The 523,247-nt window shown below is 35.5% G+C and overlaps 1 protein-coding gene and 1 long non-coding RNA gene across 4 annotated transcripts in view; one reads left to right on the top strand and one right to left on the bottom strand.

Moving 5' to 3' along the window:
• Nucleotides 1-9,627, top strand: part of LOC138693412 (uncharacterized) — an 85,610-nt gene extending 75,983 nt beyond the window's left edge. For all 3 annotated transcript variants that reach the window (XR_011330302.1, XR_011330301.1, XR_011330300.1), the window contains one exon: nucleotides 8,554-9,627. This is a non-coding gene — a long non-coding RNA (uncharacterized lncRNA). The remainder of the gene's footprint in view (nucleotides 1-8,553) is intronic.
• A 31,242-nt stretch (nucleotides 9,628-40,869) lies between these two features.
• Nucleotides 40,870-278,768, bottom strand: Cad87A (cadherin 87A). The gene is made up of 36 exons (XM_069815945.1): nucleotides 278,719-278,768; nucleotides 277,031-277,128; nucleotides 252,590-252,798; nucleotides 148,581-148,712; nucleotides 148,357-148,482; nucleotides 145,737-145,871; nucleotides 144,064-144,256; nucleotides 122,467-122,579; nucleotides 119,253-119,450; nucleotides 116,866-117,021; nucleotides 112,986-113,224; nucleotides 110,449-110,560; nucleotides 109,201-109,356; nucleotides 107,209-107,373; nucleotides 102,554-102,677; nucleotides 101,658-101,849; nucleotides 99,170-99,267; nucleotides 97,556-97,711; nucleotides 96,817-96,949; nucleotides 93,939-94,154; nucleotides 91,392-91,549; nucleotides 90,866-91,138; nucleotides 89,438-89,624; nucleotides 87,938-88,158; nucleotides 82,824-83,021; nucleotides 82,363-82,534; nucleotides 81,376-81,578; nucleotides 81,147-81,255; nucleotides 71,215-71,504; nucleotides 68,190-68,365; nucleotides 67,924-68,059; nucleotides 66,760-66,884; nucleotides 65,719-65,820; nucleotides 57,759-57,885; nucleotides 46,473-46,640; nucleotides 40,870-42,216 (listed from the first exon to the last, which is right to left on the bottom strand). The coding sequence occupies exons 1-36, from the start codon at nucleotides 278,766-278,768 to the stop codon at nucleotides 42,049-42,051; spliced, it is 5,814 nt and encodes a 1,937-aa protein (XP_069672046.1). The 3' UTR covers nucleotides 40,870-42,048.
• Between the last annotated feature and the right edge of the window lie 244,479 nt (nucleotides 278,769-523,247).

Here is a 523,247-nt window from a genome sequence, read left to right as displayed (position 1 = left end):
TGTCTATCTGTCAATCTGTCCATTTGTCCAACTGTCCATCTACCCATCTATCTATCTATCTATCTATCTATCTATCTATCTATCTATCTATCTATCTATCTATCTATCTATCTATCTATCTATCTATCTATCTATCTATCTATCTATCTATCTATCTATCTGTCTATCTGTCTATTTGTCTATCTATCTATCTATCTATCTATCTATCTATCTATCTATCTATCTATCTATCTATCTATCTATCTATCTATCTATCTATCTATCTATCTATCTATCTATCTATCTATCTATCTATCTATCTATCTATCTATCTATCCACCGATCCATCCATCCATTCATCCATCTGTCTAATCTGTTTATCCATCTAATCTATCTATCCATCCATCCATCCAATCTTTCCATCCATTCATCAAATCCATCTAATCTATGTATTTATCCAATCTATCTAATTACTAGTGAACATGCGGGGATGCTACAGTTAAAAGGGCGGGCCTCTGATCCCCTTCGTTCTCCTTGTGTAGAAAAAAGTCTGTTTTGGAAGGTTAAAATGACCATTTTATGAAAATTTGCCGGCCTCTCTCGTCCAAACGCGCGGGGATAGAGAGTTGTCCTTTATAATGAAGATAAATTTCGACGAGCTGTATTCAACGCACTCATCGGCTTTGTTCTAGATATACATAGTGTGGAGTTATGGCGGAAAATCAGAAAGTCTTCGCGATTGCCATTTTGATGCTATCGTGTAAGAAGTAAGTCATGGGCGAATACAGGGCCGCATCCCGTTCCTCCGTATGGCCATTATTTCCGGAATTAGACACTCAAATATTTCAGGTACCCAAAAATTGGGGTTAGAAAAAAGTGCAACGGATTTGCTGGATTTTTGCGATGATTACTTTTGAAGATGCGGGGATGCTACAGTTGAAAAGGCGGGACTCTGTACCGCTTCGTTCCCCTTGTGTAGAAAAAAGTCTGTTTTGGAAGGTCAAAATGACCATTTTTTGAAAACTTGCCGCCCGCTCCCGTCCAAACGCGAGGGGATAGAGAGTTGTTCTTTATACTGAAGACAGATTTCGACGAGCTGTATTCAACGCACTCATCGTCTTTTCTCTAGCTATTCGTACTGCGTATTGATGGCGGCTAGAATGTCTGCGGAATAGTGCCGCATCCCGTTTCTCGGTATGTGCATTATTTCCGAAATTAGAGACTCAAATATTTTAGGTACCAAAAATTGGGGCTAGATAAAAGTGCGACGGATCTATCCATCTTATCTATCTATCCAGCCATCCATTCATCCATCCATCCATTTATCTAATCTATCTAAGATAGCCATGTGATCTATCTATCCATCTAATCTATCAATACATCCAATCTATTTATCCATCCATCAAATGCATCCATCTAATCTATCCATCTAATCTCTCCAGTCTATATAATCCATCCAATCTATCTAATCCATCCAATCTAATCTATCTATTTATCTAATTTATCCATCTATGTTTCTAATCTATCTATCTATCTATCTATCTATCTATCTATCTATCTATCTATCTATCTATCTATCTATCTATCTATCCAATCTATCTATCTACCTATCTATGTATCCATGTATGCATCAGTTCATCTAACCATCCATCCATCTAATCTATCCATCCATCTAATCTATGCATTTATCCATTCTATCTAATTACTCCAATCTATCTAATCCATCCTATCTTTCTAATCTATCCATATATCTAATTTATTCATCTAACTAATCTATTCATCTATCTGAGTAATCAATCTATATATCAGTCCATCAATCTATCTATCTATCTATGTATCTAGCCATGTATCCGTCAATCCATCTTTCTAATCTATCCAGCTAATCTATTTATCCATCTAATTTAACTATCCATCCAATCCATCCATCTCAACTATCTATCCATGTAATGTATGCATTTATCCTATCTATCTAATTGTAACAATCTATCTAATTCATCCAATCTATCTAATATATCCATATATCTAATTTATTCAGCTATCTAACTAATTTATTCATCTATCTAATCAATCTATCTCATTTATCCATCTATCTAAGTAATCTATCCATCTAATCTATCTATCTATCTATCTGTCTGTCTGTCTCTCTGTCTCTATATCTATCTATCTGGTCTAATCTGTCTAATCTATATATCTATCTATCTTTCTATTTATCTATCTCTCTATCTGTCTGTATATCTATCTGTCTCTCTCTCTATCTTCCTATCTGTCCATCTGTCAATCTCTCCATCTGTCCATTCTTCCATCTGTCCATCTACCCATCTATCTATCTATCTAGCTATCCATCTATCGTTCTATCTATCCATCTATCTACCTATCTACCTACTCATCCATCTATCTATCTATTTGTCTATTTATCTATCTATCCAGCCATCCATTCATCCATCCATCCACCTATCTAAGCTATCCCTATAATCTATCCATCTAATCTATCTATCCATCCATTCAATCTCTTCATCCTTCAAATCCGTCTAATTTATCTATCTATCCAGTTTATCTAATCTATCGAATCTATCTAATCCATCCAATTTATGTAATCCATGCAATCTATCTAATCCATCCTATCTATCTAATCCATCCAATCTATCTTAATCTATCCATATATATCTAATTTATCCGTCTATCTAACTAATCTATCCATTTATCTAATCTATCTATCTACCTATCTATCGATCTATCGATCTATCTACCTATCTAATCCATTTATCTATCTAATCTATCTGTCTATCTACCTATCTATCTCTCTACATATCTGGTCTAATCTATCTATCTATCTATCTATCTATCTATCTATCTATCTATCTATCTAATTTATCCATCAATCTAAGTAATCTATCCATCTATCTAATCAATTTATCTATCTGTCTATCTGTTTCTCTATCTATCTATCTGGACTAATCTGTCTGTCTATCTATCTATCTATCTATCTATCTATCTATCTATCTATCTATCTATCTATCTATCTATCTATCTATCTGTCAACCTACCTACCCATCCATCAATCCATTCATCCATCCATCCATTCATCTATATATATATGTCTATCTATCTATCTATCTATCTATCTATCTATCTATCTATCTATCTATCTATCTGTCTATCTACCTGTCTATCTACCTGTCTATCTATCCATCTGTCCATCTGCCTTCAACCCATTTATCTATCTATCTATCTATCTATCTATCTATCTATCTATCTATCTATCTATCTATCTATCTATCTATCTATCTATCTATCTATCTATCTATCTATCTATCTATCTATCTATCCATCTATCTATCTATCCATCTGTCTATCTACCTACCCTTCCATCAATCCATCCATCTATCTATCTATCTATCTATCTATCTATCTATCTATCTATCTATCTATCTATCTATCTATCTATCTATCTGTCTGTCTATCCAGCCATACATTCATCCATCCATCCATCTAATCAATCCATCCATCCATCCAATCCATTCATCCATTCATAAAATCCATCCATCTAATCTCTCCATCTATCTAATCTATCCAATCTATCTAATCGATCCAGTCTATCTAATCCATCCCATCTATCTAATCCAATCTAATCTATCCATATAACTAATTTATCCATCTATCTAACAATCTATCTATCTATGTATGTCTATGTATCCATGTATCCAACAGTCCATCTATCCATCAATCCTACCATCTATCCATCCATCCGTCTCATCTATCTATCTATCCATCTAATCCGTCCATCTAATCTATGCATGTTTCCAATCTGTCTAATCCATCCAATCTATCTGATCTATCCATATATCTAATTTATTCATATAACTAATCTATCTATGTATCTATCTATCTATCTATCTATCTATCTATCTGTCTATCAATCTATCTACTTTATCCATCTAAGTAATCTGTCCATCTATCTAATCAATCTAAATATATATATATATATATATATATATATATATATATATATATATGTCTGTCTATCTATCTATATATCTATCTGTCTATCTATTTATCTATCTGTCTAATCTGTCTGCATGTCTATCTATCTATTTATCTGTCTATCTATCTATCTATGTATCTATCTACCTATTTTCCTCTATCTGTCTATCTCTCTATCTGTCAATCTGTCCGTCTGTCCATTCTCCCATCTGTACAACTGTCTGTCTATCTATCTATCTATCTATCTATCTATCTATCTATCTATCTATCTATCTATCTATCTATCTATCTATCTATCTATCTATCTATCTATCTATCTATCCATCTATCCATCTGTCTATCTACCTACCCATCCATCAATCCATCTATCTATCTATCTATCTATCTATCTATCTATCTATCTATCTATCTATCTATCTATCTATCTATCTATCTATCTATCTATCTATCTATCTATCTATCTATCTATCTATCGATCCATCCATCCATTCATCCATCTACCTAATATATCTAATCTCTTTATCCATCTAATCTATCTATCCATCCATCTAATCTTTCCATCCATTCATCAATTCCATCTAATCTATGTATTTTTCCAATCTATCTAATTACTAGTGAACACGCGGGGATGCTACAGTTAAAAGGGCGGGCATCTGAGCCGCTTCGTTTTCCTTGTGTAGAAAAAAGTCTGTTTTGGAAGGTCAAAATGACCATTTTTTTTTAATTTACTCCACGCCCCCGTCCAAACGCGCGGGGATAGAGAGTTGTCCTGTATACTGAAGATAGAGTTCGACGAGCTGTATTCACGCACTCATCGGTTTTGATCTAACTATACATAATGCGGAGTTATGGCGTCTAGTTTTTGTGGAAAATCAGAAAGTGTTCGCGATTGCCATTTTGATGCTATCGTGTAAGAAGTAAGTCAAGGGGAAATACAGGGCCGCATCCCGTTCCTCGGTATGGTCATTATTTCCGTAATTAGACACTCAAATATTTCAGATACCCAAATATTGGGGCTAGAAGAAAGTGCGACGGATTTGCTGGATTTTTGCGGTGATTACTTTGGAAGATTCGGGGATGCTACAGTTAAAAGGGCGGAAATCTGAGCCGCTTCGTTCCCCATGTGTAGAGAAAAATCTGTTTTGGAAGGTCAAAATGAGAATTTTTTTTTAATTTGCGTCCAAACGGGCGGGGATAGAGAGTTGTCCTTTATACTGAAGATAGAGTTCGAATAGCTGTATTCTACGCACTCATCGTCTTTGTTCTAGCTATACGTACAGCGGAGTTATGGCGGTGGCGGCTAGAATGTCGGCGGAATAGTGGGCGGGACGAGCCGCTTCGTTCCCCTTGTGTAGAAAAAAGTCTGTTTCGGAAGGTCAAAATGACCATTTTTTTTTTAATTTGCCGGCATCTCCTGCCCAAACGCGCTGGGATAGAGAGATGTGCTTTATACTGGACATGGAGTTCCAGGGGCTGTATTCAACGCACTCATCGGCTTTGTTCTAGCTGTACGTAATGCGGAGTTATGGCGGCTAGAATGTCGGCGGAATAGCGCCACATCCCGTTTCTCGGTATGCGCATTATTTCCGGAATTAGAGACTCAAATATTTTAAGTACCTAAAAATTGGGGCTAGAAAAAAGTGTGACGGTTCTATCTTATCTATCTATCCAGCCATCCATTCCTCCATTTATATAATCTATCCAAGCTATCCATGTGATCTATCTATCTATCTAATCTCTCCAATCTATCTAATCCATCCAATCTAATCTATCCATATATCTAATTTATCCATCTATGTTACTAATCTATCTATCTATCCAATCTATCTAATTTATCCATCTATCTAACTAATCTATCCATCTATCTAACCAATCTATCTATCTAGCTATCTATCTATCTATCTATCTATCTATCTATCTATCTATCTATCTATCTATCTATCTATCTATCTATCTATCTTTCTATCTATCTATCTATCTATCTATCTATCTATCTATCTATCTATCTATCTATCTATCTATCTATCTATCTATCTATCTATCTATCTATCTATCTATCTATCTATCTATCTATCTATCTATCTATCTATCTATCTATCTATCTATCTATCTAATCTATCCATCCATCTAGTCTATGCATTTATCTATTCTAATTACTCCAATGTATCTAATCCATCCAATCTATCTTATCTATACATATATCTAATTTTTTCATCTATCTAACTAATCTCTCCATCTATCTAATCAATCTATTTACTATCTATGTCTAATTTATCCATCTATCGAAGTAATCTATTCATCTATCTAAACAATTTATCAATCTATCTATGTATCTATCTGTCTCTCTATCTATCTATCTATCTATCTATGTACCAATCAATCTATCTATCTATCTATCTATCTATCTATCTATCTAGCCATGTATTCATCCATCCATCTTTCTAATCTATCCAGCTAATCTATTTGTCCATCTAATTTATCTCTCCAGCCATCCAATCTATCCATCCATCCATCCAATCCATCCATCTCAACTATCTATCCATGTAATATATGCATTTATCCTATCTAATTGTAGCAATCTATCTAATTCATCCAATGTATCTAATATATCCATATATCTAATTTATTCAGCTATCTATGTAATTTATTTATCTTTCTAATCAATCTATCTCATTTATCTAAGTATTCTATCCATCTATCTAATCGATCTATCTATCTATCTGTCTGTCTATTTGTCTCTATATCTATCTATCTGATCTAATCTGTCTAATCTATATATCTATCTATCTTTCTATTTATCTATCTCTCTATCTGTCTGTCTATCTGTCTATCTGTCTATCTCTCTATCTGTCTGTCCTTCTGTCAATCTCACCATCTGTCCATTCTTCCATCTGTCCATCTACCCATCTACCATCTATCTATCTATCTATCTATCTATCTATCTATCTATCTATCTATCTATCTATCTATCTGTCTATCTATCCAGCCATCCATTCATCCATCCATCTAATCTATCCATCCATCTAATCTATCCATCTATCTAATCTATCCAGTTTATCTAATCCATCCCGTCTATCTAATCCAATCTAATCTATCCATATAACTAATTTATCCATCTATCTAACTAATCTATCTATCTATGTAATCTGTCTATCTATCTAATTTATCCATCTATCTAACTAATCTATCCATCTATCTAACCAATCTGTCTATCTATCTATGTATCTGTCTATGTATCCATGTATCCATCAGTCCATCTATCCATCGATCCAACCATCTATCCATCCATCCGTCTAATCTATCTAATCTATCCATATATCTAATTTATTCATCTAACTAATCTATCCATCTATCTAATCTATCTATCTATCTATCTATCTATCTATCTATCTATCTATCTATCTATCTATCTATCTATCTATCTATCTATCTATCTATCTTATCCATCTAAGTAATCTGTCTATCTATCTAATCAATCTATCTGTCTGTCTGTCTATCTATATGTCTATCTATCTGTCTATCTATCTATCTATCTATCTATCTATCTATCTATCTATCTATCTATCTATCTATCTATCTATCTATCTATCTATCTATCTATCTATCTATCTATCTATCTATCTATCTGTCTAATCTGTCTACCTGTCTATCTATCTATTTATCTTTCTATCTATCTATCTATCTATCTGTCTAATCCATCTATCTATCTATCTATCTATCTATCTACCTATTTTTCTCTATCTGTCTATCTATCTGTCAATCTGTCCATCTGTCCATTCTTCCGTCTTTCCAACTGTCCATCTACCCATGTATCTATCTATCTATCTATCTATCTATCTATCTATCTATCTATCTATCTATCTATCTATCTATCTATCTATCTATCTATCTATCTATCTATCTATCTATCTATCTATCTGTCTATCTATCTATCTATCTGTCTGTCTGTCTATCTATGTATCTATCGATCCACCGATCCATCCATCCATTCATCCATGTATCTATTCTATCTACTCTGTTTATGCATCTAATCTATCTATCCATCCATCCAATCTTTCCATCCATTCATCAAATCCATCTAATCTAGGTATTTATCCAATCTATCTAATTACTAGTGAACATGCGGGGATGCTACAGTGTAAAGGGCGGGCCTCTGGAGCCACTTCGTTCTCCTTGTGTAGAGAAAATTCTGTTTTGGAAGGTCAAAATGACCATTTTTTTAAACTTTGCCGGCCTCTGCCGTCCAAACGCACGGGAATAGAGTCTTGTCCTTTACACTAATGATAGAGTTCGAGGAGCCTAGTTCCCTTTGTTAATCTATATCCAATGTATGAACCTAATGATGTAGTATTTCCTGATTTAACTCATGAAGTCTTTCAGTTATTCTTGAGTACGTCCAATGAAGATGAGATTTTATAAGGGAGTATTTTACAGAGGTAAAATGTTTTGAAAGGGATGGAATTACCTTTCACGAGAGAACACAAAATCTAAAAGATATATAATTAGAAATAAAGAAATAAAAGTTTCACTATAATATGAAATGTACTTTTGATTGTATATTTAATTGTTCAAAGTGTATTATGCATTTTACAGGGACACCAGAGATGTCAAGGTGCACCCAGCAAACCCTGTCTTCCCGTCTGCAATCGAGGGGTTAGCCGTCAGCCGCTAGATGCTCTAGGTATTGCGTCCACCAGCAGCAAACAGGGAATCCTGACGCTGCTAGAGACGGACCTTCTTGCCATCCTGGACCTATCGCAGGATGTACCTGCGAAGAAACGTCCTTGTGGCCGTACGAGATCTCCTCGTCCACTTTTACAGGGACGAGTTTTGTTTCACACAACTAGTGTGCGGCGCCTGCGTGAAGAGCAGAGAGCAACAAATTGCCGAAGTACTCTTAAATATGTGTAATAATAGAGACAGGAAGCCAATACAATATGACACTAAATATTGTTGATTTTTTTTTTTTTTTTACATTACACTGTATTTCTTTTGTGTTTTTTTATGATGTTTCAGGCGGAAACTCCTTACCTGATGCCATGAACAAACCTAAAAATGATAAATCATAAACTAGGTCACAAATTAAGGCTTAATTAACAGAACCGTGTATTTGGTAAAAGCAAGATCTGATTCAAATCTCTTGATTAGTAACTTTACATAATAGGACAATGCAATGATATCCTGCCATACAGTGGCTTCCAAGCCCTGTGCGGGGAGGCTTACTAATCATTTCTGACAAGCAATACCTAAAAGACGCAATTGTATGAAACTATTGGCCTAATTAAGATTTACGTTATTGATCACATGATTGTAACTCGTTTACGACGCTAAAGATGTTCTTTCCACCATATATTCTCAATTGTATATCATTGATAGAAATATATTAATCACGGGCAAAACCGGCACATAAGCCCTTTGGCTTTTCCTTCTATCTACCCTTTCCCAAAGTAGGCGATGGAAGGCCGTTTTCAGTTGGATTCAGAGACCAGCGGGTCTCGACAGTCAGTCTGTGTGTGCGGATCGCTGAAGAGCAGAGACAAGCAAGTGTTGACATCATGGCTTCAGGAGGAAAGTTCCCGCCGAATGGCAGAGGCCCAAGGCCAACTAGCCTTTGTAAAAGAACGACATTTGTTAACTTACGCTTTTAATAAATGTTGTTTGTTATGAGTTCGATTTTGATTACCGAAGTGAAAACTTCAAAGTTACTAATACCTTCGCTACATTTCCAAGCAGGAAATCCCCACCTTAATCCTTAACAGTTCTATTAATTGCAGTAGAATTCGATTAGCATAATATTGAGTAAAATCGGGGTAGCCTATAATCAGAGATGATGAATACAGTGAATTCCGCTCGAATCTATCCGCCTACTTCAGGGAGGGAACAACAGCTAGCATGCCTCAAAATTTTCAAAAATTTAAAAATCTTTAGAATTTAAAAAAAATCCTGAAAGTTTTCAAAACTACAAAAAAATGTTAAAATTAAAAAAAAAAATTTCATTTCGGAAAACCGTTAAACTTTTCAAAAACTGAGAAATTAACAAATTTTCAATAATTTTTAATAATTTCAAAATCAAATAAAATAAGTTGAATTTAATTAAAAATAAATAAAGTGAAATAAATTACATTAAATTAATATAAAGTAAATAAAAATTAAATAAAAATATTTATTATGCATCAAAATATGTAACTTGAAACTAGTTGTATAAACTAATATACATTTAATTACACATACATTATTATAATTCATCCATGACATCGCCGCGACCCGAAGTGGACTATGAAAATATTCCCGTCGTAGTCGACGTCGTCTGGTCGTCGTCTTTGGCTCGTCGTCATCGAATTCATCTCGTCGATTTCGTCTAGTTGCCGTCCACTTTGTTTCTTCGCCGACAATGTCGACTTCGTCTCGTCGACGTAGTCGACATCGTCCCGTACTTGTCGTTTGCCTCGTCGTCGTCGACTTCGTCCCGTCTAATTTCGTCTAGGTGGCATTATCGACTTCGTCTCTTCGTAGTTGAAAAGTCATCTAGGTCCCGTCGTCTTCCACTTCATCTCGTCATCGTCGTCGAAATCGTCTCGTCTCCGCCGTCGTAATGTACTTCCTTTTCGTCGTCAACTTCGGCCAGGTTCCCTGTCCAGGACGCCGGGATCTATGTACAGGCCTCCGCTTTCAGGATTCCGGGTTCCGGGAAAACTGCTTTGCGTTCCGGGTCCAAGACTCGCGGACCTGGATAAAGAACAACCGGTTCCGGTTAGGGTTCTGGGACAACACTGTCTTCCGGGTCCAGGACAGCGAATTCAGGGTTCAGGACTCAGGTTACGGGTGGACACGCAAACTCTCGGTTCCGGTTCCCAAACTCCGGGTTACGGTTCCCAAAATCCGGGTCCCAACATCCCAAATTATGGTTTCCGGGTAAAACTCCGGTTTCCGCTTCCCAAACTCCGGGTAGCGCTTCACAAACGCCCGGACCCCAAACTCCGGGTTACACTTCCCAAACTGCTGGTTCCGTCTCCCAAACTCCGGGCTCCGGTTCCTAAACTCCGGGTTCCGGTTCCAAAGTACGGGTTCCGGTTCCCAAAGTACGGGTTCCGGTTCCCTAACTCCGGGTCCCAAACAGCGGGTTTCGGATCCCATACTCCCGGTTCCGGGTCCCAAACTCCGAGTTACAGACTCCGGGCTCCGAATTCAAAACTACGGGTCCCAATATCCGTATCCCAAACTCCGGGTTGCGGGCCCAAAACTCCGGGTTCCGTCTCCAAAACTCCAGGTCCCGGGTTCCGGGTCCCAAACTCAGAGTTCCTGGACCAAACTCTGTGTTCCGGTTCCCTAACTCCGGGTTCCGGTTCCCTAACTCCGGGTTTCGGTTCCCAAACTCTGGGTTCTGGGAGCCAAACTACGAGTAGGGGTTCAAAACTCCGGATTCCGGTTTGCAAACTCCGGCTCCGAAACTACGGGTTCCGCTTCCCAAACTCCGGGATCGGTTCCCAAAGTCCGGGTTCCAAGCTCCGGGCTCCGGCTCCAAAACTAGTTCCCAAACTCCGGGGTCCAAACTCCGGGTTCAAGTACCAAACTCCGGGTTATGGGTACCAAACTCCGGGTATTTGGTACCAAACTCCGGGTTACAGGTACCACACTCCGGGTTACAGTACCAAACTCCGGGTTCCGGGTACCAAACTCCGCATTCCGGGTACCAAACTCCGGGTTCCGGGTACCACACTCTGGGTTACAGTACCAAACTCCTGGTTCCGGGTCCCAAACTCCGGGTTCCTGCACCAAAACTACGGGTCCCAAACTCCGGGTTACGGGTCCCAAACTCCGGGTTAGGGATCCCAAACTTCGGGTTCCGGGTTCCAAACAACGGGCAACAAATCCCGGGTTCCGGATTCCAAACTTCGGGTTCCGGTTCCGAAACTCTGGGTTCCGGTTTCCAAACTCGTATGAATTCCATCCATAATTGGATCACATATGTAATCCACGTATTTGGGTCACATATGTAATCCATCCATAATTGGATTACGTATGTAATCCACACAGATTTGGATTACATATGTAATCCATCCATAATTGGCTTACGTATGTAATCAATCCATAATCGGATTACACATGCAATGCATCCATAATTGGATTACACATGTAATCCATCCATTATTAAATTACATATGTAATCCACACAGATTAGGATTATGTATATAATCCATCTATACCTGGATTGCACACGCAAGCCATCCATAAATGGATTACATATGTAATCCACTCAGATTTGGATTACGTATGTAATCCATCCATAATTGGATCACATATGTAATCCACGTATTTGGATCACATGTGTAATCCACAGATTTGGATGTCATATGTAATCCATCCATAATTGGATTACAAATGTTTTCCACACAGATTTGAATTACGTATGTAATCCTAAACTCCGTGTAGGGATCCAAGCTCCGGGTTCCGGTTCCCAAACTCCGGGCAAGATTCCAAAACTCCGGGACCCGGTTCCCAAATACCGGGTTCCGTTTACAAAACTCCGGGTTCCGTTCCCAGATTCCGGGTCCCAAACTCCGGGTTCCGGTTACAAAACTCCGACTTTTGGGATCCAAAACACCACGTTCCGGTTCCTAAACTCTGGGTAGGGTTCTAAAACTCCGGGTTCCGGTTCCCAAACTCAGGGCAGATTTCAAAACTCCTGGTTTCTGATCCTAAACTCCGGGTTCCGGTCCAAAATTTCGGGTTCCGGATTCCACACTCCGAGTTCCGGTCCCATACTCCGGTACGGTTCCAAACTCCGGTTTCCTCTTCCCAAACAATGGGCCCCAACCTCCAGGTTCCGGTTCCCAAATCCGGGTTACGGATTCGAAACTGCGGGTTCTATTTCCCAAACTCCTTGTTCTATTTCCCAAACTCCGGGTTCTATTTCCCAAATTCCGGATTCCTGTTATCAAACGCCGGGTTCCGGGGTCCCAAACTCCGGGTAGGGTTCGAAACTGCTGGTTCCGGTTCCCAAACTCCGGGCACGGTTCCTAAACTCAGGGTTCCGTGTCCCAAACTCCGGGTTCCGGATCCCAAAACTGCGGGTTCCGGTCCCCCGGATTAAGTACTCCGGGTTTCATTTTCCAAACTCCGGGTTCCAGTTCCCATATTCCGGATTACGATTGCCAAACTCCGGGTTACGGGGTCCCAAACTCTGGCTAGGGTTCCAAACTCCGAGATCCTCTTCCCAAACTACGGGCAGGGTTCCAAAACTCCGGGTTCCGAGTCCCCAAACTCCAGGTTCCGGTACCCAAACTCCGGAGTCCGGTTCCCAAAAGCCGGGTTCCGGATTGCAAATTCCGGGTTCTATTTCCCAAACGGGCTCTAAACTCCTGGTACAGGTACACTAACTCCGGGTACCGGTTCCCAAAATATGGGTTCCGGATTCCAAACTCCGGGTTCTATTTCCCTAACTCCGGGTACCTGTTACGTAACTCCGGGTTCCGGGATCCAAAACTCCAGATATCGGCTCCCAAGCTCCAAGTTATGGGTCACAAACTCCGGGTTCCTGTTCCCATACTCCGGGATACGGGCCAAAACTCAGGGGTCCGGTTCCAAAACTCCGGGTTCCGGGTCCAAAATTCAGGGTCATGGTTCCCAAACTCCGGGTTCCGGTTCCAATACTCCAGGCAAGCTTCCAAAACACCGGAGTCTGGTTCAAAAACTCCGGTATCCGTTTCCGAATCTCCGGGTTCCATTCCCATACTCCGGGGCCCAAACTCCGGGTTCCGGCTACCAAATTCCGGTTTCCGGCTCCCAAACTCAGGCTTCCGGATCCCAAACTCCGGGTAGATTGTAAAACTCCTGGTTCCGCTTCCCAAACTCCGGATAGGTTTCCAAACTCAGCGTTCCTGTTCCCAAACTCCGGGTTCTGAGTCCCAAACTCCGGGTTTCGCTTACCATACTCCGGGTTCCCACCCAAAACTCCGGGTTCCGGTCCAAAAACTCCGTGGTCCGGTTCCAAATCTCCGGGGTCCGGTTCCAAAACTCCAAGTTCCGGGTCCAATACTCCGGTCACGGTTCCCAAACTCCGGGTCCTGGGTCCCAAACTCCGGTTTCCTGTTCCGGGTTCCGTTTTCAAAACTCTGGGTTCTGTTCCCAGATTCCGGGTCCCAAACTCCGTGTTCCGGTTAAAAACCCAGAGTTTTGGGTTCCAAAACACCGGGTTCCGGTTACTAAAATCCGGGTAGGAATCTAAAACTCCGGGTTCCGGTTCACAAGCTCCGGGACGGTTTCCAAACTCCGGTTAGAATTCCAAAACTCCGGGTTACTGTTCCATAACTCCGGGTTCCGGTCCAAAATTGCGGGTTCCGGTTTCCAAACTCCGAGTTCCCGTCCCATACTCCGGTAGAGTTCCAAACTCCGGTTTCCTCTTCCCAAACAACGGGCCCCAAACTCAAGGTTCCAGTTTACAAACTCCGGGTTCCGAATCCCAAAACTACGGGTTCCGGTCCCCAAACTACGGGTTCCGGATTAAGTACTCCTGCTTCAATTATCCAAACTCAGGGTTCCGGTTACCATATTCCGGGTTACGATTACCAAACTCCGGGTTCCGGGGCCCCAAACTCTGACAAGGTTCCAAACTCCGTGATCCTGTTCACAAACTCCGGGCAGGGTTCCAAAACTCACGGATCCGGGTCCCAAACAAAAGTTCCCAAACTCCAGGTTCCGGTAACCTAACTCCAGAGTCCGGTTCCCAAAATCTGGGTTCCGGTTTTCAAATTGCGGGTTCTATTTCCCAAACGGGCCCTAAACTCCGGGTTCCCGTTCCCAAAATATAGGTTCAGGATTCCATACTCCGGGTTCTATTTAACAAACTCCGCGTTCCGGTTCCGTAACTCCGGGTTCCAGGGTCCAAAACTCCGGGTAGGGCACCAAACAACGGGTTTCGGCTCCCAAACTCCGGGTTCTGGGGCCCCAACCTCCGGGTTCCTGTTCCTAAACTCCGGGGTCCGGCTCCAAAACTCCGGGTCACGGTTCCCAAACTACGTGTTCCGGTTCCAAATCTCCGGGATCCATTCCCAGATTCGGGTTACCAAACGCCGGGTTCCGGCTCCCAAACTCCGGGTTCCCGCTCCCAAACTCCGGGTTTCGGCTTCCAAACTCCGTCTTCCGCTTCCTAAACTCCGGTAGATTCTAAAACTCCGGTTTTCGTTTCCCAAACTTCGGGTTCCAGCTCCCAGACTCCGGGTAGGTTTCCAAACTCCGGGTTCCTATCCCCAAATTCCGGGTTCTGTGTCCCAAGCTCCGGGTTCCGGTTACCAAACTCCTGGATCCTCCTCCAAAACTCCGGGTTCCGGGTCCAATACTCCGGATTACGGTTCCCAAACTCCGGGGATTGGGTACAATCCGCTTCCCACATTCCAGGTTCCTGATCCCAAACTCCGGTGTCCGGCTCCAAGACTCCGGGTTCCGGGTCCAAAAATCCGGATCACTGTTCCAATACTCCGGGTTCCCGCTCATAAACTCCGGGTTCCGGTTCCTAAACACTGGGTAGGTTTTAAAACTCCAGGTTCCGATTCCCAAACACCAGATTCTGGGGTTCCAAACTTCGGGTAGGTTTCCAAATTCCGGAATCCGGTTCCCAAACTCCGGGTTATTGTTCCCAATCTCCGGGTTCTGGCTCCAAACGCCGGCATCCGGGCCAAAAACTCTGGGGTTCGGTTCCAAAACTCCGGGCTCCGGGTCCAACACTCCGGGTCACGTTTCCCATAGATCGGGTTCCGGTTCCCATACTCCAGGCAGGGTTCCAATACTCCGGGTTCCCGCTCCCGAACTCCGGGTTACTGCTCGAAAACTCCGGCTTCCGATTCCTAAACCCCGGGTTGGTTCTAAAATTCCGGGTTCCTGCTCCCAAACTCCGGGTAGGTTTCCAAACGCCGGCTTCCTGTTGCCAAGCTCCGGGTTCCGGTTCCCAAACTCCGGGGTCCGGTTCAAAAACTCCGGGTCCAATACTCCGGGTCATGTTTCCCAAACTCCGGTTTACGGTTCCCATGCTCCGGGCAGGGTCCCAAAACTCCGGGTTCCCGCTCCCAAACGCCAGGTTTTGGCTTGCAAACTCCGGCTTCCGCTTCCTAAACTGCGGGTTCCGGCAACCAAACTCAGGGTAGGTTTCCAAACTCCGGGTTCCTGTTCCCATACTCCGGGTTCTGAGTCCCAATCTCCAGGTTCCGGTTACCAAACTCCGGATTCCGCGTCACAACACCGGATCACCATCTCCAAACTCCAGGTTCCGGTTCCAATACTCCGGGCAGGTTTCCAAAACACCGGATTCCAGTTCCAAAACTCTGGGATCCTTTTCCAAATCTCCGGGTACCATTCCCAGTTTCCGGGCCCCAAACACCGGGTTCCGGCTCCCAAACTCCGGGTTCCATTAAAAAACTCCGGCTTCCGGTTCCTGAACTCTGGAAGGTTCTGAAACTCCGGGTTCCTGTTCCCAAACTCCGGGTTCCATACTCCGGGCAGGGTTCTAGAACTCCGGGTTCCTCTTCCTAAACTCCGGGTTGGTGCTAAAACTCCGGGTTCCGGCTTCCAATCTCCGGGATACATTCCCAGATTCCGGGTCCCAAACTTCGGTTTCCGGCTCCGAAAACTCCTGGCTCCGGCTCCAAAACTCCGGGTACCATCTCCCAATCTCCGGGTTCCGTTTACAAAACTCCGGCTTCCGGTTCCTAAACTCCTGGTAGGTTATAAAACTCCGGGATCCGGTTCCCAAATTCCGGGTTACGGTTCCCGGATTCCGGGTTCCCAAACTCCGGATTCCGGTTCCCAAACTCCGGGTTCTGTTTCCCAACCTCCGGGTTCCGGCTCTAAAACGCCGGGTTCTGGGCCAAAAACTCCGGGTTCCGGGTCCACTACTCCGGGGTCCGGTTCCCATACTCCGGGCAGCGTTCCGAAACTCCGGGTTCCCGCTCCCAAACTCCGGGTTTCAGTTCGCAAACTCCTGCTTCCGCTTCCTAAACTCCGGGTTGCTTCTACGACTCCTGATTCTGGCTCCCAAACTCCGGGTTCCGGCTCCCAAAAACCGGATTCCGGTTACAAAACTCCGGCTTCCGATTTCTAAACTCCGGGTATGTTATAAAACTCCGGGTTCCTGTTGCCAAACTCCGGATTCCGGTTCGTAAACTCCGGGTTGTGGGTCCCAAGCTCCGGGTTCCTGTTCCCAAACTCCGGGTTCTGGTTACCAACATCCGGGTTCGGCCTCCAAAAGTCCGGGTTCCGGGCCAAAACTCCGGGTTCCGGTTCCAAAACTCCGGGTTCCCGGTAAAATACTACTTGTCACGGTTCCCATACTCCGGTTTCCGATACCCATACTCCGCTCAGGGTTCCAAAACTCCGGATTCCGTTTCCCAAACTCCCGGTTCCGTTTCCCAAACTCCCGGTTCCGTTTCCCAAACTCCGGGTTCCGGTTACAAAACTCCGGGTTCCGTTTACAAAACTCCGGCTTCCGGTTCCTAAACTCCTGGTAGGTTATAAAACTCCGGGATCCGGTTCCCAAATTCCGGGTTACTGTTCCCGGATTCCGGATTCCCAAACTCCGGATTCCGGGGTCCCAAACTCCGGATTCCGGTTCCCAAACTCCGGGTTGTTTCCCAACCTCCGGGTTCCGGCTCTAAAACGCCGGGTTCTGGGCCAAAATCTCCGGGTTCCGGGTCCACTACTCCGGGGTCCGGTTCCCATACTCCGGGCAGCGTTCCGAAACTCCGGGTTCCCTCTCCCAAACTCCGGGTTTCAGTTCGCAAACTCCTGCTTCCGCTTCCTAAACTCCGGGTTGCTTCTACGACTCCTGATTCTGGCTCCCAAACTCCGGGTTCCGGCTCCCAAACACCGGATTCCGGTTACAAAACTCCGGCTTCCGATTCCTAAACTCCGGGTATGTTATAAAACTCCGTGTTCCTGTTGCCAAACTCCGGGTTACGGTTCCCAAACTCCGGATTCCGGTTCGTAAACTCCGGGTTGTGGGTCCCAAGCTCCGGGTTCCTGTTCCCAAACTCCGGGTTCTGGTTACCAACCTCCGAGTTCCGCCTCCAAAAGTCCGGGTTCCGGGCCAAAAGTCCGGGTTCCGGTTCCAAAACTCCGGGTTCCCGGTAAAATACTACTTGTCACGGTTCCCATACTCCGGATTCCGATACCCATACTCCGCTCAGGGTTCCAAAACTCCGGATTCCGTTTCCCAAACTCCGGGTTCCGTTTCCCAAACTCCAGGTTCCGGTTACAAAACTCCAGGTTCCGGTTTCAAAACTCCGGGTTCCGTTTCCTTAACTCCGGGTAGGTTCTAAAACTCCGGGTCCTAAGATCCGGGTAGAGTTAGAAAGCTCCGGGTTCCGGGTTCCAAACTCCCGGTTCTCGGTCCCAAACTACGGGGTCCGGCTCCAAAACTCCGGGTTCCATAAAAGAAGTTGAAAAAATTATTGAGAAATCAAAAAGAATTCCAAAAAGAACATTCTGTTTCAATATTTGAAAAAAAATATATAAAAAAAAATTTTAAAAATATTTTTAAAAAAATTTCAAAACAGATTTTTTTATAAAATTATGAAACAAATATAAAAAAAAAAGTTTTCAAAATGATTTTTAAAAGTTTCAAAACAAAAAAAAATATTTTCAGAAACAAAAAAAAAAATACAAATTTTTCAGAATAAATTTTGAAAATTGGAATTCTTTGAAAACTTTTTTTGAAAGTATTACTTTTATTTTGTTTTCGAATTTTTTTTTCCAATTTAAAAAAAAATTATTTAAATTGTTACTAATTTTTTTAAAATCATTTTTCCAAATTTATTTTAAAATAAAATATTCTGAAAATTTCATTAATTTTTTAATTTTTTTTTAATTTTTGACTGTTTATTTTTTTATTTTTTTTAAATAATTTAAAGAATTGTCAAATTTTCAAAAAATCCTAAATACTAAAATTAAAAAAAAATACTTTCAAATTAAATTTTAAAAAAATTCCAAAAAAAAATTGAAACAAATTTTAAAAAGAATTTGAATTTTGAAAAAATTTTTTCTGAAATTTTTCTTAACCGATTTATCAAATTCATTTTTAATTTTTTTTTCAAATTCTTGGAAAAATTTTTTTGAAATTTTATTTTTTTTTTAATTTTCCAAAATTCTTTTTTTGTTTTTAATTTTCTAAAATGTTTAGTTAATGTTTTATTGAAAAGTATTTTTTTCAGTTTCTTTTCGAATTTTTTTTATTTAAAATGTTTTGAACATATTTGACAATTCTTTTATATTTTTTTGTAAAAAATTTCTTTGGAAAAATTTTTTTGAAAACTTCTTTTCAAAATATTTTTTAAAAAGTTTTGTTTTAAATTATTTTTTTTTTAATTGCCTTTTTGGAAACCGTTCTGATTTATCTCAATTTGTTTTTTTTTTTATTTTTTAGTTTTGGACCCCCGAGCCTGAGTTTATGATAGGGACCCGCATTTTGGGTTACGACCCCCACATTTGAAACCCGAACCCAGTGTTTGAAACCCTGATTTTGGGAACAGGAACCCGGAATTTGGAGACCTACCCGGAGTGTGGGTGCCGAAACCCGGAGTTTGGGAGCCGGAACCCGGAGTTGTAGAATCAACCCGGAGATTAGGAAGCGAAAGCCGGAGTTTGCGAGCCGAAACCCGGAGTTTGGGAGCGTGAACCCGGAGTTTTGGAACCATGCCCGGAGTATGGAATCGGAACCCGGAGTTTCGGAACCGTGACCCGGAATATTGGAACCGGTACCCGGAATTTTGGAAATGGACCCGGAGTTTGGGTGCGGGAACCCAGAGTTTCGTTACCTACCCGGAGTTGGGACCGGAACCCTGAGCTTTAGTACCAACCCGGAGTTTATGAAGCTGATGCCGGAGTTTGCGAGCCGAAACCCGGAGTTTGGGAGCGGGAACCCTGAGTTTTGGAACCCTGCCCGAAGTATTGGAACCGGAAACCGGAGTTTGGGAACCGTGACCCGTGGTATTGGACCGGAACCCGGAGTTTTGGAACCGGAAACCGGAGTTTTGGTACCGGAACCCGGAGTTTTATAACCTCCCAGGAGTTTAGAAACCGGAAGCCGGAGTTTTGTAAACGGAACCCGGAGTTTTGGAGTCGGAAACCGGAGTTTTCGGAGCGGGAATCCGGAGTTTGGGCCCGGAATCTGGGAATGGAACCCGGAATTTAGGAGCCGGAACACGGAGTTCTAGAACCAACCCGGAATTTGGGAAGCGGAAGCCGGAGTTTGCAGGCCGAAACCCGGTGTTAGGGAGCGGGAAGCCGGAGTTTTGGAACCCTGCCCGGAAATGGGAACCGGAACCCGGAGTTTGGGAACCGTAACCCGGAGTTTGGGAACAGGAACCCGGAGTTTTAGAACCTATCCGTTGTTCATTAACCGGAAGCCGGAGTTTTATAATCGAAACCCGGAAACTGTGAATGGAACCCGGAGATTTCGAGACGGAACCCGGAGTTTGGGAACCGGAATCCGGTGTTTTGGAAACCTGCCCGGAGTATTGGAACCGGAACCCTGTATTTGGGGATGGTGACCCGGAGTTTGGGACCCAGAACCCGGAGTTTGGAAACCTACCCGGAGTTTGGGTGCCGGAAAATCGTAGTTTGGGAGCCGGAACCCGGAGTTTAGGAAGCGGAAGCCGGAGTTTGGGAACCGTAACCCGGAGTTTGGGAACAGGAACCCGGAGTTTTAGAACCTATCCGTTCATTAACCGGAAGCCGGAATTTTATAATCGGAACCCGGAAACTGGGAATGGAACCCGGAGATTTGGAGACGGAACCCGGAGTTTGGGTACCGGAATCCGGTGTTTTGGAAACCTGCCCGGAGTATTGGAACCGGAACCCGGTGTTTGGGGATGGTGACCCGGAGTTTGGGACCCAGAACGCGGAGTTTGGGGACAGGAACCCGGAGTTTGGAAACATACCCGGAGTTTGGGTGCCGGAAAATCGGAGTTTGGGAGCCGGAACACGGAGTTTGGGAGCCGGAACTCGGAGTTTAGGAAGCGTAAGCCGGAGTTTGTGATCCGAAACCCGGCGTTTGGGAACCGGAACCCGGAGTTTGGGAACCTTGACCCGGAGTATTGGATGCGGAACCCGGAAGTTTGGAACCGAACCCCGGAGTTTGGGAACCGGAACCCGGAGCTTTGGAACAGGAACCCGGCGTTTGGAAACCTACCCGGAGTTTGGGAGCCGGAACCCGGCTTTTTAGAACCAACCCGGGGTTTAGGAAGCGAAAGCCGGAGTTTGCGAGCCGAAACCCGGAGTTTTGGGAGAGGGAACCCGGAATTTTGATACCGGAACCCGGAGTTCGGAACCGGAACCCGGATTTTGGGAATCTGAACCCGGAGTTTGGGACCGTGAATGCGGAGTTTTGGACCTGAACACGGCGTTTGGGAACCGGAACCCGGAGTTCGGGAAACGGAACCCGGAGTTTTGGACCGGGAATCCGTAGTTTGGGACCCGGGGACCAGAATTTGTTACCCGGAACCCGGAGTTTTGGAACGCGGCCCGGAGTTTGGGAACCGGAACCCGGAATTTGTGAACTGTTGCTCGGAATTTGAGGACCAGAACCCGGAGTTTTGGGACCCGGATCCCGGTGTTTTGGAAACCATTCCCCGAGTTTGGGAACCGGAACCCTACCCGGAGTTTGAGAACAGGATCCCGGAGTTTTCAACCCTTACGGAGTATGGGACCCGGAGTTTAGACCCGGAATTCGGAGTTTTGAAACCTGAACCCGGAGTTTGGGAGCCGGAACCCGGAGTTTGAGACCAATAGCCCCGTGTTTGGGACCGGAACCCGAAGTTTTGGAACACGGCTCGGAGTTTGAGAGCCGGAACCCGCAGTATGAGACCCAGAACGCGCAGTTTGGGAACCGGAACCCGGAGTTTGGGAACCGTTACGCGGAGTTTGGTAACTGGAATCCGGAATTTGGTACCCGGAAGCCGGAGTTTTGGGACCCGGCTCGGAGTATGGGAACGTGAACCCATAATTTGTGAAATGTAACCCGAAGTTTTGGGACCCGGAACCCGCAGTTTTGGAAACCATATCCGGAGTTTGGGTACCGTAACCCTCCTCGGAGTTTGGGAGGAACCCGGAGTTTAAAACCCTACCGGAGTATGGGACCCGGAGTTTGGAAACCGGAACCCGGAGTTTGGGAATCGGAACCCGAAGTTTGGGACCCATAGCCCGGGGTTTGGGACCGGAACCCGGTGATTTGGAACACGGCTCGGAGTTTGGGACCCGGAACCGGGAGTTTCGAAGTTTACGCGGAGTATGGAACCCAAAACGAGGAGTTTGGGAACCGGAGCCCGGAGGTTGTAAACCTGAACTCGAAATTTGGGAACTGGTACCCGGAGTTTGGAATCAAGAACCCGGAGTTTGGGGATCGGAACCCGGTGTTTTGGGACCCGGGACCCGGAGTTTTGGAAACTATACCCGGAGATTGGGAACCGGAACCCCGAGTTTGGGGCCCGTTGTTAGTGTCCGGAGTTTGGGACCCGGATCCCGGAGATTTGGTACCCTGCCTGGAGTTTTGGCTCAGGAATCCGGAGTTTGGTATCCTGCCCGGTGTTTGCTATCCTGTCCGGAGTTTTGGAAACCGGAACCGGGAGTTTTAGAACCCTATCCTGTGTTTAGGAACCGGAACCTGGAGTTTTCGAATCAAACATCCGGAGTTTGGGAGCCGGAGCCCGGGATTTTGGAACCTGCCGTGTGTTTTGGAACCTGTCCGGAGTTTGGGAACCGGAAACCATAGTTTGGATCCCTAACCGGAGTTTAGGATTACATACGTAATCCAAATCTGTGTGGATTACATACGTAATCCAATTATTGATAGATTACATATGTGGTCCAAATGCGTGGATTACATATTTCATCCAATTATGGACGGATTACGTATGTAATTCAAATCTGTATGGAATACTTGTGTAATCCAATAATGGATGGATTACATATGTCATCCAAATCTGTGTGGAAAACATGTTTAATCCAATTATGGATTATATATGACACTCACATCTGAGTGGATTACATATGTAATCCAAATGTGGATGGATTACATATGTGATCCAAATACGTGGATTACATATGTAATCCAATTATGGATGGATTACATACGTAATCCAAACCTGAGTGTTACATATGTAATCCAATTATGGTTGGATTACATGTGCAATCCAAGTATACACGGATTACATACGTAATCCTAATCTGTGTGGATTACATATGTAATCCAATTATGGATGGATTACATGTGCAATCCAAGTATAGACGGATTACATACGTAATCCAAATCTGTGTGGATTTCATATGTAATCCAATTATGGATGGAATACATACGAGTTTGGAAACCGGAACCCGGAGTTTGGGAACCGGAACCCGGAGTTTGGAAACCGGAACCCGGAGTTTGGAAACCGGTACCCGGAGTTTGTGGTCCGTTTGCGTCCGGAGTTTGGAACCCGGAACCCGTTGTTTTGGAACCAGCAGTTTGGGACACGGAGTTTGGGAACCGGAAGCCGGTTTTTGGTACCCGGAGTTTGGTAATCATAAGCCGGAGTTTGGGAAGCGTAACCCGGAGTTTGGAAAGTGGAACCTGGAGTTTTGGAGTCCGAGTTTGCAAACCGGAATCCGGAGTTTCAGAACCCCTACCCGTAGTTTGGCTCCCGGAACCCAGAGTTTGGGAACCGGAACCCGGAGTTCGGTCCATTAACCCGGAGTTTGGGACCCGGAACCCGGAATTTTGGAGCCGGAACCCGGAGTTTTGGGCCCGGAACTCGGAGTTTGGGATACGGAGATTGGGACTCGTAGTTTTGGATCCGGAGCCCGAGTTTGTAACCCGGATTTTGGACCCGGAACCGGGAGTAAGAGATCCGGAACCCGCGGTTTGGGACCCGGAGTTTGGGAACTGAAACCCGTACTTTGGAACCCGGATTTTTGTACCGGAACCCGGAATTTGGGAACTGGAGCCCGGAGTTTGGGAGACGAATCCAGAAGTTTGGGAAGTGTAACCAGGAGTTTGGGAAGCGAAAACCGGAGTTTTACCCGGAAACCATAATTTGGTATGTTGGAACCCGGATTTTGGGAACCGTAACTTGGAGTTTGGGAACCGGAACCGGGAGTTTGGGCGTCCACCCGTAACCTGAGTCCTGAACCCGGAACTCGCTCTCCTGGACTCGGAAGACAATGTTGTCCCAGAACCCTAACCGGAACCGGTTCTTTATCCAGGTCCGCGAGTCTTGGACCCGGAACGCAAAGTAGTTTTCCCGGAACCCGGAATCCTGAAAGCGGAGGCCTGTACATAGATCCCGGCGTCCTGGACAGGGAACCTGGCCGAAGTCGACGACGAAGAGGAAGTTCATGACGACGGCGGAGACGAGACGATTTCGACGCCGAGACGAAGTAGACGACGATGACGAGATGAAGTGGAAGACGACGAGACCTAGATGATTTTTCAACTACGAAGAGACGAAGTCGATAATGCCACCTAGACGAAATTAGACGGGACGAAGTCGACGACGACGAGGCAGACGGCAAGTACGGGACGATGTCGACTACAACGAGACGAAGTCGACATAGGCGAGACGATGTCGACGTCGGCGAAGAGACAAAGTGGACGCCAACTACTAGACGAAATCGACGACGAAGAAATGAAGTCGACGACGAGATGAATTCGATGACGACGAGCCAAAGACGACGACCAGACGAAGTCGACGACGACGGGAATATTTTCATAGTCCACTTCGGGTCGCGGCGATGTCATGGATGAATTATAATAAACTGACCAGTAAAAAAAACCGATCACTTGAAAAAAATACTAAAAGTCAAGTTTAAATGTAAATTATGAAGTAGTTCCAGAAATAACATAACTGTAATCGTACTCAATCTAAAGATTACATTTTTATGAACTTGTGACACGTAAATTCACACTTTTCACACCAATTTTGAGTCCATGATCGTCATATGTTCATAAATCTACACTTTTGTTGAAATTTTGTAAAATTGTTTACTTAACTTTCAGCTGAATATTTGTCCACTAAACTTCACTGAAAATGATGTTGATGCACAAAACTTAAATTCACACTAACAATAACTGAAACAAACACTCAGTATCTGGTGTGTCCCCCTCTGGCCGGTTTCGATTAAGGTTATGATGTTTCTTTGGTCGATATTGTCCCATTACTCTTTGAGTGCCGCCCGCAAATCATCTAAGGTCTCGGGAACAGGATTACGATCTCGAATACGTCTACCCAACCTATCCCAGAGATGTTCTATAGGGTTTAGGTCGGGACTCCGAGCTGGCCAGTTGAGACGAAAAGTCTCCAGTGCATCAAGATACTGTGATATGCAGCGCACTGCATGTGGACAAGCATTGTCATGCATGAATATGAAATCATCTCCAATAAATGGAGCAAAGGGCACGACGTGATCGACGAGAATCTCGTTGATGTAGCGATGAGCGTTGAGACTACTATTCTCGACAATCACCAATTCCGTTCGGGCCTCCATGGAGAAGTCGCCCCACACCATCACGGAAAGTCCACCGAATGGCGTCCTTGCAGACAATGTGCACTCTGCGTACCGCTCTCCAGATCGTCTCCAGACTCTTTCTCTACCATCTGGGGATTTCAGGGAGAACCTGGACTCATCAGAGAACAGCACACTGCTCCACTGCTGCACAGTCCATTGGGCATGCTGACGAGTGAACTGAAGACGGTCGGCTCGGTGCTGTCTGGTCAGATCTGGTCCCATAGCAGGTCGTCGTGATAGAAGATTTTGTTCTCCAAGGCGTCGTCGAACAGTCCTCTCGCTCACATTAACACCCCGCACATGTTGTAGTCGATTCCGAGCTTCAACTGCTGTGGTATGGCGGTTTCTTAGAACCTGGCTGACGAGAAATCGGTCATCTCGGGCTGAAGTCTTCCTTTTTCTGCCAGATCCAGGTCTTCTGGAGTAACTCTGTGTTTCCCGGAATTGTTTCACAGCCTCTTGCACTGTGGTGTATGGTGCGCCTATGGTAGCAGCGGCGTAATGGAGGCTGCGTCCGTCATCAATGAGAGCGACAGCTCTGGCAACGTCTTGGGGTGAGAGAGGCATTGTCTGAACTAAACTTACTGACGAAATGCCAAACAAACCATTTTCAACAGTTGTTATTGATTTTCAGAAAGGAAAGGAAGCAATAAAGCAATAAAACCTCTTCAATTGTTTATGATGACCTACCCCACATGTTCAGCATAGAAACACACTCTTTCGTTGTTAGGCGATAAACCGAAAATTAATTGGTGTGAAAAGCGTGAATTTACATGCCAAAAGTTCATAAAAGTGTATTTTTTAAATTTAGTACGATAACAGTTATGTTATTTCTGAGATCACTTCATAATTTACGTTTAAACTTGACTTTTAGTATTTTTTTCAAGTGATCGGTTTTTTTTTTTTTTTTTGCCGGTCAGTGTATATGAAACTTAATACAAATATTTACATACAGAATATTTAATAAATTTTATAGGAGAAAGAGTTCGTCCAAAGGGCTGGACTTGAGAAGAGTACCTAAAACGCTCATTGCATTTCCGCGTTGAATAGCAATACTGAAGTGTAGACATAAATTAGTGCAACAATGATCACCACTAATGGAGAACAAAATTTGGCCGATTTGAGATACCAAAACTTTCAGACTCCAGATTCCGGATCCCGGAGCTTCGATCCCGGGTTCCGAGACCAGACTACGGGTCCAGGTTCCGCTTTTCAAACTCCTGGTTCTGGCACCAGGTTCCCAGCCCCAACTCCACACTCTGGGTTTCACACTCCAAGTTTCGTGCCAGCCTCCGTATTCCAGATCCGGACCTCAGGCTCTGAGTACTGGGCCCAGGCTCCGGATACAAAACTCCGGGTTCCGGTCCTAGACTCCGGGTTAGGGATCAAGATTCCGGGTTCCGGAATCAGGTTCCGGTTACGGGCCCAGAGTCCGGGTTCCGGGTCCAGGTTTCGTGTTCAGGGCCAAGTTTCCGAGTACCAAACTTCGGGTTCCAGTTCCAGACCACGGATTCCGAGGCCAGAATCCGGGTCCAGGTTCCGGTTTTCATACTCCGGGTTCAGAGCCCCAGCTCCAGACTGGGTTTCACACTCCAAGTTCCGGAACCAGCCTACGTATTCCGAGTCCGGAACCCAGGCTCCGGGTTCCGGGCCAACGCTCTAGATACCAAAATCTGGCGACCAGGTTCCGGGCCTAGACTCCGGGTACCGACCTCCAGGTTCCTCATACCAAACTCCAACTTTCTCTGTCCAGCAACATCAAAAGGGTTTCTAGGTCTGTCACGCCTTGAAGAGCTGCACGCATAACTTGTGTCGGAGATTTGTTGAGATTTTCTTCTGCACTTCTCTTAAGGTCATTCATAACTTTCCTAACTTCGCCCTCCACACCTGCATTATGTTGATATTTTGCAGTACCATTTTTATATATAGTGATATTATCAAAGTCAGTCCCAGCCGTCCATCTTGCATTACAATTCTGTCGATCCTCACATCTCCAATATCTTCTTCCATCTTTGCTGAGTGGAAGTGGTAGCAGTATCATTATAATTCAACATTGGTTGCCTCTGTCGTGTATATACCTCTCCATAATTTTTAATATGAGGACGAAAGGTTATGGACATAAAAGGTGTGGACAAAATGTATGAATGGATGTAAGTTGTATGGACCAATCGGTTGTGGACAAGAGAATGTGGACGAAAGGTAATGGACGAAACAAATAGTGGACAAGAGGTAGTGGACGGAAGGACCGCAAACCGTTAGAAGCTGTATTAAGAAAGCAAATGCAGCATTTGTACAGCTATACTCGATATGGAAGTCCCACAATACTTGTATTTCCCTAAGAACGAAAATCAGAATATTTCAGTGTAATGTGAAAGCAGTTCTTCTATCTGGCTGTGAAACATGGAAGGTAACTGTAGAGATCTCTAGATGTCTTCAAGTCTTTATAAACCGCTGCCTTAGAAGGATCCTAAATATCTGGTGGCCAAACACAATTTTCAAATAAAGGTTATGCGAAAGAATACAAGATGAGCAAATAAATCTACAAATAAAACGAAGGAAATGAGGACGGATTGACCATAATCTTCGAAAACAAAATTCTATTGAGAAGAAAGCTTTAATATGGAACCCACAAGGCAGCAGAAAGAGAGGAGGACCAAAGGTTACCTGGAAAGAATAGTAGATGAGGCAATACGGAAGGTAGGGACATCATGGCCCGAAACTGCCAATATCGCTCAGAACAGAAGATGGTGGCAAAAGTTTGTTGAGGCCCTTTGCTCCAGTGGGAGATTTAGGATATGATGATGATGTAACAACTACGAAGTTATTTAGCGTCAATGGAATTTGTGATAGCGAGATGAGACCGAGAATTCGCCATAGATTACCTGACATTAGCCTTATGATTGGGGAAAACCTCAGAAAAAACCAAACCAGGTAATCAGCCCAAGCGGGAATCGAACCCGTGCCTGAGCGCAACTCATGATAGACAACAAGCATCTTAGCTGACAGAGCTACTCGGTGGCTCCCATTTGTTAACAGTAGGTCTACCGGTACTTTATATATCAGGTCCACATGTCACATGATTAAAAATTTAATCAAATTTCCAATTCCATATGGTAAGTTCAAATTGTGTTCAATTGCTCGCAAAAACTTCTTTCTCTATATGTCTCTTATTTCTCAACAAAGTTCAAAATACATTATTCAATTATCTCTTGTTCTCATTCCCACTAGTTATAGGGGGTGTCCAAAAGGTATGGTTTCCAGAATGTTTGTAATATAAATATCCATCAATATGTAAAAGTCTTCCCTTCAGCCCGAGAATTTACAATTTCGGTCATGATAATGATATCGGTAGTAAGTTTACACAAAATGTATCACACTTCAATAAAACATCTTTTGTTATCATGGAAACATATAACAGAGAGTGAAGTAGGTTGTAATGGTAAGGACGTATTTAGGAAAGTGGTTTGGAAAAGGCAGATTGGGAAAGCATTGGGCAAAGAGGTTTGGAAGAAACAGAGTGGGAAAAGAGGGTTGGAAAAACGAGTATTGAAACTCAGGCTATGTTGGAAATTACAAACATTGGAAAACTGATCACCAGTCGATTCTATAACATGTTTAAAAATAAACAATGAGAAATGAGTGTAGTTGCTTTTTACAAGAGGAATACATTGGGTGTAAAAATAAAACATATCAAGTCACATATTTTGCATTTTAATGTCATAGTTTAGAAGATATTGTATTTGTTTTAATGCATGATGAGGCCAATTTTTATTCAAATGAACTTCATCTAAATACTACAACTTTTATTTCTGTAAAAAAAAATGGATAACTAGGTTAAATTTCATTAAACCCCAATAAGGAGAACTTAACTCTACACAATACACAGTAGAAATATCATTTATATTTTTTATAAACATGACAGAAAAATATACAAATTTCATCAAGATGTAAAACTCAATTACATTCTTGTCCCTGCAACTTCTGTATCTTTGTACAAAAACATGTCATAATAAAGATTGCTTTATTTACTGTGTATTAAATATAGCCTACAAGTTCTAGTAAGAAATATCGTACTTTTCTTCCATTGAATGCAATGTGTACAAATGAAGTGTATTCGATTTCAATTTAGTATCAATAATAGTCTTTCCATGAGCCTGCCTGTCACGGTGTATATAGGACAGTCCCAATGTGGGGGATAGAAGAGTGGTTGGTGGACAGTGTCCTCTGGCTGAGTTCAATGAACCTGCCAACTGACAGATACAGTCCTCTAGGTATGTCTAGGAGTTGAGCATTGGGTTAACAACCAGCCTTAAAAAAAATATAGGCCTATATCTTATGCTTTAGAACATGGAATGTAAGGACACTGTACTCATCACAAGCAGCTAATTATTTAGATCAAAAACTAAATCGGAACACAATGGACATTCTTGCATTACAAGAAATGACATTACCAGATTCGGTATTGCTGATTTTTGAACTGGAATCCATCTTCCAAGAGCAATACTATGCAGAATTTCTTAAAAATATGTAAACAGATAAAATAATAATAATAATAATAATAATAATAATAATAATAATAATAATAATAGATCCACCGGCATAGCTCAGTCAGCTAACGCATTTGCCTGCCAATCTGGAGTTGCGCTCAGGTAGGGGTTTAATCCCCAATTGGAGGTTTTTTCCCCATTCGTAAGATGAATGTCAGATAATCTATGGCAAATCCTCGGCCTCATCTCGCCAAATACCACCTTTCTATCACCAATCCCAAAGACGCTAAATAACGTAGTACTTAATACAGCATCGTTAAATAACTAAGTAATAAAAAAAATAATAATAACAACAATAAGGAAAGATTCTCAACTGAGGTACTGTTACGTAATGAAAGAAGTCGAATCGAATCGAAAGTGTGTGCATTCCATAATTTTTAATATGGGCTTTGTTGAAATGTGGTTTAATATTGAAACAACGAGTAGAAATAAATTGGTTGGGACACAGTAAACAAGCAATTCTTCAACAACAAAATAATCATTCCCATTGAAAGTAGTATTTCTTCACGGGATTAGATTTTGCCATGATCCAGTTCTCTTTAAACTACAGTACACATATTGTGTATTTTATTTTATTTTTATTTTATTTTAAACTTATTTCATTTTATATTTATTTTATCTATTTATTTTTATTTTATTTTGAATATACTTTTATTATTACTTTATTTTGAATTTATTTTTATTATTACTTTATTTTGAATTTAATTTTATTATTATTATTTTATTTTTAATTTTATTTTATTATTATTATTTCGTTTTGAACTTAATTTTATTGTTATTTCATTTTGAATTTAATTTTATAATTATTTTATTTTGAATTTAATTTTATCATTATTTTATTTTTAATTTAATTATATTATTTTATTTTCAATATAATTTTATTATTATTTTGTTTTGAATTTTATTCCATTATTTAATTTTGAATTTATTATTTTTATTATGAATTTAATTTTATGGTTTTATTATGAATTCAATTTTATTATGTTATTTTGAATTTATTCCTATTATTTTATTTTTAATTTAATTTTACTATTTTATTTTCAATTTAATTCTGTTATTTTATTTTGAATTTATTTCTGTTATTTTATTTTGAATTTAATTTCATTATTTTATTTTGAATTTAATTTTAGTATCAATTTATTTTGAATTTAATTTTATCATTATTTCATTTTGAATTTATTTTTATTTTGAATTTAATTTTATTATTATATTATGAATTTAATTTCATCGCTTTATTTTTAATTTAATATTTTATTTTGAATTTAATTTTAACATTATTTTATTTTGAATTTATTTTTATCATTATTTTATTTTGAATTTATTTGTATTATTATTTTGTTTCGAATTTAATTTTATTATTATTTTGTTTTGAATTTATTATTTTATTTTGAATTTAATTTCGTTATTTCAGTTTTAATTTTATTTTATTATTTTATAATTGTATTATTTTATTTTGAATTTCATTCTATTATTTTATTATGAATTTATTTCTACTATTTTATTTTGAATTTTATTTATATTAATTTCTTTTGAATTTAATTTTATTATTTTATTTTGAATTTATTATTTTTATTTTGAATTCAATATTATTATTTTATTTTGAATTTATTTTAATCATTATTTTATTTTGCATTTATTTTTATTATTATTTTCTTTTTAATTTATTATTTTATTTTGAATTTAATTGTATTATTTTATTCTGAATTTAATTTTATTATTATTTTATTTTGAAATTTATTTTATTATTTTATTTTGAATTTAAGTTTATTATTATTTTGTTTTGAATTTTATTTTATATTTTATTTTGAATTTATTTTAATATTTTATTTTGAAATTATTTATTTTTTTTAATTTATTTTTATTATTTTATTTTTATTATTTTATTTTGAATTTCAATCTATTATTTTATTATGAATTTATTTCTATTATTTTATTTTGAATTTAATTTCTATTATTCTATTTTGAATTTAATTTCATTACTTTGTTTTGAATTTAATTTTATTATGATTTTATTATGAATTTAATTTCATTATTTTCCTTTGAATTTAATTTTATTATTTTGTTTTGAATTTGATTTTATTATTATTTTATTTTGAATTTATTTCTAATATTTTTAGTTTTGAATTTAATTTTATTATTATTTTGTTTTGAATTTATTATTTTATTTTGAATTTCATTTTCTTATTTTATTTTAATATTTTATTTTAATTTTATTTTATTATTTTATTTTGAATTTATTTTTATTATTTTACTTTGAATTTTATTTTATTATTACTTTATTTTGAAATTAATTTTATTATTTTATTTTGAATTTAAGTTTATTATTATTTTGTTTTGAATTTTATTTCATTATTTTATTTCGAATTTAATTTTATTATTTTATTTTGGATTTATTTTTATTATTTTATTTTGAATTTATTTTTATTATATTATTATGAATTTAATATTATTATTTTATTTCGAATTTCATTCTATTCTATTATGAATTTATTTGTATTATTTTATTTTGAATTTAATTTCTATTATTTTGTTTTGAATTTTATTTTATTATTTTATTTTTAATTTATTATTTTTATTTTGAATTTAATTTTATTATTTGATTATGAATTTTATTTTATTATTTTATTTTGAATTTCATTTTATTATTTTATTTTGAATTTATTTTTATCATTATTTTCTTTTTTTTCCTTATTGTGCTAAAACAGCATGTTCCATTGCATACAAGATTTGCAATACTACATGGTATATTTATGTTACATATTTCACAGTTCATAGTTGATATTCATATAGCAGTACATTATTGCAATATAGAGAGTCGGTTTATTTTTAATTTATTTTTATTAGTTTATTTTGAATTTTATTTTATTATTTTATTTTGAATTTATTTATTTTTTTAAATTCATATTTATTATTTTATTTTGAATTTTATTTTATTACATTATTTTGAATTTAAGTTTATTATTTTATTATGAATTTAATTTTATTATTTTATTTTCAATTAATTTATTATTTAAATTTATTTTTATTATTTTATTTGATTTTATTTTTATTATGTTATTATGAATTAAATTTTATTATCTTATTTTGAATTTCATTCCATTATTTTATTATGAGTTTATTTCTATTATTTTATTTTGAATTTAATTTCTATTATTTTATTTTGAATTTAATTTCATTATTTTGTTTGGGATTTTATTTTATTATTTTATTTTTAATTTTATTTTATTATTTTGTACTGAATTTTATCTTATTATTTTATTTTGAATTTATTGTTTTAATTTTCAATCTAATTTTATTATTTTATTATGAATTTAATTTTATTATTATATTTTGAATTTAATTTCATTATTTTATTTTAAATTTAATATTTTATTTTGAATTTCATTTTATCATTATTTTATTTTGAATTTACTTTTATTATTATTGCATTTTAAATTTAATTTTATTATTATTTTATTTTGAACTTAATTTTATTATTTTCTTTTGAATTTAAGTTTATTATTATTTTGTTTTGAATTTTATTTTATTATTTTATTTTGAATTTAATTTTATTATTTAATTTTGAATTTAAATTTGTTATTGTATTTTGAATTTATTTATTTTTTTAAATTTATTTTATTATTTTATTTTGAATTTATTTTTATTATATTATTATGAATTTAATTTTATTATTTTATCTTGAATTTCATTGCATTCTTTTATTATGAATTTATTTCTATTATTTTATTTTGAATTTAATTTTATTGCTATTTTGTTGTTTCATTTTGAATTTAATATTTTTATTTTGAATTTAATTTTATCATTTTATTATGAATTTTATTTTATTATTTTATTTTGAATTTAATTTTACTATTTTATTTTGAATTTAATATTTTATTTTCAATTTAATTTTATCATTATTTTCTTTGAATTTATTTTTATCATTATTTTATTTTGAATTTATTTTTATTATTATTTTGTTTTGAATTTAATTTTATTTTAAGTTTGTTTTGAATGTATTATTTTATTTTGAATTTAATTTTATTATTATTTTATTTTGAAATTTTTTTATTACTTTATTTTCAATTTAAGTTTATTATTATTTTGTTTTGAATTTTATTTTATTATTTTATTTTGAATTTAATTTTATTATTTTATTTTGAATTTATTTTTTTATTTATTTTTATTATTTTATTTTGAATTTCATTCTATTATTTTATTATGAATTTATTTCTATTATTTTATTTTGAATTTAATTTCTATTATTTTGTTTTGAATTCTATTTTATTATTTTATTTTGAATTTAATTTTATTACTAAATGTTTTTAAATGTTATTTTATTATTTCATTTTGAATTTAATATTATTATTTTGAATTTAATTTTATTATTTTATTTTGAACTTAATTTTATCATTATTTTATTTTGAATTTATTTTTATCATTATCTTATTTTGAATTTATTTTTATTATTATTTTGTTTTGAATTTAATTTTATTCTTATTTTGTTTTGAATTGATTATGTTACTTTGAATTTAATTGTATTATTTTATTTCGAATTTAATTTTGTTATTATTTCATTTTGAAATTAATTGTATTATTTTATTTTGAATTTAAGTTTATTATTATTTTGTTTTGCAATTTATTTTATTATTTTATTTTGAATTTAATTTTATTATTTTATTTTGAATTTAATTTTATTATTTTATTTTGAATTTATTTTTATTATTTTATTTTGAATTTAATTTTATTATCTTATTTTGAATTTAATTTTATTATTATTTTTTTTAATTGATTATTTTATTTTGAATTTAATTTTGTTATTTTATTTTGTTATTTCATTCTATTATTTTATTATGAATTTATTTCTATTATTTTATTTTGAATTTAATTTCTATTACTTTATTTTGAATTTAATTTAATTATATTATTTTATTTTGAATTTAATTGTATTATTTCATTTTGAATTTATTTTTATTATTTAATTTTGAATTTAGTTTTATTATTTTATTTTGAATTCATTTTTATTATTTAATTTTGAATTTAATTTTATTATTTTACTTTGAATTTATTTTTACTTTACTTTAAATGTAATTTTACTTTACTCTAAAGTTAATTTTACTTTACTTTAAATTTAATTTTACTTTACTTTAAATTGTATTTTATTTTACTTTAAATTTAATTCTATTTTATTTTAAATTTATTTTTACTTTATTTTAAATTTATTTATTTTATTTTAAATGTATTTTATTTCATTTTAAATTTAATTTAATTTAATTTAATTTAAAATTTACTTTAATTTTATTTTTAATTTAATTTAATTTTAATTTAATTTAGTTTATTTTTATTTATTTATTTATTTATTTATTTATTTAATTTAAAATTTATTTATTTTATTTTAAATGTATTTATTTTTAATTTAATTTAATTTAATTTAAAATTTTATTTTATTTTATTTTTAATTTAAATTAATTTTATATTTTTAGTTTATTTTTATTTATTTAATTTTAATTTACTTACTTATTTATTTATTTATTTATTTATTTATTTATTTATTTATTTATTTATTTATTTATTTATTTATTTATTTATTTATTTATTTATTTATTTATTTGTCTGGAGTACGTTACAATGTTGAATGACAGCATTGACAACAGGTCATATACCTATCACTCACTTATCAACGTACAATTTATTTATCTTCCTATTACTAGTAAAACCAGTTGAGACCAGTAATGCTAGTTTTGTAAAAACAGGAATTAAAACTTTATTAATGCACGAAAAATCATAATAAATTCTTCAAATAACGTAATTGGTTTGTTGCCTGCATGCAACATTTCGGACTTATTTCATTTTAGTAGAATACAGAGCACGGAGAGACAAGTTGGGGACTGTACTTAACTTATTTTACACAAAAAATGGACTTAATCGGCTTTACTAGTAATAGAATGATATATACATAGGTAGACCTTCTTACATTATATGCATACATATACTTTTAAAATTTATTTTACATGTCTTTTAACTTATTTATTTCCCTCATTCATTTTTCTCTTACTTTCTAAATGTATGTTCCTAAGAATTTAATTATCAGTTCATTTGTAATTCTTGATAGCATATTGCATATCTGCCGCCGTGAGAATGAATTTTGATGCAGCTGAGCATAACTAGAACGTCATGACCGCACTGGTAGAAAAGGTGGGTGGGGTAAGAAAGGGGAGGAAAACAGTCGCTCTGAGGAGCTACAGTTCTGCAGGTCTGACCTAGATAAACATTAAAAAACTGTACTGTCTCCAGACATCACCCCAGCCTATTTTTACTATTAGAGATGACAGATGAAATGAGAGCTAAGTCAAGAGAGTTGGTGGAATTAAGAAGAAAATGACAGTACCTCGAGAAAAACCCTCTGCATTGTCTGTTTTATCCACAATTTCCACTTAAACTGATCGAGAACCAAACCCAGGCCACCTGGATGGAAGGCCAGTGTGCTAGCACTATATAGCCATAGACGTAACATGTGCTTCTGATAAATACATCGATTAATAAATAATTAGAAATCTATACAAAACTATATACATTATAATGCTGATCATTTTACACAGGAACTAGGCATACGAGGTGGCGTTTGAGGTGATAAGCTTACCACTTGTTCCTCTGCCCCTGTTGGCAAATAATAGCAACAAAATTTCTTGTAGGAATGGAAATCTTTGCTAAGCAACACCCATGTTCCGACTTCGGAGCTATGGGTTTAAAAAATGACTAATTAATAGGTACTCCCAGGTTAACATCTAACCAATGGCTTGATTTCGGCGATGAGATCTATATAAATCAATAAATTCGGCGAGATATTTGTGCGACAGTAATCTGACGTCCGTCATTTTCTAATGAAAAGACTTAATGCAAGTTCAAAGTGCACCCACACACTGCTACTTGCATGATGATACGTTGGAACACGCACAGAAAAATCAACTGGACTCTGATTGTGTTCAAGTCAAACAATTGACGGAATGAAATAACTAAGTCGACAGACTTGTCCTTACATATACACATCATCTTGCATTGCAACTTAAGACTGCACAAGGGAAATGATAACAAGAACGAGTATGTGTGCCAGACCTTAAACATAATTGGAGCGATTAAGTCTACACAAATAGCAATCTTGAAACACAGGCTCTTCAAACCAATGAAAAATTAACAAGGCTCCACAATTCGGGTAAATAGAGCAGGTACCATGACTCTATACACACCTTAAAAACCCAAAATGAATTCTTCCAAGAAATCATAAAATTGAAACATTTAGATCTACCGAGCAGAAAAAAAAACTCTGTTAGATTCATATAACACAATCAATAACATATTGGTCCAATCTTTCTTGGATATAGATATAACTTTTAACAAAAAAAATATGTAAGAGCTGAAGAATCAAAGGCAATTATCCTACCAACTCACTTGGACATAATTGGAGTGATTAAGTCTACACAAATAGCAACCTTGCAAATTATCACATAGACTACAATAAATCAATCATTTTAGATCTTGAAACATAGACTCTTCAAACCTATGAAAAATTAACAAGGCTCTACAATTCGAGTAAATAAAGCAGGTATCATGACTCTATACACACCTTAAAAACCCAAAAGGAATTCTTCCAAGAAATCATAAAATTGAAACATTTAGATCTACCGAGCAGAAAAAAAACTCTGTTAGATTCATATAATACAATCAATAACATATTGGTCCAATCTTTCTTGGATTTAGATATACAGTAACTTTTAACAAAAAAAAAAAAAAAAAAAAAAAAAAAAAAAAAAAAAATGTAAAAGCTGAATAATCAAAGGCAATTATCCTATCAACTCACTACAGAAGATATTCGCAAAATAACTGGATTCACATTTACACTGATGTCTCTCTTTTCAAATCATAAAGAAGGTGCTGTAATTTGTGCTACCTGCCATTTCTTTTCTTCCTACAGAAGTGTTGGGAAACAGGAACTATACAACAAATTATGATGGAGAAATTGAAATCATTCACTCAGCCCTTAAAAAAAGTATTTGTATGGTTTCACAAATGTAAAAATATTATATTGCCAGACTTAAAAGCTGGAATACAGATCTTAAGTTCAATCTGAGGATGGGGAAAATTAAAGGAATTCACACTTATGATTAAACATATTTTGAATTTATATAAAAGTTTAATATTCCAATGAATTTCAGCCAGCTGTGTGGTATAGACATATCTAATGGGAAGGCTGACATATCGAATTAAAGAAAATAATTGATGGTACGCAATTATTATTGTTAGTTAAATTAAATATTTATAAGTAAATAATAGTAAAAAATAATCATTATCCTTCATGCTTACTTCCATCGTTTTCTTGGATGCGCAATGTCACTTTTACCAATCAGTCTGTAATTCAAAAACCGTTTGTCCCCCAAAGCACCAAAGAGAGTGAGAATTGCTGTTCAGATCTCACTATCTACTTGATGAAGGGAAGCTTCCATCGACATCTCCTTGTGATGGGGAATGGTGACACCCTTACTATGCCTAACGCAATGGAGTCCGATACATTATATCAGTATAAATGCCTCCCCGCTTTCACCAACGGCTTTTATAATAGGCAGATGAGTGAACAGAGGAAGGTTTACCTCACCTTGGAGAATGAAACACTCCTAAAGGAGGCACAGGTAGACGAAGTCCATTATAGTCATAGAGAAGAAAATTCGTCTAGTGGTGGCGACATGATCAAATCAACCTGCAGACTTGGAGGCAGTAAGGTGGCATCCCCACACACCAAGTAATACAGTTTACGAGTACATCCGGAGTCTTTTACCATGGAAAAACTCATCATGCCATGTTTGCAGTTTTTCTTGGGAGAGATAAAGGTGGTATCTTCCTGTTGCTTTCTGCACACCAGTCTCTCTTTCGGATCTTAAAAGATCCTAGAGGATCCCAGCATGGAGGTGAGGAGACTGAAAGAATAATGCTGAAACTAATCAGGAAGAGGAAAAGAAATTGGCTACGAAGAAACTGTCTACTGAAGGATACACTGGAAGGAATGGTGAAAGGAAGAAAATTTCGTGGCAGAAGAATATATTAGATGATAGACAACATTAAGATAATGATCATATATGGAGACTTCAAGGAAGAAGGAAAACAGGGAATGTTAGAGAATGCTGGGTTTGCAAGGAAAGACCAAGATGGCTATAATAGGAGAGACGGATTCAATCCAATCTTTTTCCTGTTAATCGCTTTTAACTCTAAGCAGCCTTCACTGAGTATGCTAACATAGTTTTTACTAACATTCTGCCACTGATTTTACACTCCTAAAAATGGAGAATTAATATGCATGCACTTGGTTTAAGTTGTTATTCTGGAAATACATTTTAAAGAAGACATTTTGAATTGTTGAATTTTAGTTACAGAATTCCTTTTTATGTCTGCTATATTGCAATGGCTTCACGTATTAAATGCAAGTATCCTGATTGCGGAAATAGGAGGAGTAGTCACCCCACAAAATGTTTCTTCAAAATACTGAGAGATAGTGAAAGATGAGTTTTCATTTGCAATATATAACAATGTTATCACATAAAACTAATTTGGTAGATTTTCCTAGCCACATGCATTCTTACAAATCACATGTTACTGGAAACAGTAAACAGTTAATTACAATAAAGATCTTTGTATGTTTATGTACAAAATGAAATATTGTTACTAAATAAATCTTATGCATTCTAACACAACAGATTTGGTTGGTCATGTCTAAATCATTTCAAATTTCACAGCCCATTTCCTACCTCTACTTTCTGGGTTATCATTTTCCGAAAATGCTGATGGTATTGGCTCAAGGTTTTTTTTTTTACGAAAAAGGGAGAATAAAGTAAAAAAAAAAACTTGTAATAGTATGGTTACATTTCAAACATTGATGTAAACATGAATTTAATGGGGAGGTGCAGAAGAAGAAGTTTGAAATTTCCACCATTTTTGTGCATGTACTGCTCCACTCGTGGCTGCGAGAAGCTTCTTAATCTGGCTTAATCTCTCCTACTATAGCCCTCTTGGGAAGGACCTGCCTTTGGGCAGAAAACTATGAATGAATGTGTAACATTATGTATATTAACTTATCTGTGTTAATTTTGAGGGGGCCTGTAACATAACTTTGACTTGCATTATATTCTTTGGTTAATTTTACGCTGATTTCTTTTTTTCTCCCCTCACCTCTCTCTCTCCATTGTCTTTCTTTGCGACATTTCCTTCCGGAGTAAAATACCATTGTAAACCGAGGTTTACCTGACCTAATTCATTCTTGATTTTCTTTCTGTGTTTGTGTGTAGATGAATATTTATATAATATATAGCAAATGTGCATTAAAATGTCTGTCTTACTTTATTGATATGAAATTTGCAGTCATGAAAATACATTATGGCTTGTAGCATTGAAAACTATACTTCTTTTTCCAGCAACTGAAATCCACTCTCTTACCAAAAACAAGTACCAATCAGTAGTTTAATACAAAGCACAGAAACATTATACATTCTCTGTTATTAGAATTACAACATTATTCTTCAATGCATAAAAGTAATAGTAATTGAATGAAATTATAAACTCATGTATGTTTTACATAATATTATAACAACTTACTGTACAAATTTCACGAGAGGATCCCTGCGAGGAGAGTATGATCCTTGCGGGGAAAGAGGAGAGGGTAACTCAGTGCCTCTGAAGGAGCAGGTGGATGGGAGTGGTGTCATTGGCTGGCTGGAACAAACAAGGCTCGGTCATTGGTCAGCTGGGACAACAAGGCTCACACAAGACTCAGTCACTAGCATTTTGCAGATTGGTTATAAGAGTAGGGAAAAAACTCGCATTCCTTGCTCGGATCTTCTCTTGAAATGGGAACAGTAGTTAAAAGCCAATTTGAAATATTCAATAAGTTAGTCTTGGTACTATTAATAAACTGATTAGAAAGATATCTTCTTCAATAGTTGAAGTTTCAGCATTGCAGATTCATAATTTAGTCAAGTACTCCTTAAGGGGTGAACATAAAATAACATAACATTTTTCTGCATAACATAAATACACAAACTGAAACTATCACATTTGTACACTTGTTAATTACAATTAACCCTTAACACTCATCACATATGTACAGCCATGTGAGTAAGTTATTGAGCTCTATCATAAAATAAAAATATACCATGCTTCTTGTGTTATTCTGTAAGTTCGCATAGCCAGAGCTTAATTTTTAATTATGTCCATCCAGGTTGATAACCTGGAAAACATTGATTTCTTGTATGTGTGCAATAAATTACCCTCACACCGCCAACCCAGTTGTATCAACACCTAAGAAATTAAGCTCTGTTTATGAATACTCACTATAATAATACGTAAATTCTTTGTCACTGAAGAAAGCAATAAAAATAACGATTTACAGGAGATGGTAAGCTGTTTTTCATAGTTATGTATAAAATAATCTAAATTCTCCTGTGCATTTATCAGAGAAACTCCATGTTGAGTTACGTCCTTTCTGTTTCTTACCACAGAATTCTTTTGCTACAAATACCAAACTGTAAAAACTTTCAACATTAATAAACTCCATGGTAAAAATATGTTAACTCTACCACTGTTTCCCTGCCCAGAGTTTGGGAAAAAAGTTGGATGTGACAGAAGGTCCAATTGGTCAAATATGGTTAACTTCAGGGCAGGAATCCAGGAGAAGGAAGGACCATTCCGTAGCCCTTCGGTGACATAATATCCTCTTTCATATCTACAGACAATAGTTCCTGGCTCTCCTCTTAAAAACATAATTGCCAGTAACGTCAACAGTCTTACGCGTAAGTTTCTGAAAACTTGATTTCAACTCAACACTACCATAAAACAATCTTCAATGCACACTAAAGTCTCCTCTAGGCTGTATCTGTTTATAGTATTGTCACCTTTTATATCCTTCATTTCAGTTGTCATCAAGATAATGTCCAGTATCACAATATTGATAGATACAATATTGATATGAGTTATTTCGGTGTAACACATACATGCAAGGTTAGATGAGCTCGGCTACGAACTCAGGTTGTCCATCCTTGTTAATGGTGAGGGCTGTCCGAGGTCTGAATGGATCATTACTGCAGCTTGCAATGTTATTGCTTCCATTTAGTGGCTGGTCTGGAACTTGGAATGTCGATCCTTGAAAGCCTAATGATGCCTCGTACATCTTTTGCAAAAGAAAAATAATGATAATAGTAATAATTTGTTTCGCTAACAATCAAGAAAAGAGAGGCGAATTTACAACATAGTACACAGAATCACTTGGGAAATTACACACTTATAAGCGACATTTTGAAAGTGGCAGCCACTCCCCCAAAATTTTAGGGTTTTTTTGTCTTTGTCATTTGCGTACTAATTGGATGCTTGACGGAGCGAGTTCATTTTAATATGAGGAGAGTTAGTCTGCCTGCCTATTACTGCTTCCTTTGCCATGAATCACAGCATTCTTGGCAGCTAGATGGGAGAATGAAATCCACGTGGGTAGTTTTAAAGACTGGTTCATAAACAGATTCCTTAATAACTGGAGGAGGGATAGTGATTGTGATTATGAGATCAGTGAATCAAGTGAAGTCACTGACGTCCATTAGCTCTTGTTCGGTTCCGGACTATTGGCCACAGAAAACTGGTAACTGGGACAATTGGTCACAGAAAATTGGTAATAAGGACAATTCGCCACAGATAGACAATTTGCCACAAATAGACCATTTGCCACAAGTAGACAATTTTCCACAGATAGACAATTTGTCACACTGAGGTACAAAGATAAATCCATGACTTCCAGAAGCTCTATAATGTTCGAATGAATACAGAGATTAATAATAGTAAATTCCACTACGCATTGCTATGTACATGTAAATTTGGTTTCAAAAATGTCCTGCTAGGTTGTGACTTACAGCTCTCAAGTACCGGATGACGGTGCCTTCTGCCTTGTACCCCAGGTATTCTTCAACTATACATGATATTCGTCTGTCCATGTCGATGTACTTCCGCTTCTTTTTGGTAGGAGAATGACCACCTTCCAATCTCTCTATGCATCTGTCCATTTCTTCCACTTCCAACTGCAGTTGCCCCAGCACGTGATACAAGGAAGGATGTGCTTTATATATTAATTTGTCAGAGCCTCTTTCTGATTTTGTGAAGCGAAATTCTTCTGCCATAGTTCCGAATTAGTTCACAGCTTATGGATTTGTTTTGTGTTACCATAGCAATATATTCTAAATTGTTACGAATTTGAGTATTGCCTTGAATTTTAATGTGTGGCTAATTGTCTTTGATACGAATTTCAATTATGTGGCGAATTGTCTTTGATACCAATTCCAATTATGTGGCGAGTTGCCTCTATGGCCAATTTTCTGTGGCGAGTTGTCCCCAACCTGCTCTTGTCCTGTAGACGTCATTCATTTATATGGAGAAACAACTTTTATATCATTAAGGTACCGCTATGTGGTACAATTTAGCGATGGGATATGACAGCATTTTGCCATCACAGCTCCAAACTGTGTCAGCACTGGAAAAATCGCTGTGACAGATAATAGCGATTTTGTCACAGTGTGATTTTTGTGTTTGGATGACTCTTGGCAATTGTGAATGTTTCTCACCATGAGCCGACAAATTTTTATGTTTATCACTCTTCTGAGAATTGAACTGATATAGCCAACTGGTGCCATGTCTTATACCATTAATAGTGATTAGCATGGCAAATGTACTGCAAACAAAACACGCTCTGAGCTATGTCATCGCGACGTGTGGACGCGTATATTAGTCCAAGAATGCTTACAAATGATTAGATCAATCATTCATGGAAGAATATAGAGAGTGCACTGTAGCTTGAGATATAACCACTCCTGAATCACCTTAGATGTATGGGCTGGGTGATTGTCCTGCTGGAATTCAAGAATCCTTCAGGAAAACATTCCCTGGCGTAAAAAAGCATTTCACGTTCTAATAATCGTTTGTATTTAAGCCCGTTTAATTTTCCTTCGATACAGTAAATCGTTCCAGCTCCCTCTTGAGAAATCCATCCCCAACACGAGACACCTACTCTGCCACTTCTGGCATTAGGGGCAGTGTCTTTTTCCTCGTGTTAGGTTCCAGATGGACGACAAACAAGAACAGGATCGTCATTAGCAGTGGAAAATCGAACCTTGTCTGAAAAGATAACTCTACTCCAGTCGCAGTAAAGATTTTCCTCCGCAAATTTCAGTCCATCTGTAAGGATATCTTTACGAGCAGCCCTTCGCGATCTTATTCCAGCACTTTTTAAATGTTTTCTAACATTCTGGATGGGCCACGAAAATTAACAGCAGCTCTCAAGGTTGTGGCAGTATGAAAGGGATTCCTTTCAACCTCCTCGACCAATCTAGCATCTTGCTGTGGCGTGGAAATGCGCCTTTTACCATTACCAGGCATGTGCTGGAAAATACGGATCCAAATAATTTGTAACCCATCTCCAAGCAGTTGAAAATCCACACTCAGTAATTAGGTGGACTAATGCTTCCCTCGTTCCTTCACTTCTGTGTGTCATGGTGGTTGCTAGTCAAATGAACTTTCGTCTAGTCCCTGACCGATCAAAGGCTTCTACTTGAGTAAGCAGTGAGAATTTCGCCGCCAGGTGGCCGTGGTGGTACAGTTTTTCGTGTTAATAGAAACTTTTGATGCTAGATGGAAGTAACACTAAAGATGGCAATTAGAGGCTTTCATATTAAAATGCTGTGTTAATTATTTTATTAATCCTTTCTGCTTTACACTCTATTGCCTAAGGAACATTCAGTAAATATGTTGACGGTTAAATAAACGGCATAATTAATTTGCAAGTTATGCTACAGGGAATATGATTATTATACTAACGTAAATCCATGATCATCAGGACCTAAACGTAACAATTGTAAACAAGAAGAAAGCCCATAATCCTGATGACTATATATATATATCCTGATTTCCTGGAATTATAACCACAAATTTTCACCAATTCTGTAAGTAACATGAAGTAACATAAGCAAAATTATTTGACTACATTACACTAAAACAAGTTATAAAAAATAAAAGAAAAGATAAAACAAAAAATTCATTACCTGCATAGAAGTTAAGTAGTTTAACCACTGCTCCACTCCAAGCATGCTATGGAGGTAGCCCAAATCAGCACCTCGTATTATGGAGTTATTGAAAATGGCGCACAGAGGTTTACTCACCCGAAGGGACTTAGAAAAATATTAACTGCTCAAGAGGTCGGCCACTTTTATTTTGACCAAGTGTACAACAATGTATTAACGGATTTTTTTTGTGAGAGCAATAGAACCCTTTGGTTTTATCGTGGATTGCAGAAAACAAACACCTTCACATATAGGGTTATTCTAAAGTCAATAATATTTTAAAGTCCTCTTTATTAAGAAGAAAGTTTATAGAGAAATTAAACAAGAACACAGAGAATGAAATCAAACGCAGAATAGGACTGGCATGGAACAAATTTTGGTCGCTCAAATTCCTACTCATGGACAAACGGCAAAAAGCAAGTACGAAAGCTGAAATCCTAGACAAATGTGTCATGCCGACATTACTCTATGGCTGTCAAACGTGGTCCTTGATAGATAAACAGAAAAAACAGCTATAGGTTTGTCAAAGGAGAATGGAAAGGAAGATCCTAAATGTTTCACTAAGAGACAGACTCAGAAACGAGGAAATAAGGACAAAAATGCGCGATGTGGTAGAAAGGGCAGAAAATCTAAAATGGAAATGGGGTGGCCACATAGCATGTATGGATCACCAGAAATGGACGAATCGCATCACAATGTGGGACCCGAGAGAAGGATGACGGCACGTGGGACGATAAAAAACCAGATGGGCGGACTACTTCAGAACCAGAGCAGGAAGTCAATGGTCGAGAGTGGCACGAGACAGAGAAGTATATGGAGGCAGCGGGCACCAAACATGAATCAACAAACACCAGATAGGACAGAAAGTCAACAACAGTGAGTGTAATTCGTGTGAAGTGATATGAGGAAGTGTGGGAGATGAGTATGGTAGAAATGACCGAAGAGGCAAGTCAGGAACAGTGAAACGAAGAAATATCAGTAATATGACCAAGCTCCCAAGGACTCGCTCACCTTAGGAGTCTACTTATGAGCAATTCCCTGTGACAACAGGAGGCCTTTGCCCTTACGGGATGTGTACGGGATAAATTTATTATATTTATAGAGAAATAATATTACAATTTCATTCATAAAACATTGGAGTTTATTCACATATAAAAAAAGTTTCAAAACATTCAGAGTCACTATTTTTCTTCTCTATCATTTTTAGCCTCTCTTCTAACAATGAACAGCATTCATGACTTTTGAATAAACCCATATGTTACATTATTAATTCTCTTGTCATTGTCTTACTTATTCCATATCACTAATTAAATGTTATTGAAGCCTCACTTACATCTCTCGGTGTGCCTCTAAGTGAACTGTGAGCACTTCCACTGTTGTGCAGAGCTGTGCCCCCTGACAGAGTTGCATAGTCTCCAATATCTTCCCCTGCTAGAGACATCACAGCATTAAGGGATCCTCGACGTGGAGGGTGCTGGATCGTTGCATATGTATTATCCCCCTGAAAAAAAGCCACAATTTTAAGACTTCATAAAACTAAATTTGAGCTTTCTAACAATAAATATGTGGATCATTTAATACAGTAAATGATGCAAAATATTAATATGTACACCTTTTACTATTCTATTACAGTACACCAAAGTACCTTCATTGTGATTAAATAAATATAAGAAATGAACACGTAACAATATAAATTAATAATTTAAAAAATCATTTTCGGCAAAGCCAAGTTATCTGCAAATAACTAAACAGAATATGAAATGTAACGGAAACCACAACTGAATTATATGAATGTTTACTACTAGCATATCTCCTGAATGGACCTAAGTATTCAAAATAACAGCATAACAACCTATGTAATAGGGAAAAGTTTAGATAACATCAGTGGCGTAGCATGAAATTTTGAGCAGGGGAAGCTAACTCAAGTTGTCTTTCATGCAATATGAGAAAACGTATTACAAAAATATAGTCTTAAAATAAATAGTAGTCAATGTCAAGTCAGCAGTCGAAGATTGGTTGGAACCTCGTAACACCAATAAGGCATGACCTCAAATGGTACATAGTAAATCACGGTTTACACATATCTCTAACAAATAGACACGTGTAGGTATGACATTCGCTCACTCCCTGTCATACTTAGATAAATCACAATATTAACGGTCAATAGATACAGTATTAGTATCATTACGTAAGTATGCGTCTGTATTTTGAGTGTGTCCTTAATTGACAGCAAGGGAGTCGGTCATTTGTTTTTTAGATCACACTTTTGTTCTTAAGTCAGTGTTGATAATAGAATTGTCCTAAAAAATTCAAGTAAATTGGTGTCAGGAACTGTTATTTCACTCATTATTTATTATATCAGCCACAATGCACACTAACACTTCAACTGAACACAACTGACGAAAAGGGATAACTCGGAAACTACTTATTTTCAATGTCAAAGTTAGCTTCTTGCGAGCCTTGCGACCAGTGTAGTTTAGTTCGAAAGGGATGGAAAATCTGCGGGGTGGGTTACACAGAAGAAACCAGTCTGCTTGGAAGCTGGTGTGTGCAGGCTTCTTGTTTACTGCTGCATCACAATATTTAACGCGTAAATATAAATTCTATTAAAATTAATAAATAATTTTGTCCATAAACTGCAGGTTTATTATGAAAGTATTATTAACTGGGGAAGCTGAGCTTTTTAGCTTACATTGATGCTACGCCACTGGATAACATTAAAATACCAAATTATTTTGGAGATGTCAGTTATGATGAAGATAATAATATATAATAATCTGTGGCGCTACAGCCCGTGAAGGGCCTAAACCGACCAGCCGGCTGCTGGCCTCACGCCCACATGCTGAAGCAGAGGTGGACGATCATCCAACCAGAATGGAGGTATCGTGTGGTTAGCACGATGATCCCCCCAGCCGTTATAGCTGGTATTCACAACCGGAGATGATGAAGATACTAATGATTAAATATGTCATGTGTATGTATTTAACAAACAAACTGTCAATCTATCTATCTAAATAACTGCCCCTCTGTGTCATCATCTACTGAACTGGCTACTACTTCATTTCCTATTTTATTAAAATTTCTTCTGTTTCTTACAATTGTTAATATGAATCGGTGAATGATATTGAGTCCTAAACTCCATTTCCATCATTTTGCTGGTTTATACGCAAGCTTTCCTTCCATTTTTTTTTTTTTATGATTTTGCCCATAATTACGTTGTGTCTAATCAAATATTTCTTTCTTTGTTCAATTCTTTGGACTATTTTTGTATATTTAGTGATTTTCCCTAATACAATTCTGCGTTTTTTTGGCCAAAAATATTTTAATATTTGAGGAGAAAAATTCGCTCCGGCGGCAGGGATCGAACCCGGGTCCTTGGTTTTTCGTACCAAGCACTCTAACCACTGAGCTACGCCGAATTCAATCCACAGCACCAGACCGAATCCTCTTCCTTCAATGTTTCCCTTTGTGGCCTGACTCCAAGTTCGGCATATATGTTGACGTATATGTCCAATGTCAACTGCCATTGCATATATTAGGAGCGCACTCAATTGAGTGACTTGTTTGGCCAGGATTCCGTAGTTAAGTGCACAGTAATCTGTACAGACATATGCACTGTAGCTATGAGAATATTATAGATTTATTAATTTGTCCTACAGAATAATATCTGTAACATTGACAATTAATATTTGAGGAGAGAAATTCGCTCCGGCGCCGGGGATCGAACCCGGGTCCTTGGTTCTACGTACCAAGCGCTCTGATCACTGAGCTACGCCGAATTCAATCCACAGCACCGGACCAAATCCTCCTCCTTCAATGTTTCCCTTTGTGGCCTGACTCCAAGTTAGGCATATATGTTGACGTATAGGCCTATGTCCAATGTCAACTGTCATTATATTAGGAGTGCACTCAGTTGAGTGACTTGTTTGGCCTTGTTTTTCTCCTCAAATATTAATTGTCAATATTACAGATATTATTCTGTAGGGCAAATTAATACCGGTAAATCTATAATATTCTCATAGCTGCAGTGCATATGTCTGTACAAATTACTGTGCACTTAACTGCGGAATCCCTGCCAAACAAGTCACTCAACTGAGTGCGCTCCTAATATAATGGCAGTTGACATTGGACATATACGTCAACATATATGTCTAACTTGGAGTCAGGCCACAAAAGGAAACATTGAAGGAGGAGGATTTGGTCCAGTGCTGTGGATTGAATTCGGCGTAGCTCAGTGGTCAGAACACTTGGTACGTAGAACCAAGGACCCGGGTTCGATCCCCGGCGCCGGAGCGAATTTTTCTCCTCAAATATTAATTATTGTCAATATTACAGATATTATTCTGTAGGACAAATTAATAAATCTATAACAAAAATATTTTTCTTAGCAGAGATCTCCTCTCCTCTCGCTTGTTCTCATTATTTCTCTATGCTCTCGCTCTCTCCCCAGTTTCTACACATGTTCCATAAATGTTAAGACAGAATGGACTGAACAATAACATTGTATGTTTCATTTCACTTTCTTCATGCATGAATTTATTCTTCTATACAGTATGTAGGAGGCACTCTGGTACTTTCGAATCATTAATAATCTGGATAGCAGTCACAGTGAACCTGGGTTCTGTCCCCAGTGTATCTCTGATTTATGATTCATGTTAGGCGAGCTCATGGTCCAAGCAACACAGGGGCTTCTCTGGGAACTGGGATTCCCCTGTGACATCACAACAAATCATCTCATTCTGGGTATAATCACAATCTAGTATATACAGTCACGAAGCTTGAGTTTTGAGGGTACTAGAAACAACAGACTGTGCCGGTACTATTTCGCATTGTCTGTAATGAGACGATAGTGGCGATCCCAGTGGTCAGCAACTATCTATGAATGCATTTACTATGTACTGAGCTTTGTGACTGTGGTATAACATAGACCAGTGATGAAGCTCTTAAGAGGCTTTTGCACCTTAGCCTACCCAAAAAAACTGACTTATTATTCCCAGTAACAGTAGGCCTATAAGTTCGTAACAACGATGTATCATAACACTTGGTTGCACTCCGATCCTTCCAGGTATTAAGTTCACTTTTGGCAGTCATTCCAGCATCAAGAGAGCAATGCAAGCTATGAGGCTTACAGCAAAAGTCTTAGATGTCCATAGTAAAGTCATAATCCTCAATTTATATTGTAAACCAGCAATCAATTATTCATAATTCCACCCTGGTTTACAAAAGAAATTATAAATAATCTCAATGATAAGAATGCATTTATCTGCGTATAATAAAAAACAACTTAAATTAGAAAGAGAGCTAAAACTATGATAAATAATGTGTACCGGTATCATAGTTATGTTATGGAGAGAGATAATACTTTTAAAAACGACTCTAAAATATTTTGGAACTATGTAAAAAATAGGAGAACTAGCAACAATATCACAGCAAAGTTAATGACTAGGCAAGATCACATTTTTGATAGTAATGAAGCTATTTCGGAAGCCTTTGCTGATTACTTTAGTTCGGTTTACTCTGTAAACATATCACACAACCTTCTAATAGAAAATACGGTAACACCGAATTATATTAATTATCCATTAACAACTGAGCCTATAACTAGACAAGAATATTTGACTGCTATTAAAAAATTAAAGCCTAAAAAATCTTGTGGCCCAGATGATTTACCTCCTTATGTATTGAAACCTTGTTCCGAAGTACTTATGTTTGTTGTATAATTTAAATTTAAAAACAAAAAATTTTCCAAAAATGTGAAAATTAACAAAATGTGTTTAAATCTGGTGATAATAGAAACATTGAAAATTATAGTTTGCAATAGTTTGTGCTCCATCCAAGAAATTTGAGCAGATTCTATATACCGTACACGAATTTTTCAACATGTTTATAATGCAACTGATATAAATCAGCATGGATTTTACACCCATAAGTCTACCACAACAAATCTAATTAATTTTACACAAAAGGCATTTAATACATTACATAATCACAGAAATTTAGATTTTTCCAAGCGTTTGAGAAAATTGACTATTAAATTTTAATTAATAAACTTTCAAGTTTTGGATTAACTTTTTCATACTTACATCTAATAACATCATATCTTACAAACAGGCAGCAGTATGTTTCAGTCAATCAAATAAAATCAAAAGTATTCACAGTAATTTCAGGTGTACCGGCACCGCAAGGATCCAATCTTGGTCCCTTGTTTTTTTTTTTTTTTTTATGAATGACTTGCCTAAACAGGTTTTAGCCTATACTCTAAATGTTTACTATATGTTGACGATGATAAATTGTATAAAATCATTGACAAATAACAAGACGTTTTTGATCTACGACATGATATGGACAGACTATATTGATGGAGTATTGACAATTTTCTTCTGTTAAATCCTAATAAATGTTGCTTTATAACGTATTCTAAAAAGAAGATAATTGCTCAAAATTCGTATGAAATTAATGGTGTGAAATTACTTAGAGTAGAATCATTTAAGGATTTGGGTATTTATTTTACACATAACGTACCGGTATGTTTTAAAATGCACTTAAATCACGTGGTAATTGAAGCATACGGAAAATTAGAATTTATAATCTGAAATACAAAAGAATTTTTTATATATAAATACTATTAATATTCTACATAAAACTAGTTAGGAGTAAACTAGAGTATGCATCTATAATATGGTCACCTCAGTTCCAGTCCCATCAGATGCAAATAGAAAGGATACAGAAAAGATTTTTACGTTACTTATATTTAAAAAAAAAACATCTTATGAAAAGCATATTTCTTACAGTCATTTACTTTTTTAATTTAATTACAAAACTTTAAAATCTAGATGATTAACAAGCAACCAAATTTTACTCTATAAGACTTAACAGGATATTGAATAACTATGATTTTCTTAAATTCCTTCAATTCAATGTAAAAAGAACAGAATTATGTCATAGGCAACCTTTGTTATTCCAATTCCTAGAACAGTTTTCTTCAAGAACTCTCCATTGTTTGTTATGTGTAATAGGTACTTGCAAATCTGTCTTTAAACTATTATTCTCAATTAGATTTCAACTTATCAGTTAAAAAAGTCATACAATATTAAAAAGAATTGTATTTCCTTAGATATTTAAATTATGAATAAGTGTATTAAAATGTTTTTTTACTCTAATTTTGAAATAATTCTGCATTATTATATTGATACTAGTAGCTTGTGCAGCAAATGCTGCTAAGTTCATTAGAAGTTCAAATTAAATTTTTTGAAATTTATTTCCAATGAAGAATATCAGACATTTTGGAAGATATTTGCTTCCATAATAATAAAACATAGGCCTACCCCTCTGAATGGTTTTCTTCATGCTAAATACTTTTTATTTAACCTATACATCTTCAGTTCTTGAGTTCCAATGCGAAAACGCAAGTAACAATGTCAGAACGATCAGTCGGTTTTACATGTGGGAGTGAAGCAATAGCTATTTCAGGTTATTGTGGATTGTAGGTTAGAGTTATGAAAATATCCTCTCCTCTCCTCTCTCCTCTCTGCCCTCTTGCCCTCATGCCCTCTGCCTGCCCTCTGGCCCTCATGCCCTCTGCCCTCATGCCCACTGCCCTATGCCCTCTGCCCTCATGCCCTATGCCCTCATGCCCCCTGCCTTCACGCCCTCATGCCCTCCGCCCTAATGCCCCCTGCCCTATGCCCTCAAGCCCTGTGCCCTCATGCTCTCATGCCCTCTGCCCTCGTGTCCTATGCACTATGCTCTCATGCCCTCATGCCCTATGCCCTCATGTTCTCTCCTCTCCTCTCCTCTCCTCTCCTCTCCTCTCCTCTCCTCTCCTCTCCTCTCCTCTCCTCTCCTCTCCTCTTCTCCTCTCTTCTCCTCTCCTCTCCTCTCCCCTCCCCTCCCCCCTCCCCTCCTCTCCTCTCCCCTCCCCTCCCCTCCCCTCCCCTTCCCTTCCCTTCCCTTCTCTTCTCTTCTCTTCTCCTTTCCTTTTCCTTTCCCTTTCCTTTTCTTTTCTTTTCTTCCTGTTTTCTTGTTTTTTTGCCTTCTTTCTCCATTCGCTTGCTTTCTACATGATTCTCAATCTCTCCTACTATATCTTAGATCCTTGTCATTGTCACAAGTTTCATATTCAATCTCTACATTGCCTTCAGCGTCATCATCAGCATCATCATCTGAACTTTCATCTATGATCTGCAGAGTAGTGTCGATCGCCAGGTAAGTTTTCATCCAGTGTTACTTTGTTAGATAAAACACACTTATGGGAATAAATAAACTGCTCTAACAGAAAATTTTCTATTAATACTATTGATATGTAAATCTGACGTACACTTCCAAATAATTATATCTCATAATAAGTTGACCAAACGTGTAAGTTGCAACCTGCTGTCACGACTACTATAGTCAGCAACTGAAAGACGGAGGCATAGCTAGAAGAAGGAGGTGCTCTCTTGAGGGGAAAAGTAGTGAGGATCAATTGTTTATCAATTATACGTCAAAATTACGTACGACAGAAGTTTTAAACAATGGAATTACTTCCCTGTGAGCATGAAGAAAACAACTGTTTGATCACAGTATAGAGATATGTTCTCTATACTGTGGTTTGATTTCCACATATCCTACAACTTTAATACAAGTAGTGTTAAGTTCATAACAATAACCTTAGTATCTCGTTATCATTATATTACTTCTCTTCAAATAATTATCTACAGTCAGATGGAAAGAAGTTTATGAGATTATAAGTTCTCGTGCATAAAATCGAAACTTCACGTTGATGTCGATGTTATAAGCATTCCTAATTTATAGTCTCAACAAATGTTGACGCAACATCCATCGATCGACCACGCTGTTACGTAAGTTTTATAGTTTTCAGTAATATATATAGCCGTTACTCAGTATATTATAGAAATGAAGATCTAATATAAAATCTTCTTTCTCTGCGTCTACTTACTTAAGGCCCCAAAAGATTTCACTTTCATATCATCAGTATACCATTATGTGTTGCATTAACTATAATATTTCATTTTTAATGGTAATAATGTCACCAAACATTCTTAAGTTTTGTAGTTCTTAATATCGAATACACAGCTGTACTCGGAAAACTGCAGACCAGAGAATCAGACCTGTAAATTATTTTTATACGTTATCAAAAAATTACACAAATGAAGATCGACATATTGCCATTATGATGTGAAAGAATCTGACCCATCTGAACTCTAAAGGCTCATTCACAATGAAAATTAAACATAACGTAAGCGTTAACTTAAGAATATAAATGTTACGGTAAAATCAAGATCATTCAAGATGGGAACATAAACATAACAGCAAATTAAAGGCTCATTCACAATAAAAATTATAACGTAAACTTTAACTTAACGTTACAGTAAAATCAAGAAGTCATGCCATCATTCACGATGGGAACATAAACATAACAGCAAACATGCTGGGTAACCATGGAAACATAACAACGACGTCATTTCCTCATATTCTGTCGTATACTTCAATGCTCCACGATTGTGTTCTGTTTGCAATTCACGTAAGCATAAGCATGAAAGTTTCGAGTTTGCAAACTTTAAGTTAACGTCTTATGGTAATGTTTATGTCAATGCTTATGTGAATCATTGTGAATGATCCCATTTGGTAGCCTGCGCGCAAATTTCTGTGTTTATGTTACGGTTATGTTTAATTTTCATTGTGAATGGGCCTATACTTAGTAACCATGGAAATATAACAACGACGCCATTTCCTCACATTATGTCGTATACTTCAGCGCTCCACGATTGTGTTCTGTTTGCAAATCACGTAAGCATAAGCATGAAAGTATTGAGTTTGCAAACTTTCATGTTAACATCTTACGGTAATGTTTATGTCAATGCTTATGTGAATCATTGTGAATGATCCCATTTGGTAGCCTGGGCGCAAACTTCTGTGTTTATGTTACGGTTATGTTTAATTTTCATTGTGAATGGGCCTTTTGTATGTCAGCAATCCTGTAGGTCATGGCCTTCGTGTAATAGTCTATTCTTTATTGTAGTGTGTGTTTTGTTTTATTCTGAAATGCAATTAATTAGCTCTCAAAAATGACGAAAGATGGATTTTGGAAAATAGGAAAATGATGTAGGAAAATTGATATTTCACTGAAAACTACTATTTTTCTGAAAAACTTTGGGTTCCAAGCTTCAAAATGAGGGATCATTTATTAAAATCCGTTCAGCCGTTTTCCCGTAATTTTCATTACCAGTTCAAATTATATATATATATAGATTTGGCACTAATATTAACCGCAATATTATATTCTAGCATCTATTATATATCTTTCTTTCGTTTGTGTTGCTTGCTTTATTTTTTCACTGTTATGTATTTTGTACGGTAGGTATATGTATCAATGCAAGCCAGTGGCGGCTGGTGAAGTTTGAGTCTAGATGTTGCACTTTCTGTGATGAGAAGGGTAGAATTAGTTACCTTTGTCAGTACATGTTCATGAACATTTTAATCCAATGCTGGTACTTAAATGATTAATATAAGTAATATCCGTTCTTGTCCACGACTGTTCCCCATCAAACAAAATACACGGAAAACAAAACAGTGCGTTTTTCACTTCACAACCACAAAGCCAGTCATGATTATTGTAAATTTCCTTTCTAAAAATTCTCTTGAACTGTCTTTTCCCCGTAGTAACTGTCTGGACAATATTTATATCAGGCAATGGTCTACCAAGTTCTTTAATTTTTTTTATTTTTCTTCGTCAGAAAGTACAGAGAAGTTCTTGTTTTGTAAATTATTTACAGAATTCGTAATGGTAAACGCACGTATATCACAAACTTGAAGAAAACATCACTGCACTATAAAAATTGTGATAACTACCACAATTCACATAATATTCATTAAGCTCCAGAAAAGTTCCTGTTTTTTAAGCAACTTACAAAATTCATAACGTTATATGCCTACGTACCTATGTCACAAACTTGACGGAAATATAACATCCAATAAAAAAAATTCTATTATGCAGCACAATTCGCATAAAACTACTTAAATTCCAACAAAAAATAGATATTTAAAAGAGGATTAAATGAATTTCACACGATTATAAAATGACTGGACCACGTGCTCACCTAGCTACACGTTGGTCAGGAAACAGGAAGTCAGGAAGTGAGAAACCACGTGAGAAACGAAGACTCGGAAAAAATCTGAGAATTTCCAGCAAATGTGTCCGTTCGGAATAGTTCAGAATGGTCACTTCTGCAATCTACCGGCAAATACAAGAACTATTTGCTTCCGGTTGTTGCAAGAGCTTTGCCGCGACCAGCTGTCTTAACTGCTGGGATAGGGAACTCTGAACTGAGCCTACCTTCAATACCAGCCGCTACACGAATCTGGCTGTTGCTTGAGCCGCACAACGATCACTTCTGAAGTATTCACAATTTGATGAATTTTATAAACGCTGATTATTTTATACTCGAATTCTTGAATGATCTATAAATAAATTGCACGAGAAGGAAACTTAAAATTTGTTTAGTTATTTAATATAAACAAAATTTTAATGTGCGGGAAAAACTTGGTCGTTGTGCAACGCTACAACATGATCAGCAGCCGCCACTGATGCAAGCCACCTATAATTGGAAGCTTGCTTCTGTTGGTGGTGAAGTTTAAGTAAATAAGTAAATAAATAATTAAATTTTATTATATTTATATGTATATAAAGGCCGCAAGGAAGCTGTAGCAAAATTTAGGTTGATGTAAGGACATGACTGCCTGTCTCACCATCTACACAGAATAGGCATATACCAATCCGACAGATGTGTTTTGTGGACCAATCCTGACCAAATCATGGACAAACAACACCTTTTGTTCTGCCCAGCCTTAAACTTAACTGCACAACAGACTAAGGACCTTGTTAGTTTGTACTGGGAAGCTAGAGAGAAAATGACTTCATCGTCAATTCTAGCCATTGGAAAATAATAATATTTATATCATTAATTAGCATTGAATATTCATTTTCATTGTATTACTGTTTCTGTAATCACTGTTTTCCAATTTATACTAACACTGTTGTTTATTATTATTGTAACAATGTGCTGAACTATTATTTGCCAACTGTTGTTGGCCAGCACATGAAATTAATAAATGAATGAATGAATGAATGAATGAATGAATGAATGAATGAATGAATGAATGAATGAATGAATAAATGAATGAATGAATAAATAAAATGAATAAATATATAAAATAAATAAATAAAATAAATTATCATTATTATTATTATTATTGTGAACTGCACGCATTGTATTCTTCACCCGACATAGGTAATTAGGAACATTAAATCCAGACGTTTGAAATGGGCAGGGCATATAGCACGTATGGGCGAATCCAGAAATGCATATAGAGTGTTAGTTGGGAGGCCGGAGGGAAAAAGACCTTTGGGGAGGCCGAGACGTAGATGGGAAGATAATATTAAAATGGATTTGAGGGAGGTGGGATTTGATTATAGATACTGGATTAATCTTGCTCAGGATAGGGACCAATGACGGGATTATGTGAGGGCGGCAATGAATCTCAGAGTTCCTTAAAAGCCAGTAAGTAAGTAAGTATTACTATTATTGTTTGGTGCAAAGTAAATAAACTTGAAACTCACCTGGGAGAAGTCCGCACTGTCTCTCCTCTCCATGGTCTGTTGTGGAGAGGTGGCAGCAAGGCCCATATTTTCAGGTTCGCAAAATACTTGCATTGTCAGCTCCTGCTCCTCATACAATTTCAGTTTTCTGAAAGCAAACCATATTTAAACTCAGTCTGAGAAAATCTGAAAGTACATTATATTTACCAAATGACAACTGTAACAACAAACAAGGCCACTGATCTATTGGAGAATCAAGTAAGGACCACATTAGCCTCATTTCGACTGCCTTTGGTCATGTAATTTTGACTTCTAAATGTAGTGTTTCTGCACATTCTCCTCAACCATCTAATTAGGTTTCATTGGGACATTTTATTGCATTTTAATTATTAACTTAGTCTTTGTATCTCATACTATCAAGTGATCAGTACAGTGACATCAACAAATTTTTCTTTACATTTTTATCGTACCTTATTTTTTGACTATATTATGCAGGCTTTGCTTAATGATAAGTTTTAGTTGCCATGGTAATATTTTACACTGTATAAGTATAATCGTCGCGGTCTAAGGCATCCTGCTAGGACTCGCATTATGGAATGCGCGCTGGTTCGAGTCCCCATGGGGGAAGAAATTTTCTCATGAAATTTCGGCCAGTGTATGGGACCGGTGCCCACCCAGCATCGTGATGCACTTGGGGAGCTACGATAGGTAGCGAAATCCGGTTGCGAATGCCAGCTATAACGGCTGGGGGGATCATCGTGCTAACTACACGATACCTCCATTCTGGTTGGATGATCGCCCACCTCTGCTTCGGCATGTGGGCGTGAGGCCAGCAGCCGGCTGGTCGGTCTAGGCCCTTCATGGGCTGTAGCGCCACGGATTATTATTATTATTATTATTATTATTATTATTATTATCTCACACTATCTATTGTGGCATAATATTTCCTGCATTATTCGTAAAAAGTCAGTAAATTGAGCTTATTAAGCAGGAAAACTTCTTAAAAAGGCGACTCTGAAAAAATTGTTGTACAATATATTGTCCGCACAACTTATCTAGACACCTGGGTTCCCTAGTGCTCTCTCGCTGCCCCGTGGCTATCTGCTGGCTCCTGACCATCGCTGCAACAGTTGTACGTACAGTTACAAAAACATCATTCGATATTAAATTTCAGTGCATTCCATTGGATATGGTAGGTGGAAGTATATGGTTTCACAAAATAACAAACATAAATAAATTACATTTTTCTTCTTCTGTGTGCTATACAGTATGATCACAACTCCAATTATTACAATATTCATATCTGGCCGTCAGCTACTGATGGTAAGCGATGCATGAAGCACAGGTCTGTGTTTTTGGGTTTCCAAGAAGTTCATTTTCACATACAGTCATTATCAATATTCTTATTCTTCTTCCTCCTCTTCTTCCCTTCTTCATTATCATCATCGTCATCATCATCATCATCATCATCATAGTCATCACTGCTAGTGTCGTCTAGACGTATTATAAAATCCATAAGAGATAAGTTTCCAAATAAATCCCGAAAAGACAAAGTATATGATTACGTCTCGTGATTAGAACATAATACAGCAACAGTAACAAATGTAAATGACACTCGGAGGAAATTAAAAGCAGAATAAATATGGGAAATGCCTGTTATTATTCGGTTGAGAAGATTTTGTCATCCAGTCAGCTCTCAAACAAGCTGAAAGTCAGAATTTATAAAACAGTATCGGTTGTTCTTTAAGGTTGTGCAACTTGGACTCTCACTTTGAGAGAGAAACAGAGGTTAAGGGCGTTTGAGAATAAGGTGTTTAGGAAAATACCGTAAAATGAGGTGAAGTTGACCACAGGGGTGAAGTTGACCAAAACTCCCGAATAAGTTTCAGAGGCCATTAATGCCCAGAAGTAAAATTTCTAATTTTTTCAAAAAATGGTATTTTATATGTTGTACTTCTCTTTTCATATTTGACATATTGACAAAATTTTAAAATATGTTTCGTTTCAACTAGAATATTTTATTTAAGTCTACAATATTTAACATTTTTTATACATGGGATAAACTTTAAAGCTGCAGGTGACTCCAAAGAGGATATTATCACACAACCATTGATTTCAGCATCTTTGAGCATCTCTGAACACACACATAATTTGGTTTCCTATCCTGAATTACTTAGTAGCCTACTGGAGGGAAAAATAAAAAAAAAAGGGAAATTTACATGTTTCTTGGGGTGAAGTTGACCACACTAGGAATTCACTGCATTTGTTATAGTACTGAGTATAGATACAATTTTGAGGTTAGAAAGTTATTTTTTGCCCTTTTTGTAGTCTCAAGACAGTGTTAGTTGGAAATGCCTAGAAAGTATGTATCAGTTGGTAAACAGAACTGCCAATATAGTAAACAAGATTTAGAAGATGCTCTAAAAGACTATTTAGATGGGAAATTGAGCATGAAACGGGCATGTGAGAAGTACCATATTCCAAAGGGAACACTTTTCAATAGGGTGCATGGATTGAAAGGAAAATCATATGGTGGTCCAACGGTTTTTTCAGCTGGTGAGGAAAATATAATGGTAAACTGCTTGCTGGCATGCGCATCTTGGGGTTTTCCCTTAAATACCCTTCATGTGAGGTTGTTTGCTAAGGAATATCTGGACAGAATAAGTAGGGAAGAAAAGAAATTTGTAAACAACATGCCTGGTGTTGAATGGGCTAAAAGCTTTTTGCAGCGACATTCTGAAAAATTGTCAGAGCGCCTGGCAAACAACATTAAAAGAGCAAGAGCAAACGTCAGTGAAGATGTAATTAGGGATTATCATGTAAATCTTTCTGACACAATAGAAGGGTTACCAGCAGAAAATGTTTTCAACTACGATGAAAGCAACTTGTCAGACGACCCAGGAAAAAGCAAGATGATTTTCAAGAGGGGTGTTAAGTATCCTGACAATGTTACAAATCATTCTAAGAGCTCCGTATCATTTATGATGTGTGTGTCAGCTGATGGAACTGCTCTTCCGCCATACGTGGTGTACAAATCAGCTCATTTATATGACACCTGGAGGGAAGGAGGACCAAAGGGAGCTCCATTTTGTACAAAACCATGCTGCAGTAGAGGGACACGTTACAATAGAACTTCGCATGGGTGGTTTGATACAATCACGTTCACAGATTGGTTCAAATCAATGTTCCTCCCACATGCTAGTCGTCTCCCTGGAAAGAAAGCCCTCATAGGTGATAATTTATCATCACACTTTAATGAGGAAGTGCTTCAGCTGTGTGAGAAGAACAATATTTTTTTTGTATGTCTTCCAGCCAATGCTACTCATCTATGCCAACCTCTAGATATCAGCTTTTTTGGACCATTAAAGAAAGCATGGAGGAAAATCCTAAACAGCTGGAAGAAATGTCACTCCAAGCACTCTGCTGTGGAAAAGAGCTTGTTTCCAAAGTTGTTTAAACAGTTGTTCAATGAAGTGCCAAATATGAGCCAGAATATTATCAGTGGCTTTGAAGCCACAGGAATCCATCCTCTGAACTTAGATAAGCTCTTAAAAAGAATTCCCAGGAAAGAAACACTCACACCTTCGAAACACCCTGACACTCCTATGATGATAACAGAAACACTTGTAGAGTTTTTGAGCCAGCAGCGACATCCAGTGCAGACTTCATCAGGTTGTAATACAGAGAAGAAAGCCAGAAGACGACTGACATTGACTCCTGGTCAATCAGTTGCATCAGAGGACTCTCCTCTGAAGAATAATAGTGCCACTTCAATACCAGTATCCAAGCAATCAGGATCAGCTAGAAAGTTATTTGTTTTTCCTGGAAAGTCATTGACACTGACTTCCAACACAAGAAGAGCTGCCGAAACTGCTCAAAAAGAACCTCCACATTCTGCAACAGTGCCGAAAGAAAATGACTTTGTGTTGGTGAAATTCAAACAAACAAAAAGTGTCCTTTATTATGTGGGTCAAGTCATGGGGAAGATGAATGAAAGTGGTGACCTGGAAGTCAAATTCATGCGCCGTAGTAATAAGATTCCAGGTGCATTTCATTTCCCAAATGTGGAAGATATTTCTTTCGTAAAATTTGATGATGTAGTGAGAGTATTAAGTGAGGTTTCTGCTCCTAAAAGGCTAACCTCACGACAGAAATCATATTTTAATTTTGTGTTAGATGAGGACAATGTTCACTGAAATGTAAAAGTGGAACTGGCTTCGTAACACCTACTCACACATGGTACCGGTATTTTATTGTAATTATAAATTTGTTTAAAATTTTCTAATGTTTTTAATGTGTTTGAAGTCAATTATGGCACTTTTCTTAGAAATTGCTCTGTTAAAATTCAAATTTCAATAAAAATTACGTTTGATAAGGTGTTATGTGTTGTGTATAGGTACTGGGTACTCTTTTCTTGGTGTTTTAATCACTGTGGTATAAAAGCAATGGTTAACCTTCATTTTCATAAGGTCACCTTCATCCCATGCCTTAAAGAACTTATTTCTACATGAAATACTTGTGTGTGGTCACCTTCACCCCATGCGGGGAGAAGGTGACCAAATAATGTTTTTTTTTTTTTAATTAAGACTACTTGTAATAGCGAAAGTATGTTTGCTCTGATTAAATTCTATTCTTCAGATACGCACCTTTCTTTATATGCTCTTACAAAAAAAATTAAAAAATAATCCTGAACGCCACAGTTATGCAAAGTTCAGAATTGGTCACCTTCACCCCATTTTACGGTATTTGGGGCTAACAGGGATGAAGTTATAGGAGAGTAGAGAAAGTTACACAACGTAGAACTGGACGCATTTTATTCTTCACCTGACATAATTGGAGACATTAAATCCAAACGTTTGAGATGGGCAGGACATGTAGCACGTATGGACGAATCCAGAAATATATATAGACTGTTAGTGGGATGCTGGAGGGAAAAGACCTTTGGGGAAGCCGAGACATTGATGGGAGGGTAATATTAAAATGGATTTGAAGGAGGTGGGATATGATTACTGTAGAGACTGGATTAATCTTGCTCAGGATAGGGACTGATGGCGGGCTTATATGAGGGCAGCAATGAACCTCTGGGTTTCTTAAAAGTCGTAAGTAAGTAAGAAAGTAAGTAAGTAAGACATTTCTCTTTTGCCTCTTGATCGCAACAAACAACCACTGACCTTATTATCTCTCTCTTCTTACTGTGTACGCTACGGTATATTAAAATTAAATTATGATTTATTTAACGACGCTCGCAACTGCAGAGGTTATATCAGCATTGCCGGTGTGCCGGAATTTTGTCCCGCAGGAGTCCTTTTACATGCCAGTAAATCTACATGAGCTTGTCGCATTTACACACACTTAAATGCCATCGACCTTGGCCGGGATCGAACCAGCAATCTCGAGTATAGAAGGCGCGTATAATCTTGTTGCATCTCCTATTACTACCTGCCATTGCATAAATATGTCTTCACAGAACGCAAAATTACTGTAAGTACAGATCACACTAAGCAAGCAAATGTATTTTACCCACCTCGTAGAACATCCTTCCCTCTCTAGCCCCGCTACCACTACAAGCAACCCCGCTACACCCCGCATCCCGCTCTTTTAGCTGCCCAGATAAGTTGCGCAAACAGTATTGTAGTACTCCATCACTTTTGTACTGGGAATTGTAAGTTATTCATTATTATTAATGATAAATACCAATGTTTTTTTTTCTCAATACCACCAGGTCGTCATTTGTCATTTCTGGTCTCTCCTGGCTTATTTGTAACCCACTTCTGAGGTTGGGGCGCCTGGAAGGTGGAGTTACGCTGCCGGATGATATTATGATAGGATGATTATGAAGTGCTGGGAGAAGTCTTAAACCTAAGCCTAACCTAATTTCCAGACCATGGACGAACACAGGGACATTTCCCTTTAGGGAAAAATTCCCATGTCCTAACCTGGAATCGAACCCGGGACCTCATGCACTGTAGTCAGAAGCTCTGACCACTAGCCCATGAGGCTGGTCTGATAAATAACTAAATATCATAAATACATACGTAAATTATATATTTTACCTTACTATAATTGAACCTGGTACATTTCTGAAGATGAAACCAATGAATCCAATATACGACACACTACTGACAATCATTTTTTATTCTATTATATACTAATTTAATCTAATGAAGAATTTGTTCAATGTTGTTTCTTTGACACTTCTTTTTAAATAGAGGTTGGGTGTATAATCCTTCAGTTCTCACAGACTGCTTGTGATATGATCTGGTACATCGGCAATGATCATAAATATTAAAAAACTCCATGGCCATATATTAGCTGCGGTTTTTGGTAACCCAAGTCATTTTCTTCCTTTTTTGTTCTTCGCTGTGGTTCTCTTCTACATTGCTGCATAGCTGCTCTACATCTTGCTCTCCACATGGTGGAAGAGCATCGTCGGCTTCAACAAATTCGTTGAAGGTGGAGATGAGTCTGTTTGTCTTTGAGTGCTGGGTCCAGACAGGGCTCACTCCTGCACTATCATCATCATCATCATCATCATCATCATCATCATCATCATCATCATCATCATCATCATCATCATCATGGTTGTTGTCATTGTTATCAATATCATCATCATCATCATCATCATCATCATCATCATCATCATCATCATCATCATCATCATCTCGTGTGCAGTTTCAATTACACTTCCACTAAAGCCAACCTTCCTAAAGCAATCGGCAGTGACTTTCTTGATGATTGAGATCTATGCTTTGCAAGCATTGACATTGCCTCAAGTACTGATAATTTATATTTGTCTTGACTGATATTCAGTCTTTGCAGCAAACTCAAAACAAGACTCCTGCGAAAATTATTAATTTAGTTTTAATGCAGAAGACTTATTAAAGTGTGTTGGTGCTATTATTTTCTTACTAGTTACACAGGAAATTCTTTCAAATATCGTCGTCTTCCTAGCAAGTATTAGGCCGAGTAGCCTGTTACGGACTCAAACTAGAATTTTCAGTCCATCTCTTCTTCGGACGACCTAGAGATCTTTTGCCATGCAGATGGTAATGAAACAGTGCTTTTGGAATTCTGATCGATCCTTCCACAGAAGTTAATATTTGCTGATGAACTGTATAATGGGTTCTATTTGAAGTTCTTGCATTATGCCCTCATTTTTTTATGATCCCATTCTTTCAAATGTAAATGTATTAAAATGGCGGAGTTTAATCATATAGGAAATTCTGTACAAAATTATTCTGACGTCTTATGCGAAAAAAACATCTTGAATAGTGTCGTCTTAAACTAGTTTTACTGTAGTTGGTTTACTGAACTAAGTTAATTTAGTTATGTTATTCTGTGCAATATTTCACATTTAATATTTGTCACAAGAGGGAAGAAAATGGAAAGCCAGACATCATAGACATTACAGAGAAGAAAAAGAAAACAGCAGTATGGCAATGTTAAAAGGATGTCAGAAGAGAGAATGCCGAAGTTAATAATTATGGAATGGTCCCACAGGAGAAGGAAGGAATAAAGTTCATTCAAAAAGGACTTGCACAGAAGTACAAGCAGCTATAACAGCAAGAAATTTCGAACCAGACAATGGATGGACAGAAAGGAATGACATGTGGCTTCCAGAAAATAGTGATGGTGATAGCTGTTGTAACAGGGATATTTTTGCTATATTGAAGAAAATTAATTTAGTTTTGACATTCTGTTACGTTATATGTTATTTATTGCAAGTGACAATCATTATTACTCTGGTTTGCCATAGACTCATTTTATAGTGTCCTACCCTGCTAGAACAGTCTTCCTTTACAGCCTCTAACCAAGAACCTTTGGCATTACACCTGGGAACAATTCGGCCTTAAACCCTCTGGATCATTTGCAGAACAACAAAGAATTATAATAACTACAGATAGTGATGAACTAATGAAATATTATAACTTGAAGGAATGTGATGTTCTAATAATTAGAAATTACTACAAATTTGACTTACTGTTCTATCCATAAAGGATTCTCTGTTGTATTTAAGTCGTCAATTATTTCTTTCTTTATTAATGCTTCCTTTTTCTTGAGATCTGATGGTGCTGTGATCACCCTGAAACAAAATAGCATTATTTCAGTACAATGAAAACTAAACTGAAATTTGTTACACAATTTCGAACTCATAAACACACAGTTCAGTTTGCATGTAATATTAACAATCTTTTACTGATAAACATTACATACTGGTATCACTGTTAAATACTATTGCCTAAAACGTAATTGCCAATGAGCAGGTTCCGATTCTTGAAACACTTCAATTAGTCTTTATTTCCAAGTGTAAATCACTGTCTGTCTTAATATTATCCAAGCTGAGTAGCTATGCAGGCGTTTCACATTCATTACCATTTTTGTTATTACACGGAGTGCATCTTAGTAATTCGGAAATTCTTATTTTATAGAGGTGGGCTGTCGAACTATCATGTCCTGCTGCTAATCTGCAAAGGCTTTGATATTTTTCCTTGTATATTCTAGCATAATGGTGACGTTGGTGATTAATTTAGACGAGTGTCTGTACAGGGATAATGCTTCTAGTTTTTTTATTATTTTAACATGCTGTAAATCTATGATAGGGAGACTCCAAATTTACTAATCTTCCAAAGAAAGACATGCTAACAATTATCGTCTTTAAATATGCATTATCGTTGGCAAGGTTTGAATTTACAAATCTCAAATCTAATGGTAACCATTCAATATGGCACATTAAATGTTTGAGAGATAATTTGACGGAAATAAAAGTATCAATTAAATTTCTTTTCTTCCTGCATTATTATGAGTTATGACAATAATATAAAATAATAGAGAATAGACATATCTGCCAATAAAACAACACTAATTATAAAATTCAATGTTCTAAGCATTTAATTAATTAATTAGTTACCGGTAGTGTTATAAGTATACTAACATTACAATAGATGAACTGTTGAGAAGACTCTACAGCTTATGAGCTAATGTAACAACAATATGGTCAATATGCAAATAAATTTTGTCTTACCAATGTCTTAAACAACAGCAAACCACGATGAAAGTGATGCATCCTACAAAGAGGACTATCAGAAGTGCAATCAAGGCAGCAAGAGCCGGATCAAATGGTTCTTCATGCACACCGGCAAATGCAGGCTGCAATGAAAACGCCTATAAGCTAAGGTTAACATAACTTACATGATGAGATTAATATTACATACATTTTATAAAATCGTCCTGTGAAAGTGACCATCTACAATAATTAAAATCAAAATTATTATAGGTGTTATAAATAAAAGTTAATTTAATACCGGTACTTTCCTTTTTTTTTTTCCCCACAAATTAAACATCATCTCGTTTCGTTATGCATATTAAACTTTTATTCCTCTATGTTCTACGTTAACAATTCTGAAATTACTGGTACTTCAATAAGCACATTATTTTACGACTTGATATTTCTGTAATCGTTCTAAGGATGCTACCTGTCAGTGACTTTGTTAAAGAAATCCTGAAGTACTTTGACAGTAGAATATGGAAAAATCTATGAAAATACATTAATACTTCCTCCTTCAACTTTACAAAAGATTATTTCTATATCAATCCTGTCACATATTTCTCTTTATGTCATATTTATGAGAGTTATTTATTACTTTACTAGTTTAGAGAACACAACTCAGCAGTCTATTTTTCGAGGTCAAGGTTGTAACAACTACATTATCTTTGGTGATCCTTCACATGTTACAACTGGCGCATAACAATTTTCCATTCTGGATGAATCTCAACAAAAGGTCTATTTGATAGTCTGACAGAACTGTGAGAGCCTTTAAATGTCACAATTTAGTTAGAACAGTCAGTTGTTGAAACATGTTGTATTATAAGTCACACAATGTAAAATAAGCTATAGATGTTTCTGCATTTATTGTAGTTTAATGTTTCGTTCAAAAAGTTAAGTAACATTACAATTAATCTTACAATTGAGGCATACAGTTCCAAAATTTTATAAATTCATTTTTCACAAAAATGATTTTTTACCTCTTCACAGTAAGGAATAATTGACTCTACTGACTTATATCAATAAAAAGGTAGTGACCACTTGGATCATTAGCTGTATGCAGACATAGCTGCAGCTGCCACAAAATATAATCGAGCATCCTAACCTAACCTGTACAACATTTACAATACAAATAATACATACCACAACATTTTCGATAGCGAATCCAGCATAGTAGTCCTTGAGGAAGTCGTATTTTGCATCTATGACCTTTAGTACTTCAGGTATTGAGGCGATCGTCTGTGTGGGACCATCCACTACATGGAGATACATGTCACACCTTTGAAAAAAATAATTTTATATAGTTACTTATACAATTTACACAAAATAGACTCAAAATATGGAATAGTCATCCAATCCAGCATTATCATTAATAACAAATGCAACAGGAGAGTAAGACGGCATATTACCAGTCATGATGAATGTGCCCAGAAGAATCCACATGATATCTGATGTCATCCACCACTACAAGACTTCTCGTAACATTTGATAATTCTGCGATAATTTCGTCCCTCTCCTGGTGTACCTCTTCAGGTGGCCTGGACAGTATTACGCGGATTAGCTGTGCTGGCTCGAAGATCCACACCTACACAAAGGTATTACTTTTCAGAGTAAAACTCTGAATCTATGATCATAGCAAATCTGTGTCCCTATTCACTTCTCATACTTTAAGTTTTGATTTATTGAACTATGAGGGATGATCAAATGAAAGCAGTGGTACATTGTTGGTTTTTATTTAATTTTTTATTTCTTTAGAATATTATATTGTTTTTATTAAGCATTCGATTCTGATCAACTGGTTGCGAGTATTCCACCATTTTAAAGGATCACTTTCATTTTTAAAATGATGCTTCAGTTAATATATTGTAATGTGATTTTGGTTTTTTGAAATAAATTAAGAAAAAATAAATTTTTCAAACTTTAGTTACATTTTTCTCATAATATAACACAAATCTTACTTTGAAATAATATGTCATGAAGATAATTCGCTTCATTAGAAACAAAATCGTGCAATATGAAAGTACCTAATACAATAGATATGTAATCATATCAGATGCCAAAAATAAAATTTTATTTTTTAACATTACAAGTATAACCATGCAATAGTAATGTATAGTATAAGAGTGTAAAATTACATTTTATCCACAAGTGGAAAGTTTAGCACTTGAGGCGAAGCAGAGGGTGATAATTTCCATGAGTGCATAAAATCTGTTTACTCTCATGCGCTATACAATATTTCATCCATTACTGGTATCTAAATTTAATTTTAAAATCATAGGCTTTTTCTTTGTAATATGTTGTTTGTAAAGAAGTTATAAATGAATGAATGTAGCCTATGGATTTTAATGTTGCTAAAACATTGGTCATCATTGAGAAAGTGATTTAAAAATTTTAATTCACTGTTGTGAGTTAAAAACTTTTAATTCATTACTGTGAATAAAGGCATTGTTTAAGTTGTCAAAGATGGTGAAATAAAGACCAGTTTAGATACCAGTCATGGATAAAAATATTTTGTACAATGATTAGGTTTTTATCATTGTTATATTTCATTGATGAGTAATTCATTATATTGTGATTGGCTTCATGAACATTTGCAAGGATATTATTTTGTATCTAATTTACATATTATTTAGAATACTAAAAATTTAAATTGTAATACATTTCTGATAGTCACAATCTCAAACCACCGTTTTATTTATTTATTTATTTTTTTTCAGTTTTTAAGTAGGTATTGAAAGTGTTAATCTATGGAAATTCAATGGTAAAACTATCCTTAACCTCTGTTCAGTGACCAAGAACAAAAGATCCGGAAAACTAAAGCGCTAATGCCAAGAGTTCACTTGTTGCATAATAACGTGCATCTGTTAGATACGTTCAGAAGTTCCTACAGCAAATTCACTGTGAAGTTTTACAGTGTAGGTCATTCAACCCAGATCAAGAGGGCTACCGGTATAATAGGAGAGAGGGGCTCAATCCAATCTTTTACCTGTTAATTGCTTTTAACTCTAAGCAGCCTCCACTGAGAGCGCTAACATTGTTTCTTACTAATATCTTTACACTAAATTTAGACTGCTGAAAATGGAGAATTAACATGTGTGCTCTTGGTTTAAGTTGTTAATCCTGGAAATACATTTTAAGGAAGGCATTTTTAATTTTTTAATTTTAGTTACAGAATTCCTGTCTATGTTGTTGCACTGCAATGGCTGCACATATTAAATGTGAGTATCCCAATTACGGAAATATGAGAAGTAGTCACCAGACAAACTGTTTCTTCAAAATATTGGGAGATAGTGAATGGTAAGTTTTCATTTACAATATACAGGAAATATTTAAATAATTGATTAAATGGCGATCTTACTCGTGTTAATTGTGTAAGCATGTGCGGCTTACAGCTGTTTCGGTGCTTCTTCACACCATCCTCAGAGCCTACTAGATCTCGGCGTCATCTCGAACTTCGCTGCCTGTTGTGTGGGTGCATTCGATTGTTGAAAAGTGTTGAAATGTGGTGTCAAATAGTATGTGTGTGTTCTGAAATTGATCTGTGTGTTGAGAATTTGATCAGGGTGTGTTTTGCTGTGTCTGTATATTTCATATTGTTCTAATGTGTTGAGTTTTTGGTTTTTGGGTTGTATGTGTAGGATTTCCATGTCTGTATTTATGTTATTGTATGTGTGGTTAGCATTAGTTATGTGTTCGGCATAATGTGTCCTCTGGTTATTGCTTTAATGTGTTCTTTGTATCGAGTTTGGAATGATTTGCCTGTCTGTCCAATGTAGAAACTGTCGCAACTATTGCATGTGAGTTTGTATACGTCTGTGTGGTCGTATTTATTTGTTTGCGTTGTTTGTATGTTGAGATGTCTTTGTAGTGTGTTTTCTGTTCTCTATGCTATGTTATATTTCTGTTTTCTGAATGAGGATGCGATCTTGTGTGTGTTTTTGTTTTCGTATGTTAGTGTGATGTATTTCTTGTGTTTGTGTTGTGTTTTGTGTGTTTTTGTGTTTGTTGAGTTTTTGTTTTGTCTTCCTTATGATGTTGTCTATTATGTTTGGGTTGTAACCATTTTCTTGTAATATGTATTTGATTGTGTTCACTTTTTCATTGTAGTGTTGTTCGAGATGACGCCGAGATATAGTAGGCTCTGAGGATAGTGTGAAGAAGCACCGAAACAGCTGTAAGCCACACATGCTTACACAATTAACACGAGTAAGATCGGCATTTAATCAATTATTTATATTCAAGTGTTAAAAGTAGTGTACGAAAGATTCAACATGAAATATTTAAAACAACAAAGAGATGCTGTACTGTTGCAATATTTGAGTAACATTTCCCCTTTTATTTCTTTCCAGAAAGAACAAAGAAACTGTGTCGAAGTATAAATGCTGAAAGTGAACTAAAAACAGACTTCCAATATTTGTATATAGTTCCACTTACATGAACTTTTGTTGTTGCTTCTCGCTCTGGATATGCTTTCTCTTTAGCTACAATATCCAACACAAATCTGTCTTGATTGTATTCTGCCATGTAGTTTGCTGTAACCAATTTTCCATCTTCTGTGACATTAAACGGTGATGGAATAATGGAGCCTCTTGAGAGATTTGAGCCAAATTTGTATAAATTGGAGGCTTTGATGTAATAAGAGACAGTTCCGTTATCTCCTGCATCAGGATCCACCGCTGACAATTTTGCCACAAATTCATTAATGTTTGCCATTGCGTTTACACCTAGAAAGAAATTTAAATATATAATGTTTCACTTATCAGCACAATAGTAATATCAAATTTCACTTAAGATGAGTGTTAGGTTCATATAAAATAGAATAAACATAGGTCACTTGGACACTTTCCTCTATTAGGAAAATTTCAGAGGTGTTAGTTCACAAAGAGATCAATAGCATGTATGAGTTCAGATACACAATTTAACATCCATACAAAAATAGGACTGCTCCTAAATACATGGAAAACATAATTCTTGCAAAAATATAACAAAAATGCTTTATTTGGTATCTTCTGGACATAAAACAGAAAAAAAAAAACGAACAAAATTAATTAATCTTTTTTCGCTTATAAAAATATAATAAACTCAGTTTCAAAATATAATATATTACTATAAACTTGTTCACCTTCATTATGGTACTGGTATTTTCACGTTACTGTACTCACTTTTATCAATTGGGAGTACACCTTACAAATTAGTTACAACACACTCAGTTTTGCAACAATACACACGACCATTGACAAATTCTGAATGTTTCTTATTATTTATAATATACAGTTTTCAATCTCGAATGCTTCCAGCATGTGTTAGCCATTTCCCAATCTGTTGCTAGCCCTTCACCTGCCATATTGGAATTTACTTCCACAGTGAAGTATATACAGAGTGATTGAGGAACTCTGCGACAAACTCTGGGGATCGATAAATCTCACAATGAGGATCATTTTTCGTGAAACAACCTATGTTCTCCGATGCCTTGTTTAGGAGCTATGTGACATGGGAAAAAAGACAGGCTTTAGTGACAGTAACAATTATGAAATGAATTATTTTTCAAGTATGTTTGCTGACAAGTTACAGGTGTTCAAAGTGTCTATCCTGAACCTGATTACATTCATTACACCATCGTAGTAGTGGTTATCGGACTCTGTCGAACATTACTGTCGAATTTGATCAAAAGCAGCGAATATTTACATAGTCAATTCCTTTCTGGTGTCAATTCAAGTGATGTACACTTCACATGTCCCCAAAGAAAAAGAAAAGATTAGGGGCGTGAAGTCAGGTGATCACACTGGCCACACAACAAGTCCCGCCCTCCCTATCCATTGGTCCCAGTAGATATTGTTCAGATGTGCTCATACAATCTGGCTGAAGTGCGTTGGGACGTCATGTTGGAATCACATGTCCTTGCACATCGTGAAGGGTACATCCTCCATGGGCAGCGGAAGCATGTTCTGAAGAGCACTCCATTCAAATGGGACAGCAAAATGACAGGACACTTGTAACCTGTCCGCAAGGGTACTTGAAGAAATAAATGAATAATTCACTTCATAATTAATTTTAAATGTCACTAATACCTGTCTTTTTTTCGAAGTAGCATAGCTCCTAAACAGGGCATCGGAAAACATGCATTGTTCCACGAAAAATGATCCTCATTGCAAAATCTATTGATCCCCAGAGTTTGCCGCAGAGGTCCTGAATCATCCTGTATATAGAGGCTGCTATTCAATCTTATGATTGACTACAGGATTGAGAGTGTAATTAAATGTTATTACAGTGTTTAATCTTAATTTAAATTACAATAAATCTCCGAAATGATATCCATCTGCTAATAGACAAGCTTCAATAAATTGTATAAATAAACTAGCTCCAGTTCTTGTATAATATACGTACCAAGGACATTACGAATATCATGAAATGGGCACTAATGTAACTGATGAGGTACTTCTGAACACCAATAACGATTATTTTTGGAATTTACATAACCCAATAAATGTAGCCATTCTTCATCAGTAAAAAGTATCAGTTCTGCATACAATCCCAACCTGTACTAATTACGAGACTGAATTTTAGGGTAGTCATTGAGATTATTCTGTCTTTGAACCACAGAAATCTTATACGGCCACAATTTCACTAATTATTTTGATATATATGCGCAATGTGCTGCTGAGTGCTTCAGAGATTTTTTTGGGCTCCTTTCTAATGCTGTTCCTATTTCATGCACATTCTCTTCTGTTAGAACAGTTCTTTTCCTGTTTGCCTTCTTGTCCAACATCGAACTTACAACAGAATCTCTTTATAATTGACTTGCTTGAAATGTTTACAGCAGACAATTTCTCACACTGTCGATTTGATCTATACTTAGCAAAAGTATTCACTAATAATATAATGACACGAACTGTTCCACACTTTGTTTTAAAGTTTACCTTAAGTGCAGTAACAAAGAGCTGACTGTCCAAGTACTCAACAAATGAGTGAGCAAGTACCGGTACCTGACAAATGAGTGATAAGTACAGCATCAGTCTTATCTCTCAAGTACTGGCAATCATGCATGAGCTTCTCAATATGGAGTTTCCATATAGTAGGCCAGGGCACTTGAAAACTCTATAGGCCTAATGTATCTTTCACATCTCTTGTATTAATTTTCATAATCACTTTTCAGGTTATGACTGTTGTCAATGTTGTTGTCAATTTGTAATGTTATTTCTTTAGCTTCACATTTGAAAATGTTTAATTTGATTTCCTTGTTTTCCAATGACTTTGACGTGTTAGTACTTTTGCAGCACCATTAGTTTCCAACTACGAGTAGTTTGTATAATGCTTGGTGCAAGTGCAGTCCTTGAATGAAAGATATGTGTAAAGAAAACACCTTTTAGGATATAAGGCTTTAATAAACAGAAAAACCAATACAGGTTACTAAAACAAACAAACACGTTGCTATGACACCAAGTAATTCATTTTTACTACATTCTTCCCCTCTTTGATGTTACTTGCTAACATAGTCATCCAGGTACTTAGGCGATACCCTTGTCCGATTATAACAACGAAGCTGCTGTTCTTGTAGACCATTATCACTATTATTTTCGTTCCCACCATTAACTGTAGAGTCCTGTCTTACAGGGATGCTGTTCTGTTCATCATTGACATACTCTGTGTGTTTTTCTATGAGATCCCGCCTGTGTTGTCATTCTCATGTGGTAACATAGATGGCGATTCCTGGGCACATGGAGCTAACTGCCTTGTAGAGACAGTATCTTCTCTACCATCCGAGTAGCGGACATGAGCATACTCAGGGTTCGCTTCTAGAAGTTCTACCTCATCAACCAAAGGGCAATATTTTGTAGGACGCTCATTACGTTTTAGCAACACTGGTCCAGGTGTTGTTAGCCATGTTGGTAGAGAAAAACCGTAAGATGATCTCCTGGGATGAACAAACATACGTTCGTGGGGAGTCTGGTTAGTTGCAGTGCACAGCAACGATCTTATTGAATGAAGGGCATCCAGGAGAACTGTCTCCCACTGTGATACTTCTTTCTACCTCTCAGAGCTAACAAAATAGTTTTCCATATTATCCCATTGTACCTTTCAGCTTGCCCATTGCCTTGAGGATTATACGGAGTAGTGCGACTAGATGCTATACCATGACTTGCTAAGAAAGCTTTCAATTCATACGATATAAGGGATGTACCTCTGTCTGAATGGATGTAAGAGGGCATACCAAATATGGAGAAAAGTTGTTGTAAACATTTAATTACTGTCGAAGACTTCATATCCGAGCAAGGAAATGCGAAGGGATATCTAGAATATTCGTCCACAACTGTCAGAATATACCAATTTCTAGTAGTTGAAGGGATTGGTCCCTTGAAGTCTATATTTAATCGTTCAAAGGGTGAGGTTGCCTTTATTAATTTTCCATTGTGTCTGAAAAATCTAGGTTTAAGTTCTGCACATACATTGCATGATGCAGTTACTTTCTTAATATCATCGAGTGAGTATGGTAAGTTTTTACTTCTTACCCAGTAATAAAGACGAATTATTCCAGGATGGCAGAGTGCTTGATGTAATGTTCTTAGTTTGTCTCCAGGCATTTCTGTAGCAGAACATATACGGGAGAATGCATCAGCAACTGCATTTTCTCGTCCAGGCCGGTAAACTATATCATATTTGAAATAACTACTGAAGCTTTCCTGGCGACGTGATAATTCGAAATTTTCTTGGGCTTCCAGCCAGGTCATAAGTTGGTGATCCACTGACGTTTCGAGGATGTTCATCTTCCTCTCTTCAGGGTTAAATGATATCTGAGGGTACCCAGCTCCTTAATTTATAGTGCCAGAGGGAGTCAGCTGAGGAGCTGTGCGCCGATTGGCTGTTATTAGTGCGGACCGCAGCGAGAACGCGACCGACGTGTCGTCTTGCTTTGTGCTTTCCGGCTGAATGACCTTGGCTCTCACGGTGGGCTCGGCGGACGAGTTCTCATGTGTCCTCCGCTGATGACGGCCCATCGTCCGGGCGGTGAGAAATTTAATAGCCGGTGCCCATGCCGCGCTTAGTTGGAGACCCGAGTCCCTGTTCAGGTTACTGCGTTCCACTGCTATGGCCAGGGTTTCTTTTACTCTTCTATCCCAATAGCCCGCACACTTTACCAGGTCCTCGGTGTTATTGAAATTAGCCCTATGGCTTTTTTCAATGCAATGTTCAGCCAATCCGTATTTTTCGGGCTGCATTAATCTGATGCTTCTTTGATGTTCCGAAAGACGCGTTGCTATTGTGTGTCCAGTCTGTCCAATGTAAGCCGCATCACATTCACACGGGATGCGGTAGATCCCTGGTACTCTGAGGCCTAGATCGTCTTTTACTGATCTGACCTTGTTCCTGATTTTCGGCGGAGGTTTGTGGATTGTTTTTATTCCATATTTGTGGAGCAGTCTGCTTATCTTTCCCGACAACTTCCCTGTGAATAGTAGACAGGCTCTGGCTGGTTTTTCCGCTTCTAGTGAGTCCGTGATGGGCTGCTGCTGCTGCTGCTTCTTGTGTCTTGCTCTATTCAAAGAGGCCATGATGTCTTTAGCCAAATATCCATTCTGCTGGAGGGTGAGCTTCAGGTGTTGAAATTCAGTGTCTAATTGCTCCAGATCCGATATAGAGACTGCTCTATGGGCCAGTGTGTTAAGTATGCCCATCCGCTGCGCTTTGTGATGGAAACTATTCGCGTTCAGGTACAAGTTGGTGTGTGTGGGTTTACAGTATACCGCATGGTCAAGAGATCCGTTGTTATTTCTGGAGATAAGGATGTCCAGAAATGGGAGTTTACCGTTCGTTTCAATCTCCATAGTGAACTGGATCTGGGGTCGTAGACTGTTTATATGCTTGAGAAAATCTGGTAATGTGTCTTGTCCATGAGGCCAGATGACGAACGTATCGTCTACGTATCTGAAGAAATGTGTAGGTTTTAATGGCGCTGTAGCTAGTATTTCATGCTCCAGATGCTCCATATAGTAGTTGGCGATGGCTGGTGAAAGCGGAGAACCCATGGCGACTCCGTCTATCTGTTCATAGTAGGTGTTGTTCTGTAGAAAATATGTGGAGGTGAGCGTGTGGCGGAACAATTCCGTGATGTCAGGTGGAAATTGATCGGAAAGCAGTAGCATGGCTTCCAAGAGTGGAACCCTGGTGAAGAGGGACACTACATCGAAGCTGACTAGAAGGTCGGACGGTTTCACTTTGATGTTGTCGAGGATCTGTAAGGTCATTCAGCCGGAAAGCACAAAGCAAGACGACACGTCGGCCGCGTTCTCGCCGCGGTCCACACTAATAACAGCCAATCGGCGCACAGCTCCTCGGCTGACTCCCTCTGGCACTATAAATTAAGGAGCTGGGTACCCTCAGATATCATTTAACCCTGAAGATGAGGAAGATGAACATCCTCGAAACGTCGGTGGATCACCAACTTATGAATTATATCATATTTATTACACGACAGTTCAAGTTGCCATCTCTTAATCTTCTCATTCTTTATCTTGTTCTTTGTAGTATTATTAAACATGAACATAACTGATTTCTGATCGGTTATCAGCTTAAAATAACGACTTATGAGGTAATGTCTCCATTTACACAAGGCCTCAACAATAGCATAGGCTTCCTTTTCGACAGCAGAGTGCCTCTGTTCGGTTTTAGAAAGAGTTCTAGAGAAGAAAGCAACCGGTCTCCCTGACTGCGACAAAGTCGCTCCAATAGCAAAATCAGAGGCATCTGTTTCAACTGTAAATGGGGAGTCTTCGTCAATAGAAGTTACAATTGAATCTGCAACTTCTTGTTTTAGACTCTTAAAAGCAACTGCAGCATCCTGAGTCATAGGAAAAGCCTTACATTGAACAAGAGGTCGTACCTTCTCGGAAAATTTGGGTATCCAGCCTGAATAATGTGCAAACATTCCCACTGCACGTCGTAAAGTGCGACTGTCACTAGGTTGAGGTAAATTTAACAGAGGGCGAAGTCGTTCAACATCTGGCTTGATGGTTCTATTCTCAATTGTATAGCCTAATAAATTGATACTGTACGTCTAGTAGAGAAGACAGATTTATTCTCATTTAGTGTGAGTTGAAATTTCTCTGCAGCTTTGAGAAAACGTTGCAAATTAATATCATGTTCTTCCTGAGTACATCCACATATTGTTACATCATCCAAGTACGAAAATGTGTCCTTTAGATTTTGTGATTCGATAATAGCGCCAATAGCTCTTTGGAAACATGCTACCCCATTCGTTACACCAAAAGGAATTCGACAGAACTGATATAATCCACCACACGCCTCGAAAGCCGTATATGGCTTAGCTTTCGATATAATAGGTATCTGGTGATACGCACTACGCAGATCTATAGTGCTGAATATTTCATATTTACACACTTTCCTTACAACGTCTTCTAATCGAGGTAGGGGATATGCGTCCAAAAGAGTGAATCTATTAATCGTCTGAGAGTAATCAATTACCATTCGTCTTTTATGATTATCACTGGAAGTGATTAAGACCTGTGCTCGCCATGGAGATCGACTTTCTTCTATGAATCCCTCTGATAATTTTTCAACTTCTCGTTTTATGAACTCATTGTCCTCATTTGAGTGTCATCGAGATTTTATGGCAATAGGAGTGCAATCAGAAGTAAGTGTGTTAAAAAGTGATGCTGGAGGGACAAGAGCAGTAACTAAACTGCATACTGAAAGAGGATCTTTAGATCCACCAAACGAAATATTGAGACTAGTGTGCTGTCTTAAAATGTCATGTCCAATAATTACATCAGCACATAAGCCTTTTAAAATTAGCAGGCTAATACGATTATATGTGTAATCCTTTAATTGTAATGTTACTATACACATTCCTTTCACATGAGATTGGAGAGATGTAGAAGCCATAGACACATGACCTTGAGCTGGTAAAATCTTGAACTTATGAGTAGATGCAAATTCAAGACTAATGAAACTTTGTGAACTTCCTGTATCCACTAATGTATCAGTTTCAGAGCCATTAACTTTAATTTATATAACGGCTTTAGAAAGACAGGATGGTGAAGCAGCTAAGAGGGATGCTGAAGTTTTATCTTGAGATTGTTTGAAAAATTTCGATTTACAAACATTAGCAAAATGTCCCATTTTGGCACATTTCTTACAGATGGCATTTCTAGCCGGACACTGAGTACGAGGGTGCTTTTCGCGACCACAAAAATAGCACATCATTTTCGTAGCTGCAGAAGTAGGTCCAGCTCCATAAATAGAGTTTTCATGGTTTAAAGGTTGTTTATTCTGGTCAAGTACAGCATTAACAGACGGATTTACAGCAATAAAAGATTTTGAATTTTGTTTCGCCATTTCTAATGATCTGGCTTGACTAATGGCAACATCTAATGGCAGTGTTAAGTTTTCAAGTAGATGTTGCCTTATATGCTGTGATAAGAGACCACTGATAAATGAATCACGTATAAATTCATTTTTATTTTGGTCAGCTGACACAGCCTTGAAATTGCAAGCTTTGCTTAATAATCTTAATGCTTCAACATATTGATCCACGGACTCACCCTGAAACTGACATCTAGTAGAAAGTTGGTACCTGCAAAAACTTCACTCTTCGGTTTAACATACAAGGATTCCAATACTGCGATAGCAGCAGAGTAGGTGCAAACTTCGCTGATATGCTCGTATACAGAGGGAGCAATGTAATTAGTGAGCAGCAAAAGCTTCTGTTCTACATTAGCTTTTGTAGATTTCACGAAATTTTTAAACGTACAATACCAATGTTTCCACTGCTGTTCTGCGCCATTAGTATTCACTTCTACATCAAATCTTATAGGACGTAATAATTTATCCATAGTTACCTTATTATTTTATGTTTTCTGTTTATTAAATTGTAAAGGAAACACCTTTTAGGATATAAGGCTTTAATAAACAGAAAACCAATACAGGTTGCTAAAACAAACAAACACGTTGCTATGACACCAAGTAATTCATTTTTACTACAATATGTAACCAATCTATTTGTATCTTTATTAACAGTAGAGCAGCACTGTCGGGTTCCTTAAAAGCCATTTGTAAGTAAGTAAGTAAGAGCAGCACTGTCAGCTATCAGTAAAAACAAAATTACCCTAGGAATCTACAACAGTACACAACTCTCGAAGAGGTTGCTAAGAATAACGATCTCTCTCATACTGGACAAAATGACATGAATGTAATTAGAGCAATGAAAATGCAGATGGAGCTACAAAACTGGCTTCAAGAACATATCCTATGGAGGTCAAATTCTGCGATCCCTATTTCCCCGGCAATAATAAAAGTAATAATGTTATCCAACATTACTCACACTCAATTTACAAAACATTGGTAAAACAATATCAGCTGTCGACAAGAAAGGGCTGCTGGCCCTTCATATACTGCGTAAAAGTCTGCGACTAATACTTAGGTTTCTAACAGGCATTGTACCTAAAAAAAAGCAATTGCATAAAACAGATCTGACTGATAATTCTAACTCAGGGTGTGGATTTGACTGATAATTCTGACTTTTGAGTGTTAGAAGGCAAAACAGCAGAACATATTTCTGTGTCATTGTCCTGTCCTATCAGAATTTAAACAATCTGTGTTGTAAAATTTTTGGCCTGACATGATCGTCATTATCATCAGCAATCCAATTTCTAGCATTCTCAAGTTCGTCCAGCATCATGGATGATTAAGTGAGGTATAAGTCACTGAAAATAAGAAGCAGCTAAGAAGGTAGCAACACAATGGCTCCATATGAATAGTGTAATGATACTAATGAAGGCAAAATGAGTCCGAGATCCAATGCTGAAAGTTACCCAGCAATTCTGCTTCGAGTGGTTGAGGAAGAACTAAAAAAAAACTACAACCAGGATTTGAACCTGGGTCTGCTCGTTTCACGGTCAAGAAGGCTAACAGTTATTTCACAGTGATGAACTTCGGTAAATTCGGCATAACTCTTAAAATTTACGATTCTTTAAAAAATTGTTTGTTTACTGTGAAGCTCATATGTACAGCTATTCACTGTTCAGTAAGGAAATTGCAGTTCCAAAATGGAGGAACGAATATCAAATATTTAACTATCCAACAGACCCTAATTTACTCTGATCATTAAAAGTATTAATAGAACTAACAATACTGTTATTCAGTTTTTTTTAATATCAGTCAGTAAAACACTATTACATCACTTTTTAATAGTCCATAGCTCAAAATCATTCAACACTGTACTGTAGTCCTATATCTTTAAAGATGACCAGCATTTGATAATCCAAAATAGATTAAAAGTGATCAATTCCTTCAACTCAAAATTAATCTACTAACTGTAATGAATAAAAACTTTTACATGACTTACAACTTACCAGAATAATAATTGCTGCGTTCAAATTTTGGTGGATTATCATTCTCATCTAATATTACAATTTTTACATGTGCAACACTTGTGTCTCTCTCTGAAGTATCTTTTTCACTCTGAAATTATAAATGAACATATATACAGAATAAATAAATATGCAAATGCTGATATAAGGAACACAAACGAAAATTCTAGACAATGAGACAATGTTGCAAATATTTAAAGTTCTACTTTACCTCAGACGGAAAATACTGTGGGAAATTGGTAGCTTTTATGTACAAATTATATTCGTCCCTCTTTTCACGATCAAATGATGTGTTGGTATAGATGCTGCCAGTTGTCCTGTCCAAGGTGAAGCTTCCATCCTCGTTGCCAGATATGATATAGTAAAATATCTTTGCATGTTTACCCACATCCCGATCCATTGCTGAAATTTTACCTGGTAAATGAAATAAATGAAAGATAGCATCAAATTCTGTACAACAATAATGCAATAAAATAGAAGCAACTCTCTTTAATAGTGACTTCCCAGAAGTAAATGTTACAATACTTACTAAATATCTATTATCAACAGATTAAACATCACCTTCCAGAAGTAAATTTGTCACAATCTTTATTAAGTACCTATTATCAATCGAGTATTTTTTTTTTAATTTTACTTTATTTAACGGTGCTGTGTCAACTAAGAGGTTATTTAGCGTCGATGGATTTGGTGATAGTGAAATGATATTTGGTGAGATGAGGCAGAGGATTCGCCATAGATTACCTGACATTTGCCTTACGGTTGGGGAAAACCTCGGAAAAAACCCAACCAGGTAATCAGCCCAAGCGGGAATCGAACCCACGCCCGAGCGCAACTCCGGATCGGCAGACAAGCACCTTAACCGACCGAGCTAAGCTGGTGGCTATCAATCGAGTGTATTAAATATTACTAAATAAAAAATACAACAATTTCTTGTCTTTCAGCACCTTTAAAGTCAGGAATTATTCACACACAAACTTTAAAATAGTTCCGCTCATTATCTTGCTTACAGTCAGCTTGTATGAAATTTATCTTGATATTATTTTTGTGCAATTTTTTATATTCTTGTAATTTTTTACAAATGCTTCTGTACAGGATAAACATTCGGCATTTCATTACTAGTATTAGTTCTTATTTAAAAATTAAATGGTTTACATTATGGTACAGTACTTCGAACTTTGAAGATACCGATAGTACATACCTATGAGGAGACTTATTTGTGAATTTTCTGCTACTCGAAAAATGTAAGGATTGGTGGATTCAGTGAGTGGAAATTCAGGTCTATTGTCATTAGTATCGACCAGAAGGACAGTGAGAAAACGCAGTGTCTCATGTGAAATAGGAGATCCATGATCTTTGGCTACCAGCACCAACTGTAAGTAAAAAATATTATATTTCTTTTCACATAATACACGCACAATGCAAACACAAAATACATTTTATAATTATGCTACAAAATACGTTTAACATGTCAATTGGCATTTCTGTACCATTATTTTACTCGCAAATATATAAAAGAAGAACTGTGGATAACTCCATAAATGTTACGAAAGAAAAGAGAAAATTCTAGTAGATCTACTCTATGGGTAATTACAATAGTGAGAGATTCGTTACATGATTCTTTAAATAATTAATTGTGCTTTACTGCAGTAAATAGCTTACCTCGTATTTAGCTCGCACTTCTCTATCAAGAATGATCTTTGCCCGAATTTCTCCTGTGTCAGAATTGATTGCAAACTCTTCTGTCTCTTGTACATTCTCATTGCCGACTTTAAAATGATAGCTAATTTGTCCATTTTCACCTTGGTCTTTATCTGTTGCCTTTACAGTAATCACCAAAAAATTTGGTACTCCAGCATTCTGAAATCAACAATAAATAATGTTCTCCTCTTAAAAATTCAAAGTCGATATTTGCAGAATGGCAAAAACAAGAAAAGTGTTAGAGACACGTTTTTCATTTTTATTTTTACAATTTTGTGAATAAAACCTCAAAATCTTATATGGTTGCACATTAATTATATAATTCTTGATTATATGTGTAAAAAGTTTAATGTATTTTTTTACATTGTTTCAGCTACATTTTCTTTTTGATATGTCTATTATGTGTCTTCAAATATAAAGAAAAATGGTATGTAAGGGTGATATGTGTACAATTACAGTTAAAGCGTTCGTCATTATTACGATGTTATACTACTGCAGGGTCTACTGGCAATGACCTGTACAGCTTTCCGCTGCCTGTGCAGGAATGTTATACAAAATGGCACATTTCCTTGCCAGTGAAATTCATACGTGTTTCGCGCTATATTATCACTTAGGCCCTATCTCAGTTTTCGAACTGTTGTCCCCCGGCAACTTCTCTCACATGAATATTTGGCAAATACATTGCTTATTAAATACTCTTTGTTTGATTGTAAACAGTGGTCGAGGCAGATATTTATGATCGGTAAAGGTTGGTGGTAAGTGCAAGCGACAGGACAGTGATTTTGGTATTTTTTTCTGTTACAATTTTAATTGGAATATATGAGAAATAATTTATAGAATTTAATTAAATTAAATTATTGTTCATTTAACGATGCTCGCAACTGCAGATGTTATATCAGGATCGCTGGTGTGTCGAAATTTTGTCCCGCAGGAGTTCTTTTACATGCCAGTAAATCTACTGACATGAGCCTGTCACATTTAAACACACTTAAATGTCATCGACCTGGGCCAGGATCCAACCCGCAACCTCGAGCATAGAAGTCCAGGGCTATACCAACTATACTACCGAGGCGACTATATATATATATATATATATATAATACTACTACTACTACTACTACTTACTGGCGGTTCATTGCCGCCCTCACATAAGCCCACCATTGGTCCCTATCCTGAGCAAGATTAATCCAGTCTCTATCATCGTATCCCACCTCCCTCAAATCCATTTTAATATTATCTTCCCATCTACGTCTCGGCCTCCCCAAAGGTCTTTTTCCCTCCAGCCTCCCATCTAACACTCTATATGCATTTCTGGATTCGCCCATACGTGCTACATGCCCTGCCCATCTCAAACGTCTGGATTTAATGTTCCGAATTATGTCAGGTGAAGAATACAATGCGTGCAGTTCTGTGTTATGTAACTTTCTCCATTCTCCTGTAACTTCATCCCTCTTAGCCTCAAATATTTTCCTAAGCACCTTATTCTCAAATACCCTTAATCTATGTTCCTCTCTCAAAGTGAGAGTCCAAGTTTCTCAACAATAAAGAACAACCGGTAATATAACTGTTTTATAAATTCTAACTTTCAGATTTTTTGACAGAAGACTGAATGATAAAAGCTTCTCAACGGAATAATAACAGGCATTTCCCATATTTATTCTGTGTTTAATTTCCTCCCGAATATCATTTATATTTGTTACTGTTGCTCCCAGGTATTTGAATTTTTTCACCTCTTCAAAAGATACATTTCCCAATTTTTATATTTCCATTTCGTACAATATTCTCGTCACGAGACATAATCATATACTTCTTTTCGGGACTTAATTCCAAACCTATCTCTTTACTTGCTTCAAGTAAAATTCCCGTGTTTTCCCTAATCGTTTGTGAATTTTCTCCTAATATATTCGCGTCATCCGCATAGACAAGCAGCTGATGTAACCCGTTCAATTCCAAACCCTCTCTGTTATCCTGGAATTTCCTAACGGCATACTCTAGAGCAAAGTTAAAAAGTAAAGGTGATAGTGCATCTCCTTGCTTTATATATATAATAATAATATGAATAATATGAAAAAGAAAAAATAAATCATATTGGTAATAGGAAATGAACTGTAAAGAATCGATTCAGAGGTTGAGGCACATATTTATGGTCGGTGGTTGGTGGCAGTAATCTGTCGACATGATATCTCCTAGACCCGTACAGCTACAAAAAGGAACATGGTGTACATGTGCATAAGAAAATAATGAGACATATTGTATGTGAAACTAATTCAAGAGTATATATTGCACTTTAATAACTTAACAGCCTTTACTGAACCTATACTTACATTGGCTCCAGTACAGTCTATAAATATACCGAATTAAAATCTCCATTTATATGTTTTTATGGGGTATGAAGGGAAAAATACTTAAATGAGAAAAACGTATAACTGATATGTCCTTTAATAGCATGTGAAATAGCATTAATTAATAACACGTGATTATTTTATAAAAAAATCAGTCATTTTGCACTGTTTGCTCCTGAGGAATAAACCATGCCCTCAAATAGTGATAGATGTTTCATAATTTGTTCAGTTACATCATGATGTGTTATGAAAAGTTTCGACGTTTCTAACGCAGTAACAGTGTCATTAATGGAGGCATGCATGAGCAGTTTCGAATTTCATCTTAACAATGAATACGTGGGCCTACTGTATTTTCGCGTTCTTACATTTTCACGGCGAACCTAATTTCCAGCAAAATTGATTTATAACCAGTGATTTAGTTGGGAAAAAATATTTACAGGAACTCATCTTACCAATTTAGCAATTGCCAATGGACTCGTACTAGGTATAAAGTTTGACATCCTCATGTTTCCAACATGCATTCATTTTATTTTCCAGAACAGCATTCCAGCCCAACTAAACCACTGTTTAGAACGTATAAATAATGTTCCGTATCTCATATAAGTGCAAAAAAAAAAACGGATATTCGAAACAAATTAATGTGAAGGGTATATGTCAGAGGAAGAACAATTGCTGGATACATCTCAAGTCTCATTACTCATTTACTTACAAATGGCTTTTACAGAACCTAGAGGTTCATTGCCGCCCTCACATAAGGGTACATGTACGTGAACGACCACAAATATTATCAGAAAATGCAGGCTCTAAATTTCTAAAATTTTATAAGAAAATGAACTCACAATTGAACAAAAATTACAAGATACCACAACAAGACTTATTAGAACTTAAATATCTGATGAAAGTATAAAAAAGATTACTAATAAAATTTTTCAAACCAGTTTTATCAAAGTATGAAAAAAAAAAAAAAAAAATTCTGCAGTTACATCATTAGATAACCATAACATTGTTATGGTCTCTCCGACATCTTTAATATTTTTCCTGCATGTAATAAACTTATTTATGAAAAGTAGACTACTCTCAGACATGTAAAGTTGTTTATTTTAATACAATTAATTTTTTATTTGTCCTATATAAAATATATTAAAATTTACATAATGCTTTGTGATATAATTTTTATATTTTCAAAGAAATGGGCATTATTGTAGTCTACATTTTGCATAAATACATGTTAAATCAGTGTACAACATTTCAGAATTCATCTCTAATGGTTGTGGAGTTATGAAATAATGTGTGTAAAATTTTCAAATTTCGAAAATTTAATTTAAAGTAAAAAGTGAATTCTAAAAAATATTACTAGTAACCTTTTTTATACTTTTATCAGATATTTAAATTCTAATAAGTCTTCTTGTGGTACCTTGTAATTCTTGTCCAATTGTGAGTTCATTTCCTCATAAAATTTTAGAAATTTGGAGCCTGCATTTTCTGATAATATTTGTGGTCGTTCACGTACATATACCCATAAGCCCTCCATTGCTCTCTATCCTGAGCAAGATTAATCCATCAGACCCCACCTCCCTCAAATCCATTTAATATTAACCTCCCATCTACGTCTCTGCCTCCCAAAGGTCTTTTTCCCTCAGGTCTCCCAATTAATACACTATACACATTTCTTGATTCACCCATACGTGCTACATCCCCTGCCCATCTCAAACATCTGGATTTGATGTTCCTAATTATTGTATGTCAGGTCAAGAATAAAATGCGTGCAGTTTCTTGAGTCTGATTAGAGTCGACAGCATTTAGGAAGGCGGTTGACTGCTATATGCGCCATAACATTTCTGGTATGTGATGCCACAAGCTTGTACAGTAGAACTAATAGGAATCAGTCTGTAACAAGTGCTTCCCGAATTCGTTTGTTCACGTGTGAGTGTTTCAATACATTGAATAAGTAAACTAATATATACTGCGTCTGCTTGTGTGTAAGATAAATAAATGGAAGGAGAGACTGTAAAAAGACTAGTATTGCGCAGGCAGGCGCTGGAAATAGTGTTTAAGGCATATAATTGTTTTAAATACATAGATGAGCAGAACGCTGCCAGTCATCATGATGCTGGCTGCAACGTTGCAAACATGCAAGAAACGACTGCAGAAGCATGTGGTGTAGGATTGAGAAGTGTGCAAAGAATATTGTTAGTGAAGGAAAGAGGGTTTGTTTGGTGTCATGTTTACAATAATCAACAGCTAAGTTCATTACTGTCTTTTGATAATTTAAATTCTCTCCTGCGCTATTTGTATTACACGTGTGTGAAGTACGATGTGACAATGTTGTACGCTGCCTTGCTCTCTCTATCTGTCTCTCTCTCAACGCAAACGTTAGCAGACGATTGCCTTCCCAATTGCCATCGACTCTAGTGAAATATATTACTAGTCAGTGATGTATGCAATGGGGGAGGGAAAGGAATTGGTAACCCTACCCCATTATCTCTTGGCTTAGTTGCCCCGTGAGTGACGCCTTATTGGTGTCACTTATGAGATTCCAACCAAAGATGTTTTATACTTTAACTGTTCCAACCAGTCTTTGGATTGTTGATTAAATATAGGCTACATACGTATAGAAATTTTGCCAGGAACTCAGGATAAATGAAAAGAATAAGTGTGAAAAATGCATCAGTACAAAACATATAACAGAAATTTTACTGTATATAGAAAGATAGTAATGCAGAATGTTCATACTTCTGGAACTTCGATTGTTGCATTCGGAAGTGATGGAATAATGAATACAGGCTTATTCTGGTTCACATCTCGGATTTCTATATTGATAGCTGCTGTGTCTGCATGTGGACCATTTCCTTCCTCATCTCGTCCTTCCACTACCAGATTGAACTCCCGTGGTTTTCCTTCCAAGGATTCTGCTGGATACAAGATTCCTGACTCGGCATCCAGTTTAAACACACCTAGAAATAATACAGATAGTACAAACATATCGGTATTAATTATAACATATTTTCTCATTTTATGGAAGTAGGCCTGCATTCAAATACAGTCAAATCTCTATACAGCGATATTTAGGGGAACAAAGAAAATTACTGTCATAAAGAGATGTATTGTTATAAGAGTTAAATTGGTAAGAGGCTTTCTATTCAGCTTACTTGGTGTGTATATTATGGTACAAAGTGATAAAATTATCAGTGAAATCCTCTTAATATGCTGCCCATTGTATTGTCCTACGTTTTTTGAAAGAACTCACTTATGTCAGTTTGTTTCAGAGCTCTCTTCACGGAAATTGACACACACAAAGATCTTATTAAATCCGAAGACACTACATACTGTACTCTTCTGGAACATCATTGACACTAGATAGGTGTTAATGTGATTCACACGCTGTTACTGCCTCTCCTGAAGTTATAGTTGAAGTGACTTGTTTCTCCAGATCCCGGCGAAGAAAGGATATCCAAAGTAAATGTGCAGTGGTCAGTTAAACTGAGATTCCCCCTCAAGTAATATCACGTACCGTACCTTACTGTATTGCTTAGCGACAAACATTTCATTTTACTGGATTTATCGTAGTAGAGAGAGAAAATATTACACTCTATTTCGACCATTAAAGTATATCATTCAATAGACATATATCTCAATAGAGGATATCGTTATATCAGAAGAGTAGAGACTAAATTCTAAGACGCTGCGAAATTCCCATGTTAATATTTTTAACGAAAAGAAAGTAATCCAGCTAAATCAGCACACGCTGTGACGTCATTCCGCTCGTCGGGTAAGATCTGGGGTTCGATCTCGGGTGGTGACGGGATTTTCTCGTTGCCAAACTTCCAGAATGGCACCGAGGTTCACTCAACCTCCTATCGAATTGAACATTGATTCTTTCCCAGGGGTAAAAGGCGGTCGGAGCATGATGCAAACTAAACCACCTCATTCTAGTGCCAAGGTCATGGAAAGCATGAGGCTATACCTCCATGCCTCCCAAGTGCCTTCATGGGATGTGAAGGGGTTAACTTTACCGTTGCCTCTTTACTTCTCAGTCTCACAATATTATAAGCCTGAACAGATTTACAATGCTGGAATATGGCAATTTCTTTCAATGAAAAGTTCTCATTTCAAACAAATATTTTAATATCCAAAAACACAATGAAATTGTTATTCCATTACTTAATTTAAGTTATTGGCCTGTTCAAAATTCGTACGTCCTATAATGTTACAAAACAAATGTAAAATACTCACCACCTTCATTGCCTGACAGAATGGAATATCTCACTGCACCATTCTTTCCTTCATCTGGATCTTCAGCACGAACCTGCAAGATTGGTGCTGGAGGGTGCAATCGCAGGTTTTCCATAACAGATGCTTGATAAACTCTTTGTGTAAACACAGGGGAATTGTCGTTTGCGTCTTTGAGGTGGATATGAATCTGTACAGATAAAATAGGTTGTAAACATTCCAAAACCTGTGAGTTTAAGGCGTATTTTCTTTACCTTTAGATGATGTATCGTAGACTAACTTTTTAGGGTTATAGGTGAGATCAAAACAAGCATATTTTTAAGTAAACATGGCTCCGAAGTTCTTCCTTACAAAGTTATAAGCTGTCAAATTGGACCCATGTCCTGGCTTCTGAGATCAATGGTTCTGATGTTACTGATTTTTGTTTATAGAAGCACATATACCGAAAAAACATAATTTACAATACACCAGTAAAAAAAGAAATATTTTGTTCTTCATATTGCAGAAGATCCAACAACCACCAAATGATGTCGGAATTTTTGAAGGCACAAATAAGGTAATCCCTGCCAAGTACCAAAGTATTCGAACAAATGTAACTTTTTGTTCGGAAAAAGAATTTTGAAATGTTACATTTGTTCGGATCAAATTTCTGCACATTTAAAGGACAAAACTAAAACTCTTTCAATAATTTATTAACATAATAGCCTACACTCTGATTGAGGTCCTGACTGATATGTACATCTATTATCAGGCAGTATATCTTACTTGATGATATGTGTCAGAGGAAGAACAATTGTATGTAAGCTTATGCATCTGAAGTCTGATTAGTGTAATATGTAGCTAATCGGCGATGTATGCAATAGAGGGGGAAAGAAACTGGCCATCCTATCCCATTATCTCCTGGCTTAGTTACCTCATAAGTGGTGCCTTATTAGTGTCATTTACGAGGTTCAGACATGTCTTAGGACAGTTAACTAAACAACTGCTCTCTTAAATTGACTGAGCATATTGGAAATTAAATCAATGGCTTTCCGAAAACACGTTACGAAATGTTCCATATAAAAGAATTTTTATCTTGAGAAGGAAGCAAAAACGAGCAAAATTGTATTAAACTTTTTTGTTTGAAATATCTCAAAGAATAATCCCCAGAAATTAAATACATTACTTACGGTTTACCTTGTATAATCTTGTTTTCAGTAATACTTTAGAACTCAATCTCAAACTTAAATCACCTTAATTTGATATTATTCGTATTACGGTAAAACATTGACGGCTGTCACATGCTCACAATATGCAATAATAACATACTGTCTTGTAAATTGCATGACACAACGTAAAAAAAATCATTAAAATCTTACAAAACACCAAATTTGAAAAACTAACATTACTTACGAGGTGACCTAAAATGTCAAAATATCTGATATTGCTTACCGGAACAGCTACAGTTCTCCTCGTTTCAGGTGGAGCCCCATCACTGGCCATGACCTGGATGGTGATGTCAGGGGTGACCTCTCTATCTAACAGAGCAGGATTGGCGACAGTCACTTCTCCAGTATTGTAATTGACACTGAAGTCAGAGCTGTGCTCTCCCACAAGACTGTATGTCACTGCTCCAATCACACCTTCGTCCCCATCTGTTGCAGTTACAGTAATTACGTGCGTCTTCTCTGGGGAGTTTTCCATCACTGTTGCTTCATACATTGGCTGAAACAATGTTAATTATTAGGGGAACTGAAATATTACTTGCAGTTGTAGTCCTAATATTTTAGATATGCTAAAAATCCGACAAGTAAAAACCAGAAGTTCGCACTGATGTTGATAAATCTAGACATCCTTTGTAAGATATGAATGAATGGGACCATTCTTTTATAATAGCCCTGTATTTATTTAACATAAATTTTCCGTACAGAATATCACCAATCATAAATGCATGCAACTCTTAATCACATTATGTTACCTGTGAAAAGACTGGATCCATGTCATTTATGTTAAGGACATTTACTGACACATCAGCAGTGGCTGACTTCTGAGGCACTCCTGAATCATAGGCTATAACTGTGAAGTTAATTCGTTTCACAGATTCGTAGTCAATTCTTTTTTTCGTTCGTACCACACCTGTAAATAAAGAAAACTACTGATGTAATAATAGTATATTATATGACCAGTTGCAGAAGTGCAGCTTTATGCAAGAAAGGGTCACATCCACTAGTGAAATAAAGCTACTTTTGCAACTCGGCCTGGTCGTATACTAGTATATTATGAAAAAAGTTGATAATGTTATACTTTATGGCATGAGCCAATGTTTAGGAAACAAGAGACTTTCCTAATTTTGACGGGTGAAATCTGTATAATATTATAAGTGTTTTATATGCTATTCTGTTTCGTATGACAGGATTTTATAACAATAAATAAATAGCATATTAGATGTGTAATGATGAGTAGTTTGACATCATGGTCCATGAAGAAAGTGGTTACTATGACAACAATGATATATTAAATATTATTATTTGTTTCATAATAATAGAAGTCATGGCGTTTTAGTTGGCATGGTAATATTTTATGGTACTAATACAATAATATGGCATATTATGAACGATTTTCACTAATGATAAAGACTGTTTATAATGCTGTGTATTTTGCCAAAAATTATAAATTTGTAATAAGACTAGTAAGACCACCTATAACATTTAGTTTCTTTTATCCAGGATGCCATATTAATGTTTCTTAGTAATCATATTATAGCAACATAAAATCAGTAAGCATTGTTGTTTTTTTATTAATTATTGCGAAGAGCGTGTCATAACATTTTTGTAACATGTTGCTATGTAAAAAATTGTAGCAACGTGTGTTTTATTTTACACGAAAAGGAATTGATATTTTTAAAATAGTTTTCTATCTCCAATGAATCAATGTTAAAATGTATTATATGCGAAAGATAAAAAACTGAAGAGAAACATCAGTGTTATAAACTGCATTAGCGTAAAAAATGATTTGGTTGCTTTCCTTCATACAACATTTAAAGGAACCCTTAGACCCCTTATACTGAGTTGTGCAACAACTTTTTCCATCCGAAATATCTTCTTTATGTTTGACTGAAAAGGTTACTGCACAGCAGCTGCATGGTATTATATAAACCATGGGACAAGGAAACAAATTTCCTCTATGTTTAAGCATTTCGAGGTATCAAGAGTACCTTTAATTTTTTTATTTACACTGTACATTTTTTTCATTACCGTACCGTACTAATTTTGAAGAGAAATTTAAGAAAAATATAAAAATACAATGCATTGTCTCAATGCTTGTATTCTGCCATTCTCAGATAAAAATGTCACTCACTGTAGGTATGTTTAGGTTGTTCTTTCCTGCAGTGGAATAAGTGAATTTCATTTACTCGCGCTTTGGTAAGAAAATAAACGAAACACTTGAGAAATCGTAATGGCAGTGTTAACTTTTAAGATTTTTCTTAATATTGTCCCCTGCAAGGCAAAGTATGTTAAGTGCTACTTTTGCCGAAAATCAGTTATGGTGCTTAGAATAAATTGCCCAGCACTGCACATCGACTGTAAAAGTTTCCCTCTGATAAGTTGGTTTAAACTTTGACTATCGTATTCACCACCATGTTGGGTAAGTATCGCAACTGCCTCTCCTGTAAAGTTAACAAAATGATGCTTACAATACTCTGTCTTGCAATGGGCGAAATGTGAAGTTTCCTTGCAATATCTCATTGCATCTACTACAACCTTGTGTATAACAATAACGATGAATATTAATGTAGAGTACTGTACCTACCATTTAAAAGAATTAAAGTTGGCCTTTACATTTCAGCAATGTTACAACATACATAAAATTTGTCTTTCTCATTACATGCACTCTTTGACGAATAACCTTTCAGGAAATAAACAATAAATATATTACAGGTGACAAAAGTTCCTTAACCATTACACAGAGCATCTGCCAGGTAAAAATTTTCACTCAGGTAATTGAAATCAGCCTCTTACTCTTATACTGGGCAATTCAAAAGGCGTGCTGAAACTGAAGGAGCTTATGGGGGGGGGGGTCGAAATATAATTTTATTGCATTACACTGGTAGGAGTTCCGTTTTATTCAATGATTTTTCTCTCATGGGACTGACAATATTGTTCCATTTCCACTTTAGATAGGATTCTGTTTTGAACTGTATAAAATGCATTATAACTTCAGGGGACCAGAAAAACATTTTGTTTATGGCAGGTCTCCAGTTTATTTCTGTTCCACTTTAGGCAGGTTTTACTTGTATTAGATAATACATAACAATTATAGAAACGTCAATAGTTGAAGATGATGACAATCAGAATTCCACTGCACTTTCAAAAGTTGTTCCATCACCGACTTTAAAACTCAATGAAATAATAATTTTGGAGTGGTTTATTCAAGTATAATTTTAAAATGAAATCCTGTGCTCAGTTATTACTAACAGCCATACCTGACAATATGTCACTAGTATAAAGTAAGTAGGTCTAATTACCTGTAGCGTTGTTTATCTCGAAGTATGGACTTTCTGGTTCTATAGTGTATGCAGCTATATTGGAATCAACATCTGTAGCAGAAAATGTATCCACAATGGAACCAACTGGCTGTTCTTCAGGAATGTCCAACATGTAACGAGGATCTTCTTTTGTCCATGGTCTATTGAAAACGGGAGGATAGTCATTTACATCAATGATTGTAATGACCAATATGCCTGAAAATAATAATTAGAAAACATTTTATGATGAAGGTGAAAAATATCAGGATGATATTTTGAAATGTCTTTTCATTATTAAAACACTATCTACCAGTATTAATTTACCATTATGTCTATTTAGCAGTACATTTAAAAATATCTACATACATAGGCTACTAATGTATGGTAATTTTATTATTTAAAAAAATGTTAAGATTATTACATTTTCTAGCAAGACAATTGACTACCCCACAGATCGTAAATTGAAGACATTCACTTTTTTCTAATGCCGCGCCATTTAAGCCTCTGACTACTTTTTGGCAGTTATGATCAGAGGTAAGAAGTTCGTACCAAAACTGTTAAGTTGTGTGAGCTTGGACTATATATCTGAGTGAACTGTAGTGACACAGCTTTCAACATCAACGAAACAAACATGTGCAATTTAACACATTATCGATTTGTAAGCCAAGAAATTTGATTGTTGTTGTTGTTTCTATTAGGAACCTATTGTTAATTATTGCGCTTGAAATTTGTGAGGTTGAAGTTGGACAGGATTTAAATTGAATTATGTTAGTTTTGTTAAAATTGAATACTAATTTATGGACAGTCGAAAGTAAAGTAAGAACCAGCAGTTTCAGTTAGAACAATTTTGGAATATGCACAAACCAGAACCGATATACTATATATATATATATTTTTTTTCCTTTTATGGAGAAGGGGTCCGAAGGCTTACAATACAGCCTGAGGTTTAGCCTATTGTGCTTACTATTCCTGTTCTGTGAATGATATTAATTGTCGCCTGTCATGCTCGAATACATCACGCTGCAATGTGAACTTAACCCAAGCTATGGTATTGATAATAATGATATGTGAATTAATGATGGCGAAATGAGTCCGAGGTCCAATGTCGAAAGTTACCCAGCAATTCTGCTCCAACTGGTTGAGGAAAAACCTGGGAAATTAATGAAAACTAAACAAAAACTGAGCACTTGTGAAATCAACATTTTGAGGATTATTCAAGGGAAAACATTATTTGACAGAATACGTATCTAATACAGAAATTAGAGTAAACAGTAAAATTCAAGACCACTAAATTTATTGAACATAGAAGAAATTATTGGAAGGAGCATATAGATGGAATGGAGGCGGATTGAATGGTGAGAAGAGTCAAGGAAGACAGACCCCTAGATTGCGAGAGAAGAAGAGGGACTAGAGCAGGCCTGCACAAGGTTTGTGCTCTCCGAGCCGGCTCACAGCTCATGAGCGGAATGCAGATATTAGCTGCGCTCTGTATAAGGGTGGACTGGAAGAAGGGGTGGATCTCGTACAAAATAAACACAAAAGGAAGTACGGTACTATTACGAGTGCTTATGAAATGAATTCCTGTTCAGTGTTTGCAAAACTATCTTGGACTATTATTAATTAATAAAGAAGTATTTATTTTACAGAAGTAATAGAAATTCTATAGCTACTTAAATGTACAATATCATTTTGTTATATTTTTATTTATCAGTACATCAAAAGAGCTTTTATGCTGTTGGCAGCTGAAAGGAACAGTAGCCTACTGATCATAATGAAACATCAGTTACAGATGTTCGATGTCTGCCTTTATTAAAGTTGATTATAGAAAACAGTTGCTCACAAATAAAAATGTTGAGCCAAACATAGCAATCATTTTCACAGCCAGCCTGTGTAGTCGTGGATATTATTGCTAGTGTTTAATCTTGTAAAACTCAACCAGGCTAGTAGTATTATTCAAACGATCTTTAGCCCTTAGGTCACATTGAAGATCAATAAGTTCGAGCTGTAAATCATTAAATGTTATCTTCCGTCTTTTAGATTCCTCCATACTGTACTGTATATGGCAGTAAGTAAGCTACGTGAAACAGTTACTGAGAATAGGTCTACACACTGCACTCCTCGAGATAACTGAGTGGTCGTTTCCCTCTCCTCTACCCATAGCAAGTCTATGTCATTCTGGTGTATCTTCCTCTCCGTTTTGGCGAGCGGTAAACACCGCTCTCCTGTTCTGAATGAGTGTGTGCGCTCGTTGAGCGCTGTTTGTGCAGGCCTGGACTAGAGGAAAGGATTAGTGGTGAATGGATGCACCTCTTCAGAGGAAGAAGCTTAATAGCAGAAACAAACAGGATGAAGACAATACCAACATCAGAAGAATACAAAGACAATCTATGTAGATTGCTCTTGTTTCAAAATAAAATTCTTGTTTATAGTCACTTTGTACAAACTGTCCTTAATTAGAATTGTTACACGTCTCGAAAAATCGGGGTTATTTCGATTTTTGAGCTTCAAAAAGTATCCTCTAAGTAATAATAATAAAAGAGAATTTGGGGAACTGAATGGAAGATAAATTCTGAAAGAAATATATTTTATTTTTCTCCACGAAATAAACAATTATGATTTGAATGATAACAAGCATTTTTTTTAAATTCATTCCAGTTAATGATCAAATTACAGAAGGCATTACCAGTAGAACTTAATTTGAACCGTTATAAGATACAAGAGTACGACAGTGCCTTTGTGATAAATGGTGTATACCAGGTGTGCAGGCTAAATGAGCATTAAAGATTTTCAAATTATCACGATTTAGGCCTATATTATGTTTAAAGAAGATTAATCTTAATAGAACAGGAATTTTCTTAACTCTAACAGTATTAAATACCTTTCCCTTGTTGTGTAGTTGGAGCTGTTGTGTCGAGAACAAGCACAGTAAGACGGACGACTGCTGCGACATCTCGGTCCAAATCCCTCATCACTGTTACTTCACCACTCGATGGATCGACAGCAAAGAAGCTCTATATAATTGAATAAGAATGTTATTAATTAATATCGTAGATCTGATACCTAGAAAAATTATTTTCAAGTATTTTTATGCTATAAGGAGAAAGCATGGCAGGAAGAGGAGATGGAACAGGATGAATAATTTATTCACCACTAGCCAATTGTGTTACAGATGTAGCATTTACATCACTTCTTTCATTCCGAATTATTTTCATGCAGGAAAAATAAACCATTGCTGTAAGTGCTGCAGGTACCTATTCAAATCTATCAAAATATTTCTCATTAAATCATAGACCACACTTTTTTCCAGAGAAATTGCGTTCTGTAAATACTTTCAAAGTGACAGTATTAAAATAAATTACATTAAACTTACAATATGAACTATTTTTCCATATTTATGTGAGACTGCGATAAATTGTTAAGACAATTAAGGCCTTATCAACTATGTAGTACATAAAGAAATATAGCCCATCAAAGACCAAGGTGTTAATGACAACAAAATGACATCATCATACATTTTTTTTTTGTCGTTTTCAAAAACGATCAAATTTAACGACTTTATCCACATACCATAGAATAAAAGTCAATGAAGAGTTCATTAATGTTGTAGATTATATTACCTTAAATTCTTCACTGTCAGTAATTTGCTTGCCATTTTTATCAACAGCTGTTATCGGCTCTGCAGCAGCGAAGCTAAGAGCATCAGTTCCATTGACATCGGGGTCTCTTGCTCTCAAAGTATAGAATACAGTTCCAGGCGATGCATCTTCTTGAACCTAAACACGTCAATTATATTATTCATTACAATATAATGAACTATTTCATTTATAACAAGCTCAATCGATTTACAAGTATAAACACAACTTGTAGTGTGGACCCATGAATCTCAGATTCATGATAATCCTCAGATCACCGAGGATGATGTTGACGATGATGATGATCGACTATTTTTGTTAATAATATATGATAATTTCCTTGAAATTATTTTTGAATAACCGAACATTTACACTTTCATTTATAATTTTTCACTCTCATTATCGTCGTTGTTATCATGATCATCATAATCATCATCATTAACCAAAATTAACTGACATGTACGATATTATAGTGTAAGTCATATGGGTGTACGATTTCACTTTATTTTCTTACAGTCTTTCAAAGATGCTTCTACCGTTGGGTTGATATCATTTTTTATTTCTTTACTATTCATTCATTCATTTATTCATTCATTCATTCTCATTCATTCATGTTGTATAAAACCAGTGGGTTTCCTTTGACATACACGAGAACAACTTTATGAAACTAACTGACCCCCAAAGTCTCAATTAAAAAAGCAGATTATCATAACGTTGCTAAAAAGTGATAGGTTGTTCAGGCATTGAGATAGGAGACGCACACTTGATCTAGCAAGGATGAGGTATACAATGTCAATTACTGCCCCTTCCGCTAAGCTCTAGAATACGAGTAAGCAAACTGTTACAGCATTAGTGACCAAGACATGTCAAGCCTCGAATTAAATGAGAGGAGGAACAAGCGAAGATCAGTAAAGATGGCTATGCAGTGTATTCCGAATAATTATCCCTGGACCAAAGACTTTGGCTAGCTTAGTGGATGTTGTTGCAAAATATCAAGTTAAAATTAACTAATGTGTTTGATCAGTTAATGAAGACAATTATTTTCACTCGAACAAAAAAATGTACTTCCCTTGTACCAAGAACAAAAGAATCTGCAATGAAACGTAAGTATTTTCCCTGGAATTATTACTTGACAAACTTCTTCTTGTCAAGTTGGTCTTCCTTCCTCGCAACGTTACGGTATACTACTGTTTTTAGCTACTTACATGTATTCCAGAATCATTCCCTACCCTTCTCCCATCTTAATAATCTAATTTAGAAAGTGTAACTTTATTTTTGGGAAATATACTAATTATGTCAGTAGAGTGTTTCCCTAAAAGGTAGAAAGAAAGAAAGAAAGAAAGAAAGAAAGAAAGAAAGAAAGAAAGAAAGAAAGAAAGAAAGAAAGAAAGAAAGAAAGAAAGAAAGAAAAAAAGAAAGAAAGAAAGAAAGAAAGAAAGAAAGAAAGAAAGAAAGAAAGAAAGAAAGAAAGAAAGAAAGAAAGAAAGAAAGAAAGAAAGAAATTGTATGAACTATGAAACGGAATATTTTCAATGTTCCTAAATCTATCGAGTCATTCTCTTAAGCATAGTTTAATAGCCTACAAGTATTAATACTTACTTCTGCCCTTTGTGTTGATGGATCAAAATAAGGATCTTTGTCATTGCTGTTGAGAACTGTGACAGTAAGAGTGGTTGTTCCAGTAAGAACAGGTGTTCCTGTTGACAAATAATACATCGCAATAAATAATGCTATTCTTGAGAAATTCAAGCAGGTCAAAATTGGACTATACTTAATTTGCTTCACTAAAGACAGTTAAAGTATATAAAAAGAAATGCATATGTAAGGGCGAGGATGATTAATTTTTAAGGATATGAAATCCCTTCAAAAGGGAAGTAAAGCAGGGGTTTCCGTGCACTTGATTTATGACACATAGAAGAAATTAATAAGGAGGCTTCATGCAAAATTTACATATTGTTACTCGTCCATGTCAAAATTATTCAAATTTTCAAATCATCACTAACGATAACCCTATTGCTGGAAACAATGATTTCGTGTCATCAGTGTCTTAACTCTGTCAGGCTAGCAACAATCTATAAGAACAACTAATGTAGGCCTATGTCAGTCTGACTATATTTTAAAACAGAACTATATCTAGATGAAAATACATCCAGATTTTGAAAACCTTATTAGATTGAGACATTTGTTTTGAGTATTAAATTCATATTGACGATATTTAAGAACAGAAATTACTGTAGCCTACAGATGTAAAGATATTTAAAATTTATAAGACATAATTTTAGAATTAATATTTTCATTGTTTCTGTTCCGTAGGTACCTTTTTACTTGAAATGAAATTTTATTGTTGACATTAGTTACCCATTTTTACCGAACTATAAATGGCAGACATTTTTCGTTGTTAGAGTGGTGAAACAATGTGATTTATAGAATTTAATGCGTTGAAATTAAAGTCTTCTGCGAAATAATAAGATTATTTAAACATTAATTTAAATCAATGTAGTAAAGGAATTGAAACAAATAAAACAAATATTTTGAGAGATATATTAATCATCAAGGATATTCAAGATAAAGATAACAAGAAATCTTGTATGTGTCTGAAGAATAAAATACTTTTCTTAATATTCGCGAAATCAGTTATAACAAAATCCATAAGAATAGAAGCTATAAAAAATAAAAAAGTGCGAAATGAATTTTGTTTCTCCAATATAGTGTAAGAAGTTTGACAATGTCAGTTTTAAAAAAGAACGAATACATGGTAAGTGGCATAAATGGAAAAGGAACTATATTAAATTAAAATGAATTCGTCCCCTCTCACAGTCATATTTTGGGGACCCTTGATTCAATAAGTGGATACATTTAAGTCGCCTCTTCTACATACTAGTATTAATTTTAAAGTGCAGCAAGAGTAGGAAAAATATAATAATTACATTAGAATATATCGGATGTTTGAGAATATTTCTAATGAGCATTCCAAAATCCCTGTTTTTCTTCATAGTACCGGTTATCATTTATGTACCGGTAACTTAACAGTTGAACATATGCTCAGTATTTATTATGTCTTACTACGCAAGCTCTTGGTAAAGTTTCTAAATTATTTACGGCAAATTAATGTAATACTAGCAGTTTAGAAGATAAAGAAGAATCATATAACTGCTACAGGCTGTTTTTGCTAAATTTTCGCACGTAATGCCCTCCAAATGTGAGTAGAAGAGATATTTTATTGTGTCTTTAATTCATCAGTTGTTCTCTGATAAACACTTAACCAATTGCTTTGATGTAGATTCCTGTTATCTGCGTAAATATATAATGATAATTTATATACAGTAAAATCCCTCGTAATCAGCACCCAAATAACCGGCAATACCAAAACAACGGCACTCTTGGCTAGCTCAAAAAAGAAAAAGTTTAAATCTGCCACATTGCCATAGTCTGAGCAGTCAGTTTTGCCATGTTAGGAAGTTCGCAGGAATTTTCATGTTCATTGAATATTCGAACCTAAAATTAGAGTATTATTTGTGTTGTGTGATGTGTTTTAATAAATAAAATCCACACAGTTTTTATATTTATTTATTTATGTTAGGGCCATCAGTGTTGCCACATTAGGAAGTTCGGACGAAGTTCCATTTTCAGTAAATATTCGAACCTAAAATTAGTGTATAATTTGTGTTGTGTGACGTGTTTTAATAAAGAAAATCCACACAGTTTTTATGTTTATTTAGTTATGTTCAGGCTGTCAGTGTTGCCACATTAGGAAGTTCGCACGAACTTTAACTTTCAGTGAATATTCGAATTAGTGTATTGTTTATATTGTGTGATCTGTTTTAATAAGGAAAATCCACACAGTTTTTATGTTTATTCAGTTATGAACAAGTGATAGAAAAATAAGCTTCACGTGGCTGCAGTTTCAACATATGGTATCATGAAATTCGAACTTTTTTTTTTGTATATACCTGTATTTATTCAATTATCTGGCAAAATCTCGTATCCAGAACTAGCCTGATCCCTTTGGTGCCGGATAAGAGGGATTCTACTATAGATACTATTTACACCACATTGCTTATTTTGCAAAAAAATCTGTTGCATGTACCTCCATCAACAGCAATGACCTCTATGTTGTATGTGCTCCTGCGGTCGTAGTCTAACTTATTAGCAATCGTAACTATGCCACTCTCTTCATTTATGCCGAAGTCCTCAAATCCTCCTTTCTGAATACGGTATTTGATCTGGGCATTGACGCCTGAGTCAGCATCTGTTGCCATCACCTGTTCTATACTTGTACCTATGAACACGTAAAAGACAATAATATACAAGCCAAATGATTGCAGATCTTTAAATAATTATTTACTGAGCAGATATACAATGTCTGGAGCATATTCTTGAAACCACTGGCTGGATTAATAAACGAGTGGGTCAGATTCTTCAGTTGTGGTAAAGTAGCTGACCCAGAATAAATCGCGGGTGCTCGTGTAAAGGGGGTTAAGTATGAATTGGCTAAACTGGAATAAATACAGATTTGAACTATCCACAATTACTTTTTTCTTGTGTTAAAGGGGTTAAGTTATTCTTCCATCTATGATGCAGTTACAGTGCTCCATAGTTTGTGACAAAGGGGTTTTGTTCAGTACCAACAGAGAGAAGTTTACATACCTTGCAATTTGACTTAACCCCCTTTACACGAGCACCCGCGAAATATCCATGACACCTAACTCTTCATATTGAGAGTTAACTTAGTAGGTCATTTCCCTATTATTGAAGAAAGAAAAAAGAAGACAAATTTTTGGAAATGTAACTTTTGTTATTCTCGACTTCTGAGTGTCAATAGGTTTCACTGCTTTAACGGTACAGTAGCTACATTTTATGTATTCAAGTTTCCTGTATTAGAAGTATCAGTATATTGTTGCCATTGAAGTAATAAAAATATAATATGCAAAAACAAGATTATGTATTTAATAATCAAAAGTTGGATAATAAGATGATTCTTACCAACAGCTGCATCTTCTTGTATTAATGCTACATAGCTTTCCCTTCCAAATACTGGATGATTGTTGTTAACGTCATGTACAGATATTGTCACTGTGGCAACGCTGCTAAACTTTCCATCACTTGCCTAGAAAATGTAACAAATTTTTTTTTATAATGTGGACAATTTTGTTGGCACAATTGTTAAAGTGACAAATCGCAGTTCACACTAGTTACACTTTTACTCCGAGAAAGAAGTAAGTTCTGTGACAACGTGAGCTTTAAATGGCTTTCACATGCAGTAAATTTACAACATGAAATTCACAGTTTTACTTCCCTGCACCACCCCGAAAGAAACCATGCTGATGCTTTCATTGCCTTTAAGATCTATTGCCTAGAAATTAAAACCCTAGGATCTTCTCAGATCCAAATGCTAGCCTAGCAATCGCTAAACCACTGAGGACGACCCGAATGTGTCCTCTGGTATCGGTATCTAAAAGGAGAGATAATGTGAAAATTCTTCCATGAATAATTATCGTCGTCTATCGTCCTATCACTGGAAATAATGTGTTCTTCGTTATAGGTGTCCCCATTTTAGACAACAAGGATTTCAGAAAATTTTTATTTGACCACACATGGAGGCATTAGGTTCGTTCCAACAACAGTCAGGAACCGTCCGTAACTATCGTGAGCATGCGCAGTACAGAAAAAGCATTTCAACACACTTCAAACCAGTTCTGAACTGGAAACATGTACTGCAGTTGGGCGTTCCAACAAACTTTTTGACACGGGTCTGAAACGGTCAGAAGTAGTCAGCGGATTGAGGCATGTACTGTTGAGTGCATCTCTCACGCATACGCATAGATACACCAACATCTCCTGGATACTGAAGAAAGACATGATCGACTGTTCACGTCAATGAGATTAAGATGGGAAGTGACAGTGCAGACGGATAATAAGCCTAAAATAAGAGATGTAGTTTAAATTTTCTCCAAAAAGAAAGAAAATGAAAATTATTTGGGTATTGAAATAGTTAATTACAATTGCAACATGCAAGTTTGATTAAAATTATAATAAATAACGTACATAAATTAATAATTAAAAAAAGAACTATTTTTGGATGAGAGTCTCCCAGTACACGACATTGAATTAGCGGAATTCTTGCCTTCCATATTTTTTGTCATCTTTTTATAGAAAATTACCGAAATTCTATTTTCTGCAATTAGAATTAGCTGCGAAATGATAATAATTAAGCATCCCGTTCTTAGCAAAGATGATCACAATTATAGAATCTCTGGATTTAGTACATAACCATCCGTGAAAGCGTTCAAACAGCGTCCAGTCCAGTTTCAATCCCATAGCAGATGCTCAATTAGCGCATGCGCATGAAATGGTACAGGAATCGTACATGAACTGATCCATGAACTGCTTGTTGGAACGAACCTATTTAAAACCAATCAACCAACAAACAATGGTAAGAGAGAAAATGATAAGTAATAATCCTGGCACAAGGTTAATTTGTAAAGTTCAGTAATTAGCTATTTTGATAGTTACTGTATTTACTGTAACACTAACAGAGCGGGTAGAAGAGAAAGTGATGATACTTCCACTAGTCCAGCGGTTCGTCGCAGAGCGGCGCTCGCTCTGCTTCCTGTTCTCAGTTTCAGGAGCGCTATTCGAGTCAATGCAGATGTTTTTAAAATGCCCACTAGATAAAAGTATATTATAGTTTATCACAACATTTTACTTATTTAAAAAATGTAATACTACTACATTAACTACTCTCGAGTTATATCATTCACTCCTGAATCGTAAATACGAGTATAATAATCAACAGTAAACTGGAACATTCTGTCAGCTTCAGAGAGAAGAACGCAAAAAAAAGTACAGCTTCGCAAAACTGAACATTTTTGTGTTGTTGTAAGTACATTTTGACACAAAATTATAGTTTTCGATGTACAAGAAAATATAATATAATATATCAAATGGGACATTATATTTTCACCAATACTTTTTTACTACTGCCAGAGCGGGTAGAAGACGTTACTTCCTCTAGTTCAGTGGATCGTAGCCGAGTGGCGCTAGCCCTATTTTCAGTGCCCAGTTTCAAGATCGCTATTCAAGTGAATGAAAAAGGTTTTTAAAAATAAACCATTAGATAAGAATATATTGTAAAGTACTTAGTTACAATATTTTACTTCTTTAAAAATGTAATATTACTATATTAACAAATTGTGAGTTATATAACACAACTCTGAATAGTAAATATAATAATTAACCGAAAAATGGAACATTGTGCCGGCTTCAGCCAGAAATACGCAAAAAAAAGTACAGCATCGCAAAACTGAAAATTTTTATGGCATTATAAAGTACGCATTGACATGAAATTATAGTTGTTATACACAAGAAAGATTGTAATATAATAAAGGAGACACTTTATCTTCACCAATAGTTTTTATCTACTATTTAGTCATTAGTTGCAGTTGTATCTGGTTTATACGTAATTCAGGGGAACAAAAAATATTACGTGCAACTTAGACTCATAAATTAAGCTTCGATATTATATCTATGCTAATGTAAGTTTTGATCTTTTGAAATACCTAGGTTATTTTGTGTTTTGTAAAATTAAAACAATTTGGTAGCACTGTATTAAGTAGTTGCATGCTACTTATTGGAGAATATTAAATTAACGACTTTTCCATGAGGTCTATTACTTTCTCATATGCTCGATTAGAAATCTCTTATGATGTGGAAACGTAATAAACAAATGTAATAAAAATGTAAAGCAGATTAAGTTCTAGCCTAGATGCAAAGTAGAATTATACTGTACTTTTGTTACCGAAATAACTTTTACGTTAATTACGGCTAAAGTGCTATTATTAAAATAAAATAATTAATAATTAAACATGCATATTTAATGAAGTAGAAGCTAGGTGCTTGGATTCAATTAGGAGTTCACAATTAGCACTTTAATACAGCACATTTTTAACCGGCACATAGATTGAAAAATCTTCACATGTAGAAAGTCTATGGTAATCATCACAAAATAATCATTTTCTAATTCCAAAACATCGCTCTAGAGGATCCTAGTTAATTTTTTCTGTCTGAATATATTTAAATCTGCTATCCCACAAGAATTAATATATTTCGCTAATGCTCTGAATTGTCACTCTAAATAATTCAAGGGTTCTTTCTTAGCCAAACGTGTTCTTTATATTGTCAATTACGTGTCATATATTTTCTAAAATGTGTAATGCTAGAATCCTTTGTACAGGGCAGACGAGGGAGTCTTTGAGTTCAACGTATCTGCAAGGTCGTTCATTCACCTTTGAATTCTTTTGTATTTTCTCTTTCCTCGAACTCATCACAGTTTATGACTCTAAAAAATGTATCGATTTTGAAAAACTCACACTAAAGAGCTGAAATGCTGGAGTTCATTCACTGAAAGGAATTACGGTCAATGTAACTAGACATGATTTTGGGCATTCAGGTGTGGAGTAATGGTACATAAATGCATACAAGTGCATGATCAACTAAGGTGTTCTTCTGATTTTCGGGTGTCACATCCAATTATTCTTTACTCGGATATTTAACGATGCTGTATCACCTGCTGGATTACTTAGCGTCAATGGAATTGGTCATAGCCAGATGGTACTTGGTAAGGATACATTGTTATGAGAACGGATTGATGTCCTCTTCGTTGGATATTTTCTCTTCTTTTCTTTTTTTAAGATATCGAGACAAGTTTGGGAAAATATGTGTTATGACATACGGTTTTAGTCTCCAGTTCTTGCATGGAAGTCCTACCTCTTTACTGGCAATAATAAATTTATCGGCTCTTACAATCAAAAGTCGCCCTCGGTAGCGCAGTTGATATAGCGGTGGCTTTCAATGCTCGAGGTTGCGGGTACGATCCCAGCCGAGATCAATGGCATTTAAGTGTGTTTAAATGCGACAGGCTCATGTCAGTAGATTTAATGGCATGTAAAAAAAACTCCTGTGGGACAAAAGTCCGACACACCGGCGAAGCTGATATAACCTCTGCAGTTGCGAGCGTCGTTAAATAAATCATAAATTTAAAAAATCACAATCAAAACCGCAGAAAAATGGATATCACAGATAAAAGAACGAGCATACAGTTTTCTGTGTTCGTGGAATTGCTCTACACCACTTCTGAAAAATAGTCTAGTCTGTGGATGGATAAAAGAAAGTCTCTTCCTTACAGATTATAGAGTATCTATAATTGGATTTACATCAAGAACAAAACAATTAGGCTTATTACTACTCGCTCACATAAACGGCACAATAAAAATCACCCGAACACCACAAGAAATATCTTCTTAATTCCATAGCAGAACGAGTTCTACATGCTCTGTCCACAGTATTAAGAGGAAAACTGCAATCTTAGAACGATCGCCAAGCCAATGTTTCGCTCAGTTGCCGCGGCGACACTAGGGGGTTTAAAAGTCCCATTAGACCCTTGCCGAGTTACCACACTTTCTATTCTAAACGCTCTGACACTAAGGTGAAATGAATTACTCTGATTTCTAGCTTATTTCTAATTTTTAACAATTCCTCCTGATTTATTCATTACAAAACTTGCTTACTGGTACTATTGAGATTTCTAAGTAACTCTTTCCTTTTCAATATTATACTCGTAATAATTACTATGACCTTACCTGTACAATTAACGTTATAACATCACTAGATACGTTCGTCATGTCTAGACCATGTTGATTAGAAACTGTGATTTCTCCCGATTCTGAATCAATCGAGAACAAGTTATTAACATTTCCTTCAACGATTGAGTACGTCACATGTGAAGTTTTGTCTGCATCCCGTGCCTGAAACAAACATATTTGATTGGAAAATAGATTAGAATACTAAAATATTCAGTAGTAATTAATTAATTTCAAAGTGACAACATATACAGTGTGTATTAAAATGTACATTTTTTAAACTGTAAATGTGTGATAATTCATATGAAGTATGGTTCTTAAAAGAATCGACTCTTGTTCATGGACTGTTGTATTCAGATAATATATTTGAGAAAAGCGAATTAATTGTCAACGTGAATTAAATGACTCTTTTCTTCCCACAAAAAAAAATAAAATAAAATAAAATAATAATAATAATAATAATAATAATAATAATAATAATAATAATAATAATAATAATAATAATAATAATAATAATTTGATTGATGATATATATGCAAGGGGGGGTTACCGGCTTTGAACCTCCCTCTGAACTTTCTTTAGAAGAAATTACTTATTATTTAGATTTGAGTATCTTTTTATCCATAATCGTAATATCAATAAATATACCGTATCATAACAATAATAATAATAATAATAATACATAAAATTTAAAATATCAATAATGTAAATTGTAAACAATTTTAATAATGACCACCGCTTGACAAAATTCTGCATATGCCACTGATTAAGAGATACAATTTGTTTTTTTCAGCTGTTCTCTATAACTTTTCTAGAATCATTGCAAGAACATTTTCAATTCTTATGTAAAATTCTTCATATAATGTTGGTTGTACAGCACATATTTAAACATTGGTTATACATACATAGGCAGGTCTTTCACTTCAAACCCAGGATTCTCCAATCTTTCCTATTTTCTGCCTTCCTCTTAGTCTCCGCATATTTATTTATTTTTATTTTATTTTATTTTAAATCCACCACCAACAGAAGCAGGCTTCCAATTACAGGTGGCTTACACAGATATATACACAAAATACATAATAAGAGAGAAAAAAAACAACAAAACAAACAACACAAACAAAAGAAAGAAAATACATAATGATAATAGATGCTAGAATATAATATTACAGTTAATATAGTGCCAAATGTCAATATAATGATGCAAAATTATTTAAAAACTTGAGTAAAAACGTTATAATACACTTCTTCATAATTTAAATATCTAAGGAAATACAATGCTTTTTAATATTGTATGAAAATTTTCAATTGTTAAACTGAAATCCAATTGAGAATCACAGTTTAAAGACAGAGAGTTGTAAGTATTACACATAACAAACAATGGAGAGTTCTGGAAGAAAACAGTTCTAGGAATAGGAATAATAAAAGGTTGCCTATGACGTAATTCTGTTCTTTTTACATTGAACTGAAGGAATTTAAGAAAATCACAGTTATTCAATATACCATTAACAGTCTCATAGAGTAAAATTTGGCTATTTATTAATCGTCGAGATTTTAAGTTTTATAATTAAATTCAAAAAGTAACTGATTATATGAAATTTGCTTGTCATAAGACGATACGTGATGTTTTTTAAAATATAAATAACGTAAAAATCTTTTCTGTATCCTTTCTATTTGCATCTGATGGGACTGGAACTGAGGTGACCATATTACAGACGCATACTCTAGCTTACTTCTAACCATAGTTTTATAGAGGGTATCAATAGTATTTATATTTTTTAATTCTTTTGTATTTCTGATTATAAACCCTAATTTTCTATATGCATCAATTACCACGTGATTTAAGTGCATTTTAAAATATAAGTTGTGTGTAAAAAATACCCAAATCCTTAAATGATTCTACTCTATGATCCATATGGAAATTAAAATATGATTTGAGAACTTACTGATCGCATCTCTAATATTCATATAAATATTACCGCTAAGTTACCTTACCTGAACCCTGAGGGGAGGCTCAAACTTGGTAGCACCTTCATCAATGCTAATTTGATAATTCTGATTCGTGAACTGAGGAGGATTGTCATTGCTGTCCAGAATTGATATCATAAGAGAAACCACTGCACTCTGGCCCTTTCCATCGTCATCAATAGCCTGCAATACCAGAAATACAAAATATTACCATTTTTGTGTTCAAGAAACTGTTGAAGATCGTTCTTCACGAAAGACCATTACATAGTGAAGAAAATGTTTTCAGTAAAGCAATTAATGCCACGTACCTAACACAATAATTAGTAAAATAAAATTATTTTCTGTTTCCCATCAATTTATTCTATCTCCACATTTTTTTGTAATAGTGATGTAGAAACTTACATAAAGCAGTAAGCAAGTAGATAGTGCTTTTATTTACAGATAAAATAAAAACAATAACATTTTTAGAGTTCTACTCAAAAGAATCTACTGAAGTAAACGAGAAAATTACAGAACAAGTAAATACGTGTAAGTATTTTGGATGTAAGAAACATATTATAGTACGGAAAGAACTGAGAAGTAATAAATAAATTGAACACTTTTAGAACAAATAATTTCTTTGAAACTATAGGAACTGACCACATTAGAAAAAAAAAAAGTTCGTAGGAACTCTAATGACGTTCCACAAGGTAGTGACCCAACTGTTCTATTGCATCACAATAGCAGACTATATGCCAGATATCAAATAGTACATAAGCGGAATATGTTTTTAATTTTTTTAATGACAGATACTTGACTGTTCGTTATTCATCATATGAAGCCAGTTGTGTAGACCAATTTACCATAGAATCGTCACCCGGGAGATGGAGAATTTATTGGAATGCTATAGGGGAACAAGAGCTACCTGACAAAACTCCTGTGTTATCTGGACCACGGCCTGACCAACACAAGGCATAAATCAGGGATAAACCAGGGATCAAACCCGGGTCCACAGGCTTACGAGTCAAGCTCTCTAGCCACTGGATCACTATGGTGGCGAGTGAAGAAATGTAGTAAAATAATTTGAGACGAAAAAGATAAATAATATAAAGGACATACTCCGAATACACATGTGCAAAGACATAAATTGTAGGTCTACTGACTTTTTCAGGTATGCTCAAATTTTGTGCATTATGTTGTTTCGTATAAACAATATTTAAAATATTTTAAAATAAACAACAAAATAGGACCTTAAAACTAGGTATCGGAATGAAACAATTTTTTTGCAATTTTTACCTTATAGGTGAGATAGTAGCGCTGCTTCGTCTCATAGTCAAGACATTCCTTTGAACCTGGGGTTGGACACTCTGCAACCGTTATCACACCAGTTTTGTTGTTCACAGAAAACCTAAAAATGATAATTTTCAAATAATACTTATTAAGTATAATACATCTTTTAACATCCATTGGCATTTACATATTATAATAAAACTTTCGGTACCGGTAATCTAATTAACATTATCTACCATATTACATCACCTGTACAATTCACAGATTGAATTAAAATTGTTTCATTTAACGACGCTCGCAACTGCCGAGGTTAGCCTATATCAGCTTCGCCGGTGTGCCAGAATTTTGTCCCGCAGGAGTTCTTTTACATGCCACTAAATCTAGTGACATGAGCCTGTCGCATTTAAGCATACTTAAATGCCATCGACCTGGGCCGGGATCGAACCCGGCAACTTCGGGCACACAAGGCCAGTGCTGTACCCCCCTGCACCACCCAGGGCGACTTCACAGACTAAATACATAAATGAAGTATAGGTTTAAGATCTCCTAAATCAAACTCTTGTTTAAATTAGACCACATGTGCAGAAATTGATATCTAATTAATAAATAGGTTTGAAAAAACAGATGTGCGACTTCTTGATGCAAATGTGTTTCAAAACAGCAACTTTGTAGCAGTGGCTCTAAGGACTGACTCATCATTCATTAGCTACTGATCTTGAAAATGATTCCAATGTAAGATTTAATTCAGCATCCCATCCCATTTTTCGTCAAGAGTACAGAGATCATAGAACTGTTAACTCAAAGCCAACAACATCTTTCGTAATGGTACAGAAAATATCACTTCTGCCTGTGAGCAGTGAAGTAAAAAGGAAGGCAGTAAATGCTAAAGTTCTGATCGTATAAGAAGCAGCTACCAAATAAAGCTTAACACGAGAAAGTATACAGACTGAACGAAATGTGACATAAAATGCAATACATGAGTTGCAAGGTGTGGACACATTAAATTGCACTAAAGTGGAACAGGAAAAAAATTGATACTGTTCTATACAGACCGATTATATAGTCCTGACAGCTCAGTGACGTGAAAGAGGGGAAGTAATATGAGTAGTGGGAAGAGCTTTGGAGTAGAAATAAGGGCGAGTGGTCAGTAAAGGAATGCAGTACAGTTTAATTGTACTAGAAACATACCGCTTTACCATATGCATGACATCTGATTGCTCCGAAGGCAAGCGAGTGACTAACCCAAACACCCCTTGGCATAACTAAATGGACTCGCCTGACCCAGGCGCACATCTTCGGCAACTGTCAGGACTAAATAATCGTACTGTACTTCCTTATTACATTTTATGCCTTCTACGACAATTCAATTCCTTTATCATTATTATGTTGTGAATGGTGTTACCATTTATAGTTTTTTTCTTGAACTGTTTTTCGAAAGATATACTAAGCTTGCGTAAGTTAAATGAAATAATTTAATATGATCCAAATGAAGTAAACTTTCTTCTTTTCTTTTTTGTGGGGGTACGGAAGATTGCGCACAAAAATTGTATTATTTATAATGACAAAGGTAAGACATTTGACTTCATTAACGCATTACATGCTTTAATCAGTTAGGTACATACCGTATAATAATAATAATAATAATAATAATAATAATAATAATAATAATAATAATAATAATACATTTTGAACAAATTACGTAAAAGATTTGTTTATTTACTAAACTATCACCAGAATGGCCTGCCTAATTTGGCAAAGTATCTAACGAAATGTAATAATTTTAAATAATAAAACAAACATACATTTAGAGAACATATTACAAGTATAAATAATTGAAATTATATGCTCTTGTTATATTAATGATATTTCAAAATTTTGATGGGAGTCATAAGGGCAATTTCTTTGCAGATGGTTCTTGATAAATTAAATTGTCAACAAAAATTAAAAAATAATATTTTGTTAAAGTTTCTCGACTTCCAATGAATAGGCCCATAATTTCAATTGTCTCCAGATACGGTGGGATCCAAGATGTACCTACTGTACATTCTCATTGCGGTCAATAGCAATTATGTATAATCGAAAAGACTTCCATTGGAAGCAACACAGTGGACTTCTTCATGAACATCTACGTTGCTATTGTTGATCTTGATGGCATATGCTATTTTATTGTAATAATTTAGGGTAATATTATCCTATTCATGACACTTGACATTTAAAAGTGGTCCATTCCCACGCAACAAAATAGTCTTTATGACAAGACATCTAATCTTGTAACAATGACGCATTTTCCACTAAGGGTAGTGACTTTACCTGTTTTTTTTATTATCTCTTATGAAGGAAGATTTACACCACTGTCTGAGATTTATAGTGCTTACCATTCCTATTTTCCTGAATCATTAATTATTAATAATGCTCTCTGGAAACACTATCGGTGATAGTTATGAAATGAACGCATCGGTACCGGTATCTATTTATTTTGATAGAATTTATAAATTAAATTTCTAACTTAAAATTATAGTTCAGCAACATGCAAATATATTTACTTTTCTGCATCCGTTCCTGAAAGCTGATAGACCAGTCCATTTTCTCCAAATTGACCACTGTCCCTGTCAGTAGCTGTTATTGTTGCTACTAAAGTACCAGGAGACGCCATTTCTGAGACAGAAGCTGTGTACTGTTGTTGTTGGAAGACAGGAACATTATCATTGGCGTCTGCAATGCTGACAGTCACTGTCGCTGTGGACGAGAGTCTTGGATTTGTGTTTTTCTCTTCTGCAATTACCTATGAATAAGGAGATAATTTCAAATATTATAACAAAAACATTTAAAAAAATTAAATTTTCAAGTATAGTAAGTAAATATGCTTGAACTCTTACCTAGTAATCTAAATAAACGAGCTACTACTACTGTATTTTTATAGAATGAGAACAGTAGTCTCTATACAACTTGGTTGTCTAATTTTAAATCTATATTTAAAAAGGAAATATCTTGGCTAGAGTTGTAAAGCTGCGATAGACTATCATAGAATATGAAATGGCAGTATAGAAAACGGGGACTTTCCTATAGTACCATCGCTCTAATTTCCGGCAGCCAATCGCGTTGCAGGTCGGCTACATTTAAACGTGTGCATCTTGTGATTCGCCGATTCATTTCTTAAGGCTCGATAAATACTTAATATAATTGCCCGCCATTTTAGCTCTTCCGTTGGCGTTCGCAGAAAGCACACGAAGACGTTATTTGCCGCTCAGTTATTTGCTGAATTACATTGCGTTTGATTTATTATCATAGGAGCTACAACATGATACTGTTTAACGGTGTGGCAAATAGATTCCTCGTATGGTAGCTCGGCAGCGTAAGAACAAAAATGGCGAACGATACTACCTACCTAGACTTTATAGAGCCTTCACTTTCTAAAACGTAAGCAAAGAGGCGGAGTCATGCCGGAAATAACAGCGTCGGGACTACAGTATCATTCGTAGAATATAAAGCAACCTTAGATACACCAAGGCTCTGCTAGTTGCATAAACAACAGGCAATGTTATCTATCAATGCAAATGACGATATAATAACCAGATTCTATAACATACGACCAATACGGCTTCGTGATGTAGCAGCCAGCATTCGTGACTACAAATCATGAGATACCGGGTTCGATTCTCCTCCTGAGCATGGAACTTTGTTCTTAACTGAACAAACTTAACTATTTAATAGTTTCACTAGTAAAAATCTAGAAGCTAAATGAGTGTACACATATAAAGGATTTTTGCAGGCAGGAACACCTCAGTGTACAAGTAAAAGTTCTCAGTATGTGTCCTAAGTGTGATATATGGGAAATGTACGATACAAAATTGGCAACAAGAATTAAGACAAATGCAAATATTGCATATCGTTCACCATAATACAGTGGCAACTGAACACTTACTTAATTAGGCTAGGTACTAAAACTGTAAGTAAATCAACTAGGTTATGAATTCAAAATTATAATAAAGTTAATTTGAACATTAAGTAAAATTATATAGTTGACCTGAAAATAATGTAAAACAAACTCTAACAATGAAAATTGAATAATCGAACTTTTATGACTACCCAATGTATAATTTCTAACAACTTATATCTTTAACGTTATCTAATTTCTAATTAAATTAAATAGAAGATTAATCGATATAATTTAAGCTATAATCTCTTTCTTCTGTAAAATTTATTAAGTATTCTGTGTGTAAATAATAATGAACGATTCGTGAATTTTACATTTCAAATAATAGAAGCAAAATCTTTAAATTATACGTAATTATATTGTTAAAATTTTCTAAATGTTACAATGATGTCGAAAATCTACTGAGTTTGTAATTACTGGATGTTGTAACACAGTATACAAGAAAGTATCGGATATTTGAAGATTGTAATTTTGTAGCATTACGTTTTTATATTAGATATTCTTTACCAGAAATTTGTTATTGCTTTAAAAAAATTGTATTTTGTTAGGTTTTAATTTAAGATATTGAATGTTTTAGGTAAGAAAAGTTACGATAAAATTCAAAATTATTTCGATTTTTATGTATGAATTTTATTAATACAATATAATAAATTTAGCTATAATCTTATGCTTTTCCCTATAAAAAGTCTTAATATACTATCACTCAGGAAACTTCTAGATTTGCACAAGTTCCAGAACATCAAATTTCAGAAACATTTATTTCTAATAAGAGAACACTAATTAAATGATTACTCATAACAAAATACCACTGATTGTTTAAGAGAAATAACACAAATTCTAGCTAAATACCTATTTGATATATTATTCATAAGCCCAAATTACCATTCATACCAATAATTATAGCCTCTAGCCTTGGTACCATACAAGGCTACTAACCCGGTCCATGATGTACAGGGCAGGCATTTTGTCATAACTGTACATACTTGGACAGTTCTCGACAGACGCGTCCACGGCGCGGGGGTGGGCACCTTTTGGTGGCTAAGTTCTGTCGAGGACCCAGTGTCTCAGGGTATATTGAGTCCCCCTGCACAGGGATACGTGCGAAAACTTCAACGGTCTCCAGGGCGGCGTGGAAGACATTGTCGACCATCTTGGTCTGGGGAGCGGATGGAGCACCCATCCTCCAGGGGGCAAATGTGGAGGCCCTCTCCGGGGTAACATGGAGAAAGACCTCGATAAAAGAGGCAGCCCTGCATGTGGGGTTAAAACACATGCGAACATTTCTGGAGGTTCTAAGGAGGCAGCCCCTCCACCAGAATACTCAACGTAGTGTTGGTAGCTCTACTTGGGGAATTCAAATTACTCGTAATCTTCACATTAATGGTGGAACTGAATAAAATGTGAAGACGGAACAGGCACTAAGCCTAAACCATGAAGTGAAGATGATGACCAATAATTATAACACTCATAACCGGCTTACAGCCGAATTTCGATATCCTTCAAAGGCATTTTGTTGGTTATTATGTGATTTTGTAACTCCTAATTAAATGAAAACATTATAGGCTACATGCATTCAAGCTTATTTCTGACAAATATACCAATTCTACCGCAGAACACCCGATTTTCGTATTCTACCAGCACTACAGGACCGGTATTTTACAAGGTCGCAACTGTAATCTTCTCGGTCTATATAAAAATAAATGTAAGAAAAAGATATATAATTGTACAAAACATAGTTTTCTGACTGATGGAATTTTAATGTTTCTAGTTTCTAATTTTGTTTATTTATTAAAATAGTGATTATGGAGAAGTTGTGTAAATATGACAGTAGTGTCCGAGAAGTCTTGAGTAACACACTGCGTACTCCGAATCTCACCGGACCGGTGGACATCAATGACGTCATGTTGCAGCGAAATCGAAACAAAACTGTTGGAAGGTTCAATGGCCATCATGGCGGCTGTACAAGTTGTATGTGCTACGCTAGCAAGATTTTGTGAAATTTCCATACTGTCATCTCGTTCAAAGAAAAGAGAGCATAAACAATTTACTTCTTGAACCAGTAGTAATAACTGGTCCGTTGTCATGTTCGTTTATAAGCCATTAACATATATATATATATATATATATATATATATTTTACGTTATGCTCATTACAAACAATACAGAAGAACACACCGCCATGACACAACAGTGCACTATGTCATTCGTCTGCTAATTCCCACCCTATACAAGAACCATTCAGATTCACTGATGGCGGCTGATGGATACTGTCACCATCTCTGCAAGCTGATGGAACCAGTGCGACACTGGTGGAGCATCAGTGACGTCATCGTTGAAATTTGGAACACCGTGATCCATCAGATTGCTCAGCGCTGAGATTCGGAATACACTGACAGTCTTTGTTCGTGAAAACTTAATTTGTACTTGACAAAATCTTAACTCAGATCTTTTTCAGAAGGATGTAAAGTCGATATGTATACTGCACTTACCAGGATAATAAATTTCCTCTGGTTAGGATTTTCGTAATCTAATGACCCATTGGCCACGCGTATACTGACGGACGTGGATCCTGTGGCGTTGGTCGGTTCCACTTCAAAGGCTCCCGAAACATCTTCAAGTCGAAGTGTGAATTCTGAGTTTATTCCCTAGAAATTAAAAACATCTAAATAGCGCCTCATATTACTTTTATATCCGAACTGATCAAAGAATAATTACTTTATAAGAAATGAGAGATATATAGACTATATATCTACATTATAATATATCTATTAGTATGATTCAGTTAACATTGAGATCTCATTATTTTTCACAGGGTAAATATTTAATATTTATAGACATTTAAGCACTGAAATTAGCATGAAAAAATTACACAATGTGAACCACTAACCCAGTGGTTTCCAACATTTTTTGACTGACGACACACTTTACTGAACGCCCACGATATCGCGACACAATTACTGTAATAATAATAATAATAATAATAATAATAATAATAATAATAATAATAATAATAATAATAATAATAATAATAAAATTAACAAACAGGTAATTTCTTTTTTGCTAAAGTCTTTATAATAAAAAGTGAAACCAGTGTTTTTCTTCTGGAGAAAAAGGTGGTGAAACTCTGTGTAGAATATTTCATAGCTGACAGAGAGATGATTACTGTTCACTGCACGGAAATTTGGTCTTTTTAACCTCCTTTTCGTCCAACTAAGACTTCCAAGGTCTAACCGAAATTAAAAGAAAAAGTATATTAAAAACATAGTTCCAGCGCGTTCCGACTGAAAAAAAAGGCACTGATAACAACTTCTATGTAGTGTCGGACATTCAGTGTTGTAGATAGGTCGATGTTAACACGCAATCGAAAATTCTAAAAAACAAGCAGCAACTTGAGTGGCATTAGAAAAAAACAAAGGTATGTATAAAAATTCCAACCTATCTATGCTGGTTATCTGATAAAAGATTTTTAGTATTGTTTTTGAAAACTCACCTATTTGAATTAATGTAAAGTCTGCGCTTTGTGGATTGCACAGAGTTTCTCTATACGTGGCCTTATGGTTGACAGCCCAACACAACAGTATTTTTATGGTAGAAAATGCTGATTCAAACAAGTATGACGTTGAAAACGGCAGTTTTAAATGTATTTTTAGTTTATTCGGGACCATCGACTGATTTGACAAAACATTTCCGCATATAAGACACTCGGAATTTTGTTTATATTCATCTCTACGCCACGCAAAATCATATTGCAAGTATTCATCACTATATTTACGAAACGCAGTGCGTTTTTGTGAACCCTGAAAGGAATTTTCGCTCACATTATTTGAATTAGCACTGCTGTCACTTATACCCAGAACTTGATTCAGATTGTATTTTTCGAATTAAAAATTTATCCATGATAAAATATAAATAAAGCACTTTTGATAAAATAGTCGCACTATTATCCGCTCACACGTATTTACTCAAACTGACCAATATGTTCTGACGATTCTAAACTCTGTTTATTACTAAGTGGGAAGAGTAAACGAATTACTAAGAATTGTTGTAGGTGTTCGCTTTCATTCGAATTATGGCCAGGCAGAAAAATTAAACAGAGCATTGTTGCAGGTGTTCACGTTTCATTGGTAAAGTCTGTCTTAAAATAAAACGTACCATACCAAAGACTTCGTTATAAATAAAAAATGCGTTGTAAAGAGACTTTCTGGATGGCATAAAATTTATTTTTCAATTCCAAAACTTCGCGACACACTCCATGGGACTGTGCGACACACCGGTTGGGAACCCCTGGCCCTAATATATGTAAAAGTAGTATAATTTTAAAGTTAAATATCTAAATGCAATATAGGCCTTTCGGTGTTGCAATATTAAACATCGAACTCATGATTACATGAACATTCGTACTGTTACTTTCGTTAGCTGTTTTTCAACACGCTGTAAAAACAATGTATTTCAATAATCATGTTGAAAATTTTAGGGATAGTAATCATGAGGCAAATTTGGTGTATAATTCCACGTCGGAAGCGTTTGGTTTCGAGTTATAACCAAAAATAGTTGTCAGGGAGCCAAGCAAAAGCTCTCGTTTGCATGCAAATTGGGATGTCTATTGCAAAGGGAAACTTTACCGACATATCTGTAATACCTCTATCAAAATCCTAAGGTTTGCAATTTCGTTATTAATTTCAGAATGAATCTTCAGTCATTCTCTCAATGTAGTGTTTCCATTCGTTTATGTATTCCATTATATAGTCTGTTAATTTAAGAACACTTAATTTCTTTTATGGATACTTTTCTGTTCTCATTTACAAGTGTAATTTACATGTTGTTAATACAAATCTCTATAATCTATATAATTACATTTCAAACGATTTCTACTTACTATGTCTGGATCGTGGACCTCCATATCGAGATGAGGGAGGGGAGTGCCATCTGGAACGTTCTCAGGAATTACTATGCTGTATTCGCGATGATTGAAACTTGGTGCTTCATCATTCACGTCCTTAATTGTAACAGTGCCCTTCTTCGTTGTTACAGTCAAAGGATCATTTCCAGGAACTCCATCAACCACTTCACGAGCCTGTTTATTTACAAAAGTAGATATTGCGCTTAAATACATGGTACATCTAATAAAGCAAACATTATTTGAATAACATAACGTTTCCATTACAACCATCCGTCTTTTGTCTGTATGAAACAGCCGGATTCAAAACTGCGACTGTATTTACAAAATTTAATACAGTATTAAATTTAGCACTTTCACAATGATTTATCGACAGACTAAATTGTAACAAATAATGCAATTGTGATATTTGTCATAATATCCCCCTCCAAATTGTGTTTTCTTTCTGTTAAGGGCCCATGGCGAACTTATTTTTTTAAGGCCCTCGTAATTATGGTCGAGTGGCCAAAATTGATATCAGCACTTGTTTTGACATTATTAACATGATGGAAGAAAAACATTTAACTTTTTTTTATCTACTCCATCAAAATGTTTGCTTGTTAGTCCATAGTCACAGTGAACGAGGTAAGATCTGTCCTGTGACCCTATCATGCATCGTGGGTATGGAGGGGGAAGACAAGTTTTTAGTCTGACAAATTCTCATCACCGGTTGTAGATCTCGCCAAAGGGTTTCGAGAGATCAGCCACCCATGGCTCATACGACACCAAATAATTGTGGTGGTGAGCTGAACTTACGTGTTTGTAGATTCATGTACTATTAACGACCGTCATCCCTCACACGCCAAACTCTTTTTCTGATCGCCTAATACTAGTGACAGACTACATTCACTAATCGCGATTATCGACCTAATCGCGATCTAGGTTGTAGTATGTCACCGTCCCGATCGCGATAAGGAGCTTAATCTTGTTTCCAGAACTAGATAATCACGCTGAGGCACGGTCCAGTGGACGAAAGTAACATTTTAGTAATCTTTGGTTTCGAATCACCTTGATTTATATTATTTAGGAAGTCGTGATAGCTTCTGCTGTGGAATTTTATGTTATCCCATCCATTGTATTATGGATATTATATATATATATATATATATATATACATGGTATTTTATCAAAGAGAAACGAAAATGAATGGCTAGAAAATGACATTTGGCTACTATTAGACGTACTGGAGAAATTTAATGCAGATATGAGAAAAATATAAAGAAATATATTAACAAATGACAGATGAATTATTCATATATGGAGGGCAATAGAAGTCTGCCGAAAGATGTTTCATTTCAATAAATAATGGATTACAAACTGGAACTGATTTATTTTTCAGATTTTTACTTTCAATCTCCATTACGATGATATCGTTGAGGTTAGGGATCATTTTAAAAATATGTTTTATTACAAAATAATATAAATCTTAGGCTTAATGATATACATTTTATAGGTTATAAAATCTCTTTCCATAAATTGTTTCAAGTTAGACTGTAAAACATGTAAAAATTTTAACAAATAAATACCCATATCAAGCTGCAAGAAACATAAAACAAAAAAAGGAAAACAATGAACAAACATCAAAACAAGGTATGAATTTCAGATGTTGTCCAGGAAGTAAACATTTAAGTATGTACATAGAGAAAATTATTTCCTCTATGGTAATTCAGCTGTTGACCAGACGGGACCAAGCGTGCCCTAGTGTGTCAACACATTTTCGGTAATCGCGATTGGAGATAATCACGATTAGCGACTGTAGTCTGTCACTAGTATAACCTTTCTCTTCTAGCGCAACTCATGCCAGGTTTCGCCTCCTGAACTATACTTTGTATGGTTGATGCGCAGACAACTTCGCGTTCTAGGTAGCAAACGTTCCGTCTCTAGTTACTGTATAAGGAGATGCCAATTCGTGTTTCTGTGTCCGACTACAAGGCAGTGTCTCAATGTAGGAGGAAGAGATTCCGTCGCATTATGTTGCTTTCTTTATCTTATTTTACCTTCTCCGTTGAAACTGACTACAAGCCAATGTGATGTAGGGGAGAATATATCTTTGGACCAACATTAGACAAGCATACATGGCGGGACTCTCTGGTAGTGTGGTCAACACGGCACAGGGTCACCACGAAGACAACATAGGACAACACGTAACAAGGGACATACACCCATGTCTATGTCTTAATTTGTTTTTAGGGTACTGCTCAAATAAGATGTGAAATCCCATTGCAGGATCATATGTTAATAGTAGGCCTACATTATGCAACGAGCCTATAATGGTAGTAATTAAGATGCAAGTATGATTGCTTATGAAACGAGCGCAAGCGAGTTTCATAATTTTCATACGAGCGTCTTAACCCTTTCTTACCTATAGATACTATATGGCAATAATTAACTTTATAGCATTTATATACTTGTGTGTTACATATGAAGGTAAATTTTGCTGGATAACTTCTATTTCAATACATTTTCATCAATATAGTTTTGTTTCAAATGTTGCCACTCCCGTAACTTGGTCACTGAATTGGTCCTAATACAGCTATTTGTTTCAACATGGATTGCTTGTAAATTTAATTTGGGTTAGAAAGGGTTAAGTACCATTATAGGCAAGTTTCATACGACTTTTTATGCTCGACCATATTTCTAACTTGAAAGTATTGAAAATCAGGTCTTTTTATGGTTATGTGCGAACTGACCTGAATTGTGAGATGTGCGCAGACGCGAAAGTATTGATTTTTTCCGATGCCGAATGTCATTGACCTTGGCACAGAATAAGAATGAACATTAGTCTGATATAACCTGGAAATTGATTTAGAATTGAAAAACGAGGTGACAAATTGAATTTAATTGAATATTATTTACAATTAACGCTAATTATTATAGTAACAGAACATAACCTTCTGCAACAGTATTGGATTTGCAGCCTCCGTGACTTTTCGCTAATTGTCTGTCGATTGCATATCCAAGAATAATCGATATAACGGTACAAAGCTGACTTGTGATTGGCTGAAGACCTGTACTTTAATGAGTAGGTGTACTTTAATGACATGCATTAAAGGACTGCTACCAGGTGTATAATTACTACATTTCGGCATGGTCGAGCATAAAAAAAATTAACGAACAGCATTCAACATGAAAGAGTAATGATGATAACACTAACCCTGACGGTGATGTTTATAACTCCTGTTGAATCATCCAGTGCCTCCTTATCAAGTGGTTTAGCAGTCCTCAGCTCTCCAGTTTTTGGATCAAGTAGAAAATAATCTAAATGATCTGTAACAAAAAGAAATACAATTTGGTTATTATATAATAGGCTACATATTCATTTCAATGTTTATCACTGCTATAATGCGGATAAAAGCGGAAGAGATTAACATATTAACAAAAATATACACAGAGTTTATTACAAAATGGAGCATAAATATTCATTTACAATAATTTATACAGTTATAATGGGATAGACGTCATGCCAATGAATTTAACTTATTCTCTTCTGTTGGTGTATGTTATGAAATCATTACGAGATTTCCTGCTGTGAAATGTTTCAACTGTAGAATACAATACGAAAAAAGATACATTTTAGAAACGTAGTTTCGTAAAATATACCGGTAGTAAAATACTAGGTAAAAATGGCCGTTTCAAAACACAGACCTACCAGTCTAAACTTAATGCTGTAACATACTATACTCAACATCACAACATTATTCAGATATAAAACACCAGAGAACAAATACAAAGGAGGCATTGATTCTTAATGTAATAGTAAAAAAATCAACGCAAAATATATCTCCGTATCGTATCATATTTTAATAATAATAATAATAATAATAATAATAATAATAATAATAATAATAATAATAATAATAATAATAATAATAATAATCATAATAATGTAATTTGTTGGGAAACGACGTTACACACAGGCTAGTTTTACACTCAGCCTACCGTATTTCTTTTTGTGGTTATGTGTACTCGTATTGTTAATTTGCTAGGAGACGTCGCTACACATTGGCCTGTGTTCAATAATAATAATAATAATAATAATAATAATAATAATAATAATAATAATAATAATAATAATAATAAAAGACAAAGTATATGATTATGTCTCGTGACTAGAATATTGTACGGAATGAAAATATAAAAATTGGAGATTTACCCTTCGAAGAGGTGGAAAAATTGAAATATCTTGGAGCAACAGTAACAAATATAAATGACACCCGGGAGGAAATGAAACGCAGAATAAATGTGGGAAATTCCTGTTATTATTCGGTTGAGAAGCTTTTGTCATCTAATCTGCTGTCAAAAAATCTGAAAGTTAGAATTTATAAAACAGTTGTTCTGTATGGTTGTGAAACTTTGACTCTCATTTTGAGAGAGGAACAGAGATTAAGGGTGTTTGAGAATAAGGTTCTTAGGAAAATATTTAGGGCTAAGAGGGATGAAGTTACAGCAGAATGGAGAAAGTTACACAACGCAGAACTAAATGCATTGTATTCTTCACCTGACATAATTAGGAACATTAAATCCAAACGTTTGAGATGGGCAGGGCATGTAGCACGTATGGGCGAATCCAGAAATGCGTATAGAGGGAAAAAGACCTTTGGGGATGTCGAGACGTAGATGGGAGGATAATATTAAAATGGATTTGAGGGAGGTGGGATATGATGATAGAGAGTGGATTAATCTTGCACAGGATAGGGACCGATGGCAGGCTTATGTGAGGGAGGCAATGAACTTGCGGGTTCCTTAAAAGCCATTTGTAAGTAAGTAAGTAATAATAATAATAATAATAATAATAATAATAATAATAATAATACTATGCGGGATAGCACATAGAGGGTCAAGGCCTACCAGCCGAGAGATGGTCTCAAGTCTACGTGTCTCAACAGAGGTGAACGATCATCCAACCAAGGGTAACGTATGGTTAGCATGATGATTTCCCCAACCTTTATATGTAGCTGGTCGGATTTTGTTACCTATTGTAAGTAGCCTATCCAAATTCATCACGTTGCTGGGTAGACACCGATCTCATAAACTGGCCGAAATTGTATGAGGAAATGTATTCTCCCATGAGAATTCCAGCCAGCGTTTATTCCGTAACGCCCTAGACCACGACACTAGGGTTCAGGACTATGTAAGCAAGTACAACAATTATTACTGTATTATCCCCAATAGCCATTACGGTAAAACAATACTTGGCTTTTAAATACTTTGAATGTTCGCTTTATAAGCGTTAACTTGAACTTCGCCCCACTTCTCAAGTATGTACACAGTCACTATCCACACATTACAGAAGTGAAAAAAGTAAGGCTACCAAATTTAAACTTCTAATAGTCATTACTGTAAATAATAAGTACCGGTACTTCAATTTTAAATACTTTGGCTGTTCAATTTCTAAAGTAATTTGACATTACAGGAGTGAACAAGAGTACGGTTACCTAAACAAACTATCAAAACAATTACCCTCTTTTTCCTAATAGCAATTACTGTAAGCAATAAGTACTTCGATTTTAAGTACTTTGGCTGTTCGCTTTGTAAACATAACTTGAACTTCACTTATACACAGTCACTATTCACAGACTGCAGATGTCAACAGAAGTAAGGTTACTAAATTTACCAAACCAAACTACTAAAACTATTACTTTATTTTTCTTAATTCATTACTGTAAGCAATATGTACTTCGATTTTAAATACTACCGGTACGTCTGTTCGCTTTCTAAATGTAACTTGAACTTCTCTCCACTTCACAAGTGTATATACAATAACTACACACACACATTGCAGAAGTAGACAAAAGTAGGGTTATCAGATTTACATAAGTAGGCTATACACTACTAAAATGATTAACTCTATTTTCCTAGTAGTACCGTAGAGCAATAAGCAAGCTTCATATCACTTCGCAAATGTATACACAATCACTACACACACACTGCAGAAGCGGACAAAAATAGAGTTACTAAATTTACTTAAGCATAACTGGTAATTAACCATAATACGCCGTTCCCTCACATATGCCATTTCTGTACTACTCACAATAGGATATGGGTGAAAATATAAGAAATTACAATACAATTTTGTGTAGTTTCTTCCTTTTATCTCCTTTCCCCTCATTCTCCTCTACTTTTTCTCTATTTTTTTCATCCATTACATATAGCCTATTATATGTCAATTCACCTTATGTACAGTCGCCGTGATACAATTCAAGAACTTTTTGGTTTATAATGAGACGCTTTACCACCACGCTATGAAGCGATTTGGAAAAATTCTTCTTAAAATATTTCACTTAATACTGTATTATTTGTTGTTTATAAATACAAATCAATAGATGACGTCAGGTTAAAGGCCACTTCCTGGAACTAAGGGAGTAGAAATTGGGTAATTTCCTAGTACTCGGTACTCATTACATAGGTCGTTTCTGTGTTTACACAGTGGTTCCTTTCTGAAAAGAAAAACGATAAAAATATTGTCTTTTGTCGGAAATGAACTACAACCTAACCTAACTTAACCTAAGAACACATTATTATAGATAACGAGTACCAGGTACTAGGAAACTACCAGAAATTGCTTCGTATTAGCTATATATCTGGCTAATTCGGAAAGTAATTTTGTATCCCTCAAAACCCCCCGGTTGGGGCTATCGCCCCCAAACCTTCTCTAGCATATAATAAAACTAAAAAACAGCATTAAAACCAATTAAATACACAATACAGGGATAACAAGTGGTATTTCCAGTGATAAATCAAATTGATTTAATAAATAAAAATATGTTGTAAAATAATAAAATAATTATTGTCACATTTTACATTACAGTACTTAATCTACTGATGAAAGCTATCATTTAAATATTCCCTATAATGCAATTCATAAACATTGTAACACCTGGTGAATTATTTTGGGAATTTGTGAAAGGGAAATCGTGTAGCCTATATCCAATGTACAGAGTCACCGTTAAAACGAAGAAATACATCACAGACTAAAACAAAGGCACATCGGAAAACCTGGACATGTATAAGGTGAGAACAAAACCGGTATATGACTCAACGGCATATTATGGTTAATTACCGCGTAACTTACTAAAATATTACTCTATTTTCCTAATAGCTATTATTGTAAGCAATAAATACTACCATTTTAAATATTTTGGATGTTCGCTTTCAAAACTTAACTGGAACTTGACACCACTTCACAAGTGTATACTAGTCACACATAACAAAACTAACAAAGTAGGGTTACCAAATTTACGTACTACAACTATTGCTTTACTTTTTCTAATACCCATTACCGTAAGAAATAAGTACACCGATGTTCCCTTCCAAAACGTAACTTTAACTTCGTCCCACTTCTCAAGTTTATAGATCCGCACGGTCACATGCAACAAATTTAATGCATTGAATTCTAATATCCCTAAATTTATGCAGTAGTATAATTAATATTTATGTTATAAATTACTGGACATTATTTGCTTCGTCTATTAAAAGTCTTTCATAAATTAGTTAGTTGAAACGTGGACTCTTTCTACCCGCCAAGGTTTAAATGTAGCCTAACTTCTTTTTCTATTAATTTCTTAAAAGACATATGATTGATAAGGTCATTTTATGTTTATTTATAATCGATTTTCTTACGATGCAGAAGTCTACTGAATCTTGAATATCAATGAACTTTATCTATACACAGAAAAAACATAACCTAACCTTATTACCAACATTGTTAATATTTTTTAGAAAGCATCATGCCGAAATATACATATAACTTTAACTGAACATGGAAACAAGCGTGATATAAATTCCTGCTTACTAACTATTTCAACTGCATACGAAAATTTGTAAAGAAAAGTACAAATCATCACACATGTGACAACACAATAGTATACTGATACAAACATGGCACGTAGTCAGTGACGTCATGAGCACGTTGAATATCTCGAATGCGAAATCATTCATGTCATCAGTAGATGAACTTGAAACTTCACAAAGATGGGTTCTTTATAATAAGGAATATATGCAGTAAAATGCCACCGTTATGATTATGTGAGGTTCTTGATGCATTCCATTTACTTTCTGAGAATGTTTACTAATAAAATTTACTCTGTACATATTACTTTCGTAACGCAAAGAGTAACTCAAAGTAGTTCAATGAAAAAGGCGAAAAAAAATACAGAAATAACTACAAAGTGCTTTCCTGTGTTTCAGTAAAGGTCCTAATTCACAAAATTCGAAGACATCTATAGATAACTTTTTTGTTCTAAAGCTAAAGAATACCTCAGACCAAAAACTATAATTAAGAATAAAGTTTCAGAACAAGTGAGGATTTGTAAATACTTGTAAAGCAGAGTTACGTACGATGGGACTAGCAATTGGACAATAAACTGCTCAAATAGCAACAAAAAAAGTGCTATGAAGCAAGTCTTGCTAACGAAGAGCTGTCTACACGCTATTATAAGGGTTTGATATGTAATTAACTAATTATGTATTAATGACCCGACAAGGAAAAAACGCAAGAAGGGGATTGAGGTGGAAATGTTAAGACCGCTCTAGGAATATACAGTGAAAGGTAAAGATATCACCACGGTGAGCCATGGAGACCCACAGGATAGCGGGAAGTTAAGGCGCCCACATTTGCTGGACAACCGGCATTAATAACGGTAGGGATGTCAGTCTCATGTAGTTGCCGCCTTCACCCTCAAAGAAATAATCCTGTTTCTGTTAGACGATCAATAAACTCTAGGGTCATAGTGCGGTCGGCAGGATTAGAACAACGCATGATCTCTCAGGAATTGAACTCGCAATTCCTTAATCGCGATGCCATCGCTCGTTCCAGGAATTTGCACGGCGTTCAAAGATATCTCGCCTAGAATTTTCTGATCGTGTAAGAGAACTTTCTAACCACGGTGTAAGTATAGGCACAGTCTACTATATACAGTCGCGAAGCTTGAGGTGTTTTTTTGCAAATCTCGTGATAAAGCGCTCCAAGCGGTTAGCAACTAGAAACAATAGACTGTCCATGGTCGACTTTGGACTGTTTCGTATTTCTATCGAGTGCTAGCTCGTTGCGTATTTCACATTGATGCTTGTGAAATGTTCGTTATTGGTTATAATGAAAATGTTAATGGCTAAAATATAATAATTGGAATAATAATATGGGACAAGGAGGAGACGTTTGTAGTGCTATAAATTGTAGCAACAGTAAGAGAAAGAGGCCAGAGTTATCCTTTTTCCGATTTCCGAAAATTCAGAAAGGTTCCTGGGTTTCCACAAGAAAACTGTGCAGAAACAAAACTGTTAACTTGAAGTTCTTTGTGACTGTTAGAATACATTATATCCTTAAATTTCACTACGAAATGTTTCAGTCTAACCGAAAGGACATTAGATATCGGTTAAAGTTCTGTCACTTAGGCTGCTAAATTTCCAGAGAAATAAAGGTTAGGTCTACTTTTTTTTTTCAGAGGATATATTTTTAATTGTAGCGATTAATTTTGTTATTATTTTTATGTGTTATTTTACTAAAGACGTAGAAAAATTAAGTCTGTTTTAATGAAATTTATTGATCACGTTTTATTTTCAATTCTGGTGGGATTATTATTGCGTAGGCCTACTTTTCTTTCAAAGGATATGTTTTTAATTATAGCTGTTAATTTTATTGTTATTTTTATTTGTTGCTTTACTAGAGACGCAGAAAAAGTCTGTTACAATAAAATTTATTGATCACGTTTTATTTCCAATTCCGGTGTGATTATTATTGCTTAACCTCGTCCCACTTTGTTAACTACGTAAGCCTACACTACAAGTACCGGTACACGTAAGTTACTCCATTAATTCATATTTTCATTATTATTGTTGGAAAGAGAAATGCAAATTAATATTTATTGGTTTCATAGTTAATTATCGCTATAATCTTGAATGAGTGAAGCTATTATACTAAATTTCAGTTCGTTTTGCACAAACAAAAATTATATTAACTTATTTCTTGCAGGTATCTTCGAGTTTATGGTGGAATTTAATATACTTCATTAAAATAATAAATTAACTTTATGCATTTAATATTTCAATAATGGAAGGAAGGTATTAATTTTTCCTAAAGAACACTACAACGGAAGTGTAACCTATTTTGTCGGCTGCTAGGAGAGAGATCTGCGATGATGAGGCGATAGTAGCGATCCTAGTGGTGGGCAACTACCCAAGTTTGCATTTTTACTACATATTGAGCTTCGCGACTGTATATAGTAGACTGTGGTATAGGACTAAAAATGGACAAACTTTAAAATAGTTCCGCTAGTTTTCAATAGGTGACACTATTACTGGGACGGGTAAAAAGTGTTGGGGGGGGGGGAAATGTTTATTTAGGCTAAGTATAAATTATTCTCATAATTGACAATATCAGCGGTTTCCCGCTAAACTTAGTGCTTTGTTAGAATCAGCAGAGGGGAATGAAATTTTTAATTCTATAATGCGGGTATACTGTATTTATGTACGATTGGCGACACTGACTGTTACATTCACCATCGATTCATATAAGTAATAACTTTTTTTTATGTTTAATATTGGTCGACCAGAAAACTTGCTATACAGACCACTGAAGTAATAACTAAAGGAGTCACAATTAGACGAAAAAATTATCGATCACTATCCATTAGTAAGGATCAGTTATATCTTTCAACGTCAGTGTGCGTTATATAACCATAAACTAAAATAAAAATAAGACTAAGACTTTTAAAGATTATTGTACTCAAAGTACAAGAGAGAAGTTTTATATGATATTCTTATTGAATTTGGTATTCCCAAGAAACTAGTTCCATTAATTAAAATGTGTCTCAGTGAAACGTACAGCAGAGTTCATATAGGTCAATTTCTGTCAGATGCATTTCCAATTCACTGTGGGCTAAAGCAAGGAGATAAAAATGGATTTGAGGGAGGTGGGATATGATGATAGAGAATGGATTAATCTTGCTCAGGATAGGGACCGATGGCGGGCTTATGTGAGGGCGGCAATGAACCTCCGGGTTCCTTAAAAGCCAGTAAGTAAGTATTGTACTCAAAGTTTGTTTTCAATAGTGTGCTGGAACTTAATATTTCAAACGTTTCATAAATGCTTAAAGGTCCATAATTAGACGACTTTAACTGGTACTGACATTCAAAGGTATCCGACACTACGATTTTATAATCGTGTAAGCGAACTTTCCAACCACGGGACAAGTTAGAAGCAAAGATAACAAAAATTGACAAACTTTGAAAGAGTTCCGCTAGTTCTCAATAGGTGCCACCATTATTGGGAGTCGTTAAAAAGTGTCAGAGAAAATGATTATGTAGATAAAGCATAAATTCTTTAGTGCTCGGGAAAAGTGACACAAGTCAGTTTCCACAAACCTTTTTTGATAATCTATTGACAACTTACGGAACATCTGCTCGCTTGGAAAAAAAAAAAATACATAGGTATTCCTCCCATTACAATAATTCATACAGACAAAAATCAAATCGACATAAACCAGTGCAAGTTGTCAATAAATTATCAAAAAAGGTTTGTGAAAACTGACTTATGTCACTTTTCCCAAGCACTGCAGAATTATTCTTCTAAGGGTACGTACACGTTGGAGCAACGATAAACGATAAAAGAAATGAGCTAGCGACGCTTTGGTATTATCAAAGAATCAAGTGTTCATATCGGAGCGACGAGGACGCGGGAAGCGAACATTTTGATTTATCAGTAGAAGATATTCTATGCATCCACTTAATGAAAGAAGATATATAGGAAATATCAGCTGCTTAGTTCAAGGTTAATATAACTTAAATACGTACAAAATTAAACCCGTTTCTCATCCCAAAGATAGTATAAATTCGTTGTGTTGTGATTGGTTCTTGTGATCACATAACATAGGACGAATAAATACACAACTGATCAATTTGCCAATATCTATCTACAATAATTCATTTAATACGCCGAAATAATAATAAATCGATTAATATTCGGATATATTGATAACCACCGGTAATTATACAGATTAATATTATCTTAATCAGAGATCATATGAACGACAAGAGCGAAGAAAATGGAACTTTGCTTTTTCGTCGCTTTTATCGTGTATCTTCGCTTTTATCGTTACTCCAATATGCACACCTCAATGACAATGCATGCTTCAATTCTCTCTGCTATAGTATCGCTGCTTCTTTTATCGTTTATCGTCGCTCCAATGTGTACGTACCCTAATAGACAATATCAGCGGTTTCAGTGTTGTTTTACAATCAGTAGATGAAAAATTGAATTCAATAATACGGGTATATTTATCTACGATTGGCGACAGTGACTATTATCTTCGCCAACTATTCATGGAAATAATAACTAAAGAATCCATACTTACACCAACAAATAATCGATCACTATCGATTAGTAGAATCAGATATCTTTGAACGTCACTGTACACTCGCGTTGAAAGATATCTGATTTACAATTTTCTGATCGTGTAAGCGAACTTTCTAACCACGGGGTAATTAAGAACCAAATAAATAACAAATTGACAAACTTTGAAATAGTTCCGATACTACTGTTGCTGCTGATTACGGTAAAATGTTGTTATTACTCGACCGAGGCGAGTGGAGCCGCGGGCGTAATGTGAACTATCGCGATGCGGTATTACAAACGCAGGAGCAGTAGCGCCACGGCTCCGGGTTGCAGGATTCCACTGATCTTAGTCGAGTAATATACTGAAGTATAAAGAGCTATAATTTACTGGTAGTGTAGACAAAAAAAATAATGGAGGAATGTAGCCTAGAAACTGGACATATAGCCTGAAATATGTCAAACCCCACAATCTCAGTATACGTAATTATTTAAACTTAACTTACTTAACATTATCAAATATTTCTAATCCTTTTTGCGAGTTTTAACAAACTTGTGCAAGTTTTCATAACCTTTGTAACGAGCTAGTAACCGGACTTTTGTTCCTCTAATTCGAACATCAGGAAATATTTCAATGTTACAGGACTGCAAAGTAGACAATTTGGACATTAAAGAGGTCAGTAATTTTGTTTGGGGCTGTATTTATTCAGGGACACAGTAAATCTACGGTTTGCTACTCTCGGCTTTACTTTTTCCTCCGAAGGAAATCAGGCTAACGATTATTATCGACCTTAAATAAACAATCACTGGCGACAGGTTTTGAATCCTTGCAGAATAGCGTTAGCGTTTATTTGACTAGTAAGGTCAACTTTATTACGTTCCACTGAATTTCCTCTTACTTTTGTGCTACGTTTTACTAGTGTTCCATGTCGTTACAGTCAATAGTATTTTCGCAACATTCAATTCTCTCACAAGACCAATGTTAGGAGAACAAATTGTTTCCTGGATAAAGAGAAAGCCACAGCAGCTGAATCTGGCACACATTTATGCATGCATCTTTCCCCTCTTACGGCTTTAATAGTTAAATCAACGTTCAGTGAACACTGGTCGCCATTACAGTTTAGTCCCTCTCGTAACCACTGCCTTCATTGCCATTACCATCAGTAATAATGGGGTCGTATTGTTTGTGTGGCTCCATCTCAGAAATTAATCCTTTTATCTCAGCAGACAGGTGGAGACCAACCAGGGCGGTCAATAAATCCATAGCTACAGATCTCTGAACGTGCATGAATGGATTTATAGATGAGAAAGTTTTTGCTTTCATCTATCCAACTGTTATTACTAGGGATGGAACTTCGGACACCGAACCTATGAAGTGAACTACGTCGCGTTTCATACAAGTCGTGTTATTTACATCAACTCAGGGTAGTACAGGGACTTCTATTGAGCATTGCTATGCTTGAATCAAAATGTTGCTCCGTATAAACTACAGCCGACCAGTCTCCGGCTCTGACATTTCGCTTGGAAAGAGAAGAGAGAATGAGAGAGAAAGATAGTGACCAGCATTGCCAACCTGTGGCGTTTTGAAATTGTGAAAAAGAACCTCGAAATTCCACTGTGAATGAAACTATTCTGCTAAATTTTAACCTTAAAACACTCTGGTTCGGTTTAAAGTAATGTTTTTAATTCTATAGTAATTTGCTGTTACAAGACTTGAGTTCTGATATGCGAAGATTAATTCAATCGCAGTTTGCAATGCTGGGGGAGAGGCGAGCACTCGAGGTTAAAGTTGTCTGCTAGAGCCAACCAGCTATGAGCGTCTGATGTATTTAGCGCGATGTTGCCACTTCTTTCTTTTATGCGAAGCACGTGGCGAACGAGTCGTTAGTTCTTTGTGTTATAGTACAGGCGAAGTAGTTGTGTTGTTTTGTGCTTGAGCGATTTACGGTGCCTGTAAACCTTATTATTGATATAGTAATATGGCCAATGGTCGTCAGAATCAAAGAAGGAAAAAATCGGCTCATGAATTTATATACAGATTGCGTGAATATTTTGAGAAGGAGCGAGACAATGGAGAACCTCTTCTCCCTGTTACGAAAGTGGTAGATAGAGTTTGTGACGCTTTGAAGGTGGGAAAAACAACCGTTAAAAGTGTGGCTTCTTTCCACTTGAGTACCAACAGATTCTAAGGAAAGTAGAGTCTATTTCATTTGATATACTGGACTTTCATTATAAAGATATTCCCATAGTCTGTGGTAATATACTGTAGGCCTATGTATAGTTTACATACGTGTTCGCATTAGCTTTTATTCTGTTATAATTATTTAGCTGTGTACCTTAACGAAAGATGCGATCAACGTTTGTGTAACTTGATTTACATACGTGTTCGCATTAGTTTTTATTCTGTTATAATTATTTAGCTGTGTACATTAACGAAAGATGCGATCTATGTTTGTGAAAAATGATTTACATACGCGTTCGCATTAGTTTTTTTTTTTTTTTTTGTGATCTACGCTAGCTGTGTACATTAACGAAAGATGCGATCAACGTTTGTGTAAAATGATTTACATACGTGTTCGCATTAGTTTTTATTCTGTTATAATTATTTAGCTGTGTACATTAACGAAAGATGCGATCTATATTTGTGAAAAATGATTTACATACGCGTTCGCATTAGTTTTTTGTTTTTTTTTTTTTTTGTGATCTACGCTAGCTGTGTACATTAACGAAGGCTGTGATCTAAGTTATATGTAAAATGATTTATAGGCAAACCTACGCGCCACAAAATCGGCCGGCGAGCGCGTGACAGTTTTCATTCTGTCTATACGTATCGGCAACACTGTCTCCCTCGGTCACGAGAAACGTCAGGGCCGGAGAACGACCGGCTGTACTTTAGTTAGGTGACTAAAACAAATAGATTATAACTAGGGCCGTAACATCGGCAGTAGTAGTTTGTAAACGATTCGTGAGCTTACCGCACGGTGCATGGTCGTGCATTGTCTTTGTTTACCGTTCGTTCGTACAGTCAGACTCAAGCAGTTTGCCCTGGAGTGCCTCTTCCTCTTGTTCCCATTTTAACGCGATGGGGATCATGGCTGGAAGCTTCCACATACTTTCACAATAATTCTACCAACGTAAAAGAAGTCATACAGACGTTTGACGGAAAAGCTTCCATAAGTAGTGCTCAAATTCTTCTTGGTGACCCAAATATTAAAAGACAGTGTGAATATATTTCATCTAATTTTGGATTTATCCCTCTACAATCGAATGTCTCGAAAATGCTGGTGTGAAATTGATGGAGCAAATTTCGATAGTAAATAATCTCATCTCAAAAGTGAATGGTCAGCAAGATGATCTAAGCAAAAATGAACACAGTAATACAAAAACGGTGGTTTCAATTCATTATGCAAAATTGCAAGAGTTTTGTCAGATGACAAGTGCGATTGTTATCAACTTGATGTAGAAATGGACGATGTGAAATATTTTACATATGTGCCCTTGGTTTCAATCGAATATTCTAGAGATTGTAAACAATTATTATGCTTATTTCAGCTTATAAAAACAAAATCTTAAAATATTTAAAACTCTAAAGGAAAAAATAAAAATACGATGTGCTGATTTTACGTTTAAGTAACAAACAAAATTAAAAATATTATTTTTAAACAGTTCAATTTAATTTCAATTAAATATTCGGTGAACAGAGGCAATAACAGAATCTTATTTTACATTATACAAACTAAATTAATGATTCAAACAATCTCTGTTTGCCGTACTACGATCTTTCCTTTATTCTATTAGATAGTTCCCTCCCACTTTAATTTTTGAAGTAATAACCGGTAAACTTACATACAAAAATCAAATTTCCCGAGCCATCTTTAAAAGCAGTTGTGTTATATTCACATTTCTCGTCGTCTCACCCATTCCTCGCATAAGCGAGATTCATCTCTTCAGCGTTCTCACAGTGTACCACCTTTTAGAATTCCCTTGCAGAACGAAAACTTATATTTGTTCGGATCAAATTTGTGCACATTTAAAGGAAAAACTAAAATTATTTCAATAATTTATTATTATAATACATTACTCTCTTAAATTGACTAAGCATATTGGGAATTAATTCAATAGCTTTCCCAAGATACGCTATGAAATGTTTGATATCTTTTTTCCACGAAAAGGAAGCAAAAATAGGCTATATTAAACTTTTTTGTTTGAACTATCTCAAAGAATAACTGCTTGAAATTAATGACATTACTTACGGTTCACTCTGTATATAGGGCGCACAATGGGCCAAAGCGTACCTAAGTATACGGACGTACGGACTCGTCTAGGGCCCAGCCCTCGTAAGTCCAAGCCAAGTAATACAAACCTGTTATTACTCACTTACAGATCAATAAATATTAATATCACTATTTACGGAATTTTTTAAGGTGTTTACATACAGCAGGCATTTTCAACGCGGGCACTTCTAGTCTTTAAACGAGGTGCAACAATGATGTAGTATCTCAAAATCGCATGCAGGCACACGCTTAAAAGATATTTTACGTCACTATTACACCTAGTTTAAAGACTAGAAATTCCTGCAATGAATATACTTGATGTACAGGAAACCAATTAATAATTATTTCCTTTGTTTCTTAACAGTATATTATTATTATTATTATTATTATTATTATTATTATTATTATTATTATTAGTTTTCTGCCCAAAGGCGGATCTTTCACTGCAAACCCAGCATTCCCCAATCTTTCCTATTTTCTCCTTTCCTTTTAGTCTGCGCATACAATCCAAACCTAGAACGTGAAAAACGCGACCCTATTCCAACACTAGAGCGTCAAAAATGCGCCACTAAGCCAACCCTAGAGCGTAAAAAATGCGCCGCTTACACAACCCTAAGCGTCAAAAACGCGCCGCTATCCCAACCAATGAGCATAAAAAATGCGCCGCTCATACAACCCTAATGTAGAGTGTAAAAACGCTTCGCTTACACAACACTAAAGCGTCAAAAACGCGTCGCTAATCCAACCATTGAGTATCAAAAACGCGCAGCTTACCCAACACTAGAATGTCAAAAACGCACCGATAATCTGACACTAGAGCTTCAAAAACGCGCCGTTACCCCAAACCAGAGCGCCAAAAACGCGCCGCTCACCCAACCATAGAACGTCAAAACGATCCGCTACCCAACCCCAGGCGTCAAGAACACTCCGCTAAGCCAAACCTAGAGCGTCAAAAAAGAGCCGTTTACACAACTCTGGAGCGTCAAAAACTAGCCGCTAACAGAAGCCTAGAACGACAAAAACGCGCCGTTAACCCAAACTTAGAGCGTGAAAACGCGACTATATAACACTAGAGCGTCAAAAACGCGCTGCTAACCGAACAGAGCGTCAAAAACGCGCCGCTAACCCAAACCAAGAGCGTGAAAAACGTGACCGTATCTAAACATTTGAGCGCCAAAAACGCGCCGCTCGCACAGTCCTAGAGCGTCAAAAACGCGTCGCTAACCCAACCCTAGAATGTCAAAAACGCGCCGCTAAACCAATGAGCGTCAAAAACGGGCCGCTTACATAATCATAGAGCGTCAAAACGCGCCGTTACCCTAACCCTAAAGCGTAAAAAAGAGCCGTTTACACAACTCTGGAGCGTCAAAAACGCGCCGCTAACAGAAGCCTAGAGCGTCAAAAACCCGACGCATACACAACTCTAGCGGTTCAAAAATGCGCCGCTAATCAAACCGCAGAGCGTCAAAGCTTGCCGCTAACCCAAACCTAGAGCGTGAAAAACGCGACGCTACCCCAACACTAGACTGTCTAAAGGGCTCCGCTAACCCAACCCCAGAGCGTCAAAAACCAACCACAGAGCGTCAAAAACGCTCCGCTACGCCAACCCTAGAGGATCAAAAAACGCGCCGCTAAGCCAACCCTAGGACATCAAAACGTGCTGTTAACTCAACACTAGAGCGTCAAAAACGCGCCGCTCACACTATCATAGAGCGTCAAAAACGCTCCGCTAACCCAACACTATGGCGTCGAGCGTAAAAAAGCGCCGCTAACCTAACCATAGAGCGTCAAAAACGCGCCGCTTACATACCCCTAGAGCGTCGAAGACACGCCGTTAACCCAACCCTAGAGCATAAAAAACGCGCCGCTCACACCACCCTAGAGCGTCAAAAAATGCCGCTAACCTAACACTAGAGAGTCAAAATCACGCCGCTTATCTAACCATAGAGTGTCAAAAACGCGACGCTTACTCAATCATAGAATGTCAAAAACACACCGCTTGCCCATCACTTGGGCGTCAAAAACGCGCCGTTTACACAACCTTAGAGCGTCAAAATCGCGCCGCCTTCACAACTCTGGAGCGTAAAAAACGCGTGGCTAACCCAACCCCATAGCATCAAATGCGCACCGCTTACAGAACTCTAGAGCATCAAAAACGCGCCGCTAACAGGAGCCAAGAGCGTAAAAAATGTGCTGCTAACAGAAGCCTTGAGCGTCAAAAACGCTCCGTTAAGCCAATCCTAGAGCGTCAAAAACGCTCCGCTTGCAGAAGCCTAGAGCGTAAAAAACTCGCTGCTTACACAACCCTAGAGCGTTGAGAACACGCCGTTAACCCAACCCTAGAGCGTCAAAAACGCGCCGGTCACACCACCCTAGAGCGTGAAAAACGCGAGGCTCACATCACCCTGGAGCGTCAAGAACGCGCCGCTAACCCAATACTAGAGCGTGAAAATCACGCCACTTATAACCACAGGGCGTCAAAAATGCGCCGCTTACACAACCATAGAGCGTCAAAAACACGCCGCTTACCTAACACTAGGGCGTCAAAAACGCGCCGTTAACCCAACCCTAGAGCGTCAAAATCGCTCCGCTAACACAACTCTGAGCGTAAAAAATGCGTCGCTAACCCAACCCTAGAGAATCAAAAGCGCACCGCTTACAGAACTGTAGAGCGTCAAAAACGAGCCGCTAACAGAAGCCTAGAGCTTCAAAAATGCACCGCTAACAGAAGTCTGAAGCGTAAAAAACGCTCCGCTAAGCCAATCCTAGAGCGTAAAAAACGCTGTGCTTATAGAACCATAGAGCGTAAAAAAAAATCGCCGCTTACACAACCCTAGAGTGCCAAAAACGCGCCGCTTACTCAACACTAGAGCATCAAATACGAGTCGATAACCCATCCCTAGAGCGTCAAAAACGCGCCGCGAACCCAAATCTACAGCGTGGAAAACGCGATGCTATCCCAACACTAGAGCGTAAATTATTATTATTATTATTATTATTATTATTATTATTATTATTATTACAATAATTTTTTTCTTCGGACTATTATTCATTCCATTCATTAAAGGCACTTAAATCCTGTAACAAATAAATTGTATTTATCCTCATTCTTGTATAGACGTTACAATCAATAATAGAAATTCCCTTAAATCTCCAGCATATTTTTTCCACTGCCTCGGTGGCCCAGTTTCTCTGAAATTTTGGGTAACTGAGCCACTCCCTTTCTTTTTCTGGAAAACTGGGCACAGATATGTTAATATACCAATTGTTGTAACCCATATAATTTTAGAATGATTGTTTCTATATTTGTCAGAATTGCATGTGAAATATGTGAAAAGGGTAATTACAATTATTGTTTCTCGTTATTCAACAATCATTTGCAAAATGGGAAATAATATATTTCTTTCTTCGGACTTGAATTGGATAAAGTTTGCTAACACGAAGAAATCAATTTTCCTTTTTGCATAGTAAACAATTGCAGATATGACACAGAAGAGAAGAGTGGGATGAAATGAAGGGTGTAAGGGAAATTATATTTTGTACTATTGAGGGAAATGGGAGAACTTCGGAACGAATGATTTGTATTCCCATCTCTTGTTTACTACTTGTAACACTCCAGTCAGTGCCGGGGATTGAACTCGTGTTGACGAAATGATAGGGCCTAATTCTGTTTTGATCCTCTCAGAAATTCAGTGCTAGAACGCACGCGGACTTTTTCGATTGTTTGTGAAGTGTACTCAAAACACACAAAGTTTCGAAGTAGGTAACTACTTTCATTTTCAGGTAACAAAAAGATGAGAATAAGCCACCATTGTTTTCGCTCTCATTTTCAACGATCTATGACTTGTCGAGAACATCACACTGATATGCCTTCACCAACTGTTCACCTCATACCATCAGGTAATTTTGAAAACTCTCTCGTCATGTCAGTTGGATTTCATACTCGGGGAGAAATGTTTAAAAACTGATGAAATTGCAAAATAAATGAGGTGACACTCACCGGGGTATTTTATAGTAGACCCTAACAATATAATTGGCAATGAGAGAGCTGATTGTATGTGAACGGGACTGGAAATATTCCTGTTGATCTGGAACATTCTGTGGGATTTCAAGCAATCTCGTGTGCTACGCAGTGCAGAAATATGTGTAGGTGGGCATGCTAGTATTTGGGTAATTGGATATTCTATATGGATTTGAGACAAAGTAAAGAACCAAAGGAAGAGTTTTGATTTTTGCATCATATGTCAGGACCTACAGGTAAAAGTATTGTATTTCATGAACATAATAATTCCCAGTGTAATTCACTCGTAACTACTAAATATGAACAAAATCTGTCAAATAGTTTGAAAGAAATCGCTGTAAACAAATACACAGGCAGACAAGCCAAAAACCACTTTTTGATACCATTGACGCCGAAAACGCTTATTTACGCGAAAATATCGTAACATTTTTTAGCACTATAATGATTTCTCTAATTAGAAATAAAAACGAAAATAAGAAAGAACATTTTTGTGTTCGTTAACACTGATTATAAGAGAGATACTGCGACAGACACAATCTCACGATTTGTACAGTTGTTTCATAATATCAACTAAATTTCACAAAAATGTGCAATTGTTTGGATTAGCGAGGTATAAGACTAAAAGATCCTTGACAAGATCCCTGACGTCTGATGCTGCTATACCTGGTGTACGCCTGGAAACAAGTTTCACTTAGTGCGCGCTGTTCTACGTAGGCAAGTAACAGCCACTTATACTTCGTTCCGCAATGTGAGGAGAGAAGTATAATTGCTATTCAACGAATGGCAGCGGTCTCATTCCTGCTTGTTTTGAAGTTGGGCGGGGGAAGAACGCTTTAGACCGCCCAATTTCAAGGTAAGCGTGGAATGAGACTTCTGTCATAGGTTCAATAACGATTATCTTTCTCTCTCTCTGCAGGCAATGTTTACGTTGCCTGTTAGACATTATGGAATGAATTATGGTGATAATTTAGCGTGTCAACTTCCGATAATACTAATAATCTCGCGACTTTAGATTACGTTGCAGACGTAATTTATTGGGCTTACTTTGTAATAAGTGCTGGGATTGTCGATTACTGGAAATATAGCACGACACATTTTGTACGATTCCTTCGTAATATACGTATCATAAATGAGTATTAATTGTTCTAATGTATAGTCATTTAACTGACAGGTTTAGTTATCAATTAAGTTAAAACTAAATATATAAAGACGGAAATAAATTTAGTAGTATGATGTAGGACAGCGGTCGTCAGCACAGAGCACGCTCGGGCAAGCGTCTCTTACCCGCGGATAAGAGACTGTACTATGGTGCACCGTAGCTGCTGGCGGGTATGCTCTGTCCCTCTCTGCCTGCTGCACGACGGTGTATTTGATGTTGCTCCGAATACCCTTTACCCATTTCAGCGAGTGTTGATGACCACTGATGTAGGAGATCGAAATTGGAAATTGTGCTTTTGAAAATCTTACCAATATTACATATCTAAGAGTCAAAATAAATAAATAACAAGGAAACAATATCCGAAGAAATAAATAATGGAATAATAACAGAAAATAAAGCATTCTTTGCAACTCTTAATTCATTAAAATCAAGATTATTAACTAAATCAACTAGGCTCAATTTATATAAAACATTAATAAGACCTGCTATGTCATATTCAGTTTAATCTTGGATTTTAAATAAGGATGATGAAAATGTTTACGAATATTTGACAGAAAGATTATCAGACGCATGTAGGTCCAATATGTGAAGCTGGCGCACGGAGAATTTGATCTAATTCATGGATTAACCTGATATTAGAAGGAGAGGATTTAGTAAACATGTTAAGTCCCTGAAAATTGGTTGGCTTGGCCATATAGAGACGATAGAAAAAGAGATAATACCAAAATACATTTCACATAAAGATATATAGGAGTTAGAAAGAAGAGAAGATCGAGAAATAGATGGCTGCATGGCGTGGAACAAGATTTAAAAAGAATGGGAATTAGAATTTTGAAAGGAAGAAAGCATGTATAGACCTACTGAACTGCCACGAACTAAACTGAACTGCACCGAATGGAAGTCAGCTGTATACTAATGCTCTAACCTTGACATCCCTTCAGTCTATGTTATCATTCTGTTCGTACTACGCAACATAAAACCTTCTTACGCTCGATCCAGGGAAACTGTATACACTATTTCCTCGACAGTCGCTTTTGACCTGTAACATTAAAAGTACTACGGCAATTACCTTAGCGAAACCTGTTTCCTGGCGAACGCTCTGTATATTACCCTGATTATAGGACTTCCAAGTACTTTCTAACTTTAAATAAGCTTATATTAAGCTTCAATACACGATTTAAAAGTAAAGCCTAAAACTATTCCTTTCAGCAAAATCACAGAGAAAGCCAAAATTCCTGTAGCGAAGAATGTTGGAAAATGTAAGAACATTAATGATAAACTCACTGTCGGAGTACATAACAAAGTTGGGACTCGATCATGAAAACCTTACGTGATGTTTTTATAGGTAAGATCAGATGATCGTCTATGAATGCAACTCATTAAGTTTCAGAGAATATCTATTATTTAATATCACAAACCAGAATCCGAGAATAACAAGAAAATGAATAGTGAATTTGGTTCCGAAAGTGATTAAAATTCAAGAGCTGTTTAATGAACTCCGACCTTTTGATGTTAAGGCACTCCGCCCAGAGCCATTTACAAACCCGCGTCATCATTGCACATGTGGGTTTTTTAATGAATTAAAAATTAAGATTTTTATGAAGCCCTAAATGTCAAAATTTAACCCTTCACACTGTTTCCATTGCATCGGAAGACGAGTTCTGTTCGGTACTCAAAATCATTATTGCAGTGGACGGATGATCTGTCCTACTCCATCATAATATCACGACTGGGCGAAAAGTGTTTAAGAGACAGGCACAATGGATTCATTGGAGGTGAAGTATTTAGGACTAAAGGCTGGTTCACAATAAACTGGCAACGGAAACGACAACGAGAACAAGAACGGAAATATTGTTAAAATAAATGTATTTAAAATGTGAGCATTCACAATTAACTATCATGTTCCCGTTCCCAGGCTCCGGCAAGCTTCTCGTTAATTGTGAATGCTTACATTTAAATACATTTTAACAATATTTCCGTTCTCGTTCTCGCTGTCGTTTCAGTTCCCGATTTATTGTGAACCAGCCTTAACTTAAACTGCTTCTACTCGTAATTGAATTTATACAGTTCGAACTTGTCTAATTAGAACGTTTTTAATATAAATTATGAATAATTCGAACTTTTCGAACGGCCTCTTGACATTTCTATGCAACGTAATGTTAAAGAATCGTCTGAAATTAGTTTCTTTGCACAATTCGAAATGAATTCCAACGAAATTTAGTTTCAAAACTACGATTACAACCCAAAATATAGCACTAAGAGTCTGTCGGACTGTCTTCAGTTGAAGAAAAGAGAAAACATCCCGATAAATCGTTGCCTACTATCGCCCAGGCAATGGACCACACCAAGGAATTAAGGTACTTTGTTGAAGGACAACAAAATGCGAGTGAAACAATTTTCCAGCCGCTCAATAAACTGGAAGAATTTTGCATGAATCAAAGATTAAATGCTAAAAACAAACAAAAGTACCAAGTTAAAAAAAAAATTGAATGTACATTATTTTGACAATGTTGCACACAATCTTGAATAAACAGTTTTGTTTTCACTGTATTGGATTGTTTTCTTGTACAAGAGGTTCAGGATACGATTTCCAACGGAACTCTATAAATTTAGTCGATTTGGACCGTTCTTCTCGAAAAAACGTTGGCATATTTCAATCAAAATGTTTCTGTCATAGAAAGTGAGAAAACCATTTATTGAAACTTATCTAACTCGAAATCTTGGAGAATTGGATTTTTTTAATGATCTCTTCAACTTCAAATTAACCAAGTTGCAATGTAATTATAAATGCACTAGTGGAAAATGTCACATCTCAGAGTCGGTAATACGTTTCAACGGAATAAGAACACAAAAATCCAGAGATCCTTTCTTTCTTAATAAAGCTGTGCACAACTTTACAACTGAATGGGCAAATAATTTGTGAGCTGCATCATTTCAAAATTGCAATAGATTTGGTGTTGTTTGCGACTTACTTGCAACAAGCTCATACACGATCTTCCTGGGATGTTCTTTATCCCCATCATGTGCCTTGACTGTCATCACTGGTGTCCCTATCTCCGCATCTTCTCTGACGACACCTGTCAGCGATCCTTCAAACACTGGTGGAGTGTTCTGCACGTCTTGAACCTTGATCTGAACTCCAGTGTTGCTGTCATGATCTCCGTCCTGCACAAATTAAATCATTAACTATCTTTTGAATTTCTTCAATGAAGTCTTCAAGTTTGGCAAATAATTATAGAGCAGCTGATAAGATAATACCAGACAGTTTGCAGCGCTAATGTCAAATCACAGCAACTACAAATAACTTACTTCAACTAAATGCTCATGCACGAATCTATTTTTTTTTTACATAACCAGAACAATACTGTACGTTCTGCGACCAAAAACAGGAAATGGACTCGCTACTCATTGCTCACTGCCCAACCTTAAGGAGGGCCAAACTAGAGGATCGCTATTGGGCAGCAAGAAATCGTATGGGACAATAAAATGTCAAATTTTCAATATACCTGCTATTTGAAACAAAAATGAAATACATTGGATAGACGATTGAAATGCGTGCCATAATTAAAAATGAGTCTATTATGTTTGTTTTACATTTACAACAATTGATAATTAAGCAATTCACAGTACTGGAATTATTCTTCCATACTTTTTGGAAATAAAGAACAAAAACATCGTGTGAGATTATAATACACAGTGTATGATCTAAGAAGCAATGTTATATTACAGTCCATCCAGAATTATAAATAATTGAACAGTTCAGCGGATTTGTACGCTGTCCATGATAACCATTCAAACTAGTACTAATATTTAGCAGATACTTTTTATGTATTCATGTAAACTCACCTGCATCTCTTACTACGGAGATTTTCCACTAGAGAAAATTAGTCCACGTTTCATTTTATAATGAAATTATGCAAAGTATGCAATTTTAAGGGTGTTTATATCGACAATAGAAGATAGGATCTTACTGCATAACAGGCACAGTTCAGTTTAGGAGTAATATATTGTATGACGTGTGATTTCCAGTTCAAATGGTTATCTAAATTAGTGCTTATAAATTCTTTGAGATCAATTCCATTTAATCTAACATTATAAGAAAACTGAACAACAGTATGTGCACTAAATTTGCTTACATTAGTTTCGTCAATATTAAGTATTACTTTATTTCCACTAAACCATTAATTCATTAGATTTAACGATGTTTTAGAAGTATTTATTAAGTGATCATAATGTTTACTTGAAATAATGGCAATTGTATCAACTGCAAACAAGATTACACAGGATAGGTTGTTTATGATTGAGACTAAATCATTAATACAAACTAGAAACAACAAGGATCTAAATTTGATCCCTGGGGTATTCCATGTCTTTATATTCCTAAGTATAAGATGGGGCAGTGGATATTACATGGAGGGGACAATCCGTATATATTTTCATTAATATTAAGTAAATACTGTAAAAAAAACTATAAATTATTATTCTCTGGCTGTTGATAATGGCAATTTATTTGAGAACATATTATAATAAAAAGGAAACTAGTAAATTTTTAATAGAATACAAAACAGAAGAAACAAAAACGCGGACACAAATTTCCACTCAATTTCAGAGCCACCCTTATACTGAAACTATAGCAGCTACTTACAGTGGCGTTGAGTAACAGCTGGTAGAACGGTCGGAGTGAGTAGTCTAGTGGCTGCCGCAGAACCAAGGCTCCTGTGAAAGCCTGCTGACTAGCATTTATCTTCACCACATCGAATTTCTTGCAAGCGTCGGGGAACTGGAAAAACAATATTTGGAATTATGACTGTGAATATTAAAATGAAAGCGAATGTGAAGTTCAGCACCAAATTAATGTTATTAAATCTTGTTACAGGTTACAAATTTATTTTGATCCGGACAATGCGATCATTATGTGACATACTATTTCCAGATCAAATAATGCAAGAACACCTAGTGTTTCACTATAATAATTTCGTCCAGTTTCAAACGTCCTGGAAATACCAATATGAGAAACACTTTTATTCTATATGATTTTTTAGTCGACCCTCTTTTACCGTAATGCTTAGAGGTTGATTATTTTTAAACTCGACTTTAGACATACACTCGCTGGTGACGGCTGCGCCAGGTCTGTTTATACCATTTATTCCGTACCATTTAGTACCAAAAATTTTTCACACACCCATGCCAAAAGTGATTAATTCTGATATTAATTAACATGTAAACAATTGGAGATTTTCATTTTTCGAAAAACAACCATAGTCCAAATACAAATTTTCAGGAGAAACAAAAAACTATCTGGCATGGGTGTTGTTGACATGAAATTCATCATGCCATTTGTTAAGGTGTTGTAGAAACTTAGAAAAACTGAAGTAGGTTACATTAATTGGACGAAGTTACGCAATGGTAGACCAACCGACAATTTGAAAAAGAAATGAGATATTTGCACATATCTGTTGATGAGTGGCTAATTTAGCTCGGAAAAAATCAAGAATGCGATATCTGAATTCTGCTGCTATTTATAAGCAAAAATTCGTTTATTGCATAAAATGCATTTATTTATTTTGCTTTGAAATATTAATTCAACTGCTGGTCTCTTATTAAAAATCGGTTAGCCTTTTTCATATTATTTGTGCTATTTTTTTTGTAATTGTATGAACGTTATAACACTTCTTGCGTAAAATGTTTTATAAAAAAATTTAACTCAATGGCCAATATCTCGAAACAGGTTTTTGGCGCTTGGCCTCTTATTGCGTAACTCCGTCAAATTATAACTTACATTGACTCATAGAAATACACGTGTAAATCTAGGTAACTGTGGACAATAGTTGTTTTAAGAAAAAAAACTCTGTTGTGGCTGAAATGTGCCTCTCCTTTAATCTTCTTTTTCTTTATTATATCCTGTTTTTTTTTCTCCTTTCGTTGCTTATGTTTCTTCCATGGGGTTACTTCTGCATCTATAGATGACTCCATAACTAATACAACAATTCACGTGCTAAAGTATTTTTCTCTGAGGTGGCTTTTGCCGCATACATAATAAGCAATACTTTCAATCTACTGTACTATAGTTTAAAATTGTGTGGATAAATATTTCAAGATGATATGAATGGGATATTTATAAATGCTACCTTCGTCCTGGACAATGCTGTTCTCACAAGAAAAAGTCTTTGGACTATGGTTATTTTATGAAAAGGAATGAAAATTTCTACTCCTTTAACATACTGTAGGACAATGTTTTTTTTTTTTTTTTTTTTTTTTTTTTCCACTAACAACTAATTCAGTAGATGACCGTTACAATACGCTCACTACATGGTTAATATGTCAAGTTTGAATTTTTGGATTATGGTTCTTTTTAAAAAAAGTCCTTCAATTGTATTCTAGTACATTGAATATATGCATGCTTACAAATTATAGAATCCTGTTTAATTTTGTCATGTTTTATTAATTTATTATCTTATTTAGGGGAGAGTCGGTTAGTATCGGACATCGGGTATTATCGGACAGTGCGTTTCTTTCATCTACCACCATATGGTAGTACCTGAATGGCATGGTTACGTTTCTCTATGCGACATCACAGAAAAGTAACCATGTCAATCAGGTACTAACATCGTGTGGTAGATGAAAGAAACTCACTGTCCGATATTACCCGATGTCCAATACTAACCGACTCTCCCCTAATTCTGATTTTTTGTACATGTACTGTGTATTTACTGCACGCCGTTGTGGCTATGAAGATAGTGGGTGCACTTCCCCACAAGTGATGCGAAGTTCAATTAACGGCGCGGGAAATGGAAGACATTTATCTTCCGTCCATGGGACTGGATGTTCGTCCGTTGTCTTGTGATGTCTCAACGGCGGCTCTGCGCCATGTCGATCCCATTACCAGAGAGACCCGCATTTGTGAATTATCTAATGTGTGATCCAATGACTTCCCCCACCCGCAGTGGCGGTAATTTGAGTAAAAGCAGAATAAGAAAGAAATATTTTGTATTTACTATACTGTTTCATATTTAAGATAAAGAATCATTTTGGAGTTACCTTCAGAATCACTTAGTAATTATTTATATAGGAATCTGAGGACTATCATCATATGCGACTTCTAAACTTGTCCAATTGCTTAAATATTGTATCTTATTTAATTTTATCTTGCGTTATTCAAATTTATTATCTTGTTTAATTTTCTTAATTATTGTAATCAGATATTTACGATAAAAGAGCATTTCGGTTTTATCTTCAATATCTCTTAGTAAATATTATGTACTAACCTGAGGACGATCTACACATGAGACTTCTAAAACGTGTCCAATTAAATCCGGATCTTCAACTCTGATTGATGAGAAAACAGTGGTGCCAACTGGAGTGTCTTCAGGTACTTCGATCTCATAAGGGATCTGAAATAATTAAAACAGAAAATATTAGTGACTAGTTCAATTGAATACGGCTGAAATTTTCAATAGGATGGTCATTATTAATACAAATTATTACTAACATCTTTGAAAATTGGAGTATTGTCGTTTTCATCCAATATGATGACAGTGACTGGAATTTGCACCAAGTTATTGGATAAGCCATCACCCACTTCGTCTTCTAAGGTCACGAGAAATTTTAGAGTTTCATTAACCTGAAACAGAAATAAATTAAAGCGTTAAACAGTAAGAGTGTAATTATTCTGAAAGTAAGGACCTACCAGTAACCTAGTTCACACGTTTAATTTGATTAACAATAAGGAAAGACCTATAAAACAGAGGAAAGAATACAGAGTGTTCTGAACAAAAGGTTACAGTATTTAGAGAGGAAGTAGTATGCATGAAAACAAGAAATAAAAGTCCTACAAACATGGGTCCTAAAATTATTATATTCTTAGAAATTATCAAACGTTTACTACCACTGTAAGAGTAGCATATCTTCCACTGTGAGCTCTTTGCCAAGAAACAAATGAGGCGGGGATCGAACCCGCGCCCGAACGCAACTTCAGAACGGTAGGCAAATGCCTTAACCGACTGAGCTACGCCGGTGGCTGAAATTTTGGTAGCACTTACACAAAAAATGCGATAGTAAACATATTTTTTTTTTTTGTTCAATGACTGGGCCCTTAACTTGTTATCCACCTCGACTCTACGAGTTGTTCATAGATGTCGCTAGTGCCGAGAAACGTAGACTATTTAGTTCGGACAGAGTCTACCCAGAGCGCACCACAGGCGGTCGGTCCATATTGCACTCGTAATGAATGTCAATGACGGAGAATTATTAGGATGTCAGAAGAGAACCGAGTATCCGGAGAAAATCCCTGTGTTGCCTGGATCACGAGCTTGTCCAACAAAGTTATAAATTCAGATCTGAACCCGGCACCCCTGTGTTATAAGCCGAGCACTCTAGCTCTGAGCCACCGTAACGGTTATGCGGTAGTATATAGAGCTAATTGTTATTAATTATATTAACAATTACTTTATAGGCTATATTGCAATAAGTTGAAATGCACTTTCAATATTATGCTAATATGTATTACAGAGTATCAGCATTATACTACAAAAAGCATATTATATCCCGAATGATTCAAAAATTTTTGTCTCCACAAATTTCCAATAATCCTCTCATCAATAGAGACACGTGGTTTCAACAGAATGGTGCGACCAGTCACACGGCTAGACTTAAGACTTGAAGAATGTGTGCAACGAAATGGGTCCCTCCTACAGGATGTAGTGTTCAGAAAATAAGAATTTCATGAGGTACAGGTAAATGCTATTGTGTATACTTTAACGGTCTTACTAATAAAAACTCTATACTTATACAGACGTTTAACTGTCTTATACAATATGTAGCTCGTTTATAAGTAGTGTGTAAATTCCTTACTAATAAGCACTACATACGTCGTGTATAACAGTATAACTGTTATACAGCTACGTCATAGTTTCGTCATTACTTCATTACGAAAGGTAATAGAATATATGAGGCTCTCTATTGCATCCGGCAGAGCGATCTAGTGTGCCGTGTTAAGTATCGATAGTACAACTGGCTCTGATCGATTACCACACTATACTTTGGTCAAAGAGTACAAGCTACAGCAATATTATTCTAATTATTCTGTGCTCTTTGATTTGTTCTTCTGTGGTTACAAGGCAACCATGACAGTCAATACGAACAGCTGTTAGAGGGGCGGCCATTTTTTCTCTATATACAACGCTTAAACAAGGAATTTCATATATATAATTACTGCAAAGGAATTCCCATTGTATAGTTACAGACTGTTTATACATCCATCGCTTATGTATGATTTATTAGTAACGTTTTCTGTCTCAACTCTGCATAAGTCTCATATAAAATCTATACACGGTTTATTAGTAAGAACGTAAATGTAAAGTGAAAGTTTCGTTTTAAAGTAATCAGTGCAATAATTATTAAATTTTCAAAATCGTCCGTTTCATTGGCTCACCTTGTATAAAGACACTAATACATATTGTTTTACTTTATGTTACAAATTTGATTCACATTGGGCTTGCTGTAACACAGAACATTATATATCATAAGGCACATGATTGAAAAATATTATGTCACATGGTAAGCCATGAAAAGAAAGAATATGCTTGTATATGTATATATTCAGTTCACCATTTGTAAATGTTAAATGATACATTAAACAATAATAAAATACAAATATCTAATATATATTGTAATTGTATTCTGAATAAGTTGTTGTTTAGTGCATATAAATGTATTTTTTTAGGAAAGCTGTCGAGTATTTAATTATATTAATAAGTAGAGACCGGAGTTATATACATTTATAAAGCTTGAAATATATAAGCTAACACGCTCTATAAAATGTTAAAATATGCACTATAATACGCAACATGAATTTCGAAGAACAACACCTTATAAATGGTTTTACTTTTAAATGGAGTAAAAAGATGGCAGTATTTTTAAAACCTCAATGCATGCACAGTTGTGATATCCCCTCTGCATTGCAATGAATCACGGTTAAGCAACTAACTTGAGTTTCGCTATAGCTATTACTTAAGTATAAAAATTCTGTTTTACCCACAATAAAGCTGAGAATTACAGGAAACGATCAATATCATCTTTATGCCCTCCATAGTGAAGTTCCTAAGCCTATCAGAAAACATATTTTTATACACCAAGAATGACCTCACCTCGTAACTGGCTGGAATGTTGATTTTCACTTTTTGTGCGTATTTGAAAGTATATGTACAGAGAGAGAGAGAGAAGTTGAGTGATTTCGTAATAGCCAAATATTAACGCTAGTATTCTAAATTAAACTTCATTGCTTTGTCAGTAGATGGATCTATGGATATACTTTGAAAAACGCGCAAAAATTGAAAATCGACATCCAAGCCAGTTACGAGGTTTTGGAATAATAAGGTAACGATATGAAAAATGCTAGGAACGTACATTTTCGTGAAAATCTCGAAGGAAAAAAAACAATAGTACCGGTAATTCTTCTTCACTTTCTAAGACAAGTAAAAGTTGTTGGGGATCGCGTGTATGTGTCGAAGTGCGAAACGATATTTGTGTCACTTTCCACCATTTCGAGAACACACACTTACCCTGTGAAAAATCTCAGTTTGACCATCTGATGTTGACATTGCGCTGTGAATGGGAGAGCATGTGTTGCCACAGAACTGTAAACAGGCGGTCTCTTGGAAGGGTTTATGCGCGGAGAGGCATTTGATTACTGCACGCAGTTCACATGCACGCACTTTTAACTCATGTATTTACATTTGATTGGTTTCTCCGACCACATCAGAGCAGCAAATAGACATACAAACCGTCAATCATAGCTAATGCAACTCGTCTCTGTATGTATGTGTGTACATTTGTAGCCTACACGCAGAAATCTTGTTTGCTTAAGCATATGTAGAAGCACAAATACTGTTTGACGTCTTTATATCTCGGTTCTAAATGACTTTTGCCAATTACTATGTAGCTGTTCTATTAATCAGACGGGTATAGTTCTAAATACTGCAATTGCGGAAGTAAGAAGTTGCTTGCTGAGGATTTAGAAGTAGAACATCATGCATGATGCAGTTATTTCATTTTTCGACTCAAAGTGTGGAAACTGTATACTCTAGAAATACAGTAGATTTATATTATCCAGACGCACAAACGCTACGGATTATGTAATGCATTACGCGATGTAAAATAGATTTAGTACAACAGATAAAACATGCAGCTAAGGCTCAGGGGATTATAACGCATTGTTAAATGAATAATTAAGTTGAAATTCCTCAGTCCTCACAGAGGGAGATCCGTGACCTGACTTCAGAAATTCCATTATGTCGACTATCTAAGCTGCCAAACTAACATGCGTAGGTAGTACACAGGAGCATCGTTTCAAATCATATTATGTCCAAAAAACAAAATTTTACAGGAAGAACGAAAAACTGATTATTCCTAATCTGGGTAATTTTTCGCAAAGTGAAAACTGTGAAGTTATTATGCTTGAGGTGTACTTCTAGGAACTTGAAAAATGAAATAATTTTTCAACTGTGTTCTTCAAATTGAAGGAAATGTGTTGGACGTAATACGTTTTAAACCAATAATTGTACAGTTGTACGTAATCAAAAACCCTTTATGAGACAAATACATAAAATAACCAATCATCATTGTCATTATTAAAGAAAGTCATTACCTGTTACTATAAAATTGCAATTTCCACATTAAACATTTTGATATACAGAGTGTTCATGACTTCTTCCTGCTGTCATAATGTTTTATTGAGATAAATGAACGCATAGAAATTATTATTATTATTATTATTATTATTATTATAATTAAATAAAACATTATTTTAATAAAAAAAGAAATCTATACATTAAACAAATAGACGTAGGCCTGCAAGGTGTTCATAATGTCCAGGTGGATTCATGGTGTTTTAAACTTTTTCACAGATTTTCGAATCCTCCTCCTTCTAAGCAATCACAAGTTGCCAAACTACTAGATGATATCAAGAAACTTTTTAGACTCTTAGTAGAAGAAACAAGAATAACAGGGTTAAAATTTAATTCTGGTAAAACTAAATACATGAATATATCACGTACCTCAAATAATAGAGGGTCACTTATAATAGATGATTGGGAGTTTCAAAAAGTTACATAATTTAAATACTTAGGAAGTATAATTAATGAAACAGACTTATTTGGGAAAGAAATTGAACGTAAACTCATTACGGTAAATAAGTGTTATTACTCCCTTCATAAATTGCTTAGTTCCAAACTCCTTTCTAGATTATCAAAATTAAGATGCTATAAAACAGTAATCCTACCAACTCTCCTATATTGCTGCGAAACTTGGATATTAACAAAGAAAAAAAAAACAACAAAAATCCCTTTTTACTTTTGAGAACAAACTCTTGAGGAAGATTTTTGGTCCCATTCAAGAAAATAACACATGGAGAATTTTGAAGAACAAGGAACTAAGGGATATTTATAAAGATCCGGACATAATAGCCTTAATAAAAAGTCGAAGACTACGTTGGCTTGGACACGTTCTACGGCGTGATGAAGACTCTCTTCTACGAAAAGCTTTCGACTATTCTCCAAGATGTAAGAGACCTCTTGGTAGACCTCGTCTCCGTTGGCAGGACCAAGTATATGATAATCTTTGTACAGTGGGTGGACGACAAGAAGATGCAGAGAACAGAGATGAATGGCGATATATCGTGAATGAGGCTAAAAATCAATTAGGTTTTGAAATGCCCTAAACTGATTGATTGATTGGTATTATTGATCTCATAATTGACAGTATCAGCAGTTTTCCGCTAAACTTAGTACTCTTGTGCCGTTTTAATTTCGGCACACTATGTTCCTTTCTTTCTTTTCTTTTTTTCTCTATTCTTGTTATTTTCTTTTTACCCTTACTGTTCCTAGGTGGCTTCCTTCCTCTTCATTTTTAGTCTTTCTTCCTCCTGTAGATAGCTTGTTTTATTTCCGCCATTCTTGGTCTCCCTTTTCTCACGCATAAGGAGCGAATTTAGTTATCACGTGACAGGGGCTTTGATTTTCATTGGCCATTTTTGCTTTCATTTTTTCTTTAGCGTCGGTTTTCCTGCGGGAGAATTTCGACACGTTTAGTTTTGGGGGAGACTCTCGAAGAGTAAGGTTGGACGAGAGCTGTGGAGAGCTGTGGTTTGGGGACTTAACGACTATCTGCGATGGGATGACAGAGTAGTCGGGACTCGAACGGGGATTGTGATTTATTACGCATAAAGACGTAGCCAAGCTACGGAGTAATGTGCTGTGTGATTATGGAAGTATGTGTATTGAAGAGAGAGCATTGTTGTGTTGGTTTCGAGACTGGTCTACCAAGGATCGTAACAGGTTTTTATAGATCAATAATGTTAAGTTTATTGTGATTAACAGAAGGAGTTTGATTTCATATGGAGTATGAGATTATAAGCTGGCATTCGTCAAGCGGTGATACATTGGTTGTATTTGGTTTTGGTAATAATGATTTCTGCCATATAAGACAAGTTGGGACTTGTCTAGCTAGCTACTTATGATTACAATCTGGGAGTACAGATGGCATTACTAATATGTGTATTGGTGAATGCCAGTTCAGTGACCTTTAGTGGCAAGCCAGTGTCGATGCGTTGGTGAATTATCAGTGATTGTATTTTTACTGGAGACCTTGGTTCATTTCCATTTTTCTATAGTGTTATTAATAAAAGTGAACAGAGAGAGTTGATGATTTAAATGGAGTGTTTTCTTTGTACCACCTTACCAAAGAGACAGTCGACCTTTCGACGGCAGGGTAATACTTAATTGTTTAAGTATTGTTTACTTATCATTTTAACCAACTATTCAAAGTAGACAAAAGCCGACCGTTGCACTCTTTACAACCATTAGAGAGTGATGGAAAATTTTAATTCTATAATTCGGATATATTTATGTACTATTGGCGACACTGACTATTTTCTTCGCCATCTAAGCCACACTTAAACCAACAATTTATCCATCACTATCGATTAGAAGTCAGGTATCTTTGAACGCCAATATACGGCCGACTGCTATTTTAAAAGCGTATGTCGTCATTATTTGCTCTAACAGACATTTTATTCGGGAACTACCATCTATTAGTTGATTGAATAAAGGAAGTGATAGTGCAGGAACTTTATCTTACAAAAAGTGTTATATACGAATACAGACATTTCACGCAAAAAATAAAATATTATTGTCCATTATTTTAAAAGTTATTTGAATATGAAAATCTGGACATTTTATTTCATGAGTGTACACGCCCAACTAAAACTGAAGTGCTTGTTTAATAACATGCTTTATGAACTAGTCGTCAATCAGTTCATGTGAAAACTGCAATATAACGCTAGCAAGGAAATATGCTCCAAGCTTGTTTATGAGCGTGTTCAAACGAAACTATTAGCAGTGGGACACGAGTTAATTATATCCTCATATCACAAAGGTAAAGCCTGATGGGTTCTTTCATGTTTATTTCATAATGGAACTTCGAGGGAGTGTTGTCGCTGAGTTCTTAATTAACAAACAAACAAAAAAAAAAAAAAATATCGGATATCGAAGTGTTGTAACGTGTTAGCAGGAGGCGAAATGTTTTGTTTTAAATCATGTGTAGTGAAAGTAATTTTGTATGTCTACGTATAATTTTCAGTTACACATATGAAAAGATGAACATTTATATTTTCCATTTAAATCAGCACTTGTGGAATAACAATGTTGAAAGAAATCTACGCACTCTAATTTTATTGCTAGAATAAAGATAGGCTATGTAGTTTTTTATATATAAAAATCACTCTAACACTTCCAGAAAGAGTACATACTCGTGCTCCGAGGGCATTCCACAACATTTTAAAACAAGAATTTAATTAATTAACAAAAAATAAAAAGTAAAAACAGGAAAAGAAAAACACAGATATTACAGTAATTGAAACTTTATATTGCCTCCCTAAACAAGAATTTTTTATTGATTTTTTAAAAATAAGAAGCATTAGCAAATTGAATGTTTGGTGATTTAGCTGTTATCTTGCTCCTATACAATTTGCTAATGCTCTTTATTTAAAAAAATTAATAAAACAATTAAGTATTGTTTAGAGAGAAAATTTGAAGTTCCAATTATTATGAGATCTGTGTTTTTCTTTTCATATATATATATATATATATATATATATATATATATTAATTTTTATTCTATTATTTAATAAAAATATTTTTTTACAAAAAAATCCATAATAATTGTCTTTATATTAGTTAATTAACTCGATCACCAGACAATGACCGTTTTCATTTCTTAGCACGTTAATTTTGCACTAATTAAGTGAACTGCAATATGCTGCCATCTAATGAGCAAAAGTTCGATTCTTGCCGTGAGTGGAGTGTTATCTTCATTCTAGGGGCTTCGTACTTCACCCTTGTCTTGTTTTCAGACATTCAAATAAAGAAAATCTCATCCAGAGAATTGGCGTCTGGAAAGGTTCCCAAAATGCTGGCTGCAAAATTTCTTAAAATTATGTGGAATGCCTCCTGAGCACGAGTATGTAACTTACTCTTTCTGGGGTGCCAGAGTGATTATTATATATAAAAAAACAATACGTGTCTTTGCTCTAGCAATAAAGTATTATTATTATTATTATTATTATTATTATTATTATTATTATTATTATGATTATTATTATTATTATTATTATTATTATTATTATTATTATTTATTAAGAATATCCAAGAGCCAATTCATGGGTCACCACCGAACATAATTTGTCACCTTCGGAATACTTTTATGCAATGAAGATGTTCTGCAACCTTCCTGCAGTGCGCTATATTCCTGACAGAATTTTCAGCACGAGCCGTTGCTGTCAACCTGGCTGCTAAGAGACGAAAACCCTCGGCGACATGTTGAACTTTTGTCGGAAACGAGAGTTATTATGTTACAACATCATAGAGTCCGTAGAGCTGTCGCCTGTCTTCTTCGGAAGAAGGACTGGAAAGTTCATGAAGAGGTCCATTGTATTTCTGAAGATGATTCTCACAAAATTCCTGCCGAATCAAAGATTATGTCTGAGCCACCTTCCGAAGTCAAAGTACAATTTTTATGTGACCTGCTGTCTCCATAGTTTTCTCGGCCGTCCCAAACCCCGTCTACCAAATGGAATATAATTAAATGCCTTCAGTGACAAACGCTCTATCACAAAACTGAATTCTTCACACAACCAAAATTTAAAGGTCGTGGACCAAATCTGGAGATAATAGCAGCAAACCTATCAACCAAACAAACTGACACATCAAATCATCCGACTTGGTCGACCTAGCACATCAACCGACCACCGATTGATCAAACAAACTTAGGAGACTGACATACCAAATTAGTCGAGCAGATCCAGAAATCATACCAACTGAGCAAGTCTGACAATCAGATTACTGAAATCAAGTGAGTAGGCCGACTAAGCAAACTAATCGAGCAGACACCGATCAATCAAACTAATCGATTAAACCGATCAAACTAATCGATCAGATCGATCAATCAAACTAATTTAGCAGACAGATCAATCAAACAACTCAGCTGACATGTCAATCAGACTACTCAAATTAAGTGAATAAATCTATCAACCAAATTAATCGAGCAGACTGATCAATCAAACTAACCGAACAAATCTGTCAATCAAACTAACACAGCAAACCTGCCAATTAAACTAACCGAGCAGACCTGTAAATCAAACTAACCAAGCAAACCTGTCAATCAAACTAACCGAGCATACCTGTCAATCAAACTAACCAAGCAAACCTGTCAATCAAACTAACCGAGCAGACCTGTCAATCAAACTAACCAAGCAAACCTGTCAATCAAACTAACCAAGCAAACCTGTCAATCAAACTAACCAAGCAAACCTGTCAATCAAACTAACCGAACAAACCTGTCAATCAAACTAACCGAGCGGACCTGTCAATCAAACTAATCGAGCACACCTCTCAATCAAACTAACCGAACAAACCTGTCAATCAAACTAACCGAACAAACCTGTCAATCAAACTAACCGAACAAACCTGTCAATCAAACTAACCGAGCGGACCTGTCAATCAAACTAATCGAGCACACCTCTCAATCAAACTAACCGAACAAACCTGTCAATCAAACTAACCGAGCAGATCTGTCAATCCAACTAATCGGGCATACCTGTCAATAAAACTAACCGAACAAACCTGTCAATCAAACTAACCGAAAGAACATGTCAATCAAACTAACCGAACAAACCTGTCAATCAAACTAACCGAGCATACCTCTCAATCAAACTAACCGAACAAACCTGTCAATCAAACTAACCGAGCATACCTGTCAATCAAACTAATCGAACAAACCTGTCAAGCAAACTAACCGAACAAACCTGTCAATCAAACTAACCGAGCACACCTGCCAATCAAACTGACTGAGCACACCTGTCAATGAAACTAACCGAACAAACTTGTCAAACTAAACGAGCAGACCGATAAATCAAACTAACCAAGCACACCGATCAATCTAACTAATCGAGCATATCTCTCAATCAAACTAACCGAGCGGACCCATCAATCAAACTAACCAAACAGGCCAATCAATCAAACTAACCGGGGAGACGGGTCAATCAAACTAAGCGAACAGACCGTTAATCAAACTACCAAACAGACCGATCAATCTAACTGACCTAGTAGACCTGTCAATCAAACTAACCGAGCAAACCTGGCAATCAAACTAACCGATCAGACTGTCAATCAAACTAACCGATCAGACTGTCAATCAAACTAACCGAGCAAACCGATCAATCAAACTAACGAGCAGATCTATCAATCGGACTATTCAAATCAACCAAACAGATCTGTCAATCAGACTATTGAAATCAACCAAACAGACCTGTCAATCAGACTACTTAATCAATAAATTGAGTAGACCGATCAATGAAACTAACCGAACAGACCAACAAACCAAACTAATCTAGCAGACCGATCAACCAAACTAACCGAGTAGACCTGTCATCCAGAATATTCAAATGACGTGAGTAGACTGACCAATGAAACCAAATGAACCCACAGATCAATCAAACCATGAATATACCATTAAACCAGATTACTGAACAGTGCGACGAATTAAATCAACAGAGCAAACCTAACAACCAAACCATTCTTGCATACCGCCCAATCAGATAAACCGAGCCGACGGCCCAAAGCAAATCAACCTAGAAGTCCGATCAACCAAATCCTCCGTATACACCGACAAACAAAGCCAATTGAATTAACTGACCAATCAAACCAACTTAGTAGACCGACCAACTAAGTCAACCGATCTGACCAGACTAACCAATAAAACAACCGAACCGACCGACCACTCAAAGCCAATGGAGCAGAGCGACCAGCCTAACCAAACGAGCAGACAAGCTAAACCAAACCGAGTAAATAGGCCGAAAAACAAACTAAACTGAATAGATCTACCAAAAAGCAAACAAAATAACTCAGCACACCGATCGATCAAACCAATCGAGGCAACCGATCGACAAAATCAAACGATCGGATCCGAACGACCAAATCAATCGATCTGACTGACAACTACAACAACCGATCAACTAATCGATATAACCGATCGATCAAACCTATTAAATCAATTGACTCTATTGGAATTGATCAACCAATGAACCAAATCAACCGAGTCTATCGACCAGTCAAATAGTAACCAATCAAACTGATCGCAACTGAACTAGTCCAAATAGAACCACTTTAATGAAGTAACAAGTGTAACGAGGTCAATTGATTTTACTTTAAGAGATATTCACTGTAGACTCGAGCTTCGCAAAGATTTCGATCGCCAACACACAAATACAAAATATGTGGGAATGCTTGGATTCTCCCACGTACGTGTGTGAAGGGACGGTGTCTGAACGCATTTCATGTCCGCTGTCAATAACGCGAACAACACACAGAAACAATTCAACTCCCATGTAACGTATTTCGCTATGACGTGGCATTTCAGCTGTCAAATGTAACTTATCGATTACATGATTGAAATGTTGTCATTACAAATGTCATGATATAAGACGCTCCAAACTAAATGTATTCTAAATTTATACAGATGCAATTAGTTTACAGTGAAATGCTTCAGTTAGCAAGTACATAGCTTGTATACTTAGCACAAAAGTCAAAGTGCTAAAGACTACGGATAGCCTACTAAGTAGGTGAGCCTTGTAAATTAGATGCAGGGGGTGTATTGTCACAACACCGGTGAACTCTAATAGCAAAAAGTATGTTTCCATGTCTAAGAAGGAAGCGATTAATAAGGCCATGACAAAACCTCCCCTAAAACTGAGCACATTTTTCAATTTCCACAGCACATAGACAAAAGTGTCATATAAACATTTGTCCTAAGCTCAATATTTTCTGAGCTACACAAATTTGAAGTTGTTTGTAAAATATCATTATTCTTGAGTGTTAAGAGCAAAAGAATATTACAGATAAAGAATGAACTATTCAGGAGTATCATTACTTTAATTAGCTAGTATTCTGAATTTAAAGAAATAAATATCAAATGTCCTTCAATAACTGTCTATTCAAAATACAAAATATTACATTAGGTTACATAAACTTATCTTTGACTAGCGCTTTCGCTATTATAATAGCATCTTCAGGTCAGACTTGCGTGATATTAAGCTTTTCATATAAGGACGTGGATGGACAAGTAACATCGAAATGTATTAAGGTACATGACGTGAGAATATAGAAAACTACAATGATAAGAAAAACAAGTAAAATTTGACTTATGACAGTTAAACCTTCATGAGGTCTCAAAATAAATACATAAAAGTATTTGGAGTTAAAGCCTGCAGAAACATGTATGCAGCTTATAGATCAAAATTTGTTTAAAAATTGAAGTCTGCAAAACATATATGCAGCTTAAAATTGAGACACAGACAGTTAAAAGAATAACAAATTAAAATATTGTTTTGCATCAGTCATCACGACGTGGCAGCACATTGTAAAATCTGCAAAAATCAATAATAAGTTTTAGTGAAGGGACCTGGATAGAAACAGAAAGAAAATTGAAGTGACGATAAACCACTTACGAGATCTTTGGTGTTTTTTTTATTATTGGGTTATTTTACGACGCTGTATCAACATCTAGGTTATTTAGCGTCTGAATGATATGAAGGTGATAATGCCGGTGAAATGAGTCCGGGGTCCAGCACCGAAAGTTACCCAGCATTTGTTCGTATTGGGTTGAGGGAAAACCCCGGAAAAAACCTCAACCAGGTAACTTGCCCCGACCGGGATTCGAACCCGGGCCACCTGGTTTCGCGGCCAGACGCGCTGACCGTTACTCCACAGGTGTGGACTCTTTAGTGTTGGAGTAGTGAAAAGAAGTACTGTTGCCTGGTCGGTAGCGTGGTGGTGACTGGTGCAATGACACAGTATAAGAAAACACGTCATGACGTAAGTGGAGGGGGGTACGTGCCGCAGTGAGAAGAGTTTCCATTGGCTAATTTAAATAAGGGGTTACCGGAACTAGGTAATTGTTCATTAATTAATGAAACAGTATTATTAAGCGATTTAGCTATGTAAAATTCTTCTGCAACTAAATTAAAGGTTCCATTACTGATGGGTTTTAAAATCTGTAAAGCGTCGGACATTTTTTGAAGTTCATGGTTGTTCTCAATCAAATGGGTTGCAAATTTGGATTTATTACGATTGTGACGGAAATCTGCTTTATATTCAGAATATCTAGTCCTAAAATTCCTTTTAGTTTGGCCAATATACTTTTTTGGGCAATTCTTACAATGCAGCATGTACACTCCACCACCGGCATATTTATCAAAGTTACAAATATTGTTTGAAATAACATTATTAAAGAGACCTTTACATTTTCTTTTTTGAAAAAATTGTGCAACTTGTATGATACATTATTATAAAAAGACATTGTGTTCCAGTATTTAGATTTTTTAGTATCAGTCAAGGGCGTGAGCGTAATATCTGAACTCTTGTTTAAAAGAGATTTTCTTTTAGAAAGAAGTCTATCTATCAATTTTTTATTGAATCCATTTTCTATTGCAAGTCCTACTATATATTTGTATTCTTTTAAATAGTTTTTCTTGAAAAGAGGGACATTCAACAATCGATCAATTAAGAAAACGAAAGTACTATGCTTATGAGACTGGGGATGACTGGATTGGCAGTGAATAGTATGGGTAGTGTTTGTAGGTTTTCTAAAGATATCGTAATCGAAACTTTCATGTTTTCTGATGACTTTTAAGTCTAAGAAATTTATAGATTTGTTACATTCAAGTTCTATGGTAAATTTTAAGTTAGGATGTAAACTATTAAAGGAATGCAAGATATCTTCATGGGTGTCAGCATGACTCTCAAAAACTAACAAGGTGTCGTCAACATATCTGTTGTAAGAAATGATGTTATGTTTAGCAGCAAGTTTTTCGATATGTTTGTCTTCCAAGCTCTGTAGAAATACGTCGGCTAAAAAACCGGAAAGAGTGTCACCCATTGCTACACCTCGAGTTTGTAAGAAATATTTATTGTCGAAACGGAAATAATTTTGTTTCGTGCAAACAGAAAGCAACTGCATTAATTGATTGATGATTTTTTCATCGGTGTTAAGTTTGTGCAATTTCTCTGAAATTATCTTTAAAGTTTCATCAAGTGGAATATTGGTATATAAATTTTCGATGTCCAAAGAGACAAGTTTTGTGGATGTATTAATACTTAAGCGTTGCAATCTTTCAATAGGTTGTTGGGAATTATTCAAAGAATATCTATTATCCATCTTAAGTATTTGTTTCAAATGTTTCAACAAAAATTAATTAATTTTGTGGGTAGGTGAATTTATGCTATTAACAACCGGACGTATAGATAAATCCTTTTTATGAGTTTTTGGTAAAGCTTTAAGGGTTGGTAAACTTGGATTCTTAGCAATATATTTGTGTGCATCTTTCTCATTTATGATATCCGGAGCAGATTTTATGGCTTATTTTGTAAATTTCTGAAGTTTATCAATGGGGTTAGAATTAATTTCTTCGATATTATTCTTAGCGATAAATTCATGATTAAGTTAATAAAACATATGAATTAAATTTGTTAACTTGTCGGACCAACATGCCTTTCAAATTTAGTATTCTGAAACCAAAAATGTGTTGTGAATTCCATAGTTGCTTCGTACAGAATTTTTTTTTTCATGTTTAACTACAAAATTAAATTTTCTTACTCATTTATCACAACAATTGTTACAAATCACTCCACTCTTGTAAATTCTTTAAGACTGTACATTAGGATGTTTAATTAAACTGTAAAGAATCAAGTTCCTAAAGTGGTACGATTTGTAACAATTTTTGTGTTAAGTGCGTAAGAATGATATCATTTTTAGTTAAAAATTTAAAAATAAAATCTGTACAAAGCATTAACAACACATTTTTAGTTTCAGAACACTAGCCAATTAAACAAAAGACACATCTGAATAGTTAATTCTCTATCTGTAATATTTTTTTACCCTTAAAACTAAGGAAAAAAGATATTTTACTAACAATTTCAAAATAGTGTAACTTTGAAAATATTGAAATTAGGACAAATGTTTATATGACATTTTTTGCTAAGAATGTCTTCGGAAATAAGCTCCGTAAGTGACGGTAAATCCTCGTGAGTCACTCTGTATGTTTTGGATATGCTAACGTGTGCTTGTAGATTTCATATTTCTCCAATATGTTTAATTGTGGACTTTTTGTTGTGATGTGTAGCATCTCCACATCTCGTTCTATGTTATTGTAATTATGTTTGTTATTAGTGCTGTGTTTTGCGTAATTTGATGTATTGTGTCGTTTAGTTATTGTTTTAACGTCCTCATTGTACCTTATTTGGAATTATCTTCCAGTCTGTCCTGTTTAGAAATCTGGGCACTATTGCATTTTAATTTGTAAACCCCAGTTGAGCTATACTTATTTGTTTGTTTGTTTGGGTGACTGTTGAAAAGTTTCTGTATTGTGTTATTTGTTTTGTATGCTATCTTTTATTTCAGTATTATTTAATGGAGCTGAAATTTTGTATGTGTTGGTACTGTGATATATTAATGTTGTATTTATTCTCATGTGTTGTTTGTGTTAGTTTGTTATGTTTTGTTTAGATTTTTTAATATAATGTCTACTGTATTAGGATTGTAACCATAGTTTATATATTTTATTTATTCAGTTCTTCAATGTAGCCGTCGTTGCTCATTGGCATGTTAATTAATTAATCTTTGTATCATACTGCGGAAGGCCCATGTTTATGTTGTATAGGATGGTTCGAAGAGTTGTGTATGTGTTGTGGCTGTAATGAGTTTCTGTATATCTTAAATAAGTGATTGTTTGTTACTGTGATGTCTAAAAAGTTAATAGATTGGTTATGTTCTATTTCTATTGTATATTTTAATTTGAGATGTATTGTGTTTAGATGTTGATGTAAGTTTTCTGTTTGTCTTTTATTGCCATTAGTACAGGACTAGTACATCATCTACGTATCGTTGCCAGTATATTATTCTCTCTGCGTATTTGTTACTGTCGAAATGTACAACAGATTGACTATACATGTTTAAAATAAGCCTAAATTATTACACCAAGACTAAAATTATTGATGTTCAAGCGAGGATGTCAGTGAAACTTGTAACAACCCCTGATTCCGCCTGCGAAACTATTAAATACCTCCCACGTGTCTCGATTGCTAATTGGGTTGCCTAAACAAATATGACATGGATTTCTGGCGGACATCTGCAGGAGTATCAAGGAAGAACAAAATTTTACTTTTAAGAATCATTAAAATTAAAGCTTAGCAAACCAAATTTTATGTTGCATATACAGTATTTGCATATTTTGGTTTTTTTTATAAATGCAGAATGTTTCATGATGTTTATATTATTATGGCATATTTTCGCGTAGATGAAGATAAATGCAAATAAGACGAAGACCATGGACATAGGAAGAAAAATAAAGAATGTAAACTTGCGAATTCTAAATGAGGCAGTGGAGCAAGTGGACAGCTTCAAATACTTGGGATGTACTATAAGCAGTAACATGAGCTGCTGCCAAGAAGTCGAAAGTAGAATAGCAATGGCCAAGGAAGCCTTTAATAGAAAAAGAAGCATCTTCTGCGGACTTCTGGAAAAAGAACAAAGGAAGAGACTAGTGAAGTGCTTTTTGTGGAGTGTAGCATTGTATGGGGAAGAAACATGGACATTACGACGAAGTGAAGAGAAGCGAATAGAATCATTTTAAATGTGGATATGGAGAATAATGTAACAATTGACATGGACACAAGGAATAATTAGAATAATGACAGAAAGAGGATTGTTAGAACTTTGAAAGAAAGCGAATTGGAAGATGGTGCATGGGAGAATATAGAAGAATAGAGAAAGGCTATAAAATCCTGAAAATGGATGTAGGAAGATGTTCTAGTCCAGTCGTCAGAACTCGCTGAAGCGTAGGCCCTATAACGGGTAAGGAATGTATCGCAATATGCACCGTCGTGCAGAAGGGAAAGGTAGAAAGCATACCCGCCATCAGCCACGGATGCACGCTACTGCCTATCTTATCCGAGGGTAAGAGACGCTAGCCCGAGGGTGCACTGTGCTGATGACCGCTGTCCTAGGACATTGTAAAACGTGATAATAATAATAATAATAATAATAATAATAATAATAATAATAATAATAATAATAATAATGGTGATAATAATAATAATTACTTACAAATGGCTTTTAAGGAACCCGAAGGTTCATTACCGCCCTCACATAAACCCGCCATCGGTCTCTATCCTGTGCAAGATTAATCCACTCTCTATCATTATATCCCACCTCTCTCAAATCCATTTTAATATTATCCCCTCATCTACGTCTCGGCCTCCCCAAAGGTGTCATTCCCTCCTGTCTCCCAACTAACACTCTATATGCATTTCTGGATTCGCCCATACATGCTACATGCCATATCCATCTCAAACGTCTGGATTTAATGTTCCTAATTATGTCAGGTGAAGAATGCAATGCGTGCAGTTCTGCGTTGTGTAACTTTCTCCATTCTCCTGTAACTTCATCCCTTTTAGCCCCAAATATTTTCCTAAGAACCTTATTCTCAAACACACTTAATCTCTGTTCCTCTCTCAAAGTGAGAGTCCAAGTTTCACTACCATACACAATAACCGGTAGACTAATATAACTGTTTTATAAATTCTAACTTTCAGATTTTTTGACAGCAGACTAGATGACAAAAACTTCTCAACCGAATAATAACAGGCATCTCCCATATTTATTCTGCGTTTAATTTCCTCCCGAGTGTCATTTATATAATAATAATAATAATAATAATAATAATAATAATAATAATAATAATAATAATAATAATAATAATAATAAATCTGTAGCCGAAATGTTTCTAGTAATTTTCGATTTTCCAAAAATAATTGGTCCTAACATATATAATTAACAACCCTGAAACCGAAAATCACATTTTTGAAATTTTTGTTTGTATGTCTGTCTGTATGTTTGTTACCTTTTCACGCGATAATGGCTGAACCGAGTTACATGAAAATTGGAATATAAATTAAGTTCGTTGTAATTTAGATTTTAGGCTATATGGCATTCAAAATACTTTATTTAAAAGGGGAGTTATAAGGGGGCCTGAATTAAATAAATCGAAATATCTCGCTTATTATTGATTTTTGTGAAAAATGTTACATAGCAAAAGTTTCTTTAAAAATTATTTCCGATAAGCTTTATTCTTTACAAAATTTTGATAGGACTGATATTTAATGAGATAAGAGTTTTAAAATTAAAATAACGCCATCTAAGACGGTGCAATGAATTAAGAACAAATGACTTCGTCTATAAGGGTCCTTGGACAACAACAATCGAAACAGGGGCCTTGGAGATCAACAATCGAAAGCTATTAAACATAGCCTACAGAGAATGTTTCTGTGTTTGTATGAAGTAATATCAGAAGCTAAATTAACCGATTTGTATAATTAATTATTATTTCACCATTCGAAAGTGTAGTTTCTCTAGATGGACATAATGCTATAATGTTATTACCAGGGAAAGGGATTTGGAGTAATATAAAGAATGGTGAAACGTAGTATAGATATTCGTAGCTCAGCGACTGTTAAGCGAGCTGCGTCACAGAGCATGGACTAGTACAGTACACTTCATACAAACTTACACGCAACGTGCTATAAACGTATTTCAGAATAAACAAATGAATAGTGTACATAATCTGCATTCCTTTTTTAACTATATGTGCTTTTCTTGGCAACGCACAAGACAGCAATAAACAACAGTACAAATATCAACCTCTGCATCTTCGCCTGTCAGTGGACATATTGATGGCTGATAGACAGTTGTCTTCTGTATGGAACTCGCCTCTGAATATGTGTGTTTTTCTGTCAGGAGCGTGTTAAATTAAAACCTTCATTTATAATGTCATGAAATATAATATGTATACACTGTATACTACAGTATTTACAATATTTGCAATATGCTACAATATTTACAATATAGCCTAATACAGTATCATTAAATGTTGAAGAAAATGTAGAACCAAACGAAATGGCATTTTCAATTAATGCTATGTTTTGTTGATGAAACAATTATTCCTGCAGTGCCTTATTATAATAAATTGTAAATATTATTTTCAAATTTTCAAAATACAACTTTGCTCTGTTGCAAGGAAGGAAATTTTTTAACATGGAAAAACTCCGCTCTACATCTAGGAGAGACAATTGGAAAGTACTTGAAACAAGATACGTCAATTAAATTCACATGTTGAATGATGTCATTGGGACACATCCTTGTTAGTACATCTGAAATCCGACTAAGAATACCGTACCCATCATTTTTAATCAAACCTCTGTTCATATTTTCACCAACACGTTTTCCTATTTCATCTTCTACTGCACTCAGTTTATTTACAATAGTCCTCATCATAATTATTTGCTCAATTATTTCCACTCCTGATCTCCCTAATTGAATAATGGCATCCGGTAAATATCCAAAATTTGTCTTAATATCCATGGCTTCTTTCTCGATTTTTCTATCATTTAGCAGTTCCTGGTGTATTTGAATCGCAGCGGCGTCATCGAGATCGAAAGACTGGACCACTTTCTTCACAGATTTGAGGTGATGTGCGTAATAATTGCAAGCTTCGTTAGCTCTTAAGAACTGGACATGGGGGAAGCGACAATTTAGGGAATTGTTTCCTGAATTTTGATACTCGATCTGGAGCTTTTATAAATATAGGCTAGTCTTTCAATTTTGTATTGTTAGTTGGTTTCACTTTCGGCATTGTACCTGCACTTCACTACTCTGAACTGCAAACCTGCATGTTGAAGTTCTTATGCGACAACTGTCCCATTCACCTGATGTTGACGTGCAGAGAGCTGCGAGTATGTCATGGAGGGGAGGACTTGGTATAAAGGGTTGTAAACAAATGACTGTGTAGATGCCAATACTAGCTTTTACTACTCCAAATTCCGTTCCCTAGTTATTACAGTAACGTCTGAGTAAATCGAGGACAGGTAAGATTAAAATAGGTTCTTAAGCACAGAAAATTTGATAGGCTATTTTGTACATTCGTTTTCTGTATTTCTTAAAATAATATTTATGTACGCTCATTTTAATCTTAGAGAATTAATGAACAACGAGAGTGTATTGATTTAGTATGCAGTAATAGTACGTTAGCTTAGGAATCCATTAATTTATAATTCAAATTTTAACTATGCTCAATTGAATCGTGTTAAAATACATAAAATATATATGCAATAAATGAAATGCAAAAAAAATTGGGTAATGAGCGAAGCAGATTATCTTGCGCTGTTGTAAAAGTTGTTCCCTGGATCAAACGTCCTATTTTAATTATGTAATTACTTTATATTTATTTCTAACAGGTGCAGCGGAGCGCACGGGTACGGCTAGTAATAATAATAATAATAATAATAATAATAATAATAATAATAATAATAATAATAATTTTATTTTCTTTATTTATTTATTTATATTTCATGTGCTGTACAACAGCTAGTGGCCAATAATAATAATAATAATAATAATAATAATAATAATAATAATAATAATAAACAAAATGAACGGCTTAAGTCAAACACTCTGTATATGAAAGACAGGTGTAAATAATGTATTTGTTGTATAATAAAACTGATTAATAATGTTGTTAGGAGAGAAAAGAAAAATCCAAGCACTGGATTTCTAGTAGAAGTAAAGTTAATGAGTACATGTATCAAAATAATGCATTTCATAGTTGTCAAGAAACTGAATATCTGATTGTACATCTTTATAATTATCTCAAACGGGAGGGAATTCGCTACCCCTCGGTCACTCCTTGAATTCATCACGGCCGGCTGGACTCTATTCTAGTCCCAGCATTCAATCTAGTTCGAGGGATATGAATTGGATTGATCAAGTCTCAATGTGGGAGTCCTGTTAAAGTATAGACTCCTGAACAATTAGTTACTCTGAAGGCCGCAAACATTGTCGTGCGCCTCAATCGTTTTCTTAAAGGTCCGAAGCGACTGAATGGGGCGGGCGTGCGTATTGACGGAGGCCAGAGCAAATATTAGTCCCTGTCAGCGCCCCAGTCCCAGTGTTTGCTGACAGCGCTGCCCACATACATCATTGTCGTCACCATCGTAAACAGGCCGATTCGTTTTTATCAAATCTACGCAATTACTACGATCACACAAAGGCAGGTTTCCTTTCTTTTGTAAATACATTGCGACAGTTCGAATCTTCTGTCGTTTCTATAACAAGGTTGTAGCACAATGTAACAACATATTGAGTTAAAATTCCAGTGTTTGAAATATAGTACATTCGCTGGAAATCGTTAAATTCATTCGGATTTACTGACAAACTGCAAGCTGAATTCATAGGATTTTCTCGTAGGACCTCAGAGTTAACGTTGAAGCGAATATAAATGGAATTTGTTTAAGAAGAGGACAGTAATATTTAGGGCTCAAAAAAGTACTGGTTATAGCCTACGCTGTATCGTACGTAGAGCTCTTTGTTTACAAAATGCACGCGCGACTGGTTACGGTAGTGGCTGCTTGTACAGTCCGCTCCGTATGAATGAACTCGTAATACAATTTATATTTACAGGATTACTTATGTTTAAAATTAATTAACTCGGAACAAATATTAAATTTACAAAAAATATCATTATCAATTAAGTCAAACACAATTTCCCCATATTCTGGATTCAGTCCCCTTTATTATCTGTTCTTTGTTGGATTTTTGTTTCGGCATTCTGATACAACCTCACGTCACTCAAGCAGGTCTACCACTGAGGAGAGTCGGATATTCACTCTCTCTGCCGCTTACAGACAGTAGAGACAGCTGACAACGCGAAGCATTTTGTTTAGCTTCTAGTTGTTCACGTAAGCACGTGGTACTGTAGTATGGCTTCTGCACCCTCAACTGTCCATTGTGAAGACATAAGACTAAAAAATAATTTAATTGCAGTAATTATAAAGTAAATATTTCCTAAGCAAACGAATGCATAGTAGTGAGGTTAGGTCTACTTGACAAGTAACGGGAAATGTTTAACATGAAACAGAATGTACAACAGTAGGCGGGAACACGTACTGAGAATCTATGGCGCCAAACAGCGGCCAATGAAGCCTGACTTCAGTCACGTGCTATTGTTTACATTAGGATATTCTCTTACAGCGAAAAGATTATAGTTCCAACTTATTTTGTTACCTGCTTAAGAAGTGACACATCACCCACTACAGTTCCCTTAACTTGACAAAGTGTTACTATTAACGAAGAAAAATTCGTTCCGACATAGGGAATGGAATCCAAGACCCCTCAGCTTGGTCCGTTCTGTGGTCTTAAACAACCGAGCTATATCGGGATCCGATTCACAGCACGCCAAGGTGAGGAGTCATGAGTTTGATTCTCAGTGCCGGAACGAATTTTTCTTCATTAATAATATTTACGTGATGACTACATGGAATAGAATGACACAATATTCAATAGAGGACAGCGATGTCCTCAAATAAGTAAACACTGACAAAGTGTGTTGTCTGATTCAAAAACCACTCTGATATTTTATTTTAAAAATGATCTTGAATTTTTCAAATTTATTCCTGACATATGGAATTGCGGATTTGCTGAGATTCGGGGGAATCCTGGTCTCTTCTTATGTTTTGTTAATAGTTTTGCCAATAAATGTAAGGGAATAGGCGAGGAACTGCATTTTATAGTCGTATGTTGCAGAGGTTAGTAGCTATGTTATGGAACGTGGATATGATAGCTCTTGTGACATGTGTGAGGTGGTTGAAACTGAAATGGAGATAATTCCGTATGGTCTGCTAGATTGCTTGTTGCTGGTCTCACGTATGTACACCCGACCACATTCACACGGTCGATGGAATTCCTAGTGTCCATTGAGTTTAGACTTCAGTTTGTTGCTAACACAATATAGCACAGCAGATGCACGTTTTAAATAAAAATACATCTCTCCAGACATCATCTTGTAATCCTCTCACTTTAATCGTGCCAATGACACGCTCCAGCCATGTTTTCTTAGGCCTTCCTCTTCTTTTCTTTCCACGTTGGATTCAGTCTAAACTTCCGTTTGGTAACCTATTTGCATCCATTATTTGCACATGTCCAAATAACTGTAAGCTTAATTGTTTAGTTTCCATTAAGAGGATAGAGGACAGACACTGGAAAGTTTTCTTTTCTCAATCGTACTATCAGGGACTGGAATGCTTTACCTGCAGACTTACCAAAGGCTTTACCAACAACCAAAAACGTATTTAAAAATAGGCTTAAGGACTTTACTAATAGACGGTAATTATACACAGTATGTAAAGGATGTAAATGATATTTTGTTATTGAAGTGTTGTATCAGTGAAGAATTATGTTGTGTCAGTGAAGTGTGTTGTGTCAGTGAAACGTGTTCCTGTCAGGGAAGCTTTATAGTTTATAATGGCAGTGCAAAGTATTTGAAGAGTGAAATGTTTCTGAAGTGTTAGTGAAATCAGGATAGAATCAGTGAAATGTGTCGTAGTTCCAGTGCAGTGAGTGAGTTAACAGCGAAATGAGTGTAATGCGGAAAGGTACTTGTGCAGATATGAACATATCATACTCGTGGGTTTTAGTTCGAACTTAGATTTAAGATACAAATTAGATTTATTTTAAATGTTATTTTAAGTGATCGTGCTTCATTTAATTTAGGATATTCCCTATTATTATTATTAGTATTATTATTATTATTATTATTATTATTATTATTATTAATTATTGTTAGTATTAATTATTTGTATTAATTATTGGTATTATTATTAACTGTATTTTTAATTAATAAGTTTATTATTGTCATTATTGAGTGTAATTAGTTACCACTTCCACCGGGTATATACCCATTGCAGTGTGAATACATACATACATACATACATACATACAAGTTATAATATAATTTTTCTACGATAGTGCGTTAAGTTTCATTTTACCCAATGTTTTCCTAATATTAATAAAAGATACAAATCATATCTCTGTGTATCCTCAACTGTTTTAAACTATACATGTATTACGGTCTTCATTATCTGTCTAATTTTCTTAAAGCTTTGAAGCGCCAAGAGAAATATTTAGAGCAAGATTAACAAAAATTCTCCACATTCATATCTCGTACTCAACTGATGAAATGTTTGTGTTTATAAATTAAGCTGTTTTGCTTGCTAAATAATGTAAAGCGATTGCTTGTAATTTAGTTAGCAATGTCTGATTTTCCGAGAATTGAGAGAGAGCTTAAATTACAATTAGCTTATTAGTCTATTGTCAGTTTGGAAATTGGTACGATTTTCTTTTTGGTCATAATTTCAATTCTCATTGTCTTTAATTACACTGGGTAAATTATTAAAACGCATTTGCACTAGTTTAAAGGCGAAAATGCATTCGAAGAGCTTACTATCTTTGGGGGTTAGGGGGGGAATACAAAATACTATAATATTCTTAATCTTTTTTTCTGCATCATTTTCTTGATGTATACCGAGCGAGATGGTTCACGCGTTATGCACGGGATTCGCATTCGCGAGGTTCGGAGGATAGGTTAAGTGAGCCTTTAGAACACCAGTGCGTAAATAATTAATCACTTTACGAACTTATATTCACTTTACTCACTGCCAAAGAAAATGCAATCTTCGATGCACAATCTTCATTCAGTAAGAAATTAATCATTTATCTCGATCTTCCATGACATAAACCAGCGGTTATCAGCACAGTGCACCCTCGGGCTAGCGTCTCTTAATCGCAGATAAGACATTGCACTGGCGTGCATCTGTGGCTGCTTACGTATATGTTTTCTACCTCTCCCTTCTGCACGAGGGTGCATATTTCGTTGCACTGCTTACCCTTTACCCATTTCAGCGAGTACTGACGACCACTGACATAAAGATTACACGTGACACACATAGGTTTAGGAAGAAATTTAACATTCATATTTACGTTTTAGTCATTATTCTGATCACGTATATAACAGATTGGCCATCGTATTTTAAAAACGGTAGCATATGGAAGAGAACAACCATCAGGATCGCCACTTTCGATTTAAAACAACCGCTAGATGAAAGTACAGTTGCTCCATGCAATTCAAATGTGAGTTATGACATGACTCCTTCTACTGTCGCTAGATGGCAGTATAGTAAACTTGATAAAAGTTGTTGCCGTCAAACCTATCAGGCTGAGCAATATGTTATATAGTGATCAGGGATAACATGTAGTGCTCATTGCAGCAAGATGCAGCATTCAACTTTTCCTAACCCGCTTTGTTGATTATGGCCGGTTTAGACGGTCACGAAATCGTGATCATGAATAAAACAGGCTGTCATTCAATGGATAGCTATTTCTTAATGATTCTGAGTTTAGACGGCCATGACATCGTTACCGTATAACCTCTCCAACTAGAAATATTATTTACTTAATGTAAATTTGTGCTATTGTAGAAAAAATATTGTGTGATACACATTCGTAAAGTTATCTTTTTGGCCCTCGTGTGTTTGTGTAAGGAGGCGAATTCACAAACATAACGCTCGTGCAATAAAGAGAATCTTTGCAAACTTGTATCATAAATAACTACTTTAAAGTTAATGTTTTAAAGTTGTTCATCACACACAATAACAGGGACCAACCTTCATTTGAATCACCGAAAATCATTGTAATTCCATATGTCAGGGCACACTTGAAAAATGCAAGCACATTTATGTGAAAGGTAATAGCTCAGTTTATTTATGAACGTAGTGAATAATATAACTTTATAATCTTCTTTTCTTGTACACCTTACGGTATAGCCATACTTCCTGTTCTGCATATCCCTTTCATCTTTTTCCCAGTCATCTCATGCTCCACTTTCTTTATGGTCGATAGTTACAGATAGCTTTTGGTAGTCTTCTATATGATGTAGCCAGTTATTAAAATAATGTTCTATTTTGTCAGTAATGGAAAACAGTTTAGTTCTTCTCCTATAATTCTGTCCATTTATGCAGACTCTAAGTTATTCTTAGGGAATAGGTATACTTCTGTGCTTTCAGTTTTACTTTGATTTTATTTGTCAATAAAAGACCGTAAGGATAACCATTCTTAAATATAATTTCACCCTCGTGTCTTTTTTGATTTTGTTTTATTTCTTAGTGCTTTATGGACAGTAGCTACCACATCCAATTGAGATTTGTTCCAAGTATTATAATAACTTACAATTTTCTATGTAATTTTGACGTTTTCCTCCTGTTTATTTTAGTTTTAGATTCGGAGACTTTAAAACCATTCTTCTCCCTATTGGTTTAAAACATGAACAGAATATTCTAAATCGTTTTTGTTTGTTGTATTACAACCACGTCATTAGCATATAATAAAATGTTTAATAAACTTGTTTCTCTATCTGGTTTTATTGCTGGAAAAATAAGCCTTTTTCGTTTTTGGATATAATTCATATGGATATTAAAAAGGATTTATTCTCAATTCAATGTACTAGATCTACGCAAACATAATACTAAATCCTGCCCCGTCTACAGGGAAAACTCATTACTTTAAAGAACAAATTTTCAAAAAGAAAAATACGCAACAACACAAAATAACTTAAGCCGATTTCACTTGTTTCATTTCAAAATAAACGTTTCCAAGCGAAATAAAACGAAGAAGGAAAAGTAACGTGGGATTCGAGAAAAGCCCTGTAATTGCGTGTAATGGCTATACAGGAATTAGGGTAATGGAATAGTATAAATAAATACAATTTGCTGTAAGATGTGTGTCTAATGACCGAATTGAAATGAGCTATGAATAACAGTCAATCCAATAATAATAATAATAATAATAATAATAATAATAATAATAATAATAATAATAATAATAATAATGCATTTAAAGAGAATGTATTATTAAGAGACAAGTGAAGAATTATTTTCAAGTCACCCGATAATTAATCATTAACAAGTACACTGTAAGTAAGCACATGATAATATCCCGTAAATATTGTTAGTTATTTAAGCATCTGTTTTTGGATAAGTAATGCTAACACTGTATGGCGGACTTTCTATAATTACGCAAATATTGTACACGCGTCTGTTTCGAAATTAAATTGGAAAATTTTGTCTTATTTAATGCTTTTTAAGTATTGCTAGAAGTGTTGATTTGTGTTTTTTACTCTAGATTAAAATTGCAAGTTTCTTGTTTATGCTAGTTAATTAGTTAGGGTATAATTAATTACGATAGTTAATCACTCATGTAAAGTTTCTGTGACTGCAACCTGTGTATATTTTTGTGTGGCTTTACTTGTCTATAGTGTGATTTTATTTTTATTCTATTACTGTATTTGTGTTGGTGTGGAAGAGAAGGCCTGATGGCTTTAACTACACAAGAATAAATAAATAAATAAATAAATAAATAAATAAATACTTACAACTTACTTACTTACAAATGGCTTTTAAGGAACCCGAAGGTTCATTGCCGCCCTCACATAAGCCCGCCATCGGTCCCTATCCTGTGCAAGATTAATCCAGTCTCTATCATCATACCCCACCTCCCTCAAATCCATTTTAATATTATCCTCCCACCTACGTCTCGGCCTCCCTAAAGGTCTTTTTCCCTCCGGTCTCCCAACTAACACTCTATAAATAAATAAATAAAATTAATTAATTAATTAATTAATTAAATAAGTAAATAAATAAATAAATAAATAATATTTTTCCAATACATTGCAACTTCCCCCATGGGTTACAGTAAACTTTTACAATTAGGTAACGTTTATATATGATTCCGCTTGTGTGTAGTAATGCACTCGTCCACTTTGTTAAGTTTATAGGATATGACGTAAGCATTTCCATGACAACCGAAGTCGAATTTTCGTTCTGCAAAATATTTATTTTAGTTTAGGTGGAATAAAGGCATTACTCGTCAGACTTTGAAGTTTAACTGCATTTTCTTGTGAGCGAACCTGAGTTTACATTTTTTTATAAATTATAAACTTTATTTAGGAAAAATAGGTAGGGATTTCAAAAGGTCCTGAGCTTTTAATAACCCTCTAAACTGAGTATTATTAATTCATCTGGTTCATAACGATATTTTTGTAGCTATATTTGCGTTTTTAATTCTGCTAGTGATTTCTGTTGTTGATGTTATTTTTTGAGGTTTTAATTTTGCTAGTTATTTCTGCTATTGATGTTGCTTTTAGAAGTTATAATTTTGTTAGTTACTTCTGTTAATTGATGCTGCTCTTCGGAATACAATAAATAAATAAATGAAGCCGGAAAATCAATGAAAGGCAGAGATCTCCTACAATTACAGGGCTCGCTCCAATTCTGTGCACTTGGTGGGCTGGTTCAAATAAGAGTTGAATGTTTAACTGATTTTACGGAATTCAAACATTATCCGATTTTTAATTTGAAAAAGCCGTCCGATTAGAATTAGTTTACATGGGTTAGAGTGTTAACTGAGTTACAATGAGAAACGAGGGAAATTGGTTTATTCCAATACGCTTTTGAAGGATACTTCATAATTTATACAAACGTTTCTTATCAGATTTATTATGTTTTTTTTTTCAGGTTCTTCAATAATATTTCTTAGTGTGCAACTTATGAGCAAGAATAGATGTCAGTAAATTTCTACAACGGACGAAGAGACAAGTAATTGGTAGAGAAGAATGATTCACTGATTCTAATTCGGAAATAGTTGCTGTATTGCGTTACACAACGACTATCACTACCACTGCCACATTGCATTCGGGAGGTTCGCGACTCAAATCCCCGGACCGACCACCCTGACTGTGGTGTTTCCGTGGTTTTCCACAGTTACTTCGGAAAATACCGGGTTGAATTTTTATTGCCACGGTCCATTTCCCTTCCTCTTCCCTGTTTAAAAAAGAGTTTAGATTTCATACTATACCATTCATCTCCATCATCTTATTCCATAGGCATATTCAGGTCATGACGCATGTCTTCATCCGCTTGCAGGAGGGGCATCCTCCCCGAAACCGTCTCTGGCTTCCAAGCCTTCCGCAATATCTCTGCCAGGATTCATTCCTTAAGAGCACTTCCAAGGGCGCTTCGACACTTTGGAAGGGCCGTTGAAATGGATCCTGTGCTGCTTGGGTACCTTGGCGGTATGAACTTAGGGCGGGGAAGGTGTGGGGGGCCTTTGGGTGAGCGGGTGAGGGGGGTCTCATGCGGCCGGTGGGCTAGTACACATCTTCATTAATTCCATAATTCGGGGTTCATAATACGCCTCGGTCTGGCCGACGTGCTGAAGGGTCGTCCCTGATCCGCCCCTATCCACCGTTCCCTTTTCCCGTTCCCTACACTACAGCACCAGAGGCATGGCCTTTTCGAATCACGTGACACTAAAAATATCGGATTTTATTTGTATTTTTTGCCAAGGAAACTAGAATTTGTTACATTTTCGAATGAATAGGCATATGTAGAGCCCGGAAGTTAGGCAAAACGCCTTTTTTCACTGAGTAGATATGAGAAAGTGTTTAATAGAGAAAAGCATGTTTCTGCATATTTTGAGACGGTAGGGCCAGGTTTTATTTCGCCTTTTTTGACTATTATTGCGTATTTTAAGGTTTAATGCCTTATTTTGCCTTCTTTTTGCATTTGTTATTTTATAAATGACGCACCTGTTACAAAAAATAAACAATATTTTTTAATAATGGAGATCTCTATTGAGAAACTCTTTCCACATAAATACAGTACATTTTAATTATTTGTGGAAGCATGGTTACAAAATAGCTCTAAGCTCATCAGTCCGCCGAGAGGGTCAGTGGGACCAGTTAGGCCTTCTGCTATTGTACCGCACATCTGAAGGCAGTTGATTTCTGTCGTCTGAGAGGTTCAGTTTCTACAGACTCCAAAAAAACAGTTGAGATATGTAAAAATAATAAATTATCTAACAGGTCGAATCGTACTGAAAGCGATTAGCAGGACTGGCACATTAATTTGCGCTATTGTTACCGATATGAGTCCAGCCACAATAGCATGTTTTAAGTATGCTCCAATAACTTCGGTGAAAGTACAAAGATCTTTTTGAATAAGAGACTATGACTGCTCACAACTTAAAAAAAAAACATCTTCTTGTGGCATGTAACAAAGAAAAGTAAGAATAAATAATGAAATGTGATACACAGGTTTATTAAATGACCTGTATTAAATTATTATTTTGATGATTTTACTGTCTATTTTCCTTCGGTGACCAGATTCACATCGATAGGATAGAGAACGCAAAGCTTCAAAAAGGACATTGTTCGAAAAAAAAGAGGACAGAAAATATGCACTTAGATTTAGGCTTAGGTCTATAGTATACTATAAATTACGTCAATATCTATTTTCAGTACAAATATTTACAGTACAGATTTAGGCTTATATCATACTTAAAAGTATGTTAATATTACAAAAATAATTATGATAATAGTACATTATGCAACGAGCCTATAATGATAGTAATTAAGACGCGAGGATGTTTACGAAACGAGCGCAAGCGAGTTTCATAATTTTCATATGAGCGTCTTAATTACCATTATAGGCAAGTTTCATACGACTTCTTATGCTCGACCATATTTCTAACTTGAAATTATCCATAAGTATTCATGTTATTCTTATGTGACTGGGGAGCGAACTAACCTTGTGCAATCTCGTAAATTGTGAGATGTGCGCAGACGCGTAAGTATTGATTTTTTTCCGGGCAACGAATGTCGACGACCTTGATATAATCTAGAGAGTAAGGTAAACGTTAAACTTGATATAACCTTGAAATTGAATTCGACATTGAAAAACGAGATGACAAATTGAATTTATTTGAATATTATTTACAATTAACGCTAATTATTATAGTAACAGAACATAACCTTCTGCGACAGTATTGGATTTCCAGCCAGCGTGACGTTTTGCTACTTGTCTTTCGATTGCATATCCGAGAATAATTGAAAACCTGAACTTTAATGACATGCATTAAAGGACTGCTACCAGGTGTATAATTACTACATTTCGGCACGGTCGAGCATAAAAATAATAATGCTTTTAGAATTAGCTTCATATGAAAGCCAAGGGAACTATAAAATTATTAAAGAGGACAGAAAATATCTACCCTATTAGGTTTAGGCTTAGGCATATACTATACTTAAAATTATGTCAATATCTATTTTATTACAGTATACTTATGGTAAAACTTAATAATATAAAGTGATTTTACAATTAACTACATATGAAAGCCAAGGAAACTATAATTATAATCAAAATACATAAAAAGACCGCACAAAATGTGAATTTAATATTACTTTGTATGCAAAGAGAGTTATGATTGTTAGCAAAGAGTATATTCTGTCGATGCTGCTGCCACCTACAGAAAAATTACTTGAAAAAGGCATCAAATCAGATAATTTCAAATATCAGACATACAAGTTACAAAAAGGACTTTTTTATTTTAAAAAAATTCGCCCGGACCCCGGACAAAGGGCTAAAAAGGAGGACATGTCCGGACAAAAGAGGACGTCTGGTCACCCTATATTTTCGTAATTTTAAATGGCTATTTTTGTTATTTTACTGCCTATTTCTATAATATTATGTGCCTATTTGCTTGCCTATTATAGCCAAACTAACTGTCTGAACTTCCGGGCTCTAATTATAAGGTTATATCACATCTCCTACTAAAGGAGCCGACATTCGACGGAAAGTGAAATCCATGCATGTTCTATCTCCCTCCTACAGTGCCACAAAATATTACTACTTCATATACACTAGAATGCTATATAAAAGTAAATTTTGAGTGTACATTAGGGCTCAAATTATTGCAAGGAAGCATGTACCATTTCACAGGACACAGTCACCTTCCGGAACGTTGTTGAAAAAGCATAGTTCGAAGAGTGAAAGATTTTTGAAATCAGAGGCTGTAGCAGAGGGTGTTTTGCGCTCGATCCTCTTCAAGAAACACAACAATGCCAATTAAATAGAAAGCAGGCGAAGTGGCAGCGAGCTCTGATTAGAGTGGACCGATGTACAGTCCAGTCCGAGTGGTGTGTGCAATGTGCCTCATATTCCACGTTTTTAGTTTTGATGTGTAATTGCTGGGAGAGCTATTTCATGTATCATATACACTAGCGAATACTAATCACTCTTCAAAAGTCACATAGAAATTTTATTGTTCACACGTGAGCTAAAGGATATAGCAAACATTATTTTAATACTTCAATCCATGAGAAAAAATGTTTTGGGTTAATTACGGTACATAATATTAACTGATTTAATTTGTAGGAATTAACTTTGTTATAACAAACATTTTTACGTATATTTCATATTCAAATTGACTTAGGAATATCTTACTGAGAAATATAGGCCTACATATTATGATAGCGAGATAATCAGCCAAACAGGATTCGAACTCACGCCCGAGTTAATGCTCAGACAAGAATTCCCGTTGCTACCTCTAGAACACGTCGGTGGTCTTTCGAAATAATATTTTCTATCATTTTAATAAGAGTATGTTCTCTGTACGAATATAAAAAATTCTTCGGCTACAGATATGCACGTTTCACTGAGAAAATTCCCAGAATTAATTTTGTTATAGACAGCAATAGCACATAATGAGGCAAATTTAATAATACGAGTTGTATTCATTGACAGTTACGGTAGTTATATTTGCATATCGATAGTGCATATTTTAGTAAGTGGCTGTACAAATTTGCATGAATATTTCAAGCTTTGCATTTACATACATAACCGGGAATCGAATGCATGAATTTCTAGCCACAAACGCTGCCATTTCAGCCATACTGGAGCTCATAATTTAATATAATTACTTTTAGTTCAAATATTAATTTGCTATAGCTTTTCAGCATCACATAGAGATCATCAGAGACATGGTAAGCCTACATGAAGGAAAGATTAAATATAATATATTAAGAGGATCAATCAGCGGTATGCTCTACATGTAAGGACCAAATGTCTTGAAATGTCCAGTAAATAAAATAGTCATTCCGTGTCAAATTTCAGTGAAAATAAATTAATATATTTTATAGCGTGTGAAATGTACAGAAGAATAAAAAATGAAACTGTGTTGGAAAGAGTGAGTGAAGAAAGAACGATGCTGAAACAGATCAGAAAGAGAAAAAGGAATTGGCTGGGTCACTCGCTGAGAAGGAACTTTCTGCTGAAAGATGCACTGGAAGGAATAGTGAACGGAAGAAGAGTTCGAAGAAGAAGAATTTATCAAATGATAGACGACATTAAGATAGATATATGGATCATATGCGGAGACCAAATGGAAGGCAAAAATAGGACATATTGAAGAATGCTGGGTTTGCAGTGAAAGACCCGCCTTTGGGCATAAAACTATGAGTGGATGAATGGTCTAATACCAAATGATGTTAGTTTCCCCTTGTTGAAATATGTATTCTGGAACGCTCACAGAATAGGGAGTTTCATGAGTAGTAACTTTGTGTGCCCTATATTTCTAAACCAAATTTTTATTAATGGATGTGAATGAACAGTTAGCTTCATGGTCCATAATCAAACTATAAAAAAGTCTTTTGGGAATTAAAGATCAGTTGACCATTAAGCAGAGATTTAAGATTAAATATTGGTTTAGAACATCTATGTCTTTCAGCTATTATTTATTTTCTCTGAAATTACCATGAAAATTGAGACATTTATTATGAAGTAGTACGAGATTTTGAATGTCTTAATTCTAGGAATTTACCCCAATGAAGATACCTAATTCCTCTTCAATGCTTTCAGGTCCTCGTTTTCCACGTCATTATACAATGATTACCTCAATTTATTTAGCAGACTAGCGCCTGTTCTTAGATGTGCAATGAGGTAAGCAAAATCTGGACATCGTGAATGTCCACTATTATAAACCTTCGCTACTGTTTGTGAAATTATAATGGAATGGATACGACACAACGTTCAGAACCACAACGACCACAGCCGTCAACTATATACCAACAAGCAAATGAAGTCTCAGTTTCCGCTAGACAAGTAATTAGCGCCGTGTGGATCATTCCTGAAGCTACGACGTGAACAAGCAGAATGTGTTCTATACCTAAAAGCGACATATGATTGAAACAAAACAAAGTTCGATAAGTTACATGCTTCTTTGCACAGTATTGTCTAGCTTTGAGGCATATTTAGGACGTCTTATATGGTGTATTTTGGAAGGTTATTGAATAATTGAAAACTGTTTGTGGAAAACGGTATATGTGTCAGATCAATAATTTTTCATGAAATGAAAAAAAAAACTGTTATGGATGTAGATCAAGAGCACATTTTGGACAAATGTTTGAAATAAACGTGAATGCTTGGCACTTGTATTTTTTCTACAGTATTTGTAACAGTACATAAGAACTTTTCAATTAAAAAAAAACCGAAATAAAACTTCCTGGCACTTATATCATTTCCCACATACACTCCTCAATTATGTATCAACTACGAGGTAATCTACAGTGGGCGAGAAGTTTCACTGTATATGGCAGGTCGTGAAGTCACATGGAAGCCACAAGTCTCTCCTCCACACTGAAAACTCTCGTATTCACTTCGCTATATTGTACTCTTGGAATGACTGGGAATTTCCATGTGCTATCGTTTCCCTGAAGTTCGCTAGATATCTCCCGCCATGATCACACCTCTAAATACGTCCGCCAGATGTCATACGTGTACAACTAACACATTTTTCATGCCCAGATATGTTTTGCAGAAAAAAATTAATAGGTGTATAGTGGGAATTGGTAATCGGTGATGTGAGTCGCAGATTCGGGAGTGCACGGTATTAAGCTGGAAGGTCGTGAGATCGATTTCTTATGTAGTCATGGATTTTTTCCATTGATCTAATCTTTCTAGTCGCACTATCGCCCCAGGATTTATTCAGTGTGTAATATATATGAATACCAAGAGTAATTCCATCGGGGTAAAGGCGGAAAGCAAGTAGTATTGATATCTCTACTGCTACTAATTTCCGATTGTATAGGAATGGTGGGAGTTTTTAACTTCCTGCTACCCTGTAGGTCTATAATTGGAATAACTAGCCTATAACTGTTACTTAACCCCTACAGTCCCGAATTCATATTTAAAACAATTGAAAAAAAGGTCACATAATCATTCTGGGGATCCAAAAATCCCAAATCAAGTCTTTACAGAAAATAAAAATTTTGGGGGCAATTTTGACCCGCTCAAAAATTTTAAATTTTATTTTTAATTCAGGTATAGAAATGTTTCCGAGGCTCATTTGAAGGATTCGTAACAAGCTGTTTTTTACGGTGATGGGTTGTTAGCCCTTCGCCCAACCCCCAAGCTGGAGGACCACCCCTCATCGGCTGTCCGCGACTGCTTATTCAATATATTCACAGCTACCCTCCATATCTGGAGAGCGTCTCCTCGAAAGTTAGAATTTATAAAACAGTTATATTACCGGTTGTTCTGTATGATTGTGAAACTTGGACTCTCACTTTGAGAGAAGAACATAGTTAAGGGTGTTTGAGAATAAGGTGCTTAGGAAAATATTTGGGGCTAAGAGGGATGAAGTTACAGGAGAATGGAGAAAGTTACACAATACAGAACTGCATGCATTGTATTCTTCACGTGACATAATTAGGAACATTAAATCCAGACGTTTGAGATGGGCAGGCCATGTAGCACGTATGGGCGAATCCAGAAATGCGTATAGAGTGTTAGCTGAGAGGCCGGAGGGGAAAAAAGACCTTTAGGGAGGCCGAGACGTAGATGGGAAGATAATATTAAAATGGATTTGAGGGAGGTGGGATATCATGATAGAGACTGGATTAATCTTTCTCAGGATAGGGACCATTGGCGGGCTTATGTAAGGGCGGCAATGAACCTCCGGGTTACTTAAAAGCCAGTAAGTAAATATAGAAATGTTTCAAAAATAATATTCTCCATTTCTGTCACATTGAATTTTTCAAAATATTTAAAAGTATCGCAGACATTCCAAAAAAAAAAAAAAAAAAAAACAATGTACATTATAATGTACATCAGGCCTGAAGGGGTTAATCCGAGGAATCATTATGAGATTACCTAATATTCGTGTGGGAAGAAGAAATACAACCAGGTAATCAGCCCAACAAGTTTCCGCCTCATGCCCTCAGCTTCGGATGAATAATTAAGTTTTTGTGAGTTGCCCACACTCTCATTTTTACAGCACGATGCCTGGATTTCCAGATATGAACTGCCCACTTGAGAGGACTCGCTCTCAACAACTCATTGTCCATGAAGCGGCATTGAAGTTGCTGTCCTCTGTAGAGGACGCGGTGAATGAAAGAGTTGAACTAATATTGAGTGATGAAAATAAAAGAAATTCACTTAAAAACTGAATTACTTAATTGGTTATTTTTCTGTATATCCATAATGATGTCCAGAATAAATTCATGCACTTGGCCGTATATGCTATGATTGTTCAGTCCGACAGGTGGCCCAGGTACTAGTGAATCCGATGCCGACAGATGGGACATCCTTCCTAATCTCTGACAGAGTCATGTCCCATCCCGAGATGAGTGCCTGATAAGTCCCGGGATCCGGAGCCCCAAACTATTCCTACATCAGCATTGGAAACTTGTAAGCCTACTATTTCCAAGACTTCACCCCAACCTGTTTCAGGTGATAGGCAAAATGAGGGAAATGTGGAGAATGTTGATGGAATAAAGGAAGTACACGGGTGTATCCCAAGAAAATCTCTAGGTCTGCCTTTTTCATAGGAAATTCCATTACGACCAGGCAGGAGATTGATGAGCCAAATTTGATGAGTTGCAGGTACCAAATATCCAATCAAATGTTATACTTTGTTATGTAAACATTATTTTAAAACTCCAGATTTTTAATATGTCTGTAAATGGGCTTTATGACTAACCTAACGATCTCTAGGAGGTTCTTTATGTTTGTAGTCACCTCTATCTATTAATAGAATAAGTATGCTTCGGACAGAACATACACTGTCAACTTGCTTAGGACTCGTGAAAAAGAGTTGCCAATACTATTATTTTCATTTTGTTTAAACTTTCAGAATTTCTTCTCGTGACTTTGTCGTAACTGAAATCGAAGTAAATTTCGTTTAATCTGTCAGTCGACCTTTCCCTAAAAAAAAAAAAAGTTCTGTCATTGCATAGATTTAGTCTGTCAATCATATCATTTCTCCGTTTCCTGAGGCATCAAACAACTCATTTTTAATTGAATCGAATAGTCACCACTGGATGTGATGGTAATGAGTTTTCAATTAGGACATCAGACCATTAAAATCACTGCAACAGCAAGTTTGTTTTCCATCTAAAAATATTTATGCTTAAAGAAATAAGTGAAAAGTACCACAAACTGATGTAGCATTAAAGTGAATAAATATTATACAATCAACTATCAGATTTTATTCTTCTTTGTAATTGAACAACTGTAAGCTTCTGTAAGGAATAATTAGTATGGAATACGGCTCACCTTACTAACTTGAGGACGTTGAGTCTCGTGGTGACAGTCTTTCCCGTGTCAAGTCAACCGTTTAGCCTGAAGTGTCATCTTAAGCCTTGATTTTTCTGAATCGACGCATACGATTTGCGAGGTAGACCTCGCACAAATCCGGACTATACGAGAAATAGTGAGCGGTTTCTATAGCTACGATATGCGAGGTCTGCGAGCTACAGAAACTACTCACTATTTCTCGTGTAGTCCGGATTTGTGCGAGGCGTCGCATGCGTCGGTTCAGAAAAACCAAGGCTTAAAGTTAAAAAATTCAATAACACTTTTTATTTGTGTTGATGGAAAACGCAATTGCGAAAATGTTTATAATGGACACGAAAATGAACAGATGAGAAAAGTACAGTATGTATATTTGCACTAAATTATAAGAAGTTATTCATTTACGTTATGAAGCAAAGATAGTGAATAGTAAATGAGAAAATTAAAGCTATTTTTTATAAAAGCATATGTTGTAACCAAAACTTGTCTTATCCACAACAGTACAGTGCAAAACTCGCCTTATCCAAAATTAGATTGTTTTTCACTATCGTAATATTGGTGTCTGATTTTTCATATGATGCATTTAGATTTAGGGCCTTGTAAGCAAATGATAGCATTAAAATACGTTTCAAAAATCTTTACGGTTTGTCTTGCAGAGATTTTTCCTGTTTTCTGACAAATCACTTTACTTGGATAAGGCGATTTTTGCAATTGATAGCCTCAATATATTCCTAATTGTGAAGCTGTGGAATGTTAACGAAATAATCAAAACAGCAGCAAAGCGAGCAATGGAAACAAGTTATAATTGCGAAGTTAGCATATTCACTATAATCAGTGTCTTTCCATTGGTATTCGAACATTCCACATCGAAATACAAAGTCTATCTTTCATATCTGAATGAGGCCTTCTTTCCAATTTTATAGCCAGCTGCTTGCCGTACATACAGAATCATAGGTTGGTTTACTGATGCACGGAATTTATTGTAAATGGCGGAATGCAGATTTATGTTGAAGCGTCTGTCATAAATGTTTTGCTGGTTCTGATCTAGTCGAAGTCTCACAAAATCTACCAGTTTTCTGAAATAAACTTTATTTTGACGAAAAAAGTACACATCCAGAGGCTGACCAAAGCAGGTTGTCTTTAGTGTTATAGTCTTTAAGCCTTGGTTTTTCTGAACCGACGCATGCGACGTGCGAGATGCGAAGCCCGCCTCGCATCTCGCACGTCGCATGCGTCGGTTCAGAAAAACCAAGGCTTTAGAGTAATATTTTATTAGGAATTGCATCGTATAAAATCTTTTCATCTTCGTGACTACCCCTCGAGTTTAATAGTAAAAGTGAGGTATCTTCAATATCAACAGTAAAAACTTGAGAAAGAAACCGGACGAAATGTGTCTTTTTTTATTTTATCACTTTCACTTGCGTCGAAAACTGTGTTTCCGAAAAACTGGCACTCCTCATGAACGCCTTTTTGCAACCTCGGACAAAATTTCCGTTCAGGCTCTTGAAAACATTATAATTATAATTGCACGACAAAATTCTTCAGTGTAAATGAAATTCTTAAATACAAAGATTTACTTCGGAATATGTATGATAAGACTTTCTTGTGTTAAGTTTTAACGTAACACAAGAAAATCTTATCATATATATTCCGAAATGATACAGTGTTAAAAGTTGTGTAATAAGATGTACAAAGATTTAATCTGTATTAATAAATTATAATCCTAGCCACATCTTCCGGTACAACTACTATGTTACGACTATATCAATTTATGAATAATGAGAGTGACGGGAGATGTATACATATTTTAGAGCTAAAATTCACACATAGCAACAACAATTGTATACCTGTAAGTAATCTTATTTAGTGATTAAAAGTAGATACAGTTGCCTTTTCTCTCTTTAAGGAAAGAGTACACTGGGAGGAGACGTAATAATTAAAGCCAATTTGATCCGTATTCGAAATTCATTCGAAACAAACTAAAAGTCATATTAATTTTTTTAAGTTTCGATGGCGCTGCAGGCTAAACGACTGACATGACATGGGTAAGACTATTATCATGAGATTCAGCATCCTCAAATTAGTAGGACGAGCCCAGTTTTATCTATTTTCGGGTGTTCAGACACTAAGACAGGGGTCGTCAGCACAGAGCACCCTGGGGCTAGCGTCTCTTACCCGCAGAGAACACAGTGCACCATGGTGCACTCGTAGCTGCTGCACGACGGGGCACACGGGACGGCACCGCTTACCCGTTGCACATTTCAGTGAGTGCTGACGACCACTGCCCTAAGGCATTCCTTGTTAGCCACTAGTTTACAAGCAAACATTCTCATGGAGACAGATAAAACAGTTATTTTTTTATTTCATCATAAATGCGTGCAAGTGAGATGGTGAATATGTTCTCATCTTTCTAAAAATCTTGCGCCAACAAAAAAAGAACTGTATTAACGCAAGGTATAAAATCAATAATTTTTATTCTCAGCACAATCAGAGTGACAGTTTAAAACCAGATGTCTGTTTAATTCACTAGTATAGCCTACACATACAGCAGGTATTGTCAGTTATGTGCGTTCTGTTCACTTCTTGATTCGACCACTGGGATGACACGCCACTGGCCTGACCTCTGGGTGCAGATGTGCTCAGGTAGCACGGACCAACAAAACACAAAAACTACAACGCTGAAACTTGCTGCGTGGAAAATAGAAACAACTCCTTTACGACATCTCATAAAACAGGGCGATCGCCATTTCCTACTGAACAAGGTCAAAAGAGGTGAAGGATACTTCACAATGCTGACTTCTAATGTGCAAAAACGTACTTGACAAAAACAAAAAACGTATATAAATACTCATCTTCATTTAATGGCGCATAAAAATCTGGTTGATAATGTTTATATAGTAGAAAAATGGCGTCCATAAAGAGAGAATGGAACGTAATGACAAATCACCATCACTTGAAATGTGGCACGTAAGTCCGCGGTGAGGGCCTTCATCTTGTTACACACCCATCCCTTTAAGTCAGGGACACGGAACGAGGGAGACCGGGTGTTTACAATGTCCTTCCCCTCTCAGCTCATTATTGTTTGCATTCTGCTCACAAGAACAATGTCAATATCTGCCGACCGTAGTCGACATGTATGCTTTCTGCGCAACCGCGGAGGGTTCCACATTTGTACAATTTGTTTAGTCAGCATGCAACGACTTACCTCAGCGATGCTAGACTTCGCAAACATGGGTACATAATTCGAATCACAGTCGGGCCTGTGCACTAGTATCAACTATATTAAATAGTAAAGAGGGTGCGATGGTTTGAGCTCACGGTTGTGTTTTCTTACGCTGTGTTGCCACATCGCTGAGCATAACATGAGACACATCCTGATGAAACTATTTTGTTTCGCTTCGCATTTTAACCAGTAATTTCTTGTTTCAAATCTACCTTGTGTTGGTTCTTGGACATAGGAGTATCATGTCTAGTATATAGACTACAGTCACAAAGCTCAACACGTAGTAAATATGCATCCATAGATAGTTGCTAACCACTAGGATCGCTCATATCGCCTCATCACAGACAATGCGAAATAGTACCGGCACAGTCTATTGTTCCTAGCAACCTCACAACTCAAGCTTTGTGACTGTACATATATACTAGACTGTGGTAGTATTATAGGTAAAAAATTTGAAGGCTTAGGGCCTATTTCACCAACATGATCTACAATTAACTAATATGGAAGTTGAATCGTATTTAATTCATTTGCATTTCACCAAACTAATACATATTTAATATAAAGTAAATTAGCTTTCGGAATCATAGTAAATCGTAATTCCGAAGGCCATGTAAGCAATGACCTATGCAGTATATTGAGTTCGTTTGTTATATTACGACAAGAAAATTTCGTCATAAACAGAAGTAACCTAAAAACATAAAATCATCGAAAACAAAAAGACGGATGGGTAGACTTTAGAAGAAAAGAAGAAAGGTTGAAGTAAGTAGAAAGAAATTTCAATGCAAGAAAACCTCATTCCAATGTCTTCAGCAATATTGAAGATAAAATCGGAATAATATGAAAGTAGATACAAGGAAATACTATGCAACAAGTAAAATGGAAAGACTTAATCGATTTGCGCTATTCTAATTTATTCAAATGTAATATTAGGCCTACATGATAAATATGTTATTCATATTACTTTAGTTGCCGTATTTTAGGCAACTTATTCTTCAATAAATGTATCATTTAAATAATATTATGAAGTACTTAACTGTCAGTTGGAAATTCTAAATCATCTTCTGTACTATTCAAAATGAAGTACTTAACTGTCAGTTAGAAATTCTAAATCATCTTCTGTACTATTCAAAATGAAGTACTTAACTGTAAGTTGGAAATTCTAAATCATCTTCTGTACTATTCAAAATGAAGTACTTAACTGTCAGTTGGAAATTCTAAATCATCTTCTGTACTATTCAAAATGAAGTACTTAACTGTAAGTTGGAAATTCTAAATCATCTTCTGTACTATTCAAAATGAAGTACTTAACTGTCAGTTGGAAATTCTAAATCATCTTCTGTACTATTCAAAATGATGTACTTAACTGTCAGTTGGAAATTCTAAATCATCTTCTGTACTAATCAAAATGAAGTACTTAACTGTCAGTTGGAAATTCTAAATCATCTTCTGTACTATTCAAAATGAAGTACCTAACTGTCAGTTGGAAATTCTAAATCATCTTCTGTACTATTCAAAATATACAATGCTTATGTGTTGCTTAGCCTAAACCGCATTTGGAAATCTTTTTCGTCCATTGCATTAAAATAATCTTGTATTTCGGAAATTATTGTCGCTCGTCTTGGTGAGAAAACATCATTTTCAAATATCAAGCCCATCATTGTCCTCGCCATGATGAATTTTCTAATTCGCTAAATATTATCTCACACCAATTCCATCGACGTTAAATAATTAGTACTTGATACAGTGTCGTTAAATAGCCGACTAAAATTTCTAAGATTAATTTTATGTACCTACATTTGGAATATTCAAAACTCCAGGTACACTGGCGTTCAAAATTATCTGACTCCTACTAATCGATAGTGAACGAAAATCTGCTCATGTAAGTGTAGCTTCTTTAGTTATTAGTTCTATGAATAGATAGCGAAGATGACAGTCAGTGTTACCAATTGTACATAAAAATACCCACATGATAGAATTCTTAAATTCCTCTCTAATGATTTTAAAAAGCACTAAGTTTTTTGGGGGAAACCGGTAATATCGTCAAATATGAGAATAAGTTATATACTTAAACTCTTTTTTTATTTAAAATTCACTTATTTATTTAATACATTACACTTGAGCTACATTAGGCATTGCAGCCCGAAAGAGCAGAAGCTCCTGCTTAGGCGCAGTTCAGATCAGTTATACAAAATGTATCACAAAACTACATCATCATTTTCCCCAACACTTTTTCACTCGTCTCAATAAAATTGTCACCTATTGAGAACTATCGGAACTATTTCAAAGTGTGTCAATTTGTTATATCTTTGGTTCTGACTTATCCCGTGGTTAGAAAGTTCGGTTACATGATCAGAAAACTGTAGGTAAGATATCTTTGAACGCCAGTGTACAAGACTCTGCGTATGATCAGAGAGCTAACCACGTAATGAAACTTAGCGTTTTCATAACCAAGAGTCATCCATTTTTTTGGCAAGTGTAAATAATCAATAAAATAATGTCAACCGATGGATTTACTTGTGCTACACACGCTAAAGACATAAAACCAGCCAAATTAGAATATAATTTCTGAGAAACATGGAAAGACAACGATATGAGCACAATTGAAATTAAATTAAATTAATAATAATGAAAATATTATTTATATTACTGAACAAAGTTTGAAGCTGAATAGATGACGAAAGAATTTCAAAAACAAATTTTAAAACATAAACATACACTAGAACAAAATAATTGGTCGTCCATTTCAAAATGTTGAATACTGAAGTCGCAACAATCTATAATAAGCAGGAAATGTCCCTGTAATACAAAGTCTCGATTGACTCTTGCAGAAATATTTGTAAATAAGTCTAAAATGAAGAAAAAATTGGCGCAATAACCTTCAAATTAATTTATTTATTTATTTATTCATTTATTCATTTATTTATTTATTTATTTATTTATTCATTTATTTATTTATTTATTTATTTATTTATTTATTTATTTATTTATTTATTTATTTATTTATTTATTTATTTATTTATTTATTTATTTATTTATTTATTTATTTATTTATTTATTTATTTATTTATTTATTTATTTATTTATTTATTTATTTATTTATTTATTTATTTATTCTGGTGTAGTTAAGGCCACCAGAAAAATAAAACTTACAGTTACATTGTAATAGTTATTAACGTAACCCAATATTTGCGCTGAAAATAAAGAACGAAAATTACGCCATGTGATATAAATGATTTAAGATGTTCTGTTCAATAATGACGTAGCTAGTCGTACTGTATTCCGCAGTAATAGTCGTTCAATTTATCTTAAGTGCGAAATAAGGCAACTGTTTTCAGAAACACTTTCATTAAAAGTTTCAGTTATCTATGCTTTCGCCTGTGAAGATTGACCATCGTCAGGACGGTGACGAAATAGCTTTTTTTATCTGAAAGTATTATCTTAGATTTTATCTTAGAACGTCGAAGGAAATTGCATGACTACAAGACAATGGAGGCCCCTTCTACTATCCAATTGTCTTTCGCAAGTAGGACTAGCAGGCAGCGCTGTCTAGAAACATTTTGACGGAAAACGTGAAATATTTTGCTTTTATATTGAAACTTGTTTTGTTTAAGGTACTCTTCACTTGACGAATATCGACAGCGATCATCCTTAACGATCTAAGCAGTTTTATGGGTTATTTATTTCATCATTATTTATTTAACACTACTTGAAAAACACAGACATATTGTCTATAAAAGCACCTTCTTCTCATAAATAACTTTACCCATATCACGTCACCCCTCAAGTACATTTTAATATTATCCTCCCATCTACATCTCGGCCTCCCCAAAGGTCTTATTCCCTCCGGCCTCCCAACTAACACTCTACATGCATTTCTGGATTCGCCCATACGTGCTACATGCCCCTGCCCATCTCAAACGTCTGGATTTAATGTTCCTAATTATGTCCGGTGAAGAATAAAATGCATCCAGTTCTGCAGTATGTAGCTTTCTCCATTCTCCTCTAACTTCATCCCTCTTAGCCCCAAATATTTTCCTAAGCACCTTATTCTCAAACACCCTTAACCTCTATTCCTCTCTCAAAGTGAGTGTCCAAGTTTCACAACCATACAGAACAACCGGTAATATAATTGTTTTATAAATTCTAATTTTCAGATTTTTTTAGAGCAGAATGAAAGATAAAAGCTTCTCAACCGAATAATAACAGGCATTTCCCATATTTATTCTGCGTTTAATTGACTCCCGAATATCATTTATATTTGTTACTGCTGCTTCAAGATATTTGAGTTTTTCCATCTCTTCAAAAGATAAACTTATAATTTTTATATTACCATATCGTACAATATTCTGGTCACGAGACATAATCATATGCTTTGTCTTTTCGGAATTTACTCACAAACCTATCTCTTTACTTGCTTCAAGTAAAATTTCCGTTTTTTCCCTAATAGTTTGTGGATTTTCTCCTAACATAGTCATGTCATCCGCAAAAACAAGGAGCTGATGTAACCCGTTCAATTCTAAACCCTCTCTGTTATCCTGGACTTTCCTAATGGCATATTCTAGATAAAAAGTAACGGTTATAGTGCATCTACTTTACTATAAAAATAAATAAAAATTAGGGCTTGAATTTCTATGGCCTAAAAAGTCTGGATACAAGCATGCACTTATGTCCTAAAAATACCAAAATATGACATAAAACTTGGCAATATGACGCAAAAGAAATTAAACTTTTTCCCAAAATTACTTATAAAACTTTTTATTCATCTTTCTACAAAATTATTTCTGTTAATATTAACTTCTTGTATTGAAAATAGCGAATTGTTCACCCTATAAAAACATGACTAATTCTTTTATAGCTATGTTAATAGAGTAAATAACTATACAAATCTGGCTTTCAGATATAGGTCCCTGTAAAGCTGACCCCAATAATTTCAAGGGAAAATTTGTTCCAGGATCAGATATGAACCCGGGACCTTTGACTGGGCGCGCGAACGCTCTACCGACTGAGCTACCCAGGAACTGTACCAGACTCCGGCTCAATTATTCCCCTTATATCCACATACCTGAAGCTGAAAGGATTTGGGTTTGAAAAATATTTGTTTAAGCAAAATTTAGTTTTTCAATAAAACGTAGGTTATCACTGAGTACACAATAAATTAGATGAGTCTGTGCCGGTGGAATTAGAAAACCAAGAAAAAAAAGGGCACTGAAGAAAAAGAAATGCGTACCTATCCAAAATAGCACAGTCATGAATATGAGATATCTAGATTCATATTTTTTTCAGAATATGAATCAACAACAAACTTCGGGGCTTCTTGATATCAAACGTCTCAAGGTTGATTCAGGAAGCCCCGGAGTTTATTGATTCCAAGAAGCCTGACTTACGCTGCACATTCAAATAAAGACTGCTACCATTAAATTTTCCCACAAAAAATCACTCAATGAACGAGAGCGTTATTACAGTCAAGTTTTTCTCTAAAGTTAATTGGGCCCTATTTATTTATTTACTATGATATAGACGTTATAACACTTCCTATAAGACTCGAACATTATGGGTTGGAAGTCGGTATAGGACGAAATAAATTCTTCTCTAGGTTTCATTCGAAAGACAATTATATACGAAGATCCCGTGTTAAATTTATGGCACGCAAATAACCCTGTGTGGGTTTCGGGCATAATTTACCGGTCATTTATTTTCCTTTTCACTAATTTTGCGAATAGGTATTTCTGTCCAGGACACAGTACATTGGCATTGTAGATATTACGAAATTGTGGATAGTGTGTTTTGAAAGATCAGAAATGTCCTAGAAGAAAGGTTGGAATAATAAAGTGACCCTGCGGTCAGCAGTGAGCATTACCTGTGTAGTTGTGTGATTGACGTAATCTACAGCCATCCAGTGGCATACTTAGCGGTGTAATAGTTGATGTATGCTATAAATTCTCTAAAGGTTATATTTTCTAGACCTACAAACATAGAGCTTAACGATAGGAGATAGAGACGCTGTAATAGCTTGTCAAAGGAAGATGGAAAGAAACAATTTGGGCATCTCCTTGTGAGAGAGAAGGTAAGGAACAGAACGAACATCCAAGATATGTTATGTGCTGTCCAAGTAAAGGGCAGTAAATATCAATGAAGGTAGGTAGTGTTAATCTTTTGTAGGAAAGTGCGCCAAGCGTCCGGTAATGTGAGTAATTTTAGATTTAATCTTTTTTTTTTCTTTGTAATTTTAATATGCTTTATATTGGAAAGTATATGATGAAATTTACAGCTTCTTAATTGATATTAAATGTATATTCATCTAGGACATTAAAATGGTTACCATATGAAAAAATATAGATTACTCAACAAGGTTTCAGATAAAAAAGCAAAACGTAATCACGAATCAGAATATAAGCAACAATATGATTTTCATTAAAATTAAAATATCGAACGAACTTCTTTCACTGAAGAAGTTAGTGTCTTATATCGCAAAGAGCAAAAAGTGTAAGCGAAATCTGTTCTTCATGAAGAAGTAAAACGAAAACTAAAAATATTTTTAAAATTCTTTTGAGACCGAAATCAATTTCCAAATGAGTAACAAGAAAAAATGTGTAACAACTTATGAAAATAAATTTATGTACCGGTTGACGAAATTATACGATACACAAATAGTCGGACTGTTCAATATTCTATAGAGAGGAACACAAAGGGTACTACAAGAAACGAGATGATGGCACGACCCTGATTGCCCTAAGTGATCAAGATCAAGATCAAGAGAAACTAAAATTATCAACAGTAATCTCACTAGAGGCTTTGATTTATCTAGAGAAAATCAAAACTCGAGTGGAATTTAATTGACTATTACACAATTAGAAGAAAGTATATAAAGATTAGAAGTAACAAAGTACTCCAATAGAATAAAATATTAATTGGCTTACGAAAATACAACTGTCTTCAAATGTATTATTGTACCATCTCAACATTACGCTAGATGGCAGTAGTGTTTTATCATTATGTTTTCTTGTTATCAGTTGTGCCAACTATGGAATCTTCATTGAACTCTGTGGACGGTTACTAGTCAAGAAGGCTTTGTTGATTCAGTTTTATTTTTATTAAAACATATGCATTCCACTTCAATCATCCGGGTCCCAGTAATCAACGTCACTTGACAGATGATTTTCAATAAATCTTAGTTATTAAACAATCTCTGATACGTGACTATCCATAATATCATATAGCAGAAGCTATAACAAACATAACCTAAATAATATAAACAAGTGTTAGAAAAGTTTTAATTAGGGATGATGAAATAAACAAGAAACGTTTTAATTAACGATGATGAAATAAAAAATAAACATGAATAATTTTAAAAGAAACAATTATTGAAAGTACAATTTTCAAATTTGAATGTTTTAGTGGTTGGTGGTTCAGTTGATGTTATATTGGACGTGTGCGTAAAAGAAGTGAACTCGTTGATGTACATGGTGTATCCCTCAACTTATTCAGGATTTCCGAATGGTGCTCTTCGTATATGACCAGTGAACTTTATTAATTCTTGTTCTTGAATGCCAATGCGAGTCATATTTGAAAGTGCTGTGCATCGACTGGAGTGGTTTGTAATTTTCTGTTTTTTGACGTCCAGACCAGTGCAGTTTGAAATGTTGGCAAACAAAGAAACAAATGCTAGGGTAGTGATAAAAATAAACAAATGCTTGGGACGCGATAAAATTAAACAAATGCTAGGGACGCAATAAAATTGTGCCATAAGCAGCCATGCTTGGTTGAAAGACGTCCTTTCGTACCGTTTTATTGGTTAAAAGTAGTGTGACGTAGTAAAAGTGTAATAGTCACTGAAATACATGCCAAAGATGGCTAACAGATTAAGGTAAAGAGGGCGTTTATGAAACTCAAAGTATTTATTTTTCTTTTACGTTGGGTGTATTTCGAAAGATAAGAAAGATTGCATGACAAATTAGCTGACATTCGAACGATCTTTAACCAGTTTGTGCTCAACTGTAAAAACTCTTAATTATTAACTGTAGATAAAAAGTTACAGGTGTTTTGAGACCGTCGTCGATTTATACAATATATGAGGCGTTCAGAAGTCAACATAATTAACTCCACTTTTGGTTATTTCAGAGTTTCTTAGTTGGCAATGTATTAAATTGACCACATTTTCAGTGATCAATGTGATTAACTCCATAGTTCAATAAAAAGCCCACAGAATGCAGTATTCTTCTTGACTACATCACAGAATTAATTATGTGCATTTAACTTTAACCTTGAATATCTCAAAATCTTTGGAAAAGGAGTTAATCATGTTGACTTCTGAACGCCTCATATTCTAAATAAACAGTTACGAAACCAAAAACTTCTATGATATAATTATCTTTAAATTTAAATATGATCTCTTGAAAAAAGGAAACATAACATATTAAACTATTTGATTTATTTCGCTTATACTTAATTAAATATATTATTGTAATAAAAAGTAGCTATCAAATCGATGATAACTCTGTTGAATGTAGCAATGCAAAAAGTGCGCCGTGCGTCCTCTCATGTGACAAATATGTGTGCTTCCGCTCGAAGGTTAACGCTGTCGTGTATTTGTGAACATAATGGATATTATTAGAGCGTCTTTATGAAATTAACTTCAGGGTCAGTACTACGTCTACGTCATTCCAAGTCTTCGATTATGCGTATAAGCGAAGGAGATAAAGGTTCACAGGATATAATTTATTGAAGTCCGAAGAAAGAAAATAACTATTTTCTTTGGAAATTTTTTGGTGATCTGTATTAAGCAAATAACCATTGTTGAAAATGATTCTCATTTTAAAACAATGAATGGTAAAGGATCAGTTAACAGTTCAAACATTTTGTTCACTCAACGGACATTGACCTCTACTTTCTTTATGACACGATATGGCGAATTTTGTCATAAGGAGCAGTCTTGAGTACACCACTGCCTATTTATGAACTCATAAAAATATTTTAACTACAGATTGCCTGTAAATCAGTGCATGTTTCTGAGTCCGGAGCACGTAAAGAGGAGAGCTGACCTCCCGACCTCTGGTCTAGAAAAACCTGCTCAACAGTCATCTTAACCATCACATCATTCTGCACATGATCTCCTGCCAGCTAACTTTCTGTATCTTACATCGACAACTGATTAGTTAAGCCATTTTTAAACATGAAGTAAGCACATTATACAAAACACAGACATGAGAAGTTTGGCGCTTTTACAAATCAAAAAAGGTATCATGGGTGACGTACGACAGTGCGGCTAACCCAAGCAGAGTTCATATTTGCTTGTTCTACTAAATTAAAGTTGTTTCTGAAAGTTGGGTATGACAGTGCAAGCAGTCTTTTTTGCGATGTGTCAACTACAACTGACTCGCTATTTGTTCCAAACTCCTACAATAACCACTAGTAGGTGGAAAGCGTATCCTCATAAACTCTTCCATATACCGCGAGGCGATTCAAAACCTCCGCACAGTGGTCCGGATCGCTAAAAAGTCGGACAAAAGTCATTTTTCAAATTTCATATTAAAAATACAAAATTACCTCAGTAATAATCCTCAATAGTCATTCTAATAAGACCAAGTGTTTTTCGAAGAATACTTCAAAGGTTCTGGTCAATACTTACGAGCAAAAGTAACACAAATCTTTCGTGATTAATTTTTGCGATTTTGTAAGTGGTTTTTGAACAATGTGTCTGCCTTAACAATGCAAAATAAAATTCTGAGAATATTTTTTATGAATGTATTACGGTCTTATGTATAGGGAAAAATTATAATTATCATTGTTTTTTGTTTCTAAGTTCTAATAATAAATACAAATTTTAATGCTCGTGTTTTGCAAAAAAATAAAGAATGTTTTACAGTTTTAAAAAAGTGTTCACGAGTGTACACCGTGAAACTTACACATTGTATATTGGTAGACATTTATAAGTTCGTCACTGAAGGTTTTATCTGCGGAACCCTGCAGTATTGTGAATCGTGACCTCCAAATCATCCCCATGCGAGTGGTTTGTCAACACATGTTGCGATATAAGCACGCAGTAAAATTTATGTTTGTATATTTAGATATTGAGGGATAATTTATTGGATGTAAACAGCACAGGCCCTTGACTTTTCAGTGTCCAGAGGGTTTCTGTCGGTCTCAGTTCAGTGTATAATGTGTGAATACAGTGTATGAAAAATGAATTTACGTGTGAGTCGCCGAGAGATTTACGACATAATTCAAGGAAAGAACAGTGGGACTCGCGTGCAACAAGAAGAATATGTTGTGGATTATATGAAGAACAAATTGGAATTACATTTGGACAATCGTGGCACAAATTCTCTACGAAGTGTAACAAGAAGGCGCTTTTTTCTTCCGTACTATCAGTTTTGGAAGAAATGTTACCGCAGCGAAAAAATGTTTGTTCCTAAATATTCAGACTGATTACGACAATAAATTGAATTACCACTTACAGGCATTCCTTCCGCTTCTTCCTCTTCAGAAACGTTTGGACGTCCTTCAAAAGAATTTCAAGAATTATGTGAGAGAAGTAAGAGGAGGAAAATAGAGGATTTGAGGAAGAATGTGGGTGCTGAGGAGCTTTCATATGCCACAGTGATGAATTTGAGGGCTAGAGGTGACGACAATTCAGCAAAACTATTTAAAGAAATTACCACAACGACACCTACCAGCGGTAAACAAATTCGTGAATCATGGCTTAAGAAAAGAAAACAAGGTACGAAACTGTCAGAAGAAGAAGCGTTATCAATGACAGTAAGTACAAATTTATCGAAACGTCAATACATGTCTATTAGAAAAATGGCAATTAAACACAATCATGACTTGTATCCGAGCTATTATGCAGTTCTGAATGCAAAAGATGCAACTTATCCGAACAATATAAGTGCTAGTGAGAGTGCATGTGAAGTGAAAGTTCAGGATTTATTGGACCACACGTACTTCTAGCAGAATTTTGACATTTATATCTGACAGCGAGCATCCTGGTTTCCCCCACTCGCTTCTGCTCTCCCCTCTGTAAAGACTAGTGGCTGGGCTATCTTAGCTCTTTTCTGAAACCATTAATTTCTGTTAGGAATTGGACGTCTACGTAATATTGTGTAACTGTTTAAAATAACTTAAATAAAAGGGCCTCGTTAAGTAATTAACTGTTATGTGAGTTCCCCCCTTTCTACAACCCTGCGACAAAACCAATTGGACGGATAGTAGATCGCATGTATGAGTAATTTTATCTTTTCGGATTGGGTAGAAGTGAAGATTGAATTTACATTCTTCTATATTGTCCATCCATAAACCACAAAAGAAGTAAATTAAAATCATCGGTACCAGTTGCAGAAGACACAGTCCTGCAGTATATATTGACTACACCCCAACTCTGGCTACTAGCAACAGAAATCTACAATGAACGATCAAATATACACCTCATTTCTCATGAAAACAAAAACTGAAAAGACTACAGTGGACTATAGTGGACCTTATGTTGTCAGCAAACAGCTGGATACATTAAGAAGATTAATTGATTGATTGATTGATTGATTGATTGATTGATTGATTTATTGGTGTTTGAATTGCGACCTTCAAACAGTTCTGTATTTCAACTTGTCTGCATTTACAATAATGAAACTACTCAGTGCATTCAAGGCACACTTCTCAGATGCAAATGCTCAACACCTTAGTAAGTATCAAAATGCATACTTTATTTCTGCTTAGCCATAAACTCCATAACAAAATGTATAAAAATGTAGATATTCTAATATAATTTAGCACAATAATATAATGGAATTTACAAGTGTGCAAGTTCATACAAGTTATATTACCAGTAGTATTAAATGGTACGTAACATTTTGGATACCCCTACAAAACTACGAAAATATTAACGGATTCTTTATGTTACTAAATGTAAGAATGTACTCACCCACAAAAATACAGTCCTTAATTGAATTTCGGTTATAACTTATACAGATTATATATAATTTTAAACTTGTGGATTACATAACTTATGTAACTTTTCAACCCTTATATTAGGGGTTGCTGATGAAATCTTGTACATAAAATGACTACAATTATTGCATTTATCGAGTTTTGCAATAAAATAACAGCAATGTGATAAAAATATCTAATTTGGCCCTTATTAGTGAACGCATAATTATCTCACCCCTCAAGAGGGGTAGTTATTCATTTCCAAATTGCATTAAAATTTGCACACGTTAGATACATGTTATTAGTAATAAGTGTACCAAATTTCAAGTTAATATGGCCACTAGAAAATAAGTTATTACTTCTGTCCGGGTTTTAAGCGATTCGGACCACTGTGCGCCGGTCTACTTATTCTAATAAGCAGTGGCATAAAAGTTACACGTTCACAGTTTACACAGTAATTGAGGGAAAAAAAACCTACTTTAAGTAAGCCATGACAAAAAAAACTGCCAACAAGAGAAAACCAATTTTTTTAAAAGGTTACAATATACGAATAGGGAAATTGTGAAGAATTATGAATCATCATTACTGCTATCTACCGTTTTTTGGACAAATCGCGACTAACATCTACCATGAAAGACGACCGATTAGGCATCACGCAAACACAAGAGACGCCCTTATGTATGATAATGAAAGGATATTAGCGGAAAGTGTTGACGGAATGAGAAGAGAAAGACAGTAGATTTCCGAGAAAATCCTCACAACCCTGGGTTTGACTACCAAAAATACAATTACGCCATCACTGAGAATAGAACAAGGGTCCACAGCCGTAAGCCAGCACTCTGCCAACTGAGCTATCAAGACGGCTGTACCTACGCAGATGCGAGTTTTTATTTGATATTCTGAGTTTTATATTCTGATGTTCTTGGGCATAATGTACCTGAATTCATCTAATCTAATTTAATTCAGCTTATAATTCATCGTGGTTATAAAGTCAATTTAAATGTAACTTATTTCTGAGTTTCATTCTAAATTCTTTATCTTTTATCAATTAGAAACAAATTTCACGACATACAATAATTTGTTTTCAATATTAAATTAAGTTGCAAACGTTATCGCCGAGTAGGGTCTTTGTCTGAAGATGCCTAATCGGCGAAAACATTTGGAGGTCAATTTTATATTAAAAACTAATTATTGTACGTTGTGAAATTTGCTTGTAATTAATAAAATCATTCAGAACAAATAAGTTATATTTAAATTAGTTTAATCTAACCTAACCTAATCTAATAGAAAAAATTTAATCTTTTCTAATCTAATTTTAACTAATCTAAATCTAATATAATAGAATCTTATCTACTGTAATATAAACTAATCCATCTAACATTCTCCAACCTAGTCTAACAATCTTATTTGATCTAACATAATCCTATCAAAAAGCAGTAACATGACCTGTTGCCAGGAAGTCAAGAGGAGGATAGCAATGGCAAAGGAAAATTTTAATAGAAAAAAGATCATCTTCTGCGCACTTTTGGAAAAAGAACTAAGGAAGAGAATAGTGAAGTGCTTTGTATGGAGTGTGGCATTGTATGGGGGATGAAACATGGACATTACGACTAAGTGAACGGAAGCAAATAGAAGCATTTGAAATGTGAATATGGAGAAGAATGGAACGTGTGAAGTTTTCCTTTTTCTTAATTTCATTTATTATATTCCATAGATATTACATTAGCAATGAAGTTTTAAGATGTGGAACAAGTCAAAATTTTACAAGATTACAATTAAATTTTTACAATTTTTATAATATTTTACAATTTTTACAATTTTACAATTTTGTAACTTTCTACAATTTTTTTACAATTTCCACAATTTTTTACAATATTTTCGCGAGGTGTAGTGAGATGAGGTGAGGCCCGAGGTTTCGCCAAAAAATTACCTGGACATACAGAATAAGAAATGAAGCTGTGTTGGAAATATGGGTGGAAAAAGAATGATGTTAAAACTGATCAGGAAGAGGAAAAGGAATTGGTTGGGTCACTAACTGAGAAGAAACTGCCTACTGAAGAATATACTGGAAGGAATGGTGAACGAGAGAAGAGTTTGGGGCAGAAGAAGATATCAGATTATAGACGACATTGAGATATATGGATATATTTCATAGAAATTTTAATAACATTGAAAGGTATATACATAAATATAGAACTAAAAGTATGAATTCTCTGCGTTTGTCTCAACCAAAATGTAAAACCAATGCAGCTTTTTATCATAGCATGAGTCAAGGTCCCAGATTATTAAACAAATTTTATTCCAATAATATTTCAACCACGAATCCTTTCCAAATTAATAAAAAAATGTATTGGATTTATAGTTTAGGTTTAAACATATTAAACACTACTTAATCTGTATTCACTCTCAATTTTAATTTTATTTTTGTCTGTATTGGAACCCCTCCTGAGCAGGAATCTTACTCATTCAGGAGTAGCCTAGTTTATCTTTCATTGTATTTATTAACTTGTATTCTTTTCAAACTTACTAACAATAAAAATAAATAAATAAATATGAGGAGACAAGGAGAAAAGTAGAAAATAGGAAAGATTGGATAAAGCTGGCTTTGCAGTGAAAGACCTGCCCTTGGGCAGAACACTGAATGAATGAATGAATGAATGAATGAATGAATCTTATCTAACCTAACTTATTCAATCTAATCTAACTCACCTTAACAAATTTAACATAATCTAATAAAATCTTACATAATCTAGTCCAATCTACTCCAATCTAATCTAATCTAATCTAATCTAATCTAATCTAATCTAATCTAATCTAATCTAATCTAATCTCTGTAATAGACTATAAAATTTAAATAAAATGCCGGACAAATATTTTTATATAATGATTATTCTGTGTGTCTTTTTCAATATTACTTCGTACTACGACTGCACACGTTGCAGGAGCAAGGTGACGAAAACAAATCCTACGGGACGCACAGGACTCGTCTTGATCCAGAAGTGTCAGTCTGATTTTCGGAGTGATTGATTGGTCCAAGTCGAAACAGACATCAATCAATGGTGCGGCTTAATCCGATCAACTTTTGTGAAACTCCATTGCTAATTAGACGAGACGCATGCATTCATCGATTACACCTGAGCTTCGGCTGCTTCATTAATCATTCCCCGGACTGGCGCCGCGGGCGAACGCAGGGAGCTGCCGAGCAGGTCGCCGCTACTCCAGACATTGTTCGCTTCTCAGAGCAAGCGGGGAAAAACACAAACTGTCCGCAGTTCAAACCCGATCGAGGACACCTGATTTTTAATGTCAATAATATTCTTATTTTACACGCTGTTCGGGAAACTTTGAGAAGTGACAGTATTATGTCAATGGAAACAAGATTTGCTAATGCAGTGGTTCTCAAACTTATTGGCACCGCGGACCCCCTTTTCATAGATCAGTATTCTCGCAGACTCCTTCAAGTTGCCATTGAAATTATGGGTAGTTTTGATTTTGGGGTTAATATTAAGTGGATATGAGTAGTGATATTTGTTTTTTTTTTTAAATTACGGTTTATTTAACGACGCTCGCAACTACAGAGGTTATATCAGGGTCGCCGTTGTGGCGGAATTTTGTCCCGCAGGAGTTCTTTTATTATCGCCTCGCTCTCATGGTTAACATTCGTCAGGTCTTTGAGCGGCCTCGTGCATAACATTCGGCAGGTCTTTGAAATTTAATTGCTTTATTGTTTTCAATTTCTTATGTCCCCGCTCCAATCACTCGCCTCAATTTCAATATTGCAACAATACGGTCCTTCAATTATTAAATGTCACCTACTTGTCTGATCCACGTGGACTAAAAACCGAGGTTGCAATGTCTTGTGCTGAGGACGAACATTAAGGTATGTGATTAAACATTATTATTAAAGAGTTATTATTAACAGTTAAGAATGTCAACATACTCGTATGTGAAATAATAATAATAATTATAATTAAAATAATAATAATAATAATAATAGCCATTTAACAATATAACAAACTAGTGCTTATTCTTATCGAGGAAGTAGACGTGGCAACGTGACGCTTAGAGTGAAACCTACAGAGCAACAAACGGTCGGCAAAATTATGTTTTAAAAGCACACCGCACGTTATTGTATGATGCCGACATGTTAGCCATGAGAGCGCGGCGATAATATATGTCAGTAAATCTACAGACATGAGCCTGTCTCATTTAAACACACTTAAATGTCATCGACCTGGGCCGGGGTCGAATCCGCAACCTCGAGCATAGAAGGTCAGCGCTATACCAACTACGCTATCGAGGCCGACTATTGATGTGGATAAAAATTGTTATTTTACACACTGTTCGGAATGAGTTTGTTCCAATCTTTGAGAATTTGCAGTAGGTGCCAAAAGGAACAAGATTTGCTAACGAACATATACCCATCAGCCCTGATCACATATAGGCTACTGTATAACACACTGGCCATCCCCATGTTAAAAACGGTAACATATGGAAGAGAACGACCACCAGGATCGCCACCGTCGATTGAGAACGACCGCTAGATGGAAGTACTGTTGCTCCACGCAATTCAAATGAGAGTTATAACGTGACTTCTTATGCAGTAGCTGGATGGGAGCTTAGTGAAATTGATACAAGTTGTTGTCGTCAAACCCTATAAGGCTGAGCAATCTGTGATATGTGATCTGGGCCGTCAGTCATCCCGTACGACGCTGCAGTTTTTTTACACTTAGGAATGCTGAGCTGATAAGTTGATCGGTGGTGGGTTGGTGTTAATGAGTTTGCATACAATTCATACACTATTCTTCGAGTTAGCTGAAGACTAATTTTAATCAATCCTTCGCAAATCTATTCTCCTGTTTTGACATACATTTTTTGGGGTATGAAATATTTTGCTTTTTCTAGCGTAACTCTTTTACATCTTGATTACACAACTTTTAACATTATATCACTTCGGAAAACGTATTATTTGTCTTTCTTGTGTTAAATTTTATATTACCTCGTTAACATATTTCAGTCTGCTATCGGCCATCTTCAGAACTGGTTGTTGCTGATCTTGGCGCCTTTTGTTTGTGTTTCCTGTGGGGGTGTGTTTATATAGTGTAATGCGGAATCAAAGAGTGTGTGTGTTCTGAAATTGAGTTGTGTGTTGAGAATTTCATTTGGATCTGTTTTTGTGTGTCTGTATATTTCATATTGTTCTAGTGTGTTTAGTTTCTGGCTTTTTGGTTCTGAAGATGGCCGATAGCAGGCTGAAACGAGGTAATATAAAATTGAACACAAGAAAGACAAATAATACGTTTTCCGAAGTAACTATTTTCATTAACGTTGAGCTTAAAATACATTGGATTTCTATCTGCTGTCGTCTACCGACCTTCTTATGCAACTATGGATTCAAACCTCGAAAATCAGTATTTTCATCTTTGTAGTGGAAGTGGAAACTAGATTCCAACCAGTTATGAGTAATTATCGTATTACAAATAAAAATTATACATTCTAATGTGTCATACATTTCCAAAATAAGGAAAAGATATTTCCACTTTTCTCAGTTTCGTACAGACTTAAAAGTTGATGCGTCCATTCTGCTCCGCGTGAAATTTTGGTTGCTTTCCGAATTCAGTAATATAACTTCGCTCTAAATTCACATCCATGATGAGCTGCTCAGTAATTTAACAATTATAATGCACTCTGAATGCGTATGCTAACAGCAGATGATTGAACTTAGCGCATTAATAATAAATAAATCCACATATATTCATTTTGTAGCATTAATAACTGATTAGTAATATGCTAAGTATTTCATGTGTGTTCAATTATTTAATATATTACAGCAATAGCAGTTCCCTTTCGTTTGAAAAATGTCAGCAGAATAACACATTATATGTTTTATGGTTCGTACAGCCTACATAATTGAAGGTAAGTAAAATAAAAAAAAAAATGCTGTTCATTGTTGGCGAGAAGAGATCACCAGATTTCAAGTCAGATTAGTCACGACATCGTAAGGAATTCCTGTTCTCATTACCCTCTTACAATTTTATAATTTTTAATATTCTTTTGATTATTCGCATGCTGTGAGATAATTAGTAATCTGGAATAGAAAGATGGGCAAAATATATAGGCAAATCAGTAAATAGAGGCAACAGCAACACAGGCACATTTCTACAACTTTCATATAATATCTTTTCACCTAAATTTAGGTACAGTCACAAACGATCGATTAACAATAAAGTCTTTGGTCAAGCCTAATTCGTTATCACATGGCTAGTAGCACACAAGGCATTTTCCAAGGGACTACTAACCTAGAAACAATTGAAGAGTGTGATACCAAAACGCGTTAAGTTCATTTTCATGAAAGGGCTGGGCTAGTTCTTTTATTCAAAAAATTAAAAAGTCTAATACAATTTTGCTCGTTTTTGCTTCCTTTACGAGATAGCCTAAATAACATTTGATATGAAACATTTCATAGCGTGCTTTGGGAAAGCTATTGATTTAATTCCCAATATGCTCAGTCACTTTAAGAGAGCAGTTTATTATGATACGTAGATGATTTATAGAATTTTATTTTTGTCCCTTAAATGTGCAGAAATCTGATCCGAGCAAATGTAACCTTTCATTTGCAAAGGAATTTTACAATGTTATATTTTTTCAGATGAGATATCTGCACATTAAAAGGACAAAACTAAAATTCTTTTAATAAATTATTATCATAATATATTGCTCTCTTAAACTCACTGAGCATGTTAGGAATTCAATAAATGGCTTTCCCAAAACACGCTATGAAATGTTACAAATAAAACATATTTTATCTGGAAAAGAAAGTAAAAACAAGCAAAAGTGCATCAAACTTTTTTGTTTTAAATATCTCAAAGAATAACTCTTTGAAATTAATGACATTACTTACGGATCAGTCTATATATGTATAAATCATATAAATCATACAAATGGCCAAATGGACTCTTCAAATGCACTCTACCGTTCATTACTATAAATAAAATAAATGTTTATGAGGCTAGGAGAACCTAGAAATACTGTAATATACTGCTCATTACTGTAAATAAAATAAATGATCGAGAGGTTGAAAACATAAAAAACATTGCAATCTGTCGCTCACTACTATACAAATAAAATCAATGTTGTTAAATTACGAAACATTGAAAACCACAGCTCACTACTATAACACATGAAAGGTAAATGGCCAAGATATTATTAAATTAGAAACCATCGAAAAGATATTCAAGAGGTTAATAACCTAGAAACCGCTGCAGTCTCTCGAAAACTGCTCGAAATAAAGTAAGTATCCTAGAAGTTGTTACATACAGACCACTGAAATTAATAGCTCACTACTATAAATATAATAAAATATATTCTAGAAATTTCCGAACTAGAGGCCACTGAAATCTACTCCTCATTATTATAAACAAAATATATGTTCTAGTAGTTACTAACATAGAAACCATTACAGTCTAACTACTTTAATAAAATAGATTGTTCAAGAGTTTATTAACCAAGAAACTATTGCCATTTACCGATCACTTCTTAAAGAATTAGTTTAAGAGCTTGTTAACAAAGAAACTATTGTCAATTAGAGATCACATCTTTAAGAATTTGTTTAAGAGTCTGTTAACCAAGAAACTATTTCCATCTGTCGATCACTGCATGAATGAAATAAATTGTTTAAGAGTATGTTAACCAGAAACAATTGTCATATACCGATCACTGCAAAATAAAATAAATCGTTTAAGAGTTTGTTAACCGAGAAAATATAGTCATCTACCGGTAACTTGTCTTCCGTTCACAATTCCTTTCAGTGCATCCTTCAGTAGGCAGTTTCTTCTCAGCCAGTGACCCAGACAATTCCTTTTTTCTCTTCCTGATCATTTTCAGCATCATTATTTCTTCACCCACTCTTTTCAACACAGCTAAGTTTCTTATTCTGTCTGTACATTTCACACGCTCCATTCTTCTCCATATCCACATTTCAAATGCTTCTAGTCGTTTCTCTTCACTTCGTCATAATGTCCATGTTTCTGCCTCATAAAATGCCATACTCCACACAAAACACTTCACTAGGCTCTTCCTTAGTTCATTTTCCAAGAGGCGCGCACAAGATGCTCCTTTTTCTATCATAGGTAAATAGGGTATGTATTGATTATTATAAATATAAATATATATATATATATATATATAAATCGAAATATAGGGTTAACAAGAAACATTATTTTTCTAGATTAAAGGAGAATAAGGTTGCCGATTAGTATGGATTTTTTAAGTAGGTTATTTTACGACGCTTTATCAACATCTTTGGTTATTTAGCGTCTGAATGAGATGAAGGTGATAATACCGGTGAAATGAGTCCGGGGTCTAGCACCGAAAGTTACCCAGCATTTGCTCACATTGGGTTGAGGGAAAACCCCGGAAAAAACCTCAACCAGGTAAGTTGCCCGACCGGGAATCGAACCCGGGCCACCTGGTTTCGCGGCCAGACGCGCTAGCCGATTAGTATGGATGTTACAGCACATTTTGTGAAGTTTCGTACATGCTGTTGCGTTTTCAGTGCAAATACTGTTAATTATTAATAGCAAATCCTTGCACTCTTAATTCATATTTGATGTTGTGCATCCGTGCCTCTCGCATAGCAACGCAAACAATATCGAGTCGATGCATTATTTATTGCTGTGATAATGCTTTCATGGTACAGTCACGGGCTAAAGATTTCAGCTTTCCCGTCGCTGTCAGCACCCTGGTTCTACAAGAGGCTTCTTGCAGTAACAGCGACAAAAACCCTAACTAGCGTGAAGACAATTGCTGTATACTGAAGAGAAGGACCGGAACAAGAACACAATGTGAGTGCCAAGATATGTCATCTCTATCGTGAATGCCATTCATATCAAAAGGCCCAGCATAGAAGATTTCATTCAAGATGTTCTTCCAACTTTCAGATGGGTAAACTGTGATCAGAGTGCCGGGGCTGGTAGTTGAGTCATTCTTTACACAGAAACACGGCAGAAATTTTATTAAATAACCTGAATTTTTCGAATTCATTACACATTTGTCTATATCATAGATGTCCAATGTAACTCGTACGAGGTAACCCCTGACACAAAGCAATCCTCAGCGCATATTCTTTAAGGTCGTTTTTCCTATTTTATATGGAAAGTTATTGACCTTAGCAGAGCATGCTTGACGTGCAGTATCTCCTGGTTCTATAGGCGTTTGGACACCCATGGTCTATATGTATCTCAATCTACATATAGCCTATCTGATTTCTGATAGTTTTTACACTGATATATTAATAATAATTCAAAATATCGAGTACGATATCTCCCAAGGTTTGATTAAAATGTTGGGAATACACAGAAAGGGTCGATTAGAAGCATGCTAGAAGTGGAATCCAAGTCCGTCATAATCGTAGTTGATTTCAGGCTACTAATGTTACATCATCATCATTATCAGCATCATCATCAAATACATAATTGTTTAGGCCCTTAGGCCTGTTCCATTTCCAGGAAATCAGAACTATTCTCTCCATCTCTTTCTGGGCCTGTCAAGATCCCTTCTACCAATTGGTTGATATTGGAACATCTGTACAGGAGTGCGGTTTATGTCCATGATCATCAGATGTTGGTACCACTGCTGTCTAGAAGAGTCTATGAAGTCAAGAAGACTTTGTATTTATGACTCTTCATGAATTTCACTATTTCTCTTCTGATCTTTCAACTGATCTTACATATAATGAAATATTTATGTAACTTACATCATAAAAATAAATTAATGTGTAGGTCATAGGCCTATGCGCTGCAGAAATGAAACTTATTTTACTGTAAATGTGTAGTAATTCTTATAAATTTTCGTGCAATGAGAAGCGGTAAATAGAGGTTAAATTTAACACTTTTATACTCAATATTCTTCAGAATTTAAAAATTAACGTACAGTTTTTCATTCATTCATTCATTCATTAATAGTTTCTTGTCCAAGGACAGGATTTTCACTGCAAATCCAACATTCTCCAATCTTTTATATTCAAAATAGGCTTATGACAGCTAAATTAAGATACAAAAATGAAGAACACGAAATCAAATGGATTGTTTAATTATAAATTTAATACTCGATGGGCACTTTTATTGCTACCTCGACACTTGAGGAGCTGAAATAAAAAACGGGACTTGTCATCAATTTTGGGCTATCCGAGTTAAGGGTGCTCCCATATTATATGAGCTCCCCTTCATCGTTTAATATAAAAATGGACGTTGTTAGTTGCGTGGAATATTGTAAAATTCGAGCGTTAAGTTGAAAAACGGGACTTGTCAAATGACTAACAAAGTGTTTCATGCACTTCGAGAGACAGTGTTAAACAATGACCCTGCATTCCAAGATTCTGGGAGTGAGTTGCGAGACAGTGAAGGTGACCAAGTTGGATAGGGTTTTACTGAGGTGTCAACTTGTTTCTAAATATAATTGTGTGCTTTATGTTTATATAACAATAGTAATATAATACCAAAAGATTATCGTCTTTGTTTACTATTTTCTTTATGAAAGTCTGTTTTTTTAGATCAAACAAAAAAGGGACATGTCAGCAGTTTTCAAAACTATTTTCTATGTGTTACGTTCTCTAAAAAAATTAACTCCTTGTGAGACAATTAGATCTGTCCAAGTGCAAAGCAACAATATCAAAAACAAGAGGTTAAAACAAGTGCAATGTAGTCTGTGAAGTTTTTTTTTTTTTTTCCCCCCCCTCAAAATGACCTCTACATGACTAGTCCCGTTTTTGATCTCAGTGCCTCAATTCGTACCAGTAAGTTTTCCCACCAAAATTAGTTGTGATTTTAAGAAAAAATCAATATAATTTGCAGGAAAAAAGTATACATTATTTTAAAATAATTTTAAATCTTTCTACAACAATTTTTCGGCAAACAGTCGTGAATTTAGAACAAGACAAAAAAGGTTTGCAAAAATAAGGCAGAAGTAGCAAGTATAAATTTATGAAATGTAGAAATGTGTGCCATTATGGAACGTCCATGCAGGAAAATTCTTTGTCTGGATACTAGTGGATCTCCTAAAAAGAGTAAGGGAAAATATCAAGAAGTGGACAGTCGAGTAAAATGAATTGTTTCTCGCTACCAGTAATACAAGGACAATGCTTAGACATGCCATTTCGGGGAATGAATTTTAAAACTAACTTGTACACAAAATATTATACATACTGTACACACTCGTAGATCTCCTAAAATTTTATGTTATATATATTAATGTAGCACACAACACACTTAATGGTGTACGCCTTTAAAATTTGTGATATAAAATATTTCTCCAAAAACTGGGCTTATTCTATCCAAACCTGGGACGAATTTTGAATGGGACGAATTTTCTGGGACGAATTTTGTAACGGTACCAATTCATGTTGTGACAAATTGTTTGGGACGAATTGTCGCGGTACAAACTGAGCGAAATTGTCGTGCATTCCTTTTATTTCACTTAAAGTGTCTATAAAGTAATCTACGATTTGATTCTAAATCACTGACACCAGTTGGATTAGGCACTATAATAGGTCATTGCTTATTGATTTCTGGTGGTGTAGGAACATTCACTAATTCGCTGACACTTTGCAATTGAACTGCAGAAGAGAGGTTATAAAGTGCCTTTTTTCATGCTCGTGTGCATTCTCGCATTCATTTCAGCCTAAACTTTTTCGTTTCTTGCTCAATTTTTGTTATTCATTTGCACATTTTCTTTCACATCACTCTATCGTTGCCCCTCATTCGCCATATCTTCTAGCAAAAAGCTTCTCAACAATGTAATTTCACTGCTGGTTTCGACTGTATAACATTACACAAAAGACGCACAGCTCGAAGGCAGCCCTTCATGTAGATCCCTCTCATTCAGAGTTCACGTTTATTTCCATGCAGAGAATCTATGATACGGGCCTCCCAGATTTAGGTTCATTGCGAAGCATTTATGCGATTTTGAGTGGATTTTCACCTACGAATGCCGATTTCGTGACCAGAATAGCAACTCTACCCCTTGAAGACCTTATATCTAAACAATCGAACAGAGCATTGTTCGACAGTGAAAAGGAAAGAGAAGCGTATGATCGACAGGAACGAGGCCTGACGACGTCACTGGCCGCAACTGAGGCTTACAATATGACAAAGCAAACTCAGTGCAGGATAAAAGGTTTTGGTTGACTCTGTCGTCTTGAAGGTATATCCAGCGTCCGTTATCAAAGGGGAGCCGTTTGAAAGACCTCCATGTGCGTTCTCAAAAGGACTGGATCTGTTTCTTCTCAGATGATTGTAAGAGCTGAACATTGGCGAGATTCTACACCACGTGTTTATAGAATGTTCTATCTCAAATGTGTTTAGTGCACGTCTGTGAAACATATTCAATATGTCGGAGCAACTCGGATTATCTGCTGTTCCATCTCCGGATAAAGATACGTTTGATTTCTAACTTACTGTTGGACTGGCTCGAGATGCATTCCTGAAACTTTGAAGTTAGCCTTACAGATAATGCATAAGTTACTTTACGTCTGACGAGTTTGAAACTTTATATATGGAATTACATCTGAGGAATATGCCAGCTTGTTCATTTCATTTCATTTCTGCCTGGATAACAGACTCTTATACGCTATTTACGCATTGATATACACATATATCATTCTTCCACAAAAGAAAAATAGTGAGATAATTAAAGCGAATTGTTTTCCAACATCTTCAAAGGGTTATATGTTTGCCTCTTCATTAAGGGACATAGGTCTATTGTAAGACCATTTCAAAAAAAGGAAACCGTTTTTTAAGTTACTTTGTAAACAACACTGTTTCTGGTTTTGTTTATATTCCCCTTGTGGTACATAAAGAGTCACAAATTTGTAGAGGATTGTCTCATTTAATAAATAGCTTCGTATTACGAAAAACTCCGCGCTCATTTCCCAGTATTCATTCCGTATGAAGCAAATACTGGGTGAACAGTATAGAGCAGAACAGGTTTTACGGCTCGGCCTCGCCCGGCCTTGAGTCCCCCACCTCTGAGCGCATAGCCGGCCGGTCGGCTAAGAGCCGTGAAACCTGTTCTGCTCTATACTGGTCACCCTGTATATAAAATGCAATACAATGTATTGTTTAAGAGAAATATTAATACATACTGCTTAAAAAACATATCATGCGTTGTTGAACAGGTTATTAACTAAGAAATAATCTATGATGTATAGGCCTACAGTAACCGAGAAGCATTTCGGATCTGCTACTGACTACATCAAATAATAATAATAATAATAATAATAATAATAATAATAATAATAATAATAATAATAATATTGTTCAAACGTCTTGCGATGATAAAACATTACATAAGTATGGCTGATTAAAGAAATACAATAAATTCATTGTTTAAAGGTTTGTTAATCAACAAAACTTATAAATAAATAATCGAATGCATAAAATAATTGGGGGCTCGCAGTTTCGCGGGTAAGGCATTGCGCTGCAAGTCGGAAGGTCGCGGCTTCGATTCGGGATGGGGAAGATGCAGCTTCTTCATGGATCTAATTCTTCAGACTAAGCAATGGCTCTGAGGTTCATTTGGCTACCAACAGAAATAAATACCAGGCTACCCGAGCTCTAATTCCGCAAGAGTATGGTATAATAGGCCTACATTACAAAATAACAACTGAAAGTTATTGTAAAAAATGCAGTTGTATCTTTCTGTTCAACAAAATTATGCACAACACAACACATTAGAAACAACGAATCAAAGTCAGGATAGGAGAAGATATCTCAGAGGGAAGTCGAATAGGGAGAGGAGTACGTCGAGGCTCCCTTTATCACCTACCCTGTTCAACATCTGCTTGGAGGATTTAGTAAAGAACTGTTTTCAGAACATGCGAGGAGTGATAGTAGGAGGAAAAAGAATAAAGTGTAAAAGATTTGCTGCTGATATGGCGTTGTTAGCAGAAGAGGACACGAAATTAAAGAATATGCTACTGGAGTTAAATGACAGCAGTGAGCAGAATGGGATGAAAATACATGCAAACAAGACAAAGATCATGGTTATCGGAAGAAAAATGAAGATAAACTTGCGAATTCGAAATGAGGCAGTCGAACAAGTGGACACCTTGAAATACTTGGGTGTACTGTAAATAAAGTAATATGAGCTGCTGCCAGAAAGTCAAAATGAGTAGGTATAGCAATGGCAAAGGAAAGTTTTAATAGAAAAAGGAGCATCTTCTGAGGACCTCTGGAAAAAGAACCAAGGAAGAGACTTGTGCAGTCCTTTGTGTGGCATTGCATGGAGTATAAACTTGGATATTACGATGAAGTGTAGAGAAACAACTAGAAGCATTTGAAATGTGGATATGGAGAAGAATGAAGCGTGTGAAATGAACAAACAAGAGTGAGAAACGAAGCTGTGCTAAAAAGAGTAGATGAAGAAAGAATGATGCTGAAACTGATCAGGAAGAGAAAAATAATTGGCTAGGTTAGTGGCTACGAAGGAACTGCCTACTGAAGATGCACTGGAAGGAATGGTGAACGGAAGAAAATTTCGTGGGAGAAGAAGATATCAGATGATAGACAATGTTAAGATACATGGACTAAGAGGAAGGTAGAAAATAGGAAAAATTCGAGAATGGTGGGTTTTCAATGAAAGACCTGCCCTTGGACAGAACACTATGAATGAATGAATCATATAGTATCAATAAATGTGTACAAGTACTAGCATAATGATGACGTATATACAAGCTGCTGGCATTAGTAGACTACTTACGCCTGTAATAGGGTTATCTTACCTCCTTTATTTCTAATATTATATTTAAGGAACTGCAGCAAAAATTGATGTTAATAAAATATTTCTTCTGGACTCTGTTATGACATTACTTTGCAATTCTAATAGTTTTAGTGTATTTTTATAATAGTGTATAAAGTGGTAAAAGTTTTTTCTCAAAGCAATCCTGGTTTTCGGCTCCATATGAATTTCGGTAGTACTTACCCATTTTAATAATAATAAAAGAAATGCGCACGATTGTGCAAGTGTCTAAGTTTACTCTTTGCTGTATTCTGTCATTGATTGCTCCCTTTTTTCACATATTATTACTATTATTATTATTATTATTATTATTATTATTATTATTATTATTATTATGTGGTATATCTCGCACTTCTTTGCACATAATTTACATTTTATGTCAACAGATAGTGCTAGCAACAATCTTCTGTGCTTCCACCTCTATGCACCTAACCTAAAATGTTCATTATACTCAAATACTGTTTTAAATTAAATATTTATTCTTCCACTATAAAAAATATTATTTTCTTTAACATTCGGATCACTTTCACTGTTACGAAACCACTTATTTAATAAATTACTATATGTTGATATAACACTATTAAAATTACTTAAAAATATTTTTATATTAAAAAATATCAGTTTCGTTTCATTGGAAGAGGAAACTGTAAATTACACATAATATGAATTAATAAGTATATTTTGGTGAATCAAGTGATAATTTCACTCGTAATTTTTGAGTACATGTGTCTGAGAGGAACGTACAGCAGAGTCCGTATAGGCCAGTTTCTATCCGATTATTTTAGAATTAACTGCGAGTTAAAGCAAGTACATGCACTATCAACTTTACTCTTTGACTTTTCTCTAAAATATGCCATTAGGAAAGTCCAGAAAAACATAGAGGGTTTGGAATTGAAGGGGTTACATCAGCTGCTTGTTTATGCGGATGACGTGAATATATTGTAGAAAATTCACAAACGATTAGGGAAAACACGGCAATTTTACTTGAAGCAAGTAAAGAGATAGGGTTGGAAGTAAATTCCAAAAAGACAAAGTATGTGATTATGTCTCGTGACCAGAACATAGTACGAAATGCAAATATAAGAATTGGAAATTTATCGTTTGAAAAGGTGGAAAAAATTAAAATATCTAGGAGTAACAATAAGACATATAAATGCCACTCAGGAGGAAATTAAATGCAGAATAAACTATTAAAATTGTTTAAAGATATTCTTATAGGCTATTAGAAAATATTAGTTTTCTTTCAACGGAAGAGAAAACTATAAATTATTCATAATATGAATTAATAAGTAAACTTCTGTGGATCACAACAGTGGTAATTTCACTCGTAATTTTCAAGTATGAAATAATGAAGTAAAATTGTACACCATACATCTGTGGAACACAATCCTCTTAATTTATACAAATTGCAGGTAAATTTACTCGTAGGCCACAAGTATTACACCAAAACTTTTGTGAAAAAGAACGCAGGAGCATTTCCTTGGTGGTAAAGGGGCAAGCACAACAACCCTACTGAAACTAATTCTGATTACCTGCAAAGTTAGAGACCTAAATCTCCGGCTATCCTATAGGCATCCGCATTACTGTTTAATCCTTCGATCACTAGTGCAGGGGAATGCGTTTGCTCCAGCGGTATTCTGATTGAATAAATTGTTTTTTTTTTGGTAAAGTTGGCATTACTCAAGCAGATCATAGGATACAAGTGAAGGCCTGCTTAAAAGATGTGTCTTCATTGACGTTGACGGGGTTGAGAAAGGATCTATTCTGGGGAAAAACTTACTGGTAAGAGAAGGGTATAAGAATAGCAAAGCTTATACCTTTGAACATGGAAGAATACGGTGGGTTTGCACAAATAATATGGGTAGAACATTAATTTGAAACCTTTCACATTACCAACGCTTGCGAGGCATTTCATAGCAAATTCAATGGCTTATTTTACAGCTTACAACCTGATATTCATAAAACAGCAATAAATGATATTCAATAACATACCGCACTTACCTTAAAACTAATGTAGCCTAACACATATGCTGAGTAAGAAGAGAAGGAAAACAGACAATTACAGACAGAAATATATAAAAAAGTATAGTGAAAGTACAATTTATTGACTTGATTTAGTAATGTAATTCTGTTATTTAAATAGACCTTTCCAATTCAGTTTTAAATATGTTTCATTCAAATATCGACGTTTTACAACCGTGAAATATGAGTTCGAGGACGATTTTTAATCACACCAGATGAGAATTTGATTGCTCATATGTCAGACCGCAGTCTGGAAAAGTGGGACGGGAGATTGTGCCCTGAGGCTTTCACATGGTGCCAATCTAAAAACAAAAGTATTCTAGAATTCATATTTGACTGAATGACGCTAGCACATTGCGGCGCTATACAAATTTGACTGTCAGTGACGCTATAACTTTGTCCTAAGGAGACAAATGGTGCAATCGTGGTGGCTCGTTGGCCTATAATAGAGATAATATTACTTTACTTTTACAGAACATAATTTTTCAAGGAGTTTTTTTTATTGAAAAGTAACTGGGACATTTACCAATAACCACATCCAACGTTAGCCAAAAAACAAAGCACATCTGGTATTAATTACACGGAGTATTTACAAATGATTGACGTGGTTTAAAAACTCGCTGCAGGTTATATTATTTAATGATCACAAAACTATACAGTTACACAGAAAAACTCAAAGTTTGTTTTTTACATGTTGCAGGTGCTCGATATGTACGCCTCTAGTGTTTCTGCACACATTAACTCTGTAACGAAGCTCGTCCCACACTCGATGTAGCATGCTTCTCTCAATTGTAGCAAAGGCGTGAGTCCGGAATTCTGACAAATCAGCTAGTAATGTTAATACGAACATTCAGTCTTTCACATACCCCACATAAAAATCACAAGGCAGTTTAAGTCGGGAGAGCGTGGAGGCCATGCCAGTAGTGCGTGATCAGCATTCTAGATACTATCTATCCAGTGCTTTCTTAGTCTGGTGTTTAAGGAGTCACGAATGTGAAACTGGCCCGTATGCCCTCAACTGTTTCTTTAGGCACAGGAGGACGTACCGTTGATTTTCTTTTACTGGGGCACCCTACAGATTTCAAATGTTCATGTCATCGCCAAATGGAGTTGACGCTGGATGGATCTTCACAGGGCTTTGTTCTAGAATGTCGTAGAACTGTTGTGACAGATTGACTTGAATCAAATACAAGTATAGAATGTGCTTTCTTACTGTTTGTCGCCATCTTACAACTGTAGCGCTATCGTGGCTGCGGGCGGAAACATATGCTTGCCGGATAATTCAAACAAAACTTTTAGAGATACGTATTTTAACACCAAACGCGATCACCATACTCTAATAATAGGAACACAAAAAATCATGAAACGTCTTCAATCATTTGGAGATAGGCTACCCCTTGCATATAACAGAGACTACAACTGATTATACTTAAATAACCGTTACGAAGGCACTAGATCCGTCGAATTAGAGTTCACGGTTTTCATGCTGGCCGAGGGCGATGAGTTTTAAAGCGCCAATTCCTTCGGGTGGGAAGATTTAAGTGTGGCAGATTTATCGCACGTAAAAGCTGTGTATCTTGTTAGTTGGTCATTTAAAACTCTTTATAAAATACTAGGTTATTTATCGTCGACGGATTTGGTAATAGTGAGATGGTATTTGGCGAGATGAGGTAGGGGATTCGCCATGAGATTATCTAACATTCATCTTATAGTTGAATAAAATCTCAGAAAAACCCAATCAGGTAATCAGCCCAAATGGGATGAATTAACTATTGTGAATGCTCGCACTTAAATACATTTATTTTAACATTATTTCCGTTCCCGGTTTATTGTGATCCAGCCTTTAGTGTCCTACCTAAATAAGAGGTCGTTTATTATTGATAGATTAATAGTATATTTTATGCAACGAGTCTGTAATGACAGTAATTAAGATGCGAGTATGTAAGCGAGATTCATCATTTTCTTATTGTTTTTGTTCGACCATAATTAAATGTCTAAGTTTTGAGTTTTTACAAATATCTTATCTTATTACTTTAGTGATAATAAAAATGTGAGCATGCGTGTATTTTCAGCGTGTTCTTGACTATTGCGTCCCGCGCCGTGGGGTCGCGGTCTAAGGCATCCTGCCTAAGACCCACGTTACGGAATGCGCGCTGGTTGGAGTCCTCATGGGAGAAGAAATTTTCTCATGAAATTCCGGCCAGTGTATGGGACCGGTGCCCACCCAGCATCGTGATGCACTTGGGGAGCTACGATAGGTAGCGAAAATCCGGTTTCGCAAATCAGCTATAACGGCTGTGGATTTCGTCGTACTAACCACACGATACCTCCATTCTGGTTGGATGATCGTCCACCTCTGCTTCGGCATGTGGGCTTGAGGCCAGCAGCTGGCTGGTCGCTGTTGGCCCTTCAGGGCTGTAGAGTCATGGATTTTTCTTGACAATTGCAACAGATGGCACGAGTGTGAGTGTCTTTTCAGCGTGTTGCCGAATAGTGCAACAGATGGCAGGCGTGTTCGCCGTATTTATTGATTTTTTGCAGGGCTTAGTTTGGAGATTTTAACTTCAAAGCAACACACATTAAAATACAGGAAATGAACTCAATTTATTAGAATATTAAAATTAACAGGAACAGAATTTATTTTATTTTAAATATATGTTGTTGATTGTGCAGTTAGTGAAATTTATCTGGTGAATGGTTTCCAATGGAATGTTTGAAAAGTTGGGTTAATGTTTATTTGAGAGATTCGATCAATGTCACTTTTAAAACTCGCGCCTGCCGTTTTGGATCGGTGCCCTCAAGGCTTGCGGAATGTTGCGCGTACGATACTGATCAATATCGCATATGCTTAGTTGGAAATCGATAGCTTCAATAACATAATGAATAGCAGTAGGCTACTTTAATGTATGTCATTAAGGTACAGTTACGTCACATGTAATTAGCGTGTTATAGCATGGTCGAATAAAAAAAACTTCATAATCATTATCACTATATTTCAGTCGGGTTTACATAAAGACAAAGTCGAGCAGCTTTAAAGTTGCGTGGATTGTAATCTAGGCTAGGGCATGAATGTTTGTCTTTTGTCTATGTGATATGCTATATAGTCTCAAGTGGAGTTCCGACGTCGTGTTGATTTCACATCACGAGAGTGCAAATGTCCGTATAACGTTGCTAAATTCCAAACAATGGGATAATGGTAATGCTGAAATTGGAGCGTGACTGCTATCTATACTGTAAATGCATCTTCATTAGATAACATTTTGCTCCTGCAGGTGGTGTGATATTTTAAAGTTAATATTCTTATACATTTGTATGCATGAATGTAAATGCCATTAAGAAATCCAAGAATATAATAATAAAAAGCAATCCCCCGCTAGCTTCAGTACCGGGGATCTCATTAGCAAATACGAGAACACTGTGTACGGAATTAGCCTTGTAGATCGAAGCACTGCGAAGGGAATTACACCAAGAATGCCAGGCTGTCACGTTCTCGTCATGTATTTGACTATATGACTGTTATAATGAAGTTTAAACACGTTTCTCTATAGCAACAGACTCTGGAACAGGAACGGTGTCAAGTAACTCCCACATACATCCTCATACTATACTTACGTATTATTTAATATCATATGTGAAATGTAAAGAATGTGATTGAAGAAAGAAAACCAGAAAATTACAGGAAATTAAAAAAAATAACTTATGTTATCGTACCTCCTATTAAATATGAAAATTAATAATTTATGAGTTTGTTACAGTATAAATAATATATGTTGATCTTCCAAAACTCCTTGTCAGCAATGGTAGTGATTGTAATCATAATTCCGCAATTAATATGCATAATAATAATAATAATAGACTAATAATAATAATAATAATAATAATAATAATAATAACTTACTTAGGGCTTTTAGAGAACCCGGAGGTTAATTGTCGCCCTCACTTAAACCCACCATCGGTCCCTATTCTGAGCAAGATTAATGCAGTCTCTACCATCATATGTCACCTCCCTCAAATCTATTTTAATATTACCCTCCCATCTACATCTCGGCCTCCCAAAAGATCTTCTTCCCTCCGGCCTCCCAACTAACACTCTATATACATTTCTGGGTTTGCCCATACGTGCTACATGCCCTGCCCATAATAACAGTAATAATAATAATAATAATAATAATAATAATAATAATAATAATAATAATAATAAGAAGAAGAAGAAGAAGAAGAAGAAGAAGAAAATCTTTTTTCTCTTTCTAATTCCATCTGTCCATTGCTCCACCTACCACACACTAATTACAGACAACGCAGTATCGATGATTCGATAAACTATTAATGTAAAATATTATTAAATATAAACTGTTAAAACGTGCTCACCAAAATTAAGAAAGATGATTCTTAAACTACCTGCCTTCTTTTTCCAAATGTTTTTGGCACCAGCTTAAGAAATGGCTCATCCCTCGTTGTACATATCTTGCTGCAGATCTATTTCAGACTATTGCATTAACGACATTCTTACAATGTTATTGTTGTTGTTTAGTCAACTGTCCGGCGACAGGTTTAAACCTAATAAGTGATACCAATAAGAAATCACTCATGAGGCAACTAGTCCAGGAGATTATGGGTTAGGGTGTTCCTTTTCCCCTCCATAGCGTACATCGCGGATTAGCTACATATTACACTAATCAGACTTCAGATGTATACAAACAATTGTTCTTCCTCTGACACATATCGTCAAGTGAGATGTACTGCCTGATAATAGGTAGGTATATGTAATGCTAGAATCTCAATCAGAGGAATCTTACAATGTTCTAGAATAGAATTGTCAGTAGGACTGTGTAAGCCAGAGTGATTTTCATCTCTGGGAAACTTTAAAATGTAAAGTGTATAAAAACAATCAACATTCCCAGAACGAACTGAAAGAGTATCCCCCCCCCCAAAAAAAAAAAATATATATATATATATATATATATATATATATATATATCGCTTCCATTTCTCAAAGGAAACTGCACCGGGGTATGCTGCATTTCTTAAGCAAGTGCCAAAAATGTTTGAAAGGAAAATGCAGAAAATTTCAGATTCCCATTTTAATTCGAGTGTGTAAATGGAGTTTTAACTTCTTATATTCAATAACATTTATCATTAACAGTTTTGGTTCTTATTTAATCACCGATACTCTACAACCAGCGCGTGGGAGCACATCTGACGGTTTCCAAAGTTACCGTTTTCAGAGCAGGTGATAAATGTTTCATCCGGTATTTGAAATTAAAAAAGATTGTATGATTTTACATTTAATGATCTGCAGAGCAAGTTAGCATTCTGCGTGTTTGAAATAAAATAATAATAATTCGAAAAAGACAATCTGAATCAAGTTCTGGGCTAGATGACAGCAGTGCTAATTCAAATAATGTGAGCGAAAATTTCCTCAGTGTTAAAAAAAAACGTACTGTGTTTCGTAAATATAGTGATGATTGATGAATATTTGCAATATGGTTTTACGTGGCGTGGAGAAGAATATAAACAAAATTCCGAATGTCTTATATGCGGAAATCTTTTGTCAAATCAGTCGATGGTGCCGAATAAATTAAAATACATTTAGAACTGCCGTTTTCAAAGTCACTGTAAATCAGCATTTTCTACCATGAAAATAGTGATATCTAAACAAAGGAACAGACTAAAGATGATTTACGTGCTGGCCTTTCAACTATAAGGCCACGTAGGCTATAGGGAAATTCTTTGCAACCCACCAAGCACAGATTTCACATTAATTTAAATAGATGGGTTTCCAAAAACGATTATAAAAATCTTTTATCGGAATTCCAGGGTAGATAGGTTGGGATTTTTTGACACATATCTTTGTTTTATTCTAATGCCACTCAAGTTGCTGCTTGTTTTTTTTTTAGAATCTTCGATTGCGTGTTAACATCGACCTATCTACAACACTGAATCTCCGGCACCACACAGAAGTTATCAGTACTTTTTTCTAGCGGAATGCGCTGGAACGGCGTTCCGGCACTTTTTTGTTGCATTTTTTTTTATCATGGAACAAAATATGTCTGAATAAATAGGTTTTCAATATACGAGTATTTTTTCTTTGAATTCCTCTTAGACCTAAACGGTGCTATGCATAGACATTTCGCTAGCCCGCGCTACGAGCGTGTTAAACTAGACCCGGCTATCGACTGATTACTTGTACAGGATTCATATCATATCATATCATATCATATCGCTAACACTGGTTTATGAATACGAAAAACGTTAGTTCGCTGATCATCCACCGGAAGCCCGCGCTAAGAATGTCTATGAATATGGCCCTAAAAGTCTTAGTTGGACGAAAAGGAGGTTAAAAAGACAAAATTCCAGTGAAGTGAACAGTAATCAGCTCCCCATCCGCTATAAAATATTCTACACACAGTTCCACCACCTTTTTTTCAGGAAGAAAAGCACTGGTTGTTATTATTATATTAGTATTATTACTAATAAAAAACAAATAAGTGTGTCGCGATATCGTGGACGTTCGATAAAGTGTGTCGTCAGTCAAAAAAGTTTGGAAACCACTGTTCTAAATTACCGTATAAAAATTAAGGCTAAATCGCGAAAAATAATAATACGCAATAAAAAGTAAAAAAAAAAGGAATAATAATAATGATGCCAGAGCCCCTCAAAGCGAAGTAAAATTAATGGAACAAGAGTGTCTGGGAGTAGAAACGAGATTACTTCCGTATTACGCTTCGGAGACTGCCCAGCAGGAGCGTGTAGCGAGCGGCTAACACAATACAGCAAAGCAATAATGTCCATCATGAATCCACATGTCGGTGAATTTTAACTTTTAATGTACTTTCCAGTTAGAATAGTTGGCATAACATATGTGCTTACTCATCAAAATGTTTCCGAGCACCAGAATAGTTCCAAGCGCATATCTCTACTTTAATGAAACCAGACTCTTCACGTGTCATGTGATGCTGCCCGGGTGCAACCGTTCTCTTAATTTGTGGGAACGCACAAGCCTCGTAGAGATCCGGCAACTGCTGCGGTTGTGCCTTCGTCAGGCTCTCATGGATTTCAGAATCACTAACACGGGCTACGAGCAAGATGGTCGTTTTTCTTTTCTTAATCGGCAGGATATAAATATACGTATAATGTGCATGACTTATACATTGTGCTTCAAAAAGCACTTTGTAACTTTAGAAGTTTACAAAAATTTATCCACATATCTTACAGAATCAGTTCGGATATCATTTTAAAGGATAATAATTCAAGTTTGACTCATGTAGTGCCGTAGTACGAAATTCAGCATAGACGTTATTGTATATCAAGATTTGTTCGAAATTTCCCCATTCCTCAGATTAACGAAGATGACCAAGACGACCTCACTACCGCTTCGATGTTCGTGAGCTACTTGATCGGTGTTTCCCAGGTCGTTGGATTGGTTGTGCATGACCAACTGTATGGTCTTTGAGGGTTCGTCAAATATCGAATTTTTGTTCCTCCTCAACCTGCTCATCTCGCTGAGCCAAGAAATAGAATTATTGCCGCAGTTGCAGAAGTGACTGATCTACTGGCTCGTATGTGACAAGACACTGACTATAGGTTACAAGTAAAATGACATCTTTAACTATTTCTGTAACATAGTTACAAATGACTTTCAAGGAAACCGGAGGATCATTGCCGCCCTCACGTAAGCCCACCATCGGTCCCTATCCTAAGCAGTCCGAACCATCAAATCTCACCTCCCTCAAATACATATTAATATTATTCTCCCATCTACGTCTCGGACTCCCCAAAAGCCTTTTTCCCTTAGGTCTTCCAACTAACACACTATATGCATTTCTGGATTCTGCATTGTGTAATTTTCTCCATTCTCCTGTAACTTCATCCCTCTTAGCCCCAAATATTTTCCTAAGCACCTTATTCTCGAACACCCTTAACTTCCGTTACTCTATCAAAGTGACAGTCCAAGTTTTACAACCATACAGAACAACCGGTAATATAACTGTTCTATAAATTCTAACTTTCAGCATTTTTAAGAGTAGACTGGATTACAAAAGCTTCTCAACCGAATAATAATAGGCACTTCCCATATTTATTCTGCGTTTAACTTTCTCCTGAGTGTCATCCTATATTTGTTACTGTTGCTCCAAGATATTTTAATTTTTACATCTTTTCAAAGAATAAATTTCCAGTTTTTATATTTGAATTTGGTACTACTGTATGTTCTGGTCACGAGACAATCACATATTAGGCCTATACTTTGATTTTTCGGGATTTCCTTCCAAACCTATCTCATTGCTTGCTTCAAGTGAAATTCCCTTGTTTTCCCTAATAGTTCGTGAATTTTCCTCCTAACATATTTTCAAGTGACTACTTGCTGTCTTTTTAGATTTTGCTGAAATCTCAAGGTACAGAATTCCATAAAGCAATATCTTCCTCTATCTCATATTATTAATCTTCTTGACAGAATTTTCCGAACATTTTGTATTTCATAGTATAGCCTACGCAAAAACATAAATATGTATATTTCAATAACAATAATAATATTAATAATAATAATAATGATAATAATAATGATAATAACAAATAATAACAATAATAATTATGTACATACATACATACAGTTCATACATACATACATACATACATACATACATATATACATACATACATACTGTACATACATGCATACTATGCATACATACATACATACATACATACATACAAAAATGTCATTATCAAGTTTATTCAGTTAATGGATATGTTCACTGATGTAGTTGGGATATACTTCTGTGTACTAAAAGGAACTCTCTTTCTAAAGCCTCTATTTATGGGTCACAGATGTTAATAGAATGCAATGTAGTACAAAGTCTACATCCCGCATTATCGATAACTTTTTAGTTCCTTTATTGTAAACGAGATAGCATCTGCGCTTTCTTCTATAGAACCATAGAGGTAACAACGTTCGACTTCCTGCCAGGAATTTTATCAAACGGGTATTAAATTTATAGGCAGACTTTCGCCTCTACCGAAAAGTTTAAAAGTACCCCTGAACATTGTTGTGTTTCTTTTCCACTTGAGTCATAAACTTTTTACAGCTACTACCGCCAGCTCTCTGCCCACTCTTTGTTATTTCAAATATCGTAAAATACAGAAGACTAATTCTTGATTTTCGTATATAATGACTTCCTTTGTGTTATTTTTACGATGAGCAAATTTCCCACGTCAAAGTTACATTCATAATACTTCAAAGGGCTTATGCATAAGCTAACACTTTGTCATTTCTCTTTGAAATGCGGTATTCCATTTGAAGCAGTGGCGGGTAGTAAATATAATACAAACATCAGACAAGTTAATTTATTTTTTAAGTTTTATTATTGAACAACAAATAATTTTGCTGAGCTTCCGTGTTCTAACAGATCTCTAATCTATTCAAAACATGTTGTTCGTTGTAGTTTAATCGTTCCTAATATAAGTCAAGATAGCGATTTTATATATGCTAGCTTTGTTCCTGACTCAACGAACGAACGAATGAATGAGTGAATCAAGCAATTGATCGACCTATTCAACCACCTCCGATCAACCTTCTCACAAATGATTTTACAATTCATTTTGTTTTCAGGTAAATCTAATTCAATATAATAAAATGTTTTAAGTTCAATCAATAAGATTTATCTATTTTGCAAATATTTCATTTGCTGTAACATTTAGATGGAATATGAATGTTTTCGCCATTTTTGGGCATCATCAGATATTGTTAAAAAGAACGAAATCCAAAACTTTAACCATTTAACGAGTTTTTCTGACACATCCAACAACCCTACTGCAACTGAAAGATGTCATCTCGCAAGAAATTGCCAATATTCCAAGACATTATCTGTAAAATGCTGTGCATGGTGTCACAGACAGAATGCTGTACGTTGAACAAGAGAACGGCGGACATCTTCCCAACGTTTTGTAAATCCCGTTGTTTGCCCAACACTGTGATGTTTTTCTTTTTCCCCTATCTCAAATATAATATATATAGCGGTTTAATGTTTGAACTGACATTTGAAATAACCTATATATTGACACTTGTAATTTCTTATTAATAATTCTATTGTAATATCTATTATTTATTGTCACTATCCTTGTAATTATTTATGTGTACTATTTCTAATTAAGTTAATTAATTTGTTAGAGTAAAATTATATTATAGTTTAGTTTGTTATTTGGAAATAACAAGGATTCATCACTTTCGGCGTACGTTGCCATCTTCTAGTCCTACATCACAGATGCAATCACATTTCACTTATGTCCGAAATACGACGTACCTATTTTTCACACGATCATAGTTAGAAGAATGAGACACAATTCGTCTAACCACGATGCGCACGTCTCAAACCAACAGAGAAATTAGCCAAATAAAAAGTGAGAGGGGTTTTATGAAATCCTTGGAATGCGTGAAACAGTTTTCTTCACATGTATTTTCAGAACAGAGACAGATGGATTTAAGGATTAAGTAAATACTAGCACAGGCAGGATGAGTACACCCTATCCAATAATTAGATAGATAATGGAGTGAGACGGGCGTGAAGTGAACTGAAAGGAGGGGAAATGGAGAAGAAACAATTAAGAGGTAGGCGATAGCACTTCCTTACAAAAGAATTTCGGGGTGAAAGGAAGTGTTTATGTGAGCTCCAAGCTTGTTGGCCACTTGTCTCACTTCGATTTTCACCGTTCAATGGAAGGAATTTAACATAATTTTGAAGTGGAAAATTCGACAATGAACGTAGATTAACAGCTACCAGATAGGGAAGTGGACCATGTGGAAAACCACGAGACAAGAATTTAATTCTTCTCTCCTTGTAGGTCTAATATAAACGTTTTACATCAAAACTTCATCATAAGCAGGAAGTCTAGATCTCATTTATAATGTAAGATTGGTAGCAAAGCGATTATGAATGATGCTAGAATAGATTGAAAATGTAGGTCCAAAACAAGTTCAATTAAAATTACTAAATTACTAAAAATTAGTTGAATCCTCACATGCTTACATTTAGTTATTCTAGTTAGTCGTGGTTTTTAGTTCGAACTCAGAGTTAAGATACAAATTAGATTTACTTTAAATGTTATTTTAAGTGATCGTGCTTAGTTTAATTTAGGATACTCCTTGTTAATTTTATTATACTATTGTCATTTATTTATTATTATTATTTATTAGTATTACTTATTATTATTAGTATTATTATTACTTTATTATTAATTGTGTTTATTATTAATTCTCTTTATTGAGTGTAATTAGTTACCACTGCCACCGGATATTTACCCATTTGTAAAGTGAATAAATACATACATACCGGATCGCAGAATATAATATAATTCATAAAGCAGTTCACCGTGCTGTAAACAACAATACTTTATTCCTAGTTTGTATGGAAACAAGTTAAGAATTGCTACTACTGTCTTGTACTCTTCAAAACAATGGATTAACTTACACTGAACTGCTTCTGGAAACGAGGTCTTCAGTTGTTGATAATGTAAAGTTTTGTGAAACTTCTGGTAACTTCCACTAGAATTTTTTTTATTAATACACCAAGATCGCAAGTCAGCTCTGGGATTACACAATAGCTTTTACACGAAACATAAATTAAATTTAAGTAAGTAAATCGATCACTGAAATGATTAATGTACAGAAGAAATAGAAGTAAAAGCCAGAACATCGCCAGTGCTCCGACTCCGACATAGTACAATATAATCTGTCTCTCTTGTGGTCAGTTACTAGTACTATTGTGACAAGACTCCATCTTCACGGATGGACAATTGTGTCTACTACAGATTATCAGACATCTGACCACATCATAGGGATAGTACGATTTCAAAGGGTGTACACGGATGGAGGCTGATAATACTGTCTTTGTTCTCTACAATATTCCATAGGATCTAAACATGGGTATTCTATGTATAAATCCAAAGCGCTCAGATTTTATTCTTGTATTTTATGTTCCGGTACCAAAAGCCATAAAAGTTCCTTATATTGTCCCTTTATACAAAGCATAAAGAAAAAGAAAATATATTCACAGATTTTCAAGGAAATACACATTTTCTACATTCCTAATATCTAAGAACACTTTTTGACACATTGTCTGTATGCCTGTATACAGAGATTATTTCTGAAACATATGACTAATATTCGGACAAAGTAGCTGTATCAGGATAGGCATCCTTGATCCGTGCGATTTGTTTACAAACATTAACTAGTAGTCGCGTGTCCCCAGTCGACAGTAATGTCGACGTATATTCAGTTCCTATCGACTGTACTGTCCATTCACTGATGTTTTAGCTAGTGATGGAAAGCGCTCTTCCCAGAAGGTAGAGTTTTAACTAGTGGAAGGTGGTAGTGTTTACTTAGTCCGAAGCAAGTCAAGGCCCTATTCTATACAGCTGTACAGTCTATCTGAATCAGCTACTTTATCCGAACCTTACATAAGAGTAATTTTGTTCAGTTCAGTATCTCCGAGAAAATTTAACCGGAAATGAGGCATATGAAATACGTATAAACTCTTTACCAAAAATTAACGAATCCTTATTAAAATAAATGAAACAAAATGACAATATATTCTATTATGAATGTAATATTTTTGCATTTTATAATGTAAAAGTAAGGCTTTCCTTTAAGCTTTTCAAAATATACTTGGCAGGATTCTCAATTAGGTGGAACAGAAAGTGTAAAATCGAAGTGAACAATGAAACGCTGTATACATTGTATTATTAAGATGATCAGATAGCGATCACAGAAGATTTAACTATAAGATAAGGAAATTGAAGGAAGACAATACAGTGGACTGAAAACTAATTTTACAAAATTTAAAATTTATAATCGGAAAAAATTAAATAATTTGGAATTAAGACAGAACAACATGAAGGGTGCGGATAAATGCACGTATTGTGGATTGCTATCTAATAAGGAAGGAAATAGTAAAAACGAAATATTACAAAGAATTAATAAAGGAGGACCACCTTAGAGAAATGAATTGGATATGGTGAAAAAAATATCATAATGACAATAAAGAAGAAACTGTTCGTTCATTAATTTATTCATTCATACTTTTTGCCCAGGGTAGGTCTTTCACTGCAAACACAACATTCTCCAGTCTTTCCTATTTTCTGCCTTCCTCTCTGTCTCCTCATATGGTCAATATATCTTAATGTCGTCTATCATCTGATATCTTCTTCTGCCTCGAACTCTTCTTCCGTTCACTATTCCTTCCAGTGCATCCTTCAGTAGGCAGTTTCTTCTCAGCAAGTGATCCAAGATTGTACGTAGGCCTACATATCAGTCAGGATCTCAATCAGAGAAAATTTATGAATTTAATTATTTAATTTCATGAGTAGCAGGGTAATTAGAAGCAAATACACTATATGGAAAACTACACGAAGACAATTTATGAAAAGTTACATACATCTATCTAAAAATGTAAAAGTTATAATTGAAGTAATAGGCCTATATAGTCTACGAATTTTTTATTTTAAAAATAAACGTTATTTTTCCACAAAAGGATAGGTTTTATTATTATTTAGATGAACCATTATGTGGTGTATTTTATGTGTCTTTTAAATGATACTTCAAGAAAATTTGCTCGTTTTTCAAACATTGTATAATTGGTAACATGATAAAAACTACTTTCTTGGAAAAGTTATGAAACATATAATGGGGAAAATATATGTCGCATTTATAACACTGATTTTTACAAATGATTTTGTTTTTGCTTTTTCAACACTCCTCGTCCACTTCTTTCCTTCTTTCCCACGCAAGGAAGAATTGTATTAGTCGTTCCACCTTCACAAGCGCAGCTAGTGATTTCTGGATCGTCCTCTTTTGTACTTCCTTGGCCATTAATTACGTGCTGCTTCAGGACGTCTTCCATTTTTTATACTATAATCCATCTAATTCTCTCAGTATTTTAAAAATTCATTGTTCATTTATTCTAGATCTGAACCTTTCTTTATATCTTCATCTCATTATTTTTTTTCAGAATCTCCATCATTACTAAGGAATTTGATTTCAGCCTACTGAATCGGATTTCTTTTCTATGTTGTTACTCGTATTCAGGTTTGTCTTTTTATCCGTTTTTCCTCCCTGTAGTACTGACTTATAGACCACCGCTAAGGAGAGGGAGAGTATTGTCTAATATTCGATTTTCAGATGCTTATATTTTACTGTATGATTACTAGGGTTTAGTTTACATTTCACAAAGGCTTACAGAATATCAAATTAATTTCATGGATCACAGAGATTTAAGCAGCTGATCTATGACTTTTTTAATTCTGTGAAAAAATATTACCAATATATTATATATTTTAATTCTAGTGTATTTTCCAGTCATAATTCCATTTTAATATTTTACATCACATCTGAAAAATGTTTACCGTACCCTTAGTAGTTTCTTAAAAACTAAAACATGTTACAGTCAAGATACAATATAATATATGATGCCTCCCCTAAAATATGATTATTCATTTTGTGTACATTTTAATTTATTTTACGAAAATTTCAAACTTAACACATTATTGATTACCAGAATATGCTAGTAACTAGGGCTTCGTATTCCAGCTACCTAAAGACTGAAGTTAAAGACACATTGGGTATATAGTACGCCGACCACAGGTAATGCAAAGTATAAGGATATAAACAAACACGTTGTCGCTGCGTTTTCGTGGAGTACAGTCAGCTTCCGACATTCTGAAGCTATATTAGTAAATACATACTTGAGTCGTGATGTTCATTTTCATCGTGATCTTTTCAGTGAATAGTAACGTGCATTCGTAAGTTACGGAACGTTGAATATATGCGGGTGTCCTTGAAATGATTTTATATTGCAAGAAATTCTTTCAATAGCACAAGACGCTATTGGTTCATGATGTAGTACAAGAAATTTCTATTGTCTGATGTTTTTTCGTGTTTCATTAGGATATTGCATATGCCGCTCATAACTTCAAACCCACTAATTTTATGCACTTTTCTATAAATTTCCTAAAATGTAGATTATTTCATTTATTAATTGGGATGTTGGCAGTGAACATCATGGTAATAATAATAATAATAATAATAATAATAATAATAATAATAATAATAATCCGTGGCGCTACAGCCCGTGAAGGGCCTAGACCGACCAGCCGGCTGCTGGCCTCACGCCCACATGCCGAAGCAGAGGTGGACGATCATCCGAACATCATGGTAGTCTACACAAATCCATGCTAAACGTCGAGTTAATAGGTTCATAATTTTCAGATTTTCATGGTACTGATTATTTTGGATTACGTTCAACACACTTTCTGTGCCTTTTGGTACTGAAGTGTCTTTGAATGCACTGTTTTTGTCACTTTTACGTTTATTTCACACAATTTATATGTAATGTCTATATTAACAGCAAACATATAGTTCAAATATCCTCAACTACGCCTTACAATATTACACGCTTGAGCGTCTTACCTAAGGTATTTCACCTCTGCAATGAACTTTCAATCAGCCACAAAGATGTAGTTATTTAAATAATACGACTAGTAAGAGCAGTGATCGATAAGACTACTCACTATGACTGCGTCCCGGTTTTGACTTTCTAAAGACAAAGAGCAGAGGATGCGTACGTAACTATTTTGTATACGAAAGTACCTGCGCTGTGACGTCACATATACTTCGAATTAGGCAACCTCATTCCAGTTTATAGGCAGTTGAATTACGAAGCCTATTAATAACACTGAACTTGATCAAATTCTGAACATTCATATATTTCCTAAAAATTTTAGTTTCTTCTGTTTGTACCAGAGATAATAATCAGAGAACGAAGTAAATAATTTCAAGATCAATATGTAACTAAATATGGATTTAATTATTTTTCGGTAAACTCAAATTTCGTTTAGCGATTCACAATACTGCTGTGATCTTATTTTTGCAATGAAAGTTTTCGTTTGCGTCCAAACCATATACTGCATACAAATTGTTCTCAATTTCATCGTCACTGACATAATAATATTTTCTTTCATGTCATGTTTCTTTTAGCAGTTCAAACACGTCGCGGGTTATATGTTGGCTATGGAAAAAGTTGAATTGCTGACTGATTGTATTAATAACAGCTGCCGAATGTGGACGTGCGCTATGGTGAAGCATGAGCAGATTCTGTATTTCGAGCGAATGTGGTTACGAATTTATTATATATTTTAATGCATTGTACAACAGTGATAGAAGTACTGTCTCAACTTAGTGTTCCACTATTAACGAATGCCACATATGAAGACAAATTCACTGTACCAAAAAAAGGTTTGTTAAGGTATGTCCTAGCTCTCTTCATTTTAAAAATTGGGTTAAACAAGGTCCGTCTATGCTTATCTTTGAAAACAAAATAACTAAAAGTTATCTCTACAGAGTCATCATCAGAAGTCATGCCATAGAATACATAGGAATTTGAATGTGCATTTATGTGATCTAATGTAGTACAGCGACATCATTTTATTTTTACTAACATTTCTAATATTAACCTGGCTATACCTTTGGATCAACGGTTGAGAATCGGAAACAACGTTTGCTACCCCCTTCCACGACTGGAGTTGGATGATACTGAGTAATATACAAACAAATCACTTTACTAGGTATACGAGGGAAGAAAAGTAGATCATCCATTTACGTAAACTAGGAAATATCACGCTTTTGAGTTTGATAATTTTCATTCGGTTTTTGTTTAATCAAAATACAGTACAGTATTAACAATGAGTGTTTTTACGCACGAACTGAGCTGTCCATGCGGACATGTTCATTATGCAGTGTATATTATACTGTCTACAGCACATAAGTTTACACTATAGAGAATAAAGTTAAATTGAAAAATAATCATAATATGGATATTCAAAATTAAAAAATAATCATAATATGGATATTTAAACACATTTTTTAAAATGGTGGTCGTTCATTTCGATACAGGCTTCTGTTCTTTTGTGCATATTATCGCATTATTGACTATTGCACCTAATTCCAATCACCAGTTTCGTCCTTCGTACTAGTAACTCATGTTGAAATAATTCTGTACCTATTCTATAAAAGAGTACCTTACTTACTTACTTACAAATGGCTTTCAAGGAACCCGAAGGTTCACCGCCGCCCTCACGCAAGCCCGCCAGCGGTCCCTATCCTGTGCAAGATTAATCCAGTCTCTATCATCATACCCCACCTCTCTCAAATCCATTTTAATATTATCCTCCCATCTACGTCTCGGCCTCCCTAAAGGTCTTTTTCCCTCCGGTCTCCCAACTAACACTCTATATGCATTTCTGGATTTGCCCATACGTGCTACATGCCCTGCCCATCGCAAACGTCTGGATTTAATGTTTCTAATTATGTCAGGTGAAGAATACAATGCGTGCAGTTCTGTGTTGTGTAACTTTTGTGTAAAAGAGTACCTTAGGTACTTTAAATTCAATCTTCACTTCTGCCCGATCCGAAAAGATAAAATTACTCAGATATGCTATCTACTGTCCGTCCAAATGGTTCTGTCGCAGGGTCGTAGAAAGGGAGGAAATCACGTGACAGTTAATTACTTAACTAGGCTCCCTCATTGAAGCTATTTTAAACAGTTTTATAATATTACGTAGACGTCCAATTCCTAACAGAAAATACGACAGCCCAGCCACTAAGCCTTTACGGAAGGGCGAGCATAATAGGGTGGGGAAACAGATATGCTACGTCGGCAAATGGACGACAGTACTTGTGCGAAAATATGATTCAATATTGGAAGTTCTTTCGTCACTGGAAAACGCGAACATATTTCTGGAACGTACTATACTCACTAACTCAATATACAATGACCGTAAGGCTATTATGACTGTATATACGGCCTTGGTTCTGTGTGAAGGACGGTTGAACTTCATTAGTAGAAGGGGTGGGAGTGAAGTACATTCATAAACTCAGGTACAATAAAAATTGAAGTAAAAATAAAATGATGTCCCTGTATATAGCACTATTAAGGCTAAACAAGATGCAAACATTAGTTATAAAATACAATTAAAATCTTATATGATTAAAATTTAAACATTTAAAATCGATGTGTAAGCTGTTACATCAGTGTAATGTCAAAATGAGGATGGACTACAGCTTGTTGAACAGTCTGTGATGAGGGGATCATATAATTCCAGTGCAGTGTCTTGTGCTTAGAACAAACACAAAAACTGAGGATCACAGTGAAAGTCCCGATGTCTTTGGCAGCTAGACGGCAACTGTTCTCTTCTTTTTTCTTCCATCTATGAATGGTTAGTTAGAAAATTATGCTGAAATTTTTTTAGCATCGCCGGCTCACCTACGAATACACACACGCACTCAGTCTGAATAGGAGCGTTCCGACCCTTACACTGCAGTAGGATTATCAGACTTCCTAATAGCAGGAAATAACAACACATGTTAATAATCTCTTTAGTTAATTTGAAAGAGAATCGTCCACTTTATTTAAAAACTGCAACGGGATGACTCATTCTTTATCAGTAAAAGTCAAAATTCTTTTCTTATCGAGTAAAGCAGTAACATTTAGGGGTAATTTTTTTTTTTTGGGGGGGGGGTGAAGTATTTTTTTGAAACAAATATGGTATTATAATTTTTCTTGTACTCATCGGATGAGGAATAAGCTGTTAAAATCTGTACAGCTGTATTACTTCCACCCTGCATAAGCTCGGTAAGTATTTATTGGTGTAGATAATGCATAGGCCTATAGAGTTGATCTTCTGCTTCTTGCATAGTAACTTGGTTGTTAGCAAAGAGGGTTCTATACGCAGGTATTTGATTATTCATTGAAGCCTTTCATCTGCTATTCTCTTTCATTCCTTTAAGTCGCTAGTGTTACACGTAATTTTAAGCACAGTATGTAATATACTACATCCTTGTAAAGTTGCTTGATTTATTTAACATCAGACATTGTATTTCCTGTAATATTTTAATTTTATTCTCATTTTCTGGTATATTTTGCGGACTTGATGTTTAATAATAATTATTTATTATCAGGCACGTCACTTTTTTGACTATACAAAGAGCTTTCACGTTTTCAGTTTCAGATGAGTCTTGAGATTAAGCTATTTCCTCTCTTTATAATTCATTGAAACATCGCTAATTAATCCTTCTTTGCTAAAGAGGTCCTTCATTTTTTCAAATAGCAAAACTTTTGTAAAGCATTCGATTAAATGTATGTATAATAATGTATTAACCACTTATTCGTCTAAATTCGAGTTCAATGTTTAACGTTGAATAACATTTACCTACAAGTCTGCACTAGACGAAAGATAATCAAAACAAACCTATACGAAGAGTAGCCTAAGTAAGGAGCTTTCTACCTATGTAATTTATTTTAATTCATATTTAATACGTTATACAATGTAACGCAATCACTGAAAACATGCAACACTTTTCACTCACTCCAGATTTTAAATCGCTTGTCACGCCCCACAATGTGTAAAAACGCAAATCTAGCTGGACATTATTAATGACGTTTCTCATATATAACGTATTTTCTTTTAAATTTGCATAAGAGTCACAGGCGACATATTTTTTCTGTACAAACTCCGATTACGTTTGTATGAGAGGAGGAAATACTCCATTATAAGAGTGGATTTAGGCAAAATTAATAACTTCTGATACACTGTGGCTTTTTTTATGAAGCTGGGCAAAAGATTGGAAGCACGGATTCGTGACATTATCACCAATGTTCCACGCAACTTTCTCCAGAAGACTGTGAATTTCATTCCCAGCCGCTTGAGGAAATTGGTCGACGCCACAGGTGCTTATGTTGAATTTCGAGGTATGCATCCGTATTTCTATTTAATAATGTACACATGAAATTAATTTCAATAAATTAGAGTTGTAAATGTAGATTTGATATGCCTTTTTAATACCTAGTTACTTACCGCCCATCCTGTATATTTATGCGCTATCAAATGTACAGCTTCTTGAGCACAGCGTATTTTATATAAAACAAATTATGCTCCAACTGACGGTGTAAGAAACAAAACACACAGCGACTACAGACTCAGAGGCATAAAATATAATTTAAAAGAGTATGAAAAACTTCAGCTCCTAAGACAAATTTCAATGCTTGAGAGACTTTAATTGTCTACTATTGAAGAGAGGGAATTATGAAACAGAGAGAAACAGAGAGTCATAAAAGTACAAAATGCTAGGAAAAATAAATTGTACAAATACTGTAAAATATCTACTTAACCTTACCGAGAACAAAGCCATTTCTGATAGAGTAATATAATTATTTTCTTTATTTTATTTTGTTTTCCGAGAACACGTCCCTAGTTCTTGTGGAATATATATTATACCAAATCATTCCGTATGAGACGTAATCAAATAATACTTTTCATTCTAAGGCTTTAAATTTCAGACCATTTACTCTTTAGAATAATAGTTCCAGGAAAATATACTTTAAAGACTATTATTCTCATTATGACAAAGAAAGTGAATTGTTTTAAACTTGACAAATGTACAATAAGAAAGTACATACAAACTTCGTGATACTTTTTTCCCGATGACTTATTTGTGCAGGATGTAACGTCAATAGTTAATGATGTGATAAGAGGACCTACTTTGCTGCAAAAAATGTTAATACCAATTTTCCGAATTCGTCCTCGTTTTCGAGTTACACAATAGTAAACGTTCCTTCAATTGTCATACTGTATAAATCCAATATTGTTGTACTTCGGTAGGTACGTACTGTTGTTATGAATCTACTTCATTATTTCCAACTTGTAGTTATTAGTGATGCTCCAAATTCTTGGCCTGCGCAATCTCCAGACTTGGCATCACTGACTTCAATCTATTGAACATCAAAAAGGAACGTGTTTATAATTCTAAGACAGCAAATAATAGTCGTGAAGTGTGGAACTTGCGAGGTTAGATGGCGCACTGAATTGTGTGTATGAGAGAGTTGGAGGGAGAAAATTTCAGCACCTGTTCCAATACACTTTAATGAAACAGCAGAGTAGGTTATGCTTATTCAAGTACTTGTCATGATTAATTAGCGAAATAAAATATTAAATGTGTTCACAGAATATGGTATTCGAGAAAAGTTTATTATCCAGCAACTCGAAAACTAGGATCCTGTATAGACAAGCTTCCCACGAACTTCTGTTTGTCGGTAAAATTTTGGAATATCCTCTATAGACCTAAAGATATAAAGGATGATTCAGGAAGATCATGCAATACTACAGGGAACGATTCCTGATATCACTGTGATAAAAATGTTCATATAAACATATTATGGCCTATTTGTTAAATTGACTATGAATATTGAAGATGAACGTAAGTTATGAAGGTACTGTATACACATTTAAATATCTAAGAAAATGATACTGGCTGTATTATGCATTTATTAAAGTCCATTCACATTATTATTCATCTAAAATTTTGTATTAAAGCTGGTTTTCAAAGACTCCCACCTTCTAGAGTTCTAGAGCAATGTATAGTGGCAAAAAAACCGGACCGACCCTTGTAGCTGATTTCAGAGTCACAGATTAAAATTTTGCTAGTCACAAAACACATCCATCTTGTATAAGTAATTGTAACAATGAAATTTATTGCTTTTATTCGATTCTTACTGTCTTTTATTTCCTTCAGTGCCTCAAACTTACAGACAAAAGAACTTTGAGAATTTTATTTTCATCTGGTATCAATATTACATTTCTACCTCTATTCGGCAAAGATAACTGCGTATTTTTACATTAAATAGCAGTATATATCTCTGGCTTCACTATCCATATTGAAATTACCACATTTTGACAAAATACACAACGCAGGATTCTTTTGTATCAGCTACAAGTGTCGGTCCGGTTTTTTTGCCACTACTGTACGTAGTCGCTAGAGTGTGAACCGCGCACGTCACATTGCCTAACTAGTAGTAATAAATCAAACAAAATTGTGAACAATGGATCCAATTCTCAGTTCGGTGTTAATTTTTGGGCAATATTTTGTCCATAGATTTGAACAGTGTGCAAAGACTCCAGCAAAGTTCACAAGAATCTTGTTACGAAAGAAAGAACCGTGGTTATTTTCAAGAGTATTGAAAATCGGACTCATGTATATAAACTTTTTTCTTCATAATCATTCAAGGAATTAGTTCCTAGAGAGTATTTCACGATACTCGTGAATCACCCTGTATAACAGAGGTCTAGTTAGTACACTATCATACCATCGCTAAATGACATCTGCAGATGAAAGTGTTAGATAAAGCTTAAATTGGATAGACTGTGATGCGACATTCTAAAATAAGGGAACAAACAAGTGCAATGTGTACGCATTCATTGACTGCAGTTGTTACAAACCGATAATGCTCTAAGGAGACACAAGACTGTGATCCGCCGACACAGAGACGACTCGAAAACAAGCTTTAATTGGGCTGTCAGTAGAAAAACACTTCCAGATTATACAGTAAGAATGAGACTCGCGTTGTCAGCCTCCGTCTCCTTCCCTCCTCCAGAAAACAAACAAATTAAATTCTGCTTAATCTCATATTCAGTGGAAAGCTGACTCTTCTAGGAAACAGAAGACTGTCGCTCTGATGTTAATGTTATGTGTTGATCAGACAATAGAAGTCAGATTTCTCGTTTCTGCTATGTCAAATGAAAAAAAAAAATCGATAAGACTAATTTCATAGAACACAAATTTCTTCTCACGTTTCTCTTTGTTGAGCAAGTGCTGAGAACTCATTTCAGCGAGGATTTTATTGCTTGGATTGTGTAAAAAAATATAATGCAACTCCGCTGGAATTTTTATTGTAGCCCCAGGTTTTATACGAAGGGGGATAAAAAGATCCAATAAACAAGAGAGTTCAGTGGAGCAAATAAGGAGGCAGACACTGCAGAATACAAGAAGCTGCACATGTTCAAGTATTTTCAATTCACAAAGCGAAATGGATTAGGTAGAAAATATGCAAATTGGAACCGTTCGCGACGACTAACTGCGATATGGTCCTTGCGGTTATAAATTAACACCACTTCACAAATACTTTTCTTACGAAATCAGATAAGCTGAAATATTTAAGTGCGACATTCTCTGCAATCGAATGTTTATCATGCATAGTATTAGATTCAAGGTTCGTAAGTTCAAACTCAGAGCAGCTTTCTAGGGCAAACAAATTATTTTCTTTGGAAAGAAACTATAACAGAAATATTCATATTTTAGATACACGGTACGTAAAATAAACCCGTCCGTGAATAAGAGGGCTCCAGAAAAAATTACATGTTACTTCCCGACGAAATTTAACGCTACTCCTCATCTTTTTCATTATCATCCATTGATTCAGAGTAGTGACTTTCGTCTTAAATGTTCATAAATCTCAAAAACTCAATTATCCAATTTGCCCATAACTTGCAATCGACGAAGTTAGCAGCAGTAGCAGTAGTAGTAATAGTATTTTAATTTCCATTACACAAATACAGTGTTTGGATATGGAATATAAATAAGATACAATAATAAAATTATACAATACGATACTAATTGATAAATCGTAATTACGAACAAAATAGAATAGGCACAAATTAATGTTCAATACATAGCAACTTTCAAACTAAGTAAAATTAATAACAGCAGTACAGTTAAATGTTTAAAACAGCAAATCATAGACTAAGTAAAATTAACTATAATAGTACAAATACTTTTTTAGAGCAAGCTAACTAAAATTAACAACAATACAAATGAATTTGTAAAATAAATAGAAAATCACAAATCATATACTAACTACATTGACAGCAGTATAAAAATTCTTTTAAGTAAATAGGAAATTACAAGCTAACTAAACTTAATATCTACAGTTCAAATGAATGATGTTTAATTACTCGTAAATCGAAAATTACAACTAACTAAAATTAAAAATAATTCATAGAACTAGTAATAGAGCAGAGCATACAGTGATTAAATGTTAGAGGAAACATAAATCGAGGACTTCATTCACCATATTTTTTGTGCTAACAAGCAACTAAACCAACCAATCCAATCAACCAAAAACAAACTCACCACCCAACCCAACCAAACCACTAACCAATTTAACCCAGTAACCAAAACAATTCACCAAAAAAGTAAACCAACCAAACCAACTCATCACCCAATTCAAACAACCAACCAATACAAACCACCTAATCAAAAAAATTCACCAACCAAGAAGAATACAACATCCAAACCACTCCGTACCCAACTTATATAACCTAGCAAATCAAATAAACCCATCAACCGAACCAACCAATATCAACCAACCCAACCAATTCACCACCTAATTTAACTAACCCACCAACCAATCCAACCCATAAAACCAAACAAATCAACCAATCCAACCCACCTAACACACTAATCCAGCTCACCTAAAACACCACTCAATCCAACCAACCCACCAAATCAAATAAACTTACCAACCAAATCAATCCACCAACCAATCCAATGAACCACACCACCCTATCACCCTATTAAAAACGAACCAATCTACGAAAGTAACTTGAAACAAAGAAATAAATGATACAAACCAATCTAATCAAATAATCAAACCAACCAACAAACAAACCAACAAATCAAAAGGAACAACCAACCCAAGCGAGAACGAAAGAAACAATCAAACCAACCAACAAATCCATCAACCAACCAAATAAATCAATCAAACAATCAACCAATTCAACGAACCAAACAACCAACCTCGAACCAGCAAACTAACCAATCAACTGATTAATAATTAACAGGGTTGAATTTGAAATGGTTGAGAAATATAAGACACATTTTGCCTGGATACCTCTCGTTCGGGGAAAGAATTTTTTATCCTCCGTAACTCTACGATGTTAGTCTCTCAGCCGATATTTTTTTCTGACGATAGACATGCCAAGGATTTTTTTGTATCATTCTCGTACAACCATCATCATCGGTTGTTTGAATTTGCCAATTTTGAATCTAATGGTAACCATTCGATCACATATTATTAGGGCAAAATAATCAATGTTAACGAAAGTTTCGTCCACAACTGTGGAGTAATGGTTAGCGCGTCTGGCCGCGAAACCAGGTGACCTGTGTTCGATTCCCGGTCGGGACAAGTTACCTGGTTGAGGTTTTTTCTGGGGTTTTCCCTTAACCCAATATGAGCAAATGCTGGGTGACTTTCGGTGCTCGACTCCGGACTCATTTCACCTTCATCTCATTCAGACGCTAAATAACCTAAGATGTTGATAAAGCGTCGTAAAATAACCTACTTAAAAAAGAAGGTTTCAATAGAGAAGACAAAAGTGCATTTCTTTCTGGATTAGATATTTTACTCGTCAGAGCGACGGGCTACCAATAAGAAGACCCAGGTTCAATTCCAAGTGAAGGCCGAATATTTAACAACAAAAGCGAATTCCGAGTCTAGTACTTAGCATCCTGTAGGCCTACAACTGAGTACATGATCCTTGTAGGAGATTAAAAGCGACTGAAAAGTAATGTTGACTATTTCACTTTCTTCTAGTATACAGGCCCAGGAAGCACGGAGACTCTTCCGCCCTATCCTGTATAAGCCTCAATAAACGTATTTACGGATAAATGAACGTTAACTTTGTATTTCATAATTTAAAAAATGGGGGAATTCAAAAAAAGTTGCATTTATTACATCTATTTTACACACTTCTCTCTGCCTAGAACTTTTTTCAAAAAATCTCTCCTGCCTGTAACACCATCATAATATTGTATACATGTCACAAATTGTATAACACAATTAACAATGCATTACGTATCGATATGGCAAAATAGTACTTTATGGTAATAACTTTAACAATTCAACCCACCCAGTAAAATAGCTCTTCATGTACTGATATCATTCTTTCGCAACATTATGTCCTACAAACGTTGGTACTCTGCATCTTCATGCATATTTTAAAGACCTATTCCATCAAACAATAAAGTCATCAACAATAATATCTAGTTCTCTAACAAATAGCACAGCTTTTCTACTGCTTACCATTCTGGCTTTTTTCTAGAGTTAACTGGTACAAATTATAGTCAATCACTTAACAGAGTGAATTTTAATAATCTATGTGGAATTCACATCACCAGGGAGGAGGGAACACCAAAACAATGAAAAACGGCTATATGAACATGTGTCAATTTGTACCGCGTTTCCGAGTTATCGGTACAGTTCTGTTGCGGTGACGATAGACTTATCATTACAGGAAATGCTCAAAATGAACCTCTGTGCCTTGAATGTAAGCATACAGTCGTCATGTAGAATTTTGCACTCTTTCAAATAAAAATCCAGCAGATTTAAGTCTGGGGAACGTGCAGGCCATCGAGTGGGTCCTACACGTCCTATCCATTTGTTAGGAAATAGTTCATTCAACACATGTTTGGATTTTTATTTGAGGGACCATTTGAAAGAACTTGTGTACTCAGAACCCATTCGAGCTTGAAATACTTCGTCAGCGTATATAAGATGGCTGCCAACGAATTCTACAAACACCTGATACATTTGAAAGAGTGCAGGATTCTACACGACGACGACTGCATGATTGCACTAAGCCATAGGAGGTCATTTTAAGCATTTCCTGTAATGCTAAGCCCCTTTATCATTACTGCAACAGAACTGTACCGATAACACGGAAACGCGGTACAAACGGACATATATTCATACAGCATTTTTACATTGTTCTGATATGTCCTCCCCCCCCTAGTGACGTGGATCCCACAAATTAAGTTTCAAGTTGTATAGTAACGTCCTCTTGCTAATATTATCATAACAAGCAGTGAAAAAACACAGAAATCATTCTAACATACATAAACCAGATGATCATTATCACATTTACTAATAACATTATTCAGTTTTAAGAGTAAATATTGTTTTCTGCTCTTTTTTTCAAGTTGGAGGCAGTAATTTGCAAAGTAGAGTGCATTTATAGTACAATTTTGTTTTATCCTTCAATGCACAGCATTTGTTTATGCAATAAACTCACTACACTATGTACAGTACAAACAATAAATAACCTTCTATCGAAGATTGAACAAACACCGGCTAGACTGCTCTCAAGAACATGCAAATTTTAATCAAAACCTATTTGCTAGAAAAGCAACAATTTAACTACGGTAACTAAAACGTGCAAAATTGTCGATGACTATTAGAATTTTATTTAATGCGTGCATCGCTGAAAATCAAGTAAAACAAAATGAAATAAATAATGAAATTTAGAAATCTTCTCACTATTCGTGAGCTGCCACAAGGGACAAAGAATACTTAACCATATAAATGTTTACAAGTTTAGTGAACCATTAATTTTGTTTTGACAATAAAGCTCCTACAAGTACATAGCTGCAAATACATTTTGTGATTGGTGGAAATATACCTAGTTTTAGAGATGCAAGTGTTACAAAAAAGTAAAGAATGCTAATTTCGAATATAGGTGATGCTTCAGGAGAGCAATTGACTCTTTCAATGCAGCTAAAGTTACAATCGGAATAATAGATGTAGGTATTCCAAGCCTCTTAAACACAACTTTCATGAAGAGAGTAGCGGTACCTCTTGCTCTAACCAGAAGTCCGATTACTTCAAGCTCCTCGAGCTGGTACTTTTGAGGTAATATGGAATGGTAGGATTATAGATATTCTTTTTTTGTCGTAGTCGAAAAACCGATGATTTTTTTGTATTTTAGAAATGCTTAAACGGTTCTGAAATTTAGGTCTGAGAAACGAATAATACGGTAACCCTACTAATACTCAGCATTTCATAACTAAATCATTGGCTCCTCGTAAATGTCTCAGTATAATTTATGCTCATTTTCAATTTTGTGAACCTCGTATTACTGGAATGTAACGGGGATCAACCACAGTCGGGACTGGATCAGAGAGATTATGAATCGATATGTCCCTACACTTCTCCAATAAAGGTCTCCCCAAGCGTTGTTGGATGACGTCTGTTACCAAAACATGAGAACAGAGTAATGGGGGAAGAGGACCAGGCACAGAACTACCCCCTTATTTATATTTATTCATAAACAAATGGATCTTGTGCATGCGGTAGAGCTACTGTATGGGCCGAATGTCTTTCTCTTCTTATTGAATGGCATAGGTCTGTATGTTTATTCCAGCCATCGAATGTTGAGTTTCAGGGCTTGCAGGAATTTCAGGATTTACTTTAAAACATTTACTGAGATTTAAGCGCTTAAAAGAGAAAGCAAGAAGTGACGTAAGTACCAGCACCACTTGTGATACTGTGCCTACATATTTAAATTGATTTAATTTAATTTATTTAACTAGCTAGCTAGTGAGTACAAATTAAAATTATAAAACAAAAATGTTCCTAGCCATTATCGTAAGATTTTACAATTCATTTTATATATCAATATGCCTGGTAAATTATTAAATAAGTATATAATAAATTTCAATCTTAAGACATATCAACTTGCAAATGTTTATTTGCTATGTAATAACAATATGAACGTTTTCGCCGTTTAGGTCATCTTCAGATATAACAAAAACATATAATCTGGACCTATAACAGTAAATTATGCAAATGACAAAGAATAGAAAACAATATATGTAATACATAAGATTCATGAGCTTAAATTTTAACATCATTGACAAATTTTAACCATTGTATATTTAATTGTAACATGAGCTATATGTATAAAATATTCGTCTAGTCTAATTTTAAAATCCAAAGATTATCTCTATATTCATCTTGCATTATGTCACATTTACATATAGCTCATGAATCTTATGTATTACATATATTGTTTTCTAATCTTTGTCATTTGCATAATTTACTGTTACAGGTCCAGATTATATGTTTTTTGTTATATCTGAAGATGCCCTAAACGGCGAAAACGTTCATATTGTTATTACGTAGCAAATAAACATTTGCAAGTTGATATGTCTTAAGATTTAAAATTATTATATACTTATTTAATAATTATCGTAAGAGCCAGGCTCGTGTACGGTGTGGTCTTAGTCAAGAATATAACATAAAATTTACAAGGACAATTTACTAAATACAGTAAGTAACTTAATTCATGCCAATAAATAACACACAAGAGCAAAAAAAAAAAAAAAAGAAAAGGAAATAAGAAAAAGAAAAAGAAAAAGAAAAAAAACACATTTAATATAAATTGACAATCAGACAGAAGCCAGTGGTATTCAATAAAAACATGAGTATAGTAAACAGAAATAAAAGGTAAAAAATACACACATTTATTAATATTATAGGCTATATCGTGAATAATTTTATATATTTTTTAAAAGCTTCAATTTTAAAATATTTCAAATTTGAAAAATGGTTCGTAATTTTATTATAAAGTCTTGGGCAGAAACTAGCACCATGTTTAAGAGCTGTACTTGTATGACATTTAGGCTCAATTAATGGGAAAGTAGACTTTTATCTTCGAGTACGATATTCATGTCGATTAGATTTATGTTTTATTTGATTTCTGTGGTAGTAAGTTAGTAAATTATATTTATAAATGTCTTGGGTAATCCATATTTTTGGTTAGACAAATTTTTATTAATTTTCTGTATAATAAAATTAATGGATTAAGTACAGACGATGCTACTCCACCCCAATTTATTATACCATATTGTATTACTGATTGTACTAAAGCTAAAAATATTGTTCTGAATGCCTCTTTAGTGTTAAAATTTCGAAGTATTATGAATTTATAAATTGTCTTTCTTATACTTGTACACATAAAATCAATTTGTTTATCTCAGCGTAAATGCTGATCTATAATCATTCCTAAATATTTGACTTGTGTGGAAGGTGTTAGATGTGGGCAATTACGATAATTATTTGTTAATTGATTACATGAAATATTATGTATTACTAAGTGATAATTATTCGTAGCTAGAGGTAAATCTTTCGTTGTTAAAGAAAATGGAATATAGGTAGTTTTATTAGTATTTAAGGACAGGATATTAGAGTCAAGCCAATTTTTCACTACGTTAATTCCATTGCTAGCATTTAAATAAGTGTTACCCCAATTTTCCCCCATTAAATGTTAGTACAGTATCACCTGCAAAAGAAAATATATTACCACGATATTTCTTTAGATCAATTTTCAACAAATTATATAGTCTATATATAGATAATATTTTATTTTATTTTATTTATTATCTTTCCCGGTCGGAAAAAGTTACCTGGTTGAGGTTTTTTCCGGGGTTTTCCCTCAACCCAATATAAGCAAATCCTGGGTGACTTTCGGTGCTGAACCCCGGACTCATTTCACCGCCATTACCATGCGTAGATAACGCGCCGTAAAATTACCTACTGAAATAATAAAAAAATATATAAATAAGATTGGTCCTAATATTGCACCTTGTGGAATTCCAATATCGATCAATTTATAATTGGTATTATAATTGTCAATTTTGACTTTTTGATATCTATTTTCTAAATATGAACAAAAAGGTTCGAGTATAACTCCTCTAATACCAATGTTTTCTAATTTTGAAAGAAGGATATCGTGTTTAACTGTATCAAACGCTTTTTTCAAATCAAGAAATATCGACAAACTCTCCCATTTAGTAGAATAAGTATTATTACTTTCCATAGACTGATGAAATAATTATTGTAAATGAATGAGCATTATTTGAAACTAAATAAATACTTTTTAGCGTATTTACAACAGCTAGTTCCTGCGTCCGAGAAATCTTGTATGGCATTCTATTCTATTAGTTCCTCTTGAGGGGAGGGCACGGACTGGGTCCGTCCTCGCACGGAGGGTGTTTGAATGGCATGATTAATAAATTGTTTGTCAAAGCAAGAAATTACATGCTATTAAATGTGAGAAAACATTGGTATTAGAAGAGTTGTACTCAAACTTTTTCGTTCATATTTAGGAAACAGATATCAAAAAGTCAAAATTGACAAATATAACAGCAATTATAAATTGATCGATATTGAAATTCCACAAGGTACAGTATTAGGACCAATCTTATTTATAATATATATTAATAATTTGTTGAAATTAGATGTAAAGAAATATGGTGGTAATATATTTTCTTTTGCAGCTGATACTGTAGTCTACTAACATTTAATGGGAAAAATTGGAATAACACTTATTTAAATGCTAGCAATGGAATTAACGTAGTGAAAAATTGGCTTGACTCTAATCTCCTGTCCTTAAATACTAATAAAACTACCTATATTCCATTTTCTATAACAACGAAAGGTTTACCTCCACCTATGAATAATTATCATTTAGTAATACATAATATTTCATGTAATGAATAAAATTAACAAAAATTATTGTAATTATCCACATCTGTCATCTTCCACACAAGTCAAATATTTAGGAATTATTATAGATCAGCATTTACGTTGAGATAAACAAAAAAAAAACTTCGTAATTTCACTGACACTGTTTATTTTAGAGTTCACTAGATTCTAACATGACAGACAAGCAGCGTTACTGATTTCTTCCCAAAATATTGTATATACACCGACATGGATAAGACCTCCCTGAGCGGCTTTTCAAATTCCGGCATAACATGAGCCTCTCGTGATCCTAGCCTATGAAAACAAGGGCTCATACATAACTGCAAGATTTGCTCGACGCAGAGGTTTTAATGATTCAGCTGGCACGCCGACCGCCTGTCTGCGCCCTCCTGCTCAACTCCGATACTCCGCGGGTCGGCAGAACCGTGTAGGCGATTGACTAGAATTAATTACGTATTCAGCAGGCAGGAACAACAGGTTCACCTAACTAGAAGGGGAGCCAATGGTATCAAACAATCCACTGCTCCTTTTGGGTGCCTGCAACAGCGGTATGAACTCCACACGTGTCTCAACATTGTAGACGTTTGAAATGTAATTTGCGTCCGCTAGGAATCTCGAAGGCAAGGACGAGTGCGGGTCTCTTTAGCAGGTGAGTTGAGCGTACTCTCGGAGTTGGAGTTATTGAAAGTCGTAAATTACTTATTGTCTTCAGAGAGGAGTTAATTAAATACGCTCCACAAAACTTCTTCGAATATAGTAGATATCAGCGTACTACACCGAACTTCTTTCATAGACAAAAATGCTCGTCTATAGTCGCCGAATTCGCGTTTAAGGCTATGGATCTGTGAAATTTTTAACTTGTACATTTTACATTAATTATCTGAAACTTTTACCACATATTTGAGCCGTTCAGAGTAGAAGTGGTGTAAGTCAAAATTGAGTAATGAGGTTTAAAGTAAAGATTCTGTAAAATACAGCGCAAAGTAGCAATTAATATGTCTTTCATGCTATTGACTGACTACTAATATTTTAAATAAATTCAATATTGATTGCTCTTTGCGCTGTATTTTACATAATGTTTACTTTAACCCTCATTACCCATTTTTGACTTATATCACTTCTGCTCTGAACTGCTCATTTGTTACTACGTGGACATACAATACATAAATTTTCAGTTTGATATTCCAATTAGTTTACTTATAATTAATTGTTGTTTTGTTTTTTAATACTGAATTATAATACTGTCCCAATTTTCAAAGTTCATATAATGTTTCTTTAAATTTATATTTAATTTATTCCTGACAGATAAATGTAAAATATGACACATGCGTTTCACACCTTTCTAATTACTTCTTCAGGAAAAAAATATTTACCCTTTTAGTTGTTAATTTTTTCATTTTTTTTTTAACTTACCACATCCTCGAGACATGGTCATTTGAATACTTTCAATAGGAGAAGAAAACACATGTGTCAGTTTATAGGCCGCGCCACCGTTTTTGGCAAGTGAAATAAGTAATGGGAACCTTAAGTGCGAGTATCTTACCATTGTAGCAGTATATGGGCGATATTGGCAGATTGTTGATGTGACGTGTCTTTAGGAGGAGGTAACATTCTCAGCTGCAGTGACAACAGAAACTCACTGACTGGACACTGTACTCAAGGACACACCGTAGGAACGCTAGCGCAGGGAAACTTAAGTGCGAGTATCTTACTTTTGCCACAGTCTGGGCGGTAAGACTGACAAATGTGGTTGGTATTAGTAGATTGCTGACGTGACGTGTATAAGAGGCCGTACCATTTCCAGCTACATTTTCAACAGATGCTCGCAGATTGTGAATTGTACTCAAGGACACACGCCAGGAACGCTGGCGTCAGTAATACTTCACATGCTTTTGTGGACTTCTCTGGAAAATTTCACTGAGATTGGAGGAAAACTGCATTCATTAGAGCATTTTGAATGTCACAAAATGTTGAAAATTGGAAAATCGAGAAAACGAGCATCAAAGTACAGCATGTAGGCCTATATTATGATATATACTATCGATATCCTTCCTTCTTATACAAGTCTACCATATACATTTTTCTTCTACATAACAACGTGAAATATGAACTGAACGAAGAGTAAAATTAATTAGAATGAAGAACAAAGTCTGTCAGAATGACAGCTGAATGCCAGTTTCAAGGGGTGCAATTCCACGCACGAGCTGGTTCTTTACATTCGTCATGAGGGGCTTCAAATTGTCATAGGGCCAAAATAAGCACAGATTTAGAAAACTGAAACATTATTTTAATCTTTAGAGTTAAAAACAAATTTTCCATTTTTAATGTTTCTTTTTCTCGATATTTTTACCGATCCATAGCCTTGAAATATCTCGTACGTTATAAATCGTTTTTGCTATGACGACAATTTAATTTCGAGATATTTAAAGAAATGCACTCTTTTAGCATCCCTGATACAGGAAAAGCTGTGTTTTGCAATTCGTCTGTCTGTGTAAATTGATTTCTCTCATGTTACTGAACGAATTTCATCCATATCCATCATCTACAAATAAATTAATTCCAGAGTAAATGACATGAATTGATACTACTAACAATTGAGACACTGAGAACAAAAACGGGACTGTCGGCCTGGGTAGCGTAGTCGGTATAGCGCTCGAGGTTGCGGGTTCGATCCCGCCCCAGGTCGATGGCATTTAAATATGCTTAAATGCGACAGGCTAATGTCAGTAGATTTACTAGCATGTAAAAGAACTCCTGCGGGACAAAATTTCGGCACACCGGCGATGCTGATATAACCTCTGTAGTTGCGAGCGTCGTTAAATAAACCATAATCTAATTTTTAAAACGGGACTAGTCATGCAGAAGTCATTTTGACAAAAGCACAGGGAAGTTACCGTTTATTAAAGGTTGCTAACAGTTTCAGAAGAATATAAACATCCTATTACCAAAATTAATAATGCATTTGAGTCTTATATCAGTACATTTCAAGGTTATCTACAAAGTCAACACAAGACAGCCAATCACAAGACCCGCATGTATAAGCTATCAGAACTCTCAGTTTTGGAATCCGCTGAAGTTCTTACACTGTTTTAAGAATGGTCCCGATGAGTTCCTACAAATTTCCTGGCGATTTTAATAACGACTTGATGAAAATCAGGTGTCGACCATTACCTCATCGATGAATCAGAAAGCTTATGAGTTTATGACAACATTTCATCTGCTCACCGCTGTTCTATGGCTGAAATCCCTTTTGGGAAATAACATTAAAACAGGATAATCACTCACAACGTAAAGCGATGTATGATGTAACAAGGCTCATAGCGGAGAAGGTCTCTGGGGGCAGCTGGCGGAGTTGAAAATGGCTGCATCATGATTTATTCGTACTTACCTCTCTGTCCAAGGGATGGATGACGCTGACTTCACCAGTGTCCTTGTCCACACCAAACCGGTCTGTTCCCACAATGCCATAGCGCACAGGAGAGCCCTCTGGGTCCGTTGCCCTCACGGTGAATACCACCTTTCCCACAGGCGTGCCTTCCGTCAGCACAAGATTCTCTATGTCCTCCAGCAGCTGAGGTGGTCCATTCCCGCGCACACCTGTAAGAATAGTAAGTTTATTGTTAAAAACTCACACACTTGTAGTAGAAATAAGAGTTTCTTTTTCAAATAATCGACTTCAAATGTTAAAAAAAAAGACAAATTCAGTAGATCAGTATTACATTTTATCACTTTTCTGCGAACTACAATTTAAGTATTATATAGACAATATCAATTTTAAAGAAAGGAGGTTTCTGTAGGTTATTCTTAGATTTAGTCCATGTTAGCTTCAATGTATCTGGTGTGATGGTTGCTATAGTCTTATACAACTAGGCACGGTTTTCCCGAAGCAGTACATTTTTTTTTTTTTTCCTTTTGTTCCAAAAATCTTCCACATGCAAAATGGTCCGATGAAGACATGAAAAATGTGATAAAGAGACATGCTTTTGGTGGGGTTACAAAAGGCGTTAGATAACTTGAACTACCTCTTTCGCGGCGAAAAACAAAAACAATCGGAATGATGTAGATGCGCTTTTAAAATAATGTTTGATAAAGGTTTAGTGTGTATGCGCCACTAGAAAACATTCCCCAAGAAAATATGGGAAATCGCTAGCACTTTTAGTTTGGAGTTGTGGAGATTAAATGTGATTAATAGGAGAGTTCTGTGCCCACCCAACTCGCCCAGATACATACCTTACTTACATACCAAAATTTGTCGAGAGTGAAGAAGAGAGCCATATGTTCTTAATGTGATGTAATATACGAGATTTCAATGTCACCCATTATGGAGAAATGTGAAGGTTATGCTTTTAGAGCGATGTATAGTTGGGTGAGTTGTGGGTGAATAATGTACTGTACACCTAACTGAACATATCATAACCTAATCAAACATAGCATTACCTAATGTAATCCAACCTGTCCCTAATCTCGAACGTAAGGCCACTAATCTCTAACGAAGGCCACTTTTAGTATAAATTTGTTTTAAGATGTTTTAAGTGGTTCTACTTCGGTGATGGAGACGTTATGATCTTAATGGATTTCATATCCCTTGAAGAAAACCTGTGTTTCTAAACATTCTAGGAATAGCTAACCATTTGTATCGGTGATAACTTTAATATAGATAATATCTCGGATCGCTATGGTCTCTAGTTTTTGTAGAGAAGAGTTTAAAACAAATATGGGTACTATAAGTATCGCGGCTGTACATTACCGACTGATTGATGTATAAAAATTATACAATATTTTATTCTAATTGATATTTATTTTGAGTCTATTTCCATAAAATGCATTCATTGAGAGGGTTACATTTCTGCTATGAATACTGCATGCATGGTTAAGCAAAATAGATCTTCAGGTGATCCATTAAAAGAGTTGTACAAATATTTCAATTACGATGAAATTTGTATTTTATGAGATGATATGTTCTAATAAGAAAAGGATGAGGATTACACGCAAGTAAAATGTATTAATTTATCTTAATAATTTAAGTTAATAATATCAGTAATTCTGTTAATAACTGACACAAAAATATATCCTTTATTAGTGCAATCTCCCAACATAAAAAGCAAAGCAGGTAACCAAACAGTAAAGCAATATTATTGATCTGCTGATTCATTGTGGTGTCAAAACTTGAAAGTCTCTGTATCTCCTTCCAGAAATTTAGCAACACTATGTCTGTGTAAGACTTGCTTTCTGGAACATGGGGTATGTCTCTTGTAATTGGACATAGGTAAGCGGGCATGAAGGAAGGGTTGGGGAATGTGGTCACTGAATAACCAAAGCAAACACAAGCACGTGCATCAGTGGTGAACTTCGCCACTGATACAGCTGCATTATTTGTAACACAAGAGAAGATGTAGTGTTAAACGGAGATCAACTCTCCAATTCACTATGTGCGACATTATTTCACATATGATTTTACTCTCTTATTAGTGCACTTAAAATTTCTAATGCATTTTATACAACATACTCGTAGTCACCGAATTATTCTCATTCCATTTCATTATTATTATTATTATTATTATTATTATTATTATTTTTATTATTATTATTATTATTATTATTATTACTATTGATATTATTGATATTTTATCGTAATTATTTCGCATTCTGTATAGAATTAAATTTCATATAAAAATTTCACAGGCTTTTACAATTGGTCAAGATTTCCACCTCTTCTGGAATCATGCTGTTAGTATTTTAGAGTGTAGGCTTTCACGGCCGGTGTCTATGTGATAGAAGTATTCCGGGCTAAGATGACGTGGTCTAGTGGTGTTGTTTCTACCAGAAGTTTCGTCTGCTACTGTTGTTCTTTCCTAAATTATATTTGTAATATATTAAATTTGTTAAATGTTGTCTTTGAGTTTTTCGACCGAGTAAAACCTCAGCATTGAGAATAATAATAATAATAATAATAATAATAATAATAATAATAATAATAATAATAATAATAATAATAATAATAATAATAATAATAATAACAATAATACTTACTTACTGGCTTTTAAGGAACCCGTAGGTTCATTGCCGCCCTCACATAAGCCCGCCATTGGTCCCTATCCTGAGCAAGATTAATCCAGTCTCTACCATCATATCCTACCTCCCTCAAATCCATTTTAATATTATCTTCCCATCTATGTCTCGGCCTCCCCAAAGGTCTTTTTCCCTCCGGCCTCCCAACTAACACACTATATGCATTCTGGATTCGCCCATACGTGCTACATGTCCTGCCCACCTCAAACGTGTGGATTTTATGTCCCTAATTATGTCAGGTGAAGTATACAATGCGTGCAGCTCTGCGTTGTGTAATTTCTCCATTCTCCTGTAACTTCATCCCTCTTAGCCCCAAATATTTTCCTAAGCACCTTATTCTCAAACACCCTTAATCTCTGTTCCTCTCTCAAAGTGAGAGTCAAAGTTTCACAACCATACAGAACAGCCGGTAATATAACTGTTTTATAAATTCTAACTTTCAGACTTTTTGACAGAAGACTAGATGACAAAAGCTTCTCAACCGAATAATAACAGGCATTTTCCATATTTATTCTGCGTTTAATTTCCTCCCGAGTGTCATTTATATTTGTTACTGTTGCTCCAAGATATTTGAATTTTTCCACCTCTTCGAAGGATAAATATCCAATTTTTATAGTTCCATTTCGTACAATATTCTGGTCACGAGACATAATCATATACTTAGTCTTTTCGGGATTTACTTCCAACCCTATCAGTCTACTTGCTTCAACAAGAATTACCGCGTTTTCCCTAATTGTTTGTGGATTTCCTCCTAACATATTCACGTCATCCGCATAGACAAGAAGCTGATGTAACCCGTTCAATTCCAAACCCTCTGTGTTATCCTGAACTTTCCTAATAATAATAATAATAATAATAATAATAATAATAATAATAATAATAATAATAATAATAATAATAATAATAATAATAATCCAACCACACATAGGCACCTACTCACATCCATCCTTCCGACACATAGACATGCATACATACATATATGCATACATACACACATACGCAAATACATACATACATACACTGGGTATTATTTTTATTAATTTTAATACACATAATCGGCATGCTCCGTTACTCGTGGGTAACACTACATGCCTATCTAAACATTTTACAATCAATATTAAATACTTAGCCTAGCCTAACATGTCCTTTCTTTATCTATATATGATTCAGTTTCTCAAAGTCTATTGAATTTACAAATTGTATAAAACAGTTTCCATAGTTCTTTATTGACACAGGCCAGTTTTCACGTTTTAGAGCACTATTCACTAGTTTCTCTCTTTCACTCGATATCACTTGGCATTCGTAGAGGATGTGGTCCACTGTCTGGTTCCCTCTGTTGCAGGGGCACATTGGAGAACGTACTATCTTGAAGCGGTGGAGATATGATCTTGTTTTGCCGTGTCCTGTGACTATTGCGGCGAAGTTTGGTGTGGGCCTGAGGTTTGTTTTTAATCTGTCATTGATGATTGGGAAGAACTGCTTGGTTTCTGCTCCTTTTGTTGTCTGGTTCCATTGGAGTTGCCACTTTTCTGTGCTCTGTACTTTTATGCGATGTATTATTTCCTTTCTCGGTATCTTTGTGTATATAATTTGTAGACTGTCTTGTTTTGCTGCCTCCTTAACGATTTCGTCTGCCAGTTCATTTCCGTAGATCCCTATGTGAGCCTTCACCCATTTTATGTGAATCGTCCATCTGTCGTCTTCAAGCTGTTTGTATTTTTGTTTAATGTCGTCTATTATTACATTTCGGTTCTGGTTGTTTTTTAAGAGGTCTATGGTTATTTGGATGTCAGTGTATACTATGTATTCCTATTCTTTCAGTGATTATGCTTTCTGGATTTTCTCATAGGCCTATACAAATATACATGTCACTACACACCGTATACAATGACAATTTTTAAAACAATGCATTTTAAAGAACGGTGTATAAATCCAGTGCCACACTACTTACTGTCGAGTTAAATGGTATCTGTCGGAGTGTTTTAGTAGTCTAGTAATATACAATGAAGGAGGTCCAATGTAAGTTTCCTATAGTCATAGAATTCTTATACTTCAAAGTACTCGTATTAAGATAAAATATCTACAACATCTGTGCATCAGATTATAATTACTTGCATACATGAGTCACTAATGGTTTCACTTTACGATGAGCAAGAATTCGAAGCTCGGTTAAGACAAAAGTAAAGCTTACAAAGCAACAAATTCGCGCCTGCTAGGACCGCAACCAGCACAACGAACTAGTTGAAGTTGCTGTCTCTGCAAAGCAAATTGCATTTACAACACACACATACATTGCAGCAACTAGCGGCGTTTGCCAGCGAAGTGACCGCAGTGGCAATGCAATATTCTGAACCTCACTTCCTGACCACTGCAAGACAAGGAATTCTTTGTTTTTGACCTTGTTCCTTAAGGAATAGTTTTAGTCTTTCGTTCCATTTCAGTCGTGAATACGTTTATAAACGACATACGTCACGTGCAGTGTGAGTACCTAGCCATTTTGTCAGTATTATGCAAAGCAAACCTTCCGATTATTGTAACGCAAGATTCAGTCGTCTGCTAAGAAATGCAAATAAATATCGTTTAAGAATTTCGCGATTTTCAAAATGTGTACTTTTTTATTTCGTTATTTTTTTAACGCTTCGAAGCTACGTATAGGCTAGGAAATAAATCTTACAGAATGTCAATATGTTCTAATCTGTAAGGGTCCCAATATGTGGAATCATATTCGATTATTGGGCGAATTAGTGACTTATATGCAATCTCTTAGAATTTATCAAAGACTTTTCTTATTACCCTCATCACTGTATCAAATACAAAAATAAATAATACCACAATTACATTTATTAAGACAGTAAAAAATTTAGGGTTATAGGCCTATTTAGATTCAAATTTAAATTTTCAAAGTCAAGTGACCTACATATGTAAGAAAACTTTTTCCATAATTCATTCCCTCAGACACTTAACCAACGTTTTACCTCTCAGCTTAAAAAGAACCTGATCCAAACTTTAGTGATGCCCCACTTCGATTATTGCGAGTCTCTATTCACGAATCTAAATACTGATCTTGCCCATAGACTGCAGCGTGTTCACAATATCTGCGTTCGTTTCGTTTGTAACATTAGAAAATTCGATCATGTCACACCGTCACTAGAATTGTTGTCTTGGAGTCCACTTAATGAAAGGAGATTCTTCAACTCTCTCTTATTACTATTTAAAATCATCCACACCTCCACACCCTCTTACCTTTCACTACCTCGAACCTGGAACATGTACCTTCTCTCTATTCCTCTGCACAGAACATCCTTCTACTCATCATCTTTTAGCATATTTATTCCACGCCTTTGGAACTCTCTCCCTGACCATGTCAGAGACTGTCAGACAATATCAAAATTCAAATTTAAATTAAAAAATCACATTCTAGTTCATGGAATTGCTTGTTGAACACCTGTCAGGTTGCGCAACATCGGCTTAACCCATGACATATAGTAAATTTTGTAACTATGCTGTTGTAAAATTAACAATTAATATGTAATGTATTTATTATTATTATTATTATTATTATTATTATTGTTATTATTATTATCAGTTAACACTATCATCATTCCTACCTCTGTTTTCTTTCTTTTTTCTTGTATTAGCTCGATGAGAGCTCTATAGTGTTCTTTTGACTCTGTTGACCCTCTATAGGGCTTTAATTTAATTTGTATTATTTTCATCAGTGTTTGTATTTTTTTTGTACATATATTTGCTATCAGGTAGGATGGAAGAGAAGGCCTTATGGCCTTAATCGTGTCAGATTAAATAAATAAATATCACAAAGTGTAATGCTCTCCAAGCTTTTTACGCGGTTATCAGTAACGTGTTCCCCCCAGCTGTACATATAAGTAAACTAAACGAAGCGGAAATCTGCACTATATTCCACGTCTTCACTAAACGAAGCTGAGAGCTGTACTTTATTTCGATTGGTTTCCGGCTACGTTAGTCTTCCCCATTCTTATGCGCAGCCGCACTGAGTCTCTACGCCTGGAGAGTAGATCACATACCACACGGACAAGCAGAGAAGTTGCCTATAGAGCATAACGTTGCCACCCGACGTTCCGGTACTTTCTGACTCTACTAGTATATGCCTTAATTTATTTTGTTTGAAACTTATTCATATTATTTTTATTTTAAATTTTATTGTGAGTTATTCTGTGTCGCAAGACAACCCCGTATGTTGGGCCAGACTAATAAACAAACATTTAATTATGCACATCTAACTTTCAGGTAAAGCTCCCTGTAAAGCAGGTTTGAATAATTTCAAGGAAAAATTGTTCCGAGGCCGGGTATTCGTTACTGGAAGTAGGCCTACATTAACAGAAAGCCACAATTTAAGTCACACGGAATTTGTGTGCACTCAAAGTTGGGTTCTGACGTCTTGTCAACCCATGTGAGTTGTGTGGATATAAAGGAAAAAATTATGACGATGTCGTGTATAGTTCCTGGGGTAGCTCAGTCGGTAGAGCATTGGTGCCATAAGCGAAGGGTTCCGGTATCGATACCCTGCCCCGGAACATTTTTTTTAATTATTCAAACATTTAATTGTTGTTATATATTTAATTTCTATTGTTTGCATCTTTCTTTTATCAATTTCTGTTATTGAATAACTCTTAAATCCTTAAGTCAAAGTTTGGGGTGACACTAATTCACGAGATTTAAGCTTTATTTGTATATAATTTTCAGGACATATGTTAATTGTGCCGCGCATTTGTTGAAATATTAAGCATTTATGTGCGGCATACATAGTTCTATGTAGTCCATTTTGAAGCCGAAGTATTTGAATCTTACAACAATAGGCCTACAAACATGTTTCAACCATCTAAAAATATTGCGCTATGTAGACTGACAAAAAAAGAAGCCCAGAATAAAGCGTTCAGGAAAGTCTAATGACCGCAATAAATGCAACATATTTAGAGAAATAATAAAAAACCTAAGCTCTGTACTCTAAAATGTTGCTGCACACTGTAATAGCGTAATACTGCGAAATGCCCGGTACGAGAGTCGGATTTAAAAAGTTACAAAAAATTCAGTTTATTAAAGCATGTGCAAAATGCGTCACAGGCGAGAGTACACCATACATGTGTACAGTATGCACAGAAATGAAAACAAACAGTTCTGCAAGTGGCAGTTGAATTGTGGGGGTAGTGCATTCTTTTCTAGGCGTGGCGTTCGCAGAATTCCTAGAGTATCAACTTTTCAAGGCCGAGATTTTCCTCGAATTCCGTTGCGAAATCAAATAGGCTACAATTTGTGGTGCACAGAGACGGAATTTCATTATGGATAGCCATTGTTCTCAGTATGTAGAGGTTTCATTCTCATTCTAATATAATTCAGAGATTTATTATGCCACATTTATGCAATAACTATTTTGCAACAATATCACCTCATATTAAAGTGAATAAAGACTTCAGACTATGATGCAGTTTAACCTCATCTCTGTTTAATACATACATTGAGCAAGCTTTATACGTTTTGTAAAAAAAATGCTAAAAATGGGATTACAAGTGGGGTAATTGAGGTAATGACGTGTGCTATATTTAGTAACATGAGCTACTGTCAGGAAGTCAAAAGGAGAAGAGTAATAACAAAGGAAGCTTTTAACCCTTTGATGCACGCATTTGGGAGGGAAATAAAAAATTGTGTTTTCAAAGAAATTAAACTTTTATTTGTCTAAGAGAAGTGCCTCAAATTTTAAAAACTTGAAAAACTTCCATTTTTGACACAGAATATGGGTGGTTTCATGGTAAAACCACTATGCAATACTGCAGAACACAAGGCCTTCAGAATTATTGTGAATGATACAAAGGGAAACAGTTTCTGGTCTCATTAAGTCAAAGTGCCACTTCACATGTGTTGCAGGCCCATTTACTCCCGTGTGGTTGAACTTTAGTGCTACAATAAACACAGCGTCTTGAAGATACACGCACAGGCATATGTGCCACCTTGTCGAATCTTTTTTTCATACGAGACCGTTGGCTTGAAGTCGTGCACAGGTTTTAGTACTGTCTTCCTCCCTCTAGGTTTTGGAATATTAGCTGCGACCAGACCAACAACTGCCAACCTGAAATTCTTCAGTCATTTCTCTACCTTTGCCTCTCAACGAATATACCAAGAAGGCATTAGTCACAGTGACATCAACAAAATGACAAAAGATGCGGTGGCACTATTTTCTGCATTTTATATCAATCTCGTAGGAGGACTTCAACATATCAGCTTTGTCAACATAACCCATATGTTTCTTGTAGTCCTTCACGAGTTGTGGGCAAGCAATTTCAGTGGTTGTTCCATTCTTCTCTTGAAACAGTGGCGACAATAGATGGATCGTGATAATTAGAAAGGAAAAGAATGGACCTTCTATCCTTCCACTTGAGCCAGGACACTCCAGCATATGACGTACGGCTATCACTCTCACCACGTTTCATGTCGCGGTCTTTTCTTTCGTTGTGTGGTAAACCAATACGCCCATGTCTAACTATATCACATGCGTACATATTTTGCTGCCTTAGAGATCATCAGATTCAAACTTGTGAAAAAGTTGTCAAAAACACTTTGTGATTGTCACCAACCATCTCTTCCTTGTATGATGAATAAGCTGACACAAAAATGGAACATTTTGTTGGATATGGCAAGCATAACTACCCTGTTTGCACGGTGATTACGTTTTGAAACCACATTATTTCCATATTGACGCCACATGTATCGACGAAATTACAATCTTGTTACTGAAATATGTTCTAAAAGACCGAAAGGCAAATAATACTAAATAGAAACTTCCGTAACTATGATATTTTAGCATACAACTGAAATAAAAAAAATCACACCCCAACTATACACAACAACATCGGCCATCTTAGTGAACAGGCTGAGCAACACAAATATAGGGAAAATAAAATTCTTCTACAGTTACTAGGGATCAATGAACGCAGCGCAGTAGTTTTGAAATAAAAACCACCCTGTAAGTAGGCGGGAAACTCAAATTTAAAAGGTGGTTACGTACTGTAACCACTGCGCTTCAAAGGGTTAACAGAGAGAGGAGCATTTTCTGCGGACTTCTGGGAAAACAACTAAGGAAGAGACTAGTAAAATATTTGTGTGGAGTGTGGCACTGTATGGGGCAGAAATATGGACATTACTACGAAGTGAAGAGAAATGACTAGAAGTATTTGAAATGTGGACAGAGACGGAACGAAGCGAGTGAAATGGACAGGCAGAATAAGAAATGAAGTTATGCTAGAAAGAATGGGTGAAGGGGAAACGAAATTGGCTGGGTCACGGCTAAGAAGAAACTGGAAGGAATGGTGAAGAGGAAAAAGTACCGCTGTGGAGTAACGGTTAGCATGTCTGACCGTGGAACGAGCGGGCTCCGATTGTCTTGGTGAGATTTTTTCCGAGGTTTTCTCTCAACTCATTAAAAGAAAATGCTGGGTAACCTTCGGCGCTGGACCCTGGACTCATTTCGCTGGCATCATCACCTTCATTACACTCAAAGTCTAGATAGCCATCGCAGTTGATAAAGAGTCGTAAAATAAACCAATTATAGTACATTATGCAACGAGACTATAATGATAGTAATTAAGATGCGAGTATGTTTGTTTATGAAACGGACGCAAGCGAGTTTCATAATTTTCATACGAGCGTCTTAATTACCATTATAGGCAAGTTTCATACGACCTTTTATGCTCGACCATATTTCTAACTTGAAATTATTCAGAAGTATTCATTTTATTCGTATCTGACTGAAGATCGGAAGTGACCTCGTGCATAGCTCGTAAATTGTGAGATGTGCGCAGACGCGAAAGTATTGATTTTTTTCCGAGGAACAATAATGTCATTGACCTTGATGTAAATTAGAGAATAACATGAACTAATTTTGATATAACCTGGAAATTGATTTAGAATTGAAAAGCGAGATGACAAATTGAATTTATTTGAATATTATTTACAATTAACGCTAATTATTATAGTAACAGAACATAACCTTCTACGACAGTATTGGATTTCCAGCCTCCGTGAAGTTTCCTTCGTTGTCCTTCGATTGCATATCCGAGAATAATAAAAAAACCTGAACTTTAATGAATAGGTGTACTTTAATGACATGCATTAAAGGACTGCTACCAGGTGTATAATTACTACATTTCGGCATGGTCGAGCATAAAATAAATTAAGGTACGGTACCGGTATATGGATCTTATGCGGAGACAAAGAGAAAGGCGGAAAATAGGTAAGACTGGAGACTGCTGGGTTTGCAGTGAAATACCTGCTCTTGGGTTGAAACCCGTGAATGAAAGTGGCGCAAAATGTTCTATACAAACTCCAGTTCGCCAATAGTCAATTGTTGATTTTTCAGATATGGACGTGACTTCTACCATACGCACACTATAAGAATAATAAAATAAACGCAGGTCTAGAGGTCAGTTTTAGTAAGGCAAAATATCTTAGTGTGAGAACTACTGAGCAAAGAAATTTGGTATTAGAGAAAAGCTCCCATTATAAAAGGCTGCTTCGAACACACATCCTTAGGAGTACTTTTTATAAAGGATGGCACAAGTGAAAAGAAGGTTGAAAAGAAATCAAGTAAAGTGAGAAATGTAATGTGTTGTATTAATTTCATCATATCTTAGTTATCAAAATGTTCTGGTTCTATGACATATTACTTATGGTTATATAAATAGAAAAAAAATTCTCAAATAAATTTGCATTTCTAAGAAACATAAAACATAATGTTAATATCTTTTTACTTGAGATTGCCCACTTGATCTCAAACATTTGAAAAGAAAATTCCTAGCCTTTTAATAAGGGCCCAGTAATTAAATAAAGGTTGGGGAACGGATTATTATACACTGAAAGGTAACTTGATTGTTTATACATAAATAACAGTTGCCAAAGTAGATAAAAGTTCAGTCAGGTATAAACAACTGTGGCGATTCAAGGCTGCTTGGCGTCGGGACTTCGGGAGTGATTAATCTCGACGTCTCGAAACACTCACAAGCAGTCTTTACGTCAACGACGCGACGTATACAACATTGTCGTGCGGGTTTTCGACTTTGCGGGGGCTGTTAGTCTTGCTTTCTCGATCGTTGTTCATCTCTAGTACGTACCTACCTTAGAAATGGATTAGACCTATTGGAGACGAAGTATGGGTATTTCTCGAACTAAAATATTAGAAATATGCATATAAAAGAAGGAATGGGTATCACACGAGGTACTCGTATGCACATTGAAGAAAAGCAACTGAGAAGGTATGAGCACATAAAGAGAATGATATGTGAAAGGTGACCTAAAATAATACTTTCTGAGTTGGATACCTGAACAATTCAATCACATATATTTTGAAGATATCAAAATCATAAGCCCTTGCCTCTTCTTTTGTTATTCTTTAAGTATTATCAACCCAAACTCGACATAAAAATACAGCGGCATTCACTGATCATGTGTTTGAAAGAAAAGCGACTAATACAAAGACATGGAGCAAATCCTCCTGTGAAATAGATAACTAGAAATAGAATCCGCGACCGTTGGTTACAAATGTTACCGCTCAAGTCACAGAGGGGAACTTATACCAGGTGTAATACCATACGTAAATACCGGTAATAGTAAACAAATGTCTGATGGGCAATTAATTATATCAGCACTGTATGATGATTACACAGTCCGCAAAATTATTAATGATCTACAGCGCCTAAGGACACCAAGCGATGCTGATTGAATTCAGTATACAGGCTACTTAAACTATGAGCATTTGAGAATGCTGTTCAAGTCTTAGCTAACTCTGCAAGATTCTCACTACTTGATACTTCATGACCATGAGAAAGTTTCTGTGTAATGACCAAGGATCAGGAGGCTACAACATTAACTATTACAGGGATTTCTACTGTAGCGGACGACGCGCGTGCATCTAGCAAGCGAAGTACTTCTGTCTGCTCACGCGACTCTTATTGGTAAAGTTATGCGGAACAAAACTTAGGCCACTTTAATTACACTAATATTTAGAGTTTATATTATTTACCCTATGTACACTAGAATACACTATTTTTACTGTTTGTACTATTATAAAGAATGTAAGCCTACATTGATAAAATATATATATATTTTTTAATTGGGTTATTTTACGACGCTGTTTCAACATCTAGGTTATTTAGCGTCTGAATGATATGAAGGTGATAATGCCGGTGAAATGAGTCCGGGGTCCTGCACCGAAAGTTACCCAGCATTTCTCGTATTTGGGTTGAGGGAAAACCACGGAAAAACTCAACCAGGTAACTTGCCCCGACCGGAATTCGAATCCGGGCCACCTGGTTTCGCGGCCAGACGCGCTGACCGTTACTCCACAGATGTGGACATGATAAAATATTATTTACACTATTAAGCTTATGTGCAGTGTTGAGTTTTGTAATACAAAATATTTTATTTCATAATACTATAGCCTACTTATTTTGTAGATAGTGTATAAAAGGACTGTCAGACATTGACTACTTTCAAAAGTCGATTGTCGAAAAGACTGCTTTCCATCTCTAGAATATGATCTTTCTTCAAGTATAACTTTTGTAGAATTTGATTATTATTTTTAATATATTAATTGTCCTTCATTAAGTTTATAATTTCCTTTTTTGTACTCCAGCATTATAAACAGCCTTTATCGTTAGTGAAAATCGTGTATAATAGGCCTATGTCACATTAAGTATGCCTTAATTTTCTGGGGAAATGGTAGCAAAATTGGGAGTTTCTTGATTTTGCAAAAGAAAGCCATTAGAATTCTATGTCAATCAAACTATCTTGAACATTGTCGACTTCTTTTCAAACAATCACAGATATTAACTGTTATAAATTTATATATATACGACCTAGTCCTTTACACTCGACAAAATATAGACAATTACTCAATAGCAAATATACATGATCATGAAATTAGAAATAGTGAACAAATTAATATTCCATACTGTAGATTACATAAAACTAGTACAAATTTTTCTATCATGGGGATGAAATTATATAACAAGCTTCCCAGTCAATATTATAAGTTTCCAACCAATAGTTTCAAAGCTAGATTTTATAATTGGCTTTTAATTAATCCTTTCTACTCTGTAGATGAGTTTCTTAACATAAATTCATACGAAATTGTTTTTAATAAATAAAGTTATTTACATTTAGTTACAATTATTACATTAAGAGTGAAGTGTTTTCATTCATTTTAGAGTTTCAAAATGTTTTCTGTTTTCATTCTAATTAAACTTTACTGTTTTCAATTATATGTGTATTTTCAAATGTATGTTTTTTGTGACGAAGCCTATCACTGTATGTTTAATGGCTTAATAAATTGAATTGAATTTAATTGTACCAGAGCCGTAAAATATTACTATGACAACTAAAACGTGATGACTTCTATTATGACGGGATAACTTTTTCCATAAAGTTAGCATTATGAAACGATTTGCCATGCCATTAAACTTAATGCTGTACATCGTTGTTTCCATAGCAACCTCTTTCTTAATAAACCATCATAATATCAAACTACCGATCATTACAAATCTGATGTTATTTCTTTAATAATATTGTTTTATAATGTTGTCGTGCAAACAAATAACTTATGAAACACAAATAGGGCTAGGATTTTAATGACCTATAAATCATGAAAAAATGTCCTAAAAACAATGCATTTATGACCTAAAAATCTTTCAAAAAATGCACTTAAAATGCCCTAAAAATTGATCTTACATAATTGCCTTAGTAGGAAAAGAGGTTTTGTACTACTTAATATTTAGACTGGTAATTAAATTAAATTTTACATAATTTATTCTAAGTAGCACACTTTAATTGATTATTTTATCTGATGTAGTTTCCATGTATGATCGTTCACCTCAGCTTCGGCATGTGGACATGAGGTCAGCAGTCGGCTGGTCGGTCTTGGCCCTTCATGGGCTGTAGCACCATGGATTTACTTTATATACTTTTTAGATTCTGTGTAGTCTACCACAAGGCCACTCGTATCCGGAACTAGCAGGTATAGAGTCTATATTGAAGGGGTGGTTGGACTGGGCCATTATGTGGGGTGTACTACGTTTTAATGGCAATATTTGTGTAGAAAAACGATTAAAATATTATACAAAATAATGAGTATTAATGAACAAAATATGTAAAGAAAGTATCAAAGGAAAAAGACATTATTTTATATTAATAATGGGGATTTATGGCCAAAATCAAATGAAAATGCCTAAAAAATGACCGAATAAAACAAAAGATGCTCTTATGAGTTGAAACAGGCAAAAAATGCAAAAAATGCCCTAACAAATATGTCTTAAAACACTCAGTTTATCACATAACACATAAATACTAAAGCAGCTATGTTTCTGGCTTACTAGAAAAAAGATGCAATTTCATCAAAATCCTAGCCCTACTTATAAAGTTACTGCGCTCGTCAGAATTATGAAACTCGCTTCGCTTAATCTCTAAAAATTGACTCGTGCCATAACGTATAACATTATGAACTTGTTTCATTATACACTATTGATACAAATCGTCTTATTTAAGACTAAATTGTAATTGTTTAGCTCTTGAAATTACATGTAACTGAACATATCTACATTTTCTGTTATTATTATTATTATTATTATTATTATTATTATTATTATTATTATTATTATTATTATTATTATTATTCCATTGTTTTCTGTGTTGGTGTTATTTATATTTGCTATGTATTTTTATAATGGTTGAGTGGAAGAGAAGTCCTAATGGTCTTAAGTCTGCCAACAAAAATAAATGAATTAAATAGGCGTAAATGAACAGGTAATTAAAATTGCAGGAAATATCATCGCATTATCAGTCTTTTTCACTATATTGCATTGTAAATAGTCTATGAGATCTAGTTTTGTGTCAAGAATAGAACGTCAACTGCAGCACAAACAAGATGCAAGTGTTCCCTGATAGTAGCACCAAACATGACGTCACGTAAATATAATCTATGAATAGTTAACTTTATTTCCTTACTTCCTTGGCCAGAATACCGTCCCTAGTAACTACAATGCATGGTTACTTAAAAGTGTAAATTGATCAAACAGACACAATTCAGTAAAAATGATAGTAAATAATAGTAATAATAATAATAATAATATAATAATAATAATACCAATAATTTATATATATATATATATATATATATTCTTCACTTGGAATCATATTCTGCTTTTCCACAATTTCCTAACATTAGCATTATTCAGACTATAAATCCAATCTCCATATTGTAATCCCATCCATCCATCCTTCCATCCATCCATCCACCCATCCATGTTTGTTTTGATTTTCCTTTGCTCTTTTTATTTCTGGTTCGATATACCAAAGTTCCTTCTTCGGAATCTTCTGATTTTATATTCATTACACTTCCCAAAATAAATAATTTAAATCTTCTGTCCTTCATTACCTCAACAACAATTCCCTAGTTAGGCCAAATTTGACCTTATGAGAACCTCGGATGTGTTCGTGTCGATTTTCAGAGCCTCAACCGAGAAGAGAATCTTATCTAAAGATCCTGGTTCATCATCCAATTCTCTGTAGCATGTTAACAGCGAATTCAATTCAATGCACCGTGCCGTGCAGCTTCATTGCATTTTGTAAGCATATAACTTCAATCTCTTCCGCACGACGTCATACACAGTCGATTTGGAATGAATTAACAAGCAAAATAATAAATTTATCAATAATGACTTCATTATAATGACAACAACGACAGCAATCTTTTTCAGTTCCTGAATAAAACTAAATAAAAGCAATTGTAAGGACTGTTTTCCTTCATTTATGGTTTTCGAGAAAAAATACTCTTTCAAGTTGAACCAACTGTGATGATCTAGATAAAAAAAGTTAGTACTTTCACGATGTAATTTTTAAATTTCTAAAATTATGTCTTCCCCAAATTGTGAGGTTGCCATATGACAAAGGATAATGGAGTTAAAATTACAATCGAGTAAAACATAATAAGAAATCAAGAATTTTACATTATAGTGATAAATATAAAAAAATTTGTGATAAAAGGATTAAGAAAGTGGTACTACAAAGGTAGCTCAGGACGTGGAATGAAGATCATGTCTTAGGATGTAAATTAATAGCTTCAATGAATCAACAACCACATGTTTAATTATGATACTTTTTATTTGAAACCATTTGCAGAAAGAAAGGAGACGATAAAACCAATAAACAGACCAATAACTTATATTTTGCTAAGATGGTAGGCATTTTTATAGTATGGAATGGTCGGCCACCTCAACAGGTGGCTTCGGTGAGACTCAAACCTGATAGTTGGATCTATTGTATGAAGAGTCCACTGCAAGAATAATGGATGTCACTTTCTTGTCGAAAATGAACCAAGACTGTCAATGCATAGCTTAAGACATATAGAATGTACATAGAGAGTTATATGGCATTAACACTGATAGTCATTGTCCAGTAATGATCGGAAAATCACAGTTAAGCTTTGAGCGCTAAGCATTTCAAACTTTCAATTGCTTCTCCTGAAAAATGTATTCCAAATGACATCCATCATTCTTGCAGTGGACTCTTCATATGCAGTAGATTAACCTTCTGCAGTACCGGGTTTAAAGGCGATAATGTCGATTCGACGTACACTGCTGTTTTCAGCTAATCCGTGGACTTCTTAATATGGTGTGTATGCACTACGCTGTAGAGCTTCAGCAAGTGATGTGTGTGTTCTGATTCCATTTCATAATTTTATTAATGATTTTTCTGAAATGTATATCAAATTTAGAATCGATTTACTTATTTGTTTATTTCACTCGTCTCCATTCATTCATTCATTCATAGTTTTCTGCCGAAGCGCAGGTCTTTCACTGCAAACCCAGAATTCTCCAATCTTTCATATTTTCAGCCTTCCTCTTATTCTCCGCATATGATCTTAATGTCGTCTATAATATGATATCGTTTTCTGCCCCCGAACTCTTTTCCCGTTCACCATTCCTTTCTGTGCAACCTTCAGTAAGTAGCTTCTTCTCAGCCAGTGACCCACCTAATTTCTTTTTCTCTTCTTGATCAGTTTCAGCATCATTTTTACTTCACCCACTCTTTCTTACTAATTGTATTGCCAGTGGAGAAATTGGTTTTCAAGCCAGCCATGTTGAGATATGTGAAGAGCATTCCACTGCTCTACAGTGTTGCAAACATAAATTTTGTGTGTTTGTTGTTGTTTAGTCATCTGTCCAAATACAGGTCTGAACCTCACAAGTGATACCAATAGGGCACCACTTATGAGGAAACTAGGCCGGGAGATAATGGGGTAGGGAGGCCAGTTCCTTTCCCTCCCAATTACCTAATTGCCGATTACCTATATATTACACTAATCAGACTTTAAATGCATACAAATAATTGTTCTTCCTCTGACACATATCGTCAAGTGAGATGTACTGACTGATAACAGATATACATATCAGCCAGAACCTCAAGCAGAGGTAAACTATCAATTGTAAGATAAAATAAGTATATCAAATTGTAATGTCTAGGAAGATTTTAGTTATGTTATTTCAGTTGCAATCACATAGACTTACTTGGTTATTATAATTTAATGCATAAAGTCTCATTCCATTCTGTAAATTGTAACTGAATCAGTTTATGCGCACATAACACACCCATATTCCTCCAGTGGGTTCTCCTTTCCCGCAAAGGGACCTCCTGTACTCAATATTGCTAACAATGTTTGTCGAGCAGAACTTCCCTCATTATGAGGCTTCCTTAGCTTCACTCAGTTAATCCGCATGTTTCAAATATTTCCTTAAGCTCCTTACTTGTGTTTAGAGAGAAAAGCAGGTTTCATTTCAGTTCAGTCTTAAAACACACGGGGAAAAAGTCGATTATGTGATTAATGGTATCAGTAAATAACAAGAAGAGTTTCCTTTCGATAGCAATGTAATTGAGTAACTTTTTTCTTTATCCTCTTTAACCTCTCCTGTAGTACTTACAGGCCACTGCTGTATAGAGGAGAGAGGGTACTGTCTTTGAATCAACACTATAGCCTACACCTACTCATCCATCCATCCATCCATCCATCCATCCATCTATCCATCCATCCATCCATCCATCCATCCATCCATCCATCCATCCAGCAGTTTCGAAAGTTGTAGGATATACGTGAACACAGTTATTTATAAATTATTCAATCCGTATTGTAATGTACAAGTAACATTTTCTTAGTTATTCAAAATCGTACATATATAACATCATCTGCTGTGAAATAATTGTATTGCATTTATTAAAAATGTGTAAACAAAAGTATAAAGGGTTATTGCATCTCGACTTCATAAGAGGAAAGAGTAATGGAACGGAGAAAAATACTCTCCGGCACCGAGATTTGAACCCGGGTTTTCAGCTCTACGTGCTGATACTTTATCCACTAAGCCACACCGGATACCCATCTCGGTGTCGGACAGAATCGTCTCAGTTTAAGTTCCAACTCTTGGGTTCCCTCTAGTGGCCGCCCTCTGCACTACGTTATAGATTTCTATGAACGTAGGACTGAAGTCCACACATGTGCTGAGGTGCACTCGTTATGAGTGACTAGTTGGTTGGGATCCGACGGAATAAGCGCCGTCTTAAATCACGAAGTGATTTACGCATATCATATATATTATTTTAATGTACTCAAGTACATATGATATTTCCATACAGATATTCTGCGTCATCATACGATGAAAGAGTAATGGAACGGAGACTTCATATGGTTAATTTTGTTTACTCTTGTCTGTTGGTCATTCCTATTTGTACAGCGTATATACTGCAGCCAGGAAGCACGCGGAAGACTCGAAAGTTGTTACCGTGCTGTTTCTTATGAATTCCTGGTTCTAGAACCAAGACGAAGGAAGCATAGAGCTCTACGTCCATACCCCCAAACGCCTTCATGGCATGTTACAAGGGATACCCTTACCTTTTCCTTTACCTTAACCTTTAAATGAAGTTTTAACTGCTTATATCTAAACCAGCATGCAGAACTGTACTCCAATTGTAGCATACGTCACAAGCCGGACTACGTCATTCATCCCTTCCCTCAAGGCCACGCGTCATCCATATGACAAGGTACAGAAGATTTATATTCACTGTCTAGAGGTGGAATTTTGAAGTAATATCGGTCGGAAAGTACTAGTTTAAAGAGCAATGGGGAAAATGAATAATTTTATATTCAAAATAATCACAAAGAACGTTGTCTCATTTGTGAACAGTTTATTATAATTATTGTAGTCGGAAATACTTTCGTCATTTTTTTCCGTAAGCACGAGTTTGTTGTAATTCGCTACGTAGTTGTAGACGAGTCATGGAGAAGTTATTCAACACCGGTGGACTGTGGAAGGGGAACCAATGCTTTCCCAAAACGTCCACCTCTCTCTCTGAGAGTTCTGTATCCCTGATCTAAACAGTCAAAGTTACCGATTTCTAGGGAGATAATTTGCTCGCCTAGCATTTAATTAATTTACGAGTTATGTTATTTTGCTGCAGCATCACTGATATGATTGATTAAGATTAACTGAAAGTATTACCTTAAATTACTAAATATTAGCTGCTCATTATTACATATTAAAATACTGTAAGAAGTAGTTTCAGTCCTTCTCAATTCCACGCATAGCTCTTCAACAAAATTCTGCATCCAAATACAATTTGTAAACTGGCAATAGACAACATTTTCCAGACCACCCTGTATACAGTAATTTCAGCGACAATTTGCCAACTTTGCACTCAACGTAACTTCCGATTGCGTAGTTCCGTTTTGTTCTGAGAGGCCGCGCTAACCACCAACTCCTAACAATAGCGCATAACCCCCTATATGCGGCTCTTCAATGGTTAATACGCTCATTCCAGTGATGGGCATGATCATTATTTAACACGTTCCCTGGACCGTAGAGCGCCTGCCTGCCTGCCTGCCTGCCTGCCTGCCTTCTTGCCACTACAAGGTACAGCGGCGGGATTGTTAAGCGCATCGTTCTGCCTTCTCTCGCTCTCTCTCTCTCTCTCTCTCTCTCTCTTGCCAGCAGCGAACAGCGCCACCGCTGGCCCCACACTACCGTCAAAATCTTAATACCGGAATTTCGATATTTTTACTTTACTACTCGTATATAACAGGGGTAGGTAGCGGTGTTCTAGAAACACACATTCCCTTCGTAATTTTTGTAACAATTACGCTTCTGTTCTAAAGTTGGCTCACTGAAGTTACTAGATGAATGTAGCGGAGGAGAATTTTAATAGGTATGTGTTAGATAAATATTCATTTTATTTTCAAATCCATTTTTCCTTAAGTTTATTTTTCTTGATTCAACACCAACTTTGTTATGGCAAAAATATTAATCAATCTGGATGAAAACTTTATTGTAAGTATTATTACAATATACCGAAGTACATATGATATTTCAGTGCAGAAATTCTACGTCTTCATATGATGATGTATGAGTGGAACAGAGAAAAATTCTCTCCGGTACCGGGATTTTAACCCGAGTTTTCAGCTCTACGTGCTGACGCTCTATCCACTAAGCCACACCGGATTCCCATCCCATCATCGTATGAAGACGCAGAATTTCTGCACTAAAATATCATATGTACTTCGGTATATCGTAATGATATATTATATGCGAAAATTATCACTTCGTGATTTAAGACGGCGCTTATTCCGTCGGATCCCGGTCACTTAGTCACTCATAAAGAGTGCACCTCTGCACATGTGTGGACATTGTGCTACTGTCATACATCTATGACGTAGTGCATGAGGGTAGGCCACTAGAGGAAACCCAAGAGTGGGAACTTAAACTGAGAGGATTCGATCCGACATCGGGATGGGAATCCGGTGTGGCTTAGTGGAGAGAGCGTCAACACGTAGAGCTGAAAACCCGGGTTCAAATCCCGGTGCCGGAGAGAATTTTTCTCTGTTCCAGTCATCCATAATTTATTGCAAGTATTTATGAGACAGCTGTAGATTTCTATGCATTTATTTTGTAACAAATGCTGCAGTTTATTTTATTAATATTGTTTTCATGAATTATAAAAAATAACATTTTCAAATTAAAAAAAAGTTGATAGTGAATCAATCAGATATTTCATAAAATAAATGCATAGAAATGTTTCTCTATGTCTTGTGAATGAAACAAAAAAAAAGGAAGCTTAAAAATTTGGATCTTCTACTAAAATCTTGGGTTTGAAAGTATTTCTAAAAAGAATAGTAAGAAAATAAAAAATGAAAAGGCAAGAAATATAGAGAGTTCAAAATTAGGATTTTGTTAGTCCTTTAAATACTGTCACAATTTGATTGATAAAATGATTAGAAAAAAGTTGACATTTTTAGTGGAGTATCTCATTAAGCCACCAAGTCTCATCCAGACATTAAAAGCGGTACAACCAGAGATAAGTATTTCTTCAGAGCCAATCATTACTGCCTGAGGAATGGTTATTAAGGGGAGAGGATGGTATTTTTTAAAACTTATTTCCCATTTGATTTAAAATATTAATTTTTTGTATGTAGAGAGCTATGTATTTGCAAAAGAATGTTCTACAAACTGTCTGTAACAGAATTTTGATATTAGTCCCTACGTTTGTAAAATAAACAACTAAAATTTTATAACACTTTTTTATTTCCTTTTTTGCAAACAAATGGAAGTATCAAATGGACGTATTTTTTAAATGAAATCAAGTAACAAAATTCTGTTACAGAGAAAAGTTTTCTAATAGTCTAAATAACGTGTGTTCTAAATTTCATGCATGTATCTTTAATAGTTCAGAAATTATATCCTTTTTTGTTTGGCAATGTAGCAAAAAAATGAAGTTACCGGAAACCGATCAAAGAGAGCGTGTGATTTAAAAATTCATAGCGTAGGAAGTTTAAAAATGGCGTCTCAACATCTGGTAGGGGCACAAATACTCACAAAATGTTATGCAATGCATTCCACACATATCAAAGAGTATTTTAAAGAATACATTTTTTTTTTTTTGAAAACTTAATTTACCGGAAACAACAATAAAAGTTGGCGAGTGATTTAAAAATCCATAACGCAGGAAGTTTAAAAATGGCGTCTCAGCATCCGACAAGTGCACAAATACCCACAGAATGCTATGCTATGTATTCCACACACATATCACAGAGTGTTTTAAACATTTTTTTTTAAATTTACTCATTTTTCCCCCAAAAATACCATCCTCTCCCCTTAAATGCACTCCACTATACTGAACATTATGAAGACATTAAACGTGCTACAGATTAATTTGACAATAGTAAACGCTTGCGAAAAATGCTCTTCGGGAGAAAAAAACGTCTCTTTCATTCATAGCCAACTTTCTGACTTTTCTGCTACCAATGAAAGTCTTTAAGTTGCATCTCTTCCACTACACGAAACCTATCGAAGCAGTTTCAAGGAAGGAAGTACCAGGGGTAGTGGGCGTGTGTTCTGTTCAAAGCTTTCTAATATCCTTGAACGAAATCAAGGGTATAGCCGTTGTACTCAATTTGTTTCCAACCGGCATCAAAGAAAGCGGTTTCTTTGTGTCTACTTGTTGATTTTGATTGTTTTCAACGTTCTTTGACGTTGTCCGTTCCAATACTTGCAACTGTCCATCACATGGCAGGCTGTTTTCAATTCACCACATCAGTCAGGTGCAATTCGCTGTTAATAATAAGACCATATTTTCAAATGACATTTAATTATGGAGTCCAAGTGGATTACAACGCTAACCACCTGAAAACCAAATGACCACGCCTTTCATACACAAACATGAATGACATGCCTGAAGCTTTCCATGGACACGAAATAATTGGGGAATTAGAATGGGGACCGTAAGGACCGGAATTTATGAAGTAGGCATCAATAACTTTTATGTTGTGGAAAGCGGACTTTTTCTCGCCTCAGAAGTCAGTTGAGGGACAATTGAAAATCTTTCACAACAGAGAATTTGGAAATGTACGTGGTTGATTATCGCGACAGTTCATTCTAAATTAAAATTAATATTATATTCCTTATCCTAAATTTAATTTTCTTTCTTAGTCTTTTTCCTTTTTTGCCTTTCGGTATCGAGGATTTATATATTCTTGGACCACACATTAGACAGGTAGCAGTAGCAGTAGCAGTAGCCGTAGTACTAGTAGTGTTATTTTGCCTGGCAGAGTTCAGGCTATAAGGCCTTCTCTTCCACTCAACCAGGTGAAATACATAAATAGAATAGAAAACAACACAAAAGAAGATAGCTTATAGGTTACATGAAATAAAGTAGAAAATTACATATAATCAAGATCAGTTACATAATATAAGGAGAATATACGAGGGTGATTCAGTGACTACGTTACAAACTCTTAGGGATGATAGAGGAGACAATTACGAACAATTTTCTTATAGGAACCTATGTTCGGGAACGTTGCGTTCAGTAGTTAAAAGCCTAGAAATATTAGTCAGTGTAACTATACCTGGTAAGGTTTATCTTGTCTCAGTAGCAATAAAACCAAGTCCCTTCAAATGAGGGTGGAGATTATAGGAGAGTTGTAAATTTTCAGGATTCCTTTGAAAACCTTGTTATTGTACAGGCTGCCGAAACTCAGTTTCTTGAAAGACAAGCTTAGTGACGGAACTACACAGTACGAAGAGATATTGTGTAATTTTATTTTGCGCTACAGAATTTATCAACTAGTCCCTTCCGCCACTGGATGGATGGACGGCATCATTCCACTCCCCCATCGCCATAACAATAGAGACGAAGTAAGACATACCTCCTTTCTCTCTCTTTTCAGAGTGAGACATCACACACACTTTAGCTAGAACAGAGCTCAAGGCCAGCCTTCTGAAGTTTGGTTGCACACGACTGTTCCTGCAAGCGTTCGTGATTTCTCATAAACATAGTATAAGCTAGTTGGAATCGCAAATTATATTTTGACTGATTAAATCTTGCAATTTACCTCCCAAATCGCTGATATGCATTTCATTTATGGAAGAGCAAAAGGCAATGGAAGGAAAGCTGCAAGGTTTAATCATTTTTTTTAATATTCCCGTACATATCACGTTAATGCTGTTCATTTCCTATAATAGGAGTGATAGAAGAGGAAAATGGCGACCATATTTTTTTTTTAAATTGCATTATGTCTGAATAAATCCCATTCTTTTATGAACAAAACTGTATTATAATATTTCTATAAACTTAGTTCTTAACAAATTTAGACGACTGTCAAATGTTTATTGACTTTCGAATAACCATATCCTGTATATGCATATTACCTTTAATTCTGATCCATAGACGGAAACGAAAAGAATAAATGTTCACGAAAATGTGTTACAACTTGCTTATACTGTCGAGGTCGTGTTCACGGTGCAAACGATGTCATCTGATTACAACACTGCATGCAGAGATGAACATTATTTTGAGAATAACTGCACTGCTTCACAATATACCCGTGGATACGAAACAATAGTCAGTCGGAGTCGGACCGTATTGTTGAGAAGCTACCTTTGTGCCTCTTGTCTTTGAAATGCTAGAATTACAACCTCGCAATACATCTGCAAAGTAGCATTATCCATGTGTTGGAACGGCTCACCTCGAAACATATGGTAGATGTTTAGGATTATGAAAAATACATCCAAATTTTTCATTAACTGAATGTTACTTCTTCTTTATGAAGTCCTACTGAAACCAATCTGGACATAATGGTATCCAACTGTCGGGAACCGCTAGCAATTGAAGGGTTCAGAACCATAGTGGGCCAAACGTCATTTACTAAAACCGTAGAAAACACGGGTTAAAATGAAGTTATTACCATAATTCAATGGAAACATATAGCAAATAATATAAAGTATACACATTAAAACTAAATGATATGTTAATCTTCATTAAACTATGGTATTCACTTAACTTTAACCCTTTCTTTCTCCGTTTTTAATAAATGGCGCTTGGCCCACTATGGCTCTGAACCCTTCAATTCAAACATTGAAATACTGCAGAGGTATATGTCTAAAACTTTACGTTCCAGTGTCACTGAACCATGGTATGTCCGTAATGATGCCATTCATCATGACCTAAACATTTCAACTGTGAAAGAATAATAATAAGTTAATTACAATAATCATTGTTACCATAACAGATACATTCTGTAGGATCAAAAATTAATCTTGCGTATATTAACCAAGATATGAAGAGTTATTCTATTCTTTTGTTCCGTTTTGCCATCTATTATAAATAAATAAGTCATTTAGGCTGTCTTTTCATAGCAGCAGCAGGCAGTAGTAGTAGTAGTAGTAGTAGTAGTAGTAGTAGTAGTAGTAGTAGTAGTAGTAGGTATGAATTGAATTTCGGGTAGGGGACACTACGATCCAGCACTGCGACCTTTCAAGATCTATTGCGGTAACCCTCAAGCTAGACGCATTCCCAAACCCACACCGGCTAACTACACTAAGGTTCGCTGCATACCTAGGTTTCGAGCAGGCAACTCCACTCGTCCTAGGGCCAGTCTCCTCCATGGATACGTCGCCAGCCAGCGTCCGAGGAATGCTATGAAATGATGCTGGGATGGAGAAATTTTGACGAAATGATGTAGATGCCTAATATGGGGAAACGCAATTAAAAATTTCAGGCCTGATCGCGACTCGAACCTGGACCGTCTGCGTGACAGGCTGAAGGTCTGACTACTCAACCACAATATAGGACTGATAGGTATTATTAGTAGTTGCATAGTAGTAATAATAGTATTAATACCATTCTACTTAACGACGTTTCCAACCGAAGAGATTATTCAGTATAGAAATTCATACAGCAAACAAAATTTTCCCTGGTGCCCACGGAAAGAGTTCTTTTACATCTCGCAAAAGAAGGACTTTCGAGTTTTACTTCTTCCTGGAAGTTACGATAAGGATTTTAATAACCTTTAAATCGTTTAACGACATATTCTTGTTTCATATTAGTAGCCCAGTTCAAAACTGATCATGAAAATGAGTTAGCTGTGGGATCGACTATATTGGAACTACTTTACTCCAAGCAGGAGAAAGTCTCAGGGGAATGAGACGCAGCGGGGTAATGCTGTGAATGAATGTTGATGTCATAAGATGTCATAAGGTCACACACGTGGGTACACGCATCTCCATTGGCTAACTCTCAAAGTACAAACGATAACACTGATACACACATGCTTATACTACCCTAGTTACAAAATTAGATCACGGTTAATCTCCTGGTCATTTAATCCCTCCATACAGGAAATAACAAATGCAGGAGAGCGCATGTTTTTAAACTGGCGTTATAATGGTAATATTATCTATCTACTTCGCTCCAATAGATGGTGCAATAGTAAGCACATTCCTTTCACGGTTAATCTCCTGGTTGGATAACAGAATATCTTAAATATGGTAGAATATTGGAGCGAAACTTATCATTTACCACCATAAACAATGAACTATAACAATTTTGTTGGGCCACCTGTGCTTATCTTCTTAAATAGTTTTTTATAACATTAACGTTTTCGATACTACTTATGTATCATCATCAGATGTTAGTGCATTATGTTGACAATATGTAATGAAAATCTAGCCTCATGGTATTTTATGAATTTACTATTTGGTTTCATATTACTAATCGTAATGTCTAAGCCTTGTTAGAGTTGACATAGTGGTCGTCCGTTGTCTAACAAGGCTTAGACATTACGATTAGTAATATGAAACCAAATAGTAAATTCATAAAATACCATGAGTCTAGGTTTTCATTGCATATTGTCAACATAATGCACTAACATCTGATGATGATACATAAGTAGTATCGAAAACGTTAATGTTATAAAAAACTACTATTTAAGAAGATAAGCACAGGTTCCCAACAAAATTATTATAGTTCATAATAGCAGCTTATCAGCACATAACAAAATGAAAGTGTCCATAAACAATGTTGTGAAGTTTCGATTTTGTTACAGAACTGATCATCTGCACTCGAGCTACGGTTTCAGAACTTATTACTTGCAGCGCTGGAGTTTAATTTCAAAATTAATCATCTGCATTGTTATAGCTTATGTATTCACGAAATCAAAACTTCCTGTTCTCCAACCAGGAGATTAACCGTGAAAGGAATGTGCTTACTATTGCGTCATCTATTGGGGCGAAGTAGATAGATTATATTACCGTTATAACTTCAGTTTAAAAACATGGGAATACTTTGACGTGTTTAAATTATATTTTAATTTTAATGTCTTAATTAATTGTGTATTTAATTGTATCATTTGCATATAGATGTCATTACTGTTTCATATTATTATTTTACTATACATGAGGGTTTATTCCCAGAAATAGTCCTTAAATTTGTTATTATTATGTACTGTAATTGCAATGTCCATAGCAAAGCTTGTTATTTCACGACAATAAAAAATCTAGATTGTTAAACGAATGTAATATCCTTCTCCAAGTCACGTGGCAACCAATGCTTGTTGCGAAGAGTTGCAATTGAACTAGTTTATAATTAAAGTTGCATTGCGAAGGAACGAATTGCTCAGACAACTCATGAAATACAGCTACACAACACATCTGCCGCAATCACGCGATCCTCTACGCTATGTAATTTTCAGGCGGTATTTACATAATAAAGCGGAATCTAATTAACGAATCATTAATTAAAAATAAGTTAATCCTCGCACTCTAGACTGAACTTGTAAATCTGCTGTCGCTCCATCTTCATCAGAGTAAAAACAGAAACGGCACAGCCAGAGCTTTTAACAGAATTACATTAACAAGTCTACAAGTATGCGAGCGTCATGATAGTTCAGATTTATGTTCATTCCCACACACACATACACTGAACAAAGTAAGCGTGTGCAGAGTTATGTCTACAAAGCAAAGGGAAGCATAACTGCATCAAAATAAAACGTGTAGAGCAAATCTATTCACATCTGTATCAACAAAACAAACGTATGCATAACTGCACTAACAAACCAAAAATATGTACATCTGTATCAACAAAACAAACGTATGTACAACTGCACTAACAGAGCAAACTTACGCATATCTGTATCAACAAAACAAACGTATAGACTACACAACTGCACTAACAGACCAAAAATATGCACATCTGTATCAACAAAGCAAACGTATGCACAACTGCACTAACAGACCAAAAATATGCACATCTGTATCAACAAAGCAAACGTACGCACAACTGCACTAACAGAACAAAAATATGCATATCTGTATCAACAAAACAAACGTATGCACAGCTAAACTAAGAGATCAAAATTATGCACATCTGTATCAACAAAAAAGGTAGGCTATGTATAATTACTGTATTAACAGAGCAAACTTACGCACATCTGTATCAACAAAGCAAATGTATGCACAACTACACTAACAGTTCAAAAATATGCATATTTATATCAACAAAACAAACGTATGCATAACAGCACCAACAGAGCAAACTTACGCACATCTGTATCAACAAAGCAAACGTATGCACAACTACACTAACAGTTCAAAAATATGCATATTTATATCAACAAAACAAACGTATGCATAACAGCACCAACAGAGCAAACTTACGCACATCTGTATCAACAAAGCAAACGTATGCACATCTGCACCAACAGAGCAAATATACGCATATCCACGTCCGAAAAGCAAACTTATGAAGAACTGAACCAATAAAGGAAATGGACTCATAACTTCATCAGCAAAGCAAACATGCACCACTCCATCAACAAGCAAATTGCATAGGGGACTGAATCAATCAAGCAAACGAAGCATAACTGAATCAGCAAAGCAAACATGCACAGCTTCATAAAGAAAGCAATATAAATAACTGCATTAACAAACGAATGCAGAGTTACATCAGTAAATCAAAAGTACCTATATAGAGTTACAGACATCAGCAAAGCAATTGTACAGTTGTATCAGCAAATAAAATCTATGCAAAATTGCATCGAAAAAGCAAAATGGTGCACAGATGCATCAACAACAAAAACGTATAGTATACTAGTGTGCATAAAAAACATAAGACCTGGAGAATACATCAACAAATAAAATGTACGCAGAACTGCGTCAACAAAGCAAACAAGAAAGCAAGTTCCAATAACAATGTAAATTATACTTGTAATTTTTTCACGAAAGAAAACATATATTATGTACAGCAGACTACAGTTTCGATAGTACATAGTGTACGCATGACCATGTTACAAATTTCTAGTAATGGCAGAGGGCTCATAAGGAACAATTTGTCATCAGGAACCTGCCCGGAAACGTACGGTTTAACCGTTATAAGCTATTGAAGCTATTAATAAATGTCTGTGTTATTCTGCACCATGACAACCTTGTGGCACATCTGCTGGTTGAGTTACCATTTAGGCGCTTCTGATTTTTCCATCAATTTTAATCATCTGAAGATATTTCCCACACATTCCCACTGCTTTTGTTTTATAATATGTTGATATATTTAAAAAGTATGCAATTTTATAGAGAGATTTAAAGACTGGTAGGTATATTAAGCCATATTATCGATAAATGTAAACTAAATTGACGGTCTCGAGGGCAAAGGATACCTTCTACAAGAAAATAGAACTTTAGGCGGCATAAATGTACACGAAATATGACCCTGTTACTCAGAAACTATATTCCTTAAGAAACGAAGGATATTGCAAATGGGGCCCAGAAATTAGTATAGATAAAACAAAATATCTATGTCTGGGAAATATACCAAAAATATTCAAATAAATGAGGACAATTACATAAAACCAGTTACAGAAATTAAATATTTGAAATTTAAAATTGACATTGATGGTAGGCTACACATAACGGAGAAATACAAGAACGAATCACTCATTCCCGCAAAGCTACAAATGCTTTAAATTCTGCTGTATAATCTGGAGTATAGATATAACAAAAAATAGAAAAAGTTAAATATTTAACACAACAAAAGGGATTTTGACTTGTGCTTCAGAAGTTTGGCAAATCCCAAATGCAATGAAAAAGAAAATTGAAAGAATAGAAATGAACAGTCTAAGAAGATCCTTAAGGATATCTAAGCTGATAAAATTAGAAATGAAATAAAGAGAAAACGGGCGTGCTAAATGAAAAGGGCATCATAGAAGAAATAGAGACCAAACAACTGAAATGGTAGGACATGTTCAGCATACGAACAACGATAGATTGCAAAAACAGGCATTCATCTCGGTATTATGATAATAAATTATTGAAAGAATTTTTAGTTTTGTACTTTAAATGTTCAACAATTTGATCTGAACGAAAAGTTATATTTGTTTCGATCAAATTTCTGTACATCTAAAAGACAAGAGTAAAATTCTTCATTAACTTATCATCATAATACACTGATTTCTTAAATAGACTGAAACTTTTGGTAATTAAATCAATGGCTCTCCCAAAACATTCTATGTTATGTTTCATGTGAAACCATTTTTCTCTCGAAAGGGAAGCAAAATCGAGCAAAATTTTATTAAACATTTTTGTTTGAAATATTCCAAAAAATAACCTCCTGAAATCCAACGACATTACTTACTATTCACCCTCCTTAGCCTAATAATACAACACATAAATTGCATTAAATTCATTTCACTCTCTATCATATTCACAATCCTTACAAACAAGAACTAATTCCTTAATAATTTAAATATCATAATAATACCTAACGGACAGCATAAAAGTTTCACACAACTGCAGGCTTCTTATGAATCCCCTGTTACTTTTTATTATTAGTTATTTAGCAACGATATAACAAATGTGCGGATAAAGACCGTCGATGATATATCGGTGAGCGAGAATTCTTAGATGATTCATCATGGAATTACTTGACATTCGCCTTACATTTGGAGAACATTTCGTAATCATCCCAAGCGAATCAGAACCAAAATCCGGGCGCAGCTTTACTGTGTAGTCTTGTTTCTTAACACTTAGACCACACCAGTACCTAATACTCTTTATATTCGACCAACGTAGCTGTAGAAATATGAACTACTTAAACGAATTACCACTCAAGGACCTGCCAAAACTGCAAACGTAAATGATCGCATGTGATGGTACAGCAACTATGTTGGCTACAGATAATCAAACTTCGGATCGGCCGGTGGTAATAATACGAACAAAGAATTAAGAAAGTAATAATTATTATAAGGGAAAGAAAAATAAAGCATAATCGTCTTTCGTCTCTTCCTCTTCAAAATGAGACCAAGTTGTCTAGCAGGGTCTTCTGTCATCGTCCGGGAGGTCTCCCAAAGAATTGCTTTCCTCTGTGATTGTATCGCGTTATCTGCCCCACAGTATCCTAGTTCTATTCATTTTTCATGCTTCAGCTACTTCTTGTACTATTATCTGGGTTCTGCTATTGACATTTTGAGTTCTTCTCTTACATCTGTATTTTTGCTCCGATATAGTTGTGTGCATTCTTTGGTTTTCCTCAGAAATGTCATCTCACATATCTTGAATCGTTTTATATCTCTTTCCCGATAGCCGGCGTTTCGTTGCCATGAGCGAGCACCGATCTTCTTATAATTTTGTGAAAGCTTTCATCACGGCATCTCTTTTGAAACTTGGAAGAGAAGGAAACTTGTCAATTATTCGCAGTGCTGAATTTAAGTTTTGAACATCTCCTCCTCTGAACACATCAGATTTTAACGTAAGTAAAGAGTGTATCGATCTTTCTCCGCAGCCTCGATGCTTTGGACTAGTGGTACGGAATTTGCACTGATTCAAGATTTATTGGATTAAAGTAATTTTTCATAAGAACTATCCAATTTAGTGAGGAAAGTAGGAAACTACAATGAATAGCGTAATCCGTTCTAAAAAACCTACATTAACATATGGGAACCAATGTAAGGCCTACTTACCACATATTACTCCATTCTGTTCGAAGTTAGTGGACGTGAGATTGGCAGTCGTCCGGTTGGCGTTGGTGACTATTTGAACTTTTCCTCAATGGATTATTATTGTTAGGTCTATTATTATTATTATTATTATTATTATTATTATTATTATTATTATTATTATTATATTTGGGGCTAAGAGGGTGAAGTTACAGGAGAATGGAGAAAGTTACACAACACAGAACTGCACGCATTGTATTCTTCACCTGACATAATTAGGAACATTAAATCCAGACGTTTGAGATGGGCAGGGCATGTAGCACGCATGGGCGAATCCAGAAATGCATATAGATTGTTAGTTGGGAGACCGGAAGGAAAACGACCTTTAGGGAGGCCGAGACGTAAATGGGAAGATAATATTAAAATGGATTTTAGGGAGGTGGGATATGATGATAGAGAATGGAGTAATCTTGCTCAGGATAGGGACCAATGGCGGGCTTATGTGAGGGCGGCAATGAACCTCCGGGTTCCTTAAAAGCCAGTAAGTAAGTATTATTATTATTATTATTATTATTATTATTATTATTATTATTATTATTAAAGAGTGTGTCGTTAACTATCACCGATATACAAGGTATCCCAGGAACCTGTGCATAAAATTTAATGGATGCTAGAAGAGGCCAAAACAAACATTTTTGTCACCTTAGGGATGGGATTGTGTGAGGTGAGAGTGAGGGTTCACCACAGATTAGTTGACTTTCGCCTTACGATTGGAGAAAGCCTCTGAAATTACCCAACCAGGTAACTAGCCAAAGCGGGAATCGAAGCCACGCCCAAACTCATCTCAGTGTTCTCAGACAACGCGCTATCGCTTTTACTACTCCGGTGGGTACTAACCTTTTATAATACTATTTACTGCATATTACTTCTTATTTACGGTTAGTTTGTTACTGTATGTGTTTGTTATTTAATCTCAGAAATGTCGATTTTCCTTTCCCTTTATTTTGAAACATTTCAATTACGTCGTACAACAATCTGTCAGACATAGACGGGACGAAGAGTAACTGGCTTCCGTCAACTTTAAGATTAATGTAACAGCCAAAATCTTCCCCAGACCAAAAATATTGCCAAGGAACGTGAGTAGACCAGGACGAACTCTCCTTATATTCCTAGGTATTTGAGTTGACTGAATCCAAAGCTCTATTTACAAAACGCAAGTTGACTACAATTTATTATTGGGTTTTCACCAACACACACAATGTTTTTAATTGGTTATTTTACAACGCTTTATCAACTATTATGGTCATTTAGCGTCTGAATGAAATGGAAGTGATAATGGCAGCGAAATGAGTCCAGGGTCCAGCGACGAAAGTTACCCAGCATTTGCTCTTAATGAGTTAAGGATAAATCCCGGAAAAAAACCTGAAGCAGGTAATTTTTCCAACAGAATTTAAACCTAGGCCCGCTCGTTTCATGGTCAGACATGCTAACCGTTACTCCACAGCGGTGAACTACAATGTTTTTAATTTACGAAAGTTAACTTTAATAATTATGTGGATTTTTTTTTTCAATTTGCAGTAGGCCTAACTGCACCTGACAAAATACTTTAGGAGACATTTTTTAAATTTACATCATTGATTAATATTTTATGTAATGAGTAGGGAAAGGAAGTTCATGCATTTGCATTGGCTGTAATTAATCGCGAATTAATTATCTTCACGAATCATCAACATTTAAGCTTATCAAACCAAATTTTGTTGCATATATTTGTATATTTTGGCGTTTTTTTATAAATGGATAATATTTCATGATATTTATATTGTTGTGGCATATTTTCGCGTTTAGGCTAATTAAAACTGATTTTATGTTGCATAAAAATGAATAGTTTGGATTTTTAAAATAAAAGCATCATATTCTCTTTGTGAAAACTAGTATTGTATGAAATTATTATTATTATTATTTTTACCAGAAAAGTATTCGAAGTTTCGCGGCACACCCAGCGAATCTCGGGGAACAGTAGTCTTTGACGTTCTCAACAATAAATGTAAGTTTAATCTAATGTAGTTTATTATTCCATTTATTAATTGTATTGCTTATTATTATTATTATTATTATTATTATTATTATTATTATTATTATTATTATTATTATTATTATTTGGACTTTCACTATGAGAGAGGATCAGAGGTTAAGGGTTTTTGAGAATAAGGTGCTTAGGAAAATATTTGGAGCTAAGAGGGATGAAGTTACAGGAGAATGGAGAAAGTTACACAACGCAGAACTGCACACATTGTATTCTTCACTTGACATAATTAGGAACATTAAATCCAGACGTTTGAGATGAGCAGGGCATATAGCACATATGGTCAAATCCAGAAATGCATATAGAATGTTAGTTGAGAGGCCGGAAGGAAAAAGACCTCTGGGAAGGCCGAAACGTAGATGGGAAGATAATATTAAAATAGATTTGAGGGAGATGGGATATGATTGTGGAAACTGGATTAATCTTGCTCACGATAGAAACCTATGGGGGGGGGGCTTATGTGAGGACGGTAATGAACCGCAGGGTTTCTTAAAAACCGTAAGTATTCGACTATTATCATTATTATTATTATTATTATTATTATTATTATTATTATTATTATTTATTACTTATTTATTAGTGATTTCAAAAAATATAGAATTTTATTAGTGCATGTTTATTGGCATATTTTAAGGTTTTTAATGGTATACTTGCATGCATATTTGGCGGGTTTTCAGAGCATGAACTTCCTGACTCTAGTAATGAGATAAGATTGTGAAACGCAAAATCTTAATAAAACTATTTTAAAGGAAAATGGATTTGTAATATACTTAATTTGTTTAATATCTTTCTACGTGTATTAATTCTTCTTGCATCTCAGATGACAGAAAAAAAATGTATTAAACTTAGGCTCCTATTTCAAGCTGTGTTAACATTATCGCGATATACATAGCTGGTAAGATTTATTATTATTATTATTATTATTATTATTATTATTATTATTATTACACATTTAGCTATGTAACTTGTTTTATTAACAGATCTTCGGCTTGGAACTTCTATCCTATAAAATTTACTTTGAATAAATTGCTATGAAATTGAGTAATAAACAGTGCCATAACATACAGTTAATTGAAGATAGTTTAAAGATGTATGTTCAGAATAAGTGTTGAAGACTATCTAATATCTGGAAGAAAATATTTGCGTTCATTTCTGACGTTGTTTGAATTGTGTTACTGCCTGTAGACACGTAGTCCTCTTTAAATCTAGGCGTGCATTCACTTCGGCACAAACAATTGAGTGAAGGGCCCAATTTAGCAGCTGAGGGGCATGTAATGGCAATTACAGGAGGCTCTGTTAACGTTATAGATTTTACCGCCCCGCGCCGGTCATGTCTCTGCGAGACAAGGCCCATTGAAACACGGGGATCAGGTAGACCTGAATCCGTCGCTTCGCGTTACGACCGGCTGTAAAATTACAGTCACCTCTGGTTTCATTTATAGGACAAATAAATTACCGGAACAAGTATCGTCTCCTATAGATGGCACTTTAGATTCCTGTAACATCGTTCTCAGGTCAGAACGGAGTTTAGGGTACAGACTTCATGAGCATTGGTAGATAGTGATCGTTTTTTCATTTTTTTTAGGACCAAGAACTATAACAATGAAACTGCGTATTTTTGAACAGCATTGAAATGCTTAAAATGTGCCAGACTTTAAAAGTTTGATGCAGTGAAAATCTTAGTTCCTGCTTTATTTTTAAGTTCATAAGATTGTATAAGTTATCCCTTACAGCAGCGGTGACCAAAGCGGGTGTCGTGGATTACATCGTGTAATCACAAACATTCAAACGGGTGCGAGGAGTTTCCTGTACAGTGCTGTGTGTTTCATTTACGTACTGAAGGCAAGCAGTGGCGATATCATGTCCCTCTACAAACTCTGTCTCTACAAGCAGTAAGAGGTGGTTTCGTAAAGAATCAGAATAACTGTTTTGTTATTCTGTCGGACAAAATGTAATATGTTTACTTTGCTCAACGGTTCGATTAGAAGTATATAGAAACATTAATTGCAACGCTAAATAAGTATTATTATTATTATTATTATTATTATTATTATTATTATTATTGACCACTAAGTATGTGTTTCTATAATTCTTCTGTACGTGGATGAATATTGATATTTTTAGATCTTCTTCCTAGAAGGATAAAATTATTTGGTTTTATCTCAATTTTAATCTTCTTAATCTTTAGATGAGGGTAACTATTTAGTTATTCCTTTAATAATTATATTATACAAAAACTGATTCAATATTATGTGCCAAAGAATTCTTAAACGCCAGGAATTGACATGTCTTAAATCATAGCCAGGAAGAGAAAGATGAGATAAATAAATGTAACGAAGTCAGCTACCTAATGGGGTTTGAAATATCTCGTAGTCTAAAGCCTTTTAATAGAACAGAATTCCTCAAAAGAGTAATGATTAAAATATCTTAAATAACTTGTCCATAAGAAGTTTTTAATTTTGAAAAACTACAAATTTCTCGAGCAAGTATCGAGAGAAGAATTCAGTAATTTCTTCATTATATTCAAGAGGAAGATTAGAAAAAGAAGGAAAAAATCGTATATTATTCACTGGCTCTTGATCACAGCAGTGACATTACTGATATAGCAAAGCTTGAGATTTTTATCCGCGGAATTGATCAAGATGTTAGTACAGGAACCACCACTAGTTGTAGTTTTCTTGCCAAGTACCTTTCCTTCGTCTCCTTACCTCATAGGCTGTCTGTAGCATGTAATCACTGCAGTTCGAGTTTTGGTCACCGCTGCCTTACAGTGATAGAGTAAAAAATCTAGGAATTTATACGGACCAAAACTTAAGTTGGAATACTCAAATCACACACACATGTAAAATAATTTTTATGAAAATTCACACACTAAAAATAACCCGAAATTTCCTTCCGTTGGTTCCCAAGAAGAATTTAGTACAGTCGCTCTTGATGCCTCATGTTGATTACTGTGACACTCTCTACACTGACCTTAACATGAGGCTGACAGACAGACTACAGCGTGTTCATAATGCATGTATTCGATTTATTTGCAATGTCCGTAGATCTGACCGTATCTTACCTGTTCACTAAATATGCTGTCCTCGGTCCGTCTCAAAGAGCGAAGAACTATTCACTCTCTCACGTTACTCTTCAATATTATTCAGAACTCTAACCCTAGCTACTTAGCTTTTCGTTATCAACATTTGTCCTCATATCACAAAATAGATACTCGCTCACATCATCATATCGCACTCTCCATTCCTAAACACAGAACATTCTTCTACTCTTCATCTTTCACCATCTCTGTAGCTCATCTCCGGAACTCTCTATCACATGTCAGAGACTGTCGGACATTACCTAGTTTCAAAAATAAACTAAAATTGTACTTTTTCAATTCAGATTTCTTTCCATTAGCCTATATAGTTTTGAAAAAAATATGCATTTCTTTTTCTTACTTTTCCTTTTTTTTTTTTTTTTTGTTCTCTTGATCGCCAAATGAATTTATTGTGGATTTTATTTAAATTTCGTTTTTTTTTCTTTTTTTTAATATTTTATCACATTCCATCTGTTTTATTCTTCCCTACGTTTTCTCTGTTAACTATCTGTACTAACTGAGTTGCTTTTATTATATTCCAATCTTCAAATCTGTACTTTACTTTCTTCTTTTTCTATTATGGTATTATTTTCATATTGTTTAGTGTCGATTTTGTTATGCTATTATTTTTTATAATAAGTTAGTATTCTGTTCTTTAACTTTTCGTCAAATTTCTCTGCTTGTATACTTTCTGACCTGGTAGAATGTAAGAGAAGCCCTTACGGACTTAACTCTGCCAGTATAAATACATATATTATTATTATTATTATTATTATTATTATTATTATTATTATTATTATTATTATTATTGCTTTTCTATATACAGAGTGAACCGCATTCGAGAACTGAGAGTACTGACTCCACAGTATTCGAGACAACCATTTCTGTTCAATTTCTGAGATAGGCCTAATACACGTAATGAAAATTGCATTCGTAATCAGCTTCCTTTAATTCAAACATCATGCACTGATGCTTACATTGACTCATTGCGTGCCCTATATGCTATGATTGTTCCAGTTCGACAGATGGCCCGGTTGGCATTAGTTAATCCCATGCTGATAGGCTCAACCCTGACACAGCCAAGTCCAAAACCCCGACGAGCATTCGATAAACCCGAGGCGAGGGCTGGAACTCAAACCTCTAAACACTAAATCAGTACCGGTATCGGAGACCCGTACTATCTCCAAGATTTTCACACCAGCCCATTTTAACTACTGAAGATGATAAAAGAAACGAGGAAGGTCAAGATTGATTATGGAATGAAAGAGCAAAGGGGAGCATCTAAAGAAAAACTCTCAGCGACGTTTGTTTGGTCCAACGGAAATTTCCTCACAACGAGGTCGGAGATCGAACCAGTGGCCGTCTGGATGGAAGACGAGCACTGTAGTGCTGAGTCACAGATACGGAAGTTGCTGTATCACACTCTGGGTCACCGTTGTGTGTATAGAGGCGATGACTGATCGGATATCAACTGTGGAGTTCTGTGTGTTTAATTAAAGCGGTAACTGTTGGTATCAATGTATGGACTGCCCTGTGTTTAGTTAGAGGCGAAGATTGATAGGATATTAAACATTAAAGTCCGCTGTTATCACGTAGAACTACGTCTTTGTTCTCATTAGGTACGGAAGGGTAACTTAGGAATTGACTGTAACATGAAAATGCAACTTCTTCGTTTTCCTTACATCCCCTTTATTCCCTTTTTATGCCCCTTGTTCTCCTTCAATTCCCATTATTTTTCATGTATCTCCCAGTTCTCCTTGTATTCTCCTTGTTCTTTTTGTATTTCCCTTCTATTCCCCTTCTTCTCCTTGCCTTTAGCTTATTATTCTTGTAAGTTCATCCGCCTTGTTCTCCTACTATTCTCCCCGTTCTCCTTGTATTTCCATTTACTCCTTTTCTTCCCCACAGTTCCTCTTGTATTCCCATTGATCTTCTTGTATTCTTCTTGTTCTCATAATAGTTCATTATTTTTCCTTATATGCTACTTTTCTTCCTATTATCCTTGAATTCCCCTTACACTCTTCGTATTCCTCTTGTTTTCCTTATATTTTCCCCCTTCTTGCATTTCCCTTCAACTCCCTGCATGCCCCTGTACTCTTGTCCTCATTGTTCGCCTTCATTTTCCCACTGTTCTCTTTGTATTCCTCTTGTTAGCCTTGTATTTTCGTTATTCTCCTTGTATTTCCATTGTTCTACTTGTATTCTTCCTGTTCTCCTTAAATACTCCCTTTTCTCCTTGTATTTCCATTACTCTACTTGTAATCCCATTGTTTTCTTTATATTCTCCTTGTTCTCATTGTATTCTCTTTGTTCTCTTTATATTTCTTTAATCCCTTCTGTTATCTCTGTATTCTTCTTGTTCTCCCTCTTCTGTGCGATTTTCGTCAAACTTTCAACTTTAAGATTTGCAGCATAGTAAAGATATGCACCTGTCGACAGATGATCGCACCCGCACGTAGTTCTATGGAAAGGTATGTGGTGTACTAAAGCTATGCAACTCTCAAGATTTAGCAAGACGCGATAACTGATAACGTGTCAATATATGGAATCCCCAGTGTCTAGTTAGAGACGATGATTGGTGAAGTCCCCTGTGTTTAGTTAGAGGCATTGACTGATGGAGTATCAAACTATGGAATCGCTTGTGTCTAGTTAGAGGTCATAAGTCCCCAGTTTCTAGTTAAAGGCGTTGACTGATGGAGTATCAAACTATAAAATTTTCTGTGTCTAGTTAGAGGCGATGGCTGAAGGGGTATCAAAGTATGGAGTCCCCAGTGTCTAGTTAGAGGCGTTGACTGATGGCGTATCAAACCATAGAATTCCTGTGTCTAGTTATAGGTGATGCTGATGGGGTATTAAATTATGGAGTCCCCAGTGTCTAGTTAGAGGCGATGACTGATGGAATATCAAATTATGCAGTCCCCAGTGTCTAGTTAGAGCCGCTAAACGATGGAGTATCAAATTATGGAGTCCCCAGTGTCTAGTTAGAGGCGTTGACTGATGGCGTATCAAACCATAGAATTCCTGTGTCTAGTTATAGGTGATGCTGATGGGGTATTAAATTATGGAGTCCCCAGTGTCTAGTTAGAGGCGATGAGTGTTGAAATATCAAACTATGGAGTCCCCTGTGTCTAGTTAGAGATGATGACTGATGGAGTCCCATGTGTTTAGTTAGAAGCGTTGACTGTGGAATATCAAACTATGGAGTCCCCAGTGTCTAGTCAGAGGCGTTGACTGATGGAATATCAAACTACAGAATCTCCTCTGTATAGTTAGAGGCGATGACTGATGGAATATCAAACTATGGAGTCCCCAGTGTCTAGTCAGAGGAGTTAACTGATGGAATATCAAACTGTAGAATCTCTTGTGTCTAGTTAGAGGCGATGAATGATAAAATATCAAACTATGGAGTCCCCAGAGGCTAGTTAGTGGCGTTGTCTAAAGCAGTATCGAACTGTAGAGTCCCTTGTGTTTAATTCGAGGCGATGACTGATGGAGTATCATCTTAATTAATACCCAAAGAGTAAAGCCTAACCATGTTTCCCCTATTACTATATATGCTAGTGGATTATAGTTATTTTCTAGCTATCAGGTTGAATTTTATTTGATCAACTTCGTTTCGAATTTCGGGTACCGATAAATACTATAACTGGTAGTTATTTTCTGTTATGTTTTTTTTTTTTTTTAATTTTAGTAGATAATTTTACGATACTTTATCAACAGCTTAGGTTATTTAGCGTCTGAATGAGATGAAGGTGATAATACCGGTGAAATGAGTCCGGGTCCAGCGCCGAAAGTTACCCAGCTTTTGCTCATGTTAAGTAGGAGGAAAACTCCGGAAAAAACCTCAACCAGGTACCTTGTCTCGACCGGCAATCGAACCCGGATCACCTGGTTTCGCGGCCTGACGCGCTAACCGTTACTCCACAGGTGTTGACAGACAACTGTTATGTTGGCAGCAATAGTTTCGGTTTGCAGTAAAGGAAACTGATAAAAATGCAAGTACCTAAGCTTGTTAATTAATAATTAATTAGTAATACTAGTATTAATATTAATAGCAATACACAATTCAGTTTGTTGCATTGTGATTCCAATTCAACTCTATATTCAGGTAAGTGTAATTAAATAAGAAATATCTTATAGCCCTACTTGGTATAAACATACATGTGGCTAGTGGACAGGAATATATTTCACATTTTAATTAATTCTTTCGTATTTAGACGTTTATTAAAATATCCAAGAGAAGAAATAGTATGGCAGCGACTTCTCCAAGAAACAAAGTATTCGTTAGTATTTTAAGTAGGCTATACATTTCAAAGTGGTATTCTGTTTTCGGAATTCGTACTAATCATTTCACATGATCAAATTAAATACATTTTTAGGTTAGGTCTCAGGAATCGTAAACTGTTTAGTCAAAGCAATTAATTTCATGTTGTCAGACAAAATACATTTTAATATTAGATCTAATATGTGAGAAGTCCAGAAGAAAAATATACTGTAGAATAAATTGTTGAATCATTTAGGAAACACCTCGCAACGTAAAGGTGGGAAAGGTAAATAAGAAAGACATTGTTATTGTTAATACTATATTATTATTATTATTATTATTATTATTATTATTATTATTATTACTATTTGGGCGAATCCAGAAATGCATATAGAGTGTTAGTTGGGAGGTCGGAGGGAAAAAGAACTTAGGAGAGGCCGAGACGTAGATGGTAGGATAATATAAAAATGGAATTCCAGAAGATGGGATATGATGATAGAGTGGATTAATCTTGCAAAGGATAGGGACTGATTGCGGGCTTATGTGAGGGCGGCAATGAACCTTCGGGTTCCTTAAAAGCCATTTGTAAGTAATTATTATTATTATTATTATTATTATTATTATTATTATTATTATTATTATTATTGTTATTTTTATATTTTATTTCAGTACATAGCATTGTGATTTTACTCTCTTTGGTGATATCTAATAGGCCTATTAGTTGGCAACACTGAAGAGACGGCCAAATTAGAATTTTAGGAACTAAACTTATGTGATTCCCATTATAACTATGGATGCGATGACTGATGATGTACCAAACTATTGAATCCCCTGTGTTTAGCTAGAGGCTATGACTGATGGAGTATCAAACTGTGGATCCCCTGTCTTTAGTTAGAGGCTATGACTGATGGAGTATCAAACTGTGGATCCCCTGTCTTTAGTTAGAGGCTATGACTGATGGAGTATCAAACTGTGGATCCCCTATCTTTAGTTAGGGGCTATGACTGATGGAGTATCAAACTGTGGATCCCCTGTCTTTAGTTAGAGGCTATGACTGATGGAGTATCAAACTGTGGATCCCCTGTCTTTAATTAGAGGCCATGACTGATGGAGTATCTAACTGTGGATCCCCTGTCTTTAGTTAGAGGCCATGACTGATGGAGTATCAAACTGTGGACCCCCCTGTCTTTAGTTAGAGGCTATGACTGATGGAGTATCAAACTGTGAAATCCCCTGTCTTTAGTTAGAGGCTATGACTGATGGACTATAAAACTGTGGATCCCCTGTCTTTAGTTAGAGGCTAGGACTGATGGAGTATCAAACTGTGGATCCCCTGTCTTTAGTTAGAGGCTATGACTGATGGAGTATCAAACTGTGGAATCCCCTGTGTTTAGCTAGAGGCTATGACTGATGGAGTATCAAACTGTGGAATCCTCTGTGTTTAGCTAGAGGCTATGACTGATGGAGTATCAAACTGTGGAATCACCTGTGTTTAGTTAGAGGCTATGACTGATGGAGTATCAAACTGTGAAATCCCCTGTGTTTAGTTAGAGGCTATGACTGATGGAGTATCAAACTGTGAAATCTCCTGTGTTTAGTTAGAGGATATGACTGATGGAGTATCAAACTGTGGAGTCCCTTGTGTTTAGCTAGAGGCTATGACTGATGGAGTATCAAACTGTGGAATCCCCTGTGTTTAGTTAGAGGCTATGACTGATGGAGTATCAAACTGTGGAATCCCCTGTGTTTAGTTAGAGGCTATGATTGATGGAGTATGAAACTGTGGAATCCCCTGTGTTTAGTTAGAGGCTATGACTGATGGAGTATCAAACTGTGGAATCCCCTGTGTTTAGTTAGAGGCTATGACTGATGGAGTATCAAACTGTGGAATCCCCTGTGTTTAGTTAGAGGCTATGACTGATGGAGTATCAAACTGTGGAATCCCCTGTGTTTAGTTAGAGGCTATGATTGATGGAGTATCAAACTGTGGAATCCCCTGTGTTTAGTTAGAGGCTATGACTCATGGAGTATCAAACTGTGGATCCCTTGTCTTTAGTTAGAGGCTATGACTGATGGAGTATCAAACTGTGGAATCCCCTGTGTTTAGCTAGAGGCTATGACTGATGGAGTATCAAACTGTGGAATCCCCTGTGTTTAGCTAGAGGCTATGACTGATGGAGTATCAAACTGTGGAATCCCCTGTGTTTAGTTAGAGGCTATGAGTAATGGAGTATCAAACTGTGAAATCCCCTGTGTTTAGTTAGAGGCTATGACTGATGGAGTATCAAACTGTGAAATCCCCTGTGTTTAGTTAGAGGATATGACTGATGGAGTATCAAACTGTGGAATCCCTTGTGTTTAGCTAGAGGCTATGACTGATGGAGTATCAAACTGTGGAATCCCCTGTGTTTAGTTAGAGGCTATGACTGATGGAGTATCAAACTGTGGAATCCCCTGTGTTTAGTTAGAGGCTATGACTGATGGAGTATCAAACTGTGGAATCCCCTGTGTTTAGCTAGAAGCTATGACTGATGGAGTATCAAACTGTAGAATCCCCTGTGTTTAGTTAGAGGCTATGACTGATGGAATATCGAACTGTGGAATCCCCTGTGTTTAGTTAGATGCTATGACTGATGGAGTATCAAACTGTGAATCCCCTGTGTTTAGTTAGAGGCTATGACTGATGGAGTATCAAACTGTGGAATCCCCTGTGTTTAGTTAGAGGCTATGATTGATGGAGTATCAAACTGTGGAATCCCCTGTGTTTAGTTAGAGGCTATGATTGATGGAGTATCAAACTGTGGATCCCCTGTCTTTAATTAGAGGCTATGACTGATGGAGTATCAAACTGTGGATCCCCTGTCTTTAGTTAGAGGCTATGACTGATGGAGTATCAAACTGTGGATCCCCTGTGTTTAGTTAGAGGCTATGATTGATGGAGTATCAAACTGTGGAATCCCCTTGTTTAGTTAGAGGCTATGATTGATGGAGTATCAAACTGTGGAATCCCCTGTCTTTAGTTAGAGGCTATGACTGATGGAGTATCAAACTGTGGAATCCCCTGTGTTTAGTTAGATGCTATGACTGATTGAGTATCAAACTGTGGATCCCCTGTGTTTAGTTAGAGGCTATGATTGATGGAGTATCAAACTGTGGAATCCCCTGTGTTTAGTTAGAAGCTATGACTGATGGAGTATCAAACTGTGGAATCCCCTGTGTTTAGTTAGAGGCTATGATTGATGGAGTATCAAACTGTGGAATCCCCTGTGTTTAGCTAGAGGCTATGACTGATGGAGTATCAAACTGTGGAATCCCCTGTGTTTAGCTAGAGGCTATGACTGATGGAGTATCAAACTGTGGAGTCCCTTGTGTCGAGCTCTGTGATATCCGCCTCAACGTACTTCAGCATGTTCGATGATTTGGACCGATTCGCTTTAGTCTCCGTCTTCTTACATTTTTCGTCTCCTTTCTTGCTTCAGTTCTTTTTATAATTCATTTTTTCCCTTTTTTTTGTCGGAGCAATCGTTAGTGTACTGTCTTCCCCGTTCCTTTAGTCCTAGATGAAGAATTTGGTTCTACTTCTGTTTCCAGGACAAAAGGAAAGAAAGAAAATCAAGGTATTAAATCCTTGCTAAGGCAATGCCATTTAAATTCGATTCTCTTATTTTGTATGCTCCAAGGTCTCATTTCTCTTGCCGAGCTCAAACCTTTTCATTAACATTCTAAGTATTAAGTTATCCCTCCGTCCCATTAAATAAACGCTGACAAGAACGGAGAGGATTTGCGCTTGCGCGAATCCATTCTGATTTGTCATGAAGCTCAGTGAGGTAACTTGTCTCGTTTTGTATGGTAATGTGCAGACAGTTCAGTTGCTTTTAACAAAATAATTCCAACGCAGCCATGAAATCGCGCGCTGGTTTTTCATCTGTAAACTGCATATTCCGATGTGAGGTTGAAAACGTGATATTTGTTTGCATTTTTTTTACTTACTCTTGGTATGGAGCCCAGAGAAATTACTGTGAAGTTGCAAAGGCAAAATTTCAGTATTTTACAAAAATACACATTATTTAAAATGCCTGGAACCGAAAAACGTATTATTGATAACTATGTCATCTCTAAGTTTCACTAATTACTCTAAAACTGTTAATTTGCGACTTACTGTTTTATTATCATCTGATTGAGGTTCTGGCTGATATATACTGTACATATACAGGGACATCATTTTCTTTTTACTTCAATTTTTATTGTACCTGAGTTTTTGAATGTACTTCACTCCCACCACTTCTACTAACGAAGTTCAACCGTCTTCCACACAGATCTAAGACCGCATATACAGTCATAGTAGCCACAGTGCGTTCCAAAAATATGTTCGCGTTTTCCAGTGACGAAAGAGCTTTCAATATTGAATTATTTTCGCACAGGTACTGTCATCCATTTGCCTACGTCGTATCTCGGTTAACCCCATCAGCTTTTATTCGCCAGCTAGTGGTTGGGCTGTATTAGCTCTTTCCTGAGAACATTAATTTCTGTTAGGAATTGGACGTATACGTAATATTATACAACTGTTTAAAATAACTTAAATAAAAGGGCTTCGTTAAGTAATTAACTGTCACGTGATTTCCCTCCTTTCTACGACCTTATGACATAACCACTTGGACGGACAGTAGATAGTATATCTGAATAATTTTATCATTTCGGATCGGGCAGAAGTGAAGATTGAATTTATAGTACGTAAAGTACTCTTTTATAGAGTAGGTACAGAATTGTTTCAACATGAGTTAGGCCTACTAGTACGAAGAACGAAACTGGTAATTGGGATTAGGTACAATAGTCTATAGTGCGATAATATGCAAATTAGAACTGAACCCTGTATCGAAATGAACGGCCGACATATAAAAAACTGTGTTTAAATATCCATATGATTATTTTTCAATTTAACTTCATTCTCTATATTGTACGCTAATGTGCTGTAGACAGTATAATATACACTGCATAATGAATACGTCCACATGGACAGCTCAGTTCGTGAGTAAAAACACTCATTGTTAATATTGTACTGTATTTTGATTAAACAAAAACCTAATGAAAATTATTAAACTCAAAAGCGCAATATTTCCTAGTTTACGTAAATGGATGAACTACTTTTCTTCCCTCCTATACCTAGTAGAGTGATTCGTTTGTATATTAGCCTACGCTTCCAGTTGTGGAAGGGGATAGCAAACGGCGTTGATCCAGAGGTATAGGCAAGTTAATATTAAAAATGTTAGTAAAAATGAAATGATGTCCCTGTATTATTATGCAGTACAACTCACTTGACGATATGTGTCAGAGGAAGAACAATTGTTCGTATGCATCTGAAGTTGTTCTCCAACCAGGAGATTAACCGTGAAAGGAATGTGCTTACTATTGTGTCATCCATTGGAGCGAAGTAGATACAGTAGATAATATTACCGTTATAACGTCAGTTTAAAAAACATGCGCCCTCCTGCATATGTTATTTCCTGTATGGAGGGATTAAAAGACCAGGAGTTTAACCATGACCTAATTTTGTAACTAGGGTAGTATGAGTATGTGTGCATCAGTGTTATCGTTTGTGCTTTGAGAGTTAGCCAATGGAGATGCGTGTACCCACGTGTGTGACCTTATGACATCAACATTCACTCACAGCATTACCGCGCTGCGTCTCATTCCCCCGAGAGTTTCTCCTAGTTAGAGTACAGTAGTGTAATACGTAGTTAGTCGGCGATGTATGCAGTGGAGGGGAAAAGGAATTGGCCACCCTACCCCATTATCTCCTGGACTAGTTGCGTCATAAATGATGCCTTCTTGGTATCACTTGTGAGGTTCAAAACTGTCTTCGGACAGTTGACTAAACAAAACTGTTTTATTTGGCATTATATCTTACACAATGACTATTACAGACGTACGAATATATTATATTCTAAATTAATAAATCCGCATTTTGTAAAATTTCGACATTAGAGCTTCAAATAATTTCATTTCAAATTTTTACAGTAGACCTAGGCCTAATAATTATTATATTACCTTCATGGACACATATTCTAGTTAAAATGACCAAGCATAATCATTGAGAACAAAATATACACACTAGTTCAAAAGAAAATTGAGTATTTCCAGGTAAAACTGTATAATGTCCTCCGACGCAAAGCAGAATCTAGGTCACTTTACTTGAAGACCTTTTAATAAGAGAAACATATATGTATAAAAATACTGTCAATACTCTTTTTTTACTATCTTTCTTACATACTTACAAAAGACTTTTAAGGAACCCGCAGGTTCATTGCCGCCCTCACATAAGCCCGCCATCGGTCCCTATCCTGTGCAAGATTAATCCACTCTGTATCATCATATCTCACTTCCCTCAAATCCATTTTAATATTATCCTCCCATCTACGTCTCGGTCTCCCCAAAGGTCTTTTTCCCTCCGGTCTCCCAACTAACACTCTATATGCATTTCTGGATTTGCCCATATGTGCTACATGCCCTGCCCATCTCAAAAGTTTGGATTTAATGTTCCTAATTACGTCAGGTGAAGAAAACAATGCATGCAGTTCTGCGTTGTGTAACTTTATCCATTCTCCTGTAACTTCATCCATCTTAGCCCCAAATATTTTCCTAAGAACTTTATTTTGAAACGCCTTTAATCTCTAGGGGAGAGTTGTATAAAACAGGATAATATGATAAAATGGGATACCCGACTTATTTCGTTGGAAAGTGCTGCAACTTACCGAATGATGCGAGGACTTTGTTCTTTGACTAGAAGGGGACAATGTGCAGTGCTCACATACAGAACGAACACGTTAATTTTTGTTGTGTAGAGAAAAGTTTAAAATCAGCTGCTTAACTAAATTGTTTCGACTGATTTTAATTGGCACATTCTGGGATTAAATTTGCAGAGTTGAAGGGGTAAGTCTCTTATATAAATAAAACATTATTAGTCTTTAATTCTTTGTAAAGAAAACCCTTGTAGCTTTTACCGTTTTGTTGTGACGCCATGTTTTTCTTTACAACTCCTAGTCGGACAAAACAGGATACCCTATGGTTTGGCAAAACGGGATAATATTCCGTTTTATCCAACTTGCATTGCATATGTGGGATTTCACTTTAAATTCTGCATTGAATATGTTCTCGCTATGACAACCAACAATGACAGTAGTTAGGAAGAAGAGGATGGAGACAACGACGAATTCTCTATTCAAAATCTGAAGAGGGATGATGAAATAAGTGTACTCAATGCCAAGAATGGGCTCATCAGGCGTGCAGTAGTATAGAATCGGAAGACTGCGAATAATTCTACTGTAACTTTTGTAAATGAAAATTTCTGCAATAGGACTATGAATCAATGTCAACAAACAGGATAGACCTTACATATAATAATTTGATATTCTTCATTTAAACATTTAAGTTTTGCATCACCTGTAGAAGTGGTATTTACGCTCCACTTCAAGAAATATCCATAAAACATTTGAAAGCTATCCTTTTAACTGTCTGAAAAACGTAAACAATGTTGAGAAACAGTAGAAGTCTACCCTATAAACCGATTGAAAAAGTAAACAGATGTAAACAGAAGTGCAAGAAATCTCATCTCTCAGCGAATAACTCGGGGTAAAACAGTTTTTCATTCTAAAGAGGTTGAACAATAGCAAGGCGGTCAATTACGGACTTCAACCGTGCGAGGATTGTTTCTCCATGTCAGGAAGGACTGTCTTCAAGGCAAGTAGCGAGCCGCTTAAGATTGAACCAGAGTGATGTGGTACGAACCTGGAATCGCTTCCGAAACCCAGGTATTGTCGACGACATGTGTCGTAGTGGTCATCCACGTCCAACAACAGAATGTGATGACCAGACATCGGATTCTAGGGCAAATGCCTATTTTGTTTCTTTAGGAGAAAAGTAAAAATAATTATTAATATTTGTGTTTCATGGAAATTGAAAGGTATTCAAAGAGTTTTATAGTGCCCTAAAATGCCCTAAAACGGTTATTAGAGCCTAATTGGTTAATATTCGCCTAAAAATGCCTAACTCACTGTAAAGTTTCGCATTTTACTCTTACTTTTTATCATTTATACATGCATTCACTGCGAAATTTAAGGCATTTAAAAAGTGGAAAGTTTGCTTCACACCGGCCATGAAACCATTGATAAAGGAAACAAAATGTTTTGAATCTCACGACACTCGCAATAGATTTCACCGAATTTAACATGTTTGGAGGCATAAATGCCGACAAAGAACCAACCTTAGTTTTGAAGCAGGCAACAATCACAACATGTGCTGCTACCGATTCAGAGATATACTATACTATAAAAATGACTGTTTTCGGTCTGAAACCGATTAGCTGTACTGCCCTTCAGAGTGTCATAAAATCACAATTTTTGGAGAAAGTGTTTTTGAGATATTTATGAAAAGTCGTAAAACTGCGAATTAGTAGGGTAAACTGTTACAAAATATTTAAAAGAATGGCCCTCCTAGTGTTAACACTACCAGGAAATGCAACAATAAGTGGAACTTTGTATTTTTGTCCAATTGAATCTCAATAACAACGGTTCATTTGAATGCTCGTTAACAGTTGCTCTTTCCCTCACCTTATTTGTGTTGAGAAGTTTTGAGCGGTAGGTAGGACGTTTTCCTGTGAAGTTTAGCGCGATAATGCTGAAAAATAGAAGTGCAAAATCTACATTGATCCGGCAATGGCTAACAGAATATTCAGAATTCACTTATGATGGAAAAATAATATTCTGCAAGATTTGTAGCAAACAGGTATGTAACAATAGTTAAAATATATAAATTCTATTAATTTTAATGATTAGGCCTATAATATTTATACACTGACTGAGCTATCCTGAGGTATAATTCTTTTTAAGACCACTACACTTTAACCTTTTAAATTCCGATAGTTAAAGTATTTGCAGGTCATTAAAATTTTGATTGTTCGAACCCACTAACTTTGTGATAGAAATACGGCAATACAACAATTAGGATTTTATTTTAATTCAGTTTACTTTACATTTTTAGATTTCGCAAGAAAAGAAGTGCCACCTAAAGCAGCATGTGCAAGGAGCGGCTCATAAGGCTAAAGCTCAGCAGAAAAATCAACTGCAACAAACTTTACTAACACAGCCTACTTCATCCAATCTCAGCAGCAATTTCTATGCTGATTTAACCAGAGCGTTTGTTGCTGCTAACATTCCCTGGAATGCAATTGAAAATCCGGTTTTAAGACAGTTTTTACAAAAATGCTGCAAACAAAATATCCCATCTGAGTCGACCCTAAGAAAAAATTACTTAGACAGAATATACAATGAAACTTTAGCTTCCATTCGGGAGGATATAGGTGATTCTTACATATGGGTCTCTGTGGATGAAACCTCAGATCCTATGAATAGGTATATAGCAAATATGGAAGTAGGAAAACTTAGTCCTGATGGACCTTCGATTCCACACCTCGTATGTGTTAAGGAACTTTCGAAAGTGAATAGCCAAGCCATTGCTTATTTTGTAAATAAAGGCCTACAGTCTTTATGCTCAGGTAATATAGACGATTCTAAAGTTCTGTTGTTTTGTACTGATGCTGCCTCATACATGGTTGCTGCAGCTCCACTTCTTAAAACATTTTATCCTAACCTCAAGCATGTAACCTGTCTAGCACTTGGCCTTCACAGGGTTTCTGAAACAATCCGGAATGAATTTCCTCTTGTCAATTCGTTTATTTCTAACACAAAAAATGTTTTTGTAAAGCCCCATCCAGGATTTCAATATTCAGAGAGAACTTTCCAGATATCCCACTCCGACCTCAGCCGGTTGTTACACGATGGGGAACCTGGATTCAGTCAGTGGTGTATTATTCTAAGTATTTTAAAGAAGTGGTCACAGTTATTGATAAATTACCTGAAACTGATAGTGCAGCGTGTGTGAAAGCAGTGAAAGATTGTCTGAATGACTCACGAGTGAAAAACGATATTGCCTACATAACATCAAACTTTTCTTTCATACCTGCAAGCATTGAACAATGAGAACGTGAAAAACAATCTCTCTGTAGCCAAATAGCAATAGTAAAGGAAGCTCAAGTGAACATACATTCTGCTTTGGGCGAAACTGGGAAAAAAAGTTAAAAATAAGTGGGACAACGTATTAAATAAGAATGTAGGATTTTCATTGTTGGAAAAAGTATCAAGAGTGATATCGGGGGAAAGTGTAAATGTTCCAGTAAATATTGATGTTTCTATTGTACCTAATTTAAAATTTGCGCCTCTCACATCAGTTTCGGTTGAAAGAAGTTTTTCTGCATTCAAAATGATTCTCAGTGACAAAAGGCAAAGGTTAACTGTGGAGAATTTAGAAAAAATTCTGGTGGTGTACTGTGCAGATAATTATAATAAAGTCTGAGCATGGAACTGAATTTCAATAACTTAAAATGAGTAATCTTGATATCAATAATCATTATTTCATTAGTTTCAATATATTAAATTTGTGCAGCTCTGTTTATAAATATAATATAGTATTCTTTTTTAATGTTTAAACATACTTTTTTGTGCGTATTTTAGTGTATAACTAAAAATTTCAGTGAAAGAAATAAGTATGATACCTTGATGTGCCTAAAATGCCTATTTTCATTAAAATAGAGCCTAATTTTACAAATTTTGAGCTTATTTTAGGCGCCTAAAACTGCAATTTTTAGTGCCTAAAAATCCGATGTCTAGTCATGACCGATATCTGGGAATTATTGCCATGAGAAACGCTGAGAATACTGCTGGCATGATTAACAATGACTTTCAAACTGCGACAGGGAGACGCGTATCCAATCAAACTGTACGAAACCGATTACATGATAGCACACTGCACTCCAGACGTCCATGGCTATAATCTTGTCAACAACTGTTAAAAATAAATACATTTTCATTCCTTAGCTTTCCTTCTTTTTATCTTTTATTGTAGGTCTGGTTGATAGGTGATGCAAAACATTTTTTGGTGTGTTTATTATACATTATAATAAAAACACACACATTTTTTCAGTTCCTTAACAATATTTTCTTTATTTTAATTAAGTATCCTGTTTTACCCAACTAGGCGGCCAAAACGGGATACTTGCGCACTTTCCAAGAAAATTGTTTTCCCACTTTAGCTATATCATTAGAAGTGAAAATCAAAATGTATTATGAAAGTACATAGAATAGAGGATTCATAAGTAAAAATTGAATTGTTTCCTATCACTTCAACAGAAAATATATAAGATTCCGTGTTAAGTATCCCGTTTTGGCCAACTTTCCCCTATTTCTCTCTCAAAGTGAGAGTCCAAGTTTCACAACCATACAGAACAACCGGTAATATAACTGTTTTATAAATTCTAATTCCACAGTGAGAAAATCATCATCATCGTTATCATCATCAATAAAGGTTTCTTTAAAACTCTGTTACACATTACAAAAAGTATCTCAATCACCTGGCAGGCGGATACGACTTCGCAGCTTGTCGCTTCTGCAGTCAAATGCGTTGGGAGGGACACATGCCACTTCGGAGCGAAGTCAATGAGGCTGGACGTCCAATAATATCACAACCTTTCACCGTTCATGTAACACATTGGCCTTCTCGTGAATGACTTTAGATTCAAAATTGGCAGAGATCGCATATTCGTAATTAATAATAATAATAATAATAATAATAATAATAATAATAATAATAATAATAATAATAATAATAATCGCGTTACGGAATGAGCACTGGTTTGAGTCCTCATGGGGAAGGAATTCTCTCCTAAAATTTCGGCCAGCGTATGGGATCGGTGCCCGCCGGTACTGTGGATTTGTGGACCTAGGCTATGTAGGAAAATCCGGTTTCGAAAACTGGGAGAATCATCGTTCTAACCACACATTACCCTCGTTCTGTTTGGATGATCGTTCACTTCTACTGAAGCATGTAGACGGGTGTCCAATATCTGGCTTGTCGGATCTGGCTGTCGTGCAATATGTTATACAGAATTACATTATTGCTGCTACTGCTACTTCCATTACCACTACTACTATTGCTACTACTAAGTTAGTATTTTTGTTCTTTTCATTTTTCGTTTAATTTTACTGTTTGTGTATTTTGAGACCTGGTGGAGTGTAAGAGTTAGGTCGCATGGCTTTAACCCCGCCAGAATAAATAAAATTAATGAATAATAAATAAATAATGATATCCCACACTAAGTTTCAATCTCCCGCATTTCATCTTTAAGTTGCTAGGTCTTATGTTGCATGCGCTTTGTGATTACCAACAATGACGTAAGATGCTTAGTTCAGTATTTAGCCGATAAGACTGGGCATTTGGTAGCGTTATATCATTCATTCTGAACAACAACGACAACATTATTATTTTATTAACACAATTACTGTTCGTTTCCCGGTCAGGACGAGTTGTCTGGGTTATGTTTTTTTCCGGGGTTTTTCCCTCACTCCTATGGATGAATATCAGGTAACTTTATCAGGTGACTGGAACCCCACTCATCTTCGCCACTTCCTTTCCTCATCTTCCCGCTTCTGGTTTTTCAGATCACTCTAAGGCGTAATCCCGAAGCTACTGGCTCTCTCGACCGGCCTCCGTGGAATGTAGTTAAGTGACGTTGGATGTCTTCTGCAATGAGCACCCGAGGCGGACCTACTCGGAGGAGAAGTTTCGCCTCGGACAGACAGGGGGGCCTTGGGAGAAGTTGCCGACTCAGGAATGGTATATGGATTTCTGTCGGCTGTAGGGACCGGTCGTTAAGGGAGTCATGTGGTTAGGCCGGTGCGCGTTAGAGACCTGTGGTACGCAACTTATTCCATATCGAGAGTTAGCGCAATAGATCTCAACAGGTCGCAGTACTGGGTCATCCGTGCCCCCCTCAGTTAAATTCCATTCCATTCCATCACACTGAAATATTTGCCTAGAATACGTTGCAGTGCCAAGCCGAAATGTTCTCAGTGGCAGATTTCGCATCAGCCGGGAGAATTGAAATACAATGACGCGATAATTTATTGCAAGAAATTCTGCATTCAATTGTCTAGTCCAGTTTTGATTGATCTTTCATTGTATTAAACATTTCCTGGCTATATTAAAAAATCTTCAATATTATTATTATTATTATTATTATTATTATTATTATTATTATTATTATTATTATTATTATTAATGCTGCTGCTGGAGTCGCTTCTCTCTCTTGCTACTTTTGTTTCCATTAAATTAGTCTGTCGCACCCCTAATGTTAACTTGTCTTCATTTCGTTTCGTTTCCCTTGCCTCTTATCTCGTCTACGTATATTTCCGCACTTCTCCACCCATCGTAATGTCCTTTCGTTCCTTGTTCCGTCACATGTGTTTGGAGAAGACCTGCAGTCGTTTGAAATGGGGCCCAACAGTTGCGAACTCTTCATTAGGGACGAGCTTTGATGGCGCTCATTTGCTGCACATTAGAAATCAATTAGACAGCCGTTCTGTTCTTTTATATCCCAAGAGCTTGCGCAGCTGGTAGTGAAATTTGAAGACGGGCGTTAGTCGCTGTGCGGTGGGTGGCTTTGTGGCAGGAGGTCCTAGGTTTGTTCTCCCAAAAAGGTGGATCGGCTAATTGCCAGAGCGCAATTTTATCATGTCGGTAACATGGGTTCGATCCTCGGCGTATAAAGGAGCGAGACACGTCTTATCACTTACAGATCTAAATATAATACTTAATTTTCAACGATAAAGCTTCTGCAATAATGCTCGTTATGTTACACTAACATATTCCGGCCTCGAAATTGTACATTTCGAGCGTTGTATGTCATTGTATGTCATGATTTATGTCTTGCAGCAGAACATATCATAACTCATAATTTTCACATAAATACTGTAATCTTATATATTATATATAATGGGTATGGTATTTTGCCAAAATCACATTTTCTTTCCTCGCTCGCTTACAACCAATCAAAACGGTCGAACTTATTTTGGTTTCAATGTAAATTTCTGAAGAAGAAAAAAAACTGTATGGTAACATCATGCAAATAGACATGATGATAGGAGCCAAAAATGTAGTTACAAATTCTCTGTGTCTGTCAGAATTTGTTTTCCGTAAGTTATTATTATTCCTCAGTCATTAATAATAATAATAATAATAATAATAATAATAATAATAATAATATATTTATGTATTTATTCACACTGCAAATGGGTAAATACACGGTGGCAGTGGTAACTAATTACACTCAATAATGACAATTAATAATAAATCATTAATAATAATAATAATAATAATAATAATAATAATAATAATAATAACAACAAGAAGCATCCTAAATTAAATGAAGCACGATCACTTAAAATAAAATTTAAAGTAAATCTAATTTGTATCTTAACCCTGAGTTCGAACTAAAATCCACGAGTATGATATGTTCATACCTGCACAAGTATCTTTCAGCACTACACTCGATTCGCTGTCAACTCACTCACTGCACTGGAAGTACGACACATTTCACTGATTATATCCTGATTTCACTAACACTTCAAAAACATTTCACTGTTCAAATACTTTGCCACTATAAACTGTAAAACTTCACTGACACAAACACACTTCAGTTACACAACACACTTCACTGACACAACACACTTCACACTTCTTCATTGATACAACACTTCTAATAACAAAATATCAATTACACCCTTTAAATAGTGTGTATAATACCGTCTATTAGTAAAGTTCTTTAGCCTATTTTTAAATACATTTTTGGTTATTGGTAAAGCCTTTAGTAAGTCTACAGGTAAAGCATTCCAGTCCCTGATAGTACGACTGAGGAAAGAAAACTTTCCAGTGTCCGTCCTCTGTCTTCTTTCCCCCAATTTATATGAGTAATTTGAAGGGTAATTTGGCGGCTGCAATCTATTTTTTATTTCTCTCCAGGCAGGCTCACCTCTGTATCAACAATTGAATAAAATGTACACAATAAAATAATAATAATAATAATAATAATAATAATAATAATAATAATAATAATAATAATAATAATAATAATGGCAGAGTTAAGGCCGTAGGGCCTTCTCTTGCACTCAATCAGGATTAAAACTTGCTTACATAGTTCAACCTACAACTGAATCGGATTTAAGTAATTACATACAGATACAATTTACATAATGGGATCAAAAAAGGCAGTTAAATATGAATTTAACTAATAAAACAAAAATAAACATAGTGGAATACATTTAATGTTGTTAAAATCAAATACGAATCGCATAAAATCAAAAGCCGATTATTCAATAAAATGTACAGAATAAAAATAATAATAAACACATTGGAATACATATTTGTATTAAATTACAAGCAGGTATAATTCACATAATTAATTGAATAAAATTTACACAATAAAATAATAATAATGATAATAATAATAATAATAATAATAATAATAATAATAATAATAATAATAATAATAATCGAATTCGCGTTCTCCTGTCCGTGAGTGTGTCCCATTTTAATGTTGAATTATTACAACGCTTGAGAACCGCTTCTTGAATATTTTTTAATGTCTTAATATGTTCTAATCTGTAAAGGATTCCAACATATGAAACAAGGGCTTTGAAATTGATCTTTTAAGAACAGCATATCTTTAATGTGAGCTCTTTGCTTGTTTCTTATTGGGTATACAGTATCGTGTTGCTAACACAGGAAAGAAAATGGTACCCAGGTGTGTAGTTATTTGATATATGCAGTAAACATATACCCAATAAGAAACAGGCAAAGGGTTCATATTAAAAGAAATGCTGTTCTTAAAATACCAATTCCAAGGTCCTTGTTTCGTACAAAATTTAAGCTTTGATCCATGTTTATTATAATTGCTTCTTATTTTGATGAATACTGCCACCGAATGTTTCTATAATGGAAATCACATTAAACATCTCCTATGATGTTGAATAAGTAAGTACTCAAACCTTCGCGAAAGATAGGCTTATTAATTTTTTTATACTCGCTTTAACATCTCTGGTCTTATCGCGAGTTAATCTTTTGGGTGAAATCCGAAGACCTGTGTGCTATTGTTTAGTATTGGTTCTATTGTTGTGAACTAGATGGCGTCTGTAGATGTTTACTGATTTGTTATGAATATGATTTTGGTGACGAATGAAGCCGATGATATTCAGGGATGTTGTGGCCCAAATTTCCTGACATTTGCCTTACAGTTGAGGGAAAACCCTGAAAAACCTCAACCAAGAAATTCAACCCAACCGGGAATCGAACCCGGGCCCTCTGCGTAAGAGACCAGCATGCTGACTCCTATGCCACAGAGGTGGTCTTTATTAATTTTATAACTCATGTTTATTGGACTTTGTTTCCTTGTTTTGATGAATCTGTTCCTTTGGCTTTACTGTCACTGAACACCTTTGAACCAATATATTTCATAAATTTTAAAAGACTGTCTAACCTGAAGAAATTTGCAAATAAAATATGAAAAAGATGTCACGTGATTCGAGGGGTGTGATTCAGTAGCCTTGTGTTGTCAGTTTTTACAGACACATTCCGTCCCTGTCGAATAAGGTCCAAAGATAATAACAACTAAGTTCCTTTCAGGTCACATTTTATTTATAAATTTAAACAGCTGTCTTCCCTTCGTTCTAAAACCCAGTCCTTTTCGCTCAATTGTAATAATCATGTTCCAATAAACGTGCAATATCACATTAGCATTTGGAAATATTGGTCTATTGCACTGGGTATAGGAATTTAAGAGTCCGCAATAATTTCAGATAAATTAAATTTCAAATTTAATTTGGAACACTCGTCCACTAAAAGTAAGGAATCTGTTTCACATGTTCTTGTTGTTCTCCGAGCTTTGTAAAACGAAAAATTATGTAGGCCTAAGCTACATCGTCTCAATACGTACTAATAAACTGCCACAAGATTGCACTGTCATCAATCTCGCCTAACCTATAGCTTGAAGCCGAAATTGGGCAACAAATCATTCATTGCATTAGAGCAGTTTCTACCATGAGTTAATTCACTGGTCGGTAAATATTACGTCATATAAAATACAGCTCGCAAAACATAGCAAAGGGGAAGGTAGGAGGGAAAAGTATAAGAGGAGAAGGAGAGGAACACGTTCGCTATTGGAAGTTTTCAGTGTGCAGAGACGGACAATGAACATATCCAGACTGATTAACTTTGAATAAACAAGTGACGGCTAAGGGTAGAGAGATGATGTCTTATCCCTCCATCCTGATTATGTATTAAGGGTTTGACCCACGAGTCAAGAAATGCCGACCACTGATTTAACTAGGGAACATTTTAAGTCAGAAGAGTAATGTTGATTTACTATTATTAATTGTCATTATTGAGTGTAATAAGTTACCACTGTCACCGGGTATTTACCAATTTGCAGTGTGAATAAATACATACATAAGGAACAGTTTTAAATACAGTTTTCGAAAGACAATTGATGGCGGTATAGAAAGAAAGACATTTGCAAGAAAAATTTTTAACATTAATTTGAACTTATGTCAGTCCGCTGCTGTATTACCATTGCATGGAGGGAATAGCGCTACCGTTTGTCAGTGTTTACAATTTAAATGCGGAGGGAACTGGTGTAAGACATCCGTGAACTTGATTTCAGATGGGAGGGAATAGAGCGTTACTTTATTTTGGGAGGGAATGGAGCTACGTATTTAGGAGGGAATCAGGCAACTCCAGATTTGAGGATACAATTCAATGATGTAACGTCATAGTATACTCTACTGGCGACTGCATTTAACAGATTCAGAAGATAAACTGACAATAACAATAAAAGAAAGGGGAAAAGGGAGAAGAAACAGTTAAAAGAGATGATTGTACGTTCTTGCAATTGGCGTTTTTAGGAAGTATCTATGTGAGCCTCAAGCCTGTTGGCAACTTGTCTCAGTCTGTTTTCCATCTTTCAATTTGATGGAATTTAAGAGAATTTTTAAAATGAAAGTAACTTTGGTAAAAGTTCTCTGTGCTTCGTATTTATATTACTGCAAAATTATCGCCATATCGTGAAAATTTATCACTACTATGAGTGATAGTAGGAAGAAGGAGAATAAAGTGTATAAGATTTGCTAATGTTATGGCGTTGTTAGCAGAAGAGATGATACTAAGGGATATGCTCCTGCAGCTAAATGACAGCTGTGAGTAGTATGGAATGCCAACAAGACGAAGACCATGGTCATAGGAAGAAAAGTAAAGAAGATAAACTTGCGAATTTTAAATGGGGCAGTAGAGCAAGTGAACATCTTCAAGTGGAGTGTACTATAAGCAGTAACATGAGCTGCTGCCAAGAAATTAAAAGGAAAATAACAATGGCAGAGGAAACTTTTAATAGAAAAGGTGCATCTTCTACGGACCTCTGGAGAAAGAACTAAGGAAGAGACTAGTGAAGTGCTTTGTGTGGAGTGTAGCATTGTATGGGGGCAGAAACATGGACATTACGACGAAGTGAAGAGAAGCGAATGGAAGCATTTGAAATGTGGATATGGAGAAGGATGGAGCGTGTGAAGTGGACAGACAGAATAAGAAACATAGCTGTGTTGGAAAGAGTGGATGAAGAAAGAATGATGCTGAAACTGATGAGAAAGAGGAAAAGGAATTGGCTGGGTCACTAGTTAAGAAGAAACTGCCTTCTGAAGGATGCACCGGAAGGAATGGTGAACGGGAGAAGAGTTCGGGGCAGAAGAAGATATATGATAGACGACAAAGAAGAAGGCACACAATAGCAACGACTGGAGAATGCTGAGTTTGCAGTGAAAGGCTTTCCCTTGGGCAGAAGACTATGAATGAGTCATTCCTTCTGTAAAGACTCATACAAAGAAATCGTATATGGTGTACTGTGCAAAAGAGGAAGAACACATTACTGCCGTCATCTCATCTATTGTGAGGACACATTTTGCATTTCATAGCGAACTTGCCACTGTCGCAAGTGAACTTGACGTGTCCTATAATATTGTTCGCATATTATTCCTCGACTTAATACTGTTTACATAATTAAGGATTTGAACCCGTTCACCCGCGCAGGAAGTCGCTGCATCAGACGCTCGGCTAGGAGTGAAATTTCACAGCCAGGTAAACAGCGAACTGCATGGCACGCATGTTGGGGAGCAACGTGTAGGACAAAGCTACCGACAATGGAAAGCCGAGACCTTGTGGTGACGTCATTACCATGCGGTTCAGATATCTGTGGTTACACATATTTCCCCTGCGTGAATATGAACTTTTTTCGCCACTAAAAATACAATCCCTCCCTCAACTCCTCCCCAAACCCCCTCGTTATTAACTGCGATCAATGGACGGGCGCTGCGGTCAGGTTTCAGTCCAGCGCTGGAATTATGTTTACAGGTCGGCGGCTCCATAGAGAGGGACGTAATGAACCCTACACGCAGGAGCACCAAGTGTCGACCCTGACCGTCAAAATCACGTGGAGGCCGACACCAAGAATTCATTCAGCTGCGCATTCCGAAATTCACTTGAATTAAAAAAAAAATGTTAACGAACTTGAAACTCAGATTATTATTATTATTATTATTATTATTATTATTATTATTATTATTATTATTATTATTATTATAATAAAACAGTTATATTACCGGTTGTTCTATATGGTTGTGAAACTTGGACTCTCACTTTGAGAGAGGAACATAGGTTAAGGATGTTTGAGAATAAGACAATTTATTTTATTTATTTAACTTGGTAGAGACAAGGCCATCAGGCTTTCTCTTCCCCTCTACCAGGGGATTACAACTACAATATTAAGAATACAATTACAGTTATAATTACAAGGTGCTTAGGAAAATATCTGGGGCTAAGAGGGATGAAGTTACAGGAGATTGGAGAAAGTTACACAACACAGAACTTCATGCATTGTATTCTTCACCTGACATAATTAGGAACATTAAATCCCGACGTTTGAGATAGGCAGGACATGTAGCACGTATGAGCGAATTCAGAAATGCATGTAGAGTGTTAGTTGGGAGGCCGAGACGTAGATGGGAAGATAATATTAAAATGGATTTGAGGGAGGTTGGATATGATGATAGAGACTGGATTGATCTTGCACAGGATAGGGACCAATGGCGGGCTTATGTGAGGGCGGAAATGAACCTCTGGGTTCCTTAAAAGCCAGTAAGTAAGTAAGTTTTATTATTATTATTATTATTATTATTATTATTATTATTATTATTATTATTATTATAGTTTGATGTAAACAATTACATTATTTTCACGTCACGAATAATAATTAAAGTATTATTATACATGTTTGCAAAAATGTAATTAGAGTACATTGTATTTTACAAAAGGTAGGCTTATGTAGCATACAGATACCTAAGGAAATTGAAGACAAGAATCATTATATACTGCATACCATTCCATATTGTTTTAATGAGTAATCAAACTTACTATTTGTTAGGGAAATTACTTCGTTGTATTTACATAAATTTCTACCAATTAATTATTCCACTTCATATGTCGCAAAATTTCCTATTCTCTGTCTCTTCTTAATTGTCTCCCTTTTAATCATATCTAAGCTTTCGTACTGCGAGCCAAACAATCGACAAACGGAATGACAAAGATGCGTTCATTTTTACATTCAGCGGAGAAATCTATAGGTTGAGAGGTTAAGTTCGGCTGCCAGCTAACGCCAGTAACATAGTAATCGTTAAGTTCGGGCATCCTACAAGCAGTTTTAATGCCCGTAAACTTTATGGGCCATATTCATAGACATTCTTAGTGCGGGCTTCCGGTGGATGATCAGCGAACTAACGTTTATCGTATTTATAAACCAGTATTAGCGATATGACATGATATGAATCCTGTACAAGTAATCAGTCGATAGCCGGGGCTAGTTAAGCACGCTCGTAGCGCGGGATAGCGAAATGTCTATGCATAGCACCAGTAGTCTTTACGAAACGGCCGAAATTAATCGTGGATTGTGCACTTGGCCAAAAGTGAAATATCTTTCTAGTAAATCAGAATGGCAGAAAGCCTGCATTGTAATATGGTAAATTAAACTAAATGAGATGTAAATTCATAACGTCTTATGGGTGCATTGAAGTTAAGAAATGCTCTACTGAACATTTTAAGAAAAATGACTTAGCATGTTCTTTTCGAGGACCCTTCATTTGTACTGAACTTAAGATGACAATACTTGTAAGCCTATATTGTAACAAAGAAGAAATGTATCATAAAATGTGAGAATCAGGTAGTGTAGGAATAATTTTAGTACAGAAATATTAGAGTTTGCAGCACCAATAATAATAATAATAATAATAATAATAATAATAATAATAATAATAATAATGACATTCTTTAATTTTCCTTTCGTTGTTAGAGAATAAATATTATTCAACATAGATAACAGTATATTTCGATCTCATTACAAGCATTCCAATAAAGTTGAATCATCAATAATTGCTTTCCTTTTTCCATACATATCACAATTTACCTATGGAATGGTAACATCTGTACTAATCCTACACTATAGAAATACCTCGCATCTGGAATTCGTTACCTAATGACGTCAGGGACTGCCGGACTTCATCACAATTCAAAATTAAATTGGAAAACTTTGTCTTATTTAATGCTTTTTAGGTATTGCTAGAAGTGTTGATTTGTGTGAGTGTTTTTTTTACTCTAGATTAAAACTGTAAGTTTCTTGTTTATGTTAGTTAATTAGTTAGGATACAATTAATTATGATACTTAATCACTCATTTAAAGTTTGTGTGGCTGCAACCTCTGTATATTTTTGTGTGGCTTTACTTTGTTTATAGTGTTTTTTTTTCTTTTTATTTCTATTATTGTATTTGTATTTCTGGTGGTGTGGAAGAGAAGGCCTGATGGCCTTAACTACACCAGAATAAATAAATAAATAAATAAATACATAAATAAATAAATAAATAAATAAATAAATAAATAAATGAAACTGGTAATAGATCATGAGGAGAGATTTGAAAAATCTAAATAACTTTTTTTTTATCTAATATTCACCGTTTTAGAAGAAATCGTTATGCTTCTATGAAGCATTTGGCAACATCACGGCTGCTTCAATAACTCTAAGCAAGCGCGGTCTGCACTCCTTACCTTTCCCTTCCCCTCTGCTGTACTTAGTAACACGTGACGTGCGCTGCGTTGCAAGATTTATTTAAACGATTTTCGCTATTACTAAATTTAAAAACTGTATAATTTGCAAAAAATGTTTCAAGACATTAACTGTTCACATTATTTCTACCTATTTGCTTGTATAGCAATCAGCCTTTTCTTTCGGGCTATTATCGCAATAGAGCGCTGCAAACACTGGGCAAAGACTACTTTTTCCTGCTTAATAGTCCTTCATCGAAGCATAAGTGTAATAAAGGTTTTGTTATATTTAACATGTACAATCACCTCTTAAATTTTGGTGCAGAGGTTACCATCCACTCTGTATAGTGTTATTATTCTCATTATTCTACTGACACATCCACTACTATCATACGATTTCGTACATGCATAACTTATCCGATTAGTCTACATTTCAAACTCTCGTTTCCCACTGGAAACAAACTTCCCTTTTGAAATGGATGGTCTCTATGGTTTCATTTTGTTCTCGCCACTTGAATGTCAACAATTTGACGCCGGTGCAACTGAAGGCATGCAAAACCCCCGTCTTATCGCTGTTTTCATTGTGATGTCTGGTAGCCGTAATTATGTCACGCCACCACTAGTCAAACAAGAATTCCATTTCGTGTTCTTCACACCAGTAGCTCACTTGAGTGTATTCTGTTCACGGGGAAGGACCGCATTCTTCTCATCTACTTCGGGGTTGGCAAATGTGCCCACATTTCTCTTCTCATCGTTGCAGGAATGTTTTAATATTAGATAAGCAGAACATGAGTTGCTGAGGTCTTCCCACTCGACGGCGGCCATTCACTTACACAGACTGAAGTCTAATCCTTCCCTTAATTCTTGCAAAGCGTGGACATGTTTTTCTTTATCTCTTCAATGTGTATAACAGTCCCTTCACGCGCCCTCGCTGTGCCTTTTAACTAAGAATAAATATACCGAGACTTTATACATGTTCTTCAGATAGCGAAGCATAATGAAACCTCCTTAATAATACTCTTGTAACTGTGTAATTTAAAGAACAATAGACTGTAATTTTCAAGCAGAGAAAAGCTACAGAGTTTAGTTCTCTACAGCTTGACATTTTGTTCTAATGAAGTAGTGTCAGTGAATTTTATTCTCAGGAATTTGTTAACAAGTCAACAGTTCAACGTACTGCTTGTATCAAAGCGTAAAATCTATCATGACGAAACACACCATTAATGAAGATCTTGATTTCATCTCTTCCTGGTCTCAACAATTTGGACTTAACCTAAACGCATGTAAATCACAGGCTATTCTGTTCGCGAACCGTAGATTAATTTCTGATATCGACGGCCTGAATATCCCACTTGTGAAACTGAATAAAACAATCATCCCGTCTAGCTCTACCGCAAAAAATCTCGAAGTGTATTTCGAATCTAATCTCAATTGGGATACACATATTAAATATGTAAGAAGGCATTCTCTATTCTCCATTCACTAAAAATATTGTATCATTATCCATCTAAATTAAAACAGACGCTGGTACAGACACTCATTCTACCTCACTTCGATTATTGCGACGTTTTGTTCAGTGATCTCAGGATTGATTCCGCTCAGAAACTACAGCGTGTTCATAACGCTTGCGTCAGCTTCATTTGTAATGTTCGATACTATGATCATATCTCACCTTCTTTCGAGAAGTTAATGGCTTAGGTTACATGAGAGGACAAATCTGCACTTGCTTTCTCTCTTATATCGAATTATGCACACTTCATCCCCCTCTTATTTATTCGCCCGTTTTCATACTCTCTTTCGCTATTGATAACACTCTAGAAATTCCACTTCACACATCATCTCTGTATTCCTCATCTTTCACTGTTGCTACCATTCGTCACTGAAACTCTCTGCCGCCTGAAGTCGAGGGCTGCCGAACATTGAAATCTTTCAAATCCAAGTTAGAAAATTATCTTATGACGAGTTACCAACTATTACTATTCCGCCGTTTTGGAAAGCTCGATTGCACTGATCTCTAACGTTTTACAGAGGTAATGTCCAACGTAGCCTCAGTTCTTTCTGGGAAACGCAACAAGAAATGTCTTGATTCTGCACATACTTATCGCTGCCTTAAAATATGCACCAATAAGTTCTTGTGAGGTGGAAAGGTCCTTCTCTCAATACAAGGAAATTCTAAGCGACAAACGAACTCGTTTTCTAATAGAAAATCTGGAAAAATACATGATTGTTCATTGTCACTTTGAATTATAGATCATTGTCAGAGTTACTTATCATCACTTATCATTGTAAGATTTTTTTCATATGGTAATGTGATGTGTTTAAATGATCAATATTAAAATTATTAAATATAAAATAGAGTACAGTATTTATTTCAAATAATAAAAACAAATTTCTAAAATAAGTATGTATAATTATCCCTCATCATAATAAAACTGTTTTAAGTTAGTATATTTTGTTTTTAAGCGCCTATTTAAGCGCCTAGTTTTTATATTTTAGTGCCTTTTTGCCTGCCGATTTTTGAAGATTTTAGTGCCTACATGTCCGAACTCTAGTGATAAGATAAAAGTCCACATACGAGAGTGATATGCACATCTACAGCATGTGATAAAATAAAATATGTCTTTCAAAAGAAATGATACAGTACAGGTCGACAAGATGACCAACTCTAAGACGAAAAAATAAAAATACGCTTCAATTAATTTATTGAAACATTCTTCCTTTTCCAATCAGGGATTCAGTTACTTAAGTTTCTAGACAAAACGGTACTCCGGAAGAAGATAAGTGAACAACAAGCTAGGTGCTCACATAGCTAATTAATCTGCCTCGAGATCTCTGGAAGAACCTGAAATAACGTGTGGGCCTAACTTTCCCTCCTGTCAATATCACTGATCTACCCCCTTCAAGTTCCCACATACAAAATGGCCGATGGCTCTCGAAAACTGCAGAATAAAGTCACGCCCACTTTGCCTCATGAAATGACATGATATGCAATGTGACCAACTTCTGAAAGGTTGTGTCCAGCCTAACAGTCACGGTTGCGTGACAGCTAGCGCCGGCCTCGGGCGGCCGCACATCCAAACTCTGAAAACAGAATCTCTAATCTGTCATTTCTAGTTAACATTTATTTCCATGATGAAGTTCACTCCCTCATTTTGCTCAATAAACCCAGACCTGTCGCATCCCTTTAGAGTGATGATGAATGGCTCGCAACGTGCAATATTTGTTGGTCTTCTTTAGATAGCGACATAGCAGCAACTGTATTACACATATATATATATATATATATATATATATATATATAACTAATACATATATGCATATATATAACTAATACATATATATAATTATATAAAAATCCCTTCTTCTTACTAAAGCTGTAGCGTTTCTAGCTGTAAGATCGAGGGGTTCTAAATCAAATTATACCACAGAACTGTGTATGTTTATCCTACATTATGTTATCCTAAGAGATAGTCTTGTTCCATGGTGACCACTTGACTAGGGAGTAGGGAGCCCCGCTACGTATGTAGGTGTAATAATGGCTCATAACACAGAGTTGCCATGTTTGGGCGCATTACATGACGAAGAGTCATTTTGAATTGCTTTCTCATGCTCTCTGCAAAAAGAAATTCGTTTTCGTCAAACACCCACAGTTTTTATGTAATTCCTTAAGTGCGCTATGTTTAAATTTCGCGCGTAATCTTATACTGCAATCGATATAATCTATTGTAAAGTGATTGAACACAATCGATACTTCTCGAGTTGTCTATAAGGACACAGAAGCATTGCAGTCATAAGATAATAATTTTGAAATGAAATTTATATGTGTAAACGTTATCAGGTTATTTCAAATCGGTGTAATTTAAAGTAATGCTCGACAAAAAAAAAAACTCTTCTGAATCATTTGAACTGGTGACTGCCGTCTGCCAAAATGAAGGACGATTAGTGCTTATCCTTTTATTAGCAGTTTTTTTTTCTGATGTTGGAGTTGAGCACTCAATTCAATACATTGCTATATGAAGGTTCTTTAATAAAAAAAATAATAGTTGTATACTGGTGGTGTGGTAGAGAAGGCCTGATGGCCTTAACTCCACCAGAATGAATAAATGAATGAATGAATGAATGAATGAATGAATGAATGAATGAATGAATGAATGAATGAATGAATGAATGAATGAATGGAGTGGGTGGGTGAGTTAGTGAGTGAGTAAATAAGTACGTAAGTAGATAGATAGATAGATAGATAGATAGATAGATAGATAGATAGATAGATAGATAGATAGATAGATAGATAGATAGATAGATAGATAGATAGATAGATAGATAGATAGATAGATAGATAGATAGATAGATAGATAGATAGATAGATAGATATATAATCGATTTTGGATATCTCATAGTGTACTGTCTTCCTCTTTCCGAAGATTCAATGTCACCGCTGTTCATGATAATTTTATTTAATTTCATGAGATTCCTATAAGCGTTTTAAGCATTAGATTCTGCAATAACACAGTTATTTTCCACTCACATAATTATACTATTAACATAGTATAGTAGCAAACTTGTCTACTTAGGTGTGATAACTGGGTAATATTTATACATTTAAATGTATTGAAATAGCGAATCCTAAAAAGGAACAACTGAAACACAAAGGAAAAAATATTTCGATTTAACAATAATAATTACAATGTCATAATGAAATTCGTTATAAAAACGAGTTAGACCTTCTTGTCTTTGCATCTCCACTCTAAGTCTGTTCACACACATTCCTGACAGTTTTGCTGCGCAATTCATTTGCCATGCAATGCTTGTCGTTCCAGTCTTTTGACTTGTTATATTACATTTTCTTTCTTCTGTTGCACAAGTTGTTTAAACTTGGCCGATCTGTCATAACACTAAGTTCATAGTCGCCATATATTACACTCAGCTGAGAATTTCATAAATACAACGTACTGAAATGGACCAACTACGGCAAGCACCAGAACTCTCCGTACTGGCAGACCAGAATTCAGGACACTGCGAGATCTATGGCAACAAAACAAGAAGCAATGACAATGGTTAATTTCTGTAGGACCAGGAATTAGTCTTTAATAAGAAGCAATAAGCTAATTAATTGATACAGAACGTTTTCTTGGAACACACAATATTTCTGAAAGGCAGAAGATGGTTAAATATGATGAAAAACCAGTAAATTTACTATTTTTTTTCCTTTAAAATGCTTTTCAATACGTGAAAAATACATTTCATAAAATTTAATGCGTATTTATGGCGTTTTCGTTTATAGTGATGCCATTTTTAAAGCTTTGGTGTACAAGATTTATTTTTAAATTACACTAAACTTTGATTGCAATTTCACGTAACTTCAATTTTTTTTGCAAACATTTTTTCCTTTGAAATTTTCTTTGATATGTGAAAAATATATTACATAAAATTGAATGCGCATTTATGACTTTGTCGACGGTAGTGACGCCATTTTTAAGCTCTGATGCACAGAACATTTTTTTAATTACGATAAATGTTGATAGAAATTTCCCGTAACGTCATTTTTTTGCAAACTTTTTTCCCTTTGAAATACTCTTCGATAGGCTATTTTAAAAATACATTGCATAAAATTTAATGCGCATTTAAGGCCTTGTCAGTTGCTATGACGTCATTTTAAATCTCTGGTGCATAGGGATTTTAATTGATACTAATTTTTTTTATTTAAATTTACTGTAATTCAATTTGTTTGCTTTATTACTTACATAAGAAGTGGGATATGATGATAGAGACTGGATTAATCTTGCTCAGGATAGGGACCGATGGCGGGCTTAAGTGAGGGCGGCAATGAACCTTCGGGGTTCCTTAAAAGCCAGTAAGTAAGTAAGTAACTTACAAGAAGTTACATATCTTCGAAACTATTAATGCTACATGCATGATATTTGAAACACAGATTCTTTGACTATTAAGAAACTTTTTTCTGTAATACGAATTTGTTATTTTGTTGCATGTAGAATAAATCTCCACATTTGTATGATAATATGATTTACTGTTACTCAACCGTTTAGTCCTGGCGGCCCTTCACATTCCTGTATTCGGGCCAGCATTCCCGTCCTTACACAACTTACATAATTTGTAAACTTAGTGGACGACTGGTGCACTCATCTTCCTTTATTCAACACCGTGTTCTTTCGTGGTCATTATTTTCTCTTATCACTTCATCTATTTCTATCTCTTCCTTGTTTTACTCGTATGACAAAAATATTCTTTCGTATCTCTATCCCACCTGATACTATATTCCTTACTTTTCTAGTTCTTAGTCCTTACTGACATGCATTACGGTTAATTCCTACACCTCGCCCACTTTGCTTTTTACATCACTTCCCTATTTCATTTACTATCTATACACTATATTTTTACACTTTACACTATTTATAACATTACTATGAACTTCTCACTATTTCTCCCCCACTACACTCCATCTTTTTTTTTTTTCTTTCCAGTAACTTTTGTCATTTGTTCACCACTTACACACCACTTTCTTAAATTGTGCGTTTTTTTTTTTTTACTATACTACTAACAATATACTTTGCATACTTCCACTAGGTAATGGATTTCCAATAATATTCTGGGGAAATTCCAAGATAGTAACAGTATATTCCTACTAGAAGAATGACTAATTAGAATAATAGCAGGTGCTAAACCTAGGGAATCGTGTAGAACTAATTAAAAAAAACTACAAATAATGTCCATGGTTTGTCAGTATATTTTTTTCATTAATAATCTTCCTCGTAGAATGTAATCGTAAAGACTTTGTAACTAATTCAAACAGTTCATAGCATAAATAAACGTTAAAAATGACTTTCATACTCCATCGGCAAGTCTGTCGTGCTATCAAAAAGAGGTGCGCTATATGGCAATAAAAATTTTTAATGGCCTCCCTATCGATATAAAAAATGAAACTCAAAACATAAGATTATTTAAGGCCAAATTAAAGAAGTACAGTGGAAGCTCTAAGTTCGACAGAAAACAAGTTGGACATCCTATAGTTCGAATGTTTACGTAGGAAAATTAGACACGCCCCTATACGGGCACTAAGAAATGGGTTTGCCACTTGAATGGGAATTGGTTCTGAGTCTTGTAGTGATACTTTTGTTAAAATAAAACAGAATATTTTATTGATTAGGACATCCATATTTAATCACTGATTTTAAATTAATGAACTCTTCTTTTTCTATTTGAATGGGTTATTTATGAAAGGGCCTAAGTCTTGAATACTAAATTGTTAGCAATTAAAGAAAAACTGCTTATAAGCCGAAATTTTGAAATTAAGGCTGAAATAAAAATTTTATCATAAATTCTACAAAGCATTTAGAGTGCGATACTTAGTCCTCTTCATATCTAAATCGATGTATCTACACTCAAAGAGCAGTTATTACATTACAAACTCATTTTCACAAAATAATAACTTAGGCCCTTTCATAAATAACCTATTCATTTGAGAATTGTGCCGTTTGTGAGACGGGACTGTCGAAACCCACTGTGGACTAGAAGCGCATACGTAAGTCCCGGGGCGGGCAGGAAATGTAAGTACAGTACTGTATTCGTTGATGGATAACCAATACAATTTATATTAATTTCACCTGCCAAACCCACTACCCTTATTGGACTGAACTTTCACTTCTCTTCAGTCGAACTTAGGAGAGTCCACTGTATCTAATTTCTCACGCCTTCTATTCTGTAGGTGAATTCACGACATTCAACAACGCTTTAAGAAATTGATACTAAAACTTTGTGTTGTACTAGTGGACTATATTGTAAACCTCTTCTATATATATTTCAACTAGACTGTGACTATAAATTAAGACTTTACAGTAGTATTAAGTTGTTTGACTTGTTCCATATTCTAGCTGCGAAGTAATGTATGAATACCATGGAATGTTAATAAATACAATACAATGCTATTGCACACTTGCTTCCCACTCTCTGTTTGCTTCTCATTGTATGTGCTTCCCTTTCTAGTCGACCCATCTCTTCTTTTCACTTTATCTTCTTTCCCGGTCTTTCTTTATTATTCACCTCCTGATCTACATTTAGATTGCTTGGTCTGCAGAAATGTCTCCTTCTTGTCTTCTCGTTCGGCCTTAGGGTGACGTCATTAATACATTTATATAAATGTACTGTACCTCTAAAATTCATTCTTAAAATGTAATTCTTTGTCTTAAAAATTTGAAATCCAATAACACAATTGTGCCCCAGACATTAAAAAAAAGTGCTTTCAGGAGTAAAATGTCATAAAAATTTTTAATTTATCTTCAAAAATGGCTGAGATAGATACATTTTAGTGAATTACCATATCCTGATATATTTGTTCAAAATTTGGGTTTCAGTTTTTTTAACTAACATATCTCCGCCCTCTGCAGAGAATCGAATCGAATATCACTCAATATTTTGCAGGACGAACTACTATTTGAGCATAGTGGAGAACAGATTAAGAAGTTATATTGCATAACAAGTAACGCATATGCACTATTCGCAGAAAAATTACAGCATACTCCGTAATCATTGTTCATTACCCAGAGCACAACTAAAACCTCTACACCTACACCAACAGTGAAGAGTGGGCTGAGAGTAAACCATTGACCAATGTAAATGAAATCGGTAATGGACGCGAATTACATGTACAATATTCAATTAACTTCGGTCGGACCGTTAGGATAACAAACGTTTTCTAAATATGCAACACAATACAAAAACATAATAAAACATGCCACGAATCAGTTATTATTTACAAAATAAATGGAATGTGCTTCTAGAATGCGCTGCAATAACTGAATCATCACATCCGTGTTGTTTTGCTTTATCGTATAGGATACTAAATAAAAATGTGCGTAAGAGCACGTAGAGTATAACATGTTATTACATTCGATTCATTTTTGTTTCAAGCATTTTCCCAGTTTCGTAAATAAGTTACATTATTACATGAATATTTATACAGAGAGATTAAATTCTGCTGACAATTTATTAATTGAAAATACAGGAGCATGGCTGAAATGCAGGATATTCGTATGGAAATTAGGCACTACACAAATACAAAACATAAAAACAAGTTTACAAGCATATTATACTAGTATGAGAGCCATAAGGCTAAATATGTGATTCTCCTCTTTTATTTTATTCCGCCAGAGTCATCATGGTCACCCGAAATTTGACGCTCTGAACATAAAAAATGAGTGACATGAAGATGGCACTCACCTACTCATTTACGTTTTACATGTTTCTAAAGGACTAAATTCCTTTGTAGTGTTATACAGTGTGTCCACAAATTTCCTTTAGAATTATGTGGTTCCAAGGCAAAAATGATATGTCAATTATTGACAAAAATGAGATTTTGCGATATGATGTACATCCTGGTAGTATCTTTATTGTGGAAAAAGGTAACACTCATATCTCTATAATTTTTTCTCTCTAACCCTTGTTATGATCACAGACTATTAAGGAAAACACAGGAATTTTACTTGAAGCAAGTAAGGAGATAGGTTTTCACGTAAATTCCGAAACAACGAAGTAGGATAAAGGCTGATAATATTGTGATAGTTCATTTTGAGAATTTATTACAATTTTACTGAGCGAGAAGAAGATCCGTTTTTTGTGTCACCGTACTAAGGGAATGTTTGTAGACAAGTTACTGCAGAAAATAAATTGTAATAAATTCTCAAAAAGAACTATCACAATATTACCAACCTTTACCCTATAAGATTATGTCTCGTGACCAGAATATAGTACGAAATGGAAATATAAAAATTGAAAATTTATCCTTTGAAGAGATGGAAAAATTCAAATATCTTGGAGCAACAGTAACAAATATAGATGGCATTCGAGAGGAAATTAAACGCAGAATAAATATGGGAAATGCCTATTATTATTCGGTTCAGAAGCTCTTGTCATCCAGTCTGCTCTCAGAAAAGCAAAAAGTTAGAATTTATAAAACTGTTATCAGTTGATTTTTTAGTAGTGGCAACTACGCTGCAGCGATACCGTGCAAAGGAGCTAGGCAATGTCATAGGTCGCGTACATGCCTCCCCTCCCTCAGAGCTAATAAACTCGCCCTTCCCCTCAAAGTCAGTTCACAGTGACAACAATAAGACGTGCAGTTGTGAGCAAGCTGGTCGCAGAATACAGTCGCAATGTTTTCGAAGGAGGAATAGAGAAGCTGGCTAAAAATTCAATGTGCTAGAGGTCGCACGACACTATAGTGTCATCAAGGACTGCAAGAGGCTTGCGGTGCGGCTGCGTTACCTTACCGAACGGTAGCAAGGTGGGTTAGAGCCTTCAGACAAGGACGCGAAAGTGTGTTGGACATGCTCGTAGCGCTGCAAGAGAGTACGAGAAGCGTCATATCGCTGCCATTTCTGCGTGTCTGTTAAATCATGTGGAACCCATTTTGAGGCAATTTTCCGCATTTTCAGGAGGTCCTTCAGGATGGGAAGCACAGTCGAAGGCGCCAATCCTGTATCTTGCGCTATCTCACAAATCGTTAAGTTTCGATCCGTCTCCACTAACGCGGACACAGTCTGTACATATTCGTCACTTTCTGGTGGCTGACCAGATCGTATGTTTACCTTCTTTATTTTTCTTCCGATAATCATAGCCTTCATCTTATTTGCAATTATTTCAATTCCATACTGCTGTAATTTAACTCTAGTAACATTTCTGCTAACAACGCCATATCATCAGAAAATGTTATAGCTACACTTTATTCTTCTTCCTATTCTCAACCATGTTCTGAAAACAGTTCTTCACTAACTACTCCTGAACAGGATAAGTGATAAAGGACATCCTTGTTGTGCTCCTCTTTCTATTCCAATTCTCTCTTACATTTCTTCTCTTCTCCTGACTTTGACTCTTTGTTTCACATAAAGATTCCTCTCTTTCGTGACATTATTATGAAACCAGATACCACCATCGGGATTCGTTTACATTATTTATTTATTTATTCATTCATTCATTCATTCGTTCATTCATGCATTCATTTATTCATTTATTCATTTATTTATTTATTTATTTATTTATTTATTTATTTATTTATTTACGTATTTATTTATTTATTCATTCTGGTAGAGTTAAGGCCATGAGTCCTTTTCCACACTACCAGATGTGAAATACATAATGATACAATGACTAAAATAGTAAAGTCATACTTAAATATAAAAATAATTTTCATGCACATTAACAAGCTTACATGGGCTATAATGAAATATTCACTAAACATGATATATAATTAAGTTATTTACAATTCATATCCTAATTATACTTTATGATAGGCCTAAATGACAATTTATATACACACTGAATAACCTATAATAATCGGCTAACACTCACAAATCAAATTCATGTAAAAGTATGTAATTCTTAATTCTTAATTTAAATTGATTAATCGTTCGGCAATCCCTGACATGACGAGGTAAGGAGTTCCATAGGCGACAAACTGACATTGTGAAAGAGGATGAATAGAAAGAGGTACGGTGACGAGGAATGGATAACAAGGTTTGATGTTGATTCCGTAACGTTGTAAGATATTCAAAGCTAGTTCTCAGATATTTTGGAGTAGAAGTGAATAATATTCTAAATAGAACAGATAAAGAATGTGCTATTCTACGTTCCTTTAAGCGGACCCATGAAAGAAGTTCAAAAGATGGCGTTATATGGTCAAATTTACGAGTATTGCAGATGAAGAGGACACACACATTATGAACACGTTGTAATCAGTTATATTTGTCAAGAGAGAATCGCAGTAATCAAAATGGGGCATCACTAGCGATTGAATAATGTTTCTTTTTATGGAAAGTGGCAGACAGTTTCGCAAATGATTGAGAGAGTGGAGCAATGAAAATATTTTCTTACAGATGTGAGTTACTTAACTATTCCAGTTTAGTGCCCACGTGCATCAACGTCGGTTAGTGTAACCACCAGTTAAAATTGTCATCTAACCTCTGGTTAAGCATTTTTACAGTGGATCGACCTCGGTTACGACTTAAATAGGAGGTTAACCACAGTAATCTATAACCGGCCATTTTCGAGCGGTTAAAGGAGATAACCAGTGATTAGTAGAGCAAGTAAAGCAAAATGGCGGCCAGAGCCACAGATGCTTACTTCGAAGACGATTATTATTGTACAGTACTTGAATTACTTGGATAGAGCGTGGGCGTGAAGTTTCTTTAGTGGAAAGAGAGAATCTTTACGAGGAATTAGGTGACAGAAAATTTCAGGAGGGATTTTGTTTATCAAAATCTACAAATGGCTCACTTGCAATAACTCAAAAACAGTCATATTTTTTCTGTTGATCAGCTCCTTATGTTAAGATTCTATGTAACTGTTATTTTCTGTATTTTAAGAGGGAATACTTGAATATCTCTTTCTCTGTCACTGGCTGAACAAAGAGAGGTTATGGATGGATCTTAGGATAATGAACAGTAACCTGGTGTAAATGGGATCTTGGGTCGTACACACATTTCTACTAATCTTCTGCATCCTTTTCCTTTATGGATATTCCTTCTTTATTATATAATATATTTAAATCTATTAAGTAAGTCTATCGATACTTAACCTCACATTGGGATATAATCATTTTTGCATTCAATTTTCTATTTTGTACGATTTTAACCTAACAGCAATGAAAAACAAAGAAATGCAACTCGCAAATATAACAGCGCCCAAAGGCAAACAAATGCAACGCGAAAATGTAGGACATGTTCACTTCGATGTAGAACGGAGTGAGCGCAGTCGATTTTAGATGTTGACTGTTATCTTTGCTGTGGTATGAATGCTTTCCTTTAGTCATTTTGTAGAAACAGTGTACCATCATAGACTTTGCTCTGGTTAAATGAAGTGTCAGCTAACTATGTTTAAGTAATCGGTGATTATGAATGGTGCACAGAAATTACATTTTAACCACGGTTACTGTTTAACCGTCGTTTCGTAATCTATGATTACTGCGTTTTTAACCGATGATGATGCACTTCAGAATAGATCTCTGTCCATTAATAATCAAAGATTTTTTAGTGTCGCTATACTTAATTAACGACCCATGTGAAAATACGAAATAAAAGATAAGTAAGCGGTTATGAAAGATGATCGTTTATCAACACTTTGGACTATCCGTGCATCTAGACGGTTCCTCTGTTTTGAACCCTGCGGCTGACAGGCGTGTTGCGCTCCCCGTGCCCAACAGGTACGTGACGGACAGCAAAATGATTTACAACAGGTGTTCAAGCTTTCTTTCGATCACTCATATGTCGATACGCGGTAATGGATTGCCCGGGAATAACGATCCATCAATCCGCCACGCCACCGCAGCAACAATAATGCACTCAATACAGAGCTAATCGGATTGCGAGCGGAGCCGCAAGAACAAGCGGCACGGATATGATTACTTTGTGACGCTTTGTTTCGCTGTCATGCGGAGTGTCCGCGGGAGATAATGTAATTACCAGCGGCGACCGGATTAAGAGAACATCCATCCGGTCACACCCTCACAGCATTCATGTTACCTCAACCATCAACGACACCGCAACCGCCATCACCACCACCAATACTACTGTCCCGTCGCTCTTATTTCAGGCAGCCAATCACGTTGCAGGTCGGCTACATTTAAACGTGTGTGTCTTTTTATTCGCTGCTGATGACGTTATGCACTTCCTAAGGATCGATAAATACTTAATACAATCGCCCGCCATTTTGGCTCTTTCATTGGCGTTCGCAGAAAGCACACGAGGACGTTATTTGCCGCTCAATTATTTGCTCAATTACAGTGCGTTCCATTTATTATCACAGAAGCTATGATATGATAATGTTTAACGGTGCGGCAAATAGATTCCTCGTCTGGTAGCTCGGCAACAAAATAACAAAAATGGCGAACAATACTACCTACCTGGAATTTATAGAGCCTTCACTTCCTAAGATGTAAGCAAAGAGAAGGAGTCACGCCGGGAATAACAGCGTCGCGACTGTAATATAATATCCCGTCATTTTGACTCTTTCGTTGGCGTTCGCAGAAAGCACACGAGGACGTTATTTGTCTCTCAAATATTTGCTCAATTATAGTGCGTTTGATTTATAATCATAGGAGCTACGACATGATCATGTTTAACGGTGTGGCAAATAGATTCCTCGTCTGATAGCTCGGTAACGAAAGAACAAAACTGACGAACAATACTACCTACCTAGATTTTATAGAGCCTTCACTTCCTAAGACGTAAGCAAAGAGTAGGAGTCACGCCGGGAATAACAGCGTAGCGACTGTAATATTATATAATCTCCCGTCATTTTGGCTCTTTCATTGGCATTCGCAAAAAACATAAGAGGACGTTATTTACCGCTCAATTACAGTGCATTCGATTTATTATCATAGAAGCTACGATATGATAATGTTTAACGGTGCGGCAAATAGTTTCCTCGTCTGGTAGCTCGGCAACGAAAGAACAAACATGGCGAACGATACTATCTATCTAGATTTTATAGAGCCTTCACTTCCTAAGACGTAAGCAAAGAGGAGGAGTCACGCCGGGAATAACAGAGTCGCGACTATAATATAATCGCCCGTCATTTTGGCTCTTTCGTTGGCGTTCGCAGAAAGCACACGAGGACGTTATTTCCCGCTCAATTACAGTGCGTTTGATTTATTATCATAGAAGCTACGACGTGATAATGTTTAACGGTGCGGCAAATAGATTCCTCGTCTGGTAGCTCGGCAACAAAAGAACAAAAATGGCGAACAATACTACCTACCTAGACTTTATAGAGCCTTCACTTCCTAAGACAGAAGCAAAGAGGAGGAGTCACGCCGGGAATAACAGCGTCGCGACTATGATATAATCGCCCGTAATTTTGGCTCTTTCGTTGGCGTTCTCAAAAAGCACACGAGGACGTTATTTGCCGCTCAATTATTTGCTCAATTACAGTGCGTTTGATTTATTATCATAGAAGCTACGACGTGATAATGTTTAACGGTGCGGCAAATATATTTCTCGTCTGGTAGCTCGGCAACGAAAGAACAAAACTGACGAACAATACTACCTACCTAGATTTTATAGATCCTTCACTTCCTAAGGCGTAAGCAAAGAGGAGGAGTCACGCCGGAAATAACAGCGATGCGGCTATAATACAATCATCAACGCCATGGTCATCACCACTCACACAATCATAACCATCACCACCGATATAATGAGCCATAGATGTAGCATGCAGGTGAGGAGTTGATTTCCTGATCCGATGCTGCATTGGGTGTAGGTTCTAATCCCTCGTTGAATTTCTTCCGATATCTTCCAAAATGGAAGGCGAATATCATGTAATTCATGTAAATCTTCAGTGTCATCTCGCCAAATACCATATCGTTATTGCCATCATTAGAGCTCGGACACGGGTACTCTGTTTCATTGTTAACTGAACACAAACTCTTCTGCTTTATAGTAAGAAGGGGCAGTTGAAGGACTAGTAGGGAAAACTTGGCTACTTTTTTCATATAGCAGAAGGACAGTGTTTCACACATACTAATTTTCATTATTGTACAAGATAAAATAATGGAGGAAAAAAATGTTGAATATTTACAAAATTTTACTGCTGTGAGCTGTACCTAACCCCTTAATACAGAAGTGAGCATTTATTAATAAGTCATAAACGTACAAGATCATACAATTTTCCTGACGCTTACTTCATAGGTGATTTTAGTGAGCCATCAGACGTGGTACAAATCATGTGGAAAGAAAAATAACATTTCGCCCAAATTCGAAACGGAAATTTTAAAGAAAACGGTTGAACTACCGGTAATACCTAAAAAAGAAACTAATAATAAAAATTCATTTACAGAATTGTAAGGGAGTGTTGCTGTAAACATCTGATCGCAAATTCACAGTAGGCCGTTTTTTTAAAAATAACATACGATCATTCATTCATTCATTCATTTATTTTATTCCATAGATCTTACATGAGCAATGAAGCTTTAAGATGTGGAACATGTCAACATTTTACAATATTACAATTACAATTTTTACAAATTTTTATAGTTTTACAATTTAGTAATTTTCTACAATTTTTACAATGTTGTACAATTTTTTTACATTTTTTTTTACATTTTTTTACATTTTTTTACATTTTTTTTTTACATTTTGGCGAGATGTAGTGAGATGAAATGAGGTCCGAGGATTCGCCAAAATATTACCCGGCATTTGCCTTTTCGGTGGGGGAAACCTCGGAAAAACCCAACCAGGTAATCAAATCAAAGGGGGTAATCAAATCAAAGGTGTTGATGCCAAGGACTCGCTATAGACCATCCGGCTTCAGTCCCACGGCTGTGGAAAACCTCGGAAGAAACCAAAGTCCAAAGGGGGATCCAACCCAAGCCCGAACGCAGCTCCGGAACAGCAGCCCAGCGAGTCTGCCGACTGAGCTACATCGATGGCTCTACTAAAAGTATACAATACATAGCCAATCAGATTATTAAATTTACAAACGCAAACGATCATTCATAAGTTGAGCTATATTATAATACAAAACAATTTAATTAAATTTAAGGCATAAACAATTCAACCAGTTGTGATATACAGAAATTGATAATACATATCATGCAAACTACTTCAAATTACAAACACAAACAATTTATCAGTAGAGCTATATAGATTACTATTCAATTTAAAGCATATACAATTCATCGGCCAAAACTATACAAATATATACAATACAAAGTAGCATACTTTCATTATGCTATACAAATTTGTGCAATTAATATCAAGTAGATTAATTCAATTTATAATCATAAACAATTGATCAGTTGAGCTATACATATTACCATTCAATTTACAGTAGGTCTATATACAATTCATCAGTAGAGCTACACAGACTAGTAATCATTTTAAGAACATATACAATTCATCAGCCAAACTATACAAACATATACAATCAAATTAGTTCAATTTACAAACTTATTTTCGTTAAGCTATACAATTCATATGAAGTAGATTAATTCAATTTATAAGCTTAAACAATTCATCAGTTGAAGTATACAGTACATACAATTCATCAGTTATGCTAAACAAAAAATACAATACATAGTAAACAGATTAAGTCACTATAAAAACATATTTTAGTTGAGCTATATAAAATTGTACATGTCATTTAAGTAGAATAATTCAATTCACAAGCATAAACAATTCATCAATTGTGTAGAAGGTATGAGTATGTAGAAATTTGGTTAATTCTTTTCTGAACCTTTTCTCGTTGTTCTTCAAATCTTTAAGATTATTAGGCAGTGCATTGAAGACTGTTATACATGAATAGCGAACTCCTTTTTTAAAACAGCTTAGACTAACAGAGGGTAGATCTTTATTGAACTGAATTATATAAACACATGAAATGCTATAGCAGTAATCGCACTAAACACATAACATCAACTAACCTAATTTATTTAATTTCACCGTGAGGGCACACAGCAATACGATAAATAAAACAAATTTAATTATGCATTGTTGGTTTAATTAAATGAACACTTTCACCACTACAGTTTTAACCAAATATGTAAATTGTTTATCAATCCCTCTCAGCAAAATTATACACATCCCTGAAGGTTTCTTGTTTTTAGAGCATTTACAGCCCCTCACGATTTTGAATAACTAGCTGGAATGTTACATTTGTGTGTTCATGTAAACAACTTCCGATTATTTCCTAAACGTAGGCCCTAAGTCATTAAAAATTCATTCCAGTGGACTTATTCATTATGTTTGTCATAAACAGCGACATATTCAGGTATTACCGTTGTGGATACTAATTTCTAAATACTAATTACATTCATTTAACACCGTGGAATGAAATTGAGCGTATAGCGGAATATTATTTGGTTTTGTACTAAAATGTTTAATTTATATCAGAAAATGGTAGGTCAGAAAGCACATACTTAACCTCTAAAAATAACCTAACCTAACCTAACATGAGAAAAGTACAGTATTTAAAAATCTTATGAACACCTTTCATCTATATCGGTAGATATGAACTCTTTCTAGTAATCCAATTATTCACAGAATGAGTGTCGAGGATTCCATTGAAAGAGAAGAATAAAAATCTATTGGGGGTCATAGACAATGTATAAAATTTTCGCGAGAACGGAGAATGGGAGGTACCAGTTTAAGCTCTAAAGGTCTGGAGTAAAATAAGGTAAGCTAAGCTATGCTAAGTTAACCTAAACTATTCTACCGCAAAATAAAATATAACTTGCACCAAAACATATTAATTAAATAAACATACACAAAAGCTATGTATTACTATCAAGTTTATCAGCTATCTTAGCTTCAACCAGACGAGAAATAAAGAGAAAAAAATTATGTTTATAGAGCGTAGATTCCAGTGAGAATGTCTGAATGTTCGCTTTAATTTTTGAGATCAAAGATTTATCTGATTTCCGATTTTCTTTCATGGGAACTTTGAGAGCCATATATGCAAAGAGGAACAACTGATGCCAAGATTGGCCAGAATTGAGATACACATTTATCCAAGTTGTGCTAATTTATTAAGTTTTTATTGCTATTAATTTACTGTATATATATATATACTGTATATATATATATATATATATATATATATATATATATATATATATATATATCGAGTCCATTCCAGATATCTTCATTTTATTTTCTTATCTGAATTTCTAGTAATGGATTGTTACAAGAAAGACAAGAATCTCGGAGGTTTACAAACGTATAGGGTCCATGAAATCTAATTTTTAAAATAAACAGTGTCATATGAGGTAACGTATAATTTCAAAATATCACTATTACAAGAAACGTTTTTTCAATTTAATTGTCCCGTGCTATTGTAATATGCAATTCAACCTTCTTTTAGGGCAAAAATATTACAATTTCAGTATTTTATGTGTACAAAAATTTGATAATGTAGATTTAGTGAATATGACCAGTAGAATTGATAGAAGTGTTAGAATTTACAAGCTACAAAGAAATAACACTGGAAATTATTAGTTGAAAGAACGTAATTATCGTGTACATTAAAGTTACGATTTTGGAAACAATTTTTTAGCGTTCTATGATTGACTCTATGTTTTCAGGCGACCCTCTCCCTATTTATAGAACCTTGTTGTGAATATGATTTCTCGATAATGATGCAATTGTGTGCGTGTTTATGAAACTGGTTAGCATCCATTATGCAACCAACAAAATCAAAACAAGGTAGGGAATTGTTAACTGCTAACTGTGCTTAATTCAGTAACAATGACAAACAAAACATTGTTTCGCGGGAAATCAATTCCATTAACACAATAGGTACGAATTGTTACGAAACATATACATTTCCTACGCTGTTTATATTGACTTGTTCTAGTATGCTTCCCGCAGTCTATTCAACGAGAATGCATAAATCAAAAGCCACATGTTGACCTGTTGCTGAATAGCGAGGCCCTATTATGAACCCCTCATTATTAAAAACGATTTTCGTTAGCCATGATACGTTGCATGTTATTGGAAATCCGGCAGATCCAATACAATTAATGTAATCACACTTTTGTTTGGCTTTCCATGTACACATCTGCGTAGGGGGAGGTGTGGTTTAAAACGCATTATAAATTAGCCGATAGGTGGTTAATGAACACTGCATAACCCCCCCCCCCCCAAAAGCCTACAACATTTCACATGCAATATGGCGCGGCACGAAAATTGTACTGTACAGCAACCAAAAACATGGCATTCAAAATATTGTCATCATCATCATCGTCACCAATGTTCCCTCAAAGCCAATGATGAACAAACTTTTAAAGTGAAAGAGCTAAAAGAAAGCAGAAATAAAATATGAGTCGGGCCAACACAGTTTATTAAAAAGCTCCAATGGTGTATTTTACAAAACTATTGTAATATTAGACTGTAAAAGTAAAGGTAAAAGGTAAAGGTATCCCCGTAACATGCCATGAAGGCACTTGGGGGGGCATGGAGGTAGAGCCCCATGCTTTCCATGACCTCGGCACTAGAATGAGGTGGTGTGGTCGGCACCACGCTCTGACCGCCTTTTACCCCCGGGAAAGACCCGGTACTCAATTTTATAGGAGGCTGAGTGAACCTTGTGGCCGTTCTGAAAGTTTGGCAACGAGAAAAAATCCTGTCACCACCTGGGATCGAACCCCGGACCTTCCAGTCCGTAGCCAGTTGCTCTACCAACTGAGCCGATATTAGACTGTATTATTATTATTATTATTATTATTATTATTATTATTATTTATTTATTTATTCTTTTGAGAAGATTAACTCCATATGTAGATGAAATTAATGGGGATCATCAGTGTGGTTTTAGGCGTAATAGATCAACTATTGATCAGATATTTTGTATTCGACAGATAATGGAGAAAAAAAATGAGAGTATAAGGGTACAGTGCATCAGTTATTCATAGATTTCAAAAAGGCATATGACTCGGTTAAGAGAGAAGTTTTATATGATATTCTTATTGAATTTGGTATTCCCAAGAAACTAGTTCGATTAATTAAAATGTGTATCAGTGAAACGTACAGCACAGTCCGTATAGGTCAGTTTCTGTCAGATGCGTTTCCAATTCATTGTGGGCTAAAGCAAGGAGATGCACTATCACCTTTACTTTTTAACTTTGCTCTAGAGTATGCCATTAGGAAAATCCAGGATAACAGAGAGAGTTTGGAATTGAACGGGTTACACCAGCTGCTTGTCTATGCGGATGATGTGAATATGTTAGGAGAAAATCCACAAACGATTAGGGAAAACACGGGAATTTTACTTGAAGCAAGTAAAGAGATAGGTTTGGAAGTAAATCCCGAAAAGACAAAGTATATGAAGAGTCCACTGCAAGAATGATGGATGTCATTTGGAATACATTTTGCAGGAGAAGCAATTGAAAGTTTGAAATGCTTACCGCTCAAACCTTAACTGTGATTTTCCGATCATTACTGGACAATGACTATCAGTGTTAATGCCATATAACTCTGTATGTACATTCTATATGTCTTAAGCTATGCATTGACAGTCTTGGTTCATTTTTGACAAGAAAGTGACATCCATCATTCTTGCAGTGGACTCTTCATATGATTATGTCTCGTGACGGGAATCTTGTACGAAATGGAAATATAAAAATTGGAAATTTATCTTTTGAAGGGTGGAAAAATTCAAATACCTGGGAGCAACAGCAACAAATATAAATGATACTCGGGAGGAAATTAAACACAGAATAAATATGGGAAATCCCTGTTATCATTCGGTTGAGAAGCTCTTATCATCCAGTCTGCTGTCAAAAAAATCTGAAAGTTAGAATTTATAAAACAGTTATATTACCGGTTCTTCTGTATGGTTGTGAAACTTGGACTCTCACTTTGAGAGAGGAACATAGGTTAAGGATGTTTGAGAATAAAATGCTTAGAAAAATATTTGGGGCTAAGTGATATGAAGTTACAGGAGAATGGAGAAAGTTACACAACACAGAACTGCACGCATTGTATTCCTCACCTGATATAATTAGGAACATTAAATCCAGACGTTTGAGATGGGCAGGGCATGTAGCACGTATGGGCGAATCCAGAAATGCATATGAGTGTTAGTTGGGAGGCCGGAGGGAAAAAGACCTTTGGGGAGACCGAGACGTAGATGGGAAGATAATATTAAAATGGATTTGAGGGAGGTGGTATATGATGATTGACACTGGATTAATCTTGCTCAGGATAGGGACCAATGGCGGGCTTATGTGAGGGCGGCAATGAACCTCCGGGTTCCTTAAAAGCCAGTAAGTAAGTAAGTAAGTAAGTAAGTAAGTAAGTAAGTAAGTAAGTAAGTAAGTAAGTAAGTAAGTATTATTATTGTTTAGTCAACTGTCCGAAGACAGGTCTCAACTTCACAAGTAATACCAACAAGACACCACTTACGAAGCAACTAGGCTAAGAAATAATGGGGTAGGGTGGCCAGTTCTTTTCCCATTCCATTGCACACATCACCGATTAGTTACATATTACCAGGCTTAGGATCCTAGACAACTTAAGAATGAAGTGAAGTTACAGTGCAAAGGAGTACAGATGGAGTGAGGTGGCGCGTTGAGTTTTGTTTACCTGTGCGTTAGTGTACAATCTGGTTCGTGATCAGAGGTACAGTATTCTTCCGTCTCTTCCTACGAAACGAACTCAGGACCTTCACAGTGCATTTTCAATATTCCTAGTGAAGTTTTTTTCGAACTAGTTGCAAGTATATAGATGGTTGTTCATTGTAACGCTAACGCCTTCAACGTCGTCGAGGGACATGAAAACTTGTGAGGTATGTATCCTACTTCATTTTCCACGGTCACGAGATTGTACTATTAATAGTATAATACAAAAGCAGCACATTGACGTCGTTGTTTACATTCACAGTATGTCTGTCTACTATGTTCAAAGGAACTCTATAGTCAAGTTGTGCGTACATTGGTTGCTAAAGTGTCCCGGATCCTAAGCCTGCATATTACACTAATCAGACTTCAGACGCATAGCCTACAAACAATTGTTCTTCCCCTGATACATATCGTCAAGTAAGATGTATTGCCTGATAATAGATGTACATATCAGCCAGAACCTCAATCAGAGGCTATTATTATTATTATTATTATTATTATTATTATTATTATTATTATTATTATTATTATTTATTTTATTTATTTATTTATTTATTTATTTATTAAAAAGATATGAAAGAATGTGCGATGAATGGAGTTGTGAATGCGCTTCTAAAAGCTTTCCATAGTCTAATTGGCGGGTCCTTTCTTATAATGTTGAATTAATTGAAGATCGAACACACTTATAGTACATTACCCAATACAACCCTTATTTCTTCAGTTCTGTATTGGAAAATTGAACGATAAGACATCGGCGAAAAATCTGATTGCACGCCGGAGATTTCGTGTTTTGTTTTTTGAGAATTGTTTATTTTTATTGTACACTACTTTTATGTCTCACTTCACCATGTGCAACATTTCCATAGTATTAAAACGTACTGTACATTGCGATTATGATTTAATTGACTCACAAATCTAACCAAAATTGTCCTCCTTCTGTTCGATCCTTGGTCAGACATTATTTATGTTTACTCTTACAGGTGACATTCAAACAGCCAGTAAAGTAGGTAATTATTATTAGACAGTGCTAACGCATCATTTGTAATACAAAACATAGTTGTTGGTTCCCACTAAAAAAAAAAAAGAAAGTTGACTCTAATATCTTGACAATTGAATCCTATAGATTCAAAATCCCCTATATCCGCTTTCACAAATTGAAGGATTTTGACAGTAACTGGTGGCAAATAGAGGGAATTTTCAACCTAACAGTGACTTTTAACAAACCCATTGCTTCAAATTTACTGGCTTTTTGAATTCAAACTCTATAAATAATTCGAATTCATTCTTAGCAAGCAATATGTGGGCGTAATTCAATTACGAACAAAATGGTCTTTAGAGGGTTTTGAATCTAGAGGATTCAATTATTTCATCTACAAAAAATGCATTACGTGTAACAGATGTCCTCTTCGATGTAATTTAACTTGTAATTGTCGGTGTGTGTGTGTGTATCAGAAATATTTCACACGCTATTGAAGGTGAAAGAGTTAAGTGCGACAAGTAAAAAAAAAAAAAAAACGTATAGGGTGGAAGTGAAATAACCCTGCAGATTTTTAGAGCAAATAGCTCATGTTGTATGTAACAAAAAAAGTGTAATGCCATATTGCTGGAAAGTTCATAGTTTTCGCAGAAATTTATTTTTCTTCTTTCCCCAAATGTTTAACACCATCTTATTCGACAACTATTGGTTGTATAATTGTGATTTTTGTCCATATCGATAGAAAATCCAAAAAAGAATCATTTAACCCTCTGACGCATTTTAATAGCATGGACAGTTTTGTGTACATTTAATTTAAAAACCACTAATTTGAACCCTATGCGACCAACTTGCTACATTGTAACCAGAAAGGGAGACAGGAGGTACAGTATTTCACTGAGGCAGACAGACCTGAATTCGTTGATCTCTTACATCTGTATTACGAAAAGAAAGAGCAGTGTGTTAGCGGCGATGTTGCCAGACTGCAGAAACTTGCAACTCAATTTTCTAATTAACCGTGCATTTAATCGCAAAACGTAATATAGGTTTACAATTCATTTAAGTGTGCCTTATAATCCCTTTCCATCTGCAAGAGTCATCGGCGCGATGTAGCTCAGTCGAATAAGGCGTTTGCCTGCCGTTCCGGAGTTGCGCTCGGGCTTGGGTTCGATCCCCGATTGGGCTGATTACTTGGTTTGACTTTTTCCGAGAATTTCCCCAACCGTAAGGCGAATGTCAGGTAATCTATGGCGAATCCTCGGCCTCATCTCACTATCACCAATTCCATCGACGCTAAATAACCAAGTAGTCGATACAACGTTGTTAAATAACCAAATAAAAAATATTTCTGCATAATTATTTCACTTCCACTCTGTATATACTCGGACTTTTGGTTCAAATTTTCAAATCAATCTCACTATTAAATGGGATTTCTCAATCAGTTCTGCCTCTCGATCTGTAAATTAAATATATTTTCGTAGGTATACCCACTCTATACGTGGAACATTAAGCGCTAACAATTGGGAATATATTTCAAATTCTGGCGTCAGAAGTAATCAAACTTGTTAAATAATTCTGAATGAAAATATCAACTGCCGAACAAAAACTAGTGATTCTGTGATATGAGTATGGAAATGGTTAAATAAATATTAGAAATCAAACACAGAATTTTTTTTTTTGAAATTAATTACCTGGGTAGTTTGATCCCATTCGATAGAAATAACATTCATATGGAATGTCAACCTACAAAAAATTCAATGCAATGTTATTTGGAATACATGACAATACAGAGAAAGTTAATATTTCATAATACATTTCTGAAACAATATTTGTGATTAGCAACGACATAAAAGAAACTAGAAACCTGTGTACAACGGGAAGGTGAAAAGGAACGCATACAATAATCCCAACACCACTACTAGGATTGTAAAAATTTGATCACACAAGATGTCACAAGAGAAAAAATTAGTTGTATAGGTATAAGGTTGGGCTCTTAATACTGTCTTAATAAACTCAGGATGGATCTGGGCGTTGAGTGATTAGAGTCGACCAACGCGATCAACAACACCTTGAACAGTAATGCTTTACAACCCTCAGTTTCTTAATAATAATAATGATGATGATGATGATGGTTAATTTCTCTTTCATTATTTGCTAATGTTTGAACCAGCGCATTTAAAAGTTTACAATTCTTAAAACTACGAGACTGTCGTACAGAAAGTAAGAATCATTTGGTTGTAAAATATACGTTCACATTTTTATTAAGCCAACAGATAATAGCGTACATTATTTTTCAGCAGTCTTCATAAAGTGTAATGTATTTACTGTAATGGAACCCCTACTGTATATTTAACCAGTCTTCAACTACAGATTTAACTCCATCGTCAGTTGCCATGCTTGTTCCGGAAAAGTCTTTAGATGTGCGAATCTGATTTTTCATCCTGGGTACAACGGGAGGGTGAAAAGGAATGCAGAAACTCTTGTCCATGTCCTTTTTGCTTACACCGCCTTATAAACAAACGTCTGTGCATTAGTAATGAATTTCAGGCGACCAGCGAGACCCAAAAGTTCGTAAACGCTATGGTCCTGCCTTACACAATCCGTCACTGAGCAATGCTTACCTTCCTGGCTACTCGTATCGGACCAAAACATTACTATCTCAGCCGGGGAATGTGGAGTGGGGAGCGAGGGGTGACTCGATTGAGATATTATTGTCAGACCTGGGCTAGGCTGTAAGGCGGATGTAATTCTGCTGTCCATATTCCGAGTGGCGAGGAAAAGTGGGCTAGAAAATTTCTCATCGCAAACGTTTTTTCTTAAGGTATTAAATAAAAGACAGTGTTTTCGAACATTAATTACTCTTGAATAATTTAAAGGGAAAAATTGTTCCAGGCCCGGGTATAGAACCTGGAATCCTTGGCTGAGCTACCCAGGAACTGTACCCGACCTCGGCTCAATTATTCCCCTTATACAACAAAATGCAAAATGAATGCCATCAGAATGTGCCGTTTGTTGTGGTGCCCCATTGAACTTGTGCATTAACTTATACAAAACGAAAGACGACTGACGTCCGTACACGTCGTGTGTTGTGTGTTTGCTGTTTTAACATGTAAACAAACCACAACAATTGTCGACGCAACAATCCACTATAATGGCCTTCACGTTCTCCGGACCTTTCGCCACTCGACTTCTTCCTGTGGGGAACTGTAAAGGACAGTATGTACCAGAATATTCTGACAACACCAGACGACATGCAGCAACGCATTCGACAGGCTTGTGTCCATTCAGCCAGCAACGTGCAGGGCAGTCATACGGTCTTTCGGGGAACGCCTTCGAATGTGCTTTAATGTGAATGGTCACCATTTGGAACATCTTCTGTGACTCTAAAAGCATAACATCATCATACTGGAAGTACGTTTTTGTTGCGTTTTGTTGTTATTGATTAGGAAGGTGACACTGTGATACATTTTTTAACTCGTCTTAATGTATGTAATCAATGTAACATGATTAAAGTATGTAGCGCTATTTGAAAAATTGATGTCACTTGTATCTTATACCATAATGTAGTTACATGAACCGAATCTCCACACTCATGTTAGCCCCTCGTTCTAACATAACGCTCAAAAACAAAAATTCCAATATCTATCCAAACAAAAAAGTTATAATAGGTGCACAAGATAAATGGGACACCCTGTATGTGTATATATATAGTTTGAAGATAGTAAAAATACAACATCTGTGACAAGCTGGAATAGCTGTTAACTATTCCACTGTTACGCACGTAGAATTTACGCATCTGGCATTTCGTATAGTAATAGTAATATTACGAAACATAATGCTTAACAAATCAGAGTGTTCAATAGACCACATTCTTTAATTTTGTTAAAAAAAAATCAGGGAATTTGAACTGTAAAAATATTTTAAATAATTTTATTTTTTAACTCCCCACAGATAAACATTACGCTTAGCATGGCCCACTGACGTGATATGCAACATGAAAATGGGTCACAGTCCTATCATCTATCCGCAATATGCGGAACCGGAATCACGTAAGTGAAGTGGGTAGGCACTGTATACACACATATTGTAATGTTTTTTTCTAGACAAAAGGAGCAAAACTGTTGCAACTGCAATTAACTGAAATTCCGTCAGCATCCATGCATGCCATTATACAGATTGTTTTACATGGAAAATTCCCTTCCTTTACTGCAGGCTTCAATTTACTACAGTTGCTGAGATTCGAACTGGCAATCTTCAGCACGAAATGTTGGCTAAACATATTGTCGTGTGCCTCTTAACTGTGTAGCTACAGACCCTAACAATTGCTGATGCGTTAAACACGTATATAAGTATTTAAACCGGTTTAATTGTTGTGAGCAAAACTGGCATTACGAATATTTGCCATTTGCGATAGGGTTAAACATTGTTTTATAAAGCCTTCTATCAAGGACAAGGCACTTTTACATGAAAAAAACCATGACACGGGCGCATTAGCTTTACTTCTCTCTCGGAGAAAGGGACGTATTGGGATTGGTTCCCAAATCTGTGAATCGGTTCCCAGTTCGACCCAGAGCTATAGCTACCCGAGATGATTCCAAGTTGATTTCATCTGTGTACTGCAATTGGTTCCTGCGCCTGACCAAGACAGATAACATTTCCCCTTCAATTTTATACAGACTTAAGACTGTGTAGACGGTAGTAGGTAGATTAAAAATGTTTTGTGCTTAACGGACAAGCTGTGTCGAATAACTTTATAATTACATTTAAAGTTGCAATATTACAAGTGTCGTGGTTATGCTCGACGTTACATTTCATTATAATATCTGAATCAGAAAGTTTCACCAAACAATTACGTCTTACATTCTCTTTTAACACAAGTATATCTTTCCACACCACCAGATAATGTTTTCTGCAAACCGAACTTGTGATCACTGACCATTAAGAGTTTTTCCTCTCTTCACTGAGCATAGTAGTGAAATCCATAATTATGTGCAATACGGCTGTCCTGTACTTCCACTGCCACTACTCTGCTAATCACTGAAACTTATGATCGGTATTTATATTTTAAAGTAGATGGAGCCACGGGTCATGATCGATTATAGGTAGCGTTATAGGCAATAACAACTACCTCATTCCCGTTGTTGATATTTGAACACTGTCACTACTCTGCTACATGATCGATTGGCATCCCCGTCCCACACAGCCTTGGAACCTACTCGCGTTGTTGATATTTGAACATGGGGAACCTACTCACGTTGTTGATATTTGAACATGGGGAACCTACTCACGTTGTTGATATTTGAACATGGGGAACCTACTCACGTTGTTGATATTTGAACATGGGGAACCTACTCGCGTTGTTGATATTTGGACATGGGGAACCTACTCACGTTGTTGATATTTGAACATGGGGAACTTACTCACGTTGTTGATATTTGAACATGGGGAACCTACTCACGTTGTTGATATTTGAACATGGGGAACCTACTCGCGTTGTTGATATTTGGACATGGGGAACCTACTCACGTTGTTGATATTTGAACATGGGGAACTTGCTCATGTTGTTGATATTTGAACATGGGGAACTTACTCACGTTGTTGATATTTGAACATGGGGAACTTACTCACGTTGTTGATATTTGAACAATGTCACTACTCTGCTACATGATCGATTAACATCCCCGTCCCACACAGCCTTGGAACCTACTCGCGTTGTTGATATTTGAACATGGGGAACCTACTCGCGTTGTTGATATTTGAACATGGGGAACTTACTCACGTTGTTGATATTTCAACATGGGGAAGTTACTCACATTGTTGATATTTGAACATGGGGAACCTACTCGCGTTGTTGATATTTGAACATGGGGAATCTACTCACATTTTTTATATTTGAACATGGGAATCTACTCACATTGTTGATATTTGAACATGGGGAATCTACTCACATTGTTGATATTTGAACATGGGGAATCTACTCACATTGTCGATATTTGAACATGGGGAATCTACTCACATTATTGATATTTGAACATGGGGAATCTACTCACGTTGTTAATATTTGAACATGGGGAATCTACTCACGTTATTGTTATTTCAACATGTGGAATCTACTCACATTATTGATATATGAACATGGGGAACCTATTGACGTTGTTGATATTTGAACACGGGGAACCTACTCGCGTTGTTGATATTTTGCTTGGGAACCAACTGAAGAACAGCAGGAGAAAGTCCTATTAAGGAAATTATTGACCTTTAAAAGCCCTAGTCCTCGATTAGGTTTTAACCCGGGATTCTTGAATCCAATAATGACCTCTAGATCAGCCATTTTCAACCGGTGTTCCGCGGCACATACGGCATAGTAGTGTGCCGCGAGAAAATTAAAGTAGTAAGGTTGTCGTAGACTGGGTGAAGATTGGCGCGCCTGCCGCCAGAGTATCACTGTAGCTACCGCTGACGCGCCAGTCAGTCGAGTTGAATCTGCCGTGAGAGAAAGACGTCTGTCCGCGTGTTGTGAGTAAAATTGTGTTGTCTCGCGGAACGGTCCGGCCGAGCTACGAACGCACTGTAGTTATTGTGCTGACCCTCAAGTTAAGCGCATTTCAAAACCCACACCGCCTGACTATACACTAAGGTTCGCTGAGTACCCAGGTGCCTAGCAGGTAACCCTACTCGTCCCCAGGCCAGCCCAAAGACGTTATATAGTAGGGCCAGCATCCTCCACGCGTTGCCAGCCGGCGTTCGGGCTACGGAATGATGACTAAAGATAGGAATTTACCCACAGAGACTACAAGGTTAGGTATGCATAGAGTGTTCGTTGTACGCACGAGAAACATATCCCCATTCAATTGCTGCGATACAAAACACATTTCAGTTGTAACCTGACCATACCTCAGACTTCACGTCATTCATGACGTAACGATAGTCTAAGCACAACTAACCTACTTCCTCATGTTGTGGTATAAATTCCTACCTTCAATGATGACGGAATGGAGAAATGTAGATGCCTAATGTGGGGAAACGGTAGAACCCCGAGAAATCCCCTTGTCCGCCATAAGTGTCACTATGGACCAACCTTAAAAAGCAGGCCTATTGTATTTTACTTGTTTTCATGATAAAATTTCCCATTAGTTAGGAACCACTGGTTTAGATTATGTTGTGCCGAGGAATTTTAAATTATAAATTTAGTGTACCACATGTTGAAAAATGCTGTTCTAGACCATCGAGGACAGCACTGATCATATGTTATGAGCAAAGCTTGGAACTTGGGGACTTGTGTGTCATGTGCATGAGTAAGGTTACAGGTACAACGTATACAAAGCTCACGCTGTAAGCGCTCAAGGACAGTCTATGTACTAAGAAAGTGGTCACATCTACGCACGAGGAAACTGTATCATGTTGAAGGCAATGACAATCAGAGAATTACAAATAAACGGTCTGTTAGAGGAATTAGAAAATACGTGTTATTCGAATGGGTATTATAGAAGTTTGAAAATACATTTTTTAAATTTTAGGTACAGAATTTCGTGGAGAAATTCGGAGGAGATACATTATTTTCTACGAATGGAGAGTTTATATTTTTTAAGTTGTGCCACACACAAACTAAAGGCTGGAAACGGCATTCATTGAAAGACATTGCAGTCCCTTAAATTGGTGGAAAATTTGTCCATAGCCATGGATCAAGTCGTAGAGGGATCTGCCCTAGTAGTGACACACAAATTGAAAACTAATTTCGAGAAAAATTTAGGATATACTTATCTTTCTCAGATAAGAGACCAGCTAGCAACTGCTGAAAATCGAACAAAACGGTGACAGTTAAAACATTTATTTTAAGTTTGCTCCCGTCATTTCATGTGACGTGGAAATAAGTTTTTCTCGTTTCAAATCATGTTTAACTCACTGACGAAGAAGTTATGGGTTCGAAAATCTTCGAATGTAAGTAGTCATACATTGTAATATAATGTACAGAGCAGAACAGTAAATTTGATATATTGCTGATGTTTATTTTTCTTATATATCTGCTATAAAATTACGTGTTTCAACCTACCACAATACTATCAATATGTTGCTTCAGCCAGAAACCACTTTTATAGCAGACCTGACAGTACCTCCGTGCTGGAAGCGGGAGTTTGTTGACATTGAAGTCCGTCGCTTAGCCACGTGCAAAGACACACGTCCCCAAGTTCCGAGCTTTGGTTATGAGCCGTTCAGAGCAGAAGTGGTGTAAGTCAAAAATGGGTAATGAGGGTTAAAGTAAACATTCTGTAAAATACAGCGCAAAGTAGCAATTTATATGTCCTTCTTGCTATCCACTGATTACTAATAGTTTAAATGAATCGAATATTAAGTGCAATTTATATGTCCTTCTTGCTATCCACTGATTACTAATAGTTTAAATGAATCGAATATTAAGTGCTACTTTGCGCTGTATTTTACAGAATTTTTACTTTAAACCGCATTACCCAATTTTGACTTAAACCACTTTTGCTCTGGACGGCTCATATAGTATCACATTTACGCGAAATTTTACGGAAATTAGTTCAGACAGATAAGAATTATTATAGTGACATGCAGACGCACACATCAAAATATATTAAGCTTGTTGTCTTTTTGGGAAACCGGTTTGAAATTTTAATTTAATTAAGCGATATGGTTCCAATGGAATGCCAAGAGGAGCAAGACAGTTTTCGATATTTATATGTGTGACTATAAAAAGAAATAGCGCTTGATACTGTATGCAGAATTCATACATAAAATTATACGAGGGAGTAAGGAAAACATAAGAGACTAGAAAAATAGAGTAAAAATATTGCGACTGAGGAAAGGAATTCTTTTGTAAACATCAGAACACGTTATTTCGTTTCTCGTATTTTCAAATGATGGCGCTAGTGTCAAATACAGAAGTAGAAGAAAATCGCGCAGTGCGAAAGAACAAAACACGCTCGCGAAATGAGAGCAGGCGATACGCCCGCCCGCCGCCACCGCTCTTCGTTCTTCAAATGTTCTTTTTGTTGCTATAGAAACTTCGGGAAGACTGAACAAATAAGTTATATTTTTTATTATGTTAAGGGAACGAGAGTAGTTTAGATTTAACTCTTTTCACATAAAACATTCTTACATCTTTGGTAAAGAATTACACAAGTTTACTCGTGTAAGACGCATACTTTTTCAACATTAAGTTTTCGTCGGAGTTGAGTTGCTTCTTATAAAGCAATATAAGATGTTGTTTTCCGTAAATAGAAACCTCTTTATGACTTGCTCAAGACGTTCGCGGAACAATTCAGACATTTCATAAAAACTTAAAAGCATCACAACTTTCTATCACGGATATTAAATAGCTTTTATATAAAGATAGGACAATCCTGTAGCTAGTAACAACGTCTTCAAATATCCACGTAAACGAGAAATTCGACGTCACATGAATTCACAAACGACTTGTATTAGGCCCATCCTGTCAATTTGATGTTGTGAAGTATTTCACTATAGCTACGTGTACGTAAAAATCTCATAACTTGATTTATGTTCCTTGAGTTCGAGTGTCCATAGGGTTTTCGCTCCTATCAATATCACATGAAACAAGGAAGTACCGCGTGTAGTACGGGTTAAAACGGATATGAGAGGACTTTAGTCTTGGAATGCCTATTTTCGAGGTCTAAAAGAGAGATATTGTAACTTTTTGTCAGAAAAAATTTACTCTGACGTCACTTGTGGTACCATGGGAACAAAAGTAGTACGTATAAGTGGTTTTCCACACTGTCAAAACTACCACCATTTTGGTGGATACAGTTGGAGTCAGCGATTTTGGCAGATGACCTCGATGGCATTGCTAGTAGGCGAGCCAAATGTTGTTCTGTTTGGACTGCATGAATGAATTGCGATAACGCTGTCAGTCGTCGTTTATACACACCAGCAGCTCGTATCGCCATTATTACAAAACACACTACAGTACAGTCCGATTCATAAGGGTGCCGTAAATGACTTTTGTTCGTAATAATTTTACAATTCGCCTCCCACATTTTCTAAATTAAAAAAAAAAAAACATTGCATAACCAGAACCAAGAAATTATTACAAACATTTATTACTTCATGAAGCGACAGGCGGAAAAAAGGTATGAATTGTGTTCGAATTGTCTTCATTAATAACAAACATTCATGCAGTACAGGAATGAGTTGCGGAAGCAACAGAAATCGACACGTTCGACAAATAACCGAAAGAAGAGATATGCTGAAATAATAAGAGATGAGATGAATAGTCTAATTCAATTTTATAAAGGAGCATTTGTTTTAAATTTAAGGGCTGCATGTCTACTGGTTGAAAAAATAAATCAGTATGTTTTGATCATTATTATTTCTCATTTTACATCCCTTAATGTTAGTATTTCGTAAAACTCCGTCTTATCTTTTGACTTATACTTAACAGAAACTTAGACACAGGATTTAAGGTGATTAGTCAGTCTGTCTGTTGATTATAATTATAGAATAGTTTATATATATATATATATATATATATATATTCAAGCGAACATTCTAACTCTTGTTAATCAATACATGTTTAGTATTTTGATTATTACGAGTATAAAGAGTAATCTTAGTTATCTTAATAGTAATCAACACGTTCATCAATATCCCATTAGATACAATTATCTCCTTGTCAAGCTTAATAGTACCGGTACTCGTAGATTAGCTAAAAGTAAAACTGGTCAAGTTATCCATTTTACGGGTACATTATGAATTAATTCTATAAAATGACTTTAATATGAGTTTTTTTTAATGTTTTTGTTTTATCTATTTTATTTATTGTAGTACTTTGACTACTATCTATAACACCTGTAAATTGGTGTTCATAAAAATAAAAACATGAATTGAATTGAATTGAATTAGTGTAGGTACCACAACGCTTTTTATCTGTCACGTAACCGGTTTCCTCATTTTTTTTACTAGCTTCAACACAGACTACAAATTGCAGGCGCCCATAACCCAATCCATTTGGAGTTATGAGTCTTCCAAGTGAACTGGAACAATCTCTATTACATTCATAGTAACATTTATAAGGCCAATTCGGATTATTTTCTGGAGTCAAAACCATTGTTTTCTGCTAAAAATAAAAAAAAACATATTAACTTACTAAACAATAGCTTGAATTGCTGTTTGTTTATTTCGTTTGCCATAGCGACAATAGTGAAACAATTGAAATATAAATGTTTGTGAAAATAATCTCCATTATTATATGAACAAACTGTGTTATTATTCTTCTTTGAACTTGCTTTATATACAGAGCAACCCATATATATGCACAACTTTTTATTACACTGTAGTAGCGAAACCAATCAGATTAAGTGACCCATCCACCGCTAAAATGTACCGTGTTCCATACCATTAAAAGCACAAAATGTGATCTCAGTACGGTCCGAAACTTTAATGTAATCAGAAAAATGTCGTGTAAATCTTAAAACATTAACCATGACCACAACACTGTCTGTGTACGATCGAACACGAATTACTGCTCGAATGGAGATGTGGCAGTCCCCAATTATGGTGCAGAGATGGTGGAGAATGGTGAAAGGAAGAAATGCGAAGCTAGACTACAAAACCATTAAGAGACTTCACATCAACTTATTCGCACTGGCTCAGTTACGCAACAGAAGGGTGCTGGCCGACCAAAAACAGTGATCATAGAGAAGGCCAAAGCAGTTGCTACTGAGGCCTTCCAGAGAAGTCCTAAGAAATTCATTCGACAGTACCAGCGGGAATCTGGTGTATCCTATGGGTCCGTGCAGCGGTTACTAAAGGAAATGAATTGGTGGCCATGAAAGCCACACTTTGTGCAAGCTCTGTCATGTGAGGACTGTGGTGTCAGAATGGAGTTTGCGCAGTCTCTACTAGCATGGATTCAAGAGGAACCTAAGCTTTTGCGACACATTCTATGGTCAGACGAGAGGAGTGTGGCCGGGTGCCAAACGAAATGCTTGTGACAGCAGTACAGAACGTTCAGCCACGTCTGGAAAAATGTGCAGCAAATGCTGGTGCTTACATCGAATTTTAATATTGGTGGAATTTTAAGTAATTCTAATGACTGGACTATTAGTTCATGCTACTTTGATCCTTTTATTAAAGATTATTATTTTTTTTGGTCCTACAGAATATATCTGTTATGGTAAAAATTAATATGAGAGGAGAAAAAATTTTCTAGCAACAGTGCATATTTCTGTACATATTACTGTGGAATCCCGGCCACCTAGTCACTCAAATGAGTGCGCTCCTTGTATAATGGCAGTTGACTTAATAAAATGTCAACATACATGCCCAACTTGGAGTCAGGCCACAAAGGGGAAAAACACTGGTGGAGAGCAGTTCGATCCGGTGCTGTGGATTGAACTTCAGCGTAAGAGCGCTTGATACATAAAACCAGGATCCGGGTTCAATCTCCGGGGCCGGAGCGAATTTTTTTCCTCTAATATTAATTATTTTGATCCTGTCATGTTAATTCATTTATTTGTGATAAACGATTATAAAGTTGGACATAAATATGGGTTGTCCTGTATATGCACTTTTTTTTTTTTTTTTTTTTTTTTCGTGACTTCCGTGTAACCTTATACACCTATTTATAATTTTACCTTAAAATTTAAAGATGAAATAAAACTTTTTTTATTTTGTTATTATATAGCATGCTATGGGTATTTTCTGCTACGAGTATATCTATGCATCGTTTTAATGACGGTTCAAAAATAAAAATTATGGACAGTAATATTATTTACAACACGATAAAAAAACAAATTGTTACGATAGGTATAAAAGTATAACGAGAAATAAAATGTCACACTCATTTTAACGTAAATCGGAATACACATCAACACTGCCACTAGTATCCATTACTGTGAAACACAAGGTTGCAGTTCAGAATATTTATGAGAACTATCACGTCGAACAGCCCATATATTATCGTGAACTATGCTTACTCAGAAACCTATAACATACTATTTTTGGAAAGTTATCAGCACTTACCCTTAAACTACTCTCGCCAACTATATAAACTCGTGCCAGCTTTGGTGCAACTGCTGGAAACATTCCTCAATAAGGTTTCCCAGACTCGACAGAAGGGTTTCCGCTGAACTTGAGATGACTTCCTGCGTTCAAGAAATGATACCGCTAATGTTATTTCATACAAAGAAACAAAAGAAGCCACGATTTTATTAACTTTTGCGTTATTATCATGTGATTTTTTCAACAGTAATCTCACTAGAGGTTTTGATTTATCTAGAGAAAATCAAAACTCGAGGGGGATTTAATTGACTATTACACGATTAGAAGAAAGTAAGACTTATATAAAGATTAGAAGTAACGAAGTACTCCAATATAATAAAATATTAATTGACTTACGAAAATACAACTGTCTTCAAATGTATTATTGTATTGTACCATCTCAACATTACAAATATTACGCTAGATGGCCATACTGTGTTATGATTAGCTGTTTTATTGTTATCAGTTGTGCCAACTAAGGAATCTTCATTGAACTCTGTGGACGGTTACTAGTCAAGAAGGCTTTGTTGATTCAGTTTCATTTTTATTAAAATAGTTGCATTCCACTTCAATCATCCGGATCCCAGTAATCAACGTCACTTCACAGATGATTTTCAATAAATCTTAGTATTAAACAATCTCTTATACGTGACTATTTATAATATCATATAGCAGAAGCTATAACATAACCTAAATAATATAAACAAGTGTCAGAAAAGTTTTAATTAGGGATGATGAAATAAACAAGAACAGTTTTAATTAAGGATTATGAAATAAAAAATAACCGTGACTAATTTTAAAAGAAACAATTATTGAAAGTACAATTTTCAAATTTGAATGTTTTAGTGGTTGGTGGTTCAGTTGATGTTATATTGGACACGTGCGTAAAAGAAGTGGAACTCGTTGATGTACATGGTGTATTCCTCAACTTATTCAGGATTTCCGAATGGTGCTTTCGTACCGTTTTATTGGTCAAAAGTAGTATGACGTAGTAAAAGTGTAATAGTCAAATTAAAACGCCAATTTGTATAATTTACGGTTCACTTTGAGCACAGAAATATTCAGCGTAACTAATTAAAACACTTTTAAAACGTAGCTGCATGTGGCTCAGTAAAGAGCGCGTGACCTTCACAACCAAGCGGTCCGTGGTTCAAAATTCCATTGTCGGCGGAGCTTAATATCCATTCCATGCAACTTGGTGTTTGTTCCTGGTCTTGTATTTATCCTGTGAAGTCTCTCGGTGGCCCTGCATCGTGCTAACCACAGAGAGGCCAGACATGTAAGTTAAATGAAAGATCAAAGTTTCTAAATGACGTTGTAACGTCTGAATAAAAGAGGAAGAAGAAGCTACATGTATTTGCAAATAGGTTTGACAAGAATTATGAAATTTAAAATTAGTCTCGAATACTAACAAGAGAGAATAAAAATGACCAGAGTTTCGGTTTATTTTATGTAGGCCTAGTGCGTAGGACAGAAATATAGTAAGAAGTTGCCCAATATCAAAATTAAAGTGTTAAATTATTAAATGTAAAAAATGAAACGTACCATCAAACACAAAAATTCGACCGAGAAAAAACTAAGCTGATTGTTTTGTGCACTGTTATGGAATTAATGAAGAATATTTTTATTTACTTCATAGATATATTCAATAAATGACTGACTAGTAACATATTACATTAATCAAATTTCAGACGTATACAAATAATTGTTCTTCCTCAGACATATATTTTCAAGTGAGATGTACTCCTGATAATAGATGTACAGTACAGTCTTAGAAAAACGTTTTGTTGCAAAGATACTTTATAAGTCCCAGACAGGACGGTGCGCATAATCAGAGGACGAGCGACTTGGTTCACAAGATAACGACTAGTTGAGGTAATACAGGGACATCATTTTATTTTTACTAACATTTTTAATATTAACCTGGCTATACCTTTAGAGAACCGGAAACACCGTTCGCTACCCCCTTCCATGACTGGAGTTCGATGATACTGGCGTAAAATACAAACAAATCACTTTACTAGGTATAGGAGGGAAGAAAAATAGGTCATCCATTTACGTAAGCTAGGAAATATCGCGATTTTGAGTTCGATAATTTTCATTAGGTTTTTGTTTAATCTAAATGCAGTACTGTATTAAGAATAAGTGTTTTTATTCACGAACTGAGTTATCCATGCGAACGTATTCATTATGCAGTGTATATTATACTCTCTACTATAGACTATTGCATCTAATTACAATTGCCAGTTTCGTCCTTCGTACTAGTAACTCATGTTGAAATAATTCTGTACCTACTCTATAAAAGAGTACCTTACGTAATGTAAATTCAATCTTCACTTCTGCCCGATCTGAAAAGATAAAATTACTCAGACATGCTATCTACTGTCCGTCCAAGTGGTTATGCCGCAGGATCGTAGAAAGGGGGGAAATCAAGTGACAGTTAATTACTTAACGAGGCCCTTTTATTTAAGTTATTTTAAACAGTTGTATAATATTATGTAAACGCTCAATTCCTAACAGAAATTAATGTATTCATAAAAGAGCCAAGACAGCCCAGCTTTTACAGAGGAGCGAGCAGAAGCAGGTGGGGGAAATCGGGATGCGACGTAGTCAAACGGACGACAGTATCTGTGCGAAAATATGATTCAATATTGAAAGCTCTTTCGTCACTGGAAAACGCGAACATATTTCTGGAACGTACTATACTCACTAACTCAGTTCTGTTTACTATATGCGGTCTTGATTCTGTGTGGAGAACAGTTGGAACTTCATTAGTAGAAGGGGTGGGAGTGAAGTACATTCAAAAACTCAGGTACAATAAAAATTGAAGTAAAAATAAAATGATGTCCCTGTACAATTAGTTTTGTTTCGTTATATGTCTGATCATGCGCACTGCCTTCTTTTTGGGACAAAGTATCTGTGCAACAAAATTTTTTTTCTAAGACTGTACATATCTGACAGAACCTCAATCAAAGGAAGGATGATGATGATTTTCATTTTTATTTTACTTGGTTATTTCGCGATGCTGTATCAACTACGAGGTTATTTAGCGTCGATGGGATTGGTGATATCGAGATGGTATTTGGCGAGATGAGGCCAAGGATTCGCCATAGATTACCTGAGATTTGCCTTAAGGTTGGGGAAAACCTCGGAAAAACCCCAACCAGGTAATCGGCCCAAGCGGGAATCGAACCCGCGCCCGAGCGCAAATCCGGATCGGTAGGCAAGCACCTTAGCCGACAGAGCTACGCCGGTGGCTTGATGATGATGATGATGATGATGATGATGATGATGATGATGATGATGATGATGATGATGATGAGCACAGAAATAGATGGCATTGCCATGCTACTGAAGTTTTGAAGAAAAATTTGAACACACTGTATAAATATATATTGCTCTCATTCTTTCACTAATGTATACAATTGAGTAATTCGTCTGCAATGCAAGTGATATATAAACCTACCCGTGGAATTTAAATGTACTTATTTGGTACATAAAACAATGTTGATGACGTCACAGTTAAAATGAGTGATCGTGCACTGTTTTAATTTGAACTAGCAGTGCAAATAAAAAACACGAGTTCTTTTGTTCAGAATTGATGCACACGCATGCGCAGAGCCTACAAAATAAAAAATTGCGCACTCCAAAGCACAGACCACCACACTGTCCCCATCAGAGAGCACTCGAGACAAGTGACTCGGGTCTCACGGTGGGAGACGCAATTCCACAGGCATTTGTTTCATCCGCACAACGCGAACGCAGCACGCTCTATCGCTTGAAAGATACAGAACACGGAGAGAAATAAAACCGTAATATATCCGATGAAATTTCGAATAAATCAAAGAAAATTAATACAGGAAATACAACGCGGTTATACAAACGGAGCTTCCTTGAATCCTGAACAACTGTTTTCATAGCAATTCTATTTATTTTAACCAAATAATTTAAGCAAACAATGCGTATTCAAATTCTTGGAAAAATATGAAAAATGGAACCGTATGGCTCAATAAATAACCCTGGAAATATCACACAGCGAGGAGTTTTTTACAAGAACAGCCGTAGTCCAAAACTAAATTTCAGGAGAGTTAAAAAACATTCTGTAGCCTGCACACTAAATAACCTAGTAGTTTATACAGCGTCGTTAAATAACTAAGTAAAAAATTAAGAGGACAAGTAATGATTTCTTACTACAGAAAACGCTGCTTCACTGCTCCTTTCAAAGTTGGATTCCAAAGCAAAAAACGTACGTCATAACAATCATATACCGGTACTACATTCCTGATTTTTTAACATCCTTAAATCTTTTCTCCAATTAAACTTTTAAATCTGTGATGATCATGATAAAATAGTTGTAGTCTGTTTCGTTGCCGGTTTTGATGAAGTCCTTTATTTTCGAAAAATTCAGTTAATTTACTGTCCATTTGACTTCAGAAAAGATCAAGTTGGTTGGAGAAAATTCTGGTTTCTAATATTAGTTTCCTTTTTTGTTGTAATTTATTGTTCATGTGTTGGAACATGTCTGTCAAGAAAGCAATAGCAGATATGTAAATTTTGCGTTCCATAAAAGTTAGTGCTCCTTTGCCGATGAATGTTTGCATAATTTTTGCTTTTTTTTTTTTTATCGGTCCGGAAAGACAGGCTCTGCGGTCCGCATTCGGGCAGAGGTCCGCGTATTGGTGACCTCCGGCCTAGATTATTAATATAAATTTAACATTTTATTTCTCTTGTTTTGATTAGAAAGCGGACATTTTCGCAAATTAGAGGACTGCCTTTCATATTATTTATTTTATTATACTATGTAGAATTTTTTACGTATATGCTTTATGTTACATTTTTTATTTAGTCCTATATACAAATTACATTTTCCGACCTTTCGGTTGTGTTATCCATTTAAACCCCGCAGCATACATGTGATATATGTATACACAGTTGCAATGAAAGTGTGTACTATCGGTCTCATGGTATATCGGGTCGATAATCACAAGTTTCGATATAAACATATTGCTGTGGCACATTTTATTTATGCAATGAGTTTCTTATTCTACAAAGTTATCTGTGATGGTTACTATTTTGTTATTAATGGAGAAAAATTCGCTCCGGCACCGAGGATCGAACCCGGGATCCCAAGTTCTACGCACTGGATGCTCTAACCACTGAGCCACGCCGAAGTTCAATCCATCGCACCGGATCGAATCTTTCTCCTTTGGTTATTTTTCCTTTTCATTTTACTTAGTTAATTATTCATTCATTCATTCACTCATTCATTCCGGCAGTCATTGATTCATTTTCACTCACTCACTCGCTGACTCATTCACTCACTGACTGACTGACTCACTCACTCACTCACTCATTCACTCACCCATTATTTATTACATTTTATTTTGTTAAGTTTTATTCATACACGCTTTAATATATAAGACATATTATGTCTGAGAGCTTTGGGTATATCAGTATGCAGTTGACTATTGTTGAGATTCGGTTTTTATTGTGTGTTACAGATGCTATATTCATGTAACTGATTTATATATTTTTTAATGTTTATGATATTGAAAATCCCAGTCAGATTGTCTGGTCACGGGGTATTTACCTTAAAATATAGGCCTAATAATTTAAATGTTTTTTTTTTTGCCTGTGTGTGTTATTTATTGGTTTGAATTAAGTTACTTACTGTATTTAGTAGACTGTCCTTGTAAACGTTATGTTATATTATTGGCTAAATCCACACCGTACGCGAGTCTGGCTCTTACGGTAGTGGCTAGAAACATTTTTGTTTTATAATTTTAATTTTTACTCACTAGCTAATTAAATTAAATTAAAATTAAAATTTACAAGAAATGCAATTAATTCTACTGATACCCTTCAAGATATCTTGGCCCTGGTAATAATTTTCACAGTTTTGCAAACGGATCCTGAACTTCTTTCGCTAACATACTGTGCCTTAATGAGCAGAATCAGTTGACCTTTCTTATGTGTGCTGTCCTGCTGTCCTCCCCATAAAATATTCTGACGTTACACCCAAGCCTATTTAAGTATTTGTCACTTTAAAATTTCCTCTGTATAAAAATGTTTGTCCATATCTTTGGGCCAGTTTGGGGACTGACACTCTAATTCTTCACCAGAAGAGAATCGTTTTTCTGAAAAAATGTTCTTTTAATTGACAATTTCGTGAAAATCAGAGGTTGAGATTGTGATGGGTTGCTCCACAATTTCTGCAAGAAAATTAAAAACATAATACTCTGTCCGTAAAGTGATGGCAACAGTATTCTAGGCTGATCTGATCTATAGAAACGAAACAATCAATGCTCACCATTACACTGAAACTCTGCATGGATACGCGACTCTGTCGCATGGGAGTGTTACTCCTCATAGGCCTATTGCTGGGAGAATCAATTAATTCATTCATTCATCTCTAACCAATAGTTCAGAAGTCGAAACATAGGTACTCCTGTACGGAGGTTTCAATACCTACAAGGATTTAGTTACACTTATTTGCCGACAGGGGCCGATGGATAAGTGGTAAGTTCATAGTCCCAAATGCTATCTAGTATGCAACAAAAGGTATTATTAGGATGCGAGAGAGGAGAAATTTAGTTCAGATGCTCTAATTTAGGCTTGGAGGTTTTAACGTGCAGCAAAAATTCGAGAGTGGGCACACGGGTTAAAGTCCGCTGAAGAATACTTGAAGAAATTCATAGAAGAGCTGGAAAATTCTGTAGCATTCCACTCACAATTCAGACCTTGCAGACTCCAATTTCAACAGGTTTTGAAAGCAGAAGGAACAATTTCGTTTCATGAAGAGTAAAGTGAGACCATAAATTTGCTGAATGTAGATATATTTTGAAGCTGGAGTTACTCTGGCACAATTGTTTAAGTAAAAAGGCCTATATTGAAAAATGAGTAAGAAATAAGCTCCATTTTTTATATTTAACTAGCCGTAACCGTGAGCTCCGCTGCACCCGTTAGAAATAAATATAAAGTAATTACATAATTAAAATAGGACATTTGATCCAGGGAAGATTCGTGTTTGATAGAAGGATAAATCGTTCAATATGTTACTTAATTTAAATTGTATTTAAATAATTAAAATGCGATCATTTTGATCCAGAGAGCAATCATTTGGTGCAATGACAATTCCTTTAACATGTTTCTTAATTTTTATTACATGCATCCATACTTTAATGAAGACTGACATATCATTTAGATTTAATGTGTATACTTTATTTTACTTGCTATATGTTTCCACTGAATTATGATAATAACTTAATTTTAACCCTTGTTTTCTACGTATTCAGTAAATGGCGCTTGGGCTACTATGGTTCTGAACCCTTCAAATAACTTAAATAACTTAAATTATATTATATTATATTATATTATATTATATTATATTATATTATATTATATTATATTATATTATATTATATTATATTATATTATATTATATAAAAATGTGTTGATAACGGATGTACACCGATAAGTAAGTTTTTAATTTGTTATGGGGGCTCTTGAATCTCAGGAGGAACAAATTTTATTTTACAACAGCGCAACATAATCCGCTTGGCTCATTACCCAATTTTTTTGCATTGCATTTAATGCATATGTATTTTATGTATTTTAAGACGATTCAATTGAGCATAGTTAAAATTTGGATTATAAAATAATGGAATGCTAAGATAACAGATTATTACTGCATACTAAATCAATACACTCTTGTGGTTCGTTAATTCTCTGAGATAAACATTATTTTAAGAAATACAGGAAACGAATACACAGAATAGCCTATCAAGTTGTTTGTGCATAAGAAGCTATTTTAATCTTACCTGTCCGCAATTCACTCCGAAGTTACTGTGATAACATTATAGCATTATGTCCATATAGAGAAACTACACTTTCCAATGGTGAAATAATAATTAATTATACAAATCGGTTAATTTAGCTTCCGATATTACTTCATACAAACACAGAAACATTCTCTGTAGGCTATGATTCATAGCTTTCGATTGTTGTTGACCAAGGTCCCTTATAGACGAAGTCATTTGTTTATTTCATTACACCGCCTTAGATGGCAGTTATTTTAATTTTGAAACTCATTTATCTCATTAAATATCAGTCCTATCAAAATTTTTCAAAGAATAAAACTTAATTAATAAATAATTTTAAAGAAATTTTTGTTATGTAACATTTTCCACAAAAATCAATAATAAGCGAGATATTTCGATTTATTTAATTCAGACCCCCTTATAACCCCCCTTTTAAATAATGTATTTTGAATGCCATATAGCCTAAAATCTAAGTTACAACGAACTTAATTTATATTCCAATTTTCATCGAAATCGGTTCAGCCATTATCGCGTGAAAAGGTAACAAACATACACACAGACAGACAAACAAAAGTTTCAAAAAAGCGATTTTCGGTTTCAGGGTGGTTAACTATATATGTTAGGACCAATTATTTTTGGAAAATCGAAAATTACCAGAAAAATTTCGGCTACAGATTTATTATTAGTTATAGATTATGGCTATAAAAATAATTTTCTTCTGTTTATGCAAGTATTCTTTAGTTTAGTAGGACAGTGACATATTCCGTCCTCATGTGAAAGACGAAGCTCTACTCTCCTGCCGTGAATTGAACTGGAAACCGCTGGGTTTATAACTCAAAATATTACCACACTAGCCGTACCCGTGGGCTCCGCTGCATCCGTTAGAAATAAATATAAAGTAATTACATAATTAAAATAGGACATTTGATCCAGGGAACAGTCGTGTTTGATATAAGGATAAATCGTTTATTAAGTTACTTAATTTAAATTGTATTTGCATAATTAAAATGCGATCATTTTGATCCAGAGACCACACATTTGGTCATAAAAATTATTTTAGGAAATACAGGAAACAAATGTACAGAATAGCCTATCAAGTTTTCTGTGCATAAGAAGCTATTTTAATCTTACCTGTCCTCAATTCACTCCGAAGTTACTGTAATAACATTATAGCATTATGTCCATATAGAGAAACTACACTTTCCAATGGTGAAATAATAATTAATTATACAAATCGGTTAATTTAGCTTCCGATATTACTACTAAACATTTTCTGTAGGCTATGATTCATAGCTTTCGATTGTTGTTGACCAAGGCCCCTTATAGACGAAGTCATTTGTTTTTTAATTCATTACACGGCCTTAGATGGCAGTTATTTTAATTTTAAAACTCATTTATCTCATTAAATATCAGTCCTATCAAAATTGTTCAAAGAATAAAACTTATCGGAAATGATTTTTAAAGAAATTTTTGTTATGTAACATTTTTCATAAAAAATCAATAATGAGAGAGATATTTCGATTTATTTAATTCAGGTCCCCTTATAACCCCCCTTTTAAATAATGTATTTTGAATGCCATATAGCCTATAATCTAAGTTACAACGAACTTAATTTATATTCCAATTTTCATCGAAATCGGTTCAGCCATTATCGCGTGAAAACGTAACAAACATAGACAGACAGACAGACAGACATACAAACAAAAGTTTCAAAAAAGCTATTTTCGGTTTCAGGGTGGTTAACTATATATGTTAGGACCAATTATTTTTGGAAAATCGGAAATTCAGAAAAATTTCGGCTACAGATTTATTATTAGTATAGATTTATTCATTCGTTCATAGTGTTCTGCCCAAGGAAAGGTCTTTCACTGCAAACGTAGCATTTTCCAGTCTTGCCTATTTTCTGCTTTCCTCTTAGTCTCCGCATAATATCCTCATAACTTTACTACAGTTCTTTGGTATAATAAAATATGATAAGCATATTATTCTGATAATGCGCATGAACTCCAAAACATCCGTTCTTAATTCATGGGAATACACATTAGCATAAATGCAATGGCGCTAACATTTGTAAAGTAATATTTGGAAGTTATTACCAGCAAGAATCATAGGATGAATAGTTCAGACAATATATATGCAATCAAATGACATCCAAAGAGAGTTGATGTTGGATTTAATGGTGGCATAACAACAATATCATATAACAGAGAAAACACAGGAAGCTTTTCCACCCACAAAATAACATCATCATCGGGGCGCACGCGCTATGATGGAAGACGACAGCGCTATCTGAAGGCTAATGTTTGTACATGCAGCCATAACGGTATCTAAATCAGCTGGCGCTGCTGTAGCAAACAAGTGAACAACATTGCGCGACAACTTTATTGTTAGTGCCTCACTAAAACAAAACAAACACGGACTGTTTTATGGCTGTTTGCTGTTATCGTTCGTAATCAAATGTTTCATTCTTGGACACAAATTTTATTTTTTTTTTCTGCAACAGGACGAACATTTTAGTTTTCTTCCGATACATAAGAGAAATAGATCTAGAATAAGATAGATTTTGCTGACATTTTTCGAATCAGGGAACTACTTTTTCACATAATAACGACAATAATAATCGTTTCCAGAACAAGTACCTACAGTATATGAATAATAGTAACTAACGATTAACATTAAAATTTGTTGACATCGCTTACTTAAGCGATGGCAGTTCTTTTAGTTTATACTTTTACTTAATTGTTGTGTAAAGTATAAAGAGAAAATATTGTGATTGTATGAGAATACATTTTCATATTTTTAAGGAAATACTTGAATTTATCAATACTGATATCTAAAATGTCTCTGTATTTGTGGCTTTTACTTCCAACTGCTAGATAAAACTTGTTTATAGTCAGCATTTAAAAACGAATTTATCTCAAAATGATGCACATTGAATATAACAATCATAACAAAAAATAATACATTTTATTGGACAATTTAAATAAAATAGTGATTTAATCTAGAGTGACTCTAATGTTTATTCCTTAAATGTTTTTCTTACGTACTAATACGGGAACTCTGTCACATTCTCGCCTCCAATTATAATAACATTTTCACAGCAGGTAACAATTGGTAGGAAAAGATTTTACGTTGCGTATAACGTTTCGTAATCTATGTAATATACATTAATTTGTTTTAATTGTTCACGTTTTGTGTACTATTGACGTCCGGTACTTATGCAACTCGTCAATCACCAATGTACAGCGTGACGCCTGTGTATACGAATTGTGTTGAACTTTCAAAATTAGAATGCTCTGGTACCGTTGCAATTGTGATAGGTCACGGTAGGTCTGTATCTGCTAGACAGCTAGACTCTCTTGAGACAGCGGAGTTTACATAAATGTGCAGCACAGCTATGGCTCACAGACGGTGTAGTTACAATCCCTATGGCACGCTACTGTGGAATTTCTGAAGGACAAAGTTTCGCGTGATTTTGAATTCGTCGGTATACAGCTTTGACAGACGCATTGCTGAACACTTGCCTGACATCTTTTTGTGTTATGTACAAGGTAACTGCACTGTGAATGAGGAGCAGAGCCTTTGGTGTGACAGTAGTGCAACAGAGAGCGGCTCTTCAAATACTGTACAGAAGAAACATGTGACCATCTCCGTGGTGTAGGGGTCAGCATGCTGGTATCTTATGCAGAGGGCCCGGGTTCGATTCCCAGTCGGGTTGAATTTCCTGGTTGAGGTTTTTCAGGGTTTTTCCATAACCGTAAGGCAAATGCCAGGAAATTCGGGCCACAACATCCCTGAAAATCACCGGCCACATTAATCACCGAAATCAGTAATATACTTTTTAGTATATACAGTCGCCATCTAGTTCACAACAATAGAACCAATCTCAACAACAGTATACAGGCCTTCGGATTTCAACCAGAGATTAACTCGCGATATGATCAAAGATGTTAAAGCGAGTATAAATAACAGCGAGGAAAAAAAAAAGAAAGAAAGAAAAAAGAAAGAAACATGCACAAAAACAGCTTCCGGAGAAGAGTGTCCAGGTAGTTCAAGTTCTTACCATATGTCTCCTTTTAAACATTCTTGGCGAAGTATAAGTGAAAAGTTTTCAGAAAAAAAAAACAATGAATTCCTGTGAAGAGCTGTGAAAGAACAAAATAAGGCTATGAATACGACTGCAAGGAAATATAAAATTTCGCGAGAAAAGGTGCGTCAGATTCTAGACTTTATGGATAAAGGTGGAAACAAGACAAGTAAGTATAAAAAAATAAAAACATTCATGTTTTCAAAGTTCAAGGAGGTATGTGATGCCGGTGGAACGGTCCATTATTGGCATTTACGAAAATGGGCAAAAGAAGGCTCTATGCGAGTGGGACTGATAAACTTCAAAGCATGTTGTGCATTTATAGAGTCTTTTAAACGACGTTTTAAAATAACATCGAGAAAAATTAGGAAGTTCGTTGCGAAACGTGAAGTTGTAGATGACGTCACCATCATACAGCCCGTGTTTTTGTTCAGGAAGTACAGCAATACATTGATATCAATGACATTGAAGAGAGTTCTGTGTTCAACACCGATCAGAGCAGTTTCGAGTACGAACTCACTGCCAAGTCGTAATACCATAAACGATCTCTACTACCTCATTTAAGAAGCAGTTATTATGAGCACGAACATTGTACTGGTGGGTGCATAAACATCGGGCATTACTACCGTAATGCAACTGAAACATGTACAAATAATTATGTGTTAGAAGCCAATTGCGATATGTAATAAACTGTATATGGATGTTTCTTACCATAAACTATGTTCTGTGAAATTTTTACGGCAATTTGAGGAGGGAATGTGACAGAGTTCCTTTGTAAGACGGGCTGGGATAGAGTTAGCCTTGGAATTTCGTTACAGACAAAAACGAAAGCCGTTATCATGGAAAAGAAAACTATCTTGTTTGGTAAATAGTTACTCCATGTATGGTGATAAAAACTTCAACCGATTCTATATCGTGAAATATTAAAGAAATTACGTCGGACAAAAAATTCAATTTTCATGAAATTGATTCAGTGGGCGATGAAGTACTTATTATCCAGCAAGGAAATCTATGCGGATATGGTGAATATATAGAAGGATCAATGTCCTTTTGCACACTAACATAAAACATAGGGTTTCGGAAATTAAAAGAGGAAGAACAGAAATCTAAGATGAACTCCATTTGAACACTCCAGAAAATATCGATACCGTGCAAGGCTTTCTTTGGAGAATTGCCGAATTGGGCTCAAACATAAAATACATCAAAGACTTTGCATGTTTACAATCAATATGTCTTTCACATCGCATATCATCGTTTGGGTACGAGAAAATCATCAACTGGATCCCTAAAAGCCCTCAACAAAGAACAATCGGATGAATTGAAACATTCTTATTCTTCCCGTTCAAAGAATATCGAGTTTAAAAATCGGGAGGAATGATCCTGCATTAGTTTTTGAGACAAAGACAAGCGACACCGCCTTCTGGAAATTTATGTTGCAATATACGCGTTTCGAAATAAAATATGAAGTCTTGAAATCTATCATTTTAATTTATCAATTTTTCCTTAATGTGTTTAATTCTGTCACTTTCGTACAAAAATAGCGTGTCGTGTAACACACTTGCGTAAAATAATGGCAATTGCAAAATTCGTATTCATTCTGCAATACTGTAATCCTTTTCAGACTTTAATTAAATTATAGCCTATTTAGATACAGTAACTTTTCCGTAATATGCTAAAAACTTATCAATACCGCATCGTGCACAACACAATACTTATTAACAATGATGATTTATGAAACATAAAGTATTTACTTACTTACTTATGGCTTTTAAGGAAGGTTCATTGCCGCCCTCACATAAGCCCGCCATCGGTCCCTATCCTGAGCAAGATTAATCCAGTCTCTACCATCGTATCCACGTCCCTCAAATCCATTTTATATTATCCTCCCATCTACGTCTCGGCCTCCCCAAAAGTCTTTTTCCTTCTGGCCTCCCAATTTACAGTATATATTATATGCATTTCTGGATTCGCCCATACGTGCTACATGTCCTGCCCATCTCAAACGTTCGAATTTAATGTTCCTAATTATGTCAGGTGAAGAATAGCCTACAATATGTGCAGTTCTGCGATGTGTAACTTTCTCCATTATCATGTAACATAATCCCTCTTAGCCCAAAATATTTCCCTAAATACCTTATTTTCAAACACCCTTAACCTCTGTTTCTCTCTCAACGCGAGAGTCCAAGTTTCACAACCATACAGAGCAGGGGTCTTCAGCACAGAGTACGCTGGGGCTAGAGTCTCTTACCCGCGGAAAACGCAGTGCACTGGGTGCACTCCGTAGCTGCTAGCGGGTATGCTCTCTATCTCTCCCTCTTGCACGACGGTGCACACCGGACAGCACCGCGTACCCTTTGCACATATTAGCGAGTGCTGACGACCACTGATATAGAGCAACCGGTAATATAATGTAACTGTTTTATAAATTCCAACTTTCAGGTTTATTGACAACAGACTGAATAAAAAAAGCTTCGGACCACCTCTGTGGTATAAGGGTCAGCATGCTGGTCTCTTACGCAGAGGGCCCGGTTTCGATTCTTGGTTGTGTTTAATTTCCTGGTTGAGAATTTTCAGGGTTTTCCCTCAACAGTAAGGCAAATGCCAGGAAATTCGGGCCACAACATCCCTGAATATCACTGGCCTCATTCATCACCGATATCAGTAATATATATACAGTCGCCATCTAGTTCACAACAAAAGAACCAGTCTCAATAACAGTACACAGGCCTTCGGATTTCAACCAAAAGATTAACTCGCGATAAGACCAAAGATGTTAAAGCGAGTATAAATAACGAGAGAGAGAGAGAGAGAAAGAGAGAGGAAAAAAGCTTCTCAGCCGAATAATAACAGACATTTCCCATATTTATTCTGCGTTTAATTTCCTCTTGCCTGGAATTTATATTTGTTACTGTTGCTCCAAGGTATTTAAACTTTTCTACCTTTTCAAAGGATAAATTTCCAATTTTTATATTTCCATTTCGTACTATATTCTGGCCACGAGACATAATCATACACTTTCTTTTTGTTCGGGATTTACTTCCAAACCTATCTCTTTACTGGCTTCAAGTAAAAATTCCCGTGTTTTCATAATAGTTTGTGGATTTTCTCCTAGCATATTCACGTCATCCGCACATACAAGCAGCTGATGTAACCCATTCAATTCTAAGTCTTCTCTGTTATCATGTACTTTCGTAATGGCATATTACTTTTTGTTTATTAAATGATATAATTTTATTTTCGGATTTTAAAGGATTCTACTTCATTATCTCAGAATAAACTTACAAAAGAGACCAAAAACACACTCCAAACAGGAATAATAAACGCATTTTTCTCTCTTAAACAAAATAGCACATCACGTATGTTTTATATGAGTGACCGCAAACACTAAGCAGCAGTTAGACCTCATACTGAGTGAAATAATGGTTTAATTAAAGCTATAATACAAGCGTACCTCAGCTGTGCTTTGTTCCATTCCTAAAAAAAAAAGTCATTGCATTTAATGCTATCACAACTTCACGTTACGTTTTATAGTTATTTTCTAAATGTATCTGGAACAACGTTGGTGGAGGGGAGGATTTGCAAGTTTCATGCAGCTGTAGAGCTTTAAAGTGAGCTTAATCCTTCCGAGGTGTTAGGCACTACGAACTTCGAAAATTATTTCAGGGGGTGAGAATTTTATGAAGGTTTGAGATGTCCCCATGCGACAAAAAAAGTTGATAGTTGCTCGGGTTTCGATCTGTGGACCCGAAACAGACCAACTCATAACTGCTGAGTAGCATGGAGCAGAGCGGAGTATATGGAGCAGAAACTAAACTTTGGGGTGGGGAGTGCAAGGTGGTGACATTTCAGGCGAGGAACTTTTCTCTCGCGAGTTATTGTTATTGTTGGGTGTCAAGAACAGGAGCGCGCGAGCACACAGGGGAATGATATTAACACAGTGCACAAGCGGGGCAGAGACTGAAAGAAGACTGAGGTCACAGTGAATAATAATAATAATAATAATAATAATAATAATAATAATAATAATAATAGAAAAGGAAGATCATGTGTAAATCCATTATTTAGTATCAAACTATTGTTAGAAAAAAGAAGATAATTTAATTTAGAAACCCATATAGCTTTTATTGATTTTGTGAAAGCTTTTGATAGAGTCCGAAGAGACCTTTTATTCGACATTTTACAAAATAAAAATATTCCAAATTTGCTATTACAAAACATAATAGAAATCTACACAGACAGCAAAATAAGTGTCAAAATAAATAACTGTATATCCGAAAGAAAATTAGTTAATAATGGAGTTCGACGAGTTTGTCCACTATCACCAACTTTATTTAATATTTATATAAATGAAATTATTTTAAAATGGAACCAAATCTACACATCAGGAATCAAAATAAACAGTGCTCTAACATTAAATACCTTACTCTATGCCGATGATCAAGTCATAATTTCCAATTCAGAGGATAATTTACAAAGAGGATTATATACATTAAATGAATCCTCTAGATTCAAAACCCTCTAAAGACCATTTTGTTCAGAATTGTTTTATGCGCACATATTGCTTGCTAAGAATTAATTCGAATGATTTATATAATTTGAATTCAAAAAGTCACTAAATTTAAAGAAAATGGTTTGTTAAAAGTCACTGTTAAGTTGAAAATTCCCTCTATTTGCCACCAATTACTGTTAAAATTCTTCAATTTGTGAAAGTGGATATAGGGGATTTTGAATCTATAGGATTCAAATAAACTATTAAAAGATTTTGGGATGGGAATTTCAGCATAAAAATCAAAAGTAATGGCATTTTTAGGACAAGACCCAGTCAGAAGTAAGATAATACACAATAACCAATGCCTCGAACAAGTGCAAAATTTCAACTGTCTGGGTTGGGAAATATCTTATCAAAATGAAAAAAATGTGAAGAAGAAAATTACCAAATTTACACAAATTCTAGGAATAATAAACAATACATTAAAAGCTAAATTAGTACAAAAATCTACAAGAATAAAAATATATAATACACTAGCATTACCCTCCCTTTTATGCGGAAGCGAGATTTGGACATTAAAGAAAAAAGACATGAACAGAATCAAAGCAACGGAAATGAAATTTTTTAGGAGGACAGCAGGATATACTCTTTTAGACCGAAAAAGGAACGAAGAAATTTTAGAACAATTAGTAGTAGAGTCAGTAGAAGAAAAAATCAACAGATACAAATTAAATTGGCTAGATCAAGTAAGAAGAATGGAAAATTCAAGAATCCCAAAAATTATGATGCAGTATAAATCTAGAGGACATCGTCGGCCAGGAAGACCTTTTAGAAGACTGCTAGATGGGGCAGAAACAGGTCTACAGAGGCCTAATTCGTGAAGGATGATGATGATGCTGATTATTATTATTATCATCATCATCATCATCATCATCATCATCAATATCCTCATATAGCAATGCCATAAATGAATCAGTAAAATAACTAACAAGGGAAAACAATAAGAGACATTCAGAAAATACGAAACACGAGCTACTCTGTGACACCAGTTGTCAATAGGGGTCACAGGTATGCAATATAACGAAAGCATCGAAATATTATCTGAAACCAATAAGGGGAAAAAATTCCATACATTCTATGCAAAAAATAGCCATATCGGAAAATTAGATGCTTAGGTCTGAAACTTGAAACTAAATAGCGTGGTGCATCACTAGTTCGAAAAGAGAAGCTATTGAAATGTGACGTTATTATGTTTATAAAGATGATGATGATAATAATAATAATAATAATAATAATGATAATAATAATAATAATAATAATACAACCCTTATGTTCTAGCTCTACTCTGAATGAATTACATGCTTTAACCAATGATATTCTATCACAGATGTTTTTATGGTTTGAATCTAATGTTTTTTTCTTAATCAAAAAAACACTATCAACATATATTATTTTAATGTACCGAAGTACATATGATATTTCCATGCAGATATTCTGCGTCATCACACGATGTAAGAGTAATGGAACGGAGAAAAATTCTCTCCGTTCCATTACTCTTACATCGTATGATGACGCAGAATATCTGCATGGAAATATCATATGTACTTCGGTACATTAAAATAATATATATGATATGCGTAAATCACTTCGTGATTTAAGACGGCGCTTATTCCGTCGGATCCCGGCCAACTAGTCACTCATAACGAGTGCACCTCAGCACGTGTGGACTTCGGTCCTACGTTCATAGACATCTATGACGTAGTGCAGAGGGCGGCCACTAGAGAGAACCCAAGAGTTAGAGCTTAATCTGAGACGATTCTGTCCGACGCCGGGGTGGTATCCGGTGTGGCTTAGTGGATAAAGCATCAGCACGTAGAGCTGAAAACCCGGGTTCAAATCCCGGCGCCGGAGAGAATTTTTCTCCGTTCCATTACTCTTACATCGTACTATCAACATAACTTTTAGCCTAAATCATGTAATAAGAAAGGACAATACACAAAACTATACCATATTTCTAGGACTTTTTATAGACTCTAGTTTAACATGGGAAAAATATATCGAATATATATGCACAAAGTTATCAAGAGTCTTGTTGGCGAGATCGAGCATGTTTCCTGTAGCTCCGGATGCAAGCAGTGAACCACCAGCAGCCTCAACGAGTGTCTATAGTGTATGAGGCTCCGGACTCAGGTCTCTAGCTCCGGAGTCGAACTCCCAGCTCTCGTGCAGCTTGCCTCCTCCTGACGCCGCTCCAATACTTAATTGAATCTTCGTTGCGTGGTTTGCGTTGACTGCTGTAATGTGTGAGCCGACACATTGAAGATCATGGCTTCATTAAAGATCGGACTCCTCTCTCCTTTATTTTTCAAGAGTTACATATTTATTAAAGAAATTAGTGACTTGCGTTTCTCAAAATGATTTAAGATGTGCCTATTTTTCGTTCTTTCAGTCGATAATTCGGTATGCTTTAATTTTCTGGGGAAATGGTAGCAAAATTGAGAGTGTCTTGATTTTGCAAAAGAAAGCCATTAGATTTAAAATAATGGAAATAATTATTACAGTTGTCTGAACACTATTTAGTTCAGACAACTGTAATAATTATCTCCATTATTTTAAATCTTAACTTATGAACACTGTTGTATTTTGACCTTCTAAGTATTTAATCATGGTTACTAGTGAAGAAGAAAACTTGGTCAACCAGTACCACGATATGCGCCTTCAGATAGAAATGTTAATAAATAGTGTTCAGACAACTGTAATAATTATCTCCATTATTTTAAATCTTAACTTATGAACACTGTTGTATTTTGACCTACTAAGTATTTAATAAAGCCATTAGAATTCTATGTCAAACAAACTATCTTGAACATTGTCGACCACTTTTCAAACAATCACAGATATTAACTGTCATAAATTTATATATACGACCTAGTCCTTTACGCTAGACAAAATATAGACAATTCCTCATTAGTAGCCAATATACATGATATGAAATTATAAATGGTGAACAAATTAATATTCCATACTGTAGATTACATAAAACTAGTACAAATTTTTCTATCATGGGGATGAAATTATATAATAAGCTTCCCAGTCAATATTATAAGTTACCAAACAATAGTTTCAAAACTAGATTTTATAATTGGCTTTTAATTAATCCTTTCTACTCTGTAGATGAGTTTCTTAACATAAATTCATACGAAATTGTTTTTTAATAAATTAAGTTATTTACATTTAGTTACTAATATTACAGTAAGAGAGAAGTGTTTTCATTAATTTTTATAGTTTCAAAATGTTTTGTGTTTTCATTCTAATCAAACTTTACTTATTTTCAATTATATGTGTATTTCCAAATGTATGTATTTTTTTCCCCTTCTATATTGTGACGAAGCCTATCATTGTATGTTTAATGGCTTAATAAATTGAACTGAATTGAACTGAACTGAATAATAGTAATAATAATAATAATAATAATAATAATAACAATAATAATAATAATAATAATAATAATGTATATTACTTATTTTCAAAAAAATCGTCTGCCCAGGCATCCTGGACTGCCAAAAACACAGAAAAATATAGAAATTTATTACAGTAACTGAGGCAAATTTATGTGACACCAGAACACGAATTTTGAAATCCTATAAATAATTATACATACAATCACAAACTAAAGAAAAAAGGGGAACTGTAATACGATATAAATGGTTTTTCAGGATTGTTACAGACTCTTTAATGATTGAAATAACTATTTTGGGAATGATGTCATGGAATCCAAATTTTTCAAAAGTTAATTATGGGGTGGTACTCCTCGCTCCGATCATTAAACCATGCACTTCCCAGACACCTTCCTCCTGATATTTTTCTCGAAAATATGACATAGTAATAATAATTATAATAATAAAAATAATAACAATAGTAATATTGATTTTGGTTTTAAATTAAAAATAAGCACAGTAATTTCACAGCTCAATTCGTTTCTTTTATAGCATTTCTGGACGCCCATGCTACATTGATGCTACTTATAATGCATTGTATTCATTTCACTCAGTAATTCTCAGTAGGCCTATTTAGTTTTCTGTCCGTTTTCAGAAATGCTACAGTGAGGTTTATACACCTGCGGAAGAAAAGTCAATTAACACAGGATTTGCAATGCCAAAAGCTATAAAAATATTTTAGGACTGTCGTATGGCGAATTTACGTTATGAACAGGAAAAGTTTAACGACCCCCTCTTCCCCATTAACACGCTTTCACTTTTATCTCTATTTTAGATGTAGTGAACTTGGTCTAAACTGGAAATACAGTAGATATCATAAAACGCTGTTTATTGCCCCCCACTGAAACTGAACTCCTCAATCCAAAGCAAAAAGTACGGTTTAATGCATATGGGGATTTGTTTCATGAACGGTCACGAGAGAAACGCAAAATGGCTGAACTGACCTACACGTTACAATTTAAGAATCGGATAACACCATATAAAAATTGAGCTACTGAGAGGAAAAATAATACTTTCTTTGTCCTTCAGATGATTACTATATTTAGAAGTGTAAAGAGAAGCTATTGTAATTTCGAGATTTCAGGAAATAGTTGTTTTCTTCCCGTCTTTCTTTCTTCTGTGCACAACTATTTCTCCTGAACTATTGGACGGATTTTGCTCATAATTGTTTAGATCTATTCACTTTTAATCGGAAATTATGCACATAAAACATAAACAATGTTACTCATAATGTAATGGGTTTCCATTTTCAAGCAAAACAAAACGGCGATTTACTTCAAAACGACTTCAAAAATGTTCAATTATTTTTTTGCACTATCTTAGAATGAGAAGATTTGAAAAGCAATGGATATTACATCGTCAATTAAAAAAATAGACAATTTTATTGATAACGTTATAAAGGAATAAGTTGCTACAAAATACATAAAACATATAACATGAAAGCAAGTGTCGTCTTCCCGATATTGATTCCTTATACGATTCGTTTTCCTTCTTCTCATCTAAGGAGAGACAACGGTAGAAACGTATAACCCCTTGCGGTGTTGTTCAAGCTGCCATTTGATGACAAGAATACATCCAATTTAGTATCTGAGACAGGGATAATGATTGTTTCATTTCCTTCTTACACAACTCAGATTTTCAGATAAAGGAATTTGGTCACTCCTAGGTAAAAAAAATCAATCCCTGGCGGGACACCCCTGCAGACCTTACAAAGGCTCGCTAGGGTCAGCAGCTAGTAGACGCTATGGGGCAGCTTCGTACATAAAAAGACTCGAGATTTCCATATGACGTAACATGCGTTTGCTTTTTCCTTTCTTCTGGGCTTCATAACCTCCTGGAGGGTGTTTATAGCAACCACAGCGTCTGGAAACTTAGAGGTGTCTTCGTCCTGTCCAACTTTTCAATTATTCCAACACATGTGAGTTAGTCTGAGTGCATTTCCTTGTTTCAGCAAAACTTCGTCTTCACCTGAACAACTTACTGCGAGGTGTATTTTATTCTGGATGAACTAACTTCGAATCTCGTGGTGGAATTAGTTTTCGTTTTGAAAAGTACGTTCGTGATGACGATACATTCTGTAAATTTTGACTCTGCATGGCGAGAAAAAGATTCAGCTTCATAGAAAACGAGTTTGATATCACGTCATGAGCTTATTTATCTACAGTAATAACAGTAGAGGTTTTGATTTTATCGATAAATCAAAATTTGAGTGGGATTTAATTGACTATTATACGACTGTTGTTTAGTCAACTGTTCGAAGACTGACAAGTGATACCAAGAAGACATTACTTATGAGGCAAATAGGCCAGGAAATAATGGGGTAGGGTGGCCAGTTCCTTTCTCCTATTACACGATTAGAAGAAAGTATATAAAGATTAGAAGAAATAAAGTACTCTAATACAATAAAATATTAATTGACTTACTAAAATACTGAACTGTTTTGAAAATGTATAATTGTATCATCTCAGCAGTACAAAAATTCCGCTAGATAGTAGTAGTGTATTGTGATGACCTATTCTCTTGTTACCAATTGTGCCAACTATACAGTCTTCATTGAACTCTATGGACGATTACTAGTCAAGAAGACTTTGTTGATTCAGTTTCATTTTTATTAAAACAGTTGCATTCCACTCCAATTATCAATATATTAAACAATTTCTGATACGTGACTATCCATAATCTCAAACAGCAGAAGTTACAACATAACTTAAATAATATAAACAAGATAATTAATAGATAAGTTTTAATTAAAGATAATGAAATAAACATGAATCATTTTGAAAGGTAGCCTACAATTACTGAAAGTATAATGTTGGCAAACAAAGGAACAAATACTAGAAAGGTAATAAAACAAACAAATGCTATGGTGATAAAAACAAATGCTAGAAAGATGATAAAAAATTTTAGGATAAGCAGCCATGATTGGTTAAAACATGACGCTCTGTACCGCTTTATTGGTCAAAAGTAGATGACGTAGTAAAAGTGTAACAGTCACAGTAAAACATTATTTTTTCCATTCGTCGACATTTCAAAGAAAAACTAATTAGCCTCTTTCGGCACTCATCTTTGTACTTCAGCCACAAATTGTTGGCAAATGAAATTAAGATATTTATATTCTGACATTAAAAGCGTAAAATTGTTCCTGTCATAAACCATAATCCGCATAACAGTTGGAAAGAAAGGAGGTCTCATGATTTCTTGAATTCGGCAGCTGGTAGACATGTCACCAATTTTTACAATCCACAATGAGCCGGTACTCAATTTTATAGGAAGCTGAGTTGACGCAAAACTGTTCTGGAAGTTATTGTCTTCCTACTCCAGCCATAAAGAATTGGCCTCTGAAAATAAGGTAAAGCTGTCCCGATTACAGACCATCGGAACGGCAGCAAAGAAGCTCTCATAATTTGTTGACCTCGACTTTACGAAGTAATGTTAGAAGTTTTTTAACCTTCAAGAAAGAACTGGTAGTCAATTTTATAGGAACCAAACCCATTCTGAAAATTGTAACTAGACAATGTAGACAATAATCAGAATTTATAGAGGCTTTAATCCGGGGTAATTCAAAACTGCACATTACTTACTTACTTACGAATGGCTTTTAAGGAACCCGAAGGTTCATTGCCGCCCTCACATAAGCCCGCCATCGGTCCCTATCCTGTGCAAGATTAATCCACTCTCTATCATCATATCCCATCTCCCTCAAATCCATTTTAATATTATTCTCCCATCTACGTCTCGGCCTCCCCAAAGGTCTTTTCCCTCCGGCCTCCCAACTAACACTCTATATGCATTTCTGGATTCGCTCATATGTGCTACATGCCCTGCTCATCTCAAACGTCTGGATTTAATGTTCCTAATTATGTCAGGTGAAAAATACAAGGCGTGAAGTTCTGCGTTGTGTAAATTTCTCCATTCTCCTGTAACCTCATCCCTCTTAGCCCCAAATATTTTCCTAAGAACCTTATTCTCAAATACCCTTAATCTCTGTTCCTCTCTCAAAGTGAGAGTCCAAGTTTCACAACCATAAAGAACAACCGGTAATATTATAACTGTTTTATAAGTTCTAACTTTCAGATTTTTTGACAACATAATAGATCACATAAGCTTCTCAATTGAATAATAACAGGTATTTCCCATATTTATTCTGCGTTTAATTTCCTCCCGAGTGTCATTTGTATTTGTAACTGTCGCTCCAAGGTATTTGAATTTTTCCACCTCTTCGAAGGATAAATCTCCAATTTTTATATTTCCATTTAGTACAATATTCTGGTCACGAGACATAATCATATACCTTGTCTTTTCGGGATTTACTTCCAAACCTATCTCTTTACTTACTTCAAGTAAAATTTCCGTATTTTCCCTAATCGTTTGTGAATTTTCTCCTAACATATTCACGTCATCCGCATAGACAAGAAGCTGATGTAACCCGTTCAATTCCAAACCCTGTCTGTTATCTTGGACTTTCCTAATGGTATATTCTAGAGCGAAGTTAAAAAGTAAAGGTGATAGTGCATCTCCCTGCTTTAGCCCGCAGTGAATTGGAAAAGCATCAGATAGAAACTGGCCTATACGGACTCTGCTGTACGTTTCACTGAGACACATTTTAATTAATCGAACTAGTTTCTTGGGAATACCAAATCCAATAAGAATATCATACAATACTTCTCTCCTATCCGAGTCATATGCCTTTCTGAAATCTATGAATAACTGATGTACTCTACCCTTATACTCCCATTTTTTCTCCAATATCTGTCGAATACAAAAAATCTGATCAATAGTCGATCTATCACGCCTAAAACCACACTGATGATCCCCAATAATTTCTGGTAAGAAAAACATAAAACAAGAAGTTAATTTAGTTATCTGGGAATGACGGTAAAGTCTTATGATAGTAAGGGATAGGGGTAAGCAACTGGTCTGGGGATACAGGGCTGTCTTCGGGAGTGGGTTGGAACCTCAATTTGTTTTTTTTTTTTTTCAAGAATTTTCGTAAGATGATTTGTAGACAATCTCTGGCGAAACTGCGGTCTTATCTCGCTGAAATACCACCTTGCTAACACCAATTCCACCTATGCTTCACAGTTGGTAGTAGTCATCAGTTACTATGATAGGAAAAACGTAACAATCGGTTACTATGGTAGGAAAATAAAACAAGTGTTTACTACAAATGGTTTTGTCTGACATTAATTTGTAGAAATGGTTTGCATTGAAATTCCTAACGAAATATTGGTAGAAGAAGAAACGTAAGCCAAAAACCTATACCAGGAAAATCGCGGGGTGGATATTACAAGGAGCTGTCACTATTTAATGAATGACGAAAAAAAAAGGGGGAGGTGGTGAGTGAGATGTTAAATGAAACGGTTGTAGCCCGTTAAATGTAAAATAAAAGGTGGTAGCTCTTTACTTACATAGATGCACCTCTATTAAACAATCTTTACGATTCAAAATACCATAAAGACTTTATAATGCTGGAGTACAGAAAATATAATTATGCATTTTACATGAAGAATAATTTAACGTATGGAAAATCTAGTTACCAAAAAAGTAACAATTTTCTCTAAATCTTTATTTTGTCGTCTTATGTTTCTTTAAAACAACTTCACTATTGTCGAACAATGTACGTTATCTTTAACAACTATGGGTTGCTAAAATTAAATATGCTTGTTTAGTCTCACGCTGGAATCGTTAGTTACGCCTATTAAGGTTTTCATGCCCATTGCAAAGGTTATCCAAAGTTCTAAGATAACACAGGACATCACATTGAAATCCGACGAAAATCCATACCCCAGGCGGGATTGAACCCAGAAAGGCTTTAAAGCTGCACTCCATAGCTATTACGCACACCGCAGTTGGCTAGAAACGGAATTACAGTATTTTATAAAGATCTGTCGCTTACATTTCAAGAAGCCAACCATATCTAAACTGGAGTATTTTTGGAGAACTTTTATTGTTCTCTTTGTCCGAAAAGATGGGCAAAATTATATAATCTTTAGTCATTTTCAGTGGTTTGACGGCTGCCATGTTAGCCGTGAAATACGAGGTTCGCGTGTTCGAATCCGGTTGAGGGTGATGGATTTTAAACAGCGGAGAAATCTTTCCCTTGTAGAGAGAATTCAGGCCATATGACCACGTTAAGTTTCGAAATTAAGTAAATTATGTAGTTTAAATCAGTGTAAATAAACTGTAACTCCTACAACCACCGCTACAGATGCTGCTCCTGCTCCTGCTACTACTATTACTATCTTACTAACGGTGTACGCCTCAAAACAGGTTTCATAGTAGGCTACTCTTCGAAAAATGATATGGGCAAGTAACAGCCACCTTAGGGGTAATACAATGCGCCACGTCCCGGCAATAAATCCTTGCGACTTATAGGTTTACAATCCATTACAAATGCAATTTATTGTTCTCCTTATAAAATATGCTGGGACTATCAACTGCTGTAAATATAGCAATATACTTTTTGTACGATTGCCTCGTAATAGCCTACACATTACGTAAATGAAGATTTACTTTTATAATGTTTACTGCATTTCATTAACTAAACTGTATTACACTGAATGGTGGTCAGCTGTATACTAATGGTCTAACTTTGACGTCTATTCAGCCTGTGTTATCTGCTCATACTACGTGACATAAAACCTTCCCACCCTCGATCTACGTAGGGGAAATGTGCACATTATTTCATCGGCTGTTGCGTTCCATTTACAACCAATAAAATGTGCCTTTATTTGAGCGAAATCTCTTCTGATGAAGGTTCTATACCACCACCACCACCACTACTAGTCCACAACTGTGTGTTCGATTCCCGGTCGGGGCAAGTTACCTGGTTGAGATTTTTTCCGTGTTTTCCCTCAACGCAATAAGAGCAAATGCTGGGTAACTTTCGGTGCTGGACCCCGGACATTTCACCAGCATTATCACCTTCATCTCATTCAGACGCTAAATAACCTATGATGTTGATAAAGCGTCGTAAAATAACCTACTAAAATAAATAAATAAACTGCTACTGCTACTGCTAGATCTAAATTGTTATTTCAACATTACCACATTACAACCAGTACAATTATAAAAAGTAGACAATTTAAGACTATTTAATTCTGTTGCATAAAATTCATATAGCGTAAAGGTTGGTAATATTGTGATATGAGTAATATTGTGATAATTTATTACAATTTTACTGAGCGAGAGGAAGATTTTTTTTTTTTTGCGTCAACGTATTAAGGGAATGTTCGTGGACAAATTTCTGCACAAAACCGGTCCTTCTCTCGCTCAGTAACATTGTAATAAATTCTCAAAAAGAACTGTCACAATATTACACGTATCACAATTTACCAACATTTACCCTAATTCTGTTTCTTCCAGCTCCTTTTATAACTTCCACGGCTTTATCACCCGTTGTGTTTAAAATGAAGTGAAATTATTTCTATTCGATAATTAATCGTTTATGCTATCAATATGATATTTAACACTAATAATTAGAAGTCCAATTACAGTATCAGTACAATTAATTAAATTATACAAATGATACTGAACATAGAGGGATTATGAATTCCAAGCACTAAATTCACGAGCGCAGCTTTACCCCTGGACGGTAATAGCGCGCTGCGAGACTAGCTGAGTGCATTCGCACATACCCAAAATGCATGCTCGTTGTATCCATCCTCACAACCGCACGAAAATTTCTATCCTACAGGAAAATGTATTATTCTTTATTGACAGACGTCCAAGACTAGAAAACCATATAAACTATTTTTAATGTTAGTCACAACTAAGCGTCATATTATTTTATCAGTTGGAAATATTCCGCTCATGTAGGCCTACATTACTTATTCATCAATGGAGAGAGAAAATGTTGAATTTTCCACCAATTAGATGTATCTGTTTATGCAAAATTATCAGCGGTAATAATACAAATGCTGATAGTTTTCCGGCTATGTAATTGAGTTTACCGAATGTTGCTTTCCATCATAATTATTTCGACACCGCAGATACAGAAATAATTATCTCATGAGAAGAAACATGAGTTTAAAAGCGAAATTAAATTACCGTTGAAAATTATTTTGCATGTGCGAAATTCAGCGAGATAATTCCTAAGCCTACAAGTGGATCCTACTACATGAGTGCATTCAATTTTTTTAATACTGAGAGCAGATTTATAGATACATTTTATACTAGTCTCTTGCAAATTATGTACAATCATACCAAAAGAAAAACAGTAATGGAATTAACTGAGGAGTTCCTAGAAAGAATTTGGGGTTTTAAATGAACTGAAATCATTCAAAGTGGAGGCATTATAAAGCAATTATTATTTTTTTACAGAAATAACTTAGCGTCACGACAATGACACGTCATTTTATCAAACGTTATGTTTCATAATAAACTGAGTTGAGTGAATCACATAACTGTTTATAACTTATTATCTTGAAATACCATATAAATAGTAGTGAATTGTGAAACAGTATTCTAGGTTAGCAGAATTGCAGGAGTCTCCCGAAAAAAAGTCTCCTAATACAGCCTTTATTAACTAAAGGATCCCACTCTTTCCCGTCGGAATATATGTGCTTCAATATAATACACTCAGGGACAAAAAAAACCGGACACTTTAATATTTGCTGGTATTTTGCAAAACATTATCTTCTCACACAATATTATGGTAGCCATCTGTTGTTATGGAGACGTGTATACATTGTTGATTGTTTTTTGTTTTATAAACAAGCCATTACAACCAAATATTCCAATTTTGCTTTCGGAGTCTCAGCTATAACAATTTTGTCTCAACCATTTTGTGCTTCATTATCGTTATCATTCGTTATTTTTTTATTTTTACATTTTCTGAGTTTAAGTGGGGTTGTAACATTTGTCTTAAAATAAGATGCGACCTGAAGATGTGGCTCGTGCTGTAGCCCTTTACGATGATGGACGCAGTGTACGTTACATTGCAAATGTTATGAATATGGCTAGAAGCACAACCCATGATGCCATAAAACGGTATAGAGAGACCCTAGAATATACTAGAAGACCAGGTTCGGGTCGTCCAAGAGCTACAAATCCAAATGAAGACAGGTATATGGTGTTGAGAGTTCTTAGGGAGCGCAACCTGCCAGCTACTAGTGTAGCCCAGCAATTTGTTAACATGCATGGACGCCCAATTTGGGCCAAAACAGTTAGAAGGAGGTTGAAAGCAAGTGGACTGATATCAAGTAGACCTGCAACTGGTGCCAGACTTCTCAGGATGCATCGAGTTGAACGACTGCGTTTTGCAAATGATCACAGGGATTGGAGAAATGGACAGTGGAACTGTGTTCTGTTCACTGATGAGTCCCTTTTCAATCTGTGCTCAACTGATGGACGTGAAAGAGTTTGGAGAAGGAGGGGAGAACGATTTTCACAGTGTTGCATTTCCGAAAATGTGCCGTATGGAGGTGGTGGAGTGATGGTTTGGGCAGGAGTGTGTACGGATGCTCGTACAGAGTTGGTTTTTGTTGAAAATGGAAGACTAACAGCTGATAGGTATATAAATGAATGTTTGGCTGATCATGTTGAGCCATTTGGCCAATTTGTAGGCGATAATTTTGTTTTAATGCGTGATAATGCACGGCCGCATATTGCCCATGCGGTCGGAGATTATCTCCAAGAAGTGGGAATCCATGTTCTTCCATGGCCAGCAAGGAGTCCAGACATGAACCCAATTGAACACGTGTGGGACATGCTGGGACGGCGTGTTAAGGATTGACGACCAAACCAGAATCGTTACAAGAGCTGAGGTGAGCACTTGGCGAAGAATGGGAACTTATTCCTCAAGAAGACATTGCTAACCAAATTGACAGCATGCTAAGACGTATGGATGCAGTTATTCAAGCCAGAGGGTGTAATACCCGTTACTAAAAAGAGTTTTTAATGTTTAAGGCACCATAAAATGAAAAAAAAAACAGTTAGACCAAACGATGCCATAGTTATACGCCCTTTGTAATTTTTTTTTTTGTAAATTTTCTCATCAGAGATTTTTTTTCAAATGTTGTCGTATAAGGTGCTAAATGAAACATTATTTTGTTTAAATGGGTTTTGTTTCATTTTGAAATAATTTGCAACAAAATACAAGCAAATATAGAAGTGTCCGGTTTTTTTTTGTCCCTGAGTGTATTTGTGGTAGTGGTGAAAGTATTAAAATCAATCCTAACAATAATAATAATAATAATAATAATAATAATAATAATATAATAATGACTATGATTTACACCATTTCGCCTATTCACCCCTCTTGGACACAATTAATCCAACGAATAGTTCTTCGGTTTTTGAACATTTGAACTTTCATTTGGTTTTTATCTGGAAGCATCTCCGTCATATGGTGACGTCGGTTGTTCTTATACTTGCTAACGGTAATCATAATGACACTTGCATATTTACATTTACCAGGATAGTTTCATTTCCTTGATATTCAAATAATGAACATCGTTTTCTGTGGCCTTAGGAATTACATTTCTGCTGTTTCAAAGCTATTGTGCTATGATGTTATAAATGTATTTCATATCCGTATAACGAAGTTGGTATTACCAGAATTTTAAAAATGTAAATGTTTTCCAGTAATTAAACTCTTCAGTTACTGAAGAGAAGGTTTTCTTAATTCTGATCATGACTTTTTTGTATGTTAGCAAGTTAATTTGCGAAATCTTTAGAGGAAATACCACAAATCTTGCAGCATTAGTAACTTAAGAAATTGAATTATTGTTTTAAACTTAGTGTTCTGTAACATTTTTACTCTGAAAAAAAACTTATTCCTAATAGCTACATTGCTTTTTATAATACACATGAATAATTAACACAAATACGAAAAACGACGATTGCACGTTAAGTACATATAACGACATTCCAACACATCCAAATGGTTATAAATTACAATGATCATACATATGAAATATTTAACATATAATAAATTTAAAACACAATTCATTATATTCAATTATAATAGTAAATAAGTGACAAATAAAACTGTAGTATTTTAAGTTTATATTACATGTCTAAGAACAATATGTATAGACAAGGTCAGCCAAAAAAAAGAACAATTACAAAGAGATTGTACAATAAAAAAATTCGTAAAGGTTATAAAAAGAATTTAAGATTAACCAACTAGTGGTGCATAATTTGAGAGCAGCCCTTTATAATTTTAACTTATAAATTTTAACTTATAACTATGAATTTTATTTGTATTAATTATTCAAGTGTATTATAACAACCAATGTAACTATTATTTTAGTAGGCCTATGTCTGTATCTTATTGTGAATCACTCGCATGTATTTTAACCATTATTGTAACCAAACATTATTTTAATATGTAAAACAATTTAGACCTAGATATTGTAATTTACAGCCTGATGATCCCAATAGACGAAAACGTTAGCATAAGACAGTGTTTCTCAAACTCTTCTGAAGTGGGGACCACTTTTTAAAGTCAGAACAGTTCCACGGACCACCTTACTTTTGTTCCCTTCGAAAGCAAATTTATCATTTATGTAGCATATTTTAATATCAGTATACTTATATTTTAATGTAGAAATAATTAAAATTAATTTAATCCAATTAATTTTATATTAGTATTAACTAATTAAGTTAATGTTAATAGAAGAAAATTTCTTATATCGCAATTTTCAAAAACAGAAATAAAAAAAAATATATATGGAGAAACATGCCCGATTTTCAACAAGTAAAGATGCAATTTTGCATGTTCTATTATTGGTGTACGACGTACAGTACGTGACCATATGAATATGCAGATTGGGTGTCAGCAAAACTATTAAGAAAGTCATAAATACATGAAAAGGTTCGGTACTTTGGTCCTGTTATGAATTCGGGTGGTCCCTAGCGGGGTAACAGGCACAGCGCCAGATTTGCACGGAAAAGATGGCGAGAAACAACACGTTCATAGTGCTTTAAATCCCTCTTTTGTTGCTGAGAGTAGAGTGGGAATGCGATAGACGGGTAAGTTAAATAAATTTAATAAAATGTCAGTACTGGGAGAAAAAGTGAAAGGCGATTGCCATGTGTCACTTACAAACTCTGAGATTTTCAGCTATAGTGTGATACGTAATTCGATTGAATTATATTTTTTCTTCTGTCTTTTTTTGAAGGATCACAGGGGCAGACATCGAGCACCACAGGTGGTCCGCGGACCATAGTTTGAGAAACGCTGGCATATGATATTAGAATAAAAGGAAATTATTATATGTTATAATATTTCTTTTTATGATATTTAGGTAAGTCATTAGACTGAAATACATGTTTTAATTATTTAAAGTATTACATTAGGCTTATCGGGAAAATATCATTAGGCCTATAATGAATTTTAGGACAGTTTTCAAGTAGTTCTTCGTGAGATTCTGTGAAATTTACATATTTCCTTTTACAAATTATCGATGCTATACAGTTTTATAACGTAACAAATAGGTAGTAGAAACGTACTCGAAACGTTACAACGAGTAGGAAATAAATAATTTATAACAAGGGCTAGTTGGAATAGTATCTACTGTATATTACGCAACGTACGTGTATTGAAACTTCAAAGTTTGCCTCTACAAATTGCATTATATGTACTGTAACTAAATGTACAATCGTACGGAGTGAACCAAACTTCTTGTTAAGCACCGTTATGCAATTTCACACACAATAGACACACCATAAATACACTTAGGTGAACTGCACGATCACTGAGTAACCAGAAAATCCATTCTCACAGAGAAAACAGGCCGCACGTCTATCCTTGAATGCCGGAATCAGCAATTTCCGCAAACAAGCCGAGAGATCGTAGAAATGCACAATTTGACTGACTCTGAAAGCCAATTGAAAGGATGCTGCTCTTGATACCCAAGGCATTTGTGTTCTAATTAATTTGGAAGCAAATTTGCCTAAACAATTTGTAGCGTTGAATATTAGTTACTGTCGCCGATGATGACGCCACCGCTGCCACCAGTACTAATATGAGATGAATGCGTCGTATAAACTCACAGACCTAACGTGGATTCAAACCGTGCACTTATACATTTTCAGTGTAATGTATAATGCTGTAGAGATCTTGTTTTGTGCTCACCCCATATCAAAAAAGTCTCGCCATCCCTTTGTCCTTTTAATTTTAGGTAGATAAAGTACAGAAAGTGGGCTAAAGATGAAATCTGTACACGGGTATGAAAACCTTCGTTATGTACATGAATGCAAACGCACAAGCATAAATGTATGCTTACGCAAACGCAGACGCACATGTATGCACACGCGCACGCATACATACATACTTAGGCCTACGTATATGTATAAATATATCAATGTGCGTACGCAGAGGTTACATATAACAATAACAATAGGTCTACTACACATATACAATCATATATATATATATATACATACATATATATACATACATATATAGAGGAACCAGAACTCTACCGACAAACTTTCACAGGTTGTTCAGGGATGTTGGCTGAGTGTTATCGATTGCAGCGATATTTTACTACTTAATTAACTTATTATTCCCAGAACATGAATTTTACCAGCAATCGAGAAGTATTGGGAAAAAATTTGAATAAGGAACAAAAAAAAGTTACCTTCCCAGGCACGATTCGAACTACGAAAGTCTTAGTTACCAGTTTATCGTGCTCTGGAGTGAACAAGGCTCTGAAATCAGCTACAAGAGTCGGTCCGGTTTTTTTTGCCACTACTGTACATCATATTGCAGGGAGGTTTTGTAATTTGAAGTTATGCAAGGGGCAGAAGAAAATATCGACAAGTCATTTAGAACATTTTGCAAAAAAAAAGAACTAATCGAGTATTTCAGAACAACCTTTAAAGACGTCAAACGTTTAATTAAGCAGATGGAGGACATTTCAAACATCTCTGCGACAGAAGTAAGATGCACTCGTATTCATTATTAAGTTGTTTGTACACATTTTCCCCGTTAAACAGGTTTCAGAAAGTGAAGTTACTACAGTAGAAACGGCGGCAGATTTCGCTGTAACTATGCGAGGCGCATAATAGAGAATATCGCTGAGCTTGAGTTGTGAGAGGAGTGTCATATATGGACGACCCTGTATAAATAAGCATACGCATACATGATTGGATGAATATGTATGGACCATGCATGTATTAATATATACATAGGCCTAAGGTGACCAGATTCAAATCGATAAAAAAGAGGACACGAAGCTTAAAAAACGAGGACATTGTTCGAAAAAAGAGGGCAAAAAATATATATTTAGATTTGAGCTTAGGCCTAAATTATACTTTAAATGACCTCAATATCTATTTTATTACTGCACAAAATATTTACAGTACACATTGAGGCTTATATGATATTTAAAAGTATATTAAGATCTACTTCATTACAAAATAATTATGATAAAAATAATAACGATTTTACACTTAGCTAAATATGAAAGTCATGGGAACTATAATTATTAAAGAAAACAGAAAATATCTATTTAGATTTACATTCGCACCTCGATTTACTAGATACCTCTGACCAACGACCAATAAAGGAGGAGCAAAAGGAGTTATGACCGTTGGCAAAGAGTATAATCAGTCGATGCTGCTGCCAACTACAGACAAATTACTTGAAAAGGTGTCAAAGTAGATAATTTCAAAATATCAGGCATACAAGTTACGAAAAGGAGGATATTTCTCGATTTTTTTAATCCGCCCGGACTCCGGACAAAGGCCTAAAAAGGAGGACATGTCCGGATAAAAGAGGGCGTCTGGAGTATAATCAGTCGATGCTGCTGCCAACTACAGACAAATTACTTGAAAAGGTGTCAAAGCAGATAATTTTAAAATATCAGGGATACAAGTTACGAAAAGGAGGATATTTCTAGATTTTTTTTAATCCGCCCGGACCCCGGACAAAGGCCTGAAAAGGAGGACATGTCCGGATAAAAGAGGACGTCTGAAGTATAATCAGTCGATGCCGCTGCCAACTACAGGCAAATTACTTGAAATGGTTCAAAGCAGATGATTTTAAAATATCAGGGATACAAGTTACGAAAAGGAGGACATTTCTGGATTTTTTTTTAAATCCGCCCGGCCCCGGACAAAGGCCTGAAAAGGAGGACATGTCCGGAAAAACGAGGACGTCTGGTCACCCTACATAGGCGTATATATGAACCGTTCAGAGCAGAAGTGGTGTAAGTCAAAAATGGGTAATGAGAGTTAAAGTAAACATTCTGTAAAATATAGCGCAAAGTAGCAATTAATATTCAATTTACTTAAACTATTAGTAGTCAGTAGATAGCAAGAATGCCATATTAATTGCTGCTTTGCGCTGTATTTTACAGAATTTTTACTTTAAACCTCATTACCCAATTTTGACTTACAACACTTTTGCTCTGAACGGCTCATATACTGTATATGCATACATATAAAAACACATTACATTACATACACAGATACATTACTTTCTTTCTTACTGTTTTTACTTGTTCGTGAGATTCCGAAGACTATCGGGTCGTGAGGAATCCATAATGATTCCTTAAGAAATATTCTTATCGGGGTTTTGGTATGATACGCCAGTCTCCTCTTATCACTTGTTTTCAACTAAATGTAACTTAAACCTAAGAACAACAGAAACATCAAGACCACGCAAACTAAGGAACATTTTCTAACCAAGGAATAATCCTTTGGCAGGGTCGGGACATGTACAAGAGCCTTCCTGCTCAATAAACAGCGTTGAAAGCCATTGACCTATTCTTTATATAGAGTATATGAAATGGTGTCCTCGGAATGCCATGTGCCACTGTGACTTTGTATAACCAATTGGGCAGATTGTATTCATGGAGATGGGAGCAGTTTTCAAATTATAATAATGTTATGGGATTGTGACCAGAAGTTAGGCAAGTTTTAATGTACGTCCCACGGAGTTGGGCAGGAAAATATCGGTTCAATAACCATGTAGTCCAGCGACATGCTCAGACGAGTTCCTCGCGACACATACTTTGTGTGTACCTCGACACACAATAAACAGTTTTACCGTCTCTTTTATAAAAGCAAAGTTAATTTTATTTCATGGCTTTCAAACTACGTGGTCGAAAAGTGGATGTATTTAACTTAAAGAGGAAAGAGAGAAATATGAAGGCCTTTAATACAGTCACACCAGATGAATGTCCACATTTTTTTAATTTCTCGAATTTTTTTTGAGTCATGAAAGAGGGAATAGGGAAGAGGACGTCTACAGAAGAGACAAAATTACCACTCTGGTTAATTCAGAGATCGGAATAGTCAACAGGGTACTTTAGGTTTTACTATGTTTATTCTATAATTTAAACATGTGATTTATTATATTTTCGTACATATCATACATAATACATTTTATATTAATTTAAATTTATTTTGTATTCATTTCAAATAATGAGTCCTTAATTATTTAACGAAAGTGTTCTTCCGTTCTTAACACTGCAATATAAATGGACTCTCACAATCTGAATATGAACGAAATCTTAGCATTAATTTGTAAATAATCACTGCACAGAGAAAAAACATCAATCCGATATAGAGACGGGCCAACAATCCGCCATCCGAAACCATATTTTGTTATTTTGGATGTAGGAAAAGTTATATGTCCATAACAATGTCAAGAACTATTTTTGCTGTATAACAATGTATTCTCTTTAAACTCCATGACCATAGAAGGAAAAAGCATACAAGTATAGTCCACGAAATGGATACATAAAAATTGGACATTTATACTTTGAAAAGGTGGAACAATTCAAATATCTTGGACCAACAGTAACAAATATAATTAATGGCACTCGAGAGGAAATTAAACGCAGAATAAATATGGGAAATGCCCGTTATTATTCGGTTGAGAAGCTTTTATCATCTAGTCTGCTGTCAAAAAATCTGAAATTTATAATTTATAAAACAGTTATATTACCAGTTGTTCTGTATGGTTGTGAAATTTTGACTCTCACTTTGGAAGAGGAAGAGAGGTTAAGGGTGTTTGAGAATAAGGTTCTAGGAAAATATTTGGGGCTAAGAAGGATGAAGTTACAGGAGAATGGAGAAAGTTACACAACGCAGAACTGCACGCATTGTATTCTTCACCTAATTAGGAATATCAAATCCAGAAGTTTGAACTATGCAGGTCATGTAGCAAGTATGGGCGAATTCAGAAATTCATAGAATGTTCGTTGGGAGGCCGGAGGGAGAAAGGCCTTTGGGGAGGCCGAGACGTAGATGGGAGGATGATATAAAATGGATTTGAGGGAAGTGGGATATGATGGTAGAGAATAGATTGATCTTGCTCAGGATAGAGACCGATGGCGGCCTTATGTGAGGGCGGCATTGAACCTCCGGGTTCCTTAAAAACCATTTGTAAGTAAGTAGGCCTAAATAATAAAGTATATAGTCCACGAGGAGGTACATGTTGGGTCTTGCTGTAGGATCGACAAGATAAGCATACCACTTTATTTATATAGTGGATGCATTATAGATCCCACAATTAGAACTGAGGCACCAGCCACTCAACCAAATGACGTTCACAAAAAGAAATATGAAATTAATGAACACAAAATTCCCTATTTTACTCAGAAATACCATTTGGAGTCCATAAAAGTAGTGCGGTTAATGATCGGTGTGAGAAACGCCATATAAGATTGTTGTAACTTCTGCAAACAATTCGAATGAGATGCCAACTTTATCAAGAATATTGGGTTAGTGGCGATAAAAGGTTCACTAACAACACTTAAAAATCATTTTTATTCCTTATAAGTTATTACTGTTCTGTTTTACTATATTCTTGTCTGGATTTGCTCAGTCAATGAACTTAAATTTTGAGTATTTTATTCTTTTAATGTTCTTCGTTTTGTGAATAAGTAATCAATTGTACGGAAGGCATTGTCTTTGGCAGGCTCCGAATTTAGAAAGCAGAAATAAAACAAGTTTCGTTCTCAATAAAAAAATCTTGTACATGACTGATACGTAATATTATTGAGAATTAGCTCCATCGAGTGTCCCAAAACTTCATACATCGCTGCACCACTTGTAGAGAACGTAAGGGAGGACATTCTGAGCAAGTGCTCCGAAATTTAATTCTCTCAATTTCCATAAATAAATAATTCACTAATTACTTAAAAGATCACTTGTCACACTGTAATATCATGAGACGTCAAGAACGTTATCAGCGAAATACGGCAATCCATTTGCAGAGAGACGGCAGAAGTACCGGTTCTTTAGGTTTGATTCGACCTGTATTTAGCTAAAAATAAAATCTATTGACTTATTTTGTAACTTGTATTATTTAAAGGGAACCGACAAATGGAACGGTATAATTTGTATAAAAGAAATGCTATACACATAATATCCTAATATAAATTATCTATCATATACAGAGTGTTGCCGGGCTAGTATTACAAATTTTCAGGGATGATGAGGAAGGGCACATGTATCAATTTGAGATAAGGAACTCTGGTCCGGAAATGACTGAGTCGAAACTTACAAGCAAAAATAGTTGTGTGGAAATGAAATAATTTTATTCCTCTGTACATCTTACTTATGTGTATTTATCTGTACTTCTTACACAAACTGTATTCATCTGACGTTGCTTACGTCGTCTACTTACAGTATTCCATTCAGTGCGCTGTCTGAGGGGTGGGGACAGGAAACTACACTAAAGCAATGCAGATAGCGTAATGTGTAATGGACATTGTCGGTCCTGATGTGCACGTCTGTAGACAGCAGTGTATGTGTACAAGTTGCAGTGTCCAGTTGATCAGTCCCACTGAAATGGAGGAGTACACGAGAGCGGAATATGCAGACCTGATTTTCGAATACGGATGAACCAATGGGAAGAGTAGAAAAGCTCACAGACTGTATCGAGACAAGTACCCACGTAAGAGACATCCGGCCCATACCATCTTTCCACATCTGTTCCAAAGGTTAAGGGAAGGAGGGCACGTGGTGCGAAATTACAATTCCATTTCCACACAACTATTTTTGCTTATAACTTTCGACTCAGCCATTTCCGGACCAGGGTTCCTTATTCAAATTGATACATGTGCCCTTCCCCATCATCCCTGAAAGTTTGTAACACCAGCCCGGAAACACCCTGTATAGCATTATTTTCACATCATGTTCCCATTTTATTGGAAAGTTCCGCCCCCACTGACCAGATGACTACATGGTAAGGCAGGACATATTTTCCTTAAAGGATTAATAGTCACTAATTGCAACCCAATTGTTATATATATATATATATATATATATATATATATATATATATATATTACTAATTTTGTTATAATTACCGGTGTATCAATTTAGATGCCCATTTTTATAAGTAGAAACATAATATTATAAATAAGTACGATAGACCTATATGAATAGCTGTTTTATATGAATCTGTGCAAAATTAATGACATAAAGCCGCACAATTTACAAGTAAATTCAAATATCTCACTTTTCGGGAAAAAATGACTTTCTGTGAAATCCAGGAAATGAAAGATATCTTCTCATATAGCGCGTAACAAATGATTTAATTTGTTCATGACAATACAAGAAAAGAAAATGGAAACTTATTTGAGTGCACACTAAGAGATTTAATTTATATGTGGAAGTTACAAGAAACAAAACTTAAACAGTAACATAATTTGCAACATGATACAGTAACAGAACTGGCATTTCTTCCTGTTGTCTAAGAAATAGCTAACATATTGCTAAATTAGTAGGTGAATAAATCTAGATTAATTTCTTTGATATTCGCAGAAGCTGTGACGACGCCAAGACCATCTCAAAAGTATTTCAGCATTGTACAGCATTTTGGTGGAAATGTCGCAATTGGTCGGACTGAAAGAAGAGGCGAAAGGAAGCTGCAAGCCGATCTGATAAGCCACTTTCCTTTCAGGAAAGGCTCATAGAGACAAGACGGCCGGGATATTTTCTAAGAGAACTGGAAGAATCCCACGAAGAAGAAGAAGAAGATGATGATGAAACAAGATTCTGTTTCTGTTCACCGGGATGCGTTGCTTTCGGAAGAGTGAGCAAAACTTAGAACTGGAGATCACCGGGTCGGAAACGCGAGATATCCTGGCACAGTGGGTCGGGCTCGACCTGGCTTCACATTGATTGTACACAGTTTATCTACAAACGTATAAAATTTCATTTGGGGTCCCAAAACGGGAATTAATGGTAATTCTGATATGGCGTTAATTGTTATTTGTGCCAAATATTGAATTAATACAGTATTTATTGCTGGGCACATTCGCATCGTGGGAGAGAAATGGGATTCAAGTGCTGTATGGAATATAAAAGAGCTCGGGCGTACGTAACGAACATTGTTACATTCGACAAATTTTCGTGTCGTTTAACGATTTCATTCAAGATAATTCGTCCATATTGTCGTTGTCATAGTGGCTGTCGTCGACTCCATTCAATTTGTTACCGTCTTCCTTATTACCATCATCATCACCATATTTATCACCATCATTATCTTCCAAGAATCTGACTCGCCAGCCTGTTAAATCATCACAAAAGGGTTATTAACCTACGCTACGTGTTCGTTAATATGTGCTTTCACTTACCGAACTCGAATGGAAAACAGAAGAAAAATAAGTGTGACAGAAAAAGCACCAGCATTGATAATCCTTCAATAGCTGTCATTCTATATTAAAAAATTTCCGATTACTATAGTAAAACTATAAAAACAAGGAGCATGAAGCTTAGGAATAATAATGATGATGATTGTAATAATAATAACAATAATAATAATAATAATAATAATAATAATAATAATTCAGAGTTACTGTAATGCCGTAAGGCCTTCTCTTCCACTCAACCAGAAGATAAAAAGCAAATACATGATAATATAATGTTAATACAAAAGAAAGTTATAGGGTTTTAAGGAACCCGGAGATTCATTCCCGCACTCACATAAGCCCGCCATCAGTCCCTATCCTGTGCAAGATTAATCCAGTCTCTATCATCGTATCCCACCTACCTCAAATCCATTTTAATATTATCCTCCCATCTACGTCTTGGCCTCTTCAAAAGCCTTGTTCTCCTTCAGCCTCCCAAACTAACACTCTATATGCATTTCTGGATTCGCCCATACGTGCTACATGCTCTGCCCATCTCTAACGTCTGCATTTGATATTCCTAATTAGGTGAAGAATACAATGCTTGCAGTTCTACGTTGTGTATCTTTCTTCATTCTCCTTGTAACTTCATCCTCTTAGCCCCAGATATTTTCCTAAGCACCTTATTCTCAAAGACGCTTAACCTCTGTTCCTCCCTCAAAGTGAGAGTTCTAGGTTCATAACCATACAGAACAACCGGTAATATAACTGTTTTATAAATTCTTACTTTCAGGTTTTTTGAGAGCAGACTGGATGACAAAACTTCTCAACAGAATAATAACAGGCATTTCCCATATTTATTCTGCATTTAATTCCCTCCAGAGTGTCATTTATATTTGTTGCTATTGCTTCAAAATATCTGAATTTTTCCACCTCTTCAAAGGATAAATTTCCAATTTTTATTTTTCCATTTCCTACAATATTCTGGCCACGATACATAATCATAACCTTTGTCTTTCGGGATTTACTTACAAATCTATCTCTTTACTTGCTTCAAGTAAAATTTCCGTGCTTTCCCTAATAGTTCGTGGATTTTCTCCTAACATATTCACGTCATCCGCATAGACAAGTTACAGGTATATCTAAGAAAAATCGAAATGGAAAAATATGCATAAGCCAGAGGATTATCCAACATAAATACTGACTAAACTAGATGAAAAATTAAATTTCATGATTACTTTATAAACTAGTTACAATTGTGAATTCTAATACATACCCTGGGTTCACTTTGGACTTGAAAGCGTTTAAGGATACATAACGGTTCTTGAGCTGGAATTTTAGTATCGCATTGATCTCATGAATTGTTGCATTAATCTTTGCACAGTAAAAAAAAAAGAACTCAACATTGTTTATTTCTTGATTATTAATACTTGTTTATCAAATTATGTACTTTTCTCGACATCCTTTCTGTTCTATACATAGTAATATACCGGCAATTACAGTCACGACTAATTACTCGCCCTTTAGGAATCAATTCTACAGGCCATTTGAACATAAAATGTTAAATGGACATGGGTCCGATCATCATTAGTTCGAAAGTTATTCGTAAAAATCCAAACGGGAAATCATGAATCAGGATTTGGAGTTTCTTGCATCGTAGTACAAACATTGGAACGTAAACTAAACGGAGGGTTACACCACAGTCTACTATATACAGTCGCGAAGCTTGAGGTGATTTTTTGCAAATCTCGTGATAAAGCGCTCCAAGCGGTTAGCAACTAGAAACAATAGACTGTCCACGGTCGACTTTGGACTGTGTCGTATTTCCATCGAGTGCTATCTCGTTGCGTATTTCACATTGATGCTTGTGAAATGTTCGTTATTGGTTGTAATGAAAATGTTAATGGCTAAAATACAATAATTGGAATCATAATATTTTACTAGAGACGTAGAAAAATTAAGTTTGTTTTAACGAAATTTATTGATCACGTTTTATTTTCTATTCTGGTGAGATTATTAATGCTTAGGCCTACTTTTTTTTTAAAGGATATGTTTTTAATTATAGCTGTTAATTTTGTTGTTATTTTTATTTGTTACTTTACTAGAGACGCAGAAAAAGTCTGTTACAATAAAATTTATTGATCACGTTTTATTTCCAATTCTGGTGTGATTATTATTGCTTAACCTCATCCCACTTTGTTAACTACGTAAGCCTACACTACAAGTACCGGTGCACGTAAGTTACTCCATTAATTCATATTTCCATTATTATTGTTGTAAAGGGAAATGCAAATTAATATTTATTGGTTTCATAGTTAATTATCGCTATAATCTTGAATGATTGAAGCGATTATAGTAAATTTCAGTTCGTTTTGCACAAACAAAAATAATATTAACCTATTTCTTGCAGGTATCTTCGAGTTTATGGTGGAATTTAATATACTTCATTAAAATAATAAATTAACTTTATGCATTTAATATTTCAATAATGGAAGGAAGGTGTTAATTTTTCCAAAAGAACACAACGAAAGTGTAACATATTTTGTCGTCTACTAGGAGAGAGATCTGCGATGATGAGGCGATAGTAGCGATCCTAGTGGTGGGCAACTACCCATATTTGCATTTTTACTACATATTGAGCTTCGCGACTGTATATAGTAGACTGTGGTTACACTGTGACGTGAAGTACGTGGGTGAAGGAGAAGATAGATTTGGTGATTATCAGGAACAGCCGTGCCGAGGTACGGAACGCTAAGCACCATTCATATCCTTGCGGCCAAGTCCAATGAAGTGGAAAGAGGTATCTGCTTCCAAAGTGAAGTATTTTATGATTAATACAGTATTTTGAATTAATATTTCTGTGTATTTTAAGTGAATAACTCTTAGTTCTGTTCAAAACTACAGTCCCTTTCGTAGAATTTAATCAACAGTAACTCCTAAACGGATGATAATGAGACCCAAGTTCATATGTCATTTTATGTCCAAAATGGCCCACAGAACTGATTCCTAAAACGCGGATCGTTAATCGTGAATCACCCTGTATGTTCTTTAGTCAACTGTCCAAGACAGGTCTAAGCCTCACGTTATAACCAATAGATATGATGCTTCATTTGCATCACATTCGACACATTTCTTTCAGGGAACACAATTTTGAATATGTTTATAAAATGTTGTACATGTTTGTAAGACATGAAAGTATTAAATGTATACGCGTACTGACGGTATTCTATCTTTTTAGCAGAAGAAGCATTTGCAGAACTGTTCTTTGAGACTTCGTTGTGCTTAAATTCTGTTGAAAACTTAGGCACGTCAAGTTTCAGTAGGAAACTGTACAAGGCCGAAGTACAGCGGCAACAACTCCAGCAGCCATGCGGCGCGTGTAATCTGTAGTGCAGGCATTTAAGCGGCAACATTTCATGTGCGTCTTCTACTATAATCTGTCTTTTAAGAGGCTTTCCTAAGAGATTCCTTCTTTAACATGGGATTCAATACCAGACACAAGATACAACTTTGCAAGTAGATGAAACTTTAAAAGGTCGGAGGCATTATACTTAAATAGGATTGCAAATTTCAAAGGTCACGAAGTCCCAATATCTCACTGGAAATTTCATAAGAATAATTTATGAATGATAAGTAGGTGCTTCCATTCACTCGTTGCTAGATTCAAGACTATCTTCCTGATAGTCATCCCTTCAATAATAAGTACAATGGTAAATGAATCGTGAATTGTTGAAACCACAGATATCCATTTGAGTAAATTTTTCAGGAGACACAAAAACTGATTATATTCAAAAGCGTTTGATATTTTGAAATTACTATTTGTTTTATTAAATTATAATAATAAAATGAAATTGAATATTTTTCCTTACTATTTTGTGCAAAAATCTTAATTGCCTGGACATGTGGGGTTTCTGCAATTCATAGCTGGTAACAATCGTTTCGTTCCTTTAAAGCAATTTCTAGGTGAAGAATACGGAAAAGCTATTGTGAAATTCAAAAGGATTCCGAGACACTGGAGACCTAGACCAGTGGTCGTCAGCACTCGCTGAAATGTGCAAAGGGTACGCGGTGCTGTCCCGTGTGCACTGTCGTGCAACAGGGAGAGATAGAGAGTATTCCCGCTAGCAGCTACGGAGTGCACCCTAGTGCACTGCGTTTTCCGCGGGTAAGAGAGGCTAGCCACAGCGTGCTCTATGCTGACGACTCCTGACCTAGACAAAAGCGGAAGTATGAATACCTTATGACAGACAACCATATTGGTTAGAGTGATGATAATAATAGTAAACATTATTATTATTATTATTATTATTATTATTATTATTATTATTGTTGTTGTAGTTGTTGTTGTTGTAACCAGTTACACTTTGATAACGAGGATCAGAATTGTAGGTTATATAATAAAAATTATTCACAGAATGGAATGTCATACAATACTATTTCGTAATGTTTGAATGGTATTTAATGTCATAATATGGTAAAACATTTCCATGGTTTTCATTTTTATAATCGCAAAACATTTTCATGATTTTTAGTCTTATAATATCGCAAAATTTTGCAACAGTTTTTATTTCTATAGTACCATGTTCCCATGGTTTCCATTTTTATACTTACTTACTTTCTTATTGGCTTTTAAGGAACCCAGAGGTTAATTGCCGCCCTCACATAAGCCCGCCATTGGTCCCTATCCTGAGCAAGACTAATCCATTCTCTATCATCATATCCCACCTCCCTCAAATCCATTTTAATATTATCTTCCCGTCTACGTCTCGGCCTCCCTAAAGGTCTTTTTCCCTCCGGCCTCCCAACTATCACTCTATATGCATTTCTGGAATCGCCCATACGTGCTACATGCCCTGCCCATCTCAAACTCTGGATTTAATGTTCCTAATTATGTCAGGTGAAGAATACAATGCGTGTAGTTCTGTGCTGTGTAACTTTCTCCATTCTCCTGTAACTTCATCCCTCTTAGCCCCAAATATTTTCCTAAGCACCTTATTCTCAAACACCCTTAACCTATGTTCCTCTCTCAAAGTGAGAGTCCAAGTTTCACAACCATACAGAACAACCGGTAATATAATATAATTGTTTTATAAATTCTAACTTTCAGACTTTTTGACAGCAGACTGGATGATAAAAGCTTCTCAACCGAATAATAACAGACATTTCCCATATTTAATCTGTGTTTAATTTCCTCCCGAGTATCATTTATATTTGTTACTGTTGCTCCAAGATATTTGAACTTCTCCACCTCTTCCAAAGATAAATTTCCAATTTTTATATTTCCATTTCGTACAATATTCTCGTCACGAGACATAATCATATACTTTGTCTTTTAGGATTTACTTCCAAACCTATCTCTTTATTTGCTTCCAGTAAAATTCCCGTGTTTTCCCTAATCGTTTGTGGATTTTCTCCTAACATATTCACGTCATCCGCATAGCCAAGCAGCTGATGTAACCCGTTCAATTAACTCCATATGTAGATGAAATTACTGGGGATCATCAGTGTGGTTTTAGGCGTAATAGATCAACTATTGACCAGATATTTTGTATTCGACAGATAATGGAGAGAAAATCGGAATATAAGGGTGCAGTGCATCAGTTATTCATATATTTCAAAAAGGCATATGACTCGATTAAGAGAGAAGTTTTATGATATTCTTATTGAATTTGGTATTCCCAAGAAACTAGTTCGATTAATTAAAATGTGTCTCAGTGAAACATACAGCAGAGTTCGTATAGGTCAGTTTCTGTCAGATGCGTTTCCAATTCACTGTGGGCTAAACCAAGGAGATGCACTATCACCTTTACTTTTTAACTTTGCCCTAGAGTATGCCATTAGGAAAGTCCAGGATAACAGAGAGTGTCTGGAATTGAACGGGTTTTCATTTTTATGCCATCGCAAAATGACTCCATGGTTTTTATTTTTATAGTATTGCGAAAAAATCTCCGTAGTTTCCATTTATATATCGTAAGATATTTGCATCGTTTTCATTTTTGTAATTTCAATGGCTTTTATTTTTACAGTATCCTTTAACATTTCCATGGGTTTTATTTTTATAGTATTTCAAAACGTTCAAGAGATTTTATTTTTATAGCGTTGCAAAATATCTCCATGGTTTTAATTTTTATACTATCTCAAAACATTTCCATGATTCTCATGTTTGTAATATTACAAAACTTTTCCATAGTTTTTATTTTTACAGTAGCGCAAAACATTTCCATGGTTTTTATTTCTATAGTAATATCTCAAAACTTTTTCATGGTATTTATTTTTACAGTATCGCAAAACATTTCCAAGGAATTTATTTTTATATTATCTCAAAATGTTTCCATGATATTTATTTTTGCAGTATATCACAAAACATTTTCATGGTTTTTATTTTTATAGAACCTCAAAACTACGTTTTCATGGGATTTGCTTTTATGTTATCTCAAAATGTTTCCATGTTATTTATTTTTATAGTATATAGCAAAACATTTCCATGATTTTTATTCTTATAATATCTCAAAACATTTCCTTGGTTTTTATTTTTACACTATCACAAAACATTTCCATAGTTTCCTATTTTTATAGCAACAGTATCGCAAAACATTTCCATATTTATTTTTTAATATTGCAAAACATTTCCATAGTATTCATTTTTACAGTCTCGCAAAACCATTCCGTAGTTTATATGTTTACTTAAGTTATCTCAAAACATTTCCATGTTTTTTTTTTTTTATTTTTACAGTATCGCAAAACATTTTCATGGTTTTTATTTTTACAGCATCTCAAAACGTTTCCATGGCATTTACTTTTACGATATCACAATCATTTCTTTCTTCTGGATGAACTAAAATTATTGCTGACCGATATGTTCAAACTTTAAACGCAAAAAAATGGATGTTTTTGAAACGAATCTTGTAATATGACATACTGTACATTCCTTGTGTGACGGAAAGCTCTGGGACAGACGAACTCTGAAAAATCATTACGTTGACGAAAAGTGTGTGACGAAAACTCCTAGTTTCTCTCCTATTTCTTGTCATGTTCCCCGACCACTTCTACATTCTTCATATCATTTTCTGCCTGGAATCGTATTGCCATGTCGTCTTTACTACCTTTTTTCCTTATCTGCGATTAGGATTATTGAATTGAATTGAACTAGAGGAAATTGGGAGGAGAAACTTTAAAAGGTACGCGAGAACGCATCCTGCAAAGGGAGCTCAGGGCTGAGAAAAAGTGAATATGTGAGCGCCAAGCCTGTTGGCTACTTGTCTCACTTCAGGTTTCGCTGCTACACTAATAGAACATTTTGAACGATTAGGATATATCTTTCCTCTACATTTTTATTTTACTTTAAGATGAATGGGTACAAATTTCGGAACGTTGTATGTTATATATTTCACCATCAATAAAAAAAACTAAACCGAAATCTCTTCCGCAAAACTGCATTTTTCATTTGTATAATGCGCGAAGAGGACGATCAAAAGTAATTTATAGCTTTCATTCATTAAAGGGGATTATATGAGTGACACTCAAAATATTCAATTAGTGAATTCTATTACCGCTGAACTCATAATTTTCTGTGGTCGGGCTTATGGACAAGCACGAATAGGCGAGAATAAATTACTATCAATGCTATTAATGTATTACATATTAGCACACTTTTAGCAGAAAATATAAGGGCGCAATGTTGGCGAGGTTGTTTATAACGACAATCATCACGTCGCTTATGCAAATTGAATCGACGATTGCAACCGCACAGGATGAAGCTTCATGCAATTGTAACTAGGCAGTCCCATATATCATTGCAAATCGCAGCACTAGCACATGCAACCTAGCACAGCGACTGAAATAAAGCTTCGGGTCTCGCAAGACTCGCGTAACAGATCGGATTCCAAGGGTAGCACCAAAAATAAAGAACAAACTATCTGCCAAGGATCTTGTGAATAATGATAGTGGTTCACAACCCAGACAAGTATTTAGTTCTGTTCCTTTATACTCAGGAGGGGCCCAAAGGTTAACATAGCAGTATGAGGCTTATTATGTTTACAACTTCTGTTCTATGAATATTTGTCGCCGAACGGTCGCGCTCTGTAGGCATAGGCATACACCACGGTGCATCGTAAACATAAACCGAGCTAAAGATCAGATGGCAACAGAGCTGGAGAAAGGCTGAAGGGGAGAGAGAGAGGAATGCTGAACCGACGAAAGAATAGACTGGTGAACGAGGAAGCGAAATAAATGCGGGGAATAGAAGGGGAAGTGTAAAGCGTGCCAGGAGTGCGAGAAGAGGGGGCAATAGTGGAGAAAAATCCGTCTATAATCTGAGGAAATGGTGCATCAGTGGGTTGAAATAAGAGTAGGTTCAGCTAGGTAATGGATAAATGGAAGTGAACTGTTGTACTTTTTTTTTTCAGTGTTCAATAGTGTTATAAATAAAGTGAAAGCAATGTTGCTAGGATACGAGCGCTAATGTGTTGTGTGAGAAGAGTTTAGACAGTGAATATAATAATAGTTCAAGTTTTTTAGTGAAATAGTCAACAAGGGTTAGGCCTTATATATTAAATACGTTATATGTATTGTTATTGAAAGTATTAAGTTAGTTATGAAGGTAGGAATGATTTTTAAGGGAACTGAGAATAAGAGAAGGGAAGTAGAATAGTAGTGGAAAAAGTAAAGGATGGTCAAGTGAAAGTGAAGGAACATGAAAGACATAGAAGAACGAGCTTCAAGTGTCAAAATACGTCTTGTTTAAAGTTGTAAATAGTGCAAGTAAGGGAATGCTGGCCCGAAGACAGAAATGTGAAGGGCCTGCAGGACCGAAGATTTTGAGATATATATATATATATATATATATATATATATATATATATATATATATATAACCGAGCTAAGGAAATGATGTTAATGACTGCGAAGAAATTATTACGAAATGAGACCGAAGTCCAACGCCTAGAGTTATTCAGTAATTCTGCGTCTATTGGTTGAGAGCAAACATATTGGGAAAAAAACAACCAAGGAACTTGTCCCAACTAGAATTTCAAGGACTTGTAAAGAGATGGAATAAGTGTCTGAATGTACAGTAGTAGCAAAAAAAAAAAAAACCCGGACCGACCCTTGTAGATGATTTCAGAGCCTTGTTCACTCCAGAACACAATAGACTGGTAACTAAGACTTACGTGGTTCGAATCCTGCCTGGGAAGGAAACTTTTTTTTTGTTCCTTATTCAAATTTATTCCCAATACTTTTCAATTGCTGGTAAAATTCATGTTCTGGGAATAATAAGTTAATTAAGTAGTAACATATCGCTGCAATCGAAAAGTATTGCGAATAAATTTGAATAAGGAACAAAAAAAAGTTTCCTTCCCAGGAAAGATTCGAACCTCGAAAGTCTTAATTAAGAGTCTATCGTGTTCTGGAGTGAACAAGGCTCTCAAATCAGCTACAAGGGTCGGTCCGGTCTTTTTTGCCACTACTGTACAGAGTGAATATGTTGAAAAGTAAAATAAATTTCAGGTAGTTACTCTGAGTACTGTTGTACTTATTCCGTTTTGCGACTTATTTATTGACTTACCCTACATAAGCTTTGTAAGAAAGCAAACATTCAAATCCTTCCACTAGCTTATGAGAAAAATTGGAATTCTCAGTGTCTTCGTCCACCGAGTTAGCTCTCCGCCTGCCTCCAGACTAGCCGGCTCGGATTCGATTCCCTGCGGGGTAAGTAATTTTCTTGTAAAATGTCCTCCTCGGGACTAGGAAAGTTGACGGTGTACAATTTTTAATCACTAGATTGCCTAGAATCTAGATTGTACACCAATATGTCTGGGTTAAGTCCCAAATCTCTCCGCAGTGCATATGACGAGAAGGCATATGTCGCTGTTGATAGTGATTTCTCTGCCGGATGGGCACGTTAAGCCTGGTGGCCCCCTTAGTGCTATTCCACAGGAATAGTCTACTTGCCGAAACCGGGTTTCCCCCTCTCCCTTTACTTATCTTCATCATCATCCTCACCACACGAACACCACACATACACTCATCATACTATCGACATAACTCTCTACAGACAGGCCTACACATCATGCACAGCGTGGCCCGCCGAAGCAGTGTGCAACTTGAAAAATGGATCGCAGTTCTGCCATCTGTCACAATATGTGGAACCCAAATCACGCAAGTGAAGTGGGTAAGCATTGGATACACACACATCTCGACGTTTTCAATTTTTTCCGCAATACTTTTTTTTAAGTATGTTACTATAATTTTTATACGTACATTAAAATATTTAAATTTATATAGTAGCTATCTATATTCATTGGAGCTTTGTCTGTCTTAAAATCGCAAAGGGGTAGCTTCAAAAGTTGACGAATACAGAACAAAATTTGGGGTACTGTACAGCAGAGCGTCTCATTTAGGCACAGTGAAAACATAAACAAAGTGCAGGTAACGTGTGGGGGGAGGACGAGCCGTACGATAAACACGAGGGTTGCACAAAGTTTTAGTTACAACATTTATGGCGAAGCATTAATTGAAATTATATTTTCCAAAAACCAACAAAACAAAAGAACACAAATTACATAACGTTATCGTACACACATTTTAACAAACAAGCAATTGTAACGTTGAAATAATTCAATATAACAAATCAAATTTTGCTACTTATATGATGTTGCTTTCAAGCTGCATTTTTGTCGGCATGAATGTCATTCACTGTATGACTAACATAATATCACCGTCTTCTGTGGCCGAATTAACAAAACTACAGCACTAAACATAATTATCCCTTCTCAAAGTTCAATTTATTCAGGTATACCTTGAGAAGGGATAATTATGTTTAGGAAATAGTGTTGTCACTTCATACCAATGTACTGTAGTTTTATTAATTCGGCCATAGAAGACGATGATATTATGTTAGTCATACAGAGAATGAAATTCATGACCGTAAAAAATGCTGCTTGAAAGTAACATCACATAAGTAGCAACATTTTATTTGTTATATTGAATTATTTCAACGTTAAAATTGTTTGTTAAAATGTGTATATGATAACGTTATACAATTTGTGTTATTTTGTTTTGTGTGTTTTTGGAAAATACAGTATAATTTCAATTAATGCTCCGCCATAAATGTTGTAACTAAAAATCTTGTGCATCCCTCGTATTTATTGTACGGCTCGTCCTTCCCCACACGTTACCTGCACTTTGTTTACGTTTTCACTGTGCCTAAACGGGACGCTCTACTGTACTTCATAGTAGATTTACACTTCCTGGTTATCTTAAGAAGTTTCACTTCTGCCACACGTAGAGTCTACACACTATTTGTTTAAACAAATACAGACACAGTACCTACATAAAATCTTCCTTTAAGGCTACGTGATATACATAACTTTAGTTTAAACACCTCTCCGCATTTTATGATTATAGTTTTCTGTGCGAGAGCATTACTAATTCTAAATTGCGCATGATGCACGAATATGCTAGAAGCTAGAATGACTTTCTGGTTTGGCTGTCGTTTGATACGAATCCATTATGTTCTGTGCCGTTATACGAGTATATTCGATTCAAATATCACAGTCGAGTTTAGATTATGCAGCTTAATATTCACAAAACATGCAAAGTGACCCGTTAAGAAGTTATAGGAACCACGTGACACTGGCGTTGTCAGGTTCTTTCTTCCGCGAATGTAGATAAGCTGCATAAAGCATCGACAAGCGTGTTACAGAAGACGACGGTTCGTAGATGAGTGATTGCGTCGACTTATCTGCGGCAGCAGATACCGCTAGTTGCAATTTCAAATGGAATTCATGACACATGTCAAATGGGACGCGGTGCCAGATAAAGCATCTTTATTTATGACAACATGTAAGTCAAATGTGTCACTTTGCTTTAGCTTCAAACTGATGGATAAGTTAGATAGGCGGGCTGCGGACTGTGCAGGCGTCGTTCAGTTGGAAACTAATTAACTAACAGTCTCTGATATCAGAACCCGAAGGCTCAACGCAAAGTCCCATTCTGAGCCTGTTCAATCCATCACTACGGTTTACAGCAAAGATATACAGCAAGGGAGAGCAAGGCGAGTGTTTTTATTCCACGAAGTGTATACGAGCTAAATGGCTAGCTCATCAGCTTTCCACATCTCACAGTCCATACTTCGTAAAAGACGATGTTTAACGGATGTATATTTCGGGTTCATTCGTTATTATTAGATAAATTCTGCATATTATATCGTATATCTCAGTGAAACGAAAATTATATTCGAAGCGTGCATTAAGAGAGCAGCTAAGACGTCGACACGGGGCAGAAATTACAACAGCAACAACAATAAAAAAATTAATAGTAATAATAATAATAATAATAATAATAATAATAATAATAATAATAATAATAATAATAATAACAATAATGATCAAGTCAGTAGTAGTTAGGGCCGAATTCTTAGGTTTTGGCCTATTTTATGTATTATTATTATTATTATTATTATTATTATTATTATTATTATTATTATTAAATTTGAGTATTTTAATAGTTATTTAGTTTACTAGTTACAAAAGTGAAGCTTTAGTAGCGAGACGGTCAAGTTTACACACGACCGGAGTGTGTGTTTTAAGACCCGTGAATTATTATTACAGCTCATATTGTAACGTGTTAATTACAATATTTTACCTACGTTTCGTATATTTAACGAAAATTACTTTTAAAATACATGTTGATTACACAACGTTTAACACTATCACTTCGGAAAACGTATTATTTTACTTTAACGTGTTAAATTTTACATTACCTCGTTGACATGTTTCAGCCCGTTATCGGCCATCTTCAGAACTGGTTGTTGCTGGTCTTGGCGCCTTTTGTTTGTGTTTCCTGTGGGGGTGTGTTTGTGTAATGTAATGTGGAGTCAAGGAGTGTGTGTGTTCTGAAATTGAGTTGTGTGTTGAGAATTTCATTTGGATGTGTTTTTATGTGTCTGTATATTTCGTATTGTTCTAGTGTGTTTAGTTTTTGGATTTTTGGTTGGATGTGTAGAATTTCCATGTCTGTGTTGATGTCTCTGTAGGTGTGGTTAGCATTTTGTGATGTGTTCTGCATATATGTGGAAGTGTTTAGTAGTTTTGTTATGGCTGTGATGTGTTCTTTGTAACGTGTTTGAAATGATCTGCCTGTCTGTCCTAGTAGACGTTATTGAAGGTGTTGCATGGAAATTCTACATATTCAACCAAAAAGCCAGAAACTAAACACACTAGAACAATGCGAAATATATAGACACACAGAAACACATCCAAATGAAATTCTCAACACACAACTCAATTTCAGAACACACACACTCTTTAACTCCACATTACACTACACAAACAAACACCCACAGGAAAAACAAACAGAAGGCGCCAAGACCAGCACCAACCAGTTCTGAAGATTGCCCATAATGGGCTGAAACATGTTAACTAGGTACGGAAGAGATACAGTGTCAAAAGTTGTGTAATCAAGAAGTACAATATATTACAGATTTTTGTTAAATACAACATGAGCTATTAGCTCTGAAAATCTGCAAGGTTATTTCACTTCCACTTTGTAACCAAGTAATCTATAATTTGTTCTTTAATGTTGATGAAACAGTACTTTAACAAGACGTTAGAATATTGATTGTTAAATTGGCTTTTTCGAGAAAAATCTTAACTATTGTGACGAAAGCTACTGTAGAGAGTTACCAGAAATATTGCTATGTCTCTATGACCTGAAAGTAAACCCATGAAACTGTAAAGCAGGCATGTCAAAACCCTGCACATTGTGCACTGGTCTCTGTGCAACGTGCAGTTCCTATTCCCCTACCTGGAGGGAGCGAATCGTCTTGGAGGGGAACGCGACAGGGCTGTACAGTACCTATAGTAGCAGATCAGCTTTTGTTTCAGTAACACAGATCAGTACGGGTGCTCATTGAGGTGTGATTGTGAATGCGTTATGGAGGAGTCCACAGATATAACGAAGAAGAGAAATCACGAATCATATAACATAACTGTTATGATGTTTCCTCAGCCAATAGTAATTATTTTAAAATGAAAGGCTTCCATCATATCATGTGGACCTAATAGTGATATACATAATGGCCAAGTTTCCACCTCACGTTACTATATTATCTTAATATACTTACGTTAATAAATCTTTAAACCTGACATAAAGAAAATGTCCTCGCTTCACAGCTTGTGAAGTACTCTTTTAACTCAATTCAGTAACGTTCCCAACTTGCTAATACTTGCTCTCAACTTTTTCCAAATAAACTATATATAAATTTAAATTCAAGCTTAATTTATCAAATTTATTAATAATAATGTGAATTTATATCAATATACAGCAAGGAAATTATTCTAGTGTAAAAGCCTCACAATGTCCTACTGCATGTAATTGGGAGTAAAATATTTTCTTTCTTAGCATTTGTGCACCAATGGTCCCAATAATGCTTGAGGAACAATGAAAGAGTATTACTTTGAAATAAGCAGTACCTACTACGTAAAATGAAATATTGTGTTCGTTTTTTGTTGTTTCGAAATTACTGCAATATTTATATTTTCTTCAAATGCTATATACAAATCATGTAAATAAATGATTCTTTACAAACGACTGCATTGTGAATTGTAACTGAGTAAGTCTATTGTTTCTTGTGTTACAATTATTGTCAAATATAGACACTGACAATAATTATGTTTTTTCCTTCTGCTAAGTATGTTTATAACGTCCAAATGTCAATTTAATTGAACACTAGAAGCGCAGAATAGATTCTTGTACATCCCTCCCGCTAAGAACTGGTAAGAGCAACACGTGAATAACGCAATCTGCACAGACCGGCGTTCCGCGCACATACACTGCACTTTCAGTGTCTGATTTTCGACATGCCTGCTGTAAAGAAAGCACGGATATCTTTCCCCACGCCCCCTGGTGACACAAGACACAACACAACGCACATACGTAATTTTGTTTTGTTTTGCTCACGAGTTCTTCCAGCTCCACTTGGTGCGGCAGGTGAAGGACGTTGCCAAGTGTTATGCCTTTTATTTCGTCCCCTGCTGGTGCTTCATTCGCTGGTCAAAATGGGAGACCAAGGTGCAATTTAGAAGCGAGGAAAGGTAGATAGCAGATGGACGAAAAAAACTGAAGATCGATAAGGCCAGAAGATACAAACATGCAGGAATAGTGGAAGGCCTTTCAATTCCACTCGACTGGTATAAGGGGGACTGGATTCAAAATGTAGAACCACCCCCTATTCGTCAAGAAGTTAAAATTTAGGGCCATTAGAACTGGAGTAAGGACAGGAATGGGCCATTATACAGCTCGGACCTGGATGCAGACAAGGGCGAATGTGTTAGGGGATGGCGCACTTGTAAGTAAAGTGAAGTTGAAATGGGCGGGGGTAGTTTCCACCCCCTAACGACATAGTTAGGCCAGATTACGTTCGTTTGACACGCAGACGTATTGAAGAAACCGGAGAATATGAGAAGGACAGAGACGGGCAGTAGTGGAAAAGAGATGGAGAATATACCAATGAAAGAGAAATGAGGAAATAGAAAGAGAGCGAGAGCGCCCATTCTGTAATTTACTGAACGTGCGGCGCGGACTCCTCTACTATCTGGCTTTGGATCACTGCCCAAGAGACGCTAGTTCTGCCTGCAAGCTTGGTCAGGTACGCCAGTAAAATACAGGAAAGAGAGAGGCGAAGAAGATAGCGATACTATAATTCTTTTTCCGAAGTGATTTATACTTTTCTGTTATAATGCGAGGTCGCAACCCGTTTAATATAAAGGCCAGCGGCCGCCATTCCACGCAATTTCCCTGGCACTCGCACACAATTAACATTATCAGAGATGACGGACCGCAGCCTCGTGTTGTAACTAGCGCACAGAGAGCAGCACATGTCACTTCGTTGTGTTTACACTCGCCCATATACCAGTGACTCCATTATTTTATCCATTGCGACCCTGAAATGGCCGCTGTGTGGCATGTAAGTGCGTTATGAAATTAATTAGGTCTGTTAATCATAATGAAAACTACAGCTTCGTGTTTCTAATCGGTTATTTAACGACAATATATCATATACGCGGTTATCTCTAGTTGAGATTATAGCTTGAAATTTGAGTAAAACCTCAAATAGTCACACCCACTTAATCAGCTCAAGCGGGATTCAACCACAGTCTAGTATATACAGTCGCGAAGCTCAATACGTAGTAAATATGCAAACATTAGATAGTTGCTCACCACTAGGATCGCTAATATCGCCTCATTACAGGCAATGCAAAATAGTACCGTCACAATCTATTGTTTCTAGCACCCTCAAAACTCAAGCTTCGTGACTGTATATAGTAGACTGTGATTCAACCGAAGACCTAGTACAACCTCGGAGAAGCCTAGACCGCATCGTTGGCATTTTCGTAATTAATTGCTTAGTGGAACTTTGTATAGAGAGGGTGTGATGAGTAGACCGGTATTTTATGTTCTAAAGTGGAATATTCCAACTAGCTATAGTTATAAACGAGCAAGCAATACCCACACTCTGGAAGAAACAATGCCGCTGTGTTTGAAAGTAGCAGCCAATAGTACTGAGTGGCGCGAAACTTGTGTTCGCTGTGTTGTTGACGAAGTTTATGCCATTCACTAAAATTCGGTACAGTTTCCGTGGCGAAGTCTTGTTGGATGGTTTTAATGAGTAGTGATCGTTTTACAAAACAAGTTCAATAAAACGGTCTGAATAGTTATAGTCCCGTCGCTCTAATTTCCGGCAGCCAATCGCGTTGCAGGTCGGCTACATTTAAACGTGTGCGTCTTGTGATTCGCTTATGAAGACGTTATTCATTTCTTAAGGCTCGATAAATACTTAATATAATCGCCCGCCATTTTGGCTCTTTCGTTGGCGTTCACAGAAAGCACACGAAGACGTTATTTGCCGCTCAATTATTTGCTGAATTACAGTGCGTTTGATTTATTATCATAGGAGCTACAACATGATAATGTTTTACGGTGTGGCAAATAGATTCCTCGTATGGTAGCTCGGCAACGAAAGAACAAAAATGGCGAACGATACTACCTACCTAGACTTTATAGAGCCTTCACTTCCTAAGACGTAAGCAAAGAGGAGGAGTTACGCCGGGAATAACAGCGTCGCGACTATAGTTCGGTACAGATTATTTATTAGCAAGTGCGATTCAGTAGATGCACTGTCCAGTCTTTGTCGGCTAGATTTCAGTATGTTGTGAACAAGGCCTTAAAATGGTTTTAACCTACAACATTACACTCCGTTTCTGGAATCTGTGGAGTAAATCGACGCAATTGGGTGGAGTCTATGACAATCGAATGAGCGGAGCCTATCAGTGCGGGAGTGAATTGCGGGCTGCATCGGTTTACGGTCGCTAAGGCGTAAGATGCGCGTGACAGAAGGTGATAGACAGGGGTGGCATTTTAGACGCTTGTCTTTAACCAATGCTTCTCTCCAGAGCGGTCACTGGACTGGCCCCAGAGTTCACCATTTGCGCAAAGGACTTGTTTCGGCTCCTATTCTTTATTTGCCTGAAGATACGATAGTACAACAGGCCTCACCAATGTAATAATATGAATACAATGTTTATAAGTGTATTTGAATTGTTTAAGACTCATATACAATATCCATTTCTCCTAAGCTATGGAATCTATTATAAGTGTGAAGAACTCTATAAATAGGACAATAATAGTATGATTTGTACAGTGAATCGGTGGGAGATGACTTCGGTGGAAGATGCTTATTTCTTCGTAGTTTCACATTCTTCCAAGAGAGAACGCCACGCGCATGTCTTCAACAGAGTCCGTGGATATACCATAGTAGCGCAATCACCGAGTCGGCCGCCATTGTTATTCCTTTTCAACACGCGTGGGATAGGACTATTTAAAGTAAAACTCACATATTTTTAATTTGAAGGGCAAAAACTTCTAAAGGATCTTCTTACATTTTAGAACATTATTGTCAGTCAACATACTAATGTATAAAAACTTAATTTAATAATTATTACAGCATAAATATGCATTTAAGTGTTCAATACTCTCCTTCATAAACGTCACAGTTATAGGTATTACAGCAGCATGAACTTAATAAATTACAAGTAACAAATGAAAACAACAATTTTGCAAATAAAATAACAATAAATCTAAACATTTCTAACTCCATTCCTCGTGCAAACTCTCCGACTTCCGCATATAAGGGGACAATATACTGAAATTTCTCGAAGTTCATTAGTTTTAAGAGTTCACAACAATGAAATCAATAACTACCATACTTACGAATTTTGATTACTGGTATATCTGCTTAATAGTGACAAGTGTACAAAATTGCATCCGCCTGTGATACGTGGTTTGCATTTTATTAATTTGAACCGCTTTATATAAAAAGTCGCTTGCACTACAATCGACATTATTCTTAAGTGGTTTTCACTTATATGGATCCTTACATACATGAAATCAAAGCTTACTATAGGCTTTAACTGTAAAATTAATCGGTAAACTACTAGAATATTTTTAACATAAAAAAAAAATAAAAAATTAATAGTCATAAAAATTCCTAGTAATTTACCCATTCACTGTATAGAAAATTCCAATAGTAATGTTTGTTTCAATGCATAAAAAGAATCATATAAATGAATATCAATTAAAAATAATGTAAATTGTGACGCAAGGGACTTTTTTGTATAAAGCAATACAATATTATTTTATTAAGTTATTAATGAAATGCAAACCACTTAGCATAGAGAGAGACGAAATTTTGTACATGTGTTATTATGAACCAGATATACTAGTGGTAAACATTTTGTGAGTTTAGCTTTAAAAATATGGAAGTTAGTATTTCAGTAGGCCTATAATGTCCCCAAGGAGATTTTGTCATTTTTGGTAAAAAAAAATCGTTTCTTTGTTTTTATCTTTAAAAATTCATTTATGATCTAAAGATGCCCTCTGCCAATTTTCATGACCATACGACCGGTCTATCAGCTGTTTCACGTCACATTTTTTAAAGGCTGCGGGCTCTGACTGTTAATTAAAATTCTCCGTTCACGACCTCCACTCTGAATTCTGCGACCATTTTGGAAATTACGCTATATTTCATACATTATTTATGATATTAGATTTCTGATTGAGCCAGTGTAGCTTCTCGACTTCTCGAAATATTTATTCATAGAATCTAACAGGTGTTAGACCTACTTCAAAGGCTGCTTTCCTTTAAAAGATACTGTATTCAGTTACAAAGGAGAGCACAATTCTTATATAAAGGAAAATTCCACTTGTTGCTAGTAGCCATAACAATGTGTTTTCCATGCTTGCTTTTTATTTGTGATACAATAAATATTTGCAAGTTTCTAACAGTTTTATTGTTAGTGTTATAATAGTGTCTACAGTCCATAGTGATTTGTAAATAATATTTATCTATTATAGTGTTTTCATAAGATTACATAATTTTTTTAGTCATCTTTATTTACTAGTGTAGGTTAGGTGTGCACAGCGTGGTAGTGTATATAGGGATAAGTTCTGTATATAATATGCTAGTTCAATATGTTTCAAAATGCCTACCAAAGTAAAAAAAAAAAAGACAGAGACCTGGTTCATTATTATTATCCCAAACTTTTGAAGTCAATTTTCTCCACTTTAATTTTCTGTAAATTTTGCATTGCTAAAAATTCTACTCTTTCTACAGATTCTGTACTACATACATGTTTTTTTGTAGAGGTTTTTGAATGTGTTCTTAACAAAACTTACTATCACTATTATACCTAACACTCATTTTGTTGTCGTTGTTGTTGTTGTTTAGTCGACTGTCCGAAGACAGGTTTGAACCTCATAAGTACCACCAATAAGGCATCACTCATGAGACAACTAGGCCAGGAGATAATGGGGTAGGGTGGCAAGTTTCTTTCCCCCTCCAATGCATACTTCGCCTATTAGTTACATATTTCACTAATCAGACTTCAGATGCTTACAAACAATTGTCCTTCCTCTGACACATATCGTCAAGTGAGATGTACTGCCTGATTATATATATGCATATCAGCCAGAAGAGGTATTTTTTAATATTAATTTTTTTACGCTCGAGTTGAATTTTTTCTGCTTTTACACTTTTAGTGCATTCAATATTTTTAATTATTTTTTTAGTAAAATAAAGAGGAAAATTGTATAGTAAGCTTCGCTTCTGAAGGTCTGACACGTATGTAGACAAAAATTCTGGCCTAACTAGTAGCAATTTTTGAAAACCTAAATTTACACAATTTAAAATTACAAATTAAAAGTACAAAATTTCATAGAACTACCTAGAATAGTTTAGAAAATTGAAATTTCACATCAGTCTAACCTTAATAGGGTTTCTAGTTTCTACGGTCTCTGCATTTTCCAATCGAGCCAAACAATACAATCTTGTCTCAAGAATGAATTCAGAACTTGACAAATATATTATATCATTCTTGCAAATAGCAAATAGCATTAAATTCAGAAATTCTTGATTTGAAAGGGAGAAGATGGTAAAAATTTGACACTGATCCTAATTGGTACGTGACTTTCATTTGTTTTAAGTAGAAATATCATTACTGAAACAACTTAAATTCTAGAATAGTTTTATAAAAATATTTTGGGGCCCAAATTGTGAAAAAATAAATATCAAAACACAGAAATAAATATCAAAACACAGTCATTCACTAATCTCACAATGTATGCTTGCTTAGGTACCGGATCGTACCTTTTTATATTTATAGTCACTTCTTTCCTTTTTCCTTATTTCTTTCACCTTGTCATAGAGAAAACAAATGTGCGCTTTTTTCAGTTCTCTGTGAACAGTTCTGAACACAGCAGCATTGCATTTTTTCGCACTTACATTACATTCTTTCCCTATACAACTGTATACTGCATAGCGCGCGCTGGACTAACAATGGCGGATTTGTCGGCATTTGCCGGCTCAAACGATTGCGGTACTCTGGATATCCACGGACTCTGGTCTTCAGGATCACTGAGACAGTTGCATGTCTGTAGAGTGGAAGCTAACTCATTTTGTCACGTGTTCTTGTTGTGAGAAGAAGAAGAGCAAAAAAACATTTCATTTTTCTACTATAAAATAATAGCAAAGGTATTTTAAAATTTTAATACATCCTTGAATTCGTAATAACTGTCAAACCTTTGTAATGGATATTGCAGTACAGGTTCTAAAGTTTGTGGGTGCTACGCATAGAATTTCGCTAGCCCGCGCTACGAGCGTGCTAAACTAGCCCCGGCTATCAAGTGATTACTTGTACAGGATTCATATCATATCATATCGCTAACACTGGTTTGTGAATAACAAAAACGTTAGTTCGCTGATCATCCACCGGAAGCCCGCGCTAAGAATGTCTATGAATATGGCCCTGTATTGTTAACAACTAACGACCTTGTTCCGCCATCTTAGGTTGCGTCACAGCACTAAGCATCTTACTCCGATACTTGGGAAAGATGATCACTTTTTTTTTCGGGGTAAGATGGCAACTTGTTGCAAGAGTTTTATTTTTTGTTTTATTGCAGGGAATGTGTAAACATTACGTAAGATCCTCTGATAGAAGTCAGTGGATTGAGGACAGTCTTCAACTTGCGATGGAAAATGTTATAACAGAGAGTATGAACTGTTTTAGAGCATCGCAAGCATACGGGATTTCTTACTGTATCCTTAAACACTCCTAAAAAAATAATGATGACAAAAAAATGTACTGGATTGAATTTATTGTGTGCAAGAAGTGATTTCACGAGTCTTACACACGGCAATAAAATATGTGCAATGACTGTGTTCCTAAGTAGTGATAAACGAGTGAGAAAGTGTCCATGAGCTTCTGATTAAGTCAATTTTGTTATATACATGTATCAAACTAAGTTCAGGAATATATATATATATATATATATATATATATATATATATATATCAGTATATGTGTTAATTGCATTTGCCATCTTACCCGAAAATCGGGGAAAGATGCCTACAGTGCAGGTAAGAAGAAAACCTGTATCTATAAACAAGGTAATTAATGTTTTCTGTTTTGTACCAAATATATAGTTTCAAAATCCCTTCCAGACTTTGATATTTCAATACGAAATTCAAAACTAAATGAACAGTATCTTAAATTTTCAATCAAAGAAAAAGTCAGACATCTTCCCCCGATACACTCTATTTATTTTTGGGATAAAAAATATATCTGTAAGAAGACGTACTACTTCCAAGCAATGTGTTTGACGAAAACGACAGTCTGTCTTTACTCCTAGCAGACATGATATTTTTACGTTACTCTACTGTTATAAGATTTTACCACTGTTAACTTAATAAAGTAATGAGGTCACTGTAGAGGAATGGGGAGAGAGAAACTGCTGGGCACTGGAACATAATGCCTCGAATATCACTCAGTTGCCCTAGAAACACTCTGACCGTAATGGCCGCCTCACTTGCAGAAGAGTTATGTTCTCTTGGATATAGTCCGGCTTTGAAATCGAGGTAGAAGAAGAAAGAGAAAACGTGCTCAAAGTTAATTTCTTAGAGAACTTCATTGTCTGTCATTCAGAGTGCCGTGATTGCTTCCTGCCGGCTGACGAACTCTCCATTTCAATTGGCCCACCCCACGAGTGCTTTCACACTAATTAATCCAATTTCGCTCAACGGGCGGCCAGTCTCGAGGGTAAATCAAGAGATTGAGACGCTTGAATTTATGTCGGCAGCGCGGCAACAAGTAATCAAACGTCATGAAGCTGCTCTCAATTACCACAACAACGTCATTAATGCTCTGCAAACTTCATGAACTGAAAAGTAATTTTGTATAGTATATTATATCCTGTTACTATAAAGCTCTCGAATATCAGATTGTTTTATATTTTCTAAATTATATATTTATGAACGCTAGTGTAGCCTACTATATATACAAATAGAAGGTAACCACTTTTTCACCGTCAGAGATGATGAAAACGTGTATTTCTGTGAAAATACTGAAATAAATGTTTAAGGTCTTCCGTAGGAAGACAAAATAAAAGCAGTGCAATAATATTTACCAGAATTGAAGTTAACTTTTACTGAACACTATAGACATTAAATTGTGATAAATATACTCGTAATATTACAGAAGTTGTTTTTTTGTCTATATTGTTAGATATTATCATTAATTTAGAATCCAGTACAACAATTTCTATATAGCCCTATGGAATTATAAAGTTTCATCAACTGGTAGAATATTTTAAATATTTTAAAATATAACAAATAACAATATTTTAAAGTTAATATATAGGACCTGAAGACGTCTGAACAGGCGAAATCGACATTTAAATACATTATTCTTATGTAAATCATTATATTTGAATAAATATAATTTAATGACGGAACATGGCTAAGAGGGATGAAGTTACAGGAGAATGGAGAAAGTTACACAACGCAGAGCTGCACGCATTGTATTCTTCACCTGACATAATTAGGAACATAAAATCCAGACGTTTGAGATGGGCAGGACATGTAGCACGTATGGGCGAATCCAGAAATGCATATAGAGTGTTAGTTGGGAGGCCGGAGGGAAAAAGACCTTTGGGGAGGCCGAGACGTAGGTGGAAAGATAATATTAAAATGGATTTGAGGGAGGTGGGATATGATGATAGAGACTGGATTAATCTTGCTCAGGATAGGGACCAATGGCGGGCTTATGTGAGGGCGGCAATGAACCTCCGGGTTTCTTAAAAGCCAGTAAGTAAGTAATGACGGAACATATTATAGAATTATTTTAAACATCAATGTGACTTATCCGAATCAACATGCCATTTAAACTTAAACTGATAGGTGCCTTTTCAAATGAATACCATAAAATGGCTAATTAATCCCCAAACGGGTTATGACCGTGAGTGAGTGAGTGAGGGAGGGAGGGAGTGAGTGAGTGAGTGAGTGAGTGAGTGAGTGAGTGAGTGAGTGAGTGAGTGAGTGAATGAGTGCGTGAGTGAGTGAGCGAGCGGAGGAAATAATAGGAGGTTCAAATGAATACCATAAAATGGCTAATTAATCCCCAAACGGGTTATGACAGTGAGTGAGTGAGTGAGGGAGGGAGGGAGTGAGTGAGTGAGTGAGTGAATGAGTGCGTGAGTGAGTGAGCGAGCGGAGGAAATAATAGGAGGAACTTTTAAATTGAAAGGTACGAGAAAACGAGTTTTTGCAAAGGATATTGGGGATGAGCAGAAGTGTTTGTATGAGCTCCAAGGCTGTTGGTCACTTGCCTCACTCCCATTTACGCTGTTCCATAAGAAAGAACATAATTCTTTTGTATTCTCTCCTGTTAAACCACTAGCGTTAGTTTGTAATCCACTCTAAAACATAGGTCCATACATTGCTACACATAAAATGTCACAAATACATCCAAACACTTTGGACATCAGAGCTAAACTTTAACGTGAAGTTACTGAAAATTTCACGCTATCAGCATTGAAAGCAAAGACGTGATGGTGCAATAATCAGCAGTGGATTACAAGTAAATGCCGCGCGAGTACTGGAGGGTTAAACTTAGACCTAAATACAACTCCAAATTTGTCCCTGCGACGACTGAGTGTTCTAGACCTTCGGCCTATCACGATGGCAGTCGGGTTCGAGTCGCGGTCAGACCTGGAATTTTTCATTGAAAAATTTGTAGTGACACTTGTTGACAAGGTACAAAGGGTTTTTTTTTATAGGAGTTCTCCCGTTTTTCCGCATTAGGCACCAAACGTCATTCCGTCCTATACCCAATCAATTACGATCGCAGGCTGCAAACGCAGGGGTCTAGCCTAGGACGAGCGAGGTTGCCTGCTCCAAACTTGGATATTTAGCAAATCTCAGTATAGTCAGCTGCTATGGGTTGAGAGTGCGCCTAGCTGGGACTAGTGTAAAAGTTGTCTCAAGTGGACGTGGCTCTAGGATTCGTCCTCCTCCTTAAAGCCTTGGTTTTTCTGAACCGACGCATGCGACATGCGAGGCCAGCCTCGCACAAATCCGGACTACACGAGAGATAGTGAGTGGTTTCTATGGCTGCGAGGTGCGAGGTACCTCGCAGCATAGAAACCACTCACTATCTCTCGTGTAGGCCTAGTCCACATTTGTCCGAAGCGGGCCTCGCACCTCTCACGTCACGTGCATCAGTTCACAAAAACCAAGTAACTCCACTCCACTCCCACATCTCTCGCAGCTAGGCTGGTTCATGTTTTTCTCTTCACTCATTACACAAGCAACAGCCGTGTATTTATTAGCACTTTTTATGTGGTCCAACAATGTGTTCAGTTTGACTGACAGATATCGAGTAACGAGTAATCATGCAGTTTTGGTTCTATGCATAAATTAATTGGCTTACAGCACGCAGCTACCGGGGAAACTCAATGCACCGACTGTCAAAAACAAACTCGTGGCTCTATAAAAATATCGGTAACTGGAGTTTGTCTCGCTCTATGTGAGTATGTGCACATACTAATATATACAGTCACGAAGCTTGAGTTGTGAGGGTGCTAGGAACAATAGACTGTGTCGTTACTATTTCGCATTGTCTGTAATGAGGCGATATTAGCGATCCTAGTGGTTAGCAACTATCTATGGATGCATATTTACTACGTATTGAGCTCCGTGACTGTATATACTTACTAGACTGTGGTGTATGTATGTATGTATGTATGTATGTATGTATGTATGCATGTATGCATGCGTGCATGTATGTATGTATGTATGTATGTATGTATGTATGTATGTATGTATGCATGCATGCATGTATTAGAGATGAACAAAACTAACTGCCGCTCTCGCTCGCTGTGTTCGTTGCATTTGTTTTTCGAGTCTCGTCTCGTCATTCTCGTGCGCTTCGAGTCTCGCTCATCATTCTCGAAATAGCATTTGGTCGGCGTGGAAAGATTTCGTAACTTTGAATAACATACATCATTGAAATAAATAACATAAATGTTTAAATTACACAAAAAGACAAAACAGAACAGTATCTTAGTTATCAAAGTGCTCTGGTTCTATTATGTGATATTACCCATTGTTATATAAATAGAAAAAAAAATAAATTCTCAAATGCATTTCTAAGAAACATAAAACATAACGTTAATATCTTTTTACTTCAGATTGCACACTTGATCTCAAACATATGAAAATAAAATTCCTAGCCTTTTAATAATGACCTAGTAATTAAATAAAGACTGAGGAACGGATTATTATGTACTGAAAGGTAGAGATGATGTTTCAAATACTGTAGGCTACTTGATTGTTTATACATATATAACAGTTGCCAAAGTAGATAAAAGTTCAGTCAGATATAAACAACTGTAGCGATTCAAGGCTGCTTGACGTTAGGGACTTCGAGAGTGATCAATCTCGACGTCTGGAAACACTCACAAACAGTCTTTACGTCAACGACGTGACGTATACAACATTGTCGTGCGGGTTTTCGGCTTTGCGGTCGCTGTTAGTGTTGCTTTCTCGATCGTTGTTCATCTCTAATATGTATGTATGTACGTAATTATGTACGCATGTGTGCATATATGTATGTGCATGCGTGTATGCATGCATGTGAATATGTTACGTATATTGCTGTTTAGTCAATTGTCCCAAGACAGATTGGAATCTCGTAAGTGAGAATCACTCATTAGGCAACTAAGCCTAATATACTAAGGATGATGTGTGTACCGTATATATACTATATTTATGAACTGTTTATTGATTTTAGTTGTGCCACTGCTCTTGTTTCCTGTTGTCAATTAGCACTTGGCATCATTTATAGTCTTTGGATGATATGTAGCCTAATTAATTATTAAATGGTTTGAATACCCTTTATTGTACACATTATGTGCCATGACGTATTGCAAACGATACTGTTGAAAACTTTTTCACATTCAACAAATATTTTATGTAGGCCTATAGGTAGATTGAAGTATCTTCGCTTCTAAACGGTTTATTGATCTACAAAACACAATCTGTATATGATCGTTCCCTCTAAACCCATACTGGAAGCAGATATAAAAAAATTAAAACACATGCAAATTAAAATAGATTAATGAAATTATAGCGTACTAATTTTAATATTTCAACGATATATATGTATGCAAAGGTTCAATTTCCTATTTTATAATTTGTAAACAGTAAGAGTATCGCTTGGTCGTTAGCAAATAAAATAGTAATTAATTCATCTTCTCTTACTTCTGTACCATCTATAAAATTACTTTGTCTTTCATAGTAATAATGAATATGTAAATACGGGCACCTACAGACTTACTTCATGCAGGCGTACGGAACACGGAACATCGGTTCTGCTGGCTGAGTGTTCAGTAAGTACAGAGTGCTGGTCCTGATGGTCAGCAGCACCTCTATTTCTCAACAAAATGGCTGTGTGATCATTCACTGTGAACGTTATAAAGTTTATTTTAAACAAAGCGACTTACAAAAAGGTTTCTGAAAATTCTTGGATTTTCCTTTCGGTCCATATTAATTCAGAAGTTATCACCCTTCTAATCATCATTACAATCGTTAAATAAAGGCAGGTGAATCATACAACACAATTCGTAACACAGACTCGTGTAAGTTACGGTGAATTGCAGATAGCCGTGATTTACTATAACATCAATTATGTGATCTCAGTTACTTCACTAAACTGACCCAAACATTAGCTACTAACCTTCAACAATAAACTATTTTTCTTATATTTACGTTTAGTACATTATGCAACGAGCCTACAATGGTAGTAATTAAGACGCGAGTATGTTTATGAAACGAGCGCAAGTGAGTTTCATAATTTTCATACGAGCGTCTTAATTACCATTATAGGCAAGTTTCATTCGATTTTTATGCTCGACCATATTTTTAACTTGAAATTATTCATAAGTATTCATGTTATTCTTATCTGACTGGGGAGCGGAATTGACCTTGTGCAGTATCTCGTAAATTGTGAGATGTGCGCAGACGCGAAAGTATTGATTTTTTCCGAGAAAGAAATGTCATTGACCTTGATATAATCTAGAGAGTAAAATAAAAATTAATGTTGATATAACCTTGAAATTGATTTAGACATTGAAAAACGAGATGACAAATTGAATTTATTTGAATATTATTTACAATTAACGCTAATTATTATAGTAACAGAACATAACCTTCTGCGACAGTATTGGATTATCAGCCTCCGTGACGTTTCGCTACTTGTCTTTCGATTGCATATGCAAGAATAATCGATACTTGCGCTTTCATATTGCTACAATGCTGTTTTCTGACTGGTGGAACACCTGAACTTTAATGAACAGGTGTACTTTAATGAGGTCCATTAAAGGGCTGCTACCAGGTGTATAATTACTACATTTCGGTACGGTCGAGCATAAAAATATTTAGAGAACAAATATTAACCCTAGGAATACCAAGGTGCTTGAATAACATGCAGTACCAGCAGTTTAATTCTGAACAATTTTTTTAACATTTGTAATCAGCAAATAGTATGTACACTGGCGTTCGAAAATACCTGACCACTACTAATCGATAGTGATCGATAATTCATTGGTGTAAGTGTAGATTCTTTAGTTATCACTTCCATGAATAGATGGCGAAGATAGTGCCGTCAATCGTACATACATGCATTATAGAATTAAATATTTCATCTCTCTCTGCTGATTGTAAAACAATAGTGAGTTTAGTTGAAAACCGCTGATAATGTCAATTATGAGAATAATTTATGCTAAATCTACATCATCATTTTCCCCGACACTTTTTTAACCACTCCAATAATATGCCAACTATTGAGTGAGTTTGACTTAACCAGTGTTTAGAATGTTCGCTTATACGATCATAAAATCTTAGGTCAGATATCTTTGAACGCCAGTATACTATAACAAAAGATAAAAATTGAAATGTCTTTGTATATTTTCGAACAATTACTTCAACATAACAGTCTGGAAAATGTTACGCATCACTTTCTTCACACCCTTTCTCAAATACTGAACAGACCACAATTTTTACTACAAAAATACTTAATTTCGAACAATTTTGTAACATTTGTAATCAGCAAATAATATGTAATTTAATAAAAACGAAAGTCAACAGCTGTGGAGTAACGGTTAGCGCGTCTGACCGTGAAACCAGGTGGCCCGAGTTCGATTCCCGATCGGAGCAAGTTACCTGGTTGAGGTTTTTTTCCGGGGTTTTCCCCTCAACCCAATACGAGCAAATGTTGAGAAACTTTCAGTGCATTATCACCTTCATTTCATTCAGAAGCTAAATAACCTGAGATGTTGATACATTGTCGTAAAATAACCCAATAATAATATTACTAATAATAATAATAATAATAATAATAATAATAATAATAATAATAATAATAATAATAATAAAAGCGAAAAATTGAAATGCCATTGTATATGTTCGAACAATTACTTGAACAAGACGGGGATATTTTTTGTCCATCTTGACATATATTCATATTTTAGTAAAATTTCGGTGAAAAGTATTAAACAGTAACACAATAAGATAGATTGATCCATAACTGACAATAAATAATATTGTCATATTTTAATATATCAATTACATATTATTTAAAACATAAATTTTGGAGTTAAGTTAGTGGGGTTTATAAAGGGCGTGTCAGCTACTGTGGTTATTTGCGCCCTTGTCTAAAATTCTTCACAAAACAGAAACACAATACAATAATCAAAATGCTAAAAAGAACTAAAAAGCGTTGTCACGGTTAAAATGAGGTACATACATTTTGGAGAAGGTGGGCACAAAGTATTGGTATTGATAGGGTTAAACAATTAAATTGAAATTGAAAAATTGTTTTAGCATTTAATAAAGTTTTAAAGATTATGTAATGTTTAAGGCGTTTGCAAAAGTTTGTAAAAGTTTCAAGTAACGTAAAATTGTATACATCTTGTAACTTGGAGGAATTAGTAAAGTTTTACACAATTGCAAAGTTTAGATATTAAGAACAGTAACAAACATCTTGTAAACAAGAAATAGCAGATGTATCAATTACATAGTACTGAATATTAAGTACTTAAAATTTGTCTTGTACATCTTAAGGCAGATAATATTTATTATTATTAGATCTATAAACATTATTATTATTATTATTATTATTATTATTATTATTATTATTATTATTATTATTATTATTATTATTATTATTATTATTACAGTTTGTAACTTTGAGATGTTAGTAGAGTTTTCACATCTTGCAAAGTTTAGACAATAACAAAAGTAACAAACATCTTGTAAACAAGAAATAGCAGATGTATCAATTGCATAGTACTGAATATTAAGTACTTAAAATTTGTCTTGTACATGTTTCAGCAGATAATAATTGTTATTATTACTATTATTAGATCTATTATTATTATTATTATTATTATTATTATTATTATTATTATTATTATTATTATTATTATTATTACATTTTGTAACTTTGAGGTATTAATAAAGTTTTACACATCTTGCAAAGTTTAGATATTAACAAAAGTAACAAACATCTTGTAAAGAAGAAATAGCAGATGTATCAATTGCATAGTAGGCCTACTGAATATTAAGTACTTAAAATTTGTCTTGTACATCTTTCAGCAGATAATATTTATTATTATTATTATTATTATTATTATTATTATTATTATTAATATATTTTGTAACTTTGAGGTATTAATAAAGTTTTACACATCTTGCAAAGTTTAGATATTAACAAAAGTAACAAACATCTTGTAAAGAAGAAATAGCAGATGTATCAATTGCATAGTAGGCCTACTGAATATTAAGTACTTAAAATTTGTCTTGTACATCTATCAGCAGATAATATTTATTATTATTATTATTATTATTGTTATTAGATCTATTATTATTATTATTATTGTTATGAGATCTATTATTATTATTATTATTATTATTATTATTATTATTATTATTATTACATTTTGTAACTTTGAGGTATTAATAAAGTTTTACACATCTTGCAAAGTTTAGATATTAACAAAAGTAACAAACATCTTGTAAAGAAGAAATAGCAGATGTATCAATTGCATAGTAGGCCTACTGAATATTAAGTACTTAAAATTTGTCTTGTACATCTTTCAGCAGATAATATTTATTATTATTATTATTATTATTATTATTATTATTATTATTATTATTATTATTATTATTGTTATTAGATCTATTATTATTATTGTTATGAGATCTATTATTATTATTATTATTATTATTATTATTACATTTTGTAACTTTGAGGTATTAATAAAGTTTTACACATCTTGCAAAGTTTAGATATTAACAAAAGTAACAAACATCTTGTAAACAAGAAATAGCAGATGTATCAATTGCATAGTAGGCCTACTGAATATTAAGTACTTAAAATTTGTCTTGTACATCTTTCAGCAGATAATATTTATTATTATTATTAGATCTATTATTATTATTATTATTATTATTATTATTATTATTACATTTTGTAACTTTGAGGTATTAATAAAGTTTTACACATCTTGCAAAGTTTAGATATTAACAAAAGTAACAAACATCTTGCAAACAAGAAATAGCAGATGTATCAATTGCATAGTAGGCCTACTGAATATTAAGTACTTAAAATTTGTCTTGTACATCTTTCAGCAGATAATATGTATTATTATTATTATTATTATTATTATTATTATTATTATTATTATTATTGTTATTAGATCTATTATTATTATTATTGTTATGAGATCTATTATTATTATTATTATTATTATTAATATATTTTGTAACTTTGAGGTATTAATAAAGTTTTACACATCTTGCAAAGTTTAGATATTAACAAAAGTAACAAACATCTTGTAAAGAAGAAATAGCAGATGTATCAATTGCATAGTAGGCCTACTGAATATTAAGTACTTAAAATTTGTCTTGTACATCTTTCAGCAGATAATATTTATTATTATTATTATTATTATTATTGTTATTAGATCTATTATTATTATTATTATTGTTATGAGATCTATTATTATTATTATTATTATTATTATTATTATTATTATTATTATTATTACATTTTGTAACTTTGAGGTATTAATAAAGTTTTACACATCTTGCAAAGTTTAGATATTAACAAAAGTAACAAACATCTTGTAAACAAGAAATAGCAGATGTATCAATTGCATAGTAGGCCTACTGAATATTAAGTACTTAAAATTTGTCTTGTACATCTTTCAGCAGATAATATTTATTATTATTATTATTATTATTATTATTATTATTATTATTGTTGTTGTTATTAGATCTATTATTATTATTATTATTATTACATTTTGTAACTTTGAGGTATTAATAAAGTTTTACACATCTTGCAAAGTTTAGATATTAACAAAAGTAACAAACATCTTGCAAACAAGAAATAGCAGATGTATCAATTGCATAGTAGGCCTACTGAATATTAAGTACTTAAAATTTGTCTTGTACATCTTTCAGCAGATAATATTTATTATTATTATTATTATTATTATTATTGTTATTAGATCTATTATTATTATTATTATTATTATTATTATTATTATTATTATTACATTTTGTAACTTTGAGGTATTAATAAAGTTTTACACATCTTGCAAAGTTTAGATATTAACGAAAGTAACAAACATCTTGTAAACAAGAAATAGCAGATGTATCAATTGCATAGTAGGCCTACTGAATATTAAGTACTTAAAATTTGTCTTGTACATCTTTCAGCAGATAATATTTATTATTATTATTATTATTATTATTATTATTATTATTATTATTATTATTATTATTATTATTGTTGTTGTTATTAGATCTATTATTATTATTATTATTATTATTATTACATTTTGTAACTTTGAGGTATTAATAAAGTTTTACACAGCTTGCAAAGTTTAGATATTAACAAAAGTAACAAACATCTTGCAAACAAGAAATAGCAGATGTATCAATTGCATAGTAGGCCTACTGAATATTAAGTACTTAAAATTTGTCTTGTACATCTTTCAGCAGATAATATTTATTATTATTATTATTATTATTATTGTTATTAGATCTATTATTATTATTATTATTATTATTATTACATTTTGTAACTTTGAGGTATTAATAAAGTTTTACACATCTTGCAAAGTTTAGATATTAACAAAAGTAACAAAAATCTTGCAAACAAGAAATAGCAGATGTAGCAATTGCATAGTAGGCCTACTGAATATTAAGTACTTAAAATTTGTCTTGTACATCTTTCAGCAGATAATATTTATTATTACTAGATCTATTATTATTATCATTATTATCATTATTGTTATTATTATCATTATTTCATAAAATGCAGAACGGCTCTCGCCGACAGTTCTACGGACGTCATACATCACAATAGCGGAAGCTGCAAGAGCGTGACGTTGCATTGCTATAATGACAGTGATATTGATGAATATGGCCGCGGTACAGATTATGATCAATTGAGCGATGCGTTATAAGCCGATGACACAGCGAGGCTTCTAGCGGTTCTTTTATCTCCAAGTATCACATTATTATTCACCATTCACCACATCACCGCAGTCAGGAGTTGTCACCAGTAGTTAACAAATGAAAAACTGCCCATATGTATAATTAATCATTCGAATGACCAAACTTGGCGCGCGTCCTGTTTTAATGTTATCAATTTCGAATTTCAATTGTTTTCGAACCTTGATAGAATTGAATTTTCCAGCTCTGTGTTCTTTTTTTTCGTGCATTCAGTCAGCTTCATCGCCAAAATTAGATCGGAACAATCAATATGGAATCACACACAACACAGTCCCATGTAATCAATTGTTTCCGCTTTAAATGTGAGGAATATGTCGCTCACATTTCACATGCATTGCCGCTGTGTACATAATAGCATTTACGAACACATACAATACTATGGCCTTGGTACTTATTGCATTTTTACAAGAATCAATGGTCACTTGAAGTAAATATTTATACACACATAATAGACTGTATTTATAGGGATTTCATTCAAAACTTCCCAGTCTAAATAACTAATTATTTAAATTGAATTTAATTTAAACAGAAAAGACGTCAATTTAGATATTGAGGGGCAAGTCTGAAACCAGTCTTAATTGCATTTTATATTTCACCTCCCACCCTTCAGCTTTGAAATGTCAAATGGCATTCGACGATATGATCACGTATCACCGTCCTTCGCAAGTCTTTCGTGGCTCCGACTTAAAGAACGTAGAACTTTACACTCTTTGTCTTCACTCTTTCAAATTCTGCACACTTCAACACCAAATTACTTTTCGTCTTGTTTCTCTTATCTATACTCTAACCACGACGTAAATGCCAGATCACTTATCTGTGGCGCGTTAAGTATACCTCTTCATAGAACATCTCGTTATTCATCATCTTTTACAGTATCCACCTCGCGACAATGGAATTCCTTGTCACAAAGTATTAGGGACTGCAAGACAATAAACACTTTTAAAAACAGCTTAAAAGATAACCTTTTTAGCATTTCACTCCAATCATACTGACTTAAACTATCACTGTCTACATTGTTACTCCTTCCTTTAGACATGCATCCTGACAGTGCTGTATTTTCAAAATTGTCTGATAAAAATCTCTTTCTATTATCTAACATTATTTGAAATATATTAACATTCTATGTATTTTAGCTTAATTCTGCTACATAATTTGTATTTCAGTGTTTAATTAATAGTTCATAGTATTTTGTTGTTTAATTCGTAAATAGTCTTGTATACACGTAACTCTTTTCTAAATCAAATTGTTGAATTCTTTGTAAGTTCATACAAGTGTATGTATACTTTTTGCTGGTTGAGTGGAAGAGAAGGCCTTGCGGCCTTAACTCTGCCAGCTAAAATAAATCATTATTATTATTATTATTATTATTATTATTATTATTATTATTATTATTATTATTATTATATTTTTATACTTAAATATGGAAGTGCATTCAACTGTTTATACACCTCATTAATTTGTTTTCGCATCTTTTTCTACTAAATTTTAACTAAATATTTGGTGAACACGCCAATAACAAAATCTTATTTTGTGCGAGATCGTGCGTATTTGCTTGTTTTCCGCACAGAACCAATACGCGGTAAGTGTGAAATACCACATTCAGTATTTCCAACGTAACACACACAACAATTTCCCTCTTCTTACCGCTTAAGCGCGACATTCATTTTACTGCTTTAGGCTTTTAACATATTATTTTTAGAGACGTTTAACATAGTAATAATTATGAATTGGAAACTTACCACTGCAATTTCACCTAAATTGCAATGTTAATTATTGTTTTTAAATATTTGCAAAAATTAAGTAAAGTCTACTACTCCACGAAACTTATTGCATTCCTGATACAAGTAGCATTAAGGAAGCCGTGAAAAAATCAACGAGATTCCAGGTGCCGATGTTATTACTGCAATATGTTATATAAATAATAGTGTTAAAATATTAAAATGAAAAATAAATCATTACATAACCTTACCGTTTGTTTTAAGTTCGCATTTATAGACTGGGGAAAAAAAAGACAGACGAAAATCACGGCCTGCTGGAGTATAGTAAACACAGAAAACATTTTATAGCAACAATGTTGAAGAAAGCTATTTTGGTGTTCCGAAGTTGGCGTCATTAAACAGAAACCAACATGGAGATATCATTGCAACTAATTAGAAATTCGTCTTTCAGGTATGTAATAAACGATCTTCGCACAAAATAATGTACGATACACGAGCGGTATGTTTGTTTTCCTGTTCTCGGAAATTAAAAAAGCTCAACTACGTTTCGCTTTTTCAATCTTTTCCTCGACCATGAAAACGTCAACATACCGCTCTTGTAACGTATATTACTATTACATTATACAAATGTAATTTATGATTTTTAAACCTCCTTTTGTCGTACTACGAGCATTTTCTTCAGCCAGTTATAAATAATTCCCTCTCTTTAAGTAATAGCTAAACTTAGATACAAGAAATCAAATTTCCCGAGCCATAATTAAAACCAAATATATTATGTTTCCATTTGAAGAGTCCACTACAAGAATGATGGATGTCATTTGGAATAGATTTTGCAGGAGAAGCAATTGAAAGTTTGAAATGCTTAGCGCTCAAAGCTTAACTGTGATTTTCCGATCATTACTGGACAATGGCTATCAGTGTTAATGCCATTTAACCCTGTATGTACATTCTATATGTCTTAAGCTATGCATTGACAGTCTTGGTTAATTTTCGATAAGAACGTGACATCCATCATTCTTGCAGTGGACTCTTCATTTCTCGTTGTCTCACCCATTCCTTGGATACGCGAGCTGCATCTCTCAGGCAGCTTTACAATGTTGTCACATCGCATCAGGTTTTAAAATTCTTTGTATAACGAAAACTTATGTTGTTTGAATCAAATTTCTGCACATTTAAAGGAAAAAAACTGCAATTCTTTCAATCATTTACTACCATAATACACTCCTCTCTTAAATCGACTGATCACATTGGGAATTAATTCAATAGCTTTCCAAAAATACGCTATGAAAAGTTTCATATAAAATAATTTTTTTCTCGAAAAGGAAGCACAAAGGAGCAAAATTTTATTAAACTATTTTTTATGAAGTGTCTCAAAGAATAAGTCAGTCACCGGCGTAGCTCGGTCGGCTAAGGCGCTTGCCTGCCGATCCAAAGTTGGGTTCGGGCGCGGGGTTCGATTCCCGCTTGGGCTGATGACCTGGTTGGGTTTTTTCCGAGGTTTTTCCCAACCATAAGGCAAATGTCAGGTAATCTATGGCGAATCATCGACCTCATCTCGCCAAATATCATCTCACTATCACCAATTCCATCGACGCTAAATAACCTCGTAGTTGATATAGCGTCATTAAATAACCAAGTAAAAAAAAAGTAAGTCCTTAAAATTAATGGCATTACTTAAGGTTCACCCTGTGTAATGGCGATGAAAATTATTTTCTTATATAAAATGAACGCGCTCAGTAAAATGCCCAAATAGTCACACGTCAGATTAAAAAAGAAAAGGCCTCTAAAATTGGGGAAGCGACCACTACTTCAGTTGTCACGAAATAACTCCTATGGTAAGAAGAGATATTTATGCAGAAATAAGGGAACTTGTGGAGCAAACAACAGCAATTTTGCCTGTGTCTGGAGTCTTTACATGACATGTAGTAAATGTATGACGCGAGACATCTGTGTTTTTATTTCCTTTCTGCGGACGACGGGCCCAAAAGCAGCACTGTAGCTCCGAATAGGCTTTTTGTCGTTACTATTCCTCTAATTGCGAATGTTTGTTGAAGTCCGAATTACTGTTTTCTTCATAGTTACCATGATGAGGTGCCATCTGTCGATTCGGCTATGAAGGTTTAAGATTCTGACGAAGTCATGGAAGTCTTACTACAGTCCCCCTCCAAAAGCGAACTATACCTCCTCAGACTCATACCGTGTCACAGCATTACATTACGCCGACACAGTTTTGCTTAATAGGTTAATCGTATTGTAAGATAATAATAATAATAATAATAATAATAATAATAATAATAATAATAATAATAGTCATCATCATCAAAAACTTCATGGAATAGATCTCTCTGCCCGTTACGTCCTCAAGGTTAAAAATTAATCATTTTAACATTTCATAGGGCGTCCTCTTGCCCTTCTGCCCGTGTGGTGTGTAATATATAAGTTAATGTCGGATGCTGTCTGGGGCTATTCTCTCTCTATAATTCGTACAATTATTTCTATATTTCAGTGTGAATCGTAAATAATGTCATTAATTTCAGGGGATTATTTTTTTTATTTCAGTTGGTTATTTAACGACGCTGTATCAACTACTAGGTTATATATCGATGAGCTTGGTGATAGCGAGATGATATTTGGCGAGATGAGGCCGAGGATTCGCCATAGATTACCTTGCATTCACATTACGGTTGGGGAAAACCTCGGAAAAAGCCCAACCAGATAATTAGTCCAAGCGGGGATCGAACCCGCGCCGAACGCAACTTCAGACCGTCAGACAAGCGCCTTAACCGACTGAGCCACGCCGGTGGCTCTAGGGGATTATTCTTGGAGATATTTCAAATAAAGTTTAACAAAATTTTGTTCGGTTTTGCTTCTTTTTCGAGATAAAAATTCTTTTATATGAGATTTCTCATAGCGTGTTTCGGGAAAGCCATTGACAGAATTCCGAATATGCTCAGCCAATTTGAGAGCAAAAGTTAAGTTAAGTTAATAAGTTTATTTTATTTTTAATTTTAATTTTCAATTTAATTTTTAATTTTAATTTTAATTGAATTTTTAATTCAATTTAATTAATTAATTAATTAATTAATTAATTAATTTATTTATTTATGTATTTATTTATTTATTTATTTATTTATTTATTTATTTATTTACTTATTTATTTATTTATTTATTTATTTATTTATTTATTGCTTCAAATACCTCGAAGAATAACCCCCTGAAATTAATGACATGATTTATCGTTAACTCTGTATAATAATAGGTGTGAATTTTACTGGTGACATTATCTATATTCAATTTTTGGCGAATTTCTTCATTTGGTTTGTGATCTAATAGCGAATGTCCTGCTAAGAGTCAGGAGCAGTCTCATCTCTCCTGCTTCATTTCTCCTCAACTGAGTTGATGAAAGTGTCCAGACCTCTGAGCCACATATAAGTGCTAGTAGTGCTAATTTTTGTAGAATTTTAAAACTGTTTCTGATCGTACTTTCTCAATTAGAACTCGCTTCATTGTATCTGTTAGCTGTTGAGTTTTTTTAACTTATTTTCTATGTCTCGTGTAAAGAAGTAAGAGAGCTGGCAACCTAGATAAGTGGAAGAATTTACTTCTTCTACAAGTTGTCCATTTATCACTATTTTGCTTCTGAGTTTGTCTTTGTTTTATTAATTGATATTTTTAGGTTGTATTGATTTAAAATGATCCACAATGATGATAATTAATACTGAAATGAATGGAGAATGACGGTGCAATGAAGAAGAAAAACGGAATACCCTCTAGAAAAACCCTCAGAAAACTTTATACTGTCCACCATAAATACGATTCCGCCACCATCGGTATTCGAACACGGATCCGCAGTCCTCATAAACCAGTGCTGTACCAGCAGAACGAACAAAACGGCTGTTCCCTGGTTTCACAAGAAAGCCGTATTAAATATTTTATCATCTCTTGAAAATCCATAACCTCGGCCAGGTGTGAACAGTCATCTACGAGTTCAAATGCAAACTACACCAGCGATGATGACCATTAGCGGGCTTAAACGCCGTCTATTCTTGATAACCAACTGTTGTAGTGTTTTTTGTCACCTCGTTTGAGGCCATTTTCACCAGTCCCTCATCGCCCATTCAGTAAATTTGTTCATCGAATATCGATTGACAATAAAATCACGGACTAAATCTCGACATTGAGTTAGGTATCTATGCTGCGGTCTTTTATACGACCTATAGTAGCTACAGGTGTAACAAACTGTCACATCCTTGGTAATGAAATTGACATTGCATTTGATTGCGTGATGTAAAGAATAAGGTAAGAAAATTTCAAGAAATATGTGAAACGATAAAGTGATCACTAAATAATGAAGCAACAAAAGAAACACAATTAATGTTCTGAAAAACAATAGCAGTACCAGCAGTACTCTACCATTCTGAATTCAGAGTACAGATGAAATTTTTACATTCAATTAAAGGCTGTACAAGGGAAGATAGAATTTGCTGAAAACATAAAAACTAGACAAAATATTGAAATATTTGCAATTACAGATAAATAGAAACATATAGACAAAACTGAGACTATCGCATAGACGAAATGAAGTTAGATATCCTAAACAAATAATGCAATACGAAAAAGAACTAGGAAACGACGGGCTGAACTCGGAACAGGTCTAATGACCTATCCCTTGTTTGATGATGATGATGATATTTTGTTTGACACTGTCGGATTTTACTAGTTACATTGATCAAATAGTCTGGAAAGTAGAAATTTACAGTATTATTTTACTTTAATTTCAAAAACCTTCAAATTCCCATTCCAATAATAATAATAATAATAATAATAATAATAATAATAATAATAATAATAATAATAATAATAATAATAATAATAATAATAATAATAATAATAGAAACAAACCACGACAACATTTAGATGCAAAGTATATTTGATACTGTTGGCGTAGACTTCCGCGGCCGGTGTACATGGTCTATGGAGAAACTTCCGGGATTATACCGCGTTGTCTTGGTGCAAGTAGCTGACGTTACGATCGCTGTGTTATGGTCATCCTCAGAGCAGTGAGCCAGTGGATAAGGAAAATGTGTGAGCTTGTGTGTATATATAGAAGTCTCAATGGGAGAATACTTCCAATGATAGGTCATAGGTTTTCCTTCTGGCATATGATTGGTTCTTCGTTGTCCAATCCGGTTGAGGTCTGCATGGAGGGGGAGTTTTCTTTCGGACCTTATTAGGCCAGTCTTTAATATGAATACTCCCCTCCATGCAGACCTCAACCGAATTGGACAACGAAAAACCAATCATATGCTAGAAGGAGAACCTACGACCTATCATTAGAAGTCCTATACCATTGGAACTTATATATATATATACAAGCTCACACTTTATTTCCTTATCCACTGCTCTGAGGATGACCACAAGACAGCTGTCGAAACGTCAGCTACTAGCACCAAGACAACGCGGTATAAACCCGGACGTTTCTTCATAGATCATGTTTGATACTCTTTTTCTACACCTTTCATTTGACATCTTTGGGATTAATTTTCTCAAAGCTTCATTACATTTATTAATAATCTCCTTTGGAAGTATAATATGCGCATCTCTCTCTATTTAAAAATGTTTCAGATTCAATAAACAATTTCAATTGTTCACCAAACAATTTTAATTGTCTCAAAAACAAGGTCTTTTTGTAATTAACAAAACAAAAATGTTCTCCATCGAACCACAGCTCCAGTCATTTGTTTTTAATATTCTTCTATGTCTACCTCTTCAGAACTTACATTACTTTCAAGAAATAAAAACCAAACGAGTTGGTTCAAACGGTAACGTTTGGACTAGCATTAGAAAGGTCTCGCGTTCAAACCCCACGGCCCGCCAATATGACTGGGGTTTTATCATAGTTTCCCTCAGTCACAAAGCAAAGCCGGATTGGAAATTTACATACCATGATTCATCACCGCCTCAAACATCAATATCATAAACATGAATCAAAATCTAATATCAGTTACAAGAACAAAAGCCATCTACAACACACGACAATAGAAACAGAAACTCAACGATAGTAAACGCGGCCTACTGATATACCCAAGGATCCTAACACGCGGTATAACCACAGATGTTAAAGCGTATATAAATAAACTTACAAAAAATACATCTGTAAGTAAATGCGTGCAGTATGAAATAAAATATTGTAACCTACGTAATAACTATGAAAAGTCTTTACCCGTACTCGTTTCGAAACATCTCACTCGTACGGTCAACTATCACTTTCTGTAGTACTCCATTTAACGTAAATATTAGAGATGAACAACGATCGAGAAAGCAAGACTAACAGCGCCCGCAAAGCCGAAAACCCGCACGACAATATTGTATACGTCGCGTCGCGTCGTTGACGTAAAGACTGCTTGTGAGTGTTTCGAGACGTCGAGATTGATCACTCCCGAAGTCCCGAACGTCAAGGAGCCTTGAATCGCCACAGTTGTTTATACCTGACTGAACTTTTATCTACTATGGCAACTGTTATATATGTATAAACAATCAAGTAGCCTTTTTGAACATCTCTACATTTCAGTGTATAATAATCCTTTCCCCAGTCTTTATTTAATTACTAGGCCCTTATTAAAAGGCTAGGAATTTTCTTTTCATATGTTTGAGATCAAGTGTGCAATCTCAAGTAAACAGATATTAACGTTATGTTTTCTTTTTCTTAAAAATGCAAATTTATTTGAGAATTGTTTTCTTTTATATTTATATAACAATAGGTAATATATAATAGAACCAAACATTTTGATAACTAAGATACTGTTCTGTTTTGTCTTTTTATTTCATTTAAACATTTATAATGTTATTTATTTCAATTATGTATATTATTCAAAATTACGAAATCTTTCCAAGTCGACCAAATGCTATTTCGAGAATGATGAGCGAGACTCGAAGCGCACGAGAATGACGAGACGAGACTCGAAAGACAAATGCAAAGAACACAGCGAGCGAGAGAGGCAGGTTTGTTGATGTCTAGTAAATATCTATTTGGCAATATCTGAAATTATAAATTGATCATTATTAACACATTTTTGTTAGAGTAAGCTGAACTTACAATTCACCTACTATTTGCCATATCAACAGGATAGTAATATTTACTTACATTGGAAGGTGAAGAGTAAGTGTAAATATTACATATTTAAAAATAAGTACATTACGTGACACTTTCCAGATCGATAATGCATTCGAGATATCATGAAGATATCATTTGAACATCTATTTAATTAGGTCGGCGGCATTTAAGTGTACTTAAATGCGACAGGCTCATGTCAGTAGATTTACTGGCATGTAAAAGAACTCCTGCGGGAGAAAATTCCGGCATACAGGCGACGCTGATATAACCTCGGCAGTTGCGAGCGTGGTGGGAATATATTCCCACCACGGTTGCGAGCGTCGTTAAATGAACCATATTTTTTTTATTTAATTTAGTGAAAAGTACAAGTGATCATATTATTAACAATAAACAAATCCCTTTTAATTTCGCGTAGGCCTATTTTGCATTGTCCACATGGTTTAAAGATATCGTTGGCCGCAACATAGACTAGTCACACCATAAGCTCGCTCAATATATATATTATTTAGATTTTTCTAGAATATATGCGAGTAAAACCGCCTCAGTGTTATGAATATCCACGTTTTTAACTCCGCAACAGTTTGGAAAAAGAATATAACTTATTTCACAATTTTTCTCTGAATTTTCGGGTAAAAACGATGGACAAGCAATACTTGCAGGTTCTTGGATACCAACGTCATGCATTCTTAACACATTTCAGACAAATAAATACAGTTTTACTTATACATCACAATTAAACTTGACTTTTCAAGAAGTTGTTTTATTTGCAGATTAAATTATTACGATTCATTAGCAACCCAACCTAGCAACTAAGTCATACGCTACGGAAAGTGAAACAATAGAATTTTCCACAAAATCATCAAATTATTGCAACACATAGAATGCGATTTTGATTTTTTTTTTTTTAACTTTCCTTTGGATTTTTCAGGTATTGCAAACAGTAATTCACTAAACGCGAACTATAAGTGACTTTTCATATCTCGAATGCACAGGAAACATCGGTGCTACGGGCATCGATTTCCCAAACTGCATCTCGAGTTGAAAAGTGTCACTTACAGTTCATAGTACGTAATACAATAATTACAACTACAGTGCAACCAAGCGTTAACCTTTATCAGCGAAATGCCGATCTAAAGATCTTAGCCTACGTCATTCTTGTCAACTGCACAGAGTATGTAATATCAGAGCTGTCAACCTGCATGCGATAGAATGCGGGAGATGGGAAATGAGATAGTTATTTTTAATAATAATAAAACTTACTTACAAATGGCTTTTAAGGAACCCGGAGGTTCATTGCCTACCTCACATAAGCCCGCCATCGGTCCCTATCCTGTGCAGGATTAATCCAGTCTCTATCATCATATCCCACCTCCCTCAAATCCATTTTAATATTATCCTCCCATCTACGTCTCGGCCTCCCCAAAGGTATTTTCCCCTCTGGCCTCCCAACTAACACTCTAGGCCTATATGCATTTCTGGATTCGCCCATACGTGCTACATGCCCTGCCCATCTCAAACGTCTGGATTTAATAATAATAATAATAATAATAATAATAATAATAATAATAGTAATAACCAGCATCATAGCATTCGGAAGTGTACATGTCGCTAATTATGTCAATGGAGAATACTCCATTTTTATTATTTGGTCTACATTACTTTACTAATTTTTGCTCTGTTTGTATCGTACACTCGTCTTTTATCCACAGATTTACAGGACCATTAGTTCAGGGAAAATACTCGTCCTTAACGCAAAAAAAGGTCAACGGATCCGAATGTACGCTTTAATCTATAAATTATTCTATACGTTGAAAGTAGGACGGTGAAGAAAACCATGTTTTACGATAATGATGATAATGATAATAATAATAACAATAATAATAATAATAATAATAATAATATAGTCACCAGCGTAGCTCATTCGGCTAAGGCGCATGTGTGCCAACCGGTGTTGAGCTCGGGCGCGGGTTCGATTCCCGCTCGCATTGATTGCCTGGTTAGGCTTTTCCAAGATTTTCCCCAACCGTAAGGAAAATGTCAGGTATTTTATGACGAATTCTCGGCCTCATCTCGCCAAAAACCATCTCGCTATCACCACTCCTATCGACGTTAAATAGCCTCATAGTTGATACAGCGTCGTTAATTAAAAATAACCAAATATAATAATAATAATAATAATAATAATAATAATAATAATAATAATAATAATAATAATAATGAGATAATTGCAGCAATATGACCCAAATAGGAAAGTTATGCGATCACCTCTAAATCTCGGAGATATTCTTGTCAATGCAGGAGAGTGGAAGTCGTGAGCGAATTGCGAACAACTCGCGCATTACGCATGAAAATTGGTAGATCTGTAATTTAATCACAAACTGATGGCAACAAACCTACAGCAGCGACCTGCTTCGGACATGGCTCGTCCCTTCGTCGCACAGTACTAGGTAATTAAGTTCGACGCTAAATATATTTCCTGATCCTTTGGATATCACGTTTATAATTTCTCCAGCAGTTACCCAATTCTTACAGCATTTTACAAGAGTTGACTCCATTTCAGTTGATAATTTAACAATTGAGGCCTTACCTGAAATAGCAACTTAACGTACGGTAGTTTGTTTTTCCGTTTACAGCATATATTGAATTCTTACCCTGATCACTTATATATCAGATTGTATGTACATTCTCAAGCTATGAAGTGGCAACATAAAATTAGAACAACCACCAGAGCCTCCACCATCGAAAAGACATTTTTGGTAACGACGTCTAGATGGAAGTACAGATGCTTCATACAATTCCATAAGCCATAAGGGTTATAACGTGACTTCTTTTGCAGTCGCTAGATGGCAGCATAGTGAAATTGATAAAAGTGGTTGCCTTGAAAGCCTGTTAGGCTAATCCAATGGTACTCACTAGAAATTAGAGGAGAGGCAAAAATGAGAACTAAGTTAGTAATTTGCCGAAAGCCACAATGCATTTTATAGTACACTGAAGATTAACAAAATACGTGGATTTTTAATTATCGTATTTACAATTATCATTATTATTATTATTATTATTATTATTATTATTATTATTATTATTTCAATAAAAATAACTAACATATTTTTACTATTCTTGAAGATTAAGGGCGGACTCTGCTACTCTTCTGCAAAATCATATCAATATGAGGAGGTTTATTTGTTATTCTATTTCATATGTAATCTGTTTTGAATTTGAAAATTTAGCAAATGAAGTAGGCTATCACATACAGCTAGAAGGCACTCTTTAATATCTGCGCATCTGTAGATGGTTTCATTTCTGCTACGTGATAGATGCTTTTGTAGTCAATTGCACAGTGGCGTACATTACTTTCTGTTCAGATATTAAGGACATTTTTGACATGTTCAGTTTTTCTATCCTTGAAAGAGAATGTTTTGGATACTTGTTATCAAAGTGTTAATGTACGCTGTTATAAGGCCTAATATCCATTAAGGGATTAGGTACAGCTTATAGCAGTAAAATTTTTGGAAATATTCAACATTTTTTTCCTCCATTACTGTATCTTGTACAATAATGAAAATTGGTATGTGTAAAACATTATCCTTCTGCTATACGAAAAAAATAGTTTTACCATTTAAAAAATTATATATATATATTTTTTTTTTTCAAAATTCAAAATAGGCACTTTACTGTGCAGTGATGAAGCGTTTCCCTCAGAACTCATAAACTTGTTAACTTTTTCATCTTATCTCTCTTTTATTTTATTGCTGAAACTCAGGTTTACAATATCATGCTCTTTCAATTACATTCCTTAATAAATAATATTTTTTATTTTGTGTTGGAAGAAAATACTGATATTTGATCATTTTTTTAAATTAATTTATTTTTTATCAGACAATCTATCAAAGGTAGAGAAGTGATCTTGCTTCATATTGTAGATTTTTTTTATTGTTATTTAACGACGCTGTATCAAATATGAGGTTATTTAGCGTCGATGAGATTGGTGATAGCGAAATGGTATTTGGCGAGATGAGGCCGAGGATTTGCCATAGATTACCTGGCATTCACTTTGGGGAAAACCTCGGAAAAAACCCAACCAGGTAATTAGTCCAAGCGGTGATCGAACCCTCGCCCGAGCGCAACTTCAGACCGGCAGGCAAGCGCCTTAACCGACTGAGCCACGCCGGTGGCTCATATTGTAGATATGACATGCATAAATACTTACAAAAAATTTCATCACAGAATGTTGGATAGTTTTTAGTTATGTGGGAAACGCTTCATCACTGAACAGTGAACTGAATATTGAAAAAAAAAAATGTAAATATTTTTTAATCGTAAAAATATTTTTTTCATGTGGCAGAAGTACAGTGTTTTACACATATTAATTTTCATTATTTTACTAGATACAGTAATGGAGAAAAAATGTTGAATATTTCCAAAATTTTGCTTCTTGTAAGCTGTACCTAACCCCTTAAGATAAAAAACATTTATAAACCATTATTATATTAGGACATAACATCACATTAAACATGACAATACCTTTTTTTTAAGAAAACAAATAGCCTACGTGTCGTTGTTTGAACTTCTTCATTAGCAGTAATGATGCAGGGTAACCAAAGTTTTCTGCAGTTGCACATTATTATAGAAATTAAAAAAATAATTCTCAGAAAAGAAATAGTAATACAATAAATTTCTCTGAGAGCCACATGCTGTTATATGTGATCAGGGAGTCTTAATAACACACCTCCCTCCTGACAAAATATTATTTCCCTCCAACAACCACAGCGCCATCTAGAAACATTTGAATGTCGTTCTGCGCAACGCTATTAGCCTATACGAAATTTAAAATGTTTGATGTACTGCAACTGAAATTCAAGATTTTGCAGTTAAGCTCTTGTACTCTGGAACGCTTCAATTGTAACCTGGACAATCTCGGACGGCACATGATGTCTGCAAGCAGACCGGCCATTTTGTTGAAAAATTATTGCAGAGGGACGCGCAAAGCGGACGCTGCGACCCGCGAGTCCTATTTCCGATAGGGGATATTCAATCCGGGGAAAGTTAAAACTATTACCCAAGTTAGTAAAATCAAAACGTGCAAATGGCCCATAAATTGAACTCGCATGCCGGCAGACGTGTGACGTACGTTTATTCGGCGGGACGTGACGATGCGTGGAGGGGTGCGCGCCGCTGATTGATGCGAGGTGCTATTTACAGCACGCCAGTGTATTACAATAAATCGGAATTAACTACAATGCGACACGCCGGCTCTGATTTATCGACCATCGTTTTGCAGTTAATTTCCAGTGCACTTAATTTCATTACGCAGAAATTACGAACTGAATTATTTATAATTAGAGGGGTATTGAATATCAATATGACAATTAGGGGACGGGGCTTTAGAGATGCTCGCGAAGGGTTCTGGCTACCGATGACGGCACATCGGTGACCAGGTGCGCAAAAATTATGTTGTGGCAGGTAGTACATGCTCCCCACAAATCTCTCTTGTTCGCTATCATCAATCAGACTGCTATGGTGGCCGAGTGGTTACTATGTTCACTAGGCTGCTCCTCGCGGGTACAAGCCTCGCGAAGGCGAGAGAGTTTTCATAGCAATCGTAATAATGATACTACTACTACTACTACTACTACTACTACTACTACTACTACTACTACTACTACTACTACTACTACTAATAATAATAATAATAATAATAATAACAATAATAATAATGACTGTGATAGTGAATAAGTGAACAAGCATTATTTAATATATTGTTCTCATATTGCTGCGTAAATTGTATGTTGAGATACTATAAACCATTCACTGACATTCATTTTCTTATTGAGAATAGAATCTAATAGCAATAATAAACTGTAACCTAAATTTTTCTGGCAATTTTCGCTTTTACAAAAGTAACTGGTGTTAACATGTATAATGAACTACCCTGAGACCAAAAATCTAATTTTTTTAATTTTTGTTTGTATGATTGTTACACCAATCACATACATATTGCTCATTCCTATGTTAAAATCAGTTGCACTCTGAAGAGGCCAACCGCCAGGATCGCCACCCGTCCGCCGTAAACGAACACGAGATGGCAGTACAGTTGTTAATACAATTCAAATGGGAGTTATGACGTGACTCCTTATGTAAGAACTAGATGGCAGCATAGTAAACCTGACAAAAGTTGTTACCGTCAAAGCCTATAACGCAGAGCAATCTGGGCATATATGATCTAGGTTCTTACCTTTTCACGTTATAATGGCTGAACCGATTTCTACGAAAACTGATATACAAAATAAGTTAGGCCCCACTTAGATTTTAGGCTACCTGGAATTCAAAATACTTTCCTTAGAAGGGGGGGGCTGTAAGGGGGGCCGAAGTAAATAAATCGAAATATATTGCTTATTATTGTTTTTTAAGATAATGTTACATGACAAAAGTTGCTTTAAAAATGTTCCGGACAAGTTTTATTCTGAGAAAAATTTTTATAGCAGCGATATTTTAACGATATACTGTATATGAGTTTTAAAATAAAAATGTTTTATATCCGTGTCGCCTCAATCGGATTGATATAATAACATTAAAACAAATGAATCTGCGATTATTTAAGGTGGCTTTGTAAGACAAGCGGAATATATTCATTTTAGACTCCCGTTTTTATTGGGTATGCCAGATCGAGTAAAACTCATATTCAGGGGCTATATAAGAACAGATACATAAAATGTTGTACAACATAATATAACAATTTATAAAATTATAGTCTGTAAAAAAATCAAAACAAGACAATAATTAAAGACATAAAATAAATAAGAACAGTAAGGTATCATTGGAGTTTTAGGAAGAAAGAAGAAAAAGTTTAAAACCATCAAATAAATAAACCAACCGAGAATTAAAAATAAATAATCTTGCCAAAAACATTTTTGTAAACATTTCTTAAAACACCGGGAATTTGGTAAAACTTTGTGTTCTAATGGTAGCTGATTATAAGTTGTTATTAAAAACTGCTTAATCCCTTTCGTTCCATAAGTTACTGAGCTATTCTGAGAAAAATATCTGTTTGTAGAAAGTGCAGCGAAGGGCATGGGTATGGCAAGTAAGTTAATATAATTTCATTAATGCAATAACAGGAATCACAACAGAGTAATGAGAAAAGACAGACGCAGAGTCTTTCTTATATTTAGGTGCAGGCGAAGCTATGAAAAATTCAACGACCTAAATTTGCCTGCAAAAAAAAAAAAAAAAAAAAGACGGGTCTCACATCTTACGGCAAGAAAATTTTTCGTATATTGATACACAAATAGCAAAAGCTTTCTTTGATCGACATCTGATGCGTCTGATGCTTGATTCCTCAGGCTGAATTTCCAAATCACCTCTGCGACGGCTCGTTCAGAAGAACGTAAAAGAAGGGAAGAAAGAGTGGCATTATTATATTGTTGAAAGGCACGCGCTTTCCTGTCTACCCCTTCACTTTTACGCACGAGTGGAGTTAGAATTTGTTCAACGACGGTGTTACCAGAAGGCTACAGTCCAGAACGGACAATTTACAGACGTCGATACCGAACAAACAATGTCCTGCCATTTTAAATTGCGCACTTTTCGAGTCTATGAAACTAACTTTTCTTACACAGACGAGACCAAGCTATTGGAGTAAGGTATACTCTTGTTCGTATGCGCATTAAGCCAGCACAAACATAGGCCTAATCTACTAGGTGGCGCATAAGTATAAGTCACTTCGTTTCGTATTTTAAGATCGTATCACCAAGAAAATGATAATTTTGTAGTGCTAACTAGGCTGCATTGTCTTAATAATAATAATAATAATAATAATAATAATAATAATAATAATAATAATAATAATAATTCTGTAGCCAAAATTTTTCTGGTAATTTTCAATTTTCCAAAAATAATTGGTGTTAACATGTATAATTAACCATCCTCAAACCGAAAATAGCTTTTTTGAAATTTTTGTTTGTATGTGTCTATCTGTCTGGATGTTTGTTATCTTTTCACGCGATAATGGCTGAACCGATTTATATGAAAATTGAAATATAAATTAAGTTCGTTGTAACTTAGATGTTAGGCTATATGGCATTCAAAATACTTTATTTAAAAGGGAGGTTATAAGGGGGCTTGAATTAAATAAATTGAAATATCTCCCTTATTATTAATTTTCATGAAAAATTTTGCGTAACAAAAGTTTCTTTAAAAATGATTTCCGATACGTTTCATTCCAAGCAAAATTTTGATGGGACCAAATTGCACCAAAAACGGATGTTCTCTGAATCAAATGATCATATTTTAATTATTTGCATGTAATAACAATTAAGAAATATGTTAAAGGAATTATCGTTGCACTAAATGAGTGGTCTCTGGACCAAAATGATCGCACTTTAGTTATTTTAATACAATTTAAATTAAGTGACATATTAAACGATTTATCCTTCTATCAAACACGAATGTTCCCTGGACCAGATGTCCTATTTTAATTATGTAATTACTTTATATTTATTTCTAACAAGTGCAGCGGAGCGCACGGGTACAGCTAGTAATAATAATAATAATAATAATAATAATAATAATAATAATAATAATAATAATAATAATAATAATAATAATAATAATAATATTTTTTTACAAAACATATTGGACCTACAATTCAATAGTAACAAATAAATGATGGTACAGAGAACCTTCACTTGACTGTCTATTTATTATGAATCATTCAATAAGTGAATAGCATGTAAAAACAAGTAGTGGCTAACAAGTACTTTCACCTTATCCAGCATCATCAGGTAGCATAAGAAATTAAATATGCACGAACGTAAAAATATCAAGTACAGCAAATAGGCATCTTACAATATCATAAATAGCAAGTCTATCGTGCTTCAAAAAGAAGTGCGTTATATGGCGGTAAAAATTTTTAATAGCCTCCCTATGGATGTAAAAAATGAAACTCAAAACATAAGATTATTTAGGACCAAATTAAAAGAAGTACCTAATTACTCACGTCTTCTATTCTTTAATGCTCTGGGATGCATCACATCTCTTTATATCAAATTATGTTGATCAGAAATCAAGTTTCTTTACAAATCCTTTGATTTTATCCTTGACTGTCCTTATGTTAATATCTCGCCCTCGCAAATTACCTGTAATAATTACTATTTAAATTGTTAAGTGTTAGAAAATATCAACAAAGTAGGCTACTACAAATGATACATATTAACGGAGAAAAATTCGTTCCGGCACCGGGAATCGAACCTAGGATCCTTAGCTTAACGCGCTGAGTGCTCTTACCATCTGAACTATGCCGGGATCCTAACCACAGCGTCGTCCTTTGAATCGTGAGGAGAGTTCGGCCGGTGCTGTGGATCGGATCCAACATAGCTCAGATGGTAAGAGCACTCACGTTGATTGTCCTGGGTTCGATTCCCGGTGCCGGAACGAATTTTTCTCCATTAATAGGCTAAGTAACTACGTGATGACTACAATATAAAGTCACTGATTACACAATATTCAGTAGATAACGGCAAGGTTCTCTAATGAAAATATATATAACTTACAAGAAGTGATGTCGATGTAATATTTTGTATCATTATTGCACTGTATTCTTCTCTTTTTAACTTGGTTATTTAACGACGCTGTCTCAGCACGAGGTTATTTAGCATCGATGGAATTGGTGATAGCGAGATGATATTTGACGAGATGAGGCCGAGGATTCGCCATAGATTACCTTACATTTGCCTTACGGTTGGGGAAAACCGCGGAAAAAGCCCAACCAGATAATCAGTCCAAGCGGGAATCCAACCCGCGCCCGAGCGCAACTCCGGATCAGCAGACAAGCGCCTTAGCCGACTGAGCTACGCCGGTGGCCCTCTGTATTCTTTTATTTTAGTAGTTTTTTAGGTGGTATCCACTAATTTTAAGTCCAATTAACATTGTTTTCGATTTTACAAGGATTTGTACTTTTCGAATGTGGTTAAGTTCCCTATCAGTTCGGTAGTGGGGGTCGCATACAGAAGTCTCGGCCAAAAGTGAGTCGCGCCTTCGAAAGATTTGGGAACCACTGCATCGGAGAATACATCAACCGAATGGATCCAGATCGCTTCCACAGCTTGGCTTTTCGGTATCGACCCAGAGACAAGCGAGATTTGGGTAGAGGAAGAACATGGCGAAACCAGGAACATGTATGTGATTTATAAGAACCAGAACCAAAGTCTTATTAATTTAGTTTAGATCAATGATGTCAAAGCAAGCGCATTTTTCTGACCTTGACGTCGTGCGCTAGGTATGCTAGGAGGAATAAGCAGCCTGTTGGATTAAGAAAACAGTGATGCACAAACTTCAAATGGAAAGTGAAATTTTATGTCGTTATTTTTATATGGCTTCTTTCTGTTTGTTATTTTCTATATTATTTGTAAAACAAAAGTACTAACACCTATTTCTTAGCCTAATATTGCAGTTGTGTTTTAAACGTTAATAATATAATAAAGAGTAAAGAAGGAATATTCACACAAATTCCATAATAACTACAACTATACTGTACTAAGTGAATTAAACACATCATTCATAAAGAAAGTGTTATCCCAAAGAAAGACACTGAATATGACATGATACGTTGAAATTGATATTGATGGTATCTTTAGCCTTATAAAAGTAATCAAAAGAATATTATAGTACAAAGCAAAGTTGTCTAGGTATATGTTTTAACTATAACTAATATTACATAATAAAACTCTTATCGCATTATGCTTTTACGTGATATTGGTGCGCAACTTTCTGTTATCAGAATATTAAATTATCTCTAAATCTGCTGAAGCTATAGAGCTGACATTTTACCAACACATAGGCACATATCTTTTGTTTGTGATGTAACAGTATTTGTTTTGTTAATTCATTTCTTTACAAACATTTTCCATGCGAATATTTTCAAACATTTTAATACACTATCTTCAGTAATATGTATTTACGATATATTAGATTTACGAAAACATTGTTTTAGTATCTGTAAGGCTACTAAATAAACATATCTGAAAATTTCACTTTTCTGTAAGAAAAAAGTTGAGAAGATATTCCTTTTGAGTAAAAAAGCAAACTTGTGAAAAATGAACATTAAAATTAAAACTTATAATGCACTTATACTTCTCAGACAAATCTAAAAATTAACATGGATACAGTTTTAATAAGTTCTCTACCCTTTATCCATTGAATCAGTGCTGGCCATCCCTGTATATAGCTCGACCAAGCGGCATATACTATCTCTTTCGTCTGTCTCTTTCCTTTCCGCTGTAAAGCGCTCAGGCTCTCCTGGGTTCTAAAGCGCGCGATTGCTCCTATGGGCATCAGTTGACATCACTGGTTTAGATGATGACAATGATGATGATGATGATGATTATTATTGTAAGTTCTGTAAGATAATTAAAAGGTTTCTTTTTGTTTCTGTCATTCTCGTAGATTGTGTTGTGAATCAAATGCTTTAGTACGAAGAATCCCCGTGCACTACGGGAACATGCACATCAGAAAGTCCTTCAAGTAATACTATCGCGTTTTGTTGTGCCATCAGGGTCATTTTCCATTCGCCAACAGTCCCAGGCTCGTTTATGATTCTGCAGTGGCTCTGCACCCTCTGGGAAATCTGTTTCGCGCCGGTTCGAGGTATAATTGTGCTCTCCACACTTCATTTCCACAATTTTCAGTAACCAGCTTCACAGGCGCTTTACAACTGCGGGCAATATTGTTAGATGTAACCGCCCGATTGTGCTTCATAACAATAAGAATGAAAGTATCCCCACTGATGCTGCAGCAAGTGCCCCGCGGTTTGTTCATTGTGAAGCCTCTGCAACTGGCTGTGTTGTGTTCAGCTGTGCTGTGGACTCAGATTCGGCCATTGATCTTCTATAATAGTGGCGAATTAAATGCTGTGAGTTCAGATACAAATTTCCTATCTGCAGTAAGTTTGTTGGTGGTTGTTCATTTAACCGCATTTAAAAACAATATTAAGAACCATTGCACCTATATAATATATATATATATATATTTTTTTTTTTAATTTTACGGACACGTTCTATAACCGGTGCAGTCAAATTTAGTACATACAATAGTGCTCAAGTTTCCTATAGTATTCGATTAAATGGAACTCATCTCAAAGAATCTGTAAGCACAAAGTTTCTTGGTTTAGAATTGGATAATCACTTGAACAGGAAAACGCATATAGAATGTATTACTCGTAAATTGAGCTTTGCCTGTTATGCATTAAGATCCTTATCTACTATTGGTAATATAAACTTACTTAAAATGTCATACTTTGCATATTTTCACGCTGTAATGAAATATGGATTAATATTCTGGGGTAACTCGTCTGAAGCTAAACACGTTTTTGTTTTACAAAAGAAAGCTATAAGAATAATGGGCAGTGTGCATAAAAGGACATCATGTAAAAATATTTTCCGAAACTTAGAAATCTTGACTTTACCTTGTGAATACATTCTTTCCCTAATGATGCTGTATATTAAGAACCAAGATAAATTCAGTACTAATCAAGACATTCATCATTTCAATACAAGACATAAATCAGATCTTCATCTATCCTCTGTTAGTTTAAGCTGTTTTAAAAAAGGAGTTCGCTATTCATGTATAACAGTCTACAATGCACTGCCTAATTATCTTAAAGATTTGAAGAACCACGAGAAAAGGTTTAGAAAAGAATTAACCAAATTTCTATATACTCATATCTTCTACACAACTGATGAATTGTTTATGATTATAAATTGGATTAATCTACTTGATATTAATTGCACAAATTTGTATAGCTTAATGAAAGTATGCTTGTAAATTAAATTTTTCTGCTTACTTTGTATTGTATATATTTGTATAGTTTTGGCCGATGAATTGTATATGCTTTAAATTGAATAGTAATCTGTATAGCTCTATTGATAAATTGTTTGTGTTTGTAATTTGAAGTAGTTTGTATGATATGTATTATCAATTTCTGTATATCACAACTGGTTGAATTGTTTATGCCTTAAATTTAATTAACTTGTTTTGTATTATACATATAGCTCAACTTATGAATGATCGTAAATTTAATAATCTGATTTGCTATGTATTGTATACTTTTAGTAGAGCCATCAATGTAGCTCAGTCGGCAGACTCGCTGGGCTGCTGATCCGGAGCTGCGTTCGAGCTTGGCTTGGATCCCCCTTCGGTCTTTGGTTTCTTCCGAGGTTTTCCACAGCCATAGGACTGAAGCCGGATGGTCTATGGCGAATCCTCGGCATCAACCCCTTTGATTTGATTACCTGGTTGGGTTTTTCCGAGGTTTTCCCCAACCAGAAGACAAATGCCGGGTAATATTTTGGCGAATCCTCGGACCTCACCTCATCTCACTACATCTCGCAAAAATATTGTAAAAAATTGCACAAAATTGTAAAAATTGTTGAAAATTACTAAATTGTAAAACTGTAAAAATTTGTAAAAATTGTAATTGTAATATTGTAAAATTTTGACTTGTTCCGCATCTTAAAAAAACTTCATTCCCCGTGGAATAAAATAAATGAATGAATGAATTAATGAATGAATGAATGAATGAATGAATGAATGAATGAATATCAGTCACTGGATACATGGTACATCTTTTGAGATATTCTATTTCTGATTTATCTGAGAAAGAGCACAGCTGGAAACTTTGTCCTTCAGTTACATATTTATAACTTTTTCAATTAAATGTAGATAATACAGGATGAACCGTAATTAATGTCATTAATTTCAGGGGGGTATTTTTTTTGCATACAGTATAACTCGTTTTTGCTTCCTTTTCGAGATAAAAACTGTCTTATATGAAACATTTCATAGCGTGTTTGGGAAAGTCGTTAATTTAATTCCCAATATGCTCACAAGGAAGGGTTTTCAGTAGGGCACGATGAATTTGGCTGAAAGTGTTAATGTAGAGTGATTTAAGGTTCCTGAAAACGATGGTGAAGGACTCTCGTTTCGAAATTGCATATTTGTGAAAATACAGCAATTTAAAAAATCTAGATTGCATGTCGTTCTTGCGCGCAGCTTGCTCATAGCCTACTTGCAGAGGGCACTAGAGCGAGGAAACTACTTTCTTCCATCCCTGTTACATATCTAGAAGTGGAATATTTATTAATTAATTAGTTAATTAATAAATTAATTAATATTTAAATAAATAAATTAATTAATCAATATTTAATAAATAAATAAATTAATTAATTTATTTATTTAATTATTTATTAAATTTATTAATTTATTAATCTATTAATTAATTTATTAATCTATTAATTAATTTATTAATCTATTAATTAATTTATTAATCTATTAATTAATTTATTAATCTATTAATTAATTTATTAATCTATTAATTAATTTATTAATTTATTAATTAATTTATCAATTAATTTATTAATTAATTTATCAATTAATTTATTAATTTATTTATCAATTAATTTATTAATTTATTTATCAATTAATTGATTTATTTATTTATCAATTAATTAATTTATTTATTTATTTATTTATTTATCAATCAATTAATTAGTTAATTAATTAATTTATTTATTTATCTATCTATTTTTATTTATTTATTTATTTATTTATTTATTTATTTATTTATTTATTTATTTATTTATTTATTTATTTATTTATTTATTGCATCAATCTTTGTTCACGTAATGGCGGATTAGATGTATTCCAGTTCTTAATCCGCCATCACTCGCTATAGTACAAATATAACAAAAACTAATACATATTGGAACTATAAGTATCCTCTGTTTACAATAATAATAATAATAATAATAATAATAATAATAATAATAATAATAATAATAATCAACTAATAAGTATACCTCTTTTATTTAAAACTCCTACTTTAGCTTTTTCATTTTTTATGCTCAATCTCTTAAGAATTATTCTGTTAACTACATTGTCTACTCTTCGTAGTTTCTTATCGTGTGACTACTCAACATTTATAATTCCATCTCCGTTACAGCTTTGACTTTCTCTTCCCATCTAATTTCCACTCTAAAACGCAATTTTCCTAATTTATGCAGATTGCTGGCGTTTAGGTGACCATTCATTTTTTTATAAGCTACTATAGCGTTTATTTGTAGAAATTTATTATCCACCCAACTGTTAGAAGTGGATTATGTTCACATTTGCATTTAAGACGAAATGGATAATATTTAGGATAAACTAACTTGTTATGTTCACACATGATAAAGCGGATTCACTAAGAAATGTTCAGGATACAGTATCTTTTCACAATACAGGTATCTTATAATGGCTGCTTCTTCGCACTCGTCGACAGTATTTCCCACACGTAGGATACTTGTAATATTTCGTGTTCAATTGGAATAATTTTTATTTATCTTTGTTAAGTGAAGTTTGAATTGTTTAAAGTTCAGTACATTTAAAATGTAGTGGTTTGTTTCGTATAATGTTAATTAACATAGACTTTTGCATATGAATTTTACATGCATTGTAGCATACACAGAAGGCGGTGATTTTCATTACAACTCTAGAGCAGTTATTTGTAATATTTCAACACACCTATCTAGGTTGGCAACTCTGAATTCAGTAAAATCAATTTTCAATCATGGCGGCTGTTTGCCGTAATGACGAGAAAGCACACTATCATGCAATTAATTTAGTCCAGTGTATAGCTACTGAAACTTTTTTTTTTGAACTTACGTTCAAGTTGGTGTTCCTAAACACACATCAAGTGTATGTTAAGTAGGCGTTTTTTTTTTTTTTTTTTTTTTTTTTTTTTGTAAATCATCTCGCGACCCTTCAGTTCTTTACACGACCCTCCTGGAGTCGCGACTCACCAGTTTGGAAACAACTATTCCAACAGAACTGGTAATTGGAAATGTCATCAACAATGTTACGTAGATCTAATTTCTTTCTAATATTTATGTTTTTCTGTCTACATAATCTTGTTACACCCAATGAAAGTCTTAAGAATCTCGTATCAATAGGTTCTGACTTTTATCTTTCTTACTTAAGACCCAACTCTCACAGCCATTTAAAATGGCAGATTTCGATACTATATTGTAACTTTTTTTTAAACTAAACAACAATTTAATTTTATTATCTCAGCAATAATTCCTTTCTACAATTCACCTTAAACGCTCTCGTCAACAATAGGATTTTCACTCAACACAGTATTCGTTATAGCACTCCACTGACGGCAATGACAATTTACTTGGACTATTACGAACAATGAACTGTTAATCTTAACTAATATTTACAAAGCACTATTTACAAATCAGAACTATCAGTTCTCAGTTCACAGTTCTTCTAGCTCAGTCACTCGAGTTCATAGTATCTCGAACCACAGACCTTCAGAGACAGTTCACTGTACTCGAACTCAGGTCCCTCCAACTGCGGTCCACTGCACTCGAACTCAGATCCCTCCAACTGCGTCCACTGCACTCGAACTCAGGCCTTCGGATGCTGGCACAGTTGCGGACGCATACTCGAGCCGAACTCCGGTACACAAGACTGGCTTGCTTGCTCTGGCTTACTCACTGACTGGCTGACTAATCAACTGAAACTGCTCGAGTTCGCTGGCGTTTCTTCTTTTATAGCCAAATCATAGTTGCGAGAAATTTCTACATGTGTGCAGAGATAGCTCTCTCGAATTATCTGGATATCTCCACTTCGACGGACTTCTGGAAGAGTCGGGAGGGTTCGTCCCCCCTTCACTCCGTACGCAGCAGTTGCGCGCGCACTCTCCCTCGCCGCGTAGGCCCTTTCCCCTCTCTTCTCTCCGCCGCGCGCCGTCCCTCAGTGCTCCGTGAAGCCCGCGCGATCTGCTCTCTTGCGGGACGCTGGTCGTGAGTTCGAATCTCACGTCGCTGTCACAATATTATGCAATCTGAATTTTGTTGTCACTGACATTAATTGTTCATCAAAATTTATGAATCTGCTTAAACCATGTAATTTACAAGTGAAGTATGATATATCATTTTCTGGACTTGTTGAGAATTCCTTTCTGTGCAATTCAAAATAGAAAAAAAATCTGTGCTGTATCAGTCTAAGAAAAAAGTTATTATTAAATAGTTACTTGTACATTGCATCATATTTCGCAATATTTTTAAATTCACGAAAATTTTTATTAAAAAATGATAGTCAAAAGGTAGTAATCTGAATTGATGGATGGATGGATGAGTGAGTGAGTGAGTGAGTGAGTGAGTGAGTGAGTGAGTGAGTGAGTGAGTGAGTGAGTGAGTGAGTGAGTGAGTGAGTGAGTGAGTGAGTGAGTGAGGAAATGGGCCGATTATATCCCTAGTCTTTTTTCTCTGTGTTATCCCAAGTGGTGGTGTTGACACACATGTAGGTATATGGGAGAGTTCTTCAGCTATATGTCAATTATCTTGTGTTGATCGACAATCCTTTTTGAAAATGGCACTGACTGACATGAAAACCAAAATCTATAATAGGGAAAGATGATGATCTACGTAAAGATTATTATTTGTTGGACCTACAGAATATAATATGTTATGGTAAAAATATTAGAGGAGAAAAATTCGCTCCGGTGCCGGAGATCGAACCCGGGTCCTTGGTTTTAAGTAATCTTTACGTAGATTGTTCTAGCAAAAGTGCAAATTTCTGTACAGATTACTGTGCATATACTGTGGAATGCCGGCCACCATGTCACTCAACTGAGTGAGCTCCTTGTTTAATGGCAGTTGACTTAATATAAAATGTCAACATACATGCCCAACTTGGAGTCAGCCCACAAATGGAAAGAAACACTGGAGAAGGGGAGCTCGATCCGGTGCAGTGAATTGGACTTCGGCGTAGCTCAATGGTGAGAGCGCCTTGGTACGTAGAATCAAGGACCCGGCTACGATTCCCGGCGCCGAAGCGAATTTTTCTCCTCTAATACAGTATTAAAATATGATGATGATGATGATGATGATTATTATGATGATGATTATCTTATTTCCTTCTGGTACTACTTATATAGACTTCCCTCCAGTGGGCCGACTCTCTGTGGCTTTTATTCTCGATTCTAAGTTGCAAGCTCTGTCAACAAACACGAAAAGATGAAATGTAGCGTGTCTGAACGCCATGACGTGGAAGGGAGGAGTGTCTTAGTGGTTCCTTCATTATCTCCTGCTGACTTTGAACGAAGCCAGCTTCAGGTTCATAATCATCACCGCAAGACGGGTAAAGGTGTACATTAACGAATTGTGTGTGTAACTACTTGCAACTACGATATCATTTCCTAAAGCGTTGCTCTAAGCACAGCATAATAACAGCCCCTTAGTAGCTCACCTGGCAGAGCGCTTGCTTACAACCACGGACCCAAATTCAAATATCGGTGATGGTGGAGTTGCATTTGTGGTGAAAAGCAAAGTTTAGGGTGAAAGAGTAATGGAACGGAGAAAAATTCTCTCCGGCGCCGGGATTTGAACTCGGGTTTTCAGCTCTACGTGCCGACGCTTTATCCACTAAGCCACACCGGATTCCACCCCGGCGTCGGAAGAATCGTCTCAGTTTTAAGTTCCAACTCTTGGGTTCCCTCTAGTGGCCGCCCTCTGCACTACGTCATAGATATCTATAAACCTAGGACCGAAGTCCACACATGTGCTGAGGTGCACTCGTAATGAGTGACTAGTTGGCCGGGATCCGACGGAATAAGCGCCGTCTTAAATCACGAAGTGATTTACGCATATCATATATATATTATTATAATGTACGGAAGTACATATGATATTTCCAAGCAGATTTTCTGCGTCATCATACGATGAAAGAGTAATGGAACGGAGAAAAATTCTCTCCGGCGCCGGGATTTGAACACGGAATCCGGTGTGGCTTAGTGGATAAAGCGTCGGCACGTAGAGCTGAAAACCCGGGTTCAAATCCCGGCGCCGGAGAGAATTTTTCTGCGTTCCATTACTCTTTCATCGTATGATGACGCAGAAAATCTGCATGGAAATATCATATGTACTTCGGTACATTATAATAATAATATAAAGTTGTAGGGGTTTTTCCTTCTTCATTCCATTAATACTCTCCATAATAATCTAGGTTCGAAAAATAGGGCACCACTTATATTTGTGCGGCGTTGAATCGGCTGTCCGCCGTAGTAGATGTTCTTTGCGATTTGTCTAAAGACTGGTAAAAGACAGTTGCGTGGGTTATAGAAGACTCCAGATCTAAAAGAGGAACTGCAACCTTCCTGCAAAGTGCGTTCCCTGCTGATCACATGATCAAATGGTAGATTTTTAAGGGCGATAAAAATGTTAACATGACTTCCTTCTTAAGGGAAAAAATCTGAAAACCATGTTGTGTATTTAAGACACTTAAAATAAACTTATTCCCGAATGAGATGATTCTAGGCATAATTTACTGGCTATATCCCGCTCACGTAGCAATTAAATTCTTAAGATGGCTTAAGTGTATATGGATTTATCTGTCCTTCACATATAATCCATCTATCCACACAAACAGGAGAGACTATTCTGAGAACGAATGTTGATATAACTGTAAAAACAAATTTCCCCTAAAGTAAAAATGTGTTGTTATTCATTTTGTGTCGTGCTTTCCGTGATACATCCGGGATGATACGGTTACTCTCCGCCTGGAGCGGGGCGCGATATAAAGTTTCAGATTTTTTCCAGTAAGTTTTCGTTACTACATACGAAAATATTTTATTTTAACGTCAGGAAACACAACACTCATTGGTCAATCTGATACACAGAGCCTCGTCTTCATCTAGCAGTCCCACCGTCCACGCGGAGTTACCGGAGGCATATCAACAAATGCGAGTATAATATTGCCTTGAAATGACGTAAAATATAAAATATTACCACAGGATCACTAGTGTGCGCAGTTTCATGCCGCTTCTAATATAAAACGCCAGTATGTGCATTTACGTCACTCACTCAATCTATGGTATTGTGAGAAATGTGAATTGCACGAAGGGTCAGAGTTAGGACATTTAAGACTCTTAACATACACTGGATTGCTGTGAAAGAAATACGGATATACTTCCTGGAGAAGTATGATAATTCAGACGTGAAGTCCTTACTATATTCTGGAGTAATGGTATTCTCGTAGCCTACTTCAGAGGTAATTTTTAACATTGAATAACATTTATCTACGAGGCTATGCTAAATATAAAATGTAAGTGGTGGTGGTAGTGGTAACAGTAGTATTTGCCACGTTGGCTATGTGTTATGGTTTATGAGCTGGTATATTTATTAACCCTTTCTGACCTGAATTGTTTTTTTTTGTGGGTGAAACAATTTTTTCTTTGCTTCTATCTTGTATTTTGACCTAAAATCATGGATAAGCCTAAACAGAAAAACAAAGCAATCCTCTTCATAATAACAGATGCGCAAGGAACTGGCGGGTGCTGCTCTCTATCGGTATAGAACGTAACTACTTCTGGGGATACCAAATAGAATCATCATGCAAACCATATGACTTAGAGATTACAGAAATGTTAGTAATTCCAAATGAACTCACTCAAGCGGAGAGGGTTAATAAAGATTAGTAACGTAATCTGCTCTGACCAGAAGTGTATTTCATGCCTGGCGGACCCTGTCGGCGCCAAGATACTATTTTTTGAGGTTGGACGGTACCAGGGCACTTTAATGATTTTCATATTATCGTTAAATTTTACATTTACAAAAATATCATATTTTATCCATATTTAAATAATTTCATGTTGAGGTCTACTGCACAGAACTAACATCCTCTACATCTAGATTCGAACCCATGTAGTTTCGTCTGATGTTCCATAAGTATTCCTGCGAAAATAGTGAGGTTGATGTTGATGATTAATATTAATATTATTATTATTATTATTATTATTATTATTATTATTATTATTATTATTATTATTATTACTATGACGATGCGACGACGACGACGAAGACAACTACTACCGGTACTACTGAAGCGTCAGTGTATTTTTTTGTTTAGAAATATATCATTGGCTGTGACTTCATCTAAAGGTAAGACAACATATATTATATTGGCGCGAAGAAATAGCGCCTAGTAATATTAAATAACATCCAAAATATACGAGTACATCTACCTAACGTTATTCAACAGAAACTCTTCTATTTTTGTAAGAAAAATCATTTATCGAAATTAAGAACATACAATTTATATTAAAACTAAAGTGTCTTTTACATCATTAACAAGCCCCAGATACTGTTGCTATCTCGTTACTCTCGAAATATCGCTTTACTTTTTCGTTTTATCCCTGATAACATATATAACAGATTACTCACCCCTTTGTTAAAATCGGTAGCACTTTGAAGTGAACAACCGCCAGGATCGCCACCCGTCCGCCTTAAACGAATACGAAATTACAGTAAAATCGCTAATGCAATTCAAATGGGAGTTATGACGTGACTACTTATGTAATTACTAGATGGCAGCATAGTAAACCTGACAAAAGTTGTTACCGTCAAAATTAAAATTTTCTTTTCTTTTTCGTAAAAGCTATAAATGCGTAAATAGAAGATTTAAAATCCTACAAAATTCTACGTATACAGCTTGAGGGAATCAATTAAGACTACATGAGGGAAGAAAATGTGAACGCCGAGTTCATTTTCATTCCTTTATTGCTTTAATATTTGCGACTAGACTTTTATGGTGTACGGTTTCATTCTTGTTCATAGTAGCATCCGATTTCATTAATAATCTCGTAATTTATTTATTTATTTATTTGTGTATTTATTTATTTATTCTTTCATAGTTTTCTACGTATAGCTTGCAGTTTAGAACACTCAATTAATCTCCGTTAGTTCCTCGCTTTGAAATGTTGACCTTTGTGAGTTATTTATAATTCGTTGTTTGTGAGTTATTTGTGATTCATTGTTTGTATTTATTTTCTAACAATTTTATAATACAGAAATGAAAGTGTGTATTTTGTGATTTTCTGAACATGAATCTTCTTTTGTGTCCAGTAATGAAAACGATATTGAAATGGTTCTTGTTCTGTTTGCAAATCATAATTATAAAATATACCAGAGCATGTTCCCACGAAAAAAAATAAATAAACACAATTTATGTGAAAGGAATTCATATTAATTGACTGTAACTGTATGAGTGGTAGTGCAAAGAATTATTTTCTTTTCGGAATGCCATTTGAACAAAGATTGTTTGATTCTAATACACTCTAAGCTATGATTATATTAAATATAATTGAAGCGAATATGAGGGAGAGTTTTCTTATCAAATTAATGTTAAGAAATCATAAGATTTTAGTTATAGGAATCATTAGAACCCATTTTGAGTAAATCGCAATTTCATAATTTTTGTTTCATATTCATTTAGTTTTCTGTGCAATGGCAGGTTTTTCATTGAAACTCCGGATAGTTAAACAAAAATTGCTCGTTACAAATATGTTTGGATGGACAAACCACTGATGCCGTATTATGTGTCTTCCCTTTAAGAGCCTCAAAATCCATTTATCTTTATTTTTGCAGCAGCGTAATACTGTCTCTACCTGCCTAGTTCATGTAAGGAGAAAGTGAAATGCCAAAATAGTTACGCGAAACTGAAAAAATTGACACATTAATGACCATGCGCCGGATTTTTAGATAAAAAACTAAAAATATTTTTTAAACCCATATTTTAGAAAATAAATTACTACGACTCTAGAAATATTGCATTAAATCTACTTTAGTTTCCAAATAGTATACCAAAGTCTATTGGGTAGTATGTAGTTCGCTTTCTATGTTTACAAACAACTTCATAGAATGAATCACACACGAAAGTAAATTACTGTCGATTTCTTATGAGTATAGCTACTATTCATTAAAACGATGCTTTAAAAGGAAATGAATCAATAATCTATATTTGGATGAACGTGTTAAATAATTCCGATAAAAGTCTTAAATTACGATAAGTTTAAAAATGTTGACTGACAATTTGGCGTTTTTTTTTTCGTTCGCATTAATATAAAAAAAATATAAACAGAAAGTATTACAATGTTGCAAATAATAGATTAGGATATATTTGTAGAAATATAGATTTTCAAAATCTTTATTTTGTGATGATGATGATGATGATGATGATGATGATGATGATGATGATGATGATGATCATGATCATGATGATGATGATGATGAAGAAGAAAAAGAAGAAGAAGAAAAAGAAGATGATGCACGATTTATTGAATGGAAGAGGAGGGCCACCAAGAATGGCTGCCGTAGAGTCGCAACATTTTAAGATCCCCACTGATAGTCACTGTTTTTATTTGTGGATACGTCATCTTACTTAAGGGAATTAATTGATTTTGAAAAGAACTAAGCAACTTAAAAAACGGACATCTACTCCAACATATGATGAGGGGGGGATATCTTAACGCTCAACATTAATCCATTAGGGCCATCTTCATAGACATTCTTAGCGCGGGCTTCCGGTGGATGATCAGCGAACTAACGTTTTTCGTATTCATAAATCAGTGTTAGCGATATGATATGATATGAATCCTGTACAAGTAATCAGTCGATAGCCGGGGCTAGTTTAGCACGCTCGTAGTGCGGGCTAGCGAAATGTCTATGCATAGCACCCTTAGAGTTTTTCTTTGCCTTAAGACCTCTTGCTTCGTAGTCGTGTGAACTATCTATTTCAGTCATCGGGGCTCGAACAGGAGATTCAGGGTTACTAACGACTGAGTTATTTAGATATGTGTCATAGCTATAACGCTCTATTACAGACTAATTTCTGTAATAAGGATAGCAAAAAATATATTTTGAGGAAAGATTCTTCATTTAGAAAGCCAGTGTGCCGCTGTTTACAGTTTTGTGAGGGGAGACAAAAGGCTAACGTAATTATAGGCGCATAAAGAGAGCCCTGGCACCAGATTTAAGTTCATTTACGCCATTGCCTTGAGGTGGACGAGTCGACTGATGAAACAAAGCAGAGCGTTTCCTAGCAACGCTGTAAAAACATTAACATCCGAGTGCAGCACTGTTCATTGTTACGCAATCACCGTTAATTTTGCCCTGCTAAGTTAATTTTTCCATCCCTGTTCCCCGTGTGCTGGCGGGGCTCAGTAATTTCCTTCATTGCCAACCCCAACAGTAATTCACAGCAAAGTATTAAATAACTTATTGCCCTGCCTAGTTAATCTTCTCCCCCTCCCCTTAAATTGGATCATCCAATTCTACCCTAGCGGAGGACATATTTTGGGGTATTGTTTTTACTAACGTAATCCGCACTGATTAGTTTCCGCCCTCCCACTCTGGCTGCAACTTCCTCGATTCGGTATAAAAAATCGATACGCCATGTTGAATCAAAACAAATGAAAGCTGTACATTCTAGAATTAGTGACATCTATCTGTGTATTCGAATGAGTCTGCACCGCTTCTAGGCACTTTCTCTTTATTACCACTCTCGCTCACAAAACCCTTTCATGCTATTAGAGGTTTTCATCGACCCGCCGATGTGCAAGCGGCAAGATTGTACTTACATCAAGGTACGAGCGCACGGTGAGTGTAAGTGTAAGAAGGATCAGACTTCTAGAGTATTTCCTGATAATATGAGAACATCTCTGGGAAGATGTTTGTGTGCTTCATCACTGACTTGCCTGATTTAAAACATTTGCATAATTTCTCACTGGCTGTTTTCCCACATATTGGGCTGGTGAAAATTCGTAGAATTTTTTTTCCGCTATGACAAAAGTTTTTATTTCAGATGAATAGAAAACAGTAATTAATCAGTAGCTAATATACTGGATGTTCATTTCAAAGTGTGTCATGACGTCACTGTTGTCAGTCAGCGATTTGAAGCGAGTTTCACCTTTTATGTCAGAAAAGTTGGCTATTAATCAAGGCGTTCAATCTGAACTTGAGAATGTATACGGTATAACCTGAACGTCGTAGCAACAGATGGCGGTCTGTACGGTCTGTGTGCTACCATAACCTCTTTCGAACTGTGTTTTGTGCGGGCAAGTCGTAAGCAGGGTATTTGTTATCATCGGTTGCGTACGGCAACATTCCAAACATAAATCAAATGCTCCGTGTCCATGTTGACCGTCGAAGTTAATGTCAACAAATACGTAAGCAAACGTCTTAACCCTCTCCCCATATCCCGACAGTAAGAAAAAAACTCACCTCAGTACATGCTTCCAAACAGTTCACATTCCTGCCACTACCGGCGTTAAGGTACGTATCGGAAAGTACTCTTCTGAATGAACGCCGTACTTGTCAGGCAACTTTTCTGGCACATAGGTAATACGCCTCTGAGGAAGTGTAGGAAGATTGAATTCTCTAGACTCATCGGCTAGGCATATGACGGCATACAGCGAGCCATGACACAATTTGAACTGAACACTCAGTACTATCTTTCCTCAATTATCTATCTATGACTCTCTGTCAACACTGGGATAGTTTTTCTATTCCACATCTGAATAAATCTGCTGGTTTGGAGTTAAAAAGTCGTCAAGCCAAGTTTGTAAATCATCTTCGTTATCAAAGGAGTTCTCTTGTAGACTGTTGGATAGAGAACGGAAAAAGTGCAAATATGAGGGAGCAAGATCGGAAGAATATGGGGGATGCGGATCACCTCCCAACCAAGTTCCTGGATAGCTGCTTTTGTCATGTTAGGAAAGACCTTTGGGGAAGCACAGACGTAGATGGGAGGATAATATTAAAATAGATTTGAGGGAGCCCCAATTATAGGATAATTTATTCATTTTAGATGATTTTTTTTCCTCTGGAATCTTCATGGGATATGGTGGTAGAGACTGGGTTAATCTTGCTCAGGATAGGGACCGATGGCGGGCTTATGTGAGGGCGGAAATGAACCTCCGGGTTCCTTAAAAGCCGTAAATAAGTAAGTAAGTAAGCGGAGTGCGGGCGGAATGATTACGTGGACATATTTGATAATACAGAACAATGATTTCCTCTCTCATGAAACGGATGAATTTAAATACAATGTTGTCGGCTTGGGTAGCGCAGTCGGTGTAGCGCTGGCCTTCTGTGCTCGAGGTTGTGGGTTCGATCCCGGCCCAGGTTGATGGCATTTAAGTGTGCTTAGATTTACTGGCATGTTAGAGAACTCCTACGGAAGAAAATTTCGGCACACTGGCGACGCTGATATAACCTCAGCAGTTGCGAGCGTCTCTAAATAAATCACAATTTATTTTTTTGAACACAATATTGACTTAAATTTTAGGTGTAGGAAATTATAATTCTGGAATGTTATTGACATATTACAGAGGGATAAATGATTCTTTATTAGATTTTCTATCGATATGAATAAAAATCATAAGCCAATTACCAATAGTTACTGAATAAGATGATGTTAAACATTTGGGAGAAGAACATTTTTTTCTGAGAAAAGTATGAACATTCCACCTATATGGTATTATAGTTTTTTATTACATACAACATGAGCTATTCGCTCTAAAAATCTGCAGGATTATTTTACTTCCACAGTATATGTTTATTAAAAAAAATATTGATTACAAACGTAATCCGCGAAAGTACTGCTGTCACAAATCATGCCGCGAGCACTGAAGGGTTAAACTCAACGGTGGGAAATTTCCCTCTGTATAAAGAACAGAATACAAGTGATGGCAAATCCAATATTTCATTTTGTTGTTAAGACTTTTATTTCGAGAGTTATTCATTGAAAAGGGGTAAATAACACGGAAGGTGGCTCCTAAAAGATATTAAATAAAAACTAAAAGAAAATACAAGACGAGAATTGAATATAGATAACATTTATTGGTAACATTCGAAAATAATGCTCGAGATTGCCGGTTCGATCCCGGCCGAGGTCGATGGCATTTAAGTGTGTTTAAATGCGACAGGCTCATGTCAGTAGATTTACTGGCATGTAAAGAACTCCTGCGGGACAAAATTTCCGGCACACCGGCGACGCCGATATAACCGCTGCAGTTGCGAGCGTAGTTAAATAAACCATAATTTAAAATTCGAAAATAATGGAACGATTGTTCATTGCAAAGGAAAACAACCAGAGTTCATACGATATAACTCAAAACAGAGCAAATTAAACTTTCACACACTACAGTTAAATCACTCATGTTTTGGTTAATTTTATTAATTTTTTCCATTGCTTTAATATATTATTATGAAGGGCGCAAATAGCCATAATAGCTGACGTGCCCTTTTTAAACCCCATTAACTAATTTAATACATTATGCCAGTTTGAAATGACATTATAGAGTAACTGGGTATTAAACTCTTGCTTCAATTAATTAATCAATTTAATAAATCACGTCATTTGTTTATTTATTCCTGGACTCTGTTGGTTATTCTCCTGTATACAATTAATTGCCGTGTCATATCTTGGTTCTGTTTGCTATTTCTGTGTAACAATTTACATGGTGAAGTAAATGACGTCAATGTAATTATGGTGTCATATTTCAATATTAATTTTCATTTTACATTGACGACTTTTAGTTCTCAGTTGTTTTGCGGTTACAACCGCTACTTCCAAAGTGCGCATGTTCATAACCAGTCGAGAAAGGTGGTTTTTATTAAGGGCAACAAAATCCTAAGCATGGTTTCCTCTGAGAGGGACGTTACGCTGTGGGTCCCATGTCGTAGTAATATAGGGTGAAAGAGGTATAATTGCATTAATTTGAACTAGTAATACATATATCAATAAAACTAGTAGATACGTTCCAATAACCGTTTTTCTACCTATAATGATTATGAAAAAAATCGAGTTTCTATTGACAGTTTGGAAGTGGATACGTTGCAACAGCGCAGTGCTTTGTTTAAATCTGCGGAAGTACGGAGCCTAATGCGGTAGTAATAAGTAGAGAGCGGAATTTAGGTAAAAAAACTATTTTTTTCCTTGATACATATAGGCTTCAGATTTAATAATAGTAATCCGTGGCGCTACAAACCTTGAAGGGCCCAGACCGACCAGCCGGCTGCTGGCCTCACGCCCACATGCCGAAGCAGAGATAGACGATCATCCAACCAGAATGGAGGTATCGTGTGGTTAGCACGATGATCCCCCAGCCGTTATAGCTGGCTTTCGCAACCGGATTTTGCTACCTATCGTAGCTCCCCAAGTGCATCACGATGCTGGGTGGGCACCGGTACCATACACTGGCCCAAATTTCATGAGAAAACTTCTACTCCCATTAGGACCCAAACCAGCGCGCATTCCGTAACGTGAGTCCTAGGCAGGATGCCTTAGAACACGACGCCAAGGCGCGGGAACTTGAGATTTAATATTTACATTTTTATGGAAATATAGGTATAAATAAAGGGCTTTTATAGTGCCTAAAAATGCCGATTTCGACATTAGTGCCTATTTTTAAGGCGGCCAGGTAGCTCAGTTGGTAGAGCAGTTGGCTACGGACTGAAAGGTCCGGGGTTCGATCCCAGGTGGTGACAGGATTTTTTCTCGTTGCCAAACTTTCAGAACGGCCCCGAGGTTCACTCAGCCTCCTATAAAATTGAGTACCGGGTCTTTCCCGGGGGTAAAAGGCGGCCAGAGCGTGGTGCCGACCACACCACCTCAGTCTAGTGCCGAGGTCATGGAAAGCATGGGGCTCTACCTCCATGCCCCCCAAGTGCCTTCATGGCATGTTACGGGGGTACCTTTACCTTTGCCTATTTTTAAGGTTTTAAAAATTTTTGCATCATTTTTCGTAACTATTTACTATTTTTCTTAACATCCTGCCGTTTACATTTCCTGGTAACAACAACAACAAAAACAACAACAACAACAACTCTTTCCTAGCAGTGAACAACACAATACAGAAGTAGTACCTTCGCGCCACCCCTTCTCATTCTTACAATGTTTCAATCCTAAAATTCCAACTTTCAATCGGCCTAAGTAGTGGGCCTGGGTAGCGTAGTCTGTATAGCGCTGGCCTTCTGTGCTCGAGATTGTGGGTTCGATCTCGGCCCAGGTCAACGGCATTTAAGTGTGCTTAAATGCGACAGGCTCATGTCAGTAGATTTACTGGCATATAAAAGAACTCCTGTGGGACAAATTGTTATTATTATTATTATTATTATTATTATTATTATTATTATTATTATTATTATTATATCTTCCTCTGTCTGTCAGCAATTTAACACAAACTCGCTGGATTGTACCCGAATAAGCATTCTCTTACATTCCAAGACAGATAACAACCTCTCCCTTTTTCCTCACCATTTGTAAGTACAGCAGTGAGCGACACAATAGCCACAATAGGTGCTGATCATGTACTGTGAAGCAAACTATGAAAATGTGATTGGTGAATGAAAAACACTTATGTTAGTGACATTCTTTAACAAAAAAAAAACACTCTTATATTAGTAACATTCTTTAACGAAAAAAAAAACCTATTTTTATTTTACAGAGCCTAAATAAAGGAGTTTAAGAGCCTACTTTAGGCGCCTAAAATGCCACTTTTTAGTGCCTAAAATTCCGCTCTCTAGTAATAAGCAAAGGATTCGCTTCTGCTTGCATCGAAAGAGAGGCCTTTCAGTGAGGAGGAGGACGATAGCAGCTGATTTGTAGGTCAGTGTGATTTCTAAAGACGAAAATTCATACATGCGCTGTTATTTTTACGAATAAAGTAAACAGAACGGAATACTTAAAAATAACCTTGCAATTCATAATGAACGAACATAAGTAGGCTAATTCTCAACATCAGCAGGCCTATTTTATTAAGAGTTTGCGAATAACAAAAAACAACAAAATTTATTAACACATTCATAGTTTTACCTCTCGATTTCTACAGGTTGGAATCTCATCTTCAGAATTCTACGAAAAGACTGGCTTTAAGACTTGATATTGCTGATAAACAGTGTACAGCTGTCAAAAAAAAAAAAAAAGTGGCCGCACTCGTGAACAGCGAATATTTTTAAAGTCCACTTCGGGTCACGGCGATGTTACACGATGCATGTGCTTGTACAAGCACTTCCGGAACTATGAAAGTGTTCCATATCTGCGCCTCGTAGACCAGCGGTAGAGTGCTTCTTTAATGATTCAAGGGTCGTGGGTTCGGGCCTTCTTCAAGTTTTCATTTTATTTTTTAATCGTTCTTTAGCGATGTAAATGATATTCAAATTATCATTTATATCCACTTATCGTTCTTTATGGATATCACGTTATTTATATTTTGTTATCGTTCTTTAGAGATATGAATAAAATTCAGGTCATGATTTGTATTCTGTTATCGTATTAGAACGATATGAATAATAATTATTATTGTATCTCCAATGGGGGTTAGCCCTATTTTACATATGTATATTAGGGCTATAATTTTATACACAAAAAAGATAAGCATAAAGAGAAATGGAAAAGAAAATTAAATTAGCTTACGAGATGTAAACAAAACATAAACAATCCGTAAATTAAGCATTGCGATTGCAAAACAAATATCAGTTATCAATTTGAAACAAACAAAAACATTAACAACACACATACGTAACACTTCTATAACACAAATATGCAGCTTTCCGTACCATACATCATAAATTAATACACAATAGTCACACAAACACAATCAAACTATAATTACGACATTGCGACGACATCAAGCATCCCATAACTGACTCACATACATAACAAATCAAGCATCCGTTACAACACATACACTTCAACATAGTAACCACACTTTTAAAAGTTACAAATTTGGCTCCAAGAAGAATAAATAGGACACTGTTACTAATTACTATTCTTCTACAATTTCTTAGATACATCTGTAATAAATCTGTGAAATTCCGATATGAATAATATTCACGTTTTTTATATTGTTATCGTTCTTTAGCGATTTAAATAATATTCAAGTTATCATTTATATTCTGTTTTCCTTCATTAGCATTATAAAACAATATTCAAGTTATTTAAATTGTTATTGTTCTTTCGCAATATATTAATTAAACAAACCGATATTTATCATTTATATTCTGTTATCGTTCTTTAGTGATACTGTATAAATAATATTCAAGTTATTTATATTGTAATCGTTCTTTAGCGATATAAATAACATAAATTTAATATTAGGTTTGGAAAAATCCAGTTGCATAATACTGGTATTAGTTTTTCTTTTTGTATTATTACATTATACTATCTTGATCCACAAAATGAAAAGGAGTAACGAGGAATTGAACCTGAGACGTTGACATCTAAATTCCGACGTTCGTCCGCTGAGCTACGAGGGCAAAAGTGTGGAAACATTTTCGGAAAAATTGGCCCAATCACACTCTAAGATTTTCTGATGATTCGTAGAAGCTAGTCCAGGATGCGGGGGGGCAAAGGCTAATTGAGATTTCCCGGTCTCTGATCGGGTCAAACATCCTGATAGAATTAATATTTAACCCTTGCCGTGACTTTCGGTGAAGTCCGGAGGGCCCAATTAGTCAAATCCACTCTCCTCATCTCCACGCTTGGGCCCCCTGTAATTTAATAAGATGCGAAAGAGATAGTGGTGTGCGGAAGGCAACGGGATGTTACCGCATTTAGGCCTATCCTTCCCAAGAAAAACTGCAAACATGAACAAAGGAAGCTTTCAATAGAAGAAGAAGGATCTTCTGCGGACCTCTGGAAAAAGAACTAAGGAAGAGACTAGTGAAGTGCTTTGTGTGGAGTGTGGCATTGTATGGGGAAGGAACATGGACATTACGACGAAATGAAGAGAAACGAATTGAAGCATTTGAAATGTGGATATGGAGAAGAACGTTGCGTGTGAAGTGGACAGACAGAATAAGAAATAAAATTGTGTTTGAAAAAGTGAGTGAAGAAAGAATGATGCTGAAACTGATTAGAAAGAGAAAAAGGAATTGGTTGGGTCTCTGGTTGAAAAGAATAATAGACGACATTAGGATATGTGGATCATATGCGGAGACTAAGAGGAAGGCAGAAAATAGGAAAGATTGGAGATTGCTGGGTTTGCAATGAAAGACCTGACCATGGACAGAACATTTATATGTGTATGTTCAGAATGCCTGGAATATCGTGTCTAAGAACAGTCGCTATTTGCAAAGACTAGTCAATTCCATGCCCACTCGACTGCAAGATGATCGAGATAAGAGGAAGATAGACTAAATATTGAATTGTGGCTTTTTGTTTTGTTTTTTGAACGTTTAATTGTTTGAATGTTTTAAGGCTGACGCCAGTAAATTTGTTATGTTTATGCCACGAAAGATATTTTATTGAGAATAAAATCTTTTTTCTTTCCATTTGCAGCCACAATATCATAATGATAATGATAAAGTCATGGCGTAATATATTAATGAACCTGACGTTAATTACTAAAATAATCATAAAAGAGAAAGGAGCCATTATGTCTAGTTTGTCTGTCTCAAAAACAGAACAAAAAAGGACATAAAAAGCACGAGGTTGTAGTCGAACGCAGGACCTCATGAATAAGAGGCCTGAACGCTACCATTATGCTATCGAATAACACACAGTATAATTTAATTATAACTGTAGATATCAGGAAACGTGGTCCAACAACATGTAACATCGCCTGTCTCCGAATTGTAGCGAAGATACCCGAAGGCAACTTTGTTTCAGGAGAGCGGCCACTTTTTCTTTTGACAGCTATACACATACAGAGCAACCCGTAAGTGCAACGATGCCAGATTTCCCTGAAGGTTCCGTCACACTATAAATGCGTTTTTAATCAGTTAATTTTGAACGTCATTAAACATATGAAACATTTTTCGAAGAAATTACAAAGGATTATTTTTCTCGGCTTGTTCTTCGTGTTGATATCTTATTACTGATACTTCTCAATACCCAATAGTTTTACCATAAATGGGATTCAAACTTCAACATAATTTTTTTTAAGCTAAACCGTTATTCAAATACCAAAATGACATGTGACTTTTTGGTTAATTATAACCTAAAGATTCTGTTCCTGAAATGAATACACTTATAATCCTTCAACCCTGTATATCTTTGATGCAGGGCTACAGGCTAAATATTTTGACCATTTTTTGTCCAAATTCAAAATTTCAAGGTAGCGCAATGGGCTCGTGCGAGTAATCTAATTGAGCGTTGAATTAACTATCGTCCATGATTAACCCATACCATACACCGTGCTGATGGTTTTCCTCTGCCATTCTTCAACTTAAAAGGTCACTTGTCACTAACGTAATATAGTAGACTTACTTACTTACTTACTGGCTTTTAAGGAACCCGGAGGTTCATTGCCGCCCTCACATTAGTCCGCCATTGATTCCTATCCTGAGCAAGATTAATCCAGTCTCTACCATCATATCCTATCTCCCTCAAATCCATTTTAATATTATCTTTCCATCTACGTCTCGGCCTCCCCAAAGGTCTTTTTCCCGCCGGCCTCCCAACTAACACTCTATATGCATTTCTGGATTCGCCCATACGTTCTACATGCCCTGCCCATCTCAAACGTTTGGATAATATAGTCGACTAGGTATGTAAAATAGAGACCAAAGACTACCAGGTCGTCCGTAAAGCTTTGTAAGGATTAATTCAACGTCAACGTCACCATCACCATAATCACCACCATATTCATCATCAACATAGTATAAACCAATATTAATTTGTTCCGCCTTCACAAGTATTGGTCTTTCCATCGTTCCTTCGGTGTACACACACTTTTTCTTTCTTGAATACTTCTATGGTAAAAGAGAGTTAAAGGATTTAACTGCATGAAATTGAGCAGTTAAATTAACATGGGTTTAACAGCCTGTTAGTACTAACAGTAATTGAAGAAATTCTTCAATTGTTAAGTTTACAGTTAAAATGGAATAACATACTATTATAATTTAACAAAGGTTGAAGAAACCGGGCCTATATTGCATTTATTTTTCACCAATAATGAAATTATTAGTTAAAATACACTCATAGAAATAACACTAATAATATAAGTATATTTTATTAGTTCTGCTGCTTTATGAAACACTTTATTAATAGTATTAGTTATTTTACTAATATTATGAGCGTTTACAATAATAACTAATATTATTAACTAATAATTTTATAAACAGAACACTAATAATATTAGTTAATATTATTACCTACTTACTAATAATATTAATTTTTCAGTTTTATGAAACAGGTTCGAATTTAATTTCCTTCCCGCAGTGAAGATTTTTATCACTCATAAACATACGTCAGTCTGTAACGGATTTGATCTTCGGATTTAATGGCAGCATGGTCATCATTACGTCCATATCGTTGACTGGACCAGTATCTTACAAGCCTGCAAGAAATTCTGACAAAAAATTGCGACAATAATTTGATTTCCATAGTAATGTGCTCGTCCTCTCGTCACTGATTCAGCCGCAGCTGAGAGCGCGTTGTGCCCGTGTTTCCGAGACAATAAATATCAGTTACAATTTTATATCCTTAGGGATCCAATAATTTAAACTTTACATACAACTACTGCTACAAACAAAAATTCAAGCCAATGAAACAGTAATCAATAAATGTCTGCTCACGAATGTAATTAGTAGGGGTGAGAGGAAAACAAAACGCAAGCTCACCGACTCCAATTTTAATGAACAAACGACGAGCGTGTATCTGACGAGTTATTAAACGATCCTAAATGAACTGCCGAGAATGACCAAAATTCTCAACAAAGGCGCGCGCTGCTAACATGAACCGCACAGACGCTTTCAAAAACATGTTTCGTTGTGTTCTCTGGAATCTGCGCTCAGCATTCATCATTTTCTATTTTGCCTGCTTCTAACATGGGCTGAAAAGGACTTTAAAGTTTCCATGCAGACGGAGGGCTATTGAAACAGACGGCTTTATATCCTCTGTGGTCCAGTGGCAATCAAGCTTGAGGATGTTCGCGGACGATAAAAATACGTACTTAGCATGGCTTCTTTCAGAGGTAGAATAAGGCTGAGAGGTCGTTGAACAGCTCGTTTAATACTGTAGTAAACAGTGAGTGTTAAAATGTACAGACTATGCCAAAAATCACACATAACAAAGAGTGGCATCCAGAATAGAGTTATTTTTTCACTCTGCTATTTAACAACGCTGTATCAACTACTAGGTTATTTAGCGTCAGTGGATTGGTGATAAGGAGATGGTATTTGGCGAGATGAGGCAGAAGATTCGAGATGGTATTTGGCGAGATGAGGTAGAGGATTCGAGATGGTATTTTGCGAGATGAAGTAGAGGATTCGAGATGGTATTTGGTGAGATGAGGTAGAGGATTCGAGATGATATTCGGCGATGAGGCAGAGGATTCGATATGATATTTGGCGAGATGAGACAGAGGATTCGAGATGATATTTGGTGAAATGAGGCAGAGGATTCGAGATGGTATTTGACGAGATGAGGTAGAGGATTCGAGATGGTGTTTGGTGAGATGAGGTAGAGGATTCGAGATGATATTCGGCGAGATGAAGTAGAGAATTAGAGATGATATTCGGCGAGATGAGATAGAGGATTCGAGATGGTATTTGGCGAGATGAGGCAGAGGATTCGAGATGATATTTGAAGAGATGAGGTAGAGGATTCGAGATGGTATTTTTCGAGAAGAAGTAGAGGATTCGAGATGGTATTTGGTGAGATGAGGTAGAGGATTCGAGATGATATTCGGCGAGATGAGACAGAGGATTCGAGATGATATTTGGTGAAATGAGCTAGAGGATTCGAGATGGTGTTTGGTGAGATGAGGTAGAGGATTCGAGATGATATTCGGGGAGATGAAGTAGAGGATTAGAGATGATATTCGGCGAGATGAGGTAGAGGATTCGAAATGGTATTTGGCGAGATGAGGTAGAGGATTCGAGATAATATTTGGCGATATGAGGCTGAGGATTCGAGATGGTATTTGGCGAGATGAAGTAGAGGATTCGAGATGATATTCGGCGAGATGAGGTAGAGGATTCGAGATGGTATTTAGCGAGATGAGGCACAGGAGTCGATGGTATTTGGCAAGATGAGGCAGAGGATTCGAGATGGTATTTGGGAAAATCAGGCAGAGGATTCGAGATAGTATTTGGCGAGATGAGGCAGAGGATTCGAGATGGTATTTAGCGAGATGAGACAGAGGATTCGAGATGGTATTTGGCGAGATAAGGCAGAGAATTCGCCGTGTAATTACCTGACTTTCGCCTTAGAGTTGGAGAAAACCTCGGAAAAACCTAACCTGATAATCAGCCATAACGGGTATGGAATCTACGCCAGAACGCACCTCCGGATTAGCAGACATACTCTCCTATTGCTTGAGCTATACCGGTGGCCGATATCTTTCTTCTCGGCAGCTGATAGAACAAGGTACGGAGCACTGCAGCCTGAGGCTTATTGTGCGTACTACTCCTATTCTGTGAATGATTGGGTTGCCGAACAGCCGCGTTCTTGTACAAGTAGAGCACGCAGCACCGTGAACTTAACCTGGTCTATTGTATGGATGATGATTACATGTGAATTAATGTTGGCGAAATGAGTTCAAGGTCCAACTCCGGAAGTTATCCAGCATTTCTGCTTCAATTGGTTGAGGTTGTCCCAACCAGGATTTGAACCCGCTCGTTTCATGGCCAGACGTGTTAACCGTTACTCCACAGAGGTGGACAATTATTACCTCATAATTGAAAGTATCAACGGTTTCCCGCTAAACTTAGAGCATTTTACGATCATTAGAGGGGAATTAAATTTTGAATTCTATAATGCGGGTATATTTATGTACTATTGGTGACACTGACTGTTATCCTCGCCATCTATTAATAGACGTAATAACTAAAGAAACCACACTTACACGAACAAATTATCGAACACTATCGATTAGTAGGTATCAAGTATCTTCAAACGCCAGTATACTCAGCGATGGCTCTGCATCATTTTGACCACACAGTCAGGGAGACCCGCAATATGAGAGAGCTTAGTGTTGGTCCATAGATACCCTCCCTTCCATCGCAATGATTTGTATTTTGGTACAAAAGGAGGAAGTGAATCAAGATAGACAAAGAAGGTTGAGGAACTGCATAAAGGAGAGAAATAGACAACGTTTGTGATTCTCATGTAAACAATAAGGGAGCGTGACTTCTCTGGTTGAATCAGTTCTCCTCCCACCGAACACCTCTTAAAGACGAGTGAAAAAACTTTCGAATGAAGAAAAGTTTTAGAGACACGCAAAGCTACAGTCGAATATAAGAATCTTGTTGCACGATTTTAGGGATTACATTAATCTTTTCTTCAACCTGCCAACCACAAAAGCAGAATGTGAAAGATGATTTGGATCGGAAACTCAAGAGTTCGGAAAATAATTCTAGTAGGGAAATTTTCTATAAATGAGGATAAGAAGATAATGCAGGAGAGGGACTAACAGTGAGTCAACCTCGAATGAAAGTAGTAAAAATGGCAAAACAACTAATAATATACAAACAAGACGCTTTGTAGAGTCCCTTACCTTGATATATGTTCAAAACATTGAGTGGAGCACCATGCAACTGTGTAAGATGACCACTTTTACATCACGGTACTTACCTGTAAAGAGAAGAAAAAAAAACAATAAATATCAAGTCTTATTATTCAAATCAATTTCACATAAACAATTTACAGAAGTCCATTCATAAGAAGTATAGCCCATAGGATGACCCAGATAAAGTGTTACAAGTTAGTTCCTCTTAAACTGATCAATAAAACTAAATTATGATTTTCCTAAATCTCATTAAGGAAGGAGATGGGTGAAAATTAGGTAATTCTTGGTCAAAAATGATAGTTTTTGTTTTTTTTTTTTTTGTGTATAAAATGAAGTTATGATGCCTACTTTACAATTTGACGAAGTTTTAGAACCCTACGGAAGTTGTGTCATTAATTATTACGCCATCTTTAAGAAGGCTGCGATCTTTAAGTTTAAAATGCATGCCAACATTTAAACTAATTTTCCCGTACTTTTTTTTGTCCAATTCTCTGCATTCGTATTGCTAAGGATTTCACAAATTTTTCGCTACGCAGCTGAAATTTTTACTGCATGTTCTGTAAGGTACACTTAACAAAGTTAGGTTGGCTCTTTTTTTAAGAAAATATTTTTGAATAAACATATAAAATGTGTGCTTGCATTCTATAAAGTTCTTAAATTTCAATATTTTAATTTTTACAAGGTAAAACTAAAAAAATGTGAGAACACAGAAACTTTGTAAACAAATCAAAGTTATTTTTTTTTTAATTTTGAAAATATGCACATTAATTTTAATTTAAATAACGCTTAACCAAAGATATAAAAAATTGGTATAAAATTTAAACACATCATTATTGATATCAATAGGAGTATGTGTACAAAAAATCAAATCTCTAGCTTAAAGAGTACATAAAATGGAAATTTCACCCATTCCCCCCTTAAGGAGAGGGGCCTATCAGATAGCGTCATGAGCGGCATTCCATTGGACCCTACTCATGGGTCTTCATTTTACTTAATGTATTAATCAGGTTATTTTTAATTATATTTCAAAATGTTTAAATTATATTATGATTTCAGCAGATAATGAAAATGTATTTCTGTTATAATAATAAGAGAAAAGTGCAGTACATGTAATTAACATTGTTAAACCTGTATTTCGCTTTTCGCAATTGGATTATTGAATAACATCCAATTTCTTTATTGCAGTAATCGATATTCAATCTATCTCAACTTCATAATGTCTGAATAGGTTACGTTGTGAGCAAATTTTAGGGATTCGTGAATTTATCGGGAAATCTCAGAGCTCTCGTGATATTACTACAGATAAATTTACGAAGCATTTTAAATTTCGAGTGGTGCATTTTCGAGAATAGGATAAAACTTATTATTATTATTATTATTATTATTATTATTATTATTATTATTATTATTATTATTATTATTATTATAAAATAAGATATTTGATTTACAAGCTTGGTATTATGTATTCTTCATTGGCTGGTATGACCTATTATATTGTAGAAGAAGAGTGAAAATGTTTATTTACAACTAAGCTTAGAACCATCTAGTATTGACTACTCCAACCAACTAGCTAATTAATAGGAAAAAAAAGTAATTAACAATGAAAATACTAATTTTTGTTACAAATACAATGAAATTCATGAGTATACACAGTGACACGAATCGTAAATATTACTTATAAACCCACACGATCAATCAACACATAATATATAAACTTTAGTATCAACAGAAATTTAAAGATAACTATACTCATGTTCGGGAACGATGTGGTATTATTGGCGTATTCTGAAGATGGATTCCATCATTGGCATTTGATTTGGAATTACAGTATTTCTGAGGAATAATACGGAACGGAAATCTGAGTTAATATTCATAGTAAAATCTGGATTTAACATGAACCTCTAACGTAAGTTTCATGATTTAAATATCTAGACTACGATTTGAGTTATGAACTGAAAAGGCAATATCAGCAAAATTGAATAGTTTTAATTGACGACGTCACCCGAGCAAAATATAGAGCAAAATGTAGTTTTCATACAAACTAATTTCAATGTTTGTCAGGTTGATCACAGCTGTGTCGAAAAAGTATAATTTAACAGTAAAGAAAAACTTTTTCGACACAACTGTGATGAACCTGACAGCTGAGAAACATTGATATTAGTTTATATCAGAACTACATTTTGCTCTATACGCTCTTATTCGGGTGATGTCCTCAATTATGCAATGAATGCTATTAATACGATTTCCAAATACTTTCTTGTTCAAAAACACAGTAGAATTAAAGCCTACAAAACAATGGCAAAACAAATTCTCATAAACAAAAGTGAAGTTTGGAAATACGTAAATATATCATGCACACTGAATCATTACCAATCAAATGAAGTTTCAAGGACAACTGCCGAATACACTAAATTAGACAAGAGAAAACTACTGACATTTTAGAGAAATTAATAATTCATCCAATTTCAGAAAACATTCAAAATTACAAAACCTAATGGAGAACTCATATCCTTAGAGTGACTTGTCAAAGAACATATTGGCAAATACTAGGTTATCACCAGGCTTCGAGACTTTGGAACCGATACAATAAGTTTACTGTGCATGCACTATAGGTTGTTGACTCGCTGCAGGTAGATAGAGATGTGTTGAGGTAACAACGTTGCTATTTAGAGTACAGTACGGTAGTATGGGGAAACACACATATGTACATTCGAAAGTAAATATACATTACACAATGATAATGTCAAAAGAATGTGAAAAGCATTTATTCTCCTGTTTTTTATAAGCATTTGTGTTTAAATATAAACAGTGTTAATGGTGGAAATAAACATGTGGTAATTTTATTTTTTTTTTTCATTTATCCTATTGGTCGTCTTTAGGAAGTGCAGTTACAGTACCGAATTGCAATGTACCTACTACAAGAGACATTCTCAGTGTCTCAAACGTAAATCTTTTTCGGTTATCTGCCAAAGTTTGTACTGTAGAAAGCTGCGCTCTACGTCGCATGACGTGATAGGACCTAACATCATTGCAGTCTCTAAGAGACAGTCCTTTATTCTCGGGTGACTCTATGTCCACTAATTTGCTCTTTATGTTACACAATGCTCCATATCCGTTATTTTTACATAAAATTGATTTCCACTTGTTTTACACGTTCAGTAACCGGTGTACTTGATGTCTCATTAATTCTCTGTGTCATTTCCTCAATTTGAGGGCTTCCGGCATCTCTTGCTCTGACTTTTCTAACCGTGTAATAGTTTCAGATACAGTTTGAAATTAGGTTTGTATGAAAATCAAATTATTCGTCAGAACCTTCAAATTCAGAGCGTTTTCCTTTGCGTATTTGTTGTCATTCATTCTACAGTACCCCCACCCACTGTACGCTTTACCACTATACTCAGTGCGCCGTTACGCGGATTTCCCACTGAACTGCTCTATCGGGTCCGAAGTCTCGAAGCCTGGTTATCACCGACGAGGAAAAAGACATTTGGAGCGTCCCGTAAAATGGTGGATTTAGGCCTAACAGGCCACTGGGTGTAATACACGAAAATATGAAGAGAGAATTTTAATTTATTAATTAAATGAACTACCTCTGATTGAGGTTCTGGCGATATGTATAGGCCTATCTATTATCAGGCAGTACATCTAACGTGACGATATGTGTCGGAGGAAGAACAATTGTTTATATGAATCTGAAGCCTGATTAATGGGATATATAGCTAATCGGCAATGTATGCATTGGAGGGGGAAAGTAACTGGCCACCTTACCACATTATCTCCTGGCCTAGTAGCCTCATGAGTGATGCCTTATTGGTGTTACTTATGAGGTTCAAACCTGTCTTCGGACAACAATTGAATGAACAATTATTCAACTCATATCTTGTAAAAGTAAACTTATTCAGTACACTTGTTTTGTTAATTAATTTTACATTTTATAACGATTTTGTAAATTTCTTGCTCGAAAGATTCGCCAAATCCTTTCCAATTTTTTATTTTAGTTGGTTATTTAACGACGCTGTATCAACTACTAGGTTATTTAGCGTCGATGAGATTAGTGATAGCGAGATGATATTTGGCGACATGAGGCCGAGGATTCGCTATAGATTACCTTCCATTCACATTACGGTTGGGGAAAACTTCGGAAAAAACCCAACCAGGTAATCAGCCCAAGCGGGGATCGAACCCGCGCCCGGACGCAACTTCAGACCGGCAGGCAAGCGCCTTAATCGACTGAGCCACGCCGGTGGCTTCCTTTCCAATATTGCGCCATTATGAAAATATTAATTTACATACAACGAGGTATAGGCGTGAAAACTGAAGAACACAATTATTGCTAAGCAGAGCGATAAACCAAATCGATAATTGAAAATCGTAAGATTGCAGTTTATACATAGATGGCTCTTATTAATTAGGCTAGTACAGATTCTTATATTTCATTGGTAAATAAATATGAGTGCAACATTTGAAATAAATCTTTACAGCTTCAAAACACCTTTCATTTATACTTTCTAGATAAAAGAAAGGTAAAGGTATCCCCGTAACATGCCATGAAGGCACTTGGGGAACATGGAGGTAGAGCCCCATGCTTTCCATGATCTCGGCACTAGAATGAGGTGGTGTGGTCGACACCACGCTCTGACCGCCTTTTACCCCCAGGAAAGACCCGGTACTCAATTTTATAGGAGTCTCAGTGAACCTCGGGGCCGTTCTGAAAGTTTGGCAACGAGAAAAAATCCTGTCACCACCTGGGATCGAACCCCGGACCATACTTTCTAGATAGGAAATAGAAAGACATACGACTTGCAAATGCTGTTTTCTGAAAATAAAAAAAAACCACACACACTAAAATTGAACAAAAATTGAACCGTTCAGAGCAAAAGTGGTGTAAGTCAGAATTGGATAATGAGATTTAAAGTAAAAATTCTGTAAAAATACAGCGCAAAGTAGCAATTAATATGTCCTTCTTGCTATCCACTGACTATTAATAGTTTAAATAAATTGAATATTAATTGCTTCTTTGCGCTATATTTTACAGAATGTTTACTTTAACCCTCATTACCCATTTTTTATTTACACCACTTCTGCTCTGAATGGCTCAATTAATGCTTTATTTATTTAGCGAACCGTACTACAACGTCTCTAAGTTAGCAGCTTATGTCGTTTACACTCAGTATGATGAATGTCTCAATAGAATTGTTTGCAGAAAAAATAATAAAAACATTCATAAAGAAACTCAGTCCATGGCGTGTTTGTGAATTACATTTTTTATGTGTATGAGTATTAGGTATAAAGAATTTTAATGATTTTATATTGCTTTAGATGGAAAAATTTCTACATTTTAATTTCCAGTCATTTCCCGAATAAAATTATTTGTAAATATTAAGTGTGAAAGAACAATGTCCAATAATTTAGGAGAAAATATCTACAGACAGAAGAAAAGATTGGCGAACTAATTAGAAGATGAGGCCAAAATACGTGCATTGTTTTATCTGTGAATTTTTTACAGCACCACTTAACTTTCTCTGTATTTAACATAATAACAGAGTAAAAAGTTTCCAGACACTGTGGGGCTGATTGACGTCATCTCAAGAAACAGCGCGCGCCTAGCAAAGCGAAATTGAGGCATTCTCTTAATACCGTGCCTTGCTCGGAAGAACTCTTTTCCCGTACGTGATCAAGTACTTGAGCTCTGTACAAAAGAGAAAACTTCGCTTGGGGAGAATGCCAGTATCCTCTTTTTTATATAAAAGCTTATTAGATACTTCACTTTGTGATAACGTGGCAACCATGATGATCACTCTGATATTTAAGAATTTTATTTAGGACAAGACAGAATTAAGAGCAGCACAATGGAAACGCCATTAATATCATGTTCTTCAAAGAACTAACAATTTAGAGCAAGCGGGGAGATACGGTCAGCAGATCGCAGTTTATGGACAACAGTTGCAGTGCTCGGGAAAAGTGACAAAAGTAAAAAATGTTAATTTTACAGGAGAAGGAAAAACTGTCTTCACACTGGTTTTATGTCGATTTGATTTTCTTGTTATGTTATGTTTTATTTAACGACGCTCGCAACTGCAGAGGTTATATCAGCGTCGCGGATGTGCCGGAATTTTGTCCCGCAGAAGTTCTTTTACATGCCAGTAAATCTACTGACATGAGCCTGTCGCATTTAAGCACACTTAAATGCCATCTACCTGGCCCGGGATCGAACCAGTTGCTGGCATAGAAGGCCAGTGCTATACCAACTCGCCAACCAGGTCGACTTGATTTTCTTCTGTATGAATTATTCTAATGGGAGAAATACATACGTCTCTTTTCCCAAGCGAGCAGATGTTCCGTAAGTTGTTAATAAACTAATAAAAATTGTTGTGAAAATTGACTTATGTCACTTTTCCCAGGCAATGCAGTGTTCTTCAAAGGGTTTCAACTTCAAGAACTTTGTCACTCTAAATGCTGAAACTTTGTAAATGTCGATCTGTTGAATAAGCTTGTGTGTTGGTTTTATAGGAGAGCCTTCCAATGTTGTTCGACATAGCTTAATTTCTCTTCCGTCAAAACATTATACGAGTAATGTCTATTGCATTTTTTGTTTAATTTAAACTTCTAGTCTCTCAATTAAGTTGCAAGTCTATATAGTTCTTTTAGTTGACAGTGAGGCGGTATTTGGCGAGATAAGGTTGAGGATTCGCCATAGATTATCTGACATTCTTTTTTCCGATTGGAGGAAATCTCAGGTAAGATCAGTCCAAGCGGGAATGGAATCCACACCTGAGCGCAGCTAATGATCAGGAGGTAAAGGCCCTTGCCTCTGAGCTACGCCGGTGGATTCAAGTCTGTGTACCCAACTACGATTTGGAATCTTTGCACCAGGGACTTCACAGAAAATAGTCTTTGTATTATGTTGTATTTATTTACATTCCATGGCATTCATATATCCTGCATTACCAACCTAGAGGCAGGAGACCAACTGGACGTCCAATGAAGAGATGGCTGGAAGCTTTTATGGACCGTAACAGTCCTTCTGGGACTATAACCTTTATGGCTAATGATTTATTTACTTATTTATTTATTTATTTATTTATTTATTTATTTATTTATTTATTTATTTATTCTTTCTCTCAGTTTAACCTCTCCCTTCTAGGTGCATTTACACGACCCACGCCACCCTGGCCTTACAGGGCCGCGACCTGTCGGGAGAGGAATTAATCTATGGATCACATACATACTTTTTTGACCACACAAGGACATGGAGGGCATCGCCGGATGAGGGATCAGCTCAATGCCAGGGCCACCTCCGATACAGCACAAACATTTAAGACAATACACAGCATTCACTCACACATATGAAAGGATTAAGGGAAGGATCGCCGTCCATGGCCGGACTTTCAAGAGGTACAATCCCGGCATTTGCCTGGAAATAACTGAGGAAACCATGGAAAACCTCAGTTAGGATTGCCGGCCCCTGGGATCGAACCCCGGACCTTCCGCATGCGAGGCCAGCCCTCTACCACGCCGCTAGACCGCTCGGGATTTATTTATTTATTTATTTATTTATTTATTTATTTATTTATTTATTTATTTATTTATTTATTTATTTATTTTATTCTAGCGGAGTTAAGGCCAATAGGCCTTCTCTTCCACACCAATACAGAAAAATATAGGTAAAACAAGCCACAGATAATTATCCAGGGTCTACATAAAATAAGTTAACCTGGAGTTTTTCCTGGAAATCTAATTCAGAGTTCTGGATTTGCAGCAAAATAAGATAAAACATTTGACCTGCCACTCACGCACCAAAATTTACAGTGCAAACTGAAAATTTTGTGAAGATAATCTCTCTCTGTCCTCCTCTAAAGCATGAAATGACCATCATCACGAAATTTATCGAACAACACATACTTCATCAACGGACAGTAGATTTGATAGCACAAGTATTTATAACGCTCTTTTCGGCTGGGAGAGTTTCCACTGAAATAACGCAGTCGAGTGTATTGGAAATCGACACAACGTAACATTAAGACATCAATCACTCACGACAGCGATCCCGACGCTTCCACTGATCTCCACGCAGCGCAGACTCTATCCAACGACGAAAACAATGCAACTATCCTTATCCCACGTATCGTCCACCTTTCATCGATTTTTTGTCATAAAACTCGAGCCCACAGCGAATGGAAAAAAGAAAACAAGACAGACTTCACTTGTTTTTATTTTCATCTCATGACATGATCTGACAAAATTAGATGCAGCTGCTTCCTAAGCAAGTACCCTCTAGGATCTAGATAATTGTCACGGAATGTAAGAAAGTATCTCAAACAAAGAGTAGTTACGATGTGGAAAAGATATTTCTCGATTTAAACCATAGCAAACTGTAAGATTTGAACAGTAGACTGAAACGCTTACTTTGTAGGGTACGGTTAGACAGCAAGCCATTCTTAAAAAAAAAAATTCACGAACATGCAACATGCTTTCTCATTATGTGCCTTACGATATTTGCAACAATCCCGTTTATTTTTCGCTATGCGATTTATATTAGTATTTAAACTACATTTTCTTGGACTATTATTTGAAGCATAGACCCATATACAGGATGATTCACGAGGATTTACAGTCCTTTACGAAACTTATTTCTGAAGGCATTTTGAGCAAAAAATATCATATAAACATAGTTCCTATTCTCAATATTTTCAGAGTTACACTAATTTAAATTTGTTTGTAAAATACGTTTTTTCTTTAGTTTGAAGGTAAAAGAATAATACAAATAGAGAATGAACCATTCAGAAGTATCATCCCTTTAATTGGCAAGTATTATGAAACTAAAAATGTGCTGTGAACTCCTTAGTTGCTTCGTACAACCATCTTTTTCTATTTTTAACTAGAAAATTACATTATTCTTACGCACTTATCACAACAATTATTACAAATCACACCACTCCCACCGACTTAATTATTTGCAGTTCAATTTTCCATCCTAATTTACAGTCTTGGAGAGTTTACAACACATTTTAAAAAATGTCGCCGTCCGCTTGAGTACACTTGGCCGCACGCTTGTGAACGGCACTCGTCGCTCTACGTAACTGCATACGGCTATCTTTGATTTCCATAGCGCTCGCGCTGGCTGCTGACTCCACGCTAAGATCACGCGTTCACAGCAATGCGTTCCAATAATGAAACGTAACACTGTAAATATTGAGAGTAGGACCTATGTTTATATCACTTTTTTTGCTCGGAATGTCATCGGAAATAAGCTTTGTAAAGGACGGTAAATCCTCGTGAATCACCCTGTATAAATGAAATTACTTGATACGTACTCAAAAGAAGATACGAATTCACTTTCTGAACTGAATACGAAGGCTTTATTTTTAATGTAAATAATTAGATACCTTAATTATTTACGGCGATGTAGATATATGTCATTAATTTTGCCAAATATACTTAAAATAATTCTTTGTATATTGTAATTATTTATAAAAATGTTTTACTATTTTCGAGAATCAGAATTTAAAAATGATGTCAGTGTTAAAATATGTTATAGCTATCAACATTGTCATCACTGTTATTAACATAATTGAATTGATTTCTGCAAAAAGGAACATATGTTACATTTTTTTAATAGTATAAAGAGTGCTTTTATATGGACGCGAAACAGACGCGTGCACAATACAAGCTTGGCATTACTCATATACAGATGTATAAATAACAATAATATATTTACGGGATATTCTCAAGCGCTTATATACAATACAACTAACAGTTAACTGTTAATTATCTGTGGCCTAAAGTCAAAGACAGTTCTTTACTTGTCTCTTAGTAGTTTATTATGTTTAATTATTATTTATTATTATTATTATTATTATTATTATTATTATTATTATCATCATCATCATCATTATTATTACTATTATTTTCCTTCTCTAGAAAAACCACTTCTCTTAAATTTAATTACGCTCTTAATAATATCAACATAATAAGGAAAGACTGCATTAGAGACCTGGGAGTTCTACTCGATACCAAATTACAGTTTCATAATCATGTCCAATATATTTATAATCATACCATTAGAATGCTCGGACTTATAAGGTCTATAACTTATTCTTTTTCTACTCCAGCTACTCTTGAAATTCTATACTATGCATTAATCAGATCTAAACTCTTATATGCATCCGTCGTCTGGAATTCTATTACTTCTACTGATTCGGTTAAATTGGAAATCATCCAAAGAAAATGTATGTCCCTATGTGTTTTTAGGTTTTTACGAAATTCATCTGTTTTCAATTATGAGCGTACTTGTAAATATTTTAACTTTTCTAGCCTTTATGCTAGACGTCTTGAACTCGACTAATTATTCTTTTGTAAGCCTTAAAGGGTGATATCGATTGTGAATCCTTCGTAAGCAAAATCTACCTTCGGGCACCTTCGAATGGTTTAATATTTCAAAAAATGTTTTATACCTATAAGCCGAAATCTCTCTCTCCAGTTGTCAGATGCATGAAAGCTGCCAATTTACATTTTATTAATTCAGATCCGTTTAATGTATAGTTTGTTGTTTGGCTATTCTTATATTAAGCATATTCATTTCAACTTCATTCGTTTGTGTTGTTGTTATTATTATTATTATTATTATTATTATTATTATTATTATTATTATTGGAAAATTGACTGTTATTCATAGCTTATTTCATTCTGTTCATTAAGGCATACTTATATCTTACAGTGAATTGCATTTATTTATCCTAACTCCATTAGCCTGATATCAGAATACCTAGGGTAGACGTTATGCGCATTGGGATGCCTTCAAACATTTTGTTAGTTTTTACATTTATGAGATTCGGCATGTAAAAGCAACATGAATGTCGACATATGCCAGACTTAAATTTGGTTCACTTACGCATAAAAACGGATTTGTGCAAAGAATGCTAATTCTATTATAATGATGCGCTCTTTACCACTGGTATAGGTAATGACGTAAAGTGTCTGGTTCTAGACAATATTGGGTCTTCCAATATTCTCAATGAAAAGCATAAACAATTCTCCATATAATAATTCACCTGAAAACATAATGCGCAATTCATCTCATTAATTTTTCCATATTATGCAAGAAACAAACAATTAAAAAAAAACATTGTTTGATTCCATTTTCAGTCCACAGTCATTTTGTGATTTTGGTCAAATAAAGAACTCTCATCTTTCACTAAAATTTTGTTTCAAGCTTTTCATTCCCGCACAAATTAATTCATACATACCAAATATGGGGAACAAAAAATGCGTTCAAATGGTTAAACATGTCACATTCATTAAAATGTATGAAAATAATATTCATGTAAAATAATGTTAATGAGTTAATGGAAACATTTATTCAATGGTGAATATAAAGCGATGTAATTAAGTTACAAATTGATTAAATAGAGTAATAAATTTTATAGTTGAGAGATATTTACATTTTAGCATGTACTGAATTATTTAAAATTCAGAAAAAGATTATTTTATGTTCACATAAACTTCCGCTTCAGTAATTGTTTTTCAATGAAATAAATAAAGAGAAATAGCTACAAGCTATTCTCGAGCGAGTTGTTGTTGGTTTTTTTTTTTTTTTTTTTTTTTTTGCTTTGCAAATTCATATATCATATACTAGAAAATAATAGTTTTTCCTCTACAAATGCGAAATGACCTTATTCAGTGTTACTACGAATGTATTAACTTAGAGATTGTTCCAGCGCACTGAGAAGATTCACAACTGTAAATCTGTTAATGGATCGCGGTATAGACTTGCAATTGAGGACCGTTTTTGCTAAACTTGCTAACTGTAAAAAATTAATTTTATAGGAAACACAAAAAACTGAAATAACTGCAAGTTCTACTATAGCTCTCACATAGCAGAAAGCAAGTTTTGAAAAAACAATCACACTTTGACACACTACTGTGAAGGAAATAATAGGATTTTCCTAAGAAGCCTTTAGCATCTTGTAGAGGCCTGTCTTATGTTAACTAATCCACGAAAATATCAATTTTGAAAATTTTTCAGTTAGCAAGTTTTGCAAAAACGGTCATCAATTTTTCATCTTCGTGGTAAATTGTAAACAATTGAAAGATATTCCGCAAGATTTTCTTCTGAAGGCTATTCATTCCCTAAAAGAGAGGCTACTAATTCTACAGGGTGTATCAAAATTAATAGCGCAAATTGGAAAGGTTGACAGTACACGATAACAGAAGCAAAAATGTCATGGATCCGCAATTTGTTATTGTACAAAGCGCTAAAAATAAGCCTACTATTATCCGTCCTGTACACACTCGTATGTACAGATATGGAATTAAAATTTGAAGCGAGTCTTGGTGGAAGTCCACCTGTATGTAGGCAACAATTACAGGGGCTCTTGTCTACTGTATATGCACAGTGTGTTGTAAGCGAAACATACAATTAGGGAGCTTCAAATTTTATTTCCGTATCTGTACATTACGGTTTGATTTCATCTCCATCTCTCGGCAATGTTCGGTTTTGTAAACAAAGAGCAACTCTCGGACCGCTTCTAGTGCGCAAAGAGAAGAGCGTACGACGTTTATAAACCATCGTGTCAGTAGCGGCTCGTAGCCATACTTTCGCAATCATCTCGCAAACCGTTTATGGACAATGTTTACTAACCCTTTTTTTTCTTCCGTTATCGTGTAGTTTCAACCATTTCAGTTTACACTATCAATTTTGATATACTCTGTAGAGGAGAAAAATGGCGAATACAGTTTAAATTGGTTTATAGCTGAAAAAAAAAAAAACATTATTTTATTAACAAAATTCTTTTATTCTTTCTCTATAACTAACGTTTCCTTCTTAAACAAGTGATAGAGGACTTTAAAATCATCCATGGCTTTTTAATATATGTTTGTGGTCTAAGGAAAAGATTGTAATTTTTGTTTATAACGTATTTACATTCGGATTGTATCTCCATAATCATAGGTTATTTCTAGTTGTTTAATGTTAATCTAAATTCGATATTTGCCATTCTTTTTTATGTTTGTGTCCAAATTACCGTCTATAAAAAGGATCTGATTTAGTGCAGCGTTTTAATAAAACTATTTCCATAAACGATTATTAATGTGTAAGATGGAATTGTTCGTCGAGATACATCGATTAGAGGAAGTTTGGAGTTTGACATCGAATTTCCGCATGTAACTTTACAAAGTTTCTCCAATAAATGATTTAAATCAGTTGAGTAATTTGACCCTAATTATTGTTCCTATTGATTTTTAATTTCCACACGGAACCCTGGCCTCTTCCGATGTCCATGAATTCACCTGTTGTAATGTTTCTGTTCTCTGAAGCATTCTTGATACGTTCGTTGTACATTGCTCCTTGTTGGCTCGTCTGTTTGTTCTCTCTAGAGCCAGCTTGTTCATTTGCTTTGAACTCATGCGTTTCAAATACTGAACTAATATCAATGTAATGGATTTACCACAGGCTGATAATAAGATACGCATATACGAGCATCATTATGGTCTGCATTAACAAGCTTAGCTCTTGAGAGAGGTACTTAATAGCCATCAGGTGCTTACCGAATCATTATCAGCATTATTATCACTGCTTCTGCAAAAAGGGACATATGTTACATTTTGTAAAACTTAGTTTTATTGTGAAAACTGGAAAACCTTAGATAGCCTAATTGATTGCTGCAAAAAGAGTATTTGTTCCATGTTTCTTTTCATTAGTAATTGGCATGCAAAGATGTGGTTATCTGCAAAAACGGAACTTGTGCTGTACAACTGTCCTTCTTAATGATAATGAACAGTGTTGGCTGCCGAATGAAGTAATGAAGTATTAACATAAAATACCTGACGATAATTTTATTCTCTGTACACCTTATTTATGTGCATTTATCTGTACATCTTACACACGCTGTATTCATCTGACGTTGTCTACTTACAGTATTCCATTCAGTGCGCTGTCTGAGGGGTGGGGACAGGAAGCAATACAAATAGCGTAATGTGTAACGGACATGATCGATCCTGATATGCACGTCTGTAGACAGCAGTGTATGTATACAAGTTGCAGTGTCCAGTCGATCAGTCCTAGTGAAATGGAGGAGTACACGAGAGCGGAATATGCAGACTTGATTTTCGAATACGGACGAGCCAATGGGAACAATAGACAAGCTCACAGATTGTCTCGGTCTAAGTACCAACGTAGGAGACATCCGGCCCATACCATCTTTCCACGAGTGTTCCAAAGGTTAAGGGAAAAAGGGCAAGTGATGCGAAATTACAATTCCATTTCCACACAACCATTTTTGCTTATAACTTTCGACTCAGTCATTTCCGGATCAGGGTTCCTTATCTCAAATTGATACATGTGTCCTTCCCCATCATCCCTGAAAGTTTGTAACACCAGCCCGGAAACACTCTGTATATTTGATAAAAAATGTTATCATATTCTGTGACAGAAATTTGATAGTGTAACATAGGCCTTAGGCAGAAGCTGGCAAATATTGAATCGTTGGTCAAATAATTGGAAAGGTTTCTCGCAATTACAGGAATATTATGAGTCTCCTGTTGCTCTTTTTTCGTCTTCGCATCAATTCAAGTATTTTTCCTCTGACCGTCACGCTTATGAACAATATTTCACAACTGTGCAATAACAGATTCTACTTCTTTCATCTGCTGGGAAAATATTTGTGCCTTTTTCTAATCGTCTAAATTCAAAATGTCGCCGTGAGTACTGTAATGAACTCGCAAGAAGACTTCGGTATGTAGAAACCACTTGTTCCTCCGGGAAACTCGATGGACACAAATATCAACCCCCAACCACCATGTTGACTGGAGAGGGCTGATTCGTGTCAGGGCGGATAAACACGAACTGATGGGGTGCGGTCCCCCACAGCGCGGTTAGGGGTGGCAGGCGTGCTGCTTCGAAGAGACTGCCTGCGAGCGTTATTCACTTGTCACACGACGCCACGCTGCAACGCTGCTGGTTCCGATTACACCAGCATGTTACATCATTTGCACGTCCCAAGGTGACGGACCGACGGATGGTCCTCCACACCTGGATCAGCAAGCGATAAAACTGCCAGCTTCAAAAGAATTTCAAGTCTTCCCCCAGAATTCGCTACCTCACCGTAGCAGTTTTATATCACGACCGTTCTTTCATTTAAAATTTGTTTCGAGGTTATGAGTAGAGTTGCTGGGACCTTGTAAAATATTGGTCCGGTAGTTTTGAATGGTAATTTGGACTTATGTGCAAGATATGAAGCAATTACTTAACTAGAAGTTCCACACGTGTGGAAATAAATAGTGTTATTTTTCTTAAAAAATAACAGACTTTTTCTAAAAAAAAAATATGTAGTGGTTTTCGAACCCATTCGTTTCACAGACTGTGGACACACGTTACACTTAAGATGTTCTCTCATACGGGTGGTCACTGCAATATGGTAAATCAATCCGCAGTTTTTACATTTGGCTTTCTTCTTGCTATTGATGATTTTTATGTCGTACAGATCGCACTCTTCAAACGTAGGATGCATTCTGAGGACTTTTACTTGAACAAAGAGCTGCTCCTGCCTACAGAAATCCTTTATACTGGGTGTTAAAAATGTATCCAATATTTTAGGAGGTGCTAGTATGCATCAAAACAAGAAAATTTCTAATAAACATGGGTCCTACAACACATACTTTCTGAGATCTGAACACTTGTTCATAGAAGGTGCTCAATGTGACGTCCATTCATGGTAATACATTCCTCTGCCCTTCAGCGTAAGGAATCACGGACTCTTTGAAAAGTATCATAACCAAAAGTCTAGGGGATTTAAGTTTTGGTAATGAGGAGGTCAAGGTGTGGGGCCTCCCCAGCGGTCCTCAAATGTCAGCGTCAGGTTTTGACGCACATTGCCGAAAAGATGTACTGTTGTGCCATCGTGCGTGAACCACATCTGTAGTCTTTGCTGACATGACACATACTCCAGCAAAGTAGGCAATACTCTAATAAGAAAGTCCTGATAACGGGCCCCAGTTAATCTCTGTGGTAGCATTTATGGCCCTATTAATCTATCACCAAGAACGTCTGCCCATGCGTTAATTGAGAATCGGTGCTGATGCCTTATTTCTTCAACTGCATGAGGATTTTCATCAGCCCACACATGCCGATTACCAAAATTCATAACACCATCTCTGCTGAACCCCGCTCATATCCGCCACCAAACTTTTGTTATCAATATTCCTTGCGAAGAATCATTCCATGCCAAGGGTGTCAATTACGGTATGATTATCTGGTAATGTGCTGTACTGTAGGGCAGAAAAATGCATTGTCATAAATGGAAGTCACATTGAGCACCACCTACGAACAAGTGTTCAGATCTCAGAAAGTATGTGTTATAGGACTCATATTTATCAGACATTATTTTCTTGTTTTGTTACATACTATCACCTCCTAAAATACTGGATACTTTGTACACTTACTTTGAGTCTACATCTTTACGAGTTGCGGAAACATCATATTCCAGAAAATTTGTCTTCTAATGAAAGTATTAAATAGTCTTTTTAAGTACAAATAACAAGAATCTTACCCGGTATCTCATGATTGCAGTCAAAAATGATATCAGCTGAACTATGAAGTCGTATGTTATAGAATCTGCTTATTCTATCGTCATTTTTAAGGCAATGCATCCATGAAAATATGAACTCAGTTAATATTTACCCTATGGCTACGAAATTTTAAATATATAGCAAATAGCAATAATGCATGCCACATGCGAAAGTTTACCTTTAGTAATCCTTAATGTATATTTACTTGAAAAAAAAATAGCACATAATAGTGTTTTATCCGAAATGACTACAATCATTTTCTTCCACAATTACTTTTGTTAATGTAAGAAGAATATAAATGGAATTATATAAACAGCAAATGTCTAAAAATCCTTGTATCACACAAATTGTTACTTACATAATTACATGTCCTATCCAAAAACTTCTTGAGGTAAAATTCTGAGGTTTCGTAAAATTAACATAATTCTAGGACGTGCAGATACATATGGACGGAATGACAGACTGACAGAGATGGCACAGACGGACGGATGGATGGAAAGACAGACAGACGGGCAGACGGATGGACAGATACAGAAGACAGATAGATGGTACAGGAATTCGTGTTGCACAAAATAATAAATTTCCCGGTTCTTCGCTTTCCATCTTTAATCCTGATGGAGCGCTCGGTGGCGTCCCTGCAACTTAAAACGCACAACGGCTTACTTGAACTGCGATACCCTCTAAAAGACAGACGTTTTCTGTACTTTGTTCCCGGCTCTTCAACTTTTTGTGCTTTGTTCTCTTTATCTTCCTCGCTGCAATGCATATGCGCGGAAGATCCTATGTAGACTAGATTCCCTGTTTTACATCTCCTTTACCCTTAAACAAAGCAACACCTGCACAACAACCAATCCAACTTATTTCAAAAGAATAAATGATGAATGTTTAGTAAGATAATGATAATATCACTTAAAATTCAATTCACATTATTAAGCATCATTCCTACAGTCGCCTTGTGTAATTTTCTTTTTTTCTTGGGAAGAGCATGTTGATAATGTTCCGGGTAAAGCATGGAGGGCACTTTACTTTATTATGAGAATCTTGAAAAAGGCTAGCCCCAAATCCAGGGAAATAGCATATTTAACGTTAGTGCGACCGTTAATGGAATACGGAACTACATGTTGGGATCCCTATAGAATATATCAGATAATTCCTTAGAAAGAATCCAGTATAGGGCAGCTAAATTTGTTAAAGGTAAAAGAGAAGATGGAAACGATACGATAAATGAACTTAAATGGGAAACTTTGGAAAACAGACGTAGGAAAACTAGAATAACATCACTGTATAGAGCACATCTAGGTCAGAAAGCATGGATAGACTTAACGGCTCGGTTAGAAAAGCCAATGTACTATGGTAGGAACGATCATGATTTTAAAATCAAATGTAGGAAACAGAAAACGGATGTCGGTAAATTCTCATTTTTAAATAGAACTATAAATGATTGGAATGACCTACCTGCAGCGGTCTTTGAGGGCTGTCCTTCCTTAAGGAGATTCAAGAATAACTTAAAAAGTTGTGTATAAAGTGTAAATTAAAATTAAGGTGACATTTAACATTTAATTTTTTAAGGTGACATGCATTTATTTAGCCTGACGAGTTACTCCCTTGGTTTGAATTGTAAATTATTTAAAAATAGCGTGTAAGAGGGTCTTAGACTAGAAATGTTTAGCTTAAATGTAGTTCTGTTTATAAGTATGCATAAGGGTGTACGTATTTGTCTTAATTGAGCTGTTGTATCAGTGAAGCGTGGTGAGTCAGTGAAGTTATGGTGTTACAGTGCAGTGAATAGTTCCGATCAGTGATAATTTATAGTGTACATGAAATGTGTTCTATAGTGTCAGTGAACTGTGTTATAGAGGGTCGGTGAAATGTGTCCTAAACTGTCAGTGAAATGCGTCATAGTGCCACTACAATGAGTGAGATGAGAGTAAAGTGAAAGACTATTATCAGTATCAATGTGAAACTTATGTAGGGCCTATACATAAGGTTGTAATGTAAAATTAGGTCACTTTTTAATTAGTTTATTTTACGTATTAGTATTAATTGTAACTATGTGCTCAATTGCATTGTGTATTCTTATTGTATTGTGTATATAATTGTATTGTGTATTGTATAATTGTATTGTGTATTATAATTTTATTGTGTATTGTTTATATTGTGTATACAACTGCCACCGGGTGCTTGCCCACTTGCAGTGTAAATACATATATACATACATTACATATCTTCTTCCACTTTTAACAATAAAATTGACTTCTGTGGCCTCTTCTGTACTCATATTTTGTGACAATTTTGAATGAAAACCAGTGAAAATTTCCCTCATTTTATACCTGTGTCATACGCCAACAAGTCACGTCAATATTGTCAATGAACAACTAATATTATCTCCGTACGCCCTGGGACAGACGATCCCTACTAATGGACCTAATTTCTGTTTTAATATTTTATTTTAATTTATATACAGTCTGAGGATTAGTTTCATACCCTTTACTTAGGACTGTTAGGAAATTTACATCTACAGCAGCGGTGACCAAAGCGGGTGTCGTGATTACATCGTGTAATAACACGAGCTACGAGGAGTTTCCTGTACATTGCTGTGGGTTTCATTCACGTACTGAAGGAAAGCAGTGGCGGTATCATGTCGCTCTACAAACTCTGTCTCTACAAGCAGTAAGAGGTGGTTTCGTAAAGAATGAGAAGGAGAACTATTTTGTTGTTCTGTCGGACAAAATGTAACATGTTTACTTTGCTCAACGGTTCAATTAGCAGTACATAGAAACATTAATTGCCACGCTGAATAATGTATAATGTATAATAATAATAATAATAATAATAATATTATTATTATTATTATTATTATTATTATTATTATTACTGACCACTAAGTATGTGTTTCTATAATTCTTCCGTACGTGCATGAATTCTCCCTAGAAGGATAAAATTAAGGTTTTTATCTCAATTTTAATCTTCTTAACCTTTAGAGGAGGGTAACTATTTATTAGTTATTCATTTAATAATATTATAAAAACACTGATTCAATATTTTGTGCCAACGAAATGTTAAACGCTAGGAATTGACATGTCTTAAGTCATAGTCAGGAAGAGAAAGACGAGATAAATAAATGTAAGGAAGTCGGTTACCTAATGGGGTTTGAAATATCTCGTGCTCTAAAGCCTTTTAATTGAACAGAGTTTCTTAAAAGAGTAATGATTAAAATAGCTTAAATAAGTTGTCCATAAGAAGTGTTTAATTTTGAAAAACTACGAATTTCTCGACCAAGTATCGAGAGAAGAATTTAGAAAATTTCTGATTATATTCAAGAGGAAGTTTAAAAAAAAGCAAGAAAAATCGTATATCTTTCACTGGCCCTTGATGACAGCAGTTGCATTACTGATACAGCAAAGCTTAAAATTTTTATCCGCGGGATTGATCAAGATGTTAGTACAGGAACCACACTGGTTGTAGTTTTCATACCAATTACCTTTCCTCCGTCTCCTTACTTCATAGGCTGTCTATCGCATGTAATCAATTCAGCTCGTGTTTTGGTCACCGCGGTCTATAGTAAATGTTTGCCCTGTTGTAAATATGATTTCTTGCACTTTACTTACGCCTTCAAAAAGGTCCACACCTGTGGAGTAACGGTTAGCGCGTCTAGCCGCGAAACCAGGTGGCCCGGGTTCGATTCCTGGTCGGGGCAAGTTACCTGGTTGAGGTTTTTTCCGGGGTTTTCCCTCAAGCCAATATGAGCAAATGCAGGGTAACTTTCGGTGTTGGACCCGGACTCATTTCACCGGCATTATCACCATCTCATTCAGACACTAAATAACCTAAGCTGTTGATAAATCGTCGTAAAATAACCTAATAAAGAAGAAGTCTTCAAAAAGTAGTGTATACGACGACGCAGTGAATATCTAGCCATTACAGAACACAACACACTAGTGCACTGCTTCGAATGAAGCGTAACTCACAACTGATCTGCCCACAGTTCGAGACAGCTCTCAACTACGTCGTAACTTGACGGAAGGGAATGCCGGTGAAATGGTGTAGTGCCGTGAGTTCACGGAAGGATATACCGGCGGATGCGAGAGTGTCGCGCCGGTAAGTGGCCGACTTGTGAACCGATAGTTTTATAATATCCTCACTGTTCTTCATGGATTTTTTGAGGTTCATGATGCTGACGATAGAGAATCTTGTGATAATGGTAATGATTGTAGTGGGGGTGGTGATAGTGATGATGATGACGGTGTTACTAATAGGTGTAATATGGAGTAACGGTTGGCATGCCTGACCGTGGAACGAGCGGGTCCGAGTTCAAATCCTGGTTGGGACAAGTTACCTGGTTGAGGTTTTCTCCGAGGTTTCTCCTCCACCATTTAAAAGTAAATGCTGGGTAACTTTCGGCACTGAACTCACTTCGCTGAAATTATCACCTTCATATCATTCAGACGCTAGATAACCATCGCAGTTGATAAAGCGTCGTAAAAAACCACTAAAATAGGTGTAATAACTATCTTTATGCCATCCTAGCGTTATAAACAGGTTGTTACTACATCCAATACCGTGCGTAATCGGCTTATTATGGCACGCGTGCCCATAATAGCAATGACGTATTCGCTATGACGTAATATCGGAACGCTTGGGTGAGGATGCATACAACTCGTCTGAATATCTTGCTTACCGCTTCTACGCGCTACGTAACAAGAAATGAAATGCAGGGCACTAGGTAATGTATAATTTATTTCCGATCTTTAACAATTTTGTATCACTTTTGTAATATCACATAAAACAGTTCTGTGGTTCAGGGATAATATATTACCAAAATAAAGAAACATTTGTAACACAAAATTTGAAACCTAAGATATAACTAGAGTTTGTAATTATGTAGACTTTGTCAGCTATGGATGCCGAATGGATGGCGAATTATTTCATAATTTATTTCCTACAATTAATAATGCTAAGATGCCATAAAGTGTTGTAGCCAACTCGTGGATAATCTTATTATGACACTCGTGAAAATTGTCGCACTCACTATTCACTTATACTAGTGGTCGTCAGCACTCGCTGAAATGGTTAAAAGGTAAGCGGAGCAACGTGTTGTGCCCCGTCGTGCAGCAGGAAGAGGTAGAGAGCATACCCGCCAGCAGCTACGAATACACCATAGTGCAGTGTCTTCTCAGCAGGTAAGAGACGCTAGCCCGAGGGTGCAGTTTGCTGATGACAGCTGACTTATGCCATAATCACCAAGATTATCCACTTGTTGCATAAATAACTATTACATTATGATTAGAATTCATTTTAATCATATCCCACAATTCTCAAGGTCAGTTGCGGGTTCAATACAAAACATAGTTGGTTCCAATTAAAAAAAAGTTGATTCTAATAGGTCTATCTTGAAAATTATTTCATGCACAAAAAATGCATTACGTGTATCAGATGTCCCCTTCGATGTAATTTAACTTGTAATTGTCGGTTTGTATATATCTGAAATATTTCACACGCTATTGGAGGTGAAAGAGGTAAGTGGGCCACCCTGTATATATATTACATGAAGTAACGTACAGTATTAAAATCAAGACACTTCGGCATATACAGTATCTAAGGCCGTTCAGTCATTATCAGAGCGCATGAAGGGAAGCCAGTCCTAAAATTCCGACCCTTAAATGGTAGAACGATTATTATTAATTTGTAAGTTCGCCTACCAATTTGTATTCAAACGAATTGCTTTCAAAGGAAAACCAATAAATTCTTTACAGGAATGGTTCTCTCTTGTTCAGTTGGAAATGAAGGGAGTGGAACGAAACTGGAAAAGCAGTAAAAGAGGCAATGGCCCTTTTTAACTGCAGCTTCCTCGTACACCAGTGAAGAATGTGTTCAATATTTATAACGAGCTTTCTGCGAGTCATTACCGCCTGTTTATTATTGTTGACAAGTGGCCGTGGGAATAGAAGCGCAGTCTGTTGTGTGGGGCAGAATATTTCTTTGAGAATGAAGTGAGCTGTATTTACGCATGTAGGGCCTACTGTCCACAGATATAGAGAACTTAGATTGGCAAGGAAGTCTCAAGCGACCAGCTGCCATCTTATTACTCCTACAACGTGTACATGTTTGCATACACGATGATGACTTATGAAACATTACACAATGCTTTATTATAATATCCAGTAACATGACGTAATGTATCGTCCATTAAAGGAAGCATCAGTTCTGAATTTTATTGCCTTTCTTTCGTTGGCGTACAAGCAAAATATATTAAAAATTTTACTTCTGAGAAAAAGACGTTTTGAAGGCTCTTGACAAAACTGTAACCTCAAAATATTATTTTTAGTAAGTTGTTTCTCTTTATGTGTAATGTATTTAATTTTCAAATTCTACGTTTATATACATTATATTGTGTACATTATAATACGCCTTTTCAGAAGTAATATTTTAATATCACTTTTAGCTTATACCACTATATCGTTTATAATATTGTCCTCATGTGATGACTTGCAAAAATAGTATAAGTATATTTTAAATGTTGACATTTGGGGTATCCACAATTGAACATTAGAAAGCTAATTCATATACTTTTACTAGATTTCATCCCCATATGATAAAAAATATGTATTGTATTTGTAGATTGTGTAGATAATACTGAGAATATTGATATTGTAAAATGACAGTTTGTATCTGATGATGATGACAGGCTCAACGAAAACGTTCATACGTCATATAATTTATTATGTAAAAGTTAATACCTATTAACATCATACAAAATAGTAAAGTCAACGACTGAAAAATAAACCTTCAACATACTTGTAGACTTTTCTGAAAATTACGTATAATAAATTGCAAAAAAAATATATATATATATAAATAGAATAAAAAAAATACGTTTTGCTTGTAAACCGACGATTTATTAATTAGTCTTTTAATATTTCAGAACTTCACACTCAACTTAAAATTTTCTTTCACCTCCAGACGAATAAAGTTTTCTCTGAATATTACGATAATACCAAATAATAATAATAATAATAATAATAATAATAATAATAATAATAATAATAATAATAATAATAATAATATGTTCACAAAATTCTACAGTTGACTTACATTTTACCCTCGAATAGAAGATCTTACAAAGAGAAAAATATATAAAAATTTAGCCTATTTTGAGAAAAAAAAATAATAATCAGCTTGCTATATTAAGTCTATTTTTACTGTAATCGGTGTATGATCGCAATAACGGATTAACGTGGAGACTAGCGTCGTGCATTACAGGAGTTATGTTCGGTTCAAGTTTGTCGAGTATGGCTATGATCGATATTCGTCGAGGAACAAAATTCCGGCACCCTAGCAACGTAGATATAATCTCAGCAGTTGCGAGAGTCGTTAAAAAAATAAATTTAATTTAATAATTTAACCTGCTCCAATACGACTAAATGCGCCGCTGCCTGCTTTGTTTACTTGAAGCCCGTGGCAACATACTGTACTTGCCTCCCCTTCCTTAACACACCTCTCCGCCGAACCAGCCGGTCGAAATAACTCCGTCCGTACTATATTGAGTGATATATCTTCTCTAGCTCTAAACCAGGAATGCAAAACTGTGCTACAATTGTGGCACGCGTCACAAACCGAAACACGTAATTCATCCCTTCCTTGGCGACATGGCTGTTTATGTGGCAGTAGCAACACAACTTCATATCCTATCATTCTGTATTTAGTGCTTAATAACCACTAAGCCTGGTAATCATGTTTCACAACTACGGGTTGGAGAGAAAAGTAATAGAGATATGTATGTCATCTTTTGCCACAATACCATCACAATGCACAACATACAGTATCGCAAAATCTCACTTTCGCCAGAAATTGCCATATCACCTTTTGCCTTGGAACCACAGAATAGGCAGACGAGTATAAGCACAGATAGAAGGATAATCTGGAGCAGTGGTCGTCAGCACTCGCTGAAATGGGTAGAGTGCAAGGAGTGCAACAAAATATGCTCCTTCGCGCAGAAGGGATAGGGAGACAGCATATCCGCCAGCTGCCACGTGTGCACGCTGGTCCTGTAAGAGACCTGCGGGTAAGAGACGATAGCCCGAGAGTGCAGTTGCTGATGACCGCTGATCTAAAGACAATTTATGAAAGAAGAACAGGCAATATGCCTACTTTATAAGGAGAAAGAAAAAGGCAATTTACATCATGCTTTGTATATAGAAGTAGTTGACTTTTGGAGGTGAGTATAGGCTTTAGCATCGAACGTCAGGGACACAGGGATATATCTGTTGGATTCGTGCAAAAACACAGAAATCTTGCTCCAAATGTTTCATGTTGATTTAGCGCGAAGGACCAAAGCCAACAAGCAACCGCAGGATAGGTGCGTTTTGAATGCAGAAGATGTGTCGTGTACAATTTTTTATTAATAACGAAGGTAGACACACGCCATAGAAGGGCGATATAATACAAGCATCACCATGGCACGAATTTGTAACACGTGACTGGTTTCTTTTGAGTAAACACAAAGCGGACGTCGTCCATGTGTGGAAATGAAAGTAAATATTTGTGTTTGTTAAAAAGTTAACCTCCCCTATTGAAATTATTTCATAAGCAAATATTGGCAAAGGCGTGTTTTATTACCATAAAGTGACAGACATCACGGACTATGGTTAAGTATCAACGTATTAGGAATAATTCATGAAGCTTGACACAAACTAAGCTCCACATTTGGAAGGAGCAAGAACAATCGAAAGCACTTGCAGGTACCGCCAGCGATAATGTTGTTCTTCATTATAAGAAGCAGACAGTGGAATTTGTCACCACTACAGTATCTGGCCACATTAATAGAATCACCTAAAATTTTTCAAATATTTTATTTTTATTCTATATTCAATGTAATTTTATATATAAAAATACAACTATATTGTCTCGACTACAATATCAGAATACACTTTGAACAATGGTTACATTTTACGATTACAAAATGACAGTTATACATGATTGGATTACCTTGTCACACTGTTAAAAGAGTGACAACCTTCTGTCTGAAAACATCCTTCTTTTGTCTTGGCCCGGACATTCACCGGTTTTGAACCCAATCGAGAATTTTTGGGCCTTGATGAAAAAGAAATTCCTAAACAGGTTATTACAACTGAAGAGAATGAGGGGTATGCCTCATAGAGTTGAGGATTTTATTAAAACAAAAGAGGGATTCAGAAAATTTAAGGAATTGTATGCGCTTAAATAAATATAATTGTGTCATTTTGTAATATTAAAATATAAATATTGTCCAAAATATGTTCTGAAAATGTAGTAGAGATAACACTCATAAATAGTTTTATTTTCAAATATAAAATTTCAGTAAATGCAGAATTAAAATAAAGTATTTTAAAAGTTTTAGGTGATTCTATTAATGTGGCCAGGTACTGTACACATTTTGTAACCATGGAATTGCCTGTTTTATATTAATGAACGTTTTCAGATCACTTTTGTACCTCTGTGTCGTAGAAGTCTGTCGCATGGGATCGGAACCAGTGTGTGACAGCCGTCTGCACCTCTGTCGATCCCATAGTATGACAAATGCCTCAATTAAAGTGGGGAATATGTTGAAAAATAGTTCAACACTTTTTGCAGCTGTTCCAATAAATTTTTCCAATGAAATTGTGCTTCTTCCTGTAAACAGCACCAGGGAAACTTATTTTTTTACGGCCCTCGTAATTGCGGTCGAGTGGTCAAAATTTGTACAAACAATTATTTTGACATTATTAACATGGTGGAAGAAAAAAAAATAACTCTTTTATCTGCCTCCATGAGAATGTTTGCTTGTTATCCGATGGAGCTATGCTGGTGGTCTTCATTTATAATTATTTTATTATTGTAATATGTAATGTATTTACATTTTTATTTAACTTCATATACCTCTATCAGACACTGAAAGATTGTGTTCTAACCAATAACTACAATTTTGAACAAATTAACAAACGTAAATACTTATGTTTGTGATAAAAGAAAAGTGCTAATCAGCTGATATTATAAGAAGAACTTATATAGGCTGTGGAAATAAATTAAGTGTCACTTATGGTCACTCACTCAAATTTAATCATCCATCAAAATTAGCAATGCGTTATTTCACTCTGAACAAACATTTTATAAACAAAATTGTGTACATCAACTGAGTGGTGATTTCTTCCAAGCCCAGTTTGGTTTGTTATTATGGCAAAATATAATAAGTGAAAAGTCTAGCCATATTAAATTTGAATTTTGAATTCATTTTAAGCTGTCAAATAAGTCGAATTATAACTGCGACCGAGCACGAGCGCTGCTCATTCGGTCTCAAATTTTGTTAACACTACTGTATCTTCTTTTATATTGCTTCTAGTATTTTATTTCTATTTCTCTTTTTTGTTTTGTAATTATATTCTTTATTCTGTATATTTAAATTTAAATAAAAATAAAAAATAATGAAGAAATAATATAATTTTAGTTTTGTTTCCATCTTGACTTATTTTAATGTTAACCCAGAAGTATGTTTGTTAACACATTTTAATATTTTACTTGTGAACGTTTTCGCCCATTGTGGGCATCTTCAGACCATAAGGATATCTGTTCATAATTGCATAATACATATTGAAATTCTACAAACAAATTAATGGAAGTTTATAAATACACTAGAAACATTTTATAAAAAGATACACTAAAATACAGAATTTCAATATGTATTATGTAATTATGTACAGATATCTTTATGGTCTGAAGATGCTCAAAATGGGCGAAAACGTTCATAAGAAAATATTAAAAATGTGTTAACAAACATACTTCTGGGTTAACATTAAAATAAGTCAAGACGGAAACAAAACTAAAATTATATTATTTCTTCATTACTAGCCATATTAGATGGATAGGATAGAAGAGTTATCTGCTTGCAGTTGGTGTCATGAAGTGACATGACGCCTCAGATAAGGTTGCACGGCTTTTTTCCGCTTAAAAATTACGTTTTCTCCAGCACACGTCGGAAATTAGACGAAAGTAGATGGTCTAAATGTCATTAAAAGCTTCGAATGTTTATAGAAAAAAGTATGTATAATATTATTTAAGCTAAACTGTAAAGTGTCGGCTCTCTTTTCGTCCACATTTTTGTTTATAGAGTGAAAGGGTATATCTGCAATAATTTGAACTAGTAATAGATATCAATAAAACTATTAGATAAGTTCGAATAACCGTTTCTCTATCTATAATAATTATGGAAAAAATCGAGTTTCTATTGATAGACTGGAAATGGATATGTTACAACAGCGCATTGCTTTGTTTACAGCTGCGGAAGTACGAAGCCTAATGCAGTAGTAATAAGCAAAGAATTCGCTTCTGCTTGTCTTTCAGTGAGGAGGCGAACGATAGCAGCTGATTTGTAGGTCAGCATGTTTTCTAAAGATGAAAATTCATACATGCGCTGTTATTTTTATGACTAAAGTAAACAGAGCGGAATACTTGAAGTTAAACTTGCAATTTATAATGAACAAACTTAAGTAGGTCAATTCTCAACATCAGTATATTTTATTAAGAGTTAGTGGCTAACAAAAAACAATACAATTTATTAACAGATCCATACTTTCAGCTGAATTACACTGCATGAAAGAAAAACAAATTGCACTTGAACTTGGGTAGTAATCAATTCAGTGCAGAACAAACAAGAAAATAACATACACTTTACAACACATAAAAGGTACGCTATAGTCACCACGGCCCTCGGTTTCTACAGGCTGGAATCACATATCCAGTCTTTAACACTCGTTGTGTCACAGCAATAAACGTTCTCGGAGTTGATATTCTTCTATTAGGAAATCTCATCTGATATAGTCTTATTGATTTATGAAAATTCTGTCTTGATTCGCCATAAATTAAAAGCATATCTAGGTACTCACAATTAGTAAATTTTGACATTGCCCTTAATTGACTTCACCTTTAGAATTTAAGAAAAGACTGGCCTAAGATTTGCTACTGCAGATCTTGCTGAGCAATTATTAAGTGCAGCGATGCCAGATTTCTCTGAAGGTTCCTTCTTACTGTAATTGCGTTCTTAATCAGTTAATTTTGTACGTTATTACACAAATGAAGAGTTTTTCGAACAAATGATCAAGGAATATGTTTTCGTCTTGTTCTCCGCGTTGATATCTTACCACTCATACGTCTCAATACCCAATAGATTTACCATAAATGGAATTCAAACTTCAGACAAATATTATTTTTTCGGCTAAACCATTATTCAAATACCAAAATGACATTCGACTTTTTGGTTCCTTATAAACTAAAGATTCTGTTCTTAAAATTAATGTAGTTATATCTCTTTCACCCTATATTATGATGTCTAGAACAAGATTTTTAGTATCTAACATCACGTATCTACTCCTCACATAGTTGTATTTGTCACAATTCTCGTTCGAACATTGTATCTTAACATTACTTGTCACTGCAAATATCATTACTTCCATTAAAATAATTACATGTTTCTAACTGCATGTGGGATTAACATTGTCGATTTTTTTCAAGTTTCCTTGCTCCTAAATTTCATAAACGTTAGGTGCTAAAGTGATGTCCTATTTTATTTTAAATATCATTGTACACACAGAGAAATTCTTAATCTAATAGAATTTGATGCTTATAATGCTGAAATTAATTTAAAAAATTTCTCGTCAAAGGATGCATTAAAACCTCCACCCAATAGAGGAACTTGTAGTAAAATGTAAAGCACTTATAATTAATGAAAAATTTCGCAGTTCACTTCACTTCCATTTGCAACGTGAGTCTAAAGCAGCTTACAATTTTTAGTATTAATTGAATCGGTCGGAGCTGAAAGCATTAAAGTCAATTTTTGAAACTTTTCAGGAGAAGGAAAAAACATAATATCGTGAATAAAATCAAGTAAATTTATTGATTGTTTATATTAAGCTGTAGAATAATTCCCTGGCCTATGTGTGTCATAATAAAAAGACAAATCGAATGACTCATACACATTTAAAAAACTATTTAGAAAAATTGACTTAATGATTTTTAGTTCCGTGGTTGTTACTTACACTTCATAAATGCTTTACATATTTAAATATTACATCATATTTTAGTTATATTTATTAGTAACATAAATACCACCTACATTCAATGAAAAGATTGTTATAAATTACAACTTCTCTTATGATATAGCAAAATACAAGCTAAATACAGTACAATAGGGTAAAACAAACAAACACACTTACAGCAGCTGAAATTAGTTTTTGTTGGTGACCATTTTAAAAGTAAATGAACAGTATGCAATGAATATTACAAGATCTCTTATAATACAGTAAAATATAAGCTAAGTAGAGTAAAGTAGGGTAAAACCACAAGGTCATTTATGACACTGAAACATTGATATCACAAGGCCACAGGATTGGCGGGAATCGGAAAGCAGCACCTCGGCTTCTTGGTCAACCTGGCATGGTGCGGAGAGACGCTGAAAGGCAGGAAGTCAATGACTTCATGCTTTCCTCGTCCATTCACGTTACCAGTAGCAACAGTTTCTTGCATAAGAAGAAGACTGATTTAATTCTTTCTTGCGCTGATCGATACATCTTGCTTAAATAGTTCATAATACTAAATAAAAAAAAAAGTCCAATTTTGACCTAATGCTTTTCAGCTCCGACAGATTCAATTACAACCTTGTTCTCAGGAGTAAAAATGACTTTTCCAGGTTCTTCCAACCTAGAAAGAGAACTCATCAAATTTCCGAGTAGGATATCCCAGGAAGAACGTAATGAGACATATCTGGGCCAAATAATTATCCAACCAAACTAGGTAAGCTCTTGTCCCACGCAATCTGTTGTACTAATTAGTTCTAAACGTTTCCTGTTAATTCATCCGTCGTACTGCACAACTTCATATGTGGATCAATGTTGTGTCCGTATATATTAATAGAACGGGAAACTAAGTTACTATGCTTTCGCAGTGGGCGTAGTCTACCCAACCTGAGAGCTTTTGTCGAAGAGGATTTCATTTTAAAGGTGCCACATCTCATTGCAGCGTTGGCTGTAATTCAACCGTCGTACTGTACAACTTCATATGTGGATCAATGTTGTGTACGTATACATTAATAGAACGGGAAACTAAGTTACTATGCTTTCGCAATGGGCGTAGTCTGCCCGACCTGAGAGCTTTTGTCGAAGCGGATTGCATTTTAAAGGTGCCACGTCTCACTGCAGCGTTGGCGTAGTGCGAGTGCTCCATAACAACAAATCAGAGCATGCTCTGTTTCCCCGGAAACGAAGTGTGAGAGCATGGAGACGGCTACAAGATAAACGGGCTTCAGAGAGCAATCCAAATATTTAAAGCACGCTAAATATCAAGGCTGGAATCGAACCACGAACCGCTTGTTTAGTGCGCGTACGTTCTATCGTTCAAGCCATTGCTACGAACTGCGCCTTGAATAAATATAGTTAATCTGTATTCAGTATGATTATGTCTCGTGACGAAAATATTGTACGAAATGGAAATGTAAAAATTGGAAATTTATCCTTTGAAGAATTGGAAGAATTCAAATACCTGGTAGCAACAGTAACAAATATAAATGATACTCGGGAGGAAATTAAACACAGAATAAATGTGAGAAATGCCTGTTATTTTTCGGTTGAGAAGATTCTGTTGTCAAAAAATCTGAAAGTTAGAATTTATAAAACAGTTATATTACCGGTTGCTCTATATGGTTGTGAAACTTGGACTCTCACTTTGAGAGAGGAACATAGTTAAGGGTGTTTGAGAATAATTGCTTAGGAAAATATTTGGGGCTAAGAGGGATGAAGTTACAGGAGAATGGAGAAAGTTACACAACACAGAACTGCACGCATTGTATTCTTCACCTGACATAATTAGGAACATTAAATCCCGACGTTTGAGATAGGCAGGGCATGTAGCACGTATGAGCGAATCCAGAAATGCATATAGAGTGTTACTTGGGAGGCCGGAGGGAAAAAGACTTTTGTGGAGGCCGAGACGTAGATGGGAAGATAATATTAAAATAGATTTGAGGGAGGTGGGATATGATTATAGAGACTGGATTAATCTTGCACAGGATAGGGACCTATGGCGGGCTTATGTGAGGGCGAGAATGAACCTCCGGGTTCCTTAAAAGTAAGTAAGTAAGTACGTAAGTAAGTAAGTAATCTGTATTCAGTGTTTTAATTGGTTATTTTACGACGCTTTGTCAACTGCTGTGTTTATCTAGCGTCTGAATGAGATGAAGGCGATAATGCCAGCGAAATGAGTTCAGAGTCTAGTGCTAAAGTTACCCAGCATTATAATAGCTTTAATTCAAACGTAAGCTTACTAGGCACTTGATCAGTAATTGAGAGTCGTTCAGATATGAATTCCTGTAAATAGTTCTCTTATTCTATCACAAAATATTTCAATATCCGGCAATTTCATCACTATATAATTTTATTGTTCTAGGTTTAATTTGTACTTAAGTAAAAAAAAAAAATCTTTCTTTGTTCTTAACTTCTACAATAAATTGTCTAGCCTTTATTAATCAGGTAATCTTTTCGTACTTCGATTTTTATTGTAATTAATTGTAATTGTAAATTTAATAGTCATTGTAATTATAATTGTAATTATATTCTTGAAATGGTATTATAGTTGTTATCCCATGATAAAGGCCTGATGGCCTTATCTCTACCAGGTTAAATACATTACTGTTTGTGAAAAGTGCAACACCTAGAAAGAATGGCCCGAACCAATCAAAACTCGGGAGATTTGTAGAACAGTGTACCACCAATAATTGACTACGTTTCCAGAGAGATGGCGTACATATATGCCCAACAGTGACATTCATTGCCGGGTTCGATTCCCGGCGGGTTCAGAAATTTTCATGTAAAATGTCTATCTCGGGACTAGGAGAGATGGCGATGCACTACATCTAATTACTAAATTGTGCACCAATATGCCTGGGTTAAATCCCAAGTCTCTCCGCAGTGCATATGAAGAGAAGGCATACAGTATGTCATTGTTGATAGTGATTCGTCCGTCGAATGGTGACATTAAGCCTGGCGGCCCTCTTGATGCTATTCGACAGGAGCAGGCTACGTGCCAGCACCGGGTTTCCCCTTCTCCCTTCCTCACTTTCATCATCATCCTCACCCATTCTTTATACTACACTTACACATACATTCACCCTAGTACACCATGCATTTCGTGGCCCGCCGAAGTGGTGTGCAACTTGAAAATGGGTCACAGTCCTGCCATCTATCAGCAGTATGCGGAACACAGATCACACAAGTGAAGTGCGTAGGCATTAGACACACACACACACACACATTGATGGCCTTATCTCTACCAAGTTAAATAAATACTACTACTACATAATGTTCAATGTTGAAATTTATAATTTAAACATAAGCATATCATTGTAAAAGATAAAATCATTCTGATAATTTCAGTCAATCAGAAACAGCAGTTTTTAAATTCCCCACTACTTAGTAACCTTCATCTCTCCCACTTCCTCCTATCCCTATTTTACTCATTTGTCAGTTACTTACAGTTCCCCTTTAACGGAGTTCCTGAGCAGAGACGTGTGACGTCACAGAGCTAGCAGTTGGCTCTGCTTGATTAGGTAGTCGGATGACATGTCTTCTACGTTACGCTAAATCAGATCTAAAGCAGTAGATTATTTAAATAATTGAGCAACTTAGACTTGGTTGTAAAGTGATCATAAATAATATACATTTCCCCATTTCAAATTATTCTCACCTGTAGTTCGCAAACTTATTAATGTTTTATGTAACGAGTGAAAGTATAACATTCATTTCTCATTCACTTCTCTGAGTCTGAATTCCAATTGGAAAACATAACGTAAACCGATTCATTCCAAGCAGTAAGCCGAATCACGGATGCGATGCAATTCATGAAAGTTGAACACGTCGCGACGGTCTAGTCGATATCAGGGCTCACTACAGAGCACTTCCATTAACTCCAGTTCAGTAAATGAATCCAGGTCTTCTTCACAGAAGCATCTGTGAGCTCCGTCATTCGGCCCATGAGAATATTTTATTGTAGTCCGAAATGAAGACATACGAGAGAAGTTCTTAAACCACTTCAAATTTATATATAGAAGTAGACTTTTATGTGTGTCCGGTAGAAAAATGTGTCTCTCTTGGAATAGCAATGCCTATCTCTTTTTCTCTTTCTAAACTTTAAAACTTCTAGGGCCGTATTCATAGACTTTTTAGCGCGGGTTTCCGGTGGATGATCAGCGTTTTTCGTATTCATAAACCAGTGTTAGCGATAGGATATGATTTGAATTCTCTACAAGTAACCAGTAGATAGCCGGGGCTAGCTTAGTACGCTCGTAACGCGTGCTGCGAAATGTCTATGAATAGCACCCCTAATTATGATCTACTTTCAGGTTCCTTAATAATGTTATTAACGCTAACGTCCAGAAAGAAATAGAAGTACACTGACGTTCAAACATATCTGACCTACGATTTTATGATCATGTAAGCCAGTGATGTCAAAGCGAGCGCATTTTTCTGACCTTGACGTCGTGCGCGAGCCGCAAGCGCTAAGTATGGAAAGAGGAAGGGTTGTGTATATGAATAAGCAACCTTCTGGATTAAGAAAACAGTGGTGCACAAACTTCAAACGGAACGTGAAATTTTATGTCGTTATTTTTATAAGGCTTCTTTCTGTTTAATATTATCTATATTATCTGTAAAACAAAAGTACTAGCACTGATTTCTTAATACTGCACTTGTGTTTTAAATCTTAATAACATAAGAGAGAGTTAAGAAGGAATATTCACTTAAATTCCATAGTAGTATAATATTATACTGTATTAAGTGGACGAAACACATCATTCATAAAAAAAGCGATATTCCAAACAAAGAGATTGAGTATGACATGATAAGTTGGAATTTATATTGATGGTGGTACCTTTAGCCTTACAAAAGTAATCAATAAACTAATAAAAACAATATTACAGTACAAAGCAAAGTTACCTAGGTACTATATCTGTTTTAAGTGTAACTAATATTACATAACAAAACTCTTATTGCATTATGCTTTTAGGGTGATATTTGTGAGCAACTTCCTATCTTCAGAATATTAAATTATTTTCTCGAAATCTGCTGAAGTTATAGAGCTGACATTTCTATAACACATGGGCACGTATCTTTTGCTTATGATGTAACAGTAGTTGCTTTGTTAATTCATTTTCTTACAAACAATTTCCATGCGAATATTTTCAAAATTTTCAATAACTTATCTTCAGTAATACGTATATACGGTATATTAGATTTACGGAAACATTATGTAAGGCTACTAAATAAATAGGCCTATACCTGAAAATTTCACTTTTCTATACGAAAAGTTGGGAAAATATTTCTTTTGTTAAAAAAATCAAACTTGTGAAAAATGAGCATTAAAATTAAAACTTACATTCTTATAATGCACTTATACTTCTCAGGCAAATATAAAAATTAACATGGATACAGTTTTAATAAGTTCTCTTCCCTTTATCTATTGAATCAGTGCTGGCCATCCCTTAATATAGCTCGACCAAGCGGCATATACCACCTCTTTCGTCTGTCTCTTTCCTTTCCCCTGTAAAGTGCTCAGGCTCTCCTGGGGTCTAAAGCGCGCGCTTGCTCCTGTGGGCATCAATTGACATGCCTGGTGTAAGCGAACTTTCTATCCACAGGATAAGTCAGAACCAAAGATATGAAAAAAAAAATTAACAAACTTTGAAAGCGTTACGGTAGTTCTCAATAGGTGGCACCATTTTTGGGGCGGTTAAAATAGTGTCTGGGAAAATATGGTTTCTTTACCATTGCATTGCCTGCTTACCGTCATAAGCCTGAAAAAAGACAAAATAGAGGTCTAAATGAGAAGAAAAGAGAGTAAAGTTGACCACAAAGTTAATTAAAATTAAATTTTTTTTTTTAATGAAGAGAAAGGAAAGGACAAACAGGCAGCGTTTGAAAAGAAGACTTGACTTCAGTAATACATTTTCAACATCTCAGCGAATTTCTTCAATTAGGTGACGTACTGTTTCACAGAGTTATAATGCCAACAATAGCATTTCGATGGACAAAAATTTACACAATGAAGAAAGTTTTGCATATAGGCCTATAGGACAGCCAAACAATACATATGATTTTTTTATTCAAGTCCTTCATTTTCCACTTTGCCATTTTTTTCACTTGTTCATAACATTTACAAATCCCCATTACTTAAACTATACCTTTTTTATTCGTCAATAATAAATTTGATGACTAACTTCACTTCCAAGAAATTGCTTCTTAAAACAACATTTTAATTGTGTAATTATTTGTTTAATTTAAAAAATATGATATAAACAACATAAAATATATAAATACATTTAAATAATACAAGCGATATTGAAATTATAATAGGCCTAATAACAAAACTATTACAGTAATTTCAAAAATAACCAAGAAAATATACTAAAAAAGAAGATACGGAAAGTAGTGTCTAATCTGCAGCCATGAAAATACAATAGACCAGGGGTCGTCAGCACAGAGCACGCTGGGGCTAGTCTCTCTTACCCGCGGAAAACGCAATGCCCTAGGGTGCACTCCGTAGCTGCTAGCGGGTATACTCTCTATCTCTTCCTGTTGCACGACAGTGCATACGGGACAGCACCGCGTACCCTTTGCACATTTCAGCGAGTGCTGACGACCACTGCAATAGACTATTCGAAGTAGAACCCTCCACATGTAACATCAAGTGAGATTTGCCTTTCATGAAGAGTGATATAACAGAGATCTGATTGTTTTCACGAAATACAATTTAATTTCTGTAATTTATTTAATGTCAATTGTTATTCAATTGTAAATTAAAAGAGAACAGTTTTTTTTTCAAAGTTTAAATGTTTTATGTAATGAACAATACATGTTTTAAGTAATGAATAAAAATAGTTTGACAAAGTTCTATCAGCACTTAGAACCTTGTCTTACCCTGAAAATTCATTATGGAAGGCCATAATTCTAACTGCAATATTAAATATTCTAAATGAAATGAATAAGTCGTCTAATTAGGCTATGAAAGTATGTAATTATAAGTTCATTGCTTTAAGATGCCATACGTAACATTTCATAAGTATGAGAAACTAAATGTTCATATTACAATAAATTGAAACTTTGAAGCTCTGTATCTCAAAAGTATGGAAAAAGCAGTTAGAATCTTGTCAAACCAAGGCCACGAATTAGAATGGAACTGTGGGCGAATTTTAAAGTGAAAGATTTAATCTAGAGTAATCATTCTTCTTGTACTTTAGATCTTAATGTATATACATACATCCTTCACTAAAAATGAAAAAGCTCTGATAAATAGTATTACATTTATGACTACTTGAAGATAGGGCATTTTTACGATTATTTTGCATGCGATAACAAGGAACTCTCCTAAAAGCGTGTATTTCCGCGTCAATCTACAAATCGGTTTGTTGCAGCACCACAATTCCTTCTTTCTACACTTCATAATACAACGAGAAAACAAAAACGTTCGATCTGTCGAAAGAGGTAACAAAGAAAGAACGTGAGGGTGACACCAAACATTTTACGGCCTCGAAAGGAAATAGAAGAGCTCATCCCTGTCCCTGATTTAAATTTCAGGCAGCGCGGTCCCTCCGTCCGATATTGACAGGACTACTCTTGTTTGCTTTAACATTCGTTACATATGTATGTTTTATCGTGCACATACATATTTATTTAAATATATATATGTATATGTGTAAATCAAAGTTTGACGTCGAATTCTTCTGCAAGCGTGACAATATTGACAAATTTGAGATTCACCCTCAAGCGTGACATGGAGCAGGCTTAGAAATCGTCCGATTATAACAGCGAATACTATTTGCTTTCATTCCCAAGCGAAAAATCATAATTAAATTCGCTCTTTTTCAGTCTTTGCGTTATTGCATAAAGCTGAAAGAGGTTTCTTTTCGTAGACATTTACAATAATGTTCAGGAGAGACCACTTAGATCTTTTCCATTGCTGATGATCAGTGTTAAGAACTTGGTACCAAAACATTGCTATCAGGTTGAGTGCAGCGAGGTATATAGAACTACTGCACTAGGATACTGTATTCATTTCATATAACAACTCACAGTATATCCGCAACTATGGATGGATAACTTCAGTCAATATATTACAATAATATGCGCAGCAGTTTTATTACTTGCTAACGTTCGCAGTGAAGTTGTGCAGTTTAATGAGCGGTTTTCAACGTGACGAGTTAAATTTCCTAATCACAAGCAGTTGAATGCAATACTTAAAGAATTTGCTGGTTACAATAGTAACAAATGGACAAACATTTTACTGGAAATTATGTAATGTTGAAATTTAATATATAAAACTAATAGTAGATCAGAGACACCGTGCTATGAAAAGACAAGCGGAACATCTCTCTTAACATGGGAAACACAGCGTTGCTATATTACAATATCTCTTCAAACAACTGAATTAGCTATAAGAGTCATTCTACTGGTAGTCCAGAATTGTAGAAATGAATGAAACCATGAGATGTGTGGAAGAATAATACAGTATTGTTAAATATATATATATATATATATATATATATATATATCAAACTCCTGTATCTCCTCATGAGGAGCATAGGACATTCACAAAGTGCCTCCATCGGACCCTATTTGTAGCCAGCTTCTTCACTTCGCTCCATGTTTTCCCCTCCCTAGCAATTTCCTCCAAAACTGTTCTCTTCCATGTATTTTTTGTCCTTTCTCTTGTTCTACAACAAAAGGGGTTCCAATCCAAAGCCATTCTTTATATAAAGGTAAGGTATCCCCGTAACATGCCATGAAGGCACTTAGGGAGCATGGAGGTAGAGCCCCATGCTCTCCATGACCTCGGCACTAGAATGAGTTGGTGTGGTCGGCACCAAGCTCTGACCGCCTTTTACACCCGGGAAAGACCCGGTACTCAACCCAAATCCCAATAGTTACTAAAGCAAATATGAAAAGCGTCCTTGAAAATAATGATGGTTTAATATGATGTGCCACATACCAGATGCATTACTAGATTTGCAAAGTTATTGTCCACTTAATGATGTAGTAACAAATACAGTATTATATTTCAGATTTGTCACGTCACGTTTTGTGACGTAGAAAGAATATTTTCCGCATACAAATCGTTTTTCTGAACATGGAAGGAGTAATTCTTTTAACAAACTGAAAATGTACATTATTAAGTAGCTATTGTAACAAGTGTAGAGACATATCACTACATACTATTTGATTTGTTACGTTTATAGCTATGCGTAAATTATTCTAGATCTAAAATTACGAAGGTTCTAATTTGATGCTAATTATGTTTCTTGTTTATGCCCATGGATCATTAGCACAAAGACAAATTTGGTTACCACCCGATTGTACATGTCAGTTGTGTTGGTTTGTTGACGTTTAGAACTGCATCACTACTATTCATTCCGTCGATATGTAGTCCAAGCTCACACAACTTAATACTTTTGGTACCGACTTCCTAGCTCTGCTGAGGACTATGGTCAGGGTAAAGTGTTACCACAGTTTAGTGTATACAGTCACGAAGCTCAATACGTAGGAAATATGCATCCATAGATAGTTGCTAACCACTAGGATCGCTACTATCGCCTCATCACAGGCAATGCGAAATAGTACCCGCACAATCCATTGTTCCTAGTACCCTCAACAACTCAAGCTTCGTGACTTTATATACTAGACTGTGGTATTACCATACGCTCACTAAGCGTGGCGAGGAATGGGGTTGAACAACGGTAGAGAGCCTGATGCTGGCAGCAATACGGTTGATTCAAGAGAAATAATTCAGATTATTAAATATCTTTTATTTTGTGTTGATCAACTATACAAATTGCTGCTATAAATGGCTTGTCCTTTCCTTTTTAATCCCTGTTATCGTATTATTGTTATTCATCAAATGATAAGTTTCTGGCTCTATCTCAGGAACGGATGGACCGAATTATTATTATTATTATTATTATTATTATTATTATTATTATTATTATTATTATTATTATTATTGGTAGACGGATAGGTTTATCATTCCCTTTTAAATCATGTGTCTGAAGATAGGGGATGCGATTTGGAATTATAAAGTGGGGGTGGGGTGAAGGGGTAGAACAGAAAATTCAGTCAGCAGTAGGTTTGAACTTACCCCTTCGGAAACTAAATCGACGTGTTTTTCCTTAAAATCGTGTCCCCTACACGTTCAGAATATTCAAGTTGGGAAGTTTTGAAATGAACAAACTATATGTGCAAGAACAAAAGGCGGATTGAGGCTCTAACAAGAAAACATTCTCATGGGGGCAGATAAAAAAAGTCTTTTTTTTTCTTCCACCGTGTTAATAATGTCAAAACAAGTTCCTATACGAGTTTTGGCCACTCGAGCGTAATTCGCGGGTGCTCGTGTAAAGGGGGTTAAGTCAAATTGTAAAGTGTGTAAACTTCTCTCCTTTGGTACTGAACAAAACCCCTTTGTCACAAACTGTGGAGCACTGTAACTGCATCATAGATGGAAGAATAACTTAACCGCTTTAAAACAAGAGAAAAGTAATTGTGGATAGTTCAAATCTGTACTTATTCCAGTTTAGCCAACTCATACTTAATCCCCTTTACACGAGAACCCGCGAATTACGACGGCTCCCCAGAAAGTAAGTTCCCCTGGCGCCATTTACAGCAAGAAAACACAGTTTCATGTAAAGATTTATTGGGGCAGATACAGATAATGTGAAATTATTTTTCAACATATTCCCCACCGGAATTGAGACATTCGTAATACCGTGGGATCAATTTTTGTATCTCTGTGTCGTAGAAGTCTGCTGACTGGGATCGGAATTAGTGTGTGACAGCCGTCTGCACTTCTCTGTTGATCCCACGGTATGACAGATGTCCCAATTCCGGTGGGGAATATATTGAAAAATAGCTCAACAATAATTGTTGTATCTGTTCCAATAAACCTTTCCATGAAATTGTGTTTTCTTTCTCTCAACAGCCCCATGGAAACTTACTTTCTGGGGACCCTCGTAATTGCGCCCGAGTGGCCAAAATTTGTAAAAGTACTTGTTTTGACATTATAAACATGGATGAAGAAAATATAATAACTTTTTCTATCTGTCCCCATGAGAATGTTTACTTGTAAGACAGGTTACCACAATTACGGCATACAGAGTCAAATCTCGGATTGCTATTTCAGCGGGCGGACTAAAATACCATTGTCGCAAGTAAGGGCTTTCCTGGTGATTGAGGAAACCGCATCGATAATACACATACTAGTAGTTAGCCTCATGTTAAAGTGGAAAACGGCCCAACCTGTACACCAGGGAGAAGTATCCATTGTCTTCCCAGCAATTACATGTCCTCAACAGTAATTAACTAATTATTGGTTTTATTTCTCACATAATTTTTCTATTTCTTGGATATTATTCTTATTTTTAACACAGAGAAATGTTGAAAATACTGAAGATAATAAATCATGAAAACAAGGAAAGATGTTAATATATGCGCATTTCAAGGTCAAAACTAAAATTGTTTCAATTATATAAATCAGGAAAATAAGGAAAGATGTTAAATATATGCATTTAAATATGCAAAATAAAAATAAATGCATTTAAAAGGGAAAACCCTAGTAATATGCATTTATGCAAAATAAAATTGGCTTCATTCGAACGTAAAAACCACGATCGGAAAAGATCCACTTTTACTTTTCCAATATGCCAAATAAATAAAAATATACAATTGGATTAAGTTCCGCGGTCTAATGATAAATAAATGATTGAAAGAATTTTAGTTTTGTCCTTTATATGTGCAGAAATTTGATCCGAACAAATGTAACATTATAAAATTCCTTTGCAGAATGAAAAGTTACATTTGTTCGGATCAAATTTCTGCACATTTGAAGGTCAAAACTAAAATTCTTCCAATCATTTATTATCATAATATACTGCTCTCTTAAACTGACTAAGGATATTGAGAATTCAATCAAAGGATTTCCCAAAACATGCTACGAAATATTTCATATAAAACAATTTTTATTTCGAAAAAGGCACCAGAAATGAGCAAAACTGTATTCAACTTTTTTTTGTTTGAAATATCTCAAAGAATAACCACCTGAAATTAATGATATGACACGCTTCTACCTGTATAACCTGTGACTAGAAACTATGTGTCACTTGCAAGACATTATTTATCTTTTACTTTGTATGATTAGTAAGCAGAATTTAGACACACAACGGAGAGTTGGCATTGGTACTATTTTAATATAATTAATGAAATAAGATTATTTTAAAGTAATTCAAAGGCAAGTATTGAAATAAAAAAAAAAACAAATTCAGCTAGTTGCGTCACAACCATGTTTTCTTTCGGGCCCGGCGCCAAGTTAACGGAATAAAATACCTGGAGTGAGAGGTGACGTGTTAAAACAGTACAGTGTAAGGGCGGAACGCCGAACCGATAACCACTGCGGGCGGTCGTTCCTGCCGTCCGGCGATTCCACGCGTCCGTCGCACCCCAGGGTTCAGAGGAGAGAGAGGCGCGTTGCTCCAGATGTCGCGTCGCAATCCGCAGGTTCTATACGAAAATTCCAATTTATCCCCTGCCTATTGGTATCACAAAACAACAACTCTTCTATGTTTATTCCATTGATCACTGTTCGCTGAATTATTTAATATACAACGATTTCAGCGTGTAAGCGATTATCTATAATAAAATTCTGCTTGGAATGTGCTTGTTTGTCCGATGTTAATTGTGACTCTGGGCTGCTTTAGACAAAGCACCGTCGTTATATAGATCTTATTACATGATGAATAAACATAAATAAAGATATACGAGAGCTATTCATAAAGTAACTTCCGTTTTATTGTAACAAATATGACAATTATCTGTTATCGCGCTTTCAATTTCTTACAACTCTTTGAAACCGACATCAAGCACTTCTTTCTATCCCTCATCATAGAACGTCTTTATACTCATCTTCCTATACTGTAGAAATACCTCGCCTCTGGAATTCGTTACCCAATAAAGTCAGGGACTGCCGGACTTTATCACAATTCAAAATTAAACTGGAAAATTTTATCTTAGTTAATGTTTTTTAGCTATTGCTAGAAGTATCGATTTGTGTTTTTTTTTTCTTTTTCTTTTTTAATCTAGATTAAAATTGCAAGTTTCTTGTTTGTGTTAGTTAATTAGTTAGGATACAATTAATTACTCATTTAAAGTTTGTGTGACTGCAACCTGTGTATATTTTTGTGTGGCTTTACTTTGTTTATGGTGTTTTTTTCTCTCTCTTTATTTCTTGTGTAGCCTTATTTTGTATATAGTACATTTTCTTCTGTTTATTTCTATTATTGTATTTGTATTCCTGGTGTTGTGGAAGAGAAGGCCTTATGGCCTTAACTACACCAGCATGAATAAATAAATAAATAAATAAATAAATAAATAAATAAATAAATAAATAAATAAATAAATGTGGTTACAGAATTTGTTTACAACAGTTTGTAACTGCAAACTTTGATTTATTTTTCTACATAGTTTCCGACTAAATTGAGACACTTATCATAGCGTTTAACGAGATTTTTAGTACCGCGGTCATAAAAGTCTCCTGCGTGGGACTGAAGCCAACCTACGACACTGAACTGCAACTCTTCAATGCAAGCCACTTCATCATATGGATGAAAAAATAGTAATCACTAGGCGACAAATCAGGACTGTATGTAGGGTGGCCAAACACTTCTTACTTGAAATTTTGCATTTCGGACAATACGTGCGCACTATGCGGGTGGGCGTTGTCGTACAAAAGAACCACCCCAGAGCGCAAAATGATGGATTTCAGGCGCTTTACAATTTTCGCCACAAGAATTCATATCACCGAGCGCATCTCCCAGTTGGCGGGATTCTCAATTGGAGCACAAATTTAGAACACGCGTAGCACTGCGAGTAATATTCGCACGACCTTCTCTGTACCATTGCTCGAAACGAATTGAATCACGCAACATTCACTGGAAAGACGGCATAACTATGCCGATTACTGCGCGCTGCATATGAAAACAGAAGTTACTTTATGATTAGCACACCTGTACAATCGAACTTGCCTAATTCGAACGTCTTAAATTCGAAATCATGAATAATTCGAACTTTTCCCACGGTCATTAGACATTCCTATAAAACGCAATATTAAAACCGTTGGTGGTGTTGGTTATGATGTTTGTGACATTTGTGGTTCTGGTGGTGGTTATAATGTTGGTGATGTTATGATGGTGGTGGTTGTTATGGTGTTGGTGGTTTTTGTAGTGTTGGTGCTGGTTATGATGTTGGTGATGGTTGCGGTGATAACGACAATCGGCTGTGGTGTTGGTGGCTATTATAGCATAATGTGGTTTGTGGTAACGATTGCAAGTGCGTTCATGGTGTAGTGATGATTGTGGATTAGGTAGAAGTAGTGGTGGCGATTATGAAAATGTGAGATTTGTGGTAGTTATGGTGACAATTGGAGGTGGAAGTGGTGACACTTTTGAAATTCCAGTGGCAGTGATGGTTACTGCAACGATTTAAGCCTTGGTTTTTATAAACCGACGCTTGCGACGTGCGAGGTGTGAGGCCCGCCTCGCACAAATCCAGTCTACACGAGAGATAGTGAGTGGTTTCTGTAAGTGCGAGATGCGAGGTCTGCTCACCTCGCAGCCGTAGAAACCACTCACTATCTCTCGTGTAATTCGGATTTGTGCAAGGCGGGCCTCGCACATCGCACGTCGCATGCGTCGGTTCAGAAAAACCAAGGCTTGAAAGATCGCAGCTTCAGCAGTGGTGATAGCAGTGGTATTGAGGAATATTACAAGACTGTGTTGTTTGTGGTTGGCGGACGTGACGATGAGTGTGTTTATTGTGATGTAAAGATTTTGAAAGCTGATGGATACAGTGGTCGTGATAGTTATGTTTATGATGATTTTTAGGAATCTAATTATGGTGGTGATGATGTGTGAATACTGTTTATTATTATTATTATTATTATTATTATTATTATTATTATTATTATTATAAAAATTGGAAATTTATCTTTTGAAGAGGTGGAGAAGTTCAAATATCTTGGAGCAACAGTAACAAATATAAATGATACTCGGGAGGAAATTAAACACATAATAAATATGGGAAATGCCTGTTATTATTCGGTTGAGAAGCTTTTATCATCCAGTCTGCTGTCAAAAAATCTCAAAAGTTAGAATTTATAAAACAGTTATATTACCGGTTGTTCTTTATGGTTATGAAACTTGGACTCTCACTTTGAGAGAGGAACATAGGTTAAGGGTGTTTGAGAATAAGGTGCTTAGGAAAATATTTGGGGCTAAGAGGGATGAAGTTACACGAGAATGGAGAAAATTACACAACACAGAACTGCACGCATTGTATTCTTCACCTGACATAGGTAATTAGGAACATTAAATCCAGACGTTTGAGATGGGCTGGGCATGTAGGACGTATGAGCGAATCCAGAAATGCATATAGAGTGTTAGTTGGGAGGCCGGAGGGAAAAAGAATTTAGGGAGGGCGAGACGTAGATGGAAAAATAATATTAAAATGGATTTGAGGGAGGTGGGATATGATGATAGAGAATGGATTAATCTTGCTCAGAATAGGGACCAATGGCTGGCTTATGTGAGGGCGACAATGAACCTCCGGGTTCCTTAAAAGCCAGTAAGTAAGTATTATTGTTGTTGTTATTATTATTATTATTATTATTATTATTATTATTATTATTATTATTATTATTATTATTATTATTATTATGATAGTTGTGATAGTAGGCCTACACAACAATTACTATTTGAACTTAACTGTATTCCTTATTTTTCACAGTCTGCTGACTCTTCCTAATTGTGCTGTTGAAGGTTATGTTTTCTTGCCGATGTAATAGGCCTACTTATCACAGATGCAGAAAATGGAGACCGAAATAAAAAGAAAAAGCGTATTAAAGATGACGTGAAATATGCAGCGAGGATGTCTTAAATAAAACAGAAGTGTGGAAGAAGCCATTGAAATACTATAATTTTATATATCTGAATGTGTCTCAGGATTTTACGATTCTGCAGTCTCCTCTGCTTCAATAATTCATGCCATCGGCTTTACCCTAACCTTCAGACTACATTGTACCTCAAGCCGCGTCTGTTTCACATGCATTTTGACACACACTGTTACTAAGATATTTTACCTACAAACTCGAGTCCACTTGAAGAAGTCTCGTCTAGATCGAAAACGAATGGGTACTTTTTCATTATTCTAAGTGTTTTTCTCCTCGACGGCTATCAGAATTGTGCTTATATCAATATAGCCTATACAAGTCAATACGGTTTGTAGTTATGGCGCTATAAATATATACTTTTATTTTAAATTAAACATTATTTGAAACAATTTCACCAAAATCGCTCAACACTATAGTTCAACAAAGTCACCTCTAGCGACTTTTTTCTGTGTTGATTTTTCATGTGTTGTGCTCATTCCGGGATGAATAGGGTAGAAAGTAAGTAATACGAATAGTTTAGAGAAATTTGCTGTACACGAACAGAGATAGATAGTACAATAGTTAAAACAACAGTAATACATGAAATAATACAGCCCTATGTTCTCAAAAGCGTTTGGTTTCGAGTAACAATTGCCTACGAGGGCTATTCGGAAACTAACTTGAGTTCTGATATGGCACGTTAAGTTTTAGTAGGTGACAACGCTATTTTTTGCCGCAGGAATATAGTATGACTTAGTACGCAGCCAAGTGAAATCGAATGCAGGTCGTATCGCCTCTAGCAACCGTTCAAAATGTGTGCTGCTATTGAAAATACCCCCAGCTGTGATCAGTAATAAGCAGACAGCGGATTTTCGGTCCCGATACTGAACGTCATTTGCAGGGAGGTAATTGAACTCATTGCTACGCTCCATCCATATGTTAAGGGACGTGACTTCTTGGGTGATTTACTTGTGTAAAAAGTATTCTTGTGATTAATATTGCAATTAAAATATTTTAATATCAGAAAGTAGTTTATTTAAAATATTAGTTTTGGGAATTAATTGACGTCTTGTAGCTGTGAAGGAACCGGAAATTCGCTGTCTGGTAATAAGATTTCTTCTAGTAAGAAACTTTAAAGCTGTTGAAATTCAACATTAACTTATGGAGACCGCGTAGAGAGGAAAGATAGTCAATGGGATATAACCTACTCAACAAAACAATTAAAGGGTTTTTTTTAAAAAAGAACCATAGTCCAAAAATGGAAATTGCAGATACTAAGCATAGGCTATGGTGAGCGTATTGTAACGGGCATCTACGAATTAGTTAAGGGGGAAAAAAACACCATAGGTCTATGTTATAAACTTTTAGTGGTTTTCATAAAACAACCATTGTCTAAAGACATTTTTTTTAAATAGTTATCGTCCACCCAGAACGATGGTAGCATTTACAAATAAGTTATCCGATTTATATCATCTTGAAGCTGTAGTAAATTGGCAGTATTGCTTTTTATGTACGTGGAGAAAACCACCTCAGAGAAAAATACTTTGGCACATGAATTGCTGTATTAGTTAGGTGCAGAAGTAACTCATGGAAGAAACGTACCCAACGGGAGAGAAGAAGCAGGATATAAAAAAGAGTCTTAAAGGAGAGGCACACATCAGCCACAACTGAATATTTCTTCTTAAAATCACTATAGCTATCTAGCTTCATTATAATTCTTTTCATATTGCATATAGACGGAATTGAATTACATTAGCTCAAAAATTAAGTTATTACTTTTGTGCGAGATCGTGCGTATTTGCTTGTTTCCCGCACAGAACCAATACGCAGTAAGTGCGAAATACCACATTCAGTATTCCCAACGTAACACACATAACAATTTCCCTCTTCTTACCGCTTAAGCGCGACATTCATTTTACTGATTTAGGCTTTTAACATATTATTTTTAGAGACGTTTAACATAGTAATAATTATACATTGGAAACTTACCACTGCAATTTCACCTAAATTGCAATGTAAATTATTGTTTTTAAATATTTGCAAAAATTAAGTAAAGTCTACTACTCCACGGAACTTATTGCATTCCTGATACAAGTAACATTAAGGAAGCCGTGAAAAAATCAACGAGATTCCAGATGCCGATGTTATTACTGCAATATGTTATATAAATAATTTTGTTAAAATATTAAAATGAAAAATAAATACTTACATAACCTTACTGTTTGTTTTAAGTTCGCATTTATAGACTGGGGGAAAAAAAAGACAGACGTATATCACGGCCTGCTGGAATATAGTAAACACAGAAAATATTTTATAGCAACAAGATATTTGTTTTCCGAAGTTGCCGTCATTAAACAGAAGCCAACATGGAGATTTCATTGTAACTAATTAGAAATTCGTCTTTCAGGTATGTAATAAACGATCTTCGCACAAAATAATGTACGATACACGAGCGGTATGTTTGTTTTCATGTTCTCGGAAATTAAAAAAGCTCAACTACGTTTCGCTTTTTCAATCTTTTCCTCGACCATGAAAACGTCAACATACCGCTCTTGTAACGTATATTACTATTTCGTATAGGCGCTATCTGAAATTAAATAAACATGTACTAGTCGTTAAAATTTAAATGAATATTGCTGGAGAATCTTTAATGTATCGTAAAGATTCATAATTTAAATACTCGTATATATGTCTCTATTATATTGATTAAGGTTTAAGGCTGGTTGAATACAAGATAAGGCCAACGAAAATAAAAGATTTTCTTCTATTGTCCACAGTTACCCACATTTACACATGTATTTCTATGAGACAATTTAAATCATAAATGTACTTCAGTTTTCCCAAGTTTCTATAACACCTTAAGAAATGGCATGATGAATTTTTTATTTGAATTGTTAACAACACCCATGCCAGATAATTTTTTGTTTCTCTTGAAAATTTATGTTTTTGGACTATGGTTGCTTTTTTTTAAACTTCAATTTTAAATATATTGGCACTTAATCTCTTTACAACAGGCATGGGCGCTAATAACTCGATTGAGTCACTAACCTTCCCCGGCTGAGACAGTAATGTTTTGGTGCGGTACGAGCAGACAGGAAGGTCAGTGACGGATTGTATGAGGCGGGCATCATAGCTTTTACGAACTTTCGGCTCTCGCTGATCTCCTAAAATCCACCACTGATGCACAGAGCTTTACTCTGAGTTTGTTTATAAAGCGGTGTAAGAGAAAAGGACACGGACGGGGATTTCTCCGTCCTTTTCACTTCCCCTTTTATACCCAGGGCTGCTTTAGAAAGTTAGGTCTTCATTTACTCAAGACGTCCACAGCTGTGGAGTAACGGTTAGCATGCCTGACCGTGAAACGAGCGGGCCCAGGTTCAACTCCTGGTTGGGACAAGTTACCTGGTTGAGGTTTTTTCCGGAGTTTTTCCTCAACCCAGTAAATGCTGGGTAACTTTCGGCGCTGGAACCTGGACTCTTTTTGCTGGCATTATCACTTTTACATTCAGGCGCTAGATAACCATAGATGTTGATAAAGCGTCGTAAATAAACTACTAAAAAATTACTCAAGCTAATAAAATTGCTTCTGTTAATTCAACGGGTTCCGAGGCTTCTGTTGAGGTTTCTTGACATGATGGATTTTTACGGATGCAGGGATGTCAGCCCTGCGATCCAACCCCCGAACCTGGAGGACCAGGTCCCATATTTATAACCCCTGGGACCGGGTGGCCCAGCTATAGCTAGGAAGAAGTTAGAGGAGGCTAGGGCCCAACATTGGGCTGTTAGGCCATAGTAATAGTAGTAATAAAATTGCATATTTATTCAGATTTCATGCAGCAATATAAAAATCTGCACATTTCTTTCCTGCATCACAAAGTAGAAACTGGATTTCTTTAAATTATAGCAGAAGAAAATGATGTTAAGTATCTTAAAATTGCAACAACCCTTAGTATTTCTATTTCATGCCTGAATTAGCTCACGCAGTGTGAAACATTTCATAAAGTCATACTCTGAGAGGCCCGCCTGACCAGCAAACCGTTAACACAGCTAGGAGATCGGCGCAGAAGCAATGAAAAGGGTGTGGGGCAGTTTTAAGTAATGGGACAGCATTTGTTTGGATGATTTAGCTAAAAAAAGTAATGGGCTTTCGGGAGATAGCATCACCCCATTATACGGAGGGTGTAGAAGGCAGCGAGAGGGGTGAGGCTGATACTCTGTGGTTACGCAGGGGGTGGTAAGTGATTCAGGGATCAAGTTAAATATACGACGGGGTACGTTCGGAAATGGATAGAGATGGCGTGAGATTTGTCTGGCTACAACGAACAGCTCTGTTACTTTCCAATAGGCTTGTTTAACTACCATGCAGCAACGCATCTCTATCACGAAACGACGCGTGCGCTGTAATGATCATTAATGTGTACATCATACAAGTCTTTCATTGCTAGTTACACGGACATTTCCACACTATCATCGCACGAAAGTACAATTCTATTTGCTTGTGAATCATTAGATAGGGTCACATTCTAGTAACAGGGATTAATAACATTCCACTTATACGATGTTCTCTGACCACAAGCTAAGCCTCACCTGAACGTGATGGGAAGAGCCGTACCCAATTTGACGAGCACATTGATGGCATTCAAACAGTTAACACTACACACCTCAGCCTAATGAAGCGTCAAGGCTACCAACAAAAATTGTTGTAAACTTGAAAGAGAGTAGCCTAGAAAGTAATCAGTATGTGTGTGTCTAATGCCTATATATGAAATGGAAAAATAATCACTCCGTGATTTAAGACGACGCTTATTCCGTCGGATCCCGGCCACTTAGTCACTCATAATGAGTGCACCTCTGCATATGTGTGGACATTGTGCCACTGTCATACGTCTATGACGC

This window comes from Periplaneta americana, chromosome 17 (genome assembly GCF_040183065.1).
Source record: "Periplaneta americana isolate PAMFEO1 chromosome 17, P.americana_PAMFEO1_priV1, whole genome shotgun sequence".
NCBI lineage: Eukaryota > Metazoa > Arthropoda > Insecta > Blattodea > Blattidae > Periplaneta > Periplaneta americana.
Note: the sequence above shows the minus strand (reverse complement) of the source record. Positions and strands in the feature narration are given on the sequence as shown.

Excerpts from the sequence above, each read along its gene's own strand:
- Cad87A (XM_069815945.1), bottom strand. The coding sequence starts at position 278,768 with ATGGAGGAGACTGGCCCTAGGACGAGTGGAGTTGCCTGCTCGAAACCT. Across the intron at positions 277,129-278,718 it reads GTTGCCTGCTCGAAACCTAG|GAACAGTCGTGTGCAACCAA; the intron begins GTATGCAGCGAA and ends GAACGCTTGCAG. Across the intron at positions 99,268-101,657 it reads GGTCATTGCTGTTGATGGAG|GAACACCTGTTCTTACTGGA; the intron begins GTACATGCAACA and ends ATTTGTCAACAG.